Source organism: Felis catus, chromosome C2, assembly GCF_018350175.1.
Source record: "Felis catus isolate Fca126 chromosome C2, F.catus_Fca126_mat1.0, whole genome shotgun sequence".
Classification (NCBI taxonomy): domain Eukaryota; kingdom Metazoa; phylum Chordata; class Mammalia; order Carnivora; family Felidae; genus Felis; species Felis catus.
In genome coordinates, this window is record NC_058376.1 from 131,060,735 (window position 1) to 131,637,350 (window position 576,616).

At 39.7% G+C, this 576,616-nt stretch overlaps 4 protein-coding genes, 2 long non-coding RNA genes, 1 other non-coding gene and 2 pseudogenes across 35 annotated transcripts; 5 read left to right on the forward strand and 4 right to left on the reverse strand.

Annotated features, from left to right (window-relative positions):
• Positions 1-8,647: 8,647 nt before the first annotated feature.
• Positions 8,648-11,314, reverse strand: NUDT16 (nudix hydrolase 16). Its single transcript, XM_023260563.2, has 3 exons — positions 11,126-11,314; positions 10,763-11,032; positions 8,648-10,013 (listed from the first exon to the last, which is right to left on the reverse strand). The coding sequence occupies exons 1-3, from the start codon at positions 11,261-11,263 to the stop codon at positions 9,834-9,836; spliced, it is 588 nt and encodes a 195-aa protein (XP_023116331.1). The 5' UTR covers positions 11,264-11,314; the 3' UTR covers positions 8,648-9,833.
• Positions 11,315-18,454: 7,140 nt separating this feature from the next.
• NEK11 (NIMA related kinase 11) lies at positions 18,455-299,596 on the reverse strand. 25 transcript variants are annotated; one of them, XM_045037604.1, is made up of 19 exons: positions 299,441-299,596; positions 296,173-296,441; positions 258,970-259,071; positions 252,607-252,772; positions 238,262-238,380; positions 214,949-215,013; positions 213,619-213,745; positions 194,048-194,197; positions 193,833-193,911; positions 193,373-193,408; positions 190,966-191,051; positions 187,803-187,922; positions 185,326-185,419; positions 179,404-179,518; positions 155,329-155,364; positions 134,206-134,366; positions 110,501-110,561; positions 81,889-81,985; positions 18,455-19,844 (listed from the first exon to the last, which is right to left on the reverse strand). In XM_045037604.1, exons 2-19 carry the CDS (start codon positions 296,340-296,342, stop codon positions 19,724-19,726), a joined length of 1,905 nt encoding a protein of 634 aa, XP_044893539.1. In that variant the 5' UTR covers positions 296,343-296,441; positions 299,441-299,596; the 3' UTR covers positions 18,455-19,723. The 25 variants fall into 25 exon arrangements, 23 of the variants coding, with proteins under 23 accessions (XP_044893539.1, XP_044893538.1, XP_044893533.1 ...); XM_045037603.1 differs by lacking the exon at positions 18,455-19,844 and adding an exon at positions 20,862-21,409; XM_045037598.1 differs by lacking the exon at positions 18,455-19,844 and adding an exon at positions 26,422-27,269 and having other exon boundaries at positions 299,441-299,594.
• LOC111556421 lies at positions 49,231-49,333 on the forward strand. Its single transcript, XR_002735901.2, has one exon. It is a non-coding gene; the product is annotated as a U6 spliceosomal RNA (small nuclear RNA).
• LOC123380134 lies at positions 80,693-97,296 on the forward strand. The gene is made up of 3 exons (XR_006585506.1): positions 80,693-81,461; positions 81,866-82,092; positions 97,086-97,296. It is a non-coding gene; the product is annotated as an uncharacterized LOC123380134 (long non-coding RNA).
• On the forward strand, positions 98,942-99,803 carry LOC123380135. The gene is made up of 2 exons (XR_006585507.1): positions 98,942-99,127; positions 99,526-99,803. It is a non-coding gene; the product is annotated as an uncharacterized LOC123380135 (long non-coding RNA).
• An 84-nt stretch (positions 299,597-299,680) lies between the features above and the next one.
• ASTE1 (asteroid homolog 1) lies at positions 299,681-313,517 on the forward strand. Of its 4 annotated transcripts, none has more exons than XM_019810713.3 (6): positions 299,681-299,974; positions 300,910-301,032; positions 301,174-302,495; positions 308,860-309,070; positions 310,929-311,124; positions 312,893-313,517. In XM_019810713.3, exons 3-6 carry the CDS (start codon positions 301,191-301,193, stop codon positions 313,221-313,223), a joined length of 2,043 nt encoding a protein of 680 aa, XP_019666272.2. In that variant the 5' UTR covers positions 299,681-299,974; positions 300,910-301,032; positions 301,174-301,190; the 3' UTR covers positions 313,224-313,517. The 4 variants fall into 4 exon arrangements, with proteins under 4 accessions (XP_019666272.2, XP_019666271.2, XP_019666273.2 ...); XM_019810712.3 differs by having other exon boundaries at positions 300,931-301,032; XM_019810714.3 differs by lacking the exon at positions 300,910-301,032 and having other exon boundaries at positions 299,681-299,886.
• On the reverse strand, positions 310,572-484,087 carry ATP2C1 (ATPase secretory pathway Ca2+ transporting 1). 2 transcript variants are annotated; one of them, XM_019810711.3, is made up of 28 exons: positions 483,645-484,087; positions 405,833-405,943; positions 403,339-403,455; positions 401,955-402,044; positions 398,519-398,554; positions 395,621-395,682; positions 390,717-390,825; positions 373,017-373,172; positions 371,547-371,615; positions 370,515-370,590; positions 365,842-365,908; positions 360,545-360,669; positions 359,562-359,659; positions 357,517-357,612; positions 357,340-357,429; positions 355,397-355,501; positions 351,024-351,180; positions 347,933-348,103; positions 346,221-346,318; positions 336,682-336,732; positions 335,595-335,761; positions 334,160-334,228; positions 333,412-333,528; positions 332,431-332,578; positions 331,797-331,892; positions 328,231-328,372; positions 326,901-326,995; positions 310,572-311,154 (listed from the first exon to the last, which is right to left on the reverse strand). In XM_019810711.3, the coding sequence occupies exons 1-28, from the start codon at positions 483,750-483,752 to the stop codon at positions 311,083-311,085; spliced, it is 2,898 nt and encodes a 965-aa protein (XP_019666270.1). In that variant the 5' UTR covers positions 483,753-484,087; the 3' UTR covers positions 310,572-311,082. The 2 variants fall into 2 exon arrangements, with proteins under 2 accessions (XP_019666270.1, XP_011284529.2); XM_011286227.4 differs by having other exon boundaries at positions 326,871-326,995.
• On the forward strand, positions 480,040-481,179 carry LOC105260931 (annotated as a pseudogene).
• Positions 484,088-544,383: 60,296 nt separating the features above from the next.
• On the reverse strand, positions 544,384-544,916 carry LOC101091648 (annotated as a pseudogene).
• Positions 544,917-576,616: the final 31,700 nt, after the last annotated feature.

Sequence of the window (576,616 nt, forward strand, 5' to 3'; positions counted from 1 at the left end):
CCAGGCGCCCCTGAAGTTGTGTCTTCTGAGACTAAGTCAGACAAGGCCATGTGACTTCCATCTTGCTTGCTGGAACAGTCATGCTGGACCCTGACCTGTCATGTAAGCAGTCTGACTGCTCTAATGCAGCCATGCTGTGAGGAAGTCCCCAGAGACTATGTGGAGAGAGAGAGAGAGAGAGAGAGAGAGAGAGAGAGAGAGAGAGAGAGATGCCTGCTAGCCCCCCACTGCTCAAGCTCCAGCCGCTATCTGACTCCAACCACGAAAGATAAAGTGATTGTTGTAATTCTAAGCCACTGAATTTTGGGATGGTTTGTTATACGACAATAGTAACTAGAAAACACCCTTTTGGGAGGGGGTGCCACTCACACGGAGGACAAGTGGCCCAGAGTTATTAAAGCCTCCACATGACCAATACCAGGGAAAGGCTTGAAGCTCAGAGACCACTGTTTCCCAGACACGTTATGCTCAGAGATTCAATTATTCTCTCTCCCTCACCTCTTCTCTTCATCATTCCTAAGTTCTAGAACAGAAAATTTAGACAGCTTACCATCTATTGCATAAATAAGGAATAATTCGAGTTAGCTCTGGAAGCTGAAAAAAAGTTAAACAGATGACTATGAATTCCCTACTTAGTTGCACCTCACCTTCTCCTTTGGGCACCTGGGTGGCTCAGTCAGTTAAGTGTCTGACAGTTCATGAGTTCAAGCCCCATGTCAGGCTCCTCTGCTGTCAGCCCAGAGCCTGCTTTGGAGCCTCTGTCCCCCTTTGTCTCTGCCCCTCCCCTGCTCATTCTCTCTCTCTCTCTCTCAAATAAATTAAAAAAAAAAAAAAAACAATTTAGAATATCAAATCACAATAAACCATAACTTTAAAAAACTGAAAAAGACGACACGGTTGACAAAATCCAGGGAAAATTACAGAAAATTACAACGAATTGCCTGGTACACCTTTCTAATATTCTTTCCTACTTTTGGGGGTTGCTTGTTCTTTTATTCTATTTTATACTATCATTTTCAATAAGTATGAGGGAAATAAATCTAGTCTGAAAGCTCAGGGCCAGAGAATGTTTCCCTCAGGAAGTGACACTAAGGTCAGAGTCAGAGTTATGGAGGCAAACCGTGCCTGAGGCAGGCAGGTGAGAGCTGAGGGAGGGTGAGGGCAGTGGCTCCTGGAAAGGCAGTGGGAATTGATCCTCAGTAAGCCTGAGCTCAGAATGGTTTTCCTAGCTCCAGAGGGTTGGAGGATAAGCAACTAAAGAGGAGGTGATGATTTGGGGTGTCTGGGTGGCTCAGTTGGTTAAACGTCTGACTTTGGCTCAGGTCATGATCTTACAGTTCCTGAGTTCAAGCCCTGGATTGGGATATGTGCTGATGGCTCAGAACCTGGAGCCTGCTTTAGATTCTGTGCCCCTTCCCCACTCACACTCTCTCTCTCCAAAAATAAATAAGCTTAAAAAAAAAATAAATAAAGAGGAGGTGATGAAAATGTAGAGAGACATCTCCGGGAAGCACTAGCACTGCCCCTGTCTGAAAAAGGAGGAAGTTTGAGTGCTTGGCCTTTTATTATATTTAATGTTTATTTATTTTGAGAGAGACAGAGAGAACATGAGCAGGGGAGGGGCAGAGGGAGAGAGAATCCCAAGCAGGCTCCATGCTTCAGCAGGGAGCCTGAGGAGGGGCTGGATCCCAGGAGTGGACACCCAGAGGCAGACGCCCCAACAACTGAGCCACCTAGATGCCCCAAGTGCCGGGCCTTTTAAAAAATCAGCTGTGTGACATAGGGTCACTGCCACCTGCCTTGGAGAGCTGTTCCTTGCCCACATCTACTCCCCACTCCCCAGCCACCCAGAGGGGCAGTGCCCAGGCCAGCAGGGACCCGGGGACCAGGGGTCCCTTGTCCATTTTCTCTTTTGGGGTTGGAGAACGTAGGTCCCCACAACTCAACAAATTCCCCCACTATTCTGGGATGGGTCCCTTCCCACCCCCGAGTCCCTTTCTTGTTTCTTCAGATTTTGGGGGGCTGGTTTTCTGTAAAGTCACACATAAAAAATTATTTTTTTAGCTAGTCATTTATAATGAATGAATACATATATAGTGTAGAAGATTCAGACGATATGAAAAAGCCTAAAAGAAAAAGAAATCAGAATTTCTGTCATTTATTTTGCATTTCATCGCTTTGTGGTCACACAATGTGATATGTACTCTGTTCAGTTTGGAGAAGGGGGTACAAGACTGGAGAGGATTTACTGAGGTTTTACAAGGCCCAATAACTAACTCGCTAAGTGTTTCCTGGGTCCTTAAAGGTATAGTCTCTGCTTCAAGTTAGAGTTCAGTCTTTATCTCTTAGGCAAAGTATATTAATTATTTTGTTGAACTTGTGCCTAAGTTTCTTTATTTGGAGTAGGGAGATGACAGTATCTCCATTTCATATGGTTGCTTTAAGGACTAACATGTTCATTTATGAAAAGAACTTGGTCTAGAGCCTGCCAGGCAGCAAACACAGCCAAGGACTGAGGAAACGTGTCTGTGGTCTCCAAAAAATATTGTCGGTTCTTCCTTGCATTTCCCATAGATCTTGCTGTGCATAATCCGAAATTCATGACAGTTATGTGACCATTGTGGATAATCTCTTCACTGGCTCAAGAATTCGTAGGGGCACCTGAGTGGCCCAGTAGGTTAAGCGTCCCACTTCGGCTCAGGTCCTGATCTCACGGTTCGTGGGTTCGAGCCCCGCCTTGGCCTCTGTGCTCACAGCTCCAAGCCTGGAGCCTGCTTTGGATTCTCTGTCTCCCTCTCTCTCTCTCTCTGCCCCTCCCTTGTTTGTACTCTCTCTCTCAAAAATAAACAAAAGTTCATAGTTTCACCTAATGCTTTTGACCCTGCATTTTGATATTAATATTATGACAATTACTTGCTTTTTGACTGTAATTGCCTGGCATTCTTTGCCCATCTGTTCACACTCAGCCAGGATCCTTTTGCTCTGGCATGCCCCTTGAAATATTAAAATTTCAGGTTTTCATCCCATCTAAGGTCATTATCAACTTCAGAAACCAAACAGTACCCATTCATTTCTCCAGTAAAATTAGCATATTTTTATGTTTCTTCTCATCTCCTCCCTCTTTTTACTTAGAACAGTCTACAATCTGGGGACAAGCATATTAATCAAATTATTATTTTATTTTTACATCAGACCTATTTTCTTTCAGTCAGTAGCATTTGTATTACTTTAGACCCATCGTTGGCACAATCACTTAGTACTAAGTATGTATCCTCTTCTAAGAGGAGGTACCGCTCACAAGTTTCTTACACAATTTCCCCACTCATTAGTGTTTCCCTTTGATTCATTCATCTTGGAGACTGCCAAGAACGCTTCTGTTGTTTCCCAGATAGATTACGTTTTGCATTTAAGTAACAGTTTGGGTAGATGGGAAGTTTTTGCTACTAAGTGACCTAATTTTCCTGCCTTCCAAATGTTCTTGAAATGAAGAACACCATCCTAATGTTTTTCAGTTTTTATCTCATTTCCCTCTTCTGAACACATCGAGTCCTGCCAACCCACAGGCTTGGGTTTCTTTCAGTTTAGGGAAGGGTTTGTTTTTCCTTGTTTCCTAAAATACTGTTTACTTTACATGCTAATATTTAAGGCTTTATTATTAGAGCAGTACCAGTTCACAGCAAAATTAAGAGGGAGGCACAGAAATTCCCCATGTGCCCCCCACCCAAAGCATGCACAGCCGCCCCGGTGATCAACGCCCCCCACCAGCAGTACGCTTGTTAATTGATGAACTTATATGACAGATCATTCCACCCAAGGGTCCAGAGTTTGCCTCAGGTTCGCTCTTGGTGTGGTACACTCTATGGGCTGCCTGTTATTATTTTCATTCTGTCAATCAGCAATACTCTGGATTTCCATTGTGTGATCTCTCCATCTCCTGGGTTCTCTCTGGTCACTTTCCTTGTTTGGCACTTGTATTTGAGGTGGTTTTTGTAAGCCTGCTCTTGACATCAGTGGTAGTTTCCTCCGGTGTGGGTGGCACTCTTCGCTGTTCTAGTGTAATTCTGAGCTAATGGAGAGACCTGTCTCCTTAAGTCCGTTCCTTTGTGCTGCCAGCTGCTTCTAATCTTTCACCTTATTCCAGAGTCCATGTTTTTCTTTATTTCCTGAGCAAATCCTGCTTCTTTTTGTTGGACTAAATCTTCCAGAGCACGCTCTTTATCATTTACACCCAGGGTTCTTCCCTTTTTTTGAACAGACCTCATAATTTCCTATTTACTTAAGTAGAGGCAATCTTCTATTCTTTGGCCCTCAAACAAACATGGGATGACGCACCTGCCCCCGCTTCCCTGTCTACCTGGACTTTGCCTATTCCCCCGCCCTGAAATTAGTCCTAGACAACAGGAGGCTGTGCATTTATCAGTCTGTCCTCAGTGGCCTGAAGGTGGTGGGTGACTGGGGCTGTTGGGTAATAGCTTCCGCACTGTGGTTTTTCCAAGGGTTCTTTATAATTATTGAAAACCCACTCAGGAGTCATCTCCCGTAGTGGAAAGAGGGGTATCCTTGCCACTTCATCAGCTGGGAATGCCTATGGAGAGTAACAGAACCCGTGGCAGGAGAGGGGGCAACAGAGGTTTGCGTCTCTGCATGGGGGTGAGCTGAGCACTTGGGGGAAAAACCTGGACGCTGACTCCCTCTGTCTGGTGAGGGTCTTCCTTTGCAGGGCCAGACCTTCCGTGTATCCCTCTGCCAGTGTTGCTTTGTCTAAAGGTGATTTCAGCTCTCTGCCAGGCTGCCTTACCGCTGGAGGGATCCTGAACTTCCTTATTCAAGCTGAGTCAGATAGGAAGTAGGAAGACCAGGGGAGGTGAAGCCACATGGTTTGGGGAGTTTCCCTTAAATCCATTGGATGTTTCTCTTTTTCCTCTGCCCTGGTGCATGCCCCCCGTTCTTCTTCTTCAGAACTGTTTTAAATATAATACCCCCACCTCCTGCTCTCCTGCCCCGAGATGGGCCAATGGCCAATGTCTGTTACTTTGATTCAAATTCTGGTGCCGACTGCTAATTTCATCACAGGTAAAATGTTTATTCCTCTCATTTTTTTTCCTATTCATTTTGTCTGTTTGGGGTAGAAAGTATGGCAAATGAAATGTTCTCTGTGCAATAAACTGAAACTCGCAGAAAACACCCTCTCCCACTTATCCATCTCTGCCTTAATCTGTTTCACTTAGCAGCCTCCGGGGACCCAAGTCACTGGGAAGGACCAGCTACTCTTCCCTCAAATGTTTCTGCCTAAAAATAGGTTTACCAGAAACTTGATAACTGAGCAAGACTCTGGCTCAGGACAGCATGGGGCCCAGAAGTGTTAACTTAGCACCAGCAGCCACACACTCCAGGAAAATGCACAGAACTGAGAAGTGTGAACATGTAGCTGATTCCACTGAGAAAAGCAGAAACATGCTTGGAGGAGAGGCAGCCTGGGCCACTCTGCTTCCAAGAGAGCAACGTGCTAACAAGAGGGAGCGAAACGTGGATGGCATCAGGTACCGATAAATAGTGCTGGGCACGCCTCTTCAGAGCCATGTCCCAAGTGCAGCCGCATTTAACCCTCACCACAGGAGCCAGTGTTTCAGATAAGGAACAGGTCTAGCTCCTGCCTGAAGGTCACTGCAGCAGTTTAAGGGGAGGAGGGGTGAGGACTGCTAGGAAGCCTCCTGTTTTTCTCCCACCCGATGACTGGTTTCACAAGGCCAAGGACATCCCACGTGGGCAACCATACCCAGGTCTCCTCATCCCCGGCAGCAGGATGGCAATGGGTGAGAGAGGGGGAAACCAGAGGGAGAAACTTGCGTGGACCCCTGGCCCGCCTGTAGACTGGAGGGACGAGGCAAATGACATGCACCCAAGCCACAGAATGATGGACACCCTTTAGGATGGCTCACTGAGACAAGAGCTCCTGACTGGGAGGGTATGTGTGTGGGATGATACAGAAGGCCACGGATTCTCCCTCTCAACAACACCAGACTTACAAAAATAAGGAGATCGAGTGTGAATGAAAAAGCAAGCCAACGACTGAAGTGCCAGGAGGCACCCAGCCTGGTCGCTGCAACACTCCAGCAGAGTACCACGCGGCGCTGTGAAGAGGCTACATGTAGGCCGTGCGACCCTGGGCCAGATTACACCCAAGAATGAGCTCCAAGAATGAGACCGGCCCAGGCCGGATCTCTGCCGCTGCTCCCCACCCCACCGCCTTCCAAGGCCAAGAACTGCCACGGGACCCACACTGCTTCCCGCCGCCCCTCCACACCACTACTCACCCCTCCCTTGTGCAAAAGCCCCTCTTCTTGGAGGCTCCTCTCGCCCCGTCATGCCTCCTGTCTCCTCCTGGCAGCTGTCACTGGCCTTTAGGTCACCCCTGTTGTTCACTGAGGACGGTGGCTTCTAGTTCACACTATCTTCTCCAACATCTGTCAGTTTCTTGCTTCATCACATGGATCTTGACTTTACCTGTGACAGCTCCACCTCTCAATTTCAAAAACATCCCTCTCTGGCTCAAATACACCTCCCACCGCACCCCACGGTGGAGTCCTACCTCATCGAGACTTCTAATATGTTAACCCCCCTGAAGTCACCTGCCTTCACTTCCCTTTATACCCAGATTAAACCTCTTACCCCACAGCCCATCAGTTCGGTTTCTCTCGCACATGTCATCTTAACCACCTTGCCTCTCTCCCTTCTTTGGGCTCCTCTGTAAAACCCCGGGTCAGCACAAGGGGCTTCACCCTAGCTGATCAGAGAGGATGGGAACATGTGTGTGCATGCAAACCCCCCATGTCCCGACACGTCTGAGGGCCTAGATTCCTACTGTAAATGGACTCATGACTCAACCTGGCCCCGCCATTCTGTTTCTTTCATCAATTTTCTTTTCTTTTCTTTTCTTTTTTCAATATTTATTTGTGTGTGAGTGAGAGAGAGAGAGAGAGAGAGAGAGAGAGCGAGCGAGCGAGCAGGGGAGGGGCAGAGAGAGAGGGAGACACAGAATCCAAACCAGGATCCAGGCCCCAGGTTGTGAGCATAGCACCTGACGCGGGGCCTGAAATCACGAACTGCTAGACCATGACCTGAGCCAAAGTTGGACACTTAACCAACTGAGCCACCCAGGTGCCCCCATCAACTTGCTTTTCCATGCCATGATGAAGGACCACTTCGTACCTTCTGAGAACATCACCCATATCCAGCTGGGTGGATCTCACTTCATTTTACCAAGAAGAAAGTCAAACTCGATCATCCCACCACTAATTTAGCCTCCTCATCCTCTACTCTTGCCCCTTCTTCTCCTTGAGCCCTGTGACTCCTCAGGACTGTCCCCCCTCCTATGGACGGTCCACCCCTCCTCTTTGTTCAAGGACTGTGGCCCTTTAGCACCGCCTCTCTCTACCTCGATTGTTCCCATCAACACACTCATGCTCCGTCTCCTGCTGTAAATGCTCCCCTTGACCCTGCAGCCCTCTCCAGGTGTCAGTCCATTTCTCCACAGCCCTTCAGGACCAAATTCCCCCTCTGTCTAGTCCCCCACTACCCACCCACCCAACTCTGGGCTGCCTTCCACTCCCCTCCCACCAAAGTCATCAAAAACCTCCTGCTACCAAATCCAGTGGGCAGTTCTGTCCCTCATTTTACTAAAACTCTCGTAAGCACTTGGCAGAGTTCACTTTCTTAAAGCAGGTTCCCCTCAACTTCTGGTTCTCTTCAGTATGTCCTGCCCCTCATCCTGAACCCCGAGGCCTAGGCTTCCTCAGGGCCCCATCCTGAGCCCTCTTCTTTTTTTCTCTCCCTGCCTGACCTCATCTGACAAACTGCCGTACCATCTTTATGCAGAGGACTCACAAATTTATGTGTCAACATGCCCAGAATGATCTTGATTCCGTCCCCTGCAAAACCATCTCCGTGACCCCCCCCCCGCCACCCAGGCTTTCCTCCCATCCACAACTTGCACAACTTAAGACACACACTGAAGTCATCCTTGAATCCTCTTTTCCCTCACCTCACCCCACACGCGGTCCATCAGAGGGCCTGTCAAGGTCACCAACACTTCTCTCAAATGCATCCACTTCTGCCCACCTCCTCTACCACCGTGGCTCCGGCCACCACCATCTCCCACGTGAGCTACTGTGGCAGACTCCCCTGTCACCGACTCCCTTTTCCTACCCCTTCCAGGCCACGCTGCACACACCACCAGGCCCTGACCCTGCCTTGGGAGCCCCTGTATCCTCTGGCTCCAGTCTGCCTCTCCGGCGTCCTCTCCCCTTGCTTACTCTAGCCTAATTACACTGGCCTTTCAGCATTTCTAAGCCATGCTCCGGTAAATTCAAGATGACTGCAAATTCTTTGCATATCCCTCTGCCACACCAATTGAGAAATGGAGTTTAATCCCCTTACCCTTGATGTGGGATGATCTGCCAAGATTCTTCCTCAGAACCCTAACACCTGCCTCCCTTCCCTAGTACCCTACATGCTACTCCCTGGAATACCTAGACTACTCTTCCCATGCTCCTACCTAGTACTTCCTTCTTATCCTTCAGCTTAAATGCTCTTCAGAGAGGGCCCTTCCAGACCACCTCAGTGAAAAGTAAAAAAATATCAAGGCGAGACCTATATCAATCTTTTATTTCCTTCTTAACACTGACATACATGAAACAAGTAAATAGGCAATATAATTAAACTGACTACTTATCTTCCTCTCTAGAGCAAGCAATGGCACACTACTGCCCTCAGGCTGGACACCTCCTTTTTTACAAAGAAAGTTTTACTGCAACACAGCTCCGCCCATTATGTTCATCGATACTTATGAAATGATAAGAGTTGAGCAGATGCTACAAAGACAATGTAGCCCATGAAGCCTGAAATATTTGCCATTTTAGCCCTTTAACTCTGTAGAGGGTAAGAGCTATGGCTCTCTCATCCCTAGATCTCCAATACCTCAGAGTGTTTGTTGAAAAAACTGAAGGGCTTTGAGGCTCAGCTATAAGTGCTTCAGCTGTAAGCCAGGGCTAGACCAGGTCCCTTCGGATGTCCCGGATCTAAAGGGTCCTAGATGACAGCTTTGGAAGAGATACAGCAGGACTCATAAGTCTCAAGTCCAAGGTCAACCAAGGAGACCAAACCATTTCTCTCACCCCTTCCACTCAGGCCAGGTTTCATGAGAGGCCAGGAGGTTGGTTAGGACCCTCTACCACCTTTCGGGGGTATATTGCTTTTGCTAACACCCGGGCAAGGATGCAACCATTTTCAAGGGGAAAAAGGGTCCTCTGCTTCTCTGTCCTCCCCAGCAAGCATGGGCTGGACTAGACCCTGGAGAATAGCCATCTAGGAGTGTGGGAAGAAATGTTGCCCTGGTTCAGAAGGTCCTCTCCAACATGGAGATGGCTCTGGTGACAAGCCAGGCCCCACATGTGCCACGTCCTGTTAAACTGCACATGGGGGTTACGGGGAGGAGTGAGCTTGTGCGCAGGCACAGACTGTACATTCATATGTCTGGGGGCTGCCATGCCATGTGTGTACAAACGTACGGAGAGGAGGCAGGCTCTGAGAATGTGCCAGGTCCCTGAGATGAGCTGCAGATTTTTGTTCCAGATGTTGAGCTACTGTGGGGGGTGGGGGGGTGGGGGGGGGGTGGGAGGGGGGCTCTGCTCAAACATACTGCACATACTTCTCTTTTTAATCTGTTATCATCTGTCAAGCCCAGGGCCAGAAGAGAAAGCTTTCCCTGTTCCTGCCTCCCTTCCCCAATACCAAGGTCCTCATCTCAGGTTCCGTGGGTCCACGAAGGGCTGCCTCTAGCGAGGTAAGGAGATCTTACGGGCTGTAAGAGAGCCGGATTCCACCAGTTCTAAATCCTGGATGGCTTCCAGCAGCTGCTCCCGTGCAGTTCCAATAAAGGAATTCTCCAGGAAGGCAGGCAGGCCTCCCACACCATCCCGCAGGGTATACAGGGGCACACGTACTAGGCCTAGCACCTGTGAAAGGAAGGAGACAGGTGACAATGAGACAGGTAGCTCATCCTAGACAGATCTTTCCAGCTCAGAGGTCTCACCTCTTATCAGTGCAGCAGAACCAAGCCTGAGGACTTAGGCCTTATACCTAGTGCGCCCACCTCTCTACCAACAAAAGACGCAAGTCATGCTATTCAGCTTCAAAAATGCGAATCCTTCCTACATCACTAAACTTTTGGTGGCTCTTTGCCTCCAGGACGCGTGCTTGCCCCTACACCAAGTAGTTCTCAAAAATACACCAGATCAGTCATTTCAGCACCATTTAGCAACCTCTGAAAAATGCAAATTCTCAGGTCCTTTTCTCTCTCCCCCACTGAACCAGAAATTCTGGAAGTGGGGTCAGTAATAAGCCTCCCAGATGATTCTGATACCTGCCCAAGTTTGAGAACCATCTCCATACACAATCTGTCCCCCTACTCCCCTAGCCTAACGACAAAGGTTTCCCCACAAAGTATCGGGCCACATTTCCCACCCAAGAAAATCACGGGCCAAGGGTGCAAGGCTTAGCCAAATCTATGGGGAGAAGAGAGAGTCTTGGATAGGTATGTTCCAAAATAACAACTGCAGAGGTCAGTAAAAGGGGCAGACTACGCCTGCTGTGCCTAGTCAACCAGATGAAAGAAGCCCAAGGCCCCAGCTACTGCAGGAAAGTGGGGGAGCTGCTTTCGGGGGGCAGGGAGGCCATGGGGCTGGTGTTCCCGGGCCGGCCCCACCTCCAGCCCGTGGTCCTTGGCACGCGTGGCGCCCATCTCCACCGCAACCAGCTGCTCCAGCGTCAGGCGCTTGGCGTAGAAGTGGGCCACGACGTGCGGCCCGGACCCGGCGTGCGAGCTGCGGTAGTCGGCGCGCTCCACACGGAAGTCGGCCGCGGCCTCGCCCAGCTCCTCGATCAGCTCGCGGTTCAGTCCGGCCTCCAGACTGGTGTCCTGCAAGTTGACGAGGCCGCCGGGGAAGCCGAGGCGCCCATCAAAGCGCATCTGCATCTGCGGGAGAGGGAAGCGAGGTTGCCCGGGCGCCCCGTCGGCGTCCCCGGGGGAGGGGGAGAGGGAGGGGGCGGGGCGCGTCCCCCCTCTCACCAGGACGGCGTAACGGAGCGGGATGCGGCCGAACAGCAGCGCCGGGTCCGGCGCGTAGAGCAGCGCGTGGCACGCGTGCCGCCAGCCAGGCCCCAGCGCCAGGGCCTGCTCCAACGGCAGCTTGCGGGCCCCGGCCATGGCCTGACGCTATCCCCGCCGCAGTCCCGAGGGCCCACGTGGGTGGGCGGGCCGGGCGGCCGCCAATGGGGGCGGGGCTTTCAGGCCCCGGGGGCAGGTGACGGCCGCATCCGGATTGGGCCCCGGGAGGGGCGGGGCGGAGGCGTGGCCGGCGCCCTGGGCGCAGAGCTGGCGCGGAAGTAAAGCTTCAGTCACAGTGCCGGGCCTGAGGGGTATCCTGGCTGGCTGTCATTAGGGCCGAGCCCTGCGGCTGGAGGCGGCACGCGAGTCTGAGGGAACTGCATCTGGTTTGGTTTGGGTGGCACTCGGAGACCGGAGCTGGGGCCGGGGCTACCGAGGCCGAGTTGGCTTTAGACACTTGGCCTGCCCTTGGACAGTGGGGATTGGAGAGGTGCGATGGGTGTTAACAGCTGCCCAGCGTGGCGGAATTGGAGGGGACTCAGTGGAAGTTTGAACGTTGGGGGAGAGTTGTGCTAGGATGAGGTCAAAGTTTATGGCCTGGCCTGGGTGGTCGGTGGCGTATGGATGGGTATCGTAGGACAGGGGTGGTCAAGAAGTGTGGTTCTAGACAGAAATTGCGAGTGGTGATAGGCAGCGGATAGGACAGGTAGGATAGGAAAGGATTGATGTGATTTTCAGGGGAAGAATTAAGTGAGGAAAGAGCTGTGGGTGAAACCCTGTGGGCGCAGGAAGTGTCAGATTTAGAAGTGGATGATAAGGCTTTCGGGCTTTTACCCAGACACACTCAGACCCTTGAGCTGTGAAGGAAGGAACAGCCCATCTCCAGGGCAGGGCACTACTCTGGGCTTGATGCCGAGGAACTGGGATTCAGAATCCCTCACCCCAGACCACTCCTTCCCTACCTTTCTCAGGTCCTGTGCAGATAGATATAGCCTCTACAAGAGTCCGTGTTTATTACACAAAGGAAGGGAGGAGGCAGCTCCTTGAGAGGGCTTGAGCTTAAAGTCACAGCCTGTAAGTGACAGCACATGATAAGAAAGAGCCCACAAACCTGCAATGATGCAGGCTTGTGACCTTAGCAAGTCATTTAACTCAGATCCCTAGTTGCTCATCTGCTAAGTGTGGATGATACCAACGTTTTAGGGGTAGTGAAATGTTTAAAGCACTAAGAACAGTGCCCAGCACAAAGTTAATGTAGCCATCCTTGGAGTCGAGGGTAGGCACAAAGTGATGTGTCTAATATGAAAGACCTGTGCGTTGGAATTCAGCCAACATCAGGCCTCAGCATTTGGAGGGGAGAGGGAGTGTCCCTGGGATCATCTTTCCTAGCTTAGTCTTCTGAATAACATGGCAGAGACGGCATCCACTAGTATCAGGCAACTGAATCAAGGTGATGAGACTGTAGGTGTGCCACAATTCATTGGCCTGTTGGAGTACTAGGGGGTTTGGAAATGGCCCCTGTTGCACATTAGAATCACCTTGCAAAAAGCTCGTGAAAACTGCCAATTCCAGGCAGACGCCCAAGACCAACTGAATCAGCATCTCTGGTGGTGGTTTTAAAATTTGATTCAGGTAACTACTAAGCAACCAGTGCCCTAACCCTTAACCCCTAACATTCCAAAGTTGACTTGCTTTTTCTTCTACATGGGCTTCCTTGATGGATTTAGGGTCAGGCATGCCCTTTCCAAGCTTCAGGCTATTTTTCTTTCCTGGTTTCTTGAGGAGGCTTTTAAAGGTGGATTCAGCTAATATCTAAGGCAATGTGGAAAACACTGTGAAACCAAGGCAACGGCTATTAGAGAACTAATGAATGACTTTGGAGACCAGAGCTTTCTCAGGATGAATGAATATGGAAGCCCTCAAGACCCCCCACACACACCTCGCCCCCTCCACACACACACACACACAAGCTTGTCATCCCTTTACAAACTGCTCCCTGCCTCTGCCGGTGAGTGCAGTCTCCATCCCCTTCCCCCATTACACCCTCCTGAGGCAGATTGTCCAGGAGTCAAGGCTGGAGGTAGATAGCTGAGAGCAATTCCATGTCCCTCAAGAGCTACTCCCAAGTTCATAATGACACTCAAAACTAAAAATAAATCAGTGGTCAGCCTCAGAAGATGCTAAAGAATGAATTCATTTGAAAAATAATCAGGAGGAAGGGGTGGGAGGGCTAGGCAAAATAGGTGAAGGGGATTTAGAGGTACAAAACTTGCGATTATAAAATATAGTAAGTCATGGAGATGCAAAGTACAGCATAGGGAATATAGGCAATGGTATTGTAATAACACTGTATGATGACAGATGGTGACTGCACTTATCACGGTGAGTGCTGAGTAATGTATAGACTTGTCAAATCACTATGTTGTACACCTGAAACTAATATAACGTTGTACATCAACTATACTTCAATACTAAAAATTAAAAAAAATTCTGAAATTTAAAATTTAATAAGTACATTTTTTACTTATTTTAAATGAAGCCTGAGGTTCCCAAGCAGTGCACCATACCGACTTTCAGGGGCATTGAGAGATATTTTAAATTTCCTGAGAAACGTAGCAGTCTCTTTCAGACATCAAGAGCAGTACTAGCTTCCGTTCAATGATTAGATTCGACAGTAGATGGCTACGTCCTTTTTGATGATGTCCTATCTTTGTGAAGCTGGGTTTTTAGCAGCTGTGATGAGAAGCAAATATGAGATGAGAAAATCAGTGTGGAACAGGGAATGAGGGTTTGAGATGGTAGATGGTGACAAACAGGTGCCATGTTGTTAGGATATAGCACTTATTAAGATGTTTGGATCTAACCATTTAGCAAATGACATTGTTAGCTATTTCTTTTGGCTTAAGGGGACCGTGAAAAATTTATGGACACCCTAAATTACAGAGAACTGAGAAATTTTGGGAGTCTCTGAGATAATCAATCCATTAATTCAATAAATAGTATTTGAATCCTGAAATAATAAGGAGGAGGAAGAGGAGGAAAAGAAGCATTTATCCTGTTTTTTTTAATATGGGCTGTCCCTCGGGACTCCCAAATAGTTGATAAGGGCAAGTTTATGTAGGGTATTCTAGTCAAAGAAAAAAAGATAGAGCCAATCATAATTTTCCTATTTTTAAAACTTAGGTAACAGATAGTAGGAAATGATCATCAATGACTGCTAACATCACTAAAAGAAAATCGGATCTTACGTGCCTCACAATGGAAGAACGCACCACCTACTATGAAATATTCTTACCAAAAAACTGAATTTGAATCTGGATCTGATGACAATTTTACAAGAAATACAAAAGAACGTCTTTTTTAAATATCAGGAAGAAGCTAGGAAGATCCATGTGGTAGTGTATCAGAGCTGGAGACAGCAGTATGAATTTGTGTTTAGCTTAACTTGGATACAGATGATTACGCATAGAAATAGTTATGGCTATGTGAATATACGAGGGTTAGTGTACACAAATGTCCTCACTCTGTCAGCTGACAGGGAGTAGAAGCAGTGGTACCCCAGTAGCAAAAAGCATGCCCAGAGCTTGATTACCAGTACCATTTTCCTTTTTTTATTAAAATTTTGAGTTTGTTTATGTATTTTGAGAGAGAGACAGAGAACACAAATGGGTGAAGAACAGAGATAGGAGAGAGAGAATCCCAAGCAGGCTTCACACTGTCAGCGCAGAGCCCAATGCAGGACTCAGACTCATGAACCATGAGATCATGACCTGAGCCGAAACCAAAAGTCAGATACTTAACCGATTGAGCCACCCAGGGGCCCCTCTTTTTTTTTTTTTAATGTGTAATTTTGAGAGAAAGCAAGAGCATGGGCACACATGGGGAAGGGGCAGAGAGAGGGAGACAGAGGATCCGAACTGAGCTCTGTGCTAACAGCAGAGAGCCTGATGCAGGGCTCAAACTCATGAACTGCAAGATCATGACATGAGCTGAAGTCAGTCACTTAACTGACTAAGCCACCTAGGTGTCCCTCCAGTATCATTTTCTAATGAAAGGAACTAAGACTCCTTGGAAAAAAGGCTGATTCTAGCACTGGGACAAGAAATACACCTGATAGATACATGATAGACCTGGAGTATATTGTGATGCCAGAATTTTTTAATGAAAAGAAAAAAAAATAAAACATATTGATGGGAGTATGTCAAAGTGACAGGGATACAGGAACCAATTAGAGTTCACAATGGCCAAAGCTGAAACAATTTGAGCAACAAAATAAAGTAGTATTGGATTGTAACCCAAATTATAAACTAATATCTAGCTATCTGATGTAAATAACACATAAGTAGGGGCACCTGTCTGGCTCAGCCGGTAGAGCATGCAACTCTTGATCTCAGGGTCCTGAGTTCAAGCCTCATGTTGGGTGTATAGTTTACTTAAAAAAATAATGCATAAGTAAATGAGTGGAAAGAGACAAATTTCTCATGCAGAAGAATTTGAAATAATTTATATAGATACTCTGCCCTCCAGAAGGTGAGGCACAATTGCCCATTCCTCAAGTTTGGGTTGTGAATAATGACTTCCTTCCAAAGAGGACAGTAGGAAAAGGGGGCTGAAGAGCAATTTGGTAACTTTGAGGAGAAACCTGACAAACATTACTTTAGCCAGGTGATCAAGGTCAACATCAACAGTGATAAGTCATGTTGATGGTATGCACCCTTGGTATGATGTGATGAACATGGTACTTACTGTTAGTTGTCTTCCTCCAAAAATGACATAACCCTGGTCTAATTGTGAGAAAAGCATTAAACCCCAATGGAGCACACCTCAAAACTGTTGTCACTGAATATGAGGAAAGTCTGAGAAACTGCCACAACAAAGGGGACCTTCAGGATTCATGATGTTTGAATGTAATAAAGTGGTATCCTGGATAGGATCCTGGATTAGGAAAAGGACATTAGATCAAAGCTAAGGAAATCTGAATAAAGTATGGACATTGATTAGTACTACTGTATTGAGGGGCACCTGGGTGACTCAGTCGGTTGAGCATCCGACTCTTGATTTTGGCTCAGGTCATGAGCTCATGATTTATGAGATGGAGCTCCACATCAGGCTCTGTGCTGACAGCATGGAGACTGCTTGGGATTCTCTCTCTCTGCCCCTTGCATGCTCACTCTCTCTCTCAAAATAAATGAATAAACATTAAAAAATAATATATTGATATTGGTGCATTATTGTAACAAATATACCATGCTAATGTGAGATATTAATAATAGGAGAAACTGGGTGGACTGTTTGGGAACTCTCTATGCTATCTTCACAACTTTTTCTGTAAGTCTAAAACTTCTACAAAAAATAAATTTTTTTAAAAATGAGGAGGGTATAATCAGTAAAATCTAGACTAAAGGAAACTCAACAAAGACAAATGACCTGCTTCCTTCAATAAATGAATTACAAGGGGGAAAAAGATGGAGGAGGCATATCACTTGAGGCAATTGGGCTTTATTTAGATCCTAATTTGAAGAAACAAACTTATAGAAAAAGTAAGACTGGGGGAATGTGAATACTGAGTGGATATTTGATAGACAGCAATTATTGATAATTTTTAAGTGTAATAACAGTATTGAAGCTTAAAAGAAGTATTCTTTTTTTTTAATATGAAATTTATTGTCAAATTGGTTTCCATACAACACCCAGTACTCATCTCAACAGGTGCCCTCCTCAATGCCCATCACCTACTTTCCCCTCCCTCCCACCCCCCATCAACCCTCAGTTTATTCTCAGTTTTTAAGAGTCTCTTATGGTTTGGTTCCCTCCCCTCTCTTTCTTTTTCCCCCTTCCCCTCCCCCATGGTCTTCTGTTAAGTTTCCCAGCATCCACATAAGAGTGAAAACATATGGTATCTGTCTTCCTCTGTATGGCTTATTTCACTTAGCATCACACTCTCCAGTTCCATCCACGTTGCTACAAAGGGCCATATTTCATTCTTTCTCACTGCCACATAGTACTCCGTTGTGTATACAAACCACAATTTCTTTATCCATTTGTCAGTTGATGGACATTTAGGCTCTTTCCATAATTTGGCTATTGTTGAAAGTGCTGCTATAAACATTGGGGTACAAGTGCCCCTATACATCAGCACTCCTGTGTCCCTTGGGTAAGTTACTGGCAGTGCTAATGCTGGGTCATAAGGTAGATCTATTTTTAATTTAAAAAAATTATTATCTTACAGAGATACATGCTGAAATATTTATAAATTATATGATAAAAATAATCAGTGAGGTGGTTGTGGCTGAGAATATAAATAAAATAGAATTGGTCATGAATTGATTATTTCTAAAGCTGAGTGATGGTTCTGTAACAAGGGGATATTATATTATTCTCTTTACTTTTATACAGTTTGATGTTTTCCATAGTAAAAAGTTAAAAATAAAAAAAAATCTTTGACTTCTCCTGAAGCTAAAGGTTATAATTTACATTTGAATAAAGCTTTGCATTTCACAGAACTCTTTCACAGACAGGATCCCTTTTGGTCCAGGAGAGGGAGAAAAAGTTAAGGGTCTAAGTCTCACTTTTTAGGCCTAAAGAAGACTGTGACCAACATCTATCATCTACTGGGAAATTTTTAATTATTCCACTTAATCCTCATGAAATTTTCCAGATGTTGCAAATGCAAAACCACGGGTGAGAATCACTGCTTTTGAAGAATATACAATGGGGGAGTGGGGAGGAGATGCCCCCAGCAGAGAGCTGCCAGATAAGATGGGGTTTATCCCAAAGGACTTACTAAAAGGGCTACATGCTGTGATTATTATGGGGGGGGGGGGCACTCACATATCTGAAGTCAAATCTAGCAGACTTAAAAGAGGTGGCATTCTATAGAAGGCAACTCTACTCTTAGTTGTCTGCAGGTCCAACATTGAAAATATCCACTGTGTTGTCTGGAGCTCATTAGGTGGACCCATTGATTATAAGAACTTTCCAGACACCTCTAACTTCATGCCCAGACCTCTTCACCTGAATACCCCACAAGCACCCCAAACCCAACACACCCAGGAATGGACTCAGTGTTTCTCCCCCCACCACCAAACTCCCCCACATCTCCTGTATCCCCAGGTCTGTGAATGGCCCAGTCACCCATGCTGGAAACCTAGGAGTCTTCACAAACCACCCCCCACAAATCAGTTCTCGGTTCTTCTGATTCCCTTGAATCGACTCCATTGTCAGTGATGGGGTTTTGGGGTGATGGTGGGGTTTGGAGCTGATGGCCAAGAAAGAATTCTTGAAGACGTCTTTGGTGCAAGGTGATTTTTATTAAAGCATGGGGACAGGACCCGTGGGCAGAAAGCACTGCCTAGGGTTGTGAAGAGGGACTGATTATATACCTTCAGGTTGGAACGGGGTTAGGGACAGTGTGAATCTCTAAGCAATTTTGGAAGCAAGGTTTCCAGGACCTTGAGAGGCTAGTGGTTAGTAGGAAAACATTGTTATTACTGTTTAGAAAACCTCAGTCATGAGACCCTTCAGATGTGTATCATGGGTCATAGGTTTGGAGTATAATTGCTAACATATACTTGGGGGTTAAAGATAAAGGGGGCTTGCAAAGGAATTTTTATGTGTTTAAGGAGACTCACAGGATCCTGGGGGATCAGGATAATGTTAAGCCAAGCCCTAGCAAGTGTCATTATCAAGGCAACTGGGCTCCTAGAGGAAGGTCACTCTACCTGTTTCAAGGACTTGTCAGTGGGGTGTAGGCAGTAAGGAAATTTAATTTTTCATTTCCTTTAGTTTCCCACATTACCATATCAAGCAATTAAACCTCCTTATATCTTGATGAGGGTGATATTAGGGCTCCAGGAAATGGAGTCTGTAGGTTTCTAGAGATTAGGCTATGGATAAGATTGCCTTTTCTTGCAGTTTACTAAGTTATCCATAAACTGAAGGAGACTCCTGCATGGCCATGATCTCTATCAGTCAACCATTTGCTTTCTTTCCTTTCTTCTGTTTTTGGGCAGCCAGGAGTGCCTGAGGACTATCACACATATCCCACCTGGTGGGGAGAGGGGATGCTCTTGGCCTGTACTTTGCTTCAGCTTGACTTATGCTCCCTCATCATCAGTGCCCTGACTTGAACTTTTCTCACCTGGACACAACTAACTGCCTCTCCGTCCTGCCCCCAGTCTCATGCTGTTCAAACCTGCCCTCCACACAGTTTCATGAGGCAGCTAAAAGCCATGCCCTGGTGATATCTCTTTAGGGGCTGCCCCTGGCTATAGAACACAGCAGCTCAGATCTGAGCATTGCCTTCTATATTAGTGATCTATTACTGAATCATATTGGGAAATGTAGTGGCTTAAGAAAACAGTGAACACTTACTATTTCACATTGTCTGTGGGTCAGGAATTAAGGAATGGCTTAGCTGGATGGCTCTGGCTCCAGAGAGTTTCTTGTGATGTTTTAGTCCAGATGTAAGCAAGGGCTACAGTCAAATGAAGGCATGATTAGGGCTGGAGAATTTGCTTTCCTGGTGGCTCAACTTGGCGCTGGCTGTTGGCAGAAGCCTCAATTCTGTATCACATAGATCTCTCCATACAGTTGCTTGAGTGTCCTCACAAGATGGTAGCCAGCTTCCTTCAGAGTGAGTGATCCAAGAGAAAACAAGATGGAATCCATGTCTTGTGACCTAGTCACAGAAGTCAAACGCCACCATTTAGACAGTATTTTATGGGTCACATGGGCCACCCCTCAGGCCATGTGAGAAGTAACTGCATAAGACAGGACTATCAGAATGAGGATCATTTCGGAGGCCATCTTGGAGGCTGCCCACTACACCTTCCTCTCAAACATGATGTAATCATTCTTACACTTTGTATACCACCAGCACAAAAAGATTTCAAACTCCTAGAACTCACATGCTGTGTCTTGTGTCTTCCATGTTTGTGTTCTTAGGCCTGCAAGATCTTACATCCCTCTTATTTGCCTGATGAAATTTTTCCCAGCTTTATTGAGGTATAATTGACAAAAACTATATATATTTAAGGTGTTTTGATATACTTAAACAATGTGAAATGATTACTATAATCAACCTAATTAACATATCTATTACTTCACACTGTTACCATTTTTCGTATGTGGTAAAAACACTTAAGATCTATTTTCTGGCAGATTTCAGGTATATAGTAAGACGGTATTCTAACTAGAGTCACCGTGCTGTACATTAGATCTCCAGAGCTTACTTGTTCTGTAGAACTAAAACATTATAAATTTTATTTTTAATGTTTATTTACTTTTGAGAGAGAGAGAGAGAGAGAGAGAGAGAGAGAGAATCTGAAACAGGCTCCAGGCTCTGACCTGTCAGCACAGAGCCCGACACAGGACTCAAATTCACAAACTGCAAGATCATCACCTGAGTTGAAGTCGGACACTCAACCGACTGAGCCACTCAAGTGCCCCAAACATAACTTTTTAAATTTTTTTTCAATGTTTATTTATTTTGGGGACAGAGGGAGACAGAGCATGAACGGGGGAGGGGCAGAGAGAGAGGGAGACACAGAATCGGAAACAGGCTCCAGGCTCTGAGCCATCAGCCCAGAGCCCGACGCGGGGCTTGAACTCACAGACCGCGAGATCGTGACCTGGCTGAAGTCGGACGCTTAACCGACTGCGCCACCCAGGCGCCCCTTTTTTTTAAAAAATTTTTTTTTCAATGTTTATTTATTTTTGGGACAGAGGGAGACAGAGCATGAACGGGGGAGGGGCAGAGAGAGAGGGAGACATAGAATCGGAAACAGCATAACTTTTGATGAACATCTGACAACCTAACCCCAGCCTGGCAACCACCATTCTGTTCTCTGCTTTTATGAGCTTGACATTTTTAGATTCCACATATAAGTGAGATCAGGTAGTATCTGTCTTTCTGGCTTATTTCAGTTAGTATAATGTCCTCCAGGTTCATCCATGTTGTAAAAAATGGCAGGTTTTCCCTCTTTTTTAAGGCTAAATAATATTCCATTGTGTATATTCATAAATATGCCACATTTCCTTTACCCATGCATCTGTCAACAGACATTTGAGTTGTTTCTATTGCCTGTTGAATGCTTATCTTCAAAATTGTGTGTCTAAATGCCTGGTATGGGATGAGAACTCAACACGCGTTGATGTAAAATCCAAAGAAGAATGAGACCATATCTGCAGATGAAGTGGTCTTCGTAAGTTCCACACTCCTGCGCAGCATTGTCTGGAAGCATGCTGAAAGCCAGGAAAGACATTTCGTGGTTCACCATTTTGAAAAAGAGTATACACATTTTTTTTTTCTGAGAAACCACTAAATCATTATCAGTAAACTTTACCCAAATTTCTAAAAATCAGTGCCAAGAAAAAGGAAGCCCAAAGACTTGATAAAAAAGTGTTAAGGGATAGAGAGCGATATCGGGTATATTGGTTAGCTTAATGCCATAATAATGCAGTGTAATAAACATAAAACCTGAGTAGAGCATACAGCAATGAACATTTGCTTCTGGCGCAAGAATTTGCAGATTGTCTGGAGTGCTTCTGCCTTCTTTGTTGGCTGGGGTGACTCTACCGGTTGGCTGGGGTGGTTCTGCTCCCGGTCCCTCATCCTTCCCCTGTGATTGGTGGGCTGTCTGGTGAGGGCAGAGGCACAAGAGAACATAATGGAGTGCCCCTGCATGCTTCCTGCTCCTAGTGATCACTCGGCCAAAACAAGTTCAGTGGCCAAACTCAGAGTCAAGGGTTAGGGACATCTACTCCCCCTGTGGGGGTGGGAAGACCTATGAAGTTATAAGGGAACAGTCAGGGGCCCAGGGAGGGGCGAATTGGAACCAAAAGTTCAATCTTTCAGAGCAAGAAAAGGTCACAATATTTTAGAGAGAAAAAAATTTCTAGCTGTTGGAAGATTGTCTCCAAATCTAAACTTACAAATCTACTTTGAAAATATTCCTATGGGAGTGAAGATTTCAATTCTGTATAAATGCTAATGACTCTGACATTCCTAATGAATATATTATTTTATAATGCATATTTGTTGGACCAGATTTCTGATTTTCCTTCTGAAGTTAGGGAAGAACTGAGCTTCCTAAGGGTACTGGTAATGTTGCTTGCTTTGGGGTCACACGGGGCAGGGTAATGAAATGTGAAATGTGTTGCGGCATTGTGTGGACTCAGAGCTGGCCTCAGAGCCCACTTGCTTGCCTCTCCAGAGCTGCTGCCTTCATGGCCCTATTAGCTCTTAGCTGACTGCCAGCTAAATTCTAGTCGAGCTGGCTAAAAATGGCTAAAAATGTATACTTTTTGGGGTGTGTTTGTATAGTAGTAGTAGAATCTTAGAAGCCTAAGGGATGAATCTCCAATGATGGGATATCAAGGAGCCTGACAAGAAAGCTAGTGATTCCTTCTCCAAAGTTACGGGAATCTTCCAGATTGAAAGCATCTCCACATGTCACACTAAACCTCCTTGCCAATTTCTTGTGATTCCGCTTATTACATTATCTTACTTGTTCTGTACAGCAGTCTTCAGACAAAAGCAGGAAAAGTCTCGGATAAAATGACTTGGCCTAGACCACACACAAGGGGGAAGAGGGCATCTAGAATCCAAGTCGTATGGTATTAAGTTCTGTTTGTTTCCTTACGCAGATTGTGGCAGAAGCATCTTAAAACCCTCTTCATGGTGTGTCCGACCCTGCCCCCTCCACTGTCTCCCTCCCCTCCCCCACACCCCTTCTCTTTGCCTCATTTTTCATTTTTTGCCTCTTTATCGTCTGGGTGTCCTGGCCCCATCTTCTGAAACGTTGGCTAGTGATCCCATCATCTTGAAAGAGGAGTGGGGTGTTTCCCCCCTGGAGCTACTGTTTAATTTGTCAGCCTCCTTTATCCTGAGCCCACTGTGATGGCTGGACTTTATAATAGACCTAGAGCTTTCGCTCTGGCCTCAGCCCCAAATACATTAAATAATTAACTTCCATCACTCTCCTGTGTGTGCCTTATCTCCGCATCATCCAAAATAGCCGATGGCATTTCCTCTGCATCAATAGAAAGCAGAAAGGTCAATTGGTGTTCGTGAAATAAAGATATATATTTTACAAAGCAGCAAGGTAGCAGGGTTCCTTTATTCTCTCATACCTGTGACTACTTCTTAACAAACACCTTCTGACTTCTTTAATCTCCAGCCAGTTTCCACCCACCATCTTGCAGTTTGGTTAGTGGTTAATACCAACCTGGGAGTCACCCCAAATCCAGACTGAGTCTGACTGAAGGAGAAAGTACTTTCCCAATAGTGATAATACAAAGGTACTTTCTTCTAGTCACCTTAAATCCTGCACCACTGCCCTCACTCCCAGTAAACCAAATGAAAAGTGAACCTGAATGAGTTTCTTTTATAAGGCATGGAGTCATGATCCAAGATGGATTTCCCACCCTCCCCCCCCCCCCCCCAGCTTTCTCTTTTTGAAAGCTGATATAATGTATAGCATAAATCTCAGGAGGATAAGATGTTTTCAGTCTGGACCTATCTTTCTAAACATTGTGGGGGGCCAGGATATACCACCCCCAAAATAAGCCGTTTTGGCATAAGGATTATTTTGAGCTGAAAGCGAGTGAGAAACAGCAGATGCAGGAAGAGCTTTGTGCCTTCCCCTTCCTGCCTAAAACCATACATTTCCTAGGAGAAAAGTGCCCTCCCTGAGCCAGAAAAGCCCATTCTTATCATTGGAGATGGCGTGTCAACCCTAAGAAGGATCTGTACAAACAAACCTACTAAAATGACCTTTATCTTCCATTAGTTTCCCCCATATATTTCCTCGTTACTGTCCCACAATTTGCCTCCCTTAGGAGCTTAAATCCCCTTCCTTTGTCTTGTTACTTCTCTACAAATTTATTCCTCTTGTCAAAATGGTATATAAGCTCTCAGAGCTTTGAGGTTTTCACTTCTTCCTGGAAAGCCCCCTTCTGCCATGTAAAAATATTAACATCAAATAAAATTTGTATGCTTTTTCTGCTGTCAATCTGTTTTTTTTTTTTTTTTGTCAGTTCAACTTGTAGGCCCCAGCCACAGAGCCTATAGGCTAGAGCTATGACCCTAACAACATGTTCTTAAACCCAGGCTACTGTTCCCTGGGCACATTAATCGGTGAGAGATGGTAGAGGCTACTTGAAATCCGGCTATTTCTTATTCTGACCCAGCAACTCACACAAGTATTCTGTTCTGATGTTATGAAAACCATTAGTAAAAAGATTCTGAAACTTTTATTAACTTGTATAAGTTGCTACTATTGTCTTCTTCTAGATCCATTTGAAATCAGGTTGGTCATAAAAGGATACGGGAGCTTCGAGGAGCTCTTCTCGGGGGTGAGTTCTCCTCCCTGTTACCATGATGGCAATGTCCCGGGTTTTCCAGGGCAAACCTGATCTTCAGTGTTCTATGCTAGCAATGGTCACAGGTTCTGGATTTTGGCTTGAACAACATATCAAGTTCAGAATTCTGCAAAGTCTCAGATTCCGCCTCCAGGAAGGAGCCCGTGCTTGAGGCCTATTTTTCCTGTCCCAGACACAGGAGCTATGAGATAAGCAACATGACTGTCACCTGCCAACCAGGAACAACTGCACAGCATGCAGGGGTGGGGATGGGCACCATCAGCTCTGGGAAGAGGCAGAGTGAAGATCTGTGCCGGGCCCAACACCCCTCCAGAGTGTGAAGTTGGGAGTTGAGGGAACACAGAGGAGTGATGTTCACAAGCCCTTGAGCATGGCAGAGGTCCACTTAGGTACCCCGTGGTTCGTTCGGCTGCTGGGCAGAGGTGGGAATGGGACCTAGAGCACAGTGGCCATGCTCCCTTGTCCTTGAACTGACCCCATCAGATTCCCCAAAGACTAGTCACACTTTGACCTTTTCTCTCCCAAACGCTGCCTCTTCAGAGTATTCACTGTGGGGCATCTGAAGTGTTTGGGCCCTTCTTCCCAGTCCTCACACGACCTTCAGAAATGTTCGTGAGATGAATTAGCCCCAAGGAGAGCAGGCCAGAGTGCTGCTCCAAATAAAGACAGGGGACACAACAGGAAGAAGGGTCTGAGTGTGGTTCTCACACCAGGAGCGTCAACATCACCTGGCAACTTGTGAGAAATGCAAACTCTCAGCGTCCACCCAGACCTACTGAATCAGAAATGCTGGCGGTGGGCCCTGTCATCTGTGTTTTAACAAGCCCTCCTGGTGATCCTGATGCTCAAATTTGAGAAACACCGACTAGTCTAAAAGGCATTGCATCGTGCTGGGGGTGCGGCATGTGGACAACAGGTGGGTAAGGCCACAGGCCTCTCTGCCTCAGTTTCTTCAACTGTTAGCAGAGGCCGGACACTGCACACTATAATCTGTGCATCAGATTCACCAGGTAGTTATGTAACAGAGATGTGCTTGGGCCACGTACCTACCCAGAGAAAGGAGGGGGTGGGGCTGGAGATGGCCAAAGGTTCTCTGTTTGACTGGAATTCAGACAGGCTCCTCTGAGCACTCTTTTGGCTAGGCCTCCACCTGGGCCCTATCTTCAGGCTGCTGAGTCCAGCTGAGCAGGAATCCTGTCAAGTCAGTTTATTGAGAATCACCACCCTTGATATCTGATCACCCCGGCCTGTCTTCAGCAAGAGTCCTGTTAAGTCAATGTGACAAAAGTCTCCCCTACTCTAGATGTCTTCTCCTAGTAACTTTATATCCCCAGAGTCCCGTTGTGCCCCATCCCATCCCTGGGTATAAATCTCCAGCTTTCTGTGCTATGTTTGGAGTTGAGCCCTGTCTCTCTCCCCTATTGCAATAGTTCTGAATAAAGTCTTCTCTACTGTTTTGACAAGTGTCAGAATAATTCTCTAACACTATGTTTACACATGTGCATGTTTCAGAAGCTCCTCAAGCAAGTCTGATGTAGCCTCTTGGTTGAAAACCCACACGCGTAGCGGTTAAGAGCATGGGTGGTGGCATCAGAGAGACCTGGGGTGACAGCTCAGCTCAGCTCTGGTAACTGAGTAAGTAAGCACATCAGCTAAAAGAGGGGGATAATGTCTCCTCTCTCTCCCCGTCTCTCTCATCAGTGAAAAGATCCAATGACGTAAGGTCCTTAAACTTGTAAGCTCAGAGCACAGCACTGGCATGTGACAGGCACCAAATAAATCCAATGTTAGCTGCTCTGGGGAATAATTATTACATAGATGTGTTACATTCATCAATATACTTCTAGATAAGGAAAAGATAAAATAGGTGATTTAGTTTATAACCATTTATTAGAATAAATGTCTTTAATACTCCATGGATGAGCTTGGAGAATAAATCACAGAAGAGAATTGCCTTTTGGATTTTTAGTCCAGGTCCTTATATATATGCACATCTTGCTTGTTAGCCAGGAAAGGGCAAAAGTGGACCCAAAATGGGTCACCTGAAACAAATATTTGTGACTCCTGGTTAGCAGCTCCGGGTGTCGGAGGCCAGTGTTCAGCGACCTTCAGGAGCCAGCTGGCCACAGAGCACTGTGACTCAAAGCGGACAGGCACCGAGCCTGTCCTCCAAGTGGAAATGGTAAAGAGTAGATGATTCTCCAGGCCATCACGGGGAGGTCCAACCCTCTGGAAGCCCTGAGGGCACGAGTGCGGGAATGCTGTTCAGGAAGCCACGCTTGGTCCAGAAGCTCACCTCAGAGTGTAGACCAAACACCAACTGGCCCGGGGTTCCAGGTACAGGCAGATATGTTTACTACTCTCTAAAGGACTCCCTCCTCTTGATAAGGAATTGAAAGTAGAGATGGTAGCTCCAGCTACGTACTCATTTCCCGTAACGGAGTCCAGCTATGGGCTGAATGGATTTGTCCCCTTGAACTTGCTTGCTTTTGGCAGTTGTTGGTGTGGGTTCCAGAGTGTGGGCCCTTTACCCATTGTGATCAGCAACTGCTCCTCAAAGTACAGGAGCTGGTCAACTTCAAAACAGTCACTGGCATGAGGCACCACTTTTTCTAGAGCTGCCCGGATCTCGGCTTCGCTGGCATTCTGGTGCCTTGCTGTCTTGAGGTAGTTATAGACCTCCTCAAACACTTGTGCTCCCAGCTTCTGCATGGCTGATCTGCCATACAAGTCAGAAGAGGTAGAAAAGAGTTATGCATTCAAATCGCCCACAAGAAACGTCTTTTTAAATCATTAATTACACAGATCACATTGTGGCTCTGAGATTAGAAATAAAGGGAAAAGATAAGACGTGATGGCTCTACTGTGAACATTCAATAGTGTTCAAGAGACCCTTCTTGAATGTCTATTATACACCAGGTGCCTTCTAGGAACTCGGAATACGACATTGGACACATTAGGTAAATTCCTGACTTCGTAGAGCTTCCCTTTTAGGGAGAGAAAAAGCAGAGAAATTAAAAAATACACATGCAGTAAAACATCAGGCAGCGCTATGTGCACTGAAGAACAATAAAGCCCGGTGATAGGGAGAGAGAGACAGACAGACAGACAGACAGACAGGCGAGGAGCTGGCCAGTCCCCTGTGAGGAGGTGTCATTTCAGCAGAGACCCACATGAAGTGAGGCCAATACTGGGGGGAGAGAACTGGGGCCCTGAGGCTGAAACATGTTGGAGAAATATCGAGAAGGCTGGTGTGGCTAGTCAGGAGAACAAGGGGGGAGAGGAGAGTGGGATATGAAGTCAGAAAGCCCATTATTAATATTAATAACGTTAATGAGAGCAATATAAGAACAATGAGGAGGAAGAGGCAAAGGAAGGGTAGGCACTTTCCTATGCACTTAACCTTTACAACAGCTCTGGAAGGAGGCATTTTTAAAGTCCCCTCCCCCCCTTTTTATCAAAAACATTTTTTAATGTTTCTTTATTTTTGAAGCAGAGAGAGACAGACGATGAGCCGGGGAGGGGCAGAGAGCCAGGGAGACACAGAATCCAAAGCAGGCTCCAGGCTCTGAGCTGCCAGCATAGAGCCCAATGGAGGGCTTGAACTGACAGACCATGAGATCATGACCTGAACTGAAGTCGGACGCTTAACTGAGCCACCCAGGTGCCCCTCGCCCCCCTTTTTTTTTACAGATGGAGAAAATGAGGCTTAAAGGGGTGAGGGCATTTGGCCAAATTCCCACAAAGACTCATGTTTGTATTTCTGTGCTCAACTCTGGCCCTTGTCCTTTCGTGGCCACAATCTGGGCATCATCATAATAATGTCACACCTGCTATGTTTATTTTGCCTGCGTTTCCCTCGACCTCCAGCTAGGGTCACAGACTACAGGCCTGTGAGCAAAACTAGGCCCAGGGCATGTTTTGTTTGATCAGCACTATGCTTTACGTTCTTCTGGTTTGTTATTATTTTTTAGCCTTTTAATGTGAAAGTCTAGGCACGGCCTGTGCTCCCCATTCTCCATTTCTTTACTGTCCTGCGCCCACCTTCCTCATATCATTTTAAAACAGGCTGCTTCTCATGTTTCACTGACCCGCCTGACTCAAGGGCATTCAAGTTTTATGAATTTCACTCTATGGTTCAAAACTGTCACTTTTAATGCCTCCATACTGTTACACTGAATTTATGTGCTGACTTTTACCTAGTTATTCTTCCACCAAAAATTTAGTGTTTTTCACTGTAACACTGACTGAACATCCTTAGGAACAAAGCTTTTTCATCCAGGGGAATATTTGCAGGCATCACATTTCTAGGAGTGAGGCTAATTACAGGAGTGTGTTCCCTCTGTGAAGAGTCATATGGGCATTTGTGATTTCTGTACTTTTCTGTATATACGTTGGGTTGGATTCAAGGATTTAAAAAAGTTTGTGAGAATGGAATTATTAGGTAAATATGTATAAATTTTCTGACAACTTTAACCTTAAGAAATGCTTCTTTATTCTTCATTTCAGTGGATTTGGTAAAATGAAAGGTCAGAGTTTTTGGGGTATTTTTTTCCTAGAATTTTCAAAGCATTACTGCTAGACAGTGCTGATGGTGATGCTGATAGTAACCACTGAAGGCATTAGTCACAGGCTCTAATTCATTTTATAAGCTGTTATTGATCAGTACTATTCAACACTGCAATCTCCAGAACACAAGCCGAAGGTATTGTGGCAGACAAATGTATCTATTTTAGAGGCTAGAAATTATAATGTTAAGATACATACATTTTAAATTTTAACTTACTTTTAAACGGTACTTTAGAGTTTGTAAAATACTTTTACATTCATTATTTCAAATGATCCTTGTGAACAAGGCAAGTCATTGAACACCTACCTCTATTTGATGGATGAGAATAAGTAGGTTGGCTTTTGCAAACTCACACAGCTAGTGGCTGATGGGGCTTAAACTCAAACACAGGTCCTGGAATTCCAAGTGCTGGGGGGATCCGCAGCCCTAAGGCCCTGGGCTGTCCGGCTTGAATCAATTTCCCACCTTCTGCCTGGAGATTATCAGGACCCATCTCAGGATGCCTCACATCCCTAGTCACCTCATTCACCGCTAGAAACCCAAGCTTGCCTCTTGCTGACATTTAGCAAACCCTGTCACTCCCCCCGTGCATAGATGACTTCGGCGACCCGCCCTCTTTCTCCCATATCCTACTCCTCTCACCATTCTTGTGGTATCATTATTCTTGGTCTCTGACTTTGGCCGTTCTCATATCCAATTACCGTTTTCTTTACGCTCCTCAGTTGTCCACCCCCATAATCATTCCCTTGACCTCCTTGGCACCAATAACCCTGCCTCTTCTGGAATCAGTTTCAAGCCTTGCACTCTACAACCATCTCTTTACACTCTTCCACCATACTTACTACAGCTCTTCCACTCATGGTCACCTGCAGTCTTTCGGCCTGTCACCTAACACCCTTGACTCTTTCACTCCCCTCTTCCTTTGTCAGACTCCTCTAGCAAAGCTGTAAGTTAAATGCAGACATCTACTTACTTATGCCTGTACCTCAACAAAAACATTCCAGGAGAGAAATATCCAATTCTCCAAAAGGTCCCATTTAAATAATTACTGATCATAATTCAAAATGGCCCACATCACTGCCCATGATTCTACTATACTTCTCTGGTATTCTTATTTTCCATGGCTCAAAGTAACTATTTCACACCTTCTTTATTCTACAACTTGCTAAGTCCCACCAGGTGATGACTTTACCTAATATCCCACTGAGAAAATAGAAATGAACACATAGAGATTCCCCATCTTCTCAGTGCCCAAATTACCCACCTCCCTGAATCCATCACCACTTACTTGGCCTTCCCTCCGTCCCTAGTGAAGGGACCATCCATGCTCCTGTAAAAGACCATCCTCTCTCTGAGTGCTTTGGATCTCAGCCTCTGTCACCATCCCAGTGACCTTCCCTCCAACAGCTATCTTCTTTCTTTTCCTTCTCCTCTATTTCTACGTCTACTAGAACATACATATCAGGACAGAATATGATCTAATGCCCCATTTTAAACAAGAAGCTTCTCGGGCACCTGGGTGGCTTAGTCAGTTAAGTGGCTGACTTCAGCTCAGGTCATGATTTCACGGTTTGTAGGTTTGAGCCCCGCATCAGGCTCTGTGCTGACAGCTGAGCCTGGAGCCTGCTTCAGATTCTGTGTCTCCCTCTCTCTCTGCCCCTCCATTGCTCATGCTCTGTGTCTCTATCTCAAAAAAATAAACATTAAAAAATTTTAAACAAGAAGCTTCTCTTGACCTCCACACTCAATCAGTTCACTTGCTTCCTGATCTATCACTTTGACCTCCATTGCTAGCAAAGCTTCTTGAAAGGGTTGCGTGTGGCTACTGTTTCTACTTTCTGACTGCACACTCTCTTTTAGTCTACTCCTCTTGGGCCTTAGTCCTCCTTCCTTTCATAAACTACTCTTGTAATGACCTTCATGTGGCCAATTCCCCTGGCATGTTTGTATGCATCTTGACATCTCAGTGCATTCAACAGCTGACTGCTGTCTTCTGCAGACCCTTCCTTCTGTTGCTTTTGGTGACACTGCCTTCACCAGGAGTTTTTCCTATCATGCTGTCTGCTTCTTTTTAGCCTCTTTGGACTTTTAGCCTCTTCCTCCTCTACATTTCAGAGTCTTTAATACCATTTATAGACCAAGGACTTCCGGTATGTCCACCCTGTCCTTCACCTACAACTCCAGGCTTGTGAATCAACTGCCCAGTTGGTACCACCAATTGGATATCTAAAAGGGTATTTCACTCAACCTCAATATGGTGACAAAAAGAACTCTTAATTATAAGTAAAATGCTATGAAAGTTGGGAAAGTAAAACCCCCCATGGAGGAGGAGAAGACACCATCTCACCTGGGCCATAACAGGTGGAGGGAAGCCAGGTGGCAGCGAATAGTGGGAGTGCTGGCAAACCAGTGAGTCAGTCTGGCATGCGAGAAGGGCGTGTGAAGAAGTGTGAGAACCAGATGACCATAACAAATGTTAAAGGAACTTTAGAATCTGACCAGTAATTTCACCTGTTGATGAGAAAGAAGCCCCAAAATGTCCCCTGAAACCACAACTAACAGTTTCTGAATCTTCTCTATGTGCCAGGATCTATTCTGAGCATCTCCTCAGACCACCCCATTAAATCCTATGGATATGATATTGTTATTTCCATTTTACAGACGAGGAAATTGAGATATAGGAGGATATCGAATAACTTGCCCACTGTCACGTAATTTTTAAGAGGTGGAGCTGGGACATGAATTGCAGTAATTTCTCTCCAGGGCTCACTTTTCATCACTGTGGACTCAGAGACCCTGGAGTTGAATATTGACTCTACCTGTCACTGGCCATGTGATTTGGGGCCACCTCTCTGAGCCTTGAATTTTCATATTTAAGTGCAGATTACACACATGCACACGTGCACACACAGACACACATATCTTAGCACAGTACCTGTCACACCACATGCTTATTAGCCATTGTTTTACTACCACAAACATTACCATTGCTTTCCTGATGGTGGATTGCACCATAGTCCGATTTCAGTTTAACTGCAAACTTTAAGCAGTTTTGTAGTTTTACCCCCGGTTAAGACACTATTTTAAATATTTTTGTCTTCTCTGAATGAATTTGGAAGAAAAAAAAAAGACACAAGAGAGCCAGTGGCAGAGCGGAAGTAAAAAAAAAAAGTAATTTTGTAGGAATAATCATAAAAACCTATTTTAGCAGAAAGCATTAAGAGAATATAGATTATTCTTCAGGCAAAGTTTAAGGAAAGCTTGAAAATGATTTTATTGAATATAAGAAATCCCTGAACATCAAATATGTATGAGTCACTGCAGGAACAGAACAGTGCAAATGTATTTCCCCATTAATACTGTGGCCTTAGTGATCATTCAGCACTAATTAGCAGTAGGAAACTTTATCAAGGATGGATTTTGTACCCCTCCTCTCCACATCTAGTATTTCAAACGGCTGTCTCTGAATCTGGTGGGCAAAGACGGAACAGATCTCTCTCAGAGGCAGACAGCTGCACTGTTGATGCTTGGGTGACATGTGGCACCCTTACCTCCAGAGGACATGTGACTTTCAGACCCCTTTTTGTAACTGGTGCTTGCCTTCTGCTCTGTCCTCCCTGGGCAGTAGAATCTTGAGCGCAACAGTTGGTTGGACACCCTGGCAAAGCTAACCTTCCCTGTAAGGATTATTTTGTTTGTGACTTATGCACCCTCCATTGTTCATAACCACTGAACATGTAGATGGATAAATACTGACTAAAACCCAAAATCTGGCTTGTTTACAAGAGATACACCTAAAACAAAGGGCACTGAAAGGTTGAGAGTAGACAAATACATTTAAAAAAAGATATGCCAGGCAAATAACCAAAAGAAATCTGGAGATAGCTATGTTAACATGAGACAAAATAGATTTTAAGAAACAAAGCATTATTAGGATAAAAAAATGCCTCTAGATAATAAAATAGTTTAATTCACCAGGAAGAAAAAAATTCTAAACTAGTATGCATCTAATAAAGTAGAATCAAAATATATAAATCACTACAGGGAGAAATAGTCAGAAATGTCCCCATAATATAGGTTTTCAATACACCTTGCTCAGTTACAGATGATAGGTAAAGCTTTAAAAAAATTAGTAGTGATACAGAAAACCTGAATATACTTAATAAGCTAAATATAATAAACATATATTAGACCCTCTCCCTCCCTGACAATTAGAGAACCCTCATTCTTTCTGGGCTTTCATAACATTTACAAAATCTAACCATATTCTAAACAGCAATTCAAGCCTCAACATATTTCAAAGAATTGATTTTATACAAAATCTAGTTATCTGACCACAGTACAATTGATAGGAATATGTAACAAAGATATAGATTAAATAGTACTGTGTTTGTAAATTTTTTTATTCTAAATAAATTACGGGTCAATGAAAAAGTGAGGCATGCTATAAACAAACTCATTTTAAGTCAAAAGAAAAGTGATAGGTACTCTAGCATTATAATATTTCAGTGTAAATTTATTCTGACACTCAGAAAACATGCTGTAATATCTCTGCAATGATGCATCTGAGTATTTTAGAAATCATAAAATAGAAAATTCTATTTAAGGGGACTCTTGCTGTTACCTAAGATGTGAGAAGAGAGGGGAGTACTCCTTATGCAGTTCAAATTAAGGAAGAGACTGTAAGTTTGTTTTTTTCTACTGGAGGGACAGAGGGAGAGACAGGGGGCAGGAACCACCCCTTCCATTAGGTGGGTATCTCAAATTAAAAACAAAACAAAACAAAACAAATGCATATTTTCAAATAAAAAGAACTACATGTTTTCATTCTTTCTCATCTATTTTTTCCTATGCTCCACATCTTTAATCAATTTTATTCTCTTGTTCAAAGTCTTTTAAGTATTTAAGGGATCCTAAAGGTCATGTTAGTCCAGATGCTTCATTTACAGGCCAGTGCTCTTTGGGCTGGATCTCTGTCCTGCCCAGATGGATGGCAGACACAAGGGAGCTAGAGAAAGCTTCCCTAGGCTTCTGAAGGAGCTCCAGCTTCCTGGAGCCTACCTCCAACATGTGTTTGGCTGATTCCCCAGCTAAAAACTTCATTAAACTACAAGAGAGCACTTTCTCCCCTGCCTATTTTCTCCAAACTCAATCTCTCATCCTTCAAATTCCTTTACTGACTGACCTCCTCTCCTGTTTACTTATAATTTGCAAACAATATATTTTATCTCATCTATTTATTTACCCATCAATATTGACTGCTCTGGGTGCCTTATAATTATCTATCTCTCTCAGGAGCTTGGAAGAAGATGCCCAACAAAAATATCCTCATTTTTAAAATTTATTTTTTTAAGTGTATCTATTTTTTAGTAATCTCTATACCCAACTTGGGGCTCAAATTCACCACCCCGAGATCAAGAGTCTCATGTTCTACCAACCACACCAGCCAGGTATCCCTGTCCTCACATTTTAAGTATTATTTTAACTTTGCAACAATCTCAGAGAAAAGTTACAAGTATAATACAAAGAACCCTTTTTTTCACTGAGCCTTTTGAGAATAAGTTGCTAACCTGATGCTCCTTCCCCTTTATACTTGGTGTGTATTTTCTACAAATAAAGGCACTCTATTACATAACCACAGAATAGCCATTAGGATCAGGAAATTAACACTGATACATTACTGTCATCTAATCCTGTAATCCATTCAAGTTTCCCCAGTTGTCTAATAACGTCCCTTATAATAAAAGGATACAGGTCAAAATAATCATGTGCTTTATTTAGTTATCATGTCTCTTTATTCTCCTTCAATGACTATTTTGTAGACTGTCCCTCATTTTTGTGTTGGCCTTGCTTCTGGGAGTTACTGACTCCCACCCTCTGGCTATCTCTCTTTTTATATATTAGCCTGAAAGATAGGAGTAGAAACTTCCATTATTTTGGGACATTATTAGAAAGCCCCAGCTACACCAGTTCAAGAAGTTTCGCTCTTCTCTTGGGTCCAAAAAAATGCCTTGGTAATAATAGTATCTTGTTACTTTCAGGTGCCTAGTTGTTAATTCATCCCTATGGCTTTGTTCCCTGTATTCGGTAAGAAATAAGGGATCCTCATAGGGAAAGGAAGTAACTTGTGAATTAAGTTTCCAGAGACTCAAGAAAGAATGCCTTGAACATTCTGCTCACTTTGTATCTACACTTGAACAACAGGTAGAAATCTTATAGTTGTCATGCCCAACTGAATTTCCAAGCTTCCTCCCAAAATATCCTAATGCTGCAGCCTTCCCCATTTCTGTTCATGTCAGCTCCTCCTGCCTTCCAACTACTCTGGCCAAAAACCTTTGAGTCATTCTGGTTCCTCACTTTCTCTCCTATTCCAGTAGTCCAGCATCTCTCATAACCAGACCAGTTAGTAAATCCTATCAGCTCCATTTTCAAAATGTATGCAGGACTCCCACACTTCTCACCATCTCCATCACATCTGCCCTGGTCCAAGCCACCACAGTCTCTCACCTGATTGTTGCAATGGCAATGGCATCTCAGTTGATCTTCTGCTCCTACCCTTGCTTTCCTATAGTCTGTTGTCAATTCAGCAGCCAGAATGAGTCAGATCCCTTCACTTCTCTGCTCAAAACCCTTTCTTGGGCTCCCCATCTCACTCAGAGTGAAGTCAAGGTCCTTCCAGTGGTCTACAATATCCTGAACGATCTTCCCATCATGCTCTCCAAATTCATTTCCTCCCCACCTCACTCCATTCCCCCTTACTGGCCCCTTGCTCTTCCTTGAATACCTCAGGCACATCCCACCCCAGGGCCTATGCACCTGCTATTCCCTCTGACAAGAATATTCTTTCTCCAGATATCCATATCTCCCTCATTCATCTTCTCCAGGTCTGTGCCCTCATGTGATCTTTTCAGAGAGACCTACAGGATCACCCTTTTTAGAAATGTAACTTTTACCCCCATTCTGCACTGTCTATTATCTTTCCCTGTTTTGTTTTGTTTTGTTTTTAGCATTTGTTACTTTCTAGCACAATCTGTTCTTCCCTAATATTTTACCATCTGTCATCACCCCCATTACCAAATATAAAATCCATAGGGCACGGATTATTTTCATGTTTCTTGTTCACTGATCCCATTACCTAGAACAGTGCCTGGTATATAATAAGTACACAATAAACACATGTTGGATGAATGAATAGATGCTTTGAAAGCCAAGTAGAAAAGGAATATGGTGATATCATATATTTTTTACTTAAAATATATGCATCTCCAGGGTTTGTTCCAAGAATTAGCACATAATGAAATTGTAACCTAATTTTGCAAAGTATAAGATCACTTTTGTGATCTTTAGTTGTTGTTTTTCAAGATAAATCGCCAATCAAGTGTAGCTTTCAGTATTATTATACTTTCATCCCTATTTTAGATGGAATGGCTTTATGGGGCCTATACAATCATCCCTGGATAAAGATGAAAGGACTGAGCTTCATGCTTGACACACGGGGCCGTCTGGAAAGCAACCGAAGTCTGCCCCCAGCTGCCAAAAGCCCCCCTCCCTGCTGCCCATGTGAGGCCTTGGAGAAGGAGAGCTCCAGAGGCCCTCAGCACCTCGGAGGGAAGGGGTGGCCAAATCAGCACTGTTTGACAGATGTCACCATCTGCCATGCGGGTTAAATAAGGCAGAGAGCAGCAGCTGAGGGGATGTTAGCCTCCTGGTCCAAAGGACATTTTAGTGGAGCAGCAAATAATGTTTAACACGTTCCCCCCTCCCAGAAAAACAGCAAGCAATTTCTCTTCAGGGAGAGAGAAGGAATGAGCTCCCACCAGTTCTGGTAGGTCATCAGGTTGAAAAGCTCCCTCATCCCTTATCTGTTTAGACAAGCTAACAGAAAAGTATCTTCCCTTCCTTGGAGCTTACTTGCCTTGCGGATCGCTTCTCTACCCAGTAGAAGCTCCCTGATGATGGCCACATTTATAGTTTTATTTTCTGACTAACTAACCACTTGAGGAGGAAAAACTAAAAGCAAAGGGTTTTGTTTGTTTTCAGGTTGGCTCCCCAATGAGGCTTGGAGCCTTGGGGACAGAGTCTTTCTTTCTTTTCTTTTCTTTCTTTCTTTCTTTCTTTCTTTCTTTCTTTCTTTCTTTCTTATTTTATTTTATTTTGTTACTTTCATTTTATTTTTAAATTTACACCCAAGTTAGTTAGCATATAGTGCAACAATGATTTCAGGAGTAGATTCCTTAGTGCCCTTTGCCCATTTACCCCATCTCCCTCCTACACCCCCTCCAGTAACCCTCTGTTTGTTCTCCATATTTAAGAGTCTCTTATGTTTTGTCCCCCTCCCTGTTTCTATATTATTTTTGTTTCCCTTCCCTTAAGAGTCTTTCTAAGTCACTCTCTCATCCAGTGTGGTCCTGGCACCAGGCTGCACCCAACTTGTTCGTTCAGCACATTTTTAATGAACACCTGGTACATGCCAAGTGCGGGAAATGCTGCCATCAGCTTGTGACCTCACAGAACTCGTATTTTAGTGGGAAGATGACAGATATTAAACAAGGAAACAAGGTTTTTATCAGTGCTGCAAATAAAATGAAAAGGAAATGGAAGACAGACTGGCTTGCCCAGAAGAGGGTTTGGGCCCCTAGGAAGAGCGGGGGTAGAAACGATGGTTGGTGCCAGCCCCCTTTTGACCACCAGGCCCTGTCATGTGAACCAGCACCCTCCTCTTCTTGGTCGGCCCCCACTTCAGAGGAAACATTCATGGGGATGTGGCGAGAGTACAGAGGCCCGCGCATGTCCAAATGATGAAAAGTTATGAACCAAGCTAACAAACTGTTCAATAAAATATGACCTACTTCTTACCCAAATTAACTTTCTAAAGACCTGGAAGGCCAGGTCTGCATTCAGCATTCTCAAACTCCTCAGAGCTCTGCATCAGAATAGGGCAGAAGGGGTGATCCCGCCCCTGGCCCTTTGTCCCTGGATGTTGGCCTGTCCCCTTGTCTTCTAGTCTGGCTCTGTTTCTGGTTGTGAGCGGGTGATTTGCATACACATTTGATACCTCAACCCCTATGTCCAGGATTCACCCATGCTTTCTTCAGATAGCCCTCCTGTGATCTGCCTCAGGGTTAGGGGAGCCTTAGGGGCAGCCCAGACCACCCATGGGAGGAGAGTAGAGGCCCTCTGAGGTAGAGGCCCACAGACTCCGCAAATGGGTTTGGGGCCCTCTGGAGGAAAGAATTGTAGGGCCCCGGGGTAACTAGGGCTTGGTGTAGAAGAGGAGAAACAGGCTTTGAGTATGCAAGTCCCCTTGGCCCCATGGTCTCTTTGCTTTACGGGGAAGGATGTGACTGGAGGATGACCATACTGGCACCCTCTATAGCACAGGCCCAGTATCCCCCTTTTGCCTGGGGCTAGGGTGGTACTGGAGGAGAGAGGCTACTCTTGCTAATGTAATTAAGAAAGACCCCTCTGAGGGGTGGGAGCAGGGCAGATATTAGAAAGGAGACCTGAATGGTAAGGACAAGTGACCCCTGCACGACTCCCAGGGTGTGGGAGAAGAGAATTTCCCAACTAAGGGAAGAGGAAATGCCCTGTCACCATAAGCCCTTTAAGGAAGAAAAGAAGGCAGTAGTGGTTCGGGCCTGATCTGGAGGAGGAGATGACAGGACGCGAAGGCAGATGGTTAGGCAGGGGCAGGCCCTGGAGGAATACGTAAGGAGTCCTCCATCTTGATGCAATGGGTGGCCATTGGGGGACTGACATGATCTGAGCCCTGCTATAGCCATAGCATGCTGGGGGCTGTGCAAAACAGATGAATACTAAGGAACCACTGTCAAGAGCAAATCAATAGAAGCACTGCACAAAGCGGTCCAGGGCCCTTTATGTAAGGGTCCTAGCGATTAATTCCTCCCCAAATTTCAGAAGGAAGAAAAACTCAACTCTCCTACTGAGCTGGTTTCTGTAGCTCGTCGGGGTTCTCCCCTTGTGCAGACCACCTGAAAGCACAGAGCTGAGCTGGTGCTTATTTCCAGAGTTGACTATTCATTTCTCAATCTGGCATCCAATCTCAATTTTATATCTCATTACCCATATGTTTTCTCATAGACTTTCCTCAGAACAGCATGAATTATAAGTAAATGGCAATAGTAATTACATATACAAGTAATTGCGGCTCAAGAGACTGATATCTGACCAATAGTGCTTTTGGCAATTGTACACCGAAGTGTTTTGTTTGTCTGGTATATTGTAATTGCAGGGCGGGTAGCAGGAAGATTCCAGTGTGTGCTGCTGGCCTTGGCTACTAAAAAATTATAGCAAAGGCTCGTTATAGTCTTGCTGAGACTTGCTGAGCAAGTTTGCTGAGACTGTTTCCAATCTCTACAAACAGATTTGTGCTATATCTTTTCATGATCCTCCTAACTTTATTATAAGGGTGTATAAAATGTTTGTACTTTAGACAGAAAGTATAAAGCATAATACAATGAACACTCACATATTTAACTCCCAGTGTAAGGAACCAAGCAATAACGAATACAGCTGAAGCTCCCTGAATTCCCTGCCCAAATCATAAACCCCTTCCAGTCCCCAGAGGTCACCACTATTTTGAATTTGGTGTTTTATCATCACCGAGCATTTAAAAACTACTTTTACTATATAAGTGTGGCTCTTTGGAAATAAGTAGAACTGCTTTGTGTGGTTTTACATTTTGCGTGGTATTAGACTTATCCTTGCCCCCTTTTGCTTAAAATTGTTGACATTTATCCCCTTCACTTCTGTAGTTCATTGATTTTCACTGTGTGCCGTTCCATGACTATTTCTATATTCGTTCACCTGCTGAAGTATATTTCGGGTTGTTTCTGTTTCTCCCCCACCCCCTGCCCACCTTTACTAATAAGGCTGCTACAAACATTCTTGCACGCATCTCCTTGGATTCATTATATCTTAAATTACAAAACATAAACACACCTGGGAAACTCAGCTCTTCAGACACAGTTCTGACCTGACATCATTATTGTCAGATTGGTGTCCCATCACTCATATTTGTTCATCAAGATAACCATTTATAATAGCATCAAGATGGATGTTTATAATAAGAAGATATAATCCAGAGAGGGATAGAATGATTTAAAAATTAGAACTTGGAACTTTTGAAAAGCCCTGTAAGTTACCAAGGAGTTCATCTAGTCAAACACTTTCATTGTATAGACAAAAGCAGTGATTCCAGAATGGGACTAAGGACAGTGGGTCCTATCCTGGGCCCCCAGTGTGATGGCCATACATATGAAATATAGAAAAAGTAAATTCCCTTGCTTTTCCTTCTATTCACTAAGCCCCCCTAAACCATGTACCATGAAATGTTGACTGCTCAACAAAGTCCTTCCTAGCTGAATTATAACTGTGTTTCCCTTGATCAATTCAAACCACATTTTTTATTTTTCAAAAGTCATTTTTACCACAGCTTTGCTGAAGTAGAAGCAAAAGACCTGAAACTAACATAAATTTCCTATTCAAACACAATAAGAATAATTGGATTTGCAAAGGAAAATAAAAAGAAATCACAAAGGAAAAGAAACTAGAACATTAATATGTTTGGAAGAATTTGTTGGGGACAGGATGTGGGAAACTATGAGTTTCCTGGGAGAAGAGTGAATTTCAAAAGCTGCCTGTCATTTGGTGAGATTCTCCAAGGGCTCCCTCCTTGACCAAACTTTAGTCAGTCCCTACCCTTGATACCTAACCTAGTTCCTATTAGTAACTCTCCATACACTGACCCCACTAATACTGCCCGTTGACCATAAATCCCCTGCTTGTGTGTTGTGTGGGGCTGAGTTCAATCTCTCTCTCCCCTATTGCAACAGTCTTAAAAAATCTTCCTCGCCTGTTTAATTCTGTTAGGTGCAGTTTTTCTTGGACAGATTTACTTCTCAATGCAGAGAGGATCCAGACTGTCACTGGGTCCCACATTACAAGCTGTCCATGTTTGCAATAACCTGAGATAGTCTCAGTGTGTGCCTGGCACGGGAGTATAATCACCAGTGGTACCCATTCCACTGTCAAAAGTGCCCCAGTTTGGACAATAAATCATAGAATTACCCACACATGGTGTGAAATTTACTGGCTAAATTGTCATCGGGACTCTCAGTGCCAAGAGGACCTGCTGGACTTTTAAAATGGTGCTACAACAATTCAAAGAACAAAAGAGAGCAGACTCCTTAAATGAGAACACCCCTTTCCAGTCCTGACCCCTGAGGCATAGTTACATTAGAATTGTATCATTTTATGTCTAAATTAAAACATTTCTCCATAAACAAAAAATGATGATTTTCATCACTTTGTCTCTCAAACATGTTCATACATTGCCTTTATTATACCTCTCCTTCGATGACTATGGAGGGGTTTATCACAGCACGCTTACCAGGAATGTGACATGCATTCCAGAGCAATGAGGAGAGAGGGAGGGAGGAGACAGAGAGACACCAGGAAGGCCAATGTGGTGCCGGCCTTAGGAAAAACAACTGAGAATGGGGAATCGATACCTCATTCTCCCATGAATTGCATTAAAAGGCTGAAATGAGTTTGCAAAACAATAATCGAAGCTGACAGCTGCTCTCGGCAGGTTGGGACAAATGAAAATTGAGCTGGGCTTTCACATGCTGTGGGGAGCGGGCAGGACAGGCAGGAACCTCCTAATGCCTTTCACTTGGAAACACTGGGTTTCTTAATTGTCTCCTGTCCTGAAGCCAAAGGAGAAGATCCCTCATTTAGGTGACGTTTGCCGAGTGTTTTTGAGAAATGGACGTTTTAGCTCCTTTCACTTGTTTGAAAGTATCTGCAAGAGGCCCATATCGTGCAGGGCTTCCAGGAGTCCAGTGGGACAGGAGAAGTCAAACTCCATCAGCAGGATCTCAGGTAGGGGCCTTCAGGCACAGGCCGGGGTGGGGGTGGCAGGGGGAAGGGCTGGACCAGATAATCTCCAAATTTCATCCTACTGGGAAAGTCTATGATTCTGCCTCAATGGACTTGGCATGGGTTTGTTAACCCCGTTTTATAGGTAGGAAGATTTGAATGAGGAAAGAGCAAGGACACTGAAGGGGAGCTGAGCCTCCTGACTCAGCTGAGCTCAGTATGAGACCTGAAAGATGAGACTGTTGATTTAAAAAAAGGAGACTGTTGATTTAAAAAAAAAAAAAAAAGGAGTTGGGGCGCCTGGGTGGCTTAGTCGGTAAAGTGTCCAACTTTGGCTCAGGTCATGATCTCATGGTTTGTGGGTTCGAGCCCTGTGTCCGGGCTCTGTGCTGATAGCTCAGAGCCTGGAGCCTGCTTCAGATTCTGTGTCCCTCTCTCACTCTGCCCCTCCCCTGCTCATGCTCCATCTCTCTCTCAAGAATAAGTAAAACGTTAAAAAAAATTTTTAAAAAAAGGAGCAGGGGCAATCAGGAGGTTGCTTTTCTGAAACCTCACCATTCAAAACGGGGTCCTGCCTGCAGCATCACATCTCTGAACTGCTGGTTAGAAATGCAGAATCTTAGATCCCACCCCAGACCTACTCAATCAGAGTCCGCATTTAACAAGATCACAGTGGATCCAAAACCTTTGAGATGCAGCAAAAGTGGTTCTAAGAGGGAAGTTTATAGCAATACAGGTCTATCTCAAGAAGCAAGAAAAATCTCAAATAAACAACCTAATCTTACACCTAAAGGAGCTAGAAAAAGAAGAACAAACAAAACCCCCAAAAACAGCAGAAGGAAAGGAATAATAAAGATTAGAGCAGAAATACATGATACGACACTAAAAAGACAATAGAACAGATCAATGAAGACAGGAGCTGGTTCTTTGAAAAGATCAACAAAATTGACAAACCTCTAGCTAGAGTCAATAACAACAACAACAAAAAAAAAAAACAAAAAAAGAGAGAACTCAAATAAACAAAATCACTAATGAAAGAGGACAAAGAAAACTGACACCACAGAAATACAAATAATTGTAAGAGAATATTATGAAAAATTACATGCCAACAAACTGGATAACCTAGAAGAAATGGATAAATTCCTTGAAATATATAACCTTCTTAAACTGAAACAGGAAGAAATACAAAGTTTGAACAGACCAATTACCAGCAACGAAATTGAATCAGTAATAACAAAGACCCAAACAAACTGAAGTCCAGGACCAGACAGCTTTAGGTGAGTTCTACTAAACATTTAAACAAGAGTTACTACCTGTTCTCAAATTCTTTCAAAATATAGAAGAGGATGGAAAACTTCCAAAATCATTTTATGAGGTCAGCATTACCCTGATACCAAAATCAGATAAAGACACCACACAAAAGAGAGAACTATAGGCCAATATATCTGATAAAAATAGTTGCAAAATACTAGCAAAATGAATGCAACAATACATTTTAAAAAATCATTCACCATGATCAAGTGGGATTTATTCCTGGGATACAAGGGTGGTTTAATATTTGCAAATGAATCAACATGATATATCATATCAATAAGAGAAAGGATAAAAACCAAGCATTTGACAAAGTACAATATCCATTCATGATAAAAACTCTCAACAAAGTAGGGTTGTAGGGGACATACCTCAACATAATAAAGACCATATATGAAAACCCCACAGCAAACATCATACTCAGTGAGGAAAAATGGAGACCTTTTCCCCTAAGGTCAGGAATAAGACAAGGATGTCCACTTTCACTATTTTTATTCAACATGGTGTTAGAAGTTCATGAGATCAAGTCCCGCAGAGCCTGTTTGAGATTCTCTCTATTCCTGTCTAAACAAACAAACAAACAAACAAAGAAACAAACTTAAAAACAAACAGGGGCGCCTGGGTTGGTTAAGCATCTGACTTCAGGTCAGGTCATGATCTTGCAGTTTGTGAGTTTGAGCCTGCTTTGGGCTCTGTGCTGATAGCTCAGAGCCTGGAGCCTGCTTTGGATTCTTTGCCTCCTTTTCTCTCTGCCCCTCCCCTGCTCATGCTCTGTCTCTTTCTCTCAAGAATAAATAAACATTAAGAAAATTAAAAAAATAAAAATAAAAGGCAAGGTACTGAACGGAAGAAGAAATTTGCAAATGACATATCCGATAAAAGGGTTAGTATCCAAAATATATAAAGAAGTTATACAACTCAACACCCAAAAAACAAATTATCCAATTAAAAAATGGGCAGAAAACACGAACAGACATTTCTCTAGAGAAGACGTACAGATGACGGACAGACACGTGAAAAGATGCTCAACATCACTCATCACCAGGGAAATGCAAATCAAAGCTACAATAAGCTATCACCTCACACCTGTCAAAATGGCTACAATAAAAAAACACAAGAAACAACAAGTGTTGTCAAGGATTTGGAGAAAAAGGAACCCTGTGCATTGTTGGTGGGAATGCAAATTGGTGCAGCCACTGTGGAAAACAGTATGGAGGTTCTTCAAAAAATTGAAAATAGAACTACCCTATGATCCAGTAATTGCACTACTGGGTATTTACCCCCAAAATACAAAAGCGCTAATTCAAAGGGATACATGCATCCCTAAGTTTACTGCAGCATTATTTAAATAGCCAAAGTAATGGAACAGCTCAAGTATCCATTGATGGATGGATAAAGATGTGGTATGTAAATATATGTACATATATATCCATATTTATCCATAATTATATATATTATATATATAATGAAATATTATTCAGTCAGAAAAAAGAATGAAGTCTTGCTGTTTGCAACAACATGGATGGATCTAGAAAGTATAATGCTAAGCAAAATAAGCCAGTCAGAGAAAGACAAATACCATATGATTTCACTCATATGTGGAATATAAGAAACAAAATAAAGGAGCAAAGGAAAAAAGAGAAAAAGAAAGGGAGACAAACCAAGAAACAGATTTTTTTTTAAGTTTTTATTTAACTAATCTCTACACCCAACATAGGGCTTGAAGTCAGGACCCTGAGATCAAGAGTCACATGCTCATCTGACTGAGCCAGCCAGGCACCCCAAGAAACAGACTCTTAACTATAGAGAACAAACTGATGGTTACCAGAGGGGAGGAGGGCAGGGGGATGGGTGAAATAGGTGAGGGGGACTAAAGAGTATACTTATCATGGTGACAAAAAAAAAAAAAAGAAAGAAAAAGAAAAAGAGAAAAGATCACAGTTCCTTCACATATTCATTCACACTAGCCAAAGTCAAGAATTTCTAGGAAACGGTTTATACTCTTAATAAAGAACAAAAGTTTTTGAACCAAAAAGGAAAAAAAAAACAACAAAAACAAGAAAGCACCCTTCCCACCATAAAACAAAACCCCAAGTCATTTGTAGGCACTTGAGAGTTTGAGAAGCAATGACTGGAACTCTGGATCACACTTTGAATAGCAAGACTCCAAAAAGCATTTAAAGCTACGAATTCTCTTTTGACAGAGTTCTGAGGCTTTTATGTAATCAGGCTAGCTTACCAAGCTCTGAGGCATCATTTCGCATACCAGCACCCTCTGCAGAATTACTAAATTTGCTTTTTTACAACATGAGTTTAAATCTGATAAGAGTCATAGGAAAGGGACCTCCATCAGTTTCAGACTAAAGCACTCTCTTTCTCTCTCTCCCCTCTTCCCTTTCCTTATCCCTGGAGACCTGGTGCACAGATTTGGGTTGGTAATAATCTTGTATTCATAACACATTCTCAGCATCATGTTTGTTTCAAGAGGAAGACTCCAGCCTTGCTCAGGTTGAAGATTATGAATTACAGTTTGTTTGGTAGTTTGCTGGGTTTGCTAGAAATCTTTTTTGACTAAGCAGGAAATCGTTTTTTCCTTCATTTCAGGAAATATTGTATTCTAATTTTATCTTACTGATGATCTGACTGGGAAATGACAACCAAGCATAAGCCCATGTTAATAATTTTGTCTTCTTTTCTTTGTTTCTGCAAAAACCACTTGGTGTGAAATAAAGTTTCAATTAGGTCTAATATATGGGTTGTCTTGGGATACACTTGGGAAGACACAGGAAGAATTAAATTGCAGGTTTTAGCTGAACCATATGAAATTGCCACTTTCACAGGTTAAAGAGCAGCGAAACATTGGCAGCTTCTTTTAATCAGCCTAATTATAATGTTTCAATTTAGAATTTCTTGACCTAGGGAATATCAAGAGAGTAGCAAGTGCTGTTTGTGGAGGCTGGGCTGTTCTATTTCCTTGGAGATTTTTTTTGTTTGTTTTTGGAGGTTAGGACAAATGCTCTGAAGGCTAGATAACCATTTTTCTATTCTGAGCAGCCAGGGAGAAATGGTGTTAGAAGGTCAGGTTTGGTTATAGATTCAGGATGAAAATATGTATCCTTGAAGGAGGCTTATCACCTTCCGAATCTGTGAAATATATAAATGGTGCCAAACCTTGACACGACAAACTAGGGTGAATTTCTTTTCTACTTCCTTGTTATAGTCAAATGCAGGTAATGGTTTAACTCTGATCACAGCAAGAAGAGCTTTTCCCTATCACAAACTAAAACCACTCTTTAGTCAGAATATGGGAGTGGAAGAGTCAAAGGGAAGTGTAAGAATCTAGTCCCTTTCTTATGCTTATCACAATTATACTGTAGGCATGCTGTGTTCCATGGTACTCTAAGACTATTCTATCATATTCTATGATTCTATTCTATGAATCCCATCAGAGTGTAATGAAGTATTTAAGCATGCTGGCCCAGGATCACGCTTTAAGTAGCAAAGGTAGGAATCATGTATTATTTGTAATGGTGTGCATAGTGCTTTTAAGAGATCTTGGCACACAGAAGGCATTAACAACTGTTTTATCCCAAGTTTTAAAATTTGTTGAGGGGCTCCTGGGTGGCTCAGTCAGTTAAGTGTCTGGCTTCAGGTCAGGTCATGATCTTGAGGTTCATGAGTTTGAGTCCTGCATCGGGCACTGTGCTGATGGCTCAGGGCCTGGAGCCTGCTTCAGATTCCATGTCTCCCTCTTTCTGTCCCTCCCCTGCTCACACTCTGTCTCTCTCTCTCTCAAAAATAAATAAACATTAAAGACATTAAAATAAAAATTTGTTGAATAATGGGGTGCCTGGGTGGCTCAGGCATTCCTTTAAGCATCTGACTTCGGCTCAGGTCATGATCTCATGTTCCTGGGTTTGAGCCCCGCATTGGGCTAGGTGCTGACAGCTCAGAGCCTGAAGCCTGCTTCAGATTCTGTTTCTCTCTCTCTCTCTCTCTCTCTCTCTCTCTCAAAAATAAATAAACATAAAAAAAAGAAATCTGTTAAAATTTGTTGAATACATGGTGACTTTTAATAACCAATCACATTACCAAGAATTGAAGATATTACATTAAAAATCTTTGTGGATCATAAAAACCAATTTGGCAATAAATATCAGGAGTCACATTCTATGAACCAGTAATTATAATAAAAGGTCATATCCTATAAACCAGTAATTGCAAGACACTTATCTTAGGAAAGTTAAATTGTTTGAAATGTTTGAAAACACCATTAGGTAAAAAAATATTTACCTTATATACATGAGTTGAAAAAAACTGAAAGCCTAAAACCCAAGAATAAGCTATTATAGATAAAGTAACGATATTTTTAGACTATTTAATATTTAATAACCTTGGGAAATACTCGAGAAAGGTGAGGGTGAAAAACCTTGACACCAATATCTTATCCTTCTTGTTACCTAGCACTATATCATAAAAATGTCCCAAATTACTTAAAATTCTGCCAAAATAGTATTTTTAATGGCTGTAGAATATTCCATTGGATGTAAATAAAGTTGTTAACTGTTTCATGAATACACATACACACACATGCACTAAAAAATAACATGCAGATGGGATCATAGCATCCCTATTGTTCTGTACATTTTCTCAGTTGATAATATAGAGAGCTCATCACATAAGCACACACAGATCTTCATTAATTCTTTTCATCTTCAATGCCAGGATAGTATTCCGCTGCAGAGATACATGTTGATTTTTCAAAACAGCTCTTATTGATTCCTTTAGGCTATTTATAGCTTCTTTGCTATTAAAACAACCCTTCAACAGATACATACATTTTTGTGCATGTATGCAAGTATTTCTGTAGGATAAATTCTGAAATTGCCAGATCAAAGAGAATGCCCGTTTAAAAAATTTGAATAGACATTGCCAAATTGCCCTCCAAATTATCGCACCAATTAACATTCACTTCAACAGTGTATGAAAGTAACTGCTTCATTTTAAAGTGGAAACAGTGAGGAATGCCTGGGTGGCTCAGTTGGTTAAGCGTCTGGCTTTTGATTTTGGCTCAGGTCATGATGTCATGGTTTGTGAGTTTGAGCCCTGTGTCAGGCTCTGTGCTGACAGTGCAGAGCCTGCTTGGGATTCTCTTTCTCCCCCTCTTTACCCCTTCCCCATTCCCTCTCTCTCTCTCTCTCTCTCTCAAAATAAATAAACTTAAAAAAAAAATAAAGTGGGAACACTGGATGGGATACAGAGTTGATGTCTGAACAACATGGGTTTGAATGGTTTGTGTGATCACTTACATGCGGATATTTTACAGTATAGTACTGCAAATGTATTTTCTCTTCCTTATGATTTTTCTTAATGATGTTTTCTTTTCTCTAGCCTCCTTTATTGTAAAATACAGTATATAACACTTACAGCATACAAAATATGTATTAATCGACTGTTGATGTTATTGGTAAGGCTTCCCTTGAACTCTAGGCTCTTAGTTAACTCTTGGGGAGTCAACATCATATGCAGATTTTCAATTGTGTGGGGGGTTGGTGCCCCAACTCCTGCATTGCTTAAAGACCAACTGTATTTATGTGTATATGTGTATGTGTTTGAAATAGATCTCATGAACCCCAACCATACTATGGCATGATTGTAAATGAGGTCCCCTTTTCTCCTTCCCTACATCCCTTTCCAATTTTTCTTCCTTCCTACCTTCCTTTTTTCATTTTTTTCCTTCTCTTTCCTCCCCCCTTTCTGCCTTCCATCTTTATTATTTTATCTAATGGGAAAAGAGACAGAGGGAAAGTCAGGGTAAGGTGAAGGCCAGTGAAGAATTTATGTGGCATTTAGGGAATGGGAAGAAAGCAGGAAATGGGCTTCAGATGGAAGCAAAGTGCTTATTTTGGCAGCATATGGGCGAAGATTGGAATGACACAGAGATTAGCAGGGCTTCTGCATAAGATGGCACACAGATTTGTGACTCGTCTTATATTTTTATGGTAACTGTGAGAGGTGATGGACGTATAAACGAAGCCTGTCGTGGCAATCACGCCACAAAACATACATATAGCAAACCATCGCGTTGTACGCCTTAAACTTACGTAACGCTACGTCAAATATATCTCAATAAAGATGGAAAAAACTCAGAAGCAGAATGTTGTGGGAAATACCTGGAAATGTGTGGTGTGGGGCAAGTCAGACATACTGGGGAGGATGGTTTGGATGTGCACTGCTAATCTTCACGAGCACAGGATTCACCTGAGGAGCTTGTTCAGATTCAGTAAGTCCGGATGGGGCCTGACAACCTGCATTTCTAATGGGCTTCTGGGCAACACTGCTGGTCTGGGACCACACTGTGAGGAACAGAACTTAGTTGACAAAGCCAGCTTCCAGAAACAACAGGCAGAAGCATTAGTAAGCAGTGAGAAGGGCTGTGTAGCATTACCATTTGGAGCCAAGAATGCCTTCTGCAAATGTTACATACAAGGTGATAAAAGTCGTGAGCTGGCTCCTTCCGTTACTACTGTGTCACCCACCCAATTCAGCTTGGCCCACACCAGCACTGGAACCAGACGCTTCACTCAAACCTATGCTTATTTCTTCTACTGTTGCAGGAATCCTGATCTGGAGATCAGATTGTATTTGATTTGCTTCATCTCCAAAACTTAGTAATGATGTCAGTCACACAGAGTCCTCCAATGTTTCCTTCATTCACATAGCACCTGGTGCTGCTGACACTGTGCAAGGTTTAAGTGGCAAGTGCCCACCTTAAGTTCAGTCCTGAAGGTGCCCACAACCTGCAGCTGGCATGATTGAAGCCACACCTTGTTGCTTTCCATGCTGGGTGAGGACAAAATGGGAACTATTGCCCAAAGGCCCTGTGTTAAAGTCCTTTGGAATTAAACCATTTTAAGGCTCCTCTACAACTTTACAATGTTCCACAGAAATGTTTTCTGAAGCGTTATGTTGCGGCAAAGCTAGGATTATTGATGTATGTTTGGGAACTGGGACGTTTTTATATCTAATTCTTCCTGTGGGATGATTTCTTTGCCATCAGTCCTTGTAAATCAAGGGAAGTACAAATGCTAGCTTTAAAAATTCACAAGCTGAGGTTGACAGAAACATTTTTCACCTCTCTGATCCAAGCCAGGCAGTGTTTGATGCTGGCACACCTAGATTTTCCCTCTCTTAGTTTCTGCCTAAGGAAAGCGAGACATGAAGTTACTGGTACACACACACACACATGTGCGTGCTCGCACACAAAAGCTCAGGCTTCGAGCCTTAGGGAAACTAGTAAATGAATAGTCTCCTTTTCAAAACATAATAAAAAAGATAAGACTCAGTGCAGGTCTTAAGAACTTTGTCACCTGTTGAGGCTGTTGTTTGCATTTAGGAAACAGGTTCAACGTGAGTAAAAGTGTGTGTTTCTCTCAATCCTGGAGGGACATGCAAGGTTAGCTTTATGAGTGATACGTACAGACTAAGGATACATGAGAAAGGCTTCTAATATGCTTGTATTCACTTTAAGTTTTGCTCTAATAAGGGATCATTAAAAATATGATTAGCAATTAGGTTGTTTTTATGCTTGAATCACGCTTTCATTTGCATTAAAAAGTTCTATTTGAGTAGAAAAGTCAGAGAGGCATAATGTTTCTTCTCTTTTTCAAGAAATCAAGCTGTTTAAACTGTACAACAACCGCAAAATTACATCTACCTGGTGAACAAAAGAAAAACCAACTGCGGAGAGTTATCTTTACATATCACACAGACAGCCATAAAAATGTTTTGTGTTAATGACTTAAAAGAAATAGAAACATGGGAGTTGAGAGAGCCTGTCCCAGGACCACTTAATGTCAAGGCTCTGTCGCACCAAAGATGTTGAAGGAATTGCTGAAGGTTCGTGGCAAAGCAAGGAGCACATGAACACAGTCTGTTTCAAGAATGCCTCTGAGGCGTGATGGGCTGGCAAGTGGTGCCAGTTTATTAACCTATTGCCTTGGCTCCAAACCCACTTTTCTGGACTCATTCTTCTGATGCTGGGCCCCAGACTCTGTGGAACTTTTTGTCTTGCCCACTGCCCCTTATTAGGCTCCGTTAATAGAAGGTTCTGGAGGAAAATGGGAAAGCTGGAGCAGAAAAAAGGGATTTGACCTCCAGTTCCATCAGATGCCCTGGTGACAGCACATCTTCTGTCTTCCGGCCAGCAGCAGCTCACTTCAGTGTACAGTGTCTCCATTCCTCGTGGACCCAGCCTCATTGGTTCCATTCAGAGACACCAGCACCAGTGGCTGGCACCCTGTCCTCCAAAATCTGGGTACCATTCCATGGAACCTCTCCTCAAGTTCAGAGACACCAACATGGCCCAGCAATGGCTCCTCCTCAGGGGTCTGCACCCTGGTCCGTGGGCCCCTCCTCTGAGCCTCTGAGTCTTCATGGTCCCAGCCTCTTCCTTTTATTCTCCAGGTCTACATGGTAGCTGCTCCCCACATTTGCTGCTCCATGATATGCCAGCATCTTTTTGTCTTTTTAGTTGCCCTAATACTTGGATAACAATGCTATATTAAATTCTCTCCATTAAAGTAATTGGTTGGTTTCTTTCTCTTAATAGGGCCCTGACTGATAGACAAGCTGAGAAAGGCTGGGCAGGATTCTTTTCCAAGACACAACATTCTCTAAGCATGAAAGATTTTCCTGTAAGATTTGTTGTGCAATTTGGTTATTGAATCAGCTATGGGTCAAACTACCTGATCCTTATTTGAGCACAAGAAATCCAGGGCACAAGAAAAATCCAGTATCTTGTAAATGGTTCCATGAGCTTCCACCTCCATCTATTGTTGTTTATGCTCTAAAAGGATAGATAGGATGTAGAGTGACCTGAGATGGTGGTTATGGTATTCTCTAACTTAACTTCCTTAATGGAACACACACACACACACACACACACACACACACACACACACACACACACAGTTTCTTCTATGGAGAAGATGGAAGAAAGCAATGACAGGTTTCTGGAGATGAATCTGGAGATTCACAACCAGAACTCCAGGTATGGTTAGATGAAGAGAATTCTATGTCATTGAAAGAATAAATGCCATCTTTGTTGGATTGGCAGCTGACACTAAGTTCTCTATAGAATGGACTAAAAAGTAAATGTATCCTGATTTGAAAACCTTTCAGATGAGTGGGAAAAACTGTCATTTCATTTATTTTTAGTAAAAGCACAATGTTGAAATGCTACTTGATTCAGATGACAACGTGGGAGACAGGACTGCACCCAGAACTTTGCACTACAGTCATTGTAGGAGGAAACACCTGGTTGTACAAGTCCTGGTCACACACATTCCTGAGATCCTTTAGTTTGTGCTGGTTTAAAACAGCAAGACTGCATATGGCAACAGTGACAGGAAACATTTCAGATTTCTTGCTTTTGTCTATAACAAAGTGAGGACTGTAAATACTTCCTTTGTCTTGTCTCTTGTCTACAGATGATAAAACTAATCTCAAAGACCTAATGCAACTCGCTCAAGGGCATATACTTGTTTAGTGGCACAAAGTCAGAATTTGTATCTGGGTCTCCCTGACTCCAAGAACCGAGCTTCTAATATCTCAAGGCAATGACACATCCTCAACCAACTCTTCCTCCTCATTTTGGCTTTAGGTACTTTCCTTTGGGTGATTACAATTTTATGGACAAAACTCATAAGTTCTTGGGTGACCATAGTCTGGTTACTTTCTGAGCTTCTCTTACCTACCTGATATTTATGATAGTTTCTAATATTTTCCTAAGATAAGTTAAGCCAATCAGTTCTTTAATAAAAAAAGTTTAAAATATCTCTAGTCTTTGTGGTCTTATATTGAATTAGCCAGTATAGCTCTCTAACACACCAGCCAGTGGTTTACAACTTTTGCTAAATCCTCACCTTCTCCAGGATGTTTACCACTAGACTTTACTGATTTGCACACACCAAATGTTTTCAAGAACTATACCCTTCAAAGATTGTCCCTCCAAGTGGCAAATCTACTGCCTTAGCACGTTAATACTTCTGCTCTTGCATAATCATCCATTTTCCTAAACATTATTCACTCATCAATATTCAGCCAACACCATGGAGTACAACGGCGTGTTTCTGTATGCTTTACTGCATTTAATTCAAGGTTCATAATAAACAAATGACAGTAGGCAACATTATCTTTCCCGTTCTCTGGAGCAGAAGAAGGCTCAGAAAGTTCAGGCAGTTTGTGAGAGAGCTACAGAGCTGGTGAGTCACAGAGGAGATTTGAGAGTCCCAGGCTTCCAAACCCAAAGGACTGATACAGTTGTGGACACACGCAAACGAAGGATGAGGGATCCCAGGAACCACACTGATCCACATGGGAGGGAAGAAATAACAGGGCCAGTGGATAGCTCTTGCTCCCTAACCAGGGCTGAAGAGGCGGGTGGTGCTCATGCTGGGGGGCTAGAAGCAAATGCTGGCTGCACAGTGGCAGGGCAACAGCAGCTCCAAAGCTCATTTCAGAGCAGAGTTTGGATGACGCAAATAGCTTGAGATGCCCCAGTGTGTCGTTATGTAATTCCTGTCTGTCCCTGTATTCGTCATTTTTCCGTATAGATACACACTGCACTTTCTTCTATTGATTTTCAGAAACAGCCAAGAAACACATCCCACTGTGGCTGACACTCAGAAGGTATGAATGCCAGGGCTTCTGCCATTGCTTTTCACCTCTAAATTTGAAAGTATCTTGGTCATGTAAGAAGGAAATTTCTTTAAATTAGAAACAAACAACAACAAAAAACCTCTGAGATGCAAGAGATTTAAAAAATAAAATGAAATCTCTAGAAGGTAACAGTGAAATCATTCATCGGTGATGCTGTCTACAAAATCTCTCCCCACCTAGACCTGAGAATTCACCTTGAAGGCCGCACTGTCTTCTTGAAACACTTCATGTCAGGCCTCACATGAAAATTGCATCTCACTGCAGCCCTACACACCATCCAGAGAAAATCAACCTATGCATATCTGAAAATTGCCCCTATAGCCCATTTACCTTAAGCCCACTCACGATCCACCCAGGGGGTTATCAGAGATTTATGAGCAATCTTTTGCAAATTTAAGGATGCAGTAAGGAAGGAACTCATTTTTGTAATGTCCTCATATTTCATTCATTCATCCACTCATTCATCCACTAGTTGTTTATTGAACACCTGATCTTTGTGCTGAGAAATCAGCAATGAATCAAAGAGTCCTGTCAAATCATCTCAGTATCTTTTTTCTTTTTTTAAAAATAATTTTTTAATGTTTATTTTTGAGAGAGACAGAGCATGAGTGGGGGAGGGGCAGAGAGAGAGATGGAGACACAGAATGTGAAGCAGGCTCCAGGCTTTGAGCTGTCAGCACAGAGCCCAACATCAGGCTTGAACTCAAGAACCATGAGATCATGACCTAAGCCCAAGCTGGACATTAAACCAACTGAGCCACCTAGGCACCCCTCAGTATCTTTTTTCTATTGACAAAACGCAACAAGGAAATCATACAATCATATCTGCCTTTCAGATTTCAATGTTCCACCCTCACATTTCTGAACATGAGGGGAGTTTTCTCTGTAATGTTCTTCAGGCTGTCTGGCAAATGACTCACCCCCTAAGTTAACTTACTCATTACTCATTATCACAGATAATGAGTAGATATAGTGTCACAAAAAAACAATATTAGAAAGCATTTTTCTTGTATCTGAATGTACCAGTCTATGAAGAATCTTGGTGTGATTTGGGGGGGAATAAAATGTCATTGTCTGGGAATTCTGTTTAATGAGAACACCTTCCTGAGCTACTGTGAGCAGGGGGAGAGGAGTGTCATGGCGTCTATGCCTCTGATAGCAGCAGATCCACATTAGCCTGGTCTCAACTAGGAAATGATTCTTTTCATGCCAATGATTTTTTCTTCTCCTTCTCCTTCTCCTTTTTTCTCATTCTTCTTCTTCCTCCTTCTCCTTCTTGCTTTTCTTCTTTCTTTCCTTCCTTTTCTTTCTTTCTTTCTTTCTTTCTTTCTTTCTTTCTTTCTTTCTTCCTCCTCCTCCTCCTCCTCCTCCTCCTCCTCCTCCTCCTCCTCCTCCTCCTTCTTCTTCTTCTTCTTCTTCTTCTTCTTCTTCTTCTTCTTCTTCTTCTTCTTCTTCTCTTTTTCCTTCTCCTTCTCCACCACCTCCTCTTTCTCTGCCTCCTCTTCCTCCTCCCCCTCCTCCTTTTAAAAATAGACTAAATAACAACTTCAATTTCAGGGCCCCAACTTGTGTTACTTTGGTTTTCTGAAAGACTCAAGTGGGAAAGAGTCTCTTCCAATGAATTTTAATATGTTTTTCCCAATACCATGGCAGGTAGAATATTCATGCAGAGAACAGGAGTCCTGTATTAAAGAGAGCTATATGCCAAGCAAACAGAGCATACTGGGGGAATTAAGTAGTACTTGGCATTTTACAGAATGCTTTAGAAGGTGCATGAGTTATATATAAAAGACAGACAACAATGACGACACTTAAATTGAATCTTGAGAATCCCCAGGTGCAAATATAAATAACTTTTGCAAACTGTAAAAGGGCCCTGATACAAAGAGTAGATAGCATAGTCCAGAACAGAGTAGGCAGAAGACTACCAGCAAAATGTGTATCATACAAAGAGGAGAAAAATGAAGCCCAGACTGGAAGAGTCACACTGTAAAAGGGTAATCCCCAATTCTTAGAGAAGATGGAGATTTATTGTGCTCATTCTCCCTCATCCTCTGCACTCTTTCATTTAACCATCAGAATTTGTTCTTATATTCTGTGTTAATAAGCTGTTTACATGCCAGGGGATAAAGTTGATCATACTGAACAATCCCTGAGATGTTTTTAAAGAGTTCTGAGTTAAGAAACCCCTGCATATTTTAGTATATTAAGATATTCCTGGCGGTTATGGTAAGATTCTACTGCCTGTGTATGGGCAAACCAACCGAACAGAACCCCTAACCAGAGTCTGATGAGGCTCCACATTAAGTTATGAGTGGATGTTTTTCTGTGTCCTGCTTGTCTTAGAACATCTCTAATAGTGACTGTACTTTAACACTCCTTGATTAGGAGATGACCATAAAAATAGAAAGTCAAAACACTATTAGTTAATTAACGCATGATAATAGGGAAACATACTCATCAAATCAGCCAAGGGCATCCCTGTCATTTATTCCTCAGAGAATTTAAATTAAAATCTGCCTTCAGTTTTGCTCTTATCCTTTCTTCAAGGGTCACATATTTTTAATTTAAAAAATGAGAAGCAAACATTTAATTCTAATTAAAATCAATTGACTGTAAATTCTCTGGGTAATCTTTTACCTTTAAATGGAGTTAGACCCCTAGAAAACTACATGGCTTAGTTAATCATAAAACAGCTTTTCATTTTACCAAAGAATCCACCTTTATAAAAGCACATCTACATTTCCTGCAGAAGGATTGTTGAGGATATGAGTTTACTCAATATGCCATGTATAAAACACCATGTGAGGAGCCCTGTCTTCCATGAGGACCCACATTCATGTTCCTAATAATGAGAACTAGGAATTGTATTGTATTTCCCCTTTTTGACTTGACTTTCTGGAAGCTCAGGGCCATATTACACACTCAGCCATAGCAACCATGGTCACACATTGACTTCTTCACTCTCTCTGATCTTCATTATATATATATATATATATATGTATATATATATATATATATATATATACATATATATATATATATATATATATATACATATATATGTATATATAGTATATTATGATGTGATGTGTATATTATGATAGTACATAGGATGTGAAAATGGATTAAACAAACTTCTTTCAGGTATTAGAGGTAAACTGTGATCAGCAAAGCATGCTATTCATATGCGTCAACTGGTAATTTGATTTTCAAATCCTTTTTGACATAGAGTTAGAGAATAAATTTTTAAGTAAAGTAGATTTTCAGTCTCTCAAAGGCAAAGATTGTCTTCCATTTCTCTCTTCATTATTCTCTGCAAACAACAGGGGCTCAACAAAAGCCACCAAAGGCAAACGAGAGGCAACGCTTGCTTACTGAGGGTTTGGTTCATATTTCTTGGAACTTGAGGTAACCTGGGAGGCTATCCTGAAATAGGAGGTTCAGGATAAGAGGTAGATGAAGAAGATCCTGATCTCGCCAGTGAGCAGTTATTTGCTCTTACGGAGGCGGGCAGATGTGTAGGCGTCTGGGTGTGATTACAAGGTGTCCTGAGGCTGGTGCGTCGTCGGGTGCAGAGAGCTCTGGTGGAGCTGCAGAAACCTTGGCAGCACCGTAGCAGCAGGAGACCACCCTGAGCCTCACCGAGGAGCACACCTGCTCCCACGCCCACCCAGCCGGTTTCCGTGGGCACAGGTGCACAGAAAACACCTCTTTCATATGGAATTGAAAACACTATGATTCTGGTATTCTTCCGGTTTTTCTAAGGTTTGCCCATTATTCTGTATCTGACTCCACCCGAGGTGCTTCTGGCTATTCCGTTTGCACACTCAGGATATACAAGGGTGACATGGTCGCCTGTGTCCCTCACACCCAGAGGGGCTTAGGGAAGGACAGCTGCGACTCCCTGACTCTATGCCATCTTATCAAGAATCAAAAATAACATTTGTTTCAATTATGTCTTTGCCAATATCTTCATACTGTACTGTCAGAAGGAGTCTGCCTTCTTCCTAAGGTCCTATGGGTTGGGAGCCCAGATGTGACAGCTTGTTCCATGGCTGGGAATTGTAAAGGTCGGGTTGCATGATTTCTTTTTCTAATTTGGCAAATTGAAAACTATTAGAGTCAAAGCTCAACAAATACAGCAATAACATGAGACTTCCTGCTTAACCTGCAGTACGTGGAGGTGTTTAGGGTTTCCAGCATCAAACAGATTGAAGATATTTCAAAATATTATAGGAACAGCTGTGTGAATTTATTACAGCTTTATCCTAAATGTGCTTAATTGTTTCAAAATAATGCTTATTGCCCCAGCTGGGAAAGTACAAATTTACTACAATTCAGGCATGATCTTAATGGCGATCAAAGACAAGTAACACATTTGATTTTTGGCTCTAAAAGGAAAAAAAAAATACATCAGCAAGGAAGAGTAAACAAGGGATACTAGGAAGACTGAAGCTCTGATACTTCTTACCTAAATAGTCCTTGAACTTGTGCCCCCACCTGGTCCCCACTCCCCGACTTGGACATCTGTTTTGCAGTTGACAACAGTTAAAGGGCCCTCTTCAGGACTGTTTGCTTGGGAGCAGGATTTCAATTTTGTGTGGAGAAAAAAATAATATGCATTTCATAGTCAAGTAGATACCAATTCATAAAGTCAGGGGCCCACTGGGTGGCAGTTGAAAGATCCAGAAAGAGGTGTGAAAAGAGCCATCTAGCATTTATTGGGTGCCCACTTAGTACTAAATAGAGTGATATATAGTACTTATGCTCATTATTTCTCCATTTTGCAGGTGAAAAAACCAAGGCTTGAAGAGGCAAAGGGACTTGTCCAAAACCAGAACATAAGAAGGGGAGCTAAGTTGTAAATTTGGATCATTCAAATCCTAAAATCCACCTCTGCTCATTACAGCGATTTACCTATGATGCGCCCTGTTGTTACCGAAATGGAACAATTGGAATTTGGGTGCACATGTGTTAAGCTTCGGTTGGTGTATACACACACACACACACACACACACACACACACACACGCAGTATTTTGAAAAAATACCTAGAGAAGATTTTTTCAGGGAAGATGAAATCCTGATGACACAGATAAGAGCAAAAGCCCAAGAAGTAGAGGAATTGCCAAGGTGCCTGGCATGAGAACATTCTATTTTACTCCTGAGAAAGGGATGAAAGCAAAAGATGCTGGAAAACTGGAGTGAAGCTGGGGTGGAGACCTCTGGGAGTGTAGCGGACTTTGGGCTGTACCCCAAGATCCCCCTTTAGGACTGAAGTCTCATTCCCCAACTTTGGCGAGTGGGCATGGCAGGGAGCCCTCAGCCCGTGGACCTCTAGAGAGCTGCCCTTGCGCCAGGGCAAACACCCCTTTCTGTGGCCCTGCAGCCCGTGACTGGTGTGCACAGGGCTCTCAAGCTTAGTCCCCTCAAGCCAACTTGGACAACTTTGCAGGGCTGTTCCAGCTTTAGCACATCCCCTCTGGCCAACGAGATCTTGATGAACAGTACCACAACCCAGCTTCTCCTTCTGCTCAGTCTGCCTTCCTTCCATCCCCCAACATGAGTGGACCCAGAGAGCCAGCCCCCGTGCAGGAAACCTTCTGCAGGAAAACGATCTCAGAGCCTGCTTTCCAGTGAGCGGACCCGCAACAGGTGGCTACCGAGCACTTCTTTAAGAACAGGGGTGCCTAAGTGACCTTAAGTCTTTGTGACACGATGCCTTTATCACTGGCTTCCAAATTTCCGAAAAAGTCTAGTGCCCTCACAAATGATTTGGTTAAGTAGGAGTATTGGGGAAAATGGATAAAGAGGTTAGATTTTCAGTCTAGACCAATATGGTGCAGCATGGAGACATGGGAGACAGAAGATGAGATATTTACAACTTGTAGGGACTTTCAGAACTCCCAGAAAGGGCTGTGAACTACCATAGGACATGGACATAGGGCCTGAGCCAAAGTTGCTGAGACCTAAGGGCCAGAGACAAATGGGCTGACAGGTGGGTTAGCAGTTATGAGGCTGAGCTTCACCTTCACAGAAAGGAGATAAGTAATTCCTGGGCCAGGCAAGTAGATGTTAGCGGGTCCATGAGAGTGAGAAGGCATCATGTGAGCAGTGCATGGACCTGTCCATCCCTTTGGAAAAGACGGACCCCTCTTCTGAACTCCCTGGGTGTTGGCTGCACTCAGGTGGCGCTTGACATTCTCCCCGGTCTTGTGAATCACACTTCAGGTGCCCAGTCTCCTTAGCCAGGGTGTAAGGTGTCTCCCTCATTATGCACCTCAAGGCACTTAGCACCTCACATGACAGACTCTCAAGAAAAACACAATTAATTGATTGTAGACCTTGTAAGAAGTCTGACCAGCTCTGTAAAGGCTCTCTTAAGCCTAACATGTAAATTTGGAACCACTGCTCCATGGGCAAGAAGCCCTCATTTGCTGGTCACCAAGCCTTCCTTCCCTACAAGTTTTTGTTTGTTGTTTTGCAATTGAAATGCTGGTTTCAATCAGCAGTTCCTTCGGAAGTGCTGCTGCCTGACACTGACCTTTTATTAAAGGAAGGGAATGTTGGAGGCATAACTAACACCTCTTCAACGAGATTTGGAAAGCGAAGAGGAGAACATCATCTATTTCTCCACTGAAAGGTTATTTCAATCAGTGAGACAGAATGAGCTTTATTCAGAAAGCACTTGGAAATCCTGCAATGCCAAGTTCTTTGTATTAAAAACATGTATTTAACAGAGGAGAAGCCTGGGCTGGGACGATGAGATGCTGTCAAAATATAGAGACCAAATACCCACCAACTGAGAAAGGCATGGAACAGGACCTAGGATTTGAGAGCGGCAGACCGAGCCTGGAAGCTAGCTTTGGCCTTGTGTGTCTCAGTTGGCCTTTCTGTAATCACAGATTGTTCACCTTTAAGGTGCGGTTGCATGTACTTATGACAACAAAATGAGCACAAGTAGGTTCCAGAACATGGTGCCAGGCACATGGAAGGCTCATGGGAATGAAAAGCCTCCTTTAGAACATTTAGGGTTCTTGATGGGGACCCAGGCTTTTGTGTCACTTGGCTCTCACTGGCACCATCCAACCCTGGCTGTGGTTAGCAGCACTAGTTTTGGAATTACCCATACTTCTTTTTTTATTTTTTAATTAAAAATTTTTTTAATGTTTATTTATTTTTGAGACAGAGACAGAGTGCAAGAGGGGAGGGACAAAGAGAGGAAGACATAGAATCGAAACAGGCTTTAGGCTCTGAGCTGTCAGCGCAGAGCCCAACGTGGGGCATGAACTCATGAATGGTAAGATCATGACCTGAGCTGAAGTTGGAAGCTTAACCGATGGCCACCTAGGCGCTTATTATTATTTTTTAATGTTTTATTTTTTAGAGAGAGATAGATAGATAGATAGAGCACAAGTAGGGGAGGGACAGAGAGAGAGGAGACACAGAATCTGCAGCAGGCTCCCGGCTCCCGGCACAGGGTTCGAAATGGTGAACCGGGAGATCATGACCTGAGCCAAAGCTGGCTGCTTAACTGACTGAGCCACCCAAGCGCCCTGGAATTGATCATACTTCTATTCTAAACACAGCCTTGCCACTTACTAGCTGTGTGACAGTAGGGAGGTTTCTTAACCTCCTGAAATACAACTCCTTTACTTATAAAATGGGGAGTTTTGCCATCTCACAGATATGTGGTGAGAGCCGCCTGTGGTAGCAGGTGTCTGGCTTAGCACACGCTCCTTATCACACCTCTGGGCATTGAAAGCAAGCTTCCCTTCACATAAACATTGCTATGGCTTTGGTCCAGTTTAGAACCTGAGCTGATACTATTATAAACCTCATGCTACTCCATCTTGGAAGTATTTTAGCAAGTGCTTAACGCTCCACCACCATTTTCTTTTACAAGTGATTGCTACTGCATGATGAGCCATGTATCAGGTTAACAAGAAGAACAATAAAGGTCATGGGCTTCTCATTTCCAGTTTGACCTTCTTCGGTCAAGGTCATTCTGTGATTGAAAGTGAAAGAAAAATTTCAAGAACTTCTGAGGCAGCTAGCTGAGACTGAACCAATTACTATGTTTGACCTCAGGGTTACAATAGAACCTCCTTGTGCCTTCTGCAGCCTCTAAATAGTTGACTTCAGCCCTCATCACAGCACTCGGCCAGAGCTGTGCTCTAACCTTGCCCAGACCTTTTCAAACAGTGGACAAGAGAGTTCAACAATGAAATTGCCAGAAAATTCTCCACAGCCCTGTGGCACTCAAAGAGGGCTCTGCAGCTGCAGCAGCTAACACAGGATCTAGTGCCATCCGGCCAAGGACAGGCCTCTATGATACACACCCACAAATACATAAACCAGTTCTGAGTATCAAAGTGGCACGCACTGTGTCGGGCATGCTCACACAGGTAAGTCGTGAGTGCATCTCACCAAACACACTAGACAGCTCCACGGGAACCACCTTTCCTCCCATCCTCTTCAACAAAGACTATCTATTCACTGCCTACTTACAGGAGAGCAATGCCCAATGGGCATGATGCCGCACATCACCACACCGACTCTAGGTGTTCATCAGCTACGACTGGTGACACCAAAACCAACACTTCTGGAAAAGCGATTCCTCCGACATGTTAGGGCACTGTGAGTTTCTTCACCTCATTTAGGTAATTCACAAAAATCAGTAACCCTCTCCCCCTGCCAAAGTATCACTTTTTATTAACCCATGTGAGCAATAGCATTTGATTCTCAATAAACAAGATTTCTGGTAAACTGGGTTGGAAAGCTCAGCTGAACCCTGAGGCCAAAAGTGGCTTCTTCTCTTCCACTGCAAGTCTAGACTTAGAGACATTTTCTGTTCCTGACTCTCAAGTGTGTTTGCTGACAGAGATGAAAATACAACTTCCTATATTCCAAAAAATATACCAAAAGCAAAGAAAATAGGTCACAAGGTAAAAGACTAAGTTTACTAGAGAGAGCGAGAGAGAGAGAGAGGAAGATAGTAGAAAACATAAAATCCAAAAGTTTGATAACATACTCTGTGGAGAAACTGGAGAAGAGGCACTTGCATACACTGCTGGGTTGGAATGCAAAATGGCATTCGGTGATACCTACCAGAACTATATATGCATTTACTTTCTGATCAAGCAATTCCGTCTCTAGAAATCTATCTCAAAGATAAATTGGAAATAAAACAAAAAAGGTAAATGCACAGGGTATTCATTATAGTACTACCTGTAATAGCTAAAGCCTGAAAAAACCCATATGTCCATCTGGGGAAAGGGTGAATAAACAACAGTCCTTCCGCACAAAGGACATCTTGGAAGCTGTGAAAAGGAATGACACCCATTGCTATACACTACTGTGAAGTAATCCCGAGGATATATTGCCAGGTGAAACAGACCAAAGTGTGTGGGGAGTTTCCATTACCCCCCACCACATGCATTACTCTCCCATCACTGTGGGAGATGATGAGGCCACTTGTCTGACACCCCTAAACCACCACACACTAAGCCTTTAGAAGCACTGATAACTGAACTGGAAGGTTTGTTCTTCCCTAGATCTTACCTTTCTTATGTAAAGATGGGGAAGGCTGTGAAGGGAGGAGGTTTGGGAGGGAAACCAGGAGTTCAGTTTTGGACATCCTGAATCTGAAATGCCTCAAGGACACCCAAAGAGACATGTCAAGGAACAGGTTCAAATTCACATATTACTGAAAAATTAATGGATGAAAAGATATGGTGAATGGGAGTCTCTTAAAAGTAACATAGGTGAATAGTTGGAAGTAGAGATAAAACAAGGTTTACCATGGGTTGATAATTGTTGAGCCAACTGATGAATCCAATGGGATTAATTATACTATCCTGACTACTATCTGTAACTTCCCAAGTTAAATTTTTAAAAATTCAGAAGGACACAGCATCATTTATATAGGATACCATAACAAAAAAGTAAAACCTAGATCTAATCACAAAGGAATAATAGACAAACCCAAATTGAGGGGCATTGTACAAAATAGCCCATCTTGTACTCGTAAAAAAATGTCAATGCCATGAAAGACAACAAATAACTGAGGAGCTGTTTCAGAATAAATGACACCAAAGAGACCTAACAACTAAATGTAATGTGTGAAACTGGCATGTATCCTGGGTCGGAAAAAAAGTATTGCTACAAAGGGTATTATTCGGTCAATCGGTGAAATTTGAATGTTGGTTAGTGTAGTCTATGGTATATATCAATGTGAAATATCTTAAATTTAATAATTTGCTGAGATTACATAAGAGAATATCCATGTTCTTTGGAGTTTCACACTTCAATATTTAGGTGTGAAAGATCATGATGAGTGAAATTTATTCTCAAATGACACAGTAATAATTATTATAATCATGTATAAATATGGATGTGAACAGCTAATGCAAATGTGACAAAATGTTAACAACTGGTGAATCTAGGTGAAGCATATGTCAGTATTTACTGTGCTATTCTTTCAACATTTCTATAGGCTTAATATTTTTGAAAATAAAATTTGAAAAAATTAACACTATTGGCCTGATATAATTAGTATCCCTGAAATACATCACTTGTATGCCCTTCCTTATAGTCTTTTGAATAAAAAGCTATCTTCTTTACTCCTTAATGACAGGCACCAAATACTTGATTTTTCCTTAAGAATGCCTCTTGTACGTATCAGTTTGATATGCATTACATCACTTGCTCATCATAGCAGGCCCTGCAGGTACTCTCCCACTGTGGGGGGTACCACTGGTGGAGAACCTTGCCTGGAGAATGTCCTTTTCAGTCACAATCCCTTCCTAGATGGCCCATATCCAGTCCTTGACTGACCTGGGGCTGCAAAGGCTTGGCCCTCTCACCCGAACTCTGGACAGTTCTGCAGGGCCATCCAAGCTTCAGAGTTCTCTGCAGGGTCCATCAAGGCCTCCACTGAGACCATGGCACAGGCTGATGTGTCCCTGTGCATAGTCCACTTCCTTCCCCTCCTTTCTACATGTGCTGGCGTCATGAACACCCCCTCACAGACCTCCTGCGCAGTAATCCCCACCTCCAAGTCTACCTTCCCAGGGATCCAACTGTGGCAATAATGTTATAACCATTTTGCAGATGAGGAAACTGAACCTTTGAAAATCACTTGCCTAGGGTCTGAAAACTGTTTATTGGTGAAGTCATGACTCAGACTCCATATACGCTGGCCTCCAGCCTCACCTTTCTTCTATTTACCTTTCCAAATCCTACCTCTCTAGTAAGGACAAAGCCAAGTTTCCACTTCTCCCAGAGGCCTCCTTGACTTCCCCTTTCTGATCCGGAAGCTCTCACCACCTGCTCCATTTGGCACATGGCCATGGTCCCACTTGGGGGCTTTTCTTAACTGTTACCTCATATAATAAAACCATTGTGTTGTTATTTGGCTTTCCACTTTGAAGTTTGGTGCTTTCTCTGCCTTACACCTTCCCTGGGACAAAGGTCATTCATTGGTCTTTGTGCCCCAACAGTTGCTGCCATGTGCAGAGCACACAGTAAGTCACTGCACCAAGAATGTGAGAGCATGTGGCAAGGCCCTCTCTCTTCTGGCCATGCTCTGCGACTTAGAAGAGGAAACACAACAGCCTCAGAAGACACTCAGCCCTGATAGAGGGACACTGATCCGCAGAGGCACACCCGTTGAAAGATAACCAAACAGAGGGAGAAGCCAAGATGGCGGAACAGCGTGGGAGTTTTTTGTGTATCTCATGTCCATGAAATACAGCCAGACCAACACCAAACCATCCTTCACACCTAGAAAACTGATTGGAGGATTAAGAAAACAACCTGCACAGCCTGAACCACAGAATTAAGCAGGTACGTGGTGCGGAGAAGTGAATTTGGGGAGCGAGAAGCCGCAGAGGGCAGGGAGGTGCTTTTGTGGGCAGAGAGAGGATGGAGATGGGGCGGGGGGGGGGTGGGGTGGGGAGAATACGGGAAAAGCAACGCCCCCAAAAGCAGCTGGAAAGAAAGTGGAAAATTGGAAACAGTGGCAAGAACTAAACTAAAAAGGGAGAAAGGAGAAAGAGAGGGTTTAAATTCCATTAAAACCATAAACAAGGGGAGCACAAAGTATGAAACTCTGCAGCTCCATACCTGGCGGTGCTCTGGTGGGAAGGGCGAATCCGCAGGAGCAGAGTGGGGTCTGGGAGGTTCTCGGGCCACATGGAGAAAAGTGGTTCCACTGCTGGAAGGACATTTGGTAGACACTGTTGAAGCCTCCTGGTCCCAGCAGACCCCAGAGAACAGCCACATTCGCTGGTGCTGGAATGTCGTTGGGAGTGAAACCTGGGGCCAGATGTATTGTGATTTTCCATAGTCCCTGAAAGGCTACTGCTACACTATCTCGCAAACTTTCTCTGGGGCGAGCTGGCACCTGGCCGCAGTCTTAGGGCACTGGCAGCGGCAGGGTCCAGCAAGCATTCCTGGGTGCAGCTGACATTCGGCCATTGTTCGGCCATTGCTTGGTGAGACGCTCCCACAGAGGGACAGAATGGGACAAAGCCGCAGTCCTTCAGAAGTAGCAGCTGGGGAAAACCCGGGAGAGAGTGTCCTGCCTGAGGCTTGATCACAGACAGTGAAAAAGTAGGGAGTGGACGAAAGCTGAAGACAGAGGACAGGTGTGCAATTGCTGATCGGGGAGAAAAGAGCTCCGATACTAGAGACTGGGTAGCTGGGCAACGCCATTTTCACTGGTCCCGCACATGCGCATATGCACTTAGGAGTTCCACAACACTCCACTCCAGTAGGTTAGCAGTGCCATTTAGTGGAGATGGAGCCGTTACACTGAGCCCCACCCAACTGGGCCAACCTCGCTCTTTAAGAACACAAGTCTCACTGCCTGCTTAGTTTATGGACTATAAAGCACTTCATAAACTGACTTCTAGGTGAACACAAAGTAATTTCAGTCCTATTTCAATCTGTTAGTTGGTCCATCTATTCAATTTCCTTTTTTTTCTCTCTTTTTCACTTCTTTTTCTTGAATACAGAAAGAGAAAAAATTCATTTTTATTTTCAATTTTTATTAAAATATTTTTCTTTGATTTTCTCTAATATATACTTTACTTCTATGTAAATTTTTTCAAGTTCTATTTTACTCCCATCATCTCATTTTAGTCTACTTCAGTCTATTCATTTTTCAAATTCTCAAATGATTTCCTCCCCACCCCCGTTTTTCTCTACTCTGTCAAACCACTTTCAACACCCAAACCAAAACACACCTAGGATCTAGCATCATTTATTCAATTTTGTGTGTGTGTGTGTGTGTGTGTTTAATATTAATTTTTCTACCTCATTAATTCCTTTTCTCCCTTCAAAATGACAACACGAAGGAATTCACCCCAAAAGAAAGAGCATGAAGAAACGACAGCCAGGGATTTAACCAACACAGATACAAGCAAGATGTCTGAACCAGAATTAGAATCACCATAATAAGAATACTAGCTGGAGTCAAAAATAGATTCGAATCCCTTTCTGCAGAGATAAAAGAAGTAAAACATAGTCAGAATGAAATAAAAAATGCTATAACTGAGCTGCAATCACAGACGGATGCTGCGGTGGCAAGGATGGATGAGGCAGAACAGAGAATCAGCGATATAGAGGACAAACTTATAAAGAATAATGAAGCAGAAAAAAAGAGGTAGACTAAGGCAATTTAAGGCAAACTAAGGCAAAGAGGTAGACTAAGCACGATTTAAGAATTAGAGAAATCAGTGACTCATTAAAAAGGAAGAACATCAGAATCATAGGGTTCCCAAAAGAGGAAGAGAGAGAAACAGAGGTAGAAGGTTATGTGAGCAATTCATAAAGGAAAACTTTCCTAACCTGGGGAAAGACACAGACATCAAACCGGGAAGCACAGAGGACTCCCATTAGATTCAACAAAAACTGACCATCAACAAGGCATATCATAGTCAAATTCACAAAACACTCAGGCAAGAAGAGAATAATGAAAACAGCAAGGAAAAAAAGTCCCTAACATACAAGGGAAGACAGATCATGTTTGCAGCAGACCTATCCACAGAAACTTGGCAGGCCAGAAAGGAGTGGCAGGATATATTCAGTGTGCTGAATCAGAAAAATATGCAGCCAAGAATTCTTTATCCAGCAAGGCTGTCATTCAAAACAGAAGGAGAGATTAAAAGTTTCCCAGACAAAAATTAAAGGAGTTTGTGACCACTAAACCAGCCCTGCAAGAAACTTTAAGGGGGACTCTCTGAGGGAAGAAAAGATGAAAAAAATTTATGCAACAAAGATTAGAAAGAACCAGAGAACACCACCAGAAACTCCAACTCTACAAGCATCATTACAGCAATAAATTCCTATCTTTCAGTACTCACTCTAACCGTCAATGGACTCAATGCTCCAATCAAAGGACATAGGGTAAAAGAATGGATAAGAAAACAAGATCCATCTAGATGCTGTTTACAAGAGACCCACTTCAGACCTAAAGGCACCTTCAGATTGAAAATAAGGGGATGGAGAACCATCTATCATGCTAATGGTCAACAAAATAAAGCTGGAGTAGCCATTCTTATATCAGACAATCTAGACTTTAATATAGGACTGTATCAATAGATGAAGAAGGGCATTATATCATAATCAAGGGGTCTATCCACCAAGAAGACCTAACAATTGTAAACATTTAGGTGCCAAATGTGCGAGCACCCAAATATATAAATCAACTAATCACAAACATAAAGAAGCTCATTGATAGTAATACCATAATAGTAGGAGACTTCAACACCCCACTCACAGCAATGGATAGATCATCTAATCAAAAAATCCACAAGGAAACAATGGCTTGGAATGACACACTGGTCCAGATGGACTTGACAGATAGATTCAGAACATTTCACTCTGAAGCAGCAGAATATACATTCTTCTCCAGTGCCCATGGAACATTCTTCAGAACTGACCATATACTGGGAAACAAATCAGCCCTCAGTAAGTACAAAAAGATTGAGATCATACCGTGCATATTTTCAGACCACAATGCTATGAAACTCGAAATCAACCACAAGAAAAAATTTGTAAAGGTAACAAATACTTGGAGACTGAAGACATCCTACTAAAGAATGAATGGGCTAACCAAGCAGTTAAACAGGAAATTAAAAGTATATGGAAGTCAATGAAAATGATAACACCACAACCCAAAACCTCTGGGATGCAGCAAAGGCAGTCATAAGAGGAAAGTATATAGCAATCCAGTCCTTCCTAAAGAAGGAAGAAAGATCTCAGATATAGAACCTAATCTTACCCCTTAAGGAGCTGGAAAAATAACAGCAAATGAAACCCAAAACCAGCAGAAGACAGGCAATAATAAAGATTAGCACAGAAATTAATGCTATTGAAACCAAAAAACAGTATAACAGATCAATGAAACCAGAAGCTGGTTCTTTGAAAGAATTAACAAAATTGACAAACCACTAGCCAGTTTGATCACGAAGAAAAAGGACCCAGTTAAGCAAAATCAAGAATGAAAGAGGAGAGATCACAACCAACACAGCAGAAATAAAAACAATAATAGGAGAATATTATGAGAAATTTATGCCAATAAAATGGGCAATATGGAAGAAATGGACAAATTCCTAGAAACATATACACTACCAAAACTGAAACGGGAAGAAATAGAAAATTTGAACAGACCCATAACCAATAAGGAAAGCGAATTAGTAATCAAAAATCTGCCAAAAAAACAAGAGTCCATGGCCAGATGGCTTTCCAGGGGAATTCTACCAAACATTTAAGGAAGAGTTAACACCTATTCTCCTGAAACTGTTCCAAAAAATAGAACTGGAAGGAAAACTTCCAAACTCTTTCTATGAAGCCAGCATTACCTTGATTCCAAAACCAGACAGAGACCCCACTGAAAAGGAGAACTATAGACCAATTTCCCTGATGAATATGGATGCAAAAATCCTCAAGAAGACATTAGCCAACCGGATCCAACAATACATTACAAAAATTATTCACCATGACCAAGTGGGATTTATACCTGGGATGCAGGGCTGGTTCAATATCCGCAAAACAATTAACATGATTCATCATATCAATAAAACAAAGGACAACAACCATAGGATCCTCTTAATAGATGCAGAGAAAGCATTTGACGAAATAAAGAATCCTTTCTTGATAAAAACCCTCAAGAAAGTAGGGATAGAAGGATCATACCTCGAGATCATAAAAGCCATATATGAATGACCCAATGCTAATATCATCCTCAATGGGGAAAAACTGAGAGCTTTCCCCCTAAGGTCAGGAAAAAGACAGGGATGTACACTCTCATCACTGTTATTCAACATAGTATTGGAAGTCTTAACCACTGCAATCAGGTAACACAAAGAAAAAAAGGCATCCAGATCAGCCAGGAGGAGGTCAAACTTTCACTCTTCACAGATTACAAGATACTCTATATGTTAAACCCAAAAGATTACACCAAAAAACTGCTAGAACTGATTCATGAATTCCGCAAAGTTGCAGGATATAAAATCAATGCACAGAAATCGGTTGCAATCCTATACACCACCAATGAAGCGACAGAAAGATAAATCAAGGAATCAATCCCATTTACAGTTGCACCAAAAACCGTAAAATATTTAGGAATAAATCTAACCAAAGAGGTGAAAAATCTGTACAATGAAATGTATAGAAAGCTTACGAAAGATATTGAAGAAGACACAAAGAAATGGAAAAAGTTTCCATGCTCCTGGATAGGTAGAACAAATATTGTTAAAATGTTGATACTACCCAAGCAATCTACATATTCAATGTGATCCCTATCCAAGTAACACCAGCATTCTTCACAGAGCTAGACCAAATAATCTTAAAATTTGTATGGAACCAGAAAAGACCCTGAATAGCCAAAGAAATCTTGAAAAAGAAAACCAAAGCAGGAGGCATCATAATATCAGACTTCAAGCTATACTACAAAGCTATAATCATCAAGACAGTATGGTACTGGCACAAGAACAGACACTCAGATCAAGGGAACAGAATAGAGAACCCAGAAATGGACCCACAAACATATGGCCAACCAATCTTTGACAAAGCAGGAGAGAATATCCAATGATATAAAGGCAGTCTCTTCAGCAAGTGGTGCAACTTGTTACTCAACATGTCTCCAGAGGCAAGGGAAACAAAAGCAAAAATGAACTACTGGAACCTCATCAAAACAAAAAGCTTCTCTACAGTGAAGGAAACAATCAGCAAAACTAAAAGGCAACCGACAGAATGGGAGAAAATATTTGCAAATGACATATCAGATAAAGGGTTAGTATCCAAAATCTACAAAGAACTTATCAAACTGAACACCCAAAACACAAAGAATCCAGTGAAGAAATGGGCAAAAGACATGAATAGACACTTCTCCAAAGAAGACATCCAGATGGCCAGCCGACACATGAAAAAATGCTCCACATCACTCATCATCAGGGAAATACAAATCAAAACGACAAGGAGATACCACCTTCCACCTGTCACAATGGCTCACATTAACAACTCAGGCAACAACAGATGTTGGCAAGGATGCGGAGAAAGAGGATATCTTTTGCATTGCTGGTGGGAATGCAAGCTGGTGCAGCCACTCTGGAAAACAGTATGGAGGTTCCTCAAAAAATTAAAAATAGAACTACCCTACGACCCAGCAATTGCACTACTAGGCATTTATCCAAGGCATACAGGTGTGCTGTTTCAAAGGGACACATGCACCCCCATGTTTATAGCAGCACTATCAACAATAGCCTAAGTATGGAAAGAGTGCAAATATCCATCGATGGATGAATGGATAAAGAAGATGTGGTATATACATACAATGGTGTATTACTCGGCAATCAAAAAAAAAAATGAAATCTTGCCATTTGCAACTATGTGCATGGAACTGGAGGGCATTATGCTAAGTGAAATGAGTCAGTCAGAGAAAGACAAAAATCATATGACTTCACTCATATGAGGACTTTAAGAGACAAAGCAGATGAACATAAGGGAAGGGAAACAAAAATAATTTAAAAACAGGGAGGGGAAGAAAACAGAAGAGACTCATAAATATGGAGAACAAACTGAGGGTTGCTGGAGGGGTTGTGGGAGGCAGAATCAGGTAAGGAATTTACTGCTGAAATCATTGTTGCACTATATGCTAACTAATTTGGATGTAAATTAAAAAACAAATAAATAAAATAAAAAAAAATAAGAAGACACTCAGCCCTGTAACCTCAACTTCCTTTTTTGTCTTTTCTGGAATGGAACGGGGTTTTGTGACACGGGATATAAGGGCATGGCGGGTTGTTCTGTGGAAGAAGCAATACCTGCCACGGGAGGGAGTCCAGGCTGCATTGATCTAGGTAAAAACCTGAGCCAGAAAAACACCTGGTCAAATTTGAATTCAGTCAAGCAATAAGGAAGGAAAAGCAAAAAACAAAACAAAACAAAAATCTAGGACTGAAATCACAAGAATGCATCTTTCATTTATTTTGCCAAAACTACTTTCATTTTAATTATTTCAAGCATTTCATAATATGCTAGCAAATGGGATGCTGTGTACTTTGCAAAGTAATCATGTGTTAGATGACAAATCTGACAATACCACGTTATTAAATTTTAAGGGAGAAAGATTCACTTTTCTTTGAAGATTATCCACTGGGAAATTAACAAAAGCTTCGCCATAATCTCCTCCTAGCAAGGAGAAGTGGAAGTAGGCAGAAGCAGGAAAGTTTAGTGCAAACTCCCTCTGGCTTCCAGTTCCTGGAATTCACTTGTTGCCATGGTAACTCTGCTACAATGTGGCCACTCAGATTTAAGTTAAGCAGGACCTGAAACAATAATCATTGAAACACATTACCACACATTGCTAGGAAGCTTGAAATCAACCACAGGAAAAAGTCTGGAAAACCTCCAAAAGCATGGAGGTTAAAGAACACCCTACTAAAGAATGAATGGGTCAACCAGGCAATTAGAGAAGAAATTTAAAAATATATGGAAACAAATGAAAATGAAAATACAACAATCCAAACGCTTTGGGATGCAGCGAATGCAGTCCTGAGAGGAAAATACATTGCAATCCAGGCCTATCTCAAGAAACAAGAAAAATCCCAAATACAAAATCTAACAGCACACCTAAAGGAAATAGAAGCAGAACTGCAAAGACACCCCAAACCCAGCAGAAGAAGAGAAATAATAAAGATCAGAGCAGAAATAAACAATATAGCATCTAAAAAAAACTGTAGAGAAGATCAATGAAACCAAGACTTGGTTTTTTGAAAAAATAAACAAAATTGATAAACCTCTAGCCAGGCTTCTCAAAAAGAAAAGGGAGATGACCCAAATAGATAAAATCATGAATGAAAATGGAATTATTAAAACCAATCCCTCAGAAATACAAGCAATTATCAGGGAATACTATGAAAAATTATATGCCAACAAACTGGACAACCTGGAAGAAATGGACAAATTCCTAAGCACCCACACTCTTCCAAAACTCAATCAGGAGGAAATAGAAAGCTTGAACAGACCCATAGCCAGCGAAGAAATGGAACCAGTTATCAAAAATCTCCCAACAAATAAGAGTCCAGGACCAGAAGGCTTCCCTGGGGAATTCTACCAGACATTTAAAGCAGAGATAATACCTATCCTTCTCAAGCTGTTCCAAAAAATAGAAAGGGAAGGAAAACTTCAAGACTCATTCTGTGAAGCCAGCATTATTTTGATTCCCAAACCAGACAGAACCCAGTAAAAAAAGAGAACTACAGGCCAACATCCGTGATGAATATGGATGCAGAAATTCTCAACAAGATACTAGCAAATCGAATTCAACAGCATATAAAAAGAATTATTCACCATGATCAAGTGGGATTCATTCCTGGGTTGCAGGGCTAGTTCAACATTCGCAAGTCAATCAATGTGATACATCACATTAATAAAAGAAAAGATAAGAACCATATGATCCTGTCAATCAATGCAGAAAAAGCATTTGACAAAATTCAGCATCCTTTCTTAGTAAAAACCCTTGAGAAAGTCAGGATAGAAGGAACATACTTAAACATCATCAAAGCCATTTATGAAAAGCCCACAGCTAATATCATCCTCAATGGGGAAAAACTGAGAGCTTTCCCCCTGAGATCAGGAACACGACAGGAATGTCCACGCACCGCTGTTGTTTAACGTAGTGTTGGAAGTTCTAGCATCAGCAATCAGACAACAAAAGGAAATCAAAGGCATCAAAATCGGCAAAGATGAAGTTAAGCTTTCACTTTTTGCAGATGATATGATATTATACATGGAAAAGCTGATAGACTCCACCAAAAGTCTGCTAGAACTGACACATGAATTCAGCAAAGTCGCAGGATACAAAATCAATGTACAGAAATCAGTTGCATTCTTATACACTAATAATGAAGCAACAGAAAGACAAATAAAGAAACTGATCCCATTCACAATTGCACCAAGAAGCATAAAATACCTAGGAATAAATCTAACCAAAGATGTACAAGATCTGTATGCTGAAAACTATAGAAAGCTTCTGAAGGAAATTGAAGAAGATATAATGAAATGGAAAAACATTCTGTGCTCATGGGTTGCAAGAATAAATATTGTTAAAATGTCAATACTACCCAAAGCTATCTACACATTCAATGCAATCCCAATCAAAATTGCACCAGCATTCGTCTCAAAGCTAGAACAAGCAATCCTAAAATTTGTGTGGAACCACAAAACACCCCGAATAGCCAAAGTAATATTGAAGAAGACCAAAGCGGGAGGCATCACAATCCCAGACTCTAGCCTCTACTACAAAGCTGTAGTCATCAGGACAGCACGGTATTGGTACAAACACAGACACATAGACCAATGGAATAGAATAGAAACCCCAGAACTAGACCCACAAACGTATGGCCAACTCATCTTTGACAAAGCAGGAAAGAATATCCAATGGAAAAAAGACAGTCTCTTTAACAAATGGTGCTGGGAGAACTGGACAGCAACATGCAGAAGGTTGAAACTAGACCACTTTCTTACACCAGTCACAAAATAAACTCAAAATGGATAAAGGACCTGAATGTGAGACAGGAAACCATCAAAACCCTAGAGGAGAAAGCAGGAAGAAACCTCTCTGACCTCAGCCACAGCAATTTCTTACTTGACACATCCCCAAAAGCAAGGGAATTAAAAGCAAAAATGAACTATTGGGACCTCATGAAGATAAAAAGCTTCTGCACGGCAAAGGAAACAATAAACAAAACTAAAGTCAACCAACAGAATGGGAAAAGATATTTGCAAATGACATATAGGACAAAGGGCTAGTATCCAAAATCTATAAAGAGCTCACCAAACTCCACACCCAAAAAACAAATAATCCAGTGAAGAAATGGGCAGAAAACATGAATAGACACTTCTCTAAGAAAGACATCCAGAGGGCTAACAGGCATATGAAAAGATGCTCAACGTCGCTCCTCATCAAGGAAATACGAATCAAAACCACACTCAGATATTACCTCATGCCAGTCAGAGTGGCTAAAATGAACAAATCAGGAGACTATAGATACTGGCGAGGATGTGGAGAAACGGGAACCCTCTTGCACTGTTGGTGGGAATGCAAACTGGTGCAGCCTCTCTGGAAAGCAGTGTGGAGGTTCCTCAAAAAACTAAAAATAGACCTACCCTATGACCCAGCAATAGCACTGCTAGGAATTTACTCAAGGGATACAGGAGTTATGATGCATAGGGACACTTGTACCCCAATGTTTAGAGCAGCACTTTCAACAATAGCCAAATTATGGAAAGAGCCTAAATGTCCATCAACTGATGAATGGATAAAGAAATTGTTGTTTACTAAACCAGCCCTACAAGAGATCCTAAGGGGGATCCTGTGAGACAAAGTACCAGAGATATCGCTACAAGCATAAATCGTACAGACATCACAATGACTCTAAACCTGTATCTTTCTATAATAACACTGAATGTAAATGGATTAAATGCACCAACCAAAAGACATAGGGTATCAGAATGGATAAAAAAACAAGACCCATCTATTTTCTGTCTACAAGAGACTCATTTTAGATCTGAGGACACCTTTAGATTGAGAGTGAGGGGATGGAGAACTATTTATCATGCTCTAGGAGCCAAAAGAAAGCTGGAATAGCCATACTTATATCAGACAAACTAGATTTTAAATTAAAGGCTGTAACAAGAGATGAAGAAGGGCATTATATAATAACTACAGGGTCTATCCATCAGGAAGAGCTAACAATTATAAATGTCTATGCGCCAAATACCGGAGCCCCAAATATATAAAACAATTACTCATAAACATAAGCAACCTTATTGATAAGAATGTGGTAATTGCAGGGGATTTTAACACTCCCCTTCAGAAATGGATAGATCATCTAGACACACGGTCAATAAAGAAACAAGGGCCCTGAATGACACATTGGATCAGATGGACTTGACAGATATATTTAGAACTTTGCATCCCAAAGCAACAGAATATACTTTCTTCTCAAGTGCACATGGAACATTCTCCAAGATAGATCATATGCTGGGTCACAAAACAGCCCTTCATAAGTATACAAGCATTGAAATTATACCATGCATACTTTCAGACCACAATGCTATGAAGCTTGAAATCAACCACAGGAAAAAGTCTGGAAAACCTCCAAAAGCATGGAGGTTAAAGAACACCTTACTAAAGAATGAGTGGGTCAACCAGGCAGTTAGAGAAGAAATTTAAAAATATATGGAAACAAACGAAAATGAAAATACAATAATCCAAATGCTTTGGGATGCAGCGAAGGCAGTCCTGAGAGGAAAATACATTGCAATCCAGGCCTATCTCAAGAAACAAGAAGAATCCCAAATACAAAATCTAACAGCACACCTAAAGGAAATAGAAGCAGAACAGCAAAGGCAGCCTAAACCCAGCAGAAGAAGAGAAATAATAAAGATCAGAGCAGAAATAAACAATATAGATTCTAAAAAAACTGTACAGCAGATCAATGAAACCAAGAGTTGGTTTTTTGAAAAAATTAACAAAATTGACAAACCTCTAGCCAGGCTTCTCAAAAAGAAAAGGGAGATGACCCAAATAGATAAAATCATGAATGAAAATGGAATTATTACAACCAATCCCTCAGAGATACAAGATTATCCCTCAGAGATACAAGGATTATCAGGGAATACTATGAAAAATTATATGCCAACAAATTGGACAACCTGGAAGAAATGGACAAATTCCTAAACACCCACACTCTTCCAAAGCTCAATCAGGAGGAAAGAGAAAGCTTGAACAGACCCATAACCAGCGAAGAAATTGAATCGGTTATCAAAAATCTCCCAACAAATAAGAGTCCAGGACCAGATGGCTTCCCAGGGGAGTTCTACCAGACATTTAAAGCAGAGATAATACCTATCCTTCTCGAAGCTATTCCAAGAAATAGAAAGGGAAGGAAAACTTCCCGACTCATTCTATGAAGACAGTATTACTTTGATTCCTAAACCAGAGATCCAGTAAAAAAAGAGAACTACAGGCCAATATCTGTGATGAATATGGATGCAAAAATTCTCAATAAGATTCCAGGAAATCGAATTCAACAGCATATAAAAAGAATTATTCACCATGATCAAGTGGGATTCATTCCTGGGATGCAGGGCTGGTTCAACATTCGCAAATCAATCAACGTGATACATCACATTAATAAAAGAAAAGATAAGAAGCATATGATCCTGTCAATCGATGCAGAAAAGGCCTTTGACAAAATCCAGCACCCTTTCTTAATAAAAACCCTTGAGAAAGTCAGGATAGAAGGAACATACTTAAACATCATCAAAGCCATTTATGAAAAGCCCACAGCTAATATCACCCTCAATGGGGAAAAACTGAGAGCTTTTTCCCTGAGATCAGGAACACGACAGGGATGCCCACTCTCACCGCTGTTGTTTAACACAGTGTTGGAAGTTCTAGCATCAGCAATCAGACAACAAAAGGAAATCAAAGGCATCCAAATTGGCAAAGATGAAGTCAAGCTTTCGCTTTTTGCAGATGACATGATATTATACATGGAAAATCCGATAGACTCCACCAAAAGTCTGCTAGAACTGACACATGAATTCAGCAAAGTCGCAGGATACAAAATCAATGTACAGAAATCGGTTGCATTCTTATACACTAATAATGAAGCAACAGAAAGACAAATAAAGAAACTGATCCCATTCACAACTGCACCAAGAAGCATAAAATACCTAGGAATAAATCTAACCAAAGATGTACAAGATCTGTATGCTGAAAACTATAGAAAGCTTCTGAAGGAAATTGAAGAAGATATAAAGAAATGGAAAGACATTCCCTGCTAATGGATTGGAAGAATAAATATTGTCAAAATGTCAATACTACCCAAAGCTATCTACACATTCAATGCAATCCCAATCAAAATTGCACCAGCATTCTTCTCGAAACCAGAACAAGCAATTCTAAAATTCATATGGAACCACAAAAGGCCCCGAATAGCCAAAGGAATTTTGAAGAAGAAGACCAAAGCAGGAGGCATCACAATCCCAGACTTTAGCCTCTACTACAAAGCTGTCATCATCAAGACAGCATGGTATTGGCACAAAAACAGACACATAGACCAATGGAATAGAATAGAAACCCCAGAACTAGACCCACAAACGTATGGCCAACTCATCTTTGACAAAGCAGGAAAGAACATCCAATGGAAAAAAGAAAGTCCCTTTAACAAATGGTGCTGGGAGAACTGGACAGCAACATGCAGAAGGTTGAAACTAGACCACTTTCTCACACCATTCACAAAAATAAACTCAAAATGGATAAAGGACCTGAATGTGAGACAGGAAACCATCAAAACCCTAGAGGAGAAAGCAGGAAAAGACCTCTCTGACCTCAGCCGTAGCAATCTCTTACTCGACACATCCCCAAAGGCAAGGGAATTAAAAGCAAAAATGAACTATTGGGATCTCATGAAGATAAAAAGCTTCTGCACAGCAAAGGAAACAACCAACAAAACTAAAAGGCAACCAACGGAATGGGAAAAGATATTTGCAAATGACATATAGGACAAAGGGCTAGTATCCAAAATCTATAAAGAGCTCACCAAACTCCACACCCGAAAAACAAATAACCCAGTGAAGAAATGGGCAGAAAACATGAATAGACACTTCTCTAAAGAAGACATCCGGATGGCCAACAGGCATATGAAAAGATGCTCAGCGTCGCTCCTCATCAAGGAAATACGAATCAAAACCACACTCAGATATTACCTCATGCCAGTCAGAGTGGCTAAAATGAACAAATCAGGAGACTATAGATGCTGGAGAGGATGTGGAGAAACAGGAACCCTCTTGCACTGTTAGTGGGAATGCAAACTGGTGCAGCCACTCTGGAAAACAGTGTGGACGTTCCTCAAAAAATTAAAAATAGACCTACCCTATGACCCAGCAATAGCACTGCTAGGAATTTACTCAAGGGATACAGGAGTACTGATGCATAGGGGCACGTGTACCCCAATGTTTATAGCAGCACTCTCAACAATAGCCAAATTATGGAAAGAGCCTAAATGTCCATCAACTGATGAATGGATAAAGAAATTGTGGTTTATAAACACAATGGAATACTACATGGCAATGAGAAAGAACGAAATATGGTCCTTTGTAGCAAAGTGGATGGAACTGGAGAGTATTATGCTAAGTGAAATAAGCCATACAGAGAAAGACAGTTACCATATGTTTTCACTCTTATGTGGATCCTGAGAAACTTAACAGAAACCCATGGAGGAGGGGAAGGAAAAAAAAAAAAGAGGTTAGAGTGGGAGACAGCCAAAGCATAAGAGACTCTTAAAAACTGAGAACAAACTGAGGGTTGATGGGGGGTGGGAGGGAGGGGAGGGTGGGTGATGGGTATTGAGGAGGGCACCTTTTGGGATGAGCACTGGGTGTTGTATGGAAACCAATTTGACAAAAAATTTCATATAGTGAAAAAGAAAAAAAGAAAAAAAAAAGAAATTGTGGTTTATATACACAATGGAATACTACGTGGCAATGAGAAAGAATGAAATATGGCCTTTTGTAGCAACGTGGATGGAACTGGAGAGTGTTATGCTAAGTGAAATAAGTCATATAAGAAAGACAGATACTATATGTTTTCACTCTTATGTGGATCCTGAGAAACTTAAGAAAAGACCAAGAGGGAGGGGAAGGAAAAAAAAAAGGTTAGAGAGGGAGTGAGCCAACATATAAGAGACCTTTAAAAACTGAGAACAAAGTGAGGGCTGATGGGGGGTGGGAGGGAGGGAAGGGTGGGTGATGAGTATTGAGCATGGCACCTGTTGGGATGAGCACTGGGTGTTGTATGGAAACCAATTTGACAATAAATTTCATATTTAAAAAAAAAGAAAAAAAGAACTTCAAAAAAAAAAATAAACTAAATGAAAGTTCATGAAAAAAAAAGAAAATACATTACCAGCTTTAAGTTTAGAAATAATTTTCATCACTTTTTTCTCCTTTGCTTCCTTCCTTCCTCCCTCCCCCTTTCTTTCTTTCCCTCTCTTTCTTTCTCTCTTGCTTAAATAGGCCCAGCATGGAGCCCAAGGCAGGGCTTAAACTTATGACCCTGAGACCAAGGCCTGAGGTACAATCAAGAGTTGGATGCTTAACTGACAGAGCCACCCAGGCGCCCCTCTCCTTTGCTTTCAAACATCAACCTGTATGATGATGTGTGGTGTTGCAAGAACAATCTAAATGCAAATCTACTGGAAAATAATTTTTGCCTAACTTCCCTAACTGTTCATGAACAGCGCCAATACAGGGAGTAGACTTTAGAAGTTTAGCAGGGGTCTTCAAACGATAGAGCCACAGGCCAAATCAGTGGCCTGTCACCTGCTTTTTGTACATCTTGTGGGCTAAGAATTGTTTTTACATTTTTAAATGTTGAAAAAAATCAAAATAATAATATTTTGTGATACTTGAAAACTGTATGAAATTCAGATTTCAGGCTGAAACAATGTTTTATTGAAGCACAGCCACGTTTACTTATTTACATATTGGCTAAGGCTGCTTTTGTGTTGCAACAGCAGAGTTGAGTGATTGTGACAGAAATTCTACGGCCCACAGAACCTAAAGTCTTTATTACATCACCCCTTACAGAGAGAATTTGTCAACTCCTGATCTACAGACATGAATTGTCCAGGAAAATTTGGACTAGGAGGCTGGGGTTTCTTCTTTGCCCAGAAGCCTGTATCCGGTGCTGTCTTTATTCTTCAGGGCTGCTACAGCCTACCATAGACTGTGTAGCTTATCAACAACGGAGATGCATTGCTCACAGTCCTGGAGGCTGAGAAGTTCAAGACCAAAGCACCTGCATGGTCAGCTTCTGGTGAGGGCCCTCTTCCTGGTTCAAAGCCAGCAACTGCTCCCTGTGTCCCCACATGGCACCAGGGGCTAGGGAGCTCTCTGGAACCTCTGTTACAAGGCACCAATCCCATTCATAAGGCCTATGTGCCAGTCATTAAGTGCCATGATTTAAGCACTTCCCAAAGGCTCCACCTATTATTAACATGTCCTCTGGAAGTTAGGATTTCAGCATATGAATTTGTGGGAGGGGGGCACACATTCAGACCACAGCAGGAGTTTTTGATGCAGATTCGGGCCTTTCTAACTGAGTTTTTACACCGGCTTCTAGAAGAGCACAGCTGTTATGTCTGTGATGTCCAAGTGGAATAGCATTACGTGATAGGATCACACTCCTTGTCAATATGGTCTGATGTTCCACTCTCCTAGGGGTCAGGCAACATGCTACTTACTCCCTCATGTGTTTCATCTTGGTCGCGGCCACTGTGCTGGTGAACGTTGTTAGTCCCGGGGACACGTCTGGAGCTGTGCTGGGGATTGTCCTCGCATCTGAAAATCAATGCACAGCCCTTATTGACTTCATCAGCACCCCGGCAACTTCCAGGCAACATTCAAGGGCAATCAGAAAACCGAAGTTAATCCACCTGTGCCACTAGGTAATGCTACATTAATTAGAGGTGAATTCAGTTATGACATGAACATTAAGGAGATTTATTCCTAATGACAGGATTATTTATAGTTTTAATATGCACAAGGAATTCCAGGGCCAAGCCTCTGTCAGAAAGGATTATTTAAATGGGACACTGCTATTTAAAAGACAGGCTTTTATAGGAGAGAACTCAGGGGAAATGCATCTATGGAAAAGCAAACGTTCTCGAGGAGACTTTGGCAGTCTCTTTCGGCAAGTGTGGTATGAAATCATACAATATGTATCCTTTTGTATCTGGCTTATTTCATTTAGCATACTGTTTTCAAGGTTCATCAGCATGTGGCATGTATTAGGCTTTCCTTTCTATACCTGAATAATATTCATTGCATGTATATATCACGCTCTGTTTAACCATTCATCTATTGACAGACACTTGAGTTGTTTCCACCTTTTTAGTGTCATAAGTAATTATGCAATAAACATTGGCCTACAAGAATCTGTTTGAGTACCCATTTTCTATTCTTTTGAGTATATATCCAGGAGTGGAATTGCTGGGTCATATACTAATTCTATACTTAGCTTATTGAGGAGCACCAGACTGTTTTCCACAGCAGCTACACCATTTTACATTCCCTCTATTAGTGTATGAGGCTTTCCACATCTTCAACAACACTGTTATTTTCTGGTTTTTAAATTATAGCCATCCTAGTGGATGTGAAGTGGTATCTCATTGTGGCTTTGATTTGCATTTCCTTAATGAGTTTTCATGTGGCTTTTGGCCATTTATAGATCTTCTTTTTAAAAAAAAAAGGTCTATTCAAGTACTTTGCCCATTTTTAAATTGAGTTGTTTGTATTTTTGTTGTTGAGTTGTAGTTCTTTACATATTATGGATATTAAACTTTTACTTGTATAGAATTTGCAAATATTTTTTACCCTGTTCTTTGTGCTTCCAAAGTTGATCTCAGCATAAGGCATGTATCATATTAAATTTATACTTTTTTGATGCTATTTTGATGCTATTTTTGATACTTAAGTATTTTATTTTGATGCTAATTCATTTTTGAAATGTTCACTGCTAGTGTATAGAAATACAACTGGTTTTAGTGTATTGATCTTGTATCCTGCAATCTTGCTTATTAGTGTTAACAGTTTTTAGTGGATTTCTTAGGGTTTTCTACGTACAAGAACATGTTATTTTATTTTATTTTATTTTATTTTTTAACATTTATTTATTTTTGAGACAGAGAGAGAGAGAGAGCATGAACAGGAGAGGGTCAGAGGAAGAGGGAGACATAGAATCTGAAACAGGCTCCAGGCTCTGAGCTGTCAGCACAGAGCCCGATTCGGGGCTTGAACCCACAGACCGCGAGATCATGACCTGACCCGAAGTCAGACGCTTAACTGACAGAGCCACCCAGGCGCCCCAGAACATGTTATCTTTAAGTAGAGATAGTTTTACTTCTTTTCTAACCTGGATGCCTTTTTAAAAAAATTATTTATTTATTTTATAATTTACATAAATTTAGCATATAGTGCAACAATGATTTCAGGAGTAGATTCCTTAATGCCCCTTTCCCATTTAGCCCATCCCCCCTCCCACAACCCCTCCAGCAACCCTCTGTTTGTTCTCTGTATTTAAGAGTCTCTTCTGTTTTGTCCCCCTCCTTGTTTTTATATTATTTTTGTTTCCCTTCCCTTACATTCATCTGTTTTGTATCTTAAAGTCCTCAAATGAGTGAAGTCATATGATATTCGTCTTTCTCTAATTTCACTTAGCATAATACCCTCTAGTTCCATCCACATAGTTGCAAACAGAAAATTTCATTCTTTTTGATTGCCAAGTAATACCCCTAGATTCTATATAAGATATATAATCTTATCTTCTTTATCCATTCATTAACCTGGATGCCTTTTATTTCTTCTCCTTACTTAATTTCCCTGGCTAGAACCTCTAGGACAGTGCTAAATGGAAGTGGTGAAAGAAAACATCTTTGTCATGTTCCTGATCTTAGGGGAAAAACACTCATTTTTATACCAATAAGTATGAATTAGCTATAGTGTGTTCATAGATGCCTTTATCTGGTTTAGGAAGTTCCTTTCTATTCTTAGTTTGTTGAGTGTTGTTGTTGTTGTTTTTTAATCAAGAAAGGATAGGGGAGGAACCAAGATGGCGGAAAAGCATGGAAGCTTTTTGTGTGTCTCGTGTCCATGAAATACAGCCAGACCAACACTAAACCATCCTACACACCTAGAAAACTGATTGCAGGATTAACACAACAACCTGCACAACCTGAATCACAGAATTCAGCAGGTACGTGGAACGGAGAGCTGAACTTGCGGAGCAAGAAGCCACGGAAGCAGAGAAGATGGAGACTGGGGAGGGGGGGAGCATACAGGAAAAGCATCCCTCCCCAAAAGCAGCTGGAGAGAAAGTGGAAAATTGGAAACAGTCGCAGGGACTAAACTAAAAAGGGAGAAAGGAGAAAGGAGAAAGGAGAGGGTTTAAATTCCATTAAGAATGTAAACAAGGGGAGTGCAAAGTCAGCCAACTCTGCAGCTCGATACCTGGTGGTTCTCTGATGGGAAGGGTGAATCCCCAGGAAAAGAGTGAAGTCTGGGAGGTTCTCAGGCCACACGGGAAGACGTGATTCCACTGCTGGAAGGACATTTGGTAGAGACTGTTGAAGCCACCCGGTCCCAGAAGACCCCAGAAGACAGCCACATTCGCTGGTGCTGGGGCAAGGTCTTTGAGGGTGAAGCCTGGGGCCAGATATGTGTTGTGATTTTTCATAATCTCTGAAAAGCTGCTGCTACATTGTCTCGTGAACTTTTTTTTGGGCAGGCTGGCACCTGGCCGCAGTCTTGGGGCACCGGCAACAGCAGGGTCCAGCGGGCATTCCTGGGTGCAGCCGACATTCGGCCCTTGCTCATTCGGCCACTGCTCAGTGAGACCCTCCCATAGAGGGGCAGAATGGGTCAAAGCCGCAGTCCTTCGGAAGTAAGGGGCTGGGGAAAACAGCCACATCTGAGACAAAACTTGGGAGAGAGGTACTGCCTGGGGCCTGGTCACAGAGAGTGAAAAAGCGGGAGTGGATGAGAGCTGAAAACAGAGGACGGGTGGGCGATTGCTGATCTGGGAGAACAGACTGGGTAGCTGGGTGGCGCCATTTTCACTGCTCTCATGCATGCGCACCTACGAGCACCACAACAATCCACCCCAGTAGGCTAGCAGCGACATCTAGTGGAGGGTGGGGCTCGGTGTAACAGCTCAACTGAGCCAACTTTGCTCTTCAAGAACTAAGCTCACCTCCAGCTTAATTTATGGACTATAAAGAGCTACATGGACTGACCTCTAGGGGAGAACTAAGCAATTTCAGTCCTACTTCAATCTGTTAGCAGGTTCATCTATTTAATTTTTTTCTTTTCCTTTCTTTCTCTTTTTCCTTTTTCTCTTTTAAAATTCTTTTCTTTTTCTTGAACAGAAAGAAAAAACTCATTTTTATTGTCAATTTAAAAATATCTGTCTTTAATTTTTATTACTATATTTTTTCCTTTTGTGTAAGTTTTTTCAAAGCCTACTTTACCTCCATCATTTTATTTTAGTCTACTTCAGTGTACTCACCTTTCCAAATTTTCCAACAATTTCCTTTTTTGTTTCTTTTTCTTTTTTTTCTTTTTTCATTTTTCTTTTTCTTGAATGCAGAAAGAGAAAAACTTCATTTTTGCTTTCAATTTCTTTTAAAAATATTTTTATTTAATTTTTATTACTATATTTTTTGCTTTTATGTAAGTTTTTTCAAATTCTATCTTATTCCCATCATTTTATTTTAGTCTGCTACAGTGTATTCACTTTTTCAAAATTTCAAATGATTTTTTTCTTTTTTTCTGTTTTGTTTCTTTTCTTTTCTCATAAATACAGAAAATGAAAAAATTCATATTTCTTTTTAATTTTTATTAAAATATTTTTCTTTTTTTTCTACTATATTTTATATTTTGTGTGTATTTTTTTAAATTCTATTTTACCCACATCATCTCATTTTTGTCTATTCAGTGTATTCATTTTTTTAAGTTCTCAAACGATTTCCTTTTTTTTTATCCTGCCCCCCACTTTTTTTCCTTCTAATGTGTCAAACCACTTTCAACACCCAGACCAAAACACACTTAGGATCTAGCATCATCTATTCGATTTCTGTGTGTGTGTGTTTTTAATTTTGAATTTTAATATTTTTTTATTTTAATTTTTTTAATTTCAATTTTCTACCTCATTAATTCCTTTTCTCCCTTCAAAATGACAACACGAAGGAATTCACCCCAAAAGAAAGAGCATGAAGAAACAACAGCCAGGGATTTAACCAACACAGATACAAGCAAGATGTCTGAACCAGAATTTAGAATCGCAGTAATAAGAATACTAGCTGGAGTCGAAAATAGATTAGAATCCCTTTCTGCAGAGATAAAAAAATAAAAAATAGCTAGAATGAAATTAAAAACGCCATTACTGAGTTGCAATCATGGATGGATGCAGCGGCTGCAAGGATGGATGAGGCAGAACACAGAATCAGCAATATAGAGGACAAACTTATAGAGAATAACGAAGCAGAAAAAAAGAGGGAAATTAAGGCAAACGAGCACAATTTAAGAATTGGAGAAACCAGTGACTCATTAAAAAGGAAGAACATCAGAATCATAGGGGTCCCAGAGGAGGAGGAGAGAGAAATAGGGGTAGTAGGGTTATGTGAGCAAATCATAGTGGAAAACTTTCCTAGCCTGGGGAAAGACACAAACATCAAAATCCAGGAAGCACAGAGGACCCCCATTAAATTCAACAAAAACCGACCATCAACAAGGCATATCATAGTCAAATTCACAAAATACTCAGGCAAGGAGAGAATCATGAAAGCAGCAAGGGAAAAAAAGTCTCTAACCTACAAGGCAAAACAGATCAGGTTTGTAGCAGACCTATCCACAGAAACTTGGCAGGCCAGAAAGGAGTGGCAGGATATATTCAGTGTGCTGAATCAGAAAAATATGCAGCCAAGAATTCTTTATCCAGCAAGGCTGTCATTCAAAACAGGAGAGATTAAAAGTTTCCCAAACAAAAATTAAAGGAGTTTGTGACCACTAAACCAGCCCTGCAAGAAATTTTAAAAGGGACTCTCTGAGGGGAGAAAAGATGAAAAAAAATATATATATATATATATATATATATATATATATATATCAAAAGCAACAAAGATTAGAAAGGACCAGAGAACACCACCAGAAACTCCAACTCTACAAGAATCGTAATGGTAATAAATTCCTATCTTTCAACACTCACTCTAACTGTCAATGGACTCAATGCTCCAATCAAAAGACATAGGGTAACAGAATGGATAAGAAAACAAGATCCATCTAGATGCTGTTTACAAGAGACCCACTTCAGACCTAAAGGCACCTTCAGATTGAAAATAAGGGGATGGAGAACCATCTATCATGCTAATGGTCAACAAAAGAAAGCCAGAGTAGCCATACTTATATCAGACAATCTAGACTTAAAATAAAGACTGTATCAAAAGATGCAGAAAGGCATTATATCATAATCAAGGGGTCTATCCGCCAAGGAGACCTAACAATTGTAAACATTTAGGTGCCAAATGTGCGAGCACCCAAATATAAATCAATTAATCACAAACATAAAGAAGCTCATTGATAGTAATACCATAATAGTAGGAGACTTCAACACCCCACTCACAGCAATGGATAGATCATCTAATCAAAAAATCCACAAGGAAACAATGGCTTGGAATGACACACTGGACCAGATGGACTTAACAGATCTATTCAGAACATTTCATCTTAAAGCAACTGAATATACATTCTTCTCCAGTGTACATGGAACATTCTTCAGAACTGACCATATACTGGGACACAAATCAGCCCTCAGTAAGTACAAAAAGATCGAGATCATACCGTGCATATTTTCAGACCACAATGCTATGAAACTCAAAATCAACCACAAGAAAAAATTTGTAAAGGTAACAAATACTTGGAGACTGAAGAACATCCTACTAAAGAATGAATGGGCTAACCAAACAGTTAAAGAGGAAATTAAAAGTATATGGAAGTCAATGAAAATGATAGCACCACAACCCAAAACCTCTGGGACGCAGCAAAGGTGGTCATAAGAGGAAAGTATATAGCAATCCAGGCCTTCCTAAAGAGGGAAGAAATATCTCAGATACATAACCTAAACTTATGCTGTAAGGAGCTGGAAAAAGAACAGCAAATAAAATCCAAAACCAGCAGAAGACAAGCAATAATAAAGATTAGAGCAGAAATTAATGCTATCGAAACAAACAAACAAAAAAACCAATAGAACAGATCAATGAAACCAGAAGCTGGTTCTTTGAAAGAATCAACAAAATTGATAAACCACTAGCCAGTTTGATCACGAAGAAAAAGGAAAGGACCCAAATAAATAAAACCAAGAATGAAAGAGGAGAGATCACAACCAACACAGCCGAAATGAAAACAATATTAAGAGAATATTATGAGCAATTATATTCCAATAATATGGGCAATCTGGAAGAAATGGACAAATTCCTAGAAACATATAGACTACCAAAACTAAAACAGGAAGACCAGACCCATAACCAGTAAGGAAATTGAATTAGTAATCAAAAATCTGACAAAAAAACAAGAGTCCAGGGCCAGATGGCTTTCCAGGGGAATTCTACCAAACATTTAAGGAAGAGTTAACACCTATTCTCTTGAAACTGTTCCAAAAAATAGAAATGGAAGGAAAACTTCCAAACTCTTTCTATGAAGCCAGGATTACCTTGATCCAAAACCAGACAGAGACCCCACTAAAAAGGAGAACTATAGACCAATCTCCCTGATGAACATGGATGCAAAAATCCTCAACAAGATATTAGCCAACCGGATCCAACAATACATTAAAAAATTATTCACCACGACCAAGTGGGATTTATTCCTGGGATGCAAGGATGGTTCAATATCCGCAAAACAATTAACATGATTCATCACATCAATAAAAGAAAGGACAAGAATCATAGGATCCTCTCAATAGATGCAGAGAGAGCATTTGATGAAATACAGCATCTTTCTTGATAAAAACCCTCAAGAAAGAAGGGATAGAAGGAGCATATCTCGAGATCATAAAAGCCATATATGAACGACCCAATGCTAATATCATCCTCAATGGGGAAAAAATGAGAGCTTTCCCCCCAAGGTCAGAAACAAGACAGGGATGTCCACTCTCGCCACTGTTATTCAACATAGTATTGGAAGTCTTAGCCTCTGCAATCAGATAACACAAAGAAATAAAAGGCATCCAAATCTGCCAGGAGTAGGTCAAACTTTCACTCTTCACAGATGACATGATACTCAATATGGAAAACCCAAAAGATTCCACCAAATACTGCTAGAACTGATTCATGAATTCCGCAAAGTTGTAGGATATAAAATCAACATACAGAAATCGGTTGCATTCCTATACATCACCAATGAAGTGACAGAGAAATCAAGGAATCTATTCCATTTACAGTTGCACTAAAACCATAAAATACCTAGGAATAAATCTAACCAAAGAGGTGAAAAATCTATACAATGAAAAGTATAGAAAACTTATGAAAGAAATTGAAGAAGACACAAAGAAATGGAAAAAGATTCCATGCTCCTGGATAGGTAGAGCAAATAATGTTAAAATGTCGATACTACCCAAATCAATCTACATATTCAATGCAATCCCTATCCAAATAACACCAGCATTCTTCACAAGGCTAGAACAAATAACCCTAAAATTTCTATGGAACCAGAAAAGACCTCGAATAGCCAAAGCGATCTTGAAAAAGAAAACCTAAGCAGGGGGCATCACAATCCCAGACTTCAAGCTATACTACAAAGCTGTAATCATCAAGACAATATGGTACTGGCACAAGAACAGACACTCAGATCAATGGAACGGAATAGAGAACCCAGAAATGGACCCACAAGTGTACGGCCAACTAATGTTTGACAAAGCAGGAAAGAATATCCAATAGAATAAAGACAGTCTCTTCAGCAAGTGGTGCTGGGAAAACTGGACAGCAACATGCAGAACAATGAACCTGGACCCCTTTCTTACACCATACACAAAAATAAACTCAAAATGGATGAAAGACCTAAATGTAAGACAGGAAGCCATCAAAATCCTCGAGGAGAAAGCAGGAAAAAACCTCTTTGATCTTGGCTGCAGCAACTTCTCACTCAACACATCTCCGGAGGCAAGGGAAACAAAAGCAAAAATGAACTACTGGAACCTCATCAAAACAAAAAGCTTGTGCACAGCGAAGGAAACAATCAGCAAAACTAAAAGGCAACCGACAGAATGGGAGAAGATATTTGCAAATGACGTATCAGATAAAGGGTTAGTATCCAAAATCTACAGAAAACTTATAAAACGCAACACCCAAAACACAAGGAATCCAGTGAAGAAATGGGCAAAAGACATGAATAGCCACTTCTCCAAAGAAGATATCCAGATGGCCAACCGACACATGAAAAAATGCTCCACATCATTCATCATCAGGGAAATAAAAATCCAAACAACGAGATACTACCTCACATCTGTCAGAATGGCTAACATTAACAACTCAGGCAACAACAGATGTTGGCAAGGATGTGGAGAAAGAGGATCTCTTTTGCATTGCTGGTGGGAATGCAAGCTAGTGCAGCCACTCTAGAAAACAGTATGGAGGTTCTCCCCAAAATTAAAAATAGAACTACCCTCTAACCAGCAATTTCACTAATAGGATAAATATTCAAGGGATATAGGTATGCTGTTTCGAAAGGACACATGCACCCCCATGTTTATAGCAGCGCCACTGACAATAGCCAAATTATGGAAAGAGCCCAAATGTCCATCCATGGATGAATGGATAAAGAAGATGTGGTATATATATACAATGGAGTATTACTCAGCAATCAGAAAGAATGAAATCTTGCCATTTGCAACTACATGCATGGAACTGGAGGGTATTATGCTAAGTGACATTAGTCAGAGAAAGACAAATATCATATGACTTCACTCATATGAGGGCTTTAAGAGACAAAACAGATGAACATAAGGGAAGGGAAACAAAAATAATGTAAAAACAGGGAGGGGGAGAAAACAGAAGAGACTCATAAATATGGAGAACAAACTGAGGGTTACTGGAGGGATTGTGGGAGGGGGGATGGGCAAAATGGTTAAGAGGCATTAAGGAATCTACTCCTGAAATCTTTGCTTCACTATATGCTAATTTGTTTTGTTTTCTTTTTCCTTTTTATTTATTTATTTGTTTGTTTGTTTGTTTGTTTGTTTGTTTGTTTTCAATATATGAAGTTTATTGTCAAAGTGGTTTCCATACAACACCCAGTGCTCATCCCAACAGGTGCCCTCCTTAATACCCATCACCCACCCTCCCCTCCATCCCACCCCCCATCAACCCTCAGTTTGTTCTCAGTTTTTAAGAGTCTCTTATGCTTTGGCTCTCTTCCACTCTAACCTCTTTTTTTTTTCCTTCCCCTCCCCCATTGGTTTCTGTTAAGTTTCTCAGGATCCACATAAGACTGAAACCATATGGTATCTGTCTTTCTCTGTATGGCTTATTTCACTTAGCATCACACTCTCCAGTTCCATCCACGTTGCTACAAAGGGCCATATTTCATTCTTTCTCACTGCCACATAGTACTCCATTGTGTATATAAACCATAATTTCTTTATCCATTCATCAGTTGATGGACATTTAGGCTCTTTCCATAATTTGGCTATTGTTGAGAGTGCTGCTATGAACATTGGGGTACACGTGCCCCTATGCATCAGTACTCCTGTATCCCTTGAGTAAATTCCTAGCAGTGCTATTGCTGGGTCATAGGGTAGGTCTATTTTTAATTTTTTGAGGAACGTCCACACTGTTTTCCAGAGTGGCTGCACCAATTTGCATTCCCACCAACAGTGCAAGAGGGTTCCTGTTTCTCCACATCCTCTCCAGCATCTACAGTCTCCTGATTTGTTCATTTTAGCCACTCTGACTGGCGTGAGGTGATATCTGAGTGTGGTTTTGATTTGTATTTCCCTGATGAGGAGCGATGTTGAGCATCTTTTCATGTCCCTGTTGGCCATCTGGATGTCTTCTTTAGAGAAGTGTCTATTCATGTTTTCTGCCCATTTCTTCACTGGATTATTTGTTTGTCGGGTGTGGAGTTGGTGAGCTCTTTATAGATTTTGGATACTTATGCTAACTAATTTGGATGCACATTTTAAAATAAAAAATAAAATTAAAAAAATAATAGTAATAAAAAAAAGAAAGGATACTGGATTTTGTCAAATGCTTTATCTGCATCTATTAAGATGATCATATAATTTTTCCCTTTATTCTATTAATATGGTATATTTCATTTATTGACCCTCTGATATTAAATGACTCTTGCATTCTCAGGCAAATCCTACTTGATCATGTGCAATCCTTTGGTTTTTTTAATGTTTTTTAAATGAATTTATGTTAGTAGTGTTTTGTTGATGATTTTTGCATATCTATTCATGATGCTTATTGTTTCATCGTTTTATTTGTTTGTTCTTGTGATGTCTTAGTCTGGTTTTGGTATCAAAGAATGGCCTCACAGAATGAAGTCGGAAGTGTTCTTCAAATTCCATTTTTTTGGAAGAGTTTGTGAAGAACTGGTATTAATTCTTCTTCAAATGTTTGGCAGAATTCACCAGTGAAAGCTTCTGGGCCTGGGCTTTTCTCTACTGGAAGTTTTTAGTTTACTAATTTGATCAACTTCTTTTAGGTCTGTCCAGATTTCTTGTTCTTCACTCAGTTTTGGTAATTTGTAACTTTCTAGAAATTTGCCCATGTAATCTAAGTTCTCTGATTTGCTGCCATACTGTTGTTCACAGTATACTCTTCTCATCTTTTTCATTTTTTTAAGGTTAGTAGTTATTTCTCCCCTCTCATTCCAGATTCATGAATTTGAGTGTCCTTTCTTATTTCCTGGACATTATAGCTAAAAATTATTAATTTTGTTGATCTTTTCAAGAATATTTGGTCTTACTGATGCTCTGTATTGTTTTTCTATTTTATTTCATTCATTTGCTATTTATTTCATTTATTTCCACTCTTGTCTTCATTATTTCTTCCCTTCTGCTTGCTTTGGGTTTAATTCACTCCTCATCTTCTAGTTTCTTAAGGTAGGGATTATATTTTTGATGCTCAAAGTTAGGAGTTAAAGTAATGTAAATAGTAGCCATGGTCCTTAACCCAGAAAGAGCTTAATCTATTTCGAAAGACAGGGTATCTGTCTAAATACTCACCAGGAGTACTACTTTGTATGTATACATAAGACACTTGGTGGGGGGACTACCAAGAGGTGTAATGAGGATCTGTGCAAAAAGCACCAGCCTTCCGGTTAGAGGATCATAGTTATTGTTCTAGCTCTACTCTCACCAGCTATGTGGCCCTCAGGTCACCTCTCAGAGCCTCATCTTCCTCATTTTATATTTAAGTGGCTTCATTAGACTGACTGCCTTCTCTCAATGCAAACCTTCTATGACCTGGTATGAGACATCTTCCCGGACCTTTAGGGGGGTGGAATTTCCCTGGGAAGACAACACTAATACTGACAACACAACAAAAAGCAATCAAAAGGACCAAATGTTAAGAGGCAAATGGCTGGGACGAAACATAAAAGCTGCAGGCATTACAAAAAGCATCAGGCAAATCATCCTGAAGTCTTTCCACAACTGTGAAATATAGGATGATGAGGATTATAACACTTGATACTACCCCATGGGCTGTTTTGACACTGAGATGAACACAAGATGATATGAAGAGTTGTTAAGCAACTAGAAGCTGTGCTTCTTAAGACTGCGGAGCACAGCTCCTAATAGTAATATTGTCGGGATTCCTCCTACTTCTGTGGTCTCTTACCAGCAGAGCTATTTTCTCTAAAGGAGTGACAGCTTCATGATTCTGCCATTTCACCAGCAGAGAGAGATTCCTCTCTCATTTCTTCCAAAATTTCCCTTTACTCATTTACTTTACTCATTTATTCCCCCAGCTCAGTTCCTACACAAATGACCTGGATGGTAAAAGAGAAACCTGCGTTTTCCCTCCCTGCTAAACATCCTGCTGTGGGGGTAATAAATGAGCTGATGCAGGGATTGCAGGGGTGGATATTTTGGCAAACAAGATCCCACTTAAGGACATTGCTTACTCAGGAATCCTTGCAGACGCTGCCCTTGGTGCACAGTATGTTCAGGATGCTTCTCTCCTCATCTCCTTTGACCCTCCCCTTTTTCGCAACTGCCCAAGGAATACTCCAGAAATGTTACTTGACAGACACCTCTCTTGGCCCAAATTATTGCAAAGGCATGTCCTCGTGGCCCATATTGTTCCTTCTCCTTTTTAGAATGGCACGTGATGGAAGATTTGCCTAGGGGATGGCAAATTTTTTTCTGTGAAGAGTCAAGTAATAAATATTTTAGACTTGCAAGACAATCTCTGTTGCAACTACTCAACTCTGCCATTGTTGCATGAAAACAGCCATAGACAAGAGGCAAAATATATGAGCATGGCTGTGTTCCAGTAAAACTTTATTTACAAAAACAGGTATTGAGCCAGATTTGGCCTGTGGGCTGTAGTTTATTGACTCCTGGCCTACATGTTGGAGAAGCTTCATGATCCTGAGCTGGAAGTGACCACAGACTTCTTCATGCCAAACTATCTTATCTTATGGATGGGGAAACTGAGGCCAAGAGAGGCTGTGTGGCTTGCTCAAGGTCACAGAGCTATAAGGAAAGAGGCAGGGTCAGGACTGGAACTGTGGTTTCCTGACTGCCAAATGTATATTCTTTCTAATCCCCCACAGAAGTGCCACATCCAGATAAGAATTTTCATGAGCTGATTTTTAAAAATCAGTAAATTATCAGAAAAAAATCTCTCCTCCAAAAATGGAAGTTTGGGGAGAACATTGCATCTGCCTTCTCCTCTCTCCACCGCTCCAGATGATGGGAGCCGTGAACCAGTAGGGAGTGTGAAAGCTGTCCCACTCTGCTGAGAGGCTTGGCTGGCCTTCATCTTCATGAAGATTTTCTCCTTGAGATGTTCTTGTGATACACTGGACCTCATGATGTCAATAAAATTGCCTAAGAATCTGCAAAGCAGGCTGTTCTCTGTCTTCGCTATGTTATCTCAGCGCCTCAGGGATAGCAATGTACCACCCAAGTTTCTTTCAAGGAAGGAATTGTTCCCCAGCTGCTAGAAGCCTCCAGCTGTGGCCCCTTCACGACCTGCCTTAGCCACAGAAACCTGCCTTGCCCAAGATCATGTCCCTCCCCAGACTTCAAACGGCATTACAAGCTGTAATCATCAAGACAGTATGGTACTGGCACAAAAACAGACACTCAGATCAACGGAACAGAATAGAGAACCCAGAAATGGACCCACAAGTGTACGGCCAACTAATCTTTGACAAAGCAAGAAAGAATATTCAATGGAATAAAGACAGTCTCTTCAGCAAGTGGTGCTGGGAAAACTGGACAGCAGCATGCAGAACAATGAACCTGGACCCCTTTCTTACACCATACACAAAAATAAACTCAAAATGAATGAAAGACCTAAATGTAAGACAGGAAGCCATCAAATTCCTCGAGGAGAAAGCAGGAAAAAACCTCTTTGATCTTGGCTGCAGCAACTTCTCACTCAACACATCTCCGGAGGCAAGGGAAACAAAAGCAAAAATGAACTACTGGAACCTCATCAAAACAAAAACTTGTGCACAGCGAAGGAAACAATCAGCAAAACTAAAAGGCAACCGACAGAATGGGAGAAGATATTTGCAAATGACATATCAGATAAAGGGTTACTATCCAAAATCTACAAAGAACTTATCAAACTCAACACCCAAAACACAAAGAATCCAGTGAAGAAATGGGCAAAAGACATGAATAGCCACTTCTCCAAAGAAGACATCCAGATGGCCAACCGACACATGAAAAAATGCTCCACATCACTCATCATCAGGGAAATACAAATCAAAACAACAATGAGATACCACCTCACATCTGTCAGAATGGCTAACATGAACAACTCAGGCAACAACAGATGTTGGCGGGGATGCAGAGAAAGAGGATCTCTTTTGCACTGCTGATGGGAATGCAAGCTGGTGCAGCCACTCTGGAAAACAGTACAGAGGTTCCTCAAAAAAATTAAAAATAGAACTACCCTCCAATCCAGCAATTGCACTAGTACGTATTTATCCAAGGGACACAGGTGTGCTGTTTCCAAAGGGCACATGCACCCCAATGTTTATAGCAGCGCCACTGACAGTAGCCAAATTATGGAAAGAGCCCAAATGTCCATCCATGGATGAATGGATAAAGAAGATGTGGTATATATATACACAATGGAGTATTACTTGGCAATCAAGAAGAATGAAATCTTGCCATTTGCAACTACATGGATGGAACTGGAGGGTATTATGCTAAGTGAAATGAGTCAGTCAGAGAAAGACAAAAATCATATGACTTCACTCATATGAGGACTTTAAGACACAGAACAGATGAACATAAGGGAAGGGAAGCAAATATAATATAAAAACAAGGAGGGGGACAAAACATAAGAGACTCTTAAATATAGAGAACAAACAGAGGGTTACTGGAGGGGTGGTGGGAGGGGAGATGGGCTAATTGGGTAAGGGGCATTAAGGAATCTACTCCTGAAATCATTGTTGCACTGTATGCTAACTAATTTGGACGTAAACTAAAAAAACAAAATAAAATGGTAAAAACAAACAATATCATGTCCCTCCCATGTGGCCCACATTTAATGACCAACCATGGTATAGGTTTGGCCCATGCACCAATTCCTATAAGTCCAGAACTCCCAATGGGGCTGGGGAAGGATCATCAGGCCTGCATCAATGCACTGTCCTTCCTCTAACTGACACTGCTTCCTTCCCCTCCTATCCGCAGGGCTCTCCTGGGGGCACTCCCAGATAAAGGTCCTGCCTGCTCAACTTTACGTCAGAGGCTGCTTCCTGAAGAACCCAGGCCATGACACATGGGTACCTGGTTGGGAGGATGTGGGGGCATGAAGGTGGTTTTCTCATTGACTTCAACAAGTTGAGTAATAAATAAGAATGATAATAAATATACAAATGGAACCCTATACTCCCCCCCCACACACACTTTTGCGATTCTTTCAGAGTACTATTCTGTAGGCACAGGGCAGAAACCGCCAACCAAGGAAGTTGTTGCCAACGGTGCAGCAACAGCTGTGTCTGAGACAAACCCCATGAGGAGGCTGGCGAAGAAAGCAGTCAGGGGGAAAGAAGAAGGTCCAGGAAGGAACAATCTCCGGAGGCTTCCAGTAGGAAGGGAGCCAGGGTACATTCAGATGAGCACTGTGAGCTGCCTTAATACCCTAAGTCTTAGTACCCTAAGACTCTGGGATGTTTGCCTAAGTTATAAAACTTCTGTGACTCAGTTCCCTCACCTGTGCAAAAAACCTGTACAAAAAGCACTAGTAAAGCTCCAATGCAGCGATTACATAGAAAGGTGCTCTGTTGTTGGTAAAGGCCCAAGGTGGATTTACACCACCTCCCTCTTCCCCATGGCCCCCACCATAGTGCTTTGCACAGGGCAACTTCCCAATAAGTAAATAGCACCCCACTCTCTCCACCAAAATTAAATTAGTCAGAAAAGGTGGGTCAGCTTGAGAAAGAAAACTTGCTAGCCATAGGGGAGATAATAAATACAAGAAGATAGGAAATAAACTTTCTATTTTTACTACATGGTTATTTCACACAACAAATATTCAGCTGAACTGTATGGAAGACTACAAACAACAGGCGTTTGAGGTTTGCAAATGCTTGTTTCCTTTCAACCTTTCAAATGTATCAGAAGAGGCCTCTAAGAATAGCACCTATTAGTATAACACAAAAGTTGGGGCGGTGGGAGGGGGGGAAGGGTGTCTGGTTTTTAAATAAACAATTAAATGTGGATATAGGTTAAGAAGTTTGTGGAACCCAGACTCTAACTTCTTCAGCTGCGCTTACTCTGTGGAGCCAGAAGCCAGTATTTATGGAGTTTAATTATTCTAAGGGGCCAACGCAGAAAATCCTGGCTTTAGAAACAAAACCTGCTTTTCTTGTGATGGCAAGACTGACTAAAGTACTTAAGGTGAATGTGTCAGTGCCTCTTTTAGTAGAAACCGATCACATAAGTCATCCATGCTCACCGCAGACAAGTTAGAGAACACGGAAGGGAAAAGCTGCTTAACAGAACCATTACTAACACTTTGGTGTTTCCAAATGCACAGACACACACACACACACACGCACACACACACACGTGTGTGTGCGTGTGTGTGAGTGCGTGTATGGTGAACTACAGTTTTGTATACTTTTTAACACCTTTCATGCAAGTGAATACGTAACTACATCATCGCTTTTAATAAACTGTGAAGAACTTTTTTCTAGAAGATGTACTAGTTCCCACTGCTAGGCATTTATTTTGATTCCAATTTAATTGGAATTCATTAATTAATTAAATTAATTTCACTACTGTAAGAAACACTGCCATGAAAACCCTTGTACATTTATTTATACCACTCTCGTCAGTGGGATCATAAATATATTAAAAATTGAATGTGGGGTACCTGGGTGGCTCAGTTGGTTGAGTGTCCAACTTCGGCTCAGGTCATGATCTCGGGGTTAGTGGGTTTAAGCCCCACATTGGGCTCTCTGCTGTCAGCATGGAGTCTGCTTTGGATCCCCTTTCCCCCTACCACTGCTGTCCCTCCCCCACTCTCACACACACACATTCTCTCTCTCTCTCAAAAATAAATATTAAAAAAATTGAATGTGAGGCATTTTTATTAAAAACTTGATTCAATTTATCAAAATTTGTCAAAAATAAGCATTTTGTTTATAAATCCACAGCTGGAAGAGAGTGCTTCTAGCCCAGTGGATCTCAAAGTACAGTCCCTGGACCAGCATCATCAACACTGCTTGGTAACTTGCTAAAAATGCAGATTCTTGGGGCACCTGGGTGGCTCAGCTGGTTAGGTGCCCGACTCCTGATCTCAGCTTGGGTCTCGATCTCAGGGTCATGAGTTCAGGCCCCATATTGGGCCCATGCTGGGCATGAAGCCTACCTTTAAAAAATACAGATTCTCCAGGGGCGCCTGGGTGGCTCAGTCGGTTGAGCGACCGACTTCGGCTCAGGTCATGATCTCATGGTTTGGCTTGTGGATTCGAGCCCCGCGTCGGGCTCTGTGCTGACAGCTCAGAGCCTGGAGCCTGCTTCGGATTCTGTGTCTCCCTCTCTCTCTGCCCCTCCCCCACTCATGCTCTGTCTCTCTCTGTCTCAGAAATAAATAAACATTAAAAAGATTTTTTTTTAAATGCAGATTCTCAAGACCTACCTTAAACCAACTGAAGCAGCATCTCCAGGGGTAGGGCGCAGTGAGCTGGTGATTCTGATCTTCCCACTCATCTTGACTGCTGTTTACTACTTCCTGCCTGGAATTCTAGCCATTTGGTCTAGAGATGTTCACACCACTAATTCCTTGAAAATATGAACTGTGAATCATATTCCTGTTTGCACTCTACCACGGTTCTGTGCCAGGAAAGCTCAATAGACACTTCATCACCAAGTGATTTGTAGTTAAATGCAGTCTTACCCATATTTCTAACTTTTTGTGTTAATAACCTTATAGTTCTAAATGAACCAGAAAAGAAATGCTCTGCCCCTGCAAATAGGTGGACTAATTCCCTCTCTTCCAGTGACACAGCTTTACTGACCCAACTAGAAGTGGCCTCAAAAAGCAATTGGTCTGGTACATAATTACTGCCAGAAAGAACAGCTCAATATTGTCCTTTCCAGAACAAGTAGTCTCTAAAGTTCAAATGGCCAAGTTAATTAGCTCATTTACTGGGGTCCAGGAGCAGCCACCTCACCTAGGAAGGCACATGGATGGCCATCTGTGTCACGTGCAGTCAGACATACCTAAGAGCATTACTGAGCCCCTTCTGGGGCTGGGATGGATGATGGAGGGTCTGTGTCCTGACTACCTCTTTTCAGCTGAATAGAGTGGAACTGGGGTCTCAGCTGAGCACTCAGCGAAGCAGATCCAGGATCATATGTCTTGGTTCTGCACGCAGGCATTCACTCTGCAGAGTTTAACCCCACTGGCTTGGCCCTGGTCCTCCGTCCAGGATAAGTTCGCACCTTTTATTAGAATGTCAATCCTGACGACTGCTGTCTGAAGCAGATGGCTCCCTCTACAGACAGCAGCGCAGAAGATAAATCGAAAAAGAATTCTCTTGAATCATCTATTCCTTCTGTGAAAGCCAAAAGAGATGTTTCCACAAAACACTGCAAGGGCCATCTCTCCTTCCACATCTCCTAGAACAAGAAAGTTCACTACTACAGTAGATATGCATTATTATCTTTGGCCTCACATTCTTCTTCCCTTGTTCGAAGAATCTTCCACTTTGTGAGACAGAGTCTGGCTCCCACTAAAGAAGCTAAAAATACTGGACGCTTATTCTCCCAGCCTCCCTTATTGTAGGCACATTGTGTAGGCGCATGACCAGCCTCTGCCAATGACAGGCATCTTCTGCAGAGTGTCCATCAGAAGTTAGTAATGTCAAGGGACAGAGATCACATGGAATCCATCCAGACAGGAGTAGGGCAGGAGTGGCGGCCACAGCCAGGTTCCCGAGGTGGCAATGGTAGCCAGTCTAGCAATGATGCGCAATGTCCAGCATTAGTGGCCTTGAGGATTCTCAAGTCACCTTGTGAAAAGGAAATGCATCCTCCAGAGTCAGTCCAGCCTTCAGATGATTGTGGTCCTGGGTCTGACTATAGCCTCATGAGTGCCACATGAGCCACAACCACCCAGCCAAGCCACTTCTAAATTCATGACCCAAAGAAACTATGAAAAATAGAAAATAATTATTGTTGTTTTTAGCCAAAAAGTTTTTGGGTAATTTTTTATGCAGCCACAGATAAGCAATATAGGCACCGACTTTTATGAAGTATCAGGAAAAGAAACAAATATATGAAGACTGCTTCTGCATTGACCTTAACACCAGTTTTGAAATCCCTGTTGTACTGCAGCTTGGTTGCTTTAGAAATGCTATGCTACTCCGCTCTGGAAAACAGTGTGAAGGTTCCTCAAAGAATTAAAAATAGATCTACCCTATGACCCAGCAATAGCACTGCTAGGAATTTACCCAAGGGATACAGGAGTGCTGATGCATAGGGGCACTTGTACCCCAATGTTCATAGCAGCACTCTCAACAATAGCCAAATTATGGAAAGAGCCTAAATGTCCATCAACTGATGAATGGATAAAGAAATTGTGGTTTATATACACAATGTGGCAATGAGAAAGAATGAAATATATCCCTTTGTAGCAACATGGATGGAACTGGAGAGTGTGATGCTAAGTGAAATAAACCATACAGAGAAAGACAGATACCGTATGTTTTCACTCTTATGTGGATCCTGAGAAACTTAACAGAAGACCATGGGGGAGAGGAAGGGGGAAAAAGTTACAGAGAGGAAGGGGAAAAAAGTTACAGAGAGGGAGGGAGGCAAACCATAAGACACTCTTAAATACTGAGAACAAACTGAGGGCTTATGGGGGGTGGGAGGGAGTGAAGGGTGAGTGATGGGTATTGAGGAGGGCACCTGTTGGGATGAGCACTGGGTGTTGTATGGAAACCAATTTGACAATAAATTATATTTAATATAAAAAATGTAAAAAAAAAAGAAAGGCTATGCTACTAACTTTGTAGAACTTATTAATAGAAAACAAAAAGGTGTCCTTTGGAGATGGATAAATGTTCTTAAAAATCATGTGGGAAAATAAATGTCAGGAGATAAGAGCACTTTGAAAAATTAAGAAAATTGGAAGGTAATTGTACTATCAGACATTAAAACATTCCATAAAGGCAGTGTGACTAGAATACTCCGGTACTGACAGAAGATGAAGAAGATAGAACAGTAGACCAAAATAATCAGAAATGGACAATATCCAGGAGTTTCAATATGACAAAAGGAGAATTTAAATTAAGTGGAAAGGAATAATTCTACTGCTATAAAAATTATGAAAAATAAGACAATAAGAATCCTAGAAGAAAATTTAGGAGTCCATATATATGACTCTCTTTAACAAACAGGAGAGCTAGAGTCTATCAAAACAAGATAGAAGGGGAGTAGTAATATCTTTGTAATTATTTAGCTTAATATATTGAACATTGAATCAGGAGCAAGTAGTAGGAATATTTTCCTCTACATAAAAGGGTATTAGATATTAAATGTCCTAGTAAACACTTTTTACAAAGAAAAAGAAGACCTTATTTGTTTAAGAAAAATAATAAAAATTAGGTGTATCAATAGTTCATGTTGTATTAACAAGGGTGATAACTCAGGCAAATAACACCAAATGGAACCACTTTCCTGAGCAAAGTCCATCTGCTCCTGCCTGTTTCTGCCTCTCTGTTCCTTCTTACCCTGTCCCTTGCTCCTGCAGGGCCTTCATCTTCTCATGGCCAAATCTATGCCTATGTCAGGAATGATCTCAGTACCTTCTCCTGGAAGCTTCCTTGATGACTTCTATTCCCCCAAATAAAAGCAATCTCCCCATTTTCTGAATCCTTACTCTTGTATAGTTATTTATGCCCGCCTTAGTTCTCCTCTGAAATGATAAACCTTTAGTGGCAGGATGCAGGCCTAAGACATCATTGTGACCTAATATCATTCCTCTACAAAGTACTCCGTTGGTGGAGGTCATCGAGAAGACCTGACTGCTGGCTGATCAGTGAGCTAGATCTTGGCAATCAGAGGCTCCTCATCCCTTCCTCTGTCATTGGAATGTTCATTCCATTTACCTTCCCTGCTCCCAGAGCCTCCTCCAAAGACACAGTCTTGAGACAATGATGTGGTATTGAGACCATCTGGATGGTTAGTACACATGACTAAACCCAGTTAAGACCTCTAATAAATTTTTAAGATTTGGCGGATGGCTGTGGAAATCTAATTGTCTTGCAGCCACTCAAGACAAGCCTTGTATATAAGTTCTCTTGTTTATTAAACCTGCCACCTACCAATCTGGACTGGCCACTCTTTCTTCAGTCTCTCCTCCCCTGCCTCGGTGTGGGGCCAGTTTCAGATTATACATAGGAAGCTCCCAAGGAGCTTACAAACCAACATATATTAACTTGGTGAAATCATAATGTGTGAGTAATAAATGAGGGCATGATTACTGAGTTTCTCTCTTAGATAAATTTGATCACTGGAACTTTTTTTCTAGATAGTAGTAATAGACAGGATGTTCTTTGCTAAGAGTATACTATTAAGAATGAATTATACTATAGTTTCAGGGATTTATTTATATTACAAAGCCTTTTCCCTTTCCCTGTCTGTATCACCACACATCTGCCAAATGAAAGTGGCATGGGTATATTCATGGTAGCAGACACATAGTAGGTTCTCTATAAATTGCCACTAATTCTAAATCTGTTACATCCTTTCAAGGATTAAAGGACTCATAGGAAGTATTAAATTTCTTTAATATATAAACAGAAGGGATACTGGCAAACTGATATTGTGCCTTGTGCACCCACATCAAAATGATTCAAGTAGTTTATGATCCAAAATAACCTTCCCCTCCTCAAATGTAGCGGTTCCAGTGTGCCATTAATGAAGGATAAAACACTATGTTGAAATCATTCTAATTAGTATGAGAAATTCATTTATTTCAAGGTGAAAAACACAACAGTCCAAGGTTAAATGGCTATCAGTCAACTCTACAGTTAACAGCTTAGAGTTTGAAGAGCTTAAGCAACGAAGTTTCTAAAAGATTCAGAAGCCCTGATGCCTTCTCTGGTCTATATCAGTCACATTGTTTAGTAGAGATTAAGTAGTTATTACCAAGGTTCAATGGAAGAATTGAGAGGTAACAATTTTCAAAAAGCCAAACTGATATCTGAACACACTAAAGAGTTGGTTCTTAATGGGCAGAAAAGTCATGACGCATCTGTCATATTCTAATTACTTCCGTGACAACATCCAGTTTGGATCTACAAAATAAGCCTTTTTATAAATATAGTTTACCAACGACTTATATCATTCTGCTGATGACTTCTTTCTCTAGAAGCACAGCCAATTTCACAAACATTTAAAAACATTAAATTTCATATGCTGCCTTGATTCATAATCTGGTTACTAAGAAATATGGAGACATAATTTTCCTTTCTAAGTTCGATGAAGAGGAAGTCAGAAGTCATTTTCTATTCTCACTCAGTAGAGATGGGCCTCAACAGTTACTATAGTAACACCAGCTATTGTCTGTGTAATGAGAGCCCATAACCTGTTGATCATCTCAAGTCACTCCTTTCAAAACAACCTCCTTATTGTTTGTTAAAGGTAATCTTCTCTGACCATGTTTAAAAACCACTGGTGCCCTAACCCACAGGATAAAATTCAAGCTCCTTAACCTAGCATGCAAATTATCCATGGGTTTGGCCCTACACAGCCAGGTTTGTTGATCCCTTCCTCACATCTTATATTCCAGTAATACCAAACTTATTAATAATTCCATGAATATACCCAGTTGTTCATACTTCTGAGCTTTCATGCTGCTTGATCCTTTCCAGAGAATATTTCCCCCTCCAAGCACGTGGCAACTCTACTCATCTTTCTATTAATTCATCAAAATATTATTGAAAAAATACTATGTGCCAGGCTATATGTTAGACTTTGAGAATACAACAGTAAATAAAATCTTGGGAGGGGCGCTTGAGTGGCTCAGTCGGTTGAGCATCTGACTTCAGCTCAGGTCATGAACTCATGGATAATGGGTTCGAGCCCTGCACTGGGCTCTGTGCTGACAACTCAGAGCCTGGAGCCTGCTTCAGATTGTGTGTGTGTGTGTGTGTGTGTGTGTGTGTGTGTGTGTGTCTGTTCCTCCCCTGCTTGTGCTCAGTCTTTCTCTCTCAAAAATAAATAAAGATAAAACAATTTTTTAAAAATCTTGTACTGCCTTTGGCACAAAAACAGACACTCAGATCAATGAAATGGAATAGAGAAGCCAGAAATGGACCCACAAACATATGGCCAACTAATCTTTGACAAAGCAGGAGAGAATATCCAATGGAATAAAGACAGTCTCTTCAGCAAGTGGTGCTGGGAAAACTGGACAGCGACATGCAGAAGAATGAACCTGGACCACTTTCTTACACCATACACAAAAATAAACTCAAAATGGATGAAAGCCTAAATGTAAGACAGGAAGCCATCAAAATCCTCCAGGAGAAAGCAGGCAAAAACCTCTTTGATCTTGGCTGCAGCAACTTCTTACTCAAGTCTCCAGAGGCAAGGGAAACAAAAGCAAAAATGAACTACTGGAACCTCATCAAAATAAAAAGCTTCTGCACAGCGAAGGAAAAACAATCAGCAAAACTAAAAGGCAACCGACAGAATGGGAGAAGATATTTGCAAACGACATATCAGATAAAGGGTTAGTATCCAAAATCGATAAAGAACTTATCAAACTCAACACCCAAAAAACAAAGAATCCAGTGAAGAAATGGGCAAAAGACATGAATAGCCACTTCTCCAAAGAAGACATCCAGATGGCTAACCAATACATGAGAAAATGTTCAACATCACTCATCATCAGGGAAATATAAATCAAAACAACAATGAGATACCACCTCACACCTGTCAGAATGGCTAACATTAACAACTCAGGCAACAACAGATATTCGCGAGGATGTGGAGAAAGAGGATCTCTTTTGCACTGCCGCTGGGTATGCAAGCTGGTGCAGCCACTCTGGAAAATAGTACGGAGGTTCCTCAAAAAATTTAAAATAGAACTACCTTACGACTCATCAATTGCACTACTAAGTATTTATCCAAGGGATACAGACATGCTGTTTCAAAGGGACACATGCACCCCAATGTTTAGCAGCACTATCAAGAATAGCCAAAGTATGGAAAGAGCCCAAATGTCCATCCAGGGATGAATGGATTAAAATGATGTGGTATATATATACAATGGAGTATTACTCAGCAATCAAAATGAATGAAATCTTGCCATTTGCAACTACATGGATGGAACTGGAGGGTATTATGCTAAGTGAAATTAGTCAGTTAGAGAGAGACAAAAATCATATGACTACTCATATGAGGACTTTAAGATACAAAACAGATGAACATAAGGGAAGGGAAACAAAAATAATATAAAAACAGCAAGGGGGACAAAACAGAAGAGACTCTTAAATATGGAGAACAAACAAGAGGGTTGCTGGAGGGGTTGTGGAAGGGGGGATGGGCTAAATGGGTGAGAGGAATTAAGAAATCTACTCCTGAAATCATTATTGCATTAATTTGGATTTAAATTAAAAAAAAAAACTTGTACTGCCTTTATTGACACAGACACAGAAATTAGAAACCTTACCCTCCTCTGTAAAGTCTTCCAAGCTGCACCCCACTAGTGGACCCCTGTCTTCCACTTGCCTTGTTCATTCTGTGTTGTCCTCATCACAGGCGCCTTGTCATTATCAGCCTCCCTGGCTACACTCAGAGTTCATTAAGACAGGGACCTTGTTTTCTTCATCCTCTATGATATTTGGCTTATGTATGTGCTTTATAAACACTTTGAGGAAAGAAAGGAACAGAAGGTGGGGAGATAGGATACACATTTAAAGCATGGAAATTCCATATTTTAAAAGTATCTGCCCTTGGTGAAATGGCCAAGAATGACTACATTCTTGGCTGTTTCCCCCATGTCCTCATTTCTGGCTTTTCCTGCTCTCTTTTTAATTTCTTTTCTTCCTCTCTGTCCTAATTTCACATGGGATCTCTCAACATCCTGTTCATGACTAGCCGTGTCTTGTATACCATGGGAAATTTCAGGGGGGATTTAGGGCTTCAGAAATGAGGTGCCTCCATTTGGGACAACAGGTCCTCTATGTGTGAAAGAAGCACCTAGTGGGTGCTCTCTGGTATCATTATAAAGCTCTGCCCTGGTTTGTCCAGGACTCCACCTGGTAGCTGGGACTATGTCCCAAATAGGTCTAAAAATCTGACTCCTCACACAGTGCCTTGAACCCACCAGATCTCCCTAAATGTGTGACGCAGATGCTGAGGATGAGGCAAAAATACAATAATGCTTCCAAGGATGCTCAATGACTCTTACATACAGTGCCAAATAGCTCAGCACACAGACAGTATCACATAAAGAAGAAAAAAGTGTAGGAAGAAGCTATTTTCAGTTTACCTTATAGGCAAGTTCTCTATAATTTTAAGAAGTAAAATTTTATTTTATACTTTAGTAATATTTTATTTGGGCTATAAATCAGGGTGGGTGTGCATGGTAAGAATTTCAGGGCTTAATGGCTTTAAAGCTATGGTTCTTAGAATGTGGTCTGGATCTGGACCATCAGCATCACTTGGGAACTTGTCAGAAATACAAATTGTTAGCCATGTACCAGACCTGCATTTTCACAAGCCCTCTAAGTGATTCTGATGCATGCCCAAGTGTGAGAACCACTGATAAAAGGGCTTTAAAATGACCTCATGTATAGAGGATACTAATATACTGAACTTGGAATTCAAAAGGGCACCTTAAAATTCAGGATCTCTTGAAGCTACACAAATGCTAGCTCATTCACTCTCTCTACTTCCCCCCATTGATACAGGCAGGGAAAATACCACTGCCCCTGTTTTATATAGAAATAAAACTAAATCTGGGGTTGGGTTGGGGTAAACCACTGCATACAACATTTTCAGGGCCGCAAAGTTAAAATTTGCATGGTCCAAATAACCAGAAAGGACATTTGCACCTGTTGTTTCTCTTCTCTTGTTGAGGGTTGGGAGAAACTCTTGAAAACATCTTAACATGCTCAACAGGCAACTGGACATTTCCCAAAAGCATAGGCTGATGCTGAATGTGAGCAAAGCCTAGCTCAATTCACAGAGGTGTGTTTCATTTCTGAGTGACAAGGCTTATACTCCGACATATCTTAGTTTAAATTGTCCCTTGTATCCTGTTAACATTCTGACATATATGTACACTACAGTGATTATCGTAGCTGTGAATCTCCCCAAAAATGTAGTTAGAGCAAAACAGGTACTGGCTACCTGAACAGGCTCATCTCCTGTAAAACCGCACAAGGATATTTCTTCAAGGCTTCTATGTAATAATGGAAGCCCAGAGTTCGGAAAGTAATAATATTCTCATCTGCAGTGAGGGCCCTGCTGTGAGCACCTCCCCAGACAAGTATTTCAAAAGCATGCTTCCTCATCATCTATCAAAGTCTGATAGCCTTTATCTGCTCTCCTTTCCTGCATACTCTTAGGCATTTAGCTTTCACCTTGTGTCTTCTAAGTTGCTTACCACATATCCATCTGTTTCCTCTCTTCTCAAATGAGCTAACATCTCCCACCTGCTCCCATCTTTACTGTTCCCTTTGTCCAATAAGTTTATACCAGCTTTATTCCCTTTTTGTCACTTGAAGGGAGCTCTAGGCAGAGATAAATGCAATTTTTTTCAAGTTTTATTTAAACTCCAATTAGTTAACATATAGTGTAATACTTGTTTCAAGAACAGAATTTAGTGGTTCATCACTTACATACAACACCTAGTGCTCATCACAAGTGCCCTCCTTAGTACCCATCACCCATCTAGGCCATCCCCTGCCTACCTCCCTCTATCTACCCTCAGTGTGTTCTCTATAAATGCATGTTTTTGTTCCATGTTCCTAATGCTCATTTTTATAAAATCATACAGTCTAAAAGGGAATTTAGATATCATCTATCCAATCCAGTGTTAATTTCTTTTTTTGTAGTGGAATCTAGCTTTTTCAAGACACAGCCTTATGTGTAAACCTAATATATAAAACAGATAAGAGTGAAACTATTTTGGTTGAAGCTGGTAAAGGAGCAGGGTATGCATCTCATTTCTCTTCAAAATATTTAAAAATATCTGTTAAGGGCCTCCTCTGCACCAGACGCTGTGTCAGACTCTGGAAAAACACAGATGAGCAGTGCAGACATGGGTTCTGTTTAGCTGCTCAGAGCCTTGCCCACTCTTCCCCAAGGAACCCAGTTTGAAACTTTCTGATCGAATCTGAGATCCAGAGAAGAAAAGTGACTTAGCCAAAAGAAAGACTTCCTGGTCTTCAAATCCACACTTGGGAGCTAAATGTACCTAGTAAGTGTTACCGATGTGCAATTGAACAAATCATACCATGATGATCAGGAGAAAAAAATCCAGGAGCTATGTTATGACTGAAACTTCACACAGAGAAGTGGAATAAGCTACAAAAGGCTATAAACTGTGCATAAAGCTTCTAATAAAATAGTGGTGAATGCCTGCACACCTGAACACTTTATTTTTGAGAGAGGGAGTGAGAGGGGGTATGAATGAGTGAGGGGCAGAGAGAGAGAGAGAGAGAGAGAGAGAGAGAGAGAGAGAGAGAGAAATATCCCATGCAGGCTCCATACTGTCAGCGCGGAGCCCCAAGCGGGGCAGGAGCTCACCTGAAGCAGAGCTCAAACTCTCCCGATGCTGGGCTTGAACTCACAAACTGTGAGATCATGACCTGAGCCAACGTTGGATGCTTAACCAACGTAGCCTCCTGGACACATGATCTTTATTCCTGCCACTCCCTTTTAAGAGATCACTTTTGGTCATGAAATTTAAAACTTTAAAATAAAAACTCACAATCAAATTTCAAAGAAAAAAATCTCAGCCCTTTTCACCAGGGCCTATAGGTATAGCCTCTGCTAGTCTACCAATATTAGGTGTGACAATTTATCATCTAGTGCTAGAAGTTACCAAAACTGGGCTTTTTAGATTCAAGAAAAAGAAGAAAAACTAAGAAATAGGGTTTTATCCTTGAAGCTCAGCAATCCCATTTATCATACAGACAATGCTAAAGAAATTTCAGCTTTGTTTTTCAGACCAAATCACTTCCAATAACTGACTGACCTTCAGAGTGATGGTCACTTGGCTGCATGCCTAAGTGTGACCTGTTTCTACAGGAAGAGTTACAGGTACGGAGATTCCTCTTCCAGGGAACCTGGAAAGCCTGTTATGCACTGCCACTGTTGGATCACAATGGATCACTGAATTTCAACTACTTATTTCACCCTTGGAGACTGGGGATCACTTACACTAAGAAATTTTGAGTTGCCTGGCCCTGTGCCAGACTTTCAACTTCTCTTGGCCTCAGTTTCCTCCTGTATAAAATGAAGACACTGGACTGAAATATCTGTAAGATTCCTCCCAAGCTTTTCTACTCCTTGGATATTCCATTAGAATCAGCACATATCACTACATTTTGGAATCTGAAGCAACTTACCTGGAGAGGTGCAACCGAGGACATTTTCCAAACACCTGACCAGTGCTTCAATATCACTGTCCTGTCAAAACAAGACAGATTTACTTCCATGTATGACAGAAGAATATTTACTGACATAGAAAAATGTTCTTGCTACATTTAGGCAAAACAGAACACACATACACGCACACACAAAACTGGTTGCAAAATTATTTGACGATATGATCCCATTAAAATTTTTTCATTGAAGTATAATTAATGTACAGTATATTGGTTAATATACATAACTAATATATATTAGTTTAAGGTGTACAATACATTGATTCAACATTTCCATATATTACTCAGTGCTCATCAAGGTAAGTGTACTCTCGATCTCCTTTATCTGTTTCACTCATTGCCCACCCCCCTGCCCCGGCACCTCCCCTGTGGCAGCCACAGTTTTTTCTCAGTATTTAAGAGCAGGTTTTTTTTTTGTCCCTTTTCTCTTTGTTGTTCATTTGTTTCTTAATTTCCATATATAAGTGAAATCATATAGTATTGGTCTTTTTCTCACTCCAGGCCCATCCATGTTGTTGCAAGTGGCAAGATTTCATTTTTTATGGCAAATATTTTATTGTATAGACATACCACATCTTCTTTATCCATTCATCTATTGATGGACACTTAGGTTGCTTCCCTAACTTGGCTATTGTAAATAATGCTGTAATATACATAGGGGTGCATATATCTTTTCAAATTAGTGTTTTCATTTTCTTTGGGTAAACAGTCAGTAGTGGAATTACTGAATCTTCTGGTAATTGTATTTTTAATTTCTTGAGTAATATCCATACTGTTTTCCACAGTGGCTGTACCAGTTTGCATTCCCACCAACAGTGCATGAGGGTTCCTTTTTTTCCCCATTCTCACAACACTTGTTATTTCTTGTATTTTTTATTTTTATTCTGACAGGTATAAAATGGTATCTCATTGCGATTTTCATTTGCATTTTTCTGATGAGTAGTGATGTTGAGCATCCTTACATGTTGGCCATTTGTATGTCTCTTGTAAAACTGTCTATTCAGGTCCTCTGCCCATTTTTAAATTGGATTGTTTGTTGTTTTAGTGTTGAGTTGTATAATTTCTTTACATACTTTGGATATTAACCCCTCATCAGATACACCATTTGCAAATATCTTCTCCCATTCAATAGGTTGCCTTTTTATTTTGTTGATGGTTTCTTCCACTGTGCAAAACCTTTTTATCTTGATGTAGAATGATCCAATTTTTTACAAGAAAAACACCTGTATGTATATGCATATCTGTATCTCAGTCTCTTCATATCAATCTATAGATCTATTCCTCTATCTCTCTGATGGGAAGAACATACACTGAAAATGTTAACAGTGGTTTTGACTATAAGGAAAGATTATGAATGATCTTTATTTTCTTCTTGGTGTGCTTAAGTATTTTCTAAATTTTCTACAATAAACAAATATTACTTATTTAATCAACAAAATAGTAAATGCTACTTAGAATGGGGAAATGGTTTTATTCAATCTATATCATCTATTCAATACATCAAAAATGAAGTGAATATTTTTTTTTCCTAGGGAGTGCCTCTACCAGCTCTTTGGAAATGTATGGTCTTCATAGGGTCATAAATCTAAGAATTGTATTTCTTATTTGCCTTAACTCTCAGTGAGAGTCAGATACCCCCCTGAGGGCTACAGGGATCCCAGAACTGTATTTGGCAACAAATATTGTCTCTAATACAAAATAAATATCTGCCCTCTACCCAAGTGGCTAGAAATATCCACAACAGTGTCATAATGATCTGGGGAAAAGGAATCACTTAATTATTTTCAGATTTGTGACTATACTGAGGGAAGTTAATAATTTATGGCTCATCTGCTCCATTTCAAAACAAGCAACACATTTCATATTGGAGTAATTGTGAATTTTAGAAAAATGTACTATGGTATAATAGACTACTCTAAAATATTACATACGTGTGTTATTTCATAATATAACAACTGGTGGGATTTGGACCACTTTTTATGAATGTGGTGAAACCCAGGATCATTTCATGTGCTGGCAATGATGAAGAAGATATGTCTGGTCAATCCTGGTCAATGAGGCCAAAGCACTAACTGAAGACCTCGGTGTCCAGCCCAGGAATAGGGAGGCAGGAAATCCAGAAGAAGAAAAAACAGATCCCTTCCTTCTTCTGTACCCTTGTGGTCTCCAAACTTAACAGGGACAGCCTTGAGGCAAAGAGGAAACTGGCAGAGACATGCTCTGTCGGAGGAAAAGCAGAGCACCCATTGGCACACACAGGTGATGACACCACCCCAGCAAGCCCGGGTTCTAAGCCTTGCTGCTCTACTAAGTGTGCTGGCCTAGGCCAAGTAGTTTGACTTCTCAGGTCTTAGTTTCTGCATCTATATATGCGAGGCCAACTTGGTCCCCAGGCCAAGCTTCTGGCCAAATGCAGCCACATGAGTGACTTCAAACAATATCACGTGGAAAAGAAGAACTTTCTAGTGAGTCTAGGCAACCCACAGAATCATGAGACAATAAATCACTGTGTTTTTTTTTTTTTAATGTTTATTTATTTTTGAGAGAGAGACAGAATGCAGATGGGTTAGGGGCAGAGAGAGAGAGGGAGACACAGAAGCAGAAGCAGGCTCCAGGCTCTGAGCTGTCAGCACAGAGCCCGACGCGGGGCTCGAACTCACGAGCTGTGAGCTCATGACCTGAGCTGAAGTTGGACGCTCAGCCGACTGAGCCACCCAGGCGCCCCAATAAATCACTGTTTTAAGCCATTAATTTTTGGAGCATTTTGTTACACAGTAAAAAGATAACTGAGATACTAGATAAACTGAGATGGCAGATCATGTACTTTACATTTTTATTTATCCAGCACCCCGCACAGTCCTGGGAACATGACCCATGCTAAATGCTCACCTGCCCAGGTCTCTTCCAGCTTCCGTGATTTGCAAGTAAGTAAAACAGAAGACTGGCATCTACTCTTTAGATCATAGTCTACCTCTAGGTGGACAGCAGGGCTCTTCCCACTCAAAATTCATCCTTACTGGGAAAGTAGAGGAAAAAGCATACTACTTCTTAATTCTATGGCCTTAGTCAAGTAGGTTAACCTCTCCAAACCTCATTTTCCTTCATTTGTAAAGCGAGGAGAATAATGTCCTGTATCTCACACAGGACTCTAATGAAAAGCGAATGAAATAATAAAAAGCCTTTAGAACAGGATATGGCTTGTTGGAAATAGTCAATGGGTGGAAGAAGAGAGTTGGGCAGAATGGGATGGGACGGGAAAGGGACAGAGACGTAAAAGATTAAAAAGTCCCAATCACTGTGCCTGCCACAGAACATGGAGATTCACAATAAGTATTTGAGTTGAGTGCAAGCAACAGAAACAGCAAGAACCGGAGTCAGGTTGTAGGAAGCATCCAGATGGTTGGGACATTTCAGTTATATCTTCCTAACACAGAGGATAGGGAATCCTGTACAAGGGTGTGGGGAGGGCAGAAATAATTCTAATTCAATTGAATGAATGAACGAATGAATACTAACTTTTACTAAGGTCTTAATATGTGCCAATGTTGCACCAACTTACATGTATTAATTTATTTAAACTCAGCTAAGTGGAGCTATTGCTCTCCCCATTTAATAGCTGAGAAAACTGAGACACATACAGATTCCATAATGTGACTAGGTTCATGCAACTAATAAGAGGTAGAAAGGGTGGTGTGTCTCCAGGGCCTGAATTCTTCTTAGTCACTATGATACGAATATAGTCGAAGGCAGGGCTCCAAACCCAAGGGGAGCTTCACAATATTACTAAAGGAACCAGGGTGTAAATTCATGACAAAGACTCAAAAACAATTCCTTGCTGTTGACTGAAACTTGTGCATTTCCTCACTGTTTCATGATTTAAATTGATCTCTGCCAGAGCTAAGTGGCCTAAGAGAGCGACCACGTCAAGACAGATGCCAAATTACAGTGCCACCAGCCTTCACTCATTTCAGCCAAGGCCAGGAAGCCGACTTTCATATGCTGTGAAAATAACACAACGGTTCTTTTGCTGATGAATTTAGATGCTCTTCAAGTCTCCTTCTCCCATAACCACCAAATCCTCCCTAACAGGAACAGGCCTTCCAGGCATGAGGAAACGTCTTGTAAGATTCAGTTCTGAAAAACTGTCCCACAGATTCAAGTTCAGTCAAACACCCAGATTTTATTTTATTTTTTTCAGAAATAGATGCAGTAATTTGGCCAGTGAATTAGAAACTACATCTTGGGGCGGGGTGGGGGTGGGGGGGCGGGAAGGTAGCTGTTTTGAAAAGGTTAAGTCAGATCTGTAATGTATGTGAGAACCAGCAATGCCTGGCCAGTGGCCCCAGAGAGAGCTATGATATCTGGGGCCACCTCTCCTTTTAAACAGTGTTTATAAAGAGATATTAAAAATAATATGTCCTCTAATAATTTACACTTGTTTTTTATTCTGGAAAATACTAGGAAATTATCCAAAGAAAATAAGTATCACCAAAGAACTCATTGCTATGAATGCAACATGCACAAAAATATACACACATATCTCATCAGTGTTTTCTACACAGATCTTTCAGATATTTGAAGTTATAGTGCAGATGTAGAGTATACACAGAATATACAGACACCCGTGCAGTTTTGTCTGGACTTTCATCCCATGCTATTAAAAATTCTTCAGAAACATAATTTTAATAGCAGCATAATATTGCACTCTAGTGCCATATCACATTTATTTACCCATGCCCCCCTCATTGGACCTCCAGGTTACTTCCACTTTTCTTTATTTTAAGTAATATTGCAGTGACTATCTTTGGACATACATCATGGCCCCATGTTTAATATTATTTCTTTAGGTTAGTAGAATTATTGAGCCGAAGACTGTAAACATTTAGAAACGGTCCTTTTTTCTCTGCTCTCGCCCTTATCTTCACACTCTCATCCATCCCAAGCAGAGCATTTTCTTCACAATGAGCTACTTCATACTTTGTTTCATCCTCCTCTCATTAAAATGTGCTTTCCCTCAAGAAAAGATATGGTATATCCATTTAAAGCCAAGTTAATTGATAAGCCTCATGTGTTATCTCAGGATATTTGTGTTTCAATAAGGGATATAACCTCATATCAGAGGAATGAGTTTCTAATAGCAAAAGTTTAGGCAGCAGAAAGCAAGCATGTCAAAGGAAAAAGTCAGGTGGTATCTTTACAGGGCTGTAAAAATCATACTGCACAGATTCTCATTTAAATATCAGCAAGTTCTGTCTGACTAAATAATCCAGATGATCTCCTCACCTTAGAGCTAGTCGTGGTGAACAATTAGTTAGTACAAACACACACACACACACACACACACACACACACACACACAAGGTCACTTCATTACCCAGCTGTATCCCATTCAGAAAACATTTACTGAATACTAGTTATATGCCAAATGTATACAAAGATCAGGGAGAACAGATGAGCCTTACTTAGCCCATGGTTTGAGGACATATCACCCATTTCCACAGATGGAAGGGAAGAGGGCACATGAACTGAGGCCAGGAGGGATGAGCTTGTGTCCCAGAGTATAACAGACCATCCTCTTTCAGCAGGAAATTCCATTATTTCCCGTGCAATACGTCTTCTCCACAATCAGGTGGCTGGTAGGGTCACAGAAGCCAAACCAGGAAACCAATACAAAGGCCCTTTTTTTTCTATTAAAGGAGAAAGAGCCACATATTAAAAGTAAACAAAAATCCAATAACTACACTAGCTACCCCAGCTCAAGCTACCATCATCTCTTGCCTGGACCATGCAACAACTTCCTTACTTCTTTGCTTCCACTGTGGTTTCACTTCGATCCATTTCCCTCACAAGAGCAACTACTGCGTTGCTGTGCACAGAATAAAATCTAGCCCTCTGTGCATAGGATAAATCCTATCATGGCTTTTCCATGCTCTGTGTGATCCAGCTCCTCCTGATCTTTCCAACCTCACTTCTTTCCTATTTCCCTCCTGTTCACTATGCACCGACCACATTGCTCTCTTTTCTTCAAATGCATCAAGATCGTTTGCATCTTGGGGCCCTTCTCATTGGCTGAGAACGCTCTTGTGTCACATATTTAAGGGACTGCCTTTCTCATCCTTGAGGTCACAACATTCTGTCACATGCTCAGGGGTTCTCTGAGCACCTATCTGAATTATGTTTCCACCACCACAGCCAGCCCTATCACGGTGCTCTGTTTGTTTTGACTCACTTTTCCAAAGAGAAAGTTAATGTTCTGTTCATTATCGTGAGCTACATGAGTGCAGAACCATACCTGCTCAGAGCTGGGCACACGGGAAGCAATCCATAAACCTTTTCCAAACATGCTGATGAAAGAAAAGCCACACCAGAACAACAGACAGAATATTCTTGTTTCTACCTCACTGCACATTTTACTTAAATTCAGAGCTTCTCAATCCTGTGCAAACTTTGAGTGCATCTTCCCCACTGAATTCTTTTGGAAGATTTTATCCGCAGAGCTTCCTTTTGAGCCATCTGACTGTGCAGCTCGTGCTTCAACCTGTCTTTTCTTCTCGCCTCTCAGATGTCTTACCATAGGGCTATTTTCTGACTCCTTCTGAGCTGACCCCAGAGACAGATATGACCTGACAGGCTGTCCCCAAACTGGAGCTTCCTTTGGTGAAATCCTTCTCGTGAGCCTTCTGGGAAACTTCCTGTTGCTACCTTCCGAATGTCCCCAAATGAGGCATGTGGTTTCCAAAGATGACCCCACTGTGGGCCACAGCCTTGCCACCACAGGGTCCACACCACTGGGCACTGTGGGATGTGTAACTGTTAAGGGATAAAAGCCTCACATGGAGCATTTGAGTGTCAGGTTTAGAACTGCTCATCCCAAATTTAGCTTTCTGCTCATTAGTCTCTCAGGCTTTCCTCATTTCATGGTTGGTTCTTCCTGGGGCTGGCTCACTATTCTTCCCAATTCCACATTGTAGCAAGCCTCATGTTACTCATCCTACAGACCCTGTGACCCTTGAGGAACCGGAACCTTTACTCCCTGGGTCACAGATTCATCTATTGTGGCCTCAAGAAAACTATCCCTCATCAACTCAGTCTACAAAACTATCCCTGCTGCTACTGTTACGAAACATTTGCTGATATTTACCAAAGTATGAGCCAAAGAACTTTAAAATTTTTATTTAAAGTTTATTTATTTTAGACAGAGAGACAGAGACAGAGACAGAGCATGAGTGGGGAATGGGCAGAGAGAGAGGGAGACACAGAATCGGAAGCAGGCTCCAGGTTCTGAGCTGTCAGCACAGAGCCTTATGTGGGGCTTGAACTCACAAACCATGAGATCATGACCTGAGCTGAAGTCAGACACCCGAATGACTTAGCCACCCAGGTGCCCCTAGAACTTTTTAAAAGGAATCTATGAAAATACGTCTCAGAAATACTGTGTATGATATCTTGGAGATTCACAACTTTCATGAACATATTGAAAGCTCTGAAAAGCTCTCTAGTAAAGATTTAAAATCTTGTTTAACACAGTATTTCCCAAACCTAATTGCCCATGAAAGCCAGTTCATTCTGTGAAAATTGCAGGAACATACTTTGGGAAATCCTCATGTGAACAAATAGATTAACAGAGCCTCCTGTGTTAGTTCATACATTCTAGGATCCCCAAGCGTCTTTACCGAATTTAGTCCTGGGACTTCTGCAAGCTTCCTGTCCTTACTCTTTTGTTCAAGTAAAATTTTCTACTACGAGAACCTCTCTTCTGTTATACATAATAAGCTCCTCTTCATTGGAGGAAAGATTGGTTAGTTATCTTTACTAATGCCTTTAATTTTTCAATTAAAGAATTTCTTTAGTTCTTTGAGATTAAAAAATAATGCCACTTTCCCACCATTGCCCTCAAATCTCTTTACTTAAAACAGTTAGCAAGAACTAGCATTTCAGCTAGTAGATATCTGCATGTAGTTATTTACATCCTGCCACTTCACATTAGAACCAGGATTCTTTAGATTCTGGAGCCACTTCTAGAAAAAGGATGGAGCACAGTTTTGCTTTTCTTCCTCTGCATAGATTAACTGAAAGGGTTTTATACTTTAACTTTACAAACATAGGTCACAGTTACCCAAAGGGTTTTAGGATTAAACTAGAAAAGTATTTCCAGAATCAGGAACTCATATTTGGTGATGGCAGACCTGTATCAAATCCTGTGTTAATTTGAGTATTAAAATTCAATGTGCTTCAATTAATTTCTCACTCTCCCCCTTTTTTAAAATTGAAGTGTAAAAAAAAAGAGGTTAGAGTGGGAGAGAGCCAAAGCATAAGAGACTCTTAAAAACTGAGAGCAGGGGCGCCTGGGTGGCGCAGTCGGTTAAGTGTCCGACTTCAGCCAGGTCACGATCTCGCGGTCCGTGAGTTCGAGCCCCGCGTCGGGCTCTGGGCTGACGGCTCAGAGCCTGGAGCCTGTTTCCGATTCTGTGTCTCCCTCTCTCTCTGCCCCTCCCCCGTTCATGCTCTGTCTCTCTCTGTCCCAAAAATAAATAAACGTTGAAAAAAAAAATTAAAAAAAAAAAAAACTGAGAGCAAACTGAGGGTTGATGGGGGGTGGGAGGGAGGGGAGGGTGGGTGATGGGTATTGAGGAGGGCACCTGCTGGGATGAGCACTGGGTGTTGTATGGAAACCAATCTGACAATAAATTTCATATACTGGAAAAAAACTGAAGTGTAGTAGACATACAATATTATATTCGTTTCAAGTGTACAACATAGTGATTCAACATTTATATACATTACAAAGTGATCACCACAGTAAACTAGCTACCATCTCACTCTCCTTTTAATTGCTGACCCGTGGAGAAAAGCCTAAAAGGGGCAATGGGAAAACAATTAACAGGAAACTGTTGCACGGGGCAATTTCTACCTCACACTTCTGATAGAGAGGCTTTCCAATCTTGTTTTGTATTCTTAGCAAATGGAGCTCTTGGCCTATCAGCTTTGGAGATGAGGTCTGCAAACATTTGTGGCTGACTGTTCTCAGAGTTAATGTCATTAAAGCAGCCAATGAGTGTCTGGGAAGCAACTAGCTGTTCTTTTTTTATTCAGTAGATACATAGTCCTCTTACCCGATGATTCTCAAATTTCACTGTGTGTAGGAATCATCCAGGGATCTGGTTAAGAATGTAGACTCTGATTCAGTAGGTCCGGTGTAGGGCTGAGATTATGCATTTTAACAAGCTCTCAGTAGCTGCTGATGCTGCTGGTCCACGGACCACAATTTCAAGAGCAAACTTTAACCAACATGAATGTTATGGACATTGAGTTCAGGTAGACTTCTGTAATGAGCGGGCCACGAGGATTGTTCTAGAAAGGTCTATCTGCCTCAGAGAATTCTCTTTTATTCAATTAGTGTGAATGTTACTTTAAGCTGGGAAGAAATGCCATGAGCACCTATTTTGCTAACTCAAGACTTTCTGACTACAGCGCTATTGACATGTTGGGCTTGGTAATTCCTTGTGTGGGGGACCCTGGTGTGCACTTAGGGTGTTTAGCAGTATCCCTGTCCTCCACCCACTACTAGTACCCTCCCTCATCCCAGGTTGTGACAATTAAACACACCATTAGACATTTCCAAATATCCCCTGGAGGGCAAAACCCCACTGTGCTTACATGGAATCACATGGCATCATATTTGTTGTGTTCTATTCCAGAGTAGCTGAGTTTATAGTTTTAATTGACCACAATGTAGATGTAGCTCACAACTCTAAAGTCATCTCCATGAGGGAGAACTATTTAAGTACTAAGAGTAAGACATTTCACCTTCCCTGCATGGCTGCAAGAACATGATGCCTTTTCTTTCCTGACATTTAGGATAGTGGGATGTGTGTGTCCAAACATATATATGTATATGCGGGGGGGGGGGGTGGTGTATAACCATAGAACTTACATTGAAACCACAGATATTAATATATTAGACACATTATAATATATGTTTAAAACAGTAGCAAAATCTCCCCCTTTACTCTTATTTTCATTCAAGAAATACATGCGGAACTTTGGTGTGGAAAGTATGGTACTAGATATTTTCATGATGAATTAGAGAGTGGCAAAACTCAAAAGAATCACTGAAGTGCTCAGTGTCAGACACTTTAATATTTTGACTCTTGCATACACTGGAAATTAAAAGTTAATTTAACTTTTAAATTTATTTTTGAGAGAGAGAGACAGAGTGCAAGCAGGGAAGGGGCAGAGAGAAGGAGACACAGAATCCAAAGCAGGCTCCAGGCTCTGAGCTGTCAGCATAGAGCACAACGCGGGTCTCAAACTCACGAACTGTGAGATCATAACCTGAGCCGAGGTCAGATGCTTAACCAACTGAGCCACCCAGACGTCCCCAAAAGTTCATTTAAATGTTAGCTTTGAGTTAACACTTTTTTAATGTTCTGAAACCTTTCTTTGGGCTGTAAAAAAATAAAACAAAACAAAACACCCTATCATTGTCAACCACTTGTTGTTTCCCTAGTCAACTTACTATTGATATAATTGATATAATTGATATAATTAGAGAAGTATGACTCCTGGAAAACATAAAAATCTCCCAACCATAAAGAATTCAGTGGTGTAGAAAAAGTAGTTTTCCTTTACAGGAAGAAGACTTTCTATGAGCATTATTTTGTTGGGATCTAATACTCTGGTAGATGCAATGGACCAAATTCTTTTTTTTTTTTTTTAATTTTTTTAACATTTATTTATTTTTGAGACAGCATGAACGGGGGAGGGGCAGAGAGAGAGGGAGACACAGAATCGGAAACAGGCTCCAGGCTCTGAGCCATCAGCCCAGAGCCTGACGCAGGGCTCGAACTCACGGACCGCGAGATCGTGACCTGAGCTGAAGTCGGACCCTCAACCGACTGAGCCACCCAGGCGCCCCGGACCAAATTCTTAATAACGTTTGCATATGGATACTCAATAACAGGACAAGGTAGTCAAAACATAGTTACAAGGTATATATCAAACCAGAACTACAGGGCATCTTACATTTTCATAATTAGTGCTAGAGGAAAGCCCCAGATACTGTCAGCTGTGCATATCACAAGCATTGCTTTGCTCCTTGAAACTCAAACTTTTACTTGAAAGTTGACAAGAAGCTGTTTTGAAAAATATAATCCAATAACTACACCACCATATCTCTATGCCAATATTCTTGCTAGAAAAAGAAAAAGAATCTTAATTTAGCATCTATATTACCTAGGACAGTTTCAGCTACAACTAACGAAAAACCTACATAAACTGGCTTAAACAAAGAGCACAAGTATGTTACTTTCCATGCATTCGCAGGCCCCCTCTTCTACAAGAAAATATATCCTCACACTTTTTGGCCACAATGGATTGCATATTCATCTTAAACCAATCCCTCTCAAGTGGAGTCTGATCCCAGTGGCCAGACTGGGTGGAATGAAGCAGGACTTAGGATTTATCCAAAATCCTTTGGCCACTGGCACAAAGCTGAGGCTCTACAGAATGGACCAAGGGAGAGGGGCACAGCCTAGTGGTTAAGAGCATGGACTCTGAAACAAGCCTGCCTGAGTTTAAATATGGCCTTGCCATTTGCCAGTCTTGTGTCTTGAGCAAATTACTTAACCTATCCATGCCTCCATTTCCCCATCTGTAAAATGGGTTGTTGGGAGGATTAAATGTTAGCATCTGTAAAATGCATAGATCCATGCCTGGCACATATTAATTGTAATATATGTTTGTTAAACAAAATGCTCAAAAATGTTTTTTTGGTACACAGCCAATATGGCTCAGCATCTTGGAGTGAACCAGCTTAACTTCCTGGTCAAATTGTTGGAATGGATAATGCAGTTGAAGAAATCTCTTTCTGAAGCAATTTGCTTCTCAAGCTATCGTGGATAGTCACTTATTCCCCTGAGGGAACAAAGCAATAAGAACCCCCTCACAGAGAGTCCTAGGCCCATGAGGTTTGTTGTCCAAAGTCTAAGGACATTTGACCTTTATCTGGATGAAGAAGACACTGCAGAGGAAGGAGCCCAAAGAGAGGAAGGCAGAGACATAAAGACGCTGTGTCCTTCACTCCGCCACTCCCCACCCCACCACCATGAATGTCTTCCTCTCATTAAGTGAGAGAAAAAGAATTGCAAGTTGGCTAAAAAGAAACAAAGCACTTATTTAAAAGAAATGTTACAGGGAGAGAGCCAAAGCATAAGATACTCTTAAAAACTGAGAACAAACTGAGGGTTGATGGGGGGTGGGAGGGAGGGGGGGGTGGGTGATAGGTATTGAGGAGGGCACCTTTTGGGATGAGCACTGAGTGTTGTATGGAAACCAATTTGACAATAAATTTCATATATTGGAAAAAAAATAAAAGAAGTGTTACACAAGTCTGGAACTTGAGCAGTTGAAGAAGAGAGGCGTTAGTTACAAAGTTAGGTAAATGAAAACAATTTACACAGTTCTCTTTGAAGCTGAAGATAGACAGATCGATCAATCGGATCTAGCAGTTGTATCAGTAAAATGGAAACAAGTTCACAATGTTGTGCCCTTCTTGGAATGAATTCTGAATGAGTGAATGAATGAACAAATGAATGAATGAAAGGCAACTAGCTGTCAGAAGATCGTATTTTGGGATAAGGGCTCAGTTTGGGCACCAGGAGCCCTGAGCAATTGTATATCTATCTTTAGGCATTCTCAAGAACGTCCCAGAGGGTTCTTGGTCTGCGCCTACACCTTGTGGTGGCGAAAACTCCACCATCTGTCGGCATCTAGCACCGTCAGCCCTCCGCCAGCGGGTGGGCTATGCTGACTCCCCAAGGCATATCCAGAGAAGGCTCAGCAGATAGCAGCACAGACATGAACAGTTTCACAGCTGTGAAGTGTCTTATGTCTCCAGGGGCTGAAGGCTGCCCAGGATAAATGGGAATGGATACCTACATGGTGTGTGGCCAGGCCCGACACCATTTCTGTCGGGGGAACGATCCGAAACAGAGCTCTGTAAATGGATGTACAAAGTGGCCATAACCTTCCCTTACAGCTCCAGCCACAGAGGGGAGCTCGGCCTCATCTCACTCAGACCCTGGGGCACATCCTCCCACTCAAGGGTCCCTATGTCAGCGGCTGTGAGGGTGTGAAGGGGCTGGTTTCTTTTACCTCTTGGTCACCTCTTGTCAGTCATTCCACAGGGTGAAACTAAACCATACAGAACCCCTTTGCCCACTCATGCTCAGTCATTCCGGACTCATTTTTTCCCTAAGACACCTCATTTGAGCGTACCTGGGACCTCCCCAAAGCTGCAAAGTCATGCCCGGGCCACAGACTGCCGAAGAAGCAGCCTTGAGACAGGCTGACTTACAAGTGTCATTATATATGTATGAATATCACAATTCTGTTGTAGTTTTTTTTTGGGGGGGGGGTAGTTTTTCTTGTCTTGATGACTTTGTTGATGATGTATTATTTTTATCAAGGTAAGATTTGCATGCAGGGAAATGCCCAGATCTCAAGTGTACTATTGGCTAAGTGTTAGAAAATGTATACACTCGTGTAGCCACCACCCCAAATAAGATAAAGAACACCTCTGTCATTCCTGGAATTTCCCTCATGCCTCCTTCCAGCCAACCCCCAACCTTCCACTGCTACTGTTGTGCTGATTTCTACTGCCATCGATTCATTTTAAGACTTTACTGGGGTGCCTGGGTGGCTCAGTCAGTTAAGTGTCCGACTCTTGATTTCGGAGCAGGTCATGATCTCACGGTTCTTGGGACTGAGCCCCATGTTGGGCTCTGCACTGACGGCATGAAGCCTGCTTGGGATCCTCTGATCCTCTCTGCCCCTTCTCTGTTCATGTTCTCTCTCTCTCAAAGTAAATAAATAAACTTGAAAAAAAAAAAGACTTTACTTCAGTTGCCCTTCACTAGATTGGCCTTGCACTTAAAATAAAATCCACTCTCCTCACAAGACCTTCATGATGTAGGTACTGTTAGCCTGACCTCTCCAACTAACATCGATCTTCTTGCTCGCTATGAAATTTCTCAAACTTGCCAAGCCCTTTCATGACCCTGGGCCTTCCTACATACCCTTCCTCCTCTCTGAGACTGTCCCAGCTCTGTTCCCTTACATTGAGGGGCTGGCTTTTTCTGTCCTTCAGGTCACAGCTGGAAAGTCCATTCTAGAATTCTACCTGACACCCCCCCTCAGTGGGCATCCCCGCCCTTCCCCCCAGAGCCCATTTACTCCATCATTTCCACTTCTTCCTTTCCTCATTGCCCCAGCTGTATGCATGCTGGCTTGCTGGCTACCTGTATCACTAGACTGTTCACTGGCAGACATTCACTCATCCATTGATTCCACAACATCTGCTCAGTATTTGCTCCATGCCAAGCGCTGTTCAAGGTGCTGGGAATGCAGCAGTGATACAAACAGAATCTTTGCCCTACTAGCTTCCATTCTAGTGGGGGAAACAGGCCATAAATGAATAAGCAAATAAACAGTTGTAGGTCAGATGATGAAAAGACCTATGGAGGACAAGAAAGCAGGGAAAGGGCAGGACTTCTCAGGCCAGCAAGTGCTATTTTCTATAAGTAGTCTGAGTTCTCCCCAATATGATGACATAGAAACACAGACTTGAAGGTAAAGAGGGAGCAAAATAATTTGTGTATCTGGGGCGGGGGGGGGGCATTCTAGGCTTTCAACGGCAGAAACATGCTTGGTGTGTTCCAGAAATAGGAAAGAGGCTAATATGACTGAAGGGGGATGGGTGAGAGTGATTCTCCCAGTGATGGAAAGGAGAGGCTCTTCCATGGGCAATGACGGATGCTGCAAGGTCATTTTGAACAGACTGTGCCTTTTACTTTGAGTGAAGTATGGGGTGGAGAGAAGGAGGGTTACTGGGAGGTCAGTTAGAAGCTATGGCAATCATACACTGGGGAGGTGATGGTGGCTCTGGCCGCAGAAGTAGAGGTGATCATATTCTAAACATTGAGCCAGCAGGTTTTGCTTCTGGACTGGATGTGGAATTTGAGTGAAAGGACATGAGTCAAGGCTGACTCAGGAGGAGCCGATCTGGACTGGGGCTGGGGTACATTAGCTCACTTTGGGACGTGCTTAGTTCAGGGTGTCTATTAGAAGTCCACATGATACCTAACCCCGTTTCCAGGAACACCAGGTATGTGAATGTGGAGTTGTGGGGAGACAAAACTCAAGGATGGAAGACACATCTGAGAGCTGACAGACAGCCTGTGGGTACTCTGTAAATACACAGCACTGAGTGGGATGTCCATGAAGGCGGCATTGTGTCTCTTTTGTTCATTGCCTCATACCCAGTGCCTAGAACACTCAGGCGTGCGATGTGTAAATGAATGATCCAAGCAACAACCCACCCGCGTTCTTTCCTGCGAGTTGCTTTACTAAGCTACTGTCTACTCTCTTACAAACTATATCCACCATATCCTGAAAAATGTCACTAAGTTATGGACACCGAAACACCTCAAGGTGACCTTATCCATTTTCTGCACACTCAGATGTACCTTTCACATCTTGCTTTCATCTCATTAGAAGGCAAGCCCTCGCTTATTTGCATTCATAATTCATAGGAGGACAGAGGGTGCCGTTTAGTACAAAGCCATAGGACAGAGCGGATGGCACCTTCATGGAGCCTGCCCTGGAATCTGGAAGCTGACGTCTTCACTCCTATCTCACTGCCAATGGTCGCCTTCTGTCAAGGATAAAAGGTCTCCAAGTGTGTGTAGTGAAGGGAGCACAGAGCCACATCTGCAAAACTCAAACTGCAAACAAGCCCCTCCGGCTCCTGTAACACTAACCGCCTCTGTCACTGAATTCAGAGTCACCGAAACGTGACTGTCAATGTGTCCGCATTTCACTGCTAATGCCTTGTTTACTTTGCATTATTAAAACCTTCTCACTGCAGCTGTCTCGTATTAATGCCCAGGTTCACAGCAAGTTGGTACCTGTGGGGTTACATTCGGGTCACAGACATTCATAGGTATCCAATACAGGACTCTTAAGACATTTTGGATTCTAGTTTGGAAATGTAAAGGATGGAGAGAAGAGAAGAGAAAGTAAGGCCATTGGAGTGGCATCACGGTGCCCAGCCAGAAACTTGGGCAATGAATTTTTCAGGAGCCGGGGAGGCTGGTACCTTTGCTGTGATCCATTTCTCGAGAGGCAGCAGTTGCAGAGGGGCCTGCCCCCAGTCCACCCACTCCCTCCCAACAGCTCACTTGTTCTCAATGAACTGTTTTTCTCTTTTCACGCCACATGCCCAATAGTCTAGGGAAGAAAGTCCTGCAATTTAAGGAACATTTATTGGTTCATGTTGCAAAAGGTAGCCCTTGCAACACATAGTTCTTTATTGCAGGTTAGTTACGATTTTTGACTCCAGTTCTAGCTTTATTCCTACATAAACCTCACAGAGTAAGTGGAAAACTTGGCCCTCTGTTTCCAACATGATTTAAAATCACCTGGTCATGTGTTCACACCTTTTGGAACTGTCCCTTATGTCCTAGGTGTCTTTTTTTCCTCTCCTTTACTAACTTCTACATCCAGTTCTATATGCAGCTCAAATGTCTAGTTGACAAGGAATATTTGCTGGTTTGAATTCCAGCTCTGTCAATAGACCGGGTGACCTAGGTCAAATTAGTTATTCTTTCTTTCTGTTTCACCCTCAGTTGTAAGGTGAGATGGAAGATGTTCATTCCATAATGTGTGTGTGACTATAAAATGGGATAAGGCACGTATAAGACTCAGCACGGCACCAGACATGCTGCTAGGCTGGCTCCGATTTATTAAGAATGATTATTGTTTTCTCTGGCATGGTGTGGACCCATGAGCTTCCAGATTAGCAGGTTACATAGAAAGGACAGTCCCTCTGACAACGTCTCAGATGTGTCACACTCCTTTCCTCCTAGACTACACACCATGAAACGGTGTTCACTCTCTCTTCCCAGATGAATAAAATATTCAGAAAATAAGATTAAACTTCTCTGTATAATTGAATCACAAGGATGGGCTCCTTGCTTGCAAGGGCTGTTTCGGAGGAACTTCCTATTCTTTGCAGACTCTCTTATACCCTGTATGGTTAGGGCACCTGAGGTCAGATGATAGCTATGGACACAGGAATTGGTGTTGGCACAGTGGGTGGGGGTTTGCTGGAGAGGAAAGCCCCAAAGGTGCCATTCCGAGTAGGCTTACCAGCTCTGTAAAACCCAGATTACACCACTCCACCACACTCACCCCCAGCTCCAGGAGCAGCACGGCAGAGCACGGTGTGGGTTACTGCTGTCCCCTTGCTCTCCCAGCTGCTGTGGACCTCTGCTCAGCCGCCAACAAGGAGGTGGTGGAGGCAAGCGGGGGCTCCCACCACCGATGCTGAAAGGAGTGCACAGACTCATTACACTCCTGCCTAGTGTGGCTTTGTCTTTATCCACCCTATCGCCTTCCTTCTTCTTCCTCCATTCTTTGGGATTGGGGCAAAAAGTGTAGGTGTGATCCTCAACACGACAGTGGATCTAATGTAAAAGGTTAGGGACTGAAGGCCTTCTGCAAAGCTATGTCCCAGAGCAAGGTGTTGCTGGTCCCTGTCTGACCAGCAATGAACTATGCTTTATCCTGGACAAGAAATGGTAGAGAGGGGAGGGAGAGCAGCTATGATGGAAATGAGGGCTGGAATAGAAGCAGGGGTGGAAACTGTCCCATCAAAGTCCACTAACACCTCAGCAAGGGTGGCTGCTTTATAGCCTGGGACATGGGCCAGGGGGATGCTGATGGAGAGATGACTAAATAGTGGGGCCAGCTGTTTCTTAGAACTGATGCCATCTAAGGTCAATTCAAGACCAAAACTGTTTCCTCCCACCCATGAAGGTAAATTAATCAAGGCATGCAAAATAGCAGTGAAATCAGCCCTACAGTCTGGACTCAAGAGCTCTGGCATCTTCTATTAAAACAAACAAACAAACAAACAAGAAGATAGGAGGAGGACAGAGATCTGTATCCCACAACAGATTTGGGAGGCAGGCTCCTTTTTGGTTTCAATTTTCACAATTCAACACTTTTCTTAGTATCAATTTTCCTTTGTGCACAGCTCAGTAATTCTGTTTGGTAAAACAGGTCAGATATGCAGTGGCCCCTCAGCTATTCCCTCGCCTCCATGATGATGTTCATTCAATCATCACGGAAGAAGGATTATAATTGCTATAACTAAATTGTTGTGCCGGGAGAAAACTGTATAAGGGAGTGGCTTAACAATGTGTCAGCCTGGGCAGCTCTCTTGCTAACTGTGTGGCCTTGGAGAAGTTACTTCGCTTTGCTATGCCTCAGTTTCCCCTTGGGCAGAGTGAGGATCTCACAGCAGTCTCATCTTTCAAGGGACATGAGTTTTTTGTTTGTTTAAATTTTTTTAATGTTTACTTTTGAGACAGAGAAAGACCATGAGTGGGGTTGGGGGAGAGAGAGAGGGAGACACAGGATCTGAAGCAGGGTCCGGGTTCTGGGCTGTTAGCACAGAGCCCGATGCGGAGCTCGAATTCACAAGGAGTGAGATCATGGCCTGAGCTGAAGTCAGACGCTTAACTGACCGAGCCACCCAGACGCCCCTCAGGGAACATGAGTTTTAAAGTCAGTGCTTAATATGGTAATGAATTACTGACAAAATGTGCTGTTTCTTTTAGAGCACCAAATGAAATAGTTGAGCTGCACTTAGGAACTGCAGATTATGAAGAACAGTAGTTTTAAATACTGTGAGTCTAGGACAATAATTCAAAGCACCAAGATATTTTCCATCTGATACACACGGGCCCTGAGAGGCAGTGGGAGAGTGGATTTATAGCTCTCAGCTCTCTTTCTCCATCGGGGACACCCACTTTTTGGTTCAAATGTCAGGCAGAACTGCCTGAAATCACTAATGCACACTCTCTTCCTTTCTCTCACCCTCCCTGTTTCCTCACCCTCACCTTCTCACCTTCACCTTTTCTTGAATTCCAGCCAGTTTGACGTAGTTGCACTACAACACATGCATCAGAGGGCCTTTGCGAGAAGTGGCTGTGACAGTGGGGGGTGGGGTGGGGGGCAGCATTTCCATTTCTCTTCAAGAGCCAGCCTGCTGACAGTGAAGCTGTGGAGTCAGCTGACCACCCCCGGCCACTGCCCCTCAGGATCCACTCTTGCTCGGCAGCTCCCAGCCCGTTCGAGCTTGGGGATACCAGAGGCAGGCCGTTCCTGCCCGGTTTGGTTTCCTCTGATGGGCAGGGCAGTCTCTGCTCTGGGGCTCTCCTATCAATTGCCCTGCACGCTGACAATGCCATCCAGTCCTTCTTTCCCTTCCATCCTTACCCTCAAAGATGCAGACCAGCATTGTGGTTTGAGGCTCTCCCCAATTCTGTCTTGTCATCCGCTTCCCAGAGGACCTGACCTGACACAACGTATAACGTACAGGGCATAGAATAAAGGTTCTAGAGATGTTAGGTGTTAGTGTTATAATACCAATTGGATTTGATAAAACTAATAACTTCACTAACAGAAGACACTTGTAGAGGTACATATTCTCATGATGACCTGATCCAAGAGTCCTCAGTAGACTCTTAGGCCTTGCCTAGCCTGTATCCATTTCTCTGCCCCTGTGGCACTATTCCAAGAAGAACATTCTGCTCTTTCTAATGCTTCACTGTGTGGAGAGAATTTCAAAACCACTAGAGGATTTGGTGACAGCTACAGAATTAGCTGGAAAAATGGGCCTCCACAGCCCTTCGTCTTGGCAAGAACAAACACCGTGGTCCTAAGAGCCTTCTTAAAACAAGTATTGATGAAAGCTACCTTCATTAAACAACAGAGCCTTTCCCAGGGGAGTTCTGTGTGAAGTCATTATGGTCTACCTAGCGTGTGGATTCCTGGTGCACAGGGGACATTGATTAGTCTTACCGAGGGAAATGATGGTCAAGGCAGCAAGGGAAACACATAAGGGTCTCTGAACACACCCATCAATCTGCAGCCCTAAAGCATGTCCATTAGAGCAAAACCCTTTTCAGTGACAGGTTCCACAAATACTGTTGAAAACCCTGTGATGATGACAGCTATAAACTCCGTTCTCCTGAGACCTATGAGGCTGGTTCTGATTCAGCGACCACAGACTTCACAGAGCAGCTATCAACGGCATGATAATGGTTTGTGATAAAGGTGCTGTTGATGTTCTGCTGAAAGCAGCAGAGAAGCAACTGACGATCAACAGCAATTAGGTGCTTAATAAAACTGCTTTGGAGATGCTGCTGCTTAAAAAGATTGTCACGGGTGGCGCAAGGGACTCAGCAATCAATCCCAATGAAGCCCGTGCCTATCTTTCTTTTTGAAAGCACTTCTTCCATCAAACACAAACTGTGAGGCTTTTGCTGCCTCCGAAGGAAGGAAAATCAACTTTGATCTGATTAGTCACATAAAAGCCTTGGGCACAATAATCACCTAGGCAGACCCTGGACACACTTGAGTCAAGGGTGAGACCGGGGAGAGGGCAGAAGAGGAAAATCCCAGCGAGGCCTGCAGGTTTCACCCAGTCTACACAGCCAACGGTGACTGGGTTTCGGCATGGACTTCTGTAACTATAATTTGTGTGTTGCTAATAAAATAACCTAGAAAGGGCAGAGGAGACAGCCATCACAACCCTACACTCACCACCTTTCAGGAGGGGGAAATTATTTCAAACTACTAGGCAAAACAAAAGGGATTGTAGTTACCTATCTCTAATTCTAGGTTGATACACCTTTTGTACCAGAAAAAAATACTGGCTTGAGGACATGACAGACTTGGGCCTGTGCCTGGTTCTGAGCCTTCCCTAGCTGTGTGGCCATGGGCAAGTTGCTTCTCTTGGAGACTCGGTTTCCTCATCTGAAAAGCAGAAATAAGAATAACTACCTGACAGGGTTTTGTGAGACAAAATACCAACATGTATGTGAGAGGCCTCAGCATCTTGTCCTTATAGATTTAAAATCAATTCACAAAGCTTAGCCTGTATCTGTTTCTCTACCCCTGTGGTATCATTCCAAGGAGATCATTCTGCTTTTTCTAATGCTTCACCGTGTGGAGAGAATTTCAACTATCATATCACATGTGACAGATGTGCAGCCCAGAGAGCAAAACTGCTGGCCTATATTTATCATTAGCCTTAAGAAATAAAAAGAAGGGATTTTTTTTTTAATATTACAGTTGTAAAATCTCACTCTAACATTAAACAGTTTTGGAAATATCATTAAAAAAACACAAGATGGCTGGGTAACTTCATCATAATAATAGCTAATATCTCATTATTAATTGCTTCATTATTATTTCAATATAGACACTATTTTAAGTAATCTATATCGATTGCTTCATTTAACTCCCAAACTACTCTATGCGGTAGGAACCATTCGTCTCTCTCTCCCACCTTACAGATTAGAAAACTGAGGCACAGTGAAATTTTGTTTGCACAAGGTCACACAACCTGTAGGTTAACAAAGGCTAGTCTCATCTACAGGCACTTTGATTTCCAACCCTGTGTTCCCACAATTATGCCAAAGATGGGACTTCTAGAGTGGCTACTAAAGTTCTATTTCCTGACCTGGGTGGTGTTTGCTGTACATTTTATTCATGTGATCTTCTGAATCAGTTTTATACTATTAAAAAAGCATTTTAAAGTAATAATACTAGTAGCTAAAATTTTGCCACTCAATGCTCTGGGCAAAAATGGATGTGTTTTGCAACCATAGGCACCGAATTATGGTTCTATAATATTGTAACATTTGTCTCTCAGGGCACCTGGCTGGCTCCGTAGGAAGAGTGTGCAGCTCTTGATCTCAGGGTCATCAGTTCGAGCCCCATGTCAGGTGCAGATATTACTTACATAAATAAAACTTAAAAAAAATATATTTGCCTCAGTTGCTTAGGACAGTGGCACAGAAGAACATGGAAATTGAATTTTCATTTTGTGGTCTTAGGTGCTACTTGGTCACCAGAGTCCATTGGAAATGGGGAAATAGTATAAGGAGAGTAATTTTTATTTTGACATGCTGAATCACTGTCTGCCTTGACTATATTTTTCTCAACATTCATTTGCTTGTCTTTTCATGTATTTGTTCTTAATTTCTCTTGCTCATACTTTCTCTTTCTCCTTCTCTTTCTCTCGTCCCTTTCTCTTCTTAACCTCAGATCCACACCCTTCTGGTTCCCTTCTCCGTGCCTCTCTCTCCTTTTCTTTTCTTTTCTTTTTTAATGTTTATTTATTTTAGAGAGAGAGACAGAGACAGAATGTGAGTGGGGGAGGGGCAGAGAGAGAGAAAGACAGAATCTGAATCGGGCTCCAGGCTCTGAGCTATCAGCACAGAGCCTGATGCGGGGCTTGAACCCACCAAAGTCAGACTTAACTGACCTGAGCCAGAGTCGGACTTAACTGACTGAACCACACAGGTGCTCCCTTTTTTTTAATACATAAATCATTTCTTGTTGGTCTTATTTATTGAATATTATGATGGATTGCTTAGTCTTCATTAAAAAGTGTTGAATAGATTATATACAAACTTCAATTAATCTTGCTGACTTAAGTTTCCATTGCCACATGTACTCCCTGATTGACTTCTATTTCAGTAGCTTAATGGTTCCCAGTTATTAAAAACCTTTTGTACCTTAAGAAAGCTTGGGACTGGAAAGGTTAACATGTTATGGCCTAAGAAGAAAATAAAGTATATGAGCATAAGTTGCCCAAAGTAATCCGCTTTCTCGTCACATACTTTTGCTTTTCACTCTCTTGTAGACACCCAACAGAGAAATCACATGCCAGGGATGTTTCTTAGCCTATGACGCAACGGAGCTTAGTCTTGCCCATTAAGGAGATCTGTGAACACTGAGAGACTCCAGCGCTTTATGTAAGGATGGGCCCACAAAGGCTGGGACTGGCCAGAAAGATCATCCCCTGAGCCAAGGATCTCTGGGCCTCAACTCCAGAACTAATTTGTGTGCTAGGACATGACTCAAAAATCTTATAACCAGGCAGAAAAGTATGCATGTGTGTGTGTGTGTGTGTGTGTGTGTGTGTATGTGTGTGTATAAATTTATATATACATAAATATATATATATATATACTTATTTTTTTAATGTTCATTTATTTTTGGGAGAGAGGGAGAGAAAGAGCCTGAGCAAGGGAAGGACAGAGAGAGGGAGACACAGAATGCAAAGCAGGCTCCAGGCTCAGACCTGTCAGCACAGAGCCCAATGTGAGGCTTGAACCCATGAGCTGTGAGATCATGACCTGAGCCAAAGAAAAGTTGCCCCCAGAAGAGTATATTTTAAAAAAATCCCCTTCTCTCTGCTAAAGAAACACTTGCATTCTTTATTCAACAGCTGTATATAGGGTGCTCCTCAGTGTAGTACATATCATCTTCCCACCTGCTTAAGTACTGGGTACTCTAGCCCTTCCCTAATCAACATGGTCCACAGCAGATTCTAAGAATTCCATGGGGCCCTGCCTTCCCCTGAACCTTGGAAATAAAGACCCATCACATGGCACCTTTGTAACAAATCCCAGTCCCCATCTCCCACTTCAGGTTCTAAGACTTCCTGGACCCTCTGGGAAGTCACAGCCTGATCGGTACCTCGGACAGTTCCACTATATCCACTGGGGAGCAGCATATACCTGTTGGATTGTTCTGTAAGCAGGCTGGGGTCCTTCATCCTTAACCTCTTCCTCCGGTCCTGAGAACACTATTTCTTCTTCCTCCTCCTCACTTTCTTCAGAACAGGAATCAAATGCATCAGCATAATATTCTTCAGCCACAATCGGGTCTTCTGGGATGTCTGAAATAAAGAATAAACAGCAATCAAGTCCTACCAGTCATTAAAATTGTAACAAATCTAGGATCTCCTATATTTTCCCAGAGATGTATATTATGTTTGTGCTGATAAAGCTCTCAGGAGGGTAGAGCTGAATCTTAGCTTCCTGAAAGTATCTGGTTGAATGTAATAAATACTCAGCAAAATTAAACCCGTAAAGGAAAGGAGGAATGACTCTACCAGCAACCATATTTTGAAGGTGGAAGAATAAAGCCATGAAACAAGAAGAAATGATCTCTTGGAGGCATAAATCTTTATTACAAAGGAGGGGATGTAGGAGCAGAAGCAGGATGAGATGCCTTGCCTGCAGGGCTCTCTTATACACCCACACAAAACTTCTGCAGAGGCAGCTGGAGTAGAACTATGACAGCACTCTTCCTGGGAATTTCTTTTTTAAAGAATAAGTGGTGAGACCAGGTAAGATGCATAGGATATACAGGAATGGCATTTTGGCAAGCTGGGGAAAACATTATGGTTCTTTTTTAATAGGCTATGAAGGCTTTTGAAATGGCGTTCACTCTGGGACCCTGCTTACTTACATCTATATGTGGCATTTATTGTTTTTAAAAAGGAAGGATCACTCACTTAAGTTGATGCCAAGAAGTGACTACCTAAGTTACATGATGAAATGTTAATTCTAACTAAAAATATGATCGGTGTTTATAATGGTTTTCAACCAAGAAAGGCCAAGACTGGATCACAAAAAAACATAGTGATATCAACTCCAATTTAGTAATGAAGGCCTAGAAATAGGGAAATGTGCTCAGGGAAAGGAGCAAATTACAGAGTGACACCCCACCATATTAAAACCATGGGCATTTTAGGCTCTGCACCATTGTCTGATTTATAAACAAAATAATTCTTCTAAATAAATTCTTCTAAATCATAACAAACAGCACTGTTTTTCAACCCACTGTTGCTACTCTGTGTTTCTTGGTGGGGGGGGAATATGGAATTTGGCATCAGAGAATCAGGTTGGAATCCGGCTCTACTGCCTCTTACAGGAGAACCTAGACAAGGCATTTGAACTTATTGAGCTCCAATTTCTCCAGTAAAACTGGCATAAGGGTAACCTGGCAGGGCAGCTGGGAAGATTCAGTAATATGATTCTTATGAAACCACTGTATACAGGGAAGCTTTATAAAATGTTCACTCAATTTCCACATCTGTAAAAATGGACTTTTCATTAAGTGATTCCAGAATCCTCTGGAAGTAGGATACTTAGTAGAGGTAGAGTTCCCTGATAGTCTGACAGCGGGGTACTTTAAAATCTTCGCTAACTATGGTTTCCCATAAAACACAAGAGGCCAGTGCCATGACCTCAAAATTAACTCAAAATACAAAAATTACATATATTGAAAAACTGTCTTTGCCAATTCCTTAGGAAGGGGCACACTGGGGCTCCCATACTTCTGGTAACTCCAACACAGCCTGTTTTCCCTTTAGATCACTGGTTTTCTGTTGAGCAGCAAATGAAATAGATTATTTGTATATGGGAGCCATGTTTTATAAAAATCTTGACTCAACTCACACTCAGAATGGCTTGAGGAGTAGATGAAGCATATATGAAATATATGAGCAAGATAAGTATATGAAAACTAATAGCTCCCAAGTAGATAATTCAAGTCTCTAGTTTTGTCCTCAAGTAGGGGCATTTCTCACTGAATGGAATGGTGGACAGGACCACACGACTTCCCACCTCTGTTCCTCCCCCTCCCCCTCTCCCTCCATCTTTGCATCTTTTTCACAGACTTGTCCACTCTGTCTTCTTCTTCCCACCTCCTCCTATTTCCTCTCCCTCTCCCCCCAGAGGCTCTCTGTCTCTTTGACAGTTATTCGTTCATTTATTTATTCCTATTTTTCTCTTTCTTTCCCTCTACTCCTCATCTCCTCCACGTTAGGCCAGAATATTTGCTTTCAAATTTGACTGTGACACAATACGAATATCATTTACATTGTTTCCCAGTACCCAGAAATGTGCTTATATTTGTGTATGAACATAAATATATTTGTAGTTGAAATGAAAGTTTCATGCATCCACATTTACCCTTACTAAATATGACAATTCTGGTCTTTCACGTTCTATTCAAGAAAACTGTTTTTTTTTTTTTTTCAACGTTTATTTATTTTTGGGACAGAGAGAGACAGAGCATGAACGGGCGAGGGGCAGAGAGAGAGGGAGACACAGAATCGGAAACAGGCTCCAGGCTCTGAGCCATCAGCCCAGAGCCCGACGCGGGGCTCGAACTCCCGGACCGCGAGATCGTGACCTGGCTGAAGTCGGACGCTTAACTGACTGCGCCACCCAGGCGCCCCAAGAAAACTGTTTTAAATGCTAGTTGCAACTTGTTGATTTCTCACCACACAATTTGAAAAACACTGGTTTAGAATGCTGGCTTTGGAATCAAAACAGAGCTGCATTTAAATCAAGGCTTTAATATCAGCTCTATACCAGCTCTATTCCTGCCCTTCAGCTTTCTCATCTGTAAAATGGAGATGATAATGCCCATCTCTTAGAATTGTTGAGAACATTAAATAGTATAATGGATGCAAAGCACCATGCATATTATGTACCCAGTAAATGTCATTACTAACATTTACCATAAAACTCTGTACACATTTTGCTTGTAATACACAACACCAGGAAGAAACAGAAATATTGGACAATCACAAATATATACACAAAATAGAATCACTTCTCAAAATCCATACTGTACCCAACTCAAATGGGTAATAAGGCAAAAGGCCAAATCCCACAGCCAAACGGTTCTCTTGATAAATACTGAGCCCCACCTCCCATAACATGACTCCTTGTGCACAGAATCTTGGTTTTAGAGGAAAGATTCCCTCTCTTACCAAGGATCCCTCCCAGGAAGCAGAGGAAGGAAAGAAATGGTAAGGAGGAAAGTGCCCTCCTGCCACTTGTGCCTAAGTCATAAAGCAGACGGGGATGAATTCATCTCCAGTATTTCTTAAACGAGCACCACTATCTTGGTACAGCTCAGAAAAGAGATCATTTTCAAAAGGAAAAGTCAAAAGAAATGTAAGTCTGCTCAAACTGTGTTTGTCAAGCTGTGTGTTTTTCTTATGCAGGCCCAATTGGAAGCCTTGTTAGGCTAAGGCTCATTTCTCCTGTCATTGAGGGAAAATGGTCTGTGATAAATAGCTTTAATTTCCTCACACCCTGAAGTCAGCCTCATAGCAGATGCACTGGAGCGGCATTCCAGATCTCTACTAGGCTGGGTGGGCAGCGACAGTGTGTTTATGAAAGAATCCAGTTGTGGCTGCCTGAACTTGGGCACAGTTGTTACAGATCCGTGCTGGAGAAAAAGAGAAGCAATCACCCTGTTCCATGAAAAGGAGGCTCTTTGCCAGACCCTTCAATTAAGACCCTAATAAATCCCTTTCTCTAAGACTTAAGTGAATATCAGGACCACCTGCAGGGCCTGTTAAAACACAGATCACTAGGCCCCACCCACTTGCTGATTCAGTAGGTCTGGGGTGAGGCCTGAAAATGTGCATTTTGAACAGGTTGCCAGGGGATGCTGGGGATGCTGGTCTGGGGCACAACGTCCAAACTGTTGCTATAGGATGTGACTAATTCAAATACAAGTACTATCATATATTATTATATAGAAGCACTATAATAGAATATGGAAGACTACATCTTCCAACCTTATATGTTATAGACCAAAAAAATGAAGACATAAGCTTTACTTTAGAAGAGTTCAAATTGTTGTACCATTAGCTGTCACGATCTCTGTGGAGTTGTAAGGCACTCTTCTCATTTTTACTGATGGAGAAGAACAAAGCTGTGAGTGAGCAGTCCAAAGTTAACACACTTTACAGTTTGCAAAAGCACATTCACATCCATTATCCCATTTAATCATTGCAACAGTTATTCAAGTTAGACCAGGACATTTTTATCATTTTTTTGGATAATGAAAGTGAAGCTCAGGCAGGCTAATAACCAATTGAAAGTCACAGAGCTGTATGCAGGGTGGACACTAGACCAGAACACAAATAACCTGAATCCTATCTTTTTTCCACCGAATTGGTGCTATTTCATGGTTAGCTAGGAGCGTTCGTCTTCGTTAGTAAAACCACGTCATGGATAAAAGGTGTGATTGTCTTCCCCCATCGCTCTGAAAGATGTTGGACAAGGGATAGGCTTTCCACTTAGGAGATGGGAAAACTGAAACACTTAGTCATCCTGGTAAAGTGTCTGAAAGGAGCTGGGAATATTGAATGCCAAGGGCTCTCCCTCAGACTCAGCCCAACTGTCACTACCTTCAACCTCAGATGTGCTCAAACTGGAGGGTGCACTGGGATTGCGTGGAGGCCTGTTAAAACAGATTCCTGGCCCCATGCCCAGTGTTTCAGATTAAAAAACTGGTGGTCTGGGCAGGGGTTTGGGGGGGGGGTGGCAAGAAGTCTACATGATGCTGCTGCCGCATCTTGGAGAACCATTGCTCTACCTTACAGGACCTTCAAGGAGAAAGTGACACACAGGTGTAATTGTTGAATGAGAATTTCCCTGATACTTCATCTATTATTGTACCAGCCCTTTAAACTTCTCAAATGATCATAAAAATGCACTAAAGAGGGGCGCCTGGGTGGCGCAGTCGGTTAAGCGTCCGACTTCAGCCAGGTCACGATCTCGCGGTCCGTGAGTTCGAGCCCCGCGTCAGGCTCTGGGCTAATGGCTCGGAGCCTGAAGCCTGTTTCCAATTCTGTGTCTCCCTCTCTCTCTGCCCCTCCCCTGTTCATGCTCTGTTTCTCTCTGTCCCAAAAATAAATAAACGTTGAAAAAAAATTAAAGAAAAAATGCACTAAAGAATTTATTTTTTACTTTTTAAGAATTTTTTTAAAAGAAGTAATAACATAAGAACTTTGCCTAAAGTCAAAGCCTCATTTCCTTTAGAGGAACTTAGTGATGTGGAAGGAATATCTCAGCCTGTGCACCTACCACCACGCTGAATGATTCTAACCATCTGTATGTCTTGAGTAAATGCATGTCATGAGTTTAGCACAATGGTTCTCAAACGGTGTTCCCCAGAAGAGCAGCAACAACATCACCTGGGATATTACTAGAAAAGCAAATTCTCAGGCTTCCCAGACTTGCTGAATCAGAAACTGAAGGAAGTGTCCAGCAATCTGCATTTTAATAAGCCCTCCAGGGGGATCCTGATGCAAGCCTAAATTTGAGAACCGCTAATTTCGCACAATGACTGGCACTTTCTGCTCAAATAAAAAGAGCTTCTACAGATATCCCCAGTTGATAAGCTCTTGGGAGGCAGGAGCCAAGAAGGTCCTGTTCCCCACGATTTCTCAAACCCATGGCTCAAAGCAGACACTCCAGGATGCTCTGGTTTCTCTTCAGATCTAGAAATCTTTTGCCTTTTCAAAGCAGACACTCCAAACTCAAAGCTTCCTGTCCAACAAATGAATGCCTACACCTCTAAGAGATAAGCAGTTTCAAATTTCATGCAAAGAATTTCCTAATCTTTGTTTTGGGGAAGGGCAGGAAAAGGGCAGTGGGGGACATAAAGATTTTTTCCTCCAATAGTGTCAGAACTGATTGGTGACCAAGTGACCTGTGACTTGGGAAATCCAACGGATTCACTCACCACTTTTCTGCCCCTTCTCCTCGGAAGTCAACAATACCCGCAAGGTATTTTTTTTTAAACAACTTTTTTCAATGTTTTTATTTATTTTTGAGAAGAGAGAGACAGAGCATGAGTGGGAGACGGGTAGAGAGAAAGAGGGAGGCACAGAATTGGAAGCAGGCTCCAGGCTCTGAGCTGTCAGCACAGAGCCCCACGTGGGGCTTGAACTCATAAGCCGTGAGATCATGACCTGAGCTGAAGTTGGAAGCCCAACCAACTGAGCCACCCAGGCGCCCCTCCACAAGATATTTTTAAAATGGTTCTCATTATTCCTACCATCTCGGGGAAAGCATCTCCTCCTAAAGAGAGGATGTTCTCTATGTCAGCTGTGGTGGGGCAGCTGGGGGTGAGGAGGGGATCTCGCGGCAGGCAGCTGCCCAGACATGCCCTTCTTTATTTTTCCTTTCTTTCCTAGTTTTCTGAAGTGGGCAATGGCTTTATCTTGAGCCAGAAAATATTGAACAAAAGCTATAATAAGAACAAACTGATCTATTGTTAGATCTTGATGTGGCCTCTAAAGACCACGTTCTCACATCACAAACTGGAAGCAGCAGTGCTCAGAATGACAATAGTTATTATTATACTGACAAGGCAGTTCTCCAGATTTCTTATTTTCCTAAATATGGCACTTGTGGGTGTGAAAAAGATCGCCTTAATCCATTTTTTTAATGAAAACATTTTAAATAAAAACATCATCTTCTCATATGCCGAAAAAACCTATGATTAATATGCCACAACATTCCCAAAACTACTGGGTGAGAGAATGCCTTGAGAAGGCACTTAGATGCAGACACTGTCTCTGCTGAGCTGCCTCAGTTTCCCCAGGGAGCTCTATCTTGTGTAAGGTGCAGGCAAATTGGCATGAAAAAAAACCACAGAAATTGAAGCCCAAGTTAACTGGTGATGTCTGCTGCTCCTGAGAGATTAAGAGGATAAACTGTAGGGTCAGGCTGAGGTTCAAATCTGGTCTCTGCTGCTTATTGGCTCTGTGACCTTGGGCAGCTGATGTCACTTCTCTGGTGGTTTTTCCCATTTGTATGTGGGTGTAGTGAATACTACTGATGTGCCACCCAACCTCCTTATCAGGCGCACCCCAAAATATAACTGACACACTCATCCAGCTGCTGTGAGCGCTGGCTGCCGTGTTAGTCTCTGCTGGGGCTACCGCAACAAAATGCCACAGACCGGGGACTAAAACAACATTTACTCTCATCGGTCTGGAGGCTGGAAGTTCGAGATCCAGCTGTTGGCAGGTTTGGTTTCTCCTTGGCTTGTGGGGGGTTGACTCTCTAGCACTGGTTTTTCAGGGTCTTAATCTCTGATCTCCTCTTCTGATAAGACACCAGTCAGATAGGATTAAAGCCCACCCTAACAGCCTCATTTTAAGTTAATCATGTCCTTAAAGGCCCCATCTCCAAATACAGTCACATTATGAGTTACTGTGGGTTAGGGTTCAAAATATGAATTTTAGGGGAACATAATTCAGCCCATAACAATTGCTACAGGGCACAAATGCCCTTCTCCAGACAATTGCTCTCAGATCAAAGAATTTCCTTATCAAAGAGGTTATGTGTTCCCTCCACCCTGGAGCAAAGTCCTGGCCAACGACTTAATGACTCAAGTGGACCTGGGCCCCTCATATCCCTCATGCTCCAGAGCTTTCTGTGGGTCTAGATATACCCTCCCCCTGAAACCAAAAGCTCTCCCTCAATAAAACACATACGCCAGAATAACCATTTCAGGCTCTGCATCTAAGGAGCCCAATCAAAGACTTGGGGGTATTATAATAATACCTTAACTCATAGCTGTAACATACAATTCTATACGAGGTGGGTGATGTTGTGCAATGATGTAAACACCTCTTAAAGGAAAATAGTCAGATGCCAGCAAGGTCACATTCTTTTATGTTATACATTTATTCCCTCAGACTTTCTACAAACAATACCTACGGACACTGCTAAAGTGAGTCATTTGTCAGATATAAATTATATCTCAGACAGCCAAATTTTTTGTCTGTTGAGGTCTAATATACTTGCCCTGCTCAAAGTTTTCTTTTCTTTTCTTTTTAAAGTTTATTTTTATTTATTTTTTGAAAGAAGGAGAGAGAGAGTGGGCACATGAGTGGAGGAAGGGCAGAGAGAGAGAATCCCAAGCAGGCTCTGCACTGCCAATGCAGAGCCTGATACAGGGCTCGAACCCACAAACCATAAGATCATGATCTGAGCCAGATCAAGAGTCAGATGCTTAACTGTCTGAGCCACCCAGGCAGCCCTCAAAGTTTTCTTAAAATGCTCTATCTAGCACAGTGTCTAGAACGTAGTAAAGTGCTTAATAAATGACCATTACTATTCCTTTAGCAGGTAGAGAATGTTTGTTTTCTTCACAGTTTTCATACCAAATATAAGTACCTATCATTCTAATTTTAGTAAACGTGCTGCTGAAGCAGGCACCCAACTGTAAGCATTTAGAAAAATACCTGACGAGAGGGCAGGGAAAGACAATATGATCCCTCTGCCAGAGACAAGAAGAGGACTTTGGCCTTACTCCAGAAAAGGGGTTGGGAAGGAGAGTAGGAGGGGTCAGAGCCAGCAAGCTGGTGGCACATCAAACACTTGGTGTAGTAGGCGAGAGACTGGGTTTGCTGTGTGAATCAAAAGGTGCCAAAGGAGGCCACCAGCCTCAGAACATGAGATGGAGGTGGACGGAGCCTGCCCATCAATTACAAAGAGAGCTCTGGACAAGCTTCTGTTTGAGTCAAGCTTCCCAAATTTTGGGACAGGGCATCCAAACTGATGTTTGGGTTACCTCATCCTTGGTACGTCAAAGAAGCACTCATGTATAAAGGGTCAACAGCAGAGCTACAGCAAACTCCCCAGGTAGAGGCGACATGTCTTTCAGGGAGACAGCTGGACTCCACCATGGCTGAGTCCCCAGCCTTTCATTCTCCCAGCAGCTAATAAAGGCACTAGGTCTGTCACCCTTGGACATATCTTCCCTTGCACTGTTAGAAGAAAAAAAATGGCTCGGAAACTTTGCTGTTTTGGAAAAGGCATTTTGCCAATTTCTAAACTTCAACATATACTGGGTTTATTTTTCCTTTTCAATTTTTAAAAGCCATCCCTCCCTGCACTGTGAACCATGAAACGGGTTTTCACGGTTATTCAGTGAGTCATCAGCGGGGCCAAGTTCTCAGGGTGTCCTAGTTCCCATCAGCAGCCATTAAGATTGCTCATGGGAGCTCAGAAGTCCTGGAGGGGGAAGGGTACGCTCGGAAAATAATTTTCCATGTGAATCATCCCCTTTTATGGATACCATGGGTCCCTGCTGGAGGGCCTGGAGAGGCTGTTACTCCATATTCCAAATGCTGCTGCATCTCTATTTCATTACAAAGAGCCCCCTTCTGGGCCTGTGGGAAGCAACTGTAATTTTCAATCACCATAGTGTTTAGTGGGGCTGGAGGCTTACAGCAGCACATTTGCTAAGGAACATTTTGAACCAATGTTCAGTCCAGGGAAAGATATGGACATCCCCCAGTGAAATGAACACACTCATACTCCAAAGCAGAAATGAACACTCCAGATAATGTCTTAACACGAAGCTTTTGCAATCACCTCCAATCTTAACACAGGATGCCACAAATTCTGCCTAATGCACTCACTACCATGTCTCTCTTCCCCATCTGTCTCCCCCACTACCAATAAAATGGAGTATGAAATCTTCAGCTTGGCAGTCCAGGCCTTCTATCACCTGGGTGTACTCTCTTTCCCAGACCTGTCTTCTCTTACCAATGAATTCCGTAGCTCTCAGTTAAAGGTATGCACCAAAAGGGATTCTGATTGGGTAGTCCTGGGCTGGGTCCAGGCAGTTTTATTTTTCTGATGCTTTCCAGATGGTTCTCTCATGTACCTTTAGATCAGGACCTTGGCTTTTGTGACCTGGACTCTACATTTTCTCCTGAACTCACTCTTGCTTTCTAACCTCATTCCTTTCAAGAGCTCTCCTTCCAGAACTGCCTTGTCCAATATGGTAGCCACCATGCACAAGTGGTTATTAAAATTAAAATCAATTACAATGAAATAAAATGACAAATTCAATTCCTTAGTCACACTGGCCACATCTCAAGCACTTGAAAGCCATCTGTGACAAGATCATAGAACACTTCCATCATCGCTGACAGTCCCACCAGACAGTGCTGTTCTAGAGTGTCCTCCTTTATATGTCTAGCTATGCTGGACTACAGCCTCCAGTTTGGATTTGCCTAGACTTCTTTGAAACCCTGGGATGTGGGTCACTTCACCTTTCTGACCTTTTGTTCCTCCTCTGGCCAGCACACCCTCCACCACCACCAATCCTGATCCCTGCAAATAAGAAGGTACAACTACAGGCCCAGAGGTTTTCTGACTCTCCTAGTCCTGGACTTAACAGGGAAGAGGCAGTGACTTGATCCCACCCTAATGCTGGGCCTCCTCTGCATGTGCCCAGAGCCACTTCAAAGGACCCATCAAATCAAACCTTCTCATTTAGAGGATGCCTTTTCCACCTTCTTTTATATAGGACCAACAAGTAGAGCTTTTCCACCCATTTTTAAAGTTTTTATTTAAATTCTAGTTAGTTAACATACAGCATCATACTAGTTTCAGGTGTGCAATATGGTGATTCAATATTTCCATACAAATGGAATGTAGAGTTTTAATAGATATTCATCTCCCTCCCTTCACCCCAGAGAAAGGCGGCTCATGGACCTCCTAGATCCCCAAAGTAGATAATGTGTTTTACTGCATAGCAGGTATCACATCTACTTTATTAATCAGATCACTAACTGTAAGTGGAACTAAAGCTCAATTACAAACAATATGTTTATAGTCTTGGGGACATGGCAGTTGCTTGGTTTTATGTCTTTTTGATGTTCTCTTCTCTCACACGATAAGCTATAGGTTAGTATTAATAGTGTGACCTATTCTAAAATAAAGCTTCAAAACTAAGGCTAAAATTAGTCTTGTTGATTAGCTTAGCCAGCAGCATCACACATGAGGCTGTGAAAAAATTTTCTTAGCCAAAATGCATATTCATGACCCTTTTTGTAAGGAGAGCTAAATTAAGTACAGTACAGTGCCTTTCTTATATATAGGACTGCAGGTTCTGCTATGAGGAGTTCTTTGGGTGACATCTGTTTGACTGAGTGTACAAAAGCCTCCTCCCCCCCCACCCCCCACACACATGACAGAAATAAACTCCCATGATCCATTTGGAAATAGGTCTCCCTCAAGGTCTAAAGTGTGTGCTTTTATTCTACATGCCAATGTGATTCTCCCTTAGGCAAAACTATAACATTTCTCTGAACTTGTTTTTCTAGTTTAGAAAGCAAAAGTCAAAATAAGTAGGTAAGTTTGTCTTTCCTCCACTAGATTCAGAGAAATAAATACAGGCCAGAGAATCTACCCTCTCAAGGAGAAATATAGGGAGACTGAACAGAGACTCTGAAGGAGCTGATACTCCTGGGCCTTAGGGGTCTCATCTGTCAACAGGGGACAGTAATAATTCAGCACCCTAAAAGTTGGACACTGAACTAGATGATTTCAGGCTGTTATCCTGCTCTAAGGTTTGCAAATGTAAGACATGGAAGAATCAATGAGATCAGCATGTATATGAATCCTCTGGAGCACCTGACGAAATATGACTTCTGACTAGTAGGTCTGAAGTGGGGCCTGGGAGTCTGCAATTCTGACATGCTTGGGGTGATGGAGATGCTGCTGGTCCACGAACCACAATTTGAGTAGCAAGAGATTCGACCACAGCTTTCTGCTCCTGGTCACCAAGTGTCTGTCAAGAAGTGAGATTACAACTAAGATTTTCATGAAGCTGAAGAATTTAAAGTGCTATCACAAGGAAGTGTCTGCCTGTGTCTTATTTTTCTTTGGCTATATTTCCTCATTAAACAGAAGCTCGGTTGCGTGGAATGCATTTAGCAATTTGTTTGTTGGCAGAAACAACACCTTGTGAGCCAAACAGGATTTCCTCTCTAATGAAATCCTGAAGTTATAATTTCTCTTTCCCACCTCTATTCTCCTGGAAAATGTTTGTTTCCCATTGGCAGCACCCCTCAGTTAACTGGCCAGCTGGAGACAGTCAGGAAACTGCCAGAAGATGCCTGCTGGTGTGGACGTGCTTAGCTCACCAATGTGAACAGGCAAACTGAATATGGCAAGATGGGCCAGTGATCACAAAAACACGAGGGAAATCTACTGCACTGATACTGTGGGCATGGCATTCATTTAAATGTTTCAATTAAAGGAAGTGAATATTATACGCATCAATTTAGGCAACTTTTTATGGTCCTACTGAGGAAAATTTCTATTGCAATGTTAGATTTCCTGGGTGACCTACCCTTTCTGGACCTGGCCACTTCTTGTGGCATGAGATATGGTCTTAGAGAGGAAGGTAAGCCCATGTTTAAAAGGAGCTGTTTCATGGTTTATAAAGTCTAGACAAGCTTCCATTTACATATCCCCAAAAGAGTAAGTAATAATTATTTACCTTTGTACAATCCTTCACAATTAAAGTGCTTTCAAATACTTTTTCTCACTTAAGCCTCCCTCACAACACGGTATGATACGGGTAGGTGGTGTTAGCCCCCCATGTTGCAGACAAGGAATATAACATTTAGAGCTGCTTGACCCTTTTTAAGTTAATTTGAAAGTGGCAGACCCCAAACCACGTCTTCTGATTCCAAATCTAGTGCTCATTTGTGTTAAGTCATGCTGACTACATAATTCTGTTTGGCCATTCCTTAGAGGTAGCCACTCGATTTCATCACATACTCACAAATGCAATATTTGCAAATGGTGACTTTTTAAATTCACTGCAGCCTCCATGTCTTATCCATAAGCCGTCTCTTTCTCTTCCTCCTCCCAACCACTATCTCTACCACATGCATACCACTAAATACTACAGAGCACTTTCAAGTAATGTCTAGAACCCTGACCAGAGGTTAAAATGTAATTTTTTACACGTGAAGTCACTAGAAAGAGCCATTCAGCAAAAATTACTGAATTAGTTATCTATTGCTGCATAATATCTATTACTGCCCCAGACTACGACTTAAAACAACACCACACATTTATTATCTCACACATTTTCTATCAGTTAGGAATCCAGGAGTGGCACAGGTGGAACGTCTGGGTTCAGGGCCCACCATGAGGTTTCAGCCAAGAAGTCATCTGGGGCTATAGTCATCTGTAGGCTTGATGGGGACTGGGACATCCAATCCTAAGCTCACTCATGTGGCTCTTGTCAGGAGACCTCGTTCCTCGAACAAGACCCTCTCCATAGGGGAGCTGTGTCCTTACCACACAGCAGTTGGCTTCCCTCAGAGGGAATGATCCAAAAGAGCCAGGCAGAAGCTGCAATATCTTTTGTTATCTAGCCTTGGAAGACACGTTTTTCAATTTCCACACAATCCCTACTGGTTACACAGGTCAGTCCTATTCAGCGTGAGAGAGGACCATTCAGGGGCATGAACACCAGGAGGCAAGAATCATTGTGAGGTATATTGGAGGATGGCCACAAAAAAACTATGTAGAAATTTCCAGCTTTTCTTTCATTTTTTAGGAAAATACTTATTTTATCATCATGTATAAATAGTTGAGTTGTTATATTGAGGTTACATAATGAATCAGGAAAGACTTTACACTAGAACTCTCTCCTAATATTCAAGTTGGTGATATCCCAACCTTTAAATGATTGTAAAGAGAAAAACATACATGTAACAGGATTAGGCTCATAATTAGGACACATAATGGATTTGAATAGTCACATACTAATGAAATTTCACATTGTTCCTCAAGTGGTCAAAGTCATATTTAGGGGAAGTAAGTATGTAATTATTTTTAGCCCCACATTACATTGCTAGAATTCTAAGTATTCACAAAACTCATGCGGAGAAAAGTGCCATAAAGCTAAGATGTGCCATAACCTACATGAAGGTGGGCATGAACTGATTAAACAGAGAAATGTACAGAATATGAGACTGACTGGGGGATCTATGTCAGAATTCTCTGAAGAAACAGAACCAATAGGATATGGAAACAGAGAGACAGAAAGAGACAGAGAGACAAAGAGAGACAGAGACAGAGAGACAAATTATTTTAAGTTATTGGCTCTCATAGTTGTCGTGGGAGGCTGGCAAGTCCAAAATCTGTAGGGCAGGACAGCAGCCTGGGGGCCTAGGCAAGAGTTAATGTTGCAGTATTGAGTCCAAAGGCAGTCTGGAGGCAGAATTCTTTCTTTCTCAGGGGGAACCTCAATTTTTTTCTCTTAAGATCTTCAACTGATTGGATAAGGCCCACCCACAGTGGTGTTGGAGCAAACATCTGTGTACCATAGTCTAGCCACGTTGACACATAAAATTAACCATCATGAGATCTAACAGGAATATTCTTTCCCAACTTGGACTCTGGCAGAGAAGATGAATGGAGCTGGCAAAGAGAACTCAGATCTTCCATGTAGATTGCAGAAGTCCCAAATAAGTAGAATTCCAGGACACTTCCGGGATAAAGTGCCACCCCAACACTTAAATGCTGACTTGGGGACCAGTTACTTGACAAATGGAAACAAGAATCTACTTCCTACCTTGAAAATCTCTTGGTCTCTAAGTATTCATGGTAAACTGTCCACAGATCTCTGGTAGAGTTCTCTTTACAGTCATTCTCAGAAAATCTTGTCATCTTCATTTTGTTTGGAGTTTTAAAACCTTTCCGGTGAGTCTGACTGACTATTTGGGTCAAAACACTGATGGCCATCATGAACAACACCAAGGCCACCATGCAGAGTGGGATCTATGCAAGGCTTCCTTCTGGCAGGCGTGGGTACCCAGTGTTGCACCATGACCATAGAGCAAGTATCTGCAGAAAAGGCTCAGGGAATATTAAAGTCATTTTTCCTTAACTATTACTGATTAGTGATTCAAATGGGGGTCCTTTGACAGAGACAGCAGACCAATAAAACCATCAAAGTGAATTTTTGAAAAAGCTTAATTCAGAAAAAAAACAGATAAGAAAAACTCCCCTAGGTCTCTTATAATAGCCAGGAACTACTTCCAACTTAAAAAAAAAAAAAAACTAGGTGTCTTAGATTGGATTCCCCAGAAACAGACTCTGAGATGAGGACTTTCATCAAAGTTATTTGTTAGGAAAGGATCCCAGGAACCACTGGTAGGGGGTAAGGAAGTGGGACAGAGGGGGCTGGCAGCCATGCAAAGGGCCCATATCAAGCAGAGTCCCACAAGGGGTAATCATGGCTCACCACAGAGCTCTAGGGACAGTTGGTGGAGGCACTGGAACACTTACACTCTTGCACACATTCATCACTTTTAAAAGGCTGCCTTGGGTAACTCTGGGTGTGGGGGGGTGGTGCATGGCAGGAGTGAGGGGCAAATTCCTAGGCACTTCTGGCTCTCTTTGAGTACTGGAAAAGCAGCCTCTGGGAGTCTGAGAGCAGCCTTCCCCTCCCCCCACCCCCAACAAAAGAAACATAGGTAGGAGACTGAGTCCAAAAAAATGGTAAAGGAATGGAAGGGGATATGGATGGAACAGTGACAGCAGCTGCTATATGGGGGAAATGTTTTTCTGACACTTCCTTCCTAGTTAGAAGTTCTATTTACTTGGTTCATCCAATCTGATACCCTCCTGTCACATACCTCCTCTAAAAACAAGTAATGGAATCCCAGGTATTTACCTGTTCTTCATCCCAAAGTGCCCCCCTGAAGCACTTAACCCGACTCACATCTCCAGTCACTTCTTGGTTCTCTACATTTTTGACCATCATCACTTTCACTTCTTAGTTACCACTTACATTTCAATTTGATCACCCAGTTGTGACTCTGTCCCACCAACCCAAATCCCAAATCCAAATGAAATTTCAGTTTGCTTTGCACCCAGTCCATCCAACCCCATCAACTTGCTGCACAGAGCTCAGTTCCTCAAGGACAGTGAACCTCCCCCAACCCTAGCTCCACCTGGTCTCTTGATCTGAACCAAGGTATTGCTGAATTGTTCAGCCACGGTGTTTATGGAATTCTAACTCATATATAGGTGGTAACATTCCCAAGAAATCAGCACTCACAAAGGAGAAGAAAAAAAATCTTGAAATCACAAGGTTCAGTGCCCTCTCCCTGTTAATATCCAGCTCCTCCTCTCAGCGCATATATGTTTTTGTAATCTGTGATTGTCCTCATCCAACACATAATGAAAAAGCCCAGGGCATGCCTACTGATTTGCATCAAAATCTTTTCACAAACAGCAATAATGCTAAGTCATCCCACTAGAAAATTAATTTCACCCTATTTAATAACTAAGAAGAAATGGATGTGCTATATATTTGCATGGTAACAGTATCAGAAGTGTTTGTTTCAGTGAAGCCAAAGCCAAGTTTCAATAAAGGAAAGGAGGACATCCTGCAAGCAAATTTCATTTCAAATTTACGTTTTCCAGTGCCATTAGTGAATTTACCAACATTCTCAGAACCCAAAGACAACGGGCAGAAAATTACTTAGACCAAGGGTCGGCAAACTAGTGCCTATGGGCTAAATCTGGGCCTGCTTTTGTAAACACAGTGTTCCTGGAACACAGTCATAGCCTCTGTCATCCATGGCTGTTTTCTCTCTATGATGGCAGAGTTCAATGGCAAAGTTGAGTAGTTGTGACAGAGATAGTGTGCTCTGTAAGACCTAAAATATTTACTATCGACCATTTAAGAAAGTTTGTCCACCTCTGCTATAGACAGTAAGCAGTTACTGGCCACTCCAGATAAATACATTCAGAAACTGTGGAGCTGGGAGCTGCCTCTTCTTCAAATCCAGGAGCCTTCAAATCCACCAAGAGTCATCTCAGTAGAACTAAAGATATTCCTATCACTCTGGAAATTCCAAAGGATTTAGGAACTTTGCCTCATGAATCAGGGTCAAAGACCAAATAGTAGGACAGAAGATCATTATGGTACTCTTATCCCTTAGGATATTACAAGGGTTTTGGGAGCTCTGTGCCAGGAACTGGGGACAGAGAACAATATATACATTTTCTATTAACTTCACAGAATCCAGTTTATATCTGTGGCTGAGGGAAGGATTCTCTGAGAACAGGACATTCAAATTGAGGCCTGAAGAATGAATAGGCATAGACCAGGTACACAGTGAGATAACATGATGTGGCTTCCTGAAGAAAGAACATTTGCAAAGGATGTGAAGTGGGAAAGATATGGGCATATCCAAGGGAAAGAAAGGAAGCCAGTGTAGCTGGACCGTCAGGAATAGAGTGGCCAACTATTCCAGTTTTCAGTGCTAAAACCGAGAAAGTCCCAGGCAACCTAGGACGGCCAGTCTCCCTAACAGGAGTGACATGAATCATAACATTGGGCAAGGTTGGCCAAGTGGGGAGCAAGTAAGCAGGGCCCTTGTGGGCCCTGTGAAAGGTTTTCTATTTTGTATTCGAAACACAATAGAAAGCCACTGGAGGACTTTAAGCAAAGCAATGACAAACTCTAATTTACATTCTTAAAAGAACATTTTGACAGCCATTTAGAGAATGAACTAGTTGGAGGCCAGAGACTAGCCAGAGGCAGGTTTAACACACCAGGTGAGGTGACAGTTGCTTAGCCTTGGGCAATTGAGGCATTAGGTGAGTGGCCTGGGAATGGATTCTCAGAACCCATGTCAGAGATGACAATCTGAGACTTGCAAAAGTTAGAGGACTTGTCTAATGTCATACAGCCAGTGTGGGAAGCCTGGACTTGACCTTTCTTTGTATTTATCAGGCAAAAGACAAAGTTAAGAAGATACATCCAACTACATGATCCTTAGTAGGATGAAAATTTCTAAGAGAAACAAAAGGGGGAAATAGATTTTGTATTTTATAAGTGATTACGGTTTCTCCGATTTGATCAATTGCAAAACTTAATTTAAGACACAAGTGAAATTCAAAATAAATAAACAAATAAATAAAGCACAAGCAAAACTCATTGTTAAAATGGTGGGATAGGGGCGCCTGGGTGGCGCAGTCGGTTAAGCGTCCGACTTCAGCCAGGTCACGATCTCGCAGTCCGTGAGTTTGAGCCCCGCGTCGGGCTCTGTGCTGACAACTCAGAGCCTGGAGCCTGTTTCAGATTCTGTGTCTCCCTCTCTATCTGCCCCTCCCCTGTTCATGCTCTGTCTCTCTGTGTCTCAAAAATAAATAAACGTTAAAAAAAAATTAAAAAAAAATAAAATAAAATGGTGGGATAATTTTTACCAAATTATTCAACAAGAAAAATTTACAAAAATGTGACAATGCAAATAGCATAAGTATTGTGCTGATTCCCTCCATAAAATGAAAAATGAGGATTGTAAACAACAGGGAGGAAGAAAAGGATTAATGTGAAAGTGAGAAAATGTTACGCATTTCTGACCTTAGGAACTGAATTAATAGGATCCTATTGAAAAGCCCCCAGAAAACTTAATAGGATAGAATAAATCTTCACAATGAAAAAGGTATATATACATAAAGATATATAAATTCGGACCCATCCTTGCTTTTGCTGTGTATTCTACTCAAAATGAGAAAACTAGAATTACATTTATTCCATCAGTACATTAAATGCCTTTGTCAAATGCACCTAAAATTTTCATAGGCCATTCAACTAAAAATAATTTCATACCTTCCCAAGAGAAAATTAAACAAAATAAGAATATATTAATCTAAGATTATAACTACAGACACAAAAATAGAGATAGCTGTTGTGTAATTTATCAATGTTGACATAGAACAGTGTACCTAAAGATATGGTCTGAAATCCCACGCCTCCAGGGAAAGAGCACATTTTACTGTCGCCATACCTCCCAGTCTCTGGTTTTATTTCCGTAACAATAAAAATGGAAAATCAACCTGCTCTAAAGCATTGATTGCATTTGCTGATGCTACAGCTCTCCAAGGACTATTTTTTGGAAAAGTGAAAGAGAAATACAAAATAATTTATCAGACAATTTGCATCTTATTTGGGATTCCTCAGTGGTGAAAACTGCTATGCATAGCAAATGCTGGAGCCAGGCATTTGGGTGATTGACTGAGAAACTCCCAAGCTCTCTGGGGGTAAATCTATAAGTAAATGAACACACTTCACCACACAATTATCCCCACAGGAGGCCCCTCAAACAATTTCAAGATCTTGCATCCACCTACTTAGCACATAAAATGATGTCGATTAAAGCATAAAAGTGTATCATCTCAGTAAGACTGCAGCTTTTATGACCATTACAATAACACTGGCAACATCATGTCTGCTTATTAATGATTTCACACCTGTGAAATTCAAATAGAGTAGGTTTTCTACCTTAGAGCACCATATTCAGGAAAGGAGATCCTGCTGCTTTGTTATCCTTTATGCCAGTTTATTAAAAATTATTTAACAGGGCAGTACAAATGGAGAAATTATTCATGATACCCAGGAATACTTAATGCTGGCTTTTCCAGTATCTCACTTCATGACTAGAAGAACAGTTCTCAAAGAATAGTCCAGGGACCGTGGGAGTCCCCAAGACCCTTTCAGGAGAGCCCAAAATCTAAATTACTTTCATAAACAGCACTAAGATCTTCCTTGTCTTTTTCACTTTGATCCTCTCATGAGTACATAGTTTTCCAGACACTATATTACATGTAATGTCATGATAAATCTAAATGAAAAGCAGATATGAGAATCCAGCTGCAATCTATTAAGCCACTTTTAAAAAATTGTAAAGGTATAAAACAATGCCACTCTTCTCAATAAATTTTTTATTTTGAAAAATAGTCAATTTTCATAATAGGCAACAACATGGATGAACCTTGAGGACATTATGCTAAGTGAAATAAACCAGTCACAGAAAGACAAATACTGCGTGATTTCATTTACATGAAGTATCTAAAATATTTAAATTCATAGAATCAAAGCGTGGCTTCCAAGGACTGGAGGAAGAGGGAAATGGGGAGTTATTAATCAATAAGCATAAAGATTTAGCTGAGCAAGACAGGTTCTAGAGATCTGCTGTGGAACAGCGTACCTATAACTGACAGTACTATAGTTCACTAAAAAACCTAAGAGGGTAGGGGCGTCTGGGTGGCTCAGTTGGTTAAGGGTCCAAGTCTTGGTTTTGGTTCAGGTCATGATCTCATGATTTCGTGGGTTCAAGCCCCACCTCGGGCTTTGAGCTGGCAGCATGGAACCTGCTTGGAATTCTCTGTCTCTGTCTCTGTCTGCCCCTCCCCTGCTTGCACTGTCTCTATTTCTTTCAAAATAAATAAATAAACTTAAAATTAAAAAAAAAATCTAACAGATTTTTATGTTAATTCTTCTTAGATTTCATGTTAATTCTTCTTACCACAATGAAATAAAAGTTTAAAAAATTAAAATAAAAAACTAGCTGCCCTATCGGGGTGCCCCCTGAGAGGAGTGCCCTAGGGCCATGCCCCCCCACCCCAGTTTACATCCACTTCAGCTTAAGCTATTCTGCCAAGGTGACCTCTATGCATAAAGCCCTGGGACCCCATGGCTTGCACTCACTTCATTTATCTTGCCAGAGTGCCTTCAGTGATTAGAACCCTGGGCTTCCCCTGACCTGTACCCACATCAGCTTTAGCTACTGCCAAGGTATTCTCAGTGCATAGGACCACAGGACCCCCTCCTCCAATCTACACCACTTCAGCTTTAGGTATCCTTCCAGGGTACCCCCTGCATGGAGAGTCTCAAGACATCCCCAGCTCACACCAGCCAGCTCTAGCCAGCCAGCAAAAGTCACCATGCATGCATAGTCTTTTTTTTTTTTAAGTTTATTTATTTTGAGAAAGAGTGTGTGCATGCATGAGTTGGGGAGGAGCAGAGAGAGAGGGAGAGAGAGAATCCCAAGCAGGCTCTGTGTTGTCAGCACAGAACCTGGTGTGGGGCTTGAACTCATGAACTGCAAGATCATGACTGGAGGTGAAATCAAGAGTTGGACAGTTAACCAACTGAGTCCCCCAGGTGCCCTGCACACATGTTCTATATAGGGGACACCACACATGAGCCCATTTCTCCAAGTTTAGAAGTAATTGTTCCACCTAATCTATAGAAACAAATAGAAAGTAAAGCAAAATGGGGACACAAAGGAATATGCTCCAAAACAAAGTCCAAGACAAAACCTCAGAAAAATAACTAAACAAAACAGAGATAAGCAATATACCTGATAAAAAATTTTAAGTAATGATCATAAAGATACTCACCAGACTGGGAAAAAGCATGGAAGAACTCAGTGAGACCTTCAATAAAGAGACAGAAAATATGAAAAAGAACCAATCAGAGCTGAAAAATACCATGACTGAAATAAAAAAACACACTTGAGGGAATGAACCAGTAGATTAGCAAATGCAGAAGAACATATCAGCAATCTGGAAAACAGGGTAATGGAAAGCACCCAAGCTGAAAGCAAAGAAAGAGAAAAAAAACTAGAAAATGAGGATAGGTTAAGGGATCTCTTGGACAACATCAAGGAAACAAACATTCCATCTTATGGGTCCCAAAAGAAGACAGAGTGAAAGGGGCAGAAATCTTATTTGAAGAAATCATAGCCGAAACTTCCACAACCTAGGAAAGGAAACAGACATCCAGGTTCAAAAAGCATAGAGAGTTCCAAATAAGATTACCCCAATGAGGTCCACACCATGACATATAATAACTAAAATGTCAAAGGTTAAAGATCAAGAAAGATTTTAAAAGCAGAGGGAAACAAAAGTTTCATCAAGGGATACCCTAAAAGTCTATCAGCTGATTTTCCAGCAGAAACTTTGCAGGCCAGCAAGGAGCGGCATGATATATTCAAAGTGCTGAAAGAATAACACCTATAACCACGAATATTCTACCTGGCAAGGTTATAATTCAGAATTGAAGGAGAAATAAAGAGTTTCCCAGACAAAAAAAAAAATCTAAAGAAGTTTATCACTACGAAACCAGCCTTATAAGAACTGTTAAAGACTTCTTTAAATGGAAAAGAAATGGCCATAATTAGACATAAGAAAATCATGAGTAAAAGATGTAAAATATGACAGCATACACATAAAATGTGGAGGAGGGAGTTAAAGTTTTTTGTTAGAATGTGTTTAAACTTAAATAACCATCAACTTAATATAGACTACTATATACTTAGGATGTTATACATGAACCTCATGGTAACCACAAACCCAAAACTTAAAATGGATACAAAAAAAATAAAGAGAAGAAAGCCAAACATTACACTACAGAAACTCACCAATCACAAAGAAAGCAAGAGAAGAAGAAAGGAACAGAGAAGAACTATAGAAACAACCAGAAAACAATGAACAAAATGGCAGTAAGTACATACCTATCATAATTACTTTATTTTTAAAAAATTTTTTTAAATGTTTTATTTATTTTTGAGATAGAGACAGAGCATGAGCAGGGGAGGGGCTGAGAGAGAGGGAGACACAGAATCTGAAGCGGGGTCCAGGCTCTAAGCTGTCAGCACAGAGCCCGACACGGGGCTTGAACTCACGGACCGCGAGATCATGACCTGAGCCAAAGTCGGACACTTAACCGACTGAGCCACCCAGGCGCCCCTATCATAATTACTTTAAATGTAAATGGGTTAACTGCTCTAATCAAAAGACATAGGGTGGTAGAATGGATAAAAAACAAGACCCATCTATAGTCTGCCTACAAGAGACTCACCTCAGGACTAAAGACACATACTGACTGAAAATGAAGGAATGAAAAAACATTTACCATGCAAATGGAAACAAAAAGCCAGGGTAGCAATACTTAGATCAGACAAAATAAAAAACAAAGACTGTAACAAGCGACAAAAAAGAGCATTACATAATGATAAAGGAATCAATTCAACAAAAGGATATAACAATTGTAAATATCTATGCACCCAGCACTGGAGCACCTAAATACATCAAGCAAATAAATACTAATGACATACAGAGAGAAATTGATGGTAACACAATAATAGTAGGGAACTTTAACACCCCACATCTAGGCAGAAAATCAATAGGTAAACAGTGTCTTTAAATGACACATTAAATCAGATGGTCATAACAGACATATACATAGGACATTTCATCCAAAAACAATAATACATATTCTTTTCAAGTGCAAATAGAACATTTACCAGAATAGACTACATGTTAGGCCACAAAACAAGTCTCAATACATTTTTAAAAAGTGACATCATACCATGCATCTTTTGTGACCACAACAGTATGAAACCAGAAATCAATTAGGAGAAAAAAACTGCAACAAACATAACATAAGCACGTGGAGGCTAAACAACCAATGAGTCAATGAGGGAAAAAAAAAAAAATATATATATATATATATACATATATATATATATATATATATATATATATATATATATACACACACATACAATGAAAATGAAGCAAATGAAAATAAAAACACATGGTCCAAAATCTTTGGGACACAGCAAAAGCAGTTCTAAGAGGGAAATATGTAGTGACAGAAGCCTACCTCAAAAACAAGAAAAAGCTCAAATAAGCAACCTAACCTTCCATCTAAAGGGACTAGAAAAAGAAAAAAACAAAACCAAAGGTGAATAGAAGGAAGGAAATAATAACAATCAGAGCAGAAATAAAAGACATAGAGACTAAAAACACAATAAAAAAATCAATGAAACTAAGAGCTGGTTCTTTGTAAAGATAAACAAAAATGAGAAATCCTAAGCTGGACTCATCAAGAACAAAAGAGAAAAGACTCAAAATCAGAAATGGAGGGGGAGAAGTAACAACTGACACCCCATAAATACAAACGATTATAAGAGACTCCTACAAAAATAATAATAATAATAAAACAAAAACAGTAAAAACACTAACAAATAAGCAAACAGATAAAATTAAGAACTCAGAAATGAAGAAGCTATGGTAAAAAAAAAAGTTTGATAGGTTCATTGAGGCCCTTAGTTCAGGTTAAAATTCCAAGACAATCTCCCTATTTTAAAGAATAAAGATCTCTGGGAATTATGGTTTTAGAACAAAATGTAATCAATATAAAATTACAAACTTTAACAATGTAAAAACAAAATAGAATTGGGAGGTAAGGGAAGTCACCCTGGAAAAGCCTTAATGTTTTGACTTACCAGGAAGAGCAGGAATTCAATAAATATTATCTAAAGTGACACACATAGGGGTGCCTGGGTGGCTCAGTTGGTTAAGCATCCGACTTTGGTTCAGGTCATGAACTCGCATGTTGGGTTCTGTGCTGACAGCTCAGAGCCTGCAGCCTGCCTCAGATTCTGTGTCTCCCTGTCTCTGTACCCCCTGCTCACTTGCCCTCTATCTCTCTCTCAAAAATAAATAAAAACAAACAAAAAATAAAAACAAAATAAAGTGACATACATAGCTAGAAAATACCATAACGACTCTAGCCTTCACACATTTTTATGATCATTATTTTTATCCTTAAAGAATTATTTTAATAACTAATATCTTTTGTGATAAACATTTATCTGAAGTTCAGCAATTACTCGATTTCAGTTTTTGATTTGTTAACTTCAAGTAAAATTACATTTAATACCTAGGGAAAAAAATACCACATTGTTTTTCTATTGCTGCTGTAACAAATTATGATGAATGTAGTGGCTTACACAACATGTTTATTATCTTACAGTTCTAGAGGTTAGTCCAAAATGGGTTGAACTGGGCTCAAATCAAGGTATTAGCTGGGCTGCATTCCCTCTGGAGGCATTACAAACCTTCCTTTTCCACATTCTAGAGGCTGCCTGCCATCCTTTGCTTATTGTCCCCACCCCACCTCCAGTTTCTCCATTTTCAAATCCACCAATGTCAGGACAAGTCCTAATACTGTTATCCCTGTTGTTTTTTTTTTTTTTCTCTTCTGCCCTCTCTCTTCCATTTTCAAGTAACTTTGTAATTATACTGAGCCCACCCAGATAATCCAGGAAAATCTCCCTACTTAAAAAAAATTTTTTAATGTTTATTTACTCTTGAGAGAGAGAGAGAGGGAGAGAGAGAGAGAGAAACAAAATGCAAGTGGGGTAGGGGCAGAGAGAGGGAGACACAGAATCTGAAGTAGGCTCCAGGCTCTGAGCTGTCAGCACAGAGCCTGACATGGGGCTCAAACCCATGAACTGTGAGATCATGACCTGAGCCGAACTCAGAGCTCAACTGACTGAGTCACCCGGGAGCCCTGATAATCTCCCTATTTTAATGTCATCAGATTAACAATTTTAATTTTCCTTTGCCATGTAAAGTAGCATCTTAAAAAATTCCAGGGGAGGAGCCAAGATGGCAGAACATCATGGAAGTTTTTATGTGTCTTATGTTCATGAAATATAGCCAGATAAACACTAAACCATCCTGCACACCTAGAAAACTTATCTGAGGATTAACACAACAATCTGCACAACCTGAACCCCAGAACTCAGCAGGTATGAGCATGGAGAGGTGAACTGGGGGAGAGAGAAGCAGTGGAGAGCAGGGAGCTATTTTTACTTGCGGAGAGAAGGCGGAGATGGGGGTGGGGGTGGGGGAGAATATGGGAAAAGCACTCCCCGCCAAAAGCAGCTGGAGAGAAAGTGGAAAGCGGAAACACCCACAGGGACTGAACTAAAAAGGGAGAAAGGATTTAAATTCCATTAAGACTCTATAAACAGGGGCAGTGCAGAGTCTGAAATGCAGCAGCTTGATACTTGGTGGTGCTCTGGTGGGAAGGGCAAATCCCAAGGAGCAGAGTGAAATCTGGGGGTCTCCAGGTCACATGGGAGAGGTGGTTCCCCTGTTGGAAGGACAACTGGTAGAGGCTACCCCAAAGGCAAGGCCCCAGTGGACCTGGGAGAACAACCACATTTGCTGGTGCTGGAACAAGGTTGTTAAGGGTGAAGCCTGGTGCCAGATGTGTGTTGTGATCTGCCGTAATCCCTGAAATGCTACTGCTACACTATCTCGTGAACTTTTTCTGGGGCGGGCTGGCGCCCAGCCACAGTCTCTAGGCATCAGCAGCAGCACGATCTCATGAACTTTCCTGGGTGGGGCCAACACTGGCCACTGCTCAGTGAGACCCTCCTGCAGAGGGGCAAAACGGATCAAAGCCGCCGTTCCTCAGAAGTAAGGGGTTGGGAAACACAGCCGCATCTGAGATAAAACTCAAGAGGCAGGTGCTGCCTGGGGCTTGGTCACAGACAGTGTAATGTGGGGAGAGTACGGAAGCCGAAGACAAAGGATGGGTGTGCAATTGGTGATTGGGGAGAGCAGAGTTCTGATACTAGAGACTGGGTAGCTGGGTGACGCCATTTTCACCGCTCCTGCACATGCGCATACACGCCTACCAGAGACACAACAATCCACCTCAGTAAGCTAAGCAGCGCCATCTAGCGGAGAGCATAGCCATTACACTATGACCCACACAACTGGGCCAACCTCGTTCTTCAGGATCACAAGTCTCTCTGACTGCTTAGTTTACAGACTATAAAGCGCTTCATAGTTTGACTTCTAGGGGAAAACGAAGTAATTTCAATTGTATTTCCCTCTGTTCACCAGTCCATCTATTCATATTTTCTTTTTTTTCTTCTTTTTTCTTTTTTCTCTTTCTCATTTTTCTTTTTCTTGAATAAAGAAAAATTTATTTTTATTTTTAATTTTTATTAAAAATATTTTTAATTTTTTTCTACTATATTTTTTACTTTTGTGTAAACTTTTTCAAATTCTATTTGACATCCATCATTTCATCTTATTCTACTTCAGTGTATTCATTTTTTCAAAATTTCAAACGATTTCCTTTATTTTCTTTTTCTTTCTTTCCCCTTTTTTCTCTAATCTATCAAGCCCCTTTCCCACCCAGACCAAAACACACCTAGGATCTAGCATCATTTAGTTGATTTTTTTGTGTGTGTATTGTTTTTAATTTTTTAATTTTAATAGTTTTAATTAAACAAATTTTAATTTTAATACATATATATTTTTTTACCTCATTAATTCCTTTTCTCCCTTCAAAACGATGAAACAAAAGAATTAACCCCAAAAGAAAGAGCAAGAAGTAATGACAGCCAGGGACTTAACCAACACAGATAAAAGCAAAATGTCTGAACCAGAATTTAGAATCATGATAATAAGAATACTAGCTGGAATTGAAAACAGATTAGAATCCCTTTCTGCAGAGATAAAAGAAGTAAAAGCTAGTCAGGATAAAATAAAAAATACTACAACTGAGCTGCAATCTCGAATGGATGCCATAGTGGCAAGGATGGATGAGGCAGAGCATAGAATCAGCAATATAGAGCACAAACTTCTGAAGAATAATGATGTAGAAAAAAGAGGGAGACTAAGGCAAAAGAGCATGAATTAAGAATTAGAGAAATCAGTGACTCATTAAAAAGGAACAATCTCAGAATCATAGGAGAATTATAGAAGAGGAAGAGAGAGAAAAAGGGGTAGAAGTGTTATGTGAGCATCTCATAGTGGAAAACTTCCCTAACCTGAGGAAAGACACAGACATCAAAATCCAGGTAGCACAGAGGACTCCCATTAGAGTAAACAAAAACTGACCATGAACAAAGCATATCATAGTCAAATTCACAAAATCCTCAGGCAAGGAAAGAATCATGAAAGCAGCAAGAGAAAAAAAAAGTCCTTAACCTACAAGTGAAGACAGATCAGATTTGCAGCAGACCTATCCACAGAAAGTTGGCAGGCCAGAAAGAAGTGGCAGGATACATTCAATGTGATGAATCATAAAAATATGCGGCCAAGAATTCTTTATCCAGCAAGGCTGTCATTCAAAATAGAAGAAGAGATTAAGTTTCCCAGACAAACAAAAATTAAAGGAGTTTGTGACCATGAAACCAGCCCTTCAAGGAATTTTAAGGGGGATTCTGTGAGGGGAGAAAAGATGAAAAAAATAATAATACATACATACTTACATACATACATACATACATACATACATACATACATACCAAAAGCAACAAAGACTAGAAAGGACCAGAGAACACTACCAGAAACTCAACACCTATTCTCTTGAAGCTGTTCCAAAAAATAGAAATGGAAAGAAAACTTCCAAACTCTTTCTATGAAGCCAGCATTACCTTGATCCCAAAACCAGACAGAGACCCCACTAAAAAGGAGAACTATAGACCAACTTCCCTGATGAACATGGATGCAAAAATCCTCAACAAGATATTAGTCAACTGGATCCAAAAATACATCACAAAAATTATTCACCACGACCAAGTGTGATTTATACCTGGGATGCAGGGCTGCCTCAGTATAGGCAAAACAATTAACGTGATTCATCACATCAATAAAAGAAAGGACAACAACCATATGATCCTCTCAATAGATGCAGAGAAAGCATTTGACAAAATACAGCATCCTTTCTTGATAAAAACCCTCAAGAAAGTAGGGATAGAAAGAGCATACCTCGAGATCATAAAAGCCATATATGAACGACCCAATGCTAATATCATCCTCAACGGGGAAAAACTGAGAGCGTTCCCCCTAAAGTCAGGAACAAGACAAGGATGTCCACTCTCACCACTGTTATTCAACATAGTATTGGAAGTCTTAGCCTCAGCAATCAGACCACACAAAGAAATAAAAGGCATTCCAAATTGGCCAGGAGGAGGTCAAACTTTCACTCTTCGCAAATGACATGATAGTCTATATGGAAAACCCAAAAGATTCCACCAAAAAACTGCTAGAACTGATTCATGAATTCAGCAAAGTTGCAGGATATAAAATCAATGCACAGAAATCAATTGCATTCCTACACACCAACAATGAAGTGACAGAAAGAGATATCAAGGAATTAATCCCATTTACATTACACCAAAACCCATAAAATACCAGGAATAAATCTAACCAAAGAAGTGAAAAATGTATACACTGAAAACTACAGAAAGCTTATGAAATAAATTGAAGAAGACACAAAAAAATGGAAAAATATTCCATGCTCCTGGACAGGAAGAACAAACATTGTTAAAATGTCAATACTACCCAAAGCAATTTACATATGCAATGTAATCCCTATCAAAATAACACCAGCATTATTCACAGAGTAGAAGAAACAGTCCTAAAATTTGTATGGAACCAGAAAAGGCCCTGAATAGCCAAAGCAATCTTGAAAAAGAAAACCAAAGCAAGAGGCATCACAATCCCAGTTGTATTACAAAGCTGTAATCATCAAGACAGTATGGTACTGGCACAAGAACTGACACTCAGATCAATGGAACAGAATAGAGAACCCAGAAATGGATCCACAAATGTATGGCCAACTAATCTTTGACAAAGCATGAAAGAATATCCAATGGAATAAAGCCAGTGTGTTCAGCAAGTGGCGGTAGGATAACTGGATAACGACATGCAGAAGAATGAACCTGGACCACTTTCTTACACCATACACAAAAATAAACTCAAACTGGATGAAAGACCTCAATGTAAGGCAGGAAGCCATCACAATCCTTGAGGAGAAAGCAGGAAAAAACCTCTTTGATCTTGGCCACAGCAACTTGTTACTTAACCCTTCTCCAGATATAAGGGAAACAAAAGCAAAAATGAACTATTGGGACCTTATCAAAATAAAAAGCTTCTGCACAGTGAAGGAAACAATCAGCGAAACTAAAAGGCAACCGACAGAATGGGAGAAGATATTTGCAAATGACATATCAGATAAAGGGTTAGTATCCAAAATCTATAAAGAACTTATCAGTGTCAACACCCAAAAAACAAAGAATCCAGTGAAGAAATGGGCAAAAGACATGAATAGACACTTCTCCAAAGAAGACACCCAGATGACCAACCGACACATGAAAAAATGCTCCACATCACTCATCATCAGGGAAATACAAATCAAAACCACAGTGAGATACCCCCTCACACCTGTCAGAATGGCTAACATTAACAACTCAGACAACAACAGATGTTGGCGAGGATGTGGAGAAAGAGGATCTCTTTTGCCCTGCTGGTGGGAATGCAAGCTGGTGCAGCCACTCTGGAAAACAGTATTTTTAGTCCTCAAAAAACTAAAAACAGAACTACTCTATGACACAGCAATTGCACTACTAGACATTTATCCAAGGGATACAGATGTGCTGTTTCGAAGGGATACATGCACCCCATGTTTATAGCAGCACTATCAACAATAGCCAAAGTATGGAAAGAGCCCAAATGTCCATCAAGGGACGAATGGATAAAGAAAATGTGGTATATATATATACAATGGAGTATTACTCAGCAATCAAAATGAATGAAATCTTGCCATTTGTAACTACATGGATGGAACTGGAGGGTATTATGCTAAGTGAAATGAGTCAGTCAGAGAAAGACAAAAATCATATGACTTCATTCACATGAGGACTTTAAGACACAGAACAGATGAACATAAGGGAAGGGAAATAAAAATAATATAAAAACAGGGAGGGGGAAAAAACATAATATACTCTTAAATATGGAGAACAAACTGAGGGTTACTGGAGGGGTTGTGGGAGGGGGGAATGGGCTAAATGGGTAAGGGGCATTAAGGAATCTACTCCTGAAATCATTGTTGCACGATTTTCTTTTTCAGGATTGCTTTGGCTATTCAGGGTCTGTTCTGGTTCCATACAAATTTTAGGGTTGTTTTTTCTAGCTCTGTGAAGAATGCTGGTGTTATTTTGATAGGGATTGCATTGAATATGTAGATTGGTTTGGGCCCATTATAATCCAGGTAATTTCATGTGATGATCCTTACCTTAATTACATCTGCAAAGACCTTTATCCCAAATAAGGTTACATTCTGAGGTTCCAAGTGGACATATTTTGGGGGGTGGTGGGCAGAATTCAACCCACTTTAGGAAGTAAAGGCTTCTGGTTAGAAGAAAACTTCACCATAGGCTCATAAGAGTAGAACCAAGTCTGTTCTGTTACTACTGTATTCTGTATTCTCTTTTCCCAGCAGAGCAGGCACCCAATAAATATTTGTGAAAGGGTGAGTGTTGACAAAAATGGTGTTCAGGGAATGCTTTGCTGAAGGATGTTTATAGCAATTGCCTAGGAGCAGGAAGATCAATAAGGATACAAAAGGACAAAAATATAATGGTGCCTACAAAGGTACAAGGATACTGGCAGTGGGAAATTCCTAAAAGGAAGAGTGCCAGAATTCCTAAAAAGAAGCCCAGAAAGAAGAAGAGTTTTTTTGTTTTTTGTTTTTGGTAGTTTTGAAGAGATTGCTACAGAACCAGGCAATGTAACAGCTTTTGAAACTCACAAAGGCAACTGTCACTTGAGAAAATAAAGTCTATTATAATAAATCTTTCAGAGGAAAAAGAAATACCACTGGCTATTTTTTTTTAATCACTGTAAAGAACTTAAAATTTCAGTCAAAAGGAGCTGAAATAAATGGACATTGTTTAGGCCACACAAGCATCTTGGAGATGGTAACTCACACAGCATGCTTCTACATGCCAGGCTATGTAAATAAAAAGACCAAGACCCAACAACACACAAGAGGCAACCCACAGCAGCTGGCATCCCAGGCCAGCTCTTTCCTGGTCCAATTATCAGGAGTCTGTCTGCTTGTATAACCCTCACTAACTCAGGTTTTGGTAACTTGCTCTACAGATGTCCCTAATGACTTAATTATTTCACCTGACCCTTCACCTCTAATTGAATTCTACCCCCTCTGTAGTCTTGTGTAACCTGCTAGTCTGAACACTTCTGATTCATTAATATGGTCAACTGGTTTCCAATAAATGCAGTTCATGTCCTTCACTGGTTGGGAGGGAGTTGTTATTAGATAAAGTCTGAAAGACTTCTCGGGCTTCCATGCGCCACACACGTGGTCTGAGGTAGGATAATGGCATCTCAGTGCTGACCCCAGACATGATCAGAAGGCAGGACTATGACCAACACCTGTAATAATTTTTTCTATTTAGCAGAAAGCTGTCACAGCATAGAAGAGAAACCTCTGGCTTGAAAAAGTTATGGATTTGGGGCTGGGTTCCAGTTCAACAATACCTCTTCCACCCTTACCTCCTTTATCCTCACCTATAAAAAAGAGTCATTGATATGTGTTGTCAAGTGTTTGAGAATTTTTGCAAATCAATCCTCCCTCCCAAGTAAGAAACAGAAAATGAGTAACATAGAATTATCTGTGAGTTTGAGTTTGAGAGAGTCAAAATGTAAGATCAACATTTAATAACTGTAGTGATTGGGGCGCCTGGGTGGCTCAGTTGGTTAAGCGTCCGACTTCGGCTCAGGTCATGATCTCATGGTTCAAGAGTTCAAGGCCTGCGTTGAGTTCCGCGCTGACAGTTCAGAGTCTGGAGGCTGCTTCAGATTCTAGGTCTCCCTCTCTCTCTGCCCCTCCCCCATTCATGCTCTGTCTCTCTCTCTCAAAATGAATCAACATTTAAAAAATTAAAAAAAAAAACTGTAGTGATTATTGAAACAGACTTCCCATCAGAATAACCTGTAGAACTTAAAACAAAAAAAATATAGGCGCACAGAGTTTTTCCTAGAGCAGTGTTGCCCAATAGTACTTTTGGCAATGATGAATTAATTGTTCTAGAAGTGTGCAATCCAATACAGTAACCACTAACCATATGTGACTCTTAAGCATTCCCCCCTCCCCATTTTATTGCAATATAATTGACATATAACATTGTATTAGTTTAGGCACTTAAAATATGACTAATGTGACTTGGGAACAGATTTTTAAATTTTATTTAATTTTTATTAATTAAAACTTGAATTCAGATAACCACATGTGGCTTAGTGGCTATCAAATTGGACAGCTTAATTCTAGACAAATTGTTCCCAGTATGTGCTCCACACACCAGCAGCAGCAGCACCACTGAGAAACTTGCTAGAAATGCAGATTCTTGGGCTTCATCTCAGGCCTACTGAATCAGAAGCTCTGCCAGAGGTATGCTGGGAAACATTTAACAACTGGCTCTTGAGGAAAACTGATTGGCAATGCCAATTTCCCTGGTGTAAGTACTCAGTCACCATAGCTGATTTGAAGCTACCCATGGGCTATCACAGAACTGGAGGTTGGAAGAAGACGTACACAATGGAGTCCATGAGTCAATGCTAGCATGCCACCGAACCCAGCAATCTGTGCTTTAACAAACCCTCCACATGATTCTGATATATAGTATAGTTTGAGAACCACTGAAGTAGACCTTCTAAATCAATGTCTAAGAAGACAGAGACTATTTTGTATTTTCCAAATTCCCATAAGGGGTTCTGATAAGTAGCCCAATTTGAAAACCTGGACTCAGAAAACCTACAAGCAAAGTCACCTTGAGGAGGCAGTGGTCTCCCCTATGTTTGAGGCTTCTTGACTCAAACCAGTCAGACCTGCTCACTCCTGAGCATGGACAAGCCTGAGCCTCGGCCCCCCAGAGCGGAGGGTCACATCCAGCCTGCCTGCCCTTTGAGTTGCCATTCCAAACCTTCTCCCCTCTTGACAGGATGAATGACGTCACAGGCATAACCAACTCTAGGGGCAGACCCAAAACATGCAGCACTGGCCTTCTAACCACAACCCCCACTTTTCTCTCCCACTTAAAAAAAAGTATTGAGAATTACATTATTAGGATAACCTATAATTTGCTCTAATTTTTATTTTAAGAAAATCTTGTACAGATATCTGAAGACACCTTAGAGTTGTTTATAATATATGGTAGGCAAAAAATACTGTCTTCCACAAGCCACCATGTCCTTTAAGGTACATTTAGCCTGTCCACCAGATGTGTGGTAAGAATTGAATGATTTAACTATGCACATAAAATCATATCTGGAATATTCTGATTCCATATGCAGCCCTAAGGGAGGCAAAATAATACATCTGAAATGAGTATAAACTTTTCCCTATCTTAGGAATCTTGCAGCCCACTGAAATTCCTTTATATTCTAACTAAAGAGGAAACTAATAGAATTTTCAGAGAACTTGTCTAAAATCAGGAAGTCATTTATACATATAGCCTCCATGGTAGTGTAGAGCAAATCCTTGTGTCTCAGAAAATCTTCTTGATTTCATTATAAACCCAGGGCAGAGAGTTCCATTAAAATAACTGCATGTATTACCTGGATATTTTCATTGCAAAAATCATAGTTATGCCTACCAATCTCTGTATTTTAATCTGAATTTGGCCTAAATCCCACATGAGACTACAGTGGAAAACTAATATATATTCTTGCCCTAATTAGGCTCCTTAGTACAAAATATATTCACATTTATAATGTATTTAGGGAAAAAACTTGGAAATTTTAGCTGCCAGTTTATGGGCTCAGGATGGCTGGCAAAGAAGCATCTTTTTGAGAAAGAACTTTGTCCCTCCCAGGTCCTACTTCTGAGTATAACAGTGGCATTCCTGGCTCACCAATGGGAGGACACATGCATCTCTGAGAATCTGACTTGGGTTCTGCAGGCTGTCTATGGTGTTGACAAAGAAGATATTACCTATATCTATATCTATATCTATATCTATGTCTATATCTAGATCTATCTATATCTATCTATACCTATCTATCTATATCTATCTATATCTATCTATCTATCTATCTATCTATCTATCTATCTGCTAAGCTAATCAGCAAAAATGGACATAATTCAGACCATAATTTGACAGGCAGAACTAAGCAGACTGAGTGATTTTTATATTTCTCATAAATACAAAAACTACAGCAAATAGAGTATTCCAAATCATACTTCATTCATATTGTAAAGGTGCTTTTAAGCTATAATCAGAAGGTCTCCTGGGTAGTTAAAAACTGAAATAGTATTCATCCAATTCAGAGGTTTTATGTGGAAATTGAGAAAATATTGCAACTTGCTTTGACATTGTATTTTTTTAGTAAGATACTGTTGTACACTTTCTGTTTCATGCACTGTTCAAAGTTCTTTGTTTATATCTAATTTATTCTTTCCTTAACCCTAGAAAATTAAGTATTATTCCAATTGTGCAGATGAGAAAACTAAGGGTTAGCAATTTTTTCTGCATTCACACAGCTGGTAAATGGCTAGAAGTGGGAAAAAGACAAAGTCTGGCTCCAAATTTCTTTCAAGCACAACAGTGGCTTCCAGTCTAGTGGATTTTTGTAAAGTGTCTATGGATATTCCAGAAGCTTTAGTTATTCTTCTTTTACATATAGTGGAGGTAAGTTTCTCTAAATTAAAGTACTGCATATAGATTGCTAACTGAAATACTATTTTATTCACCTCAAGCATATAGAACAACTCAACTTGACCACTGTGGCATCTATTGAGGGGCATGTGTCAGCTGTCCTTCCAAGAACTTGCCAATTAGCTGAAAAGCATGTGGTGAGCTGGCAGCCTCCAGCTGTAGCATCTGAGGATCCATTGAGCAGGAAGGGATAGTAGGGCACAGCATTTCTGCACAGTGCAGGATTCCTCTATGGGCAATCTTTGATCCAGAACTCTCCATCGGAGCTATAGTAAGGTCTGAGCCTCTTCCTACACATTCATCCTTCCTTCCTGCTCACATCTCACAGGTGTCAGACCCACAGCGTAGTCTAGAGGCTCTCTTTGGCTACCCCTGATCCCACTCCCCATTTTTCTTTCAACAAAAAGTACCCTCAATACATCTCCTGTACTTCTCTTAGTGTCTGCTTCCCAGATGACCCAACAGATAAAACCACTAAAGAGTTATGTTCACATACAGGCTCAGGGGACCCAACAGATAAAACCACTAAAGAGTCATGTTCACATACAGGCTCTAGCAAGCCTGTTATAAGAGTAATCTACCAACCAGCATTTGCTTATGCCCTGTCATCTATAAAGTACAGTCATAGATTCCATGGGGATACTAGGCTGATGCGAACAGAAGAGACTTGGGTGCACCTGTAACAGACTACACTTCATAAAACCCCTTTATTCCCATTGAATATGTACACTTAACGAACACATGAAGGGGTCTGAGAGGATTATTTTGTGGGTGACCACTTCTTTAAACTAAATAGTATGGGCATTGCAGAGGAAGAAACCCTATTTTTGCACTATGGCAACACACATTAAAGATTATCTAAATGGAGGGGTATCTATAAAGAAAGATGCAATGGCTAGGGGGCTCAAAAAGCATGCATGGAAGATTTCTATTCCCATGTCTCTGACACTATTCCTCTATTTTTCATCTTTCCAGTATCCATCTGGTAAAATTAGATTACCACCTTCCTTAAGAAGAAAGAGTAAAAATTATAGGTGAACACCAATATACACAAATTAGCCTCTTCTGGCAACTTGTTATTCTACTGTTTTCCCAAATGAACCAATCTTTGCAAGAAATGTATGCTGCTTATGACAAAAAGCATTAGTGTTCTTACAAAACTTTTCTCCTAGATGTAATCGTTTATTTAACAAATATTTACCGAGCACCAACTCAGAGCCAGTCACTGTCAGCAGGTGGGAATAAAATGATGAACAAGACAGACATAGCCCATGCTCTTGTGGAGCTTAGAGTCTAGCTCAGGCTCTTCGAACTTGAATGTGCATACACATCACTGGGATTTTGCATCTACTGATCCAGGAAATCTGGGGTGAGGTCTGGGATTCTGCATTTCTGACAAGTTCTCAGGATGCTAATGATATCAGTTCTCAGACCATGCTTTGACTAACAAAGGACTGGCCTGTTTGCTCTCAGTTGCCGTGCTGTGACCTGCTTCTGTACTGCAAGTGCTTCTCAGAGGTGCTATCAATTGGAATCAGTGAGTATTGCCAATATAATAGGAAACATAGACTTTTATCATGATGCTTATTTAGTGGAATTTTGAGTTGACAGATCAACATTTGTAGGAATATGATTTACAGAGAGTAAAAAGTTAAGAGGTAAGGTATGGAATGACATCAAGATGGCATTCTGGGAATAGGTGAGAGCATGGCCTCTGAACACACTTGCCCAGTCAGAGCACTGACTCGCTCTCCTCATCAATGACACAGAGCTAATGGGGCTAAGGGGAAAATTTATTTTAATTTTCTTAAAATTAACACTGCTTTTTCTTAACCAGTAGTCACTTTGTAGCCCTCTCTAGTATACCACTAAAATTTCTCATCCAGAATGCTAATGAACACACAGAGGTTAGTCTTCTTCAAAATGTGTAATCTCACAAATTAAAGGCAGCCAAAGATACAGCTATAGACCATACGCTGATAAGCAACTACTTATGACAACTGTCAAAGTTATCTCTTCAAATGGGGTTGTGAGGAGATGGAAGGTAGAGGGAAGGGAGTTGACTTAGTTCTAAGCTGTGTGAAGCCAGGAAAGCAGGCCGTGTGGAGTTAAGCTTTGGAGGGAGGTTGGGTTTGTTCTTTTCTCCTGCATTCAAAAGAGAAAATGAATCTGAGATAGAAAAAGGGTCAAGTCACTCTGCTCTCTCTCCAACCCCAAATGCCCAGGTACAAAATGCAGTGAAAGCCTGCACGCATCTTAAACTCCTCTACAAACATGTACTTAGCTGCCTAACCTTGAACAGTGAGAACTCTCATTAATAATTTAAAGGAGCCATGGCCAGAAAAAGAAACTGGGACAGGTCAAGGGATTAGCAGGAAATACATGGTTAGCTGCGAAGCTAGGGATGCAGAGTTACACTACTCACTCCTATGCACAGAATAATAATGTGAGTTTCTAAAGAAATCTTCCCACAATCTCACAGACAAGTCTAACTGCAAATGCTGCAAATGCTGAGAATGTCACAAACATCACTTTCTGCAGCAGATGTGGGAAAACTGACTTTTTCAGAATAAGTCAAATTCATTATACTGCTCGTACACAGACACACTACTATGAAACATGGCAATCGCTCTGAAACTTTCTGTATGGTTCCAATTTTTCTTTGTCTTCTTTTTTTTTTTTTTTTTGGAAGTGAGAGAAGAGAAGTTCAGTGGAAAATGCTGTTAGTCAGGAATGACAAAAGGTATTAGATACTGCTGCCACGGCTCCTTGCCAGAACGGTTTTTTGTTTGGGAGATGTGCTATTTCACTTCAAAAACCGACAGACTGACAATTGAACACAGGAGGTGGCTGATACTGCCATGGCCCTCACTGCCACAAAAGAGCCTCTCTACAAAGATCACACAAGACAGATTTAAATTCCCATCACAGATACCTACATTAAAGTCTGGTCTAAACAAACACCAAGATACAATATTTCAATGGATCAAAGATGGTTAGTTGACTAGAGGCAAAACACCATCTGAAATAACGGTCTTAGTGTTCTGTGACAGCATTACTACCTTTGGGCATCATAATGATGTTCTCTTGGTGGCGGGTGCAAGAGCCCTGGGCACAACTGTGAACCTTGTGTGCATGGGAAATAATTTCATCAACCAAAGAAAAGTCATATTGTGGTATGTCCAAAATGCTGCCTGAAGCACACATTATGTGAGGGTTTAGTCTATTATATTTTGTAGTCTATCTGACCTGAAAGCCATGATTGATGCTTCTTTAATTTTCTGCTTAATTGATTCATTCCAAACACGACCCATGACAGGCCCAGCAAGGCCATTTAAGGATGCTCTCTGGCCTACCTGCAACACCTATAGTTGAATAACTACTGTATAATTTGTATTTGGCTAAAGAATGGACCACGGAGTCACATACAGCTGAGGTGAGAAGCTTATTTTGAGGTGTCCATGGGTACTGATTTTCTATATGAGTAACTGATGTTCTTGGGGACTGATTTTCCTCTTATTTTTATAATGCCTTTTAGGACCCAAGAGTGAAGTGGTCGGTTGGGCAGGTGTTATTCTGCATCCACTTGAAGTTTTCAAATTGGATACAATCTTTTAGATTTCAGTTAGAGACACCTATCCAGCTTGTCTTATGGAAGAAACATTCTAAACTATTAAATATGCCTCAGGGTGGAGAATTGGCACATCTTTATTCAATAGATTCATTTTAATTATCCTCTTGAGCTGAGGGAATTAGAGAGCGTCCGTAGGACCCTTTATTCCGGGGCGTAAATATGAGAGTCAGGTGGAAACACTACCATGCAACGCAAAAGTAACCCAACGGAATATGTGACAAATATGAAATAAAACCACCATCAGTTTATATTTATAAATCAAGCCTTCAAGACATGCAAAGTTCTGGGAGTGACGGGACATCTAGGAACACAGAAATGGCTGCCAGCACTTAGTCTTTTTTTTGAAGGCTGATAGCCAGGGGGCTCTACCAGCTTCTTTGTCCTGGGCTGGGTTTAGCAGCCTGGGCTGTTACTTTTTGTTCTAGTATTTTGGGGCTGCTTTCAGAGGACACAAGGTCCTATGAGACTTGCTGGTATGGGTTCCTTGCCACAGCAGTGTGATCCCTCCAACTATAAAGACTGAAGAGAGGAAGTAAGGGATCCCAGCCCCTCATGTTTAAGCCAATTTTCCTCATGAGAGAAGACCCCAAAGCTCTGTTAATACTCTCTGTGGAAGGCAATATTGCTTAGCTGACATTAGAATAAAACCCCTGATCACTCTCCAGACTAAGGACTTTGTGTCCCAAGTAATACTATACATCTTCCCAGTTGCCTTCTATCTCCACGACGTTACCAGGGTCTCTCTGGGCCATTCATTAGCTAAAGCACAGACTGATGGGCATTACTCATAATGGGTTTTTCCTTTCTTTTTTTTCTGGATATCTTATCAATGTTCTTTTTACTTATCAACTTTGTTGAGGTATAATTGATAGACAATAAAAGGCACTCATGTAAAGCATCGAGTTCAGTGAGTTTTGACAAATATATACGTCAAAGTAAACTGCCATCACAATCAAGGTATCAGATTTTTCCATCACCACAAAAGGTTCTCTTGTGCCCTTTGAGTTAACTCCCAATGGCCAGACAACTCACTGGCCTCATTTCTATCACTACGGATGAGTGCTTCTGCTTCTAGAACTTCACAGAAATGGACTCATTCAGTATGAACTCTTTCATTTGTGGCTTCTTTCACTCAGCACAATATTTCTGCTGTTCATCCATATTGTTGTGTGTACTGATAGTTTGTTCCTTTTCATTGCCAAATAGTGTTACACTGCATGGATAAATTGCAAGTTTGTTTACCCATTCACCTACTGGTTGGCCCTTGACTTATTTCTAGCTTTTGGTATTATGAATAAAACTTCTAGGAACATTTGAGTACAGATTTTCTTGTAGACATACTTTCATTTCTCTTAGGTAACTATCTAGAAGTAGAATTGCAGAGCTGATAAATGTTTTCATTTGTAAAATGAAAACAATAAAAATATATCATTGTCTAACAGAGTTCAAATTACTTTATTTCCATTTGGACGTTAAAAGGGAAGAGTTGACGCCATAAGTCACAGAGCAGCCCTCAACTGCAAAGGGCATGTGGACTTCATACGGGCAAGCAAAGTACAATTCCCTTGAGGCTGGCGATTTCTCTGAGCACAGGGAAGGGGCTCCGGACTTGCTTGTGGAGTAGCTGAAAGGGTAATTAAGTGACAATTGGTCAGGCTATGGGCGGGCAGCCGAGGCCCACATCACTGAAGCCTTCGCATCTGAAGAGTTGAGACCCATGCTCTGCCTGGACCATGCTCATGAGCCTCAAGCTATCCCAGCTTTGCAAGAAACCCTATTCTGAAACTCAACTGTGAATTGCTGAAAACAAGGCTAACATGCAATGAAATTGCTGAAAACAAGGGTAAAGTGTAATGAAATTCTGGCAAAAATTAACGTTCAAGAAATCATCAGTATTACATATAAAGAGTTAAATAGAGATCATTTCTTTAATATTCCAGTTGTGCCTTCTCATTTGATTATAATGGTTATCCATGACTTTGCCTATATTAAATCAGCTGTAGTCAACTAAATGCATATCAAATGTAAATAATGTCTTACCCTGTTTTCTTTCTCTGCAACTAATTCCTCACATCCCAGAGGGAATTTCCCAATTCAACATCAAAGACTGATTAAACATTTGGTGTAGAAGCTTAAAAAAAAAAGACTGTAATTTTATTCTACATATACATGCTAGATAAAAAATAAACAAAAACTTCCTCTGGATGCTGAATGTTTGGAGTCATATCTTCTAAAAGGCAAGGAGAACAGGGGGACGCCTGGGTGGCTCAGTTGGTTAAGCGTCTGACTCTCGATTTCAGCTCATCATGATCTCACGGTTCCTGAGTTCAAGCCCCCTGTTGGACTCTGTGCTGACAGCATGGAGTTCACTTGGAATTCTCTCTCTCCCTCTTTCTCTGCCCATTCCCTGGCTCTCTCTCTCTCTCTCTCAAAATAAACAAATAAACATAAAAAATGAAAAAAGGCATAGAGAATGGGAGAAATAACAACTTCAGAATTCATCAACGAATTAAAGTCTCATGCCTCAAAATTTTATGATTAAGCTATGTGGTCACTAACAATCTTCTGGTTGCCCACAACTCTAATCAATCATCAGCCCAAAGAACATTTTCTTTTTTTTTCAAGATTTTTTTTTTCAACGTTTATTTATTTTTGGGACAGAGAGAGACAGAGCATGAACGGGGGAGGGGCAGAGAGAGAGGGAGACACAGAATCGGAAACAGGCTCCAGGCTCTGAGCCATCAGCCCAGAGCCCGACGCGGGGCTCGAACTCACGGACCGCGAGATCGTGACCTGGCTGAAGTCGGACGCTTAACCGACTGCGCCACCCAGGCGCCCCTTAAAGAACATTTTCATAGTTCTAAATCTCCCTTTTCAGCAAGGGAATTAAAAGAAAAATGAACTATTGGGACCTCATCAAAATAAAAAGCTTCTGCCCTGCAAAGGAAATAATCAACAAAACTCAAAGGCAGCCGACAGAATGGGAAAAGATATTTGCAAATGGCATATCAGACATAGGGCTAGTATCCAAAATCTATAAAGAACTCACCAAACTCCACACTCCAAAAAACAAATAATCCAGTGAAGAAATGGGCAGAAAACATGAATAGACACTTCTCCAAAGAAGACATCCAGATGGCCAATAGGCACATGAAAAGATGCTCAACGTCACTCATCATCAGGGAAATACAAATCAAAGCCACACTGAGATACCACCTCATACCGGTCAGAGTGGCTAAAATGAACAAATCGGGAAACTACAGATGCTGGTGAGGATGTGGAGAAACGGGAACCCTCTTACACTATTGGTGGGACTGTAAACTGGTGCAGCCGCTCTGGAACACAGTGTGGAGGTTCCTCAAAAAGTAAAAATAGAACTACCCCATGACCCAGCAACAGCACTACTAGGAATTTACCCAAGGGATACAGGAGTGCTGATGCATAGGGGCACGTGTACCCCAATGTTTATAGCAGTGCTTTCAACAATAGCCAAATTATGGAAAGAGTCTAAGTGTCCATCAACTGATGAATGGGTAAGAAGATGTGGTTTATATATACAATGGAATACTAGTTGGCAATGAGAAAGAATGAAATCATGCCATTTGCAGCAATGCATATGGAACTGGAAGGTATTATGGTTAGTGAAATAAGTCAGTCAGAGAAGGACAGATATCATATGTTTTCATTCATATGTGGATCTTGAGAAACTTAACAGAAGACCATGAGGGAAGGAAAGGGGGAAAAAATAGTTACAGAGAAGGAGGGAGGCCAACCACAAGAGACTCTTAAATACAGAGAACAAACTGAGGGTGGACAGGGGGGTGGGGAAGAGGGGAATATGGGTGATGGGCATTGAGGAGGGCACTTGGGATGAGCACTAGGTGTTGTATGTAAGCCAATTTGACAAATTATATTCATAAAAAAACAAATCTCCCTTTTCAATTTAGAAAATATGAATTTACAGGGAGGAAAAAAAGGGAATGTTTAAACTATTCTACAAGGCATTTGGCTCAATTAAAACTACAATGCATCTTTTGGATCTGACAGTTTATTATGGTAGTGTTTCCTTATAGTATAAACAAGGTAGTCATAGGAGTAGATTTGACCATTTCCATTGTGGCTGGTAAATCAATACCTGGTCTACCATATTGAAACCTCCATGACAAAAGATAAAGGAGGATATTGGCTTGAGTTTCCCAGTAGCAGGTGCAACCTGTGGTCAGGGCTAGCCAAGGAGTAATCTGACTACTACAGTTCACAAAAATTAGCATAGGGATACACAAAGACTCTGCCTTTTGAAAGTCCAATTCATTTGACTCCTGTCTGCTTCTTACAAACCTATTGCTCCCATCCACCACCTCCAAATACATACACTTTGGGGGAATGGAAAGGGTGCTGCTCTAGAAGTTAGGCACTTCTGAGTTCTTGAGCAAATTACTTAATGTCTTTGGTTTCTCCTCCATGGAATGAGTAGTAAATACTATTCCTACTTTAAAAAAAAAAAACCTCTTTTAACGTTTATTGTTGAGAGACAGGGAGAGACAGAACATGAGCATGGGAGGGGCAGAGAGAGGAGGAGACACAGAATCTGAAGCAGGCTCCAGACTCTGAGCTGTCAGCACAGAGCCCGACACGGGGCTGGAACTCACACACCGCGAGATCATGACCTGAACCGAAGTCAGACGCTTACCCGATTGAGCCACCCAAGCACCCCGGTACTTTTCTTATTTGAGACACAGAGGTTGGGCCCAGACTTCTTTATCCTAGACCACCCACTCAATATCCTGTCCTGGGGATTCCTCTTTTTACATAGCGATGGCTCTGCCTTATATAGCAAAGCATAAGCCTTCCATATCAAGTGCTATCCAATGGCCTCTCAGTTTTATATTTTTGGAAGGAAAGGCCCATGGGATATTTCTATTCTCCCAAGTTTTACCTTTGGATAATAACAACATATTAAAGAAATACTTGAAAAGGATTTAAGATGCAAATCCACCTGATATACATATTTGTTTGTCAATAACACCTGTTACCAGATGGCTTCCACAGTACCATTTTAAAATGCCAACCTAAAAAGCTTTAGGTGCTAGTTTCCTTACAGGTGAAGGAGACAGCACAAGCTTTAATGGCTCTGGCAGGAAGATATCAAAAGTGAATTTGGGCTGTGATGACCAGTTAATCCAAATTTCACCACTTTCACCCTCAGTTTGGAAAGAGAACTCAACTACTGCCAGAGAGCTGTTACACCATTGTGCAGCCATGAGGATGCACCTTGAAGACCTCCCACTGCAAGGAGTGTAACTGGCCAAGGGCCCCAGGGCTGTGTTCTGAAATCCATCCCTGTGTTCTGTCAGAGGCCACTACCACTGCCAGAGTGCAGCAGGGATACTCGAGCAAGCCCCTAGCTACTGACTTTGCTTGAAGACTTCCTGATGTCTTGGTTGCCTGTGTCTGCCTAGCAGACTAGTACACATCCACCAAACCTTGCTTTTTTTACTTGGAACATGACTTGAATCATGGCCTGATGATTCTCTCAGCCTTTTCCAGCTCCTTCCCTAATGCCTTCCATGTAGCCATTTCCCTTAATAATATCCTTGCACTTTTAGTCCCATGTTGACATCTGCTTCTCAGAGGTCGAGACTAACATATCATTCATTTATCTATTCATCCATTCATTCATTCATTCATTCATTCAAGAAATATTAATTGAGTTCCTACAATATTCCTAGCACTTTGTGCTAGGCACTGGGGATAGTAGTACAAGACTGAGATGGCCCTGAGATGGCCATAACCCTTCCTCTCAGGATCATAAATGCTTCCCTTTCTTTGGCTCTTACTTTGTGTGGGGCACTAAGGTAAGAGAACATCACATGCCTACTCTCATCTGCTTTTCACAACAACCCTTAAAGAAGATATTATTCTTGCTTCATGGATAAGGAAATTGAGATCTAGAAAGATTAAGTTGCCAGGGGCTTCCCTAATACAGGTAGCTTTTTCACTCCTAAATCATGTTTTTAACCATTAAGCTAGGATAGATCTCCCTCATTTGGGTAACAGTTCTGAGCACTTTTCTTCTGGTATTGTTTGCACATCCATTATCATCCATATAGTTGATTTTCCAAGGTCTGACTTCATTTATTCACTTTACATTATGAAAGCCAGGGAATCACTTATAGAAGAGGGACATGGTAATTCAGCACATTCACGGTCCTAACTATTCCAAAGTCAGTTAATGATGACGTTGTTTAACTCATGTAGAAGAGGTTTCTCACCTGGTGTGAGTTTCTAACTCATCTTCATCTATCACAAAGGAGATAGGAGAGGACAAACAAATCCCTTGGCTTCTCTGCTTTTTATCTTGGTCCCAGCTCAGCTCTGGAAAACTGATGGAAGCTGGTCACATGCATCCAAAGCTTTTCTCAGAAGCCAGCCAGGCCGACTGGAGGGTCAGCCATACCAACCTATGTGCCAACCCTTCTGAATACTGATGCAAACTCATACCATGATCTCCAAGGTCAGCTATGGTGTCTTCTATACTTGACTCAAGTGGGCCAAGATCCGAGGAAGGAATGGGCTGAGACTCAGGCAGGTTCTCTGAAGTCAGGTCATCAGGTTCCTTGTGGAAGGTAATTAACAATTCATGAGAAGCTGATAGAAAAAAACAGCATTACCACAAATGAAACAATATTGTTTAGAAGACTATTTGGAAATAAAAGTCTGCCTAATCCTCTCCCTTAAACATGATACCATTTCAAATTTTAAGAAGGCAGCTTGAGATAAGAGAAACACCAATTAAGGTGGCCTTAATCTTCTACACCATCAATTTCAGCTCCATGACTAGAGTGAGGCAGGAGGAATGGCCATGAACACAACTGAAGGAGGTACTCACTTTTAGGCTCCTGAAAGAGAAGGAGCAATCAGCAGTTAAGAACAAATACCCTCTTCAATTCTGCATCCAGGGTATCACATCTACCTCACCCTAGCCCAGCCCTGCTCAGTTTCCTCATCTCAGAAGTACAGCTGTTGCTTTGGATGACTTCCACGTTCTCTTCTAGCTTTAATGGTACCATGATTCTGTGAATTCCAGTTTCCTAAAGAAAGAGATCTAAAAGACCACATGAAAGAATTCACACTTGGGTGCCTTGGGGGCTCAGTCAGTTAAGTGTCAGACTTTGGCTCAGGCCATGATTTCATGGTTTGTGAGTTCCAAGCCTCGCATCGGGCTCTCTGCTGTCAGTGCAGAGTCTGCTTTGGATCCTCTCTGTCCTTCCCCCACTTACACACACTCTGTCTCTCTCAAAAATAAACATTTAAAAAAAAGGAAAGAATTCACACTTCGAAAAAAGTAAAATTCTCAAATATATATATCGGTACTCCAATAGATCATTTTGCTTTTTTTTTCCAGTTTTTTTTTTTCAGTAGAGCTAATGTTGAACTGACCTATTTTCCTTGAAAAGTGGCTTTCATGGAGAACTACTCTGAGAGTATCTTATTAAAAACAGAAAATTAAATTCAAACTAATCTTAAATGAATAAGCAAAACAAAGCTTGCCATACTGTGGTATGGCATTTGTGAAAACACAGTCATAAAGTATTTTTAAGAAGTCCATTTTTTGTGCTGTATACTTGTCGCAGGAGGTGAAATTCGTTCCAAATTTGAAAGGATCACTGATAGCACACAGGCAACTTTAAGAACTTTAAGCACACAGAGACTGCGCGAAATGTGTTTTCACTTTTACGTCAGAAATCATTGGAAAATCAGTACCTGGACCCTCAACGGACTTTGATTCACTAAGATTCTCTTTGAAAAAAAACAGATAGAATTGTCATAATTGCTTCTCTTAGCAAGAACTTGATCCGATCGTTGATTCCCATTATTATTTCATTCTTGGAGACCTGAGCTGTTAACGCACTTCTCCACAGAAAGCCAGTTCTGGCCCCATCACAACTGGATGTGCCGCAGGATAAAAGAAAGATCAGGCTTCTCATGTGTATTACAGGAATCCAGTTTCTGTTCTGTTTTGTTTTGAAGCTACCATCCTTTAAAGAAATAGTGCCTAACCCGAATCCACATTCAACTATGCTTCCAGATTTCAACACCCGGATTCAGCCAAGCAGAAAATGCCTGCCAAAATAAAAGGCCCCTGTCAGTTAGGGTCTGGAAAACACAACAAGCTATTCTCCTGAACGCCTTGAAGAATTTTTATGACATGCTTAAGAAATGACAGAGCCAGCCCATTTTTCTCTCTTAACTCTGATTTTTATCTTATATGACTGCTTTCGAAATATAAGGTAGTTTGCTTCAGCTGGCAAGAAAAGGAAGAAGGAATTGAGAACAGAGCCCCAGTGAAATCAGGATGAAATGAAATCCTAAATATGCGTATGGGTGAAGACGGGAGCATTTTCCTCTTCCTTTTCTCTTCATCACGTTTTTCTTCAGCTTCTTGCATCTGATTAATCCAATTTGTTTCTTACATTTTATTTCATCTTTTCCAGCCCACTGGTGCTTTTCCTTGAGATGTTTAAAGCTCTCCAGTCCCTCTGCAAAGTGTTTAGCTTCCCATTTTCTCTCTCCTTTGTTCTTTGAGTATCATTAAACCTGCCTCACTCTGTGCCCATGAATATGATTAAATGCGTCTCTTGCCTGCTCAGGCCCCTCTCTTCATCCTCCTTCTGGGGCCAACAAGGAAGCCCAAGGTCACTTCCCCTTTATGTCTGTTCCCTTTAAATGCTTTTTTCCTAAATAGTCTAGAAGAAAGTGTTCATCGGTGGCTTTTCCAAGCGTTCCTTCATCTGAAGGTGAATGGCTTTCAAGAGCCCCAGTTCCTCTCCATTATTAATCAGAATGTGGTCCTACACCGGCAGGTCGGAATCACCAGGGAGCTTGTTAAAAATTCAGCACCCTATGCCCCATCCTAGACCAAACTAATCAGAATCTGCCTTTTAACAAAATCAACAGATGGTTTGGGTGAATTTTGAAGTTTGAGAAGCATTGCTGTAAGCCATAAGAATTTGGAGGAGAGGGGCACATGGGTGGCTCAGTCGGTGAAGCATCCAACTTTGGCTCAGGTCCTGATCTCGCAGTTCCTGGGTTTGAGTCCTGCATCAGGCTCTGTGCTGACAGCTCAAAGCCTGGAGTCTGCTTCAGATTCTGTGTCTCCCTCTCTCTCTGCCCTTGCCTTACTTGCTCTCTCTCTCTCTCAAAAAATAAACATCAAAATAAAAAAAAAAATTAAAGAATTTGGAGGAGAGCCAGTGGATCGCTCACCTGTGAGGTCAAAGAAGATTTTTCTGAAGAGAAGGTGACATTTGAAATTGAGAAGGTGGGATGCTAAAAATGTGCAGAAGGAAGTGGCTGAGAGAACTTCATGAAATAGGGCAAGATACCTGGGGGTGGCTATGCAGCCCTGTCTGTAAGACTGAACCAGCTAGAAGAAGATACTGTCTGCAAGAACCACGCATCTGCTCGCAACATTTCCTGTCCCCATCAATATGTAAACTTAGGAATGTGCCTCTGGAAAGCTCAGAGTCAAAGATGTTCATGACACTAAATCTCAGATGATCAAAGAATGAACCAACACCTCTGGACAAGACAGCATTAGGCACTTCCCCTCCTGCTCCTTTTGCTCCTTGCTGATGGAAACGAGATAGAATTAGAAAGAACTAGGTAGACACTGGGAAGTTGGGGGTTGGGACTTCATGAGATCTTTATGAAATCCTTACTTTCCTTGTCTGAGTTGAGCCAAGATCTAGACTATCCTGTCTGGATCTCATGTTCTGTGGGATAATATACAATTAATAAAATCTCCCAAGATTCTGCCTGCCATAAGGTCTCAGTTTTTTTTTTTAATTTTTTTTTAACATTTATTTATTTTTGAGACAGAGAGAGACAGAGCATGAACGGGGGAGGGTCAGAGAGAGAGGGAGACACAGAATCTGAAACAGGCTCCAGGCTCTGAGCAGTCAGCACAGAGCCCGATGCGGGGCTCGAACCCACGGACAGTGAGATTGTGACCTGAGCCGAAGTCGGACGCTTAACCGACTGAGCCACCCAGGCGCCCCAAGGTCTCAGTTTTTAAAAACATGTTTATTTATTTGTTTGAGAGAGAGAGAGAGAGACAGAGACAGAGAGAGAGAGAGAGAGAGAGAGCGAGCGAGCAGAGCCCAATGCGGAGCTCTATCAGTGCAGAGCCCAATGCGGAGCTGGAACTCACAAACCGTGAGATCATGAGCCGAGCTGAAACTGAGAGTCGGACACTTAACTGACTGATCCACCTGGCGCCCCCATATGGTCTCAGTTTTACCTTAAAGTTACTGCAGGATCCCCCAAGGATCCCAGCTTACAGGAGGACAGGATCACTTATAGTGTATAGGATCACTTACAGTTGTTTAACACTGATAATAATATCTGAAATGAAAAAATAACTCACAAATTATTATTTTGAAAGGTCAATGAAGAAAAGCAAAAACATCAAGTAAATTATCAGACACTAAAATGTAAGATCATACTTGAAACTACATTTGTATTTGCCATACAGCAACTTCAGGAATAAAGAAAGTTATTTAGGTCTTATACAACAAAATATTACCACATCTGTACTTCTCAATTTCTAATCTCTGAGGATAAAATCCCTTAGAAGCAAGGGTCCTTTAACATTCCAGGGAAAATGTCCCAGTTTTATTCAGATGATTAACAAGTAGTTTCATACACACTAACAAACACAGAATCTCTATAATCATGCCAGATTCCTCCTAAGGACCTTGGCAACTTGCAATTCTCAGTCCCATGGCAAAGAAAGCTGACAGACCTAGGAAAAGTCATGCACCTCCAGAAGTTATCATTTCAGGGCCTAAAAACTGGGGAGCTGAAGACAGGCACTCAGTGCTTGGAGGGGGCTCAGGTCCTTCCATGCAGTGGTGAAATCAAGACCTTTCTCCAAGTAGGGATCCAACATTGCTGCTGACCCCATCTCTTTCAGCCAGCAATTTCTCTGTTCACTAGGTTTCATGAGTGGGAATGATACCAACTCCCATGTCTCTGGGACCCACAACAGATCCCACAGCTGGCTTCACTTAATGGAGTGGGCAATGGGAGGAGAGTGGGGTGACTGGGATTGAGCACATGTCAGCAGTGTCCCTACATTATCTGCTAAAGGGTCCAAGAAAGAGATACTCTTTTTTAAAAATGTTTATTTCTTTATTTTGAAAGAGAGAGAAAAAGAGTGAGCAGGGGAAGGACAGAGAGAGAGGAAGAGAGGGAGAATCCCAGGCAGGCTCCTCACTGCCAGTGCAGAGACCAACATGGGGCTTGATCTGAAAAACCTTGAGATCATGACCTGAGGCGAAATCAAGAGTCAGATGCTTAACCAACTGAGTTACCTAGGCACCCCAAAGGAGAGAAACTCTTAAGGTCAGAGAAGCCTGGGCCCCTCAACTGGTCCAACTTTGGGTTTTCAGAAATCTACAACACTCACAACCACTAAATATTTCAGAAAGGTGGATTAACAAGTGATTCTAAGCTCTGCCTGGTTGAGAGTTTGGTGCTCTCTGATCACTGAGCTACAGCAGAGCTGGTGTCCCCAGACTCCAGGGATCATCCCACAGCTTCAGGGGGCTTGGTTCTTCCTGCTAAAGAAAAAGAATCAGATGCAGAGATCTCCAATGAATGAAAAACCAGAATTTGAGACAGTAAAGTTCTCCATAAAAATGACTCCTTCCCATGTTGCTTTTATCAGAAGAGATAGGAAGTTGGAGTTGAAGTCTATTGTACAAATACGACCCTGAAGAAAGACTTCCTTAAATATCAGAGCCTATACCAAGACCCATGATGTTTTTAACCATTAGGGAAAATGGTATTTGTTATTCAGGAGCTTGGGACATGATTCAGGGTCCATTTCATGGGACTCCAAAACCCTACTTATTATTGGACTTCTAAGGTAATTATTCAAAGTTCAAAAGGGGTATTAACACAATGCACAATGATACAGACAGGAGACAAATAAAAAGTGAAAGAATAAAAGATAAGACAGAAAGAGAACGATGGACTAAAGAGGTAAAGCAACAAGAGCATGGCTGAAATTCAAAATTAGATACGAACACATTTGCTCTGCAAAGTCATAATTTTACTCCTCAGTTGTTCATTCCGTGCTGATTGAGTTATCCTGAACACAGTATGCACTTGGATGTTTTTGGATGAATCTATCAATCCATCTCTAAGTACAGCTGCTCTGAATTACTGTCATCACTAACCACTGGCCTATATTCTAAAATAAACCCTACTACCTCCTCCCTGAATGGGGCAAAGTTGGTCTGGATGCCTTTTTTCTCCCCTTTGTCCCTCTTCCTGCCTGATCAGCCACATGAATGTGATGAATCTGAAGCAATTCAAAGTCTGATGTGAAATTTAAAACAAGAGAGCACTTACATGGAGAACATCAATAGTTAGCTGCTCAGAGTTCCGAGATCTCAACTCCTGCATTCGTTTGTTATTTTCTTCATATTTTTCTTCTGCAAGCTTTCTGCAGATTTAAAGTGAATGTAGAAAAAACAGCTGCATTTTGCTAAAGCCACACTTCTACTATGCAGGTAAGCGTGATCCCTGTTTCAACAGGCAAACCGGGGTGTTGGGAAACCAGGTCAATGGGTCTCTCCCTCATCAAGGAAAATGCAGTGCAGAACCCACCTGATTCTCTTTTAAGCACACATGATAATGCTCTGGCTCCTTGTCCATCCTTAAGGCCCCTAAAATGAATGCCTGAGGCATGCCTCTGAGGCAAAAGAAGGTGGTTCTTTCTTTGATCCCTGGGCATTCTCTGTGGTGGCAGGGGTGTGCGCCCCTGACGTAGGGGTGTGCGTCACAGTGCCCAGCACATACTGATAACTCGACTACTGTTCTCAGGATGAATTAACCCACACACAAGGAGATTAGAGCTAGATTTCAAAGAATTTACGCAAAGAACTTGAGAGTCACTGTAAAGGGGAATTTTTCTCAGACACATTTTGTTTTGTGTGTAGTATAGAAGAATAGAAAGTAACAGACCTGCTACTAAACTGAAAGAAAGATTTGAGTTCTGGTGATTACTTGTGTGCTAATTTTGATTTAGATTGTTGAAAAGTCACTGAACATCCCTGTAGTCAAATTTTGTTTATAAAGTGGGTACATTATATCCCTTCTGACAATAGAGTCTTTTTATGACTGCACTCGAATCCTAAAATAATGATCAAAAACAATTCCAATGTAATTTATTGACAAAATTAGGACCAAACTTTAGTTAAAACCATTGCCTTTAAATAAGAAACATATTGAATGTCATGTGGAAGATGGATGACTTACTTTGTGTATAAAAAAGTTTTAATCTGAAACATAATTTGTAATATGTGTATAAGTTATTAACTTGCCTTTTTAATCTGTTCCTGTCAGAGATTTCATTTTCCTCTTACCCTCAAACAACAACATGAGTCATGGTACCTCAGGAATATTGCCATTCCCGAAGAGTTAGAAATAGGCCTGGGACTGTGACAGTGGCTCAAGGGATTTATGTAAATATATTTTCTCAGTAAAACCCATACTCGGTGGTGCCGTGGTTTGCAGAAACCAGCTTGCACTAGGTTCCCAAGAGCAGATTGTGTCCATATCTTCCAACTGAACATTCGATGGTATCATACCGGTGGCTTGAAATTGGCCATCATGGGAGTATTTACACCCCCTGCCCCACAACCCCAGAGGTGGTTGTTAAACATTTACCAGCACACGACTACCCCTGATGCACTCTGACAGAAATACCTTTCCACACTGATTACAGAAAGCGTGTGTTAAGGGAAAAGAAGTAGTCTCACCGATTCTTCCTTGGTTCCTCATGATATGCACTGCAAGTGCGAGAATACCTCTAAATCCTCTTTCAGATATGCTACCAAGGTCACAAAATGAACAGATTTGAGTTTCAGGTCTTTTCTGTCTCTCTAGTTGTTAGTTGGGGCTTCTAAACTACTAAAAAGTTGGCAGAGGAACAAAGAAGAAAAATGAGGAAACTGGATAATCTACCAACTGAAAAATCTGTCTTTCAGAAATCGGGAGTCTAGGTCTCTTTGGAATTTTCCCTTTTCACGCAAATACTTTAATTCCTAGTGATACTGTCCACCAGCAGCCCGCCTTGAGCATTGACTTTTCAAAGGGTTTCACTTGGCAGAACAGAGCTGCTTCCAATCTGCTTCCTAAAGCCAACAATTTCCTGCTGGGACATTCTTCTCCCTATAGACCAGTTAGGTCTCCTGGCAGAGGGAGTACAGCAAACATCTGGGGAGTGAGGACAAGATAGTGAAGCCACCCTCTTCACTCTCTTGCTGGCATATGTACAAGAGGTGTCAGGGGCGCCTGGGTGGCTCAGTCGGTTGAGTGTCCGACTTCAGCTCAGGTTGTGATCTCGCCGTTTGTGAGTTTGAGCCCCGCGTTGGGCTCTGTGCTGACAGCTTGGAGCCTGGAGCCTGATTCAGATTCTGTGTCTCCCTCTCTCTCTCTGCCCCTTCCCTGCATATGCTCTGTCTCTGTCTCTCAAAAATGAATAAACATTAAAAAAATTTTTTTAATAAAAAAAAAAGAGGTCTCAGCAACAATGAGGCTTCATTTGTAGGCTGACTCTATATTTTCATCACTAACTACCTCCCTGATAGTCAATCTTTCTTTGCACCCAAGACTGAAAGCCTCACATTAATGGTGGCTGGCATCCAATAACCACCTATGGCTGAAATAACCGTCTTTTGAGGGGACGAGTAAGTGATGAAACAAATATAAATGCGTATATGCATTTTGATTTCTTGTTTTTGCTTTTGCTTTTCTTTAGTAAATTCCTTTGGAGTCCTGTGAAGTGGCCAGAGCCCAAGGTACCCTAAGGAAAGGCAACTTACTTCAGCTTCCTGGCCTTCTCATCAGCTGCCTGGAGCTTCCTCAGCCGCATCCTTTCTCTTGGTGTCATTTTCTGCACTTCAGACAGCGCCCGCAGAGTCTGCAGGTGGATCTTTTTTTGCCTATGAATAATAAAGATCCCCCACATGCAGCTCATCCCAAACATGCTCAGAAAAATTAAACAAATATTTTACAGAAGTATCATTACATTACCGAGAAGGGGGAAGCATCTGGAGACAGGCTAGGCAAAAACTAATAAACTCAGGGTAGGTAATGAGCCAACCAGGACTGTGGTTAATTGGCAATATTTTTCAAATTAGACTTTTGTTTAAAAGCAAATTACATATTTAACAAATTTCTGCTCATTTCATTGCCTATGACTGCTTTTTATAATGTAAGGATCAAATTAGGATCTTGGCCATCAAGGAATAAATGGACTGGCAGACTAATTCATGTGCATAAACCATGTGCATAGGATATACTTTGGAATTAGGCAGGGTTTGAACCCCATCTCTACCACACATCAGCTCTGTAGCCTTGGGCAAGTTACTAAACCTCAGTTTTCTCATCTGTAAAGCATAGGCTATGGTGAGTACTATATGAGATAACGTATATACAGTATGTGACACATAAAAGGCTCCATATGGTAGTATTTTAGTAGCTACATTTTGTTGACTATGTTGTAAATTCTATGCTTCATACAGTAGGCAAGCATGGCACAGTGGTTATCACACAGATTAATAACAGTCTCTGGGTTCAAATATAGTGCCCAGGTTACATGTATAGGCCCTCAGGGGGTAATGTTTTAGGCATGTTCCTATAACCTAGTTTCCTTGAGTTGCTAATTATTCTTTCCCGAATGCCTGGATTCTTATTTTATTTTATATTAAGTTAGAGATGTGACAGTAGTGGATATTTTTAAAACACTAGACTAATCTCGGCTATTACTTTGTACTGCAACTGTGAAATAGTTTACCTGATGGCGCTTACAATTAAAGTTACTTAACCTCTCTATGATCATTAAAATAATAATAATAATAATAATAATGACACTTAAGTCATAGGGTTCTGGTGAGTTTCAGGGAGTTGACTCATGTAAAGTGCTTATAACAAAGCCAAACACCCCCAAAAATATTAGCCAATATTATTATTTAAGAGCCTCTTTCTTCAGGTAAAGAAATGTGCTTACATTACTCATGTATTGAAAGATCTGCAACCATATTCTCAATGACCTTTGTTTCTGTGCCTGACTTGGTCAGGGCCTGATACTGCAGAATGGCTTTTGTATTCAACTCCCTCCTTAAAAAACACTAGAGAAGTCTCCTCTATTTCATTTATTCCCACTCTAGTCTTTATTATTTTGTAATAATTCTAATTATTTTGTAATAATTCTAATTATTTTGGAATATTTTGTGTAATTATAATGGCTACTTGTAGATAGCTCTTATCCCTCTGGAATACAGTTGGAGCCTCTAGAAGACACAAAATTTTCTGGAATATACATCCTTTATTTTGTAAGATCAAATAGAGATCCCTAAAACACAGTCATACATAGTGAAAAAAGTGACAACTTGAAATCATATTTTATGATGAGAAAGACCACCCAAACAACTGGATTCCAGCACACTTTAATTGTAAGTGCCATCAGGTAAACTATCTCACAATTGCAGTGCAAAGTAATAGCCAAAATTAGTCTAGTATTTAAAAAATACCTACTACCTTGACATCTCTAGTTTAAAATAAAATAAAATAAGAATCCAGGTATTCGGGAAAGAATAATTAGCAACTCAAGGAAAGTAGGTTTCCCCTAGTTAGCCCCTGAGGTACAGGGTATTTTAACTGGAAATCATGCATTAAACAAAGACTTTGATGAACCAGTTTCCTCAGTTTGAATGTGAAACTGGAAAACAGTGCAGTTGAAAACCACTGGACTAAGGGGTAGAGTAACATATCTGTGTTATTTGCCCTTGAAGATTAGGCTAATGAGGGCTACTGTCCCCACCTACAGCCTTGCACATCTCTACCTTTGCACAGGGTCATTAAAAATTAAATAGAGAGTTCCTTCAGCAAAACTGTAGATTTGGTCTTTATAAGTGGTGCTCCGTGGAGTTTTGCAGTCCACAGCCTGAAGGGTGATACATGGCTGTTCAGAAGTAACCTAGTATTCTACGCTCTTGTATGGTATAGCACAGAAATTTTGAATGAGGTAGGAGAGAGAAGTTAAATAATTATGGGGGCGCCTGGGTGGCCCAGTAGGTTAAGTGTCTGACTTCGGCTCAGGTCACGATTTCATGGCTCGTGAGTTCAAACCCCACATCGGGCTCTGTGCCCAGAGACTGGAGCCTGCTTCAGATTCTGTGACTCCCTCTCTCTCTGCCCCTTCCCTGCTCACACTCCGTCTTTCTCCCTCTCAAAAATACATACAAACATTAAACAATTTTTTTTTAAGAAATAATTATGCTTGTTGGGGCATCTGGGTGTTCAATCAGTTGAGCGTCTGACTCTTGGTTTCAGCTCAGGACATGATCTCACAGTTCATAGGATTAAACCCTGCATTGGGCTCTGCACTGGCAGCACAGAACCTGCTTGGTATTCTCTCGCTCTCTATCTGCCCCTCCCCGACTTGTGCTCTCTTCATAGTTATATATCTCTATATTTATAAATGAACTTTCAAAACATAGTAATAATTATGTTTGTGAGAAACACATTCTCTAGTTATATGTGTATCTGAAGAAATAAATTTTGGCTTATTTTCAATTGTCCTAGGGCTTTACAATGTTGTCTTCTCAATAGATACTCTGCCCGTTCCTGTTAAACAAACAAGATGTGAAAACCATTTATGCTTAATATAGAAGGTTCATTAGCATAAATATCACTAAATGTTTGAGATATTAATTTCTCTATATACTTACAAGGCAACTGCAGAGCTACCCTGCAGATCTGTAAGCTGTGCAGTGGTTTAAAACTTTTATAATTCAATTTGCTACCACCTGGGGCAAAGGGGCTTTGGAACGCCACGATACTGAAGCTCCTTAATTTCTTGGCAAGTCTTAAGTGAATTCTAGGAAACTCCAAGCAGTCAGCTTAGCACTAATAGATTTTTAAAGACAAATGCATTTAACATTTATGCTCAATGGGCTTTTTAAAAACAAAGCAATTACTTACATGGCATTAATTATCTGAGCAGCCTCCTCCTGACAATTCAAATTCTTGTCTTCCAGAGTCATCTCCGAATATCTACACATCAGGTGCTAAAATAGAAAACAACCCTGATGCACCTTAAATACTCCTCTTCAGGGATGAAAGGGCATAAAACTACCAGGGGTCTTTTCTGATGTGCAGTATTAATGGCCATGCCTGGGAGCTTGAAAATAAAACCCACTGGTAACTATTTTTCCTTCTATAAAGGGTTACAAAAAATTGCATGGTAGCTTACGCAGCTTATGCTTGTCTCTCCAAGTTCATCTTGCACTGCCTCCTCTCTCACTCCCTGCTACCCACCACGGGCAGGCCTCCCATCAGCTCCATGAACACACAGGCTCTCCCCGGCCTTGGGTCCGTGTCCCCACTCCTGGGGCCAAGACTAGGGTGGGACAGAATGAGGCACTCACTGCAGGTGCAAAACTGAAGGGGCACCAAAAGACTCAGTAACCAAGATAAGTCATATTTTAAGGCAATATTATAAAAAATCAAAATTAATGCAAAAAGCCATGGAGAATACAATATCAAATGTTTACATCTTGCCATTTGCAACATGGATGGATCTAGAGGTATAATGCTAAGTAAAGAAAGTCAGAGAAAAATATCATATGACTTCATTCTTATGTGGAATTTAAGAAACAAAACAAAGGAAAAAAGAGACAAACAAACAGACCTTTAACTATAGAGAACTGCTGGTTGCCAGGTGGGTGGGGGATGGGGAAACGTGACGAGGATTAAGAGTACACTTACTGTGCAATGAGCACTGAATAACGTACATACAGAACTGGGGAATCACCGTATTGCACACCTGAAGCAATATAACTGTTAACTTTATGTTAATTATACTAGAATTAAGAAAATAAATAAAAATTTATAAAGACAGGACCCAACCCTGAACATGCACCAGACTACCTCATTTGCATCATCCTAATCCCAGCCCTGTTGGATCCCGTCTTTGAATTTTTGATATTTTGTTACCATGGACTTTTAGAATTTTTAAAATGTTTATTCATTTTTTGAGAGAGAGACAGAGTGTGAGTGGGGGAGGGGCAGAGAGAGAGAGAGAGGGACACACAATCAAAAGCAGGCTCCAGGCTCTGAGCTGTTAGCACAGATGGGGGGCTCAAACCTAGGAAACGTGAGATCATGACCTAAGCCAAAGTTGAATGCTCAATGAGCTGAGCCATCCAGGCGCCCCATTAATTTGGATTTTTTACAAAATGTTTATTTTTTTATTTTGAGAGGGGTGGGAGTGGGGCAGAGAGAGAGAGAGAGAGAGAGAGAGAGAGAGAGAGAGAATCCCAAGTAGGCTCCATGCTGTCAACACAGGGCCCAACGCAGGGCTTGATCCCATGACCCTGGGATCATAACCTGAGCTGAAATTGAGAGTCGAATGCCCAACCAATTGAGCCACTCAGGCGCCCCTAATTTGGATTTTTTAAACACTGCAATCAAATGTTATTTATCCTGATTACTGAGTTTTTGATGGTCTCTTTAATTTTGTCCAAGGGCAAATGCCTTACTCACCTCATGCTAGTCCCAGCAGATCCCCTTGGATTCCTTTCAACTTTTTTTTTTTTGGTATGCTCACAGCCCCATCAGGGTGGTTTTGATCCCAACAGTTAGTACCTGTGCCTCTTTTTCAGCGGCCTGCCCTTAGGCTAATGGAACTGGCTTTGCATAGGGAAAGTTATACATAGCGAAAGCCAAAAGTCCCTGGGAACTTCTACCTCCCTTCCGTCCCCTGTCCTGCTCACCCCACTTTTCCTCAGGGGCTTCTGTAGAGAGCACATTGTTGCATAAGAACCCTCCCCTCCATGTCTCCCTTTAGAAACATAATCTGACTCTGGGCTCTGTCCCAGCTAATTCCCTGTGATTCCAACATTCTCTCAGGCTCTTTACATGTCTGGGTGTTTCTCACCATCTCACTGGTAGAGAAATGTAACTGACTCTTTCTTTGACCACAAAAGCCATCCCCTTCCCTTACTTTACAGCATCCTGTGTGCTTTCTTCCTAGTGTTCCTGATAATGTATGATGACTTTTTCTTGGGTACTGGGTCCTCTTCCCAGCAATCAAATTGCAAAAGACGGGAGCCATAGGCCTTCCTTTCAGCACCTCCAGCATCAGCACTGCGACCAGCACACAACTGATGGGTGCACATCAAGTCAGCATCCTTGTTTCCTGCCAACGTAGAAACTGGACGCGGACGAAAAGGTGTGCCTATTTTTGAAGGTGAATGACTGTTTGTGGGTCCACTTAAAATTAGTCATAAAATTAAAGGAAATTTGCCTGAGGCACTCACAAAAGCCTAATTTAAAAAACAAGAACAAAAAAAAATCTCCAATAGGGTACTGTTTGCTTTTTTCTTACCGCCAGAGGTAGATTCTCTGCATCAAAATTTCTAATCTACAGGAAAACAAAATAAATTCATCTGATCAATAAAATGGATTATTAAGACCCATAACAAAGGAGTGGAATAACAAAGACTCAGTGAAAACCCCAGATTTTAATAGTATTAGTAGCCCATTCTTGCCTTAGCAGAAATATATTTGCAAAGTTAACCAAGAGCTCTATGGGTCAGTGTTGAGTTTGGGCCAAAAATGACAATCCTAACTTCTCATATCTGGGGCTCCAGGTAACTGTGGAGTTCACACACCTTCTTTTCCAAAGAGATTGTCTGACTAATAATTTCCCTCAGCTTAAAAAAAAAATCTTATTTCTCCTTTCTCACTGATTCTTGATGCATCTTATTCTCACAGCATATCTTCAAGTTCTAGAATGTATATAAATGCTAATACATGTTTCCCAGTATCCCTTCCATTTTAAATACCTGTAGTTGTTCATCAATGTAAGGGATTTTTAAAATTTCTATAGCAGATGGTCTCAATGAAGGACTCTTGTTCAACATGCTGTAATGTTTAAAAAGAAAATTATTTTAAGAAAAGAAAAAGAAAAAAGAAAAGAAAAAGAAAATTATTTTTCAAATGAACTAAAATATAAGTACAATTTAAAATTGTTTTTGTGGCAACATATTTATTTCCATACCGTTCCATGATGGTATTCAGTTCTCTTGGGTATCTCTGGGGGAGAGAAGGTGTGTCACCTTCAACAATTTTTAAAACAATGGACAAGAAATTGGAGCCAGTGAACGCATGGTTCATGCAGCACATCTCATATAAAATGCATGCCAGAGACCTAAAGACAAAGTCAAAGAAATTAAATAAGGAACAAATGCCCTATTTTAAATTTGATCACCATATAAAACCTTGGATGTATCAGGGCATTGGTTGTGAGACATTAACATATCCTTTGATTTTTTTGTTTGTTTAAAAGCTTCAGTACTATATTTCTTTTCCATTTAAACACATGTTTAATAAATGAAGAGGGTAAAGTGAAAAAAAACCTTACAAAATGTAAGTCTGAATGACCACTTTTTGTCAGAGGAAAACAAACAAACCTACTATGTCTGCACACAGTAGGGTAAATAAACATTTGATCAATGTAGTAAAGAAACTCTATGAAGGAACAATAAAATACAGCTAAATATCTTTCTAAGACAGTTTTGTTAATTATATGCAAAATAAAATTTTAATTTATCAGCCTAAACTTCCCTCAAATGTGTATCCAAGCATTTTGAAAAGGAAGCTGGCATTCTTTATTAGTTTTCTGAATAGAATCCATTTACAAGTAGGGTGGAAAAGCAGCTACTTGTAGCTCACATTAAAATGTATATAATTCTCCCTTTGAGGGTATGAAATAAGAGTATTAAAATTCTAGATCAGTCTGACACTGATAGGATTAACCATGCAAATCAGTAACCTCTAAACCAGCAGAATAATCTTTTAAATAACTCTGCATCATTAAGAAAAGGGGGAAATCTTGCCTGAACTTAATATTAAGAAAGAACTGTACTTCTCCTAAATTAATGGATTATTTTTAATCTCATGAGTATTTTGGATTATGTAACTAGCCAGGTCTCCCTTTTCATGTTAGTTGCTTGAAAAATCAGGAATAAACTTACAGCCAACCTTGTGTAAGTTGTGTTTTATGTAACTTTAAACACTGTCCCACTTTCTTATAAAAGGTAGTGTCTGTATAAATAAATATATACATGAATACTATCATTTTAACCATTTTGTGGGTACCATAAAAATGTTCACTAATAAGAGAATCTTGGATATACTGAATACAATGAGATGCTTCTGTTTCAGTACATAACAGTAACACTAAACATTTCTATCTAATTGGTACTTTACATATATTACAAAGCAACTTCCAGATATAACTAAACAGAATCTCATAACTTCATAGTTACGTACAGCCACTATATTTTTCCCATGCAACCTGGCTCTAAGAAGTTAAACGGCTTGATCAAATTCATAAGGTATTTTCCCTTCCACATTCTAGACTATTTTTATTACAGAATGCCAGAAAGCAGGAGGATGTTAGGAGAAAACCCATGATAGTGACTAGAACACCAAGATCAATGTAAATATTATAAATTATGAAAATTAATTTTGTACCCATCCATAAGACTATTAAATAATGTAGCACATATTTAGGTTTCTATACTAGGAAAAATTTCCTTCAATAAATGTGAAATAAAGACATTTTTAGACAATCAAAAATTAAGAGAATTCGTTGCCAGCAGGACAGCACTAAAAACAATCCCAAAATGGAATTCTTCAACTTGAAGAAAAATGATTCCAGGCAGAAACAAGGAATGCAGGGAGGGTCACACCTGTCAGAATGGCTAAAACTGACAACACAAGAAACAACAGGTGTTGGTGAGGATGCGGAGAAAGGGGAACCCTCTTGCACTGCTGGTGTGAATGCAAACTGGTGTAGCCAGTCTAGAAAACAACATGGAGCCTCCCCAGAAAAGTTAAAAAAAGAACTATCCTATGATACAGCAATTGTACTACTAGGTATTTACCCAAAGGATACAAAATTGCATATTTGAAGGGGTACTTGCACCCGAATATTTAGAGCAGCATTGTCAACAATAGTCAAACTATAGAGAGGGCTTGGGCGCCTGGGTGGCGCAGTCGGTTAAGCGTCCGACTTCAGCCAGGTCACGATCTCGCGGTCCGAGTTCGAGCCCCGCGTCGGGCTCTGGGCTGATGGCTCAGAGCCTGGAGCCTGTTTCTGATTCTATGTCTCCCTCTCTCTCTGCCCCTCCCCCGTTCATGCTCTGTCTCTCTCTGTCCCAAAAATAAATAAACGTTGAAAAAAAAAAAATTTAAAAAACTATAGAGAGGGCTCAAGTATCCATGGACTGATGAATAGCTAAAGAAGATGTGATATGTATATATAAATACATATTGAAAGTTTATGTTTTTATTTTGACATTGAGAACAAGATAAGTATGCCTACTATCACTACTTCTATTCAATATTGTAATGAAAGTGCTATTCAGAACAATAAGGCCAGAAAAAGTTAAATGAAAGTGTGTGTGTGTGTGTGTGTGTGTGTGTGTGTGTGTGTGTATAAAATGACAAATAAAAATGCAAATATACAGTAATTATGTTAAATGTAAATGTATAGTTTCAATTAAAAAGACTATCAGACAGTAAAAATTATATATATAAAGATTAGAAAAATATATTAAACTGTCATTAGCATGTCAACATGGTTATATATGTAAAAGGTCATTTCAATAAGCCTGTGACAAACATTTAAAAAATGAAATGCATAATGCCATTTACATTAACATCATACAATGTCTAATACCTAGGAATAAATCCAATGAAAGATATACACCCTACACTGTAAACCACAATACATTGCTAAGAGAAATTAAAGAACCTAAAAAAGAGGGGGGGCAGGGTGGAGGGGGAGAGATCCACATGTGTGGTTTGGAGGAGTCAAAATAATGAAGATGTCGATTTTTCCCAGAATGACCTATAGACTCAATGCAATATCAATCAAAATCCTAGCAGACTTTTTGTGGGAATTGACAAACTGATTCTAAAACTTACATGGAAATGCAAAGGGACAAAGATAGACATGGTACATTGGAGGTCTTATATTATCAAATACCAAGATTCATTATAAGGTTACATTACTTATGAAAATGTGATATTAGCAAAGAAGAAAAAATAGACCATGGAATGAAACAGAGGGCTCAAAAACAGATCCACACAAATTCAGTCACTTGACTAATGCAAAGACAAACTGCACTATGGTAAAGAAAAAAAAAATGATCCTTTTAACAAATTATGCTGGGCCAATTGAATACACATATGGAAAGTAATATATGTGGACTACTATCTCACACCAGACACATGCACAAAAATCACCAATTTTTACTATGAAAAATAAGATCATAAAGCTTTTAAAATAAAACAGGAGAATATCTTCCTGATCTTGGGGTAGGCAAAGACTTCCTAAACAAAACATAAAAAAACACTGGCAGTAATGTTATGGACTGATAAAATGGACTCCATTATAATTAGGAACTTCTATTCATGAAAAGACACCACTAAGAGAGTGAAAAGGAAGAAACAGAGTAGGAGAAGACATTGCAGCTCAAATATTCATCAAAGACTGGTATCCAGAACTGGTTAAAGTTCATTAATTTATTAATTACAACTCCTACCAATCAATAAGAAAAAGGAGAGAATCCAATGGAAAAATGGACAAAAGACTTGAAGAGACACTAAATGGCCCCAAATCATGAGATGTTTGACATTATCAGTCATCAGAGAAAATGCAAATTAAAACCACAGTGCAGCACCACTACACACTTTCACCGTAAGAATTGGTGAAAATGAAAAAGACAATATCAAGTCAGTACTTGTTACACTATGAGAAAAGTTTTCTTAACAAAAAGAGAGGGGAAGGCTACACATTACTAGTAAAATATAATCATCAAATCGAATCAAATACTTTTATTTGGGTGGATATGTGTAAAATATTTGTGTGTTATCAACTCTGCGCCAATATGCTGACTTATTTTCCCCAAAGAAGAGTCTAATTTGAACTTTGAGAATGTTTAAAATAGTAGACCTACAGGTCTACCAAGATTTGCTAGTTCTAAACTCTCATTGTATCAGTGAGAAAACCAAAACTCAGAGAAAGGAAGTAATTTGCCCAGAAAGGTGCCATATTAGATCAGCTTGTTTGGTATTGGTATTGTTCTCATTCAATATATCTTTAAAATGTTTTCTAAAAAATTTACACTAACTACATACACTCTGCTATGTAATCTAATGTACATGTAGTAATTTTAACACGGAAAAAAAGGAATGAAACTCACAGGTCTAAGTGTAGAAGGCTATCAATCACTCAGCACCCACATACTCTTCTGAGGATTTAATTCAGCTCCTCCTGTGGGCTCAGAGTCTTCTTCAGGCCTTGGGTTAAAAGCACAACAAAGCCAGATAATCTCTCCTGGCTCTGATAGGTTGAAAGGGCTGGATGAGAGCAACAATTTCTGACACAGGACATTTTGAGCTGACTTGGGAGCAGACTATTATATTATCTCTATCAATAATACAAGTGGTAACAATAATAATTATAATCAGAAAAATAACTAGCTGAGAGGCGCCTGGGTGGCTCAGTCGGTTGGGCGACCGACTTCGGCTCAGGTCATGATCTCGCGGTCCGTGAGTTTGAGCCCCGCATCGGGCTGTGTGCTGACAGCTCAGAGCCTGGAGCCTGATTCACATTCTGTGTCTCCCTCTCTCTCTCTGACCTTCCCCCATTCATGCTCTGTCTCTGTCTCTAAAATGAATAAACGTTAAAAAAAAGAAAAAAAAAAAGAAAGAAAAATACTAGCTGAAATTTTAATAGTGTTTACTATAAATTAGGCCCTGTTCTATATTCCTTACATATATTAACTCATTTAATCATTCTCATAACAATCCTAATGAAGCAGAAACTATTATTATCACTCCCATTCTTCAGATGAGGAAACCACAAGATTAGGTCAATTGTTAATGTTTCCATATTGAGTAGCTGGTGGAACTGGGATTGCAACACAGTTTGTCTGGCTCTAGAGACATGAAGTCTATGCCATCCTGCCTCTCAATGCTGTATTTCTGATCATTAAGGGCTCTTTTGAATTGGAAATCATGGCTAAACCAATGGAAGACCTTCAGGCAGGGGCTGATTTCCCAAGTTTATTTGGGTTCTACCTGGAACCATAATTCATCTTCAGGGATCCCTAGGGCCTAAGACAAGCCATGCAGGGCATCAGACCATGGCAAATATAGGGCATACAAACAATGAGACCCTCTTTAGCAAAAGGAAAGGAAGGTAGGCAAGTTTGGCTTTTGTTTTTCTGTTGCTTCTCATGGAAAGGGAGTTAGTGGTCTATTAAGTACAGTGAGTTGATCATGAAGTCAAACTCTACTTTTATGGAGATATAACTCTACCGAAGCCACATTTGATGGATATACTAGGGTTATAAAAAGCTGTGGAATTATCTGGCTAAACAGACTATAGAACAATTAGATGTAGAGACTAACTTAGTAATCAATTAATTTTGATACAAGACTATTCTCTTTCTTGGAAATCCTCTCAGCTTCACTAAAGGCATTCTGTTTTCCATTCACCTGTCTCATTTTGATCTAGTGAGATTTACTTGCACTTCAGCACATGGAAGAGTGACTTGTAGAAAGGGACCTTCCCTGGTCCCTGTGCACCTGCCTGCAATAGATATAATCTGATTACAGACACCACCAGAACACTTTGGGCAAAAGATTTTTGATTACCTGTTACAAGTTTTTTTTTTTTAAGTTTATTCATTTTGACAGAGAGAGAGAGAGGGAGACCACAAGCAGGGAGGGGCAGAGAGAGAGGGAGAGAGAGGATCCAAAGCAAGCTCCAGGCTCTGTTCTGTCAGCACAGAGCCCAATGTGGGGTTCAACTCACAAACCACGAGATCATGACCTGAATCGAAGTCAGATGCCCAACTGACTGAGCCACCCAGGCGTACCTATCCTGTTACAAGTTAAAATTTACCTACTATATATACATTTTATTCTAGTAACTATACATCTATGTACCTATGGTTTTAATTTTTTTCCAATTTCCAGCTAAACATTTCTAATGGGAATAATTATATAATCTTGAACTCATCAATTCCATCCTTTTTGAAGATGTTTATCTTACTTGACTCCCAGTCTTAAATCTGGCAGTGAGGAGGTGGTTGAGGGGAAAGTAGAAGGCAAGTTGAAAAAAAGAAGGTGCATTTTATTTAGAACTCTATGATTTGTATTCCTTTTTTTTTCCTCCAAAAGATAGCTAACTGTGAAGAAGTAAGCAAATAAATCCCTGAAGGAGGAAATTTAGCAGTGAAAGGGAAATTTGGGATCAGGTGTGTGTGAAGCAAATTACACCTGAACTCCATAAACTCACCATCTGTCCAGCTTGACCAGAACTACCCAAAGGATTTCAGGAGCACAGGTTGATAATGAATTGCAAATGAAATTCAGACGTTGTCTTGTTTCAAGGAACTAAACTTACCCTTTGAAATCTGTCCAGACTCTGCAAACAGAAACCTATCCCACCATAGCAATGCATGACTCTGGTTGGGGCAGCTTTACAGATCTTTTAGATATTTTTATTTTACATAATTGATGATCATCCTGATATCCATCTAGAAAAGAGTACACAGGGGCGCCTAGGTGGCTCAGTCATTTGAGCGTCCAACTTTGGATTTCAGTTCAGGTCATGATCTCACAGTCCTGGGGTCTAGCCCCACACTGAGCTCCATGCTGGGCATGGAGCCTGCTTAAGATTCTCTCTCCCGCAGCAGACCTATCCACAGAAATTTGGAAGGCCAGAAAGGAGTGGCAGGATATATTCAGTGTGCTGAATCAGAAAGATATGCAGGCAACAATTTTTTTTTAATTTTTTTAATGTTTTATTTATTTATTTATTTATTTATAAATTTTTTTTTCAACGTTTTTATTCATTTTTGGGGCAGAGAGAGACAGAGCATGAACGGGGGAGGGGCAGAGAGAGAAGGAGACACAGAATCGGAAACAGGCTCCAGGCTCTGAGCCATCAGCCCAGAGCCTGATGCGGGGCTCAAACTCACGAACTGTGAGATCATGACCTGAGCCAAAGTTGGATGCTCAACCAACTGAGCCACCCAGGTGCCCCTGCAGCCAAGAATTCTTTATCTAGCAAGGCTGTCATTCAAAATAGAAAGAGAGATAAAAAAAAAAGTTTCCCAGACAAACAAAACTTAAAGGAGTTTGTGACCACTAAACCAGCCCTGCAGGAAATTTTAAGGGGAACTCTCTGAGGGAAGCAAAGATGAAAAAAAAAAAAAAAAAAAAGCAACAAACATTAGAAAGGACCAGAGAACACCACCAGAAACTCCAACTCTACAAGCATCATTAGGACAATAAATTCATATCTTTCAGTACTCACTCTAAACGTCAATGGACTCAATGCTCCAATCAAAGGACATAGGGTAAAAGAATGGGTAAGAAAACAAGATCCATCTAGATGCTGTTTACAAGAGACCCACTTCAGACCTAAAGGCACCTTCAGACTGAAAATAAGGGGATGGAGAACCATCTATCATGCTAATGGTCAACAAAAGAAAGCTGGAGTAGCCATACTTCTATCAGACAATCTAGACTTTAATATAGGACTGTATCAAGAGATGGAGAAGGGGATTATATCATAATCAAGGGGTCTATCCACCAAGAAGACCTAACAATTGTAAACATTTAGGCGCCAAATGTGCGAGCACCCAAATATATAAATCAACTAATCACAAACATAAAGAAGCTCATCGATAGTAATACCATAATAGTAGGAGACTTCAACACCCCACTCACAGCAACGGACAGATCATCTAATCAAAAAATCCACAAGGAAACAATGGCTTGGAATGACACACTGGACCAGATGGACTTAACAGATCTATTCAGAACATTTCACCCTGAAACCACAGAGTATACATTCTTCTCCAGTACACATGGAACATTCTCCAGAATAGACCATATACTGGAGCACAAATTAGTCCTAAGTAAGTACAAAGAGGTTGAGATCATACTGTGCATATTTTCAGACCACAATGCTATGAAACTCAAAATCAACCACAAGAAAAAATTTGTAAAGGTAACAAATACTTGGAGACTGAAGAACATCCTACTAAAGAATGAATGGGCTAACCAGCAGTTAAAGAGGAAATTAAAAGTATATGGAAGTCAATGAAAATGATAACACCACAACCCAAAACCTCTGGGACGCAGCAAAGGTGGTCATAAGAGGAAAGTATATAGCAATCCAGGCCTTCCTAAAGAAGGAAGAAAGATCTCAGATATACAACCTAACCTTACGCCTTAAGGAGCTGGAAAAAGAACAGCAAATAAAATCCAAAACCAGCAGAAGACAGGAAATAATAAAGATTAGAGCAGAAATTAATGCTATCGAAACCAAAAAAACAGAACAGATCAATGAAACCAGAAGCTCGTTCTTTGAAAGAATTAACAAAATTGACAAACCACTAGCCAGTTTGATCAAGAAGAAAAAGGAAAGGACCCAAATAAATAAAATCAAGAATGAAAGAGGAGAGATCACAACCAACACAGCAGAAATAAAAACAATAATAAAAGAATATCATGAGCAATTATATGCCAATAAAAAGGGCAATCTGGAAGAAATGGACAAATTCCTAGAAACATATAGGCTACCAAAACTAAAACAGGAAGAAATAGAAAATTTGAACAGACCTATAGCCAGTAAGGAAATTGAATTAGTAATCAAAAATCTGCCAAAAAGCAAGAGTCCAGGGCCAGATGGTTTTCCAGGGGAATTCTACCAAACATTTAAGGAAGAGTTAACACCTATTCTCTTGAAGCTGTTCCAAAAAATAGAAATGGAAGAAAACTTCCAAACTCTTTCTATGAAGCTAACATAACCTTGATTCCAAAAACAGACAGAGACCCCACTAAAAAGGAGAACTATAGACCAATTTCCCTGATGAACATGGATACAAAAATCCTCAAGAAGACATTAGCCAACCAGGTCCAAAAATACATTAAAAAATTATTTGCCACGACCAAGTGGGATTTATACCTGGGATGCAGGGCTGGTTCAATATCTGCAAAACAATTAACATGATTCATCACATCAATAATAGAAAGGACAACAACCATAGGATCCTCTCAATAGATGCAGAGAAAGCATTTGACAGCATCCTTTCTTGATAAAAACCCTCAAGAAAGTAGGGATAGAAGGATCATACCTCGAGATCATAAAAGCCATATATGAACAACCCAATGCTAATATCATCCTCAACGGGGAAAAACTGAGAGCTTTCCCCCTGAGGTCAGGAATAAGACAGGGATGTCCACTCTCGCCACTGTTATTCAACATAGTTTTGGAAGTCTTAGCCTCTGCAATCAGATAACACAAAGAAATAAAAGGCATTCCAAATCGGCCAGGAGGAGGTCAAACTTTCACTCTTCACAAATGAAATGACACTCTATATGGAAAACCGAAAAGATTCCACCAAAAAACTGCTAGAATTGATTCATGAATTCAGCAAAGATGCAGGAAATAAAATCAACGCACAGAAATTGGTTGCATTCCTATACACCAACAATGAAGCAACAGAAAGAAAAATCAAGGAATCGATCTCATTTACATTGCACCAAAACCCATAAAATACCAGGAAAAAATCTAATCAAAGAAGTGAAAAATCTATACACTGAAAACTATAGAAAGCTTATGAAAGAAATTGAAGAAGACACAAAGAAATGGAAAAAGATTCCATGCTCCTGGATAGGAAGAACAAATATTTTTAAAATGTCAATACTATCCAAAGCAATCTACATATGCAATGCAATCCTTATCAAAATAACACCAGCATTCTTCACAGAGCTAGAACAAATAATCCTAAAATTTGTATGGAACCAGAAAAGACCCCGAATAGCCAAAGCAATCTTGAAAAAGAAAACCAAAGTGAGAGGCATCAAAATCCCAGACTTTAAGCTATACTACAAAGCTGTAATCATCAAGACATTATGGTACTGGCACAAGAACAGACACTCAGATCAATGGAACAGAATAGAGAACCCAGACATGGATCCACAAATGTATGGCCAACTAATCTTTGACAAAGCAGGAAAGAATATCCAAAGGAAGGAATAAAGACAGTCTCTTCAGCAAGTGGTGCTGGGAAAACTGGACAGCGACATGCAGAAGAATGAACCTGGACCACTTTCTTACACCATACACAAAAATAAACTTAAAATGGATGAAAGACCTCAATGTAAGACAGGAAGCCATCACAATTCTTGAGGAGAAAGCAGGAAAAAACCTCTTTGATCTTAGCCTCAGCAACTTCTTACTCAACATGTCTCTGGAGGCAAGGGAAACAAAAGCAAAAATGAACTACTGGGACCTCATCAAAATAAAAAGCTTCTGCACAGCAAAGGAAACAATCAGCAAAACTAAAAGGCAACCGACGGAATGGGAGAAGATATTTGCAAACGACATATCAGATAAAGGGTTAGTATCCAAAATCAATAAAGAACTTATCAAACTCAACACCCAAAAAAACAAAGAATCCAGTGAAGAAATGGGCAAAAACATGGATAGACACTTCTCCACAGAAGACATCCAGATGGCCAACCGACACATGAAAAAATGCTCCACATCATTCATCATCAGGGAAATACAAATCAAAACCACAAGGAGATACCGACTTACACCTGTCACAATGGCTAACATTAACAACTCAGGCAACAACAGATGTTGGCGAGGATGCAGAGGAAGAGGATCTCTTTTGCCCTGCTGGTGGGAATCCAAATTTGTGCAGCCACTCTGGAAAACAGTATTTTCAGTCCTCAAAAAACTAAAAATAGAACTACCCTACGACCCAGCAATTGCACTACTAGGCATTTATCCACGGGATACAGGTGTGCTGTTTCAAAGGGACACATGCACCCCCATGTTTATAGCAGCACTATCAACAATAGCCAAAGTATGGCAAGAGCCCAAATGTCCATCGATGGATGAATGGATAAAGAAGATGTGGTATATATATACACAATGGAGTATTACTTGGCAATCAAGAAGAATGAAATCTTGCCATTTGCAACTACATGGATGGAACTGGAGGGTATTATGCTAAGTGAAATTAGTCAGTCAGAGAAAGAGAAAAATCATATGACTTCACTCATATGAGGACTTTAGGAGACAAAACAGATGAACATAAGGGAAAGGTAACAAAAACAATATAAAAACAGGGAGGGGTACAAAACATAAGAGACTCATAAATATGGAGAACAAACTGAGGGTTACTGGAGGGGCTGTGGGAGGGCGGATGGACTAAATGGGTAAGAGGCACTAAGGAATCTACTCCTGAAATTACTGTTGCACCATGTGCTAACTAAACAGATGTAAATTTTAAAAAATAAAAAATAAAATTAAAAAAATGATTCTCTCTCTCCCTCGCTTTCTGCCCCTCTCCCAGACTTGTGCTCTATCTCTCTCTCTAAAAAAAAAAAAGAAAGAAAGAAAGAAAGAAAGAAAGAAAGAAAGAAAGAAAGAAAGAAAGAAAGAAAGAAAGAAAGAGTATACATAATTTAAGCAGTTGAATAGAGAGTAATACAAATTTAATAAAAGAATAGTGGGATTTGCTTTAGTGTGTTGTACCCTAAATGAAAATGTGTACTGAGGTGGAGTTGAATATCAATATAAACTTTATCTAAATAAAATGAAAGACACTGGACTCCTGAAACAAATACTTCAGAAGCAGTATTATATAGCAACCATTTTATAAGGGCCTAACATATCCCAGAACCTCTATTAGTTCTCCCTGAGCTTTAAGACGCATACAAATCACCCAGGGATTTTGTTTAAATTTTGATTCTGAATATTTGGGGGAAGTGGCAACTACATCAGAAGCATAGTTTCTGCATCTTCCTTAAATTCACATGGAAAGCAGAGCAGCTAGATAGCAAAACCAAAACAATGACCAACATTTTCAACAAAGTTAGGTGGCAAGGTGTCCCTTGAAACCTAGAAATACAAGGAAGTGGAGACAAACCACAGTCACCATGTGACCTGCACAGTATCAGCATCTTTGTGAGAAGAAGCAGAGGGAATCAATGGAGCAATTGAAGGACCCCATAACAGAAGAACTTCAAAATGGCCCCAAATTACTTACTGAAAAGCACAGTAGACCCATTCAAGAATAGCTTCTGAAAGTATTAGGGGATCTGCCCAATCCAAAAGCTGCATGAATGCAAGAAAAGCCCAGGGTAAGCCCCAAAGGGTCTGGAGCAGAATATTCCAGGACTGTCCAATACAATTTTTTGCAATGTCAGAAATATTCTATGTTTCTGTACACAATAACAGTAGCCACATGTGGCCACTGAGCACTTGAAATGTAGCTAAGGTGTCTGAGGAACTGAATTTTCAAAAGAATATTTATTTTTTTTAATGTTTATTTATTTTTGAGAGAGAGAAAGAACACGAGTGCGGCAGAGGCAGAGAGAGAGGGAGACACAGAATCCGAAGCAGGCTCCAGGCTCTGAGCTGTCAGCACACAGCCTGATGTGGGGCTCGAACTTGTGAACCATGAGATCATGACCTGAGCCGAAGTCAAATGCTTAACCGACTGAGCCATCCACGCACCCCTCAAAAGAATATGTATAAGCAAAGGTGAATGTATTCTTTCCACCCTATCATCCAAATATACTATCGTGTTTGCCGGAAGACTCACAAAAATTTAGAAGTAAAGTTTGGGTGAATTTCGTCTTGTACATACCAGCTCTTTTTAATTACTTTCTTCCATCATTGAGCACAATGTTTGAAAGAAGATCATCTGCTCTTCCTCCTGTGTGGTGGTCCTATGTCCTCCACACCATAAAAATTTGGCCAATGGAAGAACAGAAGATGGAAGCAACAGCAAGGGGAGAGAGGAGGACAGGGAGATCACAGTGTGGTTGAGCAGAAAATGAAAGGGAAATGTGTTTTTCTTTTGCATCTTTAGCTACTCTTGGGGTCATGATCACAGATTCCATATAAACTATAAAGTTTGGGAAATGAACATGGGCAGTGTTCAAAGTTGGGGTGAGAAGGTGGATTGGCAATGGAAATGATGATCCAAGCATTCCTCCATTGCCGATTGTTACGCACTCAGCCGCTCCATAAAGGCTGGATACGGCAACAGCCTGCACCGCTTCACATTTTGATGGAATGGCTGTGCTCCAACTGCTTTAATCATCTCTGGTAGTTTCCATAGGGTCTTTTAAGATGGACAGAGCATTAGGAGTATGGAATATATGAAATTAATACAAGGCCTGCCTATCTCCCTTCTTTAGGTTCCACCAGCCTCTCCCTGCTCCAGTCTATTTTTTAACACTGTTTAACAGAGGAAACAGATAAATAAAAATCTTTAATTCCAACAGTAAGGCCTTGGGGAGAACAGTTCCAAAATGGTGGCATCATGAGGAGCTCAGCAGACCTGCTCCTCAGCAAAACAGCTGTAACTAGTGAAAATTACCAAAAACCCCCAACAATTTAATGTCACTGAAAATTGTCTTAAGGGCATACTGTGAATGAGGAGACATTTATTCAAAAAAATCTATTAAGTCTCTGTAAAAACAAGAGCTTGTGGCACCTAGCCACTCCCTCAGCTTAATGTGACAAAAATTTCACTCTGAGCAAGTGTGGCCGAGAAGATGGGGTTCCCCCTTCCTCCAGAAACCAGTCATGGGCTTGGATATCTCTCCAGGAGGAACAAGCTTCCGGAATTTCTCATCTCCCCAGCTCTGTTATACAGATTAAATGCCAGGTAAGTGTAACCAAGATATTAAGGACTCCTTTCCTCTACCTAGTTCCTACTAGTAGAATGGGGGCTCTACCCCAGGAACAGTAGGCAGAGAATACTGGGGTGCCCTGATCACCTTTGCTCATGGGGTGGAGGTTCCACCCCAGAAGAGGCAAACCAAGAAGAGAGGCTACTGCCCCTGGCCAGTACCCTGCTCATGAGCTGGAGTGTCACTCTAAGAAAAGTGGGCCATGTCCCTACTTCCATCTCCTGAGCAGTGCTCAGATATTTTGCCTAGGGCTAAGACAGGCCATAATAAGAGAGGGTTCAGAAGCTCTCCCCAAAGGGACTGATTTTATTTGGAACAGATTGTAGGAAATTTAAGCCTAAACTCCACTCTCAGAAATGATGAAGATTTTGGTGGCAAGCAATTAAGAGGAGATTGGCAGTTTCATGAGCACAATAAGCTACTTCACCAGAGAAAATCAGGGAAAGAGATAGTTAAAAATATCCAAATTTCAAACCTGAAAGACTGGCCTCAAAAACTACATCTGCAAAGAGGCTCAAATTTAATTGGAACAGACTGGAGAGCAACCTCAAGGCATTGTTGAAAATAATAGAGCAATGAGTTGGCAATTAGTTAAGGCTAACAACTGGGTGTAATACCAGCAGAAACAGCTCAACAGAGAGATAGGGAAAGGGACAGCGAGCCTTTCTAAAACCACGGTCATCCCAATGCTCACTGCACACGTGCCCAAGGCTATACTCTTTGAGGAATGACATAGAGGTTTCACATTGGAAGGGAAATAGGTTTCAGTAGAATAATCAGGTATGTCACTAAGTGAATAAGGAAGCAAACAATAGCAGGGCACCTGGGTGGCTCAGTCGCTTGAGCACACAACTCTTGATATCGACTCAGGCCATGATGTCACAGTTCATGGGATCAAGTCCCATGTTGGGCTCCATGTTGACACCACAGAGCCTGCTGGTGATTCTCTCTCTCTCCCTCTCCTTCTGCCCCTCCCCCACTCATGCACTCTCATGCTGTGTCTCTCAAAATAAATAAATAAACTTAGGAAAAAAAGAGAGGCAAACAATAGCAAGCCTCAGAGAGGCAGGAGGAATGCAAAGAATAAATATTCAGAGTTGATACAATGCATTATCTAAAATGTTCAGTTTTCACTAATAATGAGATATGCAAAGGAAAATATCCATATACAGAGAGGGAAAGCAGGAAATAGAAACTAACTGAGAGGTCTCGGATATCAGATTTAACAGACAAAGACTTCCAATCAACATCATTAATATGTTCAAAGAACTAAAAGAAACCATGTTTAAATAAGTAGAGTATGATATAAATGTGACACCAAATGAAGAATATCGGTAAAGAGATAAGAAATTATATTTAAAAAAAAGCACCAAATAGAAATTCTGTAGTTGAAACGTACCATAACTGAAAGAAAAAAATTCGCTACAGGGGCTCAACAGTAGACTTTAACTAGCAGAAGAATCAATGAACTTGAAGATAGATAGACAGATATTATACAATCTGAAGAACACAGAGAAAAATTAAGAAAAATGAATAAAGCCTTAGAGAAGTGTGGGAGACCATGAAGCACACCAACATATGCATAATGGGAGTACCAGAAGGCAAGGAGAGAGAGAAAAGAGAAGAAAAAATACACAAAGAAATAATGGCTGAAAACTTTTCAAATCTGAGGAAATACATCAATCTATATGTCCAAGAGGCTCAACTGACTCAAAGTAGGATAAATGCAAATCCACACCCATATACACTGCACCCTAAAAATGCTTAAATACAAAAACAAAGATAAAATCTTCAAAGAAAACATTAAATAGTGCTTAATAAACATTACTGGTTGAAAAAATGATTGTATCCAAGTATAGAATACTATGCAAACATTTAAATGATATGTAGATACATTTTGTTAATGCAGAGCAATATTTCCTTTTGCTAAGTGAAAAAAAGCAGATTGTAAAATTATAAACTGTATGATTTTTTTTTTTGTAGTGACACACTTATTTGGATAAAGTGCTTAGCACATTACCTGTCAATCACAGAATAAGCACTCGATAGACAATTCTGGTTCTGTTGCTGCGGTTGTATTATGACCTTTAGTAAAACTGACCAGGCTGGATATTATCTCCAGATTTTATATCAGTCATTTCATGCTAGTCATTGAAAGCAGGTATTAATATCCAAATCTACTGCACTTGACTGAAATGTTTTCCTACTTCGCTTCTGTTGGGTGAAAATAATGACACCAGTTGTCACTCCCTAGGAAGGCATTCCTTGCCTAACAGCTTAGTTCTAAATCCACACAAGAATTTCTCAGACCATGGGAAGGTGAGAGAAATGGGCTCTCTTGCTCCAGAGCTTCCTTCACCAAGATGGAGCTGTTGGCTGCCAGCTACTTGCAGGCCCCACATTAGCTACACACACTGCTGCCAAGTTGGCCTTGGTTTCCTCAATCCTTCACCAGAAAACAGACTCGTTCTCCACCCTGGCCCCTTTCCCTGTCCAGTTTGGGAACGCTCTCCTATGAGGATACTTTCTTAGTTCTGGTAGATCAGGCAGGTTCCAGTTCTTTGTTTTCTGCTACCTGTAGCTAAGCCTTGTCTGACATTTCTGCCCAACATCACTAAAGTCTGACTTAGAGTGTGAACTAGACTCCTACCATGTCTCTTAAGCAGCCAACCTTTGGAGCAGATCTCTGAGCAAAATCCTGAGAGCTTCGCATTACACTCTGATACCCCTACTATGCCCACCATCATTCCCTCCACTAAAATTGTCCAAAGAACATAGAGGCACAAGATTAAAGAGCCATCTGGTTGCCTTTCACAAGAGAGATAAGTCCAACAATGAAATATTCTGTTTCTTTTCTGTTTAATTATAGAACCATTATTCCAATAGTATTGTCCTTTATTTGTTTCTCCTACCAAAACAATAAATTCTAACTATTCAAAGTTTAAATCAGTTTCAAGAGCCGGCCTAGGAACCCAACTCCTATATTATATTTTTTCTGTGGGGGAGAAGTGTTCAGCAACTGCTTATACAAATCAGCAGTGTTCAAAGTACTGTTCTCAATGAACCTAATTATCCTAACCTTCCAGTGTTTATAAACTTTTGGAACCTCACCCACTTTTAAGAGAGAGACTTCTCTTTACTTGATTGCTATAAATAAGTGAATCCCAAAAGGTTTAACAGATTGCAGAAAGAGGATAAGGTTACAACGGGCAAACATTAGCAGATGAAATATAATTAGTAGTATACCAATTCTTCATTAAGTATTATAGATACCATAAGTACAGCTATTAGTGTTAAAACAAAACACATGTCAATTATTCACAAGTATTTCCAATTATAAGAAAATATTCCACAATAAACATATGCTACACACTGAGATTCGGAAAACAAATTCTCAACCCCATTCAATCTATTTTTTCTGAGTGCCTCCCAAAGATTACTCATCACACTTATGTATATGCCACTATAATTAATAGTTCTCTGTTATTCTTTCCACTTTAGGTTTGGCAATAGAAATTTCATTACCAGATAAGCCTGTTTTGATTCAGATACAACTAAGGTAATTACCAAATTCATAATAAGGTGGTTATTTGGGGTCAGGGTGATGATAAGTCCTTAGCTTGTACTTGCTGAATAGTTAATAATATCTGCAAGGAGAGCTGACCTAATGCTCACGAAAAATACATTAAAATTCTCCTGCATTTTTATATTTGGGAGGTTTTAGGTTTTTTTAAGTTTTGTCTGAGACAAATACCATTTTTATAAGCTTAAAACATTATAGCAATACTATTCTTATTATTCTATAGCCCTGTAATTCTGATATTCTTGATAATTCCTATATTCTTTATGATATTCCTATAATTCCCATATTAGGAATATTCCTATAATTCTTTATGCAATACTGATATTCCTATAATTCTCTTGCAATATTAGGAGCAGGGTTTTTTTTTTAATGTTTATTTATTTACTTTGAGAAACACAGTGTGAGTGGGGGAAAGGCAGAGAGAGAGAGAGAATCCCAAGCAGGGTCCCTGCTGTCAGCACAGAGCCGGATGTGGGGCTCAAACTCATGAACCATGAGATCATGACCTTAGCTGAAATCAAGAGTCAGATGCTTAACTGACTGAGCCACCCAGGTGCCCCTAAGAGCAGATTGTAAAAAAAAGAACTACAATAGACCCAATGAAGACCAAAAGAACTGTGTGCTTTTTACTCTTCCGTCTGTGGGTCCTGTTGCCCAAGTTTCTGAGGAGACATACATCTGATTTGGCAAGCAGATGTAGATACCCGACCAAAAGAGCCAGCCTTCTTGCTACATGTAATTCCAAAGGCTTAGCAATGGGCTTCATAAATTAATTTATTCTTAATTCAAATGAAAGGATGTAACATCTTCCTGACGTACCATGTAATTTTAATTATGAAGAAATTATAGATTTGAACCTATTTTTAAATGTCCAAATAATAAACAAAATTAAGTGCAAAGAGAGTTGTAAATATGCAACCCAAATCCAATCCAAAGCCCAAGATTGATCTTCTCGAACTGAAGAAAGCTACTCAAAAAAGAGCAAGAAGACTTCCTAAGGGGCATCTAGTAGTAGATGCTCGATAAAGCAAAATCTAAAGAAACTCATTCCCTGGAACATACCTTTGTGGTTTTTGTTTATTTTGTGTTTGTTTTGGGAGGAGGGTATTAGGGGAAGGTTATGATAGAGGAAAGATGGTAGGTAAATTGGAAAAGACCATCAGGGTAGAAACGGGCTAACAATGAAAAAATAAAAACCACTGAAGAATGTAGAAATGAATAATCACAAGAATGAACTAAAGGGACAGGATGGATGGCTATCTGCCATAGCCAGACCTAATGTTGACAGTGTTCTCTCCCACTTGGGAGGCACCAGAACAAGAACACGAGTAATGACCCTTGTGAAAATCCAAAGTCATATCCACTGTTGTGCTTACTTTTCCCTAGCTGCAGGAAAGGTAACTTTCTACTTTATCTTCTTTAGAAGAATGAAGTAGACAGAATCTTTCACACTGCTCATCTTTGAAAGCTCAGAAGTACTTAAGTTGATTTGCATACAATAATTATTTACTTAATTAACAGGCTCTCAACTAGATTGTCCTTTCAACCCTTAACAAGCTGAAAATTATATGATTCCTCTTCAAAGAGAAGAGATTTTCCCTAAATAGGATCTATTGCTAACAATAGAATACAATTTTCCACGAGGCTTCAGTACTGAGATTTGACTGGTTCCATGACAAAGAATGAGAGATTCCTTTGGTACAAGAGCACATATAAATGGAGAAATCTCAGATGCATCTATCATTGAAAACCCAGACATTTTTTAATTTACATTTATTCTTAAAAGCTAGTATCTTCAGTAAAAATTCTTATATGCAACAAGAAGAAAAAAAAATAAAGCTGTACATTCTCCACAGAAGTGGAAGCTAATCTTAAATAAAATAAAGCACAGTGTTTAAGATTATAACTACTTTATATAATATGCTAGCAGAAATCTATCAACATTTAATGTTTATGATACAGTAATAACTTTCCCTTGTGGTTCAAGAAGAAAAAAACCCAAACTAACCAATTAACCTGTAAATAAAGAGAATTTTTGAAATTAATATAATGAAAATAGCAAGTTCGAAATCCAAAACAAACTCTCCTTTACTCTGGTCAAAGAATGACTCATACTTCAAAAATAAAGTGAGTGGATGTAGCAAGTAAATGAGCCTAAAACCAAAACGCATTGTTCTCTCAGTGCAGCAGATGTATACGTCATCAGCACTAGCCCACTGCCCACTCACCAGATGTCCGACTTTGTGTTGTAACCTTGGTGTTTCAGAGCCTCTGGACTCATGTAATGAGGAGTTCCAGTTAAAGTGGTGGCTAGATCACAGGATCCCAATAGGAGTCGAGAAACTCCAAAATCCCCTTGAAATAAAAATTAATTTTTACAAATACTTTAAAACAATGAAAACCAGCCTGGAAATTAACAACTGTCTAATTTGACAATTTTAAATATGCAATGACTCCTACCGTTTTAAAGGAAAAGAGAAGAAAAATAATATCTTTTAAATCACACAATGCTGGTGAATAGTTTTAAAAAACATAGCCTTAGGGGTGCCTGGGTTGCTCAGTCAGTTAAGTGTCTGACTTTGGCTCAGATCATGATCTCACGGTTTGTGAGTTCCAGCCCCGCGTCAGACTCTGTGCTGACAGCTGGGAGCCTGGAGCCTGCTTCGGATTCTGTGTCTCCCTCTCTCTGCCCCTCCCCTGCTCACGTTCTGTCCCTCTCTGTCTCTCAAAAAGAAATAAACATTAAAAAAAACCACATAAACACATAACATAGGCCTTATAGGAGAAATAAGACTTTGAGCCAGAAAAGCTAAAACTTTTTATTTCTGGAATTGTGGAGAACCAGCAACTTGAAACAAAAAGCTATTTCAGGTCTGAAATAACAAACAAAATTATTCTGGAAGGGCTGAATATAATGCTCTGCAATTGCACCTGAGGGGGGAGTGTTTGTTCTTCATTTACAATAAAGAAAAAAGTTCATATAAAAGACCTGAGACTTTTGAAGAACACGACTATAAAAGTTTGAATCTATTAGCTTCTCTTTACTCATCTAACTAGTTACATGCTTTTATGCTTTCCCTTTCTAAGAACATCTGACAGGAATATTAAACAATCCAGTAACCATTATGAATGGAAGCATGGTTCTGAAGAACTAAAAATTAACAAATCTATTATATCAGCATTTTAATTATCTGTGATAACTACCAGTTGCTTGTGATAAAATAAGTGGAAAACCTGTACTAATTAATCAAACTAGTAAAACAAGTCTAACTACTTGCAAAGTACCTGGCATGGAGTAAGAAACTCAAAAATTATTAGTTCAATTATCAAGTACATAGCAAATGTCTTACACTTCAATTTACATCAGATACATGGAAACAAAATAATTGGGACTTTTGGCCTCAACCAAGAAAAAACAAAAGTTTGAGAAGTTAAAAACAAGCCAGAAATTACTCTAACACTTCTAGATACGATATACTTCAATGTGATATATTTATTGATAACATCTAGAATATACTCTCCCATGTTTCTGGAATACATATTTTAAAAAAATCTTACCAATTTTAAGCAGATTATTTTTCAGAAATATATTCTTTGATTTCAAGTCTCGATGAAGTATCTTCCTACAAAAAGGCAAAAAAAACAAGATATAGAATTTCATGCAAAATATAAAATTTTTTATTCCTAACATAAATAATATATATATATAGGTATATGTGAAGTGATTCACACATAAATACATATTCCCATAGATATGTCTTTCAATGCTTAAAACCTACAAATCCACAGCATTTTCTAGTTCCCCTAAGGAAATAAGAGTTTAAAAAAACATTTTTTAAGTGAGCAGAACTTGTAGTTGGGAGAAGAGTGATGTGGTTTAAACTCTTTCAATAGTTCACTGTGTTTCAAATTTTATTGTGTTTCTGTAGCTGATATACATAGTACTGTATGTACTAGCCATACACTTAGTGGACAGACCAGTTATCATAAAGTTTTGCAATCTACTATAGATAATCTATTACATATTATATGTTATACTTACATATAACATATTTTGGTAGAACATATAATAGTTTCATATTCTAGAAATATTATATATATATATAAACTATTATATGTATTAAATCAAAATGTTCAGGTTTTATGTGTTTGTGGAAATAATAATTCTGATGGTGATATTTAATAATAGATAACATTTTTTAAGCCTGACTGTATAAGCCAGCAATATAAATTATGTCAGTTAAGACTTTTGTTTCCGGAATTATGAAGAACTAGACAACTTGAAAACATTTGTCCAAGAAACACCTAAAAACGAGTCATAAAGTGTACAAATATCTTCACATATGCACAGCTGAGCCTACAAGAAAATGAAACAAATTCCTGAGGCTTTATACAAAAAGAATACTGAAAATCCGAGTGGGCAGCAGGTACCGATTTCTCAGCTGCCCCAGGGGGTGTGCTAAGGTCAGCAACCAATGGGCCAGTTTTAACGGCCTCATAGAAATAAGAGCCAAGACCTTGAGTCCATGTAATGTGGAGACCCATTAGTGGTTTGTACCTTAACTGAAAGGATGACCCAAGAAACACTGACTCACAAGTAAACAAAATGACAAAAAAGTTTATCTGTACAGGTCTGAACTCTGAGTGGTAAAAAAAAAAAAAAAAAAAAAAAAAAAAAAAAAAATCTCTTTTTTTTCTGTAACCATACCTCTCTGCTCACTCACATTTGGGATTCAAATATGCATAAAAATTGGTTCTCAGCTGCTTATACCCTCTTGGGGCATCTACCAGAAGCAAATGCAAACTAAGAGTCAGCAGATAACACACACTAAAATTATACCCCTGAGATTTTCAGATAAGCCAGAAGGATTCAAACTCTGAAATAAGTTTATTTTAAGAGATTCAAATCATAAAGAAAGGAATAGAAAACAAAATAGAAACAGGATACTATCCAGAAAAAGATGATGCTGATTTGAAAAACAACCAGATAGAGGGGCGCCTGGGTGGCTAAGTCAGTTAAGAGTCCAACTCTTGGTTTTGGTTCGGGACATGTTCTCACGGTTTCTGAGTTTGAACTCCATGTTTGGCTCTGGGTGCAGATCCTGCTTGGGATTCTCTCTCTCTGTATCCCTCTGCCCCTCCGCACTCATGCTGTCTCTTTCTCTCTTTCTCTCTCTCTTTCTCTTTCTCTCTCTCTCTCTCTCTCCCTCAAAATAAATAAATAAACATTTTAAAAAAGAAAAAGAAAAAAAGAAAAATAACCAGATACAATTTCTAGGGAAAAAATGTGATTGAAATTAAAAACTCAAAAATAAAACCTCAGCTTCAGCTATGATGGAGTAACTTTAACACTAAGTCTCCCACTTTCCATAGCTGTACAGAGAACACTGAAAAATTTAAACAATGTAAAATCTGAGTAAAATTTAAAAACAACAACAGGTCTTTGAAGACATCGGAGATCAGCTAAGGCAAACTTAGGCAGTCAGCACCTGAGGAGCCAGACCCTGGAGAAAACGGAAATGCTGTGAGGTGAGCCCAACACTTGAGATTGTGTGTTCCTCTCAGGGCAGTTGACACAAACAGAATGCTCTAGGCTAGAGCTTGCAGCACCTTCCCTTGGCTTAGAAGACAAAAATTATAGTTCAAATCTACCAAGGCAGCTAGGACTTGAGGGGGAAATTTTCCAGTAAAAAGGGGAACAAAAGCGAAGTGAGTGACATTCTGCAAGGCTTTTACCCTTGAGGCACTTACTGAATCCTAAATTGTTAGGGGAAGACAGTAAGGAGAAGGTGGCTGCTAAGAGGTTAAAAACTAAGTAGAGCTTTAAGTAGATTCACAAAGATGAGGCTGGGTCTTGGAAACCTGGAAGGACTACTTCTTAGATACTGGAACAAGACCAGCCTTCACAAAGTCTCAAACCAGCCTTAAACCAACTCAGTACCCGATTAGTTCAAGGTGATCTGCCCCTACTATAACTACCACCCAGAAAAACATTAGATCCTCTCCAGAAGAAGATAATACCACCCAACATCTCTACACTATTTCATATATATTGTCCACCATTCACTCAAAAACCAGCAAAAGAAAGTAGGGAGAGGAGAAAAAGGTATGTAACAAAATACAACGGTAGAAATACATTCCCTATATTGTTAATCACAAAGGATTCAAATCATGAATTAAAACACAGAGAAACAGGACTAAACTAGTTTTTAAAAACTGATACGAAGAACTTAACAGAAGACCATGGGGGAGAGGTAGGGGGGAAAAGTTACAGAGAGGGAGGGGGGCAAACCATAAGACTTAAATACTGAGAACAAACTGAGGGTTGATGGGGGGTGGGGAGGAGGGGAAAGTGGGTGATGGGCATTGAGGAGGGCACCTGTCGGGATGAGCACTGGGTGTTGTAAGGAAACCAATCTGACAAATTATATTTAATAAATAATAATAATAATAATAATAATTAAAAAATAAAAACTGATATGAAGAACACACTTTTTAAAAAACATTTTTTAAGTTTATTTATTTTATTTTGAGAGAGAGAGAGCCCAAGCAGAGAGAGAGGGAGAGAGAATCCCAAGCAGTTCTGCACTATCAGAGCACAGCCTGATGTGGGACTCGAACCCATCAACTGCAAGATCATGACCTAAGCTGAAATCAATAGACACTTGCCACCCAGGTGCCCCGAAGAACATCCTTTTTTAAAAAACATAAGGACAGAGGTTGAAAGCAAGAGGACAGAAAAGATATTCCAGGCAAAAGAAAGCTGGTAAAAAGAAGTATTAGGTAAATTAAGGATAAAGAGTATCAGTACATAATGAATAAACCAATAATTTATTGGGAAAATTTTTAAATTCTGTACTTGTGTGCAACTTATGACACAAGCTTAAATACACTATGAAAAGTAGGGGCGCCTGGGTGGTGCAGTCGGTTAAGCGTCCGACTTCAGCCAGGTCACGATCTCGCGGTCCGGGAGTTCGAGCCCCGCGTCGGGCTCTGGGCTGATGGCTCGGAGCCTGGAGCCTGTTTCCGATTCTGTGTCTCCCTCTCTCTCTGCCCCTCCCCCTTTCATGCTCTGTCTCTCTCTGTCCCAAAACGTTGAAAAAAATATTAAAAAAAAATACACTATGAAAAGTAAATATTAATAGAACTTTAAGGAGAAATTGAGAAATCCACAATCACAAGGGGGAAATTTAACATATTTCCCTCAGTAATTAATAGATTCAGTAGAAAAAAATTAATAAGGATATAGACTTTAACAAAACAATCAGATTTGAAAAACACAATTAGCTTGAGCTAATATACATAAACTGGATATTTTATCAAAAAACTTAAAAATGCATGTTCTTTCAGGAATACATGGAATATTTTCAAAAATTGACAATTAACCAATCCATAAAGCTAGCCTCAACAGATTACAAGAATCAGCACCATATAGTCCACACATTCTCTGGTCTCAGTGAAGTTACGTTAGAGAACCCCATCAGATGCTTAGAACAGTGCCAGGCACTGGCAATGACTGATCGAGACAGACAAATTCTCTGTGTTTATGAAGTTTTCTGGTCAGGTAAATAGAAAACAACTAAATGAGTGTGTGTGTGTGTGTGTGTGTGTGTGTGTGTGTGTGTGTGTAGTGTCAGCTAGCTTAATGCTATTAAAACAATAAAGCACAGCAAGGAGCTAGAGATTAACCAGGGTAAAGAGGTGCTAGTTTAGATCAGGTGGTCAGGGAAGGCCTTAGAGAAAGTGACATGGGACAGAGATGTGAATGAAGCAATGGAATGAGCCATGGTTGTGGCGGTTGTTACCATTACTGCTCATATTTCTACTGTTATTGTTACCACCAATATATCAAAAAGGAAAGTCTGTGCGAGGCTATCAAGCAGAAATGAATGATGAACTACAGGGAATAGTTGAAGCCACATCGTCCTTCCCCCTCACTCTTTATACCCCATTCCCTGCTCAAGACCCTCTGTGACCCCTACTGTTGGCCAAATCAAAGACAGCTTCACATTTGGAGTCTGCCTTTTCCAGCCTCCTCTTTCACCTATTTATACATCTGTAAGAAAAGGCCTGATAAAGGATTTTTTCCAACTGGTAATTTATTCATACAGAAAAATTTAATGAAGAAATAAACAGTTACATATTTGAAGTACCTTTTAAAAGGGGGGAAAAACCCCTCAAGAATAATTACAAGCCAAGAAAATCCAGGCTAAGAAATTGTCACATCTCTGTTGAAGCCAATAAGGCACTTGCTTTATCTTAAATGCAGCACAATGTTTCTTCCTCTATGTCACAGCTCATATTAAAATGCCTTCCTCTTTCATCTCTGCCTCTCAGAATCCTGTCTGTTTCTTCAGGACTATATTGGATACAAACCTCACGTACCTCCTTAGAGTTCCCTGACTCCCCCCTTCCTTCCAAAGATGCTGGTACTGGAGGCTAATTAGTCACTTGCCTGGGGATGCCAGGCCTTCTGGCTCCTGCCCCATCTGGACTAGGATGAAACACCACACTGCAGGATATGGAATCAAGCATTCCAACTGGCAATGTAAGGAACTAAATGACACAACCAAAAAATGCAAGGGTGTTAATTCCTTTGGAGTGGACCAGTGAGAGACAAGAGGAGAAAGTAGCTAGGCAATCCATTCTCTTTTCCCACCCAAGGTATGTTACCCATGTGTCTATAAGTCATATAAATACCCCTGCCAAGCAACCTGTTATCTTTCCCCAGGTCTTTGTGAAGTGATGGCTAGTGCCGTAACACACACTTCTCTGCTTCACATCTTCGCCTTGGTTCAATTTGTTCCTACTCTCACCATCCTGGGTCTGTACCACCTAAGGCAGATATCAGCATTTCAATCCTTGCCTTAGGCGGTGTTTCCTAGAGGCCCAAGCTTAGAAAAGGATCCACCTGTATCACTTTCTGCTAATTCTTAACCACCACTCCTACCACCATCAGCAAGTTAGATATACTCTCCCACTTTTGTTCTTCTTTTGACACCATATTCTAAAATTGACCAATCATTCTTGCTAAATTATAAGCTCTACAAGGTCCATATCTTACCTGACTATATTATCCCCTGTAATACTATAAACTCTAATTAAATTGGTAGGTTGAACTTGATTGAATCCTTGGGTTTACATATGTCTGAACTTTTCAAACTATTTTTAATATCTTTCCAAGTTAGACTATATAATTCCCCAACTTCATAAACAAAGGATGTTTTTATCAACTCATGATTATAATATGCATCAATTGTTATGATGTATCTAATCACCAGACCTATAAAGGAAACCCCTATTTGGGACCAGTATTTCTGAGACTTAGGCTTGGAACAGGGATATGGCTTTATAAAATTAAAATCTGTTCTTGAACCCCTAACTTAAAAACTTTCCAGGGCCCTGCACTGCTTCCAGAATACAATGTAAAATCCTATATATGGCCTATGACAGACTAGAAGATCTGGACATACCAATGCTTCCAGCAGCCATAGCAAAAGCTCAGGCCAGGTCTGTGCATCGTTTCCTCTTCCACACTGTTCTTTACTCATGGTAAGAGGCTCAATAAGTGTATGTTAATTTTAGAAACACTAAACCTTGGCACAAAAATGAATACCATCTTGTGGGGCTCATTCATTAATCCAAAAAAACAATTAACGAGTGCCAACTACATGCTATGTGCTGTATTACATTAATGTGAAAAATATAAAGATACATAAGACAAGGCCATGCACCCCATAATGCTTACAATCAGGTTGGAGAGATGCACAAATACCTATAAGAGATGGCAGAAAGGAACCCAGTCTTCATCACTTTATAAAAAACGATTTATAATTATAGTTACCAATACATTCACATTCAGAAGGAAACTTCCAACAAATGATTACTCTTATGAACATGCTGACAAAATTGTACTATTATCAGTTAATGCTAGAAATATTAGTTATAAAAATAATTAACTTTTTACCACTATAATTAGTGATAATACAGGTGTAGCAGTGTTATCTTGCTACAGTGGTCAGACCTCAGCCATCCAGAGCAAAGCTGTAAAGCATGACTGAGGAGCAGAGCCAAAGAAAAGCCACTCATGAAGTTCACCTACTTTATATCATGGAGACAAATGGTCACATGCTCAAACAGAGAATGCAATTAGAATTGTACATAAAGAATCGAGAATGATGAAAGGGGTTTCCTCTAATTTAAATAATCTTTATTGTCTTGAAGGCTTTGGAGTATTAGAAAGGAATAAGCAATCTTTCAAGAGTGGAGAATAAAAGGAAGAATAAAAGTGGACAACACAGATCCGGGCCACTTCATCTTAGGGTGAATAACCCCAGGTGCTATCACCTAAAGCACTATGCTATAGTCTGGAGATGAGAAAATCACAGCTTAGAGAGGCTAAATAATTTGCCCAAGGTCATATAGCCTATGAGTACGAACAAGTCTGTTTGACTCTACAAAGTACTATAGGTCTTTTTTACTCATGGTAAATACTCAATAAATGTATATTGATTTTAAAAGCACTATCCTTGGCGCAAAGATGAATACCATTTAGTGGGGCTTATTCATTAATTAAAAAAATAGGAACTTTGCCTTTAATCAATATTCTTTGCCTTCTTATATTCCTATAACATCTAAAGCTGGTCTCTGTGTATGTTTACTACTTAAAAATTAAAGGGAAAACAATTATATTTAACAAAAGAGGGTTAAGTAAAATTTGGCCTCTTCTATGCCCACTTCTGGGGTTCTCTTGGTATGGCAGGAACTGTTGAGTAACTACCCAATGACCATTTTCCTGCTCTTTTCCCTTGATATCAGAACCCCATGAGCTCTGGGGAGGCTGGGCATCCTCAGTCCTGAGGAGGGAAGAGAGTAAATGTGGAACAGATTATGGGAAATACATTGAGGTAATCTCATTGAGGGTGCATGGTTTAGGTATGTGATGTAACCAAAGTCTGGCCAATGTTAAAGTATAATTTTCAAAAAGGTAAAATCATGAATATCGTGAAAACATGACATGAATACATGTCAAGGATTTTGTTCAATTAATTAATCAATGAAGAAACTGGTAAAATGTTAAAATGGAGTCAAAGAGTCTTTGACAAGCTAGATAGCTGGGTTAGGAACACAACTGGTTAGTGGCCAACAGGGCTGTAAACCACATCTCCAGAGTTATCTATTCCAGTGAACAAAAATTATTTGCATCTCTTCTAGACAAAAATATTCAAGTTAACCTCTGCCTCTACAGAGTTATAAAATAGCCCAGATGATAGGAAATTAAGTCCAGCACTGCACTGAAAGAATACCCAGTGATCTCGTCCACCTTTTCTAAGTTTTGGAAATTATTTCTAACACCAATGAAACATAAGGAAGTCTAGTGGAAGCTTATAGTTAATATTTCCCCACTCTTAGAAAAGATGAGAAAAGATGGTGACATATGGCCCTTTTGCCTTTTCTGGCTTTTAGTAATAGTTGTTTGGAGGGGGGGTGACACATGGCGGTGCTTCAACCATCGGGTCAACTACAAGAAGACAATTTTGATTACAAAAGCCAACCATGCTGACAATGGAAGTAAAGAGATAGAAAGAACTTGAAGTATAGCTGAGCCACTAACATCAACCACCCCCCTTGGACACTTCTTGTTAGGTGAGTTAATGAATTTTCTTTCTTGTCTAAGCTGCTTCTCTTATTTGCACTTAAAAACATCTTAAGTTGATTCACTTGGTCTCTGATGCTGTTGATTTGAGATCTGAGGAGAAAGTACTGAGTCTCTTCCAGCTACAAGTACCAGGGAGTCTGAGAGTCCAAGGGTTTAGAATTTGGAATAGTGAGCTTTGGGGCTGACCAGGAGAGACCAGTACTATAAATTTGGAATAAGTAATATGTTCAAGAGAAACTTACCCAATGACACCTAGAAAGGAGAAGATGAGTTTCAGACAGCAATGCATCAACAGCCCTCACATATATAAATATAGATGTATGTAGATCAGCACTAAGTATTTTAAGAAGAAGGCAAACAATATGTTAGAAATGTTATGAGAAGTAATTGGCTGGCACCATTGCAATGAAATAATAAATTCTATATAACAGACAAGATATCAAACTATTTGGTAAATTTGGATAAAATATAATTTACTGGCTTTCTGGTTACAGTAAGCAAAAATAGTTCCAGCAAGAAAGCCTTGTCATATACTTGGTTAATATCCTTTCCTTTGAAGCATATAAAAATCAAATCCAAGAAATAGCAAGGTGACTGGCAATAAAGGCAATTTATATAAAACCTTTCTTCTAAAAAGTTCAGAGTAGCCCTTCATCTATTACATCATATGTCCCATACCATGTCTCTAAGAGTGGTGGGTCCCTCTCATTTCTAAGTTTCATGATCCTCAAGAGAGATAAGTGACTGAGCAAAATTAGATGACAGTTGCGCTCAGATACATGGCAGAGCTCCTGCCTCTGTCTCCTCCAGCAGGTCATTTTCTGCCTCCAGGACCACAGGAGAATGAAGAACAGTCTGTGAAGGTAGATGCAGTAGGTGTTTCTCAGGCTCTCAACCCAGGATAGGACTGTGGAGAAGGTAGGCACAATTTAACCTTCATCTCCACTTAAAATCTTATTTTCATAGTTTCTGAAACCTCAGCTCCCTCTCCATCTGGTAGGATCTCAGGGTAGATCACAAACTCTTCCTGACAAAGGTACTGGCACAAACAGTGACTCCTTGGTGATGCATGGCTCAGGAGGCCCCCACCGCTGGTCTCTGCCATGTGGCATCTATCCTAGACTCTGAGGCACCTGCCTGGCTTTCTCACTGGTACTATAGGCCCTCAAGACCAGGATGATTCCTCTGTGTTGTAAGCGAGGGGTGGAGTTAGGCCTCCTTCAAACCTGGCTACTGCCAACACAGCAGGAGCTGCATACACCTGGCACTGGGATGGGGATGGGGGTCTCCTTGAATAAAGTGACCTCAGGACATCCTCAAGAAGTAGGAACCAGGAGAAAGTAGGAACCACAACACAAACACCACAGCTTCCTACTGCTTTTTCATCTACAAACTTGGGGTAGCATACCACCATCCCCCATCATATTTACCAACCTGGATTTCCAGATTCTTCTTGGGAGCCTCACTACATTAAAAATAAATTCCGGGGGCGCCTGGGTGGCTCAGTCGGTTAGACGTCCGACTTCAGCCCAGGTCACGATCTCGCGGTCCGTGAGTTCAAGCCCTGCATTGGGCTCTGGGCTGATGGCTCAGAGCCTGGAGCCTGCTTCTGATTCTGTGTCTCCCTCTCTCTCTGCCCCTCCCCCATTCATGCTCTGTCTCTCTCTGTCTCAAAAATAAATAAACGTTAAAAAAAATTTAAAAAAAAAATGAATTCCTGGTGCCACCTCTCAGGGAATATTTAGCCATTCCAACACAATACCTCACACCAAGCTGGCAGGGAAACTGTGTGGGCTGCCAGGTGATGAGGCAGTCACCTTAGGGAAAGTGCCCCCTTCTACCCCCGCCCCACTCCACTCTCTCCTCCACTGTGAAAGCACCAAAATCATCAAGGTCTCAAGATCACCACCAAAGAGGCTCTCTGCAGAGAGGCTACTCTGTCCTTCATTCTAAAAATTCTAGGATAACTGGACTCCTCCCTCTTCAAGAGGAATGAGTTTGGGGTTTTTTTGGTTTGTTTGTTTTGTTTAGTGGTTTCCGTATTAGCACTGGGGGTAGGGGGGGGAAAGATGAGCAAGACACAGTCTCTGCCTCCACGAAGCTCTCTTATGCCCAATTCTGCTGTGACATCCAGAGAAGATGATGTTTCAAACATTAGCCAATTAATTGGACCAAAGAGAAGAAAGGCTACAGGACTACACTTTCAGAGAGAGGATGATTCAAAGTTCCAATGCCCCTCAAATACTGGACTAGCCTATGGAAACTTGAGATAGTTGGCAAGCAGCCTCAGAACACACACACCTTTAAAAAACTTCCATCCCTTTGTGAGGCAGAGGTGCGGGCCCACTGGGAAGAATAAGTTTTAGTGCTACATTCTCAAGATAGCTTTTAGTGAACTGTGAATATTCTCAGCTCTTAGCATCATTATTTATGAGTGTTCATGCCATATGCTATAGATTTAGCATATTACAAATTTATAAATAAACCAAATTAAAATAAGTACAGGACAGCTCCAAAGGAGTAAACAAAATCTTCATTTCTTCTGTTAACCTCACTTTTCTTAGTTTTTCCTGGGTCTTCTTTATCTCCTCTGCTTATGCACTGCATTAGTCAGGGTTCTCCAGAGAAACAGAACCAATAAAGATATAGATGAAAGATACAGATATAGATAGATATGGAGATTTATAATGAGAAATTGGCTCACACAATTATGGACGCTGAGTAATTCCACAATCTGCAAGCTGAAAACCCAGGAAGGCTGGTAGTATAACTCAGTCTGAGTCTAAAGACCTGAGAACCATAGGGAATTGACTGTCTAAGTCTCAGTCTGAGGACACAGGAAAAGGGGGCAAATTCCTCCTTCCTCTGCCTTTTGTTCTATTTAGGCCCCCAAGGGATTGAATGGTGGCCAACCACATTGGCAAGGGCAATCTACTGAGTTCACTGATTGAAATACTAATCTCATCAGAAACACCCTCACAGACACACCCAGAAACAATATTTAATCTGGATACTCATGCATGGCCCACTCAAGTTGACACATAAAATTAACCATCACCTGCACTAAAATAATATGCAAGGCATTTTCAACAAAGGAGCCAAACCTAACTTCCTCACATGTGTTTTTTCCAAGGTAATCTTCCTAACTCATTCATAAGCAATCTATGTCATTTTCAAAATACATTTTAATATATACTATATACCATATGAGGAAAAGGTTGGAACAATGTTTTGTAGACCTATTTTTATTGGCTATGATTTGAAAGAAGCACAATGAAGCATTGTGGTAGGCTGTACTCTTGCTCCCAAATAGTCACACCTCTTGTGGCTTGCCCTGAGTCCCCTTTGGGAGGAATAGACTCCACCACTCTTCTGACATTGGGTTTGATCATGAGACTTGCTTTATCATAGGGGTGACTGCCAAGTCTGAGGAGAACCTTTAACTGCCAAGGTGACTGGGTAGCTCAGTCAGTTAAGTGTTGGACTCTGGCTCAGGTCATGATCTTGCAATTCCTGAGTCCGAGCCCTGCGTCAGGTTCTCTGCTGTCAGCATGGAGCCTGGTCTATCTCCCTCTCTCTCTGACCCTCCCCCACTCATTGTCTCTCTCTCTCTCTCTCTCTCTCTCTCTCTCTCTCTCTCCCTCGTTCTCAAAAATAAGTAAACATTAAAAACAAAACAAAACAAAAACCTTTAAGAGCCATTGTGTGTTTCTGCTGAGTCTCTGGCTTTCCCTTTGCTGTGAGAAAAGCTTGTCTCACAGGGGAGCTGCTCCTTCAGCCTTGATACTGGAACGGGAGGGCAGGTAGAGCTGACTTGCACCTCCTATGTGGCTGCCAACATGCAACATGAGTCAGAGATTGTTGTAAGCCACTGAAATTGGAGGTTTTTATTCAGACAGTAAGACCTCCTTCAGCAGGGAGACTTTCAGTGTCATATTCTCAAGGTAGCTTTCAGTAAACTGTGAATACCCTTAGCTTTTTACATCACTATTTCAAAGTGTCTATGCTAGGTGCTAATAGAATCATTCTTTGGGGAAAAAAAAAAAAGAATCATTCTTTTGGATTGAAATCTCTTTAAGAACAGAGAATTAAGATATTTTGTTTACTTTTTAATTAATTATTTCAAAAATTTTTAATTCCAGTATAGTTAACATACAGTGTATATTCATTTCAGGTGTATAATATAGTGATTCAACAATTCCATGTGTTACCCAGTGTTCATCAAGATAAGTGTACTCTTAATCCCCATCACCTATTTCACCCAACCCGACCACCATCTCCCCCCTGGTAACAATCTGTTCTCTATAGTTAAGACTATGTTTCGTGGTTTCTCTCTCTTGTTCTTTTTTCTTTCTGTTTGTTTGTTTGTTTTTTGCCTTTGCTCATTTGTTTAGTTTCTTAAATTCCACATATGAGTGAGATCATATGAGACCTGTCTTTCTCTCACTGGCTTATTTCATTAGCATTATACTGTCTAGATCCATCCATGTTGATACAAATGGCAAGATTTCATTCTTTTGTACGGCAGAATAGTGTTCCTTTATATATATATATATATATATATATATATATATATATATATATAAAATATATGTACATATATATGCATATATATATAATATACGTACATATATATGCATATATATATACACACACACATATATATATATATATATATATATATATATATATACATGCAACCTAAGTGTTGCAACCTAAGTGTTGTTTAGATACATAAATGGATGGTGTGTGTCACACCACATCTTCTTTATCCATTTATGTATCTAAACAACACTTAGGTTGCTTCCATAACTTGGCTATTGTAAATAATGCTGAAATAAACATAGGGATGCATGTATCCCTTTAAATTAGCATTTTTTTTATTCTTTGGGTAAATACCCAGTAGTGCAATTACTGGATCATAGGGTAGTTCTATATTTAATTTTTTGAGGAACCTCCATATTGTTTTCCACAGTAGCTGCACCAGTTTGCATTCCCACCAACAGTGCACAAGGGTTCCTTTTTCTCCACATCCTTGCCAACACTTCCCGTTTCTTAAGTTTTTTATTTTAGCCACTTCTGAGGCAAAATCTCATAGTAGTTTTGATTTTCATTTCCCTGATGATGAGTGATGTTGAGCATCTTTTCATGTGTCTGTTGGTAATCTGTATGTCTTTGGAGAAATGTCTGTTCATGTCTGCTGCCCATTTTTTAATTATTGGTTTTGGGGTGTTGAGTTGTATAAGTTCTTTATATATTTTGGATACTAACCTTTATCAGATATGTCATAGGCAAATATGTTCTCCCATTCCATAGGTTGTCTTTTAGTTTTGTTGGTTGTTTCCTTTGCTGTGCAGAAGCTTTTTATTTTGATGTAGTCCCAATAGTTTATTTTTGCTTTTGTTTCCCTTGTCTCAGGAGACATATCTGGAAATATGTTGTTACAGCTGATGCCAGAGAAATTACTGGCTGTGCTTTCTTCTAGGATTTTTATGGTTTCAGGTATCACGATTAGATCCTTAATCCATGTTGAGTTTATTTTTGTTTATTGTGTAAGAAAGTGGTCCAACTTCATTCTTTTACATGTCACTGTCCAACTTTCCCAATACCATTTGAAGACACTGTCTTTCATGAATAGACACTTCTCCAAAGAAGACATCCAGATGGCCAACCGACACATGAGAAAATGCTCAACATCACTCATCATCAGGGAAATACAAATCAAAACCACAGTGAGATACCCCCTCACACCTGTCAGAATGGCTAACATTAACAACTCAGGCAACAACAGATACTGGCGAGGATGCGGAGAAAGAGGATCTCTTTTGCATTGTTGGTGGGAATGCAAGCTGGTGCAGCCACTCTGGAAAACAGTATGGAGGTTCCTCAAAAAGCTAAACATAGAACTACCCTACAACCCAGCAATTGCACTACTAGGCATTTATTCACGGGATACTGGTGTGCTGTTTCGAAGGGACACATGCACCCCCATGTTTACAGCAGCACTAACAATAGCCAAAGTATGGAAAGAGCCCAAATGTCCATCCATGGATGAATGGATAAAGAAGATGTGGTGTATATATACAATGGAGTATGACTCGGCAATCAAAAAGAATGAAATCTTGCCAATTGCAACTATGTGCATGGAACTGGAGGGTATTATGCTAAGTGAAATTAGTCAGAGAAAGACAAAAATCATATGACCACTCATATGAGGCCTTTAAGAGACAAAACAGATGAACACAAGGGAAGGGAAACAAAAATAATATAAAAACAGGGAGGGATACAAAACAGAAGAGACTCCTAAATATGGAGAACAAACTGAGGGTTACTGGAGGGATTTTGGGAGGGGGGATGGGCTAAATGGGTAAGGGGCACTAAGGAATCTACTCCTGAAATCACTGTTGCACTATATACTAATTTGGATGTAAATTTAAAAAAATAAAAAGTAAAACAAGTTAAAAAAATGAAGACACGGTCTTTTTCCCCTTACATATTCTTTCCTTCTTTGTCAAAGATTAATTGACCATATAATTGTGGGTTTATTTCTGGGATTTCTGTTCTATTCTATTGATCTATGTGTCTATGTATGTTATGTGCCAGTACCATATTGTTTCGATTACTACAGCTTTGTAATATAACTTGAAGTCTGGAATATCTCCAGCTTTTTTTTTTTCTTTTTCAAGATTGCTTTGGCTATTTGGGGTCTTCTGTGGTTCCATACAAATTTTAAACTGTTTGTTGCAGTTCTGTGAAAAACGCTGTTTGTAGTTTGATAGGGATTGCATTAAATTTGTAGACTGCTGGGGCGCCTGGGTTGCTCAGTATGTTAAGCGTCCGACTTCAGCTCAGGTCATGATCTCGCGGTCCGTGGGTTCAAGCCCCGTGTCGGGCTCTGTGTTGACAGCTCAGAGCCTGGAGCCTGATTCACATTCTGTGTCTCCCTCTTTCTGTGACCTTCCCCTGTTAATGCTCTCTCTCTGTCTCAAAAATAAATAAATGTTAAAAAAGATTTTAGACTGCTTTGGACAGTACACACCTTTTATTTTTTATTTTTTTTATTTTTTTCAATATATGAAATTTATTGTCAAATTGGTTTCCATACAACACCCAGTGCTCATCCCAAAAGGTGCCCTCCTCAATACCCATCACCCACTCTCTCCTTCCTCCCACCCCTCATCAACCCTCAGTTTGTTCTCAGTTTTTAAGAGTCTCTTATGCTTTGGCTTTCTCCCACTCTAATCTCTCTCTTTTTTTTTTTTTTCCTTCCGCTCCCCCATGGGTTTCTGTTAAGTTTCTCAGGATCCACATAAGAGTGAAACCATATGGTATCTGTCTTTCTCTGTATGGCTTATTTCACTTAGTATCACACTCTCCAGTTCCATCCATGTTGCTACAAAGGGCCATATTTCATTCTTTCTCATTGCCACATAGTACTCCATTGTGTATATAAACCACAATTTCTTTATCCATTCATCAGTTGATGGACATTTAGGCTCTTTCCACCATTTGGCTATTGTTGAGAGTGCTGCTATAAACATTGGGGTACAAGTGCCCCTATGCATCAGCACTCCTGTATCCCTTGGGTAAATTCCTAGCAGTGCTATTGCTGGGTCATAGGGTAGGTCTATTTTTAATTCTTTGAGGAACCTCCACACTGTTTTCCAGAGTGGTTGCAGCAATTTGCATTCCCACCAACAGTGCAAGAGGGTTCCCGTTTCTCCACATCCTCACCAGCATCTACAGTCTCCTGATTTGTTCATTTCGGCCACTCTGACTGGCGTGAGGTGATACCTGTGTGTGGTTTTGATTTGTATTTCCCTGATGAGGAGCGACGTTGAGCATCTTTTCATGTGCCTGTTGGCCATCCCGATGTCTTCTTTAGAGAAGTGTCTATTCATGTTTTCTGCCCATTTCTTCACTGGGTTATTTGTTTTTCGGGTGTGGAGTTTGGTGAGCTCTTTATAGATTTTGGATACTAGCCCTTTGTCCTATATGTCATTTGCAAATATCTTTTCCCATTCTGTTGGTTGCCTTTGAGTTTTATTGGTTGTTTCCTTTGCTGTGCAGAAGCTGTTTATCTTCATAAGGTCCCAGTAGTTCATTTCTGCTTTTAATTCCCTTGCCTTTGGGGATGTGTCAAGTAAGAAATTGCTGCAGCTGAGGTCAGAGAGGTTTCTTCCTGCTTTCTCCTCTAGGGTTTTGATGGTTTCCTGTCTCACATTCAGGTCCTTTATCCATTTTGAGTTTATTTCTGTGAATGGTGTGAGAAAGTGGTCTAGTTTCAATCTTCTGCATGTTGCTGTCCAGTTCTCCCAGCACCATTTGTTAAAGAGACTGTCTTTCTTCCAGTGGATGTTCTTTCCTGCTTTGTCAAAGATTAGTTGGCCATACGTTTGTGGGTCTAGTTCTGGGGTTTCTATTCTATTCCATTGGTCTATGTGTCTGTGTTTGTGCCAATACCATGCTGTCTTGATGATGACGGCTTGATAGTAGAGGCTAAAGTCTGGGATTGTGATGCCTCCTGCTTTGGTCGTCTTCTTCAAAATTCCTTTGGCTATTCGGGGCCTTTTGTGGTTCCATATGAATTTTAGGATTGCTTGTTCTAGTTTTGAGAAGAATGCTGGTGCAATTTTGATTGGGATTGCATTGAATGTGTAGATAGCTTTGGGTAGTATTGACATTTTGACAATATTTATTCTTCCAATCCATGAGCACAGAATGTGTTTCCATTTCTTTATATCTTCTTCAATTTCCTTCAGAAGCTTTCTATACTTTTCAGCATACAGATCTTGTACATCTTTGGTTAGATTTATTCCTAGGTATTTTATGCTTCTTGGTGCAATTGTGAATGGGATCAGTTTCTTTATTTGTCTTTCTGTTGCTTCATTATTAGTGTATAAGAATGCAACTGATTTCTGTACATTGATTTTGTATCCTGCGACTTTGCTGAATTCATGTATCAGTTCTAGCAGACTTTTGGTGGAGTCTATCGGATTTTCCATGTATAATATCATGTCATCTGCAAAAAGCGAAAGCTTGACTTCATCTTTGCCAATTTTGATGCCTTTGATTTCCTTTTGTTGTCTGATTGCTGGTGCTAGAACTTCCAACACTATGTTAAACAACAGTGGTGAGAGTGGACATCCCTGTCATGTTCCTGATCTCGGAAAAGGCTCTCAGTTTTTCCCCATTGAGGATGATGTTAGCTGTGGGCTTTTCATAAATGGCTTTTATGATCTTTAAGTATGTTCCTTCTATCCTGACTTTCTCAAGGGTTTTTATTAAGAAAGGTTGCTGAGTTTTGTCAAAGGCCTTTTCTGCATCGATTGACAGGATCATATGGTTCTTATCTTTTCTTTTATTAATGTGATGTATCACGTTGATTCATTTGCGAATGTTGAACCAGCCCTGCATCCCAGGAATGAATCCCACTTGATCATGGTGAATAAGTCTTTTTATATGCTGTTGAATTCGATTTGCTAGTATCTTATTGAGAATTTTTGCATCCCTATTCATCAGGGATATTGGCCTGTAGTTCTCTTTTTTTTACTGGGTCTCTGTCTGGGTTAGGAATCAAAGTAATACTGGCTTCATAGAATGAGTCTGGAAGTTTTCCTTCCCTTTCTATTTCTTGGAATAGCTTGAGAAGGATAGGTATTATCTCTGCTTTAAACGTCTGGTAGAACTCCCCTGGGAAGCCATCTGGTCCTGGACTCTTATTTGTTGGGAGATTTTTGATGACTGATTCAATTTCTTCGCTGGTTATGGGTCTGTTCAAGCTTTCTATTTCCTCCTGATTGTGTTTTGGAAGCGTAGTACACACCTTTTAATAATATTTTGTTTTTCCAACCCATGGAAATGGAATGTCTTTCCATTTCTTTGTATCATCTTCAATTTCTCCCATCAATGTTTTTATAGTTTTCAGGGTACCTACCTGTACTCTGAAACCTAACTCTCATCTCTTTGGTTAGGTTTATCCTTAGTTATTTTATTATTTTTGGCACAATTGTAAATGGGATTGTTTTCTTAATCTCTCTGCTGCTTCATTATTGGTGTATAGAAATGTTACAGATCTGTACATTGACTTTGTATCCTATGACTAAATGAATTTGTTTATCAGTTTTAGCAGTTTCTAGTAGAATCTTTTGGGTATTCTAAATATAGTATCATGTTACCTGCAAATAGTGAAAGTTTTATTTCTTCCTTAACAACATGGATGTCATTTCCTTTTTCTTTTTTCTTTTTTTTGTCTGATGGCTGTGGCTAAGACTGCCAGTACTATGTTGAATGAAAGTGGTGAGAGTGGACATCTTTGTCTTGTTCCTGATCTTATGAGGCACTCAGTTCTTCCCCACGGAGTATGATGTTAGCTGTGTTTTTCATATAAGGTTGAGGTATGTTCCCTCTAAGCCTACTTTGTTAAGGATTTTTATCAATAGATATTGTGCTTTGTCAAATGCTTTTTTTGCATCTACTGAAATGATCATATAGTTTCTATACTTTCTCTTACTGATGTGATGTATCACATTGATTAATTTGCAAATATTGAATCACCTTTGTAACCCAAGAATAAATCCCACTTGATCATGATGAATAATTTTTTTAATGTATTGTTGGATTCAGTCTGATAACATTTTGCTGAGGTTTTTTGCATCTATGTTCATGAGAAATAGTGGCCTGTAGTTCTCTTTTTTTGTTGTTGTTGTGTCTTTATCTGGTTTCGGTATCAGGGCATTGCTGGTCTAATAGAATGAATTTGGAAATTTTCCTTCCTCTTCTATTTCTTGGAAAAGTTTGAGAAGAATAGGTATTAACTCTTCTTTAAATGTTTGGTAAAATTCACCTGTGAAGCTATTTGGTCATGGAATTTTATTTGTTTGGAGTTTTTTTTTTTTTTTACTACTGATTCAATTTCATTGCAGGTAATTGGTCTGTTCAAATTTTCTATTTCTTCCTGCTTCAGTTTTGGTAGGTTACAGGTTTCTAGGAATTTATCCATTTCTTCTAGGTTGTCCACGAGATAGTTTATTTTCTATAGGAGACATATTTAGACCTATACAAATTAAATATTTTGAAATGTAGATTATAGATTTGTGATCAGGAATAACATATAGCATTTCTCCATTTAAAAACTATTCTAGAGGTTGCTTATGGTGAATATAGTATAATGCATATACTTGTGGAATCACTATATTGTACATCTGGATGTAACACTGCATGTCAATTATACTCAGAAATACCCACAAAAAACTAGTCTAGAGATTGGATCAAGATAGTGATAACTGCCTCACTTTTCCACCCAAAACTCCCAGAAATATGAGGAATTTTCAAGAGGAAATTCATAATAGTGTTAGAGAATTGTTATATGTGGGCAAGAATTTTCCTAAATGTTCTAAAAGAATGCAAAAAGAGGAACCCAAACCTAAAACACATAGAAGAATGTTGCCTCTACGTCCCTCTTTCCACAGCAGCAACCAGCTCAATAATATGCCCTGTATGGCTTTTCTCACTTCCCTGTCTCCCTCACTCTCCCCACTCATTGGCTCTGTTTCATGAAATCACCCCCTAGATAAACTTCTTACACTCCATTTTTTGTTTCAAGGCTCTGATATTGGGGGAATTCAGACAAGTTTTGGTGTTTCCCCAATATCTAGGACCTCAATTCTAACTTCCTTCCTTCTTTCCTTCCTTCTTTCTTTCTTTCTTTCCTTCCTCCTTCCCTCCATCCCTTCCTTCCTTCCTTCCTTCCTCCTCCCTCCCTCCGTCACTTCCTTCCTTCCTTCCTTCCTTCCTTCCTTCCTTCCTTCCTTCCTTCTTTCCTTCTTCTCTGTCTCTCTCTCCCTCCCTCCCTCTCACCCTTCCACCCTCCCTCTCTTCCTTCCACTCACTCTATCTCCCACCTTTCCTCTCTCAATCTCTCTCAAGATTTCACCCAGGATATTCACTATTAAACTCAGCACCATTACTTCAAGCCTATCTTTCCAACTTCTCACTTGCCTCTTTGGGTGATGAAACTTGGGTTCATCCTTGACCTTCTCTTATCAATCTGACATATCCACATAATTTCAAGCCGAGTCATTTGAACTTATCAAGTTAACTCTCATCCTTCCATGTCCTGCCCACTGCTGCCATATTGTTTCAGGTCATACAACCACATGCATGGATATTATAAAAGGTTCCAGACTGATATTCTGAGTTTCCCTCTCTCCTCTCTATAATTTATTACCCAGTCTTCCTGAAGCTCTGATCATAGTTCCACTCAAAAGGATTCTGTGGCATCATTCTCTATAGTACAAAATAAAGCCCTCTACAACTTGATGTCAACCTACCATTCCTCACAACTTCATCCATGTATCCCAAGAGCCATTCCAACTGACCTACTCATCATTCACTCTAAAAGTACCATGAGTTCCCACATCTGTGCCTTTTCCAACTCTGTTCCCTAAATCTGGAAAGCTCTGACTCATCTTTCACTTTATTCAAAGCCTACATTGGGTCAAATATCACTTCTTCCAAGACCTTCATTGATTCTCCCAAGTAGAAACATTATCCCTTTTCTGATCTACTTTAGCATTTAGACTGTACTCTTTTTGGCACTCTTATCACTTGTTTTGAATTAGAGTATAATTTACATTAAAATGCATAAATCTTTAACTTGATGGATTTATCACCCTTGTAATCATCCACTTGGGTCAAGATATAGAACACTTCCAGCATCCAAGAAATTTCTTTGTGCCCCGTTCCAGTCAAAATCCCCTTCAAAGGGTAATCTCTATTCTAAGACTGCCTTTTTTTTTTTAATTTCATATAAATGGAGCCATAGAAGATGCACTCTTTTGCATCTGGCTTCTTTCACCCAACATCACATCTCTGAGATTCATCCAGGTCATGCAAATCAGTTGTATGTCCTTCTTTTATTGCAGAGTAGTATTCCATCATAAGACTATACCACAGTTTATTCAACCATTCTATTATAAATGGACATTTCTCAGTGTTTTGCTATTACAGTTAAGGCTTCTATGGATATTTTGTACATGTCTTTTGTTGGACACAGGAACTCATTTCTCATCTCAGGAACAGAATTACTGGATCACAGGGTATTTGAGTGTTTAGGTTTTTTCTAAAGTGATTATACCAGCAATGTAAGAGAGTTCCAGTAGCTCCACATCCTTGTCAGCACTATTATTGTCAGCATTTTTTTTAGCCCTTCTGGTGACTATGCTTTCATTTCTATATAAATTACAACCACAAACAAAAACATTTACAGAGTGCTTAACAGACTGCAAACTTTTTAAATGTGTAACATCTCAGCGAATATTACAGTCCTATAAGCAAGTAGGGAGAGTCCCATCATTATTCCTATTTTATAAATGAGAAAACAAAGGCTCAGAGAGGTTAAGCAGCTTGCCCAGGGCCATGATGCAGGATGTAGCAGAGACTGCATCTGATACATCCACTTGTTACAGGGTTTATAGTTATTTGGGTACATGCTTTACCTCTGCTAGTTTGCTAACAGTTTTTAAGGTTAGGTCTTATTTTTAATTTATCACTGTTTAATAAATGAATAAATGAACCTAAGAATAAAATTTAAATTTCTGTCTATGCAGAAAAACTTTACAATGGTTGGTTATGGTAACAATAAATAAACACCACAATTTGTTATCTGAATCATAAAGGATGGTATTTCAGGAACACAGACACACAAATATCCAAACATTTAGCTCCATTTAATAACTTTCTTAAAATGTTGAAGGATTCAAAAAAAATTTAAATCCTCTCTTTGAAGGACTATTTTAAAATCATTTACTATTAACTCATTTACTAGTAACCACACCAAACATATTGCAAATATTTGATTACTAAATCAACCAGATTTCAGTTTTATATTTTGCACAGAGAGCATAAAGGTTGTCACTTTTATATGTGAAGATGACATATACATATGTGACATATACATATTTCCTTATGTATAAGCTAACACATATGCATGGAATAGTAAAGAAAAGAAAAGAAATACCAATACAACTGTATACACATATGTCTACATTCAGCAGCTTTGGGTAGTTTATTAAAACATTATTTAATATTCTTTTATCATTGTTTCTTAGGAAAGTTTAACATCATTTAGAAAATTTTTATGAGTTGTCAATAAATCAGTAGCTATTTGTATCATCAAGCATGTGTTTATTTTTTTTTTGTTTTGTTTTCTACCTCTGTATTTTCTTTTTTCTCCTATGAAATTTATTGTCAAATTGGTTTCCATACAACACCCAGTGTCGAGCATGTGTTTAGAAGATACATGGCAAAGCTCAGTATAATCTGGTCACTTTTTATGCATCCAGAAACCATAGGAAACACATGTGAGCTATCTGATGTGAGCTACATCCATGTGTAGCCAGACCTTGATGTATTCTATAAATTTCAACCTTTGTTTAAGAATGTTATCACATGTTCCACCCAGTGCTAAGTTGAAGGCTAACAGGGACAACTCCGAGTATCTGCTTTTGTCTATGTGTGTTCCTCTTTTCAAATGTGGTCATGCCATTTTGTATATCTATAAAACATCCAAAAATTATTACTTTTGACATATAAGAAATATAATTAAAAGTTTTAAAATACATGTTAAGGCAGAGATTATAATTGCAAGTTACAGACAACTGAACTCATAAAACATACTTTGACCTTCTGTATCAGATATTTCACATCAAAACTGATTTGGTCTAAATATTTATCTCTCTAAGTCCCAAGAATAACTTTTGCCTCAATTACTCAGCTTATGATGGGATGTGAACACAGCTAACTTGTGCACTGACACATTCTAAGTTGATTGTGCAATTCATTTAGAGCATGCTAGGTATTTATAGTTCAAGCCTGTTGTAAAATATAATAAATTCATAGCATGCTAAAGGTATCTGAGAATCACTTGTAAACACAGGAGATGATCAGATAAATGAGAATGTGTTTAATACAAATTTCTGTCTTGTATTCAAGGCCAACTTGATTTCTAGCACAACAACAAAAAAGGCTATTCAAGTAAATCTTTTATATTGAATCATTCAACAGTTTCTTCATGGAAAAGCATATTGCAGATGTTTAACTACAGTCATTTACCTTTCACGATTGCTTCCTTTCATTCTACCCCCAAAATTCATTTTTCAGGTTCAGACATGACTGTTAAAATCGTGTCCCTCAGTAACAAATGAACATACCTTTCATGCATGTAGTCAACTCCTAGCAACAGCTGGATAAACCATTCGATTATCTGACTTTCCGGAAAGGTTTTTCCAGCTTCTTTATATTCCTGAATTTTACAATCCAGGTCTCGGCCCTGAAACATAGTAGCATAATTTTTCATGTTTTTCTTTCTGATTTTAAAATCAAGCTCTCTCTACAATAATTAATATATAACAATCACTGTTTATCACAAGAAAGTGAGGGCACATTGCCACTCTGAACTATCACTGACAAAGAGTCTCTCCTTGGCCAAACTCTTGCCAGGCTCCTTTGAGCTCTCTTCTCAACTAGGCCTCACCCTTGGCTTATAAAGACTTGAATAAATACTAACACACTTCTAACAGCTCAAGGCCACATCCCCAGGATGACCCTAGTCTTCCTTAAAGTGCCTGCCTAAGAAAACTTACAGCTGCCAAAAGAATTTACTGTTTGTTCCTGCCCGCATCTCGAGATAGGGATCCCTGTCTCCTGGTTTCTGTGGAAGGGTAGGGACCTAATTTCAACTACTGCCAGTTAGCAAACCCAGATACATATGAACCAACTGCCTTCCTGCCTTCTCAGTGTTTCCCCTCCATGACTGTTCAGGGTCCCACTGTTTTCTCCCTTCTTCCAGTCTCACTATTTATCGTCCAGGCACTTCTGCACATATCAGAATATGTGCACAACAACAAGAGGTCAGCTCTTTCCCTGAGTGCCAGTTACCACATAAACTGTTTTCACCACTTTAAGTAATGCCCACTGTGTTTATCTTTGACATCACTCAAGGACAAAACCCTTCTGAAAGGTTTTATTTTATTATGTTACTTAAATATTACCTAAAATGTATTACATTACATTACATCACATATTTACATGTGTCCACAAAAAACTAGGAATGACTTTTCTTATGCTTAGAGTTTTATACAACTATAGAAGCCTGACATATATACAAAGTAAAAATAGAAAGCCAAAATTAAAAATGAATGCTAAAATTAAAATAAATGCTATTAATTTAATATCAAGTGATGATGTTTTGGTGAAACTAAATCAGTCCTTATGTTGTGCATATGGCACTGGCTGCTGGAGTTCAGATTCTTTTCAGTTTGGCATGTCCAGACTAACATGTGTTTGGGATGACTTAACTCTCCTTTTGTCTATTTAACTACAGTAAAATTCCCAGGAATACAGCAACTGTTGATTTAGGTGGGGTCCAAACACATCATTTAAACATTTAGTCAGTCTGTTCTACTGCTCACTGGTGATAGAAAGAATAATCCCCAGTGCCAAAAATGAATCATGATCACAGTGACAAACATCTAAAGTTACCTAGCAGAGTCTGATATAAGGCCCTTTCTGATTGTGCTAATATTAATGTATTTCAGCTACCATAGAAATGAATACACAAAATGTTAAATTCTCTCAGAGAAGCCCTATATCTGATCCCTTTTACCTTTCAACACCGAACAATTAAAAACAATTCAGGAAGTGTTTCTCTGAAAACAAGGAGTGAAATGCAAGTGTTTAGGATATGCCAACAATACAGCCCCACGAGAGAAGAGAGGTACAAGCCATGTCCCTAAGGAACATAAGGACCAAACATTAAGCTACTTACAGACTATGCCTGACAGAGTTTTCATTGTTAAATGCAAAGGAAAAGCATTTATAAGCAAAGAAACAACCAAAGGGAAATTACTTCTAATCAAACAACATTAGGTCAACCAATCGTCTCGCTTGTAATGATTTTTTTATTTCCTTTCAGTGCAATATACAAATAATTTGCCTCCCATATTCTCACCTTCCACAAGGGCATGACAAACGAGAAAGGGCATATCAAACCTTCCGCTTGTATCCTAGGTCACATTTAATTTCCTGCTGGATTTTCTGGGCTAAGGAGATCAAAGCTTGTTGGAATTCAAAAATACAGTGAATTGAATATTTGACTCCTTGTCAAAAGACTATCATTTTCTTCTTTCTCCAAACCTACCTTTCTTTATATCCCCTCTCTTTTTAATCCTAGAGTTTATCAAAGTTCTATTGGATCATACAAGCTGTACTATCATAAGGTTTCTATAAGTTGCACAAAACATTTTTTGACAATAGAATATTACAACTTCCTGTGAAGTAGACACGAAAGCCCTTCAGATGAAAGGTAAGCTACCAATGTATATATATATATATATATATATATATATATATATATATATATATATATTTCCAATCCAGGCTCTTCTATCCAAGAGGACTCTAGCAAAACCTCTCTCTCTCTCTCACACCTCCACACCCCCACATACTAATTTTAAAACAAAAAGCAAGATATCCTTTCAATATCCCATTTAGATTCTCTGAATATGATCAAATATCTCCACTGTCAGAAAGATAATTATATATGTTGCTGTGTCCTTCCTTAATGGCTTCAGATGAGGAGTGATGGATGGATTGATGGATGGATGGATAGAAGGAAGGAAGGAAGGAAGGAAGGAAGGAAGGAAGGAAGGAAGAAAGAAAAAAGAAAAACTTGCCTTATAGAAATATAATCCAACCCAATGTTTCTTACTTTAGAAAGGTCATACAAAAGTACAATTGTCCCTATGAAAACAGACTTTGCATATGTAATTGTCTACCCCAATTGTAATAACACTAAAATTTGGAAAAACTCATGTGTTAAAATAGCATTCCTTCAAGAATTTATCCCAAATAAATTATATAAATGTGAATGTTTTACACATTTGTATCAGCTTTGGTATTGCTTTCTTTGTGAGTGAGTAGAATTATGTCCTTTGTGAGTTATCTTGCCATGACAGGAGCACACTCCCTGGGTGACATTTATTGTTAGTCTGACAATTACCTCCTAATGCTCTCTCCTCAAGTGGTAACTGAAACTTGCTTATTTGTTTCCTGCATTGATATTAAGTATGTGCACAATTTCTGGTGACTATATGTATATATATATATACATACACACACACACATATATGATTTCTGGTGACTATATATATATATACACATATATATATGTGTGTGTATATATATATATATATATATATATATATATATATATATATATTTAGACTATTAAAAAAGAGAAAAAGAATAGGGCCTTCAATAGTAGGCCTCAAAGTGAAATGTCAAAAGGATCAAGCTCCCCCTCGCTCTCTGAGTAGAACCATAAGAAGGAAAACTGAACCAGTTCCTAACATTAAGCAAGGAACCTGTTTAGTTGACAAGAAGACAGAACACCAAAAAATTAATCAGAGAGCTGGGCCTCATGCTCATCAAGTTACTACCCCTACAATTTTCATTTTGTACGTTTATCTCTAAGAAACATTATTTGCTTTGTATGTACTTTGTTCTTTAATAAATACTCTGTAGATTATTTTCTTAGGATTTAAATTAGGTAATCAAGTCCCTCACAGATTAAGATAAAAAATTATGCTTTTATATCACAACCAAAGAAATATATTTTTTGTGAAGCAGATGGATTTTGAAATATGAATATGGAAAGCATTTATGACTTTCTTTCTCTAAGCCATCTTCCAAGTAAAAATCAAATGTTTTTGATAAAATGTCTTACCTCAGTTTAAGTTCTTTTTTTTTTTTTTTAATTTTTTTTTTTTTCAACGTTTATTTATTTTTGGGACAGAGAGAGACAGAGCATGAACGGGGGAGGGGCAGAGAGAGAGGAGACACAGAATCGGAAACAGGCTCCAGGCTCTGAGCCATCAGCCCAGAGCCCGACGCGGGGCTCGAACTCACGGACCGCGAGATCGTGACCTGGCTGAAGTCGGACGCTTAACCGACTGCGCCACCCAGGCGCCCCCAGTTTAAGTTCTTATTACACTATCTGCAGACTCATTGTTTTCTCAACTTTGTCTTTGAGAAATATTTAATGATGACTTTTATTGCTAAGAAAAACTTTAGTGAAGAATATTGACTTTTACTTAAACCAATATTAATGTTGCCTCAAGTCTACATTGCTCACAGAAAATGCTCTTTCAGTAATATCACCCCTTGAAAGTTGCAAATAAAGTCTTGATGTTAACTTCTGAAGTTTTGAAAATCTGTAACCCAAAATGCACCATTTGCTGGGTTACTGGCCTCTCCTCCCTCCCCAGCCCAATTAGCCAACATCAGATTGACTTTGAAATGCCAAGACCTTGAAGGAATGAAGAACAACTCAAATACAGTGTCTAAACTCCATCTTTGATTCCATTAAAAAGTTTTAAATCCTAAAAGCATTTAATTACAAAAAATTAATCCCTGTTTTTTTAAGTCTTCAACAGAAGCACTTACAACCAGTTTAAAAAGCCAAAGTAGAACATTCTCAGAAGTCTGAATACAACAAAACTGCAATGCCCAGAGCATATACAAAGCATGAAATAACCTCTGGATTCTAGGGTTGGGAGGAGCTTGAAAAACTGTTCTGCCCTACTTCATTTTAAAATTAAAAAGTTGCTCCTTATTAAGTCATTTGGTTGACATCTTCAATGCTGCTCTCTAACACTCCACATCACCTTTCAATAAGCTTCTAATACATCCTTCCGGTGGACTTCAAATTTTAGCAGGCATCAGAATCATCCATGTTTCTTGTTTAAAATGCATATTCCTGGACCGCATCAACAGACACTCCGATTTAGTAAGTCTGGAGGTGACAAAAGAATCTCTATTTTTAAACAAGCATCCTAAGTGACTCTGGGACAGGTAGTCCATGGACCACATTTTAACAAATGTTGCTAGATAATAACACATGGGCCATACACTTAATATTTCACCCATCAGTGGCAACATTTGGTCCAACAGTTTGAAAAATTCCAAAGGAAAGAGATGTACTTCGGACAGGGCTGAATAAGAATCTTTTTATAATGACATATTTTTTCAAAAACACCAATAAATGGAGGTGGAGGGGGTGTGAAGATCATCTGTCATTATGTTGTAGAACCCGAAGACATTCCCTTGGCGTTTTGGAAGTGCACTGCAATGGAGTGCAAAAAAGTGGAGGAAATGGTAGGCCACACCATGCTCTTAAAAGCAAAATAAGAAAACTCGGTTTCTAAATAGGTACTAAATAATGCCATGTAGTATCATGATGTTCAAGTTTGATAATACAAATGAGAATTCCTGGTTTTAGCTGCTAATTTCTTTTTCCAAATTCTTTTAGAGTAAGTGTTCTTCCTGGTGATAGAAATGTACATGAATAAAAATAAAATAGAACTTATTTTTATCTCAAGTGACATGAAATACTTTCTTCTATAAATCACTGGGTTGCTTTTAAAATAAACTATTTGAAGTGGGTTATTCTATTTTTGAATACTTATATTTATATTTATATAAAGTCATATGTCAGTTAAAGCCACACCCCAAACGCTGTAAATTCTAATGGATTTATGAAGTGCTTTGTATTAGTGTATTAAGACACATCTTGTAAATAAAACTAATTTTGCTTTTCAATTTTTACATTAACAATTTTAAGTAAAAATTTGTGGCCTTCCTTTTTTTTTTTAATTTGTATTTTAAGTAGGCTCCACACCCAAATGGGGCTGGAACCCATGACCCTGAGACCAAGAGTTGCATTCTCCACTGACTGAACCAGCCAGGCACACCTCAGTGGCCTTACTTTTTAACTTTGTTGTTAAAAGGTTAAAATATATCATGGCTTAAACAAAGAAAGTAAATAGAACAAATCAGATTAATTAATTAAAAATCATGAGTAGATCCGTTCAGGTATACAAAATCAGACCCTCGGGCCGCCTGGAAGCCTCAGTGGGTTAAGCGTCTGACTTGAGCTCAGGTCATGATCTCACGGTTGGTGAGCTTGAGCCCTGCGTCGGGCTCAGAGCCTGGAGTCTGCTTCAGATTCTGTCCCCCTCTCTCTGCCCCTCCCCTGCTCACACTCTCTCTGTCTCTCTCTCTCTCCCATATATAAGTAAACATTAAAAAATTATTTTAAAAATCAAACACTCCCATGATTTACAGTCCTCCCTAACTGACACAGAACTGACACAGAGCAAATTCAGGAAGGCCTACCTTCTCCAGGATGGAACTGCCCAGAAAAACCAGAGAGGCCTGATAGGATATACCTTTCTAAAGATAATGTTTAGTTCTTTCAATCAGCAGCAATCCCAGGAAAGCAGGCCATTGAAGACAGCCGTGATATGTGGCTACCCGGAGCTCATACTGGGAAGGATGGTGCTATAGACTGAATGTTTGTATCTCCCCAAAATACCTATGTAGAAACCCTACCCCACCTCAGTGTGATAGTATTAGGGGGTGGGGACTTTGGGATATGATTAGATCATAAGGGTGGAGGCCTCATGAATAAAATTAGCGTCTTTATAAAAGAGACCCCAGAGAACTCCCTCGCCTCTTCTTTTTTTCTTTGAGAGACAGAGGGAAAGAGAACGTGGGCACACATGCGTGTGCATACACACATGCACACACACACAAGCCGGGGAGGAGCAGAGGGACAGGAAAAGAAAGAATCTTAAGCACGCTCCACACCCAGCCCAGAGCCTGACACGAGGCTCAGTCTCACAACCAACTATGAGATCACGACCTGAGCCGAAATCAAGAGTTGGACACTTAACCGACTGAGCCAGCCAGACACCCCTCGCTCACCTCTTCTAGCATGTGAGGACACAGCAAGAAGATGACCACTTATGAACCAGGAATCCAGTCTTCACCAGACATTGAATCTGCTGGAATCGTGATTTCAGACTTCCAGCCTTCAGAACCGTAAGAAATAAATTTATGTTGTTTATAAGCCACCGGGTCTATGGTATATTGTTATAGCAGCCTGAATGGACTAAGACAGACGGTCATGAATCAATGTCACAATAATCAATAACCTACGAGTCTCCCTCAACTGTAACAAAACAATTTGGATGTTAGTGGCCCCAGACAGAGCTTCAGGACAATAAGCAGTGGCTTTAAAAGGACAGAAAAAGATTTTTCTTTAATTGCAGACTCAACGCATACCCAGTATTATGAAGTTACAAGGACTCTCTGAGAGCTGAGAGCTAGTAAGCCTGATTGCTACATGTCATTGCCAAATTCACTACTGACACTTACTAGAAGTTCAAGATTGTTAAAACTCAGCCTACTTACTTCGTTTATTTAAATAGTTTTAAATAAATAAGAAACATAAGAGAACATTTCAAATTTTCTTTTGGACGGTACAAATAAATCTTTGGCAAGTACTTGCTTGAAAGTTGCTATCAGACTCATTAGTGTTTAAGAATTTGCATGTTTCCTCCTTCTGGCATGAATCATACTAAAGGTTACAAGTCAAACTCAGAGTTAAAAATGAGCCTGCCTTCCAGAAAACAACTGGAAAGGGGAGAGGGGGGCAACAATGAAATAATGAATGATTATAAATAACAACTTCCATTACTGGCAGTCTACTAGGTGCAAGGTTCTGAGAGCCATTTTTTCAATATTCATTATTTCAAATCCCTAAAAAAAACTAACAAAAGAGGTGTTGATACACTATCTTAATAGCAGGAAAAGGATCACAGAAATGAAATAACTTCCTTAAGGAAATAGACCAAGATCTGAACACAAGTCAGTGTAATGACAAAGTCCACCCACTTTCCACTATTTCAAGCCCTACCTAGTCTCCTACTGAGAGACGTAAAATACTTAATAACATCATCATCATCATCATCATCATATTAAAATATGTGTGTGTGTACAAACTGATATACTTGTGTTTTTGTGTTTATGTATAAAAACAAAGATAAAGATACCGAGTGTAAGTGAGAAAAAGCCAAGAAAAGGAAATGCACATATATATATACACACACACACATGAATTGTGAGATGATTACCACATTCAAGTTAACTGACACATCCAACACTTCACATAGTTATCTTTCTTTTTTTTTTTTTTTTTTTTTGGTGGTGGTGTGAGCACTTGAGATCTACTCTCTTGGCAAATTTCAGGTATACAGTACAGTATTGTAAGCTATGTCCCTGTGCCCAGAACTATATTCTAGATTCCCACATCTTGTTCGTTCACCTTATAACGGGAAGTTTTCATTTTGTATAATTTACATAGGCTTGATTAGTGTAGCTATGTAGAAATTTGTGCTTAGGGCCACAATTTGAAACATGTTTGGTTAACATTGTTGGTATGAGCAATAAAACAACCAATGTCTTCTAATTCATGTCCATGTACAGGTAGATAATTGCATGCTTGGGGAGGTAGGAACCATGGACTATTTGGTTGACTCTATTAAATATTAAGGAAGGAATTAGAGCGATCCAAGTAAAAGAAAAAAAAAAAAGGAGCAATTTTCCCAATACCCCTGGTCCTCGTTCTGCCCTAGATGAAATTCAATATTCTAGCCATATGACTGCCAGAAAATCACTCCACCTCTCTGGGGTCCTGTTTCCTCATCTATAAAATAAAATTAATTAATAAGAATCTACCTCTCCTTGAAAAAGGATAAGGGCACATTAAGAGGACACAAGAGCCAACCTGAAGGAACCCCAACAGCTAAAGTTGGAACAGTTTGAACAACAAAACAAAAATGACAGTATTGGGTTATAACCCATAGAATAAAATAAATATTCATGAGTTCATGCTGATATAAATAAATAATTGAATACATAAATGGGAAAGGGACAGTAGAACAGCTCTTCCTTATAAGAGAATCCCAATTAGTAAATATAGAAAGAGTGAGGGAAATACATAATCACCATTAGCAAAATATCACAGTATAAAGTACTCCAGGCAACCTTTACTGAAATATGCTAAAATCTGTGGGTGAAAGTTTGAGGAAAAACAGGATATTAGCATAGTCTCAAAATATTTTTCCCAAGATACTTATCCATTACAAAAAAAGAAAATAGTAACACCGTAGTGGAGAAATCCAGCAGACACAACTTCAATCAAAGTTAACATCACCAGTAATAAGCTGCACTAGCATCATGTTCCCTCTTAATATGATGTAGTGAGAAGGACATCACATCACTTGTGTGCTTCCTCAGAATATAGAACCTCAATCTAATCACAAGGAAACATCAGGCAAATCCAAACTGAGAGGCCTTCTACAAAATAAGTTACCAGTAGTCATCAAAAGTATCAAGGTCATAGAAAACAAGGCTGGAAAAGGGAACTGTCACCGACAAGAAAGGAATAGGGAGATGCAACAATTATACACAATGCAGGATCCTAGATTGGGCCCTGGAACAGACAAAGACACTAGGAATAAAACTGGTAAAATATTAATACCCTGGTTTTGATTATTATACAATGGGTATATAAGTTGTTAATATTAGGAAATGCAAACACATTATAATTAAAAGTGAAGTATTAGGTTCTTAAATCATGGCCCATGCTTTTCTACTTCTTAGCTTTTTATCACATTATTCCCTTTAACTAAAATGTCCTTGCCCCATCTCCCTTGACCAAATCCTTTCCATACTTCAAGTTCAAATATAATGCCAGCTCCTCCATGGTTTCCATAGTCCATTTCTCTCTAGTCTTAACTTGCACAGGACTTTAACCACCTCCTTCCCTCAACACTTACCGTATCTAGCTTGTACTTTTGCTATTGATAGAAATGATTTGTTTATTCTACCAGATGGGTTCATTAAAGAAATATTATATTATCTCTGTTGCCCCACACTCTCTAGAATTATATCTGACACAGATTTGGGGCTCAGTAACGGCTTTTGGAAAGACTCCTGACTATCATTGCCTTGGTGAATTTCAAACTGTTAAGGAACCAATAAATAATCTAGAATGCCAATTTATTCACATGCAGTGAGAGCTACAGCTGCCAAGACAACAGGGAGCTCATGTCAGTTTAGCCAGAAGATTTTTTTCTGTTAGAAGAGGCATATGTGGAGAGCTGAATTATAACCAGAAGTTGCACACGGAGCAAGGAGAACAGGCCAGGTAATTATCATAGCACCTAATGAGGTGGCCTGAGCATAAAACCTAACCCACCACCAGAGCCAGAATTCCCCAGTCCAGGCCTCATCTTTGCTCAGTGCTCCATACACACTGACCAAGTTTTCCTTTATGGCTCCATTTTTCTGCTTCCACACTAACCATTCAACTTTTTTATGCAGCTCTCAGCCCTGGCTACACATTAGAATCACCTGGAGAGCATTCAAAACTCCTGACGTCCAGATAAAAATCCAGATCAATTAAATCAAACTTTCTGGAGATGGGCCTCAGGTCTTGTGATTTTTGAAATCTCCTCATGATTCTAATGTACAGCCAAGGTTGAGCACTACCATTACACTAAGATAGTTTCTGTTTAGTTATGTTAATATCACTAAGCAGAAAATAGGCGTGCCTGGGTGGCTCAGTCGGTTAAGTGTCCGACTTTGGCTCAGGTCATGATCTCACGGTTCGTGAGTTTAAGCCCCACGGTGGGCTCTCTGTTGGCAGCATGGAACGTGAAGCCTGCTTCAGATTCTGTGCTTCCCTCTCTCTCTCTGCCCCTCCCTGCTCTCTCTCTCTCTCAAAAATAAATAAACGTTAAAAAAATAAATCAATAAAAATAAAATTTTAAAAATATCACTAAGCAGAAAATAGACAAGTCCAACCTTTCCTGCTTTCAGCTGATAGCATTATGGTCTCTCTCTGCTGAAGATACATGGGCTATACTCACCTATACTCTACTGCGTCTCCTAAGTTAATGCCCAGGTTTCTGGGGATGCCTTGTCCTCACCCAGGTGGGTAGGTAGTACCTCACAGCCCTCCAGTGCAGTACATTGTTAGGTGTGCCAGCAAAATAAGGTAGGACAAAATGCTTTTGACATATGTAACAGGTAGAAGGATCCAATACTTTATCTTTTACCATTAGTCTTTGACAGAAATGAGGTGGGAGGCAGCTGCAAGCAAGTAATAAAGAATTCGTCAGAAAAAAAAAATTCTGATTGCTAATTGCTTTGTGGCTCACTACGTGGGTCCCTGATATGATACAAAAATTAATCAGAAAAAGATCAATCCCACACATCTAAAGTCTGAGACGGTTCATACCATGCATAATGTACTGAGTGCCAGGAGACATATAATGCTATGTGGTGGGGGTGGGGAGGGATTTCCACCAGGAGATTATTGAAGTCTTTGTAGAGGAGGTACCGTTTCTGCTGGGCCTAAGAGGATGAGTAGGATTCGAAGATGTGGGGTTATGAGAAAGGACATTCTGGAAGGAATGGCCCAAGCACAGATGAAGAGGTGTGAAACTGTGCAGGACACACAGGAAATGGCAAGTAGTCCCACTTAACACTGGGTGGTGGGGGTGGGGGCAGGGGAGAAGAGAAGACGTCAATATTTGAAATACTCTTCCATTTTGGCAGTTTTGGAACTATTCCCCATCAAAGATTTGGTTAGATCTTGACAAGAAGTTGTGAGAGTTCAGTTGTTTGCTGTTGACGCTCTTATCTGATGTTATGTGCCCAAAGGGTTGAGTGGTAGATCCAGCAGTCTCACAAATACATTTATATATTTGGATCTTGCAAGGTCCCAAATTAAATTACAAAAGAGCAAACTTGGAGAGAAAAAAGACCAACTATTTCAATGGTGATAGCATTTTTCCAACAGGTACAAGTTTGGCCATCTGCTATTTCCAGCATGATTTTACCTCAATAAAGAGAGGATAATGCCAGAGTTGTGTGAGTTAAGAGCAAATGTGGGTCTGATAATGAGAAATATCTCTGTTAACAACAAGAACCAGCGATCCGCAAACGTCATTCCTTAGAAGTCAGATAAGTGACAGTCTGACAGCTCAGCAGCCTGGAGCCCAGGAAGACCCCTCAGTGGTTCCCCTGCCTGCCTGTGGCTGTCACCATGGCAACGCCCCTCCCGGGAGAGTAGCTCAACCCTTGGAAACCACCAGCATTTAAAAATTAACGCAGATGATCCTGGACTGGATCCTGCGAGAGAAAAAAACATACAGAAATATCCTTTCCAAGGACGTAATTGGGACAAATGGGCTAAATTTGAAGATGGACTGCGGATGGGCCTCACCTGGTGGGCTTGTCAAAACACAGATTGCCAGACCGCACCTCCAGAATTTCTGATTCAGTAAGGCTGGGGTGGAGTGCCCAAGTAAAAATGATGCTGCTGGCCTGGGATCACATTTTGACATCCAATGGATTACATACTAACATTGTATCAATGTTAATTTTCTAATTTCGATCATTGTATCAGGGCTATTAAAGACACTGTCCTTGGCCTTAGAAAATATAGTAGTATTTAGAACAAAGAGGCATTGTGTCTGCAACTCCCTCTCAAATGGTTCAGGAAAGATAGATGGATAGATGATAGATAGATGGATAGATAGATAGATAGATAGATAGATAGATAGATAGATAGATAGATAGACAGATGAATAAATAGAATGATAAAGCAATTGGCAAATCTGGACAAACAGTATATGGGAGTTCATGTGTTACTCTTATAACTTTTCTGGTAGCTTAAAGTTACATTAAAGTTAAAAATTTTTAAAAATAAGGCAGGGAAAGAAAGTTATAGCTTATCACCTAGACGTGTCCAATATGGTAGCCAGTAGCCATATTTTGTTATTTAATATATTAAAATTAAATAAAATTTAACATCTGGTTCCTCAATCACACTAGCCACACTTGGTCAAGGGCTGAAAAGTCATGTGTGACTCCTGACTATTGCACTGGACAGCACAAATATGGAACATTTCCATTATCACAGAAAGCTCTATTGCACAGGAATGACTACAGTGAAAAATATTTTTAAGATCAGGAAAGAATCTTTGGAAAATCCAGTGTGCTAAAAGCAGCAGAGCTACCTCTATGGTCATAAGCAGTTGATTAACTGAAGGGCTAAAGGAAGAAAAATGATTAAACTGTAGCAGACAGATCATATTGTAGCTATATATGGAAATACCTGCAGTTTTGCATGGATTCATGACATACATGCCCGAGTAGCTGGTCGTTATCACTGCTCTGCACAACTCATCATTTTACTTTTCTTAATAGTCCACTGATGAAGGAGAAGCGGACATCCAAACTCCCTGTTTCTCTCCCCGCCCCTTCTTTTCCCTTACTTTCCTCCAAGCAGAAGAGTGGATGAGGAAACACCTGGCAAAGCTGAGCCGAAGAGGCTGACCTGCAGGGAAATAGCTGACACTTGGAATATCTCAAACTTGCAGATATTTAAATAGGGCTTTTGACTTATATTGGTTAATATACACCAGCTGATGTGTAAAGCAGAAAAGGTTGACTTTTGTTGCTATCCCTACGCCTTCCAAGCTTCATCTCCTCTTGCCTTTTCTTTTCTGCTTCTCAAACACATGGCACCCTCTGGCTGTCCAAAGTTTCTGACCCAAACAGACCTGTCTTCCATTCTAAGGAGCATCTTCTTTCTCCCCAGCATCTTTTCATTCAGGCCCCAGCAACACCCAGGTGATGAACTGGCTAAATTCACTCTAAAGTATAAATAGCACCAAATTCTTCCAAAGTGCATTTGCCTAAGACTAGCTCCCAGAATGTTCTGGAAGATACTTTTTGAGCAAGGTCATCTTTACGTACTCTCTGCCTGACCCCGCCCTTATAACTCCCCTCTACCTAGCCTCTCAGGAACAAACATACAGATTCATATTATAGATACACCTTGGCACTTTCCCCCTCTGGTACCTTTCCAAGCAGCTTCATATTTGGTTGGGGCTCAGTAAAATGCACAGCTATTACTTGCAGAGAACATGGAGTGCCAGGGAAAATTGAAAATACCTGAAGCCATTAATCACAAATTTATAAGTATGAAGAAATATTTCCATGAGGAAAATGGGCCATATTTCCATTTCTGAATTTCCATCGAGGAAAATGAGGAATAAGCCTAGAACCCAAAACTCAAGAGATGGACCTCTGCTCCATGCAGGACTCCATTATAGCATTTAAATGGTCTGTCCAATGGACCCACTGTAGAAGGTTTGGGTGACATTCTCCCTAAAATACATCCCCAAGAAGCATTCTTCTGCAGCAAATACTCCTTCATTGGAAGTGAGTTGGTCAATTACCTAAAGATTATAATTCTCAGTTGCAAGACGTGATCTCCCGGGTCTTTATAGTCCAGCTTGAGGGGTTCTTTTCTTTTCAGTTTTTATTTAAAATTCCACTTAGTTAACATCACAGTGTAATATTAGTTTCAGGTATACAATATAGTGATTCAAAGCTTCCATACAACACCAGGTGCTCATCACAACATCCTTAATCCCCATCACCTATTGAACCCATCCCCCCACCCACCGGCTAGTGATTTGATAATTGAACTTATGAGATGTCCCTTTACAGAGTGCCATTTACCATGAAACAGATTTTTATTGAGAATTCCAAAAGAGGAGAGTCTCACCTCACAGTACTCTGTGATAATGCAGAAATTATCTTGCTCCACAAAGCTTGCATGGAACTTGACAATGGCTGGGTGGTCCAGCTTGGAAAGGAGCTGGGCCTCCAAATTGGCCTGCACAGTCTCATTTGGATTGAGTTCTCCCACAGAGATTTCCTTCAGTACTTTTCTGCAGCCAAAAACAAAAACAAAAAAACAAACAATATTTAAGTACATTTAGATCAAAAAAATAATAATTTATATGAACAAATGGTTCAGGGCCACCTAGTTAATGCCCAGGCTACGACCCAATCATAGGTCTGGTATTGGCTGTTATGACACTGAGTCTCCTAGTGGTCCCGGGGCCTGTCACTGACACACCTGTGGTACTACAGTTTTGATCAAACTGGGCAGAGACTGAGCTAATCTTAAGCAACATTGCTGAGGTGGCTCTTCCTTGGTCTCTATATGTCTCAGTTTCTCTTTGTCTTTCACATGGTGTCTCTGCTTCCATCTGTCTCTGTGTATGTTTTATCTCTCACCTTATCTGTTTTCCTCAGCTTTTCTATTTCTCCCTATTCCTATCTTGGTATCTATCTCTGTCTCTCTTTGTCTCTCTCTCTCTCTCACTTATATATATCTGTCACTCTGTCTCTCTGTGTCTTTGACTTTGTCTTTCTCTGCCTCTTACACACACACACACACACACACACACACACACACACGCTTCTATCTCAGCTCTAAAATTTTCCAAATCTATCAACTTAATATCAATAGGGCCATTATCTATATCCTTTCTTTTTCAAACTATTCTTGGCATAGCATACTTTATTGCTATTAGTGTTTAAGAGAAAAAAAAATCTAAAAACATTGATAGAGGTATTTAGGGTCTCAAGCATGTATAAATGGAACAAGAGCTCATTAAATCTCCAAATTATTAATTTTAAACTGTGATAATTCAATGAGGAGTGGACCAAAACACTATCTCTTCCCATCTAAGAAAAAAATAGTCTGATGAACAAACCAATTACGGTACCGAGTATAAACCAGATGGCCAGGGAAAAGCACTTTAGAGCACCAATTACATGTGAGACAGATTCTGCTGATTATAAGTAAACGTTGGCTATTCATTAAGGCAAGTTCTGCAAAACCCATGCTAGAAAACATTTTACAAAGATAGTCTTTAAGAGTTACAGCCTATGCATATTAATGAAAATGTATTTATAGTAGAAACAGTCTTAATTAAAGGCCCTTCAACCAACTCATAGATTAAGCAGAGCTCTCCAGCCCTTTCTAACAGATGCTGACAGCAGCTTTTGCCACAAGTAATGCCTGTGCCCAGTAGGTGCCCAGGAGGTGCTCTCTGGCACACCCGTTAACTCCTGCCCTTCCAGGTAAGATGTGTGCTTACCGAGTCATTGTGTTTACTCCCAAACTTGTTTACGCCAGTTGTGCTTACTACTGTAAATTTGTGACTTAAGTATGACAAACTGATGAAGGATGAGTATGAGTGTTATCTTTGTGAGGAAAACTAAGTCAAACGCTTACCGAAAAACTTCACAGTGACAAGTTACAAAAAAGAATTGCGGTTAAATAAGTAATTGACAAGATAGCGCTAAAAAGTTGCTTTAAAAATGTAAAAATCAGGGGCGCCTGGGTGGCGTAGTCGGTTAAGCGTCCGACTTCAGCCAGGTCACGATCTCGCGGTCCGTGAGTTCGAGCCCCGCGTCGGGCTCTGGGCTGATGGCTCAGAGCCTGGAGCCTGTTTCCGATTCTGTGTCTCCCTTTCTCTCTGCCCCTCACCCGTTCATGCTCTGTCTCTCTCTGTCCCAAAAATAAATAAACATTGAAAAAAAAAAAATTTAAAAAAAAAAAAAAAAAAAAAAATGTAAAAATCAGGGGCGCCTGGGTGGCGCAGTCGGTTAAGCATCCGACTTCAGCCAGGTCACGATCTCGTGGTCCGTGAGTTCGAGCCCCGCGTCAGGCTCTGGGCTGATGGCTCAGAGCCTGGAGCCTGTTTCCGATTCTGTGTCTTCCTCTCTCTCTGCCCCTCCCCCGTTCATGCTCTGTCTCTCTCTGTCCCAAAAATAAATAAAAACGTTGAAAAAAAAATTTTTTTAAAAAATGTAAAAATCAAGTATTCTGAATTCATGCTGCTAAATTTTCATTCCGTTTTAAAGAAGGTAAACCTGGAAAACGTAACATACTATGGATGTAGTTTATGCAAAAAAAAAAAAAAAAGATGAAGGGACCTCTAATCAGAAAACATTAGATATTGGCTGTGCATCAAAAAATTGGAGAAAATGTGCAATAATATGTTTTACATTGATGTAAATATTTTCATTGTCATTGCATTTAAAAATTGTTTCCTCTGTTTACCCAAGTACCAGCCCCAATCACAATGGATAGGAGAGCTCCTATCATTCTTAAAAATGTGATTATACTATACATTTTTTCATTGATTCAAATAAGACTCCCCCCTAGTTGTTTCACTGTGGAAGACATTTCCTCAGGCAATACCAGAGACAGAGCCTGTTTCTTCGCTCAGATGCAGGGCCTAGAAGCTTTAATACTGCAGTCAGCACTGTCTTGTGCAGTTTTTGCCTCTCCTATTCCTCAGTGGCAAACATTTCATAAAAATTCCAGGTTAGACAATCTGTCCTAAAAGCTGAGACACTATGTAGGAAAACTTAGAAAGTGTCCTTATCTTACTGATCCGTATCGCATGTTGGGTGACATTTGGCTTTTTTTCTTGACCAATAAAAGCTTGTTGTTAAGTTTCCATTCTCCAAAATCTGATTCATCAGCAGAATCTTCTATTTCAAGATGGCCATTATTGGGAAATCAGTTTTCCTAAAACTTGAATCATTCATAACATTTTATTCATTTTAAATGTTTCTCATGGTCTTCCCATTGTGAACCCCTAAAAGACAACCCCAGCAGGCACTGGCTGCATTAGATAGGAGGGCCCTAAACAGGGGGCCTCACAGGCTCTGCTTTGCCATTTACAGGTGTCTTTAACTAGGACTGCAATTTAGAAAGTTGGAACATTTGGTTCCCTTCCCCTAATGGAGCTTTCCCTTTGGTGTTGTTAGGTAATGAACACCTTCTCAGGCCCCTACTTGATAATGAAGTGATTCTAGAGAAATGCTTGCATGGGACCATTTTCTATAAGAAGACCAGTTCCATCAAGAATTTGGTTAAAACTGACCTCATGTTATTAAGAGTGGCATCCAGACTGTTAGTAAAAGGAGCTTGAAATGACATCCGTAGTTATGTTTTTCTGTAACTTCTGAAGATTACCACGCAGCTAGCAAAGCTCAGTGACATCTTCATAGTGCCTTTCCAGTAATTTACTGTGCCCAGCTAATATGCAGTTGTAAAAGTCACAGTGGTTAAGCATGACAACATAAAGCCTTACACAAACTTGCAATATTCTCTTGCTGTGAAGGAACAGATGCTATAAAAAGCTTAAATATACTTATTTTTTCCTCATAAACACCAACTATTGTGCAACAGAGCTTGAGATTTTACATATAGTTAACCTGAGTCCTGTCTGGCAGCCTGATGATAAAGCATAAAATCTCATTTGCCCACAGCTTAGCAGACGAAGGTAGGGCTATTAAGACAGGTGGTATCTAATACAATCATCTCTAGCTGACGCAGAGACATTCTACCTTCCTTACCTAAAATCATGTCACTGAACCAACAGAGGAAACTCTCATTACCTATCACAAAATATGAGATCAATATCAGTCGAAGGCAGCATGGAAACATACCAAAACAAGGACAGCTTGTCACCTGCTTGGTGACTCTCAGCCTGTCACCCACTCCTAAATAACATGACAGATATTTATTTTATCAGAACTTCAACTGTTTGGGAGAAACTTTATGACAGCAGCAAAACGCAACACAACACAACAAAAAACCTACACACACAAGCATCCCTGCAGACCCACTTAACTTACAAACTTTCTGTTCTTTTTCCCAAGTGGCATGCTTCTTTCTTTCTAGAATCAGTAACAAACTGACAAACTTTGGAGGGTGACTTTGGAAATCTGGGATAACTATAGCTAATTTCATTCCCTTAAAATTCACCTACTCATCATATAAATGGGGCAGATTTTATTTTTGAGATGTTAACCAAGGGTTGTTCCCCCCCCCCCCAAATATCCTCTTATTCTTTCACATGTTCCCCATCGAATCAGCAGCATATGCTGCCTCAGGAAAAAGAGGACATCTCACAAACCAGAGGATAACTCAAATCCCTGGCTTTTGATTTTCCACAGGAGAGACCAAGGCTAGAGAAAAGATCTGAAGGAATATGTGGCCAGTGGGTGAGTGTCCTCTCCACCTCCAGGTGAGAAAGAGACCCTCTGGACCAGATGAAGGGAAGGCAAGAAAGTTAGGTGTAGCTGAGCCCTTGAAAACAGTTCATGTGCCCTAGGCCGGGTCCAGAGAGGAGAGTAGGAACAGGACTCCAAGATGGGTAGGAGAACATGAGAACAGAAGAACTGTGCTCTCTTTCCAAAGCAGGACATAGAAAAAATAGCAGCACCCTCTCATTTTCTGGTGTCCAGCTAGGGGTAGGAGTGAAAAAAAAAAAAGGTCCTCAAGGGGCAAGGAAGCTGATGAGCCCAAGAGAGTTCTAGAATCCCCTATGTCCCAGTGAGGCATGAGGAGCAGTGGGATAAGGTCCCATGTAGCCACAACCACCTTGGTGAGGGCTAGTCAGCTAGTGGGTGTGGAAAGCTTTGCAGTTAGTCTGGAAAAAACTAGCTATGTCCCTTCCCTTGTGATTTAAGCATTAACAGTCATGCATTGCATGCATGTTGTAAGCACCTACTACGTGTCTACAGTGTAGCAGGCACTGGAGATTCATAGGCCCTGCCCTTGTATCTACCGGGAAAGACAAATATTAAACAAAAAGATAAATGTATGTGAATGTGCAAAAATACATATATTTTCACAAACTTCATATCGAGATGAGCGCTGTGAAGTTGGAGTAAATAACATCTGAGGCTCTCCTCATTTAAGATGTTATGACGCTTTGGGGCGCCTGGGTGGCTCAGTCGGTTGGGAGTCCGACTCTTGATTTTGGCTCAGGTCATGATCTCACGGTTGGTGGGATGGAACCCCATACCGGGCTCTGTGCTGACAGCAAAAATAAATAAATAAACATTAAAAAAATATTTTTGCGTATTTCCTTCCCATCTTTTTGCTACAGTTTTTTTTTTTAAACAGTAGAGGGCAAACCTTTTGCACAATTTGCCTGCTGTTATTTTCACGTGACATTATTACAGCAGAAACCTGTCATTTGAGGCTGCCCGGCATCTTTAGACAGCCTCCCTACATTGCACTAGATCCCTGGACTGTGGGTCCTGCCTTCCCCAGATAGATAAAAACACACAAAAACCGACGAACAAAAAAACTCCACATCTCCCATCTCGCTTGAGCTGGGGCACCCAAGGTGTGACCTAGGTTCTACCAATCAGCTGCACTCACCTGAGACTTTGCTTTGGGTGTGAGCTGAGTGAAGAAACAGGGTGGGCACAGGGCCACCCTTTCATTAGCATAGGTGGCATAAGAAATGGCGTGGCCCTGGTGGAAGTGGCAGCAAGCCACTTCAGTGGCATGGTTCTGGCTGATGTTCCTGGAAATTTAGCCTTTAACCTGCTCCCCAGCCCTCCTGCTGCTGATGTGAGCTATCTGTGTTCTGGAACAAATCCCCTTCTGCTCAAACCACATAAGGAGGCTGCACTTATCTGTACTGGGAGCCCTGACCAATGCAATAGGCATGTTCAGGTGTTACCACAAATCACTGTAAACACTTCAGGGTAATGAAAATGGAATCTCCAAAACTCTAGCTCTCTTAGGCTAATTTTTATTTATTAATTCAACTCTTAAAATGTAGCATCCTCTAAGGGATTTAAGGCCACAGTGTTGCTTACTTTTCTATGGGTAGAAATATCATGAGAGTACAAAACATCCTTTTTAAAGTTATTTCATACTTTTTAATATAATATATACATTTAAAATGTAAAGTGACATAAAAGAATATAATGGCAGAGAGTGATATTGGTTCAATACAGTGGTACATTGATTAAAAAATGGAAATACCAAGTACTGAAGTTACTAAAGGAGTACCTGGAAGAAAAACTTACAGAATTTCGTGGAGAGTATACTACAGATGGAATTTTATTTTATTTGTTGTTTGTTCTTCTCTCAGCAACTAAAAAAAAAACCATATTTTAATGTCTGTGTCCAGAGAAAAGGACAAAATAATTTTATAGGTCACCATCATATGCCATAATCTATGAGCTGCTTTTGTTTCTAACCAGTAAATTCCTGATCCCAGCTCTTCGGGGCTAGAATTCTCTGACTCACCTGGTCTTTTCCTCTCCACTCCTGATCACCAGCATGTAGCAGAGTTTTGGGGGCTCAAATAGCATCATGATACAGTGCAGGTGCCCACCGCAGATATCTATACTGAGAAGGAGAGCCCAATTTCAGACTCCATACAAGGCCCCAAGCAGCCACTCCCAAATACCTTAAGACAGGAAATTCTGTACTTCTGTTACATGACCAGCTACTTACTTATTGCCTTCTGTATGTCAAACACTATGCCACGTGCTGGGGATACAAAGATCAGAAAGAGAAACCTCTTGACCTTCAAGAGAGCTCAGTCCATGGGAGAGGCCAAGAACTATAAAAATAGTTGAACAACATCATGATAAATGCTATAATAGAGTTGGGTGTAGGGTGGGGATCCTTAGTTGTTCTTTGAGGAGAAAAGAAAAGGCAAAACCTATAGATTAGCATCCCAGGATATTCACTTTTGCACACGCAAACTACTTTGTACTATGTGGAATTACCTTTTCTCTAGCTGGATTCCAAGGAGCAAAAGAAATGAATTTATCATTCTTTACTATTTGCCCTGTAAAAATCGATACCCAGTAGAGGAATGTCTGTATTTGAATTATTTGAATAGTTTATGAAAGTTAATAAGCCTGTGAGTTTTTTATAAAGAAAACTACTTACAAAAACTAGGCAAGAATTTCTATATCTATATACCATTCTTTAGATACAAACACCCACACAAACACACAACCAGAGTATACATTATGCAATGTGGAATGAAGTACTTTTTAAAAGACCTGTAAAACTAGCAGGCTCACAAACCACTCTTTTCTTCCTTCCTCCTCACCCATCTATGTACCCTCAGTTTTTATCCAAATATGTTTTATATAACAAGATTTTAAAAATAAATGTGAGGAACCATTAAACCATGCTCTGCTCTAGAGGATTCTTTTAGTTTGGGGTCCCCAAGAAGCAAACCTTGAGACACAGGTTTGTGTGCAAGTAGTCATTTAAGCAGTGAGAGGGAGTGGGGAGAGAAGCTGCTCAGGGGCATTACCAAGCTAGTCACCGCTGTAGCAACTGGAGCTTAGTTCTGTGAAGGAATGCTTGGAAGCCAGTGTAGGCACCTCTGAGTCCCCTGACTGAGGTGCAGGGACCAACTCCCTTCATTCTCTGGTTAAGGCTGCTCCCTGGGAGTATTAACTCCCTCACTTTCCCACCATGCCAGAGCATGGGGCCCTACTGGCCAGAGAGAGACCTGTGCTAGCAGTTGAAGGCTGGACCCATGCACAGGAAACACTAATTGCCCAGGTGATATAGGTAGGGCACCAACACTGTCTTCCACGGGGATAAAAATGAAGTTCCTGCAAAATGGAAAATCTGGTCGATTTTATCTATATCCTGAAAATGGCTAAGATATAGTGATTCCTAGAAAAAGTAAAGTGTCTTTATAGGGAATAATGAAACCGAAAATCACTTATAACCTATAGGTGAATTCCATACCCTAGACTTTTCAAAACCGATTTAGTTTACAAACACATGAGCAGTGTATAGGAGTATTGCACACAGATAACAAGCAAAGAATAAATAATTAACAATAACTAATAGTACAGATAATAAACAAAGAACAAATAAATAAGAGTAGAATTATTTCAGACATTTTAGTTTGGCAAATAGGCTATCCTGGCTCCTTTCTAGATTATATTATCATTTGTGGTGACAACTTCTATCCAGTGTTTCAAGGCTGGTACCATAACATTATGCAAGTTGCCATTTATTTTTAAGGAACTGAAGAGAGTAAACAGAGATTTCAGGAGTAGGAGGTTTGGAGACAAATATGGCCCAAATAAAAAATTTCTAATAACTATGTGAATTCAATGACTTTCCCCATCTGTATAAATTTTGAAAAGTAGAAGTGATTTGAGCACGTTTCAAGGCTGGAAACAGCACTGGTGCTCACTGTAAGAGCTCTGCAGAGAATCTCTGGTGTCAGTGCAGGAATAGAACTGGCAGGCACCTGGTGGCTCAGTCGGTTAAGCATCTGACCCTTGATCTTGGCTCAGGTCATGATCTCACAGTTTGTGAAATTGAGCCCTGCCTTGGGCTCTGTGCTGATAGCACAGAACTGTTTGGGGTCCTCTCTCTCTCTCTCTCTCTCTCTCTCTCTCTCTCTCTCTCTCTCTCTCTCAAAATAAATAAAGAAATAAACTTTAAAAAATAAAGAATAGAACTGGCTTCAGGATATGCCATATCCAGTTCTTTTCCAGAGGACTCCTTGGAGATTATTTGGAGAAGATATAACATGTCTAACTGCTCTGTTGTGAAAAGCCCTTCACCCAGGGGTTTTTCAATTCTCTTGAGCAAAGAGCCTTAAGCCGAGCCAAGAAATCCATCAGTGAGTATTAATTAATCAGATAGTTACAAAAGCCAGCATTGGTTTTGGCCCTATTGAGAAAGCCTGTGTAGTTTGCACTCACTACAGTGGGTCTATTCCGCCCCCTCCCCACCTCCATTTCTAAACCACAGCCTCCATAAAAGCTGCTGGGACTGTCTCATGAAAAGCTTCATTGGGAACAAACTGCCCTTCGCTCTCCTTTTAGCTAAAAAAATGAGTGGATTCCCTTCATGGTGAACAGCTTTCTGGAGCTTCTTTAGAGGAGACTCTAAAAGTTCTCCTTACAACCTGGGATGTATTAGAATCAACTCTAATTTCCCCCTGAAAACCAGTTATGGCTCTTCTCCCCTTTCCTTCTCCCCTATACGTCAACACAAGTGGTCAGGCCATTCTATTTTTCTTATTTATACAGATGAGCCAAGTCACTGAATATTACATCTTGATTATTTTAAGAGACACTGACTGTCTACCCATCTCCCCACAACTCCACCATCATATGATCTAAAGAGGAGGACCCTCTCCCCAGCCCCTGGGATGAATCATAATTCACCTAAGTCTATCATGTAATCCTATTCCCCTTACCAGTGATTAGTTTTGGCGTGATGTAATTCTGGCCTAGAAGATATGAGAAGTCTTTGGGGTTTTCTGGGAAAGATGTTCCTTGGTGATAAAAAGAGAAGCGTGGGAGGAAACTCTCCTTTAATCTGCCTCTGCATGTCATCATCTCCATGTGACTCCTTGAACTTTGGCAGCCAGCTGGGGTCATGAAGGAAGCCACCCCAAGATGACAGGCTGAATGACAGGAAACAGTAGGCACCAAGGGCCTTCATGATATTATGAGCTGCTAATTTCATCAACCTGGAACTTCCCTCTCTTTCTAGAGTTCTTGTTAGTGAGATGCCTTTCTTTTTCTTTTTAATATGAAATTTATTGTCCAATTGGTTTCTATACAACACCCAGTACTCATCCCAGCAGGTGCCTTTCTCAATGCCCATCACCCACTTTCCCCTCCCTCCACCCCCCATCAACCCTCAGTTTATTCTCAGTTTTGCCTCCTTCCCTCTCTAACTTTTTTTCCCCCTTCCCCTCCCAAATGGTCTTCTGTTAAGTTTCTCAGGATCCACATAAGAGTGAAAACATATGGTATCTGTCTTTCTCTGTATGGCTTATTTCACTTAGCATAACACTCTCCAGTTCCATCCATGTTGCTACAAAAGGCCATATTTCATTCTTTCTCATTGCCAAGTAGTATTCCATTGTGTATATAAACCACAATTTCTTTCTTTCTTTCTTTCTTTCTTTCTTTCTTTCTTTCTTTCTTTTTTTTTATCATTCAGGGCATATTTATTCCAAGTGAGTAAAAGGCAGATGACTTGAATCAACAGCAAAATAGTCACAAAATTAAATGCAAGGAATGACATCATAAACCACAATTTCTTTATCCATTCATTGGTTGATGGACATTTAGGCTCTTTCCATAATTTGGCTATTGTTTTTTTTTAAGGCTTTATTGCAATTTATTTTTTTTCAATATATGAAGTTTATTGTCAAATTGGTTTCCATACAACACCCAGTGCTCATCCCAAAACGTGCCTTCCTCAATACCCATCACCCACCCTCCCTTCCCTCCCACCCCTCATCAATCCTCAGTTTGTTCTCAGTTTTTAAGAGTCTCTTATGCTTTGGCTCTCTTCCACTCTAACCTCTTTTTTTTTTTCCTTCCCCTCCCCCATGTGTTTCTGTTAAGTTTCTCAGGATCCACATAAGAGTGAAACCATATGGTATCTGTCTTTCTCTGTATGGCTTATTTCACTTAGCATAACACTCTCCAGTTCCATCCATGTTGCTACAAAGGGCCATATTTCATTCTTATTGCATAATTTGGCTATTGTTGAAAGTGCTGCTATAAACATTGGGGTACAAGTGCCCCTATGCATCAGCACTCCTGTATCCCTTGGGTAAATTCCTAGCAGTGCTATTGCTGGGTCATAGGATAGATCTATTTTTAATTTTTTGAGGAACCTTCACACTGTTTTCCAGAGTCTTTCTTATTATTTAAGCTGTTTTGATAGCTAAAGACACTCTAATACTAATGCTTTGCTATAAGAAGGAAGAGGAGATTTTTAAAGAAGAGACTAGAAGCAGAGAGAGAGAACTGGGTGAACATTCATTTGTATTTAGAAAGCACTAAGTCTCCTAATTTAAACTGGAAAAGGTATAATGGCTCTTTTCTACTTGAACATCAGTATTAATCTTCAAAAAATCATAACAAGGTGAACTATAATGAACTACACAAAAATGGATCTATAGCAAGAAAATACATCCTAATAAATGACTAGAAATTATTTGTCATTAGTAAATCTGGAAACTAAGACAACACCGTAATTGTTTAAATAATTTGAAAACACAATTTTTGTCATTAATTCAAAATTTTCATATGTCAAAATTTTTAGCAGTTATCAAAAAGTATTAGGATTCAAAATGATTAAAATGTCACCACCGTCCCCTTCCTTCCCTTGGGTATAGATATGGGAGCTATAAGAGCAAATAGGAGATCTAGAATGAGTGGCAAGGAGGGAAAGAGTGAAGTAAAGGGCATGAATAATTTAGCAAAAAAAAATAGAAAATATATAAATCAGTGAAGTGAAAAACACCAAGAAAAAAGAATTCCTAAAATTTCTAGTCTCTCCCCTCTTCTTTTCTCCCCCCAAATTAAGAAAACATACTTTAATAGATAGTAATAAGTATACTTTTTTCTACAATTCTCTGGAGATAGGAGAGAAAAATTTACTGATAGAAGGAATTACTTTGTTTCACATGATTTGAAGCCTCCAACTTAAGAAATCAAGAATGAAGTCATTAGGTATTAGAAGCACAATGATGATCATTACAATTTTTAGAAGGTAAAACAAAGTTCCAAGAACAATAGATGACATTTATTCATATTGAGGCATTTATGAGATGCTCATCTGATGGTCTTTCTTGACCCCTCCAGGACTAAGCTAAGGGCCTCCCTTCTATGCTCTCATTGCATCCTGTGACAACATCTATTCTCATAGGAACTCCCTTATTGGACTGCAGGCACCCTAAAGGCCAGGGTCACACTTTATTCACTACAGAATTCCCAGCACCTCGCAGTATCTTAACATATTTGAAGGAGACCAAGTTTGCACACTCTTCACCTTCAAAATTCAGCTTGCTCATTACCTCTACCAGCAAAAGTGTAACTTTGACAATTACATATTTTCATATCTATCTGTTCATCTCCACTCCCATGCTGAGAGCAATTAGATTTCATTCATTTCTGTGTCAGTGTCTAGCACAATTCTTGGCACATGGTGGATGCTCCACAAATGTTTGACTATTGAATGATTAAAGTCAACAACACACCAAGCATGTAGCTAAGGTAGTAGGATCACAAGTCCTATGCATGATTTTGTCCTTTATGGAAACATACCAGTTTGTATACTGGGCATCAATCTGAAAGTGGAAATTTATAAAAATTTGCTTCCTAGATAGAACACCTGCTGGAATAGCCCTTATCTGGAAGCTGACTTACCTATGGGAGCTGATAACAACATTAGCATTGACAATGAAAAATGGCAACCTGGAAAATGGTTTCGTGCAATGTTTCACATTATCTCAGAGATGGTAACACCCACTACAATGACCTGGCCCATGATAACACAAAGCTACCCGGTTTTCCATATCCCGTCCCCTTATTCAACTTCTTCCCCAATTTTTGGAATGAATTTTATGTTTTTATAGAATTTTAAAGCTAGACAAGATCTTCCCAGAGCATAACAATCAATACACCTCAACATATTAAGTCATGAGAAGTTACATATTTGTCCAAGACCATATAGCATGTTACAGCAGACCCACCATTTACCTCTTGAAAGAGGAAAGACTACCAATTCCAAAGAACCAAACTTTGTCTCCAGATTTAACAGTTTCCCCCTCTCCTGCTTTAGTACCTAATAACTAAGACGGTATAAAACTTTTTCACTTTTCAAACCTTGTTTCAAAGAACAAAATCTCCTGCTACCTACTCTATTCTTCCCCTCCTTAGCATTAGAGAAAAAGGGAAAAATAAAAACAGAAAGCCTCTTCTTCATAGTGATTGGAATAATGGTCTTGCTCTTGATGAGGCACTAATAGGGTTATGTCTGTTTTTAATTAATTATCATATGAGGGTTATAGACAATCTTATCAATAGTTGGGAGTCTTCGCCACTTACAGAGCCCCAGATTTGGACTGAAATTGAATGAGACCATACAGAAGAGGAAGAAAATATTTTTTAACTTACCTTTCCTAGAAAGGTGGTGAAATCTGCTTTTGTGAGGTTGCCCTAGATACCACAACCCTACAAGAATAATTCTGTGTGTGAAAGAGGTCAAGCATTTATAAAGTTCAATTGTGCAAAATCATTTGATCAAAACTGTTAAAAGATGTAGTAATATGCTCTAAAAATAAAAATAAATAGATAACACTCTACAACAAATCACTCACTCACTCTATTACACTAAGTACTAAGCCTAGAGCAAAGAGTCTGTTTATTGTCAGCAAGAAAATTAAAGAGCATGACAATGTCAGTAAGGATGTGAAAGAATAATTTACCATAGATAATCAGGTTAGCTTTTGTTATGATTGTTATATGCTCCAAATTTAAAATTAATGTTAGGTTAATATTCAAAATGCAGTATTCTAATGCATAATTCATGTCAAGTTTTTATTTTGAATGTGACGGAAAAATACTAGAATTGTGAATTTCAAAGAGATAATCGGATGTGATGCAAAGCCTACCATGAAATCAAGATACAGTGACAAATTGAGTTTTAAAAAGCAACAAAAACTGATTAGCTCCATTTTCTTGACTAGGTAAAACCAACACAGGATAAACCCTGTTTAAAGTGAAATTAAATTATGATCAAGGCAAGAAGAAGGTTGATGCTCCAAAAACAAAATGAAAAAATAATCTAGGGTTTTAGTGAAATAAAATCCCCTAATTGTATTTATAGCAGGTGCTGGTTGGCTGCCAGTTAATGCAGAGACAGTCAAAACAGCAAAAAGTTTGTATTTCCAAATTTCAGTCTCTATTTCATCACCATCGTAAGCATAAAATACGGACTTAAGCTAAAACTCTAACTATAGCATAGAGCAGATTACTCTATTTAATTTTGAGATGCAAAGGGAGGAAAATGAAGCTCCGTATTAGCATACTTTCATTAGTGGGTTTAAGCAACTAATTCTGGGTCTTACGTTTTGCTGAGTTGTGCTTATGCAAAAAAAAAAAAAAAAATCTCTTAATCTACCAACAGACCCCAAGTTAGAATCTACTACTAGGAAGGATCTAGTTTCCCTGAACAACAGCTTATGGATTTAGTCATTGATTTGCAATGGACAAAAAAGTCACAGTCAACTGTGTAAGCGGGGGACATGAGGACACATGGCTAGCCTGTCTCTGATGACACAAGTCTTCATACTTCCAAGTCCAGAGGGTGGAGGGGTGCCTGGCTAAATAAGGTGCTCCAGAACCTTCATACTCGCTGAACCTCACCGAGATGGCTGTGCAGAGTTTGTTCTGGTTGCCCAAGCAGTCCACAGGAACCCCACACATGAGACGGCCTCCTCAGGTCATAGCACAGAGCAAAGGACACTAAAAACTGTCTTAGGCATGGTCTTCCACCAGCGCTGTTTCTAGAGGTTCTGAGTCTCTAGAATTTATTTGAGGATAAATCAAAGTGTTGTTAAGTTCAGACAATGAAAGAAAAAACTGTTAGATTCATAATGTTATCTAAAGAAGCCCCAAGGAAGGGACCCAGGGTCTTCGAGCAGTGCCTCTCAAACTTCACCATGCATCCAAATCACCAGGGAGTTGTTCCAATACAGGTCTAGGGGAGACCTGAGACTGCACATTCCTAACAAGGTCCCAGGTGATTCCCCAAGATACTTGTCCAGGGGGCACACTTTTGAGTAGTAAGGTTTAGAGCAGGTAGGGGTCCAGAAGACTGCCAGGGCTGAGTGTTGAAGAACCCCAGAGTTTTCTAGAGACTTGGGGGTAGGGCAGGTTTGAAGAGTAGCCCAAATAAGAGACTATGTGTCCCCCTCCCAGCCCACGAAACATGAGACCTCACTGGACGAAAAAGGTTTGGAAACTACTGCTGGTCCAGCCCCCTCACTTTACAGATGAGGACACTGGAACCCAGAGAAGCCGTGAGACTTGACTATACCCTCTCCTGAGAATATTCCATAGCCAACACCAAGATGATTCCAAAACTCCAAATGCCAAAAGCCAGTTTTAAAACACCATTAGGAAAACTTCCCTTCAGTTTTGGCCCATACCTTAAAAACTGCAGTTTGCATTGGTTTTCTTTTGTTCTGTTCCCATTAGTGATAAGGTACAGCTACCCATTGGCCCTTTGAACATATGGTTACATAATATATTACTTGAATGTATTTATACTCAGCCTCATTCCACAAAGGATTTGACATAACTTATATAATAAAATAGAAAATTGAGACAAGCAAGAGTAGGTGGAACTAAGAAACAGGGAAAAGAACACAGATATGCTGGCCAAAAATTGTTGCTACAGTTGAACTTCAAATTTAATTCCAAACTTCTTAGAATGTATGATGGTTACCATTGCTGTTACTATTGTTGCTGATATTAATGGTAATGTCAGAGGTGCAAGTTTTGCCTATGACAAGAGGGTATTTCAGTCTTTGGATCCTTTATGACATAAGCCAGTTTTCAGTTTAGACACAAAGCAGTGGAGGTGTCCCCAAGGCGGACGTCAGTGATTCTTTTAAATAGAACTCACTCAGAAACAGAATTCCAACTTACACATGGACTAATGCACTTTGATGTCTCATTTAAGAAAAGCTTCTCAACTCTTGCCTTAACTCCAGTTTCTATAGTCAGTACATCTATATAAAGCACCTGCACTGTGCAAAACATTCTACTTGTGTGAGGCACAGCCTCTGCCTTTGAGAGGTTTGCAAGCCAATGGGAGGAAGACAAATAGTTACAAGTTATAAGAAAGCAGCATGCACCTTCAAAGGATGAAATAAATATCCCAAAGAGAGAGCCAAAGGCCAAGATATGAGATAATCATAAGAAAACCTCCAACTGCTAAATAGTGATACTGGTGTTAATTATGACAATACCAAGTGCTATAGAAGGGCCAGTTATTCGGCGGTCTGCATTGTGCTATTATAATCCTCACTTTTGAAATGAAAAAACTGAGACACAGACAGGTTAAGAACTTCATTTAAAGGCACATGGTCAATCAAGTGGCAAATCACACCTAGTAATGACGAAACGGAGACCCCACTTCTGAATCCTGGGTACCTCCACACTGTGGGATCCTGCCTTCTGAATTTACAAAGTTAGACCCAAACGAACTACAACTGAGAACACAACTTGAAGATATATTCTCTGCACCAAGGTTGATAATCTGAATAACCAGGAAAAAAGGGAGGGATGTCCTCCTGTTCCCCACCCCAGCAAAGTACATGTTCCAGTTTTCATGACAAGAATCTTTCAGAAATTGTATAGCAAGAGGACTGACATGAATCTCTGGCAAAGTTGAAGAAATGATGATTAAACAGATGGCTTGTGAGCATTTATAACATGAAGCAGTGGCCAGCAGGGGCTCACATGGGCTTATGGAAAATAAACCATACTAAATTAACCTAATTTCTTTTTGTGAGAGGGTTATTTGATTGGTTGATGAAAGAGAAGCAATTAGTCATGGTATATCATGATTTCGGCCCATCTGAAGAAGTCATGTTAACAGATGTCAGTGAGATGAGTCTTGTGATATCCTTTTAATATGGGAGATATGGAATCTTCATGTGGACTCATGGCTGGTTGAGCAAACAGACCAATCATGCTGGAGTCTTGGGTCTCTGGCCACTTTGCAGATGTTCCCTCTTATGATGCTATCAGGATCCATCTGTAACACTATTCTCACCAACATTTTATCAATGATTTAGATGAAGATCCAAAAAGACATATTTACCTAGTTTGTAGAAGCCACAAAGGCAGGGAGCATAACTAACAGACACAGGCAGAGTCAATGTTTCAAAGTGACTGAAAGAAGTCGAAATGTGAGCTGGGGAACCACCCAAGTTAAATTTTGCAAGACTAGACCTTAAGTTCCATAGTTACAGGTGGGGAAATCAAATTCTCAAATCTAAGATGAGTGAAACCTGGCTTAAGAGTAGAATGGCTGATCCATAAAAACTCTGATGGTAGTATATAGGAAGGAGAATAGCTGACCCCAAGACTCAATATGAGACAACAATATGATGTGACTCCCCAGAGCTCCTGAGATTCCAAGCTGATCCTGAAATATACGAAAGGTTGTGGTATCAATATACTTAGTTTCATCAGGCCTGGGAAACTCATTTCAAAAAGAATATTGTCACCAAAGTTAGACCAAGGAATGATGACTAAGATATTTAAGGGTGCTAAAATTAGGTTACCCAAGGAACAGAGAAATGAGAGGGACAGAGCTAATATATTTTGAGCAATGACTTGTGAAAATGGGTTAGAAATGTTTGCTTTGTTAATATTCAATATTTATAACCACATAGATATTTATTATTCTCTCCATCATACAGATGGGAAAACTGAGACTGATAATTTATAGGTAATTATCCAAAGTGAGTGGAGAGATTAGGATATGAATGCAGAAGAGTCTGAATTAAAGCCAAGTCTCCTTCTACCTCATTATTAATTAAACCTCTACCCAGTAATTAAGACATTGATAATATTGAGAGCAGATTAGATTAACAAGGGACAGGATAACAATGTCATATGATTCTTGTACATGCCACGATTTTGTGCCTTTACTCATTCTATTTCCCCTGCCTGGACACCTCTATCTACCAGGTTCATATTCATCCTGTGAGATTTGGCCTCTATGTTCTGTCTTCTACAATGTCTCCTCCATTCTATAAAAATGGGATAAGGGTACCTCCATCTAGCATACCTACCCTGCAAGCACCCGGAAAGGCCTATTTACATCCTGGTTTACATGACTGGTCTGTAAGTTCTTTGAAAGCAAGAGCCATGTACAACTAGTTTTTATTTGTTCTTCACAGCAGCTTTATTGAGATATAATTCACCTACAATAAAACTCACACTTTTGAAGTGTACAATTCAGTGGTTTTTAGCAGTACACTCCCAGAGGTTTGCAATTATCATAACCATCTAACTGTAGAACATATTCATCATCTTTGTTATGGACTGAATTGTATGTCCCCCACCCCTCAAATTCACATGTTGAAGTTCCAACACACAATACCTCAGAATAAAATCAGTTATTTAGAGAGAAAGTCTTTAAAAAGATGATAAAATTAAATTGGGGCCATTAGGGTGGGGCCCTCATCCAATATGACTGGTGTCTTTATAAGACAGCCACACCAAGGGCACACCCGACAGAAAGGCCATGTGAAGTAAAATGGAAAGGTATTCATCTATAAGCCAAAGAGAGAGATCTCTGAGGAAACCAGCCCTGATGGCACCTTGATCTTGGACTTCCAGCCTCCAGAACTGAAAGAGAATACATTTCTGTTGTTTAAGCCACACAGTCTGTGGTTTTATGACAGTCCTAGAAAACTAATACAATTCCCAAAGAAACTTCTTACCCATTAGCAGTCACTGGTCCAGGCAATCAATAATCTATCATTTCTGTCTCTGTGGATTTGCCTATTCTGGATATTTCATATAAATGGATCATATGACATATGGTCTTTTGTGACTAGCCTCTTTACCTATCATAATGTTTTCAGGGTTCACCCATGTTGTGTCAGTACTTCATTCCTTTTCATGGCTGAATAATATTGCATTGGATGGATACAGGCACATACACTACATTTTGTTATCCATTTATCAGTTGATGGACATTTGTGTTGTTTCCACTTTTTGGCTACAATGAATAATGCTGCTATCACCACTTGCGTACAAGTGTTTGTGTGGGTATATGTCTTCTTTTGCTGTACAACTAGAAGTGAAATTGTCACCAATTGTCACCTGTGCATGATTTCATGCTCTGCTGTCACTGGCTTGAAATTCTTAATAACTTTTAACAAAGGGCCCTGCATTTTCATTCTATACTAGGCCCTGCAAATTATGTAGCCAGAACTGCCTGTGTAACTCAAGCATAATAGCTATTTATAATGGACTCTTGCTAAACAAACCAACCTCATTCTTGGTCACTGGGTCAATTTTGCTTTTAAACATCTGATTAAGCTAGAGAGGGTTCAAATATACTAATCCTCTATGTGTCTATCACTGCTATAAATGTTCTTAACACAGAAGGGGTACAAGACCATGATGACAGATGAGGAAGTCAAGAAGCTATGGGAACATTTAGAGGAACTGAAACATCTTTATCTGTTGAAGCCAATCAGGTGCTCAGAGCAATGCTACCACCAGTGGGGCCACATAAAAATTAATCTTCCGGAGTCAGTACAAAGCCAATCAGATGGGAATCAACTGTGTGCATCCTGTGATACAAGTGCTATTAACATATACACCTCATGCCATGTGGACAGATCTTAATTTGGTTCAGTTCCCGAAAGGGCTACATGGAAGAGTTAAATGCACATTGACAGTTTTGGTGAATGGCAAGGCTCACTCATAGGATTTTTATTACATTTTAAAATCAGGTTTATTTCTTGCGAGTTACACTCCTAAAATTCTAACTTATGTCCAGGAAATATGGCTCTTAAGTCATAATGGTTTGACTCTCTTTAAGGATGTATGTAAAAAAACAAAATTAACATATATAATAAAATTTCCTCTTATATTTGAATCTCCAGCTCCAGAAAAACTACCCTAAAATAAAATTGAAGCAACTCAGTGCTTTCAATGAGATAAAACATACTTTCACAAGAACCAAGAAAAATAATGCTTCTCCTTAAAATAACCTGAAAACACATTTCAGTGTTAATGACAAGTTCTCCCGAACTAGAGATCAGTATACTTTGTAGTTTACCTGGAATTTTTTAAAAACCTTTTCATTTGAAGCATCCTTACAGATCAAATAAAACAATTCTGTTGAAGTACTTTTTCTTTTTAAAAGATGAAGTTGGGGTACTGGGTGGCTCAGTCAGTAAGCACCCGACTCTTGGTTTTGGCTCAGGTCATGATCTCATGGTTATCAGTTCAAGCCACACTAACAGTGCAGAGCCCGCTTAGGATTCTCGCTCGCTCTCTCTCTCTCTCTCTCTCTCTCCCTTCCTCTCTGCCCCTCCCCTGATCATTTTCTCCCTCTCTCTCTCTCTCTCTCTCCCTCCCCCCCACCTCTCTCAAAATAAATAAACTTTAAAATAAATAAAGTTAAAGTTATATTATTATTGATGAGAAACAATATAAAACGACAGATTTCTGCGATCTTCTGGATCAACTCTCAACAATTTTATATTCATAGAAAACTAAGACAAAAGAAAATTTAAAACTTCATCTTTCATCAGTTATAGAATTTGTTTTTAAAATGTAATGGTTAAATCCTTAGTGAAGATCCAGGAAATCTTACTTTCGGTCTCAGTTTTGTAGCAACCTTACATTTGAACTAATCACCTCTCTGCAACACCTCAGCTGTAACCCAGGAAAATTCCTGTCACCCAGACAGACATATTTGTGAGGATCAAGGGGCCAACAGGGATGACTGTCTTAGAATCTAAAGTTGGGGGTGATTTCCCTCTCTTGTTCATACTACACTATAACTTATTTAAGGAAACTGTGATGGAGACTTTGAGACATCAAGAGACAGAGATGAGTCACTGGGTTTTATTTACATAAAATAGAATGATAAGCTCTATCCAGATATTACACCAACAGCATTCAGACCTCCAAAGAGGGGATTCTTCAGGATCTGAAGAGACCTGATCCAGGGCTGGTTATGCTTTCCCTCACACTAGGGGTCAAGGACAGGAGAGGGTTCCAGCCTTTGTGGAGGGCATCTGCTCTGACCCCTTTGTTATCTTCTCTCAAGGAAGAAATTGGGGGCCCTTAATGACCCAGCTCTACATCTGGACGTATAATAGCAAGCTTCTCTCTGTTCCCTACTGGAACCAAAGATAGCACACTGGCATGATTTCTGACAAAGAGGGACATCACTCATAGAGAGTTTCAAACACTATACGTTTTCCCTCACTGTAACACATAGCTTATCTTTGGGGGGGGCACCCGTTCTTGGGGTAACACTTAAGAATAATAAACAGTAGTCACTGCACTTTAGATCCATCTGCTCTCAAAAAGAAACCATTAATGAAGATGTCTAGAGACTTTCAGGCCCCAACTGAAAGAACTTCCTGAGGGCCTCCATATCATTGACTCTGATGAGGGGAAAACACACAAAGTGTGCTGGCCACTGAGGGAGGAACAAAATCTTCACAGGAAATGAATGAAGCCTAAGCCTGGAAAACTGAATGTCTGTCTGAAAATACCTAACTCCTAACATGTCTAGGGTGATCCTATCTGCAAGGGCAGGAACAGGGACAGCTTTCCCCTCCGAGATCTCCCCATCCCAATACCATGGCATCCATTCATCCAGTATGAAATCTCTTCTGCAGAGCAGAGAAAGCTACACAATGAGACAGACACAGAGGGCAGAACTAGCCAAAATTTCAGAAGTCTCCATTGACCTGCAGGCAGTGAAATGAAGTTAAAGCCCGTCAGAAGAAAACTTGAGCACCTTTCAACACACAGTCATCCTTATGCCCCTGAAAAATGGCCCCAGCTTTCCAGAGGAAGGAACCGAATAACACAAAGCATAGGTGGTCTCTCTGCACTGTTGCCCACACACAGAAATATAAGCATATGGAAAAAGGTTGTCTCCTTCTGCTACTGGAAAAACTAGAGCTTTAGTGATAGGTTTTGCTCCAAAATTCCTTCCAATGATCTTTTGACTTAGATATTTTTGATATCCAAGAGGGACTATTTACTATTATTTTAATGCCAAACATAATACAAAGTATCAACTAGCATTTATTAAATAGATGCATACCCACCCTCCCTGTCCTCTTTCCTGTTTTATTTTTTCCATAGCACTTAATCACATATTAGTATATGATTTTACTAATTGTCTAATCTCTCTCCACAGCCCCACCAGAATGTCCTCTCCCTGAGGACGACTTGGTTGTATCTGCTGCTGTGGCCCATGCCTAGAACAGTGCCTGATATTGTTAGCAATCTATCCAATGACCAAAGACTGAATGAAGACGTTAGCATCATAGGTTACTTAAGGTAAAGGCTGCTTCCTAATTGTTGCTGACTGAATGATTCTGTTGCACTAAGTACTTGACTGTTATAAACTGGATCCCTTTATTTTATTTTATTTTTTCCCTGCAGGACATGGAGTAAAAGATCTTCAAATCAAAAAAGTGATTCCTTCCCCACCCAGGGAACAGCAAGATGTCACGACTCTCCTGTTCCCATGGGTGGCATGGCCTGGCCAGTTTATTAAGATATCACCCTTGGCTGAGGCTGGTCTTTCTGCTACAGTAGAGGTAAAGCAAGTTTAACCTTGGAATGGGGAGGTGGCAGGGTCAGGGTGCAATGCTGCCCAAGTGCACCTCTGAAGGGTCATTTCAAACTGGGGTTTCACATACATCAGGACATTCATCAGTCTAAGTTATAACCCCCACGCCCCACCCAGGGCCATCTTCAGCAATTCCACATCCGTCAAGTAGGTCCAAAGGTCCTTCACTAGAAGAGCCTCCTCTCCCTGTAGCTCCTCTAGGTTTATCTTCTGCATTAGGTTTATCCCAAAGTGGCCAAAATGGCTTTTTATTCAGTGCTGCACATTCATGAACTTTTCAAAGGTCGACCATGACAAGAGCTCCAAGTCAGATTATACCCTCTGTCTCACAGACACGCTGACAATTAGGAAAGAGGTTCCCCATACAGGTTTAAATGTATTTCCCATCTCTGGGCCATCCCAACTGTGATACACTAAGAATTAAGATTTAACTTAATTCCATAATTATCCTGTGAGCAATACAGTCACAGTGCATTGCATTTTTGCATATTAAATTTTTTGTTGTTAAATTTACATTTAACACATACCCCATTTTTTGTTGTCCTATTTTACACAGTCTTACATTTAAAAGACCTCAGTGGGAGAGCCTGGGTTGGCTCAGTCAGTTAAACGTCCAACTCCTGGTTTTGGCTCAGGTCACGATCTTAAGGTTCGTGAGATCAAGCCCTGCATCGGGCTCTGTGCTGACAGTGCTGAGCCTGCTTGGGATTCTCTCTCTCCCTCTCTGTCTCGGCCCCTCCCCACTCATGTGCACACTCTGTCTCCCCAAATACGTGAATAAACTTTAAAAAAAAAGTTTTATAATTTAATATACCTCAGAAGAATGGAAGTGATCCATATCTCTCCCAGCCTCAAAGAGACTCTGATCTCTCTTACTCCATGGCCCTTCTAAAAGAGCTGTTTGCATTCACATACTACTTTCAGCCCAGATGTCATTTTCTGGAGGACAAAGACTGTGGCTGCTTCATCTCTTTGTAGCTATCAACTAAATGCTTGTTGAATGAAACTGCTCTTTGCCATTCTCATCTACAATGGAGAGTTAAGTTTGGCTAAATTTATGGCTTTTTCTTTCGAGACAGAGCACACATACATCTTTATGTACTCACAAACTAGGAGATGTCCATCTAATACAAAGATAACAACAACAAAAATCAACAACAAACCATGCCAGTTAAAATGGTCTGTGGAAATAAAAAAATTTTCCCAAATATATTTCTCAGCTGACTTGTGCTTTTCCTAGGAAGAAGTTAAAAGTATATTAATGAGCTGTTTTTAGCCTTTTATTCATCTAACTAGTGAAATTAAAATATTGGCAGACTGTAATTAAATGAAGACGACATTATGGACCCTGAATTAATACTGTCATTGGAAATACTGCTGTGTATTACTAGTTGGTCTGCGTGTTACATTACCACCATCTGCTGTTCATGATGGTCAGTTTCAGAGTAGTGACTTTCCTTCTCATTCCCCTTACTAAACCGTTGGTAAATTTAATACCACATATGCCGACCACTAATTTCAACGTGCACCCTGCTGTCCTGGGTAGTATTTCCTAAGTTGAGCTCCTCAGTACACCAAGCTAGTAAGAGCCACCTGGAAAGAAAGGGAGTTCAGTGGTTGAAGGAGTTTGGGAAAAGCTCTTGAAGGGTCACATTTTACCCCAGCAGATTGAAGTCTGTCTGTCAAGAGTCCCTCAGTTTAAAAAAAAAAAAAAAAAAACTGATTTAACTTTGTGGAACCAAGTGTTTTCTAAACTTGCTTAATCATGGAACTCCCTTTTGATATAGGACACCTATTAACATTTTCAGAGGTGCCAGCATTTGGTGGTTCATAGCTGTAAATGTTGCAAACTAGGCAATTTTACAACACGACGTTTGCTTATAAATAATGTGCCACCAGATTTACACATGTCGTCTTATATCACCTCCAGAAAACACAGGATGGCAAAGTAACGTTGTCACTATCACTTCATAGCAAAGTTATTTCAGAAAATGAATCCTCCCACTACTAGGCCTCAATAACAACTTTCCAGCAGTGCTTCTTAAGTTCTTCCAGCAAAATACCTCTAATAGCAAAGAAGCATAAACTCACACCCCTGGAACGGGACTGTCAAAAACAGGATATGTCTCCGAAATCTCATGCTTTGCTTTTAAAATTCGTGCAAGAAATAGTGCCATGTTGGTGAAGTGACAAATGTTCATGATTATCCACTGCAGCAGTGTTTTTAATTACAAAACGTTAAAAACAACCCAAATGTACATCAACGGGAAAGTGGATAAATTATAGGACAGCCATATAATGGAATATACAGCTGTTAAGACAAAGAATGGGAACATTCTCTACATACTAACATGGGAAAAGCTCCAAAATAGTTAGGCCTATGAAAAAAGCACATAACAGAACTGTGTAAAATGCCAGTTTTTATCAGAAAGGGGCAAAAATCAGAATTTCAGAGTTGCTTATATATGCATAAGGCAACTTTGGAAAACTCCGTAGGAAATTCTTAACAATGCTTACCTTTTGGGAAAGAACGTAGGAACTCAGAAAAAGGAAGACAGGGATAAGAGACTTTTAACAGTATATCATTCTATATTTTTGAGACATATGAATGTGTAACCTATTAAAATTATATTAAACATTCAAAAAGCATACAAATTTTCATTCCATGACATATTCACATCTGTACTAATTTTTTTTAATTCCCATATATTTTTACAATAGTAAAACTAAATCCATCTTTAAATTCCTGTTTGCTGGGACATCTAGGACATCATATGTGTGGTTCAGTGTGAAAGGCATGGATTTAGGCCATTTAAAACTTGCTTAAACATTTAGCTTTCATTCCAGTTGCAGAACCAACATCAACACAAAAAAATCTGGAACCTCAACTTAAAAATACTTGCTCAAACAGTTTGGGATTTTTATCTATAAGCTGGAGTTAGAGCGCTGATGCTCAAAATCAGTACTAACTTGCTTTTGGAAGTGACCACACAGAAAATGCCACAACTCAGAAATGGCAACCTCGAGTGTGAAGCATCACAGACTGCTGCCCATTATTCAATGCCAGAGTGCTCAAGGGCAAACCTCTGCTTTACTGCCCAAAGTAACTGGAATTTCAAACTCTCCCAACTATTTTCAACACATTTTTAAAAGCTTGGTGATTACGAAGCTATACTACAAAGCTGCACTCATCAAGACAGTATGGTACTGGCACAAGAACAGACGCTCAGATCAGTGGAACAGAATAGAGAACCCAGACATGGACCCACAAACATATGACTAACTAGTCTTTGACAAAGCAGGAAAGAATATCCAATGAAATAAAGACAGTCTCTTCAGCAAGTGGTGCTGGGAAAACTGGACAGCGACATGCAGAAGAATGAACGTGGACCCCTTTCTTACACCATACACAAAAATAAACTCAAAATGGATGAAAGACCTCAATGTAAGACAGGAAGCCATCACAATCCTCGAGGAGAAAGCAGAAAAAAACCTCTTTGATCTTGGCCACAGCAACTTCTTACTCAACACGTCTGTAGAGGCAAGGGAAACAAAAGCAAAAATGAACAACTGGGACCTCATCAAAATAAAAAGCTTCTGCACAGTGAAGGAAACAATCAGCAAAACTAAAAGGCAACTGACAGAATGGGAGAAGATATTTGCAAATGACATATCAGATAAAGGGTTAGTATCCAAAATCTATAAAGAACATATCAAACTCAACACCCAAAAAACAAAGAATCCAGTGAAGAAATGGGCAAAAACATGGACAGACACTTCTCCACAGAAGACATCCAGATGGCCAACCGACACATGAAAAAATGCTCCACATCACTCATCATCAGGGAAATACAAATCAAAACCACAATGAGATACCACCTTACACCTGTCACAATGGTTAACTTAACAACTCAGGCAACAACAGATGTTGGCGAGGATGCAGAGAAAGAGAATCTCTTTTGCCCTGCTGGTGGGAATCCAAATTGGTGCAGCCACTCTGGAAAACAGTATTTTTAGTCCTCAAAAAACTAAAAATAGAACTACCCTAAGACACAGCAATTGCACTACTAGGCATTTATCCACAGGATACAGGTGTGCTGTTTCAAAGGGACACATGCACCCCCATGTTTATAGCAGCACTATCAACAATAGCCAAAGTATGGCAAGAGCCCAAATGTCCATCGATGGATGAATGGATAAAGAAGATGTGGTATATATATACAATAGAGTATTACTCGGCAATCAAAAAGAATGAAATCTTGCCATTTGCAACTACGTGCATGGAACTGAAGGGTATTATGCTAAGTGAAATTAGTCAGTCAGAGAAAGACAAATATCATATAACTTCACTCATATGAGGACTTTAAGAGACAAAACAGATGAACATAAAAGAGGGGACACAAAAATAATATAAAAACAGGGAGGGGTACAAAACATAAGAGACTCATAAACATGGAGAACAAACTGAGGGTTACTGTAGGGGTTGGGGGGGATGGGTAAGGGGCACTAAGGAATCTACTCCTGAAATCATTGTTACACTACATGCTAACTAATTTGGATGTAAATTTAAAAAAATAAAAAATTAAATTAAAAAATGGAAATGAAATAAAATAAAATAAAAACTTGGTGATTATGTAAAAAATAGTAGTAATCAGTCTAGCTTAAGCCAAAAAATTTCCCATTATACTTCCTAAAAAAATAATAATAATTAGGATTCTTTTGGTTATACCTTCACAGCAATTTTATAAAATGCTTTTTATATATGTGAAAAGCATGTGTCATTTCTTTATATTGAAGATATAGTCCAGGAAGCCTGGGTGGTTCAGTCAGTTGAGCATCCGACTTCGGCTCAGGCCATGATCTCACAGCTTGTGGGTTAGAGCCCTGCATCGGGCTCTACGCTGACAGCTAGGAGCCTGGAACCCGCTTCGGATTCTGTGTCTCCCTCTCTCTCTGTCCCTTCCCCCACTCATGCTCTCTCCTTCAAAAATAAGTAAATATTAAAAAAATTTTTCCAAAGATGTAATCCAATAAATACATAAAATACAACACAGATATTACTCTAATGGAACAAGCAAATGCAGTATGACTAATGTCAATAAAATGTACCATAGTGCCTGCATTTTATACCATGAAAGATATTCTGAGGACAAGTTTTGTACCCTTATTTACTTCCTAAGAGTGGTTTAACCAACCAACAGTGCCATAGATGTCTTCTAAATTCTCTTAAACTGAAATTTTATTTCTAGGTATAAATAAGGCCAGAGTAAAAAGACAAACAGTGTGAATAGATGAACCAATACAGCACAACCAGCAGGGAGTCATTTGTTACCACTTTCATTGATTCTGATTCCATTTTAGAAGCTGTTCGCTCTGGAATCCCTTCAGAGAAACAAACAGCCAGTGGCGACCTCACGGACTTAAAACTCTACAGCAATCTCCTGATGATCTGTTGGATATTCATAAGTGGCAGAATGATCCCACCTTTAGGTTTTATTTCAGTTGTAATAATGAGTTATGAATAATTGATCACTGGGTAATAAATTATTCAGGCAAGCAGTCAGTTTCCAAGGAATCCTGGAGTGAGTCTAGCTAATGGCATAATACAAGTCAGTGGCAGCTGCTGAGGGGACACCCCACAATTACCCAACGCTGCAGAGGCATGGGTAGTTGGTGCCTCTCAGCGTGGGCTTTCCAATGAGGAGCCACACTAATACCATCTGAATTTTCATAAAGTAGAAATCCCCATAGAGTACTCTAGTGTCTTTCCAAGTATGGTTATGAAGTATTGAGCGTGACTTCTTCATCCATCAAAGCAGGATATTTGTTATCAGCTGAGTACAACCTTGGCTGCTGAAACTAGTGCTGAACCAAAAAACTGTGAAATCAAGAATGTATGTCTACATACATGCACGCACGCACACATACATATGCATGCACGTGTGTGTGCACATATACATATATATAGTTTTCAGGTATATTATGTACATGCAGACGTACACACATACACAGAGTTTTTTTTTCAATATATGAAGTTTATTGTCAAATTGGTTTCCATACAACACCCAGTGCTCATCCCAACAGGTGCCCTCCTCAATACCCATCACCCACCTTCCCCGCCCTCCCACCCCCCATCAACCCTCAGTTTGTTCTCAGTTTTTAAGAGTCTCTTATGCTTTGGCTCTCTCCCACTCTAACTTCCTTTTTTTTTTTCCTTCCCCTCCCCCATGGGTTTCTGTTAAGTTTCTCAGGATCCACATAAGAATGAACACCTATGGTATCTGTCTTTCTCTGTATGGCTTATTTCACTTAGCATAACACTCTCCAGTTCCATACACGTTGCTACAAAGGGCCGTATTTCATTCTTTCTCATTGCCACGTAGTACTCCATTGTGTATATAAACCACAATTTCTTTATCCATTCATCAGTTGATGGACATTTAGGCTCTTTCCATAATTTGGCTATTGTTGAGAGTGCTGCTATAAACATTGGGGTACAAGTGCCCCTATGCATCAGCACTCCTGTATCCCTTGGGTAAATTCCTAGCAGTGCTATTGCTGGGTCATAGGGTAGGTCTATTTTTAATTCTTTGAGGAACCTCCACACTGCTTTCCAGAGTGGCTGCACCAATTTGCATTCTCACCAACAGTGCAAGAGGGTTCCCATTTCTCCACATCCTCTCCAGCATCTACAGTCTCCTGATTTGTTCATTTTGGCCACTCTGACTGGCATGAGGTGATATCTGAGTGTGGTTTTGATTTGTATTTCCCTGATGAGGAGCAACGTTGAGCATCTTTTCATGTGCCTGTTGGCCATCCCGATGTCTTCTTTAGAGAAGTGTCTATTCATGTTTTCTGCCCATTTCTTCACTGGGTTATTTGTTTTTCGGGTGTGGAGTTTGGTGAGCTCTTTATAGATTTTGGATACTAGCCCTTTGTCTGATATGTCATTTGCAAATATCTTTTCCCATTCCGTTGGTTGCCTTTGAGTTTTGTTGGTTGTTTCCTTTGCTGTGCAGAAGTTTTTTTATCTTCATAAGGTCCCAGTAGTTCATTTCTGCTTTTAATTCCCTTGCCTTTGGGGATGTGTCAAGTAAGAGATTGCTACGACTGAGGTCAGAGAGGTCTTTTCCTGCTTTCTCCTCTAGGATTTTGATGGTTTCCTGTCTCACATTCAGGTCCTTTATCCATTTTGAGTTTATTTTTGTGAATGGTGTGAGAAAGTGGTCTAGTTTCAATCTTCTGCATGTTGCTGTCCAGTTCTCCCAGCACCATTTGTTAAAGAGACTGTCTTTTCCATTGGATGTTCTTTCCTGCTTTGTTAAAGATTAGTTGGCCATACGTTTGTGGGTCTAGTTCTGGGGTTTCTATTCTATCCCATTGGTCTATGCACATACACAGAGTTTTTATGTAAGCTAGCCTTTATGCAAAGCTCGCAAAATAATGCCAAAATAAGCTTTACCTGGAGGAAATTATCTGTTTTTCTTGGTTTTCAAAACCCTTTGAATATAACTCACACCTTAGGAGCTCAAAACTCAACTTCTTTAGAGATAGTAATGTTTAGTTAAAAGGCAACTTCAGTTAGGTGTCAGATATCAAATATCCAAATGCTTTACTTCCTAAGCATTGTTAAACTGCCTGCAAATCACATCAGTCATCGATATAAATCTATAAATCACAAGTACCAAAACTATGATTTTCATTTGTAAAACAGTCCTAAAACTAATAAAACTACTCAATAATCATTGTGCTGAAATATGCTTGAAAGAACATGAATTAAAAACAGATGATCAACAAATGGCAAATCCAATTTTGTAAAAAGCAGACTGGTTGTCTTTCTCCCAAATCCACCGTATATGCATCTGTGCAAGACCAATGAGATGGGAGAGAAGGGAGTGAGGCAATGGAGGACTTTTGGGCCAAAAATCTTCCTCAAATCCCCCCTGAGGGAAGGCACATGTAACTACCTGATTAGGTTTTTAAGGGTTTCTCCAAATTCAAACTAATAGGGAATGGAAATGTCAATCAAGCTGTCATTAAAATACTGAGTGCCCACCAAATATTGGAGAAGCTGAGGAAACTGACACCCAAACACATTCTAATCAAAGCTTAATATTCCAAATTTTTGACTCTTAGAAATTGGGAAACCTAGCATACATGATAAGAGTATCAACATAAACCTTAAACTTCCTCATTTGCTCAATAAAGGTCATGAGAAGCAAAGACTATAATTGTTCTCTTAACTAAAAAAAAAAAGAATATTGATTGCTCTGAACCTGAAGATTAAAAAGCAACATTCAGGGGTGCCTGGGTGGCTCAATTGGTTAAGTGTCTGACTTTAGCTCAGGTCATGATCTCACAGCTCCTGAGTTTGAGCCCTACGTCAGGCTCTGTGCTGACAGCTCAGAGCATGGAGCCTGCTTTGGATTCTGTGTCTCCCTCTCTCTCTGCCTCTCTCCGCTTACAGTCTCTCTCTCTCTCTCTCTCCATCTCTCTCTCTCTCTCTCTCTCTCTCTCTCTCTCTCTCTCTCAAAAATAAATAAACATTAAAAAAACATTTAGGGGCGCCTGGGTGGCTCTGTCAGTTAAGCATCTGACTTCGGCTAAGGTCATGATCTCACAGCTAGTGAGTTCAAGTCCTGCGCTGGGCTCTGTGCTGACAGCACAGAGCCTGGAGCCTGCTTCAGATTCTCTGTCTCCCTCTCTCTCTCCCCCGTCCCCTGATAATACTCTGTCTCTCTCTCCTCAAAAATAAATAAAAACATTTAAAAAATAATAAGTAAACAAATAAATAAAAAGCAACATTCAGCTTAAACTACCAAATTTCACAATGACTATCACTGGCAACTAAAAAATCAACCAGTTAATCATCTTAGAAGTTTTCATGTATCATGGTCCAGGATTTACATTTTCTAAACACATTTATTAAGGTATAATTGATACACAGTATACTACCCATATTTAAAGTATATAATTTGATAAATTTTTACATTTGCCCATGAAACCATCTCCACAATCATGATAATGAACATGCCATCATACCCCAAAGCTTCCTCATGACCAAGGTTTTGCTTTTTCAAAACTTCAGGTGGATTTTTCACATAATTACGAAATAAAAGCACTGCTGTACCAAGTACGTCCTATAGCATGTCAAAGGTTTCATAATTATTCATTCATACTTATGAGTATCAGGTATTAGGGTATTATGAAAGCACCTGTGGAACAAAAAGTGGTTGAGTCCTTATTAAACTATGGAACAGAAATTCAGTGTCATGGTATTTTAAAGCAATGAAAGTCACATAATATTAACTGCTTATTCTTAATACTACATGCAATTTTTTATACAATATACAATTAGTGTAGCACACAAACTACTTTTAGAACTTTGCATTGTCAACTATGTCTATTTCTCACATAAAGATAAATTTACAAATTACTAGTTCTAAAAACTAAGAAATAACTGACTAAGAAGCTAACCTAAGGGTCATTTTTCTCCCTTGTTGACTTATAAGTCATCTACATCACTCTAAATTACTATTTAGACATGGATGTCATGGCAACTAAACTTTTTTTGCATTGTCAACTATGTCTATTTCTCACATAAAGATAAATTTACAAATTACTAGTTCTAAAAACTAAGAAATAACTGACTAAGAAGCTAACCTAAGGGTCATTTTTCTCCCTTGTTGACTTATAAGTCATCTACATCACTCTAAATTACTATTTAGACATGGATGTCATGGCAACTAAACTTTTTTCCCAGGAAAGTTGGCAGTAATAAAGTAAGCCAGAAACGAATCTCAGTCTGAGAGTTTTCCACTTTCTCATTTCTTTGATGTTTACTTTATAGATGTATCTTATTCCAAGTTCCTTAAAGGTGAATGATATCACAACTCAAATTTTCAGTTCAAAATAGTTATAAGGATGAGTGCTAGCCAAATTGCCCATACCTACTCCTGAGTCAATGCATGTGTCAAAAAAGGAACCAGATCAGTTCAGAAAGGGCAAAACTGAAAAAAGAAGATGCCTCCCTCAGGTGATCCTGTTGGAGTGACTGATGGTACAGGGGGACTGCCTGCTGTGTGTCAGGCAGAGTGCTGGGCTGCTTGACCCACCAAAAACTACTGGAGCCTTCACAAGATAGCTGCTTGAAGGCTACTTACGCATGTCATGTTTGCTTTGGGTCAAGAAATTAAAGTTAGAAATTATATTGAAAAATATTCTGACACCAGCCATGAAAAACCCTGGATTTGGTTATTGAGGTTCCTCTGGAATCCATAAAAAATTAGCTCATCTCTCTGAAAAAAGTCCATTTTTGATTGGGGAGGGAGTGAAAACTTGAATTAGTCAATACCTATAAAGTTTTGTTCTTATATATTATGCACTCATCCTTAAAATATTTTGTTTTACCGGGGCGCCTGGGTGGCTCAGTTAGGTAAGTGCCCGACTCTTGATTTCAGCTCAGGCCATGATGTCACGGTTCGTGAGTTTGAGCTCCACATCAGGTTCTGTGCTAATAGTGTGGTTCATGAGATCAAGCCCTGTGTCAGGCTTTGCACTGATAGCATGGAGCCTGCTTGGGATTCTCTCACTCTCTCTACCCACTCCCCGGCTCTCTCTCGCTCTTTCTCAAAATAAATAAATAAACTTAAAAAAATTTTTTTAAATATTTTGTTTCACTTATTGAATAAATGAAACAAAACAACATTTAAATAGTAGTAGGCTTAAACAAATCTTACATTTTAAAAATTGGGAGCCATCAACAAGGACAATGTAAAGGGACCAGCCTATTTAATCACATTTTTAAATTATAATTCACCAAAATAACTTATATATTCCCCACCATCTCATATATTTAAATGAATAATATTCCTTATTTCCTAGGGTATTATTCAGTGTTGACAAAACCATTAGCTTCCCTATTCACAAATCCAGCAAAACATTAGAACAGAATGGGATAAGTAAAGAATGTAAAAGTCTAAAAATCTAATATATATACCATAGTAATTTGCCTACATTCTCTTCCTGTCAACAGTCTACTTGTGGTATTTTCAATAATTCACTTTTATTTTCTTTCAAACAATAGCAATGCAAGAAAAAAAAAGCATTAAAAAAAAAGCCTTTTTGTGTACTGTTGTCTTCTTTCTAAATGTTTCTCAGTGATTCAGTCTTCAAAGCAGCCTTTCTGGCCCCTTGCCCTGGCCAAAATGAAACTGCAGGTTTCCCTGCATCCTACTCATCCTAAAATATTTTATTTATTAGTCATCTATCATCTGTAAATATTAAAAACCAGATTATAAGCTCATGGCTTCTTTTATGCTAATACATGCAGGAAAGGAGCCTCAGGATAATGTAAATCACTTACCCCAAAACATCGTCGACTTCATTACCATGATTGAGGCAAGTCAAAGTAACTGTGCACCCTTGCATTTTATTCTCTTTTTCCTTCCTACCTCCCGAACCTTCAGTGTTGTAAGATGGCCAGAAGCTCAGAGGCTTGACTTTATTACAGACAGAGAACTGGCAAAGCCCAAAGTGAAGTCCAAGTTCAAATTTTCCCTTCCCGCATTTAAGAAATTTTCCCTTCCCGCATTTAAGATGAGCTGATGCACAAAATCCTCTAGAATGTGAACTGCTTTAAAAGAAACTTTAATATCCTTTCAGATTACAATGTCTCTTAAAGGATTGAAGATTAAGGGGAACATGATCACTATGTGAAAACCTAATGAAAACTGTTTTCTAGCAGGGCAAATTGGAAAGAAATCATTCGTTTCCTCCAAATTGTTTTCATGACTCCATTGCAAAAACCACTGAATCCTATTAAACTAAGTCAGCCCACTCAATAACCCAATCCTCCCATCACAGATACCCACTGGGGAGAAAGCCCTGGTACAATACAGGAATAATAGCTTTAATAAGAGTACATAAAATGGGCTCAAAGTTGGACTCATTAAATTTAATGTTTTGTTTAGAATGAGTCAAAACTGAAAGTACAGATATGCTAAAATGATTAAATAAGTCAGACAAATCCACAAATAGGTGCTCGTGGTGCAATATATGCATACTAGCTTTGCAAAAGGCTACCAGCTATTAAATAGCGGAAAGTACTGTCACATCCTGAATCACCGAAAGCTTGTTTCAAGTATTCTAAAACTCTATGCATACTGGTAAGAACTACTACTCATTCTTAATTATTTTTTGACACTGTCAGGCTACTATAATCAATTTATTAATTCACTAAGAGGAAATAATGTCCTGTCTTTTTATAAATTTTTTTTTCAACGTTTATTTATTTTTGGGACAGAGAGAGACAGAGCATGAACGGGGGAGGGGCAGAGAGAGAGGGAGACACAGAATCGGAAACAGGCTCCAGGCTCTGAGCCGTCAGCCCAGAGCCTGACGCGGGGCTCGAACTCCCGGACCGCGAGATCGTGACCTGGCTGAAGTCGGACACTTAACCGACTGCGCCACCCAGGCGCCCCTCCTGTCTTTTTATAAACAGTGAAAACTTATACACAGAAAAGACAGCTTTCAATGCATTCCTTACAATATGAAAACTGATTTCTCCATTTCTCACTGTGTCAGAAATAAGCTTGAAAATGGATGAAGTCCTTTTTTTTCTAATTACAACTGAGTGTGTCAGCATATGTGGCCATAATTCATAAGTGGCCCAAACATGCTTCAGAATGGAACAGAATGCCCATCATTTCTCAGTGATTGAAGCTTGGTTCTTCATTAGTTTTCCAGGGTGATACCAATGACAGAAAGGGGATATGCTGCAGTGATCATGATATCAAATCTCTGAGGATGCTAAAGGGCACAATAGTTTTTAACTCCTACTTCAGAGAGGTTACTAGAACCAACTACAGGGAGCCAATTGAGAGTAAAGCCATACAGCGGACAATTATGCAAGCATTTATTTTTTCTTAATGTTTATTTTTGAGAGGGCGAGCAAAAGCGGGGTGGGGGGGGGCACAGAGAAGGTGACAGAGGATGCCAGCGGGCTTTGTGCTGAGGGCAACGGGCCCATGTGGGGCTCAAACTCACAAACTGTGAGATCATGACCTGAGCCAAAGTCTGAGGCTCAACCAAATGAGTCACCCAGGTGCCCCGCAAGCATTTTAAATGATGCTATTAAGGGGTGCCTGGGTGGCTCAGTCAGTTAAGCATTTGACTCTTGATTTCAAATCATGAGATCAAGCCTAGAGGCGAGCTCTGTGTTGACAGTGAGGAGTCTGCTTGGGATTCTCTCTCTCCCTCTCCTCCCACTTGTACATGTGCACACGCTCTCTCTCTAAGTAAATAAGTAAACATTTACAAATAAATAAAGTGATGTCTGTAAGAGGACTTAGTAACATGGGAAAATACGGGGTTCCTAGGACATTTAAAAAAAATATGTGCCATGTCACAAATTTCTAAGAAAGCAATCGGTCAATGTTTTAAACTTAGTTTGAAAGCTTCAGAAACCAGTGTGGATTTGATTACAACTGGGGACTTCATGTCCAGGTTTTGTTCCAACCTTTGTCTTCTTAAACAAGTACAGATGGCACCTACACACATAGCCCATAAAGCTGTGGAACTGGACTTGGTTCCTGGAAGGAAGGTTCCTGGTATCTGTGGCAGTGGCAATCATTTACATGGCCTCACAGGCCTCCACTGAGAAGAGGACCCAAAAAGAAATTGGGGATATCGTTGGTGTTGCTGATGTTACAATCAGACAGTCCAACAGGCTTATCTATCCTCAAGCTCCAGATCTGTTTCCTAGAGACTTGAAATTTGACACCCCTGTGGACAAACTACCACAGCTGTAAATCGAGGCAGCTGATGTCAAATTCTTATGAACACTGAACTTGGCCTGTTGTACATAGTCCATAGCAAGTGCTGGATTGAGCCTTTCGTTAGTAAGGAAAAACACATGGTAGGCATTCCAGGGCTAAATATTAATTGCATGGCATTCTATATGTATACACGAGTGAAACATATTTAATGATATAAATTACTTATTGAATTTGCTTTCTTTTGTAGCAACCTAGGAAGTTGTATTTTGGAAGATATTTGAAATTAAGTAATTCTCGGATAAAACGTTTTTCAAAACTAAAAAAAAAATAATAACATGGGAAAATACTTATATCTTAGTGCTTCAAAAAAAAAAAAAAGATGCAAACTTATACAGACACTGAGCAGAAGCGTTCTCTCGCCCTTTTGCCTAGTTCGGTGGTCCTGGAAGTGCAGTCTTCAGGTTGGCAGCAACAGCTGGTAGAGATGCGCCTTCTCAGACCCCACCCAGACTTGCCAAGTCACAATTTTGGGAGGAGAACCCAGCAATCTGTGTTTTAACAGCCCTCCAGGCAATCTTCTGATGCCCAATAAAGTGAGAAAACCACTAGCTGGTTCCTAATCATCCTTCAGGTCTCAGCTGAAACAACATGTTTCAGCCTTGCCTGAAGCCTTGCCTCCCCCAGTGCCACCCTGCCAGCTTAGACGGGTCTATCATACCTCAGAGCAACCAAGACTTTCCTTTCACAATGGTTATGGCAGCCTGTCATTACTTTTATGATTATACAATTAGCATTATTCCCTCTCACTAGACCAATATTCTAAAGCCTAGCTGCACATTCAAATCACCTGGAAGCTCTCAAAAATCCAGATGCCTGGGGTGTGGTCCAATTAAAACAATGTACTGGGGTAGGGCTCAAACATGTATTTTTTTTAAATATCGTGATTCCATTCTTTGGCCAAGGTTGAGAACCACTAAACTCAAGCTCCTTGAAGAGCAGGTGACCAGCAAATAGTGACCAACATCTGTTGAATAAACATGTGGAGTTATTTTTTTTTACTTTCATTTATTATGTGGGTTTTTTTTTTAATCTTGCACATGGTACAAAATTACAAATGTACAAAAAGGGTTCAGTGAAAAGTAAGTCTCCTCACTCTCACCCTCCATCTCTGAGGCAACCACTGTGACCAATGCCATATGTTTCCTTAGAAGAGTGAATATTTGTCAACACGTACAGAAAAGACCAGCAGTTGGATGGCAGGATTATACATTTTCCAGCTTTATGCACACCTGCACTTTTTATTAAATGTATGTATATTAGTATCAATACAGGAAAAGGAGGTACCCTAAAGATAACTGAATGTACGCGTATCCAGAGCTATTTAGGAGATATACCCTGGGTCTGACGGTTCTGAGAAAAATGGTCACTTTGGAATGATGTTCTGTGTTATGAGGAAGAGACCCTTTATTTGGCTTAAACAAATAGCTGTCTATTCCACCCACTTCATTTTGTTTTATTTTCACTCCTGATTAGATATTCAGCTTCTCCAGAACTTGCATCAGAAAATGGTTGAGGGCACATGAAAAGAGATACTATTCATTCTAGGCCCTGAATTAAGAAGTGGCATCAGGGGGCGCCTGGGTGGCGCAGTCGGTTAAGCGTCCGACTTCAGCCAGGTCACGATCTCGCGGTTCGTGAGTTCGAGCCCCGCGTCAGGCTCTGGGCTGATGGCTCAGAGCCTGGAGCCTGTTTCCGATTCTGTGTCTCCCTCTCTCTCTGCCCCTCCCCCGTTCATGCTCTGTCTCTCTCTGTCCCAAAAATAAATAAACGTTGAAAAAAAAAAATTAAAAAAAAAAAAAAAAAAAAAAAAGAAGTGGCATCACAATTTGCAGATCTGTCTTGCCTGAATTTAGTTAACAGGAAGCCCTATCAAGACTCACCATGACTAGGTATATTAAGATGAAAAGCTGAGGACTGGATCCTAGTGTGGTGGCTAACTACGGTTCTGTCCTGCAAGGCCCTGACCTCCTCAGCTCCATCCCTACTGATGATTGTATCTCAACACCACATGCTGGAACCGGGGTATAAATCTGAGATGCTCTCAGAAGAGACTGCGCTTAGGAGAGCTATCTTCCACTAATGGACCCAGATTGCTGTGGGTTTTATTTTTATGATTGTTGTCACCCTTTTATGACTTTTCACCTCCCTTATTTTAAGGTCTAAGACCTCTCCCCTCTGCTGTCAGTGCGACTAATTCTAGCAGCAATTCTTAGCCCACTCTCCTCAATCTTGTTTCTGTGGCTGGGCGGGAAATCTGCCTGTTAGAACTTTTAAAAATCTGCTCTACTACGGGCCAAAAGCTCTCCTGGGAGGCAAGGACCTGGGCTTGAGGCCATTTCTCTAAGGACTTGTTAACCTTTCCTACTTAACTCCAGTCCTTATCTCATACTGTAGATATATGATACTGGGAAGAAATGCTCTGTGGAGAGAGAATGCATTTGCATGTTAACCATGTTGGCCATATTTAGGCAAAGGCCAATGTGTAGGTGCACAGATAAAGAAATATTTGGATATTTACACCACGGGACCAAGAGGGGAAAAAATGAAAGCTCTCTATAATGCACAGAAACTAGCAAAATAAAGACTGTAGGTAGCTAGGAAGGGATCTGGGCATTGGCCATTCCAACATCTCTGAGAGCAACCTGCCACACAAGTGTTTAAACCCCGTACCATTTACTAGTTGTTTTCTACAGGTTAATTCTATCCCTCTTCCAGACTGGAGGCTCCTGAGAGCCAAGCCTTATCTCCTATTGCTTCAGTCTCCTCGCTGGTGTTCAGTACAAAGCAAAGGTTTAATATATAAATTAAATACTTATGAGTCGACAAACTTTTACAAAAGACGACAGCACAAAATCAACTCTAAATAATAATGTCACTGTATTTTAAGTTGATGAAACTTAAAACAGCATTATAACCAGCATTCAATGCTAAGATGAAAATTCTAAATTCATTACAACTGTGGCCATGATTAATCATGTACAACTAATCATGTACAAGTTTAATCATGTATCTTAGGGTAAGGTAAGATTACTTCCTTAACATCTCTTTTCTATTAAGTTACATGCACTATGCTAAGAACCAAAGACCTTCTTAGCTCATCACTTATGGATTTGCTTTTAAAGAAAAAGGTCTGACAGGGGCGCCTGGGTGGCTCTGTTGGTTAAGTGTCTGACTTCGACTCAGGTCATGATCTCACAGTTCATGTGTGAGTTTGAGCCCCACGTCGGCTTCTGTGCTGACAGCTCAGAGCATGGAGCCTGCTTTCAGATTTTGTGTCTCCCTCTCTCTCTGCTCCCCCCACCACCCCACTCACATTCTGTCTCTCTCTCTCTCTCTCTCAAAAATAAACATTAAAAAAAATTTTTTAATTAAAAATAAAGTCTGACAGCTTAACAAAAATATAAAATTATGAAGTTGAATTAGAACAATATTTAGGAATATGAATTAACATTATCATATCCCCACATTCATTAGACCAGAGTTTCTAGAATTATGAAAGAAAATATTCCCAAATATTGGTTTATAAATTTCATGATACAGAATAAAAAAACCCCTCTGTGTCATTCAATACTCATTTAAAGTTTAATTTCATACTACTGTGATAACCAAAAGAGGAATGCCCGATCTTTATGCCAAAGAGAAAACTCTCTCCAAACACACACTAATCAAATGTCATGGCTATAGTTTTTTGTTTTTTGTTTTATCCCATAGCAAATGCAGAAAGTCGATAAAAATGTAAAGGAATGTGGTATTTACACTGTAATTAAAATTCACAAATTCACAGAATATGAAAAATGTCAATGGTAGAGTGATGCCCCCAAGTGGCATAATGATAAACTGCAATACTTTGATGGAAAAGTTAGAATAGCTATTCCCTTTTGTCAAATTCTTCAATTAAATCTAAAAGTGCATATTATGTAAACCTAGATTTCATAGGGGCTAGTAATAAGTGTCCTGTAGACCACCTCAGACTCATAGTACACCCAAGTCACTCTTTTAACTAGAGAAGAGATAGTCTGGTATATAAAGGTTATGATATACTTTCCTTATAATCTCAAACAGTTAGGGGTATGTCTGCAAAACAATGAAGGGAGTCAGATCTACTTTGATTTATTAAAGGAGAAGCATTCACAACATTATACAAATCTTTTCAGAAAGTATTATTTTCTACTCATCTCTAATATTAACCAATTCCCTATGTTTATAGCCCAGTATGTAAAGTAGAATCTAAAATTTTATGTAACCAAATTGCTTGGACAATGGGTAGTGCTAATTTCTCACTAACTAAAGATTCAATTGTCAACACTGTGGGGAAAGAATCTTTAAAAAAATGAGTTTAATTTCTGCCTCTGTAACATGTATGAAACATAATCACTGATAAGTTGCTATCTTATGTAGCTAAAAAGTCAACATTCTGAGGATCAATTGCTTTTGGACAGTCATAGAGATACAAAAGAATATGACAATAGAATTGTTACAATCTCAAGAAAGATTCTTGAAGAAGATTTTAAAATCACATGCCTGATAGCAGATTGCTTGGAGAGATTTCTCTGTTAAAAGTGGAACACAAAAGAAAAACTTCCTGTTAATAGAGAGTAAAGTTATTGGGTCGTGACTATATAAAGTTTTGGTAGGCTTCCTTTAATTATTCCTATAACTTGGATTGTTTATAAATAAGATGAACCTCAACTGTTATTGAGTGATAATTATATATAAGGTAATGTGATATTCTATATTTTATGCATATATTTACAAATATATCTTATATTTGTTTTTATATTATATATTCCTTATTAGATAATATATGTTTATCTGGATGTTTTATACATACATAGATATTTTATTTAACCCTATTTCAATCCTATGAGGTTTAATACCCATCTTACACATAAGAAAACTGAAGCTCAGATGAGGAACCTGCATAACGACTGGCTTTACATTTGACCTGTTCACCTCCAAACCCTGTGGTCTTAACTGTGACACTTACTGACTTCCTTCTAGCCTTCTAGGATTTTGTGAGCAGCCACAGCCATGAATCTTCATGATTTTAGCAAAGGTGTAAAATCAGATGTCTACAGAGATAGGCAGTGGGTATAAGAGACAGTGAAGAGTGGTAAGACACGGCTAATTGAAGAGTACAGGTTCTGTCTGAAGGGGGCAGCTGCTACCCAGCTCCAGCCCATATTGGCTATATAGCATCAATGTTAGCAAATGTTACCAAATCTTTTTTTTTTTTCCAAGAGAAGATGAAAAGCTCAATCTTTATGAGAATGTACATTTTTAAATACTGGCAACTAATTTAGACTAAAAACAAAAACCCCACTATGCAGGCCAAACAAAACACATCTGAAGGCTGAATGTAGCTTGTATGTAATATGTTGTAGAGATTCTGATGATGAATGATTCCTTTTCAAGAGATTCTACACCAGACTTTTCGGTGTCAAATAATTTGTCAATTATCCTCACTGTTGGATTCATTCCACAGACTGAGGCTTCATCTGCCATCTTCAGTTCAAATCAGGTATTTTTAGACCAATGCAAGTACAGGAAAAGTTATTGGCAAATCACATCCCAACCAACCAGCCCCCTCCTCTCTCATTTCTGCATCCTTCCTCCAACACACACATATACACTACACTCCCATATACTATGGGTGCATATACACCCATCATCTCAAGTCTGAAGCTTTCAAGTTTGGTCTTCATATATCTTATTTTACATTCCTTTAATCAACTTTTTAGCCCTTCTGTGAATTTCCTTAAAATTCTTCATATTCCTTACTCATTAAAGAAACCAAAATTGGATATGATCTTTATGATGAGAGACAGAAGAAGAAAAATGTTCACTTTTAGCCCTTTTAGCCCAGAAGACTGATCTATAGCCTGCATAGTTCCAATAAGGATCAAAGACGTACTGGTTGCTACATTTTCAAAGGGTCTCATGACTGCCTGCACATCTCACGAATAGTTAATATCGAGCTGAATGATAAGCACCAGAGAAATCTTGTGAAAGTAGTTTTACAAGCAGAAATTTGAAGAAAACCTTTATGATCTACTACTCCCTGCACATCCCCTCCCCCTTGAGCAGTAGGCATGTAACCACCAGCTTCATACAACAAAGGTGCAGCTCTTTCTGCCCACAGGTCCTGTCCCTGTGCTATAATAAAAGCACCTTTTTGCACCAAAAACGTCTCAAGAATTCTTTCTTGACTGTTTGCCCGTGGCCCCACCTCATTTACAGTATGACGTACACAAGTCCTGGGTCAGATTTAGGTCTTACTCTCAATGTTTCCATAAAGGTACTCTGATAATTTTCAGAAATTTATCATCCTGTTCTACATGGCTGGAAGAGCACCTCTAGGATTTATGGAAAAGAAGTCTTTGATAGGAGTCGTGAAACCTGTTCTAAGGACACTGTCATCATTCCTCATAGAGGAATTCAATGAAAACTATGGATTCTTGATAATTACTTTGTAAAATTCTGGACACAGAGACCATTTAAAAGGTTGAGTTTGAAAATAAAATAGCAGCACCAACATTTACTTTTCTAATCCCTATGTAATATTGAGAAGTAGAAAATGTTTATCACACTGATATTAAATCCAATGAGCAAAAGCTAAAAGAATTTTGAGTTGACTTAAAACCTCCAAATAAAAGAATAGATTACGGGATGGAAATTTGTTTGCCTAGAGTTAAAGGCTGACATCTTGGATCATTTTTACTTCTGCCTTCTCTTTTTTCCTGTTTCTGACATACAAGACGTATAAGTTTTTTATCCTAACTCCAATTCCAACTAACTTTTCACTGTAGCAAATTCAAACAACTTCAAGCTAAAAATGAAGATTGATCCTTATCTGTAGCAGACATTTTCTCTACCTTGACAGTTTAACAGTCCCATCAAAATCAAAGAAAAGGAAGTAACCAGAGGATCCTCAATATAAGTTAATTTTAGATGGGAGCTCCTGTTTGATTTAAATGTCCTAATTTGATAGTTGTATGACTACAGACTGAAAAACTCCTCCATAGAAGAAAGCCAAAAAAAATTAATACCATATTTCCTTTTAGTACACCCTATTCACCTCAAGTGTGAATTATCATTTATTTGCATTTCATAACATTTCTAAAACTGCCTTCATTATAAACAAGTCTTACTTTCTCATTCAAGAAGTCCCAATCAAGTTAAGTGGAAGCAACGTTGTAATTGAGACTCTGGTATGCATAAAAATCTTATATCCACTTAATCTACTCCATTTCCCACACCTACTGAAATGGCTTTAAAAACCTTATCTGGAGACATCATTCAAGAAGCTTTTCTGTTGCTTATTCAATTCTGACCACCTTAAATGCAAAAAGCAAACGGTACTCCATATTCTTAATCAGCTAAGAGCTACGCATACAAGGCAGCCAACTCAAAATGCGTATGAGGTATTTTTACTTACAATTCCTCTCCTTGTTTTGCTTTCTTGTCTGAGACCAGATAGACAGTTCCAAAACTTCCACTACCAAGTTTCTGTTGAACTACATATCTTCTTGCAATCAAGGTCTTTGGATAAGCAGAAAGGGCTCTTGGTCCACTCACACACTTAGCAGCCTCTTGGAACTTCAGCATTACTCCAAATGAGAGAGAACTAGTTTATTTGTTTATAGAAATTTAACTTCGAGTCTCTTAGGAGATCGTCAAATTAATCCAAGTAGCGTCAGTCAATCCCTGAAAGATGAAAAGTCCAGAGATCAGGTCTAAAGAATGTCGACAGATTCCTAACTATGTGTATGTTTCTGATCGTGATACTTGCACCCTGAGTAATGGATTCAATGACACCACATTTAATGACTTGAGAGAAAAATGTTAAAAGGTAGAGATATTACAGATTCTAATAGAAGACAGTCACAGGAAGAGAGCCTTCCCTCATACATCTGAATGAACATAGCAAAACTGTGTTACAGTTAATCTGTTTAAGATTTATACCCCCCACTTACTTAAAAAAAATCTAAATTTAAGAACATTATAATTTCCTTAAATCTATACATTTGCATTAATCTTTTTGTAATTCTTTTTAAAAAAAAAATTTTTTTTAACGTTTATTTATTTTTGAGACAGAGAGAGACAGAACATGAACGGGGGAGGGTCAGAGAGAGAGAGGGAGACACAGAATCTGAAACAGGCTCCAGGCTCTGAGCTGTCAGCACAGAGCCTGACGCGGGGCTTGAACTCACGAACCGCAAGATCATGACCTGAGCCGATGTCGGACGCTTAACCGACTGAGCCACTCTGGTGCCCCAATCTTTTTGTAATTCTTTCTTCCTACCTTATGTCTGTTTTGATTAACAAATAGTGAGTTAGGATTCGGGGCACCTGGGTGGCTCAGTCGGTTGAGCATCCGACGTCGGCTCAGGTCATGATCTCACGGTTAGTGGGTTCCATCCCCACGTCGGGCTCTGTGCTGACACCTCGGTGCCTGGAGCTCGCTTCAGATTCTGTGTCTCCCTCTCTCTCTGCCCCTTCCCCTGCTCATGCTCTATCTCTCTCTCTCTGTCAAAAATAAATAAACATTAAAAAAAAATAGTGAGTTAGGATTAGACTAGAAATCAGCATAGAATTTCTTTCTGTAGACATTAAACCATTGTATTTGCATCTATTAGAATACATGTGAAGAGGAAGAAAGACTTCGGAATAAATTCTTTCCCCTCCTAAACAATTTCTGATCCAGTTTCTGAAGTTATTATACACACTATGTAGAGAGTAATCTCTCTGGATTGGAAACAAGAAGTGTCACAAATCCAGTTCAAACCAAAAATTGTATTTTAATGATAACTGAATATAAATGTGTTGTAATTCCTCAAGAAACTATAAATGCATAGCAGGATTATGAAAAGTAGGGCTATTCCATATGAGTGTGTGCCCAGTAAAGTCATTTCTATTTCATCAAAATGTAAATGTCTTTAGTAATGATGAAGAGTGGGTTTTGTTTTAAATCTATGAAAATATGATTTTAAATTGAAGACTGTCTATGCCTTGGAGTCAAGTTTCCATATGCAACTATTCCAAAGCTGTAAGACAAAAACCACTTGTGTGTAATGATAAAACAAGATGTTATCTGTGTTTTGGGGTATATGACCAACAGGCTTCACATGGTGGTGGCAATTACAAAAATCCTCAGAATAGAATATAAATGGTAAATGTCCATTTACAGCATTTTTCTTCTTGAAATAATGCATTAATCAGTTCAGTTTTACCTGATGCCAGTCAGAAGTATTCTAGTAACCAGCTTAAAAAACAAACAAACAAACAAAAGAGACAGAGAGAGGTGCTTGGCTGGCTCAGTCAGTACAGCATGTCACTCTTGATCTCAGGGTTGTGGGTTTGAGCCCCACAATGGGCGTGGAGATTAGTTAGAAATAAAATCTTAAAAAAAAAAAAAGGAAAAGAAAGAAACCAAATTATCCTGCGGCTGTGTCTCATGACAATACTAAAACAACATTAACATTGGGTTAGAACTTCAGAGCTGGTGCCTATACCTCAAAATCCCTGAATAAATAAAAAATTATGTCAGAGTATCAAGATCACAGAAAATATTAGTGAAGTCTACTACTGAAAAAAACAACTGGAGAGCAGGCCTCCAGATGTGCATTTTATTTGCTTTCTGTGCTCCCATAAAAGTGATACTTTCTGGCCAAATTAAGCTGTTAAGATAAATGTATGGACTTAACAGCTTTTTCAACTGAAAAGGACCCTTCAAATCACCCAGTAATTCTCCTTATTTTAGAGGTGAGATGAAGGTCCCTGTTTAGTGAGAGACAGAATGGTTCTGAAAGTCCAATTTCCCAGTGGCTCCTATTTGTAAATGAGCTTTTAAACCCAGCAACTTCTAAGCAGTCTGGCCTGGGCCACAGAGTTTCCTTTGGCCCAACCTCCCAGACTCAGCCCTGCCGCCCCCTTCCCCAGGCCACCTTTAGACCGTCGACTCCATTAGTCTCCTCTCTTCAAACACAGAGCTACCCTAGTAGGTAGAGGGCTGTCTAGATTCCAGAACAACCTGTTCTCTTGTCAACGTTCCCTCGCGCCCACCTCAACGAAGGTTGTGAATGAACTTGAGCGCCAGGGACACACTTCTTTATCTCTCTTTGGCGCCTGTCATCTAGTAGGTGTTCAATAAATTTTTTCAGGGCAAACAAGCGTCCAGCCGACCGACTGTTGCCCAAGGGAGAGGGGGAAAAGTGTGCGTGGCGTGAGGAGGAAAGAGATTTACAAAGTTGGATGGGAACGGTGAAAAGGTGAGATTGCCTCCTTGTGCAACTGACCCTTAGACAAAAGACATGAGAAGGAGTGTTTATCATAGGTTGAAGTCAAATAGTTCTCCTCCCTGAAATGAGAGGGAGCAGATTTGACACCAGATTCTGCTAAAGTACAACGCTAACCTTAAAGGTAAACTTTAACCTTAAGTTTAACATTCCTTGCCTCAACTTCTTTAAAAAAAAAAAAATTACACTTTCGCAAAGCAGGTTAACACATTTCGAGGAGGCGCCGGCAACCGTTATTCTCCGGAGACTGGAGCAGATCCGTGAGGAAAGGAGCTGAGGGGAGTGAAGAGGTCGCGGGCATGGAGGCCCAGGGATGCGGATCTTGGCTGGGGCAGCCCGACGCCATCACCTTCCCCGGCTTTGGGGAGCCCGGCACGCCCCGCGGAGCGCCCTTTGCCTTTCGCATACCTTTCGCTGTCGAGGGCGCAGGAGCGGCGGCGCCGGGGGAGGCCCACAGTCCCACCCGTAATTGGGACGTACGTTGGGCAGGTCCCTCGTAGGCGCAACAGCACCGCGGAGCTCTAGGGCCACCCGGCGAGGTTGTTGGGGGCCGTTGCCAGGGAGACAGCGTGAGGCATGCTGGGAAGCCGGGGCGAGGCGGCACAGAGCCGGTCCCCGAAGCGGAAGTGTGCACCGACCCAAATGGGCGGGGAAAGGGGAAGAGGCCCGACCCGCCCGGCTTCACTAACATGACAGCGGCCATTTCGGAGATTACTTCCCGGCCTTCCTTAGCGACCTGACGTCTCGGGGCCCGGGAGCACCTGTTCCCCCGGCGCGGTGTGGCACCCCTGGCTTCATGGAACCGAGCTTCCCAGTGACGTCATACGCGGAGGCTTCCGGTTCCCGCTCTTGAGGTTGGACTCACGTGCAGGCGTTTCCAGGACTCCCTTGGCTCCTCCAGTCTTTTAGTGGAGGGGCTGGTCCTCTGGGGGGACCGTGCAGGTGGGCTCTGCCGCTGGTCCGGGTAGCGGGTTGTAAGGGCTGGGGTGGCGTCACGTACGGAAGCCTGTGTTTGACGACTTACAGCAAACGTTTTGTGCGCCTTTCTCCCATCCAGCAAGCATTTGTTCAACAGCTATTGCAAGGTCCTGTAATTAGTTTAGGATGAGTTGACACGGCCTCCCTCTGTTCGCATGTATTTCACAAGACCCACTTATAAATAAATGACTACTATACTGGATAAGGAAGGGCCAAAACTGGGGTGAATTGAATTGGGCGCAGAATGCAAAGAGGTGCCCCCGAAGTCTGTAATCCAGATACATATATTTTAATGCAGTGTATTTAAACGTCAAAAATAATGCAAAAGAAATACATGATTGACAAAATCTCATTATTTTAAATAAAGACAGAATCGGTAACCATGCCATGCTGAGCTGTATTGGAGCGTGAGGCCAAAGGAAATACTAGTAATACACACCCTATGACTTCAGGTAGCCAGATGGGGAACGATATTCTTGGTACTGAGCCGGATAATGCAAAGATGAGAAGATGAAAAGAGCCTCTGGTTAAGGTGAAACTGGAGAGTTTTAAGTTCTTCCAGGCATGAAGCAGTAATTATCCTTACTCAAAACATTGCCAATTAAGATGGGACCACAAGCCAAGGCCTAAAAGAAATTCCCAGACCCTGATTGTCAGTAAAGAAAAACTGGATCCGTATCATTGACCCTACACACTTTAGTTAACTGAAGCCTTGTGCTCCCTGATTTATTAATTATGAGATCGAGGAGGGTATCATTTTTATAGCTTAAGACGTTTTACCTTGACCCCACAAAAATATTCTTTGTTGGAAGACGGTGATGGTTATCTATCTCAATATCAAAGTCCACAGTAGTCTCTATTAGTCTGTCAGTAATGGACTTTAATGGATTCTCTTTTAGAGCCCCCGTCTCTATCCATAGGTTAAAGTCCATGAAACCATTGCACTTGTGCCTTGTAACATACGGGGAAAGCAAAAGAGAATGAAAATGCACTCAGCTAGTCGGTGGTGCCTGAGCATCTAGGTAAGAACTGAGATGCTGATACCTAATATATTGGTTAAAGAGCTGTTCGTGACATTTGCTGTTGATTTTTGGTGCTGGGAATGATAACTTGGTCCCCAGTAAAGAGCACCAATTGAAAGTGTGTTCCGTTGTTTTAATTAGGCAGTTCTTCAGTCATCATGGGTATCCGAGGACTAATGAGTTTTGTAGAAGATCATAGTAATGAGTTCTTCACTGATTTGAAGGTGCGGGACACAAAAATTGTCATTGACGGCTATGCTCTCTTCCACCGGCTTTGCTTCAACTCAAACTTGGAACTTCGATATGGAGGGGACTATGACTCTTTTGCAGATGTTGTACAAAAATTCTTTGAATCACTGTTTGCTTGTAATATCTGTCCATATGTTGTGTTAGACGGAGGATGTGACATTTCAGATAAAAAGCTTAAAACTTTAAAGGATCGAGCCAGAGAGAAGATCCAGATGGCTCATTCCCTTTCTGTTGGTGGGGGTGGGTATGTGTGTCCCTTACTCATCCGGGAAGTGTTCATACAGGTTTTAATCAAGCTACAGGTGTGTTTTGTCCAATGCTTTTCAGAAGCAGATCGGGACATTATGACACTGGCTAATCATTGGAATTGCCCTGTGTTATCGTCAGATAGTGACTTTTGCATTTTTGACCTAAAAACTGGGTTTTGCCCACTGAATAGCTTTCAGTGGAGAAATGTGAGCACTATCAAAGGCACAGGAGACTGCTATATCCCTGCCAAATGCTTTTCCATTGACGCACTCTGCCGTCACTTCAGCAATATGAATAAAGCTCTCTTACCTCTCTTTGCGGTGCTGTGTGGAAATGATCATATCAATCTACCCATCATGGACACATTCTTAAGTAAAGTCCGTCTGCCTCTTGGAGCTACCAGTTCAAAGGGGAGGAGACACCACCGAGTTTTGGGACTTCTGAATTGGTTATCTCATTTTGCCAACCCTACCGAAGCACTAGATAACGTTCTGAAATATCTCCCAAAAAAGGATCGAGAAAATGTGAAGGAAATTCTCTGCTGTTCCATGGAAGAATACCAGCAATCCCAGGTGAAGTTGCAGGACTTCTTCCAGTATGGTACTTATGCCTGTCCTGCCGCCTTGAATCTGGATTTACCAGAATGGGTATTAGTGGCATTGGCCAAAGGCCAGCTATCTCCTTTCATCAGCGACGCTTTGGTGCTAAGACGGACCATTCTTCACACACAGGTGGAAAATATGCAGCAACCAAATGCCCACAGAATATCTCTGCCCATCCGTCAAATCATCTATGGGCTTCTTTTGAATGCTTCCCCACATCTGGAAAATGTGTCCTGGAATGCGTTGCCTTCTCAGCCTCCAGCTTTCAGCGAAGTGGAAAGGATTAATAAAAATATCAAGACATCAATTGTTAATGCAGTAGAACTGCCCAAGGATTATTCTGACTTAAGCAAATTGACTGAGGTAAGCGTTTGTAACACTAATGTCATTTTTGTAAAGTACTTCACGGGTTAAAACGTGCTTTCATGTATACTATCTCTCGTAATGTAACCAAATGAGGTTGGTTGCTACTCCCCCCGCCCCCCCCCCCCATTCGTAGCTGAGAAAGCTAGGACTCAAAATAGGTGAGTGTGTGATACCTCAGCCAGAGAGGTGCAGTGCTAGGACCCAGTTGTAGGTCTTTTAGCTCCCAATCTGCCATTTCCACTCTACTTCAGTAGTCTGTGTTATCTGTGCAGTTATTACTACTACTCTGTTGACATTAGCTATTCATAAATTGGGGGTGTGTGCCTTTAAAAAAAAAGGCAAAGGAAAAAATTCTGAGCTACAAAAACAGTGTGCGTTGGTAGGCATTTGTCATAGGCGTAGCTGATATCTTAGACTGCATCAGGTTTCAACTAATAAGATTAATATGCTTGGGTCTTAATTTTTCATTTTTATCTATGAGGACCTGTTTTTTTACGCATTAGGTTTATGGCCTCATGATGATTAGTTTGATATTGAAAACAGGATTCTTTGCCTAATTCAGTGTTGTTTAAACCTGAGTAACACTCAGACCAACCCCCTTTTGAAGGTTAAAAAAAAAAAAATTATGGATCCAAGCGTTTATTTTTTTGTTTACATAAATATATTGAAAATTGCAAATATATATGGAACTGCTTAGGCTAACACAATTAAATGTACAGATTAAATGCAGATAAATTTATACCAATTGCAGGGCCTATTTGGAGTTTTTTCTTTTGTTTTCGTTTGTTTGTTTTTTGAGAGAGTGAGCGCGAGCAGAAAGAGGGGCAGAGGGAGAGAGAGAATTCCAAGCAGGCTCCATGTTCAATGCAGAGCCTGACATGGGGCTCGATCCCATGATCCTGGGGTCATTTGACCTGAGCTGAAATCAAAAGTTGGGCGCTCAACTGACTGAACCATTCAGGCACCCCTATTGGGAGTTTTCTTAAATCCAACTAATATTCCGATTCATGAGACTGTCACAGACCACTCCTGGTACCAGTCTACTCAAGGATATAGGATAGCAACCATTGCTTCCCAGCAGGTTTGAATGAAGCTTTTCTTTCCTGTGGGAGTTTTTTGGAACAGTCTACACCACTGGTTCTCCGCTGGGGTGATTTTGTCCCCTTACCCTGCCCCCCCTTCCCCGGGGGGCATTTGGCAATGTCTGGAGACACTTTTGATTATCACTGCCTAGGTGGTTGGAGGAGGGGGAGGGTGTTGCTACTGGCCTCTAGTGGGAGAGGCCAAGAATGCTGCTAAACATCTTAAAATGCACAAGACAGCTGCCCACAAGGAATTATCCAGCCCAAAATGTCAGTAATGGCAATCCCTGGCCTACAGTGCTGAACAGAGAATAACCTCTCTAGTCTCCCCATTAGTACCAGCTCAGGCAGGAGGAAATGACATCCATATTAGCTGGGTACCAGAGCCTCCTTGGCAATGGGGAATGACTACTAAGGGGAACAGGGTTTCTTTTTGGGGTGCCAAAATGTTCTGGAATTAGTGATGGTTGCACAAGCTTATAAATATACTAAAATCACCTTGAAAGGGTGAATGTTAAAATATGTGAATTCTATCTCACTTAAAGAAAGAAAAAGTCTCACTGGCCTCCTTTCCCCACTCCTTTCTTCTAACAATTCCATAAACACAGTTTCCGAGCTATGCCCCTCAAGGGCCGTGCCTAATTACAAGTCACTGCACTCAGGGAAGCCCTGTGATATGATGTCCCCATCTGGTGTTTATGGTTCATTTATAGTTCAAATCTAGATGCAGTTTTACAAGAGTCCTTTTTACCATGCTAAGTAACACAGCTAACTTTATCACATTTCTAGGGTTTCAGAACTAGAAAGTTGAGCGTAAGTCAAATTCCAAACAGAAGGGATTTGTTAAAACTTTACCCACAGCAATAAAATTGAAATTAGCAGAATTCTAAAGGGTGACGTTTGTTGCAATTACATTTCTCCTCACAACATAAATGGTGCTGTGGAGAGTTTTTCTAAAACTTTTTATGGCTCTATTGAAAAACGATGTACAGTGAAGGGCCCATGTTTAAAGTGTGCACTTTGATGAGTTTGATGTATGTTTACGTCTGTGAATCCATCCTTGCAATTAAAATAACGAACGTATGCATCACTCCAAAAAGTCTTCCTCCCTGAGTACGAACACACAGCGAAGTACACAGATGAGTGTAGAGCTTGATGAATTGTCACCAACTTGACACTTCCATGTAGAGAATGTCCAGATGAAGACTCATTATCAGCATCCCAGCAGCTTTCCCTAATGTCCATTTGCAGTACCCCCTCTCCCACCTCCTGTAATCGCTATCCGGACCTGTAATAACACTGAATAGTTTTAACTGTTTTTATATTTTTATAGATATGGAATCCTGTAACGTGAATCCTTTCATCTAGCTTCTTTTATTCAAAGTTCGTGAGGTTTAGATCACTGTGAGTAGCTGCAGATCACTAATTTCTCATTGCCGTGTTACCACATTGTGGGAATTTACCACAATTGATCTTTCCATGTTGCAGGTGATGGGCATTTGGGTAGTTTGCAGTTTGGGCAATTATGAATAGTGCTATGAACATGCTAGTGCACATCATTTCTTGAAAATATGGATACTCTATCTGTTGCAGATACTACTAAGAGTGGAATTGCTAGGTCGTGGGATATGCATGTTTAGTTTACAAGAGACGTTGCCAAATGGTCTTGCAAGGTGGTTTAACCATTTAGTATTCCCACCAGCAGCTTATGAAAGTTGCTCTTACTTTATACCCTTGCTGACACCTGGTATTTTTTATCCTTAAAAAAATTTTTTTTTTTTTAGCTATTCTGATGGTTGGATAGTGGCATCATTTTAACCAATTTGGTGGGTGTTAATTTGTATTTCTCTGATGACTTATGTGAGCACCTTTTATGTATCCGTTGGACACGTGAAGTTTCTGTTCAAGGTCTTTTGCCCATTTTTCTGTTGGCTTTTTGCTTATTTCTATATATGTGTCCTTTGTCAAATAATATGTATTGTCAACAGACTCTTGCATAGTGTAGTTGTCTTTTCACTGGAGTATGTTTTGATGAACAGAATCTTAATAGAGTCCAATTTAAATTTTTATTATTTATAGTTATCACTTCTATAACCTACTTAAAAAATTATTACCTACTCCAAGGTCATGACAGTTTTTTTGTCTTTCATATTTAGATCTACAGTCTGTCTACAATTTATTTTTTTGTGTATGGTGCAACATAGGATCAAGGCACTTTTTCCCTCATATGAAAGAAAATCCAGCTGAGTCCATGAGTGTAACATGCTGATTATACTCTTTGCTAAGTGGAGATGACAAGTGTTCTCATCACTTACCTGTATTCAAAGTAGGGTGAAAGTCTGGTTCACTTTCTTTGTGGTCGTATCTTTCAGCTTTTCCTAGGCATAAACTAATCAATCCTGTACTTAGTTCAGTGTTACTAGCTCTAATTAGCCCATGATAATTCTTTTTTCTTATTTATTTTTGAGAGCAGGAGAGAGGCAGAGATAGAGGGACAGTGAGAGAATCCCAAGCAGGCTCTACACTGTCAACACAGAGCCTGACGCAGGTCTCGAATTCACTAACCATGAGATCATGACCTGAGCTGAAATCAAGAGTTGTACCACTCAACCAACTAAACTACTCAGGCACCCCAATTCTTTTTTTTTTTTTAAGTTTCTTTGAGAGAGAGAGAGAGAGAGAGAGAGAGAGAGGATATGAGTGGGGGAGGGGCAGAGAGAGAGAGAAAGAGGGAGAGAATCCGAAGCAGGCTCCATGCCATCAGCCTAGACCCCAACGTGGAGCTTAAAGCACGAACCATGAGATCACGACCTGAGCCGAAATCAACAGTCAGACGCTAAACTGACTGAGCCACCCAGGCGCCTATAGCCCAGGATAATTCAAAATGGTATCAAGTGCAAATGTGATTCCAAAGACAAATGCAGGTATAAGAGAAATCTTGTGATAGTTCTCTAGTCATTTTGTTTTTCTTAACATGAGGCAGTAATAATACTTTATCTGCTTTGTGCCAACGGTTGTAATAGCAACTTTATACTTATTTAATTCTCACAGTAACCACATAGGATAGGGTTTTCATTTGGTTATTAGCTGCAGTGGATAGAGATCCATTCAAGTTAACCAATGAGAGGCTAATTATAAGGAGAGATGCAAGTGGGTCTTTCTTTGGGAGTAAGCGCCACGACCAGCCTCTCTCTGGGTGTCTCTGCTTCTCTGTGGGATCTTCTTCTACCGGCTTGTGCTTTCCTTCCCCTCTGGGGTAAGGGGAAGTTGTCACTGGGCTAAAACCTAACCAAATTTAAGGGCTGTGAGCAGAGTCATTCCTCTTTTGGAAGGGGCTAAGAACTGGTGGGTTCCATGAAACATCTTGTGTAATTCATTGTAATGCCCATTTACAGATAATCAGATTGATGGTAGAAAAGCTCAGAAACTTGCCCAATGCTGTACAGTTAATGAGAGACAGAACATTTCTAAAGTCAAAGCCCAAACCCTACTTTGTTCATAAAAATTGTAATTTGTAATTGAATTGTAGACAATTCAATAATTTAAGCATTATATGTCAGAAAAGAACTCATGTATTTTTTTAGCTTTACTTGGTGTATTTTCCTACCAGTTGAGATCATAAAGTTTTTGTTTTAAGTACTTGTTATTTCCCGTAAGAGTGATGGCTTAGACTGTAAAGCATCTTGCATATTTCTAATTTTAAAAAGTTTATCACAGTATCGGGGTGATACTGTGGTTCAGTCAGTTAAGCGTCCAACTCTGAGTCCGCTCATATCATGATCACAAGGCTTTGTGGGTTGGAGCCCCATGTGGGGCTCTGTGCCAATAGCACGGAGCCTGCTTAAGATTCTGTCTCCCCCTCACTGTCTCTGCCTACCCGCCCCCCCCACACTCACGCTCTCAAAAAAAAAAAAGTTTTATCACAGTATCAAAAGTTTAAAATGAGTTTTATAAATTATATTTAATGCTTTCATGCATCGATGGTGAAACTATTTTATCAATTATGATGTTTTATTTCAGGTTGCCATGTCCATTCCCAGCTGTCAACACACTGATTTGACTACAAACTAGGTTTTAGGTACTGAGAAATGTGTCTCATCCTTACATAAAGTTAAGAAAGAAATCCTTTTCTGGCTGCATGCAGACACTAGGAACACCAGTTTTTTCTTTTTTTTTTTTTTTTAATTTTTTTAGTGTTTATTCATTTTTGAGACAGAGAGACAGCATGAGCAGAGGAGGGGTGGAGAAAGAGGGAGACACAGACTCTAAAGCAGGTTCCAGGCTCCGAGCTGTCAGCACAGAGCTGGACGTGGGGCTTGAACTCATGAACCACGAGATCATGACCTGAGTTGAAGTTGGACGCTCAACAACTGAGCCACCCAGGCGCCCCGTTTTTTCTTTCTTAAAGTTTGGTGGTAAAGTCCTCCTGAAGGTGCCCTGTTAATAGTACAAATTTCCTTATTTGTTTAAGTGTGTGACCTAGAAGGTCCTTAAGATTCATTAAGGTAAAGTTATTTCAAGAAGCCCAAACCCCTCATAGCTGTTAACTCCCTTTTATTTGAAGTGTACTCTAACGCATGGAGTAGAAGTGAGTGGGGTGTGTTAGTGCAAGCACAATGCAGGTAGTCCTTAAATATTCCCATCTCCCTTGAATATACCTCTCACCTACAAGCAGCCACCCTGGAACAAGCCCTGTGTGGGAAAACAAAAAGACAAAATAAAACATTCAACTGGGTAGGGACATGAGACAAGACCCAAACAAATAGAAGGCTGTATGATATGCCACAGAGGGTGCATATAATCTAAGTTTGCCTTCCAGAGGTGATCAGAAATGGCATCGTGAAGAAGGTAGGGCCTCCGTAGTCACTGGCAGTTAAGAATAGGGTTGAGTATAGATCTTTGTCTCTCAACGCAGAATAGTTAAAATGCAGATTCCTTGGTTGCTCTCACATTTACTGAATCAAAATTCAGGGTGTGGGACCTGAGGACTGAAATTTTTAAGCTTTCCAAGTGACGTGCACTGAAGATGTTCACCAGCCTACATGGAGGGTGGAGTGACATGAGCAAGGGCCGTGTAGTGGGAGTACACAATATATCCATTCAACCATATTTTTAGGCACCCAGTGTTTTTAAATGCTTTGAGTGTGGCTAATTTCTTTCTTTCCACAGGAAGGTAAGAAACTGACAGAGCAATTCATCTGCACTAAAGTCTCTTTATACTTGGGGTGGGGGAGACATTCCCCAAAGTAACTTGTGGGATGTTCGGTATGTATTTTCAGCTCTCCTTGGCCAAAAGGCAGATACTTCTGTTAGAAACCCTGAAGGTGAAACAGACCATCCTGGAGCCAATCCCTTCTTCATTGAAGTTGCTCGTTTCAGTCAGTTGCTACTGGTTGCAGCACACAGAGGCCAAGGCAAAGCTACATCACCTGCAGGCCTTACTGCTAGGGATGCTGATGGGGCCCTTACATGTCATAATCAACAGCCCTGGTAGGTATCTGGAAATTCCAGGAGTAAAGTTTTGCACATTGCTTGCATATAATTGCAAGTTTAAAGAAACAAACAAAAATATTCTTCGTTGTTTACTCCCATCGGTTGTATTCAGAACTTAGGGGTGGAGCCACCAAAATATCATTCATTCACTGGCAGATGTTTTTGAGCACTTCTGTGTGCCAGGCTCAGTGCTGGAGTGCTTGACTCCAAGGGCACAGCAGTGAAGGTATGCTGCTACTGCCTCATCCCACACGAAGTGTGCATGTGTAACGTGCCAGTTACATTCTGGACTCCAAGTACCCTATCCCTATTCCCGAGCATCAATACAGCGGCAAGATCATCACTAGAAATTTATGTAAAACTGTCCATCGGTAAAGCTTCTGAATTCCTACAGCCATAGTAAATATTCGTGCTTGTGCTGTTGTTTTACTTTTTCTCCACTGTAAGTTTCAATTAGTGTGTTAGTGATGACAGAAATAGTAACTTTTTTTTTCTGTTAGAGAAATACCCTTTAAGGTAGTTTCAGCTGCATGTAAGTATCAGGTGAAATAAATGCTGATGTCTTGGAGCACTACAATTCTTTAATAGAATTATTCCCTTTAAAAGATTATGAATGCTGTAACTCCTTATCTAAACACATATAACAATCACCACACCCAGAACAGTGCTGTCTGATATCTAATCTATGCTGTCTGATATCTAATCTAATGGCCATTAGCCACGTGTGGCTCTTTAAATGAAAACTTCAGCTTCTTGGCCACATTTGAAGTGCTCAGTAGCCACATATGGCTAGAGGTTACTGAATTGGACAGCAGAGACACAAAACACTTCCGTCATTGCTGAGAGTTCTGTTGGACAGTGCTACACTGGAGTTTACTTTTTTAAAACACATTAAAGGAAAGAGTGAACTGGTACAGACTCCAGGACACCCCAAGTGTGAGAACAGTTGTCAGAAGCGACTCTTCTTATAAGAGCCAACTGAATGAGTTAACGCCCACTACTAGTGAAAACACAACTTTAGGGTATTTCCACCCATTGAATAATACTGTAGTTTAAGAACATTCTCAGAGCACAAGCCTGTTAACTTTTTACCTGAGTCCAACAGAAGGGGCACGTCAAGGGTCTGTTTCTTTTCTTTTAGGAATTGTGGACCCTGCACCCAGGCAGGCTCAGTGCCTTGCTGCTCGCTAATGGGTAAAAGGTGGGCCTCCTTTTCATTACTTTCAAGTTGGTCCAACATCATTTTGCACGCCCCTACTCAAACCTGCAGGAGCTTACAGCTGAACGCAAACAGCACTCCTCATTGCCTAGGCTTGTTGCTTCTTGCCTCTTAACCTCCGCTATGTGAAGTAGATGATTTGCCATAGTCTCGAGTCAGTCATGCTTTTGTTTTCCTCCCATAAAGCAGAGGTTAAAGTGTGCTTTGAACACAGGCTGTGTAAGTGCACTACAGCAAGGGGCGGGTCTCCATGGAAGGAAACTTAGTGAACGAGAACAGTGAAGAGAAGGATATTTAATAGTAATTTGTATTTTTCAGAGAGACAGATTTTGGGTTTGGAGAGTTCAGAAGCAGATGTATTTTAAGTCAGAGATACTATTTTAAGGAAAAAAATAAATAATTTAGGGTTGAATGAAGTTAGGTTGTCATTAAAAAGGCATTTCAGTATAAATATTTCAATGTATACAGCAAGGCTTTTACATTGACGTTAAAATAGTAAAGAGCCAGAAGAGAAAAGCATTTTGGTTATTTAAACTAATTTTTTTCTTTATGGAATTCAAAGTTTTATAGAGAGAGAAAATTACAAGCTATACAGTGTTTTTGGAAATACTGCCCTCGGGTTGTTTCTTTGTCTAGATAAGGAAGATCTGCGGGAGGATGGTGCTAGGATGTTGTATGAAGAGTTCCAGAGAGTGAAGGAGCAGACACGGCCGGGCACGAGACTGGACTTAGACACAGCTCACATCTTCTGTCAGTGGCAGTGCTGTCTGCAGATGGGGATGTATCTCAATCAGCTGCTGTCCGCTCCTCTCCCGGAACCAGACCTAACTCGGTAAGCACCACGGGAAACTAGTTCAGATGGCTGCACACAGAAGTAAATACTTTTATTTATACTTAAAGCAAATAAATTTCTAAAAATTAATCTTAGTATAATTGGTCTTGGATCGCTATTATAGCTGAAGAGCTGGAAACATGTAAATTTTTGTCCATATTCCCAAAGAAAATTGCCATGATTAGGTCAAAGATTAAAAAGCCAGTCCCTTAAAGTAAAAAAAGAGGCAGTTGTTGGTAGGATAGAACTCTTTCCTTCATTTCTCTCAGGCCTTTGATCAAGTATCACTTTATAAAGCCTCTTTCTGATTATCCTCCTGGAATATTACTCTCTACTTCCAGTCACTGTAGTCCTATTACTCTTTTGGATTTTTGTATTTGCATTTCTTAACACATGGCATACTGTTCATACACTTGTTCAAATATTTATTAAATGCCTACTCTGTGGTAGGGTGTAGTGAACAAAATATTTCTTTTTAATCTCTGCTGTCACGGAGCTTTTATTCTAATAAGATGACTCCTAGACACTTAAGTGGACTTTATTTAGGGTTTTTGTTTTGCCAGGTGAGTATGAAGAAGGGAGAGGCAGCCTGTATGCCGGGAAGGGATTATCATGTTTGAGTATGGAGTTTAAGCTGGTAAGAAAGAAAGGATAGCAGTAGGGTGTGGGTACTACGTTCAGTGGATTGGACATCCAGGAGATCCCAGAGGGAGGGTGAGAGGAAGAATAAAGGGGAGATTGTTAGCAAATGGAGTGGAGATTAGAGATACACTTTGTCTCTCTCCACTTGAATGGAAGCTCTGTGAGGAAGGCACTTAGCTATTTACTTTTGTAGCCCCAGTGCCTAGCATTTAGGGAAAACTCAAATATTTGTCAAATAAATGAATGATGTATGTTTGGAGACATATAAAATCTGCTGGTGTGACTTTTAAGTGTTTTAAGGTATAAAGCTTCCTAGCAGTAAATAGTGTTAATACATCTCTGGACCTGATAATCTGAGTCAACCCTAGAACCTTCTACCCAATAAGATTAACTAGCCTTTGACCTATGGATTCTTTATGCCTTTCCTTTTTATTTATTTATTTTGTCTTTTTTGTGCCTTTCATTAAATAATTGAGGTCATTCTAGACTGGATCCTCTCTAGCTACCACAAATCCCTTTACGACAAAACAGGGGAAAAAACAAGACCAAACAGTTCTCTTCATAATGATTTCAGCAGGACTGTTTTTGCATCTCAGCTTTACTAAAGCTTTTTAAATGATGGTCTTACACTGATTAAATGATGGTTCTGCATTAGTTGCTAAGGCACCAGTTGATCAACTCTGGCAGTAAGTTATGTATTAAATTTGTGGCTTCCAGTTAACCACATCTTACATTCCTGCAGTAGATTCTCAGTGCAGGTGAATCAGTGAGCTTGCAAACGATGCCACTAAATTTTCTCATATTTCAGCAGACTGCCCATTTGGTTTATCAGACGTTTTTAATTCCTTTTCTTTGAAGTGGTAAGAGGCCTGCTCAACTTTCAGCTGGTTGCAGAACCAGCAGGCATCTGTCTCACTTGTTGACAAAGAGTTTTTAAATATCACCAGCCAAATTTGTACTAACAACTCAGTTCCTTCCTTCAAGGAACAGGTTTTTAAGTAATTTTAGTACTAATTGTATTGAAGAGCTAAGTGTTTAGCTGCACTTGTTAAAGCCATGTTAATGAGCAAAAGTTCTCCACTGAATATATGCTTTAACAACACTCTTTTCCTCTCCCGTGAGACAGACTGTACAGTGGAAGCCTGGTACACGGACTGTGCCGACAACTGCTAACATCGACTTCTGTAGAAAGTCTCCTGAGCGTGTGCCCTGAGGCGAAGCAACTTTATGAACATCTGTTCAATGCCACAAGGTCATATGCCTCTGCCGAATTATTCCTACCAAAGGGTAAATCAAATTCAAAAAAAAAAAGGCAGAAGAAACAAGGTACCAGCTGGTCAAAGAACAGAGTGGGAACCACCTCAGACACTAAATGCTGGTACGAGGGAAGCAATCGGTTTGGGCTACTAACGGTTGAAAACTTGGAAGAACATATTGAGCTCTCAGAGCTTGAATAAACTCGGTCTGCAACAAGATGTACAGTTTTTTCTTTTTTTTTTTAAAGTAGGCTGCACACCTAATGTGGGGCTTGAACTCACAACCCTGGGATCAAGAGTCCCAGATGCTCTACTGACTGAGCCAGCCAGGCACCCCCAGATGTGTAATTCTTAAAACTTTGATTACCTCCCTTCAAATGATTAACTTTTTTCTTTACAACTAATCTGTTAGGGGATAAACATTGTAAGAGGCGATCTTTGAATTCGAGGGTATTTTGTATTCCGTTTTTAATAAATACAATCTGATTTAAGAAACTTCTGTATTTTCTTAAACACACTTGAAAGCATGTTTGTACTTCTCATTCCGTTTTAGGAAGTTAATAAGTCTATAGCCTTAACATTGCAGCAACTCAGCCAGCTATGTTTTCAAAAAGAATATAAGTTCTGCTTCAATTATTTCCCATAAGCAGAAGCTGGGTTATTATCATTTCAAAACATTTTTTTCCCAAATGTTTCCTCTTCATCCTTTATACTGAAAGATCTGGGCCTTAGAAGAGAGAAGTTGAGGATGCCAGACAGAAAGTAAACACCTTTAAGTACTAGGAAAATGAGACCCATGGCAGGCTTGAGGAACACTTTATATGCTCCAGGTTTTAAAGCAGAAGCTGAAATTGTAATGGCTCCAACAAATTAAGAAATAGCATCGTGAGCTCCTAGATCTAGAGGAGAAGGAGGAAACACTATGAAGAAATTAAAATATTAGTGATATATGCAGCAATACCAGAATCTTAGGCCATTTTTTTATACTGCAATTATTGACCTATTAATGGGATATGAAACCAATGAGTCATAACCAGTATTTTTTAAATGGAAATCATTAGGCATGCATATCATATATTAAATGGTTGTACAAAATGTATTTCTTACTGTGGATTGCAGTCAAAAGACTTTGAAAGGCACCGCTCTGGAACACACTAGAGGCTGCTAAAATTACAACTACCAATAGAATTGGGAAAGTGCTGGCCAGTTCCAAATAAAGAACTTGAAAATAAACAAGCAAGTGGAATCAATCTAATTGGGCAAGATCTAGAGATCTGAAGGTGTATTCCCAACCTTTATTTTATTTCTATGCATACAAATTGTGTTTTTCCTTTCTTCTGTACTGTCTCACTGGGTACATTCCATCAGTAAGAACCCTAAACACAGTTTTAAGCTGCCATGTTGAACAGGCCTATATTCAGTTCCTAACATCTGGCAAACAAGTCTTTCCACTTCCCTAGTGAGAACCATACTCTTAGAGGAGTACGCCTAGCATCAGCCAGTGTTCTATACACACTTTCCAAGTGTTTGCTGGCTTTAGCCATTTATAAAAGACAAAAACACAGTCTTATTTGTTCCTAAAGTTTTCAGCCCTAAAGATTGGCTTCTGTTTCAAATAAAGAGTTCTTGAAATAAATTTTTTGTTTATTTTAGGAGGAGTGCATGGGGCTCTGTACTAAGGTGGTTTTTATGTCTCTAAAGAGCTGATTCTTCACAGAATAATCAAAAAAGCAGTCATATGCTCTATTATTGATACATGTTTTTCCAACAACTAGATCTAGGCACATCTAATTACAAGCATATTAAGTCCTTTGTTGTATCAAAATTCTTTTTCTTGATTCCTGCAGTTGGGGGCCAATCTGGAAGTTAGACCAGTATGAATGTCCTATTTCCTGGCTTTATCATCAACCCTGCCTTTGCAAACAACCAACCTTGCATGAAAGACTATTTCTACCTCCACTTTGGCAAATAAATGGTTTGATAGGTACCCAACCGAACAGTGTATAGGCTACAGAGTTTAATTACAAGTCAACTTAATTCTATCATTCATCTTTTTCTTTCATTAAAAGGAGTTTTTCAAGCAAAGGGGCCCTCCTTCAGTAGACCTAAGAGGTCAGGTTCCCTTCTCTAGCCATTATAATCAGGGCCATTTACTTAAAATTATCCACCCAGCCTTCCAGTAAAGGAGTTAAAATGTAATAATGTCCATCGACTCTTACTCTCTGGAATTAAGGCATTACCCCACCCCATTATATATCTTATCTTGGATGTATGAAATGAGAGGTCATAAGCATTCCACAGGGTATCTCAGGGGTTTACCAAAGAAATACGATATAGAACCTGATCCTCAAAGTCATGCTTGTGCAAGCTGTTTGGTGAGACAACATACAATGAAATAACAAGAACATTTTATGAAGCAATCTGTCAACTACAAAATGGCAAAGTGAAACTAAATGCTGCGATAAAGAGACAGGAGTCACCAGGATGAGGAGAGGTTAAGTCACAAGATTCTCAGCTTTGGCTTCTGAGCTTGGCTTTAAGAGACAGGGATGTAATTCAGAGGAGACGCAGGGGCAATGGAAACACCTCTGTAGAAGCAGAATGTTATACATTCCACATTCCACTTGGAAAATTTGTTCCCTGTTTTTAATTATGTCTTTAGGTCTTGCTCTTTCTGATTCAATTCTAGCTAATCAAAGCTCACCCGAGGCTTTGGAAATTAAGTCTTCAGTTACCAGTTTAAGTATGAAAGGAACTCTGGACAGCTTTTTTAAATGAGTAAATCTTAGGAGTAAAGTTGGAAGAAAAACACTATAATATAACCATGTTCTGTGTCTAGTTGTGATAAAATTATACTTGAACTTTATTGGTACAACCCCTTTTTAAGATACCTAGACCTAGAAAGTTTAATGTATGTATCTTGTAAATATAAACCCTAAAGGCATTTCATGATTGATCATGACAAAAAATTCAAATTAATTTTAAGATTTAAGTTTGTATTTGTAATTCAAATTAATTATAATTTTAGAAGATAAAGACCTTTATAGCTAGAAAGATCTTGGAATTATCTTTTCTTCCTCTGTGCATAAAATAAATGAAGAACTATGCCTCAGTTACCCTATCTATAAAATGGGGATCAGAATACTTTCAAGTGTCACATAAAGATAAAATGACATGTACTTTTAAATTACTAAGCACAGTGCCTGACACTAACAACAGTAGTAAATGATAGCCATTATTGTTACATCCACACAAGAAAACCAACAGCAAAGCAAGGGCTCTGGGCAGGAGTGAGAGAGGGCTGAGCAGAAAGATCACCACCATGAGACCAATGGCTGCCAGAGATAATGGCAGAAATTCTGCAGAGGCAAGGAGGTCACCACTATCAAATATGGTGAGAAGGGCAAGAACGTGAAAACAGCAACTTCAGCAGAGATGTCAGGCTGAAGCCAAACTAAAAAGAGAAGTGCCAAGAGAATGTGAATAAGCAGCCAAGCTCACTCAACCTCAGAAAACAGGGGGGAAAGACCAGAGGAACAACGATCCCTATGGGTATTTGTGCCCTTCCTGCGCTTTTTTCTTGCTATCGAGGAATTTTCTATATTGTTTTTGAAACCGAATTTGAAATATACTCGGTTTTAAAACTATGTGTAAAGACAGGAAAAAATGAATAGCAGATATGCCTTACCCCATAATCCTAAGGAGGCCAAAGTCAGTTTCCCCCTCTCAGTGAGATTTCCAGACTTCACTGGGTACCACCACTCCCTAGTACATGGTACTTGGCTGGCTGGCACACCATGAACCCAGAGGAGCCCCTGGAAAGCAGTCACCTCCAAGACCAAGAGAAGCAATTTCACTTCCCTAAAAGGACAAACTCTGTCCTTTTAGTATCTGACTCCAAATATAGTGACCTTGTATTTTTAGTGAGGTGGACATAGGGTACTTGGTATTTACTGCATGTCTTACATTGATGCATTTCAGTCAAGACAGCTGAAAATGATTCTGCACCTTGTATCTACTTATAATTAAATACTATTTATTTTATAAAGATTATTAAAAAGATGCCTCCCCACTTTCAGCAACAGCTTTCTGAATAAAACGGTAAGCTGCTTTGGCATTTCTCTCCAGGTCTGAAATATGCTAAAATTCAAGTTCATTCAACTATAAAAATTCTAAGATGAGGACCTCATGCTGAGGAAGAATGTTTTTTTTTTTATTTATTTATTTTTTTAATTTTTTTTTTTTTTCAACGTTTATTTATTTTTGGGACAGAGAGAGACAGAGCATGAACGGGGGAGGGGCAGAGAGAGAGGGAGACACAGAATCGGAAACAGGCTCCAGGCTCTGAGCCATCAGCCCAGAGCCCGATGCGGGGCTCGAACTCACGGACCGCGAGATCGTGACCTGGCTGAAGTCAGACGCTTAACCGACTGCGCCACCCAGGCGCCCCGGAAGAATGTTTTAAAATTCAGAGGCATGACTGCACCAGGCCATGTATCAGTCTGTTAAGAGGGGAAAATAGATGAATGAGGTAATACATGGAAAAGAATTTCTAGCTTGTTTCATAGGATCTAGTTTTCAGAAAGAAAAATCAAACTTCACAGGAATGTGTTAGAATACACATGCATCACTTTTATTCCTACCTAGTCTTGATAACATTTTAGATATCTGGTTAAAACAGATAAATCATTTTCTCAATATTTATATGTGTACATATATGTATACACACATACATATACACATATACATATTTTAACAAATAATTTTCTCATTATGACTTTGGAGACACTTGGGAGATTTCTTTGTACAATATAATTCACTGTCGTCAGAATCAGGAAACACCTAGGAATATTTTTGTAAAAAAAACAAAAAACAAAAAACTGATCAGAATGTATTAATATTGGAATTTTGATAATTTAGAAGACTGAAACATTTGACTGTGAAAAAATTAAGCCAATGTGATCTAGCATACAAGATTAGGAAATCTTTTCCACTGTGTTTTTTCATATAATTGCTGCTTTTTGGAGGATGAACTGAGGTGCTGTTTCTTCCAGGCAAACTGCTATATGTCGATCTGGGCATTACCCTCCCCATAACTTCTGTCTGATTCATGTGTGTTACACATTATGGGGGGATAAATCAAAGGATGTTGATAGGGAAAACAGAAAGTCTCCTTTCCAGTGTCTCAATGCTTGCTAACATGGATACAGAATAATAAACTATATTCAATGATACGGAGGGGTTATATGTGGATTAATCTACCTTTAGAAGAACTTGCTCTGATGTGGGAGCTTTTTTGAGTGAATACTTACTAACATCACTCTGAAAAAACGGTGTTTATAAATGTATCAATGAGGGGTGCCTGGGTGGCTCAGTTGGTTGGGAGTCCAACTTCGGCTCAGGTCATGATCTCGCAGTTGGTGGGTTCGAGCCTCACTTTGAGCTCTGTGCTGACAGCTCAGAGCCTGAAGCCTGCTTCAGTTTCTGTGTCTCGCTCTCTCTCTGCTCCTCCCCTGATCATGCTCTGTCTCTCTCTGTCTCAAAAATAAATTTAAAAACCTTAAAAAAATTTTTTTTAATAAAAATAAAAAATAAATAAATGTGTCAATGAGAAATGCTATAAATTATATGGTAAAATTATTATGCTAAAATTGCTATGGTTATACAACATTTTTGTGCCTTCATAAAATACTGGCAGGAACCTCTCTGTTTTCCTATTTCCTATCCAGTTGTGATTCATTTGTGTAGGATGAGATGTAGTTGGGAATTAGGGAGCCAGGGGTGCTGTTGTGGATATGTTAAGTTTTAGGCGCTTAAGTGAAAACATCTGCTGGGCAGCTGGATCTATGTCTGAAGCCTACGTTAAAGTCTTTGGGTGTTGAGATTATAAACTATTTTCCTCCTCCTCTATGTAAAAACACCCCCAGTGAATATGTTGTGCTATTTTATGATCAGAGAGAGGCAGTAGTTGATGCCTCTAGGAAGGATGGCATCAAGAGAGCAAGATTCTGGGGGCGCCTAGGTGGCTCAGTCGGTTAAGCATCCAACTTCAGCTCAGGTCATGATCTCACAGTCCATGAGTTCGAGCCTCGCATTAGGCTCTGTGTTGACAGCTCAGATCCTGGAGCCTGCTTTAGATTCTGTGTCTACCTCTTTCTCTGCCCCTCCCCTGCTCATGCTCTCTCTCTGTCTCAAAAATAAATAAAAACATTAAAAAAAAAAAAAAAAGAGAACAAGATTCTGACGTTGCCTTATCTTGTCCCAAGAAACTATGGAAAACAAGAGGTAAAAATGGGGGTGGGGTGGGAGCCTTTGTTGTTGAAATCTGAGAATGGTGATGTCCACAAACCTAAGTTTCCAATCACAAAGTACTGTAGCCCTTCAAGGTATAAGATGTATGAACTGTGTTTTAAAAGACGAACTAAAGAAACTGACCCTATTATAATAACCATAATCTATTTCATAAAGTGGTAAGTCTGACCTTTCAGAGGAATCCACTAAGAAATATTATAATTTTACCTTCAAAATATGATAAATACTATGCAAATATATTTTGGTTTGGAACGTTCTGTTCTAAGAAAATGAGAGTGTGCATTTTCCTCTAATACTGCGCTGACAAGGGTATTTTGGTTTCTACCATTAATAAAATTCGTCTTCCCTAGCAGGATGATATACAAAAGTCTACTCAAATTAAGCTTGTTTCTGTGTATGTGTTAGGAAGAAACAACCAATGAGAAGGAAGTCCCCACTTGTGTGTGTGATGAAGAGCACAACTCAGATGGGACAACAGATCAGAACTTTCTACCCAATCATCATAAGAACAAGGAGCCTTGGTGCTGAGGTGGGACTGATTACAGTGGGCACATCCTCCCTGTTGATGATGATGTTCTGAGAACAGACTAAGACTCTGACTTCCTCCACATAGGAGCCTTGATGGAGACTCAGAGGAGTCAGTAACATCAAATTTGCTATCAAGTTCATCCATCCCAGAGATAATATCCTGTTAGAGGTTAGAAGGTAGAGAAAATTGACGCCACTTCCTTGCTAGTCCAATGAATGCAGTGCATAGGCCTATTTGCCTCTTTTTGAATATCTATATGAATAGGCAGCCTTTTTCTATAAAGGGCCGGAAAGTAAATACTCTAGGTTTAGTGAGCCATATGGTCTCTGTTACAACTACTCACTTCTGTTGTAGCATGAAGCAGTGATAAATAATGCATAAATGAATGTATATAACTGTGTTCCAATAAATCTTTATTTACAAATCCAACAGCAGACTGGTTTAGTTTGTCAACTCCAAACTAAATCAACAGCCCATGTGGGTGACTTAGGCAAAGATTAAAATAAACTGTTTCCCTAATTTGTAACACACTGGCTAATTCATGGGCCATCCAGACCTGCTCCCTATATAAAGACAGTCATAAATTCTAAGGCAATCCTATTATATAACCATATTGATGAATATGAGAAACATGAAAATATATTCAATTATAACTCCCTACAATTGATCTAATAATGCTTAAATATAAAGTTTGTCATGCTTTCCTATCAAGCAAACATTTTTTACAATCATCTATTTGGTTGGGGTCTGTATAAATAGCTTCAAAGATAATATTTTGGCAGACTCACATAAGTTGTTTCATATTGTGCTTTTAAAATGCAGACTTAATGAAAAAGAACAAATGGTCAAAGCATTACAGTATTTTCTTTATGACCATAAGATGGCACCAAATTGTTACTATTCAACTAACAAGCACTTCGGCATACTTATCATAGGAAGGCCTTAATAGAAAATTGTTTTTAATGTAGTTGAGTAGATTAGTATTTTTTAAAAAAGCACTGTATTAAAAAAAAAAAAAAAAAGCACACTTTGTTTACAGTTAAAAGCTAGAAATACTTGGAACCCAAAATGGACCTCCAGGCTCATGCAGAACCACTCGACCAATTTCTGGCACTATGTGCTGTTAAGACTGTGAGATACGGTTTCTACCCAAAGGGTTAGAACAATTCAATTATTGCTGAAGAAATAATGGTGATGGGGCAATCCTGATTTTGATACGAAAGGCAGTTCTGCCAGGTCTAACAGCCATGGGACCAGCACAGAAATGTGGTCCTTTGCCCAGAATATTTGTCAATTTGGCTAGATTCCAACCAAAAGGGAAAGAAACAGCAAGGTCAGGTGTGTTCAGTGATCTGCACATGAAACACTGTCTACCTGGGGCAGCTGTACAAATGCAGGCAGGTACCACACTCGCAAATACTCAGGAGCACTACCAGGTTTAGATCAGAAAAGAATTTATAAAGATCAAAACTAATGGCTCAAATCCTTTTTTATTTTCCTCCCCAAACTTCACCACTTAAACTTACTTTGAATGAGGAGGAAGATTATATCAAATTTCTGTCTAGATTTATCAATCTAGAGGCTTGGACTTGAATTTTTAATGCTTTCTAAAAAATAAAATCCAACAATTTTATGCCCAATCTTATGGATGGATTTATTCTTAATAGTATTTACAAGAAACTGCCCCCCACCCCCCACACACATATCTTTAGAGTAATCTATAAAGGCCAGGATGGCGGGCTCTTCAGCTGGGCTTTGAAGAACAGGTAGAAATTCTAATTCTCAAAATTGAGGCAGAGGAAAAAGGTTCTTAAGTTGAAGGAATACTGTCCCAAAAGATCAGTAAGTAGATTGTGTTAGAACACTGTGTGAGGCAGGAGACTAGAAAGATCCAAGGAAGAATTATGACTAAAATGGAAAAGAAAAAACAAAACAAAACACTGTTTTCTATTCTTCCACCACAAATCGTTAGGGGCAAGCAGCTAATAACTAATGTTAATGCAATTCACTTAGTGAATCCACAAACAGCAAACTTCAATCTAAGCTATGCAGTTCTTTGCTGTATATTCTCTCACCTCTTAAGAGAGTGTCTTATACTGCAACTATTAAAAAGATGTGCTCCCAATAATTCAGATGGGTGCCTTCCTGTCAGTAATCTTAATAATAACAGATTCGTTTTGAAAGCTCTGTAACAAAGCTAAAATGTTATCTTTCCCCCAGCACTTTAAATTTATGTTTGCTGAGTCCTACATAATAACTATACTAAAAAAACTATTTTCAAAAAAGTTTATTCTGTCAAAGCCAAGTTTACATTCATTTATTGCTTTACTTTTAGCAAAAGAAAAGATAATGCCTGTAACAAGAAATGATTTTCCTACATTATACTTGGTCAGCCATGGCTTTTATTTTTTTAAGTTTTTCTTTTACTTTTTATTTTAGAAAGAGTGGAAGTGGGGGAGAGGAGCAGAGGGAGGGAGGGGGGAGAGAGAGAAAGGGAGGGAGGGGGAGGGGGAGAGGGAGGGAGGGGGAGGGGGAGACGGAGACAGAGAGAATATTAAGCAGGCTCCATGCTCAGCACAGAGTCCGACAAGGGCCTCAATCCTATGACCCTGGAATCATGACCTAAGCCAAAATCTAGAGCTGGACACTCAAATGACTAAGCCAGCCAGGTGCCCTAGTCAGCTGTGGCTTTAAATCATTCTGGGCTAAAACCTCATCTAACATGTCTACTGGGAAATAAGGACAGCAGAAACTTCCATTTCAAATTGACCTGTGTCCCATTAAAGGCTGCTCAGCTTCAGTAATTCTCCAACAGCTCTACCTTCCAAGCCAGAAAGCACGAAACAGGTATTTTCCACATTTTTCTTTTCTCCCATGTCAATGCTCTCTCTTAGAAGATAGAAATGCCATGCCTTTCTTTCCATACTGACTGCCACAGCTCAATCAGTCCCTCTACCACTTAAGCGTCTACAATTCTCTTCAGCAGTCTCCCTATTTTGTCTTTACAATCCACCCTCTACGCTTCCAAGAGTGTATTACAAGACAAAAATCCAAACTCACATCATACTTCAACTTGCTACCAGTCTAATATGTCTTTACCTTCACCACTAGGCTCCTATCTGTCCAACCCCTTACATTATATACCTCCTGCCTTAAAAGGCCCAAAATCCTTGTAGTTTTCACCTGTTCCTTCCAGCACCACATCCGCCCACCCCAGCCAACACCTCTGTAGAGGCTGTGCACTTGATTATAATATTCTGCTGCTTCTAAGCTAGAGATTCCTAATTTTTTAAGGTTTGATTCAGATGCTACTAGTTCTAGGAAATTTCTTTGACAACATCTTCCCATGAAGTTGTTTATCTCCTTTGACTACTGTAACATTTCAGCATTTACCACTGTGCTGAATGTATCTCATATTGCTCTCCAGGGTTAAGACTGAGAACTCCCCAAAGGCAAGATACTACCTCTTATTTCTTTATAAATCTAAACCTGTAACAATATTTGCAGCCTATTATATCTACATTAATATCAAGGACTGGTTAGCCATTATCCATTATCAACAACCAACTCTGAAAACCAAAACCAAAAATAAGGTTGTCCAACAAGAGTTAATCTTCATACCAAATTCTAACTGACCTCAAGGAAGCTTAATGATGGGGATAATCTGCTTGTCCAGTCACATACCAGTTAGGATTAATATTTACCCACTCTGTTTTAGTATGCAAATCAGCTGTCTGGACTGCATCTTAGTCTAAAAAGGCATTTCAAAGATTTCCAAATGCCAATGTCAAGGGAAACTTCCAGTAAAATGTGTGCTGGGTTCACCTTAATGCATGTGTATTTTTAAAATAAATGTGCAAAGGGGCACCTGGGTGGCTCTGTCGGTTAAGCATCTGACTTTGGCTCAGGTCATGATCTCACGGTTCGTGGGTTTGAGCCCCGCATAGGGCTCTGTGCTGACAGCTGGGAGCCTGGAGCCTGCTTCAGATTCTGTGTCTCCCTCTCCCTCTGCCCCTTCCCCCACTCGTGCTCGCTCGCTCTCTCTCTCTCTCTCTCAAAAATAGACCTTAAAAAATATTTTAAAAAATAAAATACAATAAAATATAATAAAACAAAACAAAATAAATGTGCAAAGACCATTACTAACTTTCATGAAATAGCTTGTTAACAGTTATATACCCTGCTAACCATGTCCATGAGCTCTTAAAGGGCAGGGATGCCATCACCTTTTTATTCTTAGCACACTCTGGGTACTAAGTAAAAGTTTACTAAAATGACAATTCATCCATCCAAGTTTTTGCATGAGTCATATGTGGAAGTCAAATGCAAATGAACTGCCCAGTGACAAAGGCAGTAAGTAAGGTAAAGTTAATTAAGGTTCTCAGATACGGTATTTATGGTTTGCCACCAATTCCTTTCACTGAGAAACTATTTGGAGTATGGCCAAGACTCATTTTACTTATGTTCTATATAAAAGAGATCAAAATTTAAAGTGATTTCAGAAAGACTACCAATGTGAAAGATGTACCCTTTTATAACGTAAACAAAATGTGTTTATGCTTTCTGAGTGTGGTTACTATTAAATAAAGCCTGTATCCTGAAGGCAGGGTGGGGGGAGGGGGTTTAGGTTGCCTGATTTCATCTCTAGGTCATGCTATGCCCAGTACAAATACTAGAGAACATTGTAAGCCTTGTTTCTTTGTAGTGGGGAATTATCTAACTAATTGGTGAATTATTTCAAGTTCCTTTCTTTTCTTCCCAGATGTGTAATCACTTGGGATCAAATGACTCCATGAGGTAGTCTTACAGGAAAAAAAAAATCAAATAGGTTAGTATTATTAAGGGCTCTAGGAAGTCCTAGGGCTAGGAAATGGGGTAAAAATTTTAAATTTAGATACTAGTACATTTAAATAAGCAATGCTAATTTGATGATATATTATGGAAGATATATATACAAATATTCTAATTTGTTGTCATACTATGGAAAATTGAAACCTGGACGTAGTATATCTGTACTGTACATTTCACTTCTTTTTAAATCACAGATTCTACGCACTATGAGTAGTGCCTAATTTCTGTATCTTCAACATCCCTAAGATTTTAATGTTAACAGCCCCGACTGGAAGGTCAGTAACTTAAGAAAAGAAATAATTTTTTCCTTGTGGTTTAAAAACCAAATGAAAAGATAGGCACATTTATTTCATACAAGTCATACTCTGAACCTAAAATGGAAAGCAAAAGATTGATATGCACTTAACATATTTCAAGTCTTTGTAACAGCCAAAAAAAGTCATACAAAATTTAGGTATGAGACCACGTCACTAAAGATAAAGTTGACTAGACAATGGCTTCTATGTTCTATCTGATGAGAAAAATATACACTTGACTATTGAGCCTTAAAGAATAAAGTAGAATAAATTGAAGACATCTCAGCTCCTTATACTCAACTGTTTCAATTATAACTCAAAGAACCAATATTTTCCCTGTCATTAACAACAATATTTCAGTGCTAACACTGGCAGGTTAATATTGGTGATAAAAACTGGAGAGTGGTTTATCCTGACAGTTTAAAAAATGGACAATAATTATAAAATACAAAACTAATTTCAAGAATTAAACATGTAAGAATTTGAAACCCATTTCTGTTTCAGAGAGAAATATTCAACAGGAAAATGGACTTCAAATTTTGAATTTCTGCCCATATTTGCCACAACACACTAAAAAAAATTACCTACACTTCATCAAGCTAGTATAAAAACCGATGGCATTTCAAGAGTAAGTCCAACTATTTCTTCAGCATGCCCAGTGAAACAGAAGGCAGGGAGAGAACAAATGATAGAAGTACGAAAAGGGACAGGCTCAGGGCAGTGCTGCAATCTAAGCCAAAAAAGATGCAGATTCACGAAGAGCAAGGCAGCACAGAATCTTCCACACAAACCCTGGTTCATGAACCATCTATTTGAGTTTAGGACTCTTTGAAGTATAGCACTCTATATTTCCTAAGAAAAATTCTTAAAAACATACATAAAAAGACGTTAAGAAAAATAAAATCCAGTTATTCATGTGAGGTACTTGGATTTATATTTAAGGGATGACAAAATGATACTTGACAAAGTGCATATTTATATTTAACTCAAAAAAGAGGCATAACATGTTAATATAATCTGTTATAAATTTCAGCCCCATCACTATTAAATACTTTTGATTCTATAACTAAGTGTTAATTATAGACAAAGCTACTCTACCTAGAATGCCACTTGATAACCCTGTAGTAATTTTGCTAGACCAAAGACTCGTAACTTAAAACAAAACAAAACAAAACAAAAGCAACCATTTACACTTACTAAGAAAAGCAAACATTTACTTCAAATTGCAGTATAGGCTTTTCAATCACAAAAAGAAAGAAAAGAACAGTGATCTGACAGTGGTCACATCCTGTGCAAAAAACGTGATACAAAACTGGTAACACAAGGTATCTGTGCTGCTTACATTGCAGGAAAAAGGAAATACAGTAGCTGAAATATGGCACTCCTGGGAATCAACTTCTAAACCAAAAGAATGCCTTTGAAATGACTAAATTTATTTGTGTATTAGTAAGAAAGCCCCACCACCATAAATAGTACAATATTTAAAAATTAAAAAAAATTTGTATCTATCTAAGATAGATAGTGTATTGTTAGACCTCTTTAAGTGCAGAAGGTGGTTCAGGTTTTGTCTTTTTTTTTTTTTTTTTTTAATTAAATAACTGCCCATATGCTTTATAAAGTTCCACTCAATTGCAAAAGCCAATTTAAATCAAGAAATATGTTATCAAAGTTGCATAATTTCATTTGGGACTGCCAGCAGGTTAAAGTCTCAAATCAAGTCTTTAACATAACACTCATTTTTAGTCAATGGAAAGTTAAAAAGTTCTCAAATCTTCATTATCCTCTGGAACTTGCCCTTCTAAATGATCCTCAGACTGCAATTCCTAGTTTGCAAATAAAAGAATGCAATATGCATCATACTTCAAGAAAAGACGACGATGTCGAACTAACATGCTTCTGGATCTTTTCCCTGCTCCTTTCCACCTTCTTTATAATTTCGGCTACTATGCATACTGACGAGGTGAGACCCAAAAGAAACAGCAGATCTGCAAGAGAAAATAAGGTGCATCTTACAATTCTTTGAAACACAGTTGCAAAGTGTAATAGCTTACATTTTTCCAGCATTTTACCAGAACTTTTTAAAATACACTGTCTCACAGCATTCCACGGGGTACATACAATCAGCCTCAGTTTAAAATTGAGGAAAGTAAGGCCCAAAACGTATTAATCCCAAGTTATATAGCTAGAAAAGGCAGCAGCCAGAGCTAGAACCCAAGTCCTCGGACTACTTTCCCAGAACCATAACCTCATAACCATAACCTGTAACTACAAGAGGCCTTTTCTATTTAATAGACCTTATACAGCCTTTTTAAAAGGCTGTTCAAGCAGTGGGAACTGATTTGACTGAAAAATGCCTATATCAAGATTACTTAGAAATTTCTATCTATTCCATTTGAGACCCTAGAATTCTACTCATCATTTAAAGATCATGTCTTTACAGTAGTATCCACATTATCTCATTCTTATTCATTGCTTGAAAAACTGCAGCTATCTCCTTAAGACTCCACTTTTTTTTTTAAGAGGAACAGTGTAAATATGAAATTAAAATACTAAAAGCCAGTTCAACTTTAAGGTAAATTGTAACTTATAGCATGCAACACAGTGAGACTTCAGAACTTATTTTCATAAATACCCAAATTAACTTTAAAATACATCAGCCCTCACACTTACATAGGAAGATTTATTTTTAAATACACTGTATCCTATACGTTTAATACATAGTATGTGAAAGAATAATGCCTATCTTCCATACGATCTGATTAAAATCTCCTTTCAGGGTCAGACTGTTATTTTGTAAATAATGAATTAGCAAGTAAGAATAGTGAAATATTCGTTTAATTATTGAAACTAACTTTAAAGAAGAGCAATCTGGTTTTCAGTGAGCTTAAATCTAGATTTTTCTTCATACAAGATTGAAAAGTTATAAACTACAATTACTCCATTACAAGTTTTTGTTTGCTATAGTTCAGAATCATCAAATACAATCTGACAACTGATAATCTATAAAATATTACAGGAAAAAAATTACAAAAAAGTTTTAAAGTCTAGAGTAAGGCAAGTGTCTCCCCTAAACTTGCTTAAATGAACAAAAAATAGAATACAAGTCTCTCACTTTTTTATCTCACTTTTTAAAAGGCAATTTTTATTCAAACAAATGCATTAGAAAATACAATACTTCATCTAAAATACATAAATTATAAAAAGATAACATTTTCTTTACCCAGTATACTTAGGCTCTCGGTCTGAAAAACTTTTTGAAGTGGAGGAAAGTAAATAACTAACAACTGTCCCATGATGGATCCAAGAACTGCGTAGCAAAACATTTTATTACTGCAGAGTCCAATCTCAAATACAGACTTGGTCTGTTGGCAGAGCAAAGAGATAAATATTATTCCTTGGTCCCTGAAACAACTTCTTTATTATTACAATCATCTCCAATTATTAATAAGATGGACTGAATTTCACAATGGCAATAGCACGAAATCTCTTAATTTTAACTATTATTTTGGAATAATTCAGATGGAATAAGGGTACAAATTAAAGCAGCTTCTCTTCGGAGCGCCTGGGTGGCTCACTCAGTTGAGCAGCCAACTCCTGATTTTGGCTCAGGTCTTTTTTTTTTTTCTTCAGGATTTAAAAAAAATTTTTATACGAAATTTATTATCAAATTGGTTTCCATAAAACACCCAGTGCTCATCCCAACAGGTGCCCTCCTCAATGCCTATCACCCACCCTCCCCTTCCTCCCACCCCCCATCAACCCTCAGTTTATTCTTAGTTTTTAAGAGTCTCTTAAAGGGGCGCCTGGGTGGCTCAGGCGGTTGAGCGGCCGACTTCAGCTCAGGTCATGATCTCACGGTCCATGAGTTTGAGCCCCGCGTTGGGCTTTGTGCTGACAGCTCAGAGCCTGGAGCCTGTTTCAAATTCTGTGTCTCCCTCTCTCTGACCCTCCCCCGTTCATGCTCTGTCTCTCTCTGTCTCAAAAATAAATAAACGTTAAAAAAAAATTAAAAAAAAAAAAAAAGAGTCTCTTATGGTTTGCCTCCCTCCATCTCTACTTTTTTTTCCCCCTTCTCCTCCCCCGTGGTCTTCTGTTAAGTTTCTCAGGATCCACATAGGAGTGAAAACATCTGGTGTGTCTTTCCCTGTATGACTTATTTCACTTAGCATAACACTCTCCAGTTTCAGGTCTTGATCTCATGGTTCAGGAGATGGAACCCTGCATCGGGCTCTGCACAGACAGTGCAGAGCCTGCTTGTGATTCCCTCTCACACATACACACATTAAAAAAAAAAAAAAAAAGATGCTTCTCTTTATCATGGAAGAGTTTTCTCTAAAAGACTGAAGATTAACAGCAAGACCATAGAAAGAAAAGAAACTTTAGCATTCCACAATATAAGAAACTTTATTTGTATGATTACTTTGATAAATCATTTTTTAAATTAATTTATTTAAATTTTATTTCATTAACATACAGTGCAATATTGGTTTCAGGAGTAGAATTCACTGATTCACCACTTACAGACAACACCCAGTGCTCATCACAACAAAAACCATTTCTATCCATTAAGGTAGATAATCTAAAAGCTTTTTTTTTTTTTTTTTTTTAATGTTTATTTGCTCTTAAGAGAAAGAGAGACAGAGTGCAAGCAGGGGAGGGCAGAGAGAGAGGGAGACACAGAATCCAAAGCAGGCTCCAGGCTCTGAGCTGTCAGCACAGAGCCCGATGCGGGGCTCAGACCCTCAAACTGCAAGATCAGGGGCGCCTGGGTGGCGCAGTCGGTTAAGCGTCCGACCTCAGCCAGGTCACGATCTCGCGGTCTGGGAGTTCGAGCCCCGCATCAGGCTCTGGGCTGATGGCTCAGAGCCTGGAGCCTGTTTCCGATTCTGTGTCTCCCTCTCTCTCTGCCCCTCCCGTGTTCATGCTCTGTTTCTCTCTGTCCCAAAAAAAAATAAATAAACGTTGAAAAAAAAAATTAAAAAAAAAAAAAAAAACTGCAAGATCATGACCTGGATTGGGGTCAGACACTTAACCGACTGAACCACCCAGGCACCTCCTCTAGAAGTTTAGACCTAATTATGTATGTACTAAAAATGTAAAACTGCCTTTCAGAAAACAAAAAATGTAGCTTATTCAAAACTTAATCTAAATTAATGATAATTCATTACACTTGGAAAGTTCCAGGATGGCAAATAGTAAAAGACGTAACTGAGGATTTATAAGGTATTCTAAAATTGAAATGAATGGTCAGGCCTCAAAATGGAACCAGTTTTCAAAAACAATTATGCTCAAAAGTACTACTGGGTTCTAGTCCATAGCCCATTATTTTCTATCAAAACACTTCAATCAAGAAAAGGCAATCACATCTTAACATACAACATGGGAAGAGGGGCCCCTGGGTGGCTCAGTCAGTTAAACATCCAACCTCGGATCAGGTCATGATCGCCCAGTTTGTGGGTTCGAGCCCTGCATCAGGCTCTGTGCTGACAGCTCAGAGACTAGAGCCTACTTTGGATTCTGTGTCTCCCTCTCTCTGCCCCTCCCCCGCGTGTGTGTGTGCATGGTCTCTCTTTCTCAAAAATAAAATAAACATTAAAAAAAAATTTTAAATGGGGGCACCTGGGTGGCTCAGTCGGTTGAGCGTTTGACTTCAGATCAGGTCATGATCTCACAGTTTGTGGGTTCGAGCCCCGCATCAGGTTCCGTGCTGACCACGGACAGCTCAGAGCCTGAGGCCTGCTTCAGATTCTGTATCTCCTTCTCTCTCTGCCCCTCCCCTGCTCACGCTTTGTCTCACTGTTTCTCAAAAATAAATAAATGTAAAACAAAATTTTTTTAATTAAAATTAAAAAAAGATACAACATGGGAAGAAAATCAAATTTAAAATGTCCTAAGCTCTGACACACTGACAGAAGTAATGGGAAAACATTAATATACACAAAATTGTTCTTGTACTTCTAACAACACTTTCTTCTAAAATGAGACTAATACCAGGGTGCCTGGATGGCTCAGTCGGCTAAGCATCTGACTTTGGCTCAGGTCATGACCTTACAGCTAGCTCATGGTTCAAGCCCCGAGGGCTCTGTGCTGACTGTTCAGAGCCCGGAGCCTGCTTAGGATTCTGTCTCCCTCTCTCTCTGCCCCTCCTCCACTCACACTTTGTCTTTCTCTCTCTGTCCCAAAAAGAAACATTAAAAACATTTTTTAAATGAGACTAATACCATCTTAACAGAACCCATGAGTTTTGTCTAATACTCTCAGATATGTTAATTCGAACCTATCGTAAAACTACAGATAATAAGAGAATAGAGGGGCGCCTGGGTGGCGCAGTCGGTTAAGCATCCGACTTCAGCCAGGTCACGATCTCGCGGTCCATGAGTTCGAGCCCCGCGTCAGGCTCTGGGCTGATGGCTCAGAGCCTGGAGCCTGTTTCCGATTCTGTGTCTCCCTCTCTCTCTGCCCCTCCCCCATTCATGCTCTGTCTCTCTCTGTCCCAAAAATAAATAAACGTTGAAAAAAAAAATTAAAAAAAAAAAAAAATAAGAGAATAGAAAGAAGAAAACACCAAGTGCTGACACCTATGATTTTCTTGGATCTTCTGGTCAAAGTTAAGGCTATCATCGTCTCAAATGCCCCATCCCCATTATGACATGTTTGTGGGTAGACGTATCTGTATCTGGGGCTGTAATCTGTGGTGACAAAATCAGCTAAAACCCCACAATCCTTGCCTACTTACAATTAGTATTCTACCAATTCAATCAGCCAGCTAAGATCACCTAAGCTTACCTGGGATCTGGAACTTAGTGCATTGAACATATCGAAAAATACAAAGCACGTGAACGTCATTGTTGTGTCTCGAGGTGTTATCACATTGTCTCGTAGCTGTCACGAGGAAAAAGAATGATTTTCAGTGGGTGAATTTAATGGACAAATACTGCATGCTTGTAAAAGGTTAGTATTTTCTTTGCTTTAAAATGAAAGAGCTGTAGTCTAAGATATAAAACATATAAGCTGGCTATTCTTCCTATATGCCATTTAAGAAAGTCACTAAGGAATAGCTGTAATTTAAATAAAGTAAAAAGTCTTCTCACAAACCACGTATTGGATATTAAAACAACTTTCTTTTTTGATGTAATAAAATAGCAGTAAGGACTCAGATTTTCTAGTTTCTCCCCAAATTTTAATATATTAATTTTTGTTGTACTGGTATGTCTCTGCAGATTTAAACTAGTCTAATAAATGAATAAGCAATTCTATTAACCCATAAAGCCTGAAATCAAACTATTTTTAAATGTTTTTGTTATCATGTTTTCCAAAGAGCTCTCTTAACTTTCCAGGCTTCTATGTAAAACACCAAAAAAAGTGAATCCTATCATACAGAATGCATGTTATTAAGGCAGAGCTTATCAAGTAACTATACCTCCCGCCAGAAGACAAACAAAGTCCCACAAACAATGATTATAGATGAAACAAGTATTTTAAGTATCAGGTTTTTGGTCAATATGCTGTCCTTCCAGTTTCGTGGAGGTTTACGAATGACATCTTTATCCACTGGTTCTACTCCAAGGCTTCAAAACAAATAGAAAAGTGAATTACTTCAAAGTTTTAGGTTTTGATTTGTTATTTTCATAATCCCATTAACCTCAATTATCTAGGAAATGAAATGTTTTCTTATGGAAACAAAATGTTGACCATAAAAACCTTGGCTATAATTTCTCAAAAATAACCATGGATTTTATCACTCTTCCTTCTTTTACTCTTGTTTGTTTGGTATAGTTTGAAGGGAGATTGATGGTCAAATTTCAAAAAAAATTGTCCAACTGCATTTACATATAAATTTACTTATTTCAAATATGGCCTGAAATACTAAGCTACCACGTAAACCCTGAAATACCTTTTCAGGCAAGGAGATTTTAAGTAGGATGACTTATTGTAATGGCTGCTGACATGCATCAGTCAATTATTCTTTCTGCTGGGAAACAGCATCTAAGGCCCCATTACAGAAGAAAATACTTACATGCTTAAGTCTCAATACTTTCCCAAAGTCTCTAAAATTGACAAAAGAACCCAGGTAGTAACACTGAACTCAGGATTTCTCCATTACATCCCATTCTTAGAGACAAAAGCTTTCTTCCTGAGAACAGGAACTGTACCTATATACCCTGATCTGTTCTCAACTTAAGAATGGGCATCTAACACAGTGCAAAAGCTCGGTCCATGACATATCAACAAACACCCAAAGAGAGTAAATGATATATGCACACATCACACAATGTATAACAAACGTGTTGCTGCATGATAGATTTCCAATCCTATCCATGAATAAAATATTAAAACTTAATCATCAGGATATCACACCTTCCTTGTCTTTCTACTAGCTCATGAATAAAAAAACTCTTACCTCTGAGCTGGAGGTCCATCCATAATTATATTGATCCACAAAATCTGCATGGCATTGAGAGGATTAGGAAAGTTCATTAACGTAGCCAATGAGATTAAAGTTAATGCTGCTATACTCCTGTTGAAAAAAAGTAATTGAAAAAAATCTGTCAGCATAGTATACTTCCTACTACTTTTATAGCACTTCCTTAGCATTTGAAAATCTCATTTTACTACTGCGCTTTTAAAGGAAGTCTGTATATTCAATTACCCTATGCTTCATTCGGGTGTGAATATTCTGAAGCTAAAGTTAAACTTTATAATCCACAGCATTTAAATAAAGGATTTCAAGATGTTTAGATAATAACAAATAGAGGAAGATTCTAAACACTGAGTTCAGAATAGCTGTTACTACAGTATAGTTAACAGTTTCAACAATATTTTGGCAACTATTTTTTGACTACAGAAAAGCCCTTCTACTTTTGGAAAAAGATACCAAGGAAACACACTAAGATTTGACACTGCTTCCTTGGTTATTTCTGGAGCTAGTAAATAAACCACAAAGGTTTATACATTTTGATGATGACTTAGACATCATCTCTTTATCTTGCCATTTTTAATTTTAGGATAGAATTAATTTTCATTTTGGAAAAGTTACATATGAACAACACTCAGAAATAGCCAAAAAGCTTCTAAGCATTCTGCTTGAATTCTACTTGTCACATAATTTATCTATAAGACCCATGGTGACAAACTTCTTATAAACTTACGTGCTCAGTTGGAATCTAACAAAATTTTTAATGTTATTATAAATCCCTTTACCCTCTTCAATTGCAGACCTGAAAGTTAAAAAAAAATAAGTGATAATTATCATACAAAAATAAAGATATATCTACTCTAAAACACCATAGACCTACTTTTGAAAACAAGTTTCCAACTGATATAACACATCCATCATTAAAAAAGAGTCTGTTATTTTCTTCACATATTAAGATTAGAAACAAATATGGAAACATTATTCTGGTAAAGAATTAAAGTCACATCTGTGAAGCTCTACCTGAACTAATTTCATTATACAATATTAAAATTCTTATTCTTAAAGATATTTCAACATTACAATCATAACTGTCTTTTTACACAACAGACAATAGTACAAATTTATAACACTAAAATAATGAGCTTCTTTACCCCTTCAATTTTATTTTTCTTAAAGGTAAAGACGCATGCATGGTAAGGAATTAAATTAATGTATGTCAGGAATTAAATGGCAATAAAATATATTAGAAATCTAGCACATAAGCTACTATTGTTCCTACATACAATTAGAAATTCTGCTTTAGCAGAATTATATAAAGAATATGGTTTACAAAGATTCATTTAAATTCTCATTTGGTTAAATCTAGGAAAATACATGTTTTTTAAACAACTTCCCCTTCCTTTCAAGATTTTTCTACAAGTCTCAGAATGCAAAGAAAAAAAAACCCTATATCCCTATAGAAGTGTGGCAATTCAGAGCTCCCACATGCTCCACTTCAGGCCTCGATGGGTTAATGAAGTACCCTGGACATATAGTTAGAATGTGTCACTGAACTGAGGAGGACTCAGGTTATCTAACAGGTGATTATCAAGTAACAAGAGTCAGGGGACCCCCACATGAACACTGTGCAACTGACATTACCAGGTATATAACATAAGAATCTTAAATCAATTAGAAACCATGGCTGAAGGACACAATGCTATTTAAAACATAATCACTTGCATCACTGACAACAGGGACAATTACAGACCGAAGGCAATAGGTATGGATAGAGATTTGATTATTTTAATACTTATTGTAAAGCCACAAATATGCATATTTCTAATAGACTGAATTTAAGTAGAATAAAGGCTCCATTAAGTTTTACTGCTGTGCCACTACACTGGTGGCCAGAAAAATGTGACATCTGGCTGGCACTCAATAAATATTTCTTAAATGAGTGACTCTGCCATTTATTATATCCTTTTCATTGCATACAAATAATTTTCTTCGAAACTATACACTAGGCCATAAATAAGATTAATTAATCCTAGTAAAATAGTTCATCCACTGTGCACATATTTAAACAGTGACTATACTAATTCTTTTCCAGTTGAACTGTCTAGAGATGGGTACAGAAAAAGATGGGAAAAGATTCTCTGATGTGCATTCACTGAAACAAAACTTACATTATGGTTTGGAAATCATCATCCACAAGGATCATGTCTGCTGCCTCTTTGCAAACGTCTGTGCCAGTCTGACCCATTGCAACTCCAATGTCTGCAGCCTTCAGAGCAACTGCATCGTTGACTCCATCTCCTGTCATGGCTACAACTGAGCCGTTCTTCTGTAGAGACTGGAGTGGGGGGGGGGGGGGATTCTGATAAAAATGTTGCTTCCACAAAGATAAAGGGATAAATAACTCCTATTTTACTCATATAATAAAGACTGGAAACAAGACAGACCACCAATTTTTCAACAACCTTCAATATATGGAGGTGTTAAGATAAAGTTTAGAAAAAGTTTTTATTAATAGTCTCATGTGTGAGAACCATGTCTAACGTCTGATCTAGAGTTAATTATACAGTGGCTCTCAGGGGCAATTTTGCCTTGTAGGGGACATTTGGCAATGTCTGGAGATATTTTTTACTATCATGACTGGATGCTACTAGCATCTAGAGGGTAGGGGCCAGGGATGCTGCTAAACATCCTACGAGGTACAGGACAGGCCCTCACAACAAAAAATCCAGCCCAAAATGTCAACAGTATGAAGGCTGAGAAACTTCTAACTAATGCAATGGAGGGCTATTGTGATTAAGAACTTAAGCCCTTTAACTAATGGATACTACGTCAGTTGCTTTGTATATATTTACTGATTAATATAAATAACCATAAGTTTTAAAATATTATTCCCTCATAATATCTCCTTTTCTTGCTCTATTTATTCAGTTTCTAAGCAATTACTGCTAATTACACTGGGATGATTTGGCTATGGACTCCTGTCAGAACATACAACTACAATGTCAATGGTTTAAAGAAGGTTGTACTTGCAGATATTTCATTCAAGGTTTCTTCTACATCTTCCTTTGCTAACTACATTCTCTATTAATGCTTCAATTTCAAGCTCTAAAAAAAAAACCAATAATCACCTCTTCTGCTTCACAATACCTTTTACTTTAATGTTCTATCAACATTCCTAGTAATGCAATCATAATGAAAGACAAGAAGTAGCATTTTGGAGATAGCGATAAAACAATTGGATTTTTAGAGACCCACCTTAATAATTTTCATCTTGTGCCTGGGACTAGCTCTGTAAAATACCGCAACCTATAAAAACACAGGATACACTAAAAATCTTCAATGTTAAGAAATATCATAATAACTCATGCATTTATGACCCAGATTTTTAAAAATTATCTATTTAAAGTATATTTACTTTGCCACAGAGATCAAGCTTAAGCAACAGGTCGTATCTGTTAAGACACTCATTTGACAGGATCATTTCAAACTTTACCAACAGTAGCACCGGAAATACACAATCTAAACAAATTATCCAATTTAACCCATTATGTTTAAAGTCTGAAGACAAACAGCCTTATTTTTGAAATGTTTCAGAGACAGAGAAGGAAGAATTGACCTCCATGTTTCTTCATTACACTGGCAAACAACAAAAATGGCCTTTTCCCTTCGTTCTGTCTTCAGGAAGGATAAAGAACAGCTGCCTTTTTTGCTGTTGTTGTGGTTTTGTTATTGTTGTTGTTTATAAAGTGTCAAGTGTCGGGGAGCCTGGGTGGCTCAGTTGGTTAAGCATCTGACTTCGGCTCAGGTCATGATCTCACGGTTCATGAGATTCAAGCCCCGCATCGAGCTCTGTGCTGACAGCTCAGAGCCTGGAGCCTGCTTTGGATTCTGGGTCTCCCTCTCTCTCTCTCTGCCCCTCCTCTGGTCAAGCTCTGTCTCTCTCTCTCAAAAAATAAATAAACACTAAAAAAGTAATAAAAAATAAAGTGTCAAGTATCTGCTCATTCTCCCTCTTCATTTTAATTCTTTAGGTTCTCCTACACTATATCTCCAACAGTTTATATGCTCTTACCCCTCCAAACCATGCATTTAATTCCCTTTTCTGATGCCATCTCCTGGTCTCCTCAAACCCCTTCACTGTGCCCCAAAGGCAGACATCAACAACATCCCCTGTATCCTCCACTTTTGCACATTGCTCTAACCTAATTTTGCACACAGCAAAGCCATCCCTAGGGTGCTCTCAAAGAGTACCACCAGGAGAGCCTAGACAGGGGTAGGTGTCTTTCATTCCCCCTTTCTTATTCATAAAACCTCAGTTTTGAAGGTCACAGGATACTATACTTCCTACTAACTGCAGGCATTAACTGCTCCAGGTCACTCCCCCATGTTTCACAAAATGTTTTTCAGATTTTTTTTTTAATGAATACAATGTTGTATTAGTTTCACGTGTACAACACAGTGATTCACAATTCTATACGTTACACAATGCTCACCATAAGAGTAGTTACCATCTATCACTACACATTATTATAACACTATGGACTATGTTCCTTACACCGGACTTCTCATCCCTGTGACTTAATGAACTTCTGCTTCACTGTCACTCTTTCCAACAACACTCTTTCCAACAACACTTAAGTCACGGCGATTTTAATAACTACATAATATACCATTCTTCTCCCTACTGTCCTAGAGGATTAGTTCATACTAAGTTTTCTCTCCTCATACTTCCAATTTATCACCATCTCCAACCCTAGGCTCCGTTGACAACTTTGCTTCCCACTTCAAAGAAAACAGAATGAGGTAAGAACTTCCGTAATTCCCACCATCCAATATCTGTATCCAAGCACTATCCTTTCCTTCTCTCCTTTTATTATAGATGAACTAAATATGCTCCTAGCACACGGGTCAAATATTCTACCTTCTGACCTATTTAAAGATCATTGCTCCAGAAATTCTATCTCTCTTGCATCAAAATCTTTTCCTCACTGACGCATCATTATCATCAGTATACAAACATTTGATTATTTCTTCCATTTAAATAAAAACAAAACCAAAAACTTCCCTTCTTGTTTTGGGCACTACCCTACATTTTCCTCCTTCTTTATAGCAAAACTCCTCTGTACTTGCCATCTCCCATTTCCCCTCTTCTCATGCTCTCCTGACTCCATCCCAGTTGGGCCGCTGCCCCCACCACTGCGCTGAAACCCCTGCTGAAGACTATGAAAGACGACCTGCTTTGCTCACACCAGTGGTCCTTTCTTTTCTGACTTACGCTCTCAGCAGCACGCTAACGTAGCCGGTAATTCCCTCCTCCTGAGATACTTTCTGCTCTTGGCTTCCATGATCACCCTACAGTCTCCTGGTCTTCCTCCTACCTTTCTGGCTGCCCCTCTTTTGCAGGCTCCTCCGGACCTCCCTGAAGTCTGAATCTTGGAATATTTCAGGACTCAGTTCTTAGATTCCTCTCTACAAAAGATCTAAGAATCTCCACCTGTCCCTAGGTGATCTCATCCAGCCTTAGAGATTTAGATTTTATTTTTATGCATTTTTGTCTTCAGCCCCAGTATCTCTAAAATCCAGACCAGTGAAATTAATCCACCCACCTATTCCAAAGTTCCTTTTGGATGTCTCATCTAAGACTTAAAAATATCACAAACTGAACCCGTTATTTCCCAAAATACATGTCCTTCATATCCTCTGCTAATGGCAAGTATATCCTCCTAGTCGCTCCGGCTCAATTCCTCCTCTTCTCTCACATGCCACAAGCAGTTTAACAGCAAATCCTATTGGCTCCATCCTCAAATAAATCCAAACTTCAACCTCCTTACTCTAAACCCATTGCCAATACTCTGGGCCAATATATGAACTGATTTTTTATTTCTGCCCTTGTCTCCTGCAGTCTCTTCTCAACGAAGTGACCACAGTGAAACTGCTAAAACAGAAGCCAGATCACATCTGTCTTCTGCTCAAAACCCTCCAATGACTTCCTATCTTCCTCAGAATGAAAGCCAAAGCCCATTACTACCTACCCCTTCCTCCTCATTTGTCTTTTTTCACCTAAACTACACCTACTCGGCCTCCACCCTGTTCCTTAAACACACCAGGCACACTCGCCTCAAGGTCTTTGAACGTGTGTTCCCTCGTCTGGAGTGCTCTTTCCTCAGATATTACATGGGCTGCTCCTTTGTCAAGCAGTTTCTCGGTAATAAGGTCTTTCCTAGTCATGTTATCTAAAAATTTCAATTTACCTCTTCAATCTTTCCTCTCTCTACTCCCTGCTTTTGTTGGTGCTCCTTAGCACTTATCTGACACAATGTATATATTTACTTATCTTAGACTATAAGCTCCCTGAAGGCAGTCCTCTATAAATACATATAAAATGAATAAATCACTGAATTTAGTACCATCAAATAGACTGTACCCAGTTTCTCTCCCGATTTTAATAAAGGTCTAAAACAAATGAGGATTATTTTCTTAGGCAAAAGACTCAATCTAACTGTAACATCACATTACTACTTATGCCTAGGGCCTTTAGATACCATGAATCACATAAATCATATTTGGAGAATATATTTCCTTTTTAAAAAGCTCAAAATCCTTTGGACTCTTTAGTAAGTCATTAAAAAGGACTAAAGGACATCTGTATTGAAAGTATATTGCTACCTTCTGAGTGACAATTCAATATTACTGCAGAAATTAATCATATAGCACACAGCATTGAAATACAGGAGTATTTAGCAAAGACTGCATATTTTCCAGAATATTTAAATCAAAGGCTAATTACCACCACTCAGGTTGAACAGAGTAAAATTTTGCCTTTGTTACACTCACTGCACGTCATTTGAACCATGGCAAATCATGCCATTATATCACTGACAATGGCAGCCACGAGGACATGCCAACCGTTGGACTGAAAGCATATTTCTTTTGTACACTAACAAGTTACTTGACGTGCAGTCGGTATACCTACGACCTGATATAAGATTTTAGTATTTCAAAGGTTTGATGGCAACTCAAAAATAAGAGCAGCAGTTTTGAGACCAAGCAGATTTTAATGAAAACTCAGTTGGTGCTTTGCATGTGGTACAGAGTAAAATTTGTTCTTAAAGCAGCAGAAGAGCAGATCAATCTTTTAGGTGACTAAAAACACTAAATTTAGTGACTCAAAATTATGGCCTAAAGAAATAAGATTTAAAACAAAACAATATGGAAAGGACTAGAGACTGAGCTACATCACTGTATCACAGAGCTAAGATTAGACCTGGGGGTAACTGAATTTCCTCTATTCATAATCTTTTCACCTTTATATCTGTTTCTCTACTTAACAACAAAAAAAGAATATACGGATTAAACGTAAAGCACACAATAAAATCATGTACCTTGGAAGCAAGAGGGAAAAAGATAGGATGAGGACAGGATGGTAAAAGGACAGTGTAAAAGAAATAGAACTTTGAAAAGGAGCAGGTTTAGGGAATAATTTTTTCTCTTCTCATTGGTCCTTCTTTACAGTGTCATATTTGCAGTTAGCACTCACAGGTTTGTTTTTTTTTTAATGTTTATTTATTTATTTGAGAGAGAGCGAGCAGGGGAGGGTCAGAGAGAGAAGAGAGAGAAGGAATCAAACAATCCCAAGCAGGCTCCACGTTCAGCACAGAGCCCAATGCAGGGCTCAAACTCACAACCGTGAGGTCATGATCTGAGCAGAAATCAAGAGTTGGATGCTTAACCAGCTGAGCCACCCAGGCACCCCATCACTCACAGTTCTCTTGATCAACATTAATAGACAAGGGTGCTAGCAAAAGGAAGTTAAGAAGAATACAGGAAAATACTAAAGGAGAAATTAATGAAAAATATTCCTGGAATGAAAATAACCTGCTGAAGTTTCCCCAATCTTCCAGGAAAGATATAAAGATACCAGATGCATTGAAGAAAAGAAAAAAAACAAAAACAAAAAACAGGTGACTGAAATAAAATATTTACAACCTACCAAAAACCAAACAGCACACAGATTGGGGATTCTATTACAGGAATTTGATTAATAGTTTTGGTAGTAATACAAATGAAGGTACTGCTATTAAAAAGAACAAAAGAGGATGTCCACTTCTATTGATGGGAAATATAGGACACACTACAAGAAATCATACACAAAAAACACTGAGAACTCCTAGATGGACTTTCTACATAATTACACAAAATTGAGTTTCCATGCTACTCTTTTGTTGGCTCTAGGTTAAAAGGACAGAGTAATGTTAGAAATGAAATATGAGACTGAATTATGGAAAGAGGAAGCTAAAAAACATTTTAGTAAGGAAAAGAATTAATATGATTTAGTACATGTGGGGAAATCTCAGTAAGCTGGCAATTTAGAAGTTTTTTGCTTTTAACACTAATAAAAGAAAAGCCATTCAAACTGGTATGAAGTAAAAGCATTAGACCAAGTATATATGTTGGCTGTAAGAGAGTTCCATAAACGTAAGATGAAGTGGGGAAAAAAACAAGTTACAGGATAAGGGCAGTCCACCTAAGCTCAAAGAGCTAAAACAATTCATTAATAGTATTTGCAGAAAAGATTTAGGTATGCAAAAGAAATACCTCGAAGGGAGCTCTGGTATTTATGGAATTCCTCCTTAGAATAGGACAAGGTGAAGCAATTCAGTAAGCTTCTCACAAAGCTTAGGTTTTATATTGTTTTAGTCTCTTTGGAATAGCATCAGGGTATCTGCCATAATTAATGCATAAAAACTGTTATCTGGAAAAGACGTAATTTGCCCAGGCTGATGGTGTAATTTGTAATTTGCAATTTGCCTCTTCCTTCTCTAAGTACCTTGAAGTTGGTTTCCAGAGTTCATTAGCATTTTTATCAGAGAGCCCAGAGAGTGAACTAAGAAAGCAAATAAAATGAAACTTCAAATCTGTCAATTTCACTGCTTGTCACCATCTCTGGGAATAGGTTTGGAAGAAAAGGTTGAACAAAGGTCTAATGGGAAAATGTTTAATTAACTGCAGATTTCACATATATTGACTAATGTACACTCTGTCCCAATACCCCTAGGTAACCTAGTACAGAATTTATTCTTTCAGAAATAAATGTCAGGAAGAAACTATCACGAAAGGACACACACACACACACACACACACACACACACACACACACACAAAGTTGTGTTCAAATATGGAAACAGCTTCCTCACTAAATGTAAAATAAAGCAAACACACACACTGCTCCCAGATGCTCTGAAAACAGCATTCATGAGTAACTAGAGCTTCAGCAAGAGAAAACAAATGAGTAAAAGAGCGCATTTCTACTAGTTACTGTATCTAAAATCTAAGCACAAGTGAGGCTGATGGCCCAGGGACTTAATGCTACTGTAAGAAGCAGTTTGTGGAAATACAAGCTAAACATTTTCAGAGGACAATTCACCAATATGTGCTAAGCATTTTATAAATGTGTTGGTCATCAGTCCAATCTTTTCACATGAAGAAATTTATTCTACAGAAATAATCAGAGATAGGCACAAAGTCATGTACAATAATATTTAATGAATCAGTAAGCAACAGATGACAAAGTCAGAAGTCACACAGACCTGGACTCCCAGTCCCAATGCCACTGCTATCATTTATCAGCTCTGAGATTTCAGATTAGTATCCCAAATTCTCTGGGCCTCAGTTTCTTCATCTGTAAAAATGGGTCTGCCCATCTCTTATAAGATGGCTATTAGAAGTAAATATATAACGTATGTAATATATGAATTGCCTGGTACATGGTAAATGGTTGCTTACTCTTATTATCCTTGAAGCATTGTTTAGAGTAACAAAAAATAAATGGAAGTTAAAATTTCAACACGAAAATGATTATATAACCATGTATTTGCTGTGTGTTTATACACACATAATATATCCAAGCAAAATACTGTGCACCCATTAAAAACATGTTTTATAATGATAAGTTATGATTACAGAAATGCTGATGTTAAATGAAATGTTCACATTTATAACACTATTAAGTTCCAACCAGGTTTTGTCAAAACACATTTTTAAAAAAACACATGGGTTGGGGCACCTGGGTGGCTCAGTCACTTAAAGCAGCCGACTTCAGCTCAGGTCATGATCTTGCGGTCTAGGTGTTCGAGTCTCATGTAGGGCTCCATGCTGACAGCTCACAGCCTGGAGCGTGCTTTGGATTCTGTGTCTCCCTCTCTCTGCCCCTCCCCTGCTTGCTCCCTATCTCTCTCTCTCTCTCTCAAAAATAATAAACGTTGGGGCGCCTGGGTGGCGCAGTCGGTTAAGCGTCCGACTTCAGCCAGGTCACGATCTCGCGGTCCGTGAGTTCGAGCCCCGTGTCAGGCTCTGGGCTGATGGCTCGGAGCCTGGAGCCTGTTTCCAATTCTGTGTCTCCCTCTCTCTCTGCCCCTCCCCCGTTCATGCTCTGTCTCTCTCTGTCCCAAAAATAAATAAACGTTAAAAAAAAAAAAAAGTTTAAAAATAATAAACATTAAAAAAAAAAAAAGACATGGGTTAACTTATTTTATTATTTTGGATGCTCTGCACAACCTTTGAGTATCTGGATTGTTTGCAGGTAGTTTCCATTCTAGCTCTTTTCTAGGTTTTCAGTTTTTCTACAATGAACATATACTACTAATGAACAAATTTTCTAATCAGAAAATTGTATTATAAAAGGCTTTGAGTTAAGATGTGGAATTAACCTAAGAAAATTCAGTGTTCTAACTATGTAACTTGCAGTTTTGAGTGTAAAATAAGTGAAGAAGGTAGCACATTTTATTTCTGTCAATGAATAAGTAGAATATGCCTAATAAAATAAATGTCAGATGATAAGCACTTATTTTAAAGGATACATAATTACATGTACATAAATAGGTTGAATAACAATGAGGACAAGAAATTCGAACTGTCAAGACCTTAGATGTAATAATGCTGCCTATCCCTTATGGGGCGCTTCCTACAGGACCTGTGTACCCACAAATCAGTCTTTGAAGTCCCCCGGAAAACATCCTAAGATAATAAAATAATCTTACACTTGAAGGCTCTGAAGAAGTTGCCTGTGTTATAGAAGAGGAGATACTTTCCCTAAAAACAATTTGTTAGAAAAGCATTACAATCAACGGTAAAAAAGGCATTTCAAAGAAAAAAAGCAGTCTTTTTTTTCCAATTTATTTAAACAAAAAGAAAAAAAAAAGAGTCTTTTCAACAGATGGTGCTGAATAATTGAACATCCATCTGCAAAAAACTGAACCTTAACCCATTTCTCACAAAATTCAAATTGGATCACAGACCTTAGTGTAAAACCTAAAAATGTAACACTTTTGGAAGAAAATATAGGTAAAAAAAAAAATCTTTGTGACACTGGGTTAAGCAGAGTATTCTTAGAGAAGACATCAAAATCATGATCCATAAAAGAAAAATAAATTAGACTTCATCAGAATTTGAAACCTCTGCTCTCTGAAAGAGTGCTAAAAGAATAAAAAAAATAGGCCACTAGGAAAAAATATTTCAAATCAAATATCTGGTAAAGGACTTGTATATATAATATATAAAGAACTCTCAAATTCAGTAAGAAAACAGACACAATTTTTAAAAAAATAGGCAGAGCAGACACTTCACTAAACAAGGTATCTAAATGGCAAATAAGCACATGGAAAGATACTCAACATCATTAATTGTGAGGGAAATGCAAATTAAAACCACAAGAAGATACTACTATAAACCTATTAGGATGGGGTGTGGGGGAACTAACAATCCCGTGTGCTAGGGAGGATGCAGAGCAATCAGAACTTGAAAACATTGCCAGTGGGAACGCAAATAATAAAGCCACCTTAGAAAACAACTTGGCAGTTTCTTACAAGGTTAAGCATATACTAACCATGTGACCCAGCAACTACTCTTAGGTATTTATCCATGAGAAATGAAAATTTATTTTCATACAAAAATCTAAACACAAATGTTTATAGTAGCTTTATTAATAATCAACAAAACCTGGAAATAATACAAATGTCTTTAAACCGGGGAACAAGTAACATTCCCCCAAACACTGGTATACTACTCAGCAATTAAAAGAACAAACTATTAATACTCACAACCAACATGGATAAATCTCAAAGCATTATGCTAAATAGAAGAAGAAATTCAAAGCCTCATACTATAGGATTCCATTTTTAGAGTATTGTGGAAAAGGCAAAACTATAGGGACAGAAAACAAATCAGCAGTTGCCAAGTGCTAAAAGTAGAGAGAGGAGTTGACTATAAAAAGGCACAAGCGAATTTGGGAATATAATGGAACTGTTCTATATCTTGATTGTGGCTGGTTGCAAGACTGCACGCATTTGCATTTGTCAAAACTTAGAACTGTACGTTAAAAGGGGTAAATTCTACTGTATGTAAATGATACCTCAATTTTTCAAAAAAGCATTAAATACTCATGCTACAATTAAATCAAAGGGGTAAGAAATACAAAGTAATGGTCTCTCTCCACTCTGTATTTTTTACATACAATACAACCACTTAACCTTCATAGCACCTTCCTCAGAGGAAAGCTGGTTCCTGCTAAAGTTAACAAATGTGTGCTGGTATTCATAATGATCATAAATAATAAATACTCTCAATACATCATAAATATTCTCAATGATAAGGCTGACTTCAGTGCTAAGATTTAATTTCAGGATGTGGTTCAATAAATTTGGTGGTCCTGTCTCCATTGTTCCCAAACAGTTTCATTAAGATAACAGTAGAAATGTTGACACTTAGAATAAGGTTTTTCCACCTAAAAGGTGGCCTACCTTTGGTACTATCTGGGAAAGCTGCTGGACATCCATTGCATCTATTTCTTCTCCTGAGACTGACTGGGAAGTTTTGGAATACAATCCCAGACGACTAGCTAAAGTAAAATGGGAGAGAAAACATAATTGAACAAATTAGTTTTGCTTGGGGCCCCTGGGGGCTCGGTTCAGCATCCGACTCTTGATTTTGGCTCAGGTCATGGTCCCAGGGCCATGGGTTCAAGCCCATATCAGGCTCCATGCTGAGCATGGAGTTGGCTTGGGATTTTCTCTCTCTCCCTCTGCCCCTCTCACACACCCCCCCCCCCCCCACCTCCTGCTCACACTCTTGCGTTCTCTCTGTCTCTAAAACCAAAAACAAAACAAAAAATTAGTCTTGCTTGCTAGGCTACTCAACATAATGCTCACTTAATGTGATTTGTTATCCATTCTCTTTTTAGGTATAAAATGTCTTTGTATCAAGGGATCATAAGACAAATTACTAGTAAGGCAAACCTATATGAATTAGTAAAAAGTCTGGCGTTTTCTGTTTGTTTTATTTTTGTTTATATTTAATAAAGAATTTTCACTATTTAAACTACTATACCTAAGAACTGAAACAAGGCCAATGGCTTTTGCTTAGCAGCTCAATTTTTTTAAATTTTTTTAAGTGTATTTATTTAGAGAGAGAGAGAAAGAGAGAAAGAGAGAAAGAGAGAAAGAGAGAAAGAGAGAGAGAGAGAGAGAGAGAGAGAGAGAGAGAGAGAGAGAGAATCCCAAGGAAGCTCCACACTGTCCGTGCAGAGCCAGACGTGGGGCTCGAACTCATGAACTGTGAGACTGAGATCATGACTGGAGCCAAAGTCAAGAGTCAGATGCTTAACCGACTGAGCCACTCAAGAGCCCTAGCAGCTCAATTTTAACATAGATCTGAATGCATTTTAAGTAAAGTATCCAAAGCCAGACAAAACAGTGGTGGATCTGTGATAATCATGTAGTATATGCAAGTGAAAATAAATGTTAAAAGGTTTTTCTAGGTATAACTTTCCCAACAATGTTATGTTTCTGGCGACATATTCTTCTTAGCATAAAATATGAAACTCCTATTCCAGGCTCTCATCATAGTATTAAAATCAGAATTAATGGACTTAGCAAGCTTAAATTTATCAGTATGAATTATAGTTTACAAACTCCAGAATATTAATTTTCAGTGTCCTTTTTTTCCTCTTATTACTTCTTAAGGTAATCTTAAATGGCATTCAAGCGACAAAAGCATATACATAGTGTAATAACAGAAATATTTATATAAGCTATTTTCTTTCAAATTAGGTCCAAGTCAAAGTCTGCTTTAAAAATTATCCTCAAGTTGAAAGGGAAAACTAAATTTCATTTCCTTTCATGTGCATAATCTAGTACTTTTATCCACAGCATAGTGGATTATGAGATTAAAAATAATAAACTATTCTTTTGTGAATAAAATACATGTGATTTCCTAACAGTTTAGCTATGTATTTGCAATTAACAGCATTACTTTTGAACCTAAAATAAATTTTTCCCACAATTTTATATAGAATATGAGCAAATTAAGAGTCCATTTTAATTGCATAATGTCAATATTACGTGTACATGCTTCATACCTAATGGTTCACAAAGCTATGTGCACTGCAGTTAATTTCAGAAAAACTATTTTTTAAAAAAACAAAAAAACCAAAAAGGCAACAGCCTAGTTATACCAATTGCAACTGCAGTCTCCTGTGAGTCTCCAGTAATCATTTTTATTGACACTCCTGAGGCAATGAGTGTTGTGACAGCTTCTTTCACACCAGTTCTAGGAGGATCAATGATTCCCACCAGGCCAAGAAATGTCAGCTGTCCCAGTTCTGGACCAGAAGCTAAAGCTAGAACTGAGGAAATAAAAAAATCGAAAAAAGGAAATGTGAGTCGCACAGCATTACAATTTACTTGACAAAAGCTAGAGACAAATCACTTAAGACTGTAATCTCATAGTTATTATATAATCATTAAATAACCAAATTATTACATGTTAAAACATTAATTTAATGGTTCTAGAAAATGGGGTTGCTTTAAGCTATTAAAAATTAAAAGGAATCAGACTAAAGAATAAGTAGAGATGGCAAGTAAGAAGTGAAAAAGAATGTTTTTATAAAGTGACTACGTGTGGCTCCTCTAAATATCACCTATTAGATCTTTAGAAAATATAATTAGTTATTTGGAGAAACTATGGGTTTGCTGAGCTTTGAAAATAGTTTTAAACAGACACCTCAGAGGGGGGTTGCTACTAATGTATCTTCATCTTTCCATTTTATAGGTCTCCAGAACACTGAAGGCTTGGAGAGAAGACTTATTAATTAATTATACATAACATGTAACAATTTCATACATGACAAACCCTGGGAGGTTAATTTAATCTGTAAAGTGACTGTAAAACCACTAATAACAGTAGTTTGATTTCTCTCACTCTTTTCATAACATTGACAGGTATGTCTTATTTGTAACTTTGGTTCTCTAAGAATATCTAAATAACACCACCATATCATTATTTGTGTCATCGCTGGACACTTAAGACACAACACAAACTACTATTCATTTCCAAATATCATTTAGCTTAGTCTCACAACTCTGGTAACTACCTTATGAGCCAAAGAGATGTGTCTCCATCTGGAATATTATTAGACTGAACAACTTACAGAAAAAAAAAAAAAAATACACACACACACAAAAGCACACCAACTGAACATATGTATCTCCTGGGGAAACTGAAAAGTCATAACCATGATCACGAACAGTATCCATTCTTATTTAAGCAGAAGGTTCAAAGGATTAGATATATTTGGAAAACCAAGGTTAGAGGCAAATGACTTCTATTTTTCCGATGTCAGAGTCATAGACCTAACTATGTAGATGTGTGCCCCAAAGGCTTTCACCCTGGAGACAATGAGCCTCCTGACAGTCCCTGGTGTTGGAACAGAGGCAGAAGACAACAGAAGGAGATAGTGAGTACCAATTCCTATGTCACCAAACCCTAAGAAAGGGAGATCAGTTCCTGGCGCTCTCAGTAGAGGGGTGGTATTAGCCTAAAGGTTAATATCCTGTATTTGTTTCCTCAGCACAAATGAAGATGCACTGCTGCTGTTCAGGACAACGGTAGGTAGACTTTTTTCGTGTGGAGGGTCCCCGACTAAAACATAAAAACAGAACAGACTCTGACTTCAAAATTAAGAACCACGTGTATTTAAGAAACTTAAATTTTGTAAGATGTAACCTAAGTATGTATCAGGTTAAATCTGAAGTCTTCCTATTCCCCTTATGTTAATTTCAGAAGGAGGAGAAAGCGGAGCTTAAGCACAGGAAAAGACATGCAGCAAGAGGCAAAAGACCAGAGTGTTTCCTAAAGCCCTGGGAGAGAGATTTTCTCGCTACCAACTCTGGTCTGTTTCACAATGTTACAACACCAAACCACACACACACACACACACACACACACACACACACACACACACACACACACACACACACCAACAAAGACCTCCATAATCCTTCAGATGAAAAGAGTCCAAATAAAAACATACGAAACCTCTGAAACTTCTTTAGGGTCCCTAAATCCAAGCCAACTTTGGACCCTCTTGTTAAGAATAACAAAACTCTGCCTTCAAAGCCACAAGAATACCTTTCTAAACCTAGCTTATTGTAAGAGCAGAAATCCTGTAGACCTATCCAAATGTTTTATACCCACAGAGAGCCCTTGCTTAAGTGAACCGTGAATAAGAGGAGTATCTTTTTACATTAAGTTGCTTTCTCCTCCCAGGATTGTACTTGACTTCTATTTTGTAAAAATAATAAGACTAAGGAGGCCAACTCTTCCAGTTTCCTTGTAAGAGACTACAAGCCAGAGGACTATTGAGAAGGTAAAAACCAGGTATGGCCTCAACCCCTGACTCTTCAATCCTACACATGCTGTCCCTAGGAGAAACGGCCTAATGTGTGTGTGTGGAGAGCAGACCCTCTCTCTCCATCACTGTTCAGTCAGCAACACGGACATAAAGCAGAACGTGGGCACTTCTTTACCTGTCTGGTGAATGGTAAGGGAAGGTCAGCAGAAGAGGAATAAGTAAACAATCACCAGAGTTTAAAGGACAAATCAGAGACTTAACATTTTAATATTTAGGGAATTATTTTAGATCTTGTAATAAATAAAACAGTTAAAATGATAAAACAAAGAAGGAGTAATATCACTTTCCCTTCCTCCATTTCTATTCTCACAAGATAAGTTTGTCAAAAATAAAATTTCTATCACCTACTCAGAGACCACTGCACGTCTGTAAGAATTAGAAATTTCATATTTTGCTACATTCCCAACCTCCCAAATTTTGGGGGCCAAATAGCCAACTAAAACATAAAACTTCAGAAAGGACAGTGTTCTATAAATAAACCCTGGAACAGAATGGGGCAGCTCAGATGTGAAGCACAAATTCATCTACAATTAAAAGAAGGTCTCACTGGGGTAGGGGTTTGGGAGGGATGGGTCAAACAGTTAAATGGGATTAAGAGGTACAAACTTTCATTTATAAAATAAAGTCATGAGGATGAAAATTACTGCATAGGGAATATAGTCAACAACACTGCAACAGTATTACATGGTGACAGATAGTAACCATACTTATTGTGGTGAGCATAGCACAATGTATACACTTGTCAAATCAGTATGTTATACACATGAAACTAACATAACATTGTATGTCTGCCTCAATAAAATACAATAACAGTTACTTTTCCACCCTAAGGAACTATGTTAAATGGCCTTACCTCTGAGCCCTGCAGAGCCCATTCGTGCTTTCTCCTGTTGGTACAGATCTCTTTGTTGCTGGGTAAGTGCCAACATCTGCCCTTTGCTATAGTATGTAGTACAATACTTAATCACCTGTTCATAAGCACCTTTCATAAAACAAATCTCTGGTCCATCCTAAGAAGAAAAAACATTGCAATTAAATTCAAGTTAATGCCAACTTGTATGTATCTGTCACTGGAGTCAACAATACATGGCATACATTTCTCATAATAACCAGGGCAGTTACTCAAAGCTAAGGCTTTGAATGGCACTTCAACTCTGAAGATTAAAAGTTCATATGTGGAAGCTTTTTTTTACCCTCGAGAGAAAACAGCATCTACTCCCCAACCACCCTCACCTCCACACACAGAAGGCAATGCTACCCTAAGCCCTGGATTAGCCACTCTGGGATTTGGGGAGGGCCTTACAACGTAACAAGAAAAGGAAAGAGATCTATCATCAGCCCACAAGCAGTGGCTCAGGCTTTCCATCAGCTGCTATTATATGCGCATTATGTATGTGATCCCATTTAATTCCCAAAGCTACCTTGTAATTATGGGTATTATCAGAACCTTTTACTTTTTACCTTAGCAAAGCATTATACAAAAGCTTACAATGAAAAACTACAGTCGCCTGCCCAAATTTTCACACCTCTAGTCCTACTCTACTAGAACAAACCAATTTTAACTGTATTCCTTCCTACTTATCTCCATATTCTGAAATGCATTTACACTGCTACTTTTTTGCTGATCAATTTTATACATGGTCCACTGTGACAGGTGATAGTTTGGCCACCCTACTATCTATTCCTCCTCTCCCCATTGTTACAATGAAGTTAAAGCAAAAGTTGCCAGTATTCTGTGTACTTTAGGGTTTCCCACCCACTGAGCAAAGGAAAATAACTAAGAACAGTTCACAAACATCCCACTTCTTGCAGGTACATGACAGGAGTGTATTTCTCTGCCCTTGTCTCCCACTTTGAAGTCAGAGGTGACTTGCTTTGACCAATAAATATGAACAGCACTGAATCACTGGCAAATGCAAATAATGTGCTATTCCTCTGGCCCTGCTAGGACAGTGTATGCTCACACTGAGACGGAGCCTTCATCTGCCTTGGGTCCCCAAGTAACTACTGAGCAGATATTAGGAGGTAAGGAGGCAAGAAGAAGGTATGATGCGGTTTCCATTAACTCAAATATATTTCTTTTCTTATTTAACTTCTTATTTGTTTAGTTTTATGTACGCCTATTATATTATCTCCAAACTCTTCCATGCAATATAAAGCCCTTCTCAATGATATTTTTCATATGATTAAATGAGCAGGTAAACTATTCCTTCCACATTATTACTGAAGACCTCCTCCTTGGGTATTGTTCTCCTTTCCTTTCTAGTTTGAGTTGGCCAATTTCTAAGCCTGCTACATGACTGGTATGCAGGACTTCCCTTCACCTCTGTCCTGGGGATTCTTTGCACCCTTCTCCTGGTTAGAACTCTCTGGGTTCAAAGTCTTCATTTTCCTTAGTTGTGTTTTCTCTTGGAATAACATATCTGCAAGTATCTAAGAAAAGGTATGTGGGATACACATTTTGGGACGTGGAATATCTGAAAACATTTTTATCCCATCCCCACATTTTTTAAGTTCAGTTGAGAATAAATTTCCTCTCAATGTGAAGACATTCCTCTATTATCTTCCAGCCTCCAGAGTCCAATATGACATTTGAAAAGTCTAAGAAGCTACTTTAATTCCTAAACCTTTATATAAAATCTCTCCTTTGCCTCCTCTCTGGCCCCAAAAACCAGTGGAAGTTCTTAGAATTCTCCTTTAGTGTCCTCAAATTTCTTGATTATGGGCACTGTGTTTATCCCTTCACCCCACCCTTCTTTAATATAACTCATTGTGCTGAGCAGCTGGTGGGCAATTTTATTCTAGAAGTTGAGGTCCTTACTCTGGAAAATTTTGGTGTTATTTGATAAAACCTTCCCATTTTCTGTTCTCTGTTACCACTGTTGGCTATCTTGTTTATATTCTAATTTTTGTACCTTATCTTTTATATTAAGCACCTCTCTGACTTTTTGTACCCCTTTCTGATAGATTCGTTGACTTTATTTTCAAAACATTCTACTTAAGGTATTTTGTTGTCATTTTCTAGGGTCTTTGGAAATTTTCTTCAGTATCCAGCATTATCTTTGTCTTGTTGAGACCCCTTTCCCTTTTGGTTTGGTCTGTGTCTTTCATCCTGAAGACAAATATTTAGCAAACCTTGACTGTCCATTTACTTTAAGACTCAGGAAATTAAAGATCTAGAAGCTCCATGGGCACTGATAGCGTTTATCAACTGATAGCCCTTGCTGTAGGGTGATGAGATGATGACCAAGAGTCAGTAAGCTCTACCAGTGAACAAAGAGCTTAGGTAAGAATACTCCGTATTACTGGGATCTCCCTGAGACCAGTAAGCTTCCCTACAACTCTTCAATTTTTGGCATCAGCGAGTGAGGGTAGGAAGATACCTCCCTGCAGGCATTCTAAGAAAGTGGAGTTAGATGCTGGAGGCATGCTCTTCAGGACAATGACTTGCCCTTAATCACTCTGTTTTCAGTTATAAGCCTTAATTCTGCCCTCCATTCTTGTTCCCAAGATGGGATTGCTGATATTCTACTGGGGTAAAGAAGGGCTAATGGTTGGGCCTCAAGAAACAGCGAAGGTTCTTAGGGGATTTCTACTGGTTCCTCACTCAGAACTTCAAACTGATCTCTTGCTTTTAACCTTATGTCTTAATCCCCACCTTCAAAGATACCTATCATACTGAGTCTTTTCCATCCTCTTTTTTACATCCTTTACTGACTGGCTGTCATTTTGACAGGTTCCAGGAAGAGAGTATAAATAAACGTATACTGACACACTCAAATGAAAGTCCTCTTAAGACAAACTATTCGAGCCACTGGGGTTATCTTTATGGTAAGTCTGCCATATCTGTGCCAGACTGACCTCTTCTAGATCCTGAGGCACATCAGTGGGTTTGGGTTTTGTTACACTGGTTGGTTTTGTTTTGTAAGAGGAGATTTTCAGATCAGCATATGAGAAGAACAATCACATACATCTTTCAAACTTATACCCTGCTGCTACATATCCCCCACTCCCATAACTGAGATCAGTTCTCAAGCTGTAACATTAATGTACAACTTCCAAAGAACAACTCTGGTGAAGTTAGACTCAAAATTGCTGAAGTCAAATCATTAAACTTTACATGAGCCACATCATCTTGAAGTACTGAGTGACCATATATAAAACATAAAGAAACAAACTTTCCATATAAACTCATATACGTATTCTTGCGGTCAAGGGACTCCTTTAGTCCAGGACAACAGGTGAAAATTATTTAACTCTAATGCAATTTGTGAAAGCTTTATGTTACAAGGTTTAAAGGCATTTTATTTTTACACTTTTATTTATTTACTTGTCTCCCTTCCCAGGAGTTCATAAAAGTTCCTTTAAAGATCAGACAAATCTTTTTTCTCCTCATGAACAGAGTTCCTGGCAGACATCTATTGACAAGTTCAATGTTGGCCAACTTGGCCTTTCTTTTAAAATCAGTTATGTTTCCTATTTATTATGAGTGAGAAATCCTCTCACTCATTCCTGTCTACAGAGATGTAATGGCTTCAAACTATTTGCTCATAGGGGAAATCACATAACCAATTATTAATTCCTAATAAAGAAAATACTAAAATAACATATATATTTTTTAAGGGCATGGCAAAAGTTTAAGCATCAAACTGGTAACAGCAACTATGAGTGACATACTTTGTAGATAACTAAGAAGTCTTATTACACTAACTTTATAAAAATTTCTAAAGCACCCAGGGACAAAGCAGTAGCTTGAAATATCACTGCATGTCATTTTGCCAGTTTGTAAGCTGGATCAACTAACATGAATTGTACATATTTGGTAACCACTTTTCCACAAAATAATGTGGTTTTGTTTGTTCTGAAGACAAGGCATTCCTTCAGCGAAAGAATACTGATTGACACCAGAGAGCAGAAACCTATAATACACAGTCATCAAGAACAAAGATGTTGATAGAATCTGATGTCACAAGTTCTAGGACACTGAGACCAGGCTCCAACTCATTTTAAGCTATTTGCTCACGCAGCAAAACCGGGTATCCATATGCATGAAATCAAAGGGAGCATGAGAGCAACAAGGATGAGTTACTACGAATTATATACACTTTAAAGAAACAGGCCTTTGCTTTGCTCAATGATCACTTAAAGCCAAAGGGGGATAATGAGAGCAACACGGTCATCTACGTTCAGCAGGATTTAGTAAGCACTCGTTACACAGAAAGGTACCTGCTGTGTCCGGTGTACACACTTAACAGCCATCCACTTTTGCTCAGAGCTAAAAGGATATTCAGCTTTTCTGATATAGTCCTGTTGAAGCCCATCAAGACCCATCTGTATGACACAAAAAGAAAGTTAATTCTCACCAACATGGGACTATTTTTTTTCTTTAACACAACTTACAGCTAGGCTGGCTAGAGATATCTGTGGAGTATTATTCAAATAATGGTGACAGAACAGCAATGCTCCTTCCATTTATACTGTATTTTTCTGAATGACAGCATACGTGATCAAGATGAAAGCCTTGGTGTGTACAGACAGTGTAAGGCATGCTCCCTGGACAGTATGCAGACCAAATCTTCAACAGTGACTATATGAAAATCTCTGCTGGCTCAAATTCTGGAAGGAAGCAGGGTACCCAAACCATAAAGGTACCCAACTGATACTGAGTATGTACTTTTGTAATCAACAGAAGCTTCAGATTCAATTCCTTACTTCCTCGGGATCTAAATCCATCTTTCTTGTTGCTACCATCCTACTCCCGTGTACCTTACCGCTTGATATTCTACCACTACCAGGGTCATGTAGCTGTTCTCCTTCCCAAAACCCTCTGCATTTCCCTCTACATATTCAAACTACTCAAAAACCTAGCTTAGTGCTTTTTGTTCTTTGTTATCTACTGAAACATGTTCAGACTTTTCTTCCTGGCTTTCAAAGATCCTCTAGAAACCCACCGTGCAACCTCTTTAACAATCCTGTGGGTTACTCAAACTCCCTTCTTGTCATCCAGGTCACCAATACATAAGCCACCATGCAATCCATGCTTATTTATTCCTCCACGCTTTTATCCTTGCTCTTTCCCTAGCTTACTGCCTTTCCAAATCCTGCCTATCCTTCAAAACCTAGGTCTCCAGTCTGAATGTGCATTGTTCTTATATGTGGCTCAATGTCTAAGACTTAACTATCTACTATATTGGTCTACCTTCTGTTTCCAGTATGTCAGTGTCAACTCCCTACCCTAAAATGTGAGGTCCTCAGTCATACGGAGGTGGTTTCACACACTCTTAAAAGTTAAGAATATAAGGTTAAGTTTAACACAGTAAATAACAGATAACAGATTCAACTTTTAAATATCCTTCAAAAAGCTATACAATGCTACTTTAGTTACAAGAGAACAAATGATAAAGAAATGTAGCTTTCTGAAAGTTAAGAAAACATATATTCTAAAAATACCAATTTTATTAAATACAATAACCTAAATTTCTATACTGGATCTCAATTCAAACAACCTCATTTAGAGGTATCCTGTTTCACACAAGTCTCAAAGCTTTCTAAGACTGCTTTTAAAAGTACGAGTTTTAATTTTTGTTATGGAAGTGACAGAGTGGGCTTTAGGTTTCATATTTAATCAAAGGTAAGACTTAGAAGAGGAGACCAACTGGGAAAGACAAAAGGGTCACAAAGAACAGCACCCTATCTCCCCAACACAGATTCTAACTCTATATTCGTTTTAAGAAATTGATAATGGAGGAAATGGGAAGACTGGAAAAAGAAAAGCTATGTCTTAATATCTTCACATGGAAATACTTTAAAGAATGTTTCCTTTTACTCATTTGAATGTTATAGTACTTCAGCAATTACACCCATTTATAAAGCTTTTCACACGAAACTCTAAATATTATGGAAAACAAAAACACTCTTCATAAGAAGAAATCCAGTCACTGGTCATTAATTTGTTTCTTGAACGTAAGGCATAAAGCTATACTGAACAGGCTGTATTGGCTCTGTAGTTCCAAGAAGAATAAAACTAGTCCCCAAAAGGCAATGTAAACAATGAAACATTGTGAGTTGTCTTCATTCTACACCTAAAAACTAGTAATACTGAAACTGATAGCCTCACATTCTCTTGTGAGGGTAGTATCTTGTATACTGAAGAGAGATCAGGCACATACCTTCATTGCAAGAGCGATTAAAGCTCCTTCCGTTGGCTTCCCCATTAGAGTGTTGTTTCTAATGACAGCATCATTGCATACACAGCCCGCCTAAAAGAAATACATGGAAACTATGAACCCATCATTGTGTCCTAAATCATTATGAAAAGTCACCTTCTTAGGGAATAAAGTAGTTACCTCAACAATTCTGCTAACAGCTGGGTTATAGAATCCATGAACTACATCACCATCAACAATCACTTCCCCAAATGGATTGTAGCCAACACCAGTAACCTAAGGAACATAAAGTGGGGTCAATAATTCAGCCAGAAGACAATGACAATACTCATGAAAACTGAAAACTATGGTGAGTTATGTTCATTTAATTTTATACATTACGATACTATTAGTGTATATATTTAGAAAAGCACTTGTCTGTAAGAATACTTAACAGTTAAAAGAATATAGATTCTAATTTTTACCATAATGACAAACCTATAATTATACTAATAATTAAATTAATAATTATGACAATGTACAGGATAAGAAGAAATATTGTTAACATAATCTTACATTGTTTCTACTTATACTATAAAAAAAAGATAAACCATGAAAATCTCTATATGTAAGTAAGCTTTAAATTTATGTAACATTATATTTATGTAACATACTAAATTTTCCAAGAATTCAAATCCATTTCCACACCTAACATTTGTGACAAACCTGAGACCCAGAAAACAGCAGAATTCTTTTTGCAAATATGCAGGAACAGAGACATTATGTGATTTATCCCAGCACTTACAAACTACTTTAACATAATATATTACACGCCAGTTTTAAAAATCAGAGGTCAAAACAAACCAGATACTTATTCTGTATGGCTAGAGCAAATCAAGTTAAATTTCACAATAAAATAAAATTAAATCAACAAAAAAAGATAAATCAACAGAAGTTAAATTTCACAATAAAAATAAGACAGTTTAGAGAATGTTAACCAATTAACAAATGGTTAATGCTCAACATATCAAAGTACGGGCTTAAAACAAAACAGCAACTTATATCCTACCTTCCATATCTGAACCATAGAAGCACATGTAACCCCAATGACCCAGAGTCATCCACAAAAGGCATATTCAACAACAGAGTATCAGGTATCCTTCCTTAACCAAATCTAATACCCTAAATAAGAACAGTCTCATTTCAAAGCCTATGTAAAATGGAATTAAATAAACCTAAATGCAACTTCTGTCAATTTGTCTAATGCTTACTTTGCTCGGTGAATTGGATATAAATACAATTTAAAATACTGTACCCATCCTAAGTGGTGTGAATGGACACACCAGTCAGAAATCCAGTAAAGACTGGGGGCGGGGGGGGAGGGGGTGGAGACTGGAACTTGTCCTCATCTAGCTTCAAAATTAACCAATGCACATACACTGACATGCACTTAAGAAACTGCCAAAATGTAAGTTTTAAAATAAAGTAATTCATCTATTCATTTATTCTTTCAACAAGTATTTACTACTGTGAGGCAGGCCCCATGTTAGGCAACTTAGTTCTGCTCTACTACAACTTCTAATATTTTAGAAAATTTTATCTGGGCTAAAAACTAAGAGGCACGGAGTGCTATGAAAACAAATAAAATAGGACCAGTTCTGAGTGGTCAGCAAAGCTTTTCTAAAGAAGTAGGGTTCGAACTGCAGTGCAAAGGATAGAGAGACATTAAACTGTCCTGTGCAGTGAGAACAGCAGCGAAGGTCCTGAAGTAGGAGGAATTTTGTCACACTGAAAGAACATAAAGCCAGTATATCTGGTGCACAGAAAGTGAAGTGGAACATATAAGGCTGAAGAAGGAAACAAGGAACAAAATACGTACGGCCTCAAGAGGCCACACTTCAGGATCCTGGTCGCAATGGAAACATCTTAATTAGGGAGTGACTTGCTCAACATTTGGTTCTGAAAGATCTCTCAAGCTGCGTATAGAGCAAGAATAAGAGTTTGGTAACAAATGGCTGGCAGGGGTGACTGGAAGGTGCTAAGGATGATGCAAAGTTTCTGGTCTGTAGAGTGTACAGCGTGTGCAAGTGGAGCGGGATCAAGACTGGTAAAATAAGGGAAAGACTCTGCTGCTGCTGAATTTATAACCCTTTTGAAGATAAGACACTAGAACTGTGAGGAATGTCTACACACCAAGTTTCTTAACAAAGAAATGCTGTTGTTAAAAAAAAAAATCTATAGAGTACCTCAGCATGCAGACCGTCTGAAGTAAATATGTGAGTAACAGTCATTTCATTCTTTGTCAGTGTTCCAGTTTTATCTGAACAAATCACATTACAGCAGCCTAAAGAATAAATCATTACATGTCACCAATAGAGTCAGAGGGAAATAAACAAGTTCACATTGAAAACAAATCAAAGACTCTGAAGCCTGTCCTGCTGCTCTGAATTTTGAACAAATCAAGTTCACTGATAATTTTAGATGTTTTCTCATTATGATTTCACCATAAAGTGATTACTCATGTTAAAATTAAAAAAACAGATTAACTGATAAATGTTGACTTTTTCTTATTAATTTGCAGTTGAATTTCTACAAAGCTTCTCAGTATTAGCTTTATATAATAATTCTAGAAAGTTTAAAGGTACCTAAATTTAAATCCATATAATTGTTTCAGTCAGAAATTTTAAGATATTTTGCCTTCTCAGTACTGTAATGCAAACTAAAAATTAAATTCAACATTTTTAGAATCCTAAATTAAAAAAAAAAAGATATTTCACAGCATACAGAAAGTTACTGCAATTTTCACATCACACATAAAGTTGTTACGGCAACACTTAGCAACTGTTGTATATTTACTGTTATCAGAAATTCAACTGAATTACGACATTCTGGGATCTATAATTATCTTTCTTGAGATGTCAAAGGAAAGTAATTCTACTAATTTTACTCTAAAGTTTCACTGGTTAAATAGATTTTTTTTTTTTTTTTACATCATTTAAGCATTACAACATCTCTGATACAGAAAGATTTCTCTGAAAGTCCCCTATCCTGAATGATACGCGTTTTTAAGTACCTTTTCTGGTTGTGAAAACCATACTTAACTTTGCCACAAGTCAAATACCACCACTCAAGCCTCTAAGACAAAAATGGTAACAACCTGCAGATGATTCACTATTGATGTAAACTCACACACTATTGCATAAGTATGCTCACATTACCACATACTTACCCAGAGTTTCGACAATAGGCAGTTTTTTCACAATGGCCCTTTTCTTCACCATTCTCATAACACCAAGAGCTAGAGTCACTGTGACCACAATGGGAAGACCTTCAGGAATTGCTGCTACAGCCAAACTGTAACCAATATATACTTAGTATTGAAGCATAAATTAAATAGTACCTACAGCAATCAGTTCAATTGGCTGTGACTTAAAACTGAGGCTAATAAAAACACAAAATCAATATTGTCAATACTCAAAAAGTGGCCTCAAGAAGAAGGGAAAGTTGATTACCATTTATTGGATAACCTACTAACTGCCAGGTTAAGTGTAGTGGTTGAAGAATACAGGCTGTGACATCAGATTACCTAGATCTGTACCCCTGGCTTCCCCAATTTTTACCTGTTTGACTCTGAGCTATTATCACTCTACCCCTGTAGTTTAGTTTTCACATCTGTAAATACAGATAACAGTAACAGGTATTCAGACAAAAACTTACACATGACTGGCCATACCAGCACTATTTACAATTACCAAAAGATGTAAATAGTCCAAATTTCCACCAACTGATAAATGGGAAATTGTAGTATAGCCATACAATGTAGTATTCTGCCATTAAAAAAAAAAATGAAGTACTGATACATCCTACAACACGGATGAACCTCAAAAACATTATGCTAAGTGAGAGAAACCAGACACAAAAGACACATGTTGTTTTGGTTCCCTTCATATGAAATATTAACAGTAAGCAAATTCTGAGACAGGAAGCAGTTTAGTGGCTGCCAAAGGCAAGAGAGAAGGAAAAATGGTGCGTGATCGCCCAGTAGGCACAGGGTTTTCTTTTGGGGTGATGACAAGTTCTGACACTTGATAATGGTTGTAGCTGTACAACACTATGAATGGATTTAATTCCACTGAATTGTACATTTTAAAATGGTAAACTTTATGGTATGTGTATTTTATTACAACCAAAAAATGTACTTCACGGTTTCCCTCTGCAATTTTTTAAAAATCAAATTAAGTCTCGGGGCGCCTGGGTGGCTCAGTCGGTTAAGCGTCCGACTTCGGCTCAGGTCATGATCTCGTGGTCCATGGGTTCAAGCCCCGCGTCGGGCTCTGTGCTGACAGCTCAGAGCCTGGAGCCTGTTTCAGATTCTGTGTCTCCCTCTTTCTCTGACCCTCCCCTGTTCAAGCTCTCTGTCTCAAAAATAAATAAATGTTAAAAAAAAAAAAAAATCAAATTAAGTCTCTATGTTTTATCCCACACCAAACTCCCCTATAGGTAAGGACATATGTGTTCCTGTTCCTCCTTCTAACATTGTTCTCTCCACTGCTTCTGCTTCCCAATTTCTATTACCTACCTTTTCTTCAGAATGATCTACCTTGACATCATTAGCATCCTGTTCTATAAGCATTATTAAAGGCTTTCATGCTCTGTTTACAGGTTAATTCTAAAAGGTGAAAGCCAATGAATGACACAATACCACTGGCTAAACAGTATACACTAAAGTCAAGAAATATGTGCGGTCATTAATGTTCCCTTCTCTCTTTTGAACTATTCTATGCTCAAATAGAACCCTCGTTTCTTATGCTTCCATTAACCCTCACTGTATCAGGAAAAATAGGCATCAGTTTACAATCTACATCTAGTGGACCTTTCCCTTCTTTTGTGTCTAAGTTTCACTTTATAAATAATTTGCAAAGGAATAAATGGATTATGAAAAACTTCAGAAATTTTTAATTTTTAAAAATTTTTATATATTGTTTAAATTTATCTTGAGAGAGGGAGGGGCAGAGAGAGAGAGACAGAGAGAGAGAGGGAGAGGGAGAGGGAGAGGGAGAGGGAGAGGGAGAGGGAGAGGGAGAGAAAGACACAGAATCCAAAGCAGGCTCCAGGCTCTGAGCTGTCAGCACAGAGCCCAATGCAGGGCTCGAACACATGAACCGGGAGATCATGACCTGAGTCAAAGTCAGACACTTAACTGAGCCACCCAGGCACCCCTAGAAATTTTAAATTTTAACCCCAAATTATATTTCTGGATTTGAAGGTATACATATATCAAAAATATGCAATGTCCTTTGGATGCAACTAACTGCTTGTCAACTGTCATGAAGGAACCTGGAATATATTCACTTTACAAAAAGTGATTTCAGATTCAAAAAACATTTCCCATAGGTTATATAGGCTTATCAATTCTGGTTTCACTTTTCGCATTTGTACCTTCAAAATGCAACACTTCTGAAATGTTGATGGTTCATAACTTTGTTGAAAAGATAAGTCATCTCTGTAACATAATTTTTAGATTAAAAAACACCAATTACAAGGGGTGTAAATGAAGTTTTTCATTTCCATATCATCTATTTCCGTTTAATCACCTTTATATTAATACCAGCCTTCAGTATTTGTCCACTTATAAATGGTATAAAGTAAAAGCTGGCATACAAATATCAGAAAAGATGAAAGAAAATGGTCACACATCCTTTTAACAAAAAAGGGGTGGCCTAGGTTCTTGTTGTAAATGCATGATAAATTCCTTGATGTAGAATGACTAACTGAAAGAGAATACCTGTCCTTCCTTTTTGTCATAAGAAATAAACTTTCACTCATTAATTCAGGAGTTAAATTAAATTGAAGCTACCATCACCCAAAGAGTCACAGTATTAAGATTTCACATATATTATTAAATTTCACCCTCATCATTAGAGCCTACAGTAGCACTTTGTCTCTTTGCATTTCATCTTCCGGTTTGTCCAATAATTTTCCTGTCAATTACTCTTTGCCATTATGTGGGAAAATGAAAAATTACAATTCTTAATTTTAATGAGTGCAAAAAAGGGGCGGAGGGAGAAGAAAAAGACAACAACAAATATATCTCTGGACTTCTTTTATACCTTTGTAAATGATGATGTAATATTTTGGGCAACATAATAAAAGAATTAAAGGATAACAGAATAATGATGATTTACTTTATTATTACATCAACCTTGTAAGTGATCCCATCATCCTTCTGCATTCTTGTTTTACTGGTTTTTAGCACAAATGGAAATAATTATTACAATAATTGCTATTTCATTTGCTACAATGAAATAGCAAAATGTTTTAAGACATAGGAAAAATAAGGTCACTAATATCTTAGATTTATAAAAGTACAATGGACCCATATAATTATTACAAAATAGAATGAGTTTTATTCTATTAAAATATATTTTTTAATACTTTGTCCTTTGTAAGACTTTGAAGTAGGAATAAAAATCATGATTATATCAATCTTCACAAAGAGAACTGCTCAAAAAAATACTCAAAATCTAAAAATGAGTCCAACAGCTAATATGCTAATGTTTATTATCTCATCCTCATGCCCAATGTTAAATTTCATATTTAACCCATCTTTTTTATACAGATTTAAGCCAAGAGTTTCAAATTGTATTTTTGCCCCTTTTAAGAAAAAAATATACTCCTTCACCCCATCACAAATGTCTTTTAACTTTTTACTCCATCTACCTACTCCTTGTAATCCATTTGATTTTTTTTTAATACATTGTTTTTGTTCTAATATTTGAACTATGACTTCCTATGCCTACCATAGAGCTATCATCTAGAATTTCTTTTCCTTATTACGTACCTAGGTGAATTCCACTCTTACTTATATCCCATACATGATCATCTTCCTTTTTTTCATCTTTGTTTTGCTGGAATTCATACAGGATGGAGAAGGAATAAATTTTCTGATTACCTGCCTATTTATATTTGTAATAACTGGATCAATACTTTGGCTAGGCCTAGATTTACTGACTTAAATTCCTTTCCCCTCATACTTTGATAGCATTGCCCCCACTATTTTCTAATGTAATCCAACGTTACTATGGATGAAGGGTAGCTCTGTTCCCCTTGTGACCTGGCAAGGGTAGTATATCAACTATGTTGCCAGGCAACACTGCTTATGATAAAGGGATCTCCTGACTGATAAATTATCTATGGACTGGAAGAATTATAATTTATCTTATAGAAGCCACTGCTTTGGGTTTCCAGATCGTAGGTGACTCTTACAACTGGACATGTTTCTTGCAAGCACCCTGGAAAGTGTATGTTCCCAGAGATGTTGGCTCCTGTGGAATATGAAACAATTTAACCCAGGGTAGCCCCTGCACTCACAAGGCCATCCCAATCTTCTTGTACCTAAAGCTAAACTACTGCACAGACTCTCTCATAAGAGGCATGCCTTAAGTTGCCCTGCTGTTCAAGGCACAGGTGCCAGATAGGACATATGAAAGTCTTGTGCAATGAAATGTTTAATAGAGTCTAAAAAGACCCCTTGGTGGAAACTGCAGTTGCTAACAAGAAGTTTGATACCAGTCGAATTATCCTTCCTTTATAGACAACCTGACTGGTTTTCTTTAATTTCATATGATGTATCTAGTTTGGAGTTTTTTTCATCTTGTTTGGCATTTACAGAATCCATATAAACTATAAAGATTTCACGTCTTGCTTCAGAGACAAAAAATATTCACGTATCATTTCTTATATAATTTCTTCTTACCTCTTTTGAAACTCCTATTAGTTAGATTGGCATTTATTAAATTATTCTTCATCACTTTTATTTCATTCTCTGTTTCAGACACTTTAGTCTATTTTTAGGGAACCCTTTTTAACTTTATATTACAGCCCTTAAATTGAATGTTTAATTTCAACAGTCAAAATTATAATTCCTAAGAACTTTTTTTCTCTGATCCTCTTCTACAGCAATCTGTATATCATAAATGCAGTTTGTCCACAAATCTCTGAAAATAAAAATGCTTTCCAGTTTTAATTTTTCTGCTATTTCTTGAAATTTTCATTTTCCTCTGAGATTGTTTATTCAGTTTCTATTATTATGGTCTTTCATGCTGCTAGTTTTCAATTTGGCAGTCCTTAACTGTCTATTAATATATAAAATTGCAATATTGGGGGCACCTGGGTGGCTCAGTTGGTTAAGCATCTGACTCTTGGTGTCTGCTCAGTCATGATCGCCCAGTTTTTGTGGGATTGAGCCCCATGCCAGGTTCTGCACAGTGCAGAGCCTGACTGGGATTCTGTCTCCCTCTCTCTCTGCCTCATGTGTGCACTCTCGCTTTCCCTCTCTCTCAAAAATAAACATTTTTTTTTAAATGTAATATTGGACAGATAACACCAGACATCTAGTGTGCATTTTCTCCACTGCTAGACACATGGTTTTCATTTTTCTAGACTTTATTTCAATACATGCCTATTAGAGAAGTAAGAGAGAGAAAAAAGACTTCAATTTATAAACAAATGATTATTAGAACTTACCTTACACTAATTGTAAACATTTCCAGGATATCTTTTCCTAGTAACCAGCCAACCAACATGATGATACCTGGAAAAGAATCAAATAGCTATTTCTCCCTTTTATATAAAATCACATCAGTATAAATGGGATGCTGAGGGCAGTCAAAAAGTTCCATAACATAAAGGAGAAGGTATATCAGATCACAGTTACAAGATTTTAGAAAAATTCATTAAGCAGGGGAGATTAAAATTAATGCTGCTTAAAGATAATGTTGTATATGTGAACATGCGTGCACACACACACACACACACACACACTTTACCTTCTGTTGCCACTGCTGCCACTCACCCCTTAAAGCAATAATATCTGAGAATTACCACTATAAGAAAACATTACCAGTATTCTCTCACAATAGGGAAAAAAAAGAAGGTAGCATAAGACAGATAGGTCCTCTATTTATTATCAGCTTTGCAAAAATAAACCTTGGAACTTTACTTCTCATCACGAAATATCCAGGCAATACATATAAAGTTTATACTGCAAACAAAGGAATACTTAGGACTTGGCTGAAAGAGTAATACATCTTACTTAAAATATCTAAAATTACATTATAACATTATACATATCTAAAATTATACATATACATTATACATATCTAAAATTACATTATAACATTATAATGTATACATTATATTACATTATAATAAAAATTAGCCGGGTGCCTGGGTGGCTCAGTGGGTTGAGCGTTAGACTTGTTTCAGCTCAGGTCATGATCCCAAGGACATAGGATCAAGCCCTGTGTCCGGCTCCACGCTGAACGTGGACCCTGCTTAAGACTGACTCTCTCTCTCTCTCTCTCTCTCTCTCTCTCACTCTTTCTCTCTGCCCCTCTCCCCAACTTGTGCAAACTCTCTCTAAAATTAAAAAGGAAAAAAACTACTTTTATGGCATTTACAAATAAGAAATCAATTAACATGAACCAAACAATATAGTCTCTTGCTTTGACCTTTGCCTCTGAAAAGAAAGGGGGCAAGGAGTGCACCACTGGTTTTGTGAGAAAACACACACAGTATCATCACAGTTTTTTTTTTTTTCAACGTTTATTTATTTTTGTGACAGAGAGAGACAGAGAATGAACAGGGGAGGGGCAGAGAGAGAAGGAGACACAGAATCGGAAACAGGCTCCAGGCTCTGAGCCATCAGCCCAGAGCCCGACGCGGGGCTCGAACTCACGGACCGCGAGATCGTGACCTGGCTGAAGTCGGACGCTTAACCGACTGCTCCACCCAGGCGCCCCATCACAGTTTTAATAAAGTATAACCAATTCAAGATTGTATTCTAGAGTAATATAAACATTTAAAAACAGGTTTTTCTTCTTTCTATAGCTACAGGGGCACACCTGGGTGGCTCAGTCAGTTAAGCATCTAACTTCAGCTCAGATCACGATCTCACGGTTCATGAGTTCAAGCCCCACATCGGAGTTTGTGCTGACAGCTCAGAACCTGGAGCCTGCTTCAGATGCTGTGTCTCCCTCTCTCTCTGCCCTTCCCATTCTCTCTCTCAAAAATAAAAAAAACATTAAAAAATAAATAAATAATCCAGACTGTGATTCTCTAACATTCTATCCCAAACACTATCCTGACAAAAGAAATTATGTCCAATGAACTATACCAGAAGTCAGCAAACCATAATCTGTGGGCCTCCTGAAGGCTTCTGCAAATAAAGTTTGTTGGAACACAGTTATATCTATTTGTTTAGGTACTGTCTATGATTGCTTCCCTGCTGATGGCTGAGTTGAATATTTCCAACAAAGAATATCCGAAATACTTTGGTATGGACCAAAGGCTAAAATATGTACTACTGGGCCCTGTACTCCCCCACCCCCCAAAAAATCTGTTGACCTCTGATTTTGACCTTGACCCTTATCCTATTCCACATACTATCCTAGCAACAAAAATTAGGTCTATGTATTAAATTAAAACCAGGTAATGATAAAGTTGAAAGATTTTATCACTAAAAGTGAGGTGGTTTCATGGTACAATGTTAACATAAACTGAGATTTAATTGGCTAAATGCCCTAACAGTTACCAAATTCCCTATAAATTCTAGAAAATAAATAGCAATAATCAAATTAAGGGAGCTATGACAATATACACACCAGTTAAAAAAGAGGAATGAAATACCTTTCCATCTTGTACTTTATGATATAGACAGACAGATCAATAGAATATTTAAAAAATTATTTAACTGAAACTGTGTAATGCAAATCTATTTTAATTTAGAACTGCATTATTGATTTTGAAATTTTAAGCTAGCAAAAATAATTAAAATAACATCATGGAAAAACTAAAGAAAAGGAAAAAAACTCCAAAATTTATTCAAGTATTTAATATATGATAAAGATGTCATTTCAGGGGCTCCTGGGTGGCTCAGTCGGTTAAGCGGCCGACTTCGGCTCAGGTCATGATCTCGCGGTCCGTGAATTCGAGCCCCGCGTCGGGCTCTGTGCTGACAGCTCAGAGCCTGGAGCCTGTTACCGATTCTGTGTCTCCCTCTCTCTGAACCTCCCCCGTTCGTGCTCTGTCTCTCTCTGTCTCAAAAATAAATAAATGTTAAAAAAAAAAATTTTTTTTTTTAAAATATCATTTCAACTGAGTGAATAAAAGAATGGACTATAGAGTGCACGGTGGCTCAGTCGGTTAAGTATCTGACTCTTAATTTCAGCTCAGGTCATGAACTCAGAGTTTGGGAAATCAAGTCCCATGTCAGGCTCTGTGCTAACAGTGCAGAGCCTGCTTGGAATTCTCTCTCTTTCTCTGCCCCTCCCTGTGCTTGTGCTCTCTTTTGTTCTCAAAATAAATAAATAAACTTTAAAAAAACATGTTAGGGGCGCCTGGGTGGCGCAGTCGGTTAAGCGTCCGACTTCAGCCAGGTCACGATCTCACGGTCTGTGAGTTCGAGCCCCGCATCAGGCTCTGGGCTGATGGCTCAGGGCCTGGAGCCTGTTTCCGATTCTGTGTCTCCCTCTCTCTCTGACCCTCCCCCGTTCATGCTCTGTCTCTCTCTGTCCCAAAAATAAATAAACGTTGAAAAAAAAAAAAAAAAAAACATGTTAAAAGTAGAATGAACTAGAGAATTAATGGTATTGGGATAATTAACTTTTGAGTAAAAATGTTATAACTCTACCTTAAGTTTTTTTTTTTTTTTTTTAATGTTTATTTATTTTTGAGAGACAGAGAAAGAAAGCACATGAGCGGGGAAGGATCTGAAGTGAGCTCTGTGCTGACAGCAGCAAGCCCAATGTGGGGCTTAAACTCACAAACCATGAGATCATGACTTGAGCCCTGAAAATCAGGTGCTCAACCGACTGAGGCACCCAGGTGCCCCCACCTTAAGTCTGATACTAAAATAAATTCTAAATAGTAAAATAAAGTGTCAAAAAAAAAAACTAAGCTGTAGACTGATGTTTAAGTAAATATGCTTATAAAGATAAACACTCTTCACAATATGGGGTTAGGAAAGCTTCTATGAATAAACCAGAAACTGTAACTGCAGAGATTATCAACAGGACAGTGCTATCACAATCTCAGGACAATATATCTCAATCACATCTCCCTCCTTCATAACCAAGTTTACTATATTTATCCCTCAAAGGGAATTTAAAAAGTGGGGGAAATAAACTTAACAAAAGGGATGGCTATCCAAATTATACAAAGAGCTGTTACTGATCTAAGACCCAAGCCACAAGAGAACAAGGGACAAAATAAATAGACTGGAAGGTCATAAAATAAAAAGGACCAACACACATATGACAACTGTTCAGTTTCTCTATAATGAGCTGTGAAATAAAATAATGAGAAGCCTTTTATTCATCTGTTAATGACAACAAAGTTAGCAAGAGCGCTGGAAGAGGAACACCTTTACCTTACTGATGATACTATTTAGCAATATGAAACAAAAACCTTCAAAACGTGCCAAAAATTGAAAAATTACATGCATATTCTTTGCCCCCAAAATTTTACTTCTAAGAATTTTTTTCCCACATAATGAAATACTATACAACCATCTATTTCGTGACATCTATATAAAGAGCATCTACTTAATGGCAAGATGTTCATGAAGAAAATATGAAACAAAAAAGGAATAGTAGTCCATAAAACATTACTATCAATTTGTTGAAAACCAGGAAGACAAATAAATACTAAAATGTTTATAGAAATGCTATATGATTACGGGAATTACATGAAGTTCTAATTTATCTTTTCAGAAAAGGACAATGGCTGGGGGCTAGTTTTATAATTTTTAAAAAGTAGTAGTAAATTAGGGGCGCCTGCGTCGCTCAGTCAGTTAAGTGTCTGACTTCGGCTCAAGTCATGATCTCGTGATTCGTGAGTTTGGGCCCGTGTCAGGCTCTGTGCTGACACCTCAGAGGCTGGAGCCTGCTTCAGATTCTGTGTCTCCGTCTCTCTCTGCCCCTCCCTGACTCGCACTCTGTCTGTTTCTCTCTCAAAAATAAATACACATTAAAAAAAAATTTTTTTTAGTAGTAAATTAAAAATCAATTAAATGAATAAACAAATGTATCTATCTAAACTCCCCCTTCCCCTTAAAAATAAAAATAAATAAATAAATAAATAAATAAAAATAAACCCTAAGTAAATATATGAGATATACATACTCACTCTTCTCTTACCTATTATACCAAAGGAGTAGAAGGAAAGTTGTTTTCCTAAGAGGTCCATGCTCTTCTGCAGAGGGGTTTTTGGTGCCTTGACAAATTGGAGAAGAGTTTATCACAATTAGCTAAATTTAGGAATATATACTATGTGCCAGGGACTCTAAGTGCTTGACATACCCAGGTTGGTTCTTAACATACCCATAACATACACACCTCTCCCTTAAAGATAAGTCTCATCCCCTTCAATGAGGAAACTGAGGCTGAGACTTTTAAAAGCCTGTTTAAGGTCCATGTTCCCTATGCCTATTTTTGAGAAGGAATCTATTCTCCCTATCAGCTTCTCCAGAACTTCATTACCATCAGCTGCCCCTCACTTTTCCAATCTTCTCCCTTCTGTATCCACAAACAAGCTTGTAATCCCAGTCTTTTTATCCAGTTGGCTCCCTGATCTGCTAACTCCCTTCTCTAGCAGTCCCCTCAGTGCCAAGCTCCTTGGAATGGTTTTATACACTGCATCATGTACTGGAATCTTGGCAGGTTACCTGAGAAATCCAGATGATTTGGGGAGAGTATGACATTTGTAGAATGCAACTTCTTTTTCATATGTAAGAAAGTATTTTAAATGAGAGAACTAATCTTCAATATTCTTAAACAAGAATATCTTCCATGTTATTTTACTTTATAATCTTTTTTTCCCCATTACTTGGAATTAAATAAAGTTGGGAATTTTGGTAGAAGACAAATATGCCATTTAGTAACCATTAAAATTAATATGATAAAGTTAATTTTAAAAAAGAATAGGCCCTATAAATAATTGGCTATAAACCTTTTTCTCCTATAAACAATGAATAAATATAAAAATGTTTTAGAACATTAACAATGTCAACTAAAGCTCCAATTATGTTTTTAAGCACAGACAACTGAGTGATATTCTGAATAAAACACCACTTCAATAGTACATAAAATAACCCACCATTATTTTCTTTTCGTTTACTTACAATGGAGAATTTCAGATTTGAAATTAAACATCATTAACAAAGAACTTACTTCTTCTGCTTGCATCATTTTAAAAACCTCTCCAAATTCAGAATTTTCTCCAGTTCCAATGACAATACCCTAAAGAGAAAAACAGGAAAATACATTTACAGTCATATGTTATCACCTTTCTCAAGCAAAGTAACAAAAACCCTTCATTCCCTTTCTCCAAAACTTTGCCCACAGTCAAGATGACTAACATACATATCCAAATTTCCCTTAGCAAATTAACTTTGTGATATTACTATAGATCATTAGTATTTATGCCTTACTATACAAACCTTGGCCCAATTCTGAGGCCCATTCTTTGTCTATATTAATATTTCTGAAATTCAAAACTGTCTTATCCTTGAGAGACATTCAATGTAGCTTCTCTTTCCCCCTCAAATGCTACGGGATCATGCCTTTTACGTTTGTGAAATGTTAGAATCCAGTAGGTGAATGATATGTAGTTGGAATATTATAGCCAGTACCATATCGACTAAATTAAAATTTTAACTGTAATGAACATATCCATGACTCACTGTTTCTATCTAAAACAAAACAAAGAACAGACACCGAGGACTATGCTTTTTTTTTTTTTTTTTTTTTAATTTTTTTTTCAACGTTTATTTTTGGGACAGAGAGAGACAGAGCATGAACGGGGGAGGGGCAGAGAGAGAGGGAGACACAGAATCAGAAACAGGCTCCAGGCTCTGAGCCATCAGCCCAGAGCCTGACGCGGGGCTCGAACTCCCAGACCGCGAGATCGTGACCTGGCTGAAGTCGGACGCTTAACCGACTGCGCCACCCAGGCGCCCCACCGAGGACTATGCTTTTAAAGGCTTCATTATCTGGCAAATGGCAGAAATATGGACATATTCTACCTCAGGGACATAGTTTCTCTTTAGTATCAAAAATAGATGCTATGAGTTAGGTTCAATTCTGCCATTTCTTTGTCATATATTTTTTTTAACTTCATTTATTTTTGAGAAAGAGACAGCACACACATGCAAGCAGGGTAAGGACAGAGAAAGAGAGAAAAAGAGAGAGAATCCTAAGCAGGCTCTGCACTGTCAGTACTAAACCCAATCCTGAGCCGAAATCAAGAGTCAGACACTTAAACGACTGAGCCACCCAGTTCCCCTTATATATATTTTTTCATGTTTATTTATTTTGAGACAGAGAGAAAGAGCACAATCGCACATGCAGGTCGGAGAGGGGCCGAGAGAGAGAGAGAGAGAGAGAGAGAGAGAGAGAGAGAGAGAATCCAAAGCAGGCTCTGTGCTGTCAACGCAGAGCCCAACATGGAGCTTGATCCCATGAGCCATGAGATCACGACCTGAGCCAAAATCAAGAGTCTGACGCTCAACCGACTAAGCCACCCAGAGCCCCTCTTTGTCATATATTTTTAAAATAGCCACATAAAATTAGCCACATCGAACTAAAATAAGGTTGAAAACAAAGGAGTTGCTATTTTCAAAACAAGAGAAAAAAAATTACCTTAGCTTTGCCACATCTGACCAGTGTTCCCATGAAGGCAATGTTACTTCTTGATGCAAGATCTCCATTAGTTGCAGCTGGCTGAGGAGCTGTCACCTTAGAACAAGGTGTTGTCTCTCCTGTCAAGCTGGACTCATCAATGGAAAGATCCACAGCCTTGGAAAACATAAAGCATCCCATTAAGTTCAAGAATGAAGACTCTCTGGGCTCCATTCAATATCTAAAGAGTTTGTAACCATCACTTCTTCCTCAAATATCCCCTTTCTTAATAATCACCCAAATCTTTTATTATATCCATTACTCTAAGAAGACCACAATAAGTACAACCATATTTAAAATATGAAGTAAACTTGGGCCGCCTGGGTGGCTCAGTCAGTTAAGCATCCAACTCTTGATTTCGGCTTAGGTCATGATCCCATGGTTTGTAGGATCAAGCGCTGCATCAGGCTCTGTGCTGACAGTGTGGAACCCGCGAGAATCTCTCTCTCCACCCCTCCCCTGCTCACACACTCTCTCTTGAAATAAATAAACATTTAAAAAAATAAATAAAGAGGCACCTGGGTGGCTTAGTTAAGCGTCCGACTTCAGCTCAGGTCATGATCTCATGGTTCATGAGTTCAAGCCCTGCATCAGGTTCTGTGCTGACTGATGCCTCAGAGCCTGGAGCCTGCTTTGTACTCTGCGTCTCCCTCTCTCTCTCTGTCTCTGCCCTCCCCTGCTCATGCTCTGTCTCTTTCTCTCAAAACTGAACATTTTTTAAAATATATTAAAAATACTATTAAATACAAAATAAATATTAAAAAATAAATTAAAAAAAATAAAAATACAATACAAAGTGAAGTCAACAAAATCCAACATGCAAAGTAGAATGCTATGAGACAAGACTGGCCTAAATTTCAAAATATAACCAGAGAAAAGGAAACATTAGCTGAGACATAATCTTTACCTAGAGAAAACAACTTTCACAATAAAATGTTATTACTTCCTAATTTTGCCATCCCCTGAAGTTCTGAAAATGTATTTGGCAGGTTAAAAACAGGTATCCAGAAAGAGAAATATGAATAAAAGGTATATAATGTACTGAGAAAGAAATCATTTCATCATTTTGGGTTCAATTTTCATGAAAGTCTGCTTTCTATATATACATCCTTACATTGATCCCAGACGTACATCAGCAAAAATAAAAAACATATATAAATGTTTCCATGCAAATCATGAACATGGTATTATCTTCCAACTGTGCAAAAAGAATCAATTCTGAGGGTTTCATTCCTAAGACAGTTTCAACTCCTAACAATTAAGTTTTTACCTACCTTAGCATGCCAAAAAAAAAAAAAAAAAAAAAATCATTTTACATGTGGAAAACACTGCAGATGTTACCTGGCTTTGTTGCTAAAAGTATGACCCACAGAACAATAGTTCCAAGGATGTGAATAGACACTGAGTATAATGTGACAGACGGAGGACTGATAGACACACACACACACACACACACACACAGTAGAGGTACTAAAGTCAAATATGTTTTGGAAATACTGAGTTGAGTTAAACAGCTTCCTCTATTTAGGCAGTGCTTCTTTAAACCTTCACTAGATTAGTGTGAATCACCTCAATTAGAATACAGATACAACAAGAGTTGTCAAAGTGTGGTCCCAGCAGGACCAGCATCACCAGCATCACCTATATCTACCTCCTCAGAACTTTTTAGACATTCACTACCCTCCTCCCAAAAAAAGAAAAGAAATTCACTATCCTACTTCAAATGCGTAGGTGGGGAGGGTGAACCTAAAAGACTGTATTTACAAGCCCTCCAGGTGATTCTGAGGCACACTCAACTTTGAGAATCAATGGAATACTGTTTCACAAATTTCTTTGACCCATTTTATTCCAGAAGCTCTTATTCTAGGGTCTTTAGGACACTTTGAGAAACTAGGACCTAGTTCATGATTTTACTCATTTTACATGTTAATTCACTCACCGAACAAACATTTATTGACTACCTTAACTATGTACCAGGCACTGAGCTAGACCCTGGAAAATAAACAAGATAAGGAAATGAACCTAAAGCAGTTAAATGACTGTGCATTCCTGCTGCTATTATAAACTGACCTGGTGTTCTCAATCAGGTCTCTTGATTGGCAGTCCATATTATATACAAAATACTCTAAATCCTGCTGGGGGAGAGGTACGAGTGTGGAAATAATCTCATCTTTTCTTTTTTTAGTTTTAATTATTTTTTTAACATTTATTTATTTTTGAGACAGAGAGAGAGCATGAACAGGGAAGGGTCAGAGAAAGAGGGAGACACAGAATCTGAAACAGGCTCCAGGCTCTGAGCTGTCAGCACAGAGCCCGACGCGGGGCTTGAACCCACGGACCGCGAGATCGTGACCTGAGCTGAAGCCAGACGCTTAACCGACTGAGCCACCTAGGCGCCCCCTTTTTTTTAGTTTTAAATGTGAGTTTATTTTGAGAGACAGAGCCAGCATGAGTGGGGAAGGGGAGAGAATCCCACACTGCCAGCCCAGAGCCCAACGCAGGGCTTGAACCCATGAACTCTGAGATCATGACCTGAGTTGAAATCAAGAGTTGGTCACTTAGCCAACTGAGCCACGCAGGTGCCCCTAAAGCTCTTCTTTTTAAATGGTTCATTTATCCATGAGCATAAATTATCTCACAAAAAAAAATATATTAAAAATCAATTCATATCATATCATATCAATTCCCATCTACACAACAATACAGTATTTTAATTTGATCAATGTCATTGATCCATTCATTTAACAAATATTTATTAATGCCAGGTCCTGTACTATATCACACACAGAGGGAATCAGCAGTAAACAAAACTAAGTTCCTACCCTCCGCTCTTATTCCAATGGGAAAGTGATCTAAAAATAAACTAACAAGGGTATGTAATATAATACCTGGTAGTGAGGAAAAAATGCATAAGGATAGAAAGTAACATTTTAGATAAAGGAGAGAACCTCTCTCAGAAGTAAACAACTCTCAAAAAACAACTCTTTTGCAGAGACACAATTGACCTGAGGGCCCCAAAGGTGGGCCACAATCAGGATGAAAGTATTCTAGGCAAAGAAAGCAAAACGTACAAAGACTATGGGGGTAGGAACATGCCTGGTATGTTCATGCCCTAGGCAGACATAACTTTACAAATATAATCAAGAGTTTACAGATTAGATCATGAAGCTGAAAAATGTTCAGAATGAAAATATACTGTACCCCATAATTTCAAGGAAACTAAACTATGTTATCTCTGGAAGGTTAGTACCATGTAAATGTTATAAAGCACAGATCACCAATCCTTGAGTCTTTAAAAAGCTTCCCTTTTTCTATAATTATGTATGCAAAGACAGGCCAGGTAAATCTGGGTTCATTACCTCAACCCAACTACAGAGTAAAAAAAAAAAATCCACCATGTTCAAAGGCAAAGGAATTTTTCTTTATTACAGGAAGATATCTATTTGACTTTTCTTTCCAAGTTAAACTTAGGACTGTATAATTTTCCACACTAATAAATTCCATTACCAAAGTAAGAAGAAAAGTTTAGGATGTTCTTCAAAGATGATGCTAGTACTAAAAACAGTTGACACTTCGTTGCTAACTATCTGCAAGGCATTTTGCTAACATACATATACTAAGTTTTCTATTAACAACCACTAGCTAGTAACAATCCAATGAGGCAGGACTGTGATTTTCATTCCCTCTATTTTACAGACACTTTGAAAGGTTAAGTAAGTCACCCAACATCTCCACCCAACCTGTGGAGACAAAACCCAAACACTGAAAGATCAACTACAAATTCTTATTAATTATTTAGAGAATCAATTGCAATCAATTTGCAATTAACTATTTAGAGAATCTCCCTAGTTTTGTAACTACTTCTAGAAAACATTAAGAAAAGATATATTTAGGGGCGCATGGGTGGCTCAGTCGGTTAAGCGGCCGACTTCGGCTCAGGTCGTGATCTCACGGTCTGTGAGTTCGAGCCCCGTGTCGGGTCTGTGCTGACAGCTCAGAGCCTGGAGCCTGTTTCAGATTTTGTGTCTCCCTCTCTCTGACCTTCCCCCGTTCATGCTCTGTCTCTCTCTGTCTCAAAAATAAATAAACATTAAAAAAATTAAAAAAAAAAAAGAAAATATATATTTAAAAATTATATATTTTTCTGAATTACAAGTCAACAAAAAATTTATTTCATTTAGCAAGCTCCTCTTTAATGCTTGTTATAAAAATCAAAACTGCATGTCATCTTCTGAGCTCTTAATTAAAAATGAGACCTGCTAATATTGAAAACATTACATTGGGGTACAAGTGTCCCTATGCATCAGCACTCCTGTATCCCTTGGGTAATGGATAAAGAAATTGTGGTTTATATACACAATGGAACACTACTTAGCAATAAGAAAGAATGAAATATGGCCTTTTGTAGCAACATGGATGGAACTGGAGAGTGTTATGCTAAGTGAAATAAGTCATACAGAGAAAGAGAGATACCATATGTTTTCACTCTTATGTGGATCCTGAGAAACTTAATAGAAGACCATGGGGGAGGGGAAGAGGAAAAAAAAAGAAAAAGTTAGAGAGGGAGAGAGCCAAACCATAAGAGACTCTTAAAAACTGAGAATAAACTGAGAGTTGATGGGGGGGGAGGGGGGGGTTGGAGGGAGGGGAAAGTGAGTGATGGGCATTGAGGAGGGCACCTGTAGGGATGAGCACTGGGTGTTGTATGGAAACCAATGTGACAATAAATTTCATATTAAAAAACAAAACAAAACAAAACAAAAACATTACAGAACTCCTTCTCTCTGAGAAAGGCAAAATTAGCATTTTCTCATTGAAGACTTTCAACTTTAAACAAAAATCTTAAATATGGATGAATACTAAACATTTGGTGGTTGTCTATCAAAACAAATAATATGAAAATAATCTGACTTTTTAAAAAGAGAATAAATGCATAGCTTTATTGGCTGTCAGTGGCCTAGCTCTTCAGTGTCAGCCTTAGCAGTTTAATAACCATCCAACCAAAAATAGGAATTTTTGTTCAAATCAGGTATTTTCTATGAAAAAGATATCATTTTTAGCAGAATAGCAATCAGCTCTGTCTAGTGAGAAAAAAAGAGCTTTAGATCTTTATTTTATATACATATATTTAATATATAATTATAAATCTGTAAAACTCAAATCAAGAATATATTATTGATGGGGTACCTGGCTGGCTCAGTCAATAGAGCATGTGACTCTTGACTTCAGGGTCATAAGTTCAAGCCCCACATTGGGCACAGAGCTTACTTAAAAAAAAAAAAAAAGAATATTGATAAAAATTAGTCCAAATCATATAATGTAGCAAACTGCACAGATCTCAACTGTCTGTTGAGTAAGGGTATATTTTTTAATTTATTTATTTGTTTGATTGTTTAATCTCTACACCCAGCATGGGGCTCAAAACTCAAGACCCAGAGATCAAGAGTAACATAGTCTTCCAACTAAGCCAGCCAGGCCACCCAGAGTAAGAATATTTTCTAAGTTACAACTTATTTTCTCTTAATGATGATTACAAGAATTTCTGCAGGAAGTCAGTTTTGAGGGAGTGAGGGGAAGGAAGTCATATCTAAGAAGGTGGTATTTAATGAATTAGGCCAGCATATCACAGTTTAACAGTCATAGTTTAATTCATCCAGAAGACAGATATTAGAGTCATTTATCCATTGCATTTATGAGGAAAGATAAAGGTAGGATAAAATGAAATCAATGAACCAGCCAGCTCCATGCCTTCTACCTAAAAGTTTAAACATTAAACCTTCAGAAGAGCTGTTCATAAATAGGGAAACTGATTATGTTTCACTTTCTCTTTATTATTCTTCAGGTACTTTACTGGTGTGAATAAGACACAGCACAGTTCAAAAGTCAGAATATAAATAAGAATCTAGATGCATACATAATCTACAATCTGAATATTTAACACCTATAGAATAAAAATGGTTGGAAAAACTTCACAGGACTATTCCTACAAAACATTAGGCAGAAAGAAACTAGATGCCAAAGTCAGTAAGTTTTCCTGAAAAGCAAAAAATTTTTTGCTTTTCAGGAAAATTTAAAACTGCTTTAAAAAATTACAGCTAATATAGGGGCGCCTGGGTGGCGCAGTCGGTTAAGCGTCCGACTTCAGCCAGGTCACGATCTCGCGGTCCGTGAGTTCGAGCCCCGCATCAGGCTCTGGGCTGATGGCTCAGAGCCTGGAGCCTGTTTCCGATTCTGTGTCTCCCTCTCTCTCTGCCCCTCCCCCGTTCATGCTCTGTCTCTCTCTGTCCCAAAAATAAATAAACGTTGAAAAAAAAATTAAAAAAAAATTACACTTAATATGAAAAATTGGCAGCTACATGTAAGTTCTTAAACTAAAGAATGGCTTAGCGTACTGTATGCCGCTAAATCAATTACCTCTCTAGTCTAGAATGAAAAGCAAATCAAAAATGGATTTCTTTCCCCAGAAAAGAATTCCAAATTATCCATCTGGCAGCTACCTGATAATGACAAAATGTCTTACTTTTAGTCTCAAAAATTAAGATTCCTATTACTGTTTATTCAAATGAAGGAAAATGTAATTAAAACGTTTTCATGAGTTCTAGCTTATTAAACATCAAAGCCTAACCAGCTGAAGTAAGTAGGAAAGAAGTGACTCCATTTTAGAAAGGCTCCATCTCTGCTGTTTTTCTGTTAGGCCTCACTTGCTCATGTTCTGAATTCTGTCTCTGAATCAGGAAAAGAAACTATGTTCACACTGCAAGGGTGAAGTAGGAAAATTTAATCATTCTCTGAATTTTGTCCCAGGCCACAAACACCTAACAACATCCAAGAAGAGTCAGATCCTGAACACGTTCCAGGACACTAGCTTTGAACAAACCTCAGATAATGCTGGCATCAACACTCCCACCTTCAGTAACTTATGGTATAACAACTATTGTTCATCTGACACTGGCCTTTGATTAGACCCTACCCTGGATTTCTGAAGGAACGTGTACCCTAGATCTCTTTCCAATATAAACCCCTAACCCCCCAAAATGCTGAGACTCATTCTCCTTTCCAAGTCTCCCAGACACTCCCTCTGCTATTCTCTATCACTCACACTCTTCAATAAACTCTGTTTTCACTTTCTCCCAACTCACATTTGATTTCTATCCTGCATGAAGCCAAGGACCCTCTTGGCTGGTCCTGTGGGAGCCTCCCCTGGGTTAAAAACACCTACATGAAATGGATTTTATCCCATGGTAAATATTTACACGAATTGTTAACTTTCTGACTTAAGTGCATAGATTCAATTTGACCAAGTTGCCAATAACTTCAACACCAGTATTCAGTTAACAATGATTTCTAGGATATTTCTCTAAGACAATGAAAAGAAACCAAATTTCAAAAAGGGATCTACTTTTGCAACAGTCCTTTCCTACCAGTGTGAAATGACAATCTTAAAACAAAGAGACTAAATTTCATTTCAAACCCTCCCATGCTGTATTTTTAAATTCTAGTGACTTAAAGAGAAAAAAGTTTTCAACGTTTTAAACATAAACAGCATTCCTCAGTTCACACTGCTTTTTACCCAATGATCTATCAAACAACAAAACACTAAGCATAGCTCAAGCTTATACAATGTAACAGAACCAAAACTCCCAGTGCTCTACACATGGAGAAATTCAGAAATATACTACTACAGAAATAGACCTCCTTTCCAAAGCCAAAATGAGTGATTATATCAGTTTTTAGTAAACGGGAATGTCTAAATACCACAAATACAGAATAATCTACTCAATTTCTTTTGATGGCTAATTTAAAATCTCTACTTCCTGCAGCACCTGAGTGGCTCAGTCAGTTGAGCATCTGACTCTTGATTTCAGCTCGGGTCATGACCTCACAGTCCTGAGACTGAGCCCCAGATTGGGTCTGTGCTCATAGCATGGAGCCTCCTTGGGATTCTCTTCTCTTCTCTTCTCTTCTCTTCTCTTCTCTTCTCTTCTCTTCTCTTCTCTCTCTCAAAATCAATAAATGAACTTTAAAAATTAAACATTAAATCTCTACTTCCTAAGATGTTTATAAATTGTTCTTTTTTTTACAAGTCTATCTGTAAGTTTAATAATTCAGAAACTTTTAAAACCAAAGTTTCAGTGATAAATTACAATAAGAGGTGGAGTAAGACACCATAAATTAATCAGATTGACCTATCAAAAAAATACACTGAAATCAATATAAACACTTGTGGAATAGGGCAATCAAAGATTTGGTCCCTCTACTAAAATGATCATGGGCTGGCAAAGACTGACAGACAACTCTGGAATCAAAAACAACCAGGGAAGTGCTTAATAAAGAAAAAGGCAGCTAAATTTAGGTAAGAAGGCACCATGGCATTTTTGTTCACCTGTCTACTATTCACCACTGCCCAGAGAAGCAGTGCTGGTTGTGGGGACAGAAGTGAGTCTTCTTGTTGCAGATTATGGGTAGTCAGGGGCTAACAAAGACCTTGTTCTTAAAATATTGTAGCTGCGTGTTTTGACCTGTCTGGCAGTTCCCTGGGGGACTAGTGCAAAGGCCAATATTTATCTCACAACCTCACGCCAAGCCAGCTACAGTGACTTTCCAGGTATCTGCCAAAAGATTAAGGACACCTACTAGCAGGCCAGGGACCAGGAATAAGGCAAGCAGCAGATACAACCAAAAGACTGGGAAGAAAAAAGCCAAGGAGGAAGTTCTGTGAGGGAATAAAGTTTTGTGAGGGAAGTTTTGGAAGGGCCACCACTTATGCCAGGCAAGACAGAGGGCAAAATGCATGCCCATAACCAGAGGCATGCTCAGAAAGCCCTGAGAAGACCCGAGACTTGCACCTCTGACAGGTCTGTGGATTTGGCACAAGTAGGTGAAGGTGCAGGCAGAGTTGTAGGCAGATGATCAATGATCAAGAAGTGCCCCAACTCAAAGACAAGCTGCAAAGACCAGGAGAACAGTATTTCATTTCCGTCTTTGGCTCCAGACAGATAAGACTGACTGCTGAGATAATGGAACAGAAACTTCAGTGACCATACACACATGGAAGGGTCTTTGCAAACCACCACCCTCCCCCCACCAAAAAAAATTCAACCACTGCAATCCTCAACAATCAAAAATAACAAATTTTGAGGAAGGGCACAACCTCATTTACAGAATTATGACAGCATAATATTCAAAATACAAAGTTTTCAACAAAAAATTACAAATACAAAGAAACCAAAAAGTATGATCTATTCACAGGAAAAAATAAACTGACAGAAATCATCCCTCAGCAAGGCCAGACACTAGACTTACTGGAAAGACTTTAAATCAACTGTCTTAAATATGCTTAATAAACTAAAGAAAACCATGGACAAAAAACTAAAGGAAATCAGGAAAACAATTTTTTAAAAAAGCATTACAATGAAGAGAAAGAAAATATTTGCAAGAAATAGAAATCCCGATGCTGAAAAGTACAACCACTGAAATAATAAGTTCACTAGAGGGGTTCAACAGCAGATCTGGAAAAGGAAGGGGGAAAAATGAGCAAACAAAAAAACAGGGCAATTGAAATTAACTAATCTGAAGGACAGAGAGAAAAAAAAGAAAAATGACAGAGCTAACGGTACCTGTGGGACATCATCGAACATACCAAAATAAGCATAAGGTAAGTCTCAGGGAGAAAAAAAGAAATGGGTAGAAAGAATATTTGAAGAGATAATGAATGAAAACTTGCCAAATTTAATAAAAGATATGAAATCTATGGATCAGAGAAGCTCAATAAACTCCAAATAGGAAAAACTCGAAGCCATCTAGACTGAGACATAATCAAACTGTTAAAAGACAGGGACACAATCTTGAAAACAGCAAATGTGAAGCAACTTGTCATGTACAAGGAATCCTCAATAAGACTAGCAGCCTATTTCTTATCAGAAACCACGGAGGCTGGGACCAGTAAACCTATCTAAAGTACTGAAAGAAAAACAAAAAAACTAATGAGAAGAAGTCTACATCTAATAACACTATCTTTTAAAATGAAGAGGAATTAAGACATTCCCACCTAAACAAAAGCTAAGATAATTTATTTCTAGTAGACGTGCCCCACAAGAAATGCTAAAGGAGAGTCCTTCAAGTTAAAACAAAAGGAGAGGAGAAAGTAATTCGAAGCCATATGAAGAAAGGAAGAATTCCAGTAAAGGTAACTACACAGAGAAATACAAATGCCAGCATTATTGTATTTTGACTTTGTAACTCCTCTATTTTTCCTATCTGATTTATATAAAGCACTGACAAATTTATGGTCAATGGGCACAGAATGCTTAAAAACGTAATTGGCGACAACATGAAGGTGGTGGAAAAGTGAGCTGCAGAGGAGCAAAATTTTTGCGGGCTATTGAAGTAAAGATGGTATCAATTCAAACAATTGTTCTAAACTTAAGATGTTAATTGTAATCTACACAGTAACCACTAAGAAAATATGTAAAAAAATATACAGAAAAAAAAATTTCAGGAGGTACTCAAAGCATATTTTTTTTAAATAGCAAATACAAAAAAAGGGATTGGAGGAACTTAGGAACTTAAAAACTATATATAGCAAAATGGCATTAGAAACTTCTCTATCAAAAATCACTTTAAACATACATGGATTTACAATTGTATGGTATACACATACAATAGAACACTATTTGGCAATAAAAATGGATGAAATATTGATACATGCTACAACAGAGATGAACCCTGAAAACACCGTGAACTGAAAAAAGCCACACACAAAAGACTACAATGTATTTAATCCCATTTATAATGAAATGTTCAGAATAGGCATGTGTATACAGACAGAACAAGCAGATTAGTGGCTACCAGGCTCTGGGGCAGAAGAGAGAATATAGAGACTACTAAAAGGTAAATGTTTCCTCTTGGGAGTGATAAAAATGTTCTATAGCTAAGATTGTGGTGATGGCTGCACAATTCAGACTATAGGGCAAACCAATGAATGATACATTTTAAACGTGTAAATTGTTTGAATGTGAATTATATCTCAATAAAGTTGTTTTTGTTTTTGTTTTTTTACCTTTTTATATGTGGTAAATAGACCAGCAGTTTGGGCATGGACTAAATGCTAGTTAAGAATGCAGGATCTTGTGCTCAACATCACTCATCATCAGGGAAATACAAATTAAAACCATGATGAGATACCACCTCACGCCTGTCAGAATGGCTAAAATCAACAACACAAGAAACAACAGGTGTTGGCAAGGATGTGGAGAAAATGAACCCTCTTACACTGTTGGTGGGAATGCAAAATGGTACAGCCACTGTGGAAAACAGTATGGAGGTTCCTCAAAAAGTTAAAAATAGAACTACTCTACAATCCACCAGTTGCACTACATATCTACCCCAAGGCTACAAACATACAGATCCCAAAGGGCACATGCACCCCGATGTTTATGGCAGCAGTGTCAACAACAGCCAAACTATGGAAAGAGCCCAAATGTCCACTGACTGGTGAATGAATAAAAAAGATGTGGTATACATATAATGAAATATTACTCAGCCATCAAAAAGAATGAAATGTTGCCGTTTGCAACAACATTGATACAGTGTATTATGCAAAGCAAAATAAGTCAGTCAAAGACAAATCATGCAGAACTTACATGATTTCACTCATATGTGGAATTTAAGAGACAAACAGGTAAACATATAGAAGGGGGGAGAAGAGAGAGAGAAACTAACCATAAGATACTCTTAAAGATAGAGAACAGACTGAAGGTTAGTGCAGGAAGGTGCGGGGTGGGGAGGGGCAGGGATGGGCTAGATGGGCAATGGATATTGAGGAGGAAACTTGTTATGATGAGCACTGGGTGTTCTATGTTAAGCGATGAATCACTGAATTCTAATCCTGAAAACAATATTAAACTGTATGTTAACTAAATAAAATTTTGACAAAAAAATAAAAGAGAGAATGCAGAATATTGGACCCACACCTGAGCTGCCAAAACAGAACCCAGATGATTCTTTTTTTTTTTTTTCCAATATATGAAGTTTACTGTCAAATTGGTTTCCATACAACACCCAGTGCTCATCCCAACAGGTGCCCTCCTCAATACCCATCACCCACCCTCTCCTCCCTCCCACCCCCCATCAACCCTCAGTTTGTTCTCAGTTTTTAAGAGTCTCTTATGCTTTGGCTCTCTCCCACTCTAACCTCTTTTTTTTTTTTTTTTTTTTCCTTCCCCTCCCCATGGGTTCCTGTTAGGTTTCTCAGGATCCACATAAGAATGAACACATATGGTATCTGTCTTTCTCTGTATGGCTTATTTCACTTAGCATAACACTCTTCAGTTCCATCCATGTTGCTACAAAGGGCCGTATTTCATTCTTTCTCATTGCCACGTAGTACTCCATTGTGTATATAAACCATAATTTCTTTATCCATTCATCAGTGGATGGACATTTAGGCTCTTTCCATAACTTGGCTATTGTTGAGAGTGCTGCTATAAACATTGGGGTACTGATGCACAGAACCCAGATGATTCTTAAATGTAATGCCCTAGGGCAACTCTCTGTCACAGTTGGAAAACTGAGACCCTAAAAATAGTTAAGTGGCTTACCTAAACTCACATAGTCAATTCATTTCATAAGACACATTTTAGTCTTTGAATCACAACTGTTTGCAAGTTGAGGTCTCCCAGCAGAAAGGACAAAAACTGTACCTTTTTCAGTCCAAGCCCTGAAGCCTGGTACAGTGTTCTACACACAATACTCAAACATTTACTGAATGACTAAAATGACCTCATAACACAGACTGATATCCAAAGGGAGAGATTATATTTGCCTATATTAGCTTCATTACCAAAATAAGTAAATTTAACATATCATGACATGTTTGTATTCTAGAAAATGTTTGAAAAGATCCTTTTTTGAAAAAGCACAGCAAACAATATTAGAATTGAGTTTTACCAGAAAATCAAGGCTTTCATTGAGTAAATGGAAATTTTATTCTACAACTCAGGAAGTCAGAATGCTCTAACACAGAAAGCTCTTCTAATGAAATTAGCCAACAAAGAGGAAGGTGCTTGTTAGTAGTTAACAAAAATATGTGAAAGAGTGTGAGCTTTACAGAAAAGGATATAACAGCTAAGTAAAGTTGCAGTCAAGGAGACTATCTCTGACTCCTTGAGTTGGTAGTTAGCCAAAGTAGATCTGTGCTCATTATCTTTGTTTTTTACTTGGGAAGGGAGAAACAGGGAGGAACGATCATAAAGACACCAATAACTACTCACTGAGCTGAACTGCTATTCTATAAGAAAGTATATGGATTCGTGAGGTTAAAAGGCTCACTATATAATGCCAACCGCCTTGTTTTAAGTTTGGACTTCTGACCATGGCCCCAGTAGACTACGACTCCTAATAGAGATATCTTTCAGAGATTTAATTGCTCTGATAATCTAGTGTCCTAAAAATGGCTAATTCTTGGCTCTCGGGCATATAAGTGGTAGTTCTCTTTTAAAAGTTTGATACATTCAGGCGTGCCTGGGTGGCTCAGTTGGTTAAGCGTCCGACTTCAGCTCCGGTCATGATCTCGCGGTTCGTGAGTTCGAGCCCCACGTCGGGCTCTGTGCTGACAGCTCAGAGCCTGGAGCCTGCTTCGGATTCTGTGTCTCCCTCTCCCTATGCCCCTCCCCTGTTCATGCTCTGTCTCTCTCTGTCTCAAAAATAAATTTAAAAAACATAAAAATAGATAGATAGATAGATAGATAGATAAATAAAAAGTTTGCTACATTTAGAAAATCAGCATATCAAAAACTGGGTTCAAAAATAGAAGGCAACTGTACCCAATACCTAGATCTTGAAGACAGTTTCAAAGAATGACCTAAGCTAATCACGAGCACAAGAGCCACAAGAGAAAGTGTCAATGGACTTAATCATGTAGAACTTCAAGTAAAAGAAAATCTTGCTACATTTCAGGCAACATTTTGGGCCTAGTTAGAAAGTTAAACCTGACAGAGGTAAAATATTTTCAATAGAAAAAAGAAACTCTTTTCCTCTGATTCATAGATTGTTTTCTCTTACAAAGAACTCTTTGTTCAAATATTGATACAGACTTTACCTGAAACAGTAAGAAAAATATGCTGTGTTTCCAAAAAGGCGAAATGTACTGTTATGCAGACGTGGTCTAGAAGACTCCTTCATCTAAAGTCATTGTCTGACCAATCCATTGACTACCACCAATTAATGGCCAGTGGTGCCTCTTCTCGAATACTACTAAACATTAAAATAAAAATTCTCAGAAAAGTACTGAAAAACATACCCATAGTTCAATTCTCTAAGTTTTACTGGCCCAGCTCCATGAGTAACTCTAAGGCTAAGTCGACAAGGTTAGTGCCACCAACACATACTGGCTCATTCCTTGGTTATGGAAAATGACGCAGGCCAAGAAACAAAATACAGAATGCCTTAAGTTATCAATATTAATCTTCTTTCGAAAGAAAGAAATGGTAGTCTCAGACTGCTATGGACTGAATTATGTCCTGCTAAAATTCATGTTGAAGCTTTAATCTCCAATTTTGGCAATCACCTTGGGAGGTAATTAGGGCTAGATAAACTAGTCTGGATGAGGCCTTCACAATGGGATTAGTGGCTTTATAAGAAGTGGAAGAGAGAGAGCAATCACTCTCTCAACCTGTCCAGTCTATGGTATTTGATTATAGCAGCCTGACCTGACTTCAGACACAGCTTATAAACAGGTAATACTACATAAAAGTTGTATAGCAGTCAAATCTCTGAACATGCAGACCAGATGCAACTGAACACCCAGGCAAGATTTATAGTCAAAATCTGAACCATCAAAATTTACGACAGGAACCCTAGAGTAGCAGCATGACAACACTAAAGTGGCAACCTTGGTCTTAGACCACACCCACAAGAAGAGAACTCTACTGCAAAAGTCCAGATGTTTGCTTTTTCTAAAGTGAAATCCACGTTTTATTTTGAGAAATTAATAGTATCTCAAGGTAACTGAATTTTTGGTTTCTTTTAAATCTTAATGAAGAGCTTATTTCACATAAGAATATCAAACAAATGACCAGGTAGCCTTAAAAAACCATCCAAAGATCGCCATAGCCTAATTCAGCAAATAACACTCCAAAAAGCCAACTTAATTCCGAAAATAGCCTCAGTGGCCAGAAGAACTGACCTCAACAGCCTTATTATGTTGTAGGTTAATATGTTTAAATCCAGAAGCAACACAAAAGTTTCAAATCTTTTTAGAAAATTGTTAGAAGTCTGCTTGAGGTACCAAGGTTATAGGTAAATTGAGTAGGGCAGAAAAGTGATAAAGGATTCAGAGATGTTCAACTATATACATAAACATGGATTAACTAGAAGAAAATCAACCTAACTATATATAGCACTGCCAAATCAAATATGTGCTAATGAAAGTGTCTGAAAAGTTAACAGATTGGGGGAAAACATTTAACAACAAATTACTCCACAAAGCATATGCTTTCAATTGTTACATCAAACTTTAAAAACGTCAAAATCTCCCTTAACAAACTCACAATAAGTCTTCAAAGTATATTTGCTGAGTGGATAAAATACATACTAATCCAGAACTCTTGACTAGTTTTTTTCCTACTTGCACATAAAATTTGAAATAATTCTTAGATCAATTAACCCTTATTTAAGTAAAAACCCTAAAATACTTTATCAAGTCAAATGGTGTTTTGAAGTTGCTATGTCATTATACCGCTCAAAATGTTCAAACATTGGGAAACACCATCTTCTGACTATCCCACTGAGGAGGTCTGCTTCTCAACTGGAAGAGAAGCACTCAAGTGCTTCTGGACATAAACTCCACGAATTCAAATTAGGACCCTTTGGGGAAAGGGAAAATGATTTATATCAAATGACAGGCCTACCATATCTCTAAGGAAGAATAATCCAAGGTCTTGTCATAAACTAGGTATTAAGGATAGAAGGGAGAAAGAAGAAATGAGTACAAACAGATATAACATAAAAAGATAAACTAAGGGCAGAAATAAAGCAAAATTCACAACATTCCCTATACTTGCTATATTATCAATTATTTCCACTCACCAATTAAAGCAGTATGTATCTTCTTAAGGAAAAATTTTAAGTATTTGAAAAAAAGACCATTACTCCAGGATTAAATGAAGTCTGTTCTGACTCTAGTTCAAAAAGTTTCTTCAGGCTTTCTTACCTCTGAGAACACTCAAATTTGGGGATACTATAAGTACTCAAAAGACTGACAGCTCTATAAGTGTTAATGAACAGCCTGTTTATTCCAAAAGTAGATGAGACTGGCATGCTAATAGGCTATAAAGGCCTCTTAAACTAGGTGCCAAACTCTATTTTCTAGCCCATCAATCTATTCTACATACTGCAGCCAGATTAAGGGCAAGATTACTTGCTGGCTGCATTATACCTTGAAAGCTAATCCCTAATCAATAAAATCTGAAGTAGAGCTTTGCATCCAAGGTCCCCTGAATCTTATTCCACCATACATTTTCTACCCTTAACATATTCTAGCCTGGTCCTACACACTGGGACATTCCCAGTGATCTGAATACTGTTGCTTCATTGTCTTCGTCATCTCTGGGCAGTACTACCCTTCAATTCTCACCACCAAAGCCATGTTGTCTGAAGCATTATCTGACTTGACTGAAATCAGAAGTAACCACTCCTTTCTCTAAATTTTCACACTCCATACTTTGTACTTCTCTTAGTCACTTACCAGGTTCTACCTTATTTTATGGTGAGTGGTTTATGTACACAAATAGTATACTCCCTGATCACAAGAATTCATTACATCATCTTTGTGTCTCCCACAAGGCCTAACACACATTTCTGTAATGATCAGCTGATTCACTAATGGACACCTCAAAAGACTCTGTGGTTAAGACACATTTATTTTAAGAAAACATGTTATATATGTCATTTTTTAAACTCGAAAACCGAATGTTCAAATTAACTATATATTAATATTTTTTAGATACCAAGAGAGTGAGGGGCGAGAGGGACATAAAGGGGGAAAGGGAGAGAGAGAGGAAGGGAGGGAGGAGGGAGGGAGACAGAGGGAGGGAGAGAATGAATCTTAAGCAGAGTTGGACCCAGGACTCAATCCCACAACACTTGGATCATAACCTGAGCCAAAATCAAGAGTTGGACACTCAACTGACTGAGCTACCCAGGTGCCCCAACTATGAATTCTTACAACTACTAATGTCTATCCTTTAATCTACATCCGAGTATTTGCTCTGCTCACACACAGATCACCAAATGCTATGGTCTGAATATCTGTGTCCCTCCCAACTTTATATATTGAAATACTAACTCTCAAACATGAGGTATTAGGAGGTGTGACTTTTCAGATGTGCTAAAATGAGGGTGGAGCTCTCATGAATGGGATTAGTGTTCTTATAAAAGAGACTTCACAGAGCTCCCTCACCCCTGCCACCATGTGAGGACAGAGAGAAGGCACCAGCTATGAACCAAAAAGATGGCCCTCACCAGAATGCAACTGGGCTGGCCCACTGATCATGGATTTCCCAGCCTCCAGAACTATGAGAAATAATTTTCTGTTGTTTATAAGTGACCCAGTCTGTAGTATTTTGTTATAGCAGCCCAAAGAAACTAAAACACCAAACTTACCTCAAACAAACGTAAGTCAGCAGGAACTCTGTCCCCAACAGAAAGGTAAACTGTATCACCTGGAACCAAGTCTCGAGCCAGCGTATGTTCCAATTTTCCTTCACGCACACTGCAATATGAAACAGAAACAACCATGGCTGAAAAAAGAAAGCCATGCCACTTACATAAAATAATTCTAGTGGGCTTGCCTAAGGAAAAATATATTGTAGTATTACTACTTCAAAGAAGGTAAGTCAAATATAAGAAACCCCAAAATAATTATCTTTCTACTCTTGGTAATGAAGATGTCCACATGACAAAAAAAAAAGCACTAGAAAAAGTGACCAGTTATTGTCCAAATTGAAGATGTGAAAACTGAAGCAATCTTCTTATTCATCTGAGTCTGACTGAGCATTACTGCACCCATGACAGTGTTTAGCACACAGTCTCACACAAAAACAACTCTGTTGAATAAATCCATGTCTCAAGAATCTCAATATTAGTACTTTAAAGTTGTAATATTACAACTTGCTACACTGAACAGAACATGAAGTTTTCATGTTAGATTAACCATTTCTACCTTATTGTCAGACACATCTGGTGCCAAAAGGTATACTATACTACTCACAATCAATTCCTAAGAGTGGAAATCCATTTTCATTTGTCTCCATGTATTTTTTTATTTCCTCTTGGATTTTTTGGCTGGCCCATTCTTTAGTAGCATGTCATGTAGCTTCCATGTATTTGTGTTCTTGCCAGATTTTTTCTTATGATTTCTAGTTTCAGACCACTGTGGTCAGAAAAGATGCATAATATGATTTCAATCTTTTTTAGTTTATTGAGGCTTGTTTTGTGGCCTAATATGTGATCTATTCTGAAGAGTGTTATCTGTGTACTTGAACAGAATCTGCAATCCACTATTTTTGGATGGAATGTTCTGAATATATCTATTAGGTCCATCTGGTCTAATGTGTCATTCAAAGCCACTGTTTCCTTACTGGTTTTCTAAAAAAAATCAAAGGTCCAAAATCTTTGAGACATAGCAAAAACTGTTCTATGAGGGAAGTTTATAGCAATATAGGTCTATCTCAATAAACAAGAAAAACTCAAATAAACCTAAAGAAGCTGGAAAAAGAAGTACAAAGCCTAGAGCCAGCAGAAGAAACAAAATAATAAACATTAGAGCACAAATAAATTAAATGGAGACCAAAAAAAACAATAGAACAGATCAATAAAACCAGGAGCCAGTTCTTTGAGAAGATCAACAAAATTGATAAAACCTTTAGCCAGATTCCTCAGGAGGACTCAAGTAAATAAAATGAGAAATTAAGTAGGAAAAATAACAACTGACACCACAGAATTACAAAGGACTATAAGAGAATATTATGACACAATGTATGCCAACAAACTGGACAACATTGAAGAAATGGATAAACTCCTAGAAACATATAACCTTCCAAGACTGAATCAGAAACAAAGAAAATTTAAACAGACTGATTACTAACAATGAAATTGAATCAGTAATCAAAACATTCCCAACAAATAAAAGTCCGGGACTGGAGAGCTTCACAGGGGAATTCTACCAAGCATTTAAAGAAGAGTTGAAGGGGCCTGCCTGGGTGGCTCTGTTGGTTAAGCGTCCAACTTCGGCTCAGGTCATGATCTCACAGTTCGTGAGTTTGAGCCCCACATCGGGCTCTGTGCTGACAGCTCAGAGCCTAGAGTGGGCTTCAGACTCTGTGTTCCTCTCTCGCTCTGCCCCTCCCTTGCTCACGCTCTGTTTCTCTCTCTCAAGAATAAATAAACAAAACAAAGAAAGAAAGAAAGAAAGAAAGAAAGAAAGAAAGAAAGAGTTAATACCTATTCTTCTCAAACAATTCCAAAAACATAGAAGAGAAAGAAAAGCTTTCAGGTTCATCCTATAAGGTCAGCATCATCCTGACACTAAAACCAGATAAAGACACTACAAAAAACAAAAACTACAGGCCAATATCTCTGATGAACACAGATGTAAGATCCTCAACAAAATATAAGCAAACCAAATCCAACAACACATTAAAAATATCCTTCGCCACAATCAAGTGGGATTTATTCCAGGGATGCAAGAGTGGTTCAATGTTTTCAAATCAATCAACATGATGCATCACATTAACAAGAGAAAGGGTAAGAACCATATAATGATCTCAACAGATGCAAAGTAAGTATTTAACAACCTACTCGTGACAAAAACCTTAAAAAGGAGGTTTAGAGTGAAGACACATTAACATTAACAAAGGCCATATATGAAAAACCCACAGCTAACACCATACTCAATGGTGAAAAACTGAGACCTTTTCCTCTAAGATCAGGAACAAATCAAGGATGTCCACTCTCACCACTTTTATTCAACATAGTACTGAAAGTTCTCACCACAGCAATCAGACAAGAAAAAGAAATAAAAGGCATCCAAATTGGTATGGAGGAAATAAAACTGTCACTATTTGCAGATGACAAGTTATTATATACAGGAAACCATACAGAGTCCACCTATAAACTACTGGAATTGGGAACACCTGGATGGTTCAGTCAGTTAAGCATCCAAATCTTGACTTTATCTTAGGTCATCATCTCATAGTTTGTGGGATCAAGCCCCACGTCAGGCTCCAAGCTCACAGAACAGAGCCTGCTTGGGATTTTCTCTCTCTGCCCCTCCCCTGCTTGCATGCTCTCTCTCTCTCTCTCTCTTTCTCAAAACATTAACATTAAAAAAAAAAAAAATACTGGAACTGAAAATGAATTCAGTCAAGGCACAAGATACAAAATTAATATACAGTAATCTGTTGCATTTCTATACACTAATAAGGAAATAGCAGAAACAGAAAACAATCCCATTTACAACTGCATCAACAAGAATAAAATACCTAGCAATAATAAACTTAACCACAGAAGTGAAAGATCTACACTCTAAAAATTATAACACACTGATGAAAGAAACTGAAGCTGATACAAATGAGAAGACAGACACAGACCAATGGCACAGGATAAGAAAGCCCAGAGATAAACCCACACTTATATGGTCAATTAATCTACAACAAAAGAGGCAAGAAGATAAAATGGGGGAAAGACAGTCTCTTCAACAAACGGGTACTGGTAAAACTGGAGAGCTACATGTAAAAGAATGAAACTAGACCACTTTCTTACACCATAAATAAAAATAAACTCAAAATGGATTAAAGACCTAAATCTAAGACCTAAAACTATAAAACTCCTAGAATAAAACACAGGCAGCAATTTCTTTGACCTCTGCCATAGAAACAATTTTCTAAATGTTTCCTCAGGCAAGGGAAACAAAAGCAAAATTTAACTATTGGAACTACACCAAAATAAAAAGCTTATGCACAGCAAAGAAAACCATCAAAAAAACAAAACAGCAACCTACTGAATGGAGAAGATATTTGCAAATAATATATCGAATAAAGGATTAATATCCAAAATATATAAAGAACTTATACACCTCAACCAAAAAAACCCCACAAATAATCCAATTAAAAATGGGCAGAAGAATAAATAGACAGTTTTCCAAAGAAGGCAAACAGATGACAACAGACACATGAGAAGATGCTCAACATCACTAATCATCAGGGAAATGCAAATCAAAACCATAATAAGCAGGGTCCCTCAGTGGCTCAGTTGATTAAGCATCCAACTCTTGATTTCGGCTCAGGTCATGATCTTATGTTTCATGAGTTCAAGTCCCACACTGGGCTCCGCACTGGCAGTATGGAGGCTGCCTGGGATTTTCTCTCTCTCTCCATCTCTCTCTGCTCCTCCCCATTTGCACATACACCCACTCTCGCGATCTCTCAAAATAAGTAAACTTAAAAAAGAAACACAGTAAGGTATCACTTTACATCCATGAGAATGGCTACAATCAAAAAGACAAGAAACAATAAGCGCTGGTGAGCATGCAGAGAAGAAGGAACCCTCACGCACTGTTGGTAGGAATGCAAACTGGTGCTGCCACTGTGGAAACCAGTATGGAGGTTCCTCAAAAAATTAAAAAATAGAATTACCATATGATCCAATAATTCTACTACTAGGTATTTACCCAAAGAAAATGAAAACACTAATTCAAAAAGATATATGCATGCCTGTTTATTGCAGCACTATCTGCAACAGCCAAGATACAGAAGCAACCCAAGTGTCCATCCACAGATGAATGGATAAAGATGTGGCATGTACATACACATATGTATGCACACACACGTGCTGGAATATTACTCAGCCATAAAAAAGAGTGAGATTTCACCATTTGCAACATGGATGGATCTAGAGGATGTAATGCTAAGTGAAATAAGTCTGAGAAAGACAAATACCATATGATTTCACTCATATGTGGAATTCAAGAAGCAAAACTGATGAACAAAGAAAAAAGAGACAAAAACAAAACAAAACAGACTCTTAAATACTGAGAACAACTTGGTGACCACCAGAGGGAAGATGGGTGAGGTTAAGGGTGAAACAGATAAAGGGGATTAAGAGTACCTTACATGATGAGTACTGAGTAATGTATAAACCTGCTGAATCATTACACACTTGAAACTAATGTAACACCGTATGTTAATTATACTTCAAGTGAAAAAAAAGAGGGGCACCTGGGTGTTTCAGTCGGTTAAGCATCCAACTTCGGCTCAGGTCATGATCTCACCATTCATGGGTGTGAACGACGTGTCCAGCTCCGCACTGACAGCTCAAAGCCTGGAACCTGCTTCAGATTCTGCGACTCCCTCCCTGTCTCTCTCTCTCTCTCTCTCTCTCTCTCTCTCTCTCTCTCTGTGCCCCTCCCCGACTTGTGTACACTCTTTCTCTCTCTCAAAAATAAACATTTCTTTTTAATTTTTTAATTAAAAAAAAAAGGTAGAACATATCAGAAACAAGAATCATACCAATGGCATTCTGGTGGCATAAGTTTACTCAGTTCTTCAAGAGATTTTTCTGAACGATATTCCTATTTATAAAAAAAAAACATAGAACATAATATTAAGAGAAAACATTTATAAAGAAATACAAACACATATGTTCCTATGTACATGTTTCATGTTAGACTTAAGTAAATATTAATCTCATTTTTTAAAAACTTCCCCCAGTTCTTACCTTTTCCTTTACTTGCTTTTATATTCCTAACACATAAAAGCTTGTCCCTTACTAAATGTTAAATTATAGTGACCAATTTTGATAATTAAATATTCCCAATTTTATATGTTAATATTCAATATGAAACCTAGGTCAGTTTATTTATAAGAAAATGAACAATACTCATTAGTGTGTCCAAAGAGTATATAATTTTCAGTCATTAAAAGTTAAGATCACTGACCTCAGGATTAAGATAATTTTACTTTTAGTGTTTAATGACTAAGAAGTCAAAGACAACTGCAAGCAACATCTGCTTTGAGGATTTAAACACATGCTAACTGCAGAGGTTTATGGAGTAAGTTTGCTTAGAAAGAACATCTGTTCCATAAGAGTTAGTTGCGGCTGGCATTACTTTGACAGACACCTTTCCCATCACCCTGAATTATCCAAAAGGGAACATTCTCAGAAGCCCTTACTCTGTGATGCTCCAGCCTTCCTCTGTCCATATAATGAAAGCTGAGGGTCAGAAACATCCCTCCCCTCACCATACTATTTAGTCCACATTTCCAGGGGCAGTCTTGCTTTACCCAACATCACTGCTATTTTTGTCTCCTGTCTGCACTGAGCACACCAATCTTTTGATCTAAGTTTAAGAAGGGAGAAGGGAGTGCTCTGAAATGACTGCAGTGCTAATACTAATCAAAACTTCACACCCATCACAAACTTTTTCAAGTAGAAAATACAAAGCTGTGTAAGAATAACTGAGGATTAAATCAGTATTCACCTAGACAAGAGGAACAAGTGTGAGTAACGTAAATCCATAAATATGGATTTATAAATTGTAAGATACCCCCCCAACCGTAACAAGGATATGAAGGAATTTGAAAGTTTTACCCAAAAGTTCCACAGAAGGGTAGAAAACACCAATTCTAGATCCTAGTAATAAAGGACATAGAAGCTGCCCAATCTTTACCTCCCCTTTCAGACTTCTTAGGCTTTACTCCCTACAACTAGAGATACTTCTGTATCAAAATGACCATTTAACACATCACCAAAAACCTGACAGCCATATATAAAACAATCAGCTATTTTCATGGCTATGAGGGTATACAATGGGGTAAGAAATGGAGATTTGAAAAAGACAGGGAAAAAGGAGTAAATATAAAAACATAAAAGTACTCTCCTAGAAAACATAAAACACAAAACTAAAGATATAGCATTAACAATTTCAGATAGAGTTTGGTAGTTTTCTGACAAAGCATTATAGTAAGTTCAACTGGCAACAAATAGGATATTTTTAGAGAGGGGTTTTAACTTCTGTTTATACAATATTTTGTTGGTTTCAAGGTACATTTGGGTAAAAGGCTCATATCTGTATAATGAAACTGGGCTTTTCATAAATGTTTTGGATTTTTTCTTGAGTTTTCCATCAAATGAACCTACCACCAAGATATTAGCAGTTTCTGCCACTGCATTCACAGTGTATATAACACACTATCTTTGTGGAAAATTCCACACTATGTTAAAATCGCAATTTTGTGGGGTTTTTTGAGGAAGGCATTTTCTACGTGCCAACAGAACAACTTACTACAGACTTCCTATAGTGATGATACCGTAGGAATCCTTCTGCAGAAAGTCACTCCATATTTCTTAAGCGTTATTAAAGATGCAAAAGGTTCCAGTTACTGGTCAAGTGGGTAGTACCACCCATATGGCTGAATGAAGAGATGCCTTGAAGGAAGACCAGCCTGGAATGACCTCTGCTAGACTAGCTCCACCTCCCCAAGGCAACTTTTATCTGTTCTAAGCAAGATGATTCCCTGGAAACAGAATCCCTGAAGGTCCACTGATGGAGCTACAAATTTGCTACAGATAATCTGATTCCAACTAACTTTTCTAAAGAGGATTACTGTAAAACTAAGAACTTACTAAATTAGAGATTGCCATAGGAAGCCTGGATAATGATAGCAAATACCCAAGTAACTAACCGTACATAGGAAAATAACCACAATCACTTAAAATAGTCTGAAGATTCAAAATAACATGAACTTGAATATCATATATTACATTTTCCCTAAACTAGAATAATCCTTCTATTCTAATCCTTTAACTATGCTTTAAGACCTTTAATGAGTCTTGCCAACACTGTTCTAAAATATGAAGTTATCAGATATTAAACATAAAAGCCTACATTTTTATCTATGCCTACACTTACAATAAAAATCCTGACATCATCTCCACATTATTCACATTCATTTTTAAAAGGGGTTCTTCATCATGTTTTATTTACTATTTCAATGTCTATGCTGAATAGGAAGTTTGATCCAGATTAGGATGTTCTTTCTGTGGAGGAAATGAGGAATTTAACCCCTGGCCCAATTTTCTAATTGTAAAGAGTTTTTAAACCTGTTGCTAGATTTTATTTCTATTACTGTGCTCTTTGTTTCCATCTGCTTCAATTACCTTTAACTTTGTCAAATAAAAAGCTACACTTTTTTCATGCTACTATCTAAATCAAAGCAGTTAAGTTAGTCCCACAAATCTCCTTGGGGAGTTGACGGTTTCTGAAATCATTTCAAAAACAATAAATTGTTCTACCCAATATTATCATCTCCCAATAACCACAGATTTTACCATAAGCCACCTTAGTTTTTTTTAAGCAATTAACTAAAATACCATTTTCATGTTGACAAAGTAGGCTGCCTACTCACCTGAACAAAGGCAACTGTAACGACGATAAGTATTGCCTAAACAAAACAAAGAAACCACCTTTTAAATGACACATTTTAACTTCAGAAATAACTGTTTATGGTGTTTTATTTTTCTAACTCTGTCCGCAGTCCCCAGATACCAGACTCTAAGCATGGAGATCAACTGGGGAAGAAATCACAACTTTGCCTTGGGGGAAAAGACTGACAGCTGACAGTGGCTTGCGTTCCCTAGGAAAGCTTCTCAAATTCGATCTCAAGATCCAGATTCGCTCTTACAAACTGAAGGCCAGCTTTTGTTTATGTGGGTTATAATCTATTGACATTTACCATAATCAATACTTTCTCAACTGCTCAGTTTTAACTTCTCCTTGTATCTAAAAAGTAATAAACCTATCACATGTCAACACATATAACATTTTTTATGAAAAAATACGCTTTTCCAAATAAAACAAATTTGTGAGAAAAGTGAAGTGTTTTCAATTTTTCTATCTTTAATGTCTGCCTTAATACAAAACTAGGGGCACGTGGGTGGCTCAGTTGCTTAAGCATCTGACTTCGGCTCAGGTCACGATCTCACAGTTGGTAAGTTCGAGCCCCGTGTAGAGCCTGGATTCTGTGTCTCCTTCTCTCTCTGCCCCTCCCCCGCTCTCACTCTATGTCTCTCTCTCTCTCTCAAAGATAAATAAACAATAATAATTTTTTTAAGGGTGCCTGGGTGGCTCAGTCGGTTAAGCGTCCAACTTCGGCTCAGGTCATGATCTCATGGTTCGTGGGTTTGAGTCCCGCTCTGGGCTCTGTGCTCATGGCTCAGAGCCTGGAGCCTGCTTTGGATTCTGTGTCTTTCTCTAGCTCTACCCATCCCCCGCTCATACTCTCTCTTTCTCTGTCTCTCAAAAATAGATAAAACGTTGAATAAAAAAAATTTTTTAATCTTAAAAAAATAATTTTTTAAAAAGGTAGACTCTCATATTTGCTTCTGCATTCAATCTATTATCGTATGTTGATTAGGATGAAATATATGAAGAAAACCTAGGCTCATACAGATATTGCTGGAAAAGGAAGGAGTATTTTAAAAGCTTTTTCAGATGACTATGGATATTCCTCTTAGCTACTATACCATAATTAAACAAGTGTTAGTCACTTAGAAGTAATTTGCAATGTGGAATCTAAACTACTTCAGTGAACTTTTCATAATCTATGATAGTAAAATCTATTGATCTATTTTGCATTTTGAAAGGATCTTTTATCATTGAAAATATTGTAACATCTTGCATTGGTCATTTAGAAAATATTGATTCACTCGGTTATTCAAATCTTTAAGTGACGACACATTTCATAATAGAAAAAAATCATATTCATTGAAATCACTACTGATCTCATTAAAATAATCTTAAATATCAGGAAGCTATCTAGCACATAGTAACTCATAAAAATTCTGCAGAATTCTATCACTTGAATGCTTGAATTTTATCACTGGCAATAAATGCTGTCAGTTATTTTCTTGAAGTGACAGGTTCATTTCACTCACTCTCCTTAAAAAAAGTATGCCAGTTATCTAAGTTTTAATAACCACAGCTTGTCAGGGTGCCTGGGTGACTCAGTCGGTTAAGCGTCCAACTCGGTTTAGGCTAAGGTCATGATCTTGTGGTTTTATGGGTTTGAGTCCCGCATGGGGCTCTGCACTAACAGTGCAGAGAGGGATTCTCTCTCTCCTCCTCCCCCACTGCCTGTCTCGCTCTCAAAATAAATAAAAATAAAAACTTAAAAAATAACTATAATTTGTCTATCATTCATTCTTTCTAATAAAAGTCTAGGTCAGCTCACCACAACTGCCCTTCTGACACAACCGTTGTACTTCAACATACATAAGTCCTTTATGCATATTTTCCATTCAATCACATAGAATATTCAAAAGGTGTGTACTCAATTGTCAAGATTTAATGAAATTAATTTTTACTGCTTTATCAAAAACACTCCTGGGGCGCCTGGGTGGCGCAGTCGGTTAAGCGTCCAGCTTCAGCCAGGTCACGATCTCGCGGTCCGGGAGTTCGAGCCCCGCGTCGGGCTCTGGGCTGATGATGGCTCAGAGCCTGGAGCCTGTTTCCGATTCTGTGTCTCCCTCTCTCTCTACCCCTCCCCCGTTCATGCTCTGTCTCTCTCTGTCCCCAAAATAAATAAACGTTGAAAAAAAAAATTAAAAAAAAAAAAAAAACACTCCTAAGAGAAACAATGAAAGAAAACGATGACTACAAATATAGTTTGGTGCCATTATTTTAACTTGAGCCAACACTCTTAATAGTTTTACCTGCCACTGCTTTGCACCATTGATGCAAATATCCATAGCAAAAATGTTTTAGTATTATGAAAATAGTTTTGACCTTGCACGCTCCCTGAAAGGGTCTGAGAGACCCCTGGGAGTCCACAAACAAGAGTTTAAGAACTGCAGCTCTAGAAGCACCAGGGTGGCTCAGTCAGGTAAGCGCCCAACTCTTGATTTCAGCTCAGGTCATGATCTCATGGTTCATGGGATTGAGCCCTACACTGGGCTCTGTGCTGACACTGCAAAGCCTGCTTGGGATTCTCTCTCTCTCTCTCTCTCTCTCTCTCTGCCCCTCCCCTGCTCTCTCTCAAAATAGATAAATAAACATTAAAAAAAAAAAAAAGAGGGGCACCTGGGTGGCGCAGTCGGTTAAGCGTCCGACTTCAGCCAGGTCACGATCTCGCGGTCCGGGAGTTCGAGCCCCGCGTCAGGCTCTGGGCTGATGGCTCAGAGCCTGGAGCCTGTTTCCGATTCTGTGTCTCCCTCTCTCTCTGCCCCTCCCCCGTTCATGCTCTGTCTCTCTCTGTCCCAAAAATAAATAAATGTTGAAAAAAAAAAAATTAAAAAAAAAAAAAAAAAAAGAATTGCAGTTCTATATTAATTTCTACTGTGTTCTTAAGCACAAACAGGTTGGCTTTAATCAATGCTTGTACTTGTTATAAATTTTTATACTACCATAAAACAGGACAAGAAAAAAAAAGAAGAGGAAACTTTCAGTGAAAGCTAAAAGAGCTTAGCCAGAAAGAATAAAATCTTACATACTAAATATAGTGTTCATGTTAAGTAATATTTTTAATTTCATAATCATCAGGCTTTAGTTCACAGTTAGTCAAAACATTCTCAATTAGAAAGTAAAATAAATTGAAATTTTAACCAGAAATTACTATAAGATATTTCATATCTGTAAAATCAGAAGGTTGTTAAATAATTCTCATGCATGCCCATCACAGACCTTGAATATCATCTGAGATTGTTGCAACAAAAAGCAGAATTTGGATATTAACAAAAAACCCTGAAGTAACATTAAATCATTTCTCAATTCATTTTCCAAAATAAAAGCCAATCCTAATTTAAATGATTATCCAATAGTTTAAAAATATACATATTTTTTCTTACCACAGTGATACTGACAGCATCATCAAACTGATGCATTAAAACACTGATGACTGCAGAAGCCAGAAGCAGCATAATAAGGGGATTTTTAAACTGAAAGTGAAAACAAACAGCAATTCAACAGTTTTGTATGAACGGCAGTCGTAGTCCATCACAACAAAAGCTTATAAAAATAAACTGCTGAGGCATGATTAGAAAATTACGGAGTCTACATCTGAATGAGATTTTATAGGTCTCTTCAATTAACAAAAAAGTATTTACTTATTTAAAAGTCACCACTTGATACCAGTTCCTTTTCAGAAGAAAATTAAATATCAATACTTAAAACTAAGAATTTACCAATTCCTTATAGTACACACATATTTTTAGCCTATTATTTAAATAAATAGAGCTGGTTTGAATTCTACCAAGGCTAAAATAAGTGAAAAATGATTTTGAAGATAAAGATTTAAGTTAACACTGAGTAGGAACACCTAAATTATGAGACTCAAACATTCCTATACTTAGTAAATTAGCATAGATCACAATTCGGTGGTTGACCCACATGCCACAGGAATAACCCCTTGGTCAGTTAAAAGCAGACAATTAAAATCCACTCCACGGAAGCTTAAGATTTTCCCAGTGCTGGTTTTCCTGATATCTATCTAGAAGAGCCAACAGTATCTAAAGAAACAGAACCACGTGGACCCAACCAGGCAGCATTTAAATGACCAAGCACCAGAGCCACCCTAAAAATGTCAAGAGCTTCTGGCAACAGAAAAAGCTTCTGTTGCCAGAAGCTCTTCCCCTGATAAAGTGGTGCCAATCACTAATCAAAGTTGCAGAGTAACTAGGCTACAAAGAATTCATCCCACTGGAGAGCCCAAGCCCCTAGATACCACAGCTCTGAGATTACATGCCATCACCTCCCACTACCTATATGGCTCCATTCCCTGGCACAGTGGTTCCAACCCTGCTGCACATCAGAATCATGTGAAGAACTTCTACCAAATGCCCAGGTTCACACCAGGCAAATTAAATCAGAATCTCTGGGCATAGGGCCCAGACTTCAGCTTTTTTTAAGCACTCCCAAATGGCCATATTACTTTTAAAAATATTAGCATTCCTTATAATAAAACAAGCATAAAGTAGACATCTGTAAAGGCAACTACTCTTCATAGTATCACTTCCATGTTATATGTCCCTCGGTTCTTAAAGGTTTGCACATTAAAAATTATAGAAATTCCAACTTAACAACAAACCCTAACAAAAAAATGTAGGTTAAAGACGTTTGTAAAAATTATTTCCTTTTTCCAAAAAAAAAAAAAAAATCACAAAAGTGAACAACTACACTGACAAAAATATGTGTAAATTACACAGCAGAGGCACAAATTTAAAAAAACCTCACCTGAGAAATATACTTCTTCCATAGTGGCTCATCTTCACTGATATCAAACTCATTCCAGCCATGGAAGGCTCGCCTATGACTTACTTCACATTTGTTTAGACCATTCTGAAGATCAGCCTATTAGATTTTACACATACAAGTTACTGAAAATGTTAGCAGAGGACAAAAAAGAAAAACAAATGTACATATTGTACGTTCACATTTAAAAGAACTTCTACAACAGTCAAAACTAATCTGTTGTAACAGAAAGCATTATCGGTGATTGCTTGGGGCCAAAAATAAAATCTACTTAGAAAGATTAACTTGCTGAGGGACCTGAAGGAACTCCTAGGAGTGATGACAGTGTTCCATATCTTAATTCTGGTGGTGATTACATTTGCCAAAATGCAAACTGTTCATTTAATATGGATACATTGTATTTCATGCAAATTACACCTTGATGAAAAAAAAATTTATTGAAGTCAAGTAACATACAATATTATATTAGCACTTTAAAAAATTCTATAAGCAAAAAGGCAAAGTTTAGTAAAGAAACTTAACGACTCTCTCTGGGAAAAGGGGAATAACAAAAACCAGCCGCAAAACTTAGAGAAAGTGAAATATATATACATTTTAATGAACTTTCTTTGCTTTATTCTATTTTCTAAAATTAGTTTCTCCAAAAAAACATTCAAAGGACCATAACTGCCTTTCTTGTTCTCTGAGCCTAACAAAACCCGCAGGTTGGTATTACTCTTTGCTCCTGGACCGTATAATTATTTCAAACAGATAATTTGTGGTTCCTAAATTACTGAAAATAATTATGTTCTATGAACACCACCTACATTCTTCAGTCACTGTGCTATTGTGATTTATAAGAAGTATATACGCATCTGGTCATTCAGATGACCAAAACATATTTCTCAGTTGTATCTGGTCTTCCTCCAGGGTTGCTGACTCTCAGCTCCTAAAACCCTAGGAATTTCCTGCAATGATGGCAATAAAGGTGTCTTCTGTTAGGTTAATGAAGGTCACTTTTGAACCCCACCTAAGAGCAGCAGCTGGTAGCTAAGAAGACAAACCATGTGACTAGAAAGTTAGAACTTCCAGTCCTAGAACCCCCACCACCATCCTCCCTCACCTCTGGGGAAGAGAGATAAGATGGAGGTTGAATCAGCCAAGGGTGAATGACTTAGCCAATCATGACTAAGAAATGAAGCCTCCATAAAAGCCCCAAAGGGCTGGGTTTGGGGAGCTTCCAGACTGATGAACACATGGAGACTGGGGTGAGTGACACACCTGTAGAGGGCATGGAAGTTCCAGGCTCTTTCTCCATACCAGACCTACATATGTCTTCATCTTGCTCTTGATTTCTATCCTTTATCATATCCCTTTAATAAACTGGTAAACCTAAGTGTTTCCCTGAGCTCTGTGAACCACTCTAGCAAATTAAATGAACCTAAGGAAGAACCTCTAATTTGAAGTGGGTAGGTCAGGATCATAGATAACAGCCTGGGGTCTGTGACTGACTTCTGAAGTCAGGAATGAGAGTGTTCTAGGGCTGAACTCAACCTATGGAATCTGATGTTATTTCTGGGTAGTAGATATTGTCAGAACAGAGCTGAATTATTCAGTGTCCAAGAATTGTTTTGTGTTATGTGTGGGAGAACCTGCCCTCAACCCCCCAGCCACCATGTTGGAACTGGGTCTGTGAACCTTAGAAGAGTCACTGTCTCTCATGATTTATTATAGCTATCATTAAGGAATAAAATTACTTTCATCCCTAAAATAATCAGTTTCTCTGGCCAAAAGCTTTATAATAGAGTTTAATAACGGAGTCTTGCAACACTTAAAAATATTTAAAATACATGGTTTTAAAACAGTATAAATACAACCACCCTGGAAAAAAATGGATATCCCATGTTTTTAATGCCATCATTTAAATACATGAATTACAAAAGAAAAATTTTAAAAAACTGTATTCCTGTTACATTAGATTGTGCTTTTTAAAACTAGGAAAAGATGAAATTAAATAAGCAGTTAAGGTTTACTTGCAGTTCTTATCATGTACATGGCTTTTACTTAACTTCAGAAAATACCTATTAAAAAAATGATAAACTCCTAACTCTACTTATGCTAACAATTGATTATTTTATAATGCAACTAATCCTTACACAGCACTAATAGTTCCTGGCAATGCTAATGACCTAAAGTTGCCCTGTCCAATCAGGTACTAGCTACATGCAGCCATTTAAATTTTAATGAATGAAAATTAAATAAAATTAAATTCAGTCCCTTATCTAAATATCCACACTTCCAGTACTCAGTAATCATGTTTAACTATTGACTACTGTTCGAACAGTGTAGAACATAAAAGCCCATGTTTTTTATGGGCTTTACTTCATCACAGAAAATTTACTTCATCACAGAAAATTCTATTGGGCAGCAGTTATCCATAGAGTCTAATAAGCAACTGATTTTACTATCTACTCCCTTCCTCCCACCAAGTACTTACTTGGAGAATGCTTGCAACTTCGCTGACTGGTAATTCACTTGCTTTTTTTGATGTCAATACAGGAATCATTGTCTCATTTTCAGCATTAGGAATTTTTTGAAAACGTGCAACCTAGCAAAGAAAACAAAGGCAAAATATTTGAATATACAAAAAAAATTCAAATGCAGTCTAGAATAAATGAAAATCTAAACGTTCACAGAAACTTAGTTTCCAGTTACAAAACATTTTCAGAATAATAAGTATCTAGTTCTAAGAAGATAATTTTATATTAACCATGTGCTATTTTTCCAGAGAGCACATTTCAAAAATTAAGCCACCAGTGCCAGCTAGAATACAAAATCATTTTCACATTAAATAAAAAAGATGCTATTTTTATACCAATGTAATGAGTAAAAAGTAAAACAGATGTCCCGTCTCACAGATCCTAATAATTACATGTAGTCATAATCCTCTAAACTCATTATGTTTAACAGCAAAGACTGAGAACAGCTAAGCTTTCTCCATTTTAACTATTCCTGTTAGGGTGCCCGTTTCTTAACTGTCCAGAAAAACACCTATCTACTCTACATAAGCACCAAGACAGCAAGTCAGATTTAAAAATCTATTCCCAAACTAGCAGAAAAACAAAGAAAAGAGACCAGACAAGCAGAGGATGCACAGTTTAGTGAAGGGGCTGTGAACAAGCAGAGATGGTGGTAACCAGGGTACCTACTTCATGCAGCTTCATAAGCAAGTATCTAGAGAAAAGTTTTTATTTAACACACTTCCAGAAATAAATCTCCAATCCAGACTTGTCTTGGGTCCTAAGCTGACAGATTCTTAATAGACAAAAAGTTTTGAATAAGTAGGAGAAAGTAAGACAAAAGTGAAACTTTAGCGAAGAAAACTTTTCAGTTGCTATACTTCCACTGATTAGAATACTGAAAGTGAAGTGATCATCTTACTGCCAAGACACAAGTCTTTAAGCTTTCAGATGGAATGTCTTCAACCTTAGATAATCAACATTTTTAGGATAAAAATATTCCCCCCAAATTTTTTTGACACAACACTTCTTTAAGACAACAAATGACACCGATCAAAAAAGAAAATTTTAAATTTCTATTATTTTAAGATAATAACAGAGGCCTGTGTGCTGTCATTATAGAATCTTTACACTTACTCCAAAAATTAGTAAATAGCTGTGGAAAAAGTATTCACTCAGTGTAACTGAGTTCTGGAACAATCAAATACATGTTTTCTAATTTCACTTATTAAAAGGCACTGCTGAATGTTTAAGTACTTTAAAGCAAGAAGCAGAAGTATTTTTCTACTTTTCATGATAAGATATTAGTGACTAAAAATTCTGAGGAAATTGGGAGACAGATTACCTTACTTTCATACAAAACAAAGCCTTGAAATTATTTAAAGCATATTTTTACATAATTAAGAAAGCTTAAACCTTAGAGAAAAAACTGGAAATTTCTTAAAAGTTCCAAACGTTTCAGAACCCCTGAATATCCAAACCTATAAAACAAAGTGGGACAAGGGAAAGATTTCATTGAACCACCCTTAAATTAAACACTGGAAAAAACCCTACAAAAATAACCAGAATCTTCTTAAAGCAATGAGAACTACAACAGTGTGATGCGGTTATTTATCTTGCGAGATGTTAAAGCAAAATTAAGAAGGATCAAGTATATTTACATTATCTGTGATGTCAACGAGACTAGTATCTTTTATTTCTAAGATTCCTGTACCTCAGTTTCTTCATATAAAAAATATGGATAATACTGCCTAAAGTTGTGTCAAGATTACATCCATTAATAAAGCACTTGACCCAATAGTAATAAGTGCTGAAATAGCTATTTTTCTCCAAAAAGTATTTAATACTTACATATATATTCAATAGTACAATTAGCTTAATCCAGAACTAAATTACCAATCGTGGCAAATAAAAGTTAGATTTGCAATAATTTTTCTATTAAAATATACTTTTCTATCACTGATATCTTAGAAATTGCCATCTCAAGAGCTCTTCTCATAAAATCTTTTTAAAGTAATCCTTTGGTAGTTGTTACATAAGACAGGGTCTATGTTGGAATATACTCTACATAAAATCCCTCAGGAGCATTCTGTGGGCCCAAAAGAGTTGAAAAATCTCAACAGAAGAAAGTGAGTTTCACTTAATAATGAGTAAGACACTGAAGGGACATGATAATAACTCTTTAAATATATGAAGGGCTGGCTGCCATGTGAAAGAGGGAAACACCAAAACCAAAGGGTAAGTTTACAGCCAACCAACTTCTGGAGTTAGAATGAAGAGCACTGGATGTGTTCTGGCAAAGCCATGTGATAAGACAGATTTCACTGAAAGAATATAGGAAATAGGAGGCTATAGCACAAAATTCTTGGCCAAAAGCAGAAATCTCATCTATATTTATGCTTACTGGATTCTATGTCAACCTACAATTATGGATATTATTGAATTTTAATCCTATTTTCTTTTAAGCAAATGTTATATTTAGTAGTTCAAATGGATCATTACTTCTATGGCTTATAAGAATACTTTGTTTATTCACTTACTCTTTCAACACTGCATTTATTGAGAATCTGACTCTGTGGTAGGCCCTTAGTATTAACAATGAGCAAAAACATCCGGAAGGGGAGGAGAGAGGACAAAGGGGACAAATGTTATCAAAGAATACCACAAATAAATGGAAAACGGCAAATGACTGCTATTATGAAGGAGAAGTCATCCAGGGGCATGAGAGCTTACATAGAGATTGCAATCGGGACAGGGAAGTTTTCACGAGGAAGTGATGCTTATAGAACTGAAAGACAAGAAGCTGCCTAAGGGAAGGAGTGGAAGAGCAGAGGGAAAAGAATGTGCAAAGTTCCCAGAAAAGGGGGTGAGCATGGCAAAATGAAGTACTAAAGAATGAGTACTAAAAGAAGACCAGCATTTATTCATTTACTCATTCAGTCTTTAAACATCCAATCAATGGTCCTGTATGTGCCACACACTGTTGCCAATAATGGGGACACAAAACAGACCAAAAATGTAAGAACTCCAGCCTCATGAAGCTACATACCAATTGGAAGCAAAAGACTACAAATAATGAATTAAACAATAAATGCTCCAGAAGGATAAGGGAGGAGTTGCTTCATTGTATACAGGGGTGGAGGGGAGGACCTCTCTAGTAAGGTGACATTTGGGCACAGAGACCTGAAAAAAAAAAAAAAACACAAAAAAGCAAAGGAACTATTATCTCTAGCTAGAAATGTCCAGGAGGTAGATGGGTATGAGCACATACAGGAGAGGTCCAGGTTGAAGATACCAATGTGGGTAAGTCATGAGCACATAAATGGTATTAAAACTGAGAATAAACCACACTGGCACAGAAGAAAGGGAAGAGGTCTATGGGCTGACCCTAGGGCATTATCTCAACATAGTGATCAGAGATGAGAATAACCAAGAAAAGAGACAAAGAAGAACCAAGCAGTGTTTCAAAGTGGGTGTTAATGGCTGGACTGAATGTCACTGAAAAGTGAAGGTGAGGACTGACAACTGACCACAGAAGTTGGCAACATAGAGATAAATAAAGAGAGTGGTTTCAGTGGAGTAGTGATGCACAAAAATCAGACAGGAGTGGGTTCAGAGAAAACAGCAGGAGAGAAGGTGAAGACAGCCAAGTATAGATAATCCTTCCCAGTTCTGCTGTAAAAAGAAGCAGCGAAATGCGATTATCATAGCCAGAATGGAGTATAGTTTCCAAGAGTTGGGGCTTTTTTTTAAATGGAAGAAATGTTTGCATGTTTGTATTTTGATCAGAATTATCTGATAGAAGAAAAACTAGTAATGCAGAAGTGACATGGGACAACTGATAAAGTGATGCTCTTGACTAAATGAGAGGGGATGGAATCTGACATATTTGTAGGAGGACTGGTCTTAGATAAAGGAATAGACCAGTTCATCCACAGTTACAGATGAGAAGGCAGAGTAACATGGGAAGGATGCACACATGTTGGCAGCTGCAGTGGAAGGAACATATGGAAATATTCTAAGAACTATCTGGATTAAAAAAATCAGGATATATAAAGCAAAAATAAGCTACAGAAGTAGGTGGGGATCCTACAGTGCCTCATGGGTCATATTATGGAATTTCTGTCTTAATCCTAAGAGGAAAAGGAAGACTTTGCACTGTAGTCTTAAAAATAGATAAATAAAATAAATAATAAATAAATAAATAAAATACACAGCTGGGAGGAAAACACACACACACACACACACACACACACACACACAATATACGTGGTGAAAATATACCAGTTTGGACACTATTACATACATCTAAATAAGATAAACATAGCTTGGACATGGGTGGTGGGGTGCAGAACAGATGTAGAGGTAAAAATAACAGTACATGATGATGAACTAGACACATACATTGAAGAATTACACTAGATTCCTAGCTTGTTTACATACTAAATAGTAATGCTATTCACATGGTAAAGAATATTAGAATATTCTTTGTAACAAATGGTGCTGTGACAACCGGATATGCACACAAAAAAGTACTGTATAAAGCTGAACCCCTCCCTCACACAATATATGGAGATTAACTCAAAATGGATCAAAGACCTAAATGTGAGGGCTTGAACTATTAAACTCTTAGAATAAAACATGGGCTTAAATCTTGACCAAGGTTTCCTAGACATGACACCAAAAGCACAAGAAACAAAAAAAGACTGAACATCATCAAAATTTAAAACTTTTGTGCTGCAAAGGACACCATCAAGAAAGTGAAAAAGACAACCCACACTATGAGAGAAAATATTTGCAAATATATTACAATTCAGTAATAAGACATAACTCAACTTTAAAATGAGTAAAAGATCTGAATATATATTTCTACAAAGTAGATATATAAATGATCAATAAGCACACGAGAAGATCTTCAATCATTAGTCATGAGGAAAATACACATCAAAACCATAATGAGATACCACTTCACATCTACTAGGATGCCAAAAATCAAAAAGACAACAAGGGGCACCTGGATGACTCAGTTAGTTAGGCATCCAACTCTTGATTTCAGCTCAGGTCGTGATCTCATAGTCTGTGAGTTCAAGCCCCACATTAGGCTCCAAACTGACAGTGGGGAGCCTGCTTGGGATTTTCTCTCTCCCCCCCCCCTCCCACTCCCTGTCCCTCTGCCCCTTCCCTGCTTGTGCGACCGCACGCGCACACACACACACTCTCTCTCTTAAAACAAATAAACTTAAAAAAAGAGAGAGAGAGAAAAGAATAACAAGGGTTGAAAAGCATAGAGAGAAACTGGAACCTTTATATCCTGCTGGTGCAACTGTTAAAAGGTGCAGGTACTATGGTAAAGTTTGGCAGCTATTATAGATATATGGATATGCAGATATGGATATATAGATATACAGATATATAGATATATAGATATGTATTATGCTATTATACACACATGGCATTTTAGCTGGCTAAATGAGGACTGTTTTCAACTTAAAACAATCTTTGAGTGATTTAATAATGTTTCGATTTTGAGAACTATAAAATACAAGCAAGATCACATAAGTTTAGTTGAAGGTAAATCATCTTAAGACGCAATGTTACTTCCTTCACGTGTTATTACAGAAGTTCATTGTGCGTGGTCCCAGGTTTCAAATATTAGGTATTATCTGTTCACCTCTTACCTGACCCTGAAGATATCCTGGGCTTAGCTATATCTTAATCTCCTCATAATAGCTTTACATTTGTTTCAAATAATGGCATTTATTAGGTCTAAACCTTGGATTATTTAACTTATGCAACCAATAAGCATTTCCTAAATAGACTACACATACAACCACAGTCCACAGTTTATACCTTGCAGAGATGAATAATTCAGCTGGACAGTCAAGTCATACCAGAACACACATCTATAAGAGTTGCCATACATTAGTCAAACCATCAGAATGCAAGTAAGTAAGTCAAAAAATTCATGAAGGGAAGACTGTTACAGCCCTCAGTATTCTGGGAAAACTTCCCTGAACTAAGCCATTAAAAATGGATAGCAGGGAATGGCTAACACCTGCCAAGGAAACAGTCTAAAAAAGAGACGAACACTGGTAAAAGGAAGAACAGTAGAAATCTAATTTGTATGTGACTCGCCCAATCTGGCTAGAATAAAGTAAGTGTTTTACTATGCACTTCTACTTCCATTAAATGACCCAGATCTAGCCAGATATTAAAACAAGCTATACAGGTTTTAATTGAGTACATTTAAAAACTGCAGAAACTTACATTTTTAGTACGTATCAAATAATTCAGCTAAATACAGACCCTTATGCATCAGGACCCATCACAGACCAACCATACCCAAATTTGCATTTTAACAAGAGTCCCAGGTGAATCACTCATATATTTTGAGTTTAAGCATGTTATAGATCAGTTCCCAAATCTGATACATATCAGAATTATATGGGGATTGCTATGGATCGAATTGCCCCCACCCCAAATACATATGTTGAAGTCCTAACCCCCAATTTAACAGTATTTAGATATGGAGACTTTGTGAGGTAATTAGGTCATGAAGGTGCAGCCCCTCGTGATGGCATCAGTGCCCTTACAAGAGACATCAGACAGCACTGCATGTACATGTCTCCTCTCCCCTTCTCCCTCTCTTCCTTCCTCCCCAGCCTTTAGAACTGTGAGAAATAAATAAATGTCTGCTACCTAAGACACCAAGTCTATGACATTCTGTTATAACAGCCAAAGTAGACTAAGACAAAGGGGGTTTTTGTTTGTTTTTTTGTTTTTTCATTTTAATCCAAGTGTCTAGACACCATCCCTAAAGAGTGTGAATCATTAGGTCTGGGGTGGAGCAAAAACATTTATTTTTAAAAGCTCCCCAGGGGCTGCCTGGGTGGCTCAGTCAGTTAAGCCGCTGACTTCAGCTCAGGTCACGATCTCGATGTTCATCGGTTTGAATCCCATGTCAGGCTCTATGCTGACAGCTCAGAGCCTGGAGCCTGCTTCCAATTCTGTGTCTCCCTCTCTCTCTGCCCCTCCCCTGCTCATGCTGTGTCTCTCTCAAAAATAAGTAAACGGAGCAGGAGGAGGAGGAGGAGAACAACAACTACTACTAGTAAAAGGGGCATCTGGGTGGCTCAGTTGGTTAAGTGTTCAAATCTCGATTTCACCTCAGGTCATGACCTCAGTCACAGTTTGTGAGACTGAGCCCCTGCACTGGCCTCTGCTCTGCTAAGACGACACAGAGACTGCTGAGATTTTCTCTCCCTCTCTGCCCGTCCCCACTCATCCTCTCTCTCTCTTTCAAAATAAACTTTAAAAAAAAGAAGAAGAAGAAATAGTGAATTTTCAAAAGGTGACCAAATGACTCCAAGTTTCTTTAATTGATCTTTTGGTTGAGAACAAGGCTGCTGGTACTTTTCTTCAACACTGTATATATAAGTCCACTTATATCCACATTTAACATGCTCAGCTGGATGGGGTGATAGTATAGTGCAGCAGACATCAAACCAAACATCACCTTCTGAGCTGGAAAAACAGGATAGGTCCCAGACCCCATTCCCACTTCAGACACAACAGCTTTCCTTTTATGTATTATATGCTTTGGCTTCAGAAAAAAAAAAGAAGTTAGTATTTAAACAAAGAGCTTTACAGCTTTAAAAGGGGGAAGGGGAGACTTAAACACTCCAGGACTGTGGTTTTCAATCTTACTAGTTAGCATCAGAATCACCCGGATGACTTGTTAAATCACAGGTTACTGAGCCCTAACCTCAGAGGTCCCAAATTAGCAGGTATGAGGTGGGTCCCAGAAAATTCATTCCTAACAAGTTCTCAAGGAATGTTGATGCTGCTAGTTCAAGTCACACATGGAGAACCACTGCTCTAGTCAAGGTCAGACTTGACTAGATCCTAATTTATAATCACAACTCTATGTCCTAACAGCTGTGTGACCCAGGACAAATTACGTAACTCTCTGCATGGTTTTCCTCAGTGGAAAACTGGGATAATACCAATTTGATTTCAAAAAGGGAAAAAAAAACTTATAGAAGTGTGTGCACAGTACCTACTATATGATGGATATTCAATGCTGGTTCTGTTCCCCTAAGATAATTATACTAATCATATAATTATGCATTTGCCTCACCCCTGCTTCACAAGGGTATAACACGGTTTCTGTCATCTTGGTATCCTCTGCAAAGTTCTTAATATCTAACACGAAAAGGACTATTAGAAAAAAAAAAAATCCTGGGATTTGTCTCAATGGACAAAAGAATAGCCCTGTTATCCTGAGATATACCCATGTCTTCTTTTTTTTTTTTTTTTTTAAGTTTATTTATTTGAGAGAGAGAGAGAGAGAGAGACTGAGTTGGGGAGGAGCAGAGAGAGGGAGAGAGAGAATTGCAAGCAGGCTTCGAGCTGTCAGTATGGAGTCGGATGCAGGGCTCAAACCCACAAACCAGGAGATCACGACCCAAGTCGAAACCAAGAGTCAGGAGATTAATCAGCTGAGCCACCCAGGGGCCCCTTTATGCCTTTTAAATGACCTTTCATTCAAAGAACAAAAATATGGCAGAACTGATTAGAAAAAGAATTTAATCATCCATGAATTCATCTTCTACAAGCACTAGTCAAGTCCATGTGTTTCACCTTTGAAAGTGTTGAGTTTAAAGTTTCCAATCTCCAGGGGCACCTGGGTGGTTCAGTTGGTTAGGCATCTGACTTAGGCTCAAGTCATAATCTCGTGGTTTGTGAGTTTTGAGTTCCGCCTCAGGTTCCTCGCTGCCAATGCGGAACCTGCTTGGAATTCTTTCTCTTCCCCTCTCCTACCCTCCCCTGCTCAAGCTCACGCTCTCTATCTCTCTAAAAATAAATTAAAATTTTTTTTAAAAAAGTTTCCAATCTCCAGACGTTGAATTTTATTGGCAAATGTAGCAGCCATGCAAGCAGGAAAAGCCAACCTGTCCCTGGATGAAGCATTTCAAGGATCAGACTGCTGGTGTGCAGCAGCCCTATCAACAAAGAAATGCTGGCGTGAGAAGGAAAAGGCACTGAAAACACATTCTTATAAAATATTGTATTACCAGAGGAGCAGGTTTAAGAACACTTGAAATACAAAGTGAAAAGTGCATATTGAACTAACATATCTAGGATCACATACATAAGTAGTCAGAAACCTCCACAAATGCCTCCCCTAATATGCAAGTTCCTACTTTTTACACCAACTATATCTGACAAAGTCACCAGCTCAGTCTTATCATCTAAAAGGCAAGATGGAATATGATCATTTTCAAACTTTAGTTTTGAGAATCAGCTGGGAATGAAATGATTAGGAATACAAGTATTCTCAGGGCACATGGGTGGCTCACTAAGTGTCCAACTCTTGATTTTGGCTCAGGTCATGATCTCATGGCTTGTGAAATCGAACCCCATATCAGGCTCTGCACTGACAGTGTGGAGCCGGCTTGGAATTCTCTCTCTCCTTCTCTTTGCCTCTCCTTCTCTATCTCAAAACAAATAAATAAAAACATTAAAAAAAATTTTTTTTTAAAGTACAAGTACTCTCAGCACTTTTATTCAGCATAATACTTGAAGCTTGAACTGCAGCCATCAGACAAGATAAAGAAATAAACGGCATCCAAATTGGTAGAAGAAAAACCTTCACTATCAGATGTCATACTATAGACAGAAAACCCTACAGACTCCACCAAACCACTAATAAAACTGATAAAATGAATTCAGTACAGTTGCAGGATACAAAATTAATATAAAGAAATCTGTTACTTCTATACACAAATAATGATATAGCAGAAAGAAAAATTAAAAAAATAATCCCATTTATAAATCCACAAAAAGAATAAAATACCTAGGAATAAACTTAACCAAGGAGGTAAAATACGTATAACTCTGAAAATTATAAGACACTGATGAAAGAAATCAATGATACAAATACTAAGACATTCCATGCTTATAGATTGGAAGAACCAATATTGTTAAAATGTCCATACTACCCAAAGCAATCTACAGATTTAATGAAATCCCTATCAAAATACCAACAGCATTCTTCATAGAACTAGAACAAATAAAACTAAAATTTGTATGAAACCACAAAAGACCCCAGTCAAAGCAATCCTGAAAAGAAAAACAAAACTGGAAGTATCCAGATTTCAAGATACACTACAAAGCTGCAGTAATCAAAACTGTATGGTACTGGCACAAACAGAGATACAGAGATCAGTGGAACAAAATAGGGAGTCTAGAAATAAACTCATGCTTAAATGGTCAATTAATCTACAACAAAGGAAGCAAGAAGATAAAATGGGGAAAAAGGTAGTTTCTTCAACAAACAGTGTTGGGAAAATTAGACAGTGGTAAGGAAAAGAATAAAAACTGGACCACTTTCTTACACCATACACAAACATAAACTCAAAATGGATTAAGGACCTCTGGACCTAAAACTATAAAATTCCTAGAAGAAAACCTGGCAATAATTTCTTTGACACTGGCCACAGAAACATTTTTCTAGATATGTCTTCTCAGGCAAGGGAAACAAAAGCAATAATTAACCACTGGAACTACACCAAAATAAAAAGCTTGTGTATAGCAAAGGAAACCATCAAAAAAACAAAACAGCAACCTACTGAATGAAAGAAGATATCTGCAAATGATATACCCAAAAAGGGGTTAATATCCAAAATGTACAAAGAACTTCTACAACTCGACATCAAAATAAACCCAAGTAATCCAATTAAAATGGGCAGAGGACATGAACATACATTTTCAAAGAAGACACACAAATGGCCAACAGACACATGAAAAGATGCTCAACATCACCAATCAACTGGGGAAATGCAAATAAAAACTACAATATCACTTTACATTCTTGGTTAAAAGCAAAAAGATAAATAACAAGTGTTGGTGAGGATATGGAGAAGAAGGAACCCTCATTTACTGCCAGTGGGAATGCAAACCGGTACAGCCACTGTGGAGAACAGTATGGAGGTTCCTCAAAAAATTAAAAGTAGAATTACTCTATGATCCAGTAATTCCACTACTAGGTATTTACCCAAAGAAAACAAAAACACTAATAATTTGAAAAGATACATGCACCCCTATATTTACTGCAGCATTATTTAGAACAGCCAAGATACAAAGGCAACCCAAAATGTCCATCCATAGATGAATAAATAAAGAAGATGTAGTACAGACATACAAAAGAATATTAAACATAGAAAAGAATGAGGGGCATCTGGGTAGCTCAATGGGTTAAGCATCCAACTCTTTTTTTGTAAATTTTTTTTAACGTTTTATTTTTTGAGAGACAGAGTGTGAGCAGAGGAAGAGCAAAGAGGGAGACAGAGAATCCAAAGCAGGCTCCAGACTGAGCTGTCAGCACAGACCCTGATGTGGGGCTCAAACCCATGAACGTGAGGTCATGACCTGAGCCAAAGTCGGACACTCAACTGACTGAGCCACCCAGGTGCTCTAAGCATCCAACTTCTTGAATTCGGCTCAGGTCATAATCTCACTGTGAGATAGAACCCTGCATCAGGCTTCATGATGACAGCACAGAACCTGCTTGGGATTCATTCTCTCTCTCTCTCTCTCTCTCTCTCTCTCTCTCTCTCCTTCTCTCTTTCTGCCTCTCTCCCAGTCATGTGTACAGGTGTGCAGGCTCATTCGCACTCTCTCTCTCTCACTCTCTCTCTCAATAAATAAATAAATGAACTTTGGGGCACCTGGGTGGCTCAGTTGGTTGAGTGTCCAACTTCGACTCAGGTCACGATCTCACAATTCATGAGTTCAAGCCCTGTAACGAACTCTGTACTGACAGCTCGGAGCCTGGAGTCCACTTTGGATTCTGTGTCTCCCTCTCTCTCTGTCCCTCCCAGCTCACGCTCTCCCTCAAAAATAAAGAAACAAATAAACAAAAACTTTTAAAAACATGAGACCTTGCCATTTGTAATAACATGGATGGGCCTAGAGGATATAAGTGAAATAAGCCAGACAAAGAAAGACAAATACCAGATGATTTCACTCATATATGAAATTTAAGAAACAAAACGAACAAACAAAAATAGAGACAAGCAAAAAAACAACACAAAAACAAAACAAAACCCAAACTCTTAAATACAGATATTAAACTGATGGTTGCCAGGGGGGAGATGGGTAGGGGAATGGGTAAAATAGATAAAGGAGATTAAAAGTACACTTACCCTAATGACCACTGAGTACAATGTACAGAATTGTTGAATTATTATATTATACACCTAAAATATAACAGTGTATGTTAATTATACTTCAAAAAAGAAAAAAAAAAAGAAGAAAGAACATAGGTACTATACAGGTCTCAGCAAAAAAGCTAAAGCTGAATATGACCAGTGGTAACCAGATCTAGAGCAATGGTTCTCAACCCAGACTGCACATTTATGTGAACTGCACATTAAAACCACCTGGGGAACTTTGAAAAATTCCTACAGCTGGAACTCCAGACCAATTAAATCAGAGTCCGTAGGGACGGTGGGTCCCAAAGATGTGGAGATCCCAGGAATAGGTCTTTTTTAAAAATCTCCCAAAATGACAATGTACAGGTAGTGCTCTTAATCTACCCATAAATTAAACAGGAAATACAGGAGATAGAGGAACATATTAAATTACTTCAAAAGAAGGTACTCAGCAAATTCCAGGCTATGGGAAATCGTACAGGACAAACAACCTGGTTTTGTCAATAAGTTACAAGGAAAAGAGGGGATTAAGATATTTAAGAGAAATGTTAACCAATTATTACAGTGTTTGGGCCTTATTTCAATCTTGATTCGATTAAATAAACTGTTTTCCTTTGTTTTGTTTTAATCAATCCAGGCTCACGGTTGCTTTTAACTATTGTCTCTAAGAGTCTCCTTAAATCTGGAACAATTCCTTAGTTTTTTGTCTTTCACGACCCTGACACTTTGGAAGATTAGAAGCAGGTTATTTTGTAGCATATCCCTACCCTAGAAATTACAATTTGAGACTGCCTGATTTTCCTAATTAGAGTCAGGTGACACATTTTGGGGGGAGGGGAAACACCACAGAACACTACATCCTTCTCAAAACATATCAAGAGGCATATGATGTTTGCTATTGACTGAACTGTCTCCCCAAAATTCACATGTTGAAGCTGTAACCCCCACAATGTCAGTGCATTTGGAAACAGGGCCTTTAGGTAGGTAATTAACAAGAATATAAGGGGTGCCTGGGTGGCTCAGTCGGTTGGGCATCTGACTTCAGCTCAGGTCATGATCTCGTGGTCCGTGGGTCTCAGCGCCTGGAGCCTGCTTCGGATTCTGTGTCTCCCTTTCTCTTTGTTCCTTCCCAACTCACACTCTGTCTCTCTCTCAAAAATAATTTTTTTTTTACATAAGAAGAACGTAAGGGTGGAGCCCTAATCCAGTAGGACTAGTGTCATTATAAAAGATAGAAACACCCCCAGTAAGCACACACAAAGGCCATGAGTAAACAGCAAAAAGGCAACAATCTGCATGCTGAGACCTCACCAGAAACCAACCCTGCCAGCACCTGATATTAGACTTCCACCCTCAATTTCTGTCTTTTAAACCACCCAGTCTATGGTATTCCATCATAGCAGCCTGAGCCGACTTAATACAATGTGGTTTGGTCCCATTAATGGCGATGTTATTTTCGAACATTTGGCTAAAGTGGTACTTGCAAGGGTTTCCCACTATTGTGTTACTATTTTTCTCTTTGTATGTTTTCCCCTACAGGTTCCTTGTAGGTAGATATCTTGAGATTAGTAAAATATCCTGTACCTTATACTCTTTCTTGCTCAGTAGGTAACTCTTGCCTGAAACAATTATTACAATTGTAGCTACCAAATGGTGATCTTTATAATTCCATCATACTGTCTACATTTATTAAATGGAATCCTATTGTAATAAGTAAGTTTCCCTTCTTCCCATTTATGTGTGTGTTTGTATATATATTCTTTTTATATCATGGATTCCTACTTTATTCTACAGGTTGTAAAATCCATTACTATTTTGTTGCTCAAATTGTCCCAGTTTGGGCCAGTGTGGAGCCTTGAATAGGCTGCCTCCTATGTCTTTGTGACATGTTCTCGACAATTTTAAGCACTTCCTCACTTTTTGGCACCACAAGATGTTCCAAGCGTTATCTTTGCATTTTCTCTGCCCCAGCATTGGAATTAGCCATTTCTCCAGGGAGTCTTGTTGCCTTTTACTGATGAATAGTATTCAGAAGGGTCATGGCTTCAAGGCCTTCACAACAGACTGAGTTAAGGAATGTATATGCATATAACACAAACATAACAATTTTAATATTTACCTGTAAACATGTTAAAAACATTTAGTGCATACTGAACCTACCAATTCTTTTTTCTTATAATTTTTTTAAAAATGTTTATTTTTGAAAGAGAGAGAGAGAGAGAGAACGAACACAAGCTGGGGAGGGCAGAGAGAGGGAGATAGAGGACCCAAAGCAGGCTCCACACTGACAGCAGAGAGCCGGATATGGGGTTCAAACTCACGAACTCGAGATCATGACCTGAGCCAAAGTCAGTTGCTCAACCAACCAAGCCACCCAGGCACCCCCTGAAGTTACCAATTCTAATCTAACTCCATAGAGGTCATTTCACCCTTTCCCCTTATTTGTAATTCTTTAACAGTGAAAAACCTGATTTTTGTTATCTCCATTATATATACTTGTTTGCTGTAATCTAGAATACGTAGAATAGTTTTGGAGTTCTAACCATACCCTTGTAAACAAAATTTTACTAACTAGAGTACAGTATTTGTATACAGTTCTTTTTGTCTCTAGTCTTAGGTCTGTTTACAGTTCTTTTTGTCAATAGCCTTATATAGTCAAAATCCTGTACTCCAAAATTACTTAGGTTAGTTCTTTACAAGCATACCCTTCAGTGGGATTGTCATTTAACTGAAATAGTTAGATTCACTTGTTTGTTTGGGATTTTCCTCCCATCTTTGTTAATTTTGAATATATGACACATGAACTAAGTTCTAATACTCAAAGATTTTCAAAATTGGTAGAATCAGATTAGTGTCAAACCCTATCCCTTCGATTCCTTCAATCTCTACCTCACCCTCTTTATGTTACCACTCACATTAGTCTCTAGTGTATTTTTCCTATGTTTCCTTTTGCACAAATGAGCAGCTGTGAGTCTATTTTATTTCCTCCTCTTTTCTTTAGAGTAACAATCTATAAATAATTTTTTTCTCTAAAACATATCCTGGAGATCAATCCATCAGTTCAGAGATCTTCCTTTTTTCCTTTCAGAGCTGTATAGTACCGTTATGTGGATATAACATATTCAACCACTCTATGCATGAAATTGCAAACAATGATCCATGAATAACTTTATGTATGGATATTCATTGTTAACATTGCACCTTCAGGGAAAATCCCTAAAATTGAAACTGATGGGCCCAAAGGCAAATGCATACGCAGGATTCCATTGGATACTGCCAAGTCTCGGGAGGGGCGTGCCCTCTCCTCAGGAATGTATGTGTCTGCTTCCTCACAGCCTAGCCAACAGGATGGATAATTATATTAATTTCTGTCGATCTGAAAACTAAAAAGTGGTATCTCAGTGTTTTTAAATTTAAATTTGCATTTTTCTAATTAGAAGTCTGAAATCATTTCCTGTTTAGAGGACATTTTATATGTTTTGGGGAGAATTATCCCTTATGTATTTTGATCATTTTTCTATCAGGTTACTGTACTTTATTCTCTTAATAATGGTTTTTGATGGATAACATGTTTTAAGTTTGATGAAATCCAGTTTTTCTCTTTTTGTTGCTTTTGTTTTTGGTGTCATATTTAATAATCCACTGCCAAGAATCCAAGGTCAGGAAGATTTATTCCTGAGGTTTTTTTATAAAGAGTTAAATGGTTTTAGCTCTTATATTTAGATGGTTGATCCATTTTGAGTTAATATTTGTATACTGTGTGAAGCTGGGGCACATCATTGAATTTTGGACACACTGATTTTCTCCTTAAAGATTCTGTATTGTTACGTTGGGCAGTTATTTTTTGAAGTTTACCTTGCATAATATTTAGTCAGTTCATCCTTAATTACTGAGTATCAGACAGTTCATGGAACTGGACACTGCAGCTCTTAGAACATGCTGTTAATATTGAGTCTTCAAGAATGATTCAAAATACACAGGGATAATAAGAGAAAGGACTGATACATTTTACTACCTAAAGATGAAACTTTCTTGCAAGGCCAAAAAACATACAGTCAAGAAGGCTAAGGGACTAAAAGAAAGTATCTACAACGTATCACATGTATTTGTATGCTGATGTTCATTACAGTGTTATTTATTCACAACAGCCAAAAGGTGGAAATCCAAGTGTCCACCCACAAATAAATAGATAAATACAATGGATTACTAATCAGCCATAAAAAGAAATAAAATTCTGATACACACAGAAAAATATGGATGAACCTTGAAAACATTTTGGTAAGTGAAATAAGCCAGAAACAAAGGGGCAAATACTGTATGATTCCACTTACATGAAATCTTTAAAAAACTTTTTTTTTTTTTTTTTTACGTTTATTTATTTTTGAGACAGAGAGAGACAGAGCATGAACAGGGGAGGGTCAGAGAGAGGGAGACACAGAATCTGAAAGAGGCTCCAGGCTCTGAGCTGTCAGCACAGAGCCTGACATGGGGCTCGAACTCACGGACCGCGAGATCATGACCCGAGCCAAAGTCCGTCACTTAACAGACTGAGCCACCCAGGTGCCCCCATGAAATCTTTAGAAAAGGAAAATTCATTAGAGGCAGGAAGTAGATGAGTAGCAACCAGGGGCTGTAATACAGGAGGAAATGGGAAGTTATTGCTCAATGATTACAAAGTTTCTATTTGGAGTGATGAAAAAGTTCTGGAAATAGTGGTGATGCTTGCAAACACTGTGAATGCAATTAATGCCATTGAACTGTAACACTTAAAAATTTTTTTTATTTTGGTATCGCCCCTTCCAATTTAAAGAACTAGGTTGTAACATTTAAAAATTAACCAACTGAATCTAGTTTATTACTCTGGTACACATTATTAACAAATATTTCAAAATCAGGGTCACCACTATGAATGCCACAGAGACTGATGGTAGGGCTAATTATGACTCCCTGTGGATCAAATGTTAATGCACAATTCATATACTATGGCTACTCTGACATCTTCAGGTATCTAAAAGCCTAAAGGTGAGGGTTCATTCTTCATGCATTCCTAAATCTGAGCAAAAATGCAAAGGTAAAGGTTGTTCCCCAAAATGAAAGCCCAATCTGAAACAGTGGTTTATATCCACGCCCCAGTATTTCCTCCTCTATCTCTATTCCTTCCACTTTAGTATTTTACATCTATCCTCTCAGTCTCAGCTTTTTTTACCCCACATATTATAACTGTCTCCCTCTTCCAAAGTAGACAGCTTCCCATACTTGTCTGCTAATTCATGCTTATCAGAACACTAAGGACTTCCTTAAAAAAAAAAAAAAGGTAAAAATAGTAAAAATATGACAGCTACAATTCCAACAGCTTTTTTACGTATTAATTAGTTCACCATACATTGAATAATGTTTTACATGGGGGCAACCGGACTTTTTTCTGAGCCATTTAGTCAATGTTTAACTCTGGCATCAATACTGGCAGCCCTATGCCACCTTCTAGCAACTTCTCCACTCTACTGGGCAGAAATCTTAGTTCTTCCGTACTTTCTTCGGCAAATATACTTCATTTCTTATCCGATTATGACAACACAGGAGTGAAGAATGGGATCACTGACCCTTTCCAAGTTTACCTGTATTTACCACATTATCTACAACTTGAAAAGAACTTCAATCTACACACTTCTTCAAGAGTAAAGTCTTTGAAGTGCCTTAAAATGTTAAGTTTGTACCTATTCCCCAACAATGCAATAAAAAATCAATCATACACGTTCTCTTGTTTAGAATTTTTTTTTAACGTCCAAGTCAAATAAAAGCCAAAGAGCTTCATTTTAATGTTCAGCACACAATACTCTTTAAGCAAGATTCAGAAATAGACTCTGGCATTTATTCCCAACTGTTGTCTGTTGAATACAATTGTAACCAATCTGTAATCCAAGTGACACCACAGCTTTACATAAAATGAACAACCCAATCCAAAGGGGCTCACATTTTTAACCTGCTGTCTTAAAAAATGCCCTTCACTCATTAGTTAAGGTATTTTCTGTAGAATACCTTGTTTCTTCTACCGATGACCTTAGCTGCTTCTAAGGACACAATCAGGGAAATGGATTCCTCATCAGTACATACTAACAAAAACCACATTTACAAAAACCAATCCTCAACATGAATAAGGATAGGCAAGAAAGCACTAGTTTCGTATATGGACAATAAAAAGGCAAAGAGAGCTGAGGGGTCAAATTACACAGAAAGCTTAGACATCATAGATCGAGACAGTTTCCCACTTTACTAATCAGGCAACCTAATCCACTGCACGGCCTGCATTGGTACCAGCTGTTTCAACTCTAAGTCAAAAGAAACTGGTATTACAAAGTAATACACAATGGTTTTGAAAAGCAAAGGAAAAAAATACACAAATCTAAGCCTCGATTAACTCTACAACTATCACATTCTGAGCCCAACCCCCAAGGAAATCATAGCTCCTACCTCACTTCAAACACTCACGTCACACTCCATGAGTATCTCTAAAACAAATGTTACCTAACAGAAGGCCATGAGAATCCTATTAGCTATAATTAAATATTTTGCTACTTGACACAAATAAGTTTGCTTTACATATCCTAATAATGCTATCCTTCACGTCACAGGTTGACTTATCCTCTATTATTAAGATATTTAACTCATTTGTTTAGTGACAATTGGATCTGAACTGACTTAGAAAACCTTAGAGATGGCAAAAGAAGTACAAAACCACACTATTGTAAGCAGTCTATGTCGGAAAATACCACTTGGTCCTACTGCCTGAAATGCTTGCAGAACATCTCTACAGAAAAGAGGGATCGGGTCCAGACCACACACTCCCTACCTTACCATTCAGGCTTCATTCCTTCTGAGTCTTTTTGTGACATCTCCCTGTGACTTCGCATTAGCTATCCACCCCCTCCCCCACCCCAGTACTCCACTTCGCTATCACAGCTCCCCCAAACACGACTTTTTCCCTCCGCTACGTTATCTCAATGGCTACAAGAACTAAGGGTTGCACAAACCAACACTGGCCATGTCAGGCACATACTTGGTTCTTGATAACTGTTAAAAGGATAAATGAATAACTAAGCTAACAGACTTTTTCCTTAACTGTTTCAAGTAACACTATGTCCCTAAAGAAAAACTGTACCTTCTTACAATTAAGAATTAATTAATCCCTGGGGGTGCCTGGGTGGCTCAGTCGGTTGGGCGGCCAACTTCGGCTCAGGTCATGATCTCGTGGTCCGTGAGTTCGAGCCCCGCATCGGGCTCTGTGCTGACAGCTCGGAGCCTGGAGCCTGTTTCAGATTCTGTCTCCCTCTCTCTGACCCTCCCCCGTTCATGCTCTGTCTCTCTCTGTCTCAAAAATAAATAAACGTTAAAAAAATTTTTTTTTTCAATTAAAAAAAAAAGAATTAATTAATCCCAAAAGTTCATTAAATCTCTTCTTTCCTGATTTCTATTGGGGGTGGAAAATACTCCTGTCATCCAAAGTACCTAATGAGTCAAAGGAAAATGCAATGATACAACTGCTTTCACTTAAATGTATGTGCTCAATTTGGTCTGCATTATATATAACTGCAGAGTACTTTTATGTTCTGATACTTGCTCATGAATAATTAGCTTTCTTTCTACTGAAATATATGTTCTCATGAAGAAGACAGGTAGAAGGGAAAAGGACAACCTAAAGTCGCTTCAGTCCAGCAAGCTACTTATTCCTCAGCATCTATCTGCGTAACAGGTAACTTATATCACTTCATCAGTAACTCACATGCGTATTTTTAATTCCTTGCTTCAATCTCCAATCCTCTTAACTTATTATCAAAGACACTAAAAAATGATACCATTAGCAATCCCTATCAAAATAACACCAGCATTCTTCACAGAGCAAGAACAAACAATCCTAAAATTTGTACGGAAGCAGAAAAGACCCTGAATAGCCAAAGCAGTCTTGAAAAAGAAAAACAAAGCTGGAGGCATCACAATCCTGGACTTCAAGCTGCATTACAAAGCTGTAATCATCAAGACAGTACGGTACTGGCAACAAAAACAGACACTCAGATCAATGGAACAGAATAGAGAAGCCAGAAATGGACCCACAAACGTATGGTCAACTACTCTCTGACAACGCAAGAAAGAATATCCAATGGAATTAAGACATTCTCTTCAGCATATGGTGCTGGAAAACCAGACAGCGACATGCAGAAGAATGAACCTGGACCACTTTCTTACACGATACACAAAAATAAACTCAAAATGGATATAAGACCTAAACATAAGACAGGAAGCCATCAAAATCCTCCAGGAGAAAGCAGGCAAAAACCTCTTTGACCTCGGCCACAGCAACTTCATACTCAAAACATCTCCAGAGGCAAGGTAAACAAAAGCAAAAATGAACTACTGGGACCTCATCAAAATAAAAAGCTTCTTTCTGCACAGTGAAGGAAACAATCAGCAAAACTAAAAGGCAACCAATGGAATGGGAGAAGATATTTGCGAATGACATATCAGATAAAGGGTTAGTATCCAAAATCTATAAAGAACTTATCAAACTCAACACCCAAAAACAAAGAATCCAGTGAAGAAATGGGCAAAAGACATGAATAGACACTTCTCCAAAGAAGACATCCAGATGGCCAACCAACACGTGAAAAAATGCTCTACATCACTCATCATCAGGGAAATAAAAATCAAAACAATGAGATACTACCTCACACCTGGCAGAATGGCTAATATTAACAACTCAGGCAACAACAGATGTTGGTGAGGATGCAGAGAAAGACGATCTCTTTTGCTCTGCTGGTGGGAATGAAAACTGGTGCAGCCACTTGGAAAACAGTATGGAGGTTCCTCAAAATATTAAAAACAGAACTGCCCTATGACCCAGCAATTGCACTATGAGGTATTTATACAAGGGATACCAGTGTGTTGTTTTGAAGGGGCACATGCACCCCCATGTTTACAGCAGTGTCATCAACAATAGCCAAAGTATGGAAAGAGCCCAAATGCCCACTGACGGATGAGTGGATAAAGGTGTGGTATATATATACAATGGAATATTACTCAGCAATCAAAAAAAATGAAATCTTGCCATTTACAACTATGTGGATAGAACTAGAGGGTATTATGCTAAGCAAAATTAGAGAAAGACAAATATCTTATGACTTCACTCATATGAGGACTTTAAGAGACAAAACAGATGAACATAAAGGAAAGGAAGCACAAATGATATAAAAACAGGGAGGGGGACAAAAAATAAGAGACTCTTAAATATGGAGAACAAACAGAGGGTTACTAGACGGAATGTGGGAGGGGGGATGGGCTAAATGGGTAAAGGACATTAAAGAATCTTCTCCTGAAATCACTGTTGCACTATATGCTAACTTGGATGTAAATTAAAAAATAAATTAATTAAAAAAATAATAAAAATTTTAAAAAATGATACTATTAAACCCCAAGTGGCCAAAAGTAATTTGGCATGAATAGTAATTTAAGTAAATTTTTTAAAATATTTTTTTAATATTTATTTATTTTTGAGAGAGAGAGACAGAGAGAGACAGAGTGTGAGTGGGGGAGGGGCAAAGAGAGGGGGAGGCAGAGAACCCAAAGGAGGCTCCAGGCTCTGAGCTGTCTGCGCAGAGCCCAACACGGGTCTTGAACTCATGAACAGTGAGATCATGACCTGAGCTGAAGTCAGTTGCTTAACTAACTGAGCCACCCAAGTGCCCCAATAAATTTTTAGTTGTAAAATTACATGGCTTTAGCCCTGAACTGTAAATAACAAAAATATCAAATTATGAAACTTTTACAGGGCATTTTCATTAAAAAAGATGAGCTATTTGTTTTCAAAAGATCTGCAAGAAACATGGTTATTTTTGACATTTTGAAACTTTGAGTTAAAATAAAGTCTAGGGACACCTGCGTAGCTCAATCGGTTTAGCATCCGACCTCAGATCAGGTCATGATCTTACAGTTCATGAGTTCGAGCTCAACATCAGGCTCTCTGCTGTCAGCACAGAACCTGCTTTGGATCCTCGGTCTCCCTCTCTCTGACCCTCCCCTACTTGCACTCATTCTCTTTCAAAAATAAAAATAAAAAATAAACATTAAAATAAAATTTTTTTTAAGTCTAAAGATCAGGATCCAGCATACTGGTAGTATAAGTTATCACAGTAGTAGTTTGAGGAAGCATAACAGGAAAAGAACTAGTACTAGTAAGAGGAAGAGATGAAGAGTTACACCTTTCACTTGCTAAGCACCAGTAGTGATACTGAGTACTTCTATTACTTCATGTAATCCTTAGAAAGCTCTTTGAAAGGGGCATTATTATTTTTCCTCTTTATAAATAAGGAAACTAAAGGTTGAAGAAGTAATTTGCCCAAGATAAAAAGAAACTAACAAAATTAGTAAGCAGTATAGCCAGGAACTAAACCAATATCTACCTTAAAAATCTTTTTTTTTTTTTTTAAGTAAGCTCTATGGGAATGTAAGCTGGTGCAGCCATTCTGGCAAACAGTATGGCGGTTCCTCAGAAAACTGAAAATAGAACTACCCTACGAACCAGCAATTGCACTACTAGGCATTTATCCAAGGGACCCAGGTGTGCTGTTTTGAAGGAACACATGCACCCCCATGTTTATAGCAGCACTATCAACAATAGCCAAAGTATGGAAAGAGCCCAAATGTCCACCGAGGGATGAATGGATAAAGAAGATGTGGTATATATATATATACAATGGAGTATTACTCGGCAATCAAAAAGAATGAAATCTTGCCATTTGCAACTATGTGGATGGAACTGGAGGGTATTATGCTAAGTGAAATGAGTCAGTCAGAGAAAGACAAAAATCATATGACTTCACTCATATGAGGACTTTAAGAGACAAAACAGATGAACATAAGGGAAGGGAAACAAAAATGATATAAAAACAGGGAGGGGGACAAAACAGAAGAGACTCATAAATATGGAGAACAAACTGAGGGTTACTGGAGGGGTTGTGGGAGGGGGGATGGGCTAAATGGGTAAGGGGCACTAAGGAATCTACTCCTGAAATCATTGTTGCACTATATGCTAACTAATTTGGAAGTAAATCTTAAAAAAATTAAAAATAAAATAAAATACAATAGACTCAAAAAAAAAAAATAAAGTAAGCTCTGCACCCAGGTGAGTCTTGAACTCACAACACAAAGATCAAGAGTCACATGCTCCACTGACTGAGCCAGCAGGCACCCCTAAAGCCCTCTTTCTTAATGAATATATTTAAATTAATCAGAAAACCCACAAATTCCAAAGTAAATCGACTTTAGAGGACTAATTTTACTATGGTGAAACGATTTAAAATCGAACAGCAGGGATTCTGGGAAGATGGATGGTGGAGTAGAAAACACCAGGAATCTATCTCCCCACCTAGATAACCATTATACTGGCAAAATCTGTCTGATGTAACTATTTTAGAATGCTAGTATCTGTGGAAGGCTCACAACTTACAAAAGGCTTGGATAGTAAACTGCAATTAATTTCAGTCCATTTCAGCTCTTAGCACAAGAGAAGCTACCCATCCCACACCCTTACACAAACACACACATACAGACACACATCCCTCTCCCTCACCCCCAACCTCTGGCAGCCAGCTGTGCACATATTCCTGGAGAGCTTGCACATAACTTATGGAAGCCAGGGTAAGCAAAAAGCACTTGTCCAAATATTGGGAACTCTGTACTATGATCACTGATTACTGCTTATGATCACAGAGGTGCAAAGAGGTGGCCAGCCATTGTTGTTCCACCTCTCTACATCATTGCAAACCCTTCTCCATCAGGCTGAAGTGACTTCCAGAGGATTTAAAGCTCTAGCAACCATTCTTTTCCCCTATTCATTTTTCTCCTTTCCCCTTTTGAGAGCCAGACACTAAAGACTAGGACATTTAAAAGCAACCATATATACAGAAGAAATTAAAAATCACTGTGAATGCCCAGGGAAATAAATGCACAGGCTCAGAAATGATATACAAAGACCTTAAGTTTATACTCCAGACTGATCACTGGCATAAAAATAGCTTACAACAATTTAAAAAACAAAGCAAAACAAAACAAACAAAAAACATGTAAGAGGCAGAATCTGATTTCCAGAGTTACTACATTATTAGAGTCACATGTCCAGTTTTCAACAACAACAAAAAAAAAATCACAAGACATACAAAGAAACATAAAAGTATGGCCCATTCAAAGGGAAAAAAATAAACGGAAACTGTCTCTAAAAAAGACTTGACGGACAGGGCGCTTGGTTGCTGTACTCTTAATCTTGGCTCAGGTCATAATCTCACAGTTTGTGAATTCAAGCACCGCACAGGGTTCAGTGTGGTGTGGAGCCTACTTGGGATTTTGTCTCTCCTTCTCTCTGCCCTTCTCCCACTTGGGCTCTCTCTTTCTCTCTCTCTCAAAATAAATAAATAAACTTTAAAAAAGAAAGGAAGACTTGATAGTGGACCTATTAAACACTTTTTTTTATGTTTATTTATTTAATTTGAGAGGGTGAGAGAGCACAAGCAGGAAAGGGCAGAGAGTGAGAGAAAAAAATCCCAAGCAGGCTCCGTGCTGTGAGCAGAGAGCCTGACACGGGGCTCAATCTCACAAACCATGAGATCATGACCTGAGTTGAAATCAAGAGACCCTAAACCAACTGAGCCACTCAGGCACCCCTAAACAAAGACTTTAAAACAACGATCTTAAAGATGCTCAAAAAACTTAAGATGTGGATAAGTCAAGAAAACAATGTATGAACAGAAAGGAGATATAAAACCTAAAAAGAAACCAGAAAGAAATTCGGGAGCTGAGCAGTACAATAACTGAAATAAAAAATTCACTAGAGGGATTCAAAGACTGATTTGAGCAGGCAGAAAAAAGAAACAGTGACTTTGAATATATGACAATGAAAATTTAGAATCTGCGAAACAGAAAGAAAAAAGATTGAAGAAACTGAACAGGTCCCTTATCCACCCCAAGGACAGCATCAAGAGAGGGATACCATCAAGAAGACCAATATGCACATTATGTGAGTCCCAGAAGGAGAATCGAGAAAGGGACAGAGAGAATATCTGAAAGCATAATGGCCAAAAACTTCCCAAATATATTTGATGAAACACAAATATAAACGTCCAAAAAGTTCAATGAACTCCAAGGACAATGAACTCAGAGATACACCCAGTGACACTTGATATTCAAAAACCAAAGACAAAGAGAGAATCTTGAAAGCAGCAAGAAAAGCTACTCATCATATAAAAGGAACCATCAATAGGATAATCACATTTATCATCAGAAACTTTAGAGGCCAGAAAGGAGTGGACCAACATATTTAAAGTAATAAACACAAACACAAACCTACCTCAACCAAAAACCCTGTATCTAACAAAAGTGAGGGAAAAATTAAGATACTTCTCAATAAACATAAGTTGAAGGAATTCATTACACTAGAACTGCCTGCAAGAAATGCTAAACAATGACCTGTAAATTGAAATAAAATGACACTGAACAGTAACTTGAAGAAATAAAAATCTCAGTAAAGTCAAGTACATAATAAGCATTTACAAAAACTAGGATTATTGTAACTTTGGTTTGTAATTCCATTTTTTGTTTTCTACGTGACTTAAGAGTCTAATAAATAATCATTAGTCTAAAAACTAGTATTATTGCAACCTTGGTTTATAACTCCATATTTTGTTTCCTTCATGATTTAAGACATTAGTATATTTTTTAATTATGTTTTTGGAGACACACTTTATAAACTGTACTTTGGGGACATCAGCAACAGAAAAGAGGGTGGAGATATAAACAAGCAGAGTTTGTGAATGCTAATAAAGAGAAATTGGTATAAATAGAAATTAGAGTGTTATAACTTTAGGTTGTTAAATGCAATCTTCACAATAACCACAAAGAAAATAACTAGAATATACACAAAAGGCAATGAGATAGGAGGACCTCAAGTATTTCACTATAAAAAAAAAAAAAAGGAGATAAGGCAAGACATAAAAGACAAAAAAAGCCAGAGAAGATATCAAAAATAAATAGCAAAATGACAGAAGTCCCTACTTATCAGTCATCCTTAAAAAAGGAAATAAATTCTAAATTATGCTATACTATGGATGAACTTTGAGGACATTACACTAAATGAAATAAGCTAGTTACAAATATACTGTATGACTCCACTTCTATGATGAACTTAGGCAAATTCATAGAGACAGAAAGTAGAATAGAGGCTGGGAAAACTGGAGAATGAGGAGGAAGTGTTTAACCATTACAAAGTGTCAGTTGGGGTGATGGACAAGTACTGGACATGGCCAATGGTGATGGTTGTACAGCACTGTGAATTAACTTAATGACACTGAATTATATACTTAAAAGTGGTTAAAATGGCAAATTTTTATTATACATATTTTATAATTCTTAAAAAATTAGTAACATAAAATACCAAAAACCACTGAACTGTATACTTTAAAAGCAAGAATTGTATGGTCTCTGAATCTGTAGCTCAGTAAAGCTGTTTCTTTCTCAAAAAAAAAAAAAATCTAAAAGCTTCTTTTTAAACAAAAACAATCTTGGTGCAAAGAAGATTCTCTCATCCCCTCCCCCCACCCATACCCCCCAAAAATCTTGGATACTGCAAATGATTTTTGGATATTGTGAAAAGGAAAAACAGTGACCATTTAAAACCAATCTGTGTCTAAGAATTTCTCACAAAGTAGGAACACTAAGATTGTACAGTCTTCTAACACCCACAAAACATTGTATAAATTGTGTCACATGACACAAACAAAACCACATAGGCTAAACTACATACATAGGTAGGTTTCTGGCAACGTGAACCAACAATATTAATAACTTAATACACATGTGCCACCAGGCTCTATCCTGTTTAATATTTTATCAGAAGCTCAGACAAACACCTAAGTAGCATGCTTATTAAAGATGACATCAACTTAAAAGCTGGAGAAAAATAGCAACCTTGCTTCATAATTTAAATGAGGTTATCAGACTGAACCAATGAGTAGAGGACATATACCACTACCTTCACATTTACAAAAGCACATATATACTTTATTAGAGATACATGTAAAAACCAAAAACCATGGGGCGCCTGGGTGGCGCAGTCGGTTAAGCGTCCGACTTCAGCCAGGTCACGATCTCACGGTCCGGGAGTTCAAGCCCTGCTTCGGGCTCTGGGTTGATGGCTCAGAGCCTGGAGCCTGTTTCCAATTCTGTGTCTCCCTCTCTCTCTGCCCCTCCCCCGTTCATGCTCTGTCTCTCTCTGTCCCAAAAACAAATTAAAAAAAAAAAAACCAAAAACCAAAATACAACTACTAAAAGTACCAGATGCTAAGACTCTTAAAATAACAATTCAGAAAATTACATATATGGGGTTGACCTCAAATACCACTTAAAGAGCTATAAAATTATTCTCACTGTAACCTTACTGCTGAAAAGATAAACATTATCTTAAAATGAATTATGAGAAGCACAACTTTTAGACCAAGTGAAGAATGGCCCCAGAGTACTACACTTTGAGCTCTGTCCACTGAGATACTGTAAAATGGTTACCTTCCACACTGAACTGTAAATTCTAGAACATGGACTCAAAACAATAGTAACAAAATCAGGCTCCAATGTAGACCAGCACTTAAATATTCCTCATTTGACAAAATGAAAACCAGTACAATCCCAAATCACAATCAGAAATCATATTTCTCTTCCATACTTATAGTGCATGGAAATGAAACAGGAGGTTCTAAATACTATTAAACATTTGTACCTAAGGGCTAATTCTAATCCATTTTTACTAGAGCAATACAAATTTCAAAAATGCATTTACCTCTGGAGGCCAACAGAAATCATATAAAAAATACTCAACTTGACAGAAAAAAACAATCCTGTTATTCCTAAATAGCATATGTATATGTTTTAATGTTTATTTTTGAGAGAGAGACAGAGCTTGAGCTGGGGAGGGAGGAAGGAAGACACCTTCCTCCTTCCAAGAGGAAGAGGGAGACAGAATCTGAAGCAGGCTCCAGGCTCTGAGCTGTCGACACAGAGCCCAACCTGGGGCTAGAACTCATGAACCATGAGGTCATGACCTGAGCCCAAGTGGGATGCCTAACCGACTAAGCCACCCAGGTGCCCGTATATTTTCTAATTAGACTAGTCGTGTTTAATGATTTTTAAAAAATGAAATCCTGCTGTTTTTGGAGTCAAGAATAAGAGTTTAATGTAATAAGCCCATCTCTGCAGTCCAACTGCCCACAAGTAATGTTAGCTGTTTCTGTATATACTATCAGCTATTGTCTACAGGTAGGTTACAAGTATTTGTTTTTTGTTTTTAATTTTTTTTTTTAACATTTATTTATTTTTGAGACAGAGAGAGACAGAGCATGAACGGGGGAGGGTCAGAGAGAGGGAGACACAGAATCCGAAACAGGCTCCAGGCTCTGAGCTGTCAGCACAGAGCCCGATGCGGGGCTCGAACTCATGGACCATGAGATCATGACCTGAGCCGAAGTCAGGCGCTCAACCGACTGAGCCACCCAGGCGCCCCTGTTTTGTTTTTAATCACAAATAGGAATACATAACTACAATTTGTTTTTTTCACTCAATACATCTTGGACTTCATCGTATTTCACCACATATATTGATCTGCCTCATTTTTTTTACTGCAGTGTAACTGGCACACAATATCCTATCAGTTTCAGGTATATATAATGATTTGATATTTTTATACATTAAGAAATGATCCCAGGGGTACCTGGGTGGCTCAGTCAGTTAAGCAACCAGCTTTGGATCAGGTCATGATCTCACAGTTCATGAGTCTGAGCCCCACATTTGGCTCTCTGCTGTCAGTGCATAGCCCACTTCAGATCCTCTCCCTCTCGCTCTGCCCCTTCCCTGCTCTCTCTCAAAAATAAACATGAGAAAAGATATGATCCCAATGGTAAGTCTAGCTACAATATGTCACAAAAGTTATTAAAATATTATTGACTGTATTCTCTATGCTGTTCACACACACACACACACACACACACACACACACACACACCCATGCACAAATCTCTTTGTATGCTTGTGCAACTACAGGTATAAGATATATTCCTATCCGGAGGGCGCCTGGCTGGCTCAATCAGAGGAGCATGGACTCTTGACTCTTGATCTCAGGGTCATGAGTTCAAGGTGTGTGTGGGGTGTAGAGATTACTTAAATAAATAAAACTTAAATATATATATATATATATGTGTGTGTGTGTATATATATGTATATACACACATATATATGTAAAATATATATTCTCCTTATCTAGTACCCAGAATATGTAAAGAGTCTTAAAACTCAACAGTAAAAACAAGTAACAAAATTACAAAATGGACAAAGGGTTTCATTAAACATTTCTCCAAAGATATGCAAGTGACCAATAAGCACATGAAAAGATGCCTGATATCATGAATCAGTAGGAAAACACAAATCAATACCAGAAAATACCATTTCATACCCCTCAGAATAGCAATGAAAGGAAGGAAGGAAGGAAGGAAGGAAGGAAGGAAGGAAGGAAGGAAGAAAATAACAAATGTTGGAAAGGAAGTGGAGAAACTAAATGGAACTCTCATACATTGCAGGTGGTAATGAAAAATGTACAGCCTCCATGGGGGTTCCTCAATAAATTAAATCTAGAATTACCATATAACGTAGCACTTCCACTGTAAGTATACACCCAGAAGAATTTAAACAGGATGCCAGGGTGGCTCAGTCGGTTGAGCAGCCAACTTCAGCTCAGGCCATGATCTCACAGTTCATGGGTTCAAGCCCCATATCAGGCTTGCTGCTGTCAGCACAGAGCCTGCTTCAGTTCCTCTATCGCTCTCTTTCTCTCTGCCCCTCCCCCGCTCGCACATGCATGCTCTCTCTTTCAAAAATAAACATTAAAAAAGTAATTTAAAAAAAATAACTGAAACATATATTCACACAAAAACTTGCACATGAATGGTCACAGTATTATTCACAATAGCCAAAAAGTAGAAATAACCCAATGTCCATCAAGTGATTAATGGATAAACAAAATGTGGTATATCCATACAATGGAATATTATTCGACCAAAAAAAAAAAAAAGAATGAAATGATACATTCTTTAACACGGCTGAATGTTGAAAACATGCTAAAGTGAAAGAAATCAGACAAAAGGTCACATATTCATGATTCCATTTACACCAAGTACCAAGAATAGGCAAATCCACAGAGACAAAAAGACAATAGCAGTTGTCAGGGGCTGGGGATAGGAGAAAACACAAAGTGATTGCTAATGGGTAAGGGGTCTCTTATTGGGATGACAGGAATGTTCTGGAATTAGACTGATCCATAACTTTGTGAATATACTAAAAACCACTCAACTATATGCACTTCAAAATGGCAAATTTTATGGTATACAAATTGTATCTCAAAAATAAAAACCAATAAATGACAGGATCTGCAAAATATTTTAATTTACGCCAGACTGTAGCTAACTTTGGATCTGAAACTATGCATCCAGAACACAGATTTAGTTGGAGACTGATTTCAAACACTTCTGGGACCACAGATGGAATAAATTCCCAAGTGGAGAAGATGTAGAAATGAAAGCTGTAACTAAGGAACCAGGTGAGTGAGCCCAAGAGAATGATCACCAGAGCACAGCTCCTTTCAACTGAACTGCTGTCAGCCAAAACAATTATAACTGTACCTAACTCTAAGCAAATCCAGTCCTTTTAAGGATAGATCTTTACTACAGAAAAATGGAGGAGGGATAGGGTCACCATTTACTTCAAAACGATTTAAGAAACTAAAATCAAACATGATGTAGGAAGATCCTAAAATAAAATGCAAAACGTTAATAAATACACCTCATTTCTCCTAATTTCATTACAAATGAATAACATAACCACACAGAAACAAGGAAAACGAGAACCCAAGTAACTTTGGAAAACAGATTTTGTGCACTGTACAGCTAAAGACAAATATACTCTAGTTTTTAAATGTGTCTCTCACAGGGAAATAGGTTAGTCATTTTGAAACTACTTGTGTGTGTGTGCGTGTGTGTGTGTGTGTGTGTGTGTGTGCACGTGCTACAATTGAGCAGTAAGTAAATATACTATGGATAAGAACCAAGTTTCTCATCTTTGAAGAAGGAAGTAATAGGGGAAAAAGCAAAGGGAAAAAAGTCTAGAATAAATCTTGAGGTCATGGTTTTCAGTTTCTATAGATGGATAGATAAGGAAATAAAAATATAGGTATGTACATTACCATACATCTACTTGCTAGCTCTATCTACAGAGAGAACCGAGAAACAATGTACTGAGTCCTGCTGACACTCAGATCTTGGTTTCTAGATACCATTCTCTACTAAAATGAAGATGCTTTCCTTGGAGAAATGACTGATTGTGTGTGTGGCTGGTATAAAGAGAAAAATAGGAGATGCACCTGAAACATCTTCTGGTGCCAGAAAGTAAACTGGAAGTCACAAAATGATGGGGGCATTGTAGAAAGAACACAGGAGCAAATTTAAAAGTGTTCTCAATAACCAAAGCTGGAATGATCTGAGCAACAAAATATTAAATTCTAACCTACACTGTAAAATAAATATCCATAAATCCATGTAAATAAATAATTGGATAATAAATGGAAGAAAAGGGACAGTTCTTCCTTAACAGAAATCCAGTTAATATGGGGCACCTGGGTGGCTCAGCTGGTTAAGCATCCAACTCTTAATCTTGGCTTAGGTTAGGATCTCACAGTTCATGAGACTGAGCCCCGAGTTGGGCTCTGCACTGAGAGTGAGGAACCTGCTTGGGATTCTCTCTCCCTCTCTCTCCCTCACCCTCTCACTCACTCACTCTCAAAAATAGATAAATATTAAAAAAAAAAAGAAATCCAATTAATAAATATAGAAGGGATGAAAGAAACAAAACCATCATTAAGCAAACATAGTAGTAATGGAGGCCAGCAAGTAACACTGATAGATGCAAAAATTGACCCATGAAACATATGATGAAATGCAAGATATCTGCAGTTTCAAAGTACCTCCTCACAAGAGGAAAGTATTAATTACAAAGGAATGATTACATTACTAAGAAAATATTACATTCATTATTAATTACAAAGGAAAAAGCAGTAACCTTACAGTGGAGAAACCTGGCAGATACCACCTTAACCTTAATTATAGTCAACATGATCAAGCATAAGACATACTAATCATGAGTAAACATCAGACAAATCAAATTGAGGGCCATTCTAAAAAAATACCTGACAAGTACTCTTTGAAAGTGTCATGATGAGAAAAAAAGACCAGAGAATTTTATAGATGGAAGACTAAAAAGATATAATAAACTAAATGCAAGGTGGAATCCAGAATTGGATCTCAGACCAGAAAAAGGATAGCTTATAAATGTGAATTTCTTGGTTTTGATCATTGCACTATGATTATATAAGATGTTAACATTAAAGGAAATTTGGAAAAGGGTTAATGAAAACTCTATACAAATTTTGCATCTTTGATGTAAGTCTAAAATTATTTCAGTTAAAAAGTTTAAAAGATTTTAGAAACATCTCTGAAAGTAAAGTAAGTCTTTCTTCTACAATTAGAAGTTAAACAAACAACACTTTAACAACAGATAATTACACATGGGAAGAATTTGGCTTTTTTTTTTTATTATTAAAAGGTGGGCATGATACTCCATATACTGATGTATCAGTTTGTAGAAATTATTCCAAGTTCTGAAACAAATTTGGTACAAAGATTGGAGAAGAAGTATAATATCATCTATGTATTTTTAAAAATTTGTCCTTTTTTTAAATATTTATTCCTTGTGAGAGAGCACAAGTGCACACAAGTGAGCAGGGGAGAGAGAGAGGGAGAGAATCCCAAGCAGGCTCCATGCTCAGCACAGAGTCCAACATGGGGCTTGATACCACGAATTACAAGATCATGACCTGAGTAGAAATCAGGAGTCAGACTCAACCGACTGAGCCACCCAGGCACCCCAACATCTGTCCATTTCGTTGTTACCTTACACTAAACACGCAGCTACTGTTTTTTTTTTTTTTTATTTTTTTATTTTTTTTTAACGTTTTATTTATTTTTGAGACAGGGAGATACAGAGCATGAACAGGGGAGGGTCAGAGAGAAGGAGACACAGAATCCGAAACAGGCTCCAGGCTCCGAGCTGTCAGCACAGAGCCTGACGTGGGGCTCGAACCCACGGACGGAGAGATCATGACCTGAACTGAAGTCAGCCGCTTAACCGACTGAGCCACCCAGGCACCTGCAGCTACTGTTTTTTAAAGCTTGCAGCTAGCAACAATTATTTTACTAGTAATATCAGAATAAAAAATAATAATAATAATAAACTTGTACTAGCCAGTAATTTGACCGTGGAAACATGGTTGATTCCTTCATTCTGTCTCCTAGTTCCTCCATATGGCCAATGGCATTCTTTTCACATAGCAGTTAACTGGTAGGCTTAATTTTACAGGCTATGGCAACCAAACCCTTATGAAATCAAAGACATGACTGCAGCATCCTTCACACCCTATACTTAATGGACCTAAATGGCTACAGGTACAACAGAGAACCATGTAAGCCATTAAAAGCAAGTTGTGGTCAGATACAATTTAATATCATCAAAAACTATCAACTTTGGGGTGCCTGGATGGCTCAGTCAGTTAAGTGTCCAACTTCAGCTCATATCACGATCTCACAGTTCATGATTTTGAGCCCTGCACTGGGCTCTGCACTACCAGTGTGGAGCCTGCTTGGGATTCTCTCTCTCTCTCCCTCTCTCTCTGCCCCTCTTCTACTCATTCTCTCCCCCTCCCAAAAATAAATAAATAAACTTAAAATAAAAAAAGCTACCAACTTTGAATCCTACAGGTTTAAGTTGAATGAAAATTTTTCTGCTGCCACAAAATGTACTCTATTATCACTTATACATTATTTTCCATTTTAAGTGGTTTTCCTCAAGTTATTTAATTTTTCTAACCAACTATTTAATGAATGTTATGTTTAAAGCATCTTAGTTTAATATGAGAAACAGGAAGAATGTTATTTATAAATTCCACTGCCATTAATACAAGAAAAACTAGTAAGAGTCCAACAAATAGTTCAATAAACTCAAACACCTTTATCTATTAATCTCATATTTTTTTAAGTTTATTTATTTTAAAAGAGACAGAGAGAGCATGCACACAAGCTGGGGAGGAGCAAAGAGAGGGACAGACAGAATCCCAAGCAAGCTCTGAGCCATCAGCGCAGAGCCCGATGCAAGGCTCAAACTCACAAACTGAGATCATGACCTGAGCTGAGCTGAAGAGTCAGACACTTAACCGGCTGCACCACCCAGGTGCCCCAATTAATCTCATGTTATATGGGGATGTTAAAGCATAGGGAGACAAAACCAATTTTTTCCTAAAGAGACAGCAACAAAGAACTACTTAAAAATGAGAATGCTACACAACGACGTATATGTAAACATGGTGAAGCTATGGCTAGATGCATTTTCAAGGTTATGGTCCTTGTATAAGAATTGTAAATATATGTATTCTGTCGCTAGCATGAGAGAGCTAGTGGTAAGGTCTTCAACTTTACAAAAGAGTAAAAAGTGGGACAACTGGGTGGCTCAGTCAGTTAAGCATCTGACTTTTGGTTTCAGCTCAGGTCATGATCTCACAGTTTCTTGAGTTTGAGCCCCACGTCAGGCTCTGCTCTGGCGGCATGGAGCCTGCTTAGGATTCTCTCTCTCTTCCTCTCCCTCTGCCCCTCCCCCACTCATGCTGTGTGTGTGTCTCTCTCTCTCTCAAAATAAATAAATAAACTTAAAAAAAAAAACGAGTGAAAAGGTACTTATACAAAAAGAAAGTCACCTAATGAAGACCTTAATAAATAAATCTGAGGAACAGTTCTGACTTCAGAGAGGAGTCTATTTGCATTTTATAAATAGATAAAAAGGGAAAGGACAATATAGACACAGGTCTGGCATTTTCCATAAGAAGTCAACTCCCAACACTTCAGCCTTGATTTCAAAGAACAGTAAAATTGCTTTCAAACAGTAAAAGGTCTTAAAGCAAGTGAAATTATGAGTTTAACCTCACTGATTAGTAGGTAAAACTTTTAATCCAAATTTCAATATTTTTACCTACTGCTAATTACAAATCATGAAGTACTCAAACGCCACAATCATAATGTGATGCAAACATGACAGAATCATTAAGATTATAAAAGCTACTATAGGTTTTCCAGGCATTCCACTCATCTCTCAGAAAAATATAAGAAGCCCTGATATTAGAAGTTGTTTTATAGACAAATGACAAAAATAATTTCTTCATATCTTATTCGTGAACCAAAGTAAGGAAAATTGGCATTTGCTGAGCATCCCTTTCATGCCAGGCACTTATACACCTTGCCCTATTTAATCCTAACAAGCCTGAAGTAGAGTCACCATCATCCCTTTACAAGTGAGGAAACCAAGGCTTAGAAGAGTTAACTTCCTGGCGTCTGGTTGAAACAATTTTTCTCGACCTCAGCACCACTGACATTTGAGGCCTGATAATTCTTTGTTGCGGGGTGGAGGTAGAAGGGACTATCTTGTATACAGTAGGATGTTTACCAGCATCCCTGGCCTCTACCCACTGGATGCCAGTAGCACCCCCCTAGTTGTAATCAAAATATCTCTAGACATGGCCAAATGTCCCTGGAGGGCATAATCACCCCCAAATGAGAACCACTAAGTTAAACTGAAGAAGCCAGCATTTTCATTCAATGGACAATGGCCACATGCCAAATTCTATTCAAGATGAATTAGGGACAACTGAAGGTCTTTGCCCTCAAGAGCTCACTTTGAGCCCTGGTCTTCGAGCCCAACTGGTGTTCAATACTCTGCTTGGCCTGTCCCCAACTCAGCTAACTCCTCCAAGTGGTACCTCCCTCCACTCACCCATTTAGGCTGGCTTAACAGCCTGACTCATGTGACTCAACCTTCTCCTTTATTTCCTGTATCTAGTTACTACCCAAGTTGTGCTGGGTTTTCCTAAGACTAAAATGTCTCTTTCATCCATCCCCACTCTCCATTTCCATCTTCTAATATAGACACAAGCCCATCTCCCCTCTATTTTCCTACCAACAGATCAGAAGGAACCAATCTCTCTTGGTCCCTCAAACGAATGAAGGATATACATCAAGTTCATAACTGAACTACCTCTAAGGGTAGGGGGCTGGCAGACCTCAAACAGCGGTGGGCAAAGACCACACCCTCTTTTTCTGGAGTGGGAACAGAAACTGGAATCTCCCATCTGATCATGGACACTTTCACAGTCAGATGTTAACTCTCAGTAAATAGCAAACCCTGACAAGCATTAAGAAAAGAACATAGCAGAGATTGTTTTGCCAGCCATTAAAAAGTGGTTTGCGTGCTATTTCTGGCACTTGTGCCATGAATGGCTTTTGCCGGTTCTTAGGGAATGTACAATTGACATTCAACAAAGAGGAGGGAGGTGATTCCCAGAGAAAGTTTGATCCAACTAGCCTTTCTGCCTCTCCCAATATATAAACCCCGATGAAGGTGGGTAAAGCAAACATTCCACTATGAAAAGTCTAGATGGTCAAACAATATCTGGTGAAATAACTGCAAAGGCACATAAAGATACATTCACAACATATATGAATATACAGCAACAAGAGGCTTATTTATACTGCATTTGATTTAAGATGAGAGGAAACCCAAGACCTGTTCTAAAGTTTATCTCTCCCTTAAGCAGGGAACAGAATTTTATTGCATTAATGATCATTAGGAAATACTTTATGTTTTTTAACTTTAAGATCCCAAAATCAAGATAACTTTAAATCCAATATCTGAAATTCACAACCTAGCCAAAAGTTTTAATTTATACTTCACAGTTTTTAAAAAGCAATATTCAAGAAAATTAGGATGGCTGACATCCTGAATATATCTGCTTCCATTACTATTTGAGTTTTCCTATAAAGTGGCAAATATATTTAGTGTGAGGATCCTACTGCAATTCCAACTTTGTCAGGTTGTTCATTTTAAGTAAATAAATAAGTGACAATAATTTCTACAAGGATGTCTCAATGTCTCAGAGTTTCCAGAAAGAATAAAGACACATCATGCATGTGCTCTTGGGGGGCAGCAGTTTAAGACAGCACCTTTATGAAAGGATCAATGCCTTAATTAAGCAATTATAATTAACAGGTAATATTAAATAATTCCAATTCACACATTCCCTATTACCTGAAGCAGAAAGAAAAAGCAGGGATTGAACTTGAATTACATGCCCAGTTACAGCCATCTTAATGTGATGCTTTTGACCTACACTATTACTTTCTATTACTTTCTGTCTATAGCCTATGATATGATATCCTTAAAACATTTCACTCAAATTTCTCCTAAATGTATCCAATAAGCTTAGCCTAAATCAATCTAATTCAACACAATTTGAGTAATTTCCTTGTCATTCTAAGATGTACGCCTTTGTCAACAGTAACTCAAAAGCCTGAAGATGGAAGACATAATTAGCAAATGCATATAAATACCAGCCATAAAAATTCAAAAGGAAATGCAATGTCAATTTAGCCTCCCATTTCTTTTCAGAGAAATCCTTTCCTGTACAACAGGATGGCATTAATCTAGAGCTCCCCCAATCAGTTTTTACTTTACTACCTTTTACCAACACTTGTCCATATGAAAATCATAAAGATAATCTTGTCACAAGTGACTCCTGAAATCACTATAAAAAGAATGTCTTTTAACAAAGTAAATATGGGAGGACCTTTTGAACTGACCCTTAAGAGTTAAGATGCTACAAGTAACAACACTGTAATGTAAAATTCACACCAGCTAACTTTACCATCAAGCTATGGTATTCTTTCCAGCTTTAGAACAAAATACAACCTTGTTAAACATATTATGGTTAACCAAGATCTCAAAAGAAAATCAACCTTGAGCCTCAAGGGGTATATTCCTAGGAGACTATTTTGATTGATACTGCTGCAGTTAACAGTTCAATTCCGCTGACATTAAATGAATGATAAAAACATTAAAACAAATCAAGTATTTAGAATTCAACTGTCAGAAAGCTGCTGCTTACAAATAATCTGTGCAGCATCCTTTCTCTGGGTTAAATTACTACATTTTATAAGACGCTGTTATATAAATAAACCTCAGTTTCGACTCTTTTCTAGAAATATTAAGAATATTACTTTATTGACAAAAGCGCAAACAAAATTATGTTTGCCACACCTAAAGGTATAAAATATTTTTACAACCTGGCTTCCTATTTCTAGTTAAAGGAAGGCGATTAAGGTGGTTTCCCGTCTGTTTTACGGGCAGTTCCTCCAACTATCCTTATCCTAACATACAATCTTTTCTTGAGGCATTCTTAGATGATTAACAATTTGACCAAAAACTATTTTTAAAGTAACGAGTAAATAAACATACTATCATTTTCAAATGCTATCCAAAGAGATCAAAGGAATTTATTCTAGACCTATACCAGCCCTGCCTATAGCTATAAACATGTCCTGAAATCTTGAAGATTATTACATTTCTATCCACTAGTCAAAGAAATATTTAAGGCTCTATTAGTTTCCTGTACATTAGGTTTATATTTTTCTATGAAAAAGACCAAATATATTCAAAAGAAAAAAATCCATTAGTGGGAAAAAGAAACTATTTGCAAAATTCTCCAGCTAGAAATATCTTTTCTAATAAGCCATTCTTTTAAACACAATTTTTTTTTTAAATCAGGAAAAGAGCCATTTACCTGTACATCTCAGACTCCTAGGTGGTATCTGTTTAAATTCAAAATAAACATGCAAAGAGGAGTTTCAAACATGCAAAAGGAGTTCTACAAATAGATGTCTAGGACCAATCCCTGAAACTCCAGGAAATTAACACTTCAAGTACCTCCAGTGACTGGCAGGAAATATTCAGGAAGCATCCTGGAAGCTAAGGCTCAAAACCGGCTAAGCTTTGCTGATACAATTTAAATGAGACATGGGATAAAGGTCCAGAAGAATTGAAACTGAAGTGCCAAAGAAAATTTACCACCATTGTCGAAAGGAACCACAAGGATGAAGTCATTCCCCCAACAACCATTGTAGACAATGCACACTACCTAAGAACCTCCATGCTAGTGGCCTCTGGGAGCCACCATCAATTCTTCCCTATACATTCCTACAGATGTAATTTATCTACATACCAACTAGAGGAGTCAATCACTCATGCATGCTAACCATGTGTCAACCATCATTCTGGGCACTTCACATACCAGGCTTCATTTATTCCTCACATCAAACCTCCAAGACGGCACTATCCCATTTACAGATGGGAAAACTCAGAAGCATAGTAACTCATCAGATTTTTTTTTAGAAGAGGAAAATGTTACCAATCAGGATTCAAATCCAAACCTGTCTCCTTCCACACTGGCCCCTGGTTTCTTGCTGGAGCCCCAACTTTCTCTACAGAATTAAAGCTATAACACTGTAGAAAATCCTGTACTTAACTCACCCATCCCCTAACTAATAATGGCAACTTCATAGAGCCACTACTATTCTTCCTCTCAACATTCAACTCTTATGACAACATTAATGCCAGATGGCATACTAGCGGACAAACACTGGGTTAGGCTATTTATAACAATTATTTATTGAGCACTTACGATATGTCAGATATTGTTCTAAATGCTGATAACAACCTCATATGGTAGGTTTTATCAATACCCTCATTTTATAGATGAAGAAACTGAAGTATAAAAAGCTTTAATAATTTGCACAAGGCCAAATTATGCTAAGTGGCGATTTGGCATTCAAGTCAGTTTGCCAAGCTCCACAGTGCATGCTCTTAAATACCTTCTTCTCTCCCTAGAGGAGGTTTCTGATTTTACCGTCTTAACTATGTAAGCTAAGTATCATCAATCCTAATTTATAGATGAGGAAACAGAGGCTAAAAAAGGTGAAATACAGTTGACCACTGAACCCAGGTTTGAACCGCATGTGTCCACTTACATGTAGATTTTATACAGTAATGTGAATGTATTTTCTCTTCCTTATAATTCTCTTAACATTCTTGTTTCTCTAGCTTACTTTCTTGTAAGAATACAGTATATACTGTGTTAATCAACCTTATTATCAGTATGACTTCCAGCCAACAATAAGCTGTTAGTAGTTAAGTTCTGGGGGAGTCAAAAGTTACAGTACATTTTTAATTGGGGGGGGATGGCGCCCTTAAACAGCACATTGTTCAAGGGTCAACTGTAATCTGCTTAAAGTCACACAACTTTTACGGGTTAAGGCATGATTTGAATCCACTTTTTTTTCACACTCCCAAGATGTTACTACACCATGTCAAGGGAAGATACTAACTATAAAAAAGGAAAGCAATGATATTCTATGTATTTCAAAATAGTCCACTGAAAACTCTAGATTTATACAAATTCTCCTTAAAGATGTTTATGAAAAAAAAATGTTATGGTAATGAGAAACTGACACAAATGGCCTCTTGATTATTATGAGGCAAAAAAAAAAAAAAAACCCTTTAAGTTTTTAAGAACTGTATAATCTTTTATTATGAGGCCACATAATACACTCAGTCAGACACAAGCATGCACCATGCTCCCATCTCACAACCACTCCCTCACGTCAATAGACAATATGAGAGTCATCTTTATTAGTCATGCTCCTTTTCCTAAGAGATGAAGAAACAAAAGCAACATCTAAGAATACACCTACTTTAGGCTACTCTCTTAAATCTGTTAACATTCTGAAAGCAGAAGTTCAAGATACAGATGTTATTTAAAATACAACTACCAAGAAACAGGTACATGAATGAATGCATTTAATATTCTTTGTCTCTTGTGAAGAAAGGATTTGCCTTTCTGAAATCTGTAAACCAAAAAACAAAGAAGAGAAAGCCTCAGAAAAGTGATTCGCCCATACCACCAGACAAAAACATCGCTGCTTTCAAATGCTGTTTCTAAAGACCCAATTAGATAGTATAACTCCTCTGCAGTTAGGTACTTTGGTATTTCAGAAAATGTCTTCCACCAGTTATCCATCCAGAGTAAAATTGAGCAATATAATCGTGACTCTCTTATTTCCCACATATCCCAGGGGTCTCAGGCAGCAAAACAGATGATGCCTATAAGAAACATCTATTCTAAACTACCGGTCCTACTTCCGACAATCAAGCTTACATTCTCAAAAAACGAAAAAACAAGTGAGGAAGCAACCAGTAAGCTCCACTGCAGCTCCTTTGTACCAGATACAGATTTTTAAAAACCAAAGGATACAAGAGGACACACTGTAATCTGTAAGTATCTTTTATAGCATCTTGCAGACCAGGGGGAGGGAAAAAAGGATTTTCGCACACAAGACCATCCAGAGAATAAGAGTGGTTGTTTCAGAAGGAAAAAAACAATATCCAGAGCTGTTCAATGCTTTTGAAAAACAACCAGTGCGTGTAATGAAAAGGATTAAATATTTTAATGAGGCCAAAGGAATCAAGTAACATGTGAATGATAATTTAGTGGTCCAAAGTGTAGTGGACAAATCCTACCATCAACCTCCTTCCTAAATGATGCTTTGAAATAGGGAGGAACTTCAAGAAAGGAAATCACTTCATAATCCATTAAATTCAGAGTTTTGTGTGTGTGTGTGCGTGTGAGCTGAAAACCAAATCTGCGTTAATAAAAAACTGTTTTCGTTCTTACAAGCGAATCCAGTCACAGACCATTATCAAGTCTTGATATGCAAATACAGAGATGCAGTCCATCCCTTCCCTCTCCATTTCCACTTCCCTTCCAGTGATTCCTTTCAAATAGCTATTTAAACAAGCACAGATGCTATCTGAAATGAAAACTTCCCTTCCATTCCCTAAGCTAAGGACAGTAGCTTTCTCAGGAAAGCAGAATAAAGCTCAGCCAGCCCACAGCACCTCGAATCCCGAAATGCCCTGTTCGAAAATAAAAGCGAGTATCCTAAGAAAGCAATTCCTTGTGTACTTCGCAAAGGAAAAACAAAACAAAATCTGGAAAATAAAAAGGTGCAAACAGGCAACTAAAAGCAAACCACCACACCCTCAACTCCGCGGTGCAACCCGTCTGCCAGGGGCCTTTACCTTCATTTTCCATCGAAACTGCACTTGGGTTGATGGCTACAAAGTCTTTAGTAGTAGCCGTGGCCACACTGGGAATAGAGAGCAGAAGGGGACAAGGAAGAGAAGCCCCCGGAATCCCAGGCTGTCACCCCCTCTCCCGGCCACACGTCCCACGGCTGCTCCCACCACCCCTAGCAGCAGCATCTGCAAGAGAAACCAGGAGAAGCGGCGCTGACGACAGAGAGGGCGAGGAGGGGGACCCCCGCCCCGCCACCACCTCAGGAGCCCCCAGATCGCGCGCCCACCCCCTCGGCCACCCGCAACGCCCCCAGCTCACGCCGGCGGGGCGGCGCCCTAGAGACACTCCCAAGCCGGGGTATCCCCAGATGCCCCTTCCCTTAGGACCTGGAAGTTTCTGGAAATGGGAAGCAATAGGTAATACTGGTGCCCTCCCAAAGCCCCAGACTCCCTTCCTCCGGGCTGCGGGGACTCACCCGCGGGGCTCGCGGGAGCGCCCCGCGCGCCTGGGGCGAAGAGGAGTGGCTCGCCGAGCGGCGGCGCCAGGCGGGAGCCTACTCCCGGCGTGAGGAAGGAGCGAACGGGAGGGCGGTCGGGGAGGGGAAAGGAGAGGAGGTGAGGGGACCCGTCACGGTCGGCCCGGCCGGCTCGGCGCGGCCGCGCTGGTCTGCTCCCGCCTCCGCCTCCTGCGCTCGGCCCCTCCCCGCCGCCCCCCGCCCCAGCACGCCCCGCACTCCCGGGCCCGCCGTGGACCGAGCTTTGTCGCTACTACTTCCGCTGCGAGAGGAGGGCGCGCACGCGCACTGGCACGCACAGGCGCAGACGGCGGAAATGAAGCGAAGGCCGAGCGGTCCGCCCCGAAAGGGCTCTGGTTGGGTGCGGAGCGCTCCCGGAGGAGGGCGTGCGGGGCCGGTGGCCCGCCCCGGCCCTACCTGCCCTGTGGAGGTTCCTCGCTGACCCCCGGGAACGGTGCCCGCCCGTTTCTACGCACCCACTGGGCGCGAGGGTCGGAGACCCGCCCGCTCCCCAGCCCCGGCCACACATTCTCAAGAGGCAGCCGTGGGGTCGGGCCAAGCGGGCAGGCTCGAGCATGCTCCCCGTCCCGGAGGTATTTGAGCGCCCTCAACAAAGGCGACTTAGGAAGCCCCTCCCGTTGGGGTGGCCGTCACAATCTCGGCAGACTACGCGAGGACCTCCGAGGGAAGGGGCGAACGCAGAGAGACTCTGGTGTTCTCACTGGTACTTCCCCACCCTCACTGGCAGACCCCTGTACGGTCTCTTTGCTCTGACTGCGGGAGGAGGTCATCGCCGGGCGACTTCCCAAAGTTCTGTCCCGATGAGGGATCTGCTTCGGTGCCTGTATGTAATGAGAGGACAAGGATCAGCCCCAGAGCTCAAGGGAGGGCTCAGCCTTTTTTACTCATTTCAAGTGTGTGGAACTCGAAAGATTGGAACAACTAGAAATTGAGCGTCCAGAGATAGAAGCCGGAGAACAGGCGTTGCCTTCGGCCACTGGCTGTGTTTTTTTGCCAGCATCTAATCCAGATCCCCCAATAAGTGATTTTTATAGATGGTTGATGCTACTAAACCTTAGTAAACCAGGCACAGGAAACTAAACTGAAGCCCTCTCGCACCCAAATCCACTAGAGGGCAGGGCTACACCTGCTGAGTTCGACCGCATCCTCCACAAAGAACTGTCTAGAGACCGCAGAAGAAAAGTCCTCCCTTGTGTGCTAGAGGTATTTCTCTCCATCAACACGTATTCTCTTTAAAAACTTGCCCCTTATCTCAGGTCCTGTGACACTTCCCAGTATGTTCTCTGACCACATGTTCAACGTCAAAATAAGCAAATGGACCGGGTTGCCTGTCTTCCCTGTTTAATCCCAAGTAAGTGAAACTAGTCTAGGATCAAAAGTCCTGGACAGTTTTCTAGATTTACTTTTCAATTAAGAAACATTGAAATTTTATTCAACGAAATCACTTTTAAATTCCAAAACAAACCATAAAAATTAGGATGAACTAGTTTCTAGTCTCAGAGTTACTATCTATGACACACCTTTGGCTTACATGGTTAGTGAATTTTGTCTACCCGGTGGTGTTATGTCTCATTTGTACAACGATGAATGTGCTATCTCTTGCTCAATGTTGTAAACAATCTGTAATGATTATTAGTTACTATACTTATTGGACCTTGACAGCACAGCATACTACCAAAAACATTAGCATCTAAAGTAGAAACTGTAAAAGTAGACATTATTTGATATGAACATATGATCTTACAAAGAGGGTAATTTCACAGTACAGAATTTGATATTGGGTTTCTTTAGTTAGCGCAGACATTTTATCTGAGGTAACTTCAGAATTATCTGTTGTGTACTCCAATACCCCAGCATTAACACTAAATTCATAATTAACTCCCCAGAGGATGTATCACCCCATGCCTTACACCCAAAGTAGCTGACACGGAAATTTTACTTTTTGGTTGCCTAAATTGGAAGGCCATTGTTCCTATTGCTAAGGTAAAAAAAGAAACTGGATAAAACCGGCTTTGTCCAGAAGAAGTGTTATATATTGCATTCTTATCCCACCATTAGTCATCTCGCAAATTCCTGGGCGTGAGAGCAGCAAAAAGCCTTAAAGGATAGCTGGTTCAACCACTCAGCAGATCTTTCAACCTCATCAACACATCTTCACAGTGATGTTCTGTTCTGTGTCTGAACACCTCTTCCACCAAACTAGCCAACATCAGTTGCACCAACTTTGACTTCCTATGTATATGAAAGACAGCATGTATTAACACTATTCAAGCCAGAGCAGTGGGGAATGCTTTAGCCATGAGCCTCGGAAACCTCTTCCTTTTCCCAGCGTTTATTCCTATGACCAGCTAACCTGCCATGAGACTTTTGTGTAGCAATCTCTACCTCCTCATCTTGGGGGAAGGGGACTAAACTATATGTACACGGCACAATATACATACATAGAATGATATTTTAGATACAGATGTAGGCATAATAACTATCCTTCTATCCCTCAAAAGATTGTTGTGAGGATCTGATAAAGTGAAGGCAGGTTGTAAACTATAGGCATTATAAAAACATAAGATTATTATACAGAGAAACAAGCAAAAGCATTGACTCTTAGCTAGAATGAGATTAATGGCAATGAAATGTATTATGTTCAAGTTCCCTCTTATTTCTTCTTTGTGAATCAATGCTCTAAAAATCTACTCATGTTCTGAATATTTAACCTACAAAATTAATTATGTATCTGATGCAAAAAGTGTTCACATATGAGCAATAAAGGAGAATTTATCAGGCATCTCTGCTTGGGGGAAATGTTGCAAATAGGGAAGATTGAGGAAGGAACAGTCATGGTGTTCTAATTTTATTTATACTGTGCCTTATTGCACAAAGGATTTGAGCATCTTGTTTTTAGTATGAAATTTGATAGCTGGCATTTTTATAAACCCGGATAATAATGGAATATGTGGCCTTTGGGGATGTAAAAATTAACCTGGAAAAGGTTATTTCAAAATACTTCCTCAATGTTTTATTTTAAAGGCTATTTTAACCTTGTTTTAAGTACCAAAGGTTAATAGTTAAGGAATTGTATCTAGGGGCTAGAAAAGAAGTTGTCATTTTTTTTCAAGGTAGATATCTTAAAAGCATCTAAAGACATGACATTTTATTTTTATAAGCTAACCCACTCAACGGAAGAGCCGAAATATTTTTCTTCCTATGGGAAAAGGACATGCTAAGGGTCAAATTTGGGGAAGTACAGCCTTTTACTATAAGTGGTGTCAGGCAGAATAAGTGTCTAACAAACACCTGCCAGAATTGCTATCCATCTGCTTGGTTCTGTGTCTTAGCAGTGCTGGAAGAGTAAAAATTAGAAGCAAGAATAAAAATGAGCTACCTGTGTTTTGGCTTTATTAGCACAGAGATAGGCAAGTACTTTACAAATATTTTATTAGCCCACAAAATTTCATAGCTTCCACCCTTGCTAGCATTCTAAACATGAAATGCTTGCTGAAACTGAGCAGAAGAAACTAGAGAATTTAAAGTGTACTTTTTTAATTTTTAAAGTTTATGTGTGACTCAGTTTCCCCATTCAACACGTTCTGAGCCTATGGTGATATTTGGGATCTTTGGTATTTACTACCAGTCTTCTGGATTGGAGGGGAGGGATGGGGGGGCAGAGGTAAAGATAGAAAGGGAAGGAAAAAGAGCAAAGTGAGTTGAAGTCCCATATCCAGAGGTTGACTCTGGACTTCACTATTTCCACACAAAACAGACACACAATATACCGTATTACATACACTCCAAGATTTATCTTGAGGTAAAAATGTACCCATTTAAAAGATATTCTGTCTATGGGGCGCCTAGGTGGCTCAGTCGGTTGAGCATCCGACTTCGGCTCAGGTCATGATCTCCCAGTCTGTGGGTTCGAGCCCCGCGTCAGGCTCTGTGCTGACAGCTTGCTCAGAGCCTGGAGACTGCTTCTGATTCTGTCTCCCTCTCTCTCTGCCCCTCCCCCGCTCATGCTCCATGTCTCTCTCTCTCTCTCTCTCTCTCTCTCTCTCTCTCTCTCTCTCTCAAAAATAAATAAACATTAAAAAAAAATTTTTTTTTAAGATATTCTGTCTAGTTTCCAAACCAGCCTAATTCATCTCTGTGCCAAAAACTGTTTTGTCTGTAGTAAAGACCATAATAAAGACCTATTGAATAAATAGGTAATCTGGAAAATGGTCATCATAAATACATATTTGTTGCTGAATGAGTAAACATAATTCCACCTTTAAAAAAAAAAATCCAATCTTTGACTTTGCTACTTGCTACCTATGATGAAACTAAAGCATGAGCTTCTACTTTCCTGTAAAGCAAAGAAGAATTCAGGCATTTTCCGACGTTTAAAAGTAAACTTAAATCTTCAAACCACAAAGAGGTTAGCTAGGACAACTTGGTCTGAACAAGAAGTCCTAATCATTGTAAGAAGTATTAAAACCTGAGCAGTGCTCAGAGAAGATGGAATTTCACACCCAGATTTTGAACCCAGGTAACCATGGGTTTAATTGAAATTAAAAGATAACAATGTTGAGATGGCTGCTTCCATGCACAAAGGAAATGTCAGCTGAGCTTGTGCTTTGGATTTTGATAGCATGTGTATCAATGCCTGTCAGAGTCAAAGCGTTATAATTTCCTGCACAGTCTTCAGTTATTACCTTAGGATCAAAACACAGAATTTTAATTCTTAGACAAGACAGCTTAGAGACTAGGTTTAAGCAACAGGCCTTAGAATAGCCAACTACATTAAATTGGCACTGGCCAGCATCTTCTAAGTTTGAAAGTTTTGCAGGTGGGTTGGTTGTCATAAATTAATTGAAACTATCAAACAGATTGTATATTTTATCTACTGGCCCCCTGCTGTGTCTGCAGTAATAGCCTAGGCCTCCTCCCTCCATTTATATGCTTCCTCAATTTCTCATCAAAAACATTTTTCATCTCTCTGTACTGTGTTGCACACTGAGGTCTGAGAGAGCCTTGGGAAAGGTTGCATTTCCTCAGACTGCCAAAATGGTACATTTTGCACTTAGAAATTTTCTAGCCCACCATTTTCCAAAAGTCAAATATTTTTTGCAAAGCTTGCATCTTTGCCTGAACTTGTCCCAAGTCCTTCCAGGCCCCCTGCAGAAATCATCTCTCTCCACTGTGCTTCCTGATGTGAGAACAAATGAGAAAAAAGGCACAAAAAATGCCATTATGGTAATAAATTAGAGAGGGTGATCAGCGCAGAAATTGCCTAAGGTTTTATGAGGATTCTGAAGTTTAGCCCCGGACAGTCAGGCAAACAGACCATATTCATATTGAGCATACTACACAAAATAAGGAAGCCACACCAAAAGGTTTATTATGAAACAGCTAACAGAGAAAGGAGAATTGCCACTTGATAAGATGGTTTGCAAGACTGATGATAGAGAAGGAGAATTACAAATTGGCAGGAAGGAGTTTTTGCAACACAAGCAAACTGTTAAATCTTCAAGTTAGAAAATTCATTACTACAAATAATAATCAGATGGAAAATTAGATTAGCAGGGCTGCCTGGATAGCTCATTGGTTAGGCATTCTGATCTTGCTTTCATCTCACGTAATGACCTCCCAGTTTGTGGGTTTGAGCCCTGCAGCAGGCTGCAAAGCCTGCTTGGGATTCTCTCCCCCACTCACTTGCTCGCTCTCTCAAAAATAAATGAAACTTTAAAAAATATATATTGAAAATTAGATTAGCAGCACATTATATACCTTCAGGCAACTTTGCTTTCTTGGTTATAAAAGGCAATGTTCACGTAACCTATTTCACAAGATATTAGAAATAACCTAATATTGCCAAATATTCTCTATTTGGGGAATTAAGAAAATGGGGATTCTGGAAAGAAAGGGGAATAAAGCTTTCTACAGGACAGGAACAAATAAGCTGAAGTACAAACGTGGGGCTTGAACTGGCTCAACCAGTCCCTGGTTCAAACAGTTGAATGCAAAACGATTTTCTAAGAAACTGCTACCTCAACCATAGGACTATTGATATTCTAAGTGAGCACTGTCCCTCTGTGGAATATTGAACAGGAAGCTGACAAACTAGAAATGGCACCAGGCCTTATGAGGAGAGCAAAAGGAACTGTCTGTTATATTCCAAATGATAAAGGACATCTTGTAATGAATGTTACCAGTGATCCTCCATCATCCATTCCCCTCCAGGATCTTTAGTCTAAATTAGTGTTTCTCAATGTGTGGCCCCCACTACCAGGAGCAGCAGCATCACTTGGGAACTCATTAGCAATGCAGATTCTCCGTTCCCACTCAGACCTACTGAGTCAGAAATTCTGGGTGGTTGGATTTAGCAATCTGTGATTTAACAAGCCCTCCCCATAATTCTGAATGCTTGGAAGTGCTGCAGCCACCTTATTACCCATCTTTCCCCTCTTCTTCAGAAAAGCCACCACCACAGATGACAAAGCAGTGATCTGAGGAAGCCAAGTCTTTTAATACATAATTATGCTAACAAATCAACCAATCCTGCAGCCTGTCCTACCACAGGACTTCCTTTAATATGAGATAGTAAATTATATTTTCTGTTACTTGCAGCTAGAAGCATCCTAACTGACAGAGTTCTAAATGAGAAAAAAACAGTTTACTTTAGATAAACAGGTTAATGTATTGGTTGATGCTTTGGCTGCTCCTACACAAGTTAAAAGAATTCAAAGTACTGTGTCATATGAAATGATAAAATATTAAATAAAGTACCTTAATATCAAAGGCAATGTTAATCAGTGGGAAGTTACAGAACAAGATGTAAGTCAGAAAAAACTGAACAAGGGAGTGTTACCGGTTTGTTTTTTAATTTTTTAATGTTTATTATTTATTTTTGAGAGAGACAGAGCACGAGCAGGGGAGGAGCAGAGAGAGAGGGAGACACAGAATCAGAAGCAGGATCCAGGCTCTGAGCTGTCAGCACAGAGCCCGATGCAGGACTCAAACCCACGAACTGCCAGATCTTTACCTGAGCCAAATTCAGACGCTCAACGGAATGAGCCACCCAAGCACCCCTCTGGTTTTTTAAATTAAAGGTTTTCCATATTAGCATATTAGTAAAAAATTGGCTATTAATTTCAAAAACTCCTTTAACAAATTTTACTTATTACTAATCAGGAGTATTTTTAAATTGTGTAACTGCACATAACTCTTGAAAACTAGTTAGATTTTAGAACTTTTAGGGGTGCCTGGGTGGTTCAGTCAGTTAAACCCCGGACTCCTGATTTCGGCTCAGGTTATGATCTCAAGGTTTGTGAGCTCGAGCCCTGCATTGGGCTCTGCACTGACAGTGTGGAGCCTGCTTGGGATTCTCTCTCTCTCTCTCTCTCTCTCTCTCTCTCTCTCTCCCTCCCTCCCTCCCTCCCTCCCTCTCTCTCTCTGCTCCTCCCCCACTTGTGCTCTCTTTCTCTCAAAGTAAATAAATTCAAAAACAAAAAAAAATGTTTTATTATACAGTTATGTGCCCTAACATCAGGCTTTTTCTTGTTTAATTTTTTTTTCTTGTTTAATTATTCAGCTAATGACTACTTAGTGATAGATTCTACTGTGAAATTGCTAAAATAAAATTAAGTTTACACCTTCCTGAAGTATGCCGGTCATTTTTTTCCAAACAAACTTGACAAAAATATTTATTATTTTGAAGTTTGCACATCATCTTGTTTTTATTTTCTGACTTAGAGCAGTTAAAAAGCTATAATGTTAAGAAAAATATCTTAAGGGGCGCCTGGGTGGCTCAGTCGGTTGAGCGTCCATCTTCGGCTCAGGTCACAATCTCACAGCTGGTGAGTTTGAGCCCTACGTCGGGCTCTGTGCTGACAGCTCGGAGCCTGGAGCCTGCTTCTGCTTCTGTGTCTCCCTGTCTCTCTGCCCCTAACCCACTCGCATTCTGCCTCTGTCTCTCTCAAAAATAAATAAACATTAAAAAAAATTTTTTTTAAAGAAAAAAAATCTTAATATATTCTTCCCTGGTTTAAATGATTAAATTGTTCATTTTAACCCTCAAAAAGCACTTGGAAAGGTAAAGATTGCATATTTGATTAAAGAATTTGTATTACTTTTAGGGAAATGAGAATCAATTTTCAGTGAACAGCCAACAAAACTACACATTTGTTTAGGGCTTTTCAGTTGGCCTAACAGTTCCATGTACATAATTAAATTTAATCCTCACAACCATGTGAGGTAAGCAGACTAGATCTTGTTAATTGCTTTTCATAGCTGACAAGGCTGGGACTCACACAGGTGAAGGAAGCTCTTTGCACAAGAATTTCTCACTCCTCAATGTCAAAGTCAGGAGTCAAATATCCATCTTGGCTTCAATTTCCTTAATGCTTCTTCAGTGACCCATGAGAGAATATTTAAGAAGCTGCCCTGTTTATTGAATTACCTTTTACAATTTATCATTTGTTTTGTTAAATTCTTGCATGTTTCAGCTCAATGGGGCACCCTGCAACTCTGATGGCCATTAATTCCCGAACCTAAGATATCTGCCCCATAGCTTGTTTGATGACATTCAAGAATGCATTAATTAATAAGGGCTTTATTTTACAACATCATTGGTCATTGTCTACATCCATTCACTTATTTAACCTTCGGACACTGGGGAAATCATGCCAAGCAGAAGCTATTCTAGAATCCCTTGGGTTTATCTTCTCAGAGTTGAAATTACTGCTAAAATGAAAGTATAATCCTAAGCGTAAATAATTACAGACAGGCATTTTAGAGAGATTATTCAATAGGTAACTGAGACATGTTCATTAACATGCCTTATTAAAAAATCAGCAGAATACATATAAAGCACACGTTCTGAGGATCTAAAAGCCACTGAAAGGTATAGGAATACTTATCTTTCTGAGTGGTAAATTTTTCTTTCTTCCGAGCTTATAATTATATTTACATATTAACCAGACTATGGGCAAGGAAAAATTAAGAGATTTTGTTTTTAATATTAAAACTTCATAATGGCTTTAGATAGTATGGAGGATATACAACTATTATATTCCATAATTTAAATTAACAATTAAAAATCTCAGTTGCAACGTCATTTTAGTGACTAAACAGCTACAAAAGAAGGAATTAAAAAGATAAAGAGATTTTAGATTATTCTTATGATGAGGGACAGAAGCAGAAAAATGTTCACCTTTAGCCCAGAAGGCTGATCTACAGCCTGCATAGTTCTGATAAGGATCAAATACATACTGGTTGCTACATTCTTAAAGGGTCTTATGACTGCCTGTACATCTCACCAATAGTTAATTAATATCCAGCTGAATGATAAACGCCAGAGACATTCTATGAAAGTAGCTGCATGAGTAGAAATTCAAAGAAAACATTTATGATCTAATACTGCCTGTACATCTCCTCATACTTGAGCATTAGGCATGTAACCACCAACTTCATACAGCAAAGGTGCAGCTCTGTCTGCCATGCATGGCTCTTATCTCTGTGCTACTTAAATAAACTTAATAAGTTGCACCATGTCTCAAGAATTCTTTCTTGACTGTCTGGCTCAGGGATCCCACAACACTTATAGCAAGACACTGTTTAATGACTTCTTGCATTACAGAAAATTATATGATGCTACTAGGCATGGGCAGCCTAAGTTAAGAATCTGTGAAGCTTTGGGGTGCCTGAGTGGCATTTAACCATCCGCCTCTCGATCTCTGCTCGGGTCATAATCTCACAGTTTGTGAGTTAGAGCCCCACACTGGGTTCTGCACTGATGGCATGGAACCTGCTTGGGATTCTGTCTCTCCTTCTCTCTGCCCCTCCCCTGCTTGTGCATGCTCTCTCTCTCCCTCCACCTCTACCTCTCTCTCTCTCTCTCTCAAAATAAATAAACTTAAAAATTTTTTTTAAGAATCTATGAAACTTTAAATCATCATCACTATCCCCCAGACTTTGGAAATGACTCTCCATCTTCCAAATGGTATACATGCTCAAGAAGGTACAACCCCTGTCAGCTCTGGTTTTGAAAATATGCATCACCAAATGATCTTCATCAGTGGTTCTCAAACTGTGGTCCCTACCACATGGGAACTTTGTACAAGTGTAAATTCTGTGGCCCCACCTCAGACTACTGAATTAGCAACTCTGGGAGTAGCACACGCATACTATAATTTAACTGTTCCTTCATATGATACCAGTGTTAAAATTTGAGCACCGGTTTACAGGAAACTTAAAACTTTCATCTGAAAATATTTTGATCATGCCAATAGTCCTCAATTCTAAAAAAAAAATAGCATGAGAGAATATATCTGTTTATCAGTATTTTAAACCTCCTCCAGCATTTCTAAAAGAATGACTTAAATTCTTAAAAGAATTTTAACTCTTAAAATTATAGGGCTTTGAACTTCTTTGAGTAGATACCTGTTGGCCTAAAATGAGTTATTTTAAATGACCAGGAGAAAGGGCATTAAGACCATAAAGAGATCATATTTTTCCCCTCTTAAATAACCCTGAGCATCATATCATCATAGCCACAGTTTGGCATGGAGGAAAACAAAAATTAGAGGGACACCGCATGGGCAATGGAACATTAGTTGTGCTCCAGCCATAAGCCAGTCCTTGTTTTCTAACTTCAAGTCAGAACCTTTGGAACAATGCTTCTTTGACCAGGTGTATCAAGTTTTAGCAGCCCAGTTAGATGAATGAAGTGGGGGAAATCTTCATAAGTGGAAAATGCCATTCTATTGAAGCAGTTTATTCCTTAGAGAAATAGTTTGATCCTTTAAAAATAAAAAAAGCTATATAACATTTCAGAGGCTATACACTTTTTTTTTCTGAAGTACATTATACAGAAATTATGTGTTGGGGACAGAGCAAAACAATTGTTTTAAAGACTAATGAAATAGGGTTTTACCTGATTCAATCAATGTAAGCAATTTGATTACAAACTATGCACTCATATATAAGACCAAAATACTACTGTGATAAGCTTTATTTATTTTGATATGTACTTATAGGTCATAGTCAAGTTTAGTGGCAAATATTATAATAGAGTTAATGGTATAGGACACAATTATAAGGACTGCCAACATTTAAGGACAGTTATTTGTATAATGAAGGAAGAAGAGGAAGATGAGTCAGGAGTTTCTAGCAAGAGGAAGATGTACATGAGAAAACTGGGCATTTGAATACATCACCAAGGAGCAAAATTAAGCAAAGAAATCCAACATAAAGGTGATTTTATCCAGAGACAAGTTACAGTAACTATATTATAATTGCAAATAACAGATGAGTTTGCAATAGCTTGATTACATCTTAATGAATTCTTAAAGACTTTCTTTCATGCTATAATCTTTCTGCTCCGTAGTCTTTAACAACAATAAGATGCTTTTTCTCTGTGTGTGTTAACTAGCCTGCTTGGAAGGATAGTAAACGGTGTGTTTAATACCAATTACACCAATATGGGAGTTTTGAGATCTGTTGTATTTGCAAATTACTCCATAACAAATAACAAATATAAATGGGGTTGTGTGGGTGGGTGAACCTTTGAGTTTTAGCAGTATCAGAACATCCCCATCTTCATAGTGCTACTTACTACAGAGCAAAACACACTGAAAGAACATCCTCTCATTCCATGGAGTTGGGAGCTGCTCAGAGTAAGACCACACACAACATTACTTTTAAAGCCACCCTGTGGCATTGACTCTTGTGCATCATGTGTGGTATAAATGTCATTTTTTGTGTCATACTTTCCTCCAGAGCTAATTTTCTTGGAAACCAAGGAAACTTAAGTTTCGGAGCCCTTCACTTACAGAGGCCCCTTTAAAGGCCCTTAAAGAGATTCTAGCAAAGTTTTGATGGTCTTACGGCTTGGTAACATTTGCAAAGGATGTTTTTACTGCGGTTGATTTTAGAGTTACTCTTTTGGCTGACTTTTCCTCTGTCACAATTCTCCTATCAGGTAGCATTGGAGTGCCCTAGGGCAAAATTTTGGATCTGGCTTAAAGGAAGTTGAGATGGAGATACGTTTAGGTTTCATTTGGATTTGGATTTCATTTATACAAATGTGGGTTGTGCATATCTGTGTATGGTTAAGTTATTGCTGGCTGTGCTGGTAGAGAAAGGACATCCAAGAATATTTCTACTTCCTGCTATGCTAAATCACAAGGCCTGAAAACCTTATTATAAATGCATCCACTGGTGCCCAGCACCTGAAGTATATGGGTGGAGAAAGAGATCCAGAAGCTAGTTTATGGAGCTTTTTTATACTCTAATAAAAAACAAATATTAGTTAAGTGTGTTAAAGTAGTGCCTGGATTATTTGTTGTTATCTCTTTAGAGACTATTAGAAAATCATTGTCATGTAAACTGGTCATTAAAGAATCTATAGTCCAAAAATGTATGAACAAAACATCTTAGGATGCATTAATTAGTTAAAACACATATTTTTCCAGATTTTGTGATCTCAAATTTGTCACCCAAATTTGTTGTGATTTCTTATTCTATTCCAATAGTCACTATGTCTCTAATTTAATAGTTACAATTTTGTATTCTTTTTCTTAAAAGAAGTTCCCCCAAATTGAGTAATTTTTAAACCTCTGTTAAAAAAGGGACAGCAGGCCGAAAGTGGAGTCATTTATGCTAAGTCTCATGTCACCAAACTGAGACCTAATACCCAATTTAATTACAGTTTTAGCATCTCCCAGGAATGAGATCTTAAATTAGTCAATTTGGAATCACCTGGTTAGCACTAGTGGGGTAATCTGCCTGATAGACCCCTGCTGTCCCCTGAAGGAAGATGACCTTGCCACAACCAATCTGCTTTTTTTTAGTACAACTTCCTTACCCTTTTCCCTTCTTCCTGTAGAAGTGTTTTATTTTATACAACTTCTCAGATCTAGTTGGGATGCTGCCCAATTCACAAATTGTTAAATAAAGCCAATAAGGTCTTTAAAATGTACTCAGATGAATTTTGTTTTTTAACAGATTTGTTGGCAGCAGGGGGATCCAAAGGAAATTTCTGGTGGATTCTGGGATGGGAAACACAGGCACTAGTATCTATGAACCCTTTGAACTCTCGGTCTTTCTCACCATTTCTGAAGGCTGTGGATAAATTCCTCTTGGTTCTGAGCTCTGCTGTCTTTGTATTGAGCTCAGGATCTAATTGGCTTTCTGGTCCACGTCAAAGGGTCAGTTTAGACAGACAGAAGGCTCAAGTCAGAACCTTTGGAACAATGCTTCTTTGACCAGGTGTATCAAGTTTTAGCAGCCCAGTTAGATGAATGAAGTGGGGGAAATCTTCATAAGTGGAAAATGCCATTCTATTGAAGCAGTTTATTCCTTAGAGAAATAGTTTGATCCTTTAAAAATAAAAAAAGCTATATAACATTTCAGAGGCTATACAGGCCTTAGCCCTTGGTTTAGTCCATAATTCTCAGTCTAGGACTTAGCAGGTCAGTTTGAGCTGGTAGAAGAAGTTTCTACCTGGAACCTGAGTCATTAGCCCTTGGTTTGTCCACAGTTCCTCATTTGGTTGGAATCCTAGTCCCCAGTTCCCATTTGATGGGGTATGCTGGTTCAGTCCTTTCCCCAGTCCCCCAGTTCTATGTTGGAAATTGCCGGTGGTACCCATAAGGCCTTTTATCGGTCACTCCGCAGTAACATCTCTTTGGTTACTTCTGGTGTGTTATTGTGCATATGCTTGTTTGTATTGTTTTGTGTAGGTAGAGGCCATTGCTAATGATAATCTCACAAGCCAAAAGCCATAAAGTTGTTATGCATGAGTCAAGCACTTAAAAATTTCTGTGCAACAAGGTACATTGTAAAACACCACACATACCCCAACCTGGAGTCACATCCCTTTTAGGTATAAATTTGGCTCCCAAAGACCCAAGGTGTAGCTAAAGAAATAAGATCCTTAAGTTCCAAAGAACTGAGTGTGCCACCTTCTAGGACACCTGCTTATTTTATGTCTAAGAACTATGGTCCCAGAAACTGTAGATATCTACAAAAATGGGAAAATCTTACAAAAAACAACCAAGAGTTACAATGGCCATTACAGGGACTGTACCAACTAGACAATATTGTTCATTTAAAGTGTACTTGAAAGCAAAGGTTACTAAATCAAACAAACAGAATTGGATACCTATTTTCAGTGACATGCAGAAGCCTTCAAAAGGCTGCAAAATTCCAAAGTAGCTTCATGGAAAGATTTGTTGCAAAAGGCTGATGGAAAACTAAAGACATAAGAGATACTCAAAACAAAAGATTATAAGAATGACGTAACTCCTACTACTCCCCTCTATTCTGTATTTGAGCACTCTTTCTAGTAATCCTCTATCTGAATTATTGTTCCCCTCTGAAGAGACAACAAGACTGCTAACAAAAGTCCAACAAGGTAGTGGTCCTACAGATGCCCCCATATCTACCTTGGAAGGAGGGCTCCCATATGGACCCTTGCAGGGTTGACAGGACTCTGAGGGATTTTCTGGTAAACTGCTACATTATTCCCCTAAACAGCCAAGAGAAACTAAAATTAAAATTAATTGAAATCTTTACTAAATTCTGATAAATACTAGAGCCTACATATGGGATCCTGGAAAAGTTGGCAGAAGCCAGCAAAGAGTGAGAATTCATACCAGAGTCAGCTCTCCCAAACCTCTGTCTATAATGCCTGGTGGAAGGAGGAAAATAAAATTTCATGCTGTCCCTTCCTCTCCAAATCCAGACTCATTGCTTTTAATCTCTTCTCTCCCAGTGACAGCCATTACCTTCTTATTTGTCTTGTTTCGTGTCCTGAGAACTTGGTTTGGTAACTGTCAGATTGAGGACTCCAAAATACAGCCAGTTGTACCCCATTTATGATTAGATATGGCTGGACAGAAATGTGAGTTAAACTCCGTTTGCATCTAGGGTCCTACCAAACTGCTGCCAGCCCTCAGAGAAATTACCTAAGTCTTTCTTTCTCTTGGCTGCTTTGGGAGTGTCTCTGGATCTTGGGAGGTTAATATCTTGTGTACCCTCTTTGGGGATGCCTCTTGCATCCAAGGGGCTATTCAATACTCTCAGGAATATTCATTGTTTCTCCCAGCTGAAAACTGAGAAGATACCTGAAAGGATTTTTTTTCAAAGTTGCTCTGTGGTCAGAAATTGGCCAAATTGGAAGCTGATATTAAGGGCCTGATATAACTTTTAAAATGCTCTTCTGAACTAAATGTACCCACAGGGAAATAAACGTCCTGAAATCTTTGTGAAAGGATTTACCAAAGCATTCCAAAGACAGTTCTAAATCCAGAACATAAGAATCTTTTTGATTTCCATCTTAGTTAAAGATCTCCCTGATATAAAGGGGCAAACTGAGGATAATGTAGTTGGATGAATGGTTTAGCCCCTTGACATGTAGGCTAAAGCCTAGTTCTTTGAGGAATTAAAACCAACTGTCCTTATCTTAGAAAATTTTGGGGGCACCTGGGTGGCTCAATCGGTTAAGCGTCCAACTCCGATCAGGTCATGATCTCATGGTTCCTGGGTTCAAGCCCTGCATCAGGCTCTGTGCTGACAGCTCAGTCTGGAGCCTACTTCAGATCCTGTGTCTCCCTCTCTCTCTGCTCCTCCCATGCTCGAACTCTGTCTGTCTGTCTCTCTCTCTCTCTCTCTCTCAAAAATAAATAAACATTGGGGGAGAAAAAATTTTTAAAAAAGAAAAGAAAATTTGGCAAACCCAGAAATAGAGCTCTAGAAACAATTCAAAGTGCACCTATCCTTTTTGCCAGTCCCCAGATATCCCCCATTCGTTTCCAAAGGCTTGTAAATATTGTAAAAATTCTGGCCTTATGAAACAAGTTCTTCTTGGAAGAACTTATATTCTTTCCCTGTGCTTTAAGATGTAAATGTCCTACCTGGTCTCTTCCAGGAACTTATATCTAGGCCATCTCTTTGAAATGCAAACTTCAGGGAAATAATTCTCATCAGAAGGGAAAAAGAGGGTAAGGCTGTTTGGAACTTGGATGAATAAAAAAAATCTTGTCTTTTCCACAAATATTAGTAAAAAAAAACAAAACAAAACTGTAGGTATGTGAACAGATGAACATAACTTATTCCATCTGCCAGCAATGTACTTTCAATCCAACTTCATTTATAACTAATGAGTTTTGAGGGCACCTGGCTAGCTCAGTTGATAGAACATGTTACTCTTGATCTCAAGCCACACGTTGGGTCTAGAGCTTGCTTTAAAAAATAAAATATATTTTTTAAATAATCGCTGAGTTCTGTATTATTTAGCTATAATTTTGTAACCAAAGCCGTAAGTTCTCTGTCTGTATCTATCTGTACGTTTATGTGTGTGTATACATAAATTTTGTTGTAGATGTGTATATTTTCCTACATCTGGGTGATATTGCCAAAATTAATTTGTAAAACAACTCTATTTAATTGGCTTAAAGAAAATCAAGCACTTATATGAATTAAATATTCCTAAAATTCTCAGAAATTTAATGGGAACTTAACCTAAATGATTTTCAAAATTGCATGATCAAGGATTAATCTTTAATTATAAAAACTAGTTTAAGTTTGTAAGTTTAATTGAAGCAGGCATGTCGTTAGAGTCATTAGCCTTAAATATAATACTTTTATTTTACCTAGGTTTATTAAATGTCAAATAAGTTCATGTTATCTCTTACAAAATTTGTCAGAAAAAAAAAAAAGCTTGAGATGCTTATTTTGTCTAATGTCTCATGAAGTTTTCTTAAGTAGTTTAGACATAATTGCTAAGAACAACTGAATTAAATAGATGTAAATGGGATAAGAGTTTTTTGGTGAAATGTTCAGCAATAATTATGTTTTATGGTATGTTTGTCTAGAAAACAGTTTCCAAACCATTTTGGTTACTTGAAACTTTAAAAGTTTTGCTAAGCTAAGTGATGAATTAGGTTAAATTCATTGACTATCTAGACCATTTCCAAATACAATAAAATAGTGAAATATTAATTACCAAACATAATTTACCTACTTTTGGCTTCTTAATACAAAGGAACTAAAGATTTTTGGGTTTTTTAGTAGACATATCTTGCAACACACTGGAAAATTTACTATGAGGAAGCATGTATTTCTAGACGTTATGAAATGTGTTCATATATTTACCCATAAAAAGAATGCTGGCGTAACAGATTGTTCACAATTGTTTACTTCTTGATTTTCACTAGAAATTCAAATTTTAAGGGGTAAAAATGCTATTGTATGTAACTGAAGCTACTAGAAATAATGAGGGAAACAATTTTGTGGAAGAAAGGTAGGATGTGTGTTTTGGCTGAGAAATCATCAGGTATAGATATGTGTTTTTCTTAGGGAGAAAATAAATAAGTGAATTTGTCCTGGTTGTTTCAGAATGGAAGAGAGGAAAAGAGAGAGTTTTACCTTGTGTAGTCAGTTGGCTAAAATTGTTTCTTAAAATAAGTTTTTTCTTAAAAGTTTTTTTTTTCTTAAAATAAGCTTTGATATCAATAATGTACATATGCTTGACTAAAATTAAAACTTAATTTCCTATCCTGCTGAAAGGATAAAGTTTTCCTGGCCCATTGGTCTGCTCTTGATAATAAGAGATTGTTGAAAGGTGTTGTTTTTTTGTTTTTTTGTTTGTTTGTTTTACTTTTTAAGTAATCTGCCTTGAAAACAAAGATTCTGTGTTTTATCAAAATGGTTTCCTGTGTTGCTTGTTGTCTTTGTCAGGTCATGATTACTTAAGAAAGGAAGTCTTATCTATTAAAAGAACTAAAGTTTTGTTTTGTTTATAACAATTTAACTTGCTGTATCTACCTGCAAAAAATCTTTAATTAGCACTCTGATGAAATGGATAACTAAGTATGTTTCACAGTGACCTATGATCCTATTTGACCAGTGTTTTTATTTTTTTTTAATTTTTTTTTTTTAACGTTTATTTATTTTTGAGACAGAGAGAGACAGAGCATGAACGGGGGAGGGTCAGAGAGAGGGAGACACAGAATCTAAAACAGGCTCCAGGCTCTGAGCCATCAGCACAGAGCCCGACGTGGGGCTCGAACTCACAGACCGCGAGATCGTGACCTGAGCCGAAGTCGGCCGCTTAACCGACTGAGCCACCCAGGTGCCCCTTGACCAGTGTTTTTAAATCTTTTGATATTTTTGACAAACTTCCCCAAAATCAAATTCTAAGTGAAGATTTTTTTGCATTGGAAGTAACCTTGGGGTTTTGTAGAGTCCCTGGAAAGTTGCAAATGATTTTTTCTCTCTCCTTGTAAAAAGAGAGAAGTTAAACTAATTAGGTTTATATGATTTGTTAAATTACATGAGAAACATTATCAAATGAGAAGTGATGCTAAATCTTTTTAGCTATATTTTTATGGATGTATGTTATTAATTTAAGTGTTCTGGAAATTATGATATTCCTAGAAATCTGATACTTGTATAGTGTTATCAGTAATAATTCTAGTTCATATCTTAAAATGTTGTATGTCACAGAAATTTCTTTTTTTTAAATTTTTTTAATGTTTATTTATTTTTGAAAGAGAGACAGAGTGCAAGTGGGGGAGGGCCAGCAAGAGGGGGAGAAACCTAATCTGAAGCAGGCTCCAGGCTCTGAGCTGTTAGCAGGGAACCCGGTGCGGGGCTCAGAGTCAGGAACCGCAAGATCATGACCTGAGCTGAAGTCAGACACTTAACCAACTGAGACACCCAGGTATCCCAGAAATAACCAAATTTCTTTGCCAATTGCATTATAATGAGCTGTCACCAGGTCTTTAACCATGGCCATTTTATTTATTTATTTATTTTTAAAAAAAATTTTTTTTTCAACGTTTATTCATTTTTGGGACAGAGAGAGACAGAGCATGAACGGGCAAGGGGCAGAGAGAGAGGGAGACACAGAATCGGAAACAGGCTCCAGGCTCTGAGCCATCAGCCCAGAGAGCCCGACGCGGGGCTCGAACTCCCGGACCGCAAGACCGTGACCTGGCTGAAGTCGGACGCTCAACCGACTGCGCCACCCAGGAGCCCCTTTTTTTTTTTTTTTTTTTTTTTTTTAAATTTTTAACCATGGCCATTTTAAAGTCTTTTATCATTTACAGTTATTGTTTACTCTGAGGCTTTTGCAGTAGTGCTCCATCTTCAAGGAAATTCATAGAAAGGATTTTGACAATTACATGTGTCTAATAACTTTAAGATTATGAGAGTGACTGGGTAAGAATTTGAAGAACTAGTGGAAAAACTGGATTCAAGTAGAACAACTATTAACTACACAGGACTGAATGAACATAATTTTTTTATGACTTTTTCTTTGTAACAATGCTGGTTCCTTAATCTTGCTCTCCCACCACCACCCCCCCCACCACCACCCCCTTGCCCCAGATTTAAAGAAACCTTTTCTCTTAAGTGAACTATGACTTCAAGCAATTTGATAAAGTATACCTAGGTAAACAAAGATAAGATTACTTTTCCTCCCTACCCAATCCCTCCAGAATTCAGAAACTCTTGAGTATTCTTTTCATGGCAATACAGTTAGTTACTTGCATAAGTTCAATAAGAATCTGTTCTCCTTGTAACAAAACACCATTAGAAACACTGGTTATATTGCCAAGGCTTTGACTGGAGTGTCATATTTGAAGAGACATGCATAGACTCAGATATGACCAGACAGCTTTAAAGACCTAAGGTTGACTTTATGGAGCCAATAAAGCCCCTTGGAAAAAGTGACCCAGTCTGGTACCTTGCTTACAGGAGTCCCAGCAGCTTTACTAGACGAGTAGGGAAGGTCACTTCCTGGCAGGTCCAGGAACCTTGGGAGACCTTGAGAAGAGAGAAATTCACCCAAACTGTAGACATTGATAGTAAAATCTGATGGAGAGTCCTTGGTTTGGCTTCTTTGCCTCAAGAGATTTTAAGAGTTTAATCTGAGATCCCTTATGTAAAGTTCCAGCAGAAAAGGCTTAAAAACAGCTTATATGATCAATTGCTATTCTTCTTGCATTTATGTAGATAATCAGGCCAAGTTTACTGCAAACAAATTAGTCTTACTATGGTCATTTTTGTAAAAAATGAGGGTGACTGCAGAGAGAAAAATTATGTTTGCACCTCTGTAGGTATTACATTCTAATCCTGGTAATTGTCTTTAAAGTTTTGTTATATACCTACAAACTGGACTGGATCCTGAATTCTTCTGGCTTTTTGAATTTTCTTCCATTTTTCTGAATTGGAATCACTTGAAAAAAGACTGCCCTCAAATCTCCTTGGAAGGGGCTATATTAGGTCTTCCTTACTATCCAGATGGCAGTCAAACTTCAGAGACTTGAACTTTGGGATGACATCTCGGAATTAAAGTGTCCCTTCAGGGGCACCTGGGTGGCGCAGTCAGTTAAGCATCTGACTCTGGCTCAGGTCATGATCTTGAGGTTCATGAGTTTGAGCCCTAAGTCAGGCTCTGTGCTGACAGCTCAGACCCTGGAGCCTGCTTCGGATTCTATGTCTCCCTCTCTCTCTGCCCCTCCTCCCCCCTCTCTCTCTTGTCTCTCTCTCCCTCTCTCTCTCTCAAAAATAAGTAAACATTTTAAAAAATTAAAATAAAATGAAATGAAATAAAAAGTGTCCATTCAGACTCTAGGAACACCACTCCAGCTGGAGACTTCAAAATAAAAATGACCAGGAAAAGGGGAGCCTGGGTGGCCCAGTCGGTTAAGCGTCCGACTTCAGCTCAGGTCATAATCTCACGGTTCAGGTTCATGAGTTCCAGCCCTGTGTCAGGATCTGGGCTGACAGCTCAGAGCCTGGGGCCTGCCTCCAGTTCTGTGTGTGTCTCTCTCTCCGCCTCTCCCCCGCTCATGCTTTGCCTCTCTCTCTCTCTCAAAAATAAATAAATATTAAAAAAATTAAATTAAAGGGGCGCCTGGGTGTCTCAGTCGGTTGAGCGTCCGACTTCATCGCAGGTCATGATCTCACAGTCCGTGAGATCAAGCCCCGTGTCGGGCTCTGTGCTGACAGCTTGGAGCCTGGAGCCTGCTTTGGATTCTGTGTCTCCCTGTCTCCCTCTTGCTCTTCCCCTAACCCACTCGTGCTCTGTCTCTCTCTGTCTCAAAAATAAATTAAAAAAAAAAAAGAAAAAACATTAAAAAAAAATTACGTTAAAAAAAAAAAATGACCAGGAAGAGACGTAGCTGACATCAAGGTAGATTGCTTCCTCACAAAACATGGGATCAAGAGGATCAAGAATGTTCCTTTCCATTCCTCTTTCCCTCTCCGACTGTCCTTTTCCTCATTCTTGCACCATGAAGGTCTTTGTGATTCTTTTGTGTCCTCTGTGTTCTGGTTTTGAAAGGGAATGCCATTGTTCCCATATCTCAGGTCACTGCAAAGGAGGTGGATAATCCAAGCTACAAACGACTATTGGATTTGTCATGATGTTGGTGATCCTGTAGTTCTGCCCATTACAAACTTTTCTCTGATTTCCAATGCCTCAGTTTCTCTGGAACAGACTCAGTCCTCTGTCATGTCAGACTCCCCAACCCTCAGGGTCCCTTTTCCTGTCTCTGATGAACAATCCCAAACCCGGGAACCTTGCATCCAGGCTCTGTATAAAGAAAGGGGTAACCAGAATAAAATCACCTGTGTAGTCTATAGACCCTCAAATATTACTGGCCTCTATGGCTGTCACTTTTCCAGTCCTGAGCCACAGACTAAACTGGAAATTACCAGAAGGCATCCATGATTCAAAATTAGCTTCCACTGGTAGATCACTGTTCTCTTGGCTGGGAGTAAGTGGAAATGAGGCTATGGTCAAGAACCTCTCCTTAACTCTTGGGGATATTGTAGAATCTGTTGCTAAAGCAATAGCTGTGCCACAAAAATCCTTAGACTCTCTGACCAAGGTTGTTCTTGATAATAGAATAGCCTTTGATTATCTTTCAGCTGAGCCAGGAGGTGTCTGTAGCAAATACCACCTGCTGCGCTCAGATTAACACTTCTGAGGAAGATGAAAAGGCTACACAAGATCACTGAATAAGCCACTTGGCTTAAAAAAGGGACTCCTTCTGAGGTTGCCTGGCTGGCTCAGTTGGTTAAGCGGCTGACTTCAGCTCAGGTCATGATCTCACGGTTTGTGAGTTTGAAAAGTGATTTTGATTGGTTTGAGTCTTGGGGGACCATGGCTCCAAAGCACACTCCAGATATTGGGAATTATCCTGCTTATAACATTCATAGTAGCCTTGCTGGTGTGCTATATTGTCTCAAAACCTTTAAATGCCTGTTCCCAGCCACTAGCCAACAAGCAAATGATCTCCCTAAGACTTGAACATCAGAAAAGGAACAAAGAGAATTACCAACTTAAAAAAAGTGAACCTGAGGTCATGACCAGTGAATACCACAGAGATCCAGCAGAAAGATGTCACAATGTGTAAACACCACACAGAAGATCGGCAAAAGTTTCGAGAACTTCAGAACAGTGGCTAGGAGTGGCACCAATGCCTTAAATTTGGATCACATCTCTCAGGCTGAAAATCTTATCAAAAGGGGGGAATTGTTAAGAAAGAGACAACAGGCCCCAAATGGAGTCACTTATGCTAAGCCCATGTCACCGAGCTGAGACTTAATACCCAACTTAATTGCACTTTCAGCATCTCCCAGGAATGGAATCATAAATCAGTCATCCTGGAATCATTACCACTAGTGAGGTAATCTGTCTGATAGAGCCCTGCTGTCCCCTGAAGGAAGATAACCTAGCCATAACCAATCCACTTAAAAATATATATATATTTATTTTTGAGAGAGACAGAGCATGAGCAAGGGGCAGAGAGAGAGAGGGAGACACAGAATCCAGAGCAGGCTCCAGACTCCAAGCTGTCAGCACAGAGTCCGACATGGGGCTCAAACTCACAAACCCTAAGACCATGACCTGAGCTGAAGTCAGCCACTTAACCAACTGAGCCAGCCAGGCGCCCCATAATCCACCTTTGACTAGCTTGTGTTCCTGTTCCTCTCCCTTCTGCCTGTAATAGTCTTTCGTTTTGTACAACCCCACAGAGCTTTTACCTGCTGGGTGGGATACTGCCCAATTCATGAATTGGCAGTTACGTGAGGTAGTTAAAATTTACTCAGCTGACTTTTGTTTTTTAATACCTCTCAAAAATGTGGATTTCAACCTAACAGGATTTAAGGTATTTTCCCTGCAGAGTAGTTACAATGGTTTTATTTTTAAAGAAAGAGTGAGGGGAATTAGGGGAGAAGGGGACACTATCTGTGGGAAGTAGCTCATTATGAGATAGTGAATCAGGATTTGGAGTCAGACAGACCAGCAAACCTGGAGCTAAAACCTTCTGCCATAGCTTATGAGTATGTTCCAGCGATCCCACTTCTTTAAACCTCAGTTGTCTCATCCATAAAGTGAGGATAATACCACCAATTTTGTAAAGTTATTATGAAGATTAAATGGCAATGTCTGTAAAGAAACTTGCCAAGTTCCTGACACATGGAAGCCATTTAATAAAAATGTAAAGTTCCTTATTCTTGAAGGCATGATCCAAGATGTATGTCTTTTTTTTTTTTTTTTTTTTTTTAAGTTTTGAGAGAGACAGAGAGAGCATAAGCAGGGGAGGGGCAGAGACAGGGGGGAACAGAGGATCTGAAGAGGCCTCTGTGCTGACAGCAGAGACCCCGCCATGGGGCTTGAACCCACGAACTGTGAGATCCCGACCTGAGCCGAAGTTGGCTGCTTAACTGACTGAGCCACCCAGGTGCCCCAAGTTGTATATCTTGAAATAGCCTTACTAATATGCTGCCTTTAGGATGAGCAGGGACAAAATGATTCCAGCGTTTTTTCCTGCTCCCTTCACAGCAAATTATGAGCAGTACAACATACGTGGGAAGTTCATTTCTTTTTCTGTTAAAGCATAGAACTGTCGGATGAGGTGAGAAAATACGTCATCTTCCATTCTGAATAAAAGTCAGCAAATAAAGTGTTGCAGGCAAACTGAGAAGTGGAATAGGGTAGCAAATTTAGGAATGTGCATAAGAAGCTACATTGTAGTTCATAAAAATGGGTTTTACATTTGAGTTAATGGCCTTATTTCAAAGATAAAGGTTTTGGTGTTTATCCGTTTACTGGCTCCTGTGTTTCAAAGGCATCTGTACAGTAGATTAGGAAAGTTTAAGAGCAGATAACAGGATTAGAAATACCTCAAAAGTCAACTCAGCATCCAGGTATCTCCCAGACATGTCTAACACTTCACAAAAGTAATAGATGACCTATGATGATGTGGACAAGAAGGATGGAACCCCTTCAGAAGGGACCATAATAAGCATGTAATGTCAGCATTAAATGTAGGAAAAGGGAGTGGAAGGTAAAAGAGGCTTGATATTAAGGAAAAGAAAAAAAAAAGCTGTGATTAAAATATAACAAAATACCTAAAATTTCTCAGTGTCCCTGTTCATCAATGACAACATAAGTATACTTAGTTATTTATCCTTATACTGGAGGGTATTTTAAAACCCATAAAACTATGGGTGCAAGTAGTTCAGCGGTCAATCAGGCTCAGAAAAGCTGGTCACTGGTGTATAAGCGTTTCACCAGAAGTGTTTTCTGGAGGTAGCTACACTTCCCTTCCTTGATAGAGGAGTACATGCTACCTGAATCTCCAGAGACATTTGATTCTGTCTTCTTTGGCCTCAAATTCCAGAGAAACATGCTCTGAGGAGTATTTTCCACTAACCGAATAAAACAAACAAATTCTAACTATGTACCGGTATCTGGTCTTTGTTCCTTAGGTATCTGAATTGTCCACCTCTCTATTGCTCATTGCACTAGAGTCCTTGACTGGAAGGGGTCTAATAAGTCACCTAATCTTCTCTTTCATGATGGAGAAACCATCACTACAACATCTCCCAAGGAGATACCCTGCCCTCTACAAATGGTAGCCCATTCCTTCCCTCTCGTTTTTAGAAAATTCATCCTTATGATTGTATCACAACCTTTCCCTGAAATTTTTCCCATTAGTTATGGTTATTTCCTCTGGAATGTCTCAAGTGCACCTCCATTTTTCTCTACAAATTAGCTTTATAGGTCTTGTGAAACACACAAAAATAAACAAATACATATAGAAAACAATCATATCTTAAATTTCTTCCTCTCAAAAGCTAACATCTAGGATCCTTTCAAGCACTTCTGTCTCAGGATAGCATTTATTATCCTCCTAATCCCTTCCCCACTGATGTCCAGGAACCCCATCCCATGAACCAATTCCACAAACCTATATCCAGTGCCTTTCATCCAACAGGCACTTTGCTAGTCATCCAGAAAATACTGGGTATCAAACAGTCTTCCTAATACATCCAAAATTGGGGCTCCTGGGTGGCTAAGCTGGTTGAGCAACTGACTGTTTGGCTCAGGTCGTGATCTCACGGTTCATGGGATTGAACCCCACATCAGGCTTTGTGCAGACAACGTGGAGTCTGCTTGGGATTCTCTCTCTCCCTCTCTCTCCCTCTCTCTGCCCCTCCCCTGTGCACGCTCTTTCTCTCTCTCTCTCTCAAATAATAAATACATTTTAAAAAATACATGCAAAATTACTACTGAGATAAGTACAACAAAGGAGAGTTACACAATGCCTCCAAGGTAGGAAAAATCAGAAAAGCCTTCCCTAAGGGTCTTAAGATTGAATTAAGTTCTGAAGGAAGAGTAGATATTAACTAAGGGAGGATAGTGAGGGGACAATTAGAACAAAGACCCTGGCTGGCAAGTGGCAGGGGAACAGGAAGAAATAGAAGAGGGGCACTGTAGTTGGGGTGCAGAGAGCAAAAGGAGGCAAGGTATGTGTACAGCAGGAGAGAGGATCAAGGCCAGACCACGCAAGGCCTTCCATGTTGAGCAACTTTGTCTTTATTGTACAAATGAGTAGAAGCCAATGAAAGAACATAAGCATGGGTCTGGGGAGTTTCCTGTCAGGTTTGTGTCTCCTGTAGTGTGAAGAACTGATTGGACGGGCCAGCAGTGGATAGAGGAAAACCAATGAGAAAGCTACTACAGTATTTCAGACAAGAGGTGATGAAGGCCTCTGGGCTAAGGTGCTGAGAGAGAGAAGATGACAGATTGATTGAAGGAATATTTAGGGATAGAATTGAAAGGATTTGGCAATAAATTAGATATTGACTAAGGGAGCAAAAAATGCCAAAGAGGACTCTTAGGTCTCTGCCTGCATGGGTAGTGATGGTGCCATTCTCTCAGATAGAGAAGACTGGGTTGGGGGAGAGGAAGCACAAGAGCGTGAGTGCTGACTAGGAAGTCATTCATCTTCATGCAAGCTACAGTTACAATTCTCAGGCATCTTACAGGTTATGGAGTGCCACAGACTGGAGGTTTGTGTCCCCTCACCTAACATTCACATGCTGAATCCCTACCCTCCGATGTGGTGATGGTACTCGGAAGGGGCCTTTGGGAGGTGATTAGGTCATGAGGATGGAGCCTTCATGAATGGGATTCCTGCCTTTAAAAATGAGACTCTGCAGGGGCGCCTGGGTGGCTCAGTCGGTTGAGCGTCTGACTTCGGCTCAGGTCACGATCTCGCGGTTGGTGAGTTCAAGCCCCACGTTGGGCTCTGTGCTGACAGCTCAGAGCCTGGAGCCTGCTTCAGGTTCTTTGTCTCCCTCTCTCTCTGCCCCTCCCCTGCTCATGCTTTCTCTCTCTCTCTCTCTCTCTCAAAAATAAACATTAAAAAATTAAAAAAAAAAATGAGACCCTGCAGAGTTAGTTCCCTTGTCTCTCTCTGCCATGTACGGATACATCTGAGAAGTCAACAAGCAGTCTGCAGCCAGGAAGTGGGGTCTCACCACACATCGAATCCACCAGCCCCTCTATCTTGGAATTTCAGCCTCCAAAACGGTGAGAAAAAAATGTCTGTGTTTTATAAACCACCCAGTCTGATATTTTGTTATAGCAGTCTGAATGGACAAAGACATGGAGAAAACCACTGGAGGCTTTTTTGGGTAAATAAATAGCTCTTTTCTTTTTTCTGTGTAATTTCTCCCTTCAGATAGAGGACACTGTTATTGTTACCATGACAAAACAATTAAGCTTTTTTTTTTTAATGTTTATTTATTTATTTTGAGAGAGAGAGAGAGAAAGAGAGAGAGCAAGTGCAGGAGGAGCAGAGATAGACGGAAAGAGAGAATCTCAAGCAGGCTCCACACTGCCGGCACAGAACCCAATGTGGGGCTCGAACCCACAAACTGTGAGGTCATGACCTGAGCTGAAATCAAGGGTTGGATGCTTAACCAATTGAGCCACCCAGGTGCCCCAAAACAGTTCAACTTCAAATGTCGTATTTAATAGTCAGAAATATTAAGGTTCAGCTTCATATTATTATAGCCATTTAACTGCCAATGTTACCTGTATATAATCACACAAATTCCTCCACAAAAGTAGAGTGTAATCTCTGCCCTCTATCTTACATTTTACCCAGATAATCTTTTCCTCTTGGTTCTGGAGGATTAAAGCTTTTTTCCTACTCAAGCCCAAGGACAAGGGGCAAATGAGATGTCATTTGTACTATCAATAGTATTTCATGACTTTTTTAAAGAGGCTTTAAAAAATGGGTGACTTTTTTATACTCTCAAAATATAACCAACTCGTGGCACCTGGATGGCTCAGTTGGTTAAGTGTCCAACTTCGGCTCAGATCATGATCTCACGTCTCGTGGGTTCGAGCCCCACATCAGGCTCTGGTGCTGACAGTTCAGAGCCTGGAGCCTGCTTCAGATTCTGTCTCTCTCTCTCTCCCTCTCTCCCCCCTTCCCCCACTCACACTCTGTCTCTCTCTCTCTCTTTCTCTCAAAAATAAAAAAATAAACATTAAAAATTTTTTAAAAATATAACCAACTCACTTTAAGGAGCTAAAACCTCTTAACATTCTTAAACCAAGCTGTGGTGAAACTTATATCATTTCACCTACGGCCTGCATCAGCCACTCAAAACCCTTATGTGACTTTTCAAATCTTAACATAGATTTTTGAGAGAGTATGAGGGGGGTCCTTAATTTTTATATTGTTATTCAGAGCAGGTATAAGAGCCAAAATGAAGAACAAAGTTTTTAATGTTCAAATTAAATCCAAATATTTATTTAAAAACCCAACTTTGAGGTTAACATTCATTAAGGAACCCAGCAAGAAATAAAAACCCAGTGACCCTGTTTGAACTAGAAACGTCTTCTTAAGCCATTGAAGAGAAACTTTAGAACAACCTCCAAAAACTTTTTTGGTTCTAATCCTTAATTAAAATACAGCTACTGTACATGCCCCCTGGTCCTCAAAGACCACTTTCCTCATTTTAAGCAGATTAATCAGAGCAGATCTTGAGCCAGAGATACCCACTGTGACTGCACTGTGTGGTTTTTGCCTCATATTATAAACATTTGAATCAGCTCTTTCTACTCATTGAGACTGGAAGCATAATAGAGGGGCCATGTAGGTCATTTTTACATTTTGATCACTTATAAATATGTTCCACATACTATACGTGAGAAAGGTTGCTAAATAATCAAAGGGATTAAGGAATCCTGTAAAACACGATGACCAAGCAGAGCTCTGTCAGCTCTGCATTCAGTCTCATCCAGGTCAATATCTGATGTCTGTATTTATATGAGGATATCAATAATAGCATGATTATATTTTCAGATAAGAATATAGAGGGATGGTAAAAAAAAATTGGGTGGATTAATTTTGTTGGAAGATGATATTATACTGGTTCAAGGGTCTAATTCCAATAAATACATATGTAATGTCAATATAATATCATATATATATATATATATATAGACACACTACACACACACACACACACACACACACACACACACACTATATATATAATATGGTTTTTATACATGTCTCTGGCCCCAAAGACTGATCTCCTTATTTTAAGCAGATTCACTGTTAAATAAGACATGTCAGGTCAGCTCATAGATGATATTTCTTATTTGGAAAGAAATCTTTCCTTTTTTTAAAAATTTTTTTTAACGTTTATTTATTTATTTATTTTTAATTTTTTTTTCAACGTTTATTTATTTTTGGGACAGAGAGAGACAGAGCATGAACGGGGGAGGGTCAGAGAGAGAGAGGGAGACACAGAATCTGAAACAGGCTCCAGGTTCTGAGCTGTCAGCACAGAGCCCGATGCGGGGCTTGAACTCACGAACCGCGAGATCATGACCTGAGGTGAAGTTGGACACTTAACCGACTGAGCCACCCAGGCGCCCCTGGAAAGAAATCTTTCTATTGAAGAGAGCAAAGCACCATCAGCACAGATCATCACAAAATCTTGGCTATTAATTAACCGTCCTGTATTTTCCGACCCCTCATCTGTGGAACACATAGAAGAAGAAATTCAAGTTGGCAAGGCTGCTGCAGGGCAGTATAAATTGATGGACAAAAGCTCAAACTAGTAGACCCTTCTTTGTCTTAGTCTTTCATCAGGGGGGTTTATTTATTATTGACAAGTTGACCTTCAGGCATTACCTGCCGTATGGACTCAGCCTATAGAATCCTTATCTCTTTGCTTGGTAGTCATATTGCCCCTTTTCTACATCTCTGCTAAGACTCACAACACACACTGGAAAGAGCACTGAACTGGGAGACAAACAGGCCAAATTCTAATCCCAGCACTGATTCAAATGAGCTGTGCGACCTTGGGCAAACTTCTTAACCTCTAGTTCCACATTCATAAAATAAATTGCATAGTTTTCCCTAGGTCTCACCAGTCTTTGTTTACTAAAAATAGCCCTATTTTCACCATCGCTTGCCTCACCTGCATAATAGCATCCTTAGCCTCTGTATTCCCCAACCTCCACGTTTACTCATTCAGTTATATGAATTTATCACCAACTATGTACTTTATTTATGTTTGGCACTGGGGCTAAGATGGCCAGTGAAAACAATCATGTTGCCTGCACTGGGGTGAAAAAGATTTTTACTTAATGAAGAAAATTCTGACTGTTATAAAGAACTTGTATTGTAGGGTAACAAGAGTGAATGTAGGGGCACAAATTCAAGTGCTATTGCAATGGTCCAAGCTAGAGAAGAGGATGTAGCAGGGTCGATAGGTGAAGATGTAAGATTCAGTAACTATTTCAGAAGTAGAATTGACTAGTCTTATTAACAAGATTGCAAAGGAGGAAGAGGTGAGGGAGAGAAAGGGAGGTACCAAGGTGACTCACATGCTTCTGTTTTGAGCTTTTGTGCTGATTGATGGACCTTGGGAGTGACAGGTTTGAAGACAGAGCTTGTGAGTTCTCTCATTCCGTCTGCAACATCCACATTCATTCAGATGGAGATGTCAAATTGGCAATTGTGTATACAAGACTGAAGTGCACTGGGGATAAATATTTGGGAGTTGTCAGCAAATAGGTGGTGTTTGATGCCATGGGAATGGAGGAGCTCACCAATGGAGAGAGAGTAGACTGTCCCATATAAGCTCACAAACTCTCTTCTCTTACCATTTGGTGCTGGCATCCGTGAATAACATCTCTATCAGTGGTGCTAACCTCTAAGGGCAGCACTCCCTGGGGGTTCATAGGGCCCTCAATCCTCTGTAGGATTCACTGGGCTAAAGCCAAGTCTAGAGTCTACCCAGAAGTGAAGCAAATTCTCCCTTCCTCATTCAGTGTCCCACTTGGTCACCTGAATCATGTAGCAGGCTGCTGGGTCTCTAGTACTCAAGAGATCATTGCCTGTAAGCCCTGTTCATTTCTCACAAACTCAGACATCTACATCTGAGCCAGACCTTGGCCGGTCCCATGAAACCAAATACCCTTATGAATGTGCTCAGCCCACCTGCCCAAACTCATCTGAGAGCTGACTTAGGCTCAGACTGTGTCCCTGCAACCACCACCACCACCACCACCACCCCATTTGAAGAATACTGTTCAAAAATGTTTCATTGTCTAATTTTCCCAACCTTCTGCATGCTCATCTAATTAATGACCTTAATCTCCTACTTAGGGACTTGGCTTTGTGAAATGCCAGCTATAATAGAGTTCAGGAATGCAAAGGATGAGATACTTGTTCTCAGTTTGGTAAATAACCTGCCCACCCACTGATCGGTCCAGCACCATAGGAATAATAACAAAAACTACCAAACAAACGAACGCTTAGGTCAAACCTTCATGTTTGTATGACACCGAGTGCAAAGTCCTGAGGAGAAGCTTTAAACAAGAAAGCATCTGTGGACAAGGCAAGTGTAACAGTGACCATGACTGGGATCTATGGGGACCCTCCAGGCCCCATCAAGACATGGGTAGAGGCAAGAAAGGAGGTGTGCTCCACAGGCAACTGCCTGTGTCATGAGTCACCCCTACACCAGCCTGTGTCAGGCTCCAAGGTAGGTCTGAGAGAACAAAGAACAGGAAATCACCCAGTGTCATATGTATATGGGTGATGTATATACACATGTAAGCAATGGCTTACTACATACAACATAGTAAGGGACCTTATTAGACACAGACAGAATATCTTAGAAAAGGATGGGCTGTGCTTCCCTCTTCCCAGCAGAGTTGGAGAAAGGTTTTTTACGGAGCCATTTAACCTGAGTCTTGAAGGGTGTATAGGCGATCTCCAGGTGGGCAAGTTGTAAGTTAAGAACAGAATTCTAGGTTACAGAGAGGAGTGTATTGGAAGGCACAGAAGTGGAGAAAACAGATGGTGCGCCTGAGACAGTATTCTCCCATGTGTGTGAATACAACATGGATGGGACCCAATGGTGCTAGATGGCATAAGAGAAGATTTTAGGTAGCCTGCAGACACTACATTAAATGTAGGTTTCAGGCTCAGAGGTTTCAAAGGTAACAGTATCTGGCTAGAACTTAGCATTATTCTGTTTTTATTCTATTTATTTTTCTCTTACGTATATGGTAAATGCCAGTGGTTTTCCACTTACGGTAGTTATATAAAATTTTCTTTCTAAACAAACAAGTTAAAAAGTAAGTAATTTGCTTGGCAACTGTGGTGCTGTGTGGTTCGAGATTCTGCCTGGGACAGGTGTCATGGCCCGTGCTTGCTCATCCCTGGCACAGCCACTGCACACATCCACTGGTTCACTAACAAGGGCCAGGAAAAAAGGGTTGCCTGTTATTCACATGAGTGGAGTTTGATGGAAAGAGATAGGTGCATCTCTGGAGTTATGTGTTACTATGTGTCAAAGTGTTTGGAGAATATCGACTAAGGAAGCCTTTTCCTGATGGATGAAAAATAACTCGGTTATGCTCACCTACCCGTTCTAGAAGGTTATGCAGTATATTAATGTAGTGCATAATAAAAACAACAAAAAAGTTTAAAAAAAAGTGATTTAAATACAAATTTAGAAAAATATTAAGAAGTTAATCACACCAGGGGCTCCTGGGTGGCTCAGTCAGTTAAACATCCAACTTTGGCTCAGGTCATGAACTCACAGTGGGTGGGTTCGAGCCCTATGTCAGGCTCTATGCTGACAGCTCAAAGCCTGGAGCCTGCTTCAGATTCTGTGGCTCCCTCTCTCTCTCTGCCCCTCCCCTGGTCATGCTCTGTCTCTCTGTCTCAAAAACAAATAAACATTAAAAAAAATTTTTTTTAAAAAGAAATTAATCACACCAAACTTAGGGTAAGAATTATGACATGAACATCTGAAGCATTAGAAATAGTCTCTAGGAGAAAGGTTAGCAGTTTGCTATGTTGCTATCACTGTGTTGGTATAGATCATTCGGAGATCAAGCATGGTAACATGGGTCATTTTTTTTTTCTTTTTTAAGTAAATTCTACTACCAACGTAGGGTTAGAACTCATGACCTCCAGGTGAAGAGTTGCATACTCTACCGACTGAGCCAGCCAGCTGCCCCCAAATGGGTCAAGTTTAAAGCTAGGCAAACAGGAATTCCAATCTCCCTTCAATACTTTTTGGCTGGGTGGCCTTGGACAAGGATTCAGGTCTTTGTCTCTCTTCCCTCACCTTTATAATGAGAGTCTGTATTACAGGACTGTAAGCATTAGAGAGACAACAAATATGAGGTCCTAAAATTGTAGACGTTATTAATCTTCTTTATAACTTTCCAACAAGCTTTTCAAGGTTAGCCATCATTGACTCTGACCTAATTTCTCTAATTCTGTGAGCCTGTCTGTCTGCAGAGCTATTAATTGGTTTCAGAAAAGAAATGAATGTATTATTTGTTTTTATTTCTCCATCAATTTGTATAGAAAGTTAAAAACTCAGCACAATGTTCCCAGTCGTTCCCAGGTCATCCCCAATGGTTGTCAGCTGGGGATAGGACCACCCACCCAGTGCAAGTCCAAGAATCCAGGATACATTCTCATGTTCTTTGGAATGCATTTTGTAACAATTTTTAAGCAAACAAAACAATAAACTGCACAATCACTATAGACACATCTCTGAAAACTTATAGCACTGAGAAAAGGGGGAAAAAATCACTTAATCCATATTCCGCAGTTCCAACCCTACCCTTTCAGCCACTCCCCGCTCCCCACTGTAAAGAGGCCTGAGGAGGCCTGCCTTAGTGAGTGTGGCAGACAACATCTCAGAGCACCACCACCCGGGTCTCTGGCTTTCCTCTTCAAAAGCAAGCAAGTGCTGAGACTTGAAAGAGATTCTTTCATAATCAGGACACCTTGCCTGAGTAGGAGATAAATTGGACCAGCCCAGCCCCCTTCTTCGGCACAATCTGAAGTTCCAGCTCTTGTAAAATCATCAAAGCAGAGCACAAAAGCAGTTTCCTCTGGAACAGTAGTAATGATTTTCATCTTCCAAATTAAGCATGGACTTTTTGGGAAACCTATCATTAGAGGATTTTCTGTCTGCTGACCTTTGCTTTCACTTCCTGGAAGTATTTCATGAAGTAGGTCACCTCATTCAGATACAGAACACCATGGTTATCTCCCATATAGTTTGCAATATGAGTTACAAGCATGATGTGCAAGCAGTTTATGATTCTTTGGGTCTTCTATGTGGCTATACATTTGTCCTTCACCATGGTCATATTTTTTTCTAAATGAGCCACTAGATTTCAATAGATCAGATACAGCTATTTCTTCTTACAGTTTGGTACAAGTCAGAAACGCAGTTTTTAGAAATGCCTTTTCATAGATGATTGTAAGGGATAGAATGAAACAAATCTCAACATAATAGAATGAATGCATGATGTTAAACAAGAAGTAATCCAACATTTTAACCAATTTGTTAATGTTTATACTCCCACATGCTAGAGTCTACTACTAAAAACCCTAACTTTTGATTGGCTAAAAAGACTGAAAACTGCAGTGCTGTATACCCTTGCCCTCCACGGAAAAAAAGTGTCTAGTTACTTCTGAATGATTGTCATCGCTCATTAGTGATCTATTTGAAGCTATTATATTTACAGTGCACACAATGTTTTTTGTTTTGCAAATCCTGGTGATACTAACATAGCCATAAATACATGGCCGTACAGATGAGAAGACAAGTGTATTTCTAGGGCCTAATCCTTTTATTTGTCAAGATATGGATAGTTTAAAATTTATATTTGAGGGCCTGGAAAATTATCAAGGAGACTACAGTTTAACTCTGACTGGGTAGTTTGGTCTAGCTATTCAGAAGAAGGAGAAGCACATGGTTTTATTACAGAGCTTGAGCTTAATGTCAGGATCCAAATGTTCCAAGTTCAAATAAATCTTCACAAGCCTGCTTGCTTCTCGGATTGCTAAATCCGAATAGCCGCAAGCAGGAGCCTATAAACATGTAAACTAGCAGAAACAAAATCATGAAGGCACATAGTAAAAGCAACACCCAAAAGCAAACATCCGTTAACCTTAAAGATAATATAAACAAGATGATACCTGTTCTTCAGCTTTTTGGTTTCTCAGCATCGATAAATATTTCCTAATTGCATGGAGAGGATATTTTTTGAAGTAAGAGAATCTAGACTGAGGCAACAGATTATCCATGGTGAGGAAAGTAAGAAGGTTCTCGTCTGCCCCACCCTGTCAGCAACCATATGAAGTCTAGAAGCTTCACAATTCCTCAGATGCCTAAAGATTTGCTTGTAGCTCAGTCACTTTCCTGCAAACAAAGCAAATGTTCTTCTCCTTGCTGCTTCCTCTTTCTGGTGGGTTCCTGGTGAAACCAGACAGCCAAGTCTGAGTACCGACCATCTAAAAGCGTCCAGAAATACAATGCCCAAAGGGCAGCAGGAGCCAGGAGGAATGTAGGGGCTGGTCCACAGAATGCAAATTGCTTAGTGGTAGTGATGCGATCGCCCTATTTCTAGCAACAGCGTTCTGTTGCAAGCTATGTTAATATTAGCTAGCTGGTGACTTTCCACACCCACAGACTCTCGTGAGGCTTAATCTTAATTCTTCTGACAGCTTTTCTGGCTCTTAAAGAGGACATGACATGTGGTTTTTTCTGTTTCCTTCTAGATTTTTTATCAGCACGAGCACACATAGGGACATCCCTTGGCTGCGTCTCAGCTCAAAAGTGTTGATTCATTCAGTCTCAAGAAGCTTTGTTTAAGGGGACTTCTAAAAAAAATTAACAATTTACTTCACTCTTCACTGTTATCGAGGAGTTCAGTGGCAGCACTTAAAAGGTTTGGTTTACGCTGTCATGCATTATGCAACACGCCCGGTAACCAGATACTTTTACGTTAATTGAACAATAGCTGGGAACAGATTCTGTTCTGAGTTAAAAGGCTTCTCTCCTTGAATCCTTATCTCAAATCCACAGGCCAAATCCAGGAACATTAAATTTCCCCAGGCTTTATTCTGAATGTAAGGGAGAAAAAATGTTATACATTTACTTTCTAAGTAGTTTAAAAAAGGATTCATGCTTTAAAAAGAGAACAGGCTAAGAGGACTGTGGTCTTAGAGGACATGAAATCATGAAATTTGAAACTTCAATATTTTCTTAATAGTCTATAGAAGCCACGGGGTTTCTGAACAAAGTTTCCAAGTAGGCCTTACTGTTTTATTATCCTTGTTAACACTGTAGTAGCTGGTTCATCGGGTGGAAACATTTGGCCACTTGGGTGAGGGGCTGTCGTGTAGAGTCTAGGCCAGACATCAACCCAAAATCATAAGGCCTCGAGATTTGCTTTCAAGTGGAAAGAGAAAGAACTTGTCTCTTCCCCTTCAGAGACTGCACTGTTGGGGAGGAAGGGTAAGCAGAGCTGGGGACCCACTTTGCCTCCCTAGCTGTCCCCCTGGACATCCGCCCTGACACTCCTGGCTGGGCCACTTGCCTTCAGGGAACACACTTGATGGGCCTAATGTGGGTCTTGCTGCCGCAGCCCAGACCATCTGTCAAGCTGGCCTTGGGCCCACTCACAAGGTGATCTTCCAGTCTCACCAGGGCCAGGCTGGCAATTCCAAGAAGTCGTTTATATAATGCTACTGGGGCTGGCTCCCAGGAGGAGGAGGCCCTGCCCTCCTGTCCGCTCTTTAGGTGCACACTGGCTGGCTCTTGAGTCTCCTCTGTATGCTGGAGACAGCCAGCGGACTCTAATGAGGGCCAGAGCCAAGCCCTGTGCTGTGAACCACCGGAATGCTAAGGGCAGTGTTGTGCACTCCCAGGCAGCTCACAGCCCAGAAAAACAAGAAGCGTGGAAACCTAGACACCCTGGCCCTGGAAAGAGGGGAGGCCCCTGGAGGCTTTGGGAGGAGGAAAGGTGTCATTTATACACACCCTCGAGGAACCCACAAGCTGCCCTCTTCCCTTCCTTTTTAAAAATATCTAAACCTTCAGAGATGCCTCTTCTTATGGAAAGAAGCTGGCAGTCTGCCAAACACCCACAGCACGGCTGTGATCAAAGCCTTTTCCCAACGGATGAACACAAAGCAGACTTCATTTCAAATGGTTGTTTCATGCTCACCTTCTCCTGGTTTGAGGAGGTCAATGAAAAGAGATGGGGAAGGGCTGGGTCTGGGGAGAGAAAAGAAAACCCAGACAGAAAACTGTCCTGGCTAGATTTAGCATAAAAAGAGAAGCTGGTGGAACAAACACAACTAAAATCCCCTTAGGCGTTTAGTCGACAACAAAAAGCAAATCGTATCTAACATTTATTGGGCCTTTCAGCCAGACACTGTGCTAAATTCTTTACATGCATTATCTCACGTAACCCTACAGCACCCTATGGGGAAACTGAGGCTCAGAGAGGGTAAACAACTTGCCAAGGTCACACAGCGACAAAGCAAGGGAGAAGGGACTCCAACCAGGTAGGCTGACACACCAGAATCCCCAGAGGTTCCGTTCCCAGTCAGTACACTGCACAGTCTCTTAGCCCACATCCCGAAATGGATTCCTAAGAACCTCTTTACAGATGAATCTAACAAAGGAAAGGCATGGGGTTGCCTTGTTAAAGAGAAAGACAAACTTAGACTTAGGAATTTGCAGACTAAGATTATTAGATTAGAGATCAGGTGCATTTTCGTGCAAAATCATATAACTTCCTATCCTGGATTCTGCATAAATAAGGCTACTACTCATTATTTATCACATAAAAGTTCCTTTCTGAAATGATTCTGGTGATCTTGAAAAGAAGTTGTACTATAGATTCAGATTTTCTGCTTCACAAACTTTGAAAACTACCATATTCTCAGTTTCTGTTTGAAATAGATTGCAATGGTTAATTCCACTCCATATTTATTACAAACATAATGGGGAAGAGTCACGGTCCCGTTGGATGGTTTGATTGCCACTGTGACTCAGTTGCCTCAGTAAATGGCAACGGACCAGAGATTGAGTGGCTACAGTACATAGCTGCAAAGACCGAAATAGCCCAGTGGAGCCACCCAGTGGTAAGGGGTTTATTCCACCGCCCTGCAAAATTGCACAATAAGGAGTGGGGTGATTACCTGTTATTTGAACAATTCATTCCCACCCCTTGTCCTAGCACGATAACCAACAGGGGCGCCTGGGTGGCTCAGTTGGTTGAGCGTCCAACTTCAGCTCAGGTCATGATCTCACAGTTCATAGGTTGGAGCCCTGCGTCGGGCTCTGTGCTGACAGCTCAGGGCTTGGAGCCTGCTTGGGTTTCTGTGTCTCCCTCTCTCCGCCCCTCCCCTGCTCACGCTCTGTCTGTCTCTCTCAAAATTAAATAAATGTTAAAAAAAAAAAAAAGAACAGTAACCAACACAAAGCACAAACCCAGGAAAGCACTAGATCCAGGCCTCAATCCACTGTGAAAGTGATGCGTCTTTGGAGTGGTGGGGGTCTGGAGCTGACTGCCAAGAAAGAATTCTTGAGACATCCTTGGCGCAAAAAAGGTGATTTTATTCAAGCACAGGGGCAGGACCCGTGGGCAGAAAGAGCTGAACTGGGGTTGTGCAGAGTGACTGGCTATATACTACGGAGCTGGGGGAAGTAAAGGCAAAAGACCTTCCAGAAGGACTTTGATATGCTAAGAAGGACTCATAAGATACCTGAGGCCTTGCGATTGTCAAGCTAAGGTTGTTTTTCCTTTAGTAAGGTATTAACATTAGGATGGTAGGGGTTTTTGGAGAAATGTTAGACTGTATTTGCCTCAAGTATTTGTCAAGGGCTGCAGGTTATGAGGAAATTTAATTTTATCCACCATTTCCTTCTTGTCTTTGTTCCCCACATCACAGTGGAGGGGAGGGTGATATTAGGGCTCCAGGAAACTGAGTCTATAGGTTTCTGGAGATTAGGCTGTTGATAAGATTGCCTTTTTCTTATAATTTACTGAGATATTTGTAAACTGATGGAGACTCTTATCCTGTAGGACTGTGATCTCTATCAGTTAACCATTTGTTTTCTGTCCTTTCCTTTGTTCTTGGGCATCCAGGAGTGCCTGTGGAATGTCACACATATCCCACCTAGGGGTGGGGGCGGGGTGCTAGCTTGTGCTTGGCCCTCAGCTTGCCTTATGCTCCCTCAACAAAAGGATATTCGGGGCGCCTGGGTGGCTCAGTCGGTTAAGCGTCCGACTTTGGCTCAGGTCACGATCTCACGATCCGTGAGTTCGAGCCCCGCGTCGGGCTCTGGGCTGATGGCTCATAGCCTGGAGCCTGCTTCCGATTCTGTGTCTCCCTCTCTCTCTAACCCTCCCCCATTCGTGCTCTGTCTCTCTCTGTCTCAAAAAATAAATAAACATTAAAAAAAATTAAAAAAAAAGGATATTCATGTGTTCTCTGGTTTCTAAGAATTACCAGCTTTTTCACAAATAGCTTAAAAATATGGGTATCCCCATTTCTTTGCTCAAAGAGCATCATACAGAGGCAAAGCTAAAGCCAAAAAAAAAAAAATAGTGACAAAGGTATGAAGAAAGAGCTATTTTACAGTTTACTCCTTTCCAAATGTTGGAGAAGATGGGATGAAAATGTGGGTTTGCCAGGCCATCTAGTACTGTGCACTGCACACAGCAGGTGTTTCATTCATATGCGCCGGTACCTATTGATTAAAGGGGAAAGACAAAGAGAAGAGAATGGGATCCGTTTAACATCGCAAGTGTTAAATTCAGGATGAGAAACAGGAAATGAAAACAGAAAGTTTGTCTCCAGGATGCCTTTGAGTGGACAGCATTTCCAAATTGCATCGGGACAAAAACTAAAACCCTACTAATCCCTTCTCTTTCTCCTTCCAATCAGTGCTGAGAGTTTCTATCAGGAAAATGACTCCATGCTCTGGGAATTAATCCAGCCCAGATGTAAAATGAAGGGCAAGCAGTGAGAATGATGGAGAAGCAGTTAGCCCAGAAAACAGAAACCATTTTTTATCGTGAATTCCTCTGAGAAATCATTCTCATCCCACTAGGTCTGTGGATATTGGCTCCATTTCTTGCTCCCCCAAGGACAGTTCTAAATGGAATCAGGAGAGGGAAAGGGAGGCATTCACCATTGCTTCTCAGGGCTAGTATATGCAGCACCAACATTCCACCTTTTGCATGATGAGATCTTTTGTGCTACTTGATATGACATTTTCTTGGTGCTCCCACCGTGTAGGGAGTAATTATCTCAGACCTGCATATGGTGCATTTTACTTTCCCCAAATTCACATTCAACCACCCTGCCCCCGCCACACCATGCTCCTATTACAACCACAATTCAACCACTCTGGTGTTTCTATAATTTTTTAAAGTTTATTTATTTATTTTGAGAGAGAGAGAGAGCACACACTCATGATTTGGGGAGGAGCAGAGAGAGAGAATGCCAAGCAGAGCTGGATATGGACTTGAACTCACAAACCATGAGAGAGCAAACCTTCTGCTTTCGGCTTCAGGTATTGATTTCTCAAATTTCACAACTCTGCATCCCTGGGACACTTGTTCTCCACTTAGGAAGAAAACATTTTTCTGCATAGTTTAAAATAGACTTGAACAGGGACGCCTGGGTGGCTCAGTCAGTTAAGCATCTGGACTTTGGCTCAGGTCATGATCTCATGGTTGGTGAATTCGAGCCCCATGTTGGGCTATGTGCTGACAGCTCAGAGTCTGGAACCTGCTTCAGATTCTGTGTCTCCCTCTCTCTCTCCACTTATGCTCCACTTATGCGCGCGCTCTCTCTCTCTCTCTCTCTCTCTCTCTCAAAAATAAACATTAAAAAAATTTTAAATAAACTTGAACATGCATCAGAATCAATTGGAAGGCTTGTTAAAGCACAGATTGCTGGCCCCCACCTTCACAGTTTCTGATTCAGTAGGTCTGGGGCGAAGAGTGAGATGTCACATTTGTATCAGCTTCCCCCACAATGCTGATGCCGATGACCGCTGGACCATTGGTTTAGGTGCTGTCAGGCAGGAGACGTGGCTGTGGAGAGATTTGTCAGGTGGAGCTTGAAGGTTAGATACCCTGTTTGCTGGAGCGCTTTGAGAGCTCCCATCAGATTTGCATTTTAAAATGCACTTCCCTGGCAGTGGTGGGTTTTCTCCAAGCTCATCTCTTTTTTTGTAGCCACTCTTCCGAGAGTCAGCTCCTGCAGTTATCAAGCTTCAAGTGAACCTCTCACCAAGGTCTGTCTTCTCAGTGATATCTTGACTTGATATCATATTGCTCTCAAACTCTCACTCTTGACTTGATATCATATTGCCTCTTATCAAGCTGAAGCAGCACTATCAGTAATCTTAGCTCGGGAGACAGCCCTTTCTTTAAGCTCAGGGCCAGAAACCACAGCCAGCTGTACACAACACTACCTCCCTCCGTCTTCTGCACTAACACCTTGTTCCATTCCAGTTGGGGAAGGAGGAATCTTGGACTTGGAACAGGCAGCCCCCTCATGCCAAGAATCTCCAAAATCATGGTTTTCCACAAACCCATCCCCAGGCATAATTTACTCGTCTTTGTCTTCAATGCTACTGTAGTCTGGGCAGGATCCACCGCTAACTCTGTCTCCTCTCATCGAGTCTTGAGTTTACTGCAAAATGGTCCTTTAATAGAAACATAAGATGTCCCCAGGAAGCTTACCATTCCTGGTGGAATCAGAGACACCTTCTCCTAAGGACCCATGTCTGGAGCTATGTAACCTTCTCCTCATGACCCTGACTTCCTTCCACCTTCCCCTTAGCAGCCATGCTTTGCTCTTTTTAGGAGGAGTAACACCTAGAAAGAGAAGACAGAAGTATTTCCTCTTAAGAGCAGTGGTTCAACCCTGAGGGAACTTTCAGATTGGTGGTCGTGCTTCCTATAATTCTCTATGAAAACTAAAAATATGGTTTCAGCAATAAGGAAAATAAATACATTAATTTGAGTAAAGGAGCTTTGGCTAACTAGGCGAATGGAAGTGGGGGTGAGTGGGCAGGTTGGTATGTTCCCTTGTAATGCTTGATGGTTTGAAAAGTAAGGATGTAATTGAAAGCAGATGTCTGGCTGGGCTGGGCCAGGCCTACCCTTGGCACGGGGATGTCCCTTGGAATAAACAGGCAATCCAACTTCCCTTTCCCATTTTTCTGACTCTGTTGCGTGGATGGAAGTTCAGTGGCCAGAGAACATGGAGTCTAAAATAATTCTTAAATACTTGTCTTGAGTTCTAGTGGAAAGGCCCAGGTCAGAGGTGTTTATGTGGCTAACTCACTCAGTTTTCACTGCCACCTCCTGTGAAAAACCACCATTGGGGATGAGAGTAGGGGAGTCTGATAGGAGTAGCAGCTCATGTTAGCTAAAAGAAAGATAATGTGCATGCAATTTGGAGTAGACAGACTGTTCATCACAGTGATGTTTATAGTCGTGTTCTTAAACTCCATTATCCTTGAATTTTTATTAACTACCAAAGATAATTATCTGGGGAGCCTGGGTGGCTCAGTCGGTTGAGGGTCAACTTCGGCTCAGGTCACGATATCATGGCTAGTGGGTTCAAGCTCCATGTGGGGCTATCTGCTGACAGCTCGGGGCCTGGAGCCAGCTTCGGATTCTGTGTCTCCCTCTCTCTCTGCCCCTCCCCCACTTGCTCGCATGCTCGCTTTCTCTTTAAAAAATAAATAAACATTAAAAAAAAATTTTTAGAACAGGTAATTATCCAACATGGAAATGATATGTCTTCTCTTGGTTGGATCACTAAAGACCGTGAATATTGGTGCAACCCAGAATGTATATAGGTACAATAACCTGAGTAATCGTTACCAGAATGCCAATTTGTCTTTATTGTTAAATCTTAGGTACCAGGGTGTCTCTCTTGGTGTCTCAGTCAGCTGAGCATCCAACTCTTGATTTTGGCTCAGGCCATGATCTTGTGCTTCCGTGAGATCGAGCCCTGAGTTGGGCTCTGCGTTGACAGCACAGAGCTTACCTGGGATTCTCTCTCCCTCTCTCTGACTGTCCCTCCCCCACTTGCCCTCTCTCAAAATAAATAAATACACTTAAGAAAAAATCTCAGGGGGGGCGCCTGGGTGGCTCAGTCGTTTAAGCATCCAATTCTTGATATCCGGCTCAGGTCATGATCTCCCTGTTCGTGGGATTGAGCCCTGCGTTGGGCTCTGTACTGGCAGCATGGAGCCTGCTTAGTATTCTGTCTCTCTCTGTCTCCGCTCTTCCTCCCACATGCACGCACATGTTCTCTCTCTTGAAGATAAATATTTTTTTAAAAATCTTAGATATCAAAGTCAGAGGCATATGGGATCACTTATTTATTTATTTATTTATTTTCACATGACTGGTTACATGTTCTTTTGAGCCTCACGGCTCCTGTGGTCCACAGACCAGCAGTGTTAGCATCACCAGATCCTGGGATCTTGTTAGGAATGCAGAATCTCAGGCCACACCCTGGATCTCCTAAATCATAATCTGCATTTTGAAAAGATCCCTAGATGATTCATATGCACATGTAAGTTTGAGACCCACTGGCTAGGAATGAATACAGGTCTCCTATACACTCCTATTGTACCCCCTCCCCCCCACACACATATAACTTAACCCTACCACTAATTCTACAAGAGTGACTGTTTCCTGTCTGTAGCCCCTTCCTCACTGACCTCCTTCAGGGCATTGACAGTGTCTTGTCCATTGTTACATCAGTGTCTCACAGTCACTCAATAGATCTTTGTTTAATGAATGTATGACTGATGATACATGTAGTGTAGCATCTGGGTATGAACTGTCTTGAGCTTTTCCAGATCTTGTTGGCTCCTGGATCCAGATTAGTTATACTAACAGTAACAGCCCAAATTTCACTGGTTCGTGTCTTTTTTTTTTTTTATTAATGTTTATTTCTGAGAGAGAGACAGAGCAGGGGAGGGGTAGAGAGAGAGAGAGAGAGGGAGACACAGAATCTGAAGCAGGCTCTGACAGAATCTGTCAGCACAGATGCAGGGCTTGAACTCACCTGCTGTGAGATCATGACCTGAGCTGAAGTCAGACGCTCAACTGACTGAGCCACCCAGGCGCCCCTGGTTCATGTCTTAATGTAGGACCTTCTTCTGCTATAAACTGCCACCCGAGTATTTCAGGGCGTTTTCAGATGCGCCTCTCACATAGTCTTAAGCAAATCCTGGCCAGCAGCCATGGTGCTCCCTTCCTTGTTCCTGTTCTGGGCCCCCAACCTGTCGCTGCTGTCACCACCTGGTGTGTCAATGTATTCCCCCAGTGCAGCCTTGAGGTTCCTGAGATCCAAAGCATCCTCCAGGCCCTCTCCTCATTTAACCCACTACTCTTTGTCCCTCCACAATGCAGTCACGAAGTGTCCTCCACATGCTCTATTCAGACATTCTTGGGAGGCTCTTCAGTAGCAACTCCCAGGATCCCCTTTCAATCCTCCGCTGCCCATCTGTCTTCAGCATAACTCAGAGCCCTTCCTGTGGGTTCCTCACCTCACCAACTGCCTTTCTGGGCAAGATCCCTTTCACAGTGTCCCTGGGCCATTAGAATAAAACACCTTTGACCTGCCACCAAAGGAGAACAACATTTTTTTTTTACTAGATACAGTGCTCAAACTTGTTGCCATGGACCCCTTCTCCATTTCTCAGGTTAGTCCTATCAACTGCTCCAAGTCCTTCCATAAAATAAGGGACAAGCACTGACCCTTTCTCCTGCAAGGGGTGTGGGACGATTAGCACTATATGGATATCTCCAAAGAAATACTTCTTATAAAATTGTTTCCTGGTTTTTCCACTTGCTTGATTTTTTTTTTTTTCAGTTGATAAAGATTCTTTCCTTGACCAAACTTGAGTCAGCTCCTCTGAGTTTTGTCTGACTAGGTCCCAACTTTGCCTCCTTAGTCCAGTTTTAGCAATAATCCTGTTGGGTTAGTTTAGTGTAACCCCACTGCCGGCCACCCCACCGCCTTGATATCTAATCACCCTGGCCTGCCTTCAGCAAGAATCCCCTAGCATGCAAATGGCCTATTTAAGGGGCACCTGGGTGGCTCAGTAGGTTATGCATCTGACTGCGGCTCAGGTCATGACCTTACAGTTTGGTTTGTGAGTTCGAGCCCCGTGTTGGGCTCTGGGCTGACAGCTCAGAGCCTGGAGCCTGCTTCAGATGCTGTGTCTCCCTCTCTCTCGCTTCCTCTCCCCTGCTCGCACTCTGTCTCTCTCTCTCAAAAATAAACATTAAATTTTTTTTAATAAAAACATAAATAAGTGGCCTACTTACAATTCCAACTCATTTCTATTTGACTCCAAGTCACAAACTCTTAACTGTTATATAGTACTACGTCCATCACTATTTTGTATCCCTGTCCATCTCCAAGCAGGTTGCCTTGTGCACAATAGTTACCTAGTATATGTGCTTATGAAACGAATAAGCTGAAAGACACATCCATCAACTTTTATATTGTAATCCTTTCTATTTAAAGCCGTGTGACTAGTGAGCTATTTTAGGTCAGGATTAATTGTAGTTAAAGTAACAGATATGTGGTTAGGGTCCTCTCTCTCCCCATGACACATAGAGCCTGTGCTTCCAAATAATGACAGTCACTTCTTCCTTCCTGTATGCTCCTGGTCTTTAACATAATTCCTGGGCTCAAACCAAGCGCCATTATAGCTGTTTACTTGATGCTACCATTTGTCAGTGTGCCAAGCCAGTGCCATAAAATATTTTCATTTGAAGATCAAAAATAAAAACACCTTTTGTGAAAGAAATTAGCGCAGAGACAATCAACAAATGCTAATTCTCCATCACTGGATAATTTATGCACTGGTTTACCTATGAGCCCTATACTGTATAACAGTGTGTATTATTTGTTTGGCTGTCGTAACAAAACACCACTCTGGATGCCTGAAACAACAAACATTTATTTTCTCATGCTTCTGGAGCCTGGGAAGCCCAAGACCAAGGTCCGACAAAGTTTGTTTCCAGAAAGGACTCTCTTACTGGCTTGTAGACAGGTACCTTTTGTTATGTCCTCACATGGTCTTTCCTTGGTGGGTATGGACAAAGACAGAAAGAGAGAGAGAGAGAGAGATTGAGGGTGTTCTAGCGTCTCTCTTTAAAAGGCACTAATCTTATTGGATTAAGGTCCCGCCTTTATTGCCTCATTGAACTTTAATGATTTCTTTAGAGGCCCTCTCTTGAGGTTAGGGCTTCAACACAAGTTTGGTGCAGGACACAAACATTCAGCCCATATCAAGGGTCAAATTGTCTTAGGGTGAAAATGGAGGGTTAAGGCCCATGAGGATCATAGCACATTGTTGTGCTCAGTAACTATGACTAGAACAATACTTGTTTATACCTAAATTGTTTTATCTTTCTTCTATGTGAGGATCCATGTCTCCATAAAATTTTGAACAATATTACCTACTTAGAATTTATTTATAAACACTTGAGTTTCCTGGATGAATGATATCTATATTATTTAATGATGTAAAAAATTTCATCAAAGTGAAGTCAGTCTCCATTACTTTCCAGTTTCAGCGTTAAAATGTAATTCTCCTCCTAATTTACAATTGCTTTATTTAAAATCGGTTTTTTGGAGTTATTTCCTTGAACTATCACAAACAATTTCTTCCCTTCCTTAATATTAGTGTTCAGACACTTACATATAACTCTATCTCCCCAGAGGCCTTTGTTTGCAGTTATAAAATCTTTATTGCTGCAGAATTCCTTCCAGCTTTTTATGATCGCTCTTGCTCCAAGGTCCTGTCTAGATCTGGCATGCTATGATTTCAAGATGCTCCATGATGAAAGCAATGTTTTAAACTCTAAGCTTGTCAGGCTTAAAAAAGAATACAGGGTCGAAGAGGTGGGGAGAGCAACAGAAATGCTGTTATTGTTGTTGTTCCACAGAATTGTAAAAGTAGCTCAAAGTGACAGCATGGGTTGATTCTCCTTTCTTCATGGAGTGGTAAATCTGTCAACAAGTTATTTTCCAAGAGCTTGTCAAGGGTTTCTCCTTCCCAAGATTTTTCTCTCAAGCGTGTTTGATGGCTTTCTCCCAGGCATATCTTATGTAAAACAGATTCCCCACCCCCCTTAACAGCAGGTGCCCAATTCTCAACTTCCATCTGCATTGTATTTTACACGTTTGTCCTTTTTAGGAGTTTACCTCTTGTGTTTTTCAAAGAGGCAGGCTTGTAACAGGTGCCTTCTTCACTTGGCAGGGGAACAGTGCCAGAGTTGCTAAGTTCCCTCCCGTGTGTGGCTGGGTTTCTTGCTATCGGTGGAGGCAGGTGTAATGCTGAGACCACCATTTGGAATGTAGTATGCATCAGACACGTCTGAATCAAGGATTTCATTTCGCTAATTTTAAACATGGAAGAGCTAAAGTGCCCATTTTAAAAGAATTTTATCGGGCCACAGCTTTTTGATAGTGTCCGAGCTTAGGCTCTTCTCCATTCTGAAATGCAACGTTCACCTTGTCTCCAGAAGAGATGTCACTTCTGACAGGAATCATGTTCTGCTTTCCCTTCTGAAAGAGCAAGCAGCTCCGTGACATCACCAAGCGAGACTTAACACAGCCTTTCCTCGGAACCACAATTCCCGATCAGAGGCACAAGAAGAGAGTGATAAAGTACACCCTTTCCCCACCAGGCAGAGTGTACCAGTTACTGCATACTTGTCTCTCAGCTCCAAGCACATCATTCTATCCTGAGTGATGCTGGGATTCTATAAACCACGTTGCCATTTGCCAGCTGTTCTCCATTAGGCTCTGCCAATGGAGGGCAACTGCAAGTTTGAAGGAGTAAGAAGGGACTTACTCCTCTCTGTTTCCGTTTTGCTTTCTGCTCTTGAGAGTCTCACCAGCAACACTTCTTCATCCTGGCGGCAGCCCTTTGGCAACAGGAGTCCATCTCTGTAATAATGTTTTTCCAACATTCTCAGAATCTGCCTCATTGACCCTCTCAGAGGTCCAGCACAGTCAGCCAGTGCCCTCTCCTCAGGTCCAGAGACAAGACTACCAACTGGCTACTGCCCCTCTCTTCAGGGGTCCTAGCCTCTTTCTTGACTTTGAGCTACGAATGTCTGGTGGACCCAGATTCTAGGCATTCGCAAGCATTGGATTGAAATTCAGGTCATTTTATTGATTAAATGTAAGGCTGTCACAAGAAGGCTGGAGGGCTTGGGGACATTCAAATTATGTGTTAGGGACTCCCAAGCCTGTATCTGTGTGCCAGACATCTTTCCCAGGGTAAATGGAGAACCCATATGCAACTCAAACTTGGAATGTCTAAAATTAAATCATTGTCTTCCCCCGTGGCTCAATGAATTCTAACACCACCTACCAGTTGCCAGCAAGAACAAATTTTTAGGTTCACAGCCTCCCAGTACTATCAATTTTACTTCCTAAATGTATCCAACTTTACATCTCTACTTCACAACCTTAGTTCAGGGCCATTGGCTTACTGCAATGAAGTTGCTTCTCAACTCTTTCCCTTCTAATCTAATCTCCCTAGAGTGTGTATGGCTTTTAAAAGTTCTAAAGAGATAATAAAAACTTGTACCTCTCTGAACACAGTCCTAGATCTGTCCAGTGACTTGGAAAGACTCGGAAGTCCAGTGCCTTCTACCACTCCAAATCATTTAAAATTTTTCTTTTTATCACTGTTAAGGCCAATTTGATGATGTGACATGGTGTTGTTTACTTCATGTTTCTTGTGCTTATTGTTCATTGAGCTTTGATCTGTGGATATATAGTTTTCATAGTTTGGAAATTCTTTGTCCATTACTCTCTCAAACGCTTTTTCTCCCTCTCACTTTCAGAGACTCCAATAACATATATATTAGGCCACTCAAAGTAGCCTCACAGTGCATTGATTTGCTTTTTCTGTTTTGTTTTTTCTCCCTGTGTTAGTTTGTATACCTTCTATTGCTGTGTCCTCAATTCACTAACCTTGTCTTTTGCCATGTCTAATCTGTCACTGATTTTTATCCAGTGTATTTTTCATCTCAGTTATTATAGTTTTTGTCTCTAGAAGTCCTACTTTGGATCTTTTATTATATTTTTATATTTTCCATGTCTCTACTTAACATTTTGAACATATGGAATACAGTTGTAATTGACCATTTTAATGTGCTCATCTTCTAACATCTATGTCAGTTCTGAGTTAGTGTCAATTAATTGATTATTCTCCTCATGAGTCATATTTTTCTACTTCTTTGTCTGTCTGGTCATCTTTGTTTGAATGCCAGACATCGTAAAATTTACCTTGTTAGATGCTGGATATTTTTTTGTTCCCATAATTATTCTTGAGCTTTATTCTGGAATGTTAAATTAGTTGGATACAGTTTGATCTTTTTTGGATCTTGCTTTTGTGATTTATTAGGTGGGCAGATAGCCATTTTCAACAACAGCTAGCTATGTCCTGCTACTGAAGTAAGATCTTCCTGAGTTTTCTACCCTTGCGCTGCGAGTTATGAGTTTTCCTGTCTTACCTGTGAGCATATACTACTCCTGGCCCTCTGTGAACACCAGTTAGTATTTTCTAATCCTCTTAGATGTTTTTCCCCAGCCTCAGGTATTTTGCTGATCATTCATGGGCAGATCAGTACTTGGCTGAATGGTCAAAGAAGACCTCAAAGATTTCTTGGGCCTATCTAGGGTCTATACCAGCTCACAGAGCATTTGTGAAAACACAGATCAAATATTTTCATATATAAAAAGGCCTCTAACTTAGTGTCTGACACATAATTGGGACTCAATAAATATTTTTGATCTTGGTTTAGATATCTAGATATCTTTAGTGGGCATTTCTCATTCTTTTCACTACTCATTGTCTGTAGTTTATTCTCATGAAATAAAGCTTGTTTCCCAACACAGAAACTGAAAAATTCCAGACTCATTTTTGTCTAGCATCCTTGCTGCTAAAATGAAAGCTTATGACCTAGCCCTAGTCCACAACCATGACCAATATCCAGCCTTTTTGTATGCTTTAAAGAAGCAAGTCCAGGGAAGAAGCAGAACCCACACTGAGTTAACTCTAGGGATAGGAAGCAGCAGCAGCAGTAAGAGCAGTTACATCCATTCTTTAGAGGTAACATTCCTAGTGACCATAGTAACAATGGCCTAGCATATGGCCATCTGGTACCTAGCAGCATAACAGTAGGGTTTTCACTGTTCCTCACTGTGGTGAGGTTTTGGGCTTTTTTAAGTTGTGTAATGTGCCAGCCTGATTGTGTAGTTTTTCTAGAGATACTGCATGCCATCCAATATTCTTTAATGCTTATGTTATTAAAGTATAATATACATGTGTATGAATAAAAGTATGTGTGTGTTTATATGTCACATAAGTGATAATTTTTCATAAACTGAAATTTAATGAACTGAAAGTTTATAACTGGTAACCAGATCAAGAAACAGAATATTATAGGGGTGCCTGGGTGACTTAGTCGGTTAAAGATCCAACTTCAGCTCAGGTCATGATCTCATAGTCCGTGAGTTCAAGCCCCATGTCAGGCTCTCTGCTGACAGCTCAGAGCCTGGAGCCTACTTTGGATTCTGTGTCTCCCTCTCTCTCTGCCCCTCCCCTGCTCATGCTCTGTCTCTCTCTCAAAAATAATTTAAAACATTTTTAAAAAAAATTTTAATTAAAAAAAGAAACAGAATATTACCAACATCCTAGAAGTTTCCTTATTCCCCCTCCAATTCACTAATCTCTGCCATCCAAGGTAACCATAATCATGACTCCTCACATCTTATATTAGTTGTGCCTATTTTTTCTTTTTCTTTTTTTTTTACTTGATATAAATCAAATCTTCTCACATATTCTATTGTCCATGTCCAACATTGTGTTTGTGAGATTCATCCCAAGTGTTTTTTATAGTTGTAGCTTGATCTTATTGGAATAGTAAAACATAACATTTTATAAATACACTACAATGTGTCTATCCGTTTGTATCAGGTGTCCCCAAGACCACCCTTAGGTTCAGGGATTTGCTAGAACGACTCACAGAACTCAGAAAAGCTGTTATACCTACATTTGAGGTTTATTACAGTTGAAAGATATAGAATCAGCAAGGGGAAAAGGTATATAGGGCTGAGTCCAGAGGAAACCAGGCACAAGCTTCTAGTTGTCCTCTCCCAGTGGAGTCACATGAACAGCCCTTGTTCCACAAGTATGTGTGACAACATGGACAAAGTGTTGCCAATCAGGGAAGCTCATCCAAGCTTTGGTGTCTAGGGTGTGTTGTTGTTGTTGCTGTTGTTTGAGGCCAGTCATGAAGGCATGCCGTGTCCGTAGTGTCCGTATTGCTGACCTTACCTCCTGAGTATCTACTCCCCATGTAGGTCAAACTGACGTATCATGGCTTAAAGTCTCAGGCATACAAAAGTAGGCATTCACATAAATCACATTGTTAGCTTAAACTAATTGGCATAGCCTACACTTTAAGCATACAAAGACCCTCAATTCAGGCAGCTTGTTGCAAAAGCTCAGAGATCTTTCAGCAGCCAAGCCAAAGGCTAGTCCTGAAGACTTTGGGAATGTGCAACAGTTCAGTTAAACTTTTCTGTACACTATTACAGTGTCAATGGGCATTTAGGCAGTTTATATTTTTAATATGAACAGTGCTGCTGTGAGCATCTTTTTACATGTTTTTGGTGAAGATTTAGGTGCATTGCTATTGGGTGGTGACTTAGGAGTGGGGATGATAGGTCATAGGATATGCATTTGTTCAGCTTTTATAGACACTGCCAAATCATTTTCCAAAGTGACTATACAAATTTATACTCCCATTATCAACTTACAGAAATTTTCCAGATCATTTTAGAAAAACAACAGTTTTATTGAGGTACAAGTGACATACAATAAAATGCATATTAAAGTGTACAATTTGATAAATGTTGACATATGTGTATATCCATAAAACCACCATCATAAAAGATAGTGAACCTGTTATTCTCCCCTAAAAGTTTCCTAATATTCTCATAATGAATTTGTTTTCTCTTCAAGTCAACCAGGGTACACTTCTGTTGTTTACATCTGAGACTTTCTAGCTGATATAATCCCACTTGAGTTGCCTTGTATTTGCACCCAGCTTAGTGTTTTGCATTTCTTTTCTCTTCTATCGATTCTTGTTGAGCATCTATGATGTATGCTAAGAATGTAGACTCTGTTCTTTGCCTATCTTAGTCAATTTGGCTGCACTCCAGGTCCCCCGTTTGCAGCTTTGTCCTCAAGACTCCTAGAAGTTCCACACATCTTTTTATGCCCTGTTCTCTACACATTCTTCTTCTTGGACAGCCTTATAGCCCCTGGTCCCAGTCCTTCCTGGTTGGCCCAGAACCAAACTTTCCTAGACCAACTCCAACAGAGGATTACCCAGATGGTAAGAGAGAGGGCCCCTCCCTCAGCTCTTCCTTAAGTTGCCTAGACCAGTGTTATGGGTTGAATTCTGTCCCCCACAAAAAGATATGTTGAAATACTAACTTCTGATGCCTCAGTGTGTGACCTTTTTTGGAGATAGGGTCTTTACAGAGGTAATCAAATTAAAGCATGATCTTTTTTTTTTTTTTTTTTAAGTTTATTTTTGAGAGAGAGAGACAGGGCGTGAATGGGGGAGGAGAAAAGAGAGAGGGAGACACAGAATCTGAAGCAGGCTCCAGGCTCTGAGCTGTCAGCACAGAGCTCAATGCGGGGCTTGAACCCACAAACCATGCATGAGATCATAACCTGAGCCAAAGCCGGACACTTAACCAACTGAGCCACCCAGATGCCCCTAAAACCTGATCCTTAAGGGTTGTCTCTAATCCAATGAAATGAGGATTCTTTTTTGGGGGGGGGCTTGAGTGAGTGAGGGACGGGGGGGCGGGGGAGAGGGAGAGAGAAGCAGGGCTCACCTGAAGCGGGGCTCAAGCTCACCTGAAGCAGGGCACAAGCTCACATGAGCATTCTTAAGAAAAGGAGAAGTTTGGACACAAAGACAAAGATAGAGGGGAGATGCTGCAAAGAGGCACAGGGAAGGTAGCCATATCCAAGCCAGGGAGAGAGGCCGGGAACAAACCCCACGCACATCGCCTTCAAGAAGGACCAATCCTCTGACACCTTGATTGTGGACTTCTAGCCTCCAGAACATGAGACAATAAATTTCTATCGTTAAGCCCCTCAGTTACAGCAGCCCTTGTAAATTCACACAAACAGGTGGGATGCGTCTGCTTTTCCTAATCATTTGCAGACTATGAGGTGTGCAACAGAGGATCGGAGGGTAGTGGCTAGTGGCTGCCCTTTTGGAAACACTGTTAATAAAAGTTGAGCAGGGGAAGAGAAGAACATGGGAGGAGCATGCTAACTCCAGATTATTTGGCTTTGGCCGTTCACGAGACCCTGAAGGAGGCCTGGCTAAATCATGAGGTTCTATACTCCCTGTTCTTTTCTTTCTGTTTTCTCAAACTGATAAACGTGAATCAGTTTTCAGCAGCCATCTGTGGGAGCACATGGACTCCTTCACTTAGTAGCTATTAAGATCCGTTCCACAGTCTGAGGGGGCGATTTGGGAATGTTTTTCTCCCAGGTCCTTTTCATGGGGACTTTTCCAAAATCGGAAGATTAATAAGAATTTGGTGAAGGCAGTACAGCATGCCTTGAAAACCCCCTGAAATCTTCTCATCACCTTTAACCAGGTCATCTGACAAGTTACCTTCAAAGAAATGGACTTCAAGCTGAGTCCTTTACGAGGACTGGATTTTGCTTTATTTGTAAAATGTTGTGAAGTTCCAGAACTCCTATTTGCCTTAATGGTCAAACTCTTGATTAAGGAGGGAAAAGCAGGGAGAAAGAGAATGACATAAATAGAAAATACAATGAAAATGTTAAATGTATGCAGAGTAGTTGACTTACTGCCCTTCCAGTTGAACCTGGCAATAAAGAATATAATAAATGGGTCACTTGGGGAGCTCCTTTTTCATTTCAAGTGCTTCCTTTGGCTCTTTTTGCCCTTCCGTCTCCACGCCCTTTTTTGGTCTCTAGGTCTGGATTTGAATCTATTTCAGCAAAACTGCAGAAAAGACCCACTTGGTTGAGTCTTGGGGGTCAGATTCTGAATACTGCTTGGAAGCAACTACAGTTCGCTCCCCTCAAGACTTTGTTCTGGTGTTGTTAACGAGTGCCTTGGGTTGCTAGAGATCAAAGATCCCCCTCTGCATCTCTGGCTCAATTCCCCTTGCTTTCATAGACTAATGCACTACTCTGTCCACAGTGGTTGCTTTCAAAATTGAGATAAAATTCACACAACATCGAATTCATCATTTTAATGTTCTTAAAGCATACATTTCAGTGTTTTTCAGCATGTTCACAATGTTGTGCAACCATCAGCGCTATATAATTCCAGAACATTTCCATCACCCCAGAAAGAAACCTTGCACCTGTTATCTACCACCTTTTGATTCCTCTATCCCCCATAGGCCTTGACAACCACGAATCTACTTTCTGTGTTTGTGGATTTGCCCATTCCAGATATTTCATATCATATAATACATGGACACTAGGTCTGGATTCGTTCACTTAGCACATTTTCAAGGTTCATCTGTGTTATAGCATGTTTTCCATTCCTTTATACGGCTGAATATTATTTCATTATATGGATACATCTCATTTCATTCATCCATTCATCCACTGATAGACTTTTCATCCTTTTCCCATTTTGCATAATACTGCCATGAATATTCAGATACAGGATTTTATGTAGATGTATATTTTCAGTTCTTTTGGATATGTATCCAAAAGTGAAATTGGTGGATCATACGGTAACTTTATGTTTAACTTTTTGAGGAATTGCCAACTATTTCCCAGAGTCTTTTTTTCAAGGAGAATAGGATAAGATCGATTTCAGACACACTGTTGTTGAGGGGCAGCTGAACTGCCAGAGAAAGAGCCACCATGAAGTTGAAGGTAAAAGGGTAGTGCCCAGGTGAGATAAGGTTGAATATTTCAATTTGGGCATTATCCATATGCAGTGGTTGTTAAAGCTCCCGGGGAGAGGAGGTCTCTGAGGGTGATAACAGGTGAAAAACGGGGAATACAAGGAGACGTTCATCAGCTAAGCACTGTCTAGGATTGTTCTTTATGTATAATGTCAATTTAATCATCATAACACAATTAAGTGGATGATGTCATTAGCCCCATCTTATAGGTGGGGCAACTGAGGCTCACTGAAGTTAAGCATGTGGACTGGTTTGCAAAGTTTGTATATAGCAGAGCCAGGATTTAAGTACTGGTAAAGACCATAGAAACAACCTGAAAAAAATTTAAGGGATTAGAGGTAGATCTTATTGTATCGTATTGTGTTGTATTGTATTGTACTGTATTGTATTTTAAGTTTATTTTAGAGAGAGAGAGCATCAGCAGGGGAGGGGCAGAGAGAGAGAGGGAGAGAGAGAGAATCCCAAGCAGGCTATGCACTGCCAGTGCACAGCCCGATACGGGCCTCGAACCCATGAATCATGAGATTTTTGGCCTCAGCCAAAGCAGGACGCTTAGCAAACTGAGCCACCCAGGCGCCCCAAGGTAGATTTTAAAAGAGAGCGTACTGGGGCACCTGGGTGGCTCAGTTGGTTAAGCATCCGACTCTTGGTTTCGGCTGAGGTCCTGATTTCATGGTTTGTGATTTCAAGCCCCCGAATCAGGCTCCTCGCTAACAGTGAGAAGCCTGCTTGGGATTCTTTCTCTCCTTCTCTCTCTGCTCCTCCCCCTCCCCACTCACCCTCACATGCATTCTCTTACTCTCAAAATAAATAAATAAAAAAAAAGAGTAAGTGCATTAAGTGCAACAGGATGGGATAAGTGATATACAGTGTTCCAGAATAAAAGTGAGATTTTTTTGCTTTTTATTTTAGAAGGTTGTCAATTATGCCAACTGTTACAAAGGTGTCATGTAAACACAAATGTATGTGTATAATAATATCTGATTATCTCATATCTGACCCATTATATGCCTCGGAATGTTTCCTATTCAGATTCTATATCCTGGGATATATGCTGCTGCTCTATGTGCGTTTCCCTCTGCAAACACCCAGGACACCGAGTCTCTATTACATAGACAATAAGTGCGTTTCACAAGGAGTAAGAAAACCCATTATTTACAGAGAAAACAGCTTCACAAAAACCAGAATTTCAAAGCAAAATGATATTTTTCTCACATTAAGCCATGAAGTAAAAGTCTGAGTGCATAAGACTAAATAACTCTTAGTGCTAGAAGGAAAAAGAATTATATCGCAGCGTTGAAATAAAACCATATATTATGGGTAATGAGGCAGTACTCTCACCTTTCCTCAGTATTTTATGTCTTTAGCTTTTTTCCCCCTTCTTCAGACAGTGATGGGTGGACCTGAGATTAAAGTGCCATTATTTCAGGGCACTGAAGCACAACCACATAATGGTGACATCCCGAAATCCCAGGCACTTGCAGCCGGTCAAGCTTTTTCATTAACAATCTTGATACTGTTGGGCGAGAGTCTTTCCCTACTTCAGATTGTTGGTTTGCTTGGCACTTGGGGAGGTTTTCAAGGATAAGACAAGGTTGGAGCTGGCTCCGTGTAAAGCAGCCGTGAAGCTCTTATACAGAGAATTTCCAAGAAAAGATGAGAAAAAAATGTTTTTTTGGAGAAAAATACGGTAAAAAGAAAGTAAGTTGATGCCATAATAGATGACTTTGTTCTATTTAGTTGTTTAATTCTTTTGTTTTCTACTCAGAGAAAATTAGAGTTTTGTTTTTATAGAAAAGTTTCTGCTGCACATGCACTTTCAAGTACAGAGAGTAGGGAAGCCTCTTTGGTCCTTCTCTGTGGTGATCTTGTGTCTGCTGAGGTGCCCTCCCAAGAATGGCTTGGCTGCTGCTTCTATAGCATTTCAGGCACCAATGCCTGAGAAGGTGGATCCTTTCCAAGTTAGACTGTGGAAATACAGGCCACAACGTATAGGAGAGCATTGCAGGAGAACAGTCATTGCTGCTGGGGTCCATGGCCATCAGGTGTCCTTACTTAACTCCTGAGAGGAATACACATCCTTTCAAAAGATCTTAATATTTGGTAATTGAGTTTTTACTGTGCAGACAGACTCTAAGGTGGCCCTCCACGATTTAAGTCTCCTTAGCTAAGGACGTTCACAACCTTGTATAATCTTCTTCCTTTGAGTGAAAATGAGACCTCTGATTGGCTTCTAACCAATAGGATATGGTAAAGGCCATGAGATGCCAAGGTCATGATTCCATTATGTTATATGAGCCTTTGTCTTACTAGCAGATGTGCTCTAGAGACTGTTCTTGTTGACTTGATCAAATAAATGGCCACTTGGGAAGCACATGTGGCAAGGATCTACAGGCAGCGTCTATTAGTTGAGTGTGGCCTTCAGTCAATAACCAGCAGCAAGCCCTCTGCCTTAGCGACCACAAGCAAGTAAATTCTGTCAACTTCCACTGGAAGTGGATTCTTCCCCAGTCGAGCTTCTAGATGAGACTGCAGCCTCACCTAACACCTTCAGTGCAGCTTGTGAGATCCTGAGCAGGGGACCTTAGTTAAGCTGTACATAGACTCCTGACCCACAGAAACTGAGGTAAGAAACATATGTTGTTTTAATCCACTGAGTCCACGGTGATTTGTTTTGCAACAATGGAAAACCAACACATTCACATATTTATTATATCTTCTGATCCGTAAGCTTAATTGTAAGTTTAGTAAACAATTGTATTCTTAGATAACAACACTTAAAGAATGGTTGACTGCTTTGAGTGAGCTCTGTAGAGTTTCAGGAGGTATAAGCGGTCTCTGTCAAAGTGGTTTCTTCCCCTACAATTTCTTAATGGTTATGAAAAGGCTGACATAATGGGACCTTGTCCTGTTTTGAACATGAAAGGGATATTTGTATCAAACTGAACCCAAAGGGAGTGCTGTAGGGAAAGGGAACAAATGCATTTGAGCCTTCCAGTTGTGGCCATTTCCAAACATTAATTGCACTTGTGTTGATTACTGCTTGTTGATTATTCAAATTCCTTCTAATTGGTTATCTATAGATGGACTCCGCCTCTCACACAAAAGGAATTCGGAAAAGGTAACAAGGCCTAGAATCAAGTTTGGGTAAGCAGCACATCCTACAAAAAGCAGAGTTTATGACCTTGGGTAGTAGAGACAATCAGGTTAATATGGAAATTCTCAGAGGGATTTGTGTTCACTCTTCATCTATTTTCTAGTTATCTTTTTCCTCGGGTTGTCTGTTTTCCTTATCACTGGCACTTTTTGGTCTGTGATCTATTTGATCTCTTCCTTGAGGTTTCACTAGAGCTTTAACACTGACATTGGATATTTTGAACATTTTGCATATCTTCAAATTTTTAAATATTTGACTAAGTAAAGAATTCTTCAGAATTATCAGGTATATGCAACTTTTGAGTAATTACTGAGTGACTGCACATTTGGATTAGTAGAGCATTCTTATAAACACTGCAGTAACTTCAAAATGGAAGACACATCTTGACTTTAATATCACACGTAGAAAGTTCAGAACTCAGTTTTTAAAGATTAAGTAAAGAAATGCTCAGGAACCCATTCATTTCACATCTGTCACTTGTTAATGCCTACAGTTACTAATGACCTACTGTGGTTTTCATTGCATTTGCATGCCTGTGCATGCATTGTCCAGATTGATTATGTGAAGCCACTCCAGCTACACTTTGGGAGAAATCATGCCTAGCATTTCAGATAGAGAAATGACCAGCTTAGGGAGAGAATCAACTGTGCTTTCAAGATCACCATGAATAAGTAGTCTTTTAAAAAAATATTCACTGCCTGTCACCATAGATGAGCTGATGTGACTTGGGCCACCTGGACCATATCCCTTACCACAAAATCTTTTTAGCATTCAAGAAGGTTCAAGACGGGCTATTTGTTCTCTGCTCCATAAGAAGGGAGTAACAAGGCCTCAGCTGTGACATTCAGGAAAGAAAATCATAGTATCATCAGTGGGAAAAAATAACCTGTAGTCAGCCCACCATGTGTTAGCCACTGGAACTGCTGCCCCTATAGCCCATTCATCTAGTCCAGAATCTTTTTTGTAGTTGATGACAATGATGCCATTCAGCACTAAATCGACAAAGAAATACATGTTAGCCAGAATTTCCTATATTAACCAGATAATCTCTGCTGCCCAAATTCTTGTACTTTTCCTTCTGCAGGATGATGGGACATCAACAACCTTTAGGATTGCTCCCCCAAACTTGTTTCCAAGCTTTTTTCCTTCTTAAGTCCTTTTTAGGTGAGAAGTAGATCTGTCTATTGTTTGGTTGCATTTTATTTCCACAACCAGTCAATTCCTTACCTCTTCTCCACTTCTGTTCTTAACTCTCCTTCAGCTTAAAAGATTTTTCTTGTTGGTGGGAATGCAAGCTGGTACAGCCACTCTGGAAAACAGTATGGAGGGTCCTCAAAAAACTAAAAATAGAACTACCCTATGACCCAGCAATTGCACTACTAGGCATTTATCCAAGGGATAAAGGTGTGCTGTTTCAAAGGGACACATGCACCCCCATGTTTATAGCAGCACTATCAACAATAGTCAAAGTATGGAAAGAGCCCAAATGTCCATCGAGGGATGAATGGATAAAGAAGATGTGGTATATATATATATATATATATATATATATATATATATATATAATGGAGTATGACTCGGCAATCAAAAAGAATGAAATCTTGCCATTTGCAACTACGTGCATGGGAACTGGAGGCTATTATGCTAAGTGAAATTAGTCAGTCAGAGAAAGACAAAAATCATATGACTTCACTCATATGAGGACTTGAAGAGACAAAACAGATGAACATAAGGGAAGGGAAACAAAAATAATATAAAAACAGGGAGGGGGACAAAACAAAAGACTCATAAATATGGAGAACAAACAGGGTTGCTGGAGGGGTTGTGGGAGGGGGGATGGGCTAAATGGGTAAGGGGCACTAAGGAATCTACTCCTGAAATCATTGCTTCACTATATACTAACTAATTTGGATGTAAATTTTAAAAAATAAAAAATTAAATTAAATTATAAAAAAAACAAAAATAAAAATAAAAGATTTTTGTCTCCTCTGGATACACAGTCACCTTTGCCCTTCCATATTAGAATGATTCCCTAGCTGGCTCCTTTCGCTAGAGAGAACTTTGACCATAGGGCATATAGTGACTAATGCTTCATCTTCCTACCTGTACAGTCAGGTGATAGCCAATTCCTTCCTTTCCCAACAAAGAAGGAAACGAGATTAGGGCTCAGCACTTGGGCTATTATTTCATAAAGAGTTCAGTGCTTCAGCACAATTGCCTGATCTTTATCATCACAATTCAATTTTCAGGATGCAGTGGAGAGAAAAAGTATGTTCAAGTTATCTTTCTCTTTGTACGAGAACATCCAACAAGGGCCCCCTCCTCCCAATTCCCAGGAGAGAACAGCAGCCACTACAACTACTGAACGCCATCAGAAATATCAAGATGAGTCCCTTCAGTTTCGAGACTTGACAGCTTTGTGTTTTTTCAGTCACAGGGAGTTGACCTGACTTTTCTTCTTCTGATAGCTTTGCGCACAGCCCTACAGAATAGCTTTGATTACCCAGTGATTTACAGCCTTTCTCATTTGCTTCTCATATCTCGTTTTTCCAGAGTATAGGGAGCTCTCCTCTAACCCTGTTGCCTCAAAGCAATTTTCCTTACCGTCTTACGGAAGTCCAAGGCCCATCGTCGTTATGTACTTTTGATTCTCCTGAACAATGCTTGTTTTCTTCTTTCCTTCCTTCCTTCCTTCCTTCCTTCCTTCCTTCCTTCCTTCCTTCCTCTCTCTCTCTCTCTCTCTCTCTCTCTCTCTCTCTTTCTTTTCTTCTGGCATCAGTATTTTCATCACCAGGTAGATTTCATATAATCACACAGAACTCTAATGCTGATTCTTTCACAGAGAAAAAAAGAGTGCTTTCTTCATCTCACATTTGCCTGGCTGGGCATTTTCAATTATTTTTGTGGATTACAGAGCTTTGTGGGGAGAGTTATCTTTTTTTTTTTTTCAACGTTTATTTTTATTCTTTTTGGGACAGAGAGAGGCAGAGCACGAACGGGGGAGGGGCAGAGAGACAGGGAGACACAGAATCGGAAACAGGCTCCAGGCTCTGAGCCATCAGCCCAGAGCCTGACGCGGGGCTCGAACTCCCGGACCGCGAGATCGTGACCTGGCTGAAGTCGGATGCTTAACCGACTGCGCCACCCAGGCGCCCCGAGTTATCTTAAAATTCCTGATATGTTTGAAAAATAGTATGCCAACACTTAGATAGAGAGAGATATGTTAAAGTTTCTCCCAGAAGCAAAGCTGAGAAAAAGATCGAGTGCACATAGTTTATTTGGGATAGTGGGCAATGTTGGCAGAAGAGTGTGTGTGTTTGTGTCCAGTAGGGAAGAAAAGGCAGGATATAAGGGGTACGCTATTAAGGCAGCTATCATAGTATGCAACTGAGGTTCAATCCTGTGGGAGAGTTGTGAAAGATGGTGTAAAATGCATACTTCACTGTGATCCTACTCAAGGGGCCAGGGAGCTGGGGTATTTACACATTCAAACCTGCCAAGTTATTGATTAAGGGATGCCCCTAATGCGTTACAAATTACCCAGGCACTTTGAGCCTGTCTTGCATGCAGGCAAAATGGGTTCCAGCAGCCCAAGGGCAGCCTTCTGACAAAGTTGTAGGCTCCAGCTGTTGGAGAGCAGACTGGTACACACAGAAGTGAGGAGATATGCAGGGAGCACTGGTGTATCCATTGTAGGGGACCGAAGGCCAGAGCTTGGAGGGCTTTGTTCATCCCATCACCTTGCAATCTGATAATCAAGCAATCTGAAAGTCACAGTGGTGGTAGACTATGTTGTGATTCAAAAGTTCTCCAAAAACAAGAGGCTCCCATAAGCAGGTGATCGGTACAGTAGATATTTGCCACTTTTCTGGCCTCTCACCTCCCTCCCCCTGACCACCCAGCCTGATCTTTCCTACTTGGAGGGTTCTACATCATTAAGTGACTTGGTAAAATGATCTCACTCCAGAGCCCCAAAGGGTCAAATAAAATCTTCTTTCCTTGCCTCCTTGTGGCCAACCTCTAGGTAGGTGATCTGGTCTTACCCATTCAAAGATTCCTGCCTGGGACTTTCTCTGGTCAGTTTGGGCTGCTATAACAAAGAACCATAGACTAGGTAGCTTAGAAACAACAGATTTTTATTTCTCTGGAGGTTGAAAATCCAAAATCTAGGTGCTAGCATGCTTGAGTTCCAGTGAGAACTCTCTTCTGGGTTGCAGACTACCGTCCCTCTCATTGTATCCTCACATGGTGGGAAATGGGTGAGAGAGCTCTTAGGGTGCCTTTTATAAGGGCAGCAATCCCATGAGGCTCCACCTTCATGATCCAATCACCCACCAAAGACCTCATCTCCCAATACCATTATATTGGAAGTTAAAATTTTGGTATATGCATTTGGGGAAAGGGGACATAAACATTCAGTTCATTACAGACTTCTAATCCTCAGGGAGTAAAACAAAGATGCAGAAACTGTGGAGAATTGTTCTTGATGGTGCCGTTGGGATGCAGGAACAGAGGAGTCAGTGGTAGCAGCCTAATAGCAGTGGTACAAACAGAACCTGGATCCCCACCTCTCCTGCAGCCTGCACCGCCCCCACCCCACCCCAATTTGAGCATGTGCCTCCAAGAAATTAATTTTCTGTTTCACTTCACAAGTGTTGGTTTCTATTGTCTGCAATTAAGAAAACTGGTCTTTAGAGAATGACAGAAGTTTAAATGCAGGCAATGTCCTGCTTTGTATAGAGAGCTTTTCTATGATCTGGAGAGGAGCTGAGAGAAATAAAGGCAATAGATGATAAGTGTTCAACCTTCAACAAGATCACGATCTAATTGGACAGATAAGAGTAAGGTCATGTGGAAAACGTGAAATATACACACTAATCTTGTTTACGTGTGTTATCTTTTACTCAGTTATCTTTTATGTACTTGGGGTCATTTATCCTCAGTAACTCTGTATGGGAGGCACAATTCCCTAGGTTTAAAAGAGGAAGAACCTGAGGCATGGAGGAGCTAAGTAATATTCCTATAATGCTACTCTTGGGACATGGACACAATCGAGACTAAGATGCCATTGTGTCCTCTCTGTCATGTGCCTTTCCTTTTAGAGTTCTGTTTAGGAATAAATTGTTGTACACGGGCAAAGGTCTAGAGCAGGGGCTGGCAAACTATGGCTTACATCCAGCCAGCCAATTCTTTTGTAAATAATGCTTTATTGGAACATAGCCACACCCATTTGCTCATGTATTATCTAAGGCTGCTTTTGAGCTACTGTCAGCAACGTTGAGTAGTTGCAACGCATACCATGTGGCCTGCCAGCCTAAAATATTTACTATCTTGCTCTTTGTAGAGAAAATTTGCCAACCCCTGGGCTAGGGCATAGTTGCAAACAATTAGTTTCACTGAATGAAGCTTCTGAGAGTCCTCTACCTGGTGTCATTTGTTCTGTACTACTCTACAGACGTTAATGAGTACACAATGAACTGAAATCTAGTTACAAAGCATCATGTTAATATTAATATTAACAACAACAACTGTCATTAGTGAGGACTCCCTGTGTGTAGGCTCTGTGATGAAAGCTTTTACTAACCTACTTCTACTAGACTGATTCCAAGTTCAAAGAGGTTAAGTAAATTGTTCAGGAGCAGAGGAGTGGCACGACTTCATTTATCCCGCACGTCTGTCTCCAGAGTCTGGGCTCTTAACCACCATGCTTTGCTGCACTGCCCTTTATCTATCATGAAGAATGAAAGCCAGGAAAAAGAAGGACCCCTCACGAACTTGACATGAACGGGATGGTGGATGTCAGATTGCCCAGAACAAGTAAGTTTGTGATGGGCACTTTACCTCCCAAGTTGTCAAGGTAATTATCAGTGTCATTTTCTGTTTTCTCAATGAAACGTGTTGACAAACCACTCAGGGTAGCATCACTGTAGATACCTAACAAAGAGAAAATAGTAGCCAAAGCTTCTGGTCCCATTAACATTTGATTTTCAAGAGTTTCTGAATTTTGATATTTTCTGATTTTTTTTTTTTTTTTTTTTTTTTTTTTTTTTTTTTTTAGAGAAAGAGAGGGGAAAAAAAAGAGCATGAGCTGGGGAGGGGCAGAGGGAGAGAGAGAATGAGAAGGAGAATCTTAAGCAGGCTCCATGCTCAGTAAAGAGCTTGATGTGGGGCTTGATCCCACCACCCTGAGATCACAGCCTGAACTGAAATCAAGAGTTGGATGCTCAACTGACTGAACCACCCAACCACCCCAGTATTACTGATATTTTGAAGTTTTATTTTATTTATTTTTGAGAGAGAGAGAGAGAAAGAGAGGGAATGCAAGTGGGGGAGGGGCAGAGAGAGACAGAGAGAGAGAGAGAGGAGAAAAGAGAGAGCACCCCTCTGATATTTTGAATGACCAACCACCCAAGCCTTTACAACTTGAATAGTAAGATGGAGAGTATACCTGCTCTTCCCACACTAGCCCAGCAAAGGAGTGGCTCGTGAGGCCTCTTAAAGGAGGTTTAAAATAAGTCTGCCTTGTCTTGGAATATCATTAATTCAGTGTCCAACTTTGTTGGGAGCTTCCAGGTGGTTTATGGAGTGATGCTAAGATCCTACCTCATTTCCTTGGTGTTAGCTCTCACCTGCTTCCTGTAGGTAGGTTACTCATGCTCCACCAGAAAGCTCAACCTTACTGACCCCAGGTCATCCAAGGATGCAAAAGGCTGAAAGCCCCCACTGCAAAGCACATGCACTGGAGCTTGGCATCGGTTGCCCTCAGATTTTGGAATCCTGGGTCTGAACACAGAATTCCAATGTTAGTCTGGTCACTAGCCTGGGAACTCTCAAGGGCAGGGAGAACTTCTCATTCCTCTTGGCCTTGTTTGTGCCTAGCCTATTGCTGGGGACAGAGTATATGACCAGAAAAAGATTTAATAGACCACTGTATCAGCCTCAGGAGGAGCTGAATCAGAAGGACAACTGATAATGTTTCTCTTTATTTATGCATAAATTCCCCTGGGCCCACATGGGCTAGGGCTCAGGATGGACTTTAGCTCCTGAAATCCAGCCAGTGCTGTGGGATTCATTATCCTGTTCTGGTCTGGCCACAGCTCACATAACTGCCTGCCAACGGATTTTTGAGCATCACTCATTTAGAATTCTGATTCAGTGTCTTACCTACCCATTAGTACTCAACTCTTTCCCCTTGGATCTTCAGTGCTGACCATTGTCTGTTGGATGTGTGGGCCACCATGCTTTGCCCTTTGCTGCACTTCTCTGGTTGGTCCTAGGAGTAAGGCCATTTCATTTATTTATTTATTTATTTATTTATTTATTTATTTATTTATATTGTTAAGTAATCTCTATGCCCAACATGGGGTTAAAACTCAGGACTCCAACATTAAGAGTTACATGTTCTATCGATTGAACCAGCCAGGTGCTCCAAGGCTATTTCCTCTAAATGCCTGCCCAGCCATATGGTGTGTCTGGTAGGGCCATGTACCCAGAAAAATAACAAGATTACTAATAATATAATAAAACAACTACTCTTTTAGTAAGAGCTGCTATTTCATTTATAAGTAAGTATTATCATCCTCATTTTAAAGATGAGGAAACTGAGACTTAGAGAAAGAAAACAAACTTGTTCTAGATTATTCTATTAACTTTCTGTTGCTGTGTAGCAAATTACCACAAACTTAGTGCCTGAAAATAATACACATTAATTATCTCAAAGTTCCTGTGGAGAGACTCTGGGCAGGGTCTCACAAGGCTGCAATCAAGCTGTCAGATGGGCTATATTCTTGTCTAGATGCTTGACAGAGAAGAATCCACTTCCAAGCTCATTCACATTGTTGGCAAATTTCATTTCTTTGTAGCTGTGTGACTGAGGGCCCCGGCTTCTTACTGGCTGTCAGTTTAAGGCCACCCTTACTCAAGGCCACCGATAGTTCTCTGACACATGGCCTACTTTATAAACAATTCATACGGTTGTTTGTTTTTTAAGGATAGAAGAATAATCTCTCACCCCAGTGTGCTAAGATGGGGTCTTTTTTAAAAATTAATTAATTATTTATTTTTTTAATGTTTATTTTTATTTTTGACAGGGAGAGAGACAGAGCATGAGCGGGGTAGGGGCAGAGAGAGAGGGAAACACAGAATCTGAAGCAGGCTCCAGGCTCTGAGCTGTCAGCACAGAGCCTGACGTGGGGCTCGAACTCACAGACTGCGAGATCATGACCTGAGCCGAAGTCGGACGCTCAACCAACTGAGCCACCCAGGTGCCCCAAGATGGGGTCTTATATAAGGTAACATAATCATGGGCGTGACATTACCTCTCTTTTGCTATGTAATGTGACATAATTGCAACAGTGACATCGCATCCCATTTGCCATATTTAATAGGTTAGAAGTAAGTCCTAGATTTCACCTGCCCTCGAGGAGAGAGGATTATACGAGGGTGTGATTCATTGGTGGTCCCCTCAGGGTGTGTCTGCCACAGTCCCATAGCTGCTAAGTGGCAGATGAGGGGCCAGAGCCATGCAACACTGCTTCCCTGGAGCCCCATGTTCCTTCTTTTCTCATCTGACTCTGTTGCAGATGAAATTGTCCTGTCCTGCGAGTCTGAAGTTGTGAAGATTGGAGACACCTCTGACATTGTTCTCAAGGTCATGTCCACCATTTGTTGTTGTTGTCGTTGTTGTTAAATCTTTTAGTTTTTCAATATAAACCATCTTGGAGAGGGTTTGCAATAGGCCTGCTTGTTTTGGAATGTCATTTACATAGTACTCAGTCCTGTTGGGAGATTGAGGGTAGTTTATGACAGTAAAACCACTAGCGGAGCCCTTGGAACAAACCTGGGCAGGTGTGCTACATAAACTCACTACTATGTTCATGGGGCTGGATTCTATTTCTCCCAAGGACCGCTTCTGTACACACGCAAAGACTTCACAAATATCCAAAGAAGAAGAAAAAGACCTAATGCTTTTTTCAATTTAAATCAATTCAGAAATATTCATATCTGGGTGGAATTTAAATTCCTTTCTCAGTGACATGCAAAGGAGATATGAGAGCCGTAGGCTCCCTGAAGAGAATTGTCAATGCGTTAGACACTTTTCTCTCACAGTGTCCCATCACCCTTTTATTTCTGGGGAGGCAGACCCTGTCACCCATTGCACACAACAGCCTTATCATAGAGGCTGCTGTATATCCGTGGGTGAGCCTGATTTCTTGGCCCTCCTCTATTTTAACTTTCCCAACAGTGAAACAGTGGAGATCTGATGTGGTGAGCGGACTCCACAGAGAGTTTTGTCTACTGTTTATTAGTTTGTGAGGAAAGACAACTCTGCAGAAACATAAAGTGTGTTCTATTCCAGTGTCTGAGATAGATTCTAAGTTCATTCAAACTCATAAAAAAAAAAAAGCTCAAAAAGGCAATAGCAACACAAGCTGGTCTTGATAGAAAATCAGGATCGCATACAATTTTTAAATATGCTAGTACATTGTTCAGTGCTTCCATCAATCATAGCAGAATAATGTCACAGTAAAGAAAGAGCACAGGGAAAAGCAAGGAGTTCGGCAGAACTGAATTTATGCAAGTGGTATAGAAACAGATACCCGCAGTGCATGCAAAGCTCAAGTCTTAAAACACATTGTGTACATAAGAGAAGACAAGATATCTACATTTTGCCACCTAAACTGTAAAAAATACATATCATTGACAAAAACGTATTGCCTTTTGAATTGCTTTTGAATTGGGGGAAATATTTAAACAAGTTAAGCCAAGGAAGTAAATGACAAAATAATATACAGTATCTTACAAAATTAGAAACTTCCATAAAGAAGGGGGATTGGAGACTACTTCATGGAAAGTTGCCATTACAATGACTTTATGCCATTCCTTTATGACACGGGCCACAGTCAGAAATTGTAGGAGTTCTTTTGGAGAGTGGCTCCTAATTCCTACAAAGTCCTTTGTTTTCTGAGCTTACTGGAGTCAGGATAGGGCTTGATGGCTCAGAGAGAGAAAGGGAGAGAGAAAGAGAGAGTGGGCAGAGGGAGGAAGGATGCAGATGTGGAGAAATTTAGGCCCACTATGGCTGGGCACCAGATGAAGGCTATTTGGAGGTGGAATCACCCTGTAACCTCACCCCATTGCTCCCCTGACCTGACACTAGAGAAAAGCTGAAAGTCAGAAGGAAAAAAGGTGAAATTGATAATTACTTGATCCCTCAGGCTAACTTATGATACAATAGAAAATTAGGTTGAAGCAATGAAATTTAAATGTCTCATGTAAGTCTAGAGGAAGGAGATCCTAGAGCTGGGTCAGCATCTTAACATGAGTTAGCACTGAATTCTCTTGGCGTTCTCCTCCAGCTGCAAGATGGCGGCTGCTGTTCCAGCCATCACCTCCTCATGGGGTGCAGGGTGGAGGTGAGGGGGAAGGGATGCACAGAAGACGGTGAAAGAGGTGAGTCTCATAAGATGGTGAGAAGAGCTGAAACACACAGAAGAACTGGAAATAGAATATCCTTTTTCAAATGGAGGGATTTAAAGAGGGCAAGAGGAAGGGAGGAGAGAAAGGGGGAGTAGTGTACAAATTCTGGTGAAATGCTCTGATCTGTCCTTGATAGACCATTGTTTAGAGGAAGCAAAAGAAAAACCAATCACATGCAATTTCCTTCCAATTCAAAAATCTGGATTTATAAAAACCTGGAAATGGGCCAGCCTGAGACCAGAATGAGCTGACAGGATTGCAGTTAAGGCGTGTCATCAGAGCAATGAGTAAAAGCTACACAATGGCTCAATTCAAATGCTTTAAAAGTAAAAGGGATTTCACTCCCATTATCTAGGCTTTCAGTAGAACCAAAAATTTCAATTCACAAAGGCTCACAGTTTAATTCCACTCTGTGGTGCTTGTCAGAGTTTCCCTTCCCTGACATTTCTTTTCTTCTTCCTTGTTAGAGCAATACCATACTTTTCAGCCTGTTTTGTGTGTGTGTGTGGGGGGGGGGGGGGGTGAGGGGGGTAGGAGGGCTTTTTTTTTTTTTTTTTTAATTTTCTTTTTAGGTCTCAACTTTCTCTCCTCTCTAGTTCGGTGTTGATGCTGCCTCACTTTTCACGGAAACAAATTGTTTCAGTGTGAGTACAAATTTAGACCAATCCCCAGGAACCTTGTTTGTTGTCAGGAAAAGAATCCTGGCAGGCAGCTGTGGCTTTTAAAAAACTGTCCACATGTTTGCGTATCAGAACTGACAGGCACAGGTGACAGCAGATGAGCTTTTAGAGACGTAGTATAGTGTGACGACTAAGAGCACAGACTCTGGACCCAGACTGTCAGGGTTTAACCCCCAACCCTAACACCTATTCCTTGTGTGATGTTGGAAGCTATGAAATTACAATGCCTCAGTTTTCTCGTCTGTAAATAGGAGTGATGTTAATGGATACCTCCTAATGTTATTGTGACAATTGAATGAGTTCACATCTCTAGTATCCAACTACTTACCATCTCCATTACTACCTATCAAGGTGTTGAGCCACCATCATCTGTTTATGGATTCCAGCCTCCTAACTAGTCTCCCCATCTCTACCTTTGCCCTACCACGCCAAGGTCTATTTCCCAACACAGCAAATGGACTTATCATTGTCTGATGTAAGTCAAATGTAATGTTACGCTTTTGCTCTCCATCCTGCAAGAGCTCCCCGTCTCCCTTACCAAAAAGACAAAGTCTCCACAGTGGCCTAAAAGACCCTACATGAGCTGGCCTCTTATTACCTCTCTGACCTCGCTTCCTATGAGTCTTCCCTTCCCTTACTCTGTTCCAGCCACACCGGTCTCCTCTAGTTCCTTGCACATACCAGCTGCTCTCCTGCCTTATTGGTTTGCTTTGGCTGTTCCCTCTGCCAGAATGTTCTTCTTTCAGATATCTTCATGGTGCGGTCCATTACCTTTTTCTCAATAGCTTTATCCAGGTAAAATTTGCATACCATAAAATTCACCTGTTTTAAATACACACTTCAATGGTTTAAAGTATATTTACAGAGTGGTGTGACCGTCACCCCAATCCATTTTAGAACATTTTCATCACCTCAAAAAGGAATCCTGTGGACTTTAGCTATCATTCTATTTCCCCATCCATCCCATCTTAACACAACCTTTAATCCACTCTCTGTGTCTATATATTTGCCTACTTTGACACATCATGTAAGTAGAATCACGCAATATGTGGCCTTTTGTGATTGGTTTCTTTCACCTTGCATGTTTTCAAGGTTCATCTATATTGGAGCATGTAAGAATACTTTATCCCTCTTCATTGCTGAATGCTATTCCCTCATGTGGATACAGCACATTTTATTGACTAGTTAGTTCGTGGACACTTTGACTGTTATGGCTAATGCTATTATGAACCCCATGCACAGGTTTATGTGTGGACATATGTTTTTAATTGTCTTTGGTATATACCTAGGAAAGGAACTACGAGGTCATATGGTAATTCTATATTGAACCATTTGAGAAACTGCCCAGTTGTTCCCCAGAGTGGCTGCATCATTTTACATTCCTACCAGCAATGTATGAGGGTTCCAATTTCTTATCTCCAACACTAATTGTTATTTGATTCTAGCCATCCTAGTGGGTGTGAAGTAGTATCTCATTGTGGTTTTGAATTTCATTTCCTGAATGACCAGTGGTATTAAACATCTTTTCATGCACTTCTTGGCCATTTATATTCCTTCTTTGGAGAAATGCCTGTTCCAGTCCTTTCTTGATTTTTAATTGTGTGATTTTTTTCTTGTTATTGAATTGTAAAAGTTCTTTACATATCATGGATACAAGTCTCTAATCAGATATATGGTTCTCAGAGATACATGATTTGCAAGTATTTTCTTCCAATCTATGCACTGAGTTTATTGTTTACTGTGTCCGTTTGCTAAAACATAACCTCCACAAAGCCAGGTTTCTGTTTTGTCCCATGATGTATCCCCAGTACATAGAACAGTGTATGGAACATAGCCTTTGTTCAAAACATATTTTTTGGATGAATATATTAATGTGTTTTCAAATAGCAATTGTTTATAAGTTGTTGTTTTCCTACATGGAGAAAGCAATTCAAACCGTAGCGCTGAAATCATCCTGTGAGTCAGATCTAGAGGCCCTTGCCGAACAGGCTCCTAAGCTGTTTGAGTGCTTTTCTCGTATACTTTTAAGAGCTTTGTTTTTCATCATTTATAAAATAAAGAAAATAAGATCCCAGTATTTACTTCATAGGTGCCATGACAATGGAGTGAAATAAAATGTGACATGTGATTCAAACTTGATAGAAGTCTATTTCTCCCTCACGTAATAGTCTAGTACAATCAGGTCTCTTCTGTTCCATGAGGTAGGCTCAGGCATCATGTTTCTTCCATCTTGTTCTTCCTCTACCTCCTAAAGTGTTGCCCTTTATATTATGAAGCTATTGCTGCATAACAAACTACTCCAAAACTTAATGACTCAACACAATATTTATTTATTTATTTATTTATTTATTTATTTATTTATTCAGTCAGTCAGTCATTCACTGATTTATTATTTATTTATGCTCTTGGTTCTTAAGGTCTGCAGTTGAGTTTGTGCTCAGGTGGATGGTTCTTCTACTGGTCTCATTTGGGATCACTCATGTAGATATAGTCATCTAGTGGCTTGACTGAGGCTGGATAGTTCAAGATAGCCTACTCATGTGCCGGCTGTTAACTGGGCATCTCTCTCCATGTGGTCTCTCACTGTCCAGGAGGCTAACTCAGACATCTTTACATGACAGTCACAGTGTTCCAAGAAAGAAAAAGTAGACATTGCATGGCACTTTTAGCAGAGTTCTAGACTTAGAACGCTGCTGTTATTGTCACTTTCCCCATTCTATTTGCTAGAGAAACTGGAAGGGTGGAGAAAGAGACTTCACCTTTTGGTGGAAGGAATGGCAAGGTCACATTGCAGAGAGACATATGTATATAGATGGGATGAATTTGTGGCTATTGCAGTCTACCACATTTCCTCCCCTGTTTGATTGAAGCTATCCCTTGAGTATCATATTTGTATCTCAATAGCTCACATGTAATTGCCAGAAGTAAGTCCTGTGGCTACCTTAAGTCACTCTAGACCTGCTGAATCAGGAGCCCTAGGGGTGGGGGTTGGCAATGTGTATTTTAACATCAGGTGATTCAGTTGCACCCCAGTTTGAGAACCATGCTTGGTTGCATACTGTGGTGCTGGGCCCGAGTCCCTTCATTAGGGCCACTGCAGCAATTCTCAAGCTGCAGGAAATCTTCACTGTTGACATAGCTGTGTTCCTCACTGGGAATTGCCCTCACCTCCAGGTACCTGCCTTGCCCAAAGTTATACCCTCCACCAGCACATAGTCCATGGCCAATGACTAGTTGATATAAGGATATAGAAGCCCAACCTCTTATCCCATATTGGGACAATTCTTTTTTTTTTTTAATGTTTATTTATTTTTGAGAGAGAGAGTGAGGTGCAGAGAGAGAGAGAAACAGAGGATATAAAGCGAGCTCCTCACTGACAGCAGAGAGCCTGACGCAGGGCTCGAACTGACAAACTGTGAGATCATGACCTGGTCCGAAGTCAGATGCTCAACTGACTGAGCCACCCAGGCACCTCCCACATTGGGACAATTCTAAAGAGCTTTCTCAGCTCGGAGCTCTCTGTGGATCAGCTGAAGCCTCAGTTGTGACCACATTGCAAGTCAGCTTCTTTCTTTGTCCAGTCCTACTCTCTTTACTGCCTTATAGATCTAGCTCTGAAGAGCACCTCCAATATAGCTTTTACACACAACCATCCATCTCAGAGCCTAGTTCCAGGGAACTAATCCAAGACATATTTAAAATAACATATGCACAAGGATTTATAACAGTAGAAAATCAGAAACAAATGCCCACAGTAGAGGACTGCAGTCTGTGAAGAGAATTATCGGTGGACATGGAAAGATCTCTGAAAAAATAATGATGATAAAAAAGTGTATAGCACTTGCTATGTACTGGGCACTGTTGTAAGGTCTTTATGCATACGTGCTGTTACTGTGCTTAGGTGAAGAAGAGTAGAGAACAAATCAAGGAAGAATCTCCCAGGTATATGAAATAGCATATCTGAAGGTCCAGGGGCAAGAGAGGACTTGAAATATTTAAAAAATTAAATGTACATATTTTATATGTGATGATAAAATGTTATATATTATGTCATATATAATGGTTTATATGTATAATTTGTAATATATATTATAATAGAATTATATAGTACTAGTGGAGAAAAGACCAGAGATAAGACCAGAGAGTTAAGATGGAACTGGGATGACGATGTAGCCTGAATGGAGCCCAGAGGCCACTTAAGAGGTTGTTACTCTGGTCCCAGTAATAATAGTAATAATAGTATATTAGTATAATAGTATAATGTAATATATTAATATAATATAATAAGATAATATAATAATATAATAGTATAATAATAGTATAATAGTAATAATAGATATGGGGAACAAATTCATGAGATAAAGTTAATCCAGTTCAGTAACTTGGATCAGATGTAGGAGGAGGAAGAGAGGCAGATTTGGGTTTTTTGTATGTTAGCACTGGGATACTGTCAGGAATTGGGTTTGATTATATTAAACTGGGGATCCCTAATAGACATCCAAGTGAAGATGTCAGGTAGACAGTTGGGTTTGAATTTTGAATTCAGTCTGAACTGGAGATTGAGTTGACAGTGTTTACATGTTATTTAAAGGCATGAGGTTAGATGAGCTCATTTAGGAAATTAGTGTTGGTCGAGAAGGCTTCCCTTCTGATCAGCCCGAGGACTGACAGATCAGTCCTACATATATACATATATATATTAATTAACAAATATAAATGAATAGATGAAACTCTGTGAGACACCTATCTTTAAGGGGAAGATGGAAGAGAAGGAACATAGCCAAAGTGATGAAATAGGAGCATGGAGAAAATGAGAATAGCAGGAGAGAAGTAACCTGGAAATCCAGAAAGGCAAATGTTTAAAGGTGCCCAATGGCTGCAGAGAATTGTAAACTGGGCCCTTGGGCTTGCCACTTAGGAGGTCATGAGTGACCTCAACAACAGCGGTTTTGGGTAGTAGAGCCCAGATTGTGATGGATTGAATAGTGGAAGTGGGGAAGGAAGGTACCAAGTGAGGAAGGAAGGAGGGTGGAAGGGAGAGGAAAAAGGAAAGCTGAGTAGGGTGTGTGTGACAAGAAGTCATTTAGAAAGAGATATATAGTATTCAAGGACAAATTCCCCGTCTAAAATAATGACTACTATGATCATAACTATATGACTTTGAACAAGTTATTTAACCTCTGCTTCATCTAGTGGTTGTATTACATACTTTAATATATTATGAAATACCCATAAGAATGACCCATAATAGTGTCTAAGCACACAAAAATGGAAATTCTTAAAATAAAATAGAAGCTATCATTATTATTTTTAGCATTAAGTAACTATCATGAAACGCCACACTCTCATAAGACAGGAAGTAAGCCTGAACATGAAATAGCATTTAAAAAAAAATTTCATTAGTACCAAAAACACATAGACAAATTAAATAAAGATTAGACAAGAGCCACAGGGGTGAGAATTCATGTCCTTATTACTTGTTATTTGTCATCCTAATTACTATCAATATTGTTTAACAGGTAGCCTGATCTCTTAGGAATCAGGGTGACTGAATTTCTGACTGAAAGTGAAATAAAAGTTCACCCCTGAGAGGTGTTATTTTTTTCGGCTCCAAAGAACCAGCTGGTGCTATGAAAACAGTTAATTGGATTTTTCCATCTCCCTCAAAAAAGCTTCTAAAAGAGCTCATTTTCTTTTCATACAGGAACATTTTATTCACAAAAATCTTGTTTTAGTATCATGTAGCCAAGTCTATAAGAAGAGTTTGGTACTCCTTCTATTGGATCCCCGTGGGCCATTTTGACCAAATCAATACAAATGATTATTGAATGACTTTTGTTTGTTGGGTGGGAGGGGAAATGTTTTCAAGAAAGTCAATACAGGGCATCTGGATAGCTCAGTCAGTTAAGCAATGGGCTTGGGTCATGATCTCGCGGTTCATGGGATTGAGCCCCACGTCAGACTCTGGGCTGTCAGCTTGGACCTTGGGGTTCTCTCTCTCTTTTTCTTTCTGCCCCCTTGCCCTCCCCATCCCTCCCCACTTCCTCACCTTCATGTGTGTTGCACATGCACGTGTGCACGTGCATTCTCTCTCCTCAAAATAGATAAATAAACATTTTAAGAAAATCAATACAGATTTTTTTTTGCCTCAAAAGTAATAAATGTTAAGGGAATTTATGGTTCTGTGTATTACAGACCTACTCAGAAAAATCAGTTATAAGACCTATATCTAAAAAAAAAAAAAAAAAAAGACCTATATCTACATTGTACTGTCTAATACAATAGCCACAATGGCTGATGAGCACTTGCAATATGTCTAGTACAACCAAGAAACTGAATTTTTTATTTTAATATTTATTAATTTAAATTTAAAAATTGAGGGGCGCCTGGGTGGCTCAGTTGGTCAAGCAACCGACTTCGGCCCAGGTCATGATCTCATGGTTCGTGAGTTCAAGCTGAGAGCCGTATGTATCGGGCTCTGTGCTGACAGCTCAGAGCCTGGAATCTGCTTCGGATTCTGTGTCTTCCTCTGTCTCTGCCCCTCCCCCACTCATGCTCTGTCTCTCTGTCTCTCAAAAATAAATAAATGTTAAAATAAATAAGTAAATTTAAAAGCTGATACACAATTAAGTTATTGGAAAACTTAAGTTTGGAACAACTGTAAGGTATAAATTTACTTTTTCTTAACTGTAAATTTTGTGTAATATAAATACAGATTAAGAATTTTTAATAAGGAGTGCCTGGGTGGCTCAATTGGTAGAGCAGATGATTCTTGATTTTAGCTCGGGCTCAGGTCATAGTCCCAAGGTCATGGGATTAAAACCCGAGTTGGGCTCCGTGCTGAGCATAGATCCTGCTTGGGATTCTCTCTCTCTGCTGCTGCCCTTCTCCCCCATTCATGTGCTCTCCCTATCTCTCTAAAATAAAAAAATTTAAAAAATTAAAAAAAAGAATTTTTTTTTCAACGTTTATTTATTTTTGGGACAGAGAGAGACAGAGCATGAACGGGGGAGGGGCAGAGAGAGAGGGAGACACAGAATCGGAAACAGGCTCCAGGCTCTGAGCCATCAGCCCAGAACCTGACGCGGGGCTCGAACTCACGGACCGCGAGATCGTGACCTGGCTGAAGTCGGACGCTTAACCGACTGCGCCGCCCAGGCGCCCCAAAAAAAGAATTTTTAATGAAAATTTAGCATCTGAATTGAGACGCATTGTAAGTATAAAACATACAGCATTTTGAAGACTTGTTATGAAAAGAATATGTAATATCTCAATAATATTTCATATCCATTACATGTTGAAATGATAATCTTTTGGATATGTGGGGTTAAATAAAAAATATTTTTAAAATTAATTTCACCCATTTATTTTTAATTTTTGTTAAGATGGCTGCTGGAAATGTTTTAATTACATATGTAGCCTGGAGTATCTATCTATCTATCTATCTATCTATCTATCTATACATATGTATATGTATATATATACATATATATATGTATATGTATATATATACATGTATATATGTATATGTATATATATACACACACACATTCCAAGCTTCATTAAAATCTATCAAAACTACTGAAGAGTATATAAAAACAGGCTGGCTATTATTTTATTTCAAGATAGTGGACTTTAAAGTTATTGTGCTAATCTTTTACTAATAGCTAATTTTTTATTAGTATTGGAGAGCAAAAATTCTTGTTTGCTCAAAGGTCCTTTTAGCTGGATTAAGAATCAAATTGACATGACATCGATTAACAGGAGAAAATCCAATTTAATAGGCTTACACATAGGGAATCCACATAGACATGGAAATTCCAAAAACAGGTGAAATGAGGTATACATGTCATTCTAAACTAAGGAGAAGGGGTAGGGGTCTGGGATTTCAGAGCAAAGGAATGTGGTGCCTTCCAATTAGATAGGGGCTGCTGGCAAGGACAATGAAAGAATTCACCTAACGTAGAACAAAGGAGATAGAAGTTTATTGAATACACCACAAGGGAGCATCAGGCAGGACAGTAAAGGAGAGACTGTCTGCTAAGAGGCAGTTTGAGGGGCTGTAAGTATAGGCTGGGTGGAGTGAGGAAGGATGGGAATGTATGGAATTTTCTCTTTTTTGGTAACTGTGCCTGTTTGTAAGTAGCCCATTTGTTAGCTAGGGCTTATGGCCATTTCAAGGCGTGTCCCTTAATGAAACTGTTTGCATTCAGTTTAGTCACTGTTGGCCCTTATACAAGTTTCCATTCCTCAAGCCTGTTGCCTAAATGTGACGTCTAACAAGGAATGAACTTTATAGAGTGATAAGATGTTTGGTAATTAGATGTTTGCCCTACCATACAAGGGGGTTATTCAGATAAAATTTATCTCTGCCAATAACCCTTATTCTGGGAAAGACTCTCAATTTAGAGTCTTCTATGTAGTTAAGGGAGAGGCAAAAATCTCTCTTGAGCCCACAGGGTCTCAAATGCTTTGGCTCAAAATAATCCACATGCCAAAGTGACACATTCTGTGGGGATCCTGAGGGATCCTACTGAAGGGTTATTAGTGACTGAATCAGGCACACTTAAAAATAATTGTAGTGAAATATTTGGAAATTTGCCCGAGAAAATATCAAAGTACAGAGAACGTTTTATTTAAGGTGCAATTCATGGCAGCTTCATTAGTAATCAGGAAAAATTGAATATACAACAATAAAAGGTGGTTAAGTCTTAGAAATTATATTAATATCATGAAATTATTAAAAATACTTGTGATGCTCATAGCAATAGGTAAAATGTTTATCACCCAGTGTTAAATGTATAATGCAGTGTACAAAATTTGTATTTGTATTAAAATTAGGACAAAATTTAAATTATATATATAGGGAGAGAGACATGAATTAGAGAGGAACCTGAAAAAAGAAAAATAATTGATTTGTTAATCTAGTGGAAATGTTTTTGTGCCTCCTTAACAAAATGGGGACATTGTTTTGTATAATTATTATATAACAAACATTATAATTGTTATATTACAAACATATAATTCATTATAATGTTTGTGTAATAAATAGGTATAAAGTAAATCAGAAAAATATGTTAGAGTGAATGGAAACATGTAAACATTTCTTTTAGCAATTGAAAATATTTCCATCAAATCACAATATTTGGATTAAATTAATTGGGTATTGCCATGTAATTCAGGATAAAGCTTCCTTTTCTTCTAAAACTGTATCAAGGTTGGGGCGCCTGGATGGCTCAGTCGGTTGAGCATCCGACTTCGGTTCAGGTCACGATCTTGCAGTCCGTGAGTTCGAGCCCCGCATCAGGCTCTGTGCTGACAGCTCAGAGCCTGGAGCCTGCTTCCGATTCTGTGTCTCCCTCTCTCTGCCCCTCTCCCACTTATGTTCTGTCTCTCTCTCCCTGTCAAAAATAAACTTTAAAAAAAAATCATAAAACTGAATCAAGGCTAAGTGTTCTTCTCAAGGTCACATGACCCAAGCAGATCCTATTTACTATATATCCTGTTGGTGGTTTTAGAAAAAAAGAGATCACAAAGGTGTTTGGAAATTTAATGCTTTGATTGTCAGAAGGAAGACTGGGTTGAGACTGTCAGTGACATTTGCAAATGTGTGAAAGGCAGTATTCCACCCAGAGAGAGAGGAAAAAGAATATCACCATGAAGATAATTTTGTGCTAATATAGGGTGACAGCACCATGATGCTTCCTTCTCTTTTCCCGACCAGATTTTTCATTTTTCTTGTTCCAGTTCATTCTGACAATGATGTGCAGCCTAATTACTTTTTTTGGCATGGCTTTAATTGAGGCCCTTTATCCCTTAAACTCAACATTACATAATTGTTTGCATTTTTTTTAACTTTTAACTCCTTCCAATAAGTGCTTAGTCAGTGAATTTCTACTGATTTTGAAAGCAAAAGTTGTTCATTTTCCTATATTTTGAAATTTAAAGCAACCTTGTCTAAAATCAGTTAATCGACAAGACTTGAAGTAGAGTTATAAAAATGTTATTAGCATATGCAAATCATTAATCATTTCTATATTATAATCCATTTGACCCACATCACTTCATAAACTTGGCTTTAGAGGAGAATTAAGTTATTGGGGGGGCACAATCTGAAGACTGAAGAAGGATAGTTTGTTTTAATATATTAACCTTGAGGGGCGCCTGGGTGGCGCAGTCGGTTAAGCGTCCGACTTCAGCCAGGTCACGATCTCGCGGTCCGTGAGTTCGAGCCCCGCGTCAGGCTCTGGGCTGATGGCTGGGAGCCTGGAGCCTGTTTCCGATTCTGTGTCTCCCTCTCTCTCTGGCCCTCCCCCGTTCATGCTCTGTCTCTCTCTGTCCCAAAAATAAATAAAAAACGTTAAAATTAAATATATATATATATATATATATATATATATATATATATATATATATATATTAACCTTGAAATGATTCCCAAGTGACAGGCTTACAGGTGCTGATATTTATTCTTTCTTTAAATTAACATAATGTGCAGGAATCATTTTTATGCACCAATTATACTTGGATTACTCGAGCTAGACTATTAGTATTTTAGAGGCAGTTTGGCTTGTTGAAAATAAATCAGGCCTTGGAATCCGAGAATCCTGGGTTCTAATCCAATCTCTGCTATGTCATGCTTGGGGGCAATTTACTTAACCTCTCTGAATTTCAGTTTTCTCATCTTTAAAATATGGGTAATATCACACATCTTATTGCATTATTGTAAGCATTAAATTCGCTAAAGAATGAAGAACACAAAGTCTACTGGTGCGTGATAGGTTCTCAATGAACGGTAGCTACAGTGAGCACTGGGCTCCACTGAGATTTTTACTCCACTTAAACAAGACATTCTGAAACGCTGAAGAGCACCCAGAGAAGAGAAATAAAAATCTTAAAGGAGAAAAATAGGTAATTCTCAGGCAAGTTTTAAGAAATAAAAGGAATTCAAACTATTTGGAATGGGAGTATGACAGTTGCAGGCATTATCTAATAGCTCTCTTCAAATACATGAAGGCGTGTGATGAGAGGAAAAGAAGGGGTTCGTGTCTTTCCAGCTCCATCCTGAATAAAAGAAAAATAAATTAGCTTAAATTGCAACAAGTAATTGAAGCTCAACAAAATGACTACCATTTTAACTGTGAAATGTTAGAGAACCATTTCTAGGAGAGATTTCAGAATTTCTGGGGCGGAGATGGGTGATTGCCTACACAGTGTCCATACCTACCCCTTTCTTTTTTTAATTTTTTTAAATGTTTATTTGTTTTGAGAGAGAGAGAGAGAGCACAAGTGAGAGGAGGGGCAGAGAGAGAGAGAAAGAAAGAGAGAGAGAGAGAGAGGAAAGAGAATCCCAAGCAGGCTTCACACTGTCAGCAAAGAGCCCAACACAGGGCTCGAATTCACAAACCATGAGATCATGACCTGAGCAGAAATCAAGAGTCAGACGCTCAACCGAGCCACCCAGGCACCCCTACCCCTTTCTTAACAGTACCCAGATTCTCCTTTGCTTATGTATTCATCCTTCATGCAGCCCAAGAGTTTGGGGAAGGGAAGCTCCCTCTTCCCCTAGTTCTAGTGGAGGGTTTGCGGTTGTCTTAGGTTAATGAACACATCCATTACCCAAGTTGTCATGGTAGTTACGATGCTCAATCAGAATAAATTTCAGGTCTGGCTTGTGTTGCTGGGAAGTAAGTTCTCTTTTTGTTTTTATTTTATCTTAAAAAAATGTTTTTTAACATTTTATTTTATTTTTTGAGAGACAGAGAGAGACAGAGCGTGAGCAGGGGAGGGGCAGAGAGAGAGGGAGACACAGAATCCAAAGCAGGCTCCAGGCTCTGAGCTGTCAGCACAGAGCCCAATGTGGGGCTTGAACCCATGGATGCGAGATCATGACCTGAGCCAAAGTTGGATGGTCAACCAACTTAGCCACCCAGGCACCCCAAATTCTCTTTTTATTTATTTATTTATTAAAAAAAATTTTTTTAATGTTTATTTCTTTTTGAGAGAGACAGAGACAGAATGCAAGTGGGTTAGGGGCAGAGAGAGAGGGAGACACAGAATCGGAAGCAGGCTCCAGGCTCTGAGCTGTCAGCACAGATCCTGACGCGGGGCTTGAACTCACCAGCCGTGAGATCATGACCTGAACCGAAGTCGGATGCCCAACCAACTGAACCACCCAGGCGCCCCCCAAGTTCTCTTTTTAAAGAAGGGCATTGTGATGTTCAGATGTGAAGCCTGACACTGTGGTAACCATTTCAGGATTATGAGAGAAGCCAGCCTAAGGAAGAAAGAATGGAGAGACACCAGAAGAAATTAGGACTTTGATGATATTGCAGAGCTGATCAATCAAACCAACGGTTGTCCACCTGACCTTTGGACTGGTCATGTACATGAGCCCAAATCCTTCCGTTGTTTAAGTGGTTTTCTCTAATTGCAACAGAGGATGTCCTAATGAGACACACATCTATTCTGAAGTTTTATCTCATTTTCAAGTATGTTTGTGTTTCTTCTCCCTACAAATGGGTTACAAACATTCTCAGGAGTAGCATTTTTGAGTTCTGTTTATTTTGGATCTCCTTCAACACCTAATATCATGACCTTTGTGCAATAGACCCTCTAGAAATGTTTGTTTACTGAGGATCGTGGCTGACTGCCCCATCTTCAAATCATATTGTGTCCTATAAGTCTCAGCAGGTACACAGATTGGTTTTGAGGTTATTTTCAAATCTTTTTCCCACGCTGGGCTATCACTGTCATTATCTTTCAGACTGGGAAAACGGTTTCAGTGAACAAATTTACTACCTTTTATTTAGCTCTCTGCCACTCCAGTGTTAGCCAGAACCTAGACTGGCTGGGAAAAAAATTAAAGCTTTTTGGGGAGTTCTACTAAAACCATCACAGCAGTTATAGCTCATTTTAAGGATGTGCTAAATATCTATAGAAATAAAACTTGCAACTCCCAGAACTCTTGGAAAATTAATATTTTAATTCAACTTTATGCATGGCTTGCTATTGCACTATTGCATATAACAGAAAAACTGAACCATTAACTAATTCTCTTTCAAATAGCTTGTGATGATAGCATTTGAAATATGTCTATGGTATGAAAAATTATGTGTGGTAAAAACGTGATTAGCATAGTCCATCACATGGCCATGGACTTCAAAATCAGTGCTGGGTGAATATCAAATTCTGATCCTATGTATGATCCTACAATGTCCTGCTATTCCTAGATGTTTGAGCATCCCTGTGATTGTTCTGTTCCTTCCAACCAGTCTTCTGAACAAACTAAAGCCATGGGAAGACTTCCTTTTTGTCCTCCCAAATGAAAGCTCATGACCAAAAGCTTTTGTAATTAATTCATGTACATACGTAATAATAATCTAGCTCTTTTCATTTCTCTGAATTTACTTTGGCATAACAAAAGCCATCTCCATCCTTTCCCACTGAAAAAGACAAATACAATTGAAATCACATTTCCATTTTTTCTCTGACTGGGAGGCACATGTAATTCTAGGTGGAGGTTGAAGGACTCAGGACAGATTATAGAAAATATCCTGGTTTGTTAGACTCATGGCATTAATAGAATTGGAGTTCTTTGTTTTTGCACAGAATAAATAAAGAGCAAGGGCTGACAAAGTGTAGGCTTATTGCCAAGTTCCTGACCTTTTAAAGACTGTCAAAGACTCGGAATGTGTTCTCAACCTAGTGAAGTTTCAAGGCCACAGAGAAAAATGAAACTATCAAATCTGACCGATTTTTTTGTCAGAATGTCCGTAATCCCTTTCTGATGGCATCCAACAGCCTTTGGTAAGATACTATACCAATTCTGTTCTTAAGCATTTTTCCAAGCATCCCATTTGTAATGGCTTGCCTGTTTTCCTGGCCACGTAGCCCCTCCCCCTATACCATTTGCAGCCTCCACCCTAAAGAACTGTTGACATTTACATCATGTTTACCATATATGAGCCACTCTTCTAGCCACTTTGCATATATTAGCTCAATTCTCCTAATAACTCTATGAAGTACATAGTATTATTAGACCCAATTCACAGATGGGGAAACTGATGCACTAGGTCATACAGCTAGCAAGTGGCAGAACCAGGATTTGAACCGACACTGACTAGCTCTGGGGGTCTATACTTTTAACCACTGTGCTCCACAGTCTCAAAGCTGACCTCAGGGTTTGAGATCAAACTGACCAGCAAATAGGGAAAAATTATAGGGCCACATTAGTAACCTGTCAGACCTGTAGCTCAGACTTGATCTGTGTGGCTTGGACGTCAGTTTCCGACACCTCTCATTTCTCCCAAGCCACAGTCCCTGCCCAGTATGGCTAATCCTTTGGAACTAACATTTTGGGTGGAATCCCTAAAACCTGAGAGCTGCCTGATCCTAGCTTGCTAAGCACTCTTTGCTTCCTTATCGGCTCACGGACTCTGCTGTTTGCTTCTGCCTGTTGCCCATCACAGACCTCTCTGTGCCTGGCGTGGCCCAATCTTGGTCCAGTTTGTTAGCTCTTTGCCCTTTCCAGCGCTGGCAGGACAGCTCTCTGGACTTCTTTCATGCCTCTGTTGGCACAGTCTTGACATCTCACCGGCGTTGTTTATGGCCTTTGTCACCCTCGGAACTCACCTGCCAGCCTCAATTCTGACCCTTCCTGCTCTTTCCCACTTCTCTTCATGAGAGGGTCTTTGTCCTCACCCCTCCCCAAACTTTCCTCTCTCCATTTTTCCGCTTTTTTTTTATGAACCACACCGTTTTATGTCTTCTCTCCATTTTGCTTATTCTCCCAACTCTTCACAATATCAACTTCTTTGGTTTCTCCTGTAAACATCCAATTTTCTCTTTGTATATTCGCTTCTAATTCTCTGTCTCAATTTTCACATGCTCTTCTCCTACTACTCTCTGATTCTAAGAAGTCTTTTACCAACTTTCTATAGGCTGGAAAAAAATCGTATTTTAGAATTGTATTTGTCTGACTTAAATCTCAGAGCTTCAGTTTCCTCATCTGTGAAATAGGGATAATAATACTACCTTACAGAGATATTGTAGGAGTTGCATAAGATCATGGAAAGCACTTGGAAGGCTATGTTACACTAAATAAAGGCCAGGCATTGTTAATACAAAGAACACGATGGAGTCTTTAAAATATGGAAAGAGTAAGTAGTTTCTACTCTGCATCATAAAGCAGCCCAAGAATTAGCCACTTTGTTCCTGTTCTCTAATCTTTATAGCAGGTATTGATATACAGAGCAGAAAGAACCAAATGCATTAGGAAACCTAACAGCCTATAATAGCCATTGGCTATAATAGCCATACAGGTCTCTGGAGTCTCTCAACATCTTTGTGAAATTCTTCAGCACCTCTGTTGAGTCCCTGCTTTCTTCACCAGAAGGAATAAAACTTTTTCTTAGACTAAGCCAGAGATGGCAGTTTACTGGCTAAGTTTGCTTCTCTGATATGCTTTGACAGAACAGTAACCTTTCTTAAAAGTTGCGTATAAATGCATTTAGATCCTATTATAAGTTGGGTTCTCCCAGAAGCAGTGCCTGACGCAAGGATTTGGGTGCAAGTAATTAGTTAAGAAAGTGCTTTCTGACAGAAACTGATAAAGGGGTCAGGAAGCAAAATTAGGCAGGGGAAGAAGCCAAACAAGGATATGATTTCAGGTGACATGCCGGACAGCCTGATTCCACTGGGAACACTACAGTATAATTGATACTTCAGAGTTTATCTTTCCTAGACGTAAAAGAAATGGGTTTTTATAACCTTTACCCCATTGGCCATGGATGACCAGGAAGAGGGGAGGCCACAATCTCTAGGCACTTGTCTTTATCAGGGATTAGCTCCAGGGCCCAAGAACAAACCTCCAAAGGTCACAGGGGTGAAACACTAGCAGCAAGGCACGTAGGGGCTGGGAGCTGGGCGCACAGAGCTAGTAAATGTGACCTGAGGGCTCCAGATGGGGTACATGGTCTCCAGTTTGCCAAAGTCCAACCACTCCCGATACTTGTCCTTGGCTAGCTGCAGCATCAGGGGTTCTATAATTGAGGGGCCTGAGTATGGCACTGTAGTTGGAAGCAGGTGCTGGGGGCAGGGGCCCTGACTTGAGGCTATGCTTACTTAGTCCTTTGTACAAGATGGAAAACCTGAAGTTGTCCATATCTGAGAATGTAGAATGTAATGAAGGGGAGTTGATAGTAAAGTCCTCCCTTCCCAAGTCCCCCCTCCTCCCCCTTGTCTTCAACATCATATTCAGCCACTTCATTTCTTTGGCCTGGCCTCCAAAGATGCTTCAGCTTGGCAACTCTATACCTTGTGTGATGAAAGATTAATGGGATCAGAATGTCAGATTTGAAAAGACTTAGAGATTTTTTTTTATTAAAAAATTTTAAAAACCTTTTTTAATGCTTACTTATTTGTGAGAGAGAGGGAGATAGGGCACAAATGGGGGAGGGGCAGAGAGAGAGGGAGACACAGAATTGGAAGCAGGCTCCAGGCTCTAAGCTTTCAGCACAGAGCCCGATGCAGGGCTTGAACTCACGGACTGTGAGGTCATGACCCGAGCCAAAGTCAGACGTTCAACCAACTGGGCCACCAGGCACCCCTAAAAAAATTTTTTTTAAGTTTATTTATTTTGAGAGAGAGAGAACAAGTGGGGTAGGGGCAGAGAGAGAGGGGAGAGAGAGAATCCCAAGCAGGCTCTGCACTGTCAGCACAGAGCCTGATGTGGGGTCTCAAACTCATGAACCATGAAATCATGACCTGGGCTGAAATCAAGAGTCAGATGCTTAGCCAACTGAGCCACCCAAGCGCCCCAAGACTTAGAATTTTAGATACATCCCATAACTTTATGGTTTGTGAAAGGCAGTTCTAAAAAGTTGTGACTCTTTTTTTTTTTTAAACGTGAGCTATTCATGGGCTTTGTGTTAGGTGATTTTGTCCAACTGTAGGCTAATGTAAGTGATCTGAGCATGTTTAAGGTAGGCGAGACTAAACTCTGACACTTGGTAGGTTAGATGTATTAAATGCATTTTCGACTTACATTTCAACTTTTGATGGGTTTATCAGGAAGAAGTTGTAACTCTTACTATGGTCATGGAGCTAGTCATGGGACAGACTATGGGAGCCCCTACGTCTCCTGTGTTCTGTGGGGTTGCTTCATCTAGAGATCAGCTTTATCCAGCACTTCTACACATGCGTCACTGGGCTGACTCCATGGGGAAACCGAGTTGGATGAACTTATTAAATCGTAGAGTGCAATGTAAATGTTTAAGTGTGGTTATGACCTCAAGAAATGTCTTGCCCTACTGAAACTGTTAAGTTTTGAGGGGCAGCAGCTACAGATTATTGCACAGAAAATGGAGGGCATTAAACCAATTCTCTCTATGATGCCTTTCTAATATTGCCTAAATGTATTTTATATCCTTAATGTTTCCCACAAATTCACCCATAAAGGTCTACTTGATTTTAGTCCACTAGAGCTGATGACTGAGGTAGTTTAGGAAATTGGCTTATACTTTGCATTTAAAAAACATAAATGAATCCGTAATTGTAACCTTCTGAACTGTTCCAAGCATTAGCTTATTGAGGATACATCCCTAGAAACATAGAAATGCCAGTTCAATAAGATAATGCCCAAACTAACATATAGCCCTGTGCTTGGCGTACAGAAAGCAGCCAATGAAGTTTTTAAGAAACAGAGAAAGTTATATAAAGCACTGCAGGCTTTTGAATTAGATTGGAATAATATCTTGAGATGTCTTTCATTTTAATTTTTTCCAAAACCTACATGGGAGGCAGGAAACTTGACCTGTCTACTAATTGAGATAGTTCTCAAGAGGAGATCCAGGGAATTTGGGCTGACTGGTGATGAATTAGACAAAAGACTGGTGATAAATTAGAACACACATCTGTGGGTTGAAATATGGGAGTCCAGGTTGACTGATGGGCTGAAGCTGGAGATGGGGCAGACACACTGGGAACCTGGGAAGGCGTTGCAGAGGGTCAGAGAAAGGGAGGCTGAGTAGAGAGTGGAGCTTGAGACTCAGCACTCTCGATTTTGTAGCATGGTGGACCTGTACTGCTCTGGAGAAGAAGGTAAAAGCAACAGGCTCTGGCCTGAAGAATTGAGGATCACACATATTGAACACCTGGAAGTCAAATGCTGCCTGCAAAACCCAAGGTTGTTCTTGGCGGCTAAGAACTAGTCTGGCATAACAAGCTGTCTCATTTGTCTGTCTTCATGACTGACATCTGATGGAGTCATTTGATTCTCATCAAGCTCCATGACAAATGATGGTGGATATGACTTATTTGGCTCTTAAACAATGTAAGTGCAACCCAGGCGGTCTCCCTCCCTTCCCCTTTCAGAAGGCAGTATCCTCTTAGCTACAGGGACAAGCAGAAAATTCCATATTACCAGAGTTCTCCCAGCATCTTAGGCGTTTCGTTCTGTTCTGTTAGCTACCCTCCTCCTTCTGTGTGTAGTGCTGGTGTTTCTAAGGTTCAGTGCACATGATAGGCTGAGCTGCCATGAGGATGGGTGGTTAAAGCCTCCCTTTTTTGCCCCATGGATCATTCAGTTATCCTAAGACTGTCATATCAAGACAAACAGGTAGAGTCAAATTTCATTTATGAAAGGGTTAGGCAATTTCTGCACCTTTTTTTTTTCTTTAACATTTATTCACTTTTGAGAGACAGAGAGAGAGCACAAGTGGGAGAGGGGCAGAGAGAGAGGGAGACACCGATTCCAAAACAGGCTCCGGGCTCTGATAGGTCAGCACAGAGCCCGATGCAGGGCTCGAACTCACGAACCATGAGATCATGACCTGAGCTGAAGTCGGACACTTAACCGCCTGAGCCACCCAGGTACCCCAGCACAGGTTTCTAAGGAAGGGAAATAAAAAGTCAATTTCTCTTTCCCCTGGATGAGGGGAAGAAGTGGCTGCCCTTTTGCAATTCCCTGTATGAGGCACAGACAGACCACTTCCTTTTGTTAATTATACCAAGTACAAACATACTGCCCAAACACAGACATTCTCTTTCGAGGCTGGGAAAAAAATAACCAAAACCCATTCGGAGGAGTAAAATATTTTTTCAATTAGCATAGAGTCTTGTCCAGCCCTTGGAGTCAATGAACCCCATTGATTGTGTAGAAGTGTATTTGATTTCTCTTCTGCTCTGTTCTCATACCTACCGGCATAATAGAAAAGCTGTATTATTAGTCTTCAATGCCTTTTTTTGTTTTTATAACATATGGATTAGATTAAACTCTTCTGGTTTAGCAGTAGGGAGCTATTTTAACTCTTCCTTGCATCTACAACACCCTATATGCAAAAAATGTTCCATAAACGTTGCTTATGGCGATAACAAATGAGGGAGACTGACTTGGGTCTTTTTCTATAATCATGCTTCTCCTTTTGCCACTGCCAGTCTCTTTCTGGAGAGAATTGCAAAATAGATCAAGATGTCTTAAGTCGTCTTTGCTCTCTGTCTTTGCTGCCTCCCAGCATCAGTGGCAGAGGGGTCTCCTAGTGGTCCTATTGCTTCCAGTAAAACCTGTTCTTGTCTGAAATAAAATTAATAAGCGCTTAAAGAGTTACCCTTCCAAGGCCTGTACTTAGAAAAGAGATTACCAACTAAAATTCCCACTGGAGTAGACGGATGACTTAAACGAGGAGAGGGGGTAGATAGCTCCTTCTCAGCTCCAGTCACATACTGTGATGAGGAAGGGAATGCTGACCTGGTATTGCCAGTTATTTCAATATTTAAAGACAAATTTTTAAAAGCTTTATTTATTTTTAAAAGAGAGAGACAGAGCATGTGCAGGGGAGGGGCAGTGAGAGAGGGAGACACAGAATCTGAGGCAGGCTCCAGTCTCTGAGCTGTCAGGACACAGCCCGATGCGGGGCTTGAACTCACTGACCACAAGATCAAGACCTGAGCCAAAGTCAAATGCTTAACCGATTGAGTCACCCAGGCGCTCCAGGGTTTTTGTGTTTGTTTGTTTGTTTGTTTGTTTTGAGAGAGACAGAGAGAGAGACAGAGAGAGAGAGAGGGAGAATCCCAAGTAGGCTCCACACTCAGTACAGAGCCCGGATGCAGGGCTCAATCCCATAACCCTGGGATCATGACCTTAAGGGAAATCATGAATTAGACGCTTAACCGACTGAGCCACCCAGGTGTCCCAGTTCTCTTAATTTTTCAAGAAAAGCTGGAAAGCTTGATTTTATGTAAAATCTTCAAATTTTTTAAGTGAGGTATATAACATGATACCATTTAGGTAAATTAGAACACAAAGACACATTGTGTGGTATGTGAATTATATCTCCATGAAACCACTTTAAAAATCACATACAGGGGCGCCTGGGTGGCTCAGTCGGTTGAGCGTCCGACTTCAGCTCAGGTCATGATCTCACAGTCCGCGAGTTCGAGCCCTGTGTCGGGCTCTGGGCTGATGGCTCGGAGCCTGGCGCCTGCTTCCGATTCTGTGTCTCCCTCTCTCTCTGCCCCTCCCCCGTTCATGCTGTGTCTCTGTCTCAAAAATAAATAAACGTTAAAAAAAAATCACATACACACACACACACACACACACACACAAGAATATAAGCACACAAGCCCACTCCTAGCTACCTATCTAACAAAAATGGATGGATACTTCCATAAAAAATCCAGTATAAGAAAGTTCAAAGCAGCTTTATTTGTAAAAGCCAAAAATGAGAGATAAGCCAAATGCCGCTTGTTGAATGATGGTTCCATAAATTATTGCCAAATCAACTATTGATAAGACAAAACTGAGTTAAAAAAAAAAGGCAAAATTGAGTCAAGAACTACCCTCACAAAATCTTTGTAGTGCTTCATGGTGGGAAGGGCAAACAAAGGCAAGATAGTTACTGACATTTCGAAGTCTGCTTTGAGGGGAGTCTTTCAACATAAGGAAGTGGATCTTGGTTAAAACTAGGTAAGGGTAATGATGCAATAGTTTAGGACTGATAGACCCAGCAAGGCAAAGCAAAGGGTTTAAAGCGACGAAAAGTATAAATTATTGTTTGATGAGTTTCTTTCAGGAAGTTGCTGGAATGAGTAAAAAAGTGGTTTGCAATTTTTATCTTCCTGGACAAGAGTTTACTGAAGCAGTAAAATCATACTGATGATACCAATGGAATAGTAAAGTCACATTAACGTAGACAGTAAGCTGTATGAATGTAAATGGTTTGGGTTCTCACCTTCCATAAGAGAATGAATACCTTGTGGTAGATTTATAAAATGAATACTACTCAGCAATAGAAAATGAATAAACTACTCCTACATGGATGAATTTTAGAGGCATAATGGTGAGTGAAAGAAGGCAGATGATGAAGAGCATATACTGTATGACATGTCCAAGAACATGTAAAATATTCAAAAACAGGCAAAACTAATCTATAGCAATAGAAACTGAATAGTGGCACCTCTGAGCAGGGAGGGGCAGGTGATAGCTGTATTGCCCGCTAATATTGCCTGAGAAGGGGCACAAGGGGACCTTAACAGAGTGTTGGAAATATTCTATGTCTGGGTGGTAATTACATGGAGATTCACTGAGCTTTATACCTAAGATTAAGAGACTTTATGCACTTTAAAATATATATCTGACCTCAATTAAAAAGCATGAATGCATTCAAAGAAATAGACATGTATTATACACATTAAAACAGTTTTCTGGGGTTGGGGTGGGGAAAGAATGGGAGGTATAAGGATAAAAGGAAATTATGAATGTAAACAAACAAGAGAGAGACCTGGCAAGAATCAAAGATGCCAGCACATCAGGAACTGCAATTATGTAATGCCTCACTCAACTCTCTCCTCTTGATATCCCAAATTATGTATATTTAAAAGATTTTTTCTTGAGAGAGCGAAAGAGATAGAGTGCAAGTGGGGTAGGGGCAGAGAGAAAGAGGGAGACAGAGAACCCCAAGTAAGCTCTGTGCAAACAGTGCAGAGCCCAACGCGGGGCTTGATATCATGAAGTGCGAGATTATGACCTGAGAAGAGATCAAGAGTTGGATGCGCAACTGACTGAGCCACCCAGGAGCCCCCAAAGTTAATTTTTTTAAAAAGATAAAATCAACTATAAAATGTACATGTGTCAAATATTTTCTTTAAGTCGTTAATAAGGTAACCAGTAAGATGTTACAACCAGTTCAAGAGACAGTTTATTAAGAGCAGAAACTTACAGGGCATAAAGAATTTTGAAATGAATTTTCCAGATAGGTGCAAAATGGATCCACCAAGTGGACCTGTCTCATTCATCTATGCAACAACCAATTGCATTTCACTGGACACAATTAAGTTGTATTTATCTGGACAAGAATAATTTATATTATCAGTTTTCTAAAACTAACATAATTTTAAAAATAAATAAATAAATAAATAAACAGGGGCACCTGGGTGGATCAGTCAGTTAGTTAAGCTTCCGACTCTTGATCTCGGCTTAGGTCTTGATCTCACAATTCATGAGATGAAGCCCCGCACTGGGCTGTGCATTGGCCATGCAAAGCCTGCTTGGGACTCCCTCTCTCCCTCTCTTTCTGGCCCTGAAACACATTCTCTCTCTCTCTCTCAAAATAAATAAATAAACTTAAGAAAACAGTTAACCAAAATTTAAAAAATAAAAAAGACCAAAGGTAGTGAAAGAAAGAGTTAACTTGGATCGGTGAGCTAGAGAGGATACCACCACTGAGCCTTTTATACCCTTTCTTAATATATATGTATATATACATACATATGTTCATAAAAAGCATGTTATATATATGTATACATACAAATACAACACCAGGAGTTCTGAGTAAAACATGTATACAGGCCTGTTTTAGCCCTTGAACCTTAAGTTTTCAAATGCTGTTTTAAAAGGTTAAATGTTTGAGTTTCCTAAAACAGCAAAATCATACTGATGATGCCAGTGGGATAGTAAAGTCACGTTAATGTAGAGAGTGAGCTGTATGAATGTAAATGGTTTGGGTTCTCACCTTCCATAAGAGAATGACCCTAAAGGTCATCTTTTAGGGACCCCTAAAGGTCATCTGTTTTAAAAATGCCTCAAGTTACAAGAATGACACAGTCTTGCAGATTCTTGGCCACCAGTCAGCAAAAGGGGCACATTTTAAGAGGCAGCTCTGTCTTCCAACTGTCCAGAAATCACCCCCTACTTCCCAGCCACCTTTCTTCCTGCTGGTGTGGCTGGTCTTGATTCTAAAATCTAGGTGGTTTTTTGTTTGTTTGTTTGTTTGTTTGTTTAATTTTTTAAGTCTGTTTACTTTTTGAGAGAGAGAGCAACAGAGCACGAGCGGGGTAGGCACAGAGAGAGAGGGACACAGAATCTGAGACAGTCTCCAAGCTCTGAGCTGTCAGCACAGAGGCCAACAAGGAGCTCCAACTCACAAACCCATGAGATCGTGATCTGCGCCGAAGTCGTATGCTTAACCTATTTAGCCACCCAGGCACTCCTAAAATCTAGTTTCATTGTGTGTTTTTATTTTTGGTTTTTTAATTTTTTTTAAGTTTATGTATTTGTTTTTTTAGTAATCTCTACACCCAACAGGGGCTCCATCCCACGACCCCAAGATCAAGAGTCACATGCTCTTCCAACTGAGCCAGCCAGGTGCCCTTTGTTGCATATTTTTAAAAAAATCTTACATAAGAGATGCTAATCTGGATTTCTGATGGAATATCAAGATGTCTTTTTCATGGTCATTTGTCTTGTTAGGTTTCTGTCTCAGGCAGTGGGAGAAGATGCAGTCCAATTCTTGATCACGAGCCAGGAGGAAAGGCAGAGAGCTCTCAATTTCACAAAAGGAACAAAGCTTCATTTATAGCATGCCACTGCACATGATAGAATTTCATGAGTCAGTCGATAAGGATAATTAAACAGTGTAGGTCAAGGACTAGATACAACCATTCAACCTCCTTAAAATCCATTAGGCAAAAGCTTGAGGAATATTATTTAAAAGCTGCAATATTTAATCATTGGTGCATTTCTTAAAGTGCCTTATTGCTGCTAAACAATGTTGAGAAAGTAATAAAAGCCCAAACCCTCAGCAATATTACTATATTTTGAAATTAATTTTTTGATAAAGGAATAATCTTTTCTTTTCTCCCACTGTCTGAATTCCTTACTCTTGGCCTTCCTTCCTGTGCTTTACTCTCCTTGGACTGGTGTCTCTCCCCTTCAAAATCCTTCTTCCAGAAAGCATGCCAATTTTTCCCCTCATCTTTTATCACTCAAGTTTTTCAGCCCTTTAAAAAAATTTTAAGTAATTTTTTGTTAAGTTTATTTATTTACTTAGTGCAAGTATGAGTGGGGGAGGGGTAGAGTGAGAGAGAGAGAGACAGACAGAGAGAGAGAGAGAGAGAGAGAGAGAGAGAGAGAGAATCCCAAGCAGGCTCTGCCCCATCAGCACAGAGTCTGATGCAGGGCTCGAACTCACTAAACATGAGATCATGACCTGAACCGAAACCAAGAGTTGGATGCTTAACCAACTGAGTCACCCAGGCGCCCCTCAGCACTTTTAATACATAGTTTCTTGTAGCACATTTTAAAATATCAACTTTATTGAACTGTAATTCACATATAAAATGTACCCATATTGAACCCAAGTTTGCTGGGTTTTGACAAATGTCTATACTGCTATCGCCATCACCACAATCAAGATCGAGAATATTTCCATCACCTCAGAAAGTTCCCTCATACTCTTTGCAGTTAATTTCCCCATTCCACCTCCACTTTTGTCCCCAGTATACTATTGATATGACTGTAAACTAGCTTTGCCTATTCCAAAGTTTCATATCAATGGAATCATACAGTATGTTCTGTTTGGTGTCTACCTTATTGGGCTTTGTAGAATGGTCTTGAGATTTATGTGTTATTGTGTGTATCAGTTTTTCTTCTTTTGATTGCTGTGTTGTATTCCATTGTACAGATATACCACAATTAGTCGATCCATTTCCTTGCAGTTGGAAATTTGGGCTGTTTCCAGCATTTTGCTACTATAAGTAAAGCTTATATGAACATTTGTGTACAGGTTTTGTGTGGACATGTATTTTCATTTCTCTTTGGTATATACACATACATATACATGCACATACACACAAATATATGTGATTATATGATAAAATGTATATTTAACTTTATAAGAAAACTGCTCAGTTATTTTTTGTAGTGGTTATACCATTTTATATTCTTACCAGCTGGTATGAGATTTTTCAATTCTTCCACATTCTCACCAACACTTGATATTGTCAGATTAAAAAAAATTTATTATATAGCATTTTATTTTTTTATTAAAAAATTTTTTTAGTGTTTATTTTGAAAGAGAGAGGAAGAAACAGACAGACAGACAGAGCACAAGTGGGAGAGGGGCAAAGAGAGGGAGACAGAATACAAAGCAGGCTCCAGGCTCTGAGCTGCCAGCACAGGGCCCAATGTAGGTTAGGGCTCGAACCCACGAACTGTGAGATCATGACCTGAGCCAAAGTTGGATGCTAACTGACTGAGCCCCCCAGGGGCCCCATATAGCATTTTATTTTTTTAAAAAACTTTCTTCTCATAGAAAACATTTTCACATTAAAGATTCCTAGAGTGTGAAAATAACAATTTTTTACTTACAGTTTTATATTTGTAGGCAGATTATTTTAGGACAAGTAAAATAACCGCATTTTAAGATTAAATCTGTTTAGAATCTGTAATATTTTGATCCATCTCTAAAGGGGCCTCTTTCCTGCATGGAACTTCTCTATACTCAAGCTCTCCAGGCTCTTCTTTCCAGGATTTAGAAATTAGTAATGTGAAATATCAGTATTTCCTCATTTTAAGGTTTTCCGAGGACACGTAACCATCTGTAACTGGTATCGACTGAAGAGAGAGAAGTTTTTAAAAATTAAACACTGGGGCGCCTGGGTGGCTCAGTTGGTTAAGCACCTGACTTCCATTCAGGTCATGATCTCATGGTTTGTGAGTTCGAGCCCCACGATGGGCTCTGTGCTGACAGCTCAGAGTCGGGAGCCTGCTTCAGATTCTGTGTCTTGCTCTCTCTCTGTCCCTCCCCTGCTCACACTCTGTCTTTCTCTCAAAAAAGAAAAAATAAAAATAAAAAAAAAAACATAAAAAAAAATAAACACTGACTGATTTTCTGCAAAGTCTTTACTTATGAATTAACAATCTTTCCCTTTCTCTGTCATTCCCAGGACAAATACAGAAGTTTGATCATTTATTGATAGCAATAAAGCTGAATTCCCTTCAAGAGTTTGATTAGCTAAAAGGCAAAAAGCTCATATATGATGTTTAGTTATCCTGTGAGTCTTGTGAGAACCTGGGAGACAACCCCATAAGCTCACCAGAATAGGGAGCCCGGTCTCCAAATTTCTTGGATACAATTCCTCTTGAACCTTTTCCCCAAAGACTAAATTCTAAAAATAACCAGGTGATTAGGAGAAGAAGTTTGTCTCACCATTGGACTTACCTGTTATTGCCTCTTTATCGTGAGTTGAATGGTGTGACAGAGCAGAGGCAAAGAGGTGTACAATCAGTTCTCAAGGTGTTGAGTCAAAAAGGTCAGAGCTTCCAAGGTGTGGCAACAGCTTTGCAGATGCCCACATCATGACAGTTGAAATAACAAAACCCAACAAAGGTGAAAGCCGAGAGGGCCCAAACACCTGCCTTGGCAGCTTTTTGTAAAGCATCTCCTCGACCATAGTAACCACTTGTCCAAGGCCCCAGTGACTATGGAGACTGAGGGCTGCAATCAGGGGTAGTTCATCACAGAACCAGGATTCAAATAAGCAGCTGGAATTAGGCCCAGGAGCAAAACACTGCCAACCCTCTCACCAGTCCAGGGGAGAGATGCAGCCTTGGAACCCCAACGGCGGTTGGGTTGAATGCGCTGTGTTCTACACCATCCTGGGGCAGGTCAGTCCTGGAGAAATGCTGAGACACGAGCCAAGTCTGACCACTGGGATTCGTAGCAACAGAGCTCAGCCTCCTCGGGCACTGCCCAGGACACGCAGCCTCCAGAGACTCCCCATCTCTCTCCTGAAGGCTCAAGGTCACCCCCAGATTTAAAAATTTTTGTTGCTCTAGTGGATGTGTAGAGATATCAGATTGTAGTCTTAATTTACATTTGTCTGCATGCCAATGGTAGCACATCTTCATATGCATATATCTTCTTTTGTGAAGCCCCTGGCACTGTTTTGATTTGCAGCTTAGGGCCTTTTTTTCTGTTTCTCAAACACTACTAACTTGTTCCTCCTCTTGTAACTCCTCTGAAGTTCTTCCAGATTGTCTCAGACTGACTCCTTTTCATCAGTGAGATCTCATCTCAAATAACACCTCAGAGAAGCCTTCATTTTTCATCACCTTACCCTCTATGGTTGTCTTTAGAAGACTTTTATAACTGCCTGCAATTATCTTATTTCTGTGTTTATTTTCTTTTGTTTCAGAAGTTTTAAAAAAGTTTATTTTGAGAGAGAGAAAGTCAGAGAAAACAAGTAAGGGAAGGGCTGAGAGAGAGGGAGACAGAGAATCCCAAGCAGGCTCCACCCTCAGCACAGAGTTGATGCAGGACTTGAACCCACGAACCGTGAGATCATGACCTGAGCCAAAATCCAGAGTCTGACGCTTAACAGACTTAGCCACCCAGGTACCCCTATATTTGTTTAATTTCTTATCATTTGCCTATCTCCACTGGGATGTAAACTCCACAAGAGTGGGTCTTTATCTGGTTTGTGGTCAACGAGGAAAATGAAACTATATAATCAAAGACTGGATACAACCATATGACCTCCTGAAAATCCATTAGTGGAAAGCCTGGGAAGCATTATTTAAAAGCTGCAGTATTAGATTGTTAGTGCATTTTTAAAAGTGCTTTATTGCTGCCGTTAAGAACAGTACATGGGCCACTGTAAGTGCTCAATAGGCATTTGCTCAACAAATGGCAGTGCAGAGTTCACAAAGTGCTCTCATAAGAGTTTCACTTCAATTGTCCATTTATTCCATTCACATTTGCTGAAAACTATGGAAATATGCCAACCATTATGAGGATATAAAGAGGAATAATTATTCCTCCTCTCAAGTTGCTTGTGATATTTTTCTAAAAAATGAGTTCTTATTGCAATATTAATATATGTTAATGATAGAAAGTTAAATAGTACAGAAGAGAAAGTCACTGCTTCTTCTCAGAGATAACCATTATTAGTAGTTTCCTTTGTATCCATCTAGAATGTAGACAATTATACACATGTACACACACACGTACACATATACAGACACACACACACACACATCCCCCAAAATGGCATCTTAAGAAAGCATAGGGGCTTTTTTTTCCAAAAATTTTAATGTTTATTTATTTTTGAGAGAGGGAGAGAGAGTGAGCGGGGGAGGAGCAGAAAGAGAGAGGGAGACACAGGATCCGAAGCAGGCTCCAGGTTCTAAGCTATCAGCACAGAACCTGAAACAGGGCTCGAACCCACGACTGTGAGATCATGACCTGAGCTGAAGTCGGATGCTTAACTGACTGAGCCACCCAGGTACCCCAGAAAACATAGTTTTTAAGTTGTTCATGATGTTATGGTGGAAGCTAGGGTTGCCAGACTTAGTAAATAAAAATATAGGGAGCTCAGTTACATTTGAATTTCAGACAAACAACAAATAAAAATTTTTAGCATAAGTATGTCCCAAATATTGCATGGGATATACTTCTACTAAAATGTTACTGGTTGCTTAGCTGAAATTCAAATTTAACGGGTTACCCTGTGTTTTACCTGACAATCCTGGGTGGAGACAGATGTTCCAAATGATCAGTTACAATATGGTGCTATATTTTCAGTAACAGAAGTCAAGACACAGGTTGAGGGACCACCGAGGAGAGACTGACTAACTCTGCCAGGCAAAAACAGCAAAAGCAGACCATTGCACTGGGACCCGATATATGGATAGGAGCCTGATAGATGGAATTAGAGAAAAAGGTCAGGAAAGAGCATATGCAAATGAAAGCTGTGGAGAGATTGGGCAGATTTGGAAAATAGTATGACATTTAATGTCAGAGAGGTTTTAGGGCCCAAGAAATTCGTGGGGATAAAATAGCTGGGATAGGAAGAAGGTAAAGGGCAAATGGGATCAGATTATGATAGATTCTATACACAGGTCAAGAGGGGAGTTATTATTCTGTAGATGAGCATTTGCCAGACTCCTCTTACCTCAGCCTTTAAAAAAAGAAGTTGTGGAACCCCTTTCATAGAAATATGTAATCTTTCAAATCCTTTTTGAATTTATTTTTTAAATCATTTTTATGGTATATTGTAATTGAGCGAACCGAAGCAAAATTATAGCTATTGTATTACGAAGTTTTTTTTAAATACGCTCCTGAATGTCAGTAATATATGGAGACAAATCTTGACTATTCCCCAATTAACAATGAATGCATGCTGCTTAATTTACTTTTAATTCTGTAATAAGTTTGATCTGTCAACTAATAAATTAGGATGTGACATATTATCCAGTTGGGCTTTGAGGCCAAGTATATACGAAAGTGTGGAAGTGAAATTTAATTTTGTTCTATGGCATCAGAAACCGTTTATATTCTTTTCACGACCTGATGTGTGGAATTCTTGCACTTTTGCAGTTTAAGAGAACAGATTTGTTTTTGTCTTTTAATGTTTTGTTTCTTTTTTTTTTAAGGTTTCTTTATTTTGTGAGAGAAAGAGAGAGGAGAGGTGAGGCAGAGAGAGAGAGGGAGTAAGAGAATCCCAAGCAGGCTCTGCACTGCCAGCGTGGAGCCCTACTGCAGGGCTTGAACCCGCAAACCATGAGGTCATGACCTGAGCAAACCAAGGGCTGGCTGCTTAACCAGTTGAGCCACCCAGGTGCCCCTAACATTTTGTTTCTTAATGACAGGATAGGAGACAAGGTTTCAGACTTTTCTTGGTAAATAACACATGGCTTGGTATGCACGGGATTTTCATCCAGCAAAGTAAATTACATTCCAGTCAAAGGGAAAAGAATTGCCACTATATTCCCTCTTTTTAACACTGTTTTTGTAATTACTTGATGCACCTTCAAAGCTTTTGATAAGAATCATGCAATTTACAGATCTATTGATGTACATGAGGCAAATTGGTATGATTATAGTTTTTTCTCCCCATTATCCTGTTACATTGCAATATTTATGTTCTACAGGCTTTCTGTCTTTAACCAGTGGTTATACAGCTTAGTGAATTATAAGGCTAATGTCCTAAAAACCACCATTCATGTCAGAAGACAGAGATTTTCCTCCACATGTTCTGTCCCAGTCTCAACTCATCCTTCCCTCGTGACAAAGCACTATCTTAACTTTATGATATTTACTTCCTTATTTTTCCTTACAGTTTTATAATCCAAGTGTGCTAGACTTGAGATTGAATTCTATAGTTTTGCCTGTTGTTTTTTTTTTGTTTGTTTGTTTGTTTGTTTTAAGGTTTGCCTTTTGAGTCTTTTAATTTACAGGTTTCCTCTTCATATCTCTTGTTTTTCTCTTTGCAATTATTTGTTCTAGAAACATGAGAATTACTCCTGTAGCTGCCCACAGTCTAGATTTGTTGATTATATTCCCCTTTTAAGATGTGCCTCGGTCCTCTTATTCCTATAAATTGGTATTTGGATCTTGAGGCTTAGTGAGATTCAGACTTAATTGTTTTAGCAAGATCATTTCACAGTTGGTGATATATTCTTCATTAGGACGCACATAATGTTTGATTGTCTCTCTTTTGTACCCTGAGCCACTATACATGCTTAATGTTCAGATGATTTAGTTATTTAGGGGTTGCAAAAGGTAATATTCTTATTCTCACTTTTCTTCTTCATTTATTTGTTGGAAATCATTTATAAAGAGAAACTTTGCCTCAACTATTATTTGATTATGTAGTATAAAGTTCACATAGGAAAGGCAGGTTAAAGAATTCTTTCCTTTAACTTCCTGATTTTCTAAATGAATAACATCTTCAAGGTGACCAATTAGCTGTGTGTGTGTGTGTGTGTGTGTGTGTGTGCAAGTGCGCACGTATGTGTGTGATACTGAACTCATGAATTTAAACATTATTGATGTGTTCAGACCTCCCATAGATATTATCCTTACTCATCCTAAAATCATCGCGTCTTTAAGACAACTCTTCAAGTTGGCTTCCAAGTCCTCAAAAGATACATTTTTGAAGTCTGTTAACAAGAAGAATTTGGGTGGAAGAAAAGACCACAAAGGAAATAGGAATTTTGCACCAAAAGGATTTGGTTTGGCTGGCTTAAGGAATTTTGTTTTGTAGTCTGTGCATACCATATTTCACTGGAAATTGAATTTTCTTTAATATTGTTAGTCTCATGCCAGTGTGGGTGGCAAGATTTACCAAAGACAAGCACTATTAGAATGTGAGTCATAGAAACTCTACCTGACTGAAGAGAAATAAGAGGTTGTCTGACAGGTCCAAACTATCTTTCTTGCTGGGAAATAACCATGACTGGCCTTGAAGAGGAACCACCATCCTGTAGGTGATGCATAGCTGAGCTTTGGCAATAATTTACAGTCTCTGGAGCATTGGTGCTGTCTGATATGTCCTCAAGCCTCTTTGCCGTTAATTGCAGCTTCTCTTACTAGACTCTATGTTTAACCCCTTTGAAACTGTTTAGTATAGGGAAGTGTTTGCTTTCTCAGTTAAATATTTTAAACACACAGAACAACAAAAAAGGTAACATTACAAACATCTGAACAAGATGTTTGTTTAGATCTGAACAATCTAAAATTCACAAGTTTTAGGGGCACCTGTGTGGCTCAGTCGGTTAAACGTCCAACTTCAGCTCAGGTCATGATCTCACGGTTTGTGGGTTCGAGCCCTGCAACGGGTTCTGTACCAACAGCTGAGCCTGGAGCCCGCTTCAGATTCTGTGTCTCCCTCTCTCTTTCTGCCCCTCTCCTGCTTATGCTCTTTCTCTCTCTCTGAAAAATAAACAAACATTTAAAAATAAAATAAACTCTGTCCCAATTTAAAAAAATAAAGTAAAATTCACAAATTGTATTATTTTGTCATACTCGCTTTAGACCATTTTTAAAAAGAAAGAAATATTAAGCATATGGTTCTCTTTGTTCTCTATACTAGTCCTGTTTACCTCTCTCATTGTAGAATCAGTTGCTTCCAATGTTGACATATCCTTTATTCGAATGTTGACATATCCTTCCTGTGCATATTTTTATGCTTATGCTTTAGATGTACATATCTATGAAAAATATTTAGAATTGTTTGTTTTCAAAGTTTATATAAATGTTATGATACTGCATGGCATCTCATTCACTATCTTGCTTTTCTCACTGAACATTTTGCTTTTGTAATCTATCTATATTGACATATCAAGTTTATTGACTTCACTGGTACATAGTAGTCCGTCATTTGAATATACACGAATGTATTTATGTATTCTCTTATTAGTGTACACTTACGTATCTCATTTTTTCCTATTGCAACACAGTAGAATCCTTGAATATGCATGTGGGAGAGTTTCTCTAGGGATGTATGTGGAAGCAGAATTCCTGGGCACAGTGTATCATAAATCTTCAACTTCACTAGATATTACCAAATTACTCTCTGATGTGGTTATATTAATTTATATGCTCACAAGCAGGGGTTGCAAGTTCCTATTTCCCCATAGTAATTGTGATGACACTTAAATTTTTGTCAATCTGATGGATATGAAGTGGTATCTCATTGACATTCTAATTCTTTATTTGCCTGATTACTAATTAAGTTGAATATCTTCATATATTTATTGGTCATTCTTTGTTTTTTCTTCTTCTTCTGTGAGTTGTAGGGCAATGCTATTGAAAATGTTAGAGGGTCGGAGTGTGTGGGTGGCTTAGTAGGTTACATGTCTGACTTCAGCTCAGGTCACAATCTCATGGTTCTTGGGTTTGAGTCCTGCATTGAGCTCTGTGCTGACAGCTCAGAGTCTGGAGCCTGCTTCGGATTCCGTGTCTCCCTCTCTCTCTGCCCCTCTCCTGTTCGTACTCTGTCTCTCTCTTTCTCTCTCAAAAACAAATAAACATTAATAAAAATATGAATGCATGCCATAGCAAAAATCAAACTTGAAAGGTCACCACAGAATTTCAGAATAGGGCAAACCTTAAATAAATTTTAAAAAATGTCAGAGGGTAATGACTGTAATGGGGATAGTCAGGGACTGGCAGTCCTCAGTATCCTTCTCCCCAATTTATATCTTTACCTTAAATCCATGTGACTTCCCATTCTCCTGTACATTTCTTGTGTCAAGTATCCAAGAGAATAATATAAGGCATATCAACTAAAGAAGAAAAATAGAAAACAAACTCAAGGATAGCCATAAAAAGTTCTCTGTTCCCTAACAGACACACTGAAATCTGCTTGGGCTTACGCATTTAGCTTTTAGGCTTTGACTTCACACTCCATAACTTTGCTTTTCAGGGTCTCCACTTCTCTCTTTCCAGTCTCTGAAGGTACATCTTCATTGTCTGGTGTTTTGTGTAGATGAACAGATTATTCTTGGAGGTGGCCTATGTTGTGAGTAAGAACAACACTGGGGCTCTGGAATCAGATACTAATTTGGTTGCTGTTTCTGTCACTTAGTAGCTTTATCAACCTGAAAAAGTTTCTTAACCATCCTAGACTTAGTTTCTTCAAGATAACAATAGTCCCTACTTCATGGTGTTGTAATAATGATTTATGGAGTTAATATATATAAGTACTGAGAACAACTGGGCACAGTAAGTCCTCAATGTCAGTTATATAACAAATCATCCTAAAAAACCACATAAATAAAAATATGCTATTTAAATTCAATATTCTTATCTTGAGTGAAGAACTTTGAAAGTCCATATGACATTCCTATAAGTGGATGTGATGTTTTCCGTGAATAATAGACATAGCAGTAACTTTAGGGTGATTTAAGTGAAAATGATTCAAATGCTAACAGAATTTCAACTTGGTGCTGAGGAAGAGATGACTAAATTATGAAAAATTTCATTCATTCATTCATTCATCAAGCATTTATTATGACTTACAACATGCCATGAATGAATGTTCTGCACAAGACAATGGAGAAATAAAAGGGTTAAATGATGCTTAGTATCTGCCATTAAGAAACATTAAGAAGTTGATAGGGGAAAAAGCTGCATAAGTAAATTAGTTAATTCAAGAAATTTTACAACAAGGATACAGTAGGAGCATAAAGGAAAGAGTTGCCAATTCTACATGAACATGTTGGTAAAACTTCCATAGAGAATAGGTAATGAGGAGGGAGACCTCTCCAGTGCCTTTCAACTTCCAATGGGTAGTTGCTGTTGGGTTGAGCCAGCAGGGAGCTCTGGGGTTAAATGGTATTGGAAGAAGAAGCCTGGGAACATAGTCAAGGTAGGAGGGTGCTTGAACCAGGTAGTCTGTGGCTTCATTGTCAGGCCAGAGATGCCAGGTAGTCATTAGGAGGATCCAAAGTCATGGTCAGGATTGTGAAACCTGGTTCAAGGCACAGCCAAGGCCTATCAGGCAATGACAGTGGAGTTGGAGGTACAGCCCAAAGAAATAAGAGGTTTGTTGTCCAAGATCTAGCTGGTGATTTAGGCTCATTCAATCAACGAGCCTCTTTGACTATACTGAGTGCAGGCCTTGGGATAGTATAAAGTTATGTCTGCCAAGTTGAACAGATGTCACCTAATCTGCCATCTCATAAGTCTGGTTTCCTGGTTATTTTTCCTTTTTATTCTAGTTCATGTGGGTGATCTCATCCTTAGCATAATTTTTGCTAATATGCCTAAAATTTAAAAATCCTGCTTAAGAAGAGTCTCATTTCCATTCAGCCATATTCAGACAGTAAAATACGTGAGTTCCCTGTATTATGTGAAATGTATCCTGTGGAAATTGTGTTTAGTGGTTTTGGTGTAAAATTGCATCATCCTATTTAAGGGCTTAATGAGGGATTCCGGGGGAAGGTGACCAAACAGTGATGATACAATGTGGAGGGTGGCCCAAAAGGAGAGTTGCTTGTTATCTCAGCTACTGGATTAATGGACCTGATTTAAATGCTAGCATAATGTCCAGTAGTGACATCTATCACCTAATGCATGCCTGGTGGAGCAGTGGCCCATTTGGAAAATAACCTGCATCGTATGCTTTGCCTTCTTACTTGTGCTATTAATTTGCTTTCCATGGATCAATGACTGTGAAGTGTGATAAAAATTTTGGCCAGATCAAGAATGAGTTATCAGTATCTATAGAAATGGCTTGCTTTCTGACAGAGCAGTAACACTAGTGTAACTTTGTTAAAGTTCACAACTGGGGAGAGATCATTGAACCCAGGCACGAACTTCGGAAGTCTTTGAAAGCTTCTCATAGAGTTACCTTCTACTTCATGATTCGAGGCTAAATTGAGAGGTCGTCCTCTGAAAAATTAGAAACCTCCCAAACCAGCTCATTTAAAATAACATTACTAAATAAAACCTCCAGACAGATTTCTTATCATTAATTCAAAGAACACCTGTCTGTCTCCCTTTATATCTTCTTAATAAATTGCTTTTACCCCCTAGACAAAGACATCCTCTGTCACTCTGCCAAGGCCTTACCTCCTCACTGGATTCACATTAATAGAAGAACACAGATGGATGCTAATTGCTGCCGTAAGAAAACTTAGCCTTCCTGGATATGAGGAAATTATCTTCTTTGCAGTGTGGGTCTTTCCTGGAATCCATAGTCCGAGATGGCACAAAATTACTCTGAATCTAAGGTATTGAACTGTGCAGGAAGAACCTTGCTCACACACTAAGAATAGTCCTAAAATTCTATATTCTCAACTTCCTACCTTAGTGGAAAAGCTTAGGACTGAAGACAGAAGCCAGCTCAGCTTTTTTAAGTCTGTATGACCTGAAGAAGAAGCTGTGTGTGTGTGTGTGTGTGTGTGTGTGTGTGTGTGTGTGTGGTGGGAGACAATGGAAGGTCATGGTGTGGTACTTAATTTGTTTGAATAACAATCCAAAGCAAAGAGGAAGATCTACATAAATGTCATGAGCAGGTATGTGAGAGGGTGTTACCCGCAAATCTTGAGATATGTCGTTGCCAGTTATGTGCTTTCCTTTGTCCTGTAGCAATGCACAGGCAAATCAGACACATTTAAAGGGACAGTGTGGGATGTGTTTCCTTTTATTTCCTCTGTTCTGTTCGTTTGGCTTTATGTGTCCTGTTACAATCTGTTTCCAAGGTAAGAAGTAGAATTTTATAATTGTTCTTTCATCCACTCTCTTCCTAGTGAATCGAGCATTGATTGAATCAAGATTTGATGTCCTTGGAAGCCCATGACATCTTCTCAATCTTGGTTCACTGAGGCTCGGCACTGGGGTATGAAGCAGAGGATAGGAGCATGGTGGCCAGCACGTGGTGAAGGCACATGGAAGAGGAGTGTTGGAATACAAGCAATGGGGCAGACTCAGTTATTCAAGTGTTCATAGCAGAGGTCCTCTGCTCTTTAGCATGGGTGGGGGTTTTAGCAATGATGGAGGCTACCACTTTGAGTTTCTCTCTGCCTGCTGACATGTTCTTTGAAGTGTAGATATTTTATCTGAGTACAGACTGGCTCCTAATTGTTATGGTAAGGTAGAGGTTGCTGAGAAATTTTTGTTTAATGTTTATTTATTTGTGAGAGACAGAAAGTGGAGAGGGGAAGAGACAGGGGGACAGAGGATCTGAAGCAGGCTCCATGCTGACAGCAGAGAGTCTGATGTTGGGCTCGAACTCATGAACTGTGAGATCATGACCTGAGCTGAAGTCAGATGCTTAACCAACTGATCCACCCAGGTGCCTCCAGGGTTGCTGGGAATTGTATTGAACTATTATGGTAACTAGATTAGCCTTTATCTGTTAGGAGTGCTATCTCAGCAGCTATAGAAGTGGAGAATCTCTGAACCCAAATTTTGTGCTCTATTGGATAAATGGTCTAGGAAAGGCAGGGAAGGAAGTTGGAAGGTGTTTTTTGAGGTCTTTAAGTAGCATTCTACAAAATAAAAATATAAAGAAGCTAGTAGAGTCAGAAGCTACGAGGATTGACTCTTCTATGGAGAGACATGATTTCCTTGATGATCAAAGAGGCAGTAGCTGGTACATATGTTGGAGGGGGACAGTGGTGGAGAGGGAATACACTTTTTTTTTTTTTAGAATAATCACAAGTAGGATAATGTTTTTGTCTGGGGGGGGGGAGAAGTCTGAAATAAAGTCATAAAGTCCATTGCCAGAATATCCCCTTTTAAGTGTAGAGTTGGAAAAGAATGTATTAGATCTTCACATCACCTTGACCTATTCCTAACTCTTAAAGTCTCTGATGATTATGGTTAGAGGTTTTTAAAAATAATTTTATTCATTTATTTTTAAAGTAATATATATGCCCAGTATGGGGCTCAAACCTATAATGCCAAGATCAAAAATCACAAGTTCCACTGACTGAACCAACAGGTGTCCCAATGGTTAAGGTTTTTTTGTTTTTGAATTTTCATTTATTTTTTAAATATCATTTATTGTCAAACTGGCTTACATATAACACCCAGTGCTGATCCCAACAAGTGCCCTCCTCAATGCCCATCACCCATTTTCCCTCACCCTCCCCCCCACCATCCATTGTCAGTTTGTTCTCTGTGAGAGACTCTTAAGAGTCTCTTGTGGTTTGCCTCCCTCCCTCTCTGTTTGTGACTATATTTCACCTTCCCCTCCCCCATGGTCTTCTGTTAAGTTCCCCTCCCCCATGGTCTTCTGTTAAGTGGGTCTGTCAAGACCCACATATGAGTGAAAATATATGATATCTGTCCTTCCCTGACTGACTTATTTCACTCAGCGTAATACCTTCCAGTTCTATCCACGTTGCTGCAAATGGCAGGATTTCATTCTTTCTCATTGCCAAGTAGTATTCCATTATATATATAAACCACAGCTTCTTTATCCAGTCATCAGTTGATGGACATTTAGGCTCTTTCCATAATTTGGCTATTGTTGAAAGCGCTGCTATAAATATTGGGGTACATGTGCCCCAGTGAATCAGCAGTCCTGTATCCCTCGGGTAAATTCCTAGTAGTGCTATTGCTGAGTCGTAGGGTAGTTCTATTTTTAATTTTTTGAGGACCCTCCACATTGTTTCTGGTTAAGATTTTAAATGGAGTCATCTAGGGTGGTTTGTGGATGAGAGTTTTTCAGGTTGTGAAACAGAGCCCATCATCCTAGAGACCAGAGGCTTTTGAATCCTTGACCCCTGGGCCTCTTTAGCAGAGTTCTGGGACTCTAATAAGACCTACAGCATCTTCTTGGTCAGCTGAAAACTGGGGCTGGAGAGCTAAAGAGTTCTTGCACCAACTATGTCCTAGAGCCTGGTGGTCTCCCATTGTCATCCATTTTAAATTGAGTTTAATGCCTTTGGGGGCCATAGGTAAGCAGGGAGAAGAGAATACAGGGATCCCACCTCAGGCTCTTAAGAACTTATTTCTTGGTCTGGGTGCACAGTGGGCCTATTGCCATTAGCCAAAGTTTACTCAGATCAAGGAATTTTGTGATACCAGGATTGGTGAAGAGATGAGGCTATCATCTATGTCCTGTGGTTCTCAAGCCTAGAGAATCATCAGAATCACCTGAGGGAGCTTTTAAAATTTACAGAACTTGGAGCCTCTAGAACTTGTTTTACAAAAACAAAAAAATTAACCTTCCTGACATGGTTCTTTTTTTTTTTAATGTTTATTTATTTATTAATTTTTTTGAGAGAGAGAGAAGGAGAGAGCGAGTGCAAGTGAGCGAGCATGAGTCGGGGAGGGGCAGAAAGAGAGGGAGACACAGACTCCAAAACAGGCTCCAGGCTCTGAGCTGTCAGCACAGAACTTGACATGGGGCTCGAACCCATGAACTAGGAGATCATGACCTGAGCTGAAGTCAGATGGTTAACCAACTGAGCCACCCAGGCACCCCCTGACATGGTTCTTATTATCAGCCAGGTTTAGGAAACACTATATAAAATAACTTTCAGATCCAGAATGTTAAAGAGAGTCTTGTAATTTAGCAAATTAATGTTCTTGTAAAACTGGTGAAGATTGCTGGGGCCCTGAAGATCCAGGGCCCCAGAAGGGTGACATCAGAGGGTAATTAAGTTGAAGCTATTGTCATATTTTATACACATTGAATTTCACATTCATCTCGATACTTATGGAGGCCCTTGTTTTCTGAAGTAACACCTACTGATGAGAACTTCCCTTGGGATCCATCAGAGCACCTTTGTGACTGGCAGGTGGGTGGGAGGACAACTCCTGGGCTTCCTTCTCTGATGATATTTCCGAGTAGTCATCATGACCTGATGTTCTAAGAGTCTTTCCTGGTTTAGATATGAAGGTGTGTACCTGCCATCTTTTTATTATTTTTTTTTAAGTGAGACAGAGACAGTTCAAGTAGGGGAGGGGCAGAGAGAGGGAAAGAGAGAGAATCCTAAGCAGGCTCTGCACTGTCAGCTCAGAACTGGACATGGGGCTTGAACCCACTAACCAGGGAGATCACGACCTGAGCTGAAACCAAGACTCAGAAGCCTAACTGACTGAGCCACCCAGATGCACCCCCCCGCCATCTTTAATTTCATAAGGATGTATTCTCATTTATACCTGAGGTTAAAGATTTTTTTTAATGCTTATTTATCTCAGAAAGAGAGAGAGAGAGAGAGAGAGAGAGAGAGAGAGAGTGCAAGCAGGGAAGGGCAGAGAGAGAGGGAGACACAACTCTGAGATGTCAGCACAGACCCCAGTGTGGGGCTTGAACTCACGGACTGTGAGATCATGACCTGAGCTGCAGTCGTAGACACTCAAGTGACTGAGCCACCCAGGTGCCCCTATACCTGAGGTTAGAATACAATAAGGTATAGGAAATCCCTAAGTAACTTTCTTCCCCTCAATTAATAGACCAGGTAGGATCAAACAGGGAGGGAGATGAAAAAAGTATACAATGATCAAGGCAGAGATGATGGTCATCTTGGTTCATTGGTGATGGTCATGGTGTAGGAATGGTGGTTATAATTCAGGCAAACGCCTGAGATAGTAGCTATTGCCAGGGGCTGGCTTTTTTGATCTTTTTCTCATGATAAGTAGTGAGTCAGCTACTTTTAAAAGGCTAAGAACAGAGTGAACAATATAAATCAAAGTTTTATAAATTAAATATTTCCAGTTTGACTCACACTATCATTTCAGTGGCATTAAATCTTTATTTCTGAATGACCTTTCCTTGTCAGTGATGGAATATTTTAGCCTTAAGTCACTCTGCCCTGTTTGCCTCTGTAACATACAGTTACTTTGCAAAGGAACACCTAAATGATTACTGGAACTCATTTAAAGAGTCATTTTGTTATGAGTAATTGGCATATGTGACAATTTACTAAATATTTCTATTTTTCATCAGATAAAATTTTTTAGACTGAGAGTTCTAAGAGAAATATACTATACCATGCTTGAGGCGACATAGCTCATTAGAAAATAAATTTAAGACATTTAAGTTTAATATTTTAAAATATTAAAAGATAAATTATATATTTCATTTTTCCCTCAGGATATTGACAGATTATTCAGTTATGAAATGAAAATTAATAGCAAAAATGTGATAATAACATTCAAGATATTTAAATGACAAAAATAACATTTTGTAGCAACATGAAAGTTTTTCTCTTTGAAATTTAAAAATGCTGAAGATAGGGTACCAGAAAAAACCAGAATGCTTATGAAAGAGAATAGTTTCATGTAAAGCCAATTAAAATGTACATTCTACTACATACTCTCCAATAAAAAACCCTAGAAACAGCTTAATCTGAAAACTTAAATTATTCTAATTTTCCTATGCTTGTTTTTAGTATTTTTTTTTTTGTCATTATCATCATCATCCTGTTATTTTTTGTTGAGCAACTATATGTTTGGCACTACAATGGACATTTTATATAGATGATTCCTCTTATGCTCACAAGAGCCTGTGTGATGTCTGTAATTGTCTCACTTTTACAGATGTAGAAACTGAGGCTTAGAGGTTTTTAAACAATTGATTCAAGGGCACAGAGCCAGTAAGTGATGGAGATAGGGATGAAGCCGAGATCTGATTAAGATCAAGATTAAATTCTTAACTACTATGAGATTCTTGTGCACAAACATACATTTTTTTTAACAGAGTATCTGAATTCTATTTTGTTTTCACTTAACAGTATCACAAACATTTTTCACGTTCACTACACAATCTTAATCATCCTAACAACCTGTGAACATTGGCCAGGATCCTCCACTGGGATGCACTGCCCTCTAGTGGAATGCTGTTCATAAAGCTCTTTGCACCCTTTCCCCAGCCCCCAGGATGAAAAGAGGTTTTCTACTGCATCAGTCTCTATAGTTACTATTTTATTTTAATTAGAATAAAATATTAAAAAGTCTTTTTTCCTGTCTTCTTAATATGATTATTTCCAATGGGCAGGGGGTGGGAAAATCAAGAGAACCTCAGAGTTCAGACATGCACTGTAAGGAATGAGATAAGGATTCATTGTTCTTGGCATTGAAATCAACATGGCTTCTCTGTTCCCTGAAGTAACAGGATATTTCAAGCATCTTCCTTCAAATTACATTAACGGCTTGAGGACTTGTCCTTCAGTGTTAGGACTAGCACTGAAAGACAAAGTAGACTCTCTTAGGATCCATACCAAATTTGAAAATACATTTACATCATAGGGAATTAAAACAGATCAGAATGTGTTATCCTCTGAGCTGGCATTAATTTTTCAGTGTTACATATTTCTCTAATGAATATCTTTCACTTTAATACTGTTAAAAATCATCATAGTATTAAAATGCATAATTGCGTGGCTTTGGTTAGGAAAGACTTGGGTTAATATTGTATTGTTTCGGAGAAAACAACAGGAATAGTTTTTTTGATTTTTTCAAGTGAATTAGGCCATTATTTCTGCTATTGTTCATAAAAAAAAAAAAAGAAAAAAAAATCCCTGAGCAAAATTGCTGATGCTATCTCCTGGAAAAGGGCTGACTGGTGAGTTGTAATTGTTTTGTGTGCAGCCAGTGGGGCATACTGTGGAGAGGAGGGGGAAACCTGCCCGTTTTATCTTTATTCGAGAACTGCCTCTTTAAAATTAGATGCCTTTTTACGCTTAGTAAAAATGACCAATAGGAAAAAGGAAGAACAGCAAGGACAGGCTTATATAGCGTGTATGGTACTTAATAAAAGATAAGAGGTGTTCAAGGGTCCTTAAGGAAATTACATCTCTTTCTTCATGCCCTATATTAAAATTGTTGATTTCCTCTGAGCTTAGATTTCAGGAGGAGGGAGAGGATGGCGAAAACCGAACAAAAACATTTTTTAAGACAAATGGGCTAACAAGTAGTACACAAATAAAGTACTCATACAAAGGGTAACAAGCCTATGACAAAAATGCCCTTTAGGTGTAGAGGTATAAGGTAGGTAAAAATAATGGAATATATATTTGATAGACTCATTTCATTCCCTGAGAGTTTTTTCTTTCTGTCCAGCTTTCTGGAGGTATATTTGACATGTAACATTGTATGAGTTTAAGGTGTTGACTTGATGCATATTCTAAATGATTAGCTCCACAGTGTTAGCTAATACCTTCATAATCTTGTATAATTGCCATTTCTTTTTATGGTGAAACATTCTATAGCTGCTCTCTTAACAACTGCCTAGCACACAATACAGTAATGTTAACTATAGTCACCTTACTGTATGTCAGATCCCCAAAACTTACTCATTTTATCACCAGAAGTGTATACCCTTTGACCAACACCTGCCTATTTCCCCAATCACCCAGCCCCTGGTAACCACTACTCAATTCTTTTTCATGAGTTTGGCTTTTTTAGTGATATCATACGGTATTTGTCTTTCTCTGTCTTATTTCACTTAGCATAATGCCTTTAAGATCTATCTGTGTTGTCATAAATGCCAGGATTTCTTTCTTTCTCATGGCTGAATGACATTCCATTGTGTGTATATACCACATTTCTTTATCCATTCATTTGCTAATGGATATTTAGGCTGTTTCCCAATCTTGGCTATGATGAATACATTGTAATGAATATGGGAGTGCAGATAGCTCTTTGAGATCTTGATTTCATTACCCAGAAGTGGGATTGCTGGATCACCTGGTAGTTTTTTTTTGTTTGTTTGTTTTTTGTCCAAACTCCAGACAGTTTTCCATAGTGGCTTTACCATGACCAATTTACATTCCCACAAGCAGTGAACAAGGATTTCCTTTTCTACACGCCCTCACCAACACTTGTTGTCTCTTGTCTTTTTTACCATAGCCATTTTAATAGGTATCACGTGATAACTCCTTCAAGTTTTGATTTGCATTTCTCTGATGATTAGTGATGTTGAGCACCTTTTCATGTGTCTGTTGATCATCTGCATGTCTTTGGAAAAATCTGTATTCAGTACCTCTGACCATTTTGTAATTGGATTGTTTGTTTTTGCTATTTAATTGTGTGGGTTCTTTATATATTTTGGATATTTACCCCTTATCAGATATATGATTTGTAAATATTTTCTTCCATTCTTAAGTTGCCTTTTCATTTTGTTGGATTTCGTTTTGCTCTGCAGTAGCTTTTTGAAAAAAATTTTTTTTTTAACATTTATTTATTTTTGAGACAGAGAGAGACAGAGCATGAACAGGGGAGGGGCAGAGAGAGAGGGAGACACAGAATCTGAAACAGGCTCCAGGCTCTGAGCTGTCAGCACAGAGCCCGACGCGGGGCTCGAACTCATGGACCGTGAGATCATGACCTGAGCCGAAGTCGGACACTTAACCGACCAAGCTTTTTGTTTGATGTAGTCTCACTTATTCCTTTTTGCTTTTGTTGCCTATGCTTTTGGTGTCATATCCAAAAAACCACTTCTAAGATCAATGCCAAAGAGCTTTTCCCCTATATTTTCTTTTAGGAGTTACCTGGTTTTAGGTCAAATTGAAGTCTTTAATTCATTTTGAGTTAATTTTTGTGAGTGGTGTAAGATAGACGTCCAATTTCATTCTACATGAGTTTATCCAATTTTTCCATTATCATTTATTGAAGAAACAATCCTTTCCCTACAGTGTTTTCTTGGCTCCTTTGTCAAATATTAGTTAACCATATACGCAAGGGTTAGTTTCTTGGTTCTCTGTTCTGCTCCACTGGTATGTGTCCATTTAAAATTTTTGTTTAAGTTTATATATTTATTTTGAGAGAAACAGAGAGAGGGAGCAGAGGAAGGGCAGAGAGAGAGGGAGAGAGAGAATCTCAAGCAGGCTCCGCACTGTCAGCGTGGAACCCAACATGGGGCTCAAACTCACAAACCGTAAGATCATGACCTGAGGTGAAACCAAGAGTCAGACGCTTAACTGACTGAGCCACTCAGGGGCCCCAGTATGTGTCCATTTTATGCCAGTACCATAGTAATTTTATTACTGTGGCTTTATAGTATAGTTTGAAATCAGGAAGTTTATGCCTCCAGCTTTGTTCTTCTTTCTCAGAATTGCTTTGGCTATTTGGGGTCTTTTGTGGTTCCATACACATTTTAGGATTGGCTTGTCTAGTCATTAGACTTTTGATAGGGATTACATTGAATCTATAGATGGCTTTGGGTAGTGTGGACATTTTAACAATATAAATTCTTTTGTTCCACAAACAGGGGGTCTTTCTATTTATTCATGTCCGCTGAGAGTTGATGTTCATTCAGTTTATCCTATTTGGAATCAAGGTTTGATTAAGTAACGACCTTTGCTATTTGTAGATCATGATCATAAATAACACATAATATCAAATATCAAAGTAAATGTTTCAGTTGGAAGACTTTCAGGATTTTGATGTTTTCTATAGGTCCCTCTACTTTCTGTCTTATTTTAAATATAGAGTGTTAATACTCTAAGACAGGATTCCTCAATCTGTTTTGAGGCTAATTGTGTGTGTGTGTGTGTGTGTGTGTGTGTGTGTGTGTGTGTGGTGTGTGTGTGTGTGTGTGTGTGTGTGTATGTGTGTGTTCTGTACATTGTAGGATGTTTAGCAGCATCCCAGGCCTCTAACCACTGGATGTCAGTAGCAACCCTGCCCCTCCCCCCATCTTGTTAAGACAATAAAAAATATCTTTGGACATTGTCAATATCTTCAGAACACTTGTGGCATGGCTGTTTATTAATGAGGTGGGATAACAGTATAGTATGGCAGTATAATATAGTATGGTATGTTTTCCAAAGATCCGATCCCAATGTCGTATATATGCTTCACCACACTTGCTCTTCTTGTAAGGTGACCTTGGTATGCCTTCATCGAGAGGTCTATTGATTTTTTCTCTTGAAACTGGGTGGAACTTTGTGACTATCTTACCCAATATAAGGTGGCGGATGTGACATTGTGTCACTGAGGCTAGATTATAGAAGACAACGCAACTTCCCCTTGGCTCTCTCTCACTAGAGGCCTGAACTTGGAGCCTATCTACTATGTTGCGAGGTCAGCCAGGTCACTTGGAGAGGCTGTGTGTGGCTATTGCAGCAGACAACTCCAGCTAGACCTCCACCACAGCCGGGACCAACCTCCAGACACTGGAGTTACAGAGCCTTCAGATGAGTTCAACTGCCAGCCTTTATGTCTCCGCCTGAGATCTCAGACATCGTAGAGATAAGCTCTCCCTGTTTGAATTCCAGGTCCACAGAAACCATGAGAGATAGTAAATTCTTTTTATTTTAAACCACTATGTCTTGAGATAATTTCTTATACAGCAATAGATAATTAAAACATGTAGCTAAACAGCTTCTTCACTATAGAGAACGAACTGGTTATTAGAGGGGAAGTGGGTGGGGAGATGGGTAAAATAGGTGAAGGGGATTAAGAGTACACTTATCATGATGAGAACTGAATAATGGTCTATAGAATTGTTGAGTCACTATCTTGTATACCTGAAACTAATATGATATATAATGCTGTGTGTTAACTATATTGGAATTAAAATTAAAAAACTTAAAACATGTAGGTTAAATCAGTTCCCTAATGTGCATTATATACATATATAAGCAATTAAGAGGGTATAATATTACTTGAATAGGATTAGGATTAGCCCCTAATACTGATGTTATACTGTCTCTCCCTTCAACGCACAAGTATTCTGATTCCTAAAAGAAGTAAGTCTCAATCTTCCTGAATTCCATTAAAAACAAAACATTCAAAACAAACATACCTATACTATAACTACCAGATTCTTCTCTATACCATCAGCTTTATCACTAGTCCACAGAAACATCACGATGTTGATTCATGATATGGCAAGCACTGTCAAACTGAATCAATTAACATTTTAGGGGAATTTATATTCCTACAAGCAAACCATATTCAGCTGTTAGAAACACATGAACTAAAGGCCATGAGTTTAGTTTTATTTTTTAAGCCACATGGGCATACTTGCCTGCTACAAACAAGAGACTGTAAAGGTCACACTGTAATATGAAAGTCATCTTCAGTATAATTGCAAACTCAACACTGGTGTCCCCTGGAATTAAGTGACTTTAAAATTCTGGAATAAAATAAATTAGTTAACTTTTTACAGGATTCTATCAGTTAAAAAAGATTTTTGGTATAAGTAATAGAAAATCCAGGCCAACAGTGGCTTAAACAAATGTTTATTTTTCTCATGCAATCAGAAATTTGAAGACTGGGACCACTGACATTGGTTCAGAGGCTTGACCACTATTAGGGCCAACATTATTGGGATTATCTTTGCCTTTCCCTCATGCCTCTTGGATCATGATAATATTATAGATACTGTAGCTCTGAAGATCTCATATGTCATCGATGTTGGAAGGTCAGAGGGGAAAAGGTGGTGCCAGCAGATTTCTCCTTATATCTTGTTGGACAAAAAAAAAAAATCCCATGGCCATTCCTAGTGCAAGGGAGACTGGGAAGACAAATATACAGCTTTCACAACCTCTGTGCAAGAGGCAGGCGAGGGAGAAGTTTCTTGGAGGAATCTGAAGTGTCTGAAATGACTTCAGAAATGATCATTTATCTTGGTCAAATATTCATAAAAACATCGACCAATACAATGTATAGATATATAAGGTCTTCTATATACTCATAAGCTCATCCATCTTATTATAACCCATATATATTATACATCTCAGGTTTCCAAACTGGGTGAAATTTTCATTGGTTAATCAATATATATAGTACGAGCCCATTTTTGTGAAAAATAAATATGAACAACTAGAAATTAAAAACAATGCAGAAGAATAGATACACACTAAAGTATTACCAGACTTATACATCTGTCCCTTTTTTATGTTTTCTCACATATCTATAATATAACATATTAACTGTAAGACAAAAGAGTAATACATATAGAAAATTAGCATTTAAAATTTTAACTTTAAAAAATATAAACCAATGAGAGAGAATTTCTTTTAACATTGGTATATTGTCTTTCAAATGGACATACCCACGCATTTGAATGCATAAAAATCCTATACATGTTGGCATTATCTCATTTAGTACCATTATATCTCATCATCTCAGTCATGTTGTAATGGTGCTACAGGGACTCTTCATTTCTCATGTATTTATTATCAAATGCCCAAAGTTACAATGCTGAGCATAAGAACAATGATCATTAAAAAAAACTCATTAACGAACAGACCACCAGTGAACTTACTGCCTGGTCAAATATTGTTGTGTACTCAAAAACTAGCACATGTTCTTGTTTAACACATCAGTATCTTTGTGTTTCTCATCTACTACTTTTGACTTACTGAGAATGTGATCTTAGGGAAGTTATTTACCTCTGTCTCCATTTTATCTTCGGAAAAATGGGGATGTAATGGCATCTACTTTGTGGAATTAATTGGCAGCTTAAATGAATTAATATCTTGCAAGTTTTAAGGCCTATATAAGTGGGAGCTTTTATTATTTTTTTCAAGATTTTATTTAAATTCCAGTTAGTTAACATACAGTGTAATATTAGTTTCAGGGGCAGAATTTAGTGATTCATCACTTACATATAGCACCCAGTGCTTATCACAACATATGCTGTCCTTAATGCTCCTCACCTATTTAACCCATTCCCCTTCCAACCTCCCCTCCAGTAACCCTCAGTTTGTTCTCTGTGGTTAAGAGTCTGTTTCCTGGTTCACCTCTCTCTCTCTTTTTTCTCTCCCGTGTTCATCTGTTTTGTTTTTTAAATTCCACATATGGGTGAAATCATACGGTATTTGTCTTTCTCTAACTGGTGTATATATATCTACATATATATATATACATATATGTAGATATATATACACCACATCTTCCTTATCCATTCATCAATTAATGGACATTTGGGCTCTTTCCATAATTTGGCTATTGTTGATAAGGCTGCTATAAACATCTGGATGCATGTATACTTTGAATCAGTATTTTTGTATACTTTGGATAAATACCTAGTAATGCAATTTCTGGATCATAGGGTAGTTCTATTTTTAATTTTTGAGGAAACTCCATACTGTTTTCCAGAGTGGCTACACCAGTTTATATTCCCACCAACAGTGTAAGAGGGTTCCCCTTTCTCCACATCCTCGCCAACATCTGTAGTTTCCTGTGTTGTTAATTTTAGCCATTCTGACTGGTGTAAGATAATATCTCATAGTAGTTTTGATTTGTGTTTCCCTGATGATGAGTGATGTTGAGCATCTTTTCTTGTGTCTGTTACTCATCTGTATGTCTTCTTTGGAAAAATGTCTGTTCATGTCTTTTGCCCACTTTTTAACTGGATTATTTGGTATTTGGGTGTTGAGTTTTATAAATTCTTTATAGATTTTGGAAACTAATCCTTTATCGGGTATGTCATTTGCAAATATCTTCTCCTATTCTGAAGGTTGCCTTTTAGTTTTGTTTCCCTTGCCTCTAGAGATGTGCCTAGTAAGAAGTTGCTGTGGCCGAGGTCAAAAAGGTTGCTGCCTGTGTTTTCCTCTAGGATTTTTATGGTTTCCTGTTTCACATTTAGGTCTTTCATCCATTTTGAGCTTATTTTTGTGTACGGTGTAAGAAAGTGGTCCAGTTTTGTTCTTTTGCATGTTGCTGTCCAGTTTTCCCATCACCAATTGTTGAAGAGACTGTCCTTTTTTGATTGGATATTCTTTCCTGCTTTGTCGAGGATTAGTTGACCATACAGTTGTGGGTCCATTTCTGAGTTTTCTATTCTGTTCCATTTATCTTTGTGTCTGTTTTTGTGCCAGTACCATACTGTCTTGATCACTACAGCTTTGTTATGTAACTTGAAATCTGGAATTATGATGTCTCCAGCTTTGTTTTTCTTTTTAAATATTTCTTTAGCTATTTGGGGTCTTTTGTGGTTCCATACAAATTTTAGGATTGTTTGTTCCAGCTCTGTGAAAAATATTGGTGATATTGTGATAGGGATTGCATTAAATGTGTGGATTGCTTTGGGTAGTATAGACATTTTAACAGTATTTTTTCTTCTAATCCATGAGCATGGAATGGTTTTCCATTTATTTGTGTCATCTTCAATATATTTTATCAGTTTTCTACACTTTTCAGAATACAGATATTTTACCTCTTTGGTTAGGTTTATTCCTAGATATCTTATGGTGTTTAGTACAATTGTAAATGGGATTGATTCCTTGATTTCTCTTTCTGCTGCTTCCATTATTAGTGTGTAGAAATGCAACAGATTTCTGTGCACTGATTTTGTATCCTGCAACTTTACTGAATTTGTGTATCAGTTCTAGCAATTTTTTGGTGGAGTCTTTAGCGTTTTCTACATGAAGTTTTCCAGTATTATGTTAAATAACAGTGGTGAGAGTGGACCTCCCTGTCTTGTTCCTTACCGTAGGGGAAAGCTCTCAATTCTTCCCCATTGAGTATGATATTAGCTACCGATCTTTCATATATGGCCTTTGTGATGTTAGGGTATGGTATATTCCCTCTGTCCCTACATTGTTGAGGGGTTTTATCTTGAATTGATGTTGTACTTTCTCAAATGCTTTTTCTCTCTCTTCTTCTTCTGGGACTCCTATGATATGAATGTTACTACATTTGATGGGGTCTCTGAGTTCCCTAAGTCTACTCTTGTGATCCATGATTTTCCTTTCTCTCTTTTGTTCAGCTTCATTATTTTCTACAACCATCTTTAATATCACTTATTCATTCCTCTGTTTCTTCCATCCTTGTGGTCATTACATCCAGCTGGTTTTGAATCTCATTTATTGCATTTTTCATTTCTGCCTGATTGTTTTTTAGCTTTTTGTCTTTGCAATAGAGTTTTCCTGATGTCTTCCATAGTTTTCTCAAGCCTAGTGAGTATCCTTATGATTGTTGCCTTAAGTTTTCCACCAGGTATATTACTTATATCTGTTTTGATTAGATCTATGGCTGTGACCTTTTCTTGTTCTTTCTTTTGGGGTGAATAACTGCATCTTGGCATTTTGTCTAGGTCTCTGTCTTCTCTGTGTTAAAAAAGCCTGTTATATTTCTTGTTCCTGAGAGTAATTGCTTTATGAAGAAGAGGTCATATGATGTCCAGGGCCTGGTGCTTCAGGGAATGTCTTGGTATATGCTGTGTGGACTCTACTGCTATGCTTTGGCTGCTCCATCCCTCAGGTCAGTCATTTGCAGAGGTTCTCCTTGCCTGTAGTGGGCAGTATTTGGACCTTGGCCAGAGTATGGCACATTTTAATGAGGTGTGCTCTAGTGCTTGTTAAATGAGATCTCATGCTTCTTCCAGTAGAACTGAAGCCTTGCAGAACTCTATGGTTGGTAGATGTGGTGCATGCAGAGGTTTCTGCTGGTCTTCTGGGGACAGGGTCCACTATGTTGGTCCTTAGGCACACTTATAGGAAAAAAGCAGTAACAGCAGGGTGCAAAAGGGCAGGACTTGGTGTAAGCAGGCTGGGCAGCCAGTGTTGGCGCTGTTCTATTTACTGAAGTTGGTTTATGCTGAAGGACACAGGAAGGAAATGGCCCCAGCCAGCTTCTTTGTCCCTGGAGAGGGACCCAGTGCTTGCTGCTCTCAGGGAAGCACCCCAGAAGAGCAAATAATTTCCCCTCATGTATCCCAGGCATTTTTCAGATCTCTGTCTTATGTTGTCTCCGGGTTGCTTGCCTGCCTTCTCTCCAGGAGCAGCGCAGAACCCTCTGGACTCTCTCCTAGGCAAGCCTGCTGACTTTTAAAACTCCAACCTTTAGGGACCTGGTGTGGCAGGGACTGGTGCTGGTCCTCTGGGAAAGGGTCTGTCCATGATGGGACTGTTGCAGGTTTGATTGAGTAAGGGAGCTGTGCCAGAACACAGGCACATGGGATTTGGAGCAAAGCAGCCTAAACAGCCAGTGTCTGGGTTAGCCACCCTCAACAGGTGTGTCCGGGCCTATGTTGAGGGCTGGGGGAGGGAAATGGCAGCTTGGCTCTTTCGACGCTGGAGAGGTGTCTCTGCGAATGCCACCTATCTCAGATGTGCTCCAAGAAGAGTGAACAATTTCCTCCTCGTGTTCCTTAGGTGATTCTCTCAGATCTTGCTGTCAGCCCTAGGGTTGCTTGCTTGCCTTCTCTCCAGGAGTAGGGCAGCACCTTCTGGGCTCTATCCAAGCCAAGCCCACAGACCCCTAAAATCCCAGTCTTGAATCCCCATGGGTTACAAAAACTCATGAAAATCAGTCCCTTTCATTTTCCCAGCCTGCCTTTGGGGAAATGTTCTCCTTGTGCCTTGCCCTGGGTGCCTCTCTCACTCTTTCTTTCTCTCCCCTCCCCCTTGCCTTTCTCTGCAACCAGGGCTTCCTCCCCTCTGCAACATCCATGATTCTTTTCTCCCTCAAACCACATCTCCATACTTCCTGCCTTCCTTGATGTGATCTCTTCTCTCCCTTTGGTTATGCAGTTTGTTCTGTCAGTCCTCAGGTTGATTTCTTGCGTATTTAGAATGATTTGATATTTATCTAGCTGTGTTTAAAGGAGAGACAAGCCTAGGGTCCTCCTACTATGATGCCATCTTAGCTCCCCCCAACTTAGCAAGTTATTACTACAAGCTCAAGTATAAAAGTCAAAAGGATACTGGATACATGAGCTCAGGGGCCAGGTAAGGGTTTGAGAGAAAAAAAAATAGCATTATCAGCATATTGATATTTAAATACACAGAACTAGAAAAAGTCACCTAAGAGGGAAGTTAGATGGAGATCAAGTATCTAGAAAAACAGAAGATGCTCTAAGCATGCTATTGAATGGGGCCCAACTAGTAGGCACCATATTTGCTGAACCATTTACTCAACACTAGAAAAATTCTATTCATGGTGCCTACTTAACTTGATAACTGGTGTCTTTTCTACAAAGACTCAAAGAAAGAAATCTCACCTTGAAGTTGGTCTAGGGAAAATGTGTGGGTTTTTTTCCTATATTAATTAGTCTGTTTTTCTTTACCAGACAATGAGAACTATGTGACCCACAAATTTACTTTTTGGGATTTGTTGTCGTAATTTCAAAGCTAAATAGAAAACTCATCTGAAGTTAAAGTACGATTTCTTTGCTCCTTTTAATAACCCTTTATTGTTTCCCTTTTCATCATCTGACTTAAACTTGTAAAGTCGGTTTAAATCCTTTGTGGGACAGAATTGGTACAGGAGTAGAAGTGGAAAAAAAAGTGGCAAAGTAGAGGAACGGCACTCTAGATGGATTCTGTTTGCCCACATCCATCATCTCTCACTGTCCTTCTCAGGCCCCTGCAATGGCCTCTTTGCTTCTAACCTGTCAAACTTCTCCCCACCGGGAGGCCTTCACATTTACTCTTTCCTTTGCTTAGAAGATTCTTTCCCCTACTCTTTTTGTAACCAAAACTTGCTCATCTTTCAAGTCCTGGATTAAATGCCAACAGTTCAGGAAGCTCCTCCCTGAATGCACCCCTCCCCCTATTACATCATCTCACACACCCTGTACTTTATCTTATAGGACTTATTATCATTAAAATTATTTGATTTTCAGGACAACTATCATCTTCTTCTAAAAACTTGGTTTAGGGGTGCCTGGGTGGCTCAGTTGGTTAAGCATTCGACTTTGGCTCAGGTCATGATCTCATGGTATGTGAGTTGGAGCCCTGTGTAGGGCTCTGTGCTGTCAGTTCAGAGCTTAGAGCCTGCTTCACAGTCTGTGTCTTTCTCTCTCTGCCCCTCCCCATTCACTCTCCGTCTCTCTCAAAAAATGAATAAATGTTAAAAAAAAAAACCCACTTGGTTTAGCCTTTGCATTCCCATTTTTTCAAGAATAAAGTTTCACCTAACATTACACATTTGAAGGTAACTGGGGGCTAGCTCTCTCTCTGTCTACTAATCCCTTATGTAATTATTGAACAGCTGTAGGTCAGGCAGCTTAGGTGTTTTTAAATAAGATACAGGGAAGTGATAGCAGAATGAAATAATTGCCAATTTTAATAACATTTTCTGCCATTTCTTTCACTCTGAAATATTCAGTCCATATTTAAATTTCCCCAAATGTGCATGAAATATCTTCATAGCCTTTTTAATCCTGGGTCAGGTTGAGGTTTGTACATTGCATTTGAGTCTTATGTCTCGTTGAGTCTTTTACTCTAGAAAAGTCTCTCCATGTTTTTCATAGTATTGACTTTTTGAAGAATCCAGGCTGATGTTCCATTTTCTGGGTTTGTCAGATTGTTTCCTGATGGTATTGCTTAAATTATTCCTCTATCTCTTTTACTTTTCATAAGCTGAAGTTTAGTCCAGAGAAAGGCTATCAAATAAAAATGTAGCATGAGCCACTTATAAAATTTAAAGTCATCTGGTAGCTACACTTTAAAAAGTAAAAAAAAAAAAACCAGATTAGTTTTAATAAGATATTTTTTTAAACCAATATATCTGAAATATTATTTTAATATATAGTCAATATTAAAAGATATCAATGATAGGTTTTTTTCCATTTTTTTTTGTGCTAAGTTCTTTAAATCCTGTGTGTGTATTTTTTTCCACACTTACAGCACATCTCAATTTGGAGTAGCCACACTTCAAGTGCTCAATAGTCAGATATGGCTAGTGCCTATCATATTGGACAGTGAGGTCTAGATGCTTGATTAGATTCAAGTTAAACATTCTTGGTAAGAATGCTTCCTGGGTGATGCTGTGTACTGTCCATTGCATTATATCAGGAGCCTTGCAATACTACTTGCAATACCTACTCTTAGCAATATTAAGTTTGATCACTTTGATAAAGGGTTCACTGCCAGTATTTCCCTCTAAATGAATGAAAAGATTTATTCTCCACGCTTCCTGATCTAGAAAGTAGTCTGTAGCTATTCCTTGGACACATGAGTCTATCTTGTTGCCCCAACCCTTTCTGCCCGATGCATGTAGAATCCATTGATAGTCTTTGTGGCAATCAATTATTATATTGCAGTTACACAGTGATAATTTCCTATGATTCCCTTTCCCTCTGTTAGCTGGCAATTTCTACAAAAAAAGAAAATGTTTACTATTACATTAGGAATTCTCTTTTACTCCTTTTCCTTAGGATGCAAGGATTACAGGGAATCCACATGGATACCTCATAGGATTGGAAGTGCACTGGTGAGGTGAGTAGCCCAGAAGAGGCAAGGAATGATAGAGATTTGGAAGATGAATGTATTGGTTAAGGTAAGACTAACAACTGTAGCAAATGATGTCAACATTTCACTGACTTAACACATAGGAGTTTACGTTTGCTTAAATAAAAGTCCTGTTTGGGTATTCCTATTTAACAGGTGGTCTTTCTCCAGGTTGTGATTCAGGGACATAGGCTCCTACCATCTTGTGGCTCTGGCATTACCTAAGGCCTTGAAGTTCCCTGCATGTAGGCTGAAGCAAAGAGAGAGCAGAGAAGGTCATTCACCTCTTAACTGCCTTGACCTGGAAGTGAAATACATAATTTCCACTTATACTTCCTAGTAGAGAGCTAGTCATTTGGCCCCCCTCATATGCAAGGGGTGGGGTGTTCCTATACAGATACTCTTCTGTGACATCTATTTTCTGTAGAAGGGAGTTAGCCATTGCTGCCACAATGCATCTGAGAGGCTGTTGACCAGAGGATAGAAGAGTGTTTACTGGTTCTTTACTCTTTATACTCCACCAGTGGCAAGCAAATTTTATTTTTTTATTTATCCTCAAAAGGACTAGGTGAGATTCCTTAAAAAAAAAAAAAAAACAAAACAAAAAACCCAAAAAAACCTCCTGGGCAGCCATGATTGCTACTTAAAAACAGAAAGAAAAAAAAAAAGAAAAAAAAAGAAAGAAATGAAAGAAAGCCATAGAAGTTCTTATACAAGGCATTGAAAAATAGTTCATGAATTATTTCACAAAACATACTGGTGGGGAAAAATAGATGTGGGGAAAATGCATGATTGATCTAAATTGAGACAGATTTATCTCATTTCTATACCATGGGTTCTCTGTTGAAGAGATGTTTAAAGCACCTACATACATGGAATTCAACCTCTGAGATATAAACATAATCCTAAAATATTATCTGCTAAACAACTGTGTGTGTAGCAATTCTTATATATTCCTAGTCCTAGAACTCATGATCTTGGCCCTAATGGTCACAAACCTTATAAGGCCATATTCACTGATTCAAATATCTATTGAATGTCTACTGTGTGTCAGAAACTGTTCTAGTTGTTGAAGATACCTTGGTGAATAAGAATTACACAATCACTAACCTCATGGGGTTTATGGTGCGGTGGGAAAACATCCATTAAAGAAATAGTTCCCATCTCTCAAAATTTAAATGATTTCAATGGTAATAAGTGCTATGAAGAAAAAAGTTCATTGTCCATGAGATTATGTAATGGTGGTTGTGGGAAGACTTCAAGAAAGACCTCCCAGAAGTATTGGCACTTAATCTGAGACTGGAAAGAAGAGCAAGTTTTGCTACATAAAGAGTGGGGGAAAGGGTGTTCCAAACAGAGGAAAGAGTAAATGTGAAGGCCAAGTGGTAGAGGGAAGCTTGACAGGTTAGGAACAAAGGGAGGCCACTGTGGGGGACTAAGAGGGGCAGTGAGTGATGCCAGTTATGGTGGGGGTGGTGGTTAGGGGTCAGATCATGCAGGGTCTTGCAGGCCAAGCTAAAGATTTTTAGCTTTAGCCCAAAATCAGGAGGCAGGGCCTGGAAGTATAATCCTTATGATTATAGTTGTATCTTAAAAAAACATTAGTAGTAGACATGTTAGACATTAAAACATTTTACAATGATTAAAACAATGTAGATGACTTGAATGGCAACTCAATGTATAGAAGAGAAAGTCCAGCAGAAGATCCACCCAAATATATAAAGGAAATTTGTATGTGGTAAATATGACATTTCAAATGAGTTTGGGGGAAATGGATTACTTATTAACATTTTTGGATACCTTCTTTTTTATTTTTTTAATTTTTTTTTTGGACGCTTTTATTTATTTTGGGGACAGAGAGAGACAGAGCATGAACGGGGGAGGGGCAGAGAGAGAGGGAGACACAGAATCGGAAACAGGCTCCAGGCTCCGAGCCATCAGCCTGGAGCCCGACGCGGGGCTCGAACTCACGGACTGCGAGATCGTGACCTGGCTGAAGTCGGTCGCTCAACCGACTGCGCCACCCAGGCGCCCCTGGATACCTTCTTGAGTATCCTTCTTGAGAAAAAATTAAGCTGGACCCGTACCTCAGAAATTTCAGGACACAGAATGGAGTCACAAAAGATCCAGAAGAAATCATGAAAGAAGTACAAAAAATAATATTGTAGATGGGGAATGCCTTTTCTGAGTAGGTTTCAAAATCTACACGTTGCAACAATGATGGCTTGGACTAAGCCCTGGAGAGATGGCAGCGGATGACTTTAAGGCATGTTTTGGAGGCTGAATCATTAGGAGCAGATGATTATTGAATGGTGGTTTTGGGGGCTGATGAAAGAGGGAGAGAGTAGAAAGATGTCAAGGATGACTTAATGACTTCTAAATTGGAAGTTCGAGGAATCCAGTGGGTGGTACTCTTGCCTCCTGAGATGGGAAATAAGGGAGGAGGGGATTTTAAAAGGATGACAGAAAAAAAATTCAGCTTTGGGTTAAAATATTTTGTGCTAGAATGTTTTGTGTTAAAATATTTCAAAGGACAACACGAAGAAAGTGAAAAGACAACACAGAGAAAAACTATTTGCAAATCTGATAAGGGACTTGTACCCAGAGTATATAAAGAACTCTTAAAACTCAATAATAAAAAGACAAATAACCCAATGAAAAAATGGGCAAAATATTTGGAGAGATATTTCTCTAAAGAAGATATATGAGTGGCCAATAAGCACACAAAAAGATGATTAACATCATTAGTCGTTAGGAAAATGCAAATAAAAACCACAGTGAGATGCTTCACACCCATTAGGAGGATGGCTTTAATCCAAAAGAAACAAACAACAGTCAGTAACAATATGGAGAAAATCAAACCCTCACATATTGCTGGTAGGAATGTAAAATGGTGCAGCAACTTTAGGGGTGCCTGGATGGCTCAGTTGGTTAAGTATCCGACTTTAGCTCAGGTCATGATCTCACAGTTCATGGGTTCGAGCCCAGAGTCCAGCTCTGTGCTGACAGCTCGGAGCCTGGAGCCTGCTTCGGATTCTGTGTCCCCCGCCCATCCCCCACTCCCTGCCCCACTTCTGTTCATGCGCTCTCTCTCTTTCTCAAAAATTATAATAAACATTTAAAAAATGGTGCAGCAACTTTGGAAAACAGTTTGACAGTTTATCAATATGTTAAACATAGAGTTACCATATGATTTCATAATTCCATTCCTAGGTGCTTACCCTAGAGGAAATAACACATGACCACACAAAGCCTTCTAAAGGAATGTTCATAGAAGTGTTATTATAATAACCAAAAAGTAGATAGAACCCAGGTGTTCATCAATCAATGAATGGATAAACAAAATGTGGAATATATATACAACAGAATATTTGGCAATAAAAAGAAATTAAGTACCGATACAAGCTACAGCAGAGATAATCCTCAAAAACATGTGAAGTGAAAAAAGTCAGTCGGGAAGACTACATATTGTGTACCACGTATATGAAATATCCAGAATAGGTAAGACCATAGAAATAGAAAGTGGATTCGTGATTGCTTAGTGCTGGGAGGGGTAGGAGAAAGGGAGATAATGGGAGTGACTGCTTATAAGTACTGAATTTATTTTGGGAGGTAATGAGAATGTTCTAAAATTAAATTATAGAGATGATTGAACAACTCTGTAAATATATAAAAAGCCACTGAGTTGTGTATTTTAAACAGGTGTACTTTATCGTATGCAAATTATATCTCAAGTAAAGCTCTTAAAAATTCAGCTGGGGGATATATTAACCTTCCTAAATAAACCTGTGAATTCTCTTAAAGAACTCTGTTCCGGGGACGTCAGAAGCCACAGAGTTCAGGGAACGATAGGTAGAAGACCAGGGTGGAGAATAAATTGACAGCACGTTTTATTTTCTTCCTCCAGGCGTCAGCGTGAAGCCACGCCCCTTCCTCGTTTCCTAGCAACCAACTCCACCACCATTCGCTTGCTTCCTTAAACCTCTCTCCGTCGTCACTTCCGCTCTGAGACCGGAATGAGGTCAGAGCCGGCAGCTTTCCCGGGAGTTCGGCGTTTGTGTCTGCCTCAGCTGGAGAAGTGTTTCCCTGGAACTGGCGGCCT

Coding starts and splice junctions, on each gene's coding strand:
- NUDT16 (XM_023260563.2), bottom strand. CDS start 11,263: ATGGCCGGGGCCCGCAAGCTGCCGTTGGAGCAGGCCCTGGCGCTGGGG. Junction 11,033..11,125: donor CGCTCCGTTACGCCGTCCTG/GTGAGAGGGGGG, acceptor CCTCTCCCGCAG/ATGCAGATGCGCTTTGATGG. Junction 10,014..10,762: donor CCAAGGACCACGGGCTGGAG/GTGGGGCCGGCC, acceptor TTCCTTTCACAG/GTGCTAGGCCTAGTACGTGT.
- NEK11 (XM_045037598.1), bottom strand. CDS start 296,342: ATGCTGAAGTTCCAAGAGGCTGCTAAGTGTGTGAGTGGACCAAGAGCC. Junction 110,562..134,205: donor CTTACAGAACAATCCAACAG/GTATATGCTGCT, acceptor TTGTTTTGACAG/GACAGTGATATTGAAGCACT. Junction 27,270..81,888: donor AAGATGAAACACATGAGGGA/GTAAGTAGCATG, acceptor CTTGTATGGCAG/ATCAGCCATGCAGAAGCTGG.
- ASTE1 (XM_019810713.3), top strand. CDS start 301,191: ATGGGTATCCGAGGACTAATGAGTTTTGTAGAAGATCATAGTAATGAG. Junction 302,496..308,859: donor ACTTAAGCAAATTGACTGAG/GTAAGCGTTTGT, acceptor ATGTATTTTCAG/CTCTCCTTGGCCAAAAGGCA. Junction 309,071..310,928: donor TGTCATAATCAACAGCCCTG/GTAGGTATCTGG, acceptor TTCTTTGTCTAG/ATAAGGAAGATCTGCGGGAG.
- ATP2C1 (XM_011286227.4), bottom strand. CDS start 483,752: ATGGATAATCTGTTGCCTCAGTCTAGATTCTCTTACTTCAAAAAATAT. Junction 390,826..395,620: donor ATGCCACCAGAATGCCATTG/GTATGATTCTTG, acceptor TTCATATTGCAG/TGTGCGTGAAGGAAAATTGG. Junction 346,319..347,932: donor GGAGACTGCAGTTGCAATTG/GTATAACTAGGC, acceptor ATTTTACTTTAG/CTAGTCGTCTGGGATTGTAT.